The 510,384-nt window shown below is 39.2% G+C and overlaps 2 protein-coding genes and 1 pseudogene across 5 annotated transcripts; 1 reads left to right on the plus strand and 2 right to left on the minus strand.

Moving 5' to 3' along the window:
• Positions 1-16,847: 16,847 nt before the first annotated feature.
• On the plus strand, positions 16,848-165,565 carry RTKN2 (rhotekin 2). Of its 2 annotated transcripts, XM_073019113.1 has the most exons (13): positions 16,849-17,057; positions 22,845-23,041; positions 46,282-46,340; positions 50,878-50,931; positions 52,324-52,441; positions 55,763-55,960; positions 69,041-69,135; positions 74,578-74,684; positions 75,613-75,744; positions 87,639-87,804; positions 92,752-92,859; positions 94,161-94,321; positions 165,375-165,565. In XM_073019113.1, the coding sequence occupies exons 1-13, from the start codon at positions 16,998-17,000 to the stop codon at positions 165,477-165,479; spliced, it is 1,560 nt and encodes a 519-aa protein (XP_072875214.1). In that variant the 5' UTR covers positions 16,849-16,997; the 3' UTR covers positions 165,480-165,565. The 2 variants fall into 2 exon arrangements, with proteins under 2 accessions (XP_007961519.2, XP_072875214.1); XM_007963328.3 differs by lacking the exon at positions 165,375-165,565 and having other exon boundaries at positions 16,848-17,057; positions 94,161-96,403.
• A 181-nt stretch (positions 165,566-165,746) lies between these two features.
• LOC140712405 (ATP synthase subunit f, mitochondrial pseudogene) lies at positions 165,747-166,263 on the minus strand (annotated as a pseudogene).
• A 26,758-nt stretch (positions 166,264-193,021) lies between these two features.
• ARID5B (AT-rich interaction domain 5B) lies at positions 193,022-385,114 on the minus strand. Of its 3 annotated transcripts, XM_007963331.3 has the most exons (10): positions 384,993-385,114; positions 384,304-384,558; positions 346,416-346,641; positions 288,649-288,879; positions 239,218-239,330; positions 232,883-233,087; positions 230,903-230,955; positions 220,409-220,506; positions 204,024-204,222; positions 193,022-199,087 (listed from the first exon to the last, which is right to left on the minus strand). In XM_007963331.3, the coding sequence occupies exons 1-10, from the start codon at positions 385,011-385,013 to the stop codon at positions 196,925-196,927; spliced, it is 3,564 nt and encodes a 1,187-aa protein (XP_007961522.3). In that variant the 5' UTR covers positions 385,014-385,114; the 3' UTR covers positions 193,022-196,924. The 3 variants fall into 3 exon arrangements, with proteins under 3 accessions (XP_007961522.3, XP_007961525.3, XP_072875215.1); XM_073019114.1 differs by lacking the exons at positions 384,304-384,558; positions 384,993-385,114 and adding an exon at positions 383,255-383,502 and having other exon boundaries at positions 194,047-199,087; XM_007963334.3 differs by lacking the exons at positions 288,649-288,879; positions 346,416-346,641; positions 384,304-384,558; positions 384,993-385,114 and adding an exon at positions 240,737-240,957.
• Positions 385,115-510,384: the final 125,270 nt, after the last annotated feature.

Below are 510,384 nucleotides of genomic sequence, written 5' to 3' on the forward strand. Positions count from 1 at the left end.
TGATTCTGGTGAGAGCTCAGAAGAGGAGAGCTGTACAGAAAAGCCTTGATATTCGTAGAGATTACCTAAGTGCTGGTGAAATAAGAAACATGTTGCTGGAAACTGGAGGAAAGGCTATCCTTGTTGTAAAGGGGCAAACAACTTGGCTGAATTGTATTTGTGTCCGAGAGTTTTGTGGAAGGCAGAACTTGCTGCCAGTGATGAAATACAAAATCTGGTAGAAGCAATCCATTCTATTTTATTCTATTCTATTAATTAAAAAGGTAGTACAGTATGTTCTAGAATCAAACAGATCTGGTTTAAGTCCCAGCCAGGTTGGTCACTTACAGCTGTTTGAATTGAGCAAGTTTTTTTAAACTTTTGAGTCTTTGTGGCTTCCTTTTCTGTATTTACCCGCCTCAGGGTTGTAAGGATTAAACGAGATAAAACATATCTAACCACCATGACAGTAAAATTTTAAAAAAACTAAATATTAGCTGTTTCTGCTATCATTATTATATATAAAGTCTCTAACTCATACTTTATATCATAGGACTACTAAAAAGATTTAGTTTTCTAAGTGAATAGACTCCAATTCCATTTTCAAATGGGGAGAATATTTAAAAGGTGAAGAAAACACTTGGAAGGTGGGTATGCTTTTAGCTTATCTGTACTAAGGTCCATAGAAATAATTTAAGAGTGGTTGCATAAGCTGTTAAATCAAAACCATTAGGACAAAAATACTACTTTTTAGTAATGTAGGTAAAAAAGTAATTGAGTCCAATTGAGTTACATGATAAACATTAAAAAAATTTTTTTTGAATTTTATTTTAAGTTCCGGGGTACATGTGTAGGTTTGTTACATAGGTAAATGTGTGCCATGGTGGTTTGCTGCACAGATCAACCCATCACCTAGGTATTAAACTCAGCATCCATGAGCTATTCTTCCTGATGCACAATAAGAATTGATTGGCAGAATTTTTTTAAAAAGAATTGAATTTTCAGGACAATAACTTTGCTTTATCTTTGTTCTGTAGTTATTTTCACTTGTTTGCCATTTTACCATTCACCTGTGACTTAGCAATTGCAAAATGAAGTGTCAAATCCTACAAATGCACAAGGGAAATGACTTTTCTCAAATATAGTAACCACGGAAGACGCTTAACTCTTTATCAGAAACCTAGCATCTTTTCAATATGCCTAAGATTCAAAGGTTTAATTTATACTCAACATTGTTTTAATCATATTGCTTTTATTTATTTTATTTTACTTTATATTCATAGAGACAAGGTCTCCTTTTGTTGCCCAGGCTGGTTTTGAACCCCTGACTTGAAGCAATCCTCTGGCATTGGCCTCCCAAAGTTCTGGGATTACAGGCATAAGCCATTGCGCTTGGCCCATACTCAACATTTCAAATCTGTATTCTTTACTATAGCTTCGTAGATAATATGGACTCTTGCTCATATATCCTCTGCTAAAGAAAAATCAAGGCATTTCATTCTCAATCTCTTGGATTCTTGCTTAAATCAATGAGAGATTTGTGTACCTAACATTGAGTCACAAATATCCAACTCAGGAAACAAAATGATTACAAAGTTAAAGACATGAATGTTCCCTTTCTATACTTTTAGCTAAACATCTTGAAAAAGAGCTTCTCCTAACCAGTAGTGTAATAATGAGAGGGATGTTTGTACTATGTAGTCAAATATGATTAATTTGAGAATAAATCCGTTTTTACAAAATGTATTAGAAGTAGAACTAATAAAATTACTGAAGTACTATTATATTAGTATATGATAATTAAAAAGAAAATGAGCATATCAAATTTAAGGGATGGAAACATGATTTATAATATCTGTAAGGATTAATAACTTATAAGAGAATAACTAATTCTTTTAACCATTTTGATTTATTAAAAAATAGAAGTGTGAAATCATTAGGACTCATTTCATATTGACCTATTTTAGAAAAAAAGTAGGTTGATTATTAGGAAAGCAAATGAGAACCAAGAGAAATAATCTATAATAATTGATCATTAATTAATTTTGACTGGTTATTCTTGCTAGACATTTGTATGAAATTAATAATATTGAAAGTACGTCAATCAATTTAGCCAAGTATTTGACATAAGTTATTTTAATGACACATGAAAGATATCTTGTTAACATTCTGGATGAATAATTTTATTCAAACAAGCATAAATATGATGATCATAATAACAGAATCAGATTTGTAGTCTTATTTTTTAAATTGATGACTATGGTATCAAACACTTACTGTTGTGTCATCTTTTGTCATTACTCTTGTCAATTTGAAGTTTGCAAAGCAATGCAGCCACAGAAATAAATAATGGTGATCATGGAAATTATTTAATTCAACATATAGAACTTTACAAGGTATATGTAAGTATGAGGCTGAGAATGGAGGTGGTAGGACTTTTCATCGTACTTTCCATTTGAAAAATTAAAGACTCACAATTCAGCAGATAATATCCTATGTTTGGTTATACTACTAACAGTAACCTTCCTCTGAAGAAAGCTGAAAATGAACTTAGCAACGTTGAGACTGACTCTTGGCTTTAAAGAGATAGATGTGACTATTGTTCAAGAGCTGTATCTTAAAAGAGAGATTTTGCTTTATTTTTGAAGAGAAAAATTGCTGCTACTGCAAGGAAGAAACAAATGAGTTTGTCAGTGGATGAATGAATGTATTTGTTCTGCGGTGGGTGCAGCTGTACCATACTGCAGTCATGGCATTGTCAAGGAAGCATTTTATTTAAAAGACATTGCAGCTGTCATGACCACTGAGTTCCCAGTTGGTTAATGAATTTCATATAAATGGTGACAATTGGGTATGGGAGGCAGAAAAACAAGTAGCACACCAGGATCCTCAGCACTGAGCATCTCTCCTTTCTCCGTCCCTTTACTTCCCATTTAACTGTCTGTTCCTCCAATAGCATTTACAGCTTTTAAGCTCACAGCTGGAAAGACAAACTGCACCAAGAGTCTTTCAAATGTTGCTGCTGTTGAGAGAGGAACGTAAGGGGATGGGCCTTGAGGACATAATGTACCTGGGCGAAGTTTTTGCCAATACCGTGAGCAGTCATTTTTAAACAATGGAAAAATATAGTGGTCGGCAGCGATTAATAACCAATTCATGTCCTTTAGTAAATGCTGTCACGGAAAATGCCACATCAGAAAACCACTTTGTGAAACGTTCTTTTATCAGATACAGAAATTGTACCTGAAGATGCCATAGAGTATACATCAACTGTTACAGAAATACCATAGTAAGTGGAAGCTAACAATTTATCATATTACTAAAAATATTTTGTAAGAGATTGTCACCATGCCCCTGCAGTAGACTAAAGGAACTTAATAAATAGCAAATTATTTTGTTATTTTTATAACATTTTATAATGATTACATTATATCTACTCTCTTCTAGAAAAGTGTGATATAGAAGTAGGTAGATACTCTCCAAGGCTTGTTCTAATTTATAAATACTATGATTGAATCTTGTTTGCTTTGAAAGTCCTGTAATACATTTTCCCATGGGTCCTAAAATTCCGATCTAATTAAGTCATAAAGAAATGACATCAAACTAGATCTTTTATGCTAAAATTGTTGCACAGTAGGTTTTATTCTGTACCTTAGAAAAACAGCAAAACATCCACTTTGTACATGATAATAATTACTAAACCATTCTCGTATTCAAAATACATATGGCGGCCGGGCACGTGGCGCAAGCCTGTAATCCCAGCACTTTGGGAGGCCGAGACGGGCGGATCACGAGGTCAGGAGATCAAGACCATCCTGGCTAACACGGTGAAACCCCGTCTGTACTAAAAAATACAAAAAACTAGCCGGGCGAAGAGGCGGGCGACTGTAGTCCCAGCTACTCGGGAGGCTGAGGCAGGAGAATGGCGTAAACCCGGGAGGTAGAGCTTGCAGTGAGCTGAGATCCGGCCACTGCACTCCAGCCTGGGCAACAGAGCGAGACTCCGTCTCAAAAACAAACAAACAAACAAAAAAAACCAAAATATATACGGCAAAATCTTGTATTTATTTAACAATTCTAACCAGTCATTATATGAAAATGAATTTTCTAGTACAACCTAAATTTGCAATTTTCCCTAAAAGTTTTTAGAGGAAAATATTTTGTTTGACTAATGAAAGATGATAAACAAGATTAGTTTCTCGTTTTGTTTCCCATATTGACTTATTAAGAAATAGAAAAAAATCAGTAAAATATACTAAGGGATCTTAAGAATTGTTTTATTCCTTTCCACAGACAATTTCAATTTACAAACTCATTCTTATTAAAACTGCGTTATGTTAAAAAGTGACTTATGAATATCATGATTTCTTTAACCATCCTTTTTATTTTATTAATTTTATGAATTTAAAACACCAGTAATTAAAAAAAAATTAGTTTCAGTAAATAAGTAATATCCAAAAAGGGGAAACTAATTTTATTTTAGATAATAAAATATATATCATTTTGTATATAATTTCTATAATGAGCTTGAACATAAGAAACTATTAAGTAAAGAAGTTCCAAGTAGAATTCAGTTAAATAAAAACTACAGAGAAAAATGTAATATTGGACATTGAAGAGAAAATCTTTTAGAAGTGAGATGACCAGTTCTTTTCTAATAGGAAGAGATCGTCAATATGCCCAGTAGTGTGCTTTTACTACTTAATAAATAGTAAATTATTTTGTTACTTTTATAACATTTTATAATAATTACATTATATCTACCCTCTAATATTTATTAAATAGTATCTGTTTCTGGGCATAGCAACATTTTAAAAGCATGTTTTGGTTCAACACTTTTCACATATGAATCAAGTATTTGATTAATATACAAAAGTCTTCAAAATATTTAAAACTACACATTAAGCAACATACATTGAACCTGCAGATAAAATCTCACCTTTTACTTATATACTATGCTAGAAAGGAGTGATGTTGTTAAATACATTTCCACGAATTCATATAAATGAAACAAATTCATATAAATGAAAGCAAATAAATGAAACGCCAAAAGATGAACACATTGGTAGGACACAAAAAATAACGGCATATATGTGATGACATATTCCCTGGCATGCACAAATGTCCTTTTAAATAATCAGAGCCAGCCTGACACAGTGGCTCACACCTGTAATCCCAGCACTTTGGGAGGCTGAGGTGGGAGGATCCTTTGAAGCCAGGAGCTCTAGACCAGTCTAGAAAGCATGATACCCCCCTTATCTCTACAAAAAAGTTAAAAAATTATCTGGGTGTGCGTGGTGGCACACAATTGTAGTCCCAGCTCCTCAAGAGGTGAGTGTGAGGGATTGCTAGAGCCAAGAGTTCAAGGTTGCAGTGAGCCATGATCATGCCACTGCACTCCAACCTGGATGACAGGGTGAGACCCTGACTTAAAAAAAAAAGAAAAGAAAAAACTCAGAGCCACATTATTTGGGTAACGAGTGGCAAAAATTCTTTGTTGATAGTATATGCTATTTTACACTTTATTTACTTATTTCAACTAAATAATTTAGTAGGTATTTCAGAAATGAATGACTGCATTTTCCAAGTGACAGAAAAATGGTTTGAAGAAATGAAATTATATTCATGGCAGATTTCAGAGATGGAAAAAAATTAGAACAGTGACCAGCAGAAAGCAAGCTTTCATTTAGTATTAGAAATTATTTAACACGAGGTTGGTCGCAGTGGCTCATACCTGTAATCCCAGCACTTTGGGAGGCTGAGGCAGGTGGATTGCCTGAGGTCAGGAGTTCGCGACCAGCCTGGACAACGTGGTGAAACCCTGTCTCCACTAAAAATAAAAAAATTTAGCTGGGTGCAGTGGCAGGCACCTGTAATCCCAGCTACTCAGGATGATGAGGTAGGAGAATCACCTGAAACTGGGAGGTGGAGGTTGTAGTGAGCCGAGATTTCACCCCTGCACTCCAGCCTGGGCAAAAAAAAGTGAAACTCCATCTCAAAAAAATTTAAAAAAAAGAAAGAAAAAGAAATTATTTAACAGCTATAATCAGTAAAATCTGTACAGCTCAGAATGAAACCCAATTAGGTCTCCCAATGCAAAACTAGAAAGGACAGAGATAAGTAATTCATTCCACGTGTCTAATACGAGAAGGATCTCAGAGTTTCATGTATAATTATTCGTTACACATCATCATCATTACTGTGATAGCACCAGTAAATGTAGCACTTCATAGCATTACTGTGGGGGCCTGCCCTACCTACCTGGACATTCATAACAGAAAATGGCAAGCCAAAAACAGCATTCCGTAAGGCACAGAGTTCCTTCTTACTGACAGCTTAAGTGATCAGTGTATATTCTTCATCAACCGATGCAGAACTACTAACAGGCTCACACACTCTAGAAAGTCATCATAGAATGTTCTCCTGCCTTTAGTTTTTCAGAAAATAATAGGAATGGCATGCTACAAGAGTCTATGATTTGTTCTTTCTAATGTGGTGATTTCATTGGAAGGCGAGAATCAACCCATAGGTGCTCAGATTTTGGGGGTGAGAGAAAGACAGATGGAGTTTGAAAACATAGCAGTTTAGTAGCTTTGACTCCAGGATGTGTAAAAAGCAAGCCAACTCAATCAAGCTTCACTTTGCTATCACACAAAAGAAAAATACAGTATTTTCTAAGTCCAAAATAAACTTTTTTTTTCTTCTAAAAATACCTTTGGTTTTGGCTTTGTTAGTCATAACTTTTAACTTACCATAGAATTTTAAAAACATTAATGACTCTTTAAAGAACTTTATGATTATAAAATAGGGTGTGCATAGTCATTGAAATATTTTAGATGGAAATATCTCCACTTCATGCTGAACTTGTCAAGTCTTTCATTCCACCGTTATCTAATTTAAATCTTTAGTTTTCATAACTTCTCTAATGTTTTCTTTTTTGGGATTGGCATTACACAGATGGAATAAACCAATTCAATGTTAATGACACTGCTGGCAGGTATTTGTACATGCCCTACATTTTTCAAATACTTTCATATACACTGGATACTCAAGATAAGCCTATGAAGCAGACAGGGGAAGGATTATTAGTTGCGTATTGCAGATTAAGAAACTCAGCTTTACAGATGTCAAGTGACTTGCCAAATGGATATTAGATGGGAGGACTGAGACTACAATTTAAATCCTCTGTCTCCCAGTTTGGTGCTTGTATCAAACCAGAACAAGCTAAGTAACATTGTAGCATCAAACAATTCCCAGATTCAGAGGCTCAAAATAATGCTAAAAATAACAGATTATTGAACGCTCAAAATAACAAAGATATGTTTATTGCTTTTAATGTGTGTTCAGCACAAGACAGGTGGGTTCTGTCTTTAGTTATTTCACTCTGAACCATGCAATATTATGCCATCTACAATCTGGAAAGTCGCCTGTCACTGGGACGGGGGGTGGAAAATGACAGCAGGTCAAACACTTGCTCTCACAGCTGCTTCACAGACCCTTCTGCTCATGGTTCAGCAAAGAAAGCAAGTCTCATGGTCAAGGCTGACCTCAAACAGGCAAACCTATGAGAAAGTAAACCAAACTGGAACTATATTGGGTCACTGATTACAATAGTCTTCCTAGGCACTAAGTATTCAGTCCATTCTCTTTCCTGTTGGCAATATGCACTCCTGGAAGGAGAAAACCCAAAAGTCCCATGGGTGATGACATCAAGCTCAAAAAGGAGGATCTTTGGTAATACACTGTAGTCCTTACCTCAGGGAACAATGTGCCTCATGTGAGGGTGGAAGTCTTCTTGAACCAGAAACCTATGAACATAAAGGGCAAGTCATCTGCCCCACATATATCCAATATATACTGGGGATACATGTTCAGGATAACCTCCATGTAACTCTTCCCATTTAGAAAGGAGAAGGCGGCGAGACACAGCAGTGCTGGTCTGTAGTAGCTGTGAAATCTCAGCAAGTAGAAATTGTAACGATCCTCTATCCCAAAGGGAGAGAAAGGTCCCTTGATTAGACCTTGGAGAGGACTCCCCAGTCTTATTCCTCATAGCACTTCATTCTACCATTTGAAAAATTCTTCCTTTTCCATATTCCTCAAAATGGAATATATTCAAAGTGACCATTAAGGAATCTGACCCTGTTGGGACACTGATCAGCTTTTTCAGGCACCTATATCTGCAGGAGAAAAATATAACGTGGTGAGTTTCCCTTAAAACCAGATGAGTGCATTTTAAAGGACAGTTCTTTATTCTTACATTTTATGTATAATTATGTACTTACTATATTTTGGTATTAAACTATCCTTTCTTGTGAATTTCTATATTAGCAGTTTCTGTGGACTTCTTTTCTTTGTGGGGGTGGGGGTTGCACAAAGTCTCGCTCTGTCGCTTGGGCTGGAGTGCAATGGTGTGATCTTGGCTCACTTCAACTTCCGCCTCCCGGGTTCATGCTATTCTCCTGCCTCAGCCTCCTGAGTAGCTGGGATTATAGGTACACACCACCACACCTGGCTAATTTTTTGTATTTTTAGTGGAGACGGGGTTTCACTATGTTGGCCAGACTGGTCTTAAACTCCTGACCTCGTGATCCGCCTGCCTCGGCCTCCAAAGTGCTGGGATTACAAGCATGAGCCACCGCCCCTGGCCTGTGAACTTCTGTATTAGAGGTACAGTGGACTTCACAAATAATGGTTCCTCTCATTGATGAATAATTTTTTGTAAAATAGATATATTTTGCATAAATATAACTTTTATAGCATTGCTGGTATCTTAGGAAAAAATAAACACCTTTAAGGAACTAGAAATAGAGTAACAACAAAAACAATAAAAAAAACTTGAGTTAAAACCACAGTGTAAGTTATTAGCGCACAAATGCATGTGCACACACACAAATGGTTTTTGCTCTGCCAATGGTAAGTGGAAGGACATGCACCTGAGATTCTTATATTATGCTTAGAAACCTGAGTTATCTGGTCTCAGGCATCTAGAGCCTATGACTCCCAGTAAAAGCATATGTAAATCCCCTCTGTAAGAAAGCTTGGATTAGGTAAAAATGAACACCCAGTCAATGATTACAAATCTCAAGGAAATCAATCACCTTGAGTAAATGTCAGTGGAAATGATATCAAGTTAATATCCTTAAGCACTACAAATATTACAATGATTAGAAACAGAATGTAGAACAATTGTGAAAAAGATATAAAGAAATAGAAGAATCACAGAAATGAACAGGTAACAAAAGATTGTTCAAAATGACCAGCGAGATTTGTAAAAGTCATTACAACAGTGCTGTTATAAATGAAAAATTTAATGGTTGAAATAAAAAACTCAGTGGATGGATTTAAGAGAAAATCAGACACAGATAAAAGAAAAAAATGAGAATCTGGAAAAATACTCGGAATTCAGCACAAAGAGTCCAGAAAGTAGAGAATATAAAAGAAAAGTTAGGAGATAAAGAATAGATTAAGAAAGGTGCAAACCCAAAGCTGCAAGGTAAACGATGTGTACTTAGTAAGATAAAGATTAAAATCAGGAATGAAACAAGAATGCCACCTCCATGTAGTAAGTCAAGTAAGAAGAAATATGAGAATCAGAAAAGTGTTAGTATTCACACTTGATTTCATACAGAATATACCTAAAAACCTGTAGATGATTTATTAGAAATAATGAGCAAATTTAGCAAGGCACTTTGATATAAGACCAACAGATAAAAATCAGTTTTATTTCTATACACCAGCCACAAACAGAAGATATGTTTTTTAAGTATTATTTACAATAGCAAGAAGAGATATAAGGAACCCAAGAATACATGGAACTGAAAATATGCATAGGCCTATGTGGAAAAAACTGTAAAACTTCATCAAAAGACCTCAAAGGAAAATCTAAATTTGCAACATACATGATGTTCATGGATTGGAATACCCAATATCCTAAATATACAATTTCTCTCTAAATTCAATACAATTCAGAAAAAAACTCGAACACACTTCTTTTTTGTTCCTTCAAACTTGAGGAGCTGAATCAAAATTTCATGTAAAAGAGCAAAAGCACAAGAATAGCCAAGATACTCTTGAGGAGAAAAAGGTAGTAAATATCTACAAAAAGAACATTTCCAGAACCAAAGTAGGAAAAGAGGAATCTGTCCTTAGCCTAATTCATAGTATTAATCCATCTAAAGAAAAAAAATTAGCTAAGAAAGGAGCTGAGACTGGCCTGGAAATCAGAGGGGCATGTGAGAGAATATGAGGGATTGCAGACAGTGGCGGAAATGGTCAGAGGGGAATTTGAGGAAGTGGGTCTCGTTCCCTCTGCAAGGGGACCTTCTGCTCTTTATCAATGCATCTGGGTATTGTTGTGGGTGCCATCAGCTAATTAAATCAGCAGTTTTCAAACATTTTTATGCAAATATACCTAAAATATTTTTTCTTTTATTCATATGTAATATTTACATATATATGCAGTACATGTAAATATTTTCTGTATGCATAGAATTTTTAATAATCAAGTCAGGGTATTTGGGGTATCCATCACCTGAGCATTATCATTTCTATGTGTTGGCATCATGTCAAGTCCTGTTTTCCAGTTACTTTAAAATATACATAATATTATTATGTATATTATGATGACTATACAAAGTATAGTCAACCTAGTCTGCTATCAAACATTAGAACTTATTTCTTCTGTTTAACTGTATCTTTGTATCCAATCGCCAATCTCTTTTTATTCCCCCTTCCTACTGTCTTCCAACCTCACACCCTTCCCAGCCTCTGATAATCTCTCTCCCTCTCTCTCTCTCATATTTATATGTGTGTGTGTATATATATATGTGTGTGTGTATATATATGTGTGTGTGTATATATGTGTGTGTGTGTGTATATAGAGAGAGAGAGACAACATCTCACTCTGTGGCCCAGGCTGAAGTGCACTCATATGATCATGGCTCACTGCAGCCTCAACCTCCCAGGTTCAAGCAATCTTCCCACCTCAGCCTCCCGAGTAGCTGGGACCCCAAGTGTGTGCCATCACACCCCGCTAATTTCTTTTCTTTGTCTTATTTTATTTTATTTTATTTTATTTTTGTAGAGATGGAGTCTTGTTTTGTTGTCAGGACTGGTCTGGAACTCCTGGGCTCAAGTGATCCTCATCCTCCTGCCTCAACCTCCCAAAGCACTGGGATTACAAGCATGAGCCATCGCGCCTGGCTATCATTCTACTCTCTATATCTCCATGAGAGAGTTTCTTAGCTCCAACATATGAGAACACGCAGTATTTGTCTTTCTGTGACTGGCTTATTTCACTTAACAAAATGACTTCCAGTTCCATCCATGTTGATGCTACAAATGACATGATTTCATTATTTTAAAATAATTTTAAAAACCTTTTTACCCCTCACATATTTTTAAGGTGACATCTGTCATGTTTTACCATACATTTAAATAGTTACAAAGGATTAAATTGCTGGTATATTGAAAATAATTAAAATTTCAAATTTCAAAAATTCTATTTATTAAATGTATCCAGTGGAATCTAAAATGTTAACAGTTGATACCCATCCAGCATCATCCATGTAAAAAATATATAAACAATTTTATGCTGGAAATTGTACAATATTTCTTTTCCTACTTGAACTTGTATTTTTATTCCACTTCCCCTACAGAATTTTATGCTAAAATAAAATATTTTTATGCTGGAGAAGTCTTTACTGCTCACCTTATAATATTTCTCTGCAACAAACATATGTATATAAATTGAAATTTTATACATCACATATCATGTGGTGGATGAGCCCTTTTTCCTCCAATTAGTTATGTATTCATAGGTAACTATTACTTAATGTAGAATCAATACCAATAATTTGTTTTTCTTTTTTTGAGACAGGGTCTTACTCTGTCACCCAGGCTGGAGTGCAGTGGTGCGATCTTGGCTCACTGCAACCTCCATCTCCCTGGTTCAAGCGATTCTTCTGCCTCAGCCTCCCAAGTAGGTGGGATTATAGGCACCTGCCACTGCGCCCAGCTAATTTTTGTATTTTTAGTAGAGATGGGATTTCACTATGGTGGTCAGGCTGGTCTCAAACTCCTGACCTCAGGTGATCCACCCTCTCAGCCTCCCAAAATGCAGGATTACAGGCCTGAGCCACCGCTCCTGGCCCAATATCAATAATTTTAACTGTCTCTTTGACCTCTAGATGGTTTTTATACCCCAGGACAATGCAATGGGTGGAAGTGATGGCTTTCTTTTGTTAAATGGGAAAAGGTGATTGTGAAAGGGTGACCAAGGGGAGGCCTAGACAGCAGGTAAGTTGTTAGGCCCATCAATTTCAAACCTAAGTTGAAGATCTTAACCACAAGTTCCTTTAAACAGTCAGAACTTTACATATACCCAGGCCTTGCAAAGTCTTTGGGTGCCCCAATTTGAGAACCACCGATTCAAATTATACAACTAATTCTTGTGACTGATTTGCTTTGTGAGTAAAGAGCATTCTGATTATAATGTAACTTGAATTTCCTCAGGATTGTGTATAATATGTAGGTCACCCTGGCAGTAATAACTTAAATTGCACTTAATTTTGTCTCCATCTGCTGACAAGAGCTCTCATCCCTTGCAAATTCTGCCAGACTCCTACCCCTTACTACCAAGCAGTGATTCTTAAGTGTTCACAAATAAATCTACATAGCCAATTCTTCAGCATCTTTTTGTGGTTACAGGCACCAATGCTTTACAGTTGTGTTTTCCATGCTTTCACATAATAAAAATACCAAGGTAATGCGTCAAATTCTGTAAGCCAAAATATGTATTATTAGTTTTAAAATATGTATTATATTATAATATGTATTATTAGTTTTTTAAAAAACCACACATTATCACTATTGTTTAACATTTACAAGGACTTTTTTACATATTAAAAATTTCTTATTATGAAAGGTTTGATGGATACCAAATATATGTTATATATGTAAGTAACCGGGTAAACATTACAGTTAATATTGGTGAACCCATCACCCAACTTAAGAATTAAAACATGACCAGTAAGTAGCTCTGTATCTGCAGGCTCTGTGACTATCCTGTTCTCCTGCCTTCCTTCCAAAGCTGGGCATTAGCCTGAATTTTGTTTTTAGCATTCCTTTCCTGTTAAGCATAAACTTTTATCACACACTTGTTTCCTTAAACAATGTACTGTTTAAAGTCTCTTGGTATTTAAGTTTACAAAGATTATATATTCTGTGTACCCTTCTGCAACGAGTTTTCTTCAGTATTTCTAAGATTTAGTTATGTGTATGTTATTAAACATAATTATGGTTTTTTTTAAAGATATATGACATTCTACTGGGTAAATCACCACAATTTATTAATCTATGCTCCTGAAATGAGCATTTGGATTTTTAAAATCCTTTTGCTATGATAAGCAATGTTGCCTATATAAATTTGCAAGAATTTCCCAGAGGATACACACCAAGGAGCAGAACTGCTAGGTAAACACATTTTCAACTTTACAAGACAGTTCTAAATTTGTTTTTCCAAAGTGATTGGACATATTTCTATCTCCTCCACCAGTATATAATATCTCTTGGACTTGCATCTTTGCCAACCTCTAGTATTTTCAGATTTCTTAATATTTCTCAATCTAGTGACTGTAAAATATCTCCTTGGGACCTTAATCTTCAGTTTACAGACTAATAATAAGGTTGAGCAACCTTTCATATTTTATTTGTCATTTGGATTTACTCTCCTATAATATGCCTACCATAGCTTTTGATCATTTTCCAGTTGGATTTTTATTGATTTATAGGAGTTCTTTATATATAGCATAGTATTTAGCAGTAGTAGGTGATATATCTTGAATATATCCAATTCACATAATTTTTTCTCATTCAGTTCTCATAGTTCTATAGGTCCTTTACAGTTGCCTTTCGGTACTCATGTTTTCTTCCTACAGTAGTAACCGCTCCTGTTTTTGTGGGACAGTTTACAAAGCACTCCCACACATCTTATCTGAGTCTCCCAACAACTTTAAAACACAAGATGGGTATTATTATACTTGTTTTACAAATAAGAAAACCGAGTGGCTTGCCCAAGGTAATCAGGCTAATAAATCCTCAGACTCCACATTCCATAGCCTCCTTATGATTATGTGATGCTTCAGCTATTCGTAGACCATTCATTTAAGAAAATGCTGCACTTCTGCTTAGCACCTTGACCTCAGTTCCTTCTCTCTCTCTGTCTCTTCCATATATAATTCAAAATATAGCTTTAATTTATTCAGTTCAACCTTAACACATTATCTACAAGATGAACAGATGAGTAAAAGGAAGCACCAAGAGAATTTTTAATAGGACTTTTTTTATATATAAGAGAGGCTAGGAGGATATTCAAAATCACAAGTTACCTGTTCTGTGTCAAACCACATTTTTCAAAATAATGGATCTGTTATGTAACAGAGCTGATTTTAAGTTCAGTGTTTTCTTTGTCTTTAGCCTCTTAGTTTAAAACAAGAATATGGAGAATAAGAGAAGAAAAATGTACTTTGCATATATTAGTATTCTCTAGATTGGCTTCTGTAGTTTTTAATTTATTATAATACTATCTGTTATATAAGGAGTAACCAATATATGTATGTTTTTAATTGGCATTAAGTATTGACCTTATAGTGAGAAGTAATATTGGTAGGACAGTAATTCCGTCACTCATCCTCTAGCTGAAGCTACTACATCTGGGCAGTTGGGTGGATATCAACCTTCTGTAAGAGCCCAAGGATGATGGGTTAAGAGATGTCCAAATGTTCTCTCTCAAATATTTGAGATGGTAAAACGTAGTACTTCTCACTTTCTGGGAACTGTAAAATAAATAGATAGATTGAAAGATAAATCCTCAAGCTAATCAAACTACTGCATGTGAGCTCTTCAAACTTTTGTAGTTTCCATGAGTGATTATATTTTATGTGCATTACATACACCAGAGAAAACTGCGTCTGATCAAACTAGTAGTAACGAGAAAGGACTTTAGGATAAATAAGGAAACAGAAGTCCTACTCCAAGGTATTTTAATCATCATATAATAATAAAGTATTTAAGCACTTCCTGGGGACTCTCCCAGTGTATAATAAAAGCAGGACCACATCATAACTTCTTCTCCAAAGAGAAAGGTCTTTTGTAACAACTGTATTCTACAGATAATTACTAAATGTGGCCTTTCCTAACCTTTTCTTCTAGTATCATAAATAAATGTATCTCTAGTTAAATATCTGGTGTTAACTCATCAGATATTCCTATATCAGTGTCCAATTTTAAACTGGTTGACTCACCTCTGTTTTTATGAAGTGCTGGCTTCTACATGTATTTTGATCTGCAGCTGAGAGCTGTATGTGTTATAAGTACTACGTGTCTGATATGGGCTCTCGGTGTATTTTTCTTTTGAGTCAGGTGCTATAGCTAGGCTCATGCAGCCTCACATTGAGTAGGGGATAATTACACCACAAAGTGGTAGCATAAGAGAGAAATGTGCATTGGAGGAAGGGGCATTTAATGATTCTGAAATTCAGACCTGTGTTGTAGAAAATGAGGTGAGCTCCGTGTTGGTAATTTTGAACACATCTTTTATTGTTGTAAGGAAGTCATTCATAATGCAAGGGGACCATCATTCCCAACTGGGAAACTTCTAGTATCACCTAGTCCAAAGGTTCTTAAAGAGGCATTTTACCTATTTGAGGAAGGGTATCCATTATATTTTTAAAATACATTCTCAAACCAACTGCTTTTAAAAAGGTCTTGCAGTTAAAATGACCATATAATATCCACTTCGGGATAAGTGCAAGATTGGTGCAACACTGGGACAACCGACCCAGGCAGGGTCTGTCCCAGGCAAATAAAAAACATGGGCACCTATTTATGGAGGAAAAATGCCCAAGGGTTTCTAGGCGATGAGGGCTGGAGGGTTGATTTGGTAGACTCTTCAAGAAGAAAAAATGTCTGAGGCCCAAAGAGGCTTCCTGTTGTCTTTTCAAGGGGGAAATCAAGATAAACTAGGGACAATGAATTTTACGGACTTTTCAAGGGTGTGAAATCTTTGCTGCTTTCATTTTGATTTTTAAAAATTCCACGTTTCCCTTTATAATTAACAAAATCCATTAATTAAAATGGGTCTTTATGCTCATCTTTAGGGCAGCAAGAAATACGGCTCTTGAGAAATAGTATCCCATTTTGCTGTCACCTTGGATGTTGGTGGGGAAACAAGGGGAGAGGGAAAGAGAGAGTGAGAGAGCTGAAAGAAATCCTTCGCAAGAAAACAGAGTAAGTGGACAGAGTAGTGGGCGGGGAACATCTGGGATTATAAACACTGGGGGCAAAGACAAGACCTTGTGAAATGGCTGACATAGTATCTTACGAACCTGATGAATAAAGCCATTATCTCTGGGTGACCCTGGTGACAACGCTGGGCAAGGTGAGAGGAGACAGCGAGCGCTGTGTTTGAGAGCAATGTTACTGGTTCTCTGAGAGCGAGACCGTGGGCTCGTAGTGACACCGTGGGTTCCTGAGTTGTCTGGGAGTACAGGGACGGCAGCCTCGAGTCGGTCCAGCTACGATCACTTTGTAAGGCCTTCGGTGGGATGCGGTCAGAAGGCTCCCAGTGCAAAGGGCGTGCCACGAAAACCACCAGCCAGAAACCTGCGCTGCGACAGGTGCGCTCCGCCGCCAAATCTTTCCCTGCGGCCCTTCCCACTCCAGTTCCAGGCCCGCCCACATCCCTGTCCCGGCTTTAAGTCGGGTGCCGCCGCCCTCTCCCCCGCCCCGCCGCGCTGGAGCCTGGGGTCTCGGCAACTTCCGGCGGCGGGAGCGGCGGGGTGCGAGGCGTGCCCACTGCGCGTGCGCGTCGGCCGGGCTTCTCTTGCGCCCCCGGCCCCTGCGACTGGGACTTGGTACAGCCGGGCGGTTGGCGTCCTCCGCGGCTCCAGCCAGGGGCGGGCTTTTCAAATCTTCCTTTGAAAGAGTGGCGACGGCCCGGACAGTTCACGCTGGAGATGGAGGGGCCGAGTCTGAGGGGTCCTGCGCTCGGCCTGGCGGGGCTTCCCACCCAGCAGGTGAGTTGCGGGAGGGAACCTGCCGCGGAAGGAGAGGGAGCCGGGGTTCTGTTCCTCGCGCCTTCGCTTTGTGGAGTCGTCGGGAAAGCCTCTCCCCTGCTCCTCTGTTTCAGCGGTGGCCACAAAGAAAGGGAGGGACTAGGAGACTGCACTCTTGGGGCTCTAAAGGGCCTGGATATCGGCACCGCCGGATTTCTCAGAGAGGGAGCTGAGGTCCGGAATGGGAAGGCGGGGCCAGGGTCCCAGCGCGCGTTTGCGGGTGCGCTTGTCTGCTGCCCTCCCCAGGCTTTGGACGCCTGTCTTTTTGCAAGTGTAGGTGATGCCGGGGAAATGGGAGCCGCTTGATTCCCAAGAAACCCAGCGAGGCCAGTGGAAGACAGTTGGCTTATTACGGATTTAATGGGAAACACAGTAATGGAGCGATGTCTACACACAACACAGAACTGGTTGGGGTGGGGGGTGGGGTTCGGAGTGGAGTAGAGGCAAACTGCAACCTCTGCACTTTAGAGAAAGTTGAAGGTTTGATAGTGGGTTCTTTCTCAAATCATTGGAAAGGAAAAAGAGAGTACACGTTAAATTGGATAGAAGTTTGATGTTTGCTTTTGTGCTATGTAAATTGTGTTAGAAACCTTTTTATTTTGCTTTTTACTAGACCAACATTATTTCTTGGCAGCATCAGTTATTAAAATGTTACCACTTTTCACTCTTAACCATAACTTTAGGGTCTTAAAAGAAAACTCTGATGTCTTTAAGCTGGATCTTCACTTCTATTTTAATCTCTACCTTCTTTTGCCTACTTCAGAAGTAGGTTAAGCCATATGAAATTGCCAGTTTTGTAGGTCAAAATTGGTAAAATATTTGCAATTTCATTCATATGGAGGCACCTGATATCTTTGTTTAAAAATCTAGAATTTCCTTAGCAGACACAAAATTGTTAGGAAGTTTTCAATAATACTGTGAAAAATAAAGCAAGACATTAAGATTCATTATGCAAAAGAAGTCCAGTGTCTTTATCAGTAATTTTTATGCTGTTTTATGTCAGCATTTTCAAAAATTTCAAAGATTTTGATGTACTTTTTTTCGATCCTGTCCTGTTATATACTTTGGCTGTCCTGATTGCTAACAAAATCTTAATTTATAGTGAATTGGCATTCTATTGAGATTCTTGTATGTATCATACAGTGTAGGTGTAGGTGTAGCTGTCCAGGTGTATTTACTGAGCTTCAGGCTGCAGGAATAGGAATGGTACAGAAGCGACAAGAGGATAAAATCATGAAGGAAGTTTAGCTGCACGGAATGAAAATAATGTTTAAATATACGTAAAGGCTTGGTTATTTACATGTGGGAAGGTAAAATACTTAATTTTTTAGGCAGGACAAAATCGAAATGATTGAAATGCAGAATCTTCAGTTTAGATTTGGAGAAAAAACACAAAATAGTCGTAGGGTTCAACCTAACAGGAATATTGAGAGTCAGTCAGATAATTTTATACTTGACTAATACTGAATTTTTATTTGGCATTTCCTTTGATACATGAATGAAGCTGCCATGTTATCGAGGTAAGGCCAAAGATTTTAAGGTGGCCACACACTAGTCAAACACCTCTGCTGAAACCCTGGAGTCCTCTGCGACTCCTCACAGCATAGAGTATTGGCTGTGTAGTCAGATTCAGGTCAAACCAAACTCTTCTTGTTGTGCAACCTTAAATAAGTTATCTCTGTTTTCTAAGTTTCAGTTTCCACAGTTGTAGATTGGGTATTCTGCCTGTCCCAGACAGCTGTTGGAATTCAAGAACATCTCTAAAGTACTTATCACAGCACCTAGCCCTCAGGATGTGCTTGAGAGATGACTATTGTTGTTACTATCCTCTGTCCTATTCAGCTGAGTGGTTCGGGCAGTCCCCTACCTTTTCTTACAAATGTTTAAGCTTTTGGAATTTTAATAAAAATAAAATTAAAAAAGTAATACTGTCTTATTGCAGGAAAGTCAACATAGAAACATGAATTTACGAATTCTCTCTCTCGTTCCATTCCCCAGAATGGCCGCTGTTAACAATTTCCAGACTTTTTTCTGTACATAAACAATTCTTAAAATCCACACAATTTCTTTTAGCAAAATGAGAACGGACTGTATTTACTCTTTTCTTCTTCTTCACCTTGGTCTTTTGGTTAGCATGGCTTAACTATATCCATTAGGTGAATGGTAGTTTCTGTCTTGATTACTGCAGTTGTCTTTCCAGGAGTTCAACTTCAGGTTTTTTTAGTCAGTTTTTAATACTAACAATAAAGCCATTTTCTTTGCACTTCCTTCATACTAGGCTAGCTCTTAACACCTAGTAGGTTTCTGTTTCCTACTTAATCTACATTTCCGTTTTTAAGGTATCCTCCTATTTCATTCATAGCCTTGTCCGTATATTTTTATCAGCCTAACTTGTTAAAGTACTTACAGGGTCAGGACAGTGACACAGGCTTCTGTTTGACTTGATTGGAGGCAAGCCCTTATTCAGAAAATTGGAAAAGAAATAAGAGGATGATGGCCTTACCTCATTCTCTGCTCTTTCTGGAGACTGGCATTCAAACACTTCTAAAAGGAATGGTTACAGAGAGACTAGCTTTTGTCTTTGGTCCTAATCAGCCTTGACTCTACCTGGCCGAGCCATTATGGCTGAGGGAGCAACACTGATGATTTTCCACTCCGTACTCATCCTCTTTGAGGTCAATAAACGTCACTATTGAATGCCCAATCGGTGCCCTTATTACATGATCATTATTCTTATTGGGGATAGCACTAGACATCAACCCTTACCCCAGATGCACTGTGTACCCTTAGTAACTAAAGACAGCTCTAAAGGGTTTCAGTTCCATAAACCCTTCCTTGCTAGAGCTAGCATTGCTTAACCAGAGAGGCTTTTTCTGCATGTAAAGTATAGATGTGTACTAAAAGAAGTTGCATGGGAAATACAAAACTGGCTAAAACCAGTAGCCTTAAAAAAAAAAAAAAAAAAAAAAAAAAAACCTCAGAATACATTGAAAACCATATGTACACTTAACACTTCATCCTGCTTATGTTAGCCTTCTGGGATCCACTTAACTCACATTTGCCTGAGACCTGCCTCAGCAAGGGAGGTAAGATTATAGTTTACTATGTATGTTAATTTGGCTGGATTATGGGTCAGTAAACTATTTCTATAAAGGGCAAACAGTAAATATTTTCAGCTTCGCAGGCCACTCAGTCTCTGTTGAAGTCGCTCAACTCTGCCCTTGTAGCTTAAAGGAGCCATAGACAATATGAATGAATGTGTCTGTGCTCCAGTATAACTTTATTTACAAAATCAGGTCCCAGCCAGGCCATAGTTTTCTGACCCTTGCTCTAAAGAAAAAAAATCTTCATAGTAGTATCTGTTAGATACGCCTCATTTCCTTAATAAATAGTACTTTAATCTTACATCATCTTCAAACTTTTTAAATGTACTTTTTAAAAAAATCCTGGCTACATTTTCTTTCTCTACTATTTCCCAAGCTTCTGTAGTTTTATGGAGTCTTCATTGTAAGTGATGGTGAGAAGATACTCTTTATTTATGGGACAGAAACCCAAACTGATTCGTTAATGTGGCTGTAGCCACCTGCTGGTTCTTTAAGGTTGTTGCAACTTTCAAGATTGCTGTGGAATTTCAAATAGTCCAGCGGTGCTTCTCTACCCTGGCTGACCATTGAATCACCAGAAGAAATGTAAAAAAAAAAAAAAAAAAAAAAAAAAGGCTCAAGCCCCACCTCCAGAGATCCTGCTTGGTCTGGGGTAGGTCACAGGTTTAGGTACTTTTATAAGGCCCTTCCTCTCTGCCTCAGATGGTTTGAATATGCAGCCAGCTTTGAGAACCACTGTGCTAGTTCAACTGCCTGTTTCATTGCAGCATTTAAAACCAAAATAGAATTTAGTGGCACCAGATGGTATTTGTTTATATTTGAGTTGTGGGGTAAAACTATTCATCCCAGCTTTAGGTTGCTCCCTGTGTGCACTCCCCAATATAGTCAGTCTGCAAGAGTTTATTTCTATAGACATATGGGTCACATAGATAATTCTTATAATTAATTGCTAATTACATTAAAGAAGAATTTACTTTGGGGCTGGTTAACTCATAAAAAGATGAAATGGAGTTGTTGAAATTCAGTCATGTGCAGCGAAGGAAAACCAGCGAATGACTACATTTATATAGTACACCAGTTTTGAGTTACAACACTATATGAGAAGGTTTTTATGTGGTGATTACATGATGTAATTACAGGAGGTAATTAAATAGATCTGTTTTCTGTATGTAAATAGTACAGTTGATTGATTTGGATAGTCAAGTTAAATCATCTGCAGTTTGTCATTTGGGGTAGTCTTCAAAGACTGTTAGCTCTCCTAACTTTCATCTTTTCTTTTTGAAAAGGTTGTCCAGACCTTTTGTTACTAGATTTCATTTACATTTTTAAATTTACATTTTGATCCAATCAGAAGGTAAATTATAGTCTTTATTTTGTTTACCATAGAAACTAGGGTGATCACTTTATCTTTAAGAAATAGACATACTAGAAACATCATTACATGTTTGTGATACAATAAAGAGTACCTTTGATTTATAATTTTTATAAAGTCATTGTGAATTAAATCAGAACTGTACATTCAGTTTGTAGAATTTTAATGTTGCATGTGAAACTTGTATGTAGAATCAGGCCATTAAAAGATAATTATATGGAATAAAAGACTTTCAGAAATAAACTATTTAGTAGTTTCATGGTGAACCCTAAAACTAAAATAAATGGTATGTCCAGAATTATATTATAAAGCTCTGTTCCGGATAGCTAAGGCTTCTGACATTTTCTATGTACAATGCTTTCGCTCTCTTGCTTCTGAGATTGTGTTTACACTGCCTACTATTACAAATAGCCTGTTTCCTCCCTGCTACTAAATGTTGGCTCCTTTACTCAGTATCTGCTTTTTCAGAATGTTTGTCTTGGTTAATTCACTGTCATCAACCACATTGCCATCTCTTAATAAAATTTATATAATATATATGTGTGATATATTGTTCACGTTAGTTATTGTATGTTTTCTAAGGCTGCTATAACAAATGACCAAGACTAAGTGACTGAAAACAAGAAAAATTTATTCTCAAACTTATGGAGGCCAGATGTCTGAAATCAAGGAATTGGCAGGGTCACGCTCCTCTGAAGGCCGTAGGAAAGAATTCTCTTCTTGCCTTTTCCAGCTTCTGATTACTGCCATCAATCCTTGGTATTTTTTTGACTTATAGACGTATTAGTCTCTGTCTTCATATGTCATTCTCTCTGTATGTGACTGTGTCTTCATGCGACCTTTCTTTAAGGACACTAGTCATTAGATTTAGGACTTACTCTAATCCAGTATGTCCTCATCTTACCTAATTACATCTGCAAAACCCTCTATCCAAATAAGGCTACATTCTGAGGCACTGGGTGGACATAAAGTTTGGAGAGACACTATTAAACTTCATATAGTTATAGGAGCACATGTTTGTCACCTTTGTTTATGTTCTGTTTATTCAGTTTCTTTAGATTGTAAAGATTTCCTAATGAAGCAAGAAGTTAAGAATTGCAAAGAGCACTTTAAAATAGCTATTTTTACACTACATATATTTATATTAAAACTTTGTTGCTTTCTCAATATGGTATACAATTATGATATCTAGTACATTTTGCATCTATTATGGGTTAAAATGTAATTTTGGATTTTTGCTATATTTTAAAGATGCATTTTTTTTTTTTTTAGGACTGCAGCATTCAAGAAAAGATAGACTTAGAAATTCGAATGCGAGAAGGAATATGGAAACTCCTTTCTCTGAGCACTCAGAAGGATCAGGTTTTACATGCAGTTAAGAATCTCATGGTGTGCAATGCTCGAATAATGGCCTATACATCAGAGCTACAGAAATTGGAAGAACAGATTGCAAATCAGACTGGAAGATGGTTAGTAACATAGTTTACCTGTGACTTTTAATGTACTTAAATATGTAAATTTAAAACACAGTATAATTTAAGCTTAAGTACACATGTCAAATCACCAAACTGTTTAAAAAAGCAAATACACTGAAGTAGTAGCTAACATCATAAACAGTTTGCTGATAGAGCTCAGAGTGAACTTAGCTTTTATTGGGCTGTTGTGTTCAATATGTAGTTATAAAATGAAAATTATTCAGAAGCAATGACTGAGGGAGCATTTTAAGAAGAAAGGACCAATATTGATAGAAATGTAGAGTAAGAAAATTAATTTCTTAGAAATATGCTAATAAAAAGGTACTAGCTGTGAGACATGGAAACTCAAGTATAGAAACTGAGATGAGTGAGCAGCAAAATTATGAAGAGATAAAACCTTATAAATGGAAAGGAACTTCTTGATATGGTGAATGTAAGTCCCAGAGAGGCAAAAAACCTCAAGGACATTCATGCAACAAGTGATGAAAACTAATGAGAGTTAAGATTTGCTAAGTATTAATAACTTCTGGTCATGTGTTCTATCATCTCATGCTGCTCTTTTAGATAGATCGATGATTTGTATATGAAATTTATATCCTATCTTATTTACAATGCCAAATCTTACTTGAACCTAAAAATTGGTTCAGTTTAGTGGCTGGATATTGGTGTATTTTAAATAAAAACAGTCTTACATTCCCTTTTGTTGATTTACAGCTCTGACACAAGGGAAGAATTTCTTGTTAGACAATAGTGATTGTTGAGCTGAGCATAGCATCATTAAATTCTTGAAAAGTAAGTTAAAAACACCAGAGTCTTGAGATTTCTGTAAAAATAAAATTTTGATGAGGATGTGATGTAAAAGAGACCTGGATACAAAGTATCCAACCTTATTAGCTATATTGCCATGGGATAGCCTTTTTTTTTTTTTTTTTTTTTTTTTTTAAAAGATGGAGTCCCACTCTTGTTGCCCAGACTGGAGTGCAGTGGCGCGATCTCGGCTCACTACAACCTCCGCCTCCCGGGTTCAAGCGATTCTCCTGCCTCAGCCTCCCGAGTAGCAGGAACTAAAGGCGTGTGCCACTACACCTGGTTAATTTTTTTGTATTTTTAGTAGAGATGGGATTTCACCATGTTAGCCAGGATGGTCTCAATCTCCTGACCTCATGATTCGCCCGCCTCAGCCTCCCAAAGTGATGGGATTACAGGCATGAGCCACTGCGCCCTGCTGGGATAGCTATTTTAATCTCCTTGTGCCTCTCAGTTCCTTCCTTACAGTGGGCATGATAATATTTACATTTTGAAAATTGAGATTTTATATATTCCAAAACCTAATGTAATGCCTTTTACATACTTAGTACTCAACAAATGTCAGTTTTCATTGTTGTGTGCCCCCAGCATTATACAGTGAAATTGTTCCATTATCATAATGTAGGAAAATATTTTTCAGATAGACATACATTGATTTAAGTCAGCGCTTCTCAAAGTTGGTAACATTTAGCACTGAGAGTACATGATGCAAAGTCATAGAATAAATATAGCATGTCTTCTTAGAGCATGAATTTTTAAGATTAAGCATGAGAAGTTTAGAATAGTGGAGTATTTTGAGGTTCTGCTTTCTTATACCTGGGGATATATGTTCCCTCTCAGCCTTTTTATTAGGATATTTTGTCGAGAAGGGAAATTTCAGTGGAAAAGTTTGAGAAGCCCTGATTTTAGAAAGTATGGGACTAAACATTATATTATGTCATCTATCACAATATCTGGAATATTATTTTTGGGACCATATCTGCCTCCATATTTAATGCTCTTTAAGTATTAATGAGTTATAAATTGACCATTTCTTAAATTTGGCAGTGTGGCTTTTCTGAAGTTGCTGATTTATAAAAAAATATTAAATAAGCCTAATGCCTGTTCAATCTATATAGCAGTGATGGGGAAAAATTAGGACCCCCTAACTGGAAATGTGTTTGATTTTCAGTTTCTTTACTAATTATCTGTGATCGATGAAAATATCTTTGTCACTGTACACACACATATATATTTGTTCATCATTCATGTATAAACAGTGTTTCTCTTAACTATTATTGCTGGAGTTTTTAAAAAATCTTGTATATTCTATATGTATTCTTTGTTTATTGCTTCATTTTGTATATGAAGATATAACCTGAGGTCACTGATCAGATGTAACTAGAAATTATACTTGCTTTGTTATCACAAAAATGACTTGAAGATTAATGATTTAGTTCTTTGAAGAAAGTTATGTAAATTATGCAGATATTTACTGAATATCTACTACTTGCAGAACACTTATTAAGCACTGTGCTAGGGTATCTATATTTAAAAAAACAGTTTGTCAAAATATGACAATATTGTATATTCAGCAAATATTTTGCCTTTACAGACTCAGCAGTCTGTTCCTTAGTTTGGTTAGTCCTTAAGGTGGAAAAATGCTCAGTTTTATATTGCTGCCAGAGTTAAAATTAATAGCATTGTAATGAGAACACTAGTCTACCTTCTCTAAATTTTATGATAAACTGTCAAAAAATAAGTATAGATACTAAATCTAGACTTTTTCAAAGAAGAATCAAGTAATTGTGAAGTGGTGGAATTGAGGAATATCTAATAGAACAATTGGGTTTGGATCTTCTGGATTGTGAAGGATAGATAGAATCCAGGTAGGTGAGCAGGAGGAAGGCAGCATTCCAAGAAAAATAGCAAAATAGGCCAGTCGAAGTGGCTCACGCCTGTAATCCCAACACTTTGGGAGGCCAAGGTGATCAGATTGCTTGAGCTCAGGAGTTTGAGATCAGCTTGGGTAACGTGGCAAAAACCTGTCTCTACAAAAAATACAAAAATTAGCCAGGCATGGTGGCGTGTGCCTGTACTCCCAGCTACCCGAGAGGCTGAGGCAGGAGGATTGCTCAAGTGTGGGATATCAAGGCTAGAGTGAGCAGTAAGTGTACCACAGCACTCCAGCCAGCTCAAAAGAGTGAGATTCTGTCTCAAAAAGAAATAGCAAAATAAAAATTTACATTGAAAAATCAGTATGAATTATTCAAGAGCAGTGAAAAGATCTGTTGTGTTGAGTCTGAAGATCAAGGCAAAGATGAAAAGGAAGATCCAAGAAAGATCCAAGAAAGCCCGGAATGCTAGGAAGTTCTTTGGTATTAATTAACAGCCTTTCCAGGTGCCAGGCATTGTGTAAGATGTTCACAAATATCACATTAAAAATGGAGAAAGATAGTGTATTAGTTCATTTTCACATTGTTAATGCAGACATACCCGAGACTGGGTAATTTATAAAGAAAAAGAGGTTTAATGCACTCATGGTTCCACATGGCTGGGGAGGCCTCACAGTCATGGCAGAAGGCGAAGGAGGAGCAAAGTCGTGTCTTACATGGCAACAGGCAAGAGAGCGTGTGCAGGGCTATTGGGCCTTTATAAAACCATCAGATCTTGTGAGACTTACTATCATGAGAACAGCACAGGAAAAACCTGTCCCCCGGTGATTCAGTTACCTCCTAATGGTCCCTCCCATGACGCATGGGGATTATGGGACCTGCAATTCAAGATGAGATTTGGGTGGGGAGACAGCCAAACCGTATCAGATATAAACCTCTTTTAAAGGCTGTAACTCTTTAAGGATACACAGGGCTTTTGTGGCTAGGTCATGAATCCAGGTGACTTAAAATCCCATGTACCTCCGTCTCCCACTCCTTCCGAAAAAGAACCTGTACTTTTTTTTTTTTAACTATTGCTCCAAGCTGCCATGGTGAGCTATTACAGGGCTTTATATATATTTGCTTACCCATGAAAATATCTTTTATGTTATATATACACATGTATATTTCTTCATCATGTAAAAACATTGTTTTTCTTAATTATTGAATTCTGGAATTTAAAAAAATCTTGAATATTCTATATCTTGTTATCCTTTATCTTTTTTTTTTTTTGAGATGGAGTCTCGCTCTGTTGCCCAGGCTGGAGCGCAGTGGCGAGATCTTGGCTTGCTACAAGCTCCGCCTCCCGGGTTCACGCCATTCTCCTGCCTCAGCCTCCCCAGTAGCTGGGACTACAGGCGCCCGCCACCGCGCCCAGCTAATTTTTTTTTTATTTTTAGTAGAGACGGGGTTTCACCGTAGTCTGGATCTCCTGACCTCATGATCCGCCTACCTTGGCCTCCCAAAGTGTTGGGATTACAGGCGTGAGCCACCATGCCCGGTTTATCCCTTATCTTTTTTTTTTTTTTTTTTTTTGAGACGGAGTCTCGCTCTGTCGCCCAGGCTGGAGTGCAGTGGCCGGATCTCGGCTCACTGCAAGCTCTGCCTCCCGGGTTTACGCCATTCTCCTGCCTCAGCCTCGCGAGTACCTGGGATTACAGGCGCCCACCACCTCCCCTGGCTAGTTTTTTTGTATTTTTTAGTAGAGACGGGATTTTACCGTGTTAGCCAGGATGGTCTCGATCTCCTGACCTCGTGATCCGCCCGTCTCGGCTTCCCAAAGTGCTGGGATTACAGGCTTGAGCCAGGGCGCCCGGCCTTTATCATCTTAAGCAAGGAAGGGGTATGATAAAAACGGGTATTTGGGGAAGGTTATTTGGCAGCAGGGTGTTAAAAAAGGTGGTGAGAGTAAATAATTGAAATAACCAGTTTTTAGGGAAAATATTTAAGAATAGGCAGACATAGAAATGATCTTATAAAGAAGTAACCTTTTGTTAGAGAAATGAGGAAATCAAAACTGTGTGTGGGTTTCTTTAGGGCTTTTCTAATAGATCTTCACTCAAGGTGCTCTCTGTACATAATCATTCTGGAAGAACTTTTCAGTTACTCTCAATCCAATGAAATTATTTAAAAAGTCAAATAATCTTACCTCATTCTAGAGGCTTTTAAAACTGGGGTTCCAGGAAAGAATTAAGTCCTCATGTCCCAAGAACTCCATTGTATACATTGACTTAACTTCTGCATATAGAATAGTGCTACTTTTGTACCACCCTTGGAAAAATTCAATAAATGGTTACTCTGTGCTTTAGATGAGGAATCACAGTTGAGAAATCAGTAACATCATTTGTTGTTTTTTTAAAACCACACAATCCTGAGAATATTGGCAACTGGTGAAATGTTCTATTACCATACTGTTCTAATAATATAACAAAAACTTTGTTCTAAATTGTGTTTGGGTATGAAACACCTAGTACACTGCCTGTTCTTTATGCTTGAATAAGCCAAAATACCCAGGCTTCTGTATAGTTGCCAGTGGAGTCAGGATGTAAAAACCTTTCTGGATTGGGTAGGCAGTAGGTTGTTAGGATGAGGTGCATAGGTTGCTTACTGCCTCAATTTAGAGAGTATCATGGCTTGGTTACAGCAGTCTGTTAATTTGCTGGACTTTTGACTAGTAAGCTATCATTGTACCTTTTTTTCTGCATGCTGTGGCTGGATATGGCTACTTAAAAGACGATTTATTTCAGTCGACTTCTCAAAAAATAGCTATTACTTTCCGTTTACTGAAATAGGCATTCCAGAATCTTTGGGGTCTGATCCCAAACTACTTGCACTCTTATCTTTCAATTTCTGCTTTACAAATGTATTGCAGTCAAATGCTTGATCGTATCCCAAAAACAGTTCTTGGATTTTCTTATCTCCAGTGCATTTGCTTACCCTGAAGTACCATATCTTCCATTCCCACTTGATGAAACCCATTTGTTCTGGGACACCATACCTGCCTCAAAATTTCCTTGATAATACTATTTGGAAAGTAATTATTCCTTTATGTCCATGGTAAGGACCCAAACAATGACTATTTACCTTCTTTTACTTTTAGTACCATCCAAATCATGAATACCTCACTAGAACATACTACATTCTAATAGAGCTATTTATAATCAACATATCTTTTCATAAATTATAAGCTTTTGGAAACAGGGACAATAATTCTTCTTGTCAGTGAAATAGAGAGGATATCACCACTAATTTCACAGGATTATTGTGAGGATTTGGTGCCTGGAGCTTAGAGGGAACTCATAGCTGAGGCAACTCTTGGTTCTCTCCTTCTTTCTACCTTATATCCCCCAGAACACAACAGCATTGTGTACTTACTTAAGAACAATTTAATGTATGCTTCATAAATAAAGTTTTGCCCTGTATCCCCTTAATGTGTATGATGAGCAAATAGGGCTTAGAATTTAATAGGAGTTAATTATATACCAGTTACTCTTTTTTTGTCACCTTCTTTTATGTTCTTAGGTTCTTACTGTCATTTGTTGGTCCAAGTGTCTGCTTATCATGTGCCAGATTATCATTTATTCCCAACTATGTTTGCTTTTTAATCAACTTTTTAGATGAAATTTGCATACATAAAAATTATAAGAATAGTACAATCAACATCATGTGTATTCTCCTCCTAGGTTGTCCAGTTAATAGTTTGCTATATATATTCACCTTCATCTCCTCTACCATTTTTTCTACACACACACACACACACACACACACACAGAAATACACATACAAGCATGTGTATACATGCACACATTTTTCTTTTTTGTTGTTGAACCATTTAAAAATAAGTTGCAGACAACATGGCACACACACCACAATAATTTGGCATGGATCTTTTAAAAATAACATTCTTCTACATAATCAAAATATTATATATAAAATATTAGTAATTCCATAATAATAATCTAATATCTAGTCCATATTCAATTTTACCAAGTTGTCTGAAGAAAACTTTATCTTTTTTTTCCCCAAACCAGAATTCAGTCAAGATCTGTGCAGTACACTTGGTTATATCTTTTCAGTTTCTTTTAATTACTCTGCGTATTTCTGAAAACCTCTTGTCATTTATACTTTGAAGAGTCTTGGCCAGGAATGGTGGCTCACGCCTGTAATCCCAACACTTTGGGAGGCTGAGGTGGGAGGATGGCTGTAGCCCAGGAGTTCAAGACCAGCCTGGGCAACATAAGACCTTGTTTCTGCAAAAAAATAACAGAAAAGTTAGCCAGGAGTGGTGATGTGTGCCTGTGATCTCAGCTACTCAAGAGGCTGAGGCAGGAGGATCACTTGCATCCAGAAGCTTGAGATTGCAGTGAGCGACAATCATGCCACTGCACTCCAGCCTGGGCATCAGAGCAAGACCCTGTCTCAAAGAAAAAAAAAAAAAAACCTAGTTTTTTTTAGCCTTTAAAATATCCTGCATTCTGCATTTGCCTGGTTGTTTCCTTGTGGTATCGTTAAACCTTTTCTTATATTCTCTGTTTTTGCCATAGATGGACATTGAGTCTAAAGGCTTTATCAGACTCAAGTTAAACATTTTTTTCTAGGTGAGGCTGGAGACCATTATATGCTCCCAATTGATGCAATAGGATATCTGGTCTTACCACCAGCTAATGCTGAGTTTGAACCCTTGCTTTAGATGGCAGTTGCCAGCTTTCTTCTTCATGATAAAATGGTTTTCCCTTTGCAGTTTGTAAGTAATCTGTGGGGTGTTGGAACTGGGTGACTATTCTGTTATCCAGTGAGCTTTAACTTAATGGCTTTATCCTCCATTTATGATTCTTGCCTAAATCAATTATATTTATAATAGGGTTTGTGAAACAGTGATTATCTAATTCTAGTATTCCTTCTACATTTATTGGCTGATATTCTTTTTTTAAAATTATTATTATACTTGAATTCAAGGGTACATGTGAACAACGTGCAGGTTTGTTACATATGTATACATGTGCCATGTTGGTGTGCTGCACCCATTAACTCATCATTTACATTAGGTATATCTCCTAATGCTTTCCCTCCCCCCTCCCCCCACCCAACAACAGGCCCTGGTGTGTGATGTTCCCCTTCCTGTGTCCAAGTGTTCTCATTGTTCAATTCCCACCTGAGTGAGAACATGTGGTGTTTGGTTTTCTGTTCTTGCAATAGTTTTCTGAGAATGATGGTTTCCAGCTACATCCATGTCCCTACTAAGGACAGGAACTAAGGTGTATATGTGCCACATTTTCTTAATCCAGTCTGTCATTGATGGACATTTGGGTTGGTTGCAAGTCTTTGCTGTTGTGAATAGTGCTGCAATAAACATATGTGTGCATGTGTCTTTAGAGCAGCATTATTTATAATCCTTTGGGTATATACCCAGTAATTGGATGACTGGGTCAAATGGTATTTCTAGTTCTAGATCCTTGAGGAATCGCCACACTGTTTTCCACAATGGTTCAACTAGTTTACAGTCCCACCAACAGTGTGAAAGTGTTCCTATTTCTCCACATCCTCTCCAGCACCTGTTGTTTCCTGACTTTTTAATGATCGCCATTCTAACTGGTGTGAGATGGTATCTTGTTGTGGTTTTGATTTGCGTTTCTCTTATGGCTAGTGATGATGAGCATTTTTTCATGTGTCGGCTGCATAAATGTCTTCTTTTTTTTTTTTTTTTTTGAGATGGAGTCTCGCTTTGTCGCCCAGGCTGGAGTGCAGTGGCCGGATCTCAGCTCACTGCAAGCTCCGCCTCCCGGGTTCATGCCATTCTCCTGCCTCAGCCTCCCGAGTAGCTGGGACTACAGGCGCCCGCCACCACGCCCGGCTAGTTTTTTGTATTTTTTAGTAGAGACGGGGTTTCACCTTGTTAGCCAGGATGGTCTCGATCTCCTGACCTCGTGATCCGCCCGTCTCGGCCTCCCAAAGTGCTGGGATTACAGGCTTGAGCCACCGCGCCCGGCCTAAATGTCTTCTTTTGAGAAGTGTCTGTTCATATCCTTTGCCCACTTTTTGATGGGGTTGTTTTTTTCTTGTAAATTTGTTTGAGCTCTTTGTATGTTCTGGATATTAGCCCTTTGTCAGATGAGTAGATTGCAAAAATGTTCTCCCATTTTGTAGGTTGCCTGTTCACTCTGATGGTAGTTTCTTTTGCTGTGCAGAAACTCTTTAGTTTAATTAGATCCCATTTGTCAATTTTGCCTTTTGTTGCCATTGCTTTTGGTGTTTTAGATATGAAGTCCTTGCCCATGCCTATGTCCTGAATGGTGTTGCTTAGGTTTTCTTCTAGGATTTTTATGGTTTTAGGTCTAACGTTTAAGTCTCTAATCCATCTTGAATTAATTTGTGTATAAGGTGTAAGGAAGGGATCCAGTTTCAAGTTTCTACATATGGCTAGCCAGTTTTCCCAGCACCATTTATTAAATAGGGAATCCTTTCCACCTTTCCTTGTTTTTGTCAGGTTTGTCAAAGATCAGATGGTTGTAGATGTGTGGTATTATTTCTGAGGGCTCTGTTCTGTTCTATTGGTGTATATCTCTGTTTTGGTACTAGTACCATGCTGTTTTGGTTACTGTAGCCTTGTAGTATAGTTTGAAGTCAGGTAGCGTGATGCCTCCAGCTTTGTTCTTTTGACTTAGGACTGTCTTGGCAATGTGGACTCTTTTTTGGTTCCATATGAAGTTTAAAGTAGTTTTTTCCAATTCTGTGAAGAAAGTCATTGATAGCTTAATGGGGATGGCATTAAATCTATAAATTACCTTGTGCAGTATGGCCATTTTCACGATATTGATTCTTCTTATCCATGAGCTTGGAATGTTCTTCCATTTGTTTGTGTCCTCTTTTATTTCATTGAGCAGTGAGTGGTTTGTAGTTCTCCTTGAAGAGGTCCTTCACATCCCTTGTAAGTTGAATTCCTAGGTATTTTATTCTCTTTGAAGCAATTGTGAATGGGAGTTCACTCATGATTTGGCTCTCTGTCTGTTTTTGGTGTGTAAGAATGCTAGTGACTTTCGCACATTGATTTTGTATCCTGAGACTTTGCTGAAGTTGCTTATCAGCTTAAGGAGATTTTGGGCTGAGACAATGGGGTTTTCTAAATATACAATCATGTTATCTGCAAACAGGGACAATTTGACTTCCTCTTTTCCTAATTGAATACCCTTTATTTCTTTCTCCTGCTTGATGGCCCTGGCCAGAACTTCCAACACTATGTTGAATAGGAGTGGTGAGAGGGGGCATCCCTGTCTTGTGCCAGTTGTCAAGGGGAATGCTTCCAGTTTTTGCCCATTCGGTATGATATTGGCTGTGGGTTTGTCATAAATAGCTCTTATTATTTTGAGATATGTTCCATCAATACCGAATTTATTGAGAGCTTTTATCATGAAGGACTGTTGAACTTTGTCAAAGGCCTTTTCTGCATCTATTGAGATAATCATGTGATTTTTGTCTTTGGTTCTGTTTATATGCTGGATTACGTTTATTGATTTGCGTATGTTGAAACAGCCTTGCATCCCAGGGGTGAGACCCACTTGATCATGGTGCATAAACTTTTTGATGTGCTGTTGGATTCGGTTTGCCAGTATTTTACTGAGGATTTTTGCATTGATGTTCATCAGGGATATTGGTCTAAAATTCTTTCTTTGTTGTGTCTCTGCCAGGCTTTGGTATCAGAATGATGTTGGTCTCATAAAATGAGTTAGGGAGGATTCCCTCTTTTTCTATTGCTTGGAATAGTTTCAGAAGGAATGGTACCAGCTGCTCCTTGTACCTCTGGTAGAATTTGGCTGTGAATGCCTCTGGTCCTGGACTTTTTTTGGTTGGTAGGATATTAATTATTGCCTCAATTTCAGAGTCTGTTATAGTCTGTTATTGGTCTGTTCAGGGATTCAACTTCTTCGTGGTTTAGTCTTGGGAGGGTGTATGTGTCCAGGAATTTATCCATTTCTTCTAGGTTTTCTAGTTTATTTGCATAGAGGTGTGTATAGTATTCTCTGATGGTAGTTTGTATTTTTGTGGGGTCAGTGGTGATATCCCCTTTATCATTTTTTATTGCATCTGTTTGATTCTTCTCTCTTTTCTTCTTTATTAGTCTTGCTAGCAGTCTATCCATTTTGTTGATCTTTTAAAAAAAAACCAGCTCCTGGATTCATTGATTTTTTTGAAGGGTTTTTTGTGTCTCTATCTCCTTCAGTTCTGCTCTGATCTTAGTTATTTCTTGCCTTCTGCTAGTTTTTGAATGTGTTTGCTCTTGCTTCTCTAGTTTTTTTAATTGTGATGTTAGGGTGTCAATTTTAGATGTTTCCTGCTTTCTCTTGTGGGCATTCAGTGCTATAAATTTCCCTCTACATACTGCTTTAAATGTGTCCCAGAGATTCTGATATGTTGTATCTTTGTTCTCATTGGTTTCAAAGAACATCTTTATTTCTGCCTTCATTTCGTTATAAACCCAGTAGTCATTCAGGAACAGGTTGTTCAGTTTCCACGTAGTTGAGCGGTTTTGAGTGAGTTTCTTAATCCTGAGTTCTGGTTTGATTGCACTGTGGTCTGAGAGACAGTTGTTATAATTTCTGTTCTTTTACATTTGCTGAGGAGTTCTTTACTTCCAACTATGTGGTCAATTTTGGAATAAGGGCGATGTGGTGCTGAGAAGAATGTATATTCTGTTGATTTGGGGTGGAGAGTCCTGTAGATGTCTATTAGGTCTGCTTGGTGCAGAGTTGAGTTAAATTCCTGGATATTCTTGTTAACTTTCTGTCTCGTTGATCTGTCTAATGTTGACAGTGGGGTGTTAAAGTCTCCCATTATTATTGTGTGGGAGTCTAAGTCTCTTTGTAGTCTCTAAGGACTTCCTTTATGAATCTAGGTGCTCCTGTATTGAATGCATATATATTTAGGATAGTTAGCTCTTCTCATTGAATTGATTCCTTTACCATTATGTAATGGCCTTCTTTGTCTCTTTTGATCTTTGTTGGTTTAAAGTCTGTTTTATCAGAGACTAGGATTGCAACCCCTGCCTTTTTTTGTTTTCCATTTGCTTGGTAGATCTTCCTCCATCCCTATATTTTGAGCCTATGTGTGTCTCTGCACATGAGATGGGTCTCCTGAATACAGCACACTGATGGGTCTTGACTCTTTGTCCAATTTGCCAGCCTGTGTCTTTTAATTGGAGCATTTAGCCCATTTACATTTAAGGTTAATAATGTTATGTGTGAACTTGATCCTGTCATTGTGATGTTATTTTGCTCACTAGTTGATGCAGTTTCTTCCTAGCATTGATAGTCTTTACATTTTGGCATGTTTTTGCAGTGGCTGGAACCAGTTGTTCCTTTCCATGTTTAGTGCTTCCTTCAGGATCTCTTGTAGGGCAGGCCTGGTGGTGACAAAATCTCTCAGCATTTGCTTGTCTGTAAAGGATTTTATTTCTCTTTCACTTATGAAACTTAGTTTGGCTGGATATGAAATTCTGGGTTGAAAATTCTTTAAGAATGTTGAATATTGGCCCCCACTCTCTTCTGGCTTGTAGAGTTTCTGCCGAGAGATCTGCTATTAGTCTGATGGGCTTCCCTTTGTGGGTAACCTGACCTTTCTCTCTGGCTGCCCTTAACATTTTTTCCTTCAGTTCACCTTTGGTGAATCTGACAATTATGTGTCTTGGAGTTGCTCTTCTCAAGAAATATCTTTGTGGCGTTCTCTGTATTTCCTGAATTTGAATGTTGGCCTGCCTTGCTAGGTTGGGAAAGTTCTCCCGGATAATATCCTGCAGAGTGTTTTCCAACTTGGTTCCATTCTCCCTGTCACTTTCAGACGTCACCAGTCAGACGTAGATTTGGTCTTTTCACATAGTCTCATATTTCTTGGAGACTTTGTTCATTTCTTTTCACTCTTTTTTCTCTAAACTTCTCTTCTCGCTTCATTTCATTCGTTTGATCTTCAATCACTGATACCCTTTCTTCCAGTTGGTTGAGTCGGTTACTGAAGCTTGTGCATTTGTCACGTAGTTCTTGTGTCATGGTTTTCATCTTTATCAGTTCGTTTATGGACTTCTCTGCATTGATTATTCTAGTTAGCCATTCGTCAAATCTTTTTTCAAGGTTTTTAGTTTCTTTGTGCTGGGTTCGTAATTCCTCCTTTAGCTCAGAGAAGTTTGATTGTCTGAAGTCTTCTCTCAACTCGTCGAAGTCATTCTCCGTCCAGCTTTGTTCTGTTGCTGGCATGGAGCTGCATTCCTTTGGAGGGGGAGAGGCACTCTGATTTTTAGAATTTCCAGCTTTTCTGTACTGCTTTTTCCCCATCTTTGTGGTTTTATCTACCTTTGGTCTTTGATGATGGTGATGTACAGATGGGGTTTTGGTGTGAATGTCCTTTCTGTTTGTTATTTTTCCTTCTAACAGTCAGGACCCTCAGCTGCGGGTCTGCTGGAGTTTGCTCGACCCTATTTGCCTAGGTAGCAGCAGCGGAGGCTGCAGAAGAGTGAATATTGCTGAACAGCAAATGTTGCTGTCTGATCATTCCTCTGGAAGCTTCCTCTCAGAGGTGTACCTGGCCGTGTGAGGTGTGAGGTGTCAGTCTGCCCCTAGTGGGGAATGTCTCCCAGTTAAGCTACTCGGGAGTCAGGGACCCAATTGAGCAGACAATCTGTCCGTTCTCAGATCTCAAACTCCGTGCTGGGAAAACCACTACTGTCTTCAAAGCTGTCAGACAGTGACATTTAAATCTGCAGAGGTTTCTGCTGTCTTTTGTTTGGCTATGCCCTGTCCCCAGAGGTGGAGTCTATAGAGGCAGGCAGGCCTCCTTGAGCTTCGGTGGGCTCTACCCAGTTAGAGCTTCCTGGCCAATTTGTTTATGTACTTAAGCCTCAGCAATGGCGGGCGCCCCTCCCTCAGCCTCACTGCCACCTTGCAGTTAGATCTCAGACTGCTGTGCTAGCAATGAGGGAGGCTCCGTGGGTGTGGGACTTTCCAAGCCAGGCACGGGATATAATCTCCTGGTGTGCCATTTGCTAAGACCTTTGGAAAAGTGCAGTATTAGGGTGGGAGTGACACGATTTTCCTGGTGTTGTGTGTCACGGTTTCCCTTGGCTAGGATAGGGAATTCCCTTCCCAGGTGAGGTGACGCCTCGCCTTGCTTCGGCTCTTGCTTGTTGGGCTGCACCCACTGTCCAACACACCCCAGTGAGATGAGCCCAGTACCTCAGTTGGAAATGCAGAAATCACCCGTCTTCTTTGTCGCTCACGCTGGGAGCTGGAGGCTGGAGCTGTTCCTATTCGGCCATCTTGGCACGGATCCTGGCTGATATTCTTCTATAAAGGACATTCCTCTCTTTAGTCTCTCCATTCCTGGATTTTTATTCAATGTTTTATTATCGTTTATAGTCACTAAGAATCTCTTGCTTCCTGACACTAAAAGACGATCCATTCTTGCTTTATATTTTCCCTGTCCCATGCCTAGAGTCAGCCATTTTTCTGACACCTGGCTCCCTTTAATGGTGAATCGTATTTTGAATGCAAACCCTGGGTACTGGGTATGCTCATGCTTACTGGGGTATCACTGCCTCTTCAGTGGACCTAGTGATGAAAGAGATGAAAAAATCATGAGTTTATATCAATGTTTATAGGTTTGTGATTACAGTACCAATATTATTACTGACCGTAAACCTACCTAGGCAAGTTCAAGATTTCCTTACAATTCTTTTTTTAACATATAGAAATTATGAAAATTTTCCAACATACAGAAAAGATGAAAGAATTATACAGTGAATACCCATATACCTACCACTAAGGTTCTACAATTAATATTTGTTTTATCCCTCTGTCCAATCCATTTTATTTTATTTTATTTTATTTTATTTTTTAATTTTTTTAGAGATAGGGTCTCACCGTGTCTCCCAGGGCAGAGTGCAGTGACACAATGATAGCTTGCTCTAGCCTGAAACTTCTGGGTTCAAGTGATCTTCCTGCCTCAGTCTCCCAAGTACCTAGAACTAGAGGTTCATGCCACCCTACCCAGCTAATTTATTTTTTGTCTCTCAGCTTGCTTATTTATTTATTTTGTAGAGACAGGGTCTTGCTGTGTTGCCCAGGCTTATCTTGAACTGCTGGCCTCAAGCAGTCCTCCCACCTCAACCTCCCAAAACACTGGGATTACAGGCATGAGCCACCATGTTCAGCCTAATCTATTTTATTTCTTTATGACACAGTTTAAAATAAGTTCTTTGCAGTTCTTTGTGTGTGTATATGTATATGTATACATATATGTACATCCCTGTAGATATAGGGTAGAGAGTATTCAAAAATTACTTGATTATATTACTTTGTTCTCACAATGCTATAAAGGACTACCTGAGATTGGGTAATTTAAGAAGAAAAGAGGTTTAATTGACTCACAGTTCTGCAGGCTATGCAGGAAGCATGGCTTGGAGGCCTCGGGAAACTTACAATCATGGCAAAAGGTTGAAGGGGAAGCAAGCATTTCCTTCACATGGCGACAGGAGAGCGAGTGAACTAATGGGGAAATGCTACACACTTTTAAACAACCAGCTCTCATGAGAACCTCACTATCACGAGAATAGCAAGGGGGAAATCCGCCCCCATGATCCAATCACCTCCCACCAGGTCTCTTCCCCAACACTGGGGATTACAGTTCAACATGAGATTAGGGTGGGACACAGAGCCAAACCGTATCAATGAACTTTTTCTTATGGTCTTCTTATTAAATCGTAAACGGACTTACTTGTTTCTGTTTGCTTTTTTTCTCTTTGAATTAATTACATTTTTTGGATAGGTAGTGTTTCTGTGTGCTCCTTCCCAGTTTCTAATTAGTAGCTCTTGCCACAGTTCCCACCCCAAGAACCAGCCACTATTCTGACTTTTTTTTCCACTGTAGGTTAATTTTGCCTGTTCTGGAACTTAGTATAAATAGAACTGTACAGTGGAGGTTTCTTTCTTTCAACATAATGTTTTTGAGATTCATCATGTGTCAATTATTTTTTTTTCCACTGTATCACTTTTTCCAGTGTTGACTCTTTTCAAATTTCTGTATAGTTTTGGTTGCTTGCCAGTCACTTCAGGTAGATGTTTTTTAAATTTTTTATTGTTTTCTGTGGGAAGATTTCTCCAGCATGAGCTACTCTGCCATTACCAAAAGAGGAATTTTAATTGATTAAAATTGCTTTTTAATCAAATAAATTTTTATTTTTTCTACTTTATGGAACATCTTGAGGTTTTCTTTATGACTTAATATGGTCTATTTTCATGAGTGTTGCATTGGCTTTTGAAGTTACATTTCTTTTTATAAGAGTGTAACGTTAGTCAAAGGTGTTTGAAAGATCTGTGTTAATGACTACGTTTGCTTTTCTGTAACCTTCCTTATTTTTTTGACCAGTTGAACCGTCTTATACTGAAACAGATAGGTTAAGATTTTTTATTGTTAAGGCTTAATTGTCTTCATCCTTGTATCTTCTGTACATTGTGCTTTAGGAAGATGCTTTGTAACATTTGGTACATTCGGTACTTGTGATATATTCATTGTTAGTTGCAGCCTTTTGCATGATAAAGTGTCCTTCTGTTGTTGTCTCAGGTAATGTTTTTGAACCTGAATTTTACATTGCCTGGTAACAAAATCACATCATCTATTTTCTTATTTGTATTTGTTTCATATATCTTTGTCCATCTCTTTATTTTTAGCCTTTCTGACTCACCTTTGAAGACTTGTTTCTTGTATTCATCCTAGAGTTGGGTTTTATAATATGAGCCAATCTGGAAATCCTTTTAATGGGAAAATTAAGACATTTTATATTTGCTGATATAACTGATATATCTGATTTCAGCTACTATAGTATTCTTTTATATTATGTTAACTGTGTATATTATAATTACAGTCTTTTACTATGTGGTCTGTTTCCTTTGTTTTTCTTAAATTTTGGAAGCATTTTATAAGTCATAGTAGTTACTATAGTTTTATATAAAAAACTTTACATACTGATAACTATATAATGCCCTTAGTTCTTGTAAATTTTTTATATATATTGCCCTTAGTTCCATGAGCCAACTAAACCTCTTCTTAAGTTACCCAGCCTTAGGTATTTCTTTGTAGCAATGCAAGAATGGCCTAACACAGGCTTTTGCTATTTTGATTTTTTGTTTTAAGTAATATCTTTTTTTTTCCAGTTACTATCTGTGTCAAGATCAATGAGCTTATTGTATTTCCCCCTACTCCACTTTTTTTCAAGTTGTGTTTTTTCTACTTTGGTGGAATGGATAATATTTACATAGTAATCTTATAGTCGTATCTTCACCTTTGTTTTAGTCTTTGATATGCACTTAAGTAGGTATAATTTTCACTTCTTGTTCTTCCGTTGTACTTTCCAAAATCATCTCTTTTGGAAGAAGCTCATCAGCTAGAAGATTCTTCCACATGAGTACAGTTTTCTTCACTTTCTTGTATGTTTAAAGTGGTTTTTTTTTAGTGTTTCTACTTTTAGGGTCAGTTTGCCAGTTATAAATTCCTTAGCCAACACATTCTTTCCTTGAGTTTTGTGAAGACTTTGCTCCATTGTTGTCTTGTTATTGAGAAATCTAATCTTTCATTTTCTTTCCTTTGTAAATGAGTTTGACTTTTTGCCTGGAGACTGAAAGTACTTTTCTTTATCTTAAAGTCTGATTATTTTACTGGAATGTGTGTAAGGCTGACCATTTGGCACATTTTGGGACTCTTGATATGTGGATTGTTCTTTTTTGTTTTCAGAACGTCTTTCTGAATTACACAGAAATATTCTTTCTATCTCATTATTTTGTTTTTCCTATTTAAGAATTCTGATTACATATAAGTTGGATCTTCTTTGCCTGTCCTCTATGTCTATCACTTTCTGATCTTTTTTAATACCGTATTTCATTTTTGTTCTTTTGGTTCTTTTCATTCCTATTTACTATGTCCCTTTGTGTACTTTTGCTTCTATATATTTATCCTTGGACACCTTACATTTTAATGTTCATTTCAAAAATGATTTTATTTTTCCGGTTTCTCTGCTTGTTCTTTCCTCTCATTCTCTCCTCTCTTTGCATATCTGCCTGTTGTTTTTTCTTTCCTAGTCTCAAATTTTGGATTTTAGGTTCCTGGTTTCTTTCATATTTGCAATAATTTGTATAAATGCACTTAATTCATTTTGGAGTATTGTGTTAACGGTTTTTGTTACTTTTTATATTTGTTGGAGGTGGAGTTGGTAGAGTATTTTAATCAAATGAAGAGTTTTGATTATCTACTTTTATTTATAGTAACTTTATGGGTAATTGGAGTCCATTTTTGTCCCTAAGGAAATATGTAGGATTTTTCTGAGCCAAGTGATTAGGAGTCAGGAGTCAGGACCCCTTATCCTTAAGGGATATGTTCCATCATCCTTCCTGGATTCCTGAAACCACAGATAATACTAAGCCCTATGTACATTATGTTTTTTTCCTACACATACATACCTATGATAGTTTAATTTGTAGATTAGGCACAGTACGAGATGAACAACAATAACTAATAATAAAATAGAACAATTATAACAATATACTATAATAAAAGCTATGCAAATGTGTTCTCTCAGAATATCTCATTTACCCTTTTTGTGATGATGTAAGATGATAAATTGCTTTTGTGATGAGTTTAAATGAGATGAATGTCATAGACATTGTGGTATAGCATTAGGCTACTATGGACCTTGAGCACAAGCACTGTGATACCTTGAGAGTTAGTCTGATAATCTAGACGGCAGCTAAGTGACTAATGAGCAGGTGATGTATACAACATGGATACACTGGACAAAGGCATGATTTACATCCCATAGGGCAGTGTGAGATTTCATTACAGTACTCAGAATGGTATGCAATTTAAAATTTATGAATTGTTAGGCCAGGCACAGTGGCTCATGACTGTAATCTCATCCCTTTGGGAGGCTGAGGTTGGTGGATCACTTGAGCCCAGGCGTTCGAGACCAACTTGGGCAACATCGTAAAACCCTGTCTCTACCAAGTAACATTAACATTAACTGGGCATGGTGGCGTGTGCCTGTAGTCCCAGCTACTCAGGAGGCTGAGGTGGCAGGATTGCTTGAATCCGGGAGGTGGAGGTTGCAGTGAGCTGAGATTACGCCACTGCACTCCAACCTGGGCAACAGAGTGAGACCCTGTCTCAAAAATAAATAAATAAAAATAATAAAACTTATGAATTATTTATCTCTGGAATTTTTCATTTAGTATTTTCAGACTGCAGTTTACTCTGGATAACTGAAACCATGTAAAGCAAAACCATGGCTAAGGGGAGAATACTGTATTTGGTTTCTTAGTTCAAGAATGTTTTTTATTATTGGAACTGTGAAGAGTAGTTTCCTTAATAAATGATGTCTTTTGGGATGCTGGTTGGTTAATTTTCTGTTCTTTGATACTAATGTATTTCTTGGGATTTTAAACTTCATCTACTTTCTTCCTTTTTCTTCGTAGCCAAGGCTCCAAAGGACACGTCTCTCATTCTTGTGTTGTTCACAAGACTTAACTTTTGAACTAAAGTACTTTTGGAGCCCTTTCTTTCACCTCTCCAGGAACCAGTACTGTGGTATCCACTAGGTCTTAGACCCATTCACTCTTCTAGGGGAAATCCTAAGTTGATATTGCTTGTGGTTTGCAATGCCCACCTCACTCTTATATGCAAGGCCTCTACAAGCTGGTTTTGACGGTTTCAGATGTTAGTTTCCCCATTTACTGTAAATTAAAATTTGTAGAAGTCTCTGTTTTTTAGTTATGCTGTTGTTGTTGACTGTAGGTCATTTTATTTGCTTTCCTTGTTGATCTGAAGGCTTTTGTAGAATGTGTGAAATAAATCTGATTTAGATGGTTACTCCTGTTTTACAGGAACTGGTAAGTCATTCTCTGATCACTTTAACTAATGGCTTACTGCCTCTTCTATGTGAGCCCCAACCTAAATACTGAGGCCAAAAATACAAATACTCAGAAAGTAATCCTTGTATGTGTGTAACATTTTGAAGAATGCCATAGGATACATTTAAAATATTAATTCATTTAGTAGCTCTGTGAGATAGTGAATCTTTTCCCCATTTTACAAATAAAGATGCTGAGGCTAAAAGGTTAATAGCAACCCACTTATATAATTAGTTAATAATGAGTAAAATCCAATGCTAAGTATCCATGTCTACTGCCTGCTCCATCAAAATGACCATATCCTTATTTCATTTAACAGTCCCTAAACATTCACTGAGTTCTTTAGAATGTACTGAGCTGAATACCAGGCACTGGTGATAGAGCACTGAACAAAATAGATGCCCCAACCCCCCCCCCCCGACACAAAAAAGTACACACAGAGCTTATATTTCAGCAACATCTTCCAGTCTGTGCCCTTCCTACCACCCGCACCGCCCCACACCCCACAACCCCTTCTCAACCCAGTTCATCTCTTGACTTACTTCTGAAATGCTTTATTTGGCTTTGTAAAAACAATACTAATCAGTGTCATTTATAGCACTTAATTATGTGTGTCATTCAACATAATTGTGATTTTTAATCGTGCCAAAATAATTTTGTGAGTTTTGTATGATTGTCATACTACTCTCTCATCCTCCAGTTTTTTTGTTCATTGCTCAGGTACTATAACTCAAAAAAGAAAAGTATAGATTGGAAGTGAAAATTGTGTACTCTTAGTTCTATAATAAAACTTGTATTTAAAGACATTACTGATTTTATTTTTAAGATATTTATGAAGCTATAAATTTTATACCATAGTTTTAGGATGCGTTAAAATGTCATGCTAAATGTTTCTGAGTATCTTAATCTTTACTTATTTGCATCAGAGGTAAAGGATTTTAGAACCTGCTTTCAAATAATAGACTCCCATTTAGAATTATTTTAGTGCTTCATTAAGAAAATGTAAAATGCTTTCATCATTGGGCTATTTCTCATTATAACTTGTTAATTTTGGCAAAGAAATGCTGTTTTAAATTCCCACTTGGAACAGTATAAGATAGGATAATCTGTATTTACTCAGTCAGTTTTAATACAGATTTTTGAGCAACAATGTGGCAGATTGGCACCCTCTTTTGGTCATTTTATTTACCTACAGGCAGGAATATAAGTAATACAAATTAAGTTTGTCTTTTATATGTTTATCTCTGTCTTTTAAGTTAGCATTTACAAATCTCAACCAAAATAATGCTCTAGACTGGGTTTGTATGAATAAGGTACACTATTATCTAGCTGTGCTTTGTTTTGGTAATTTTGTGCTTATTTTCTGTTTCCTCAGGCTGGCTCTCTAATTCTAGCATTCAGAATTAGCATTAATATTGCAGATTTTTGAACAAGTATTTATATTAAACTATTAACTACAGTAGCACATTATTAGACAGATAGTGTTTAGCAATTTCATTGTCAATTTGGATTAATTAGAAAAACATCACATTTTAGTACCCTAAATAGCAGTTTTGTTATTTGAATTGAAAGTAATTCAAGCTTCAGAAAATTAAGGCTGAATTACTTCAGTTTTTCTCCTCTCATTTTTTAAAAGACAGACTTAATTCTCTAAGATTATATGGTTAATTGAATTTATATTATAGTTTGACAATATTTGTGTATAATAAGTTTGCTCACCAGTCCTGGAAATGCCTATGCAAATAATTTATAATTTCAGGGGAGAAAGCTATACTCTGCCAGGTAGTTGAATAGTTTGGAAGGGGGAAATTTTTCTTGGTAAATATTCAGCAAGTTTGCTTTTGGTAGTTCTAGTATTTCAGAATTTCGTTTGCCTGCCAAAGCCTCAAATTTAATCCAATTTAATAATACCTACTGGATCTCAACTTTAGCATAATCTATGACCTATTCCATAATACTTGTTACTCACTATATTTGAGCTTCCTTGTGCTTTTTCACTAAAATAAGTATTTTAAGAATTTATATTATGCGTTGCTCATATAGGCATTTTTAGAAATATTACTTTCAAATGCCAACCAATTATGTTTGTATTGTATTTCTTGTACAAGTTCGAAGAAATTGAGATTTGTGTTTGATTTCTAGTGGGCCTTTCAGTATATTATTTCACGAAAATAGATAATAAACTGTTCGATTGAACTGTTGAATTGAACTTAAGTAATAAGCAAGATAATCTTCTCTGACATGACAAACTAATATAAAATGTTGAACTTCACTCTTTAAAATTTATGATTCAATGAAACTTTATTTTTCACTGAGTGAATTCCCTAGTTTTAATACCAGATATGGCCATAAAGTAATTAGATAGAATTCTGAGAATATATGGCTTTAAATATACTGCATTATTTTAGTCATACCTAATGTATAATTCTATAAATACTATGTAAATATCTCATAAATTTATGAACTTTACATCAGTAAATTATTTTAGCCCATTTGAAATATACCACCTATATACTTACGAGTTTAATCCAGTAAAGGGGCAAAAAAGTGGGATGATATATTTGTTTTCATATTTGGATGCATTATAATGAATATATTGGCAGTTTTTAACAGACCTACTGAAAGCAGTGTGTTGCTGTCATCTCCTTCTGATAACGTCCCATATCAAATTTCCATCCAGTCTTTCTCCAGAAGCCTTCTTAGAATCCAACAGTATCCAAATGGCAAATTTCTGACTAAATTAAATAGGAATGAAAAATACAAAGAATAGTCTTGGAATTATTGCCCTGTAAATGGAATGCTAATCTCTAAATGCAGTTTATTAGGAAAATAGGATATTGGAGAAATAGTCAAAGATTGGATTGTTTCTATCTATTTTTAAAGTTTTCATGGTAATAAAATATTCTAACTTCAGATTTGGAAGTGTCTTATATCCCCATAATTTCCTTTGAATCATAATATTTTTCTCTCTAAATTTTATTCTGTCTACAGAGCTACTCTGTTTCTCATCTTAGTTTGTTACTTTATTGTTTTAGCATACACTTAGTTCTTTGGAATCTTGAAGAAATTAAATATGATATTAACTGTAGATATTTATACAGCAGAGGGTACTTTTTTGGATATTTATCAGATTCTATATGGATTAGATACTCCTGGACAGCAAATTACATGATTGGGAAGTTTGTTAACTGTTTCAGGCCACTGTATTTAGTAAATTAGAAATGTAATTTATGAAATTGTGAGCTAAGGTATTATACTTCTGGGGACATGGACAAATATTGTACATCTTGTTTACAGATACAAGTGATCACAAAAGTCATCGTAAAGTAACCAGTATACAGTCATCAAGGAATATAAAGTTTATATGAAAAATCAGGGAGTGGCTCCAAATATTTCTTTTAACTTGCTAACTGTTGACTAAACATCTTAAAGTTTGAGTCAAATAGTTTACATTAACTGGAAGTCATTATTATTCATGGATACACATTTGCTTTTAATATTTCGACATTTGTGAAACACTGTTAAAACAATTGCTTATTAGAAAAGATCTTTTTTTCCATAAGGTTTTTTGTTTTGACAGTGATGTGAAATTTGAAAGTAAAGAACGAACAGCGTGTAAAGGAAAGATTGCCATATCAGGTATGCTATAAATGAATCTTTTATATTGCTGAATAAATTCTCCATTCTCCATTCTCTGTCTCCATTCTCTTCATTTTGTTTTTCATGCCTCTATCAGAATATTTGTTCTAAAACACTATTTTCAGCATTATGTGCTACATTTATATAGAACTTTAGAGTTTAAGAAAACTGTTTTATACATTGCATACTCTACAGTTTTCTCCTTAGTGCACCCTTGTAAAATAGAGTAATTGTTATTTTCTGCAGATTCAGAGGGTAAGTGACTGAGCTGGGCCAAACCCAAGTCTTTTGACTCTGTTCCTTTCCTGCTCAGAAGCTATAATAATGTTTTTAATGTTTTGTCTAGGTCAGAAGTTCCATAAGGTTTTGGTACCATGTTTATTTTGGTCATCACTTTATACCTAGAAGCTAGCACAGTGCTTGGCTCATAGTAATTGCTCAGTGACTCTTGGATGAATGGCTGCTCTTCATTGCCTGTAGTGTAAAGACCACACATTTTTCTTCAGTCTTCCAGTTTGACCCAATTTTTTTTTCTAGTCATATCTTCTGTTACTCCTAAACATAAGCTGTCTGCTTTAGCAGACATTTCTCTCCTTGTCCTGGCAACATAACCCATGCTTCTGACACCCAATTAGCTTGTGAAATAACTACATTCTCTTGAAGATCTGTTTGTTCATCTATATATAATATAATCTCTGTTGCCATTCCAGCTAGAAATGATGTTTCCTTTCTCTGAATTCCTCATGCAGTTAGGAGACCTTTCACCACTAGATGGCACTTATGCTGTGCAGTCTCAGTTTCTCCAAAGGGTTCAGGAAGCTAAAGACAATGGCTTGTAGATGCCACAGACTGAAATGAATACATGGCTGACTCGTGTGTACAGTAGTCAGATAATGCACTTTTGCAACTATTTTCTTGTCAATACATTTTCGAAACAACAGTATATACCTCCGTGGGTCCTTAAGTAATCACTAGATTATTGGCCAAAAGTCTTGTACTAGAGAGCCTGCTACATTTGAGGCACCGTCACCTAAGGGACTGTTTCTAGTAATATTTTTCTGGATAAACAAAATTATCACACAGGATGGTAGACCTACATTTTACAAAGTACATAAATGGCCAAAATCTGAAGAATTGCATTCAGCTAAGCACAATATTCTTCAGAAAATAACTGGAATATGTAAAAATTTGTTGCTTGTTTTATAGTTATTTATAGTTGTTTTTATCTTTATAATACAAAACAAAACATGTTTTATCTTTGTATCCTTTTGCTGTCAAACATGTACTTTTATGTAGTATTGTTTATTATGTGTAATAAATTTTTTGTGAATAAATTACTGTACATCTTTGAGATTTTATAAAAACTAAACATATCCTTCGTTTCTTGCTTCTAATATAGTGCCACTCAGTATATAAATGAGATATGTTAAGTTGCTGTTAAACATTCAAATGCCATGATAGTCAACATCTGTTGTCATTTCATAAGTTTATTGATTGTACCAATTCATAATAGAAATAACTGTACATTTAGAAGGAGTCTATTAAGTAAAAGTATTTAAAATAAAATAAAAAACTATTTCCTGCCCACAATTACTCAAATGTAAAAATTGAACATATTTCTGCATGTGTTTCTTCTTTCCAAAAGATAATTTTAAATTAAATTAAGGAACGGAAACTCTGAGAAAATCAGATACTTACGTAATGTCTTTTCATCTTTGCCTAGACTTAATTATATCTTGTATGTGTTTGTAAAAACAAAATAAAAAATGAATTCACCTTTATAAATCCATTTTCTTTTGCTACTGGGATGAAAATGTGACCTTTGCTTCGGTAAAGATGAATATTTGCAACGAAGTTTCATAATGTTTTGATACATTGATAGCCAGAAAATACCTGAGTTTTTTGTTTCCAGCTACACCACTCCCTGGCCAGGTCTTTATGAAACTAAATCACTAATTTACTCTTATTATTTCTGCTGAACACCAAATATTTACCATATGTAAATGTAGTACTTACCGTAATTATATTGTGGTAATTAGCTTAGTGACCGACTAATTTAATGAATAAACCAAATCAGTTCACCAAGTACCTTAGTTTTCACTTTTGAAAATGATAGACAGATTTCTGGGACTTGATAGCATCAAGTCAGCTGTCTTATTATGACTCTCTTAGTTTACCATTAAAATATCAATGAAGACATAAAACAAGACAAAGGTTAGAGTACTGTAAACTGAAACTGAGCCATTTGCAAGAACCTGAAGGAAGTTCTATTATTGGAAGCTGAATTCAGAAATAGAATTGATGGGTTACAAATCCATTGCTGTCTGAAGAGCGCAAGACTACCTGGGAAATCGGTATCCAACTTCTCTTGTGGAGCTGATATCTACCCTCCTCTCTTAGGCATGGGATAGAAGGAGACTGACCCACAGGTTGTGAGTGTACAGCAAAGGAAGTCAGGATCCGTGTCCCTCCCATGATAGTGTAAATAGTTAATGCTCTGTTAATCCTAACAGAGCAAGAACAGCTGTGAATAAGTACAGTTGTGAAATGAAATGAGTCAGCAGCTGTGGTCAAGCAAGAAGAAGTGGACTTTTTGGCAGGATATCAGCCAAGTCATAATTACAAAACAATAAAGCATTCTCATAAAAATCAAAAACAAAATTACAGTGTCTGTTATATCAATATAATTTAACAATTTTAGAAATGCTAGCTAAAATAATAAGGATAAAAGATGAAACTATTGAAAATAAATAGATAAATTGAATACTGTTTTAAGATAATAGATTGTAGGCCCAGCACGGTGGTTCACGCCTGTAATCCCAGTACTTTGGGAGGCCAAGGCAGGCAGATCACTTGAGGTCAGGAGTTTGAGACCAACCTGGCCTACACGGTGAACCCCTTGTCTCTACTGGAAATCCAAAAATTAGCCGAGTGTGGTGGTGCATGCCTGTAATCCCAGCTACTCCAGAGGCTGAGGCAGGAGAATCACTTGAACCCGGGGACAGGGGTTAGGGGGAGGGTGGAGGTTGCAGGGAGTAGAGACCACACCATTGCACTCGAGCCCGGGTGATACAACAAGACTCTGTCTCAAAAAAAAAAAAAAAAAAGATAATAGATTGTAAACTTACAAAACTTAAGAGAATTTACTTCAACTCTATTTGAATGAATAAAGATTCAGTAAAAGTGGCTGGATTCAAGATAAATATACAAAAAGTGGTACTTTATCTTAAAATCAATAACAACTAATTAGAAAATATAATACCAAAAAAGATATCCTTTACAATAAAACTTCCAAAAAACAAAAATATTAATTATTCAAGAATAACCTTAATAAAATGTAAAGGCAAATTGTTATGCTATTCTATATAAAGACAGAATATTATAAAGTTATCAGTTCCTAAATTAATTTAGATAATGGAATCCTAATAAAACACTTGGGGAAGGGGGATTTTGACAAGATTTGTTCTAAAATTTATATGAAGAAATTAGCAAGTAAGAATAAGGTGTTTTCAGAAAAGAAATATATCTAACAGATTAGTAAGTATATTATAAAGGTACAATAGTTACAATAGTATAATGTTGCCAGGCATGGTGGCTCATGCCTGTAATCCCAGCACTTGGGGAGGCCAAGGAGGGCAGATTGCTTGAGCCCAGAAGTTGAAGAACAGCCTGGCAAACATGGTGAAACTCTGTCTCAACAAAAAAAAAAAAAAAAAAAAAAGGTGTAAAAAGTAGGCAGCTGGGCGCAGTGGCCCACGCCTGTAATCCCAGCACTTCAGAAGGCCTAGGCGGGCTGATCACAAGGTCAGGAGATCAAGACCATCCTGGCTGACATGGTAAAACCCCATCTCTAGTAAAAATAGAAAAAAATTAGCCAGGGGTGGTGGCACATGCCTGTAGTCCCAGCTATTTGGGAGGCTGAGACTGGAGAATCGCCTGAACCTGGGAGGCAGAGGTTGCAGCGAGCTGAGATCGCGCCACTGCACTCCAGCCTGGGCAACAGATGGCACACACCTGTAGTCTCAGCTACATGGGAGGCTTAGGTGGGAGATTTGCTTGAGCCCTAGAGTTCAAGGCTGCAGTGAGCCATGGTGGCACCACTGCACTCCAGCCTGAGCAACAGAGCAAGACACTGTCAAAAAAAAAAAAAAAAGGAAAAATAATATGGTGTTAGTATTTAGCTAGACAGTAATTAATAAATGATTCAGATTCATAAAAGTATAGTCAAGGAACAGGTATTTACTCAGAATGGCATATATGATAAAGATGTCATCATTAATCAGTAAGGAAGAAACATATATATGGAGTTAGAACAGTTATTTTTATAAGAATATATTTTTACATCACACAGTAATTTCACAGATTAAATAACTTTTAAAAGTACAAACTATAAACAACATCTAGAAAATGGGCTGTAAAACATAACACTTTATGCTAGCTTTAATAGTCAGAATTATTATGGAATGCAGAGGTTCAGGTCACTGTAAAGAATAAAACCAAAATTATTACTTGTCATTTCTTTTTCCCTTCTTTGTAGATATTCGAATACCACTAATGTGGAAAGACACTGATCACTTCAGCAATAAAGAACGTATGTATGATTTTAATTTGTAATTGAAATGTTTTCTTTAGTATGTAGTATATCTGATTATTGAGAAAAAAGACTGCTTCCTTGCTGAAATAAATTGATGTCATTTGAAAGAATAAGCAGCATCTTGAACCGTTTTCTGATTTTTAATATAAATATGTTGCAGTTACTTGATACTAATTAATATAGTGCATATGTAGTGTACTTTTAGTTGTTGATGGGAACCAGTGCAAGGACAGTGAGTACTGGGTTCAGAGTGGGAACGGGGGAAGGGAAATGTTTAGCGAATAAAGGTAAAGCAGAAAATGTTTAGTGAATAAAGGTAAAGCCAACATTTCTTGTATTTGACCAGAGTCTGGAAGATTTTTCTGCCTTATTTCATTACTTCAGGTTATTTAACAGGATGAAATAAGGAAAAATTTTTAGCTTGATCTGATTTTTTTTTCCTTCAGTATTTTATGGTTTTATATAGTCTTTACAAATCCATGTATTGCTTAGGTCATGGAAATTAACCTCAAATGATTTCTAGCTGTTAGAGGCAAAGCAGGAAAGATATGATAATACTTTATCTTCGTTGTCTATTGTGATAGCTTTGTTCCTTGTACTTTAAAAACTGAATCATATTAAGCATAATTAGTTTTATATGAAGAATTTAAAATCAGGTTAGTGTTTGTTATTCAATTAGGAAATATAATTTACTTTACAAAGGAATACATGTGGGAATTAAGTAAAGCTTTCTGATTACTAAAGAGAATAAGTTTTTCTGAAGAGCAACATTTTCTCAAAATGAGGATTTAGCCCTTTAATCACCTAATACTTTTTAAAACACCACCAAATTAAAAGGCCCAGCAGCTATGTTTTTTGTGTTCTCATGTCTATTTTATTGTTTTTTTTTTTTTTTTTTCTTGTGGTTTCCTCCCTTGCTGTTAGTTTGGTGGAAAATATTTTGCTGTCGTTAATGTGCCTACTCTTAACCTCTTCTAATAAAAAACATCTTTTTCTTAAATAGACTTGGAAACCAAAATGACAGAGGTAGTAGTGTGTGTGTGAGTGTGTGCGCGTGCGTGTGCGTGTATATAAAGTTTACTATTAATTAAAGCTTAAGGAGTTTAATAGGAATAAAATTTATGAGTTTGGTGGTTTCTTTAGGCTGCTGAGAGGCCTATATATTTAACTTTATTTTTGCTTCCGTGTTTAATTGTTGTGTTCTAGTTGAGTAAGGTATTCCTATATACTGGCAGAACAGTCACTGTAAGACTTAAGAGTTACAATATACAATGTATGAAAAGAGTCTATTAATCATCTTTAAGCTAGTATTTTTCATTTTCAAGTAGATTTTAACATAATGATTTATTACATGGATTGTTGCTTAATATGTTGTTATTTTTCCTCCAGGATCGCAATGCTATGCCATTTTTTGTTTATTCAAAATGGGAGCTAATGTGTTTGATACTGATGTGGTGAATGTAGATAAAACAATCACAGATATATGTTTTGAAAATGTAACCATATTGTAAGTATTTTTTAATCTTCAGAGAAAAATCTAAAATTCTTTTTTAAAAGGAAGTTCTTATTGGGTTTTTGGATTCTTTTTATGTTTAAATGTTTAAGTGATCTTTAAATGTTTAATATGATTTAAAAAATTACTTTGTTCAGAAGAAGTCCTTTTCTCTATCTGCAATTTTCTGATGTAAAATAAAAATGGAAATATTGTAATTACTGTTAGCAATAAATATTTGACTTATAGTTCAGTTATTAACTAAGCTTTGCATACAAAAGAATATCCTGTAATGTTATTTGATATAGAGATAATTTAAGCATAAAACAGGATTTTTATCTCATGTAGGATATTTGGTTGCAGAAATACTACAATAGTATGACAACTTTATTTACAAGATAGTCCTGAAGTACATGCTATAGGAAGAGCACTTTGAAATTTTGGGGTGTTCTTTTTCTTATGGTGCACTCCTTTCATGTACTTCAAAACAATAAAAAAAATGGGTGATCCTCAGGGCTGTTTTTATGGTCCCTGCTCTTTTACAGGCTCATTTTATTGTGGTCATAATACAGAACAAGAAAGAACTCCTTGGGTAGCCATAGAAATCATTTTTAACTAACGTAGTTTTTCCTGCCCTCCTTCAAAGGTTCTGTGTGCCTAAATCAATGTGGGATTTGTATTTTAGACTTTTGAAGACATGATCTTTAGATCTAAATGTTAATAGCTACTAACTATTAATATAAAAACTCATATGCATGGTTTTTGCCATTTTCAGCTATGGAGCTAGACAGGTGAGATTTCAGAGGCCTAGTTTTGCCACTCACATAACATTAAAAAAACCTGTAGCAAACCATATTTTGTGGCTTCTGGTCCAGTGTCTCATAGTAATAGTATAGCCTGGAAAAATAAAATGCATTGTTCTGAGTTATAAGTAGTAATGCAGGCCTTCTTATAAGCTGTATTGAACCAAATGAATTTATTTAGGGTCCAAAACATATCCCCAAATGCTTACATAATTGAGGCTAAAAAAAATTACTTTTTTCTTGGTTATCTGGATACATTTATTTCCATTATCAGCTATTGCTAGTGAATTTTTTTTTCCTGCCAAAATCACCTGTTAATGGGCCCTTTTCTTCACATCACTGTGCTATTGTTTGTTTTTATCATGGAGACAAAAATCAGACTTTTTTTTTTTCCAGGGAAAGAACAATAGAAGTTAGGAAGACAACACATGATTTATAATTTTTTGAGAATTCTGTAAATATTTTAAATTGTTCTAAAAATAACTGCTGGCAAATGTTATAAATGTTGAAAAATGTGCTTTTTGTTATGATGATTGTTTTTAATAAGTATTCAATATTTATGATCTCTGGTTTTTCTCTAAGTATTGACTTTTTTAGTCATTACCAGGAATACTGTATGTTTAAAAGTTGCCAAATAATAAACTATAAAAATAGCTGGAAGTTATTCCTGGGATTTATTCAAACTATAGATTGGCCATTTATATCTTTAAAAGTCTGTGCTCCATTTTTTAAATCTCTGAAACTGATGGATCTTCCATCTGCAAGTAACATCTGCTGCTGATGGACCTCTTTTGCAGTCTTAAGTATATTTTATTGTTAGTAACACCACCACAGTCTTTAATGCTAAAGGTAGTTCATTGTGTCTGAAAAAGGGCAAAGCCAATCTTAACTTTTGCTAAAATTGCAGAATTTTGTATATTGATTTAATAAATATATATGTAGTACCTTCTACATTCCAGGCACAATACTAGATTAAGAACACAAAGATCACCCAGACAGCAGCCATTCTCAAGGAGTTCATGCTTTGAAGTATATTTTTTCCCCTATATAACCAGATAGTAAAATGTTATTTATAGTTATTAGGTGCAAAAGTCGGGGCGGGTCAGGGGAAACAGTGAAGAGTGCACTATAAGTGACTCTTTATAAAGAAGAAATGAAAACTAAAGGTTTAGCAGATTTTTTTTGGAAGAACAGTCATTTCAAAAAATTACACTTATAGATACCTTAAAAATGTATTAAAGGAATGACAAGGAGAAATAGTATTGGCAACAAAATAACCAGGGTATTTTATTCTTTCTTTAACATCCCTATGTATATATTGGTTAAACTGAATTAAGATTGCCATAGTTTTGAAGCTGATATCTCTGAAAGTTGCAGTAAGTCTCTCAGGCCATTTAGATGCCAAGTAAACACTGAGAGATTCTGTCTCATTAACGTATTTTAACATAAACTTATTCCAAATTCTTACTTTTCCCCCATAAACCTTGCACTTATTGAGGACATTCTGCAATCTTCTCTTGGCTCCCCTGCAGTCTTCTTTATTTTAAAAAGAAAGTTTATTGTGTATATTTGAGGTTTATAACACGATGTTACAGGATACATATACATAGTAAAATGTTACTATAATCAAACAGATTAACATCTGTCATCTCACATAGTTACTTTTTTGTGACAAGAGCAGCTAAAATCTATATAACAAAAATCTCTAACACAATTTTATTAACATTCGTCCTCATGTTGTTACAGTACATTGTATCTCTAAACTTGTTCATCCTCCATATCTGCTATTTTGTGTCCTTTGACCTACATCTCCCCATTTACTCTCCCCCAATCCTTGCCCATGGTAACCACTGTTTTATTCTCTATTTCTATGGTTTTGAGCTCTTTTAACAAAATATTCCACATATAATTGAGATCATACAATATTTTTATTTCTATGCTTGGTTTATTTGACTTAATATCCTCCAAGTTCATCCATGTTGTAGCAAATGGCAAGATCTCCTTTTTTAAGGCAGAATGGTTGTCTGTTGTGTGTGTATACACACATACTTTATTTTCTTTATCTGTTTTACCGTTGGTGGACATATCTTGGCGATTGTGAATAATGCTGCATTCTTATAGTTTCTTCAGTATCTTGGCTATTGTGAATAATGCTGCAATGAACAGGTGAGTGCAGATAATTTCACAAGGTAATGATTTTATCTCCTTTGAGTATAAACCCAGAAGAAGGACTGCTGGATCATGTAGTAGTTCCATTTTTAATTTCTTTAGGAACCTCTATACTGCTTTCCATAATGACTCCACCAGCAGTGTACTAGGGTTCCCTTTTCTCCATACCCTCGTCAACATTTATCTCATGCCTTTTTGATAATAGCCATCCTTATGGGTGTGAAGTAGTATCTCATAGTGGTTTTAATTTGCATTTTCCTGATGTCAAATGCTGATTTTAAATGTTACATAAACATAAAAGAATGTTGTAATTTTATTTTCTACTGAGTTAAATTTCTAACATTATGAATGCCCTTGTTTTTAGTAATGAAGCAGGGCCAGACTTTCAGATAAAGGTGGAAGTATATAGTTGCTGTACAGAAGAATCTTCTATAACCAACACACCAAGAAAGCTAGCTAAGAAACTCAAGACATCTATAAGTAAAGCTACAGGAAAGAAAATAAGTTCAGTGCTTCAAGAAGAGGATCATGAAACGTGCTTGCTCCTCAGCCCTGCTGTTTTGTAAGTTTTTAATACTGTATTTATGGTGACATAATTACACATTTGTGATATTTTAAAGTATTACATGTGAAGTGTATGTTTACTTTATAAATGGAAAAACATCATGAAACAAAAACAAAACTTAGTTATTTGACATTTACTCAACTGAGGTATCCTTAATACCCTCCTTAAAAGGTAGGACGTTGGTTGAGAGTGTTTTTAGTGATTTAGAATTCTAATGCAAGTTGAATATCCCTTATCTGAAAGCCTTCATACCAGAAGTGTTTTAGATTTGGACTTTTTCAGATTTTGGAATATTTGCATATACATAATTAGATAACTTGGGGATGGCACCCAGGACTAAACGTTATATATATACACACATATATATACATACATACACATACACATACCTTATAGCCTAAAGGTAGTTTTCCATGATATTTTTAATAATTTTATGCATAAAACAAAGTTTTGACTTCAAACATCACATGAAGTCAGGTGTAGAATTTTCCACTTGTGTCATATAGGCATTCAAAAAGTTTCAGATTTTGGAGCATTTCAGATTTTCAGAGTAGAGATGTTTAGCTTGTATCTACCAAAAAAATGAAATGTTGTTGGAAAGGAACTACATGCATGTCAAGGTATTTCTTTACCTATTAATCTACTAATTAAATTGCTCTATGTATATCATGCTTTATTCTTATGGAAAATATTTTATCTCTTTTTAACAAAACCACATGATTATTATCATACTTAACTAAAAAAAAAATAAGTCCTTTATATCCAGTCTATATTCATATTGCCCAATATTGGAAAAAAATCCTGTTTTGATTTGTTCAAATCGGAATCCAAACAAGGTCTACAATATTACATTAAAGTGAATCTTTTAAGTTTCTTTTAACCTACTACAATTTCCTGTCCTATTTTTTTCTTGTCATTATTTATTGAAGAGACTAGGTCTTGTAGAATTTTCCATATTTTGAATTTAGTTGATTGCATCTTTGTGGTCTTTTTTTACATTTTTTTCTGGCCCTTGTATTTCCTATAACCTTGCAGTTAGATCTAGAGGACTGATTAGGTTCAGTTCTCTTTTAGGGGAATACTATTCATATTATTAGATGTACCTCCTACTAGCTTCTAGTAGGAGGCTTTGTCCCACTTTCAGTAATGTTAAAATTGATCAGTGGGTTTAGGTGTTGCCAGCCTAACCTATCAGGTATAAAGTTCTCTATCAGTCTTTTATCTAATGGTTTTTAACAGTCAAGGCTCATCATTTATTATTAGGGATTATAATTTGGTGACTTTATATATCTGCCCTGCATTTTTCTTCCAAACTGGAATTCTTGCAAAGAACGTGTCCTTGTAAACTCTCTGGATACAACTACAATAACATTGGTGGAGGAAAGGGAAGAAAAAAATGCCTGACTCTTCTGTTTACTAGATTTTAGAATATTAAGTTGAAACCGTAGCAATCATGGAGGTGATCAGTGTTGTTTTATTTGAACTCTTGCATTTTCTTTTCTTTTCTTTTTTTTTTTTTTAAAGACAAGTCTGGATCTGTTGCCCAGTCTGGAGCGCAGTGGAGCTCTCAGCTCACTGCAGCCTCAGCCTCCTGGGTAGCTAGGACTACCGGCACATGCTGCTGCGCCTGGTGGCTAATTTTTGTATTTTTCTTGTAGAGATAGTGTTTCACCACATTGCTCAGGCTGATCTCAGCCTCCTGGGCTCAAGCAATCATTCGCTTGCCTCAGCTTCCCAAAGTGCTGGGATTATAGGTGTGAGGCCAACACACCCAGCCTTGAATTTTTATGATGTTTGTGTTTCAATCTGCTATTCTCTTTGATGCCCAAGTTGTTCATCTTTGATCAGTGGGAAACCGTTAAACTGACTTCTACATCCTTTGAGACAACCTAATCTTTGATAGCTTTTTTGCTTTCTGACACAGTAAGATGTTCCCCTTTCACCTTGTATTTTTCTGCCAAGACTTGGAATCACCATTTCTCCAAGGAGCGTGGTTTCCTTCAGATACCTTCTTTAAACATTGTATTTGTTTCTTCACAAATAGTTTTCTGTTGATGTTTCTTTGGAACACTGTTGATCAAGCTGCATTCCTAGAATTTCTTTGCATGTTTCGTAGAGTTGGCTCTTCAGCATGTCAGTAATTTTACTGTATTGTAAAAAGCAAAATGTTTGAGGTATAGATCCTGGAAACGCCAGTCATCAAAATTTAATTAAATTACTCTTTTCATGTGAGATGTATTACATGCAAAATATACTTTGACACTCTAGCATAGTGTCTTTCAATCTCTTTGGATTGATGCTTATGCTAAAAAAATACATTTTACATCATGACTGAGTGCACAGTTATGTAAGCAGATAGATTTTATGAAGTAATTCTTAACCCTTACTATTTACAATGTAATTATCAGGCATTTTCTTATTCTGTTGCTTTCAGTTTTTTTAATGCTGTTTGTAAATCATTAAATTGATTTCATGACCCATGAATCAGTCCCAGTCCACATTCTGAAAAACAGTCATAGAAGATGTCTTTCCAATATAAATGTCATTTAAAAGGAGGCAAGAGACCTTTCATTTTCTTCTCTTAGATCTTAGACCATCTTTAAAACTTTTCTGCATTAATATTATATCAAGGATTTGCTGGAAGGTACTTTAATTCAGTCTAAGGTGGTGGGATTAATTCTTTTTGATGATTAGATAAACAATTCTATTTCCAGGTTTAAACAGGTTTTAGTGCAGAAAGAGACCTTAGAGATAATTACCCAGTTCAGTAATTTTTACATTTTTGAAGTAGCAAAACTCCTATTTTAAAAATGATAGGACCAGTAGTGTCTCTTAGCCAACTGCACTATATGATAGAAAAGTTACATTTTTTCCCTCACTTTCTCATATGAAAGGCAAAGATGTTCATACATAATCATTTCTTTTTAGAAAGCTTTTCAGAAACATTTCTGGAGTTTCATGCACCTTTACAGCATGTAAAAACAGTGAATGTACTTCCTAAATAGTTTAAAACTTCATTGAATGGCCACGAATACTCAATTTTTAATTTCTGTAATTTATTACTTCTGTCACCCAAGAGAGATTAATTTACTCTCTGAGTTTTTGTTTTTCCTTCTGCAATAATAATAAATAATAATATCTCAACTCCATAGGATAATTATGAGATTTAATAAGATAATTCATGGATTTGGTTTATAAAGGAAGCATTTTGTAGTAAGCTCTGTTACCATTATGGTTACTATTTTTACTGTCCCCAGACTAGTGCTTTTTCTAGGCCTTTTTTTTTTTAAACTCATGGTAAAACTTCACGGTTTAGAAACTTGATATAGGATTATAAAATGTAGCCACATGTTTTCATTTAAACTATGTTTATAATTTTATAGGAGATCATTTAAATGATGTTAGAAACTATATTTAAGGCCGGGGGCGGTGGCTCATACCTGTAATCCCAACACTTTGGGAGGCTGAGGCAGGCAGATTGCCCCGGAGTTCGTGACCAGTCTGGGCACCAGGGTGAAACCCTTCTCTAGTAAAAATACAAAAAACCAGCCCAGGTCTAGTCCCAACTACCCAGGAGGCTGAAGCAGGAGGATCACCCAAGCCTGGGAGGTTGAGGCTACAGTGAGCTGTGTGATCATGCCATGAGAGAGAGAGAGAGAGAGAGAGATAGAAAGAGAGAGAGAGAGAAAAGAAAACCATATTTAATCTATATTTCTTTTTGAAGCCTAGAGGAATTTTTGAGAATAAATTTTTTGTGCATTAAGTTCTTTTTACTAGACAGACATATTTATCTTGGAGTATCTATTTTCCTGTTCAGAATTTTTCATTCTATTTGGTTTATTTTTGAATCCAAACACTGATTTTCTTTATGAACATTTCCCCCTTGAAACTTGCATGACATTTGTTTATTTGATACCATTAAAGTTGGTTAAAAGATAAAATAAAACCTTTTACAGCATTTCACAAATCATGTCCTTCTAATACCAGCATTCTGTTGATACTGTAGTATGACCCTAGAGTCTGCTAGGTTAACTCATAGCCCAGGACTACTCTTACCTGATGCTTCCTTAACTGGACCACTTCAGCACCGTGGTAGGAGTTTAAAATTCAGAATGCGTAAGGAGATCATTTTGTGTAGTTAAGTGATCTAGGTCAATGCGAAGATTTCTAATACAGATTTTAGTCTTTAACCAAAATGGACACATATAAAATAATAAAATTTTCCCTAGTAATATGACATGTGACCAAATATAGCCGTTCTTCCTGACAAGAGTGCATTTTTTAGACTACCATTTAAAGCAGCCATTTTTTTTTCATAACATTCCCCTTCCTCCAAAAAAATGTAACAATTGGCCTATTTGATAGAAAAAAAATGTAGCTGATTAAACTTTTGGGAACTCAATATTAGGGTTGGCTAAAAGGAATGAGTGTAATGTTTTAGAAAGAAAATGTTATCCTGACAAGAATGTTTTAAAAGTGAGGTCACTGTTGGTTTTGGAAGCACTGGCATTGTAGTTAGTCATGTTTTAAAAATGAAGCAACTTGGAATACCATAAAGTATTGTTTGATCTGAAAGAAGACAGTGAACATTTTTGGTAATTTTTAGTATGCTCCCTGATAAGATTCATTTATTCATTTTATTGTGGACTTTAGCTTACTAAAATTCCTTTAGCCAGACTTTCCCAGTGCATCTAATAGCTGAATTAACTATTTTATGCTCCTTGATAACTATTTAGTACATTATTCTTTAACTATACATCATTCTAAACAATCATCTTGTGAAAACTGGTAAACTTCAGAGTGATTATTTACTTGACAAAAGATGTATTGTTTCTAAAAAATAAGCCACTAATACTACATTTTAAATATGATTAAACTTATGAAACATGTATCCTAACACTTGTTCAGAATACATGGATTATTTATGTTTTGAGGAACAAGACTTAAAGATTTGGTGATGTGACAGATAATACAGTTTGTAAACGTAACTAAGGAGTTACTCAACTATTGTACATAATTAATTAAATCATTGTAGAAATGATTATCCAGCAGTTATGTCATTTGGTAAATTCAAAGGTTAATAGATCCCTGCACTCAAAATTCTTCCAGTTTAGTAAAATGTGGTCACTATTTGTTTTAAAAGAAAAAGTATCTTAAACTATTTCTTAATGAGTTATAAAGCCAATATGATACACTGGGGCTCTCTTTCCAGTATACCTCTTGCTAGCTACAGGCAAGTCAGTTACCTTCTCTGAACATCAGTTTCTTCATCTGAAAATGTGGAACAAAATATCTGCCCTGCCTATCTCTAGTAGTTTTTTTGAACCTTAAAAAAGATGTTGCTTGTCAAAGTGCCTTAAACTGCACATAGAGATGAAGTATGACAATGCTTTGCATGCAGTTGATTCCTAGGGGTGGTTTTCATCCTGTTACCACTTAACCACATTAATCATTTTGTTAGAAAAATAATAGGCCCAGTGCAGTCACTCATGCCTGTAATCTCAGCAATTTGGGAGGCTGAGGTGAGTGGATCACCTGAGGTCAGGAGTTCGAGACCAGCCTGGCCAACGTGGTGAAACTCTGTCTCTACTAAAAAAAAATACAAAAAATTAACCAGGCATGGTGGCGAGCACCTGTAATCCCAGCTACTTGGGAGGCTGATGCAGGAGAATCACTTGAACCCAGGAGGTGGAGGTTGCAGTGAGCCGAGATCGTGCCATTGCACTGCAGCCTGGGCAACAAGAGCGAGACTCCGTCTCAAAATACAAAAAGAAAAAGAAAAAAAGAATAATAGAAACTTGGAAATAGAACCTAGAAGGAAAAAAAGTTAGTCATAGTTTACTCTAAACCAAATACTTCTTATCAGTTTGAGCTGATATTTTACTTTCAGGTTTTTAAATGTCTAGCTATACTGCACATTCAACTTTCTTCAGAATTTATTCCAGTCTTTACATAATTATTTTGATGGCCACATTATCTGTTATTTGGCTATATCATAGTTTAACTGTTTTTAGAGGAGGCTATCAATAATTTTTTTCATGTTGTTATGTGTCACTCATTGGAAATAGAGGTAAATGTCTTACATATTAACCTTAAAGTAGTTAAAAGATGTCTCAGTCACAATCATTTCTTAAGGCCCAAGAAAAAAATTTAAACATATAGTTTGGTTATCACATAATTTTAGTCAATTCTGCCACACAAATTGCCTTCTAAACATGCCATCTCTTCAGTGCACCCAGTACAGATGCAGTGAATAACATAGTTCCTTCCTATGCACACTAGTAGCAGTGTTTAACATTCTACATTATATTGAAATGACTCTTCCTAAAGTGAAGACTACTCCAATTTTTTTAGTGGTCAATGAGAATAAATTACAGTGTTGGTCCTCAAAATAAAACCCAAAAGTGTCTTCATTCTCTTTCTTTCTGTATCCTACCATTTCAGATATTTTTCTTGATAGATTTAACATACATGTGTTAAGAATAATACAAGTATTAGCCCATGTAATACCTTGACCTCTGGGTTTCATGACCTTGCCCCAGTAATTTTGTCCTCTTTCAATTTCAGCCATCTACCCTCGTGATTGCATTCTAGATCTTGTCATTACTAGTAATTGCATGTCCTCTGTAATCTTTGTAGTAGGTATCCCACTCTCTCCACCATCTCCCACATTTCCAGGTTCTTCCCTTCAGTACTCTGACTCCAGCTTAGAATACATAATTTACTGTTTTATCCTTTCCTAGCATCTCTCTTGTCATACTTTCCTTGGAAAAACTCCAACCTTGGTTAACTCCTACTTTGAGCTCCTTTGCACTCGTACTCATGAGGAATAGATGAAGAAGCAAGAGAAAAACACAGTTATACTTCCTGGTCTTACTTGAGATACATAATCCCTAACCTTAAGTGGGTTCTCAGTATGACTGAGCAATTCTTTTTCTACAGTCTTCTGTTTACCTCTCTTCAAGGTAAGTATTTCACATGTCTTCTCTCTAACCGCCAATATCTTCTCTCTGCCCCTCATTCATAGCTGATGACTTTGTTTCATATGTCATTGATACTACTGAAGTAATTGGGAGAGAACTTAAATATGCTCCATCCTCCAAATCTGCCAGCCTACCCACATCTGCCTCAGCGTTTGCTGTTTCCTTTCTTGTGACCTGCCTTCACTTCATCTAAGGCCTGTCTACTCGTGCACTAGATCCCATCTTCTCACTCACAGTAGGCTCCTGTATGTTTCCTCCCCTCCTATCCTACATCACCAACTTTTGTACAGCATCATTTCTGTATACTTATAAACATGCTGAAATACTTTCAATTTCTTAACTATCCTTCTTGGAAAATAATTTTTTATATTCCTATCTCCACTTCCTCTTCTGCCATTCTCTATTGAACCATTTCATTTGGCTTACCTCATGTTACCTCCATCCCGTCCTACAGAAACTACTCTTGTCAAGGTCAACAGTGATCTAATGTTGCAACATTTGATTGTCAGTTTACTGGACCTTTTGGTATTAACACAATTGATCACTCTCCTTGAAATACTATTTTTATATGCCGTCTAGAATGACACTTTCTTGATTTTTCTTCGACCTCAGTAACCATTTATTCATTGCCTGTCTCCTTTGTTCATTGCTCTTCATTTAATGGAGTGCTCGTGTCCCAGTATTTGGTCCTTGGATTTCACCTAACTAACTATCATTAAATTTCATGTATATACTGATAACTCCCAAATTTATATCTCCAATACCTATTCCTCTTCTAACTCCAGACTCATATATCCAGTTGCCTGGCTGCATCTAGATACTGAAAACAATCTCAAATAATGATCTAGATATCAAAAACAATCTCAAATGTACTTGCTCCAAACTGAATTCTTACCTCCTGTATCTGTTTCTCTCTCAGTCAGCCTCATTTCAGTTAATAACAATTCCATTTTTCTGGTTGCTTGGACCAGAAGCCTTGGAGATGTCTTTAATTCTTTCCTTGCTTTCACATCCTGTCTTTGCACTGAAACTTAGAGAATGTATCAGGAATCTGAACCACTTCTCACCACCCCACCACCACCATTCTATTCCAGGCCTGCAACAGCTCTTGCCTGGTCAGTTTCAGTAGCCTTTTAGTCGATGTCTCCATTTTTCACTCCTGGCCTCTGTAGTCTGTTCTCCACACAGCAGCCAGAGGGATCATTTAATTTTGATACAAGTCAGATCATAGTACATGATTTTTATATGCCGTCTAGAATGACACTTTCTTGATTTTTCTTCGACCTCAGTAACCATTTATTCATTGCCTGTCTCCTTTGTTCATTGCTCTTCATTTAATGGAGTGCTCGTGTCTTTGTTCATTGCTCTTCATTTAATGGAGGGCTCGGAACCTACCATTTGCTGCACATTTCACTCCAAATCCACTGTTCCTTGCCATGCCCCACCAGGACTGTGGTATTGACTGTCTGTCTGCCCCCTACTTACCTTTTGGACATCTCAAATCGCTCTGCCTCCTTCACTACTCCAGTCACACTGTCCTCCTTGTTTGTCAAACACACCTAGCATGTACTCACCTTAGCCTTTATATGTATTGTCCTCTACCTGAAATACTCTTCCTTCTGTTCTTCTTGTAGCTCCTTTCTTCCTTACAGATTTTCACTCAAGTGTTACTTTTGCAGATAGGCCTTCTTCTCCTTGGGCCATCTGAAATAGCAGTCTCCCCTCACCTTAATCCCTTCACCATGCTTTACTTAGCTTCATGGGCCTGATATATATTTTTCTATCTATTTTTCTTCCTGTATAAGACAGGAAAAGTAGATAAATATATAAATGTATGTTTACATATTTATACATTCTCCTCCCCCATTTCGTTGATTATTGTAGTTTTAACACCTGGAACAGTGCCCGGCAAATGCAGGCAACCCCACTTATTGTCAATAATCTTTTCTTGAAAATAACATATTCTGCCCTAAAGTGCTCACAGTGAGTCTACTTCCCATTACTTTAAGTGGGAAACATTATAATGTGTTATCAATTTAAAACTCCTGTTTAGTTTTCTATATAGTTCCATAAAACTCATTTTTCAGGGACAAATTATTATGTTGGGATAATGCTTAACATATTGAACCCTGATAACCAAACAACTAATATGAACGTTAGTGGGCAGTTCGTGTGTAATCACATTTGCTCTTTCATTGTAGTTGCTGTTCTCAATTACTTAGATTGCTTTTTATTTATTTATTTTTGAGACAGGATCTCTTTCTGTCACTCAGGCTGTGGTGCAGTGGCACGATCTTGGCTCACTGCAGACTCCACCTCCCGGGTTCAAGCGATTCTCCTGCCTCAACCTCCCAAAGTTCTGGGATTATAGGCGTGAGCCACCACGCCCAGCCTACTTTGGTTCTTTCTCCACAGTTTTAATACTTCAACTTTTTTGGGATTCATTTTGTGAACAATAGGGGAAAATAAGAGCTTACTGTGAAAGACACTGTAGAAACTTGTTCAGAATAAGTGAATAATAGCAGAGAATGGCCACTTGTCCCTCTCTTAGTTCTAGCAGCAGTAAAGATTTGTTGATACATAGTGAACTTTTGAAAAGCCTAAGTGTGAGTCTGACATTATACCAGTTCAGAACTGTAACTCAAAAATATACTCATGCATTGTTTTGTTTAAAATGTTATGTTGAAATATGGAGACAGAAACATAAATTTTCTTATATAAACATTGACCGAAAACATTGGGTATAGAGAGTTATCTTTGGTCTGTAATGACTGTATAGTAAAAGCCAAGAGGCATTCTCCCAGGGAGTAGTATTCTATGGAGTATGCTGTTATTTATTGAAGTGCATGCATACATTGCATACTTACTAAGTGTATGCATATTTTTTCTTTGTAATACAGAGATCTTATTAAAGATTTAGTAAGAAACAAAGGAGGTTTATGAAACATAACACCTAGCACAATTAATATAAATTCTCATCAGACATCACTGTCTTCTATATCTCTCTTTGTCTCTCTCTCTCTTTTAATATACTCATTGATGTTTTGAGATTTTACGGATTTGAAAAATAAAATAAAATCAAGAAAATCATGAAAAAAATTAGGATTACTAGCATACAAAATACAGTTGTTGCTGGGCGCAGTGGCTCACTCCTGTAATCCCAGCACTTTGGGAGGCCAAGGCGGGCGGATCACGAGGTCAGGAGATCGAGACCATTCTGGCTAACATGGTGAAACCCCATCTCTACTAAAAATATGAAAAATTAGGCAGGTGTGGTGGCAGGTGCCTGTAGTCCCAGCTACTCAGGAAGCTGAGGCAGAAGAATGGCATGAACCTGGGAGGCGGAGCTTGCCGTGAGCCAAGATTGCGCCACTACACTCCAGCCTGGGTGACAGAGAAAAAAGAAAAGAAAATACAGTTGTTACTGAACATAAATTCACTTTTTATCACCACGAAGTGCCAGAGTATGAAATTCATCATGAGAAATTCTAGGTGTTTTGGTAAGAGTGCTATTTTAACATAAGTACCACAAAGGGAACTATAGTGGAAAAAAATGGAATGAGTGTAATGAAGTCCTCCATGTCCTCACACTATAGAAAAAACCCTCAAATCTCTGATGTAGATAACCAGAAGAAGGAGATTCATTCTGTGAAAAATAAACAAAGCTGGATGCTAATTAAAGTGGTAAGGATAGATTTGAATCAGTAATATGCTATTACAGTAAGAAGAGTCACACATGAACTGCACTCAACTTTGATTTGTGTAGAGGCGACTGGGCATTTTAAAGGGAGAATGAGGAAATTGGGAGAGGTTGAGTCAGGCTCAGAGTTAGCTAAGTGAAAAGTTCCAGATAGTGGGAAGGGGGGATTGGTCCATGTGGAACCCACCTGGGTGTTCTAGCTGGTATTTATCAAAATTAGTCTCCTACCCTCCCACAGAGACTGAAAGACAAAGGCACTGTTTTCAGCTCTTGGCTGGAACAAACAGTAAGTTCTTTTGTCAGCCTTGAGTTTTCACAGGCAGGCACTTTAAGAAGACATCTTAGGGATGCAACTTTGAGCTGCAAAAAACAATGCTAGTGTTTGTTCAGGTCCTTAGAGGGCCAGGTTGAGGCCTAGTTGAGAAAAGGACTCAGAGGAGTGTGGCTGGAGTTTGGTCAAGAAGACAGCCTTTGTCCCTGGGAAATTAATGTAAATCAGACCCTGTCATTCCACTTTTTATCAACTTTCCTGCTAAGAATTAAATCCACCCCTCTTCCAAGGGCTCACAGAGCCTCCAGGTGAGCTCATCACTCCCTGTATTTCCAGCCTTGCATTGCACCATGCTTGCTGCTTGCCTGTTGTGCACCAGCCACACTGGTTTTCCTTCAGCCCTCCCTTTGCACATACTCACTCTGCTTGGAATATTTTCCTGCATTCTTTGCTTGGCTAGATTCTTTTATGACTGGATAACTGTTACCTCCTCAGAAAATCCTTCCCCAGTTCACCTACCTACCACAGGTCCTCAGTTTTCTCATCTCCTTTGTTTCTTTCATAGAAAAAGTTGCATTCCAACTTGCAAATGCTGGTATTTGGTTTATTCCTATGCCTACTCTTTTTTTCATTCTGCCTGCATCAGAATGTAATGCTGGATCTTGTTTACCATTGAATGCCCATCACCTAGCATTGGACTTGGCACATTTTAAGTGTTCAGTAAATATTTATTAAATGAATGGGGACCCCGATGGCTCACGCCTGTAATCCCAGCACTTGGGAGGCCGAGGCGGGCAGATCACGAGGTCAGGAGATCAAGACCATCCTGGCTAACAGGGTGAAACCCAGTCTCTACTAAAAATACAAAAAATTAGCCGGGCGTGGTGGTGGGCGCCTGTAGTCCCAGCTACTTGGGAGGCTGAGGCAGGAGAATGGCGTGAACCCAGGAGGTGGAGTTTGCAGTGAGTCAAAAAAAAAAAAAAAAAAATGAACGGGGACCCTTCAGAGAAACATTTGTGTGAATTAAAACAAATAATTTGCAGGTTTTTATTGACAAAATATAGAGATAAACTTGCTAAATCAATAACTTGTATCATCAAAAAATATCATTACTATCTAAATTTTTTTTTGTGGTAAAGCATTCTTGAGTATACATTCAGAGGCATTAAGTATATTCACATTGTACAACCATCACCGCCCTCCATCTCCAGAAGTTTTTCATCTGCTCATGCTGAAATTCTGCACCTACCCTACACTAATTTCCTTATTCTTTCCTCCTGGCAGCCACCATTCTAGATTCCATCTCTATGAATTTCACTACTCTAGGTACCTCTTATAAGTGAAATCATATAGTGTTTGTCCTTTTGTGACTGGCTTATTTTCACTTAGCGTAATGTCTTCAAGATTCATCCATGTTGTAGTATGTCAGAATTTTCTTCTTTTTTAAGGCTGAATAATATTCCATTATGTATATGTATGTGAATATACACACACACAAACACACACCCCACATTTTGCTGATTCCTTCATCCCTGGATAGACACTTGGATTTCTTCTACTTAGGCTATTGTGAATAATGTTGCTGTGAACATGGGTGTATAAATATCTGAGTCTCTGCTCTCAGTTCTTTTGGGTGTATATCAGAGTAGAATTGCTGGATCAGTAATTTTATATCTTATTTTTTGAGGAGCCACCAAAATGTTTTCCATGGAGGTTGTATCATTTTACATTCCCACCAACAATGTACAAAGGTTCTAGTTTATCCACATACCAGCTAACATGTGTTGCTGGGTTTTTTTGTTTGTTTTACTAATCTTAATGAATATGAAGTGATATCTCATTGTGGTTTTGATTTCCATTTCCCCAGTGACTAATGATACTGAGCATCTTTTTATGTTTTGTTGATCATTTGTCAACAAAAGAGAAATAGACATTTCTGTCTTTAGAGAAATGTAGTGCATCAGAATGTAATGCTGGATCTTGTTCTCTCTTTGAGGAAAAGTCTATTCAAGTCCTTTGCTTATCTTTAAATCAGGTTATTATTTGTTGTTGAACATACAAATATTTTGTGTAGTAGTAGAAATACAAAAATACTTAAAACATGTCTTCTTTCTTACTATTAGTGGTGTAAAGTATAATTTGCTAGCTCACACTACCCTAACCTTGGAAAGTGCTGAGGATAGTTTCAAGACCCATAATCTGTCTATTAATGGAAATGGTAAGTATAGTATATATTTTACTTATTATATATATTCTGCCTATATTTCTAATTATAGTATGTTCCCCTCAAGTGGATATCGGCTTAAATAATGGAGACATGAGTGATTCTGTTGGTTCTTTCAAATATATATGCCCCTCTTCCCCAAAGGAGAAAAGTTTCTTTTCCTTTCTCTACGCTGAGATTTGTTTGCAAGGCTTAGTGGGAAAAGAAGGGTCTCGGGTACGCTCAATCCTTGTTTTTGACTTGGAATTTATGACTTTACCACTTTCTAGCTGGAAATTAAATACCTGACTTATTTTGAAATTTGAAATCAAGGAAGCCAGCCTTTCTGTTAGTAGGAAGCAGAGAATGTAAGAAAGAGAAAGTAGGGTTCCTTAACCTTTTTCTCTTTGGATGGTAGTGGTAGTTATAGTTTAAATAAATAAAGATATAGGAAACTGAAGAAGGGGGTTAGGTCATTAAGAAGATTGGTAAAACTTAGCATGAGCACTTGCCACTCTCCCAGGTTATTTTACTCGTGATGAAAAATATGGAGCAGTACTGGTAAGGCAGTTTGGAAATATGATTTGGGTTATTTACTTTTGTTCATTTTCTCCAAGCAAATAAATAAAAATACGTGGTAAATGTCCTAATTATACTTACTGTTGTAAGGATTATGGCTTTGTACTGATAAGGTTGATAATGTTATACCAATATTTTTATATTTTTTTGTTTCACAATGAGAAATTATGTTAAAAATATGGAAAAGTTCATGAAATGTAAATATATAGTTTAAAAAATAATTAGGAAGCTAGGTGTGGTGGCTCTTGCCTGTAATCCCAGTTCTTTGGAAGGATGAGATGGGAGGATCACTTGAGCCAAGGAGTTTGAGACCTGCCTGGGTAACATAGTGAGACCCTATCTCTACAAAAATTTTAAAAAAATTAGCTGGCCATGGTCATGCGTGCATGTAATCCCAGCTACTCAGGATACTGAGGTAGGAGGATTGCCTGACCCCTGAGGTTCAAGGCTGCAGCAAGGTATGATTGTGCCACTGTTCTCCAGCCTGGGCTACAGAGCAAGACCCTGTCTCAAGAAATAGAACATATCAAGAAACAGAACATTACTACCACTCCTTTCCCTCAGTTACCCTAGGTGTACATATGTCTCCATTTTTATGGTATATACTTCCTTGTTTTTCTTTATGGTTTTATTAATACCATCTTTGTGTGCTTCCCTAAATAATATAATTTTGCCTAATTTGAACTTTGGTATGGAATCATGTTGTCTTGGTAATTTGCTTTTTGTTCATCATTCAGTATGTATGCTTTTCATTACTTATAGTATCTCATTGTATGATAATATGTATTTATCTCTTAGACTGATTTAATTATTTTTAATAGTTACAGGGTTCTTCACTTTTCTATTTCTTGGGTCAGTTTCAATAAGTTATGTTTTTATAGATACCTACACATTTGATCTAAACTTTGAGATTTATAGGCATTAAATTTTCTATAATGTCCTTATATCTATTAATTTTCTGCAGCCTCTGTAACGTTGTTCCCTCTTTTCTATTCCTGATACTTGCTTTCTGTACCATCTCTGTTTTTTAATTCTCATTCTTGTAACAGATTAATCAGTTTTATTCAGCAATGTGTTCCATATTTGTTAACTATTTGTTAGGAGTAATGATTGTAGTCTATATACTCTATATTACTACAAGAGGTGTGATAAAATCTCATTCTGTGATTGTGGACTTTTTGACCCATAGTTATATCTATTTTTGCTGTATATAATTTGAACCTTTGTTATTTGATTCATGTAACTGTTTAATTGTATTTTCTTCTTTTACCTCAAACTGTACTTATTTTTATGTTACAAACATGCCTCTTCACACAGCATTATATTGGATTTTAATTTTTCTCTAATTTGACAATCTTTTTTTTTTACTGAAGCTTTTAGTCCTTTTGTATTTAATATCAAATAGCTGTATATTTGGGTTTAAGTCTATGATAACCTATGTTTTCTATTTGTCTCACCTATTCCATGGTTATTTTTTTCTTGCCTTTTAAGGCAATTTTTCCTTGTTTGAATTAAAGTTATACATCCTTTTTCTGATTTTTTAGAATTTACCCCTAAAAATTTTATTAATCGTACTTATTAAAAACTAAATAGATAGTTTTGTGCTTTTCTCAGACAATACAAGGACTTTAGAACAGTTAAACTCTTTTTTCCCTAACCTATGTGCTATTGTTATATATTGTAATTCTTTTTTTTTTTAAGCAAGATATTTTATAGATTTAATACTTACTTAGATTTACCTACATGTTTCTATGACTACTTGTATCTTATGCCTTGTATCCGGGATACTTTTCCTTCTGCTTGAAGTATAAGCCCTAGAATTTCTTTTAGTGTGTTACGCTGATATCAAACTTTTTGCTCTTTTTGTTTATCTGAAAGTGGCTTTATTTTGCCTCATTATTGAAGATGTTTCTTAATTCTGCAGTTTTAATTTTGTCTTGTTGAATATCGAAGATATAATTCCAATATTTTTGGCTTCTATTATTTTATTACAAATATTGTAAATAATTTGCCAGTGTGTCACCACTATGAGTGTAGTCTTTTTATTCCTTTTTGCCTTTGGTTTTCTAAAATTTTACCATGGTGTAATTAGGTGTAGAGTTTATTTATGCTGCTTGGAGTTTGTTGAGCTTCTTTACGTTGTTGGTATGTTTCATCAGTTTGGACAACATCTCACTTATCTATTTGAAACTGCCTCTGCTGTTGTGTAGCTTTAGTCCTTTTTGCATGCCTGTTAAACCTATGTTAGTCTTTTTCATTATATCCTTCATGTTTTTTACTCTTTATGATATACTTTTCAACTAACTTACAGATATTTAGGACATAAGCTATTCATAAATCTGAGATTGCCTATATAAACAAGTTTGCTTTCAAACTTTTAAATTTATAAATCACAAAGTTAATTTCAGATGTATTACTGAAATACATGCTTTTACAGAATTTTTATTTCATTTGCTGCCTGTTTTAGGAAAGATAACTTTTGTTTATTTGTGTTTGCATTTTGGAATAGTATGTATTATGCTTGTGCATTCATTTTTCCCAGATTAAGCCCCTTATTTCTAAAATATAGCAGCTTTAAAAATGTATTAATGAAAATGATTTGAATAGTCTCAGAACATTGTCGTGTGCTATTCTATAGTAGAATCTTGGGCAGGTAAGTTTAAAACTTTTTGGTTTTACTACAAACCTTTGCTGCCTTGCATGTATATATTAACTATTTTTACAAAAAAAAAAATTCTGGGGTAATTAAAACTTTTGGGTAAATAGTAGTTATGGCCAGTAACTAGCCATTTTGTGGGCACTACCAACAGGGCACAGCGAAAACTTTAAAAACCTTTTTTTATGTGGTCCAGTGTGAACTAAGGGCCATATGTTGGGTTTTTATTTATACTCTGATGCCTAGAATCATTTAATGCTTTCCTCCATACAGATAGGTAGTACACAGGTAGGTATCTTCATTAAAGGAGTATCTTAATGTTTTTTTGAAATAAGTTTTTTAAACAATGTCAAAGTTACAGAAAAGTTGCAAGTTGAATGTCAAGATTTTTTTTTTTTTTTAAATTAGAGATGGGTATCGGTATATTACCCAGTCTGGCCTCAAACGCCTGGGTGCAAGCACTCCTCCCACCTTGGCCTCCTGAGTAGCTGGGACTACAGGCACACATTACCATACTCAGCTTGAATGTCAAGATCTTTTTTTTTTCTCAAAAAAATATGAGAGCAAGTTGCTTACATGATAGTCTGTATCCCAAAATGCATTAATACGTATTTGCTACTATCAGGACGTTCAGCTACATCACCATCACTCTCAAAGTCAAGAAATGAATACTAATACATTACCACCATATAATCCTCGGAGTCCATTCAAGATGTTGCCCATCGTCCCAATAATGTTCTTTATGGCAGAGGGATACAGTGCAGAATCATATATTTCATTTAATTATCATGCTTTTTAATTTTCCTTCAATCTGGACTAGTTCTTCATTCATTGGGCTCTAATGATCGATGTCAGGCTCCTCTTCCCAGGCATACCTCTTCTATTCTGCTTGCTCAAGACAGAGTCCCAAATCTAGGCTGCACCCCAGTGTTATCACCCTCTCAGCCCCTTCAGCTGCTGATACCTCCTGCAGGCAGCCCCTGCTACTTACCATTCTCACTCTGCCTGTCTCCATCATCCCTTTCTTTTCTTTTCTTTTTTTTTCTTTTTCTTTTTTTTTTTTTTTGAGACGGAGTCTTGCTCTGTCGCCCAGGCTGGAGTGCAGTGGCGGGATCTCAGCTCACTGCAAACTCCGCCTCCCGGGTTTACACCATTCTCCTGCCTCAGCCTCCCGAGTAGCTGGGACTATAGGCGCCCGCTACCTCGCCCGGCTAGTTTTTTGTATTTTTTAGTAGAGACGGGGTTTCACCGTGTTAGCCAGGATGGTGTCGATCTTCTGACCTCGTGATCTGCCCGTCTCGGCCTCCCAAAGTGCTGGGATGACAGACTTGAGCCACCGCACCCAGACTCCATCATCCCTTTCTAGCACACCACAGCTCCTTCTCCAGTCTTGGCACAGATGTTTATGTTGGGGTCTCTACCTAATGGCTTATGACTGAATTGTTCAGCAAGAGAAGGGGAGGAGGAGGGGTCAAAAATGTTGATTAAGTTATCTTAAGTTCTCTAAAATAATGTTTTTTGTTTTTGTTTTGCTTTGTTTTTGAGATGGAGTCTTGCTGTGTTCCCCAGGCTGGAGTGCAGTGGCCAGTCTGAGCTTACTGCAACCTCTGCCTCCCGGGCTCAAGCCATTCTTCTGCCTCAGCCTCCCAAGCAGCTGGGACTACAAGCATGCACCACCATGCCCAGCTAATTTTTGTATTTTTAGTAGAGATGGGGTTTCACCATATTGGCCAGGCTGATCTCACTCCTGACCTCAAGTGATCCGCCTGCCTTGGCCTCGCAAAGTGAAATAATGTTTCATTTGGAGGATCACCTTTCTAATTATTATAATGAAAATTAGAGCAAAAATTAGAATTTGACAAACATAAATTACTTTATCAGAATGTTTTTATATTAAATGAGATCACATTCTCTGAACAACTTTCGTTGAATAATTAAAACCAAACAAGAGACTAAAGAGTTCATACTTATTCAGATGGTAGCATGCTGTAAACTATCAGTTATAATATTATCCTGTCCTTTCTATTCTCGTATTTGATTTTCTCACTAAATATGGCACTGGTATTTGGGTAGGATAGGATGAATCTTTACATAAAAGTAATTATAAAATATGTTCTGTACAAAGCAAAACAAAATTGTAAAAAGAGAAAAATCAAAATGTATGATGACCTTAAATAAACTTATATTTATAACTTGATTGTTTTTCTTTCTCCTTTAAATAGAGGAGTCTTCATTTTGGCTTCCCCTATATGGCAACATGTGCTGCCGACTAGTTGCCCAGCCAGCTTGTATGGCTGAGGATGCATTTGCAGGATTTCTTAATCAGCAGGTTAGAGGACTTTAAATATCCTACAACAATTGTAGCTCTACTTTAAATCTTAATATACTGGCAGTTGTTTCACCTTCTGATACTGAGAAATATTTTTTAAGTCTTTTTTTAAATGTCAATTTTCTAAATGTTATCAGATATAAACGGTAGGGGATGTGGGGTGAAAAGAATGACAAGGCAGGGAGGCATCTACTGCAGTGTTGATGTCTAAGGTGCTACCTCTCCATGCTCCTCTGCTTCATTAATAGCAGCAACAGGATAATCAGCAACAGAGGGCTCCTTGTGGAAACTGATGAGGTCTGCTCAACACCTTTCGCATAAAGGTCTTTCTGGCAGACAGCGTTTGGCACGGTTTAGGACTCTGAGCTTCCAGAGCTGCCTCTGTGCCACCTACTCCTGATTTATTTATAACATAGTTATTTATATTCAGTAAATAATTAATTGTGAACTTCAATGAATCAATAGCTTTTTCTAAAAGATTCCATTAGGAGGAAAGAAAATTTGCATTCTTACAGGGTAGTTGACATTTTCCGATGCTCTGAGAACAGTAAGGGAAAATAATATTTTGAATATATAGAATTGTTTTTATAATTTTCCTGAGTCATTTGATGAATTGCCATAGAATTCTAAGCACTAATTTTTAATCAACTAGCTTTTCTAAAACACCATTGATCTATGGTTTTATGTGTGTAAAAGTTAGGTGGTGATTGTTGCCTCCATTTCACTTAATGCCTTTAAGAATTCCAAACTTTTCTTCTCTGATATTAACATACTCTTGGATTTGGGGCAATTAACCTTTTGTATATCAAATTAATGGATAATTCTATCACATTTTAAAAATTCTAAATAATTTAACTTTGATAAGTATTTTGATGAATTTAAAGTGATAACTTAAAATTGATAGTCTCTTGATTTTTTTTTTTTCCAGCAAATGGTAAAAGGTCTGATTAGTTGGAGAAGGCTGTATTGTGTTTTGCGAGGAGGTAAACTCTATTGTTTTTACAGTCCAGAGGAAATTGAAGCTAAAGTGGAACCAGCTTTGGTAGTACCCATTAACAAGGTAAAGGAAATGCTATTTTTAGAAAAAAAGATACATCTTAGGAAGTTTGTTTTTGTATGTGCAGTTTACATTGTTGTTGTCTTATAAATAAAAGAGAAGCAGTGGTAAAAACAGATTACTTCATAAATGTGATTTAGTCTGTTTCTGTTTTTCTATTAGAGCTTATCTGTTATAAGAAAATGTATATTTCCTAAGAAAACATAGTAATGGACATTTATACCAGTAAATAGGTTTTAAAGCAGAGAATGTAACTTCGCATTAACGGTATATTTAAATTTTTTATGAATTTATTTAAGAGATTAAACATAAATTGTTTAATTGTTTAAGCTCATGTTATAGTGATGCTTTTTCTAGTTAGTATTCAAATGAAGCCATGAAAAGACATTCTTGACTATACTTCCTGATTTCTTATGGGATTGATGGGCATTTGTCCAATCTTCTGTCAGAATAGAAAAGCCTGCCAGTCCATTTAGAATAGTTGAGTGCTTATACTGCATTTAAAAAGTAGTACCACACCACCTAATTTGTCAAATATATATATAGTGGTTTGATACAAAGGAGACTATTGAAATCTAGCTACAGTTTTTTCATCTAGAATCCTATAGGACAACTTTCCAGTATAACGCAGACTTAGTTTCTTCTACTTCACGGTCTTAAATTTAGCTTTGTCTATTATTTAAGTCTAGCGTTGATTAGAGGATTTTTCTTTCCTCATTTTTTAGAGCATTCCTACTCTAGAATAATTGCATTTCTAGACTGAAATATCATGGTTTTTGCCTGTAGGCTGCCCCTAATTGTTTCTAGTTGTTCTATTTTGCTTGTCTTTGGCATGAAGTGTGTGATAAAACATGAGGCATCACATTTGTTCTCCTTATCTTTGAAATTATCCTTTAAAGAAGAATGTAAAGTTGTATGTCCTTTTATATAATACCTGTATTCCTGAACAGCCGTGGGTACCAGTCTACTAATCTATAAAGACTTGAGTTTAGTTTCATGATCTTTTCCAATAATAACATTTTTGTCTATTTCTATTCTGCTTTTAGAAATTACATTGCTTTTTACCTACAGGAAGTCTTTTAGTGAGACCTTTTATTATATAAATTCACCTAATTTAACTGTTTTGTTTAAACTGTTTTGTTTTGACAAAATAAGGACATAATACCTCAGTATTATAATGAATCTATTTTGGCTTAGAAAATTAGGTTTTTGAAATATATAATTTTATTAATGAAAAATTGACCTGCTTTTTTCATTACTTGCCAACTTTTTATTTTGTTTGGTTTGTGCAGAGTTGTCTTTCCTGCCAGTTTTTCACACTTTAGTCTTTTGAAAATTTCATATGGAAAAACTGAAACAGAATAATGAACACCTGTATACCATTCATCTAGACTCTTCAGCTGTTGTTAACATTTTGCCACATTTGTTTTCTCTCTAGTTAAAATTTTTTTCGGAACCATTTTAAAATCAGTTGCAAATAACAACATTTCTTCTCTGAATATGTTAGCATATTTCTCCTAAAACCGAGGACACTTTTTCGTCGCCATAATAGTATTGTGATGCTCAAAAAGTTTATTGTTGATACTTATTAACTAATATACAAAAGAAATTGCTCTAATTGTCCCCACAATATCCTTTCTAATTTTTCTTTATTGTTTGATCCAGGACCTCATCAAGGATCATGTACTGCATCTGGTCAGCATTTCCTTGGATTCCTTTCATCTAAATTGTGCCCTTCACCTTCTGCCTTTATTTATTTATGCCTTTCATTACACTGACTTTTTTTAAAAGTCCAGGCCAGTTTTCTTCTTAGAATTTCTCCAAATCTATATGTAACTAATTATTTCACTAGATTCGGCTTAAATAATTTTGGTAAAAGTTCTATGTATATGATTATGTCTGATTTGGCTTTTACTAAATAGCTGAGGAGTAAAAATGAAATCCTAGTTTTTTTCTTATATTTTATACCATATAATATTCAGTCATAAAATAAATTAAAATGTAATCTAAACAAATGATATTTTTAAAGTCATTTGTTTTATTTGAAGACAGTCTGGAAGGAATTCAACTCGCCTTATCTCAGCCCTTTAAGATAGGCAAAGCAGGTATGGCAACCCTGTTTTATAGGTACAGTATTTGTTTTACAAGTGAAGAAATAGACTTAGAGATCAGATAGGACTTTCCAACTAGTGAGGAAAATTATATGGCTCACCCTTTTCCTAATGAGTAGGAAAAAATAGATAAAAATTCATGGACTGTTTTTGCTATTTCCTCATAGGCATACTGCTAGACTAGATTAGGAAGGCAGAATTAGACTTTTTCCTCTCTTCATATCACTGTAAATCAATTTTGAAAGTTAAAAAGTAGTTGTAAAATGAGGTTCTGAGCATGAAGCCACAGTAGACTTATAGGCGATTGCTTAGACATGTGTGGAAACTTTATGATTTAAATTTAAGAGAACATTTATAATAAAACTGTGTTATTGTAATCAGTGTGTCTGTATTTTCAGTCTGATGACAAGGATCTAATTCCAGAAAAGTGGTGACAATGTTTATATGGCCTGACTGAATTGACCTTTTTTAATTGATTTACTTTTCCTTGTGGTAATAAAGGCTGATGGCCAGGTGACTAATGAGATTTTGTAGTCAATCAGTGCCATTGTTAAGATGACTGAAATCAGCAGACTTACAAATTCCAGTGTTTCTTCCACAATTGGCCATTACATATCACAGAAAAATTATTAATTTAGTAATTTGTATAGATTTAGCCTTGTACTTAAAGACAATGTGAGCTACATTTGACCTTGAGGACTGGTGACTCAATTATCTCTTCCATTGTATATAACTTCTATCTAAAGTACAAAAGAGCATTTTATAATTAGAACTTGAAATAAGAGTTAGTGTTGGAAAGATATATTTTTTATTATTATAGATTATAAATAAATATAATTTAGTTGTTAATCTCAAAGATAAAACTGATGACAAAGTATTCTGTTTTCCTTTTTTGCAATATTGCCATCTTAATTTTCTCCAGTGTTGGTTTCCTGTGTTTTTCTCTTTAGAAGCTTTTTTCTCTTTGTAGTTCTTACTTCCACCTCAGGCTTCCTTTGAATTTTTCCATTCACCTGAAAACTTCCCATTTAATAGTGAATTCACTGATATTCTTATTCAAAAAATCAAGCAGTATTCCAGTCAAGAAATATGTTTGTTACTTCCTAAAACATGACTGTTACGTAATTATTTTTCCTTTTAAAGTAATTTTTGTTTTTGCTCAACTTACAAAATGATTCAAATGTACAGAAAAGTTGAAGAAAAAAAAAACTATACTGATGGCCCATATACATACCACCTAGACTCAGCAGTTAACATTGTGTCATATTTACATTATCTCTTTGATTAAATCTATATTTTTTGATGACCCATTTGAACTTAAGACTTTGATATCATGATACTTCATTCCTGAATACTTCAACATGTAACTCCTATTAATAAAAATAGGGGCCATTCATATATATACATAATCGTAATACCATTATCACGGTTAAGAAAATTAAAAATAATTTTCTTATGTCACCTAATATTCAGTCCATATTCAGATTTCCCCGTTTTCCCAAAATGGCCTTTTAGCTCAGGTCTTCAGTCCAGGATTATTCAGGGATTATGCATCCTCTGCAGTTCTTCTGATTTGTAAATGAGGTCTGGAGGCTTGATTGTATTTATGTAGAGCATTTTTATTAGAAGATTTTATGGTTGATGACAGACAAGTACTTTATAGAGCCTCCCGTTAGGAGGCTCATGATGTCAGGTTGTCGCCACTGCTGGTGATGCCCTCTCTCCAACATAAAGTAATCTTCCCTCTTTACAACTAGCAAGTAGTCAGTGAGGAGACACTTTAGCACTGTGTGACTGTCTTGGTTTCCTAACAGTCTTTCACATAATGGTTTTAGCCACCTGTGATTGTCTTTGCCTAAATCAGTTATTACACAGGAGATTCTGGGTGATTTTCTCATACTACTTTCCTTCTACATATGTCCTTCCTTTTGGCATTCTTTTCGTGAAGAAGTTTTTCTTATAAACCGGGGGTGAATTACAGTCTTTTGTGAAAAGGCAGGATAAATACTTGATATATTAATTGCCAATTTTCAGGGTAAGAAGTTGGTCTCATGTATTGGTGTTGCACTGGTATTGGTAATACATATTGGAGCTGATATTATCTCTCCAGGGGTAGCGGATGAGTGTTATCTTCCTCCTTGCCCTACCTTCACTGTCTCATATAGTGATAAATTCGTAGGTGTTTAATCTATTCAATGTTTTAAATTACTTGGTTTTTAATTTCTAAGGTAGATGTTTTGATTGTTTTTCTTACCTTGCAGATTTGTAAGGGAGACATGCTATTAGCATTTTCTTTTTGGTTTTTTGTTTGTTTGTTTGTTTGTTTGTTTGAGACAGGGTCTGGCCCTGTCACTCAGGCTGGAGTGCAATGGTGCCATCACAGCTCACTGCAGCCTGTACCTCCCAGACACAAGGGATCCTCCCTCCTTAACCTCCCTAGTAGCTGGGACTACAGGTACATGCCACCACACCTAGCTAATTTTTATATTTTTTGTAAAGACAGGGTTTCACCATGTTACCCAGGCTGGTCTCAAACTCCTGGGCTCAAGCAATCTGCCTGCCTCAGCCTCCCAAAGTGCTGGGATTACAAGTATGAGCCACCATACCCAGCTTTTTAGTATATTCTTTTTTTTTTTTTAACTATTTATTTATTTATTTATTTATTTTTGAGATGGAGTCTTCCTCTGTTGCCCAGGCTGGATTGCAGTGGCACGATCTTGGCTCACTGCAACCTCCGTCTCCTGGGTTCAAGCTATTGTCCTGCCTCAGCCTCCCGAGTAGCTAGGATTATAGGCACCCACCAACATGCTCGGCTAATTTTTGAAGTTTTCTGTGTACCCTGTTGGTAGTGCCCACAAAATGGATAGCTACTGACCTGTAACTATTATTTACCTAAAAGTTTTAATTACCCCAGAATTTTTTATTTTTTTTTTTAAAGTAGAGATGGAGTTTCACCATGTTGCCCAGGGTGGTCTTGAACAATGTATTCTAAAATAAACAAAGGATAAAAACCAGTTTGGTATTTTCTGATACAGCAGGTAAGGATCAAATAAAACTTTTAAGAATAGTGTTTCTCAGCTGGGCGTGGTAGCTCACGCCTGTAATCCCAGCACTTTAGGAGGCCAACATGGGCGGATCACGAGATCAGGAGATCGAGACCATCGTGGCTAACAGGATGAAACCCCATCTCTACTAAAAATACAAAAAATTAGGCATGTTGGTACACACCTGTAGTCCCAGTTACTTGGGAGGCTGAGGCAGGAGAATCTCTTGAACTTGGGAGGCAGAGGTTGCAGTGAACTGAAATCATACCACTGCACTCCAGCCTGGGCGACAGAGTAAGACTCCGTCTCAAGAAAAAAGAATAGGGTTTCTCTTTTAGTTTTTAGTATATTTCTAATGGTTGGTCTCTAAGATCTTTAAGCTTAATAATGTTAAACATTAAATACAAATCAGAGTTTTTTTGTCCTTTGGTTGTCTTCTTTTCTCATGAAAATAATTTTCCTTAATGCTACTTTAAAAATTGTTTGAAAACATAAATTTCACAGTTGCTAAGGTAAATAATAGTTCTGTTATTTAGATCACAGGATCTGTTCTCAAGCTATAATTCTTGTCCTTCTAAATGGCATTTCCTGTAAGGCTAAGTTAGTTCATTAATTTTCATAGGGAGCCGTCTGTGGAAATAGTCACATTAAGGGAAGAAAAGCCTAAAAGCTTTTCCCCTCCTATTTTCAATCCAAATTTGAAAGGGTGATTTACTTCAAAGCGATTGCTTCAAATTCAGAAAACTTCACAAGAATGTTCTTGAGCAAGACATTCTCAATAACAGGTACTTAACTGAATTTCCTACACGTTATAGAAAGCATTCTGTTAACCAAAGCTTTATCTATTGTCAATAGGGTGAGGAGTGTGATGGTTAAAAAAAAAAGTGTGAGTCTTTGAGATCAAGCCTTTTCTTGTTTTAAATATTATATACATCATTCATTTTAATAAAATCTGTACTAAACAAGTCAATAACACTACTTACTGTAGTAGACCTTGGTTAAATTGTTTTGAAAATACTTTTTAACTATTATATTTATCATAGACCCTAGAAAGCAAAATTATTATGAAGCACATGGGATTTTAATCTAATTATGTTAGTTTCCTTAATATCTAATCATATCAACTATTCAGATTTTTAAAAGTAAATATAACAAAATTAATTTTTCAAACATTTTCCTGTTGGAGTTTACATCTGATTTAATTAATATAAATTTAAAATAATTATATTAAACTGATACTAATCATACTTCATGGCTGGTTTAACTTATAGCTATGGATTATATATTTCAAACATTCCTTGTCATATATGTGAAGGTATCCTTTTTTGTCAGTAGAGTGTATATAGAGTCTAAAACTTGTTCTTAGCACCAACATTTTGTCTTCATTCCTGATTAACAGGACTTCAGATGAAGCACTTTTCAAATAACTCATTTGTCTTTACAGCATGTTTGTAAGGAAGATGTGAAATATTATCTGCATTACAGACAAGAAAGAGGCATTAATAATAGACTGACTTTGGTTTTTGTGTTTGTATTTTATTTTTTGATTGTTTGCTTTGGAAAAAAATTCAAGGTAATTTATACACAGAATAGTATAGATGAACCCATTTGTACTCTCACACATTGCCCCCACATTACATATATTTTGAAGCAAATCCTAGAGACCATATCATTTTGCTTGTAAATATTCCAGTTGTCACCCTTAAGAAAATTTATGCTTTTATATATAAGTCGTCATATGTAGATATAATTATGTGTAGTTAATATATCGTCAAAAATCCAGGCAGTCTTTAAAATCCCCAGTCTCAATTTTTTTAAGTTTTTTGAGTTAGGATCCAAATAAGGGCCACATATTATGGTTGATTGATTAGGTCTTTTAAGTCTCTTTAGAAAAAGGAATGCTTATACATTGTTGGTGGGGGTGTAAATTAGTTCAGCCATTGTGAAAGACAGTGTGTTGATTCCTCAAAGACCTAAAGACAAATACCATTCGACCCAGCAATCCCATTACTGGGTATATACCCAAAGGAATATAAATCATTCTGGAGATCATTATCCTTAGCAAACTAACACAGCAACAGAAAACCAAATACCACATGTTCTCACTTACAAGTGAGAGCTAAATGATGAGAACACATGCACACATAGAGGGGAACAACACACTCTGAGGCCTGTCGGAGAGTATGGAGGGTGGGAAGAGGGAGAGGATCAGGAAGAATAACTAATGGTTACTAGGCTTAATACCTGGGTGATTAAATAATCTTTACAACAGACCCCCGTGAGACAAGTTTACCTATGTAACAAACCTGCACTTGTACCCCTGAACTTAAAAGTTTACTACTACTACTACTACTAATAATGAATATGTTGGCTTATGTTTACTCACACCTCAAACTCCCCCATTCACACACGCACACACACCATGCACAATGTATTTGCTGAAGAAATTGATACTTTATCCTACAGGGTTTTTCCATAGTCTGGATTTTTCTACTTGCATCCCTGGGTTGCCATTTTTCTTTTCTTTTTTTTTTGAGATGGAGTTTCGCTCGTGTTGCCCAGGCTGGAGAGTAATGATGCGATCTCAGCTCGTTGCAACCTCTGCCTCCCAGGTTCAAGCGATTCTCCTACCTCAGCCTCCCTCGAGTAGCTGGGATGACAGGCATGCGCCACCATGCCCAGCTAATTTTGTATTTTTAGTAGAGATGGGGTTTCTCCACATTGATCAGACTGGTCTCGAACTCCTAACCTCAGGTGATCCACCTGCCTCTGCCTCCAAAAGTGCTGGGATTACTGGCATGAGCCACCGCACCCAGCCTGCCTTTTTTCTTACATTTTTGGATCATATTCAGATTTGTTCATTGATTAGTAAGAATACATTTTAGGAAGGGTCATATACTTTCATCGAGAAGCATATCATATATCTAGGTCTTCCACTCATTTTAACAACCACTGATGAGCATCGTTTAGATCCTTTATTTCATTAAGGATTGCAAACCGGTAGCATTTTTGCATTGCTTATAGCTGGAATGTCTCTACTTCATCAGCTCTTTGGTTACCCTGAAGTACAATTCTTACAGGGAAGACAGGATACGTGCTTGGGTTTTTTTTGTTTGTTTGTTTGCTTGTTTGTTTTTTCCCATTTATATGTCAGTTACCAAAATAATGAGATAGTTTCCTACCGTCTGTCACAGGTGACCAATGAGTTAGTGTTTAAATATCATTATGAATTTTTGGATTTAAAAGATATGTCATGTGTCTGTCCATTGCCATTGCTATTCTAATCGATGTTCTAATTGTCCAGTGTTTGACTGGTAGAAGCCCCTTAGAGTTGACTCTTGAATCCTTTTGACGTAACCCTAGGAATCTTAGATTTCTGATAGGACAAGATGTTCCAGAATCATCTTATACATTTCCTGGCCCAGGCTGAGGGTCAGTCATTTCTTCAAAAAGCTCTGTTTCCTTTTTGTAGTAAAGAGTATTTAGAGACCATAATCTGGGTGCATTTTTTAGGGTTGTATCATCAAAAGGAACATAAATAATTTATAAATCTAGTCCTGTTCTAGTAATTTTCCATGTACATGGAAATGAAGAGGTGAAAGGAAGTACAGTTTTAATTCAAAATAATAATTTTTAAAACCTAAATGAAACTTCCTTGTGACTTTAGAGTTTTTGTTTTATTACAAAATTGACTTCCCAGATTGTGTTTTTATTGATTTCACTTGGCATTCTCTAGGTAACACCACCATCTCATGGAGTGAAAAATTGCAGACTGACAAAAAGCAAACCCAGCTACAGATTAAAATTTCACAGTGAATAATCTCAAATCTATTTACAAATCAAGGAAAGTTGAATATAAAACCTCCTAGATAATTAAAGTTTTGAGATTAGCAAAAACAATACAGGAAAACGCTGGGCTTAATAGAATACTTCTCACAGAACATGCTTCCTCATAAAGAATTGGATTGGAGATTATTTCCAGGATCTGGGCCTTTCGGTACAAAATTTTTAAATCATTATTTGAGTTGTTCTTTTCCTATTTCATTTGTTTATTCTTTAAATATTTTTTAGCCATTTACTGAGTACTAGGCAATATTTTAGGTGGCAGAAATATGAGGGGAGGCAGGGAATTACCAAGTTCCTTGTTTTCATACCCTAAGAGGAGATACTTCCCTTATGTAGACACGTAAACCCATAAATAACAGTCCTAAAATTCACCTTAGTGTTTTCTAATCGCTCCCTTTTTTGAGAATTGAAGACCTGAACACTATTGTAGATATTTTCCCACACTGAAAAAACAACTTGCATGAACTGTCTGACACGCTGAGAAACTTTACTTGTATTAATCACGTTTTCTTCGACACGCAATTTTTTAGTTAAAAGTTTTCCATTAAATTATTTTGGATAATAACATATAGAAGTTAATTCAAATTCTGCATTTCATTTGCACCTTTTAAAAACCTCTCATGTTTTAAAAATATAGCGATATTTATGGCTACCAGAATTAATGGAGTATATACAGTAGTATTTATGTATTTTTGCATTATATTCTCTTAGAAGGATATAAATGATTGAGTTCATCAGATTTTCTATGTAGTGGTTTCATTTGAAATGAAACCTTGGTAAAAATATCCAAATTCATTGATAAAAATCAAATTTCCCTTATTTAAAAATTGAATCCACTTTAATCCTTTATACAAAAAGTAGTCAGAAATGTTTATTAAAATGGAATTGGTGGAGGGAAGCACGATTTCAGTAACAAGAATACTTTTTATTTTGTAATACAACAATAGAGGGTTTTCCCCCACTATAATTTAACTTTCGATTAGTCTGATAAGAGTAGCATATCAAAGATTCTTCCTAGAGCTTAAGTCATTCTCTGCTAGCTATAAGCTAAAACAAAGCTTATAAATAAGCTTTATATTTACAGTGGATGATTAGGTGCATCTTTGAGCTCCAAGGATACCATTTAGGGCAAAATCTGTTACGTAATAAAAATAATTACTTAAAGGAATTAATTCACGAAGTTTATTACCAAGCTATAGAAGTGTAAAAAGACTCTATTATGATAAAATCAAGATACTGGGCATAAGTCCCATTACAGCCCTCTAAAGACACTCACATTCCTAGATTTCTACAGTGACAGGATAGACTGTCTCTAACATGGTTAACTATCGTTATATTTTGTGATACTCTAAAGGTTCAAAGTTATGTTGCTCTTTATACAACATACATTTTTCCCCTGTGGTTTTTAAATAAGAATTTATTCTTTCAGAAAGGAATTCCTTGCGTAGTATATATGGTGTTCACCTGCCTGTATTTATCCATTTTTCAGGGAATGGATAGCTTTTCTTCCTAACCCTGCTACTTCTGTAATGACCACATAATATCCACATTCTATGTATATGTAGGTTTTGGTGTGTGACTGTATAGCCTCTCTTCACACTTTACTCAGTGAAGAATTTCTGTTCTTAATCAGCTTTTATTACTACCAGCCAAAATATTCTTGTCACACATTACAGTAGGCTTAACCATGATTCTCTTGAACCACTATGTACAGTGCAGTAACCACTATCCCGTAGTGACTGTTAGACACTTACAATGTGGCTGATCCAGATCGAGATGTGCTGTAAGTGTAAAATACAAACTGGATTTTGAAGGCTTAGTATGAAAGCCTTCAACATATTTCAGATATGCTGAGTTACGTGAAATACATCATTAAATTAATTTCAGCAGTTTCTTTTTACTTATCATGGTTTTTAGAAAATTTTCAATTACATACGTGGCTCACATTGTATTTATACCAGACAGCATTGCCCTAGAATAGTGTAAATGAATCATTATCTAGGCATCAAATCTCTATCTTTGTGCAATAGATAGTTCTAGTACAGACTTTATCCCCCAATATTCCTTGGTCAAAACCACATGTAGTTGCTAGCTTACCATGTGGCATGGCTGTGCCTGTGTGTGACTTGGGAATAGACTTCTCAGAATCTTCTAAGTATAGAATCAATAAGTGTCATCATAATAGCATATCTAGTATCACTCAGAAAAAAAGGTTTAGACTGTCAGCGTGAATGAAACCATTGCGTTTGTGGTAGTCTTGTACTTAGCACTTTAAAACTAATTTTAACTATAAGATTATATTACTTTATGGATCTTTAGCTATGAACTTTGTAAATGAATGTTACATACAAAATAAATGTTAATGAGGAAAACCTAACTTTTGCTACAGTAAACACTAAGTTATGGTTTTACTGCTTTAACTAATAGCACTAGATATTATGCATGAAGATTAGAATAGGAAACATACTTTACTGATTATTTTATTAATTTGAAATATAGTTAATGTATAATCCACATTACAGTTATGACATGCTGTACTTGTTTTATTGGAAATTTTAAGATGTATATAAAAGACAGCAAAGTTCCACTTAAACTGAGATAGATCAAAACAGGGGTTATGTTTTAATCTCATGTAATTTAGCATAAGTGCTATATATAGCATACTTTAAGACATTATTCAGTTTTTTTTATATAAGGCATTCTTTTTTAAAAACCTTCTAGATTGGAGTTTGAATATAAAAAATTCTCAAAATTACATGTTTTAAATTTCAAATGATGAGCAATAAGATCATGGTTACATCAGGTGTAAATATGGTCGCTAAGCAATAAAACATTTGTTTGATCATTACAGAAATTTTCTCATGCAAAACCCCACTTTTTTTTTTTTTAATTTTAGGAAACCAGAATCCGGGCAATGGATAAGGATGCCAAGAAAAGAATCCATAATTTCTCTGTCATCAATCCTGTTCCTGGACAAGCTATAACTCATATTTTTGCAGTTGACAATAGAGAAGATCTTCAGCAGTGGATGGAAGCCTTCTGGCAGCATTTCTTTGATCTTAGTAAATAGATATTTGGATTTTTTAGTTGTGTATTTATGTAGCCTAAAAGGATGTGCACAGCAATCTTACGATTATAATCTTATAGCTTATAGCAAAACTTTTTTATGTTCTTGAAAAAATGGTAGTATATCATCAATGCAGTGATGCTTTTTGCTCTCAGTCTCTTTCCAGTGCCTGACTGACTATTGTGTGGTATATGTTTGGATTCTAGCATCTCTACCTCCTACTTTTTGAAGCTCCTTTGGTCAGTAAAACAGTCAGATCATATTGTCTCAAAATGTTAGGATTTAACTGTTGAAGGCAATGTGTTTGATCAAAGGGATAAGAAGCCATTTGAGGAACAAAAAACTTTTCCGGGATAATGATGATCCTAAAATATTGAAACATTCAAGAGTCTCACTTTTGTAGCCTTCCCTTAACTCCAGATTCGTTACCATCTTCTTGGACATCATCCAGACAGGTTTTTTTAAAAACCACACACACATGATTTTCTCATCTCAATAATACATTCCAATGACATGGACATAAAAACAATGGGATGGTAATGTAATAGGACTCTAGTGTGTAAAATATATGAGGTTCTAATATTTCTCAAGGAGGAATTTTATCAACAGGAAAATATTGAATTCGAAACAGTTCTTTGTGTTTACTGACAATAAGTCTAACAGCATATTATCACTATATTGAAAACGTAGAATGTTGATAATATCTGTTTCTGATCAAACAAAGCCTACTGATGGATACTACCAGTATTTTGTCTATTGAATGCTATTCCATAGAAAGTTGAGACATTTCCAAAAAGGAAATTATTTCTGAAACTCATAGAAATAATCCTAGGGACGGACATTTTAGGAATTCTGTTTTCTGGAACACTAGGAAGAAGAGGTAATACCTGCAAGCCCTCAAGTTAGAAGTTGGGGAAGAGGCAAGAAAGGGATCTAAATTTATGGATTATTTCCCATATAACAGATTATTTCGTTTATTTCTCTTAACACTCTTGTGGGGTATAAATTATTTCCCTTTGCTCTGAAGATGAGAAAACTTAGGCCTGAAGAGGTTTCTGGTTCACAGCATTGAACTAAAGGATTCCCTCCATGGCTTTCTTGGATTTTGGACTTGTTTAGGACTTGTTTTCCTTAAGTATCATCCCTAGAAACTCAACAAATGTTCAAATATTCATTTCATGCTTATCAGCGTGTACCACATTTATTTAGTTAAAATTTTCAGGCCAGGCACGGTGGCTCATGCCTGTAATCCCAGCACTCTGGGAGGCCGAGGCAGGTGCACCACCTGAGGTCAGGAGTTCGAGACTAGCCTGATGAACATGGTGAAACCCCATATCTACTAAAAATATAAAAATTAGCCAGGCGTGGTGGCACATGCCGGTAGTCCCAGCTACTTGTCGCTTGAAGCTGGGAGGTGGAGGTTGCAGTGAGTCAAGATCTCACCTGTACACTCCAACCTGGGCGACAGAGCAAGACTTGTTTTTTAAAAAAAAAAAAAAAAAAAAATCAGCAAATCTCAGGTGTGTAACTTAGAAGACAAGAACTTCCTTGCTTTTGCTAATCATAGCTAAAACTTTAACCATTTTCCTAAATGCTCTGTCTTAGAGAATCCATGTTATAATTGTCTTATGTTTAGAAATGATTCTGGTATTTTTATTTTATTTATTTTATTTTTATTTTTTTGAGATGGAGTTTCGCTCTTGTTGCCCAGGCTGGAGTGCAATGCCACGATCTTGGCTCACTGCAACCTCCGCCTCCTGGGTTCATGCGAATCTTCTGCCTCAGTCTCCTGAGTAGCTGGGATTACAGGCATGTGCCACCACACCCGACTAATTTCGTATTTTTAGTAGAGACGGGATTTCTCCATGTTGGTCAGGCTGGTCTCAAACTCCAGACCTCAGGTGATCCGCCAACCTCGACCCCCCAAAGTGCTGGGATTACAGGCGTGAGCCACCGGGCCCAGCTATTTTATAATTGTTATGTGCATAAAAACAGGGGGAGAGGTAAATGAAGGTGATAATACCAAAATCTTGTAGTCTAGATACCAATTACTATTAGATGATCATCTCATGCTTTCATTCTCTAGATTATGTGAAATAATTTATCATGCTAAAATGGGGATTTGAAGGAATAAGAATCTCATGACATTTTTGTACTGTCAACATAATAAGTGATGACAACTTGGTCTTGGGTCTGGTTGCTTTTTTGGTATTTAATGCTTTTTTGCATAAAAACTGCCAACCTATGTAATTTTTAAAGTACAAATTCCATTTATACTTCAAAATTCAGAATTCATTTTGTATGGATATATGAAGCAAAGATGGAGGTATTTATACCATACTAAAAAATTGACTTGTACTTTAAAATTTTAACTTTCCTAGTGACAGGTGCAACCTCTTGTGATTCTGGTTGAAGTATGGTACATAGAACAAAGTACAGGATAGATATTCAGGGCAGAGTAAAGTAAGAGAAATTTAATATTGAGAGCAAATCTCAATTATTTGGCGCTATTTAAGAATAGAAAACCAGGAGGGTGTGATAATTAGAACTCAGGAGGAAACACTTATGGAAATGTATCTGTTTAGCCTGGAGAAGAATAGCCTCGGGTGGATGTTGGTGGGCAAGTGGGATGTAATAGCTATTTTTAATATTTGTGGGTTAACAAACATGTAAAAGAGGAGTGACGTGTTCTGGATGGTCAATAGGAGTGGAGCAAAGAATGAATCGAAGGTCAAAGATATCAAAAATTAAGATAGATTTGGAACATTAAAACTTTTAAAATATTTAACAGTATAAATATTGAGTTACATTAAGAGCATAGCATAAAAAATTATTTTGACTGGGAATACTATAACAGTAAATGATACTTTAGGAAATATCTTCATTATATAAATTGTTATGTGAACAAAACATACCCATTTAATATTTCATATTGCGCCCTTGTTTTCATGTTAGCATATTGGCTAGCATGTATAGCTATGCATAGAGATTTATTTGCTGGCAAAATCAATGGTTCAATCGTGAAGTCTTGACCCATGAACACATTTGTACCTCTGACTTTAGTAACACGTGGAATAATGTGGCATTCTATTCCAGTTTTCATTGTAACTCGTATTCTGATACTAGTTTAACAATGAAATGCTTTCATTTATCAATACAGAGAAGATACTGTACTTTATAATAATTTTTTAAGAATGTGACAGAAATGTGTGCCAGTTTAAAGTGTTTCATTATTTTTCCATTAGATATGGGGTTTTTTCCCTGCCCCCAAGAAGAAAAAAACTGACTTTTATATATTTATCTATAAAAGGAAGTGTGGGGAGGAATAAGTTATCAGATCTCAGATCCTAACATTCTAGAGATCAACCTTTGAAGCCTTGTACTTAAGAATTTATTCCCTTCATCAGTTGCTATGTTGCTTATTTTGAAATTTTTACCATATTCTGTGCTTAGCATCATAATAAAACATACTGAAAGGCTTTTTTATGTTTCTTAACTAATGGTGATGGATTTTAAGTTTATGCATGTATTATCATATTACTCTGATAGTATAGTCAACTACAAACAACAAAAATGAGTAATGTTATTAAACATGAAGTATCCTTAGTTTTTAAGTCATAGAAAAAAACCAAGTTGGATATTAAATATGGATATACAACATAGGTGTATTACATTTACTTTTCTACTGGTATAAGATAGGCTATAAGAAGGTGAACCCCAGTAACTTACTCTTATAAAATTAATATATAGATATGTAGGAACTAGCATAGTTGCTTTCCAGCATGCAGGTGCACAATAAGTAAGAAAAGATTAAATTTTTAGACATCACTCAGGAGAAATCTAAAAAATTTAATACTAAAATAGTGTGAATTAAAATAAAAATTAATGTCCACACTTAAATTTTAACTTAATAGTTGAAAGATTTTAGTCAAGAGTATTTTTTCTTATTTCAAATGCCTTTATTTAATGTGTCCTTCCTAAAACAAATTAGACTCAGAATTTTATTGAGTGATATGACTTTATAGTAATAGGTTTTTTATATACCTTTTAAAACCTAAATGAAAATACAGTGATTTTCTAAAGTTAAATGATTTTGAAAAGCATGATAATCATCTTAAAGGAACAGTTATTAAATAAATAATTTTTCTTTCTTAATCAAAATTTTCATAGTTAAAACCATTTTTGAGAACCTCACTCCTTTATGTTTTTTTCTATTTCCTTCCAGGTAGCTATATTTCAGTTGATTGTTTAATCTTTCAACGTCTTGAATACTTAATGTTTAATATTTAAAAAAGAGAACTTGCACAAACTTTTGCAATAAATAGAAATTTTAAAGTAGTTATTAACCATTTAGCAAAATAGAGTAGTATTTTAGCCTAATGTTTGCATAGAAGTATTTTTTTTCTTTTTCTTTTCTTTTTTTTTTTTTTTTTTTTTTTTTGAGACAGAGTCTCCCTCTGTCGCCCAGTCTGGAGTACAATGGTGCAATCTCAGCTCATTGTAACCTCCACCTCCAAGTGATCCTCCTACCTCAGCCTACTGAGTACCTGGGACTACAGGCACCTCCACCACCACACCCAGCTAATTTTTGTATTTTTAGTAGAGAAGGGGTTTCCCCATTTTGCCCAGGCTGGTCTTGAACTCCTGACCTCAGATGTTACCAGTCAGAAGAAACCTAGGCCTTCCAACTTGCTGGGATTACAGGCGTGAGCCACCGCACCTGGCCGAACTTTATTTTTTAAATAGATTACTTTTATGTTCAGAACTGGACTTTGAAATTATGGATGGTACTAGGTTTTTCTGCAAGCCTCCCTTAAGGAAGTGCTTTATTTATAAATTCACTGATTTTTATTCAAAGCAAAAATGTATTGCTATCAAAAATGAAATACATATCTTCACATTTATGTTTTAAACTGGTCTGCCTTTTTTCTGTCTGTCTTAGGCCAATGGAAGCATTGTTGTGAAGAACTTATGAAAATTGAGATTATGTCACCACGGAAACCACCTTTGTTCTTGACAAAAGAGGCAACCTCAGTCTACCATGATATGAGTAAGTGGTGTTTGTCTTTTCTGTGCTACAGGATAACAAAAACAACATTGTCCATACACACGCAGCTTATTCTATTGACATTAAAATGCTAAAATTTTCAGGGCACAATCAAAATGAATGAAAAAAGACTATGATTATAGACTAAGGAACTCATGTTTAATAGATGAATTAATACAGAATAATGAATACACATATTTTTCATAGTCTGAATGCTCAAGATCAGACAAAAAATTTAAGGCTTAAAATGAGTAAAGGCGCTCTGAAAATAAACATTAGCTGAGTAGCTGATGAAAATTCTGAAAATAAACACTTGCAGATTCTAAAATGTCATCATGTTCAGTAATTTTTTTCTGTATTTTATTAAATCTGTTGTAAAGTAGTGTTGATAGATGCATATTAATGAATGGAAGCTTTCATCTCTAGCCAGAAAAAAAAATTGGTTAAGTTTAATACTTTGGAAAATTTTAAATTTCTAGACTCACTTTTATTCAATTTTCCACACCTGGAAGGGTGTTTATTTTTTGCCGTTGCCTCAGTAAATAATGTTGTGAACAAGAGCAAGTCAGTCTAAATTCTGTTTAATTTGCCACTGATGTACCTGTACTTACATTCACTTTAAAATGTTAGGTTAAAAATGGTGCATTTGGGTTCACACATTTCAAAATACCAGTAATTCATTTAATAGACATTTATCTCTGTTATTTTATTTTTCCCAAGGAAAATTTCACCTACCACTCTTATTGCCAAAGTGGTATGAGGGCATTACTCTGTTCTCCTGGGTTTTTGGTTTTAAGCATTTTCCCTTTTAACAGAGACTTTGCTGGTCTACAGGAAAGAATACTCATCCAAATACAGTCATCCCAATATATATCTAGCTTTTGTAAAAAGGAAATCTCTTACCTAGCAGTTAGAATAAGGTTTTAAATCCAAGAAATGTTATCCCATATATACTTAATGTATAGGATTTTTTAGAAAACTCATATAACTCCCCTTTGAAAGCTGGATTTTGCTGATTTATATAGGAATATATTTATACATGTGTATGTATTATGTACATTATATGTATATGTTTTTTATATATACTATGTATTATGTGTGTTTACATATATAATGTATGATTAGTGCAGTGCTTGATCTTTTTAGTTCTGGTGGTGTGGTTATTTTTACAAGTGAATGTTTTCCTTATCATAGTCTTTGATGACCATGATATATAGCATACTAGTTTGGAAAAGAACTTATTCAGATAAAGTGCATACTGGTTTTGAACTTTTTGATGTTTTTTTTCCTAAAAATTATTATAGGCATTGATTCACCTATGAAACTTGAAAGTTTAACGGATATAATACAAAAAAAAATTGAAGAGACAAATGGGCAGTTCCTTATTGGTCAGCGTGAAGAATCCTTACCACCTCCTTGGGCCACACTCTTTGATGGTAACCATCAAATGGTCATCCAGAAAAAGGTACTGTCTCCTGCAAGTGAGCCATTACATGATGAAAAAGGGAAAAAGAGACGAGCTCCGCTTCCTCCTCCTGATAAACTTCCATTCAGCTTAAAATCACAGAGTAACACAGATCAATTGGTTAAGGACAACTGGGGAAAAACAAGTGTATCTCAGACATCGTCTTTGGATACCAAACTATCAACCCTAATGCATCACTTACAGAAACCAATGGCTGCTCCTCGAAAACTTCTCCCTGCCAGGAAAAATAGATTAAGTGATGGTGAGCACACAGACACTAAAACCAATTTTGAAGCCAAGCCAGTGCCAGCTCCAAGGCAGAAATCCATCAAAGACATTCTGGACCCTAGATCATGGCTGCAGGCACAAGTTTAGAAAACTCTCAATGATAAAACATTTAACAAAATCTATAACTGTGAAGCTTAATTCAGAGGCATTATAGAGTAATGTGTAATTATATAGGTAAATATGATAGTGATTTATACCAATAATAAGCTATTAGGTATAGAAAAACATTTTATAATGAAGAAATGGATTTCTCTTTTACTCCTGGTTTTCAGAATGTGAGTGATTTTTCCAGCAGTGTGCAAGAGGCAGTTTCTAGACAATATCCTAATTGTTGGAAGGGTTAATTTATTCCTAAATTAGCACCAGGCAGTGAATAAGCCCTAGGCGGAATAAAGCATTAAAATTTCTTTTGGGGAGAGACTGTCTAGTAATTTAAAATGTGTTAAATATGAGCCATATTCTCATTGTGAGAATTTTAATACTAATGGAATGTTTCAAAGGTTTTATTCAAACCACAAATTATAGAATCCACCCAAGAAAATTTTCTTCTTAGCATTCTGGAATTCTCATCTAATGGTTCACTGGCTCTCATCTATTGTTTAACTCACTAGTTTATAGGCCTGACCTTTTAAATTCCTGGGATAAATTTTGGAATATTAAATTCTTCATCTTTAAAGGGAATTTGTAATGTGCTATTCAAACTTGTTTCCTTGATGAGCCCTGAAATACTGTTGACATTAACTTTCATAAATGAAGCATAACACTTATTAGAGAAATGGTAGATGAAATACTCTTTACATTCAATTTTCTGTGTGTGGTGCTGATTTCCATTGTGACTTTGGAATTTAGGGAAGTGAGTAGCTGATCAACACCTTAAAATTCATTTAATACGTATTTAAAAAGAAGATTGGAGGTTCAAAAATATCAGAAAAGTTGGCCATGGTAAATAATTTTCAGAATTCTTTTTTAAAATTTTAATTAGATTTCCTTTTCCTAGTAAGAGTTGATGTCTGCTAGCGGTATTTTTCATTAAAAGTCATATTCTTACAACAATGACGTTGGAATCATTTCCATAGGAGGTAATTTCCATAGCAACTAATCATAGTGACCCAAACAGGATTATAAAGTCAAGTGAGGAATAAATAGCAGAAAAATACCTTAAAGGAACAAAAAAATCCATTTTTTATAATAATGCTTTTTGTAAACAAGAGCAGAACAGTTTTAAAAATCTAATCAGAATTTCCAAATAAAACAGTTTCCATCAGGTGTCAGCAACAGCACTAAAAATCTCAAATCACACTGAACCCTAAATGTCATTGCAAGAAATAAAAAATTAAGAATTAAATTGCTGCCCCATGTATAATCTTGAGATCTTTTTAAAGCTAGGAAGAACTCTATTTGGATCAGAACTACATGATTACAAAGTAAAATGAACACTTGACCAAAAACCACATTAATTTAAACGGAGCCTTTCATTATTTTCAGATAGCAGGGTCTTTTTCATTTATAGAGAATGATGTAACTGCCAGGACACTTTTGTGTTTGCCCAGGACTCCTAGTAAGTATTGAATCGTGAGGGGAGTGATGATAACAAAAGGTTTCTTGTGACTGGTAACACCAGGACAGACACAGGTTTGGGTGAAAAGAAAATACTATATGCCTGCTTGATGGCATATAGAGATCATCACATGTGTGGAAACCTTAAAAAGTGGATATATTTTTCTAACTAGAAGGCTCTCGTAAGTTTCTGTTATGATTGCCATTTCAATAAATGACATTAAAAATCTAAAGGATAATGTTTGAATTTTTTGGTTATTTTTTAAAACCTCATTGCTGTTTTTGACAGCATTTGTGATTGTCATTGCTACTAAATTATTGAGCTAGAAGATGCTGCAGGCAAAATTGTTTCTGAAGCTGGCATCTAAGCATTCTTTTTTTTTTTCCTAGTTGATGCCTGCCTTTATTACAAATCAGTATTAAAACTTCCAGATTATATTCTTGTCATTGTTCCTCATGCAAATAATAGCAGGAAGGATTTAAGTTGTATAAGAAAAAGAAAATATTCATATAGAAATTACCTGGCAGTTACGCCCTCAGAGCAGAACTTTCAAACAGGTCTGAAGCCCTTTTTACCTAGAACCATTTAAAAGCCTGAGCAAGGACCACCACCTCCTCCCCACCAAATTACTCAGTCTCTTTCTGGGGAGGCCTAGCTTACTATATGTTACAAGTCTGAAATGGGCCTGGTGTCCTCAGCTCCTGAAATGCTAATTTACCTCTTCCCAAAAGAGTGTAGTTATAATACAAAGTTGGTTATTTTCTTTCTTTCCTTTCTTTTTGTCTTTGTTTCTTTCTCTGGCACCCTCTCCTCTCTCTCTGTCTCATCCCCCACTCCCACTTTCCCTCTGTCTCTCCTCCTTCCCTTCCTTTACAGTTTAAAAAAAAAAAATCTAAAAATAGTAAAGCACTGGGTTAAAGAGTGTTTCAAAAGAAGTGTTTGTTTTCTCATTTCTTAAACCAGAAGTTTATGACAAAGAAATATGCCATGTAATATGAAAGCTGCTTCAGCTTTTTATGAGCTTTCACATTCCTTGTTTGTCCTTTTAATTTGTTTCTTGATATATGAAGACTATAAACTTGAAGCAAAGAGTTAGCTGTCAGCTCTTGATAATATAATTGGGGAAATAGAATAGATATTTTATGATATGATAATTCTGATGATCTAAAGATAATGTCTTAGACAATTACATTTACATTTCAAGCTCTGGGATATAAATTACGTATTCAGCATTAAGATAGTATTATTTTTAATTGCTACTAAGTGGTAACTTTTGTATTTTAATATCTTGCAAGGGCAAAAAAGACATTTTTAAAATTCTAAATGCACACCTCCTAAGGTAAATAGTCTTTCAAAAATATCAGGCATGCCAACTCTTGCTGAGTTTTGTTAAATCCTCCTTAGCTGTCTGCAGTGCCCCCTGACTTCTTTTAAATGGTTGTGAATATATGTGGAAAACTAAATCCATTTATTATAAATGCCTTATCTTTACCCTTTGGGATCCTACTAAATGCATTTTACCTGGTACTATTTATTAAAAATGGAAGCTGTCTTGAATTAGAGACACCTCACGTAAGGTAGGTTAAGCAGTCAAGTATTTCTTTAGGCTTATGTTGTTCAGCACCTCAGCCACCTACTGAGAAGTTAATTAATTCAGTCCAAAATGAAATTATAGGGCAGTTTGGTGCAATTTATGTTAAATGCCATTTGAATGTAATCACCTGTGTTACCACGGCTGAGGTACAACTGTACTACATGGACAGAATGCTGCATTGCACCATGAGCAAGAACTGCTCTGCAAGAATATTTGTCCCTGTGGTCTGAATTTATCAAAACTCATTTTCTTGTTAAAGAGTGAATTATCAAATAGTAATTAAACTTTAACTGATGACCATTTATATTCTAGTAGCTATCTTCACTGTTAGTCTTAAATTATAATGTAGACAAAGTTGACATTTTCCCCTTACATTTCAAAGGCATTACTATTTTTAAATGTTTACATATGTTTACATGTTTGTGTGTAACTGCTTCATTGCTATTAATAGTTAAATGAAATCTGCTGGCCGGGCCGGTGGCTCAAGCCTGTAATCCCAGCACTTTGGGAGGCCGAGACGGGCGGATCACGAGGTCAGGAGATCGACACCATCCTGGCTAACACGGCGAAACCCCGTCTCTACTTAAAAAAAAACAAAAAACAAAAAAAACAAAAAAACTAGCCAGGCGAGGTGGTGGGCGCCTGTAGTCCCAGCTACTCGGGAGGCTGAGGCAGGAGAATGGCGTGAACCTGGGAGGCGGAGCTTGCAGTGAGCCGAGATCCGGCCACTGCCCTCCAGCCTGGGCGACAGAGCCAGACTCCGTCTCAAAAAAAAAAAAAAAAAGAAATCTGCTTATTCTGGATCATAGATGTTCTTAGTTAACTCTGGGAAAGATGTTACCTTTGGGTTTTTAAAAGACAAGTCTTCGTTCGAAAATATATTACGGTGTGTTATTTTCCGACGTGCTTGTGTAATTGGCTTTGTTTATAATTTTTATTTTTTAATTAAATATGGTTCCAACTTCTAGATTAAAAAGTATTATATCATGAACATACATTTTTTAAAGTACCAAAGGCATTTGGTAAGCAAGCCCAAGTCATGTAATTGAAACTTCTATACATTAAAAGAACTGATTTCCGAAAACATTTTCTAACTTTTTATCTTTAAGTGCTCCTCTAGACTAGACTGATGTAAGTAGACAGTGTGGTGGAATCAGTTTAATCAGAAAAAGACATACCAAGTAGCTGATGCTAATTATTATAAGACTAACATTTCTATAGCCATGTTGTATAATTAACATTATTAAAATGTTTACATATAATCCTTCTTAAAGTATACTCTTTAAAAAATCCATTGACATAACCTTACTTTTAGTTTAGTGATGCATAACTTCCCCAGAGCTTAAGCCACTACAATAAATTAGGTACCTAGGATATTCAGTCGCTGCTAGCCACAAGGAGTCTCCTTATTTTAAGGTACCTCCCTCAGTACTTTATTCCCACAGAGCACCTCAGAGACGGGGGAGAGAAATGAGCAATCCTGGCTCAGTTGTATTATTTCAGCATTTTATGTCTAAATCTGTAGTGTGGTCGGAAATATTGAACATTAAAAAAAAAAAAAAAACTTTAGGGAGAGAGGCCTACTAATCAATGTGCTTAGAGAAACACTACATTCAATTAACAACAAAAAAAAGTTACAGAAATTTTAACAAACATTTTTCTTTATCTGAGTATAGGAGAAAATACTAATCCTGACACATTTGAAAATTAGGAAAGATCATTCCAGATCTTATGGAAAAGTGTGTTTTAAATTGCAGCAGTTTGCTTTTGAGACATGGTAATCTCGTAACTACTAAAGAAGAGGTAGATTGAAAAGATCTTGTATATACATAATTATGTCAGATGTTTCAAGATATCAAAATAGTTTTGTTGAAAATGAATACTTTTTGGTGTCTTGTTTAAAATATTTTTATATTTTGTTTATCTACTCAAAATTATTTTTATGAATGGATGAATTTTTGTTGAACTTAGCCCTCTTAATAAATATCTTTAACTGAATTAGTTGTAACAATTTTATAATTTTATATTAATAGGGAGAAGAGTAGTAAGAGGAATTATTCACTTATCTCAAATATTAAAATGTGTGTTTTATGTATACAAAATATAAAAGTATAGATATGAGATACATACATACATACATACATACTCATACACATACTGTGTTAGATTCTTCAGGTATTTTCAGTTAGTTTTTAAAAATTCTTTTAAAATGTGCTTCCAATGAAGCAGAATAAAAAGTTCAAATCACCTTCCACAGTTTACAGAAACCATTACAACCCAGCTCCAACCTGCCATGCCCTACTGGGTACTTCATGCTCAGTTCCTGTGCTTGTAGGAGTAGCTGTTGGCTAGGGGTCACTCTTAGCTCCTAGAAACTGTGCTCTGGCCCTTGCAAGTAGCCCCTTCAGCCTTCAAAGTCAGCAACAGTGCATCAAGCCTCCCTCATGCTTCAAATCTCTGACTGTTTCAGCTGCTCCCAATTGAAAGTGCTTGCTTTTAAAGGGCTCATATGATTAGATGAGGAATGCCCACCATGATAATTTCCCTTTTGAGTAATTCCAACTCAACTGATTCGGAAATCCCTTTTGCATGCAATATAGTCATGGGTGTGATATCTCATCGTCTTCATGGGTAAAGAGCCATTGAATTAGAGCCACTGGAGTGCTATTTTAGAAGTCTACCCACCACACCCTATTAGATTTTTCAAGGGCAGGAAGCATGTTTTATTGACATTTTAACCCTGTCATAGTATTCTGTAATGAGAGTGAGTACAGATTATTGGGTAATACGTGTAAGATACTATGCTGTGTTAAATATTTTGTATAAGTTAATCATTACCATATTCTCTCAATAGCCCCACTTAACACACATATAAGAGTGGAAGACTTGCTCTGGGTCGTATACTGCATGGTAGTTGACTATGGACTCTGGAGTTAGACTTGGGTTGAATTCTAGCTCTGTCATGACTTAGCTATATGATTTGGGGCTTTTCTTAACCTCATTTGGGTTTTTTATTTTAATGTTTAAGATTTTTAAAAAACCTTATAAGATAGTTGTGTTTATTAAATAACATAACACATAGTCTAGGACCTAATACTTAAGTTCCTGCCTTGTTTCTACAGGTTGACATATAGTATGTAACACATGTATGAAGAGGGAAGAGGATACAGCTGATAGAAACCTAATACACACATAGTAACATAGTCATTCCTAACCCCTCTCCTATTTTCATTTCATGCTTGATGTGAACATGTTAGGCTCACAGTGCATAAAAATTTAGTAAATACCTAAAAGTGTGTCCAAATACTTATTGTTCATTGTCTCTTGAGCTCTATATTTGGCATTATTGGGGCTTATGAATTAAAAGACAGCCTATTCTTAAGCTCATGTGAATTCCAGTGAGTTGAACCAATCATTAGAGCTTATGGAGATGAAGCATGGTTTGACCTGCCTCCCATATAGCTAACATAAATCTATCTGGATATAAGCAATCTCTACCTACCACTGGGAAACTTAGGTTATAAAGATTAAAAAATACATAAAACACTATGGGCAGTATGAAAGAGTAATCAGTATTACACAATTTAGCATCTAATTTTAAGTGCTATGAAAGAGCTGTGAGGGATTGAGTTAAGGCTGGGCACGGTGGTTCATGCCTATAATCCCAGTATTTTGGGATGCCAAGGTAGGCAGGGAGTTCAAGAGCAGCTTGGCCAATATAGTGAAACCTTGGCTCTACAAAAAATTTTTAAAAAATAGCCACGTGTGGTGGCACATGCCTGCAATCCTAGCTACTTGGGAAGCTGAGGTGGGAGGATAACTTGTAACTTGAGCCTGAGAGTTCCAGCTGCCATGAACTCTGATCAAGTCACTGTACTCCAGCCTGGGCAACAGAGTGAGACCCTGCCTCAAAAAAATAGCGAGTTAAGAAGTGCAAACGTATATACTATGAATATCTTGCAAAGATGTAAGGATTAATAATAATAGGGTTTTCAAATCTAGAAGGAATAAGTAAAATAGAAGATAATTCATCTAATGGGTTCCTGGAGGAGTTTCAATTTTGCAGCTTTCAAAGGGAGGTTAGTAGTCATAGAAGTGGAAAGGAATGAGTGGATAGGGCAGTTGGCTGGGCAGAAATGGAATGAGCATACTGTAAAGTAAATTGTAGGTAAAACAAGTAGGCATGATTGAAGCAAATGTGGCAGTAGGGGAGAGTTGGGATATGTTGTACCACACAAAGGACCTTGAATGGCAGTTCAGGAAAATAAGACGGGTTAAGCTAGAATAGTTGGCATCAGAACTAGAGCTGACAGAGTTAGAATGAGCACCCAGCTCCTGGCTACCATTAACTAGCCACGTTGTCTTCCATAATGTATTTACTCACCTGTTCAACTTCCTTATTAACATTAAACAGGTGAGTAAATACTGTGTTCAATACAACATGGCTAGTTAACAACTGGGATGGCTGCTGGTGTTTGTCTCAAACTGATTTAGACAGCCCTAGGTCCCTGAGTTGATGCTGTTGGAGGTGGCAACCAGTAGGGTGATGCCAAGTGAGGGAGTCTCTGGGTCTCTCCTAATTTGGCCAAAGCAGCTCTCAGTTTGTCTATTTTATGTTTTAACCCCATGAAGTGGTATTTGAACAGTCCCCAATTACTCCAGATTAGTAATTGGAGGCACAAAACAATTAAGTAACTTGCTCACAGTCTCCCAGTAAGTAGAGAAGACAGGATTTGAACCTAATCGATTATTCAAGACAGTGCTCTCATCCTCCTCAGTATACCAACAGCCTCTAATAAACGTGAAATAGCAAAAAAGCATTGAGACCAAGGTTTGCCAGACTAGCCTCCAAACTCTTTTTTTCCCCAGTAATGTGGTCACTTGATGTATTCCTTTGCATTAAAGCCCCAGATGAAAATCCATTTCCTTTACAATTAGATCCAGCCTATATTATTCTGTGCATAATGCTTGGCCCTGGGTTAAGGGAACATTTGGGTATGTGTAAACCTAGATAGACTCCACTATCAGGCTGCAGAAAGCACTAAAAGAAATATGAAGGAGAAGAAAAGATAAATTCTATCTAGAGACATCTGGGACTACTAGAAGAAGTGGTATATGAGCCAGACCTTTAAGTATGAGTTGGTTTTCATTAATTACATTTCTTTAGGTAGCAGGCAACAGAAACTCACTTAAACTGAAAATGAAGAAAAAAAAAAAGGTGGGTGAATTTATTTATTTATTTATTTATTTATTTATTTATTTATTTATTTTAAGGGGGGAAAAAAAAATCTCTGTTGCCCAGGCTGGAGTACAGTGGCATGATCTTGGCTCACTGCAACCTTCCCCTCCCAGGTTCAAACCATTCTCCTCCCTCAGCCTCCCGAGTAGCTGGGACTACAGGTGTGTGCCTCCACACCCAGCTAATTTTTGTATTTTTAGTAGAGATGGGGTTTCACCATGTTGGCCAGGCTGGTCTTGAACTCCTGACCTCAGGTGATCTGCCTGCCTCAGTCTTCCAAAGTGCTGGGATTACAGATGTTAGCCACTGCACCTGGTGGGCAAATTTATTGATAGGCTATTGGAATCACTCAGAGGACTGAAGAATGCCTAGGAAAGGTTGGACAGGAAAACTCAGGGGTTCTCAGCAACATCAAGATTGAAATAAAGTGCATTCCTCTCCTCGCTTGTTAGAATGGCCTTTTGGAGCCATGAGTTGGAAATTCAAAATGAATCACACAACATAATTGCCTAGAACTATGATTTCAACCAGGGGTGATTTTTTTATTTTTTTTTTTATTTTTTGCCCACCACAAAACATTTGACTATGTCTGAAGACATTTTTTATTGTCGCAACTAGGGTCAGAAGGTGCTGCTTGTATTTGGTGGGAAGAGACCAGGGATGCTGCTAAACATCCTGTAATACACAGGACAAGATTCCCACAACAAATAATTATCCAGCCCAAAGCATTGGTAATGCCAACGTTGATAAACCCTGGGTTGGAATACCAAATAATTACCATCTAAAATAAGAACAAGTGTAGTTTAAAAAAAAAAAAAAATGTAGGAAAAAAAACAGGAATGAAAAGAAAGGAAAGCTCTTAGGAGGCATTTGGGAAGGATTTTTGGAGGAAGTAACAGTTGAATTGGGTCTTGAAAGACGTAGGATTGATTGGGCTCCGCAGATACGGGGAAAAAGCATTGGGAGCAGCGGGAACAGAATGAGCAAAGGAGTAGGAGCATGATGGTAATTTAGAATACGTTCACGAACTCTCTGACACTCTTCCCTTCAAAGGTGGAGCTTAGTTCCCCTCCTATTGATTGTGGGCTGGACTTAGTAGTTCATTTCTAACTCAGAGAATATAATGGAAGTGATACTGTGTGACGCATGAGGCTAGGTCATAAAAAGATAGCACACCCTTACTGTTCCCCTCTCTTGGGATCACTCACTTAGGGGGAAGCCAGTAGCTATATTCAGACAGTCCTGCAAGAGACCCATGTGGAAAGAAACTGAGGCCTGTCACCAATAACCAGCCCCAACTTGCTAGTGAGACACTTTGGCAGCAGATCCTCAAGTCTAGGCATGACTGCCACCTTCTGAGAAATTTCAAGCCAGAAATGCATGGCTAAGCCGCTCCTAAATTCTTGACCTATTGTAACTGACAATGGGATAATGAATGCATATTGTTTCAACCACTAAGTCTTGGGGTTTCCACTGTCATTGATAGCTAAAAAAGCATGAAAATGTAGCGTCTACCTAAAAACGCGAAACTGTTTCATTTGTATATGGTTAGGGATTACTGAGAAATAAGATTAATAAGGCAGATGTGGTCAGATCATGGATGGCCTTGAATGTCAATCTAAAGTTTGCTTGTTTTTCTGGTATACTGAAGAAATTTGCCATATGGGCTTTAGTGGATTCAGATCACATCTCTGAAAGATTCTCTCTGAGTAGTTCGGGCAGGAATAGCTACAGATAGTATTGGGGAGCATCCTCATAAATTGTCTCTAGAAGAAGAAAAGCAGCCTGTAAATGCCACCATTACACATTAAGTTCACTGAGGGCACAGGCCGCTTTTTTAAAAAGGCATGCTTTGTCAATATAAGTATGCTGAGAGAATCATGCCTCACCTGACTTGATTTAAAAATTTCTAAAAAAGAAAAAACAGTGGTTCACATATATCCAGGTCACTAATGTGACACTATTGACTTGATTTTTCTTGCCTGGCAGCTCTTTTGCAAGGAGAGGGTGATACATTAAATTGCATCAACCTGTGACATCTTAAGGTGACTGAATGTATAAAATTCTCTTTTCGGTATGCAAGAGGAAAGGAGAGGCCTGAGGGCTCTGAAGGGTAACACAGAGGGGTGAAGAGATTGAAGGGAGAAAACTTTAGGGACCTCAGGCAAACTTCACATGTGTCCAAGGACTTTGAATAGAGTTCCTGATTTCTGCTTCCCTCTGAGGACTATTCAACTGAACTTTTTCCCTATTTTTTTCTTTTTTTTTTGTAATTTGTGATGCCAGAAGTGTTCCTTAAATAGTCAGTTATGAGAACAAAGCTGCCGTCATCCCTGAATCAGTCACTCAAAGGTTATCTGGGAAATCAGAATAGTGTGTCTGGTATACTTCAATATCTTTGTTGTATTAGGCAGCAAAGCAGCCCAAGAAATTAAGTTTAGTAAAACTTTGAAATCATTTGGAGATAATAATTCCACTTTAGACCGATTTCAACCCAGATCAATTACTAAAATAAAATGCTTAGGGTGGAGAACCCAGAAAGCTTTGGACTAAATGTACCACAAGTCTTATCAACACCAGGTTAAATAGTCTGTTTAATGTTTTTGCCATGAACTTCCTGGGACGCAATCAATAACTTGTACTATTAATAAAATATTTTGGGAAAAAAGTACTCAGCCAACTTATTGCTAGTTCCCGTCATATACAGGACTCTGATAGCTGCCTGGGCATCTGAGGACGGAGGATGAAATTAGTTGGATTTATTCATAGGGTTTAGTTCCAGTGTCAGGGAAAAAAAAAAAAGTTTTTCTGACCAGTAACCAGTAGTAAAATAACCATTGTACAATGTCGTACTTTTGTTGTAGCAGCAGAACTGTATTTCCAAACAATACTTTATGTAGACTTTTAATACATAAGACAGAGCCAAGTGGAACTACTTGAAAGCGGGAAGGGGGTGAGGAGCACTTAACCTCCCACCATGCCTCTCCCCCACCCCCACCCCAGCACTCTAAGAAGCTTCTCTATAGGACACACATCTTCTGTCAAGGGGCAGAAAGCTACTTTCCCTATTGCTTTAATCTCCTTTTCAGCTACTGCGTTTTGTCTTCCTCCATGGTTGAAAAGTCTCCATATTTGTCATCTTCAAAACAAGATAAGGTTCCCTCATCAATCTTATTTTTAGTAAATCAGCAGTTGAACTCACCTTTCTTTAGCAAAACCTAACTACATATACAGAAAGGAAACTTTTGGAACTTCTCACTCTCTGAATGCATTAAGTAGAAACATTAGCTGAATTATAAAAAGTGCCCCTAATATAAAACAAAAAAAGATGAAATGAAAGCATATACTAAGAATATGCAAGACTGAGAGCTCCAGGGCAGAGGAGCCAGGCATGGAGCAAACAAAAGCAAAGGTATGATAGCCCAACTCCCTCCTGTGGCAGCCACACCTTACAGTCTCCAGCCATTGCAACACTGAAAGCACATTGTCCTGGGATCAAATCCTAGCCTTGCTACTTTCACCAACTGGCCTTTGGCAGTTCAACTTAACTCTTTTAAGGCCCAGACCCTGTAAAGTGGTAATCATAGGACCACTGCAAGAATTCAATAAGAGTTTATATATAAAGGCGTAAAATTCCAGGAAAACAGCAAATAATCAATACATGTTAGCTACTGTGGCTATTACTATTATTCCAACCCCAGAGGTTGTTCTAGGCACAAGAAGCACCTGATGTACTGTTTTGGAGACTCCCCACATTGGGGTGGCTGCAAGATGAGGAGTCAGCAGTCACATGTAACTGCCATGAATTCAGATGTTGGATTAACTGGGTCTCTTCCTAAAGGAACCAAACCAAGAACTTTTTCCTTTGATGTCTCACCACAATTTGAAACTGAGTCAATGTCTTTGCCAAAAGCAACCTTTTTTTTTTTTTTTTTTTTTGAGATGGAGTCTTGCTCTGTTGCCAGGCTGGAGTGCAGTGGCGTGATCTCGGCTCACTGCAACCTCTGACTCCCAGGTTCAAACAATTATCCTGCCTCAGCCTCTGGAGTAGCTGGGATTACAGGCACCCACCACCACACCCAGCTAATTTTTGTATTTTTAGTAGAGACGGGGTTTCACTGTCTTGGCCAGGCTGGTCTCGAACTCCTGACCTCATGATCTGCCCACCTCGGCCTCCGAAAGCGTGGGATTACAGGCGTGAGCCACCGTGCCTGGCCTGCCAAAAGCAATCTTTGAATCAAAGCTGGAAGAACTGATGCAATCAATATTCATTAGTTTGGGACTGACTTAGTGCCTGAGTACCAGTCAACTTGGAGGGTCTGCCATCAAAATTATGAGGTTTTTTCTTTCCTTTTTTAACTGTGGAGGTCCTATTTTTGATAGATTATAGAAATAAGGAGTGACAAGTCAAGCTGTCATGAGAGGAGAGTCATCTGAAGTTGGTACTGAAAACAAATTTGGCTGGCAAATTAGAAAAGGGAAGCAGAATAATGGGAAAAATGTTAGCAAGATTTCCTGGGAGTTGGGGATGGTGATGATGGCAGGGGCCCTGGAGTGACCACTTACCAGTTAGTGGTTTACCTGTTAACTTTGGCGGATGTTTTACTAGTGAATGGTAAGATTTCCAATTGAGCTTCAGGCAAGACTGTCTAGTGAAAACTATACTTCTCTTTACTCTTCAGTAACTAACAAGGCCTGTTCTTTACTCAGTTCTTATTTGAGATCTTTGTTAAGAAATTATAAAATATAAATAGAATATTAGCCTCTTGGGTTATTTGGTTGTTGAGAAATTGTTCTCTAGAGAAAATATAATTTCATAACTGCGGTACTTAGTTAGACTAGGAAGGCTCCTCAGAGATAACCTACTTCAACCTCCTTCTGTACGCAGAAGCCATGCTCCCAACCCATCATATTGATGAATATACAGCCTCTATTTGACATTATTCTTTAAGGTTGTTTGCTTTTAGAATTTTCAGCCCATTTCTTGTAAGTTCCAGTTCTAAGAAAGACTTTTTTACATATTAAGACAACTCATTTTTCCTGAAACTTGCAATCTTTTCCACTGACTGCCTTTTGTGATTCTGATTGGTGGTGACTTTCTGGTTTTCTCTTCACCTTTGTGGGGGACTAAAGGTGATTTTTTTTTTCGTAATAATAGTAATAAACTACATAATCTCCAGAAACTGGTAACTGCCAACAACTTCCAAATTCCTCTTCACATAGCTTCTCAAATACTTCATTAGAACCAGTGTGAAAAATTTAAAATACAATGTGACATTTCTCTAGTAGAATATAAGCTTCATGAGGGAAAAGACACTTGTCTTCTTCCTATATTCCTAGCACCCAGTACAGCACCTGACACATAATAATGACCTTGGAAGAATATTAAGAGTCACTGAGTAAACATTTTGTAGAGCTGTCCTTGTTTATTTTCCATTCAGTGTTTACCAGGTGTCTGCTATTTGGACAGTCACTTCCAATTGTTCATTAGTACGTGACTTTGGTAAATACATCCCCTGTGAAGAGAAATATAACTGCTATGGCATTCAACACTGGTATTTCAGTTACTTAAATAATCCACCCACTGATGGAGTGAACTTTGAATTAAATGCTTTGAAGAATAAAGTGAATCTTGATGAAAATCAAAGGCTGAAGAAATCTTGTTTGACAGAAGGCATGAACAAAAGTGCTAAAATTAATACTGTTTGTGGAGAAACACTCATTCCACCGCAGACTAAATGGAGTTCAAGAGTATCAAAATGCCTATGTGATCAAAAGGCAGAAACAGCTTCTTTTTACTAGGTCTGTTAATATTCCAGGACTCATAATATTCTGCCTACATGAGCACCTGTGTTTGTGGTAACTCAAAGTATTTGAACACCTTATCTCATCCAACCTCAAATTTCCTGTGAGGTAGTTAAGCACCGAGAGCTCTTGGTACTGTTTTCAAGATGAAGAAGCAGATGAATTAGAGAGGCCGTTCACATACCGAATTTCACAGAAGCCTATGGAGGAAATGACGGGGAGACTTACCAGTTAACGCCCAGTTGCAGAAATCAGTGTCAGAGCTTGAAAGGACCTTATAAACCCCTGATCCAATGTGGACTCTCCTAGTAAGACTTGTTTGCAGTGACTTGGTTCATTTTACCAACCACACAAATTTTAAGTAATTTTTAATCATAAAAGTAACAGAGAACATAGTAATACATATATACATACAAACATGATACAGAAAAGTATCAAAAAACAAAAACATATATTACTTCCTCCCCTAACATTCCAGAGCCGCTTTCCAAAGATTCCTGTTACCCAGAGGTAACCACTGTTAACAATTTTTAATGTATATTTCCAAACATTTTTTATGCATTTAAAAGTGTGTGCATGTGGGTGATGGGTGCACCAAAATCTCAGAAATCACCACTAAAGAACTTACTCATGTAACCAGATACCACCTGTTCCCCTAAAAACCTATTGAAATAAATAATAACATAATAAAAGACTTAATAAAAAAAAGTGTGCATGTATATATACACGAAATGACAGATGATCTTCAAATAACATCATTCCGTTCAATGTCATTTCATTATACTGTTGATTGGAAAAAAATTGATTTCTGCCTGGGGCCCCTGTTTGTGTGGAGTTCTCATGTTCTCCCCATGTCTGTGTGGGTTTTCTCTGGATACTCTGGTTTCCTCCCACATCCCAAAGATGTGCATGTTAGGTGAATTGGTGTATCTACATTGTCCCAGCCTGTGTGGGTGTGTGTGTGAGGTGCCCCCTGCTAGGGCATGGCGTCCTGGCCAGAGTGGCTTCTGCTTTACGCCCTGAGCTGCTGGGATGGACTCTGGCCACCCTCAACCCTCAACTGGAATAATTGGATAATTATCTTGTTTTTAATTAATCTTTCTTAAATGTATATATAGTTCACATTTATTTCAGTGTTTAATGTTAGAAGTGTTTTAGTCTTTAGAAGTCTGGTGATGTTTCTGTGACCAGAAATATGCCATAGGAACTTAACTCTTGTTTATATCAATTAGCCTGCAGTAAATTTGGTTCCTTTGTGTGTTTCCTTAAAGCTGAAGTTTCCAAGTACCTACTGATGACATCAAGTGAGGACTTAACTTGTGTGTTGCAGCTCCTATTAAATTGCTACACTTGGAAGCATAGTAGTCATTTCAAACTTTAACAAGATCTGCTATTCTGTTCCAATCCTGACCTTCTCACAGTTTTATTCATCTAGTAAACACCACCTTGATCCTTCTAGTTATTCAGGTCAAAACCTTTAAGTCATCTTTGGTTCCTCTCTATCCAGAACACCATATGTCCAATTCACCAGCAAATCTTATTGAGTGTATGTTCAAAATATCTCCAGAATCTAACCACTTATCACCATCTCCATTGCTTCCACCCTAACTCAAGCCACCAGCATCTGTTACCTGAATTATTACAATAGCCTTCTAACTGGTCTCCCTACTACTACATAGCTTTCTACTGTCTATACTCAGGATAGCAGACAGAGGGATCCTCTGAAAACACAAGTCAGATCATATAACTTCCATGCACAAAAAACATTCAGATGCTCCCCAGTTAATTCAGAGTAAAAGCTGAAGTAAAAGACTGCCCATAGTCTGCTGACCCCATTACCTACATGACTTAATCTCCTGCTACTCTAGAGAAACTTCGCTCTCTTTGTTCCACATATACGGGCTTTTGTGCTATCCTGAACATGCCTGGCATGCTCCTGCCTCAGGGCCTTGCACTTGCTGTTTTCTCTGCCTGGAATGGTCTTACACCAACTATCATCACTTCATTCGAGTCTTAATTTAAATGTAACTTTCTCAATCAATCCTTCTCTAGCCCCTCTTAAAATTGCAACTCCATCCCCAAACTCACACTCTGTATTCCCTTTCCTGCTTTTGTTTTCTCCTTAAAATTCATTTTTACTCATTTGTCTCTTTAGTTATCTGTCTCTCTAAGGTAGATTATGTTTCTAAAGATGACTACATTAACTTTCATCCCGCATGTTGTTTTCTAATGTGACATTGTCATTCTCCATCAAGAAATGGAGCCTATTTTACCCTCACTTGAATCTGAGTTTCTGCCTTCCATGCTTATGCCTCCTCTTGGAAGTTCACAGCCGTATTAGAAGAACAAATACCCTGAAACAACCATGCTGTAAGGGGGCCCAAACTAGCCAGGTGAAGAAGAGGCCATGTACCAAAGCTCTGGACATGTGAATAAAGCCTTCTGGAACTGTCTGTGCAACGTCACCAATCAGCTGAAGGGAGTCAAGGAAAAGATCCAGTCAATACTGGATGGAACAGAAGAACTGCCCAGCTGAGCTCTGAATTCCTGACTCAGAATTGTGATGAAATAAAGGTTGTTGTTTGAGGACACTATGTTTGGGAATAGTTCGTTAAGCAGCAATAGATTCTTGAAATATTCCCATACTATAATGCAAGCTCCACGAAGATAAAGATTTTTATCGTTTTTGTTTTATTTTTTTGCCTGCTACATCCCTGTTGCCTGCTGTAGTGCTCAGAACGAGGTAGGTTCTTGATAAATATCTGTTGAATGAATGAATATATGAATGAAAGAGAGAACATAATGAAGAGAACATTACTAGTGGATCCATGTTTATTTCCAGTGCCATGAAAAAATAGGATATGGAACCTAAATATGGCAGTAATAAGAGAAATTAGTGGCCATGGGCATGCTGCCTTGCAGGGCCAGCTTCCCAGGCTGGCCAGGATGCAGAGAACACTTGGCAATATATCTCGGGAAAACCAGTTTCACAGACATTGTCTTCAAACTTTTTTTTTTTTTGAGACATTAAATCAACCTTTTAATAAGCCAAATCGTCTTTTAAGATGAAGCTTGTCTTTTTAAATGTAAAGTAACACAGACACATGGTAAAATTTTATACAGCACAGAAAGTAGTAGAAGGAGAAGAGTTTCATTTTACCTTGTTTAACAGTTCCTTTGGTAGTAGTTAGAAAATGTCTAGGCATGAACGAGGCCTTAAGATTCATTCTATTTTGTTCCCTCTTTTTTCACTCTATGTAGTATCTTAAAGAGATTTTCCTAAAGGCATCTACAACAACAATTAGCTTTTACTTATTAAATGCTTACTATAGCTACTCTTGTTAGTCTGTGTAGTGTTGCTCTAAAGAATTACCTGAAGGCGGGCACGATGGCTCATGCCTGTAATCCCAGCACTTTGGGAGGCTGAGGCGGGTGGATCACCTGAGGTCACAGGTTCAAGACCAACCTGGCCAACATTGAAAACCCTGTCCTAGCCGGGCGCGGTGGCTCAAGCCTATAATCCCAGCACTTTGGGAGGCCAAGACGGGCGGATCACGAGGTCAGGAGATCGAGACCATCCTGGTTAACACGGTGAAACCCCGTCTCTACTAAAAAATACAAAAAAAAAAAAAAACTAGCCGGGCGAGGTAGCGGGCGCCTGTAGTCCCAGCTACTCGGGAGGCTGAGGCAGGAGAATGCTATAAACCCAGGAGGCGGAGCTTGCAGTGAGCTGAGATCCGGCCACTGCACTGCAGCCTGGGCGGCAGAGCAAGACTCCGTCTAAAAAGAAAAAAAAGAAAACCCTGTCTCTACTAAAAATACAAAAATTAGCCAGGTGTAGTGGCACATGCCTATAATCCTAGCTACTTGGGAGGCTGAGGCGAAAGAATCGCTTGAATCCAGGAGGGGGAGGTTGCCGTGAGCAGAGATGGCACCACTGTATTCCAGCTTGGGCGACAGAGTGAGACTCCGTCTCAAAAAAAAAAAAAAAAAAAAAAAAAAATACCTGAGACTGAGTAATTTCTAAAGAAAAGAGGTTTATTTGGTTTATAATTCTGCAGACTGTACAAAAAGCATGGTGCCAGCATCTGCATCTGGTGAGGGTCTCGGGCTGCTTCCACCCATGGCAGAAGTTGAAGGGGAGACAGTGTGAGCAGAGATCACATAGCAAGAGCAGAAGCAAGGGACTGGGGGAGGTGCAAGGTGGGAAGGGCCCGGCACAGTGGCTCAAGCCTGTAATCCCAGCACTTTGGGAGGCTGAGGCGGATGGATCATAACATCAGGAGATCAAGACCATCCTGGCCAACATGGTGAAACCCTGTCTCTACTAAAAATACAAAAATTAGCTGCGTGCGGTGGCATGCGCCTGTAAGCCTAGCTACTCAGGAGGCTGAGGCAGGAGAAACACTTGAACCCAGGAGGTGGAGGTTGCAGTGAGTGGAGATCCTGCCACTGCACTCTAGCCTGGGCAACAGAGCAAGACTCCATCTCAGAAAAAAAAAAAAAAAAATCTCTGGCAGGAACTAATAGAACCGGAACTCACTCACACACCCCTGGGGTGAAGGCATTAATCTATTCATGAGGGATGCACCCCCATGACCCAAACACCTCCCATTAAGCCCACCTCCAACATTGGGGATTAAATTTCAACATAAGATTTGGAGGAACAAATATCCAAAATATAGCAACCACCATACAATAGACGATTTCATCCTCACAACAACCCAGTGAAGTCGATGTCATCATTATTCCCATTTTATAGATGAGGAAACTGATACTTGAGGGGACAACGTAACTTGCCCAAAGTCAGACACTTTGAAAATGAGAGATTCAAATTCTGACTCCATGGCTATGCTTTTAACTTTCTTTCTCTACTGCCTCTGTCACAGAAAGTGAACTCCTTATCTCTAAGTGCTGCATTATTGTATTTCATAGCAATGACTGGACTAGCAACTCTGAAACAATCTTGTGCAATCTAGGCTTGATAAATAAGTATGTATATGTTAAGGATAGTGGAAACCAGGTTTCTTACTGTTGGTAATGGAACTTGCATGTATGGAAAGGGGAAGACTAGAACATACACTGTAGTGTTGGGTTTGAGTTGGAAGTATCACTGTGGGCTATTTTTTTTTTTTTTAACATATCTATCCTAGCTCTGTCCATTGAGAAGGCCTAGAAATAGTGACTTACCAGTAGCTGTAAACATACTGAGCCCCCAGATCTTGGTTCTAAATACTATTCTCCAGTAAAAGGAACCAGAGATCCTTGACTGATTCTGGTGCTGGGATAGGGACAGCACATGATGAGCCTGGAATATCTTGTTGCTCCAAAAAATACCCTCAAAAACCAAAGCTGGAAACATTTGAGCAACCAAATAAAGTATTATTGGATGATAACACAGAATGTAAAATAACTATTTTTTATCCATACTGATGTAAATTGTTGAATAGGTAAATAATAAGAAAGAAGAATTCAAAATAATTTATGCAGATTCTCTACGATCAAGGAGGTGAAGCATAATTTCACTTCTTAAGCCAGTGCTTCACTTGATGACTTCCTTTCAAAGAGTACAGTATGAAAAGGTAGGAAAAAAAAAAAAAAAACAGTAGCTTCAGAATAGAAGAAGCTGACAACACTACGTCAGGCTGATGGGAGCTTTCAGTTGGCTCCTCTGTTCCTTTGACATGCCTCCATCAATGTGTTTTTGTTTGAGCACTTCTTTTCTTTTTGGTAAAACAAAATACTCCAGGCTCTTCCTATATATTTCCTCCCCCAATCCCAGAACCAGCCATTTCTCCAAAGAGCCCTAGTTTATTTTATTTCGAGAATGGTATTAGAAACCAAGATCTGGTAGTTCAGTGTGCTCATTTTTACTGGGATTTCATTGCTTCTAGCCTCTGCAGACAGAAGAAAATATATGTGTATATATGAATGTACATATTCATATCTATAAATATTTCTATCTATATTAAGTTAAACATGAGTTTAAACTGATGTCTCCAACTCTAAACCATGACCACAAAGATCAGTGTAGCCCCCTCCCCTTGATCATCTGTAACCTCTCACTGGAACAGTGAAAAACCTGGCTCCTACTATCCATTATCCATTTATGTTCAATTTCAGTATATATGTATAGTGGTAGCTAGCTTTTTTATTTTAGCCATTCTAATTAGTAGATAGTAGTATCTTCTAAAGGTTTCAGTTTCCATTTTCCTTGTGATTAAAGATGTAGAAGATCTTTACATGTGCATTCTTCCCATCGGTATGTCTTCTTTGGTTACATATCTGTTCAAATCTTTTGCCCACTTAAAATTAGACTTTTTCTTCTCATTATGTTTCAGAAGTTATTTGTGTACTTTGGATTCATGTCCTTTATCACATATGTGGTTTGTATTTTCTCCCAGACTCTCACTTATTTGTTCATTCTCTGACCAGTGCTTTTAATTTTGATGAGATCAGATTTATCAGAATCTTGGTTTTTATTTTATTATTTTACAAACTACGTTTTTGTTGTCATGTCTAAGAAGTGTTTGTCTAACCCAATGTCACTGATATTACTTATTTGGTTTTTACTTCAAAAAATTGTACAGCTTTGATCTGTGATCTGTTTTATAGTTTATTTTGTATATGGTGTGATATATTGATTAATTTTTTTGCATATGAATATCCAATTACTCTAGCACCCTTTATTTAAAAGACTACTTTCTCTTCACTGAATTGCCTTTACAGTTGTAGAGTTTGTAGAGTTAATTGTTCATGTTGTTGTGAGCAATTTTTTAATGCAGCAACTCCCTATTTTGTTCCATTGATTTATTGTTCTATCTTTACACCAATACTACATTGTCTTAATTACTTCAGCTTTCTGATAAGTCTCAAAACCAGGTTATTATTTCTAAAACTTTATTGTTTTTCAAAATTGTTTTGGCTATTTGAGATTCTTTGCATTTCCATATGAATTTTAGAATTGGCTTGTTGATTTCTACTAAACTCCTGCTGTCATTTTGATTGGGATTATATTTAATCTATAGATTAATTTGGGAAGAGTTACATTTTTTTTTCTTTTTTGAGATAGGATCTTACTCTGTCACCCAGGCTGGGTTGCAATACACAATCACAGCTCACTGCAACCTTGACCTCCTGGTCTCAAGTTTTCCTCCCTCTTTAGCCTCCCAAGTCTCTGGGACTACAGGCATGCACCACCATGCCTAGCTAAGTTTTTGGTTTTTTGTAGGGATGGGGTCTCACTGTGTTGCCCAGGCTGGTCTCGAACTTCTGGGCTCAAGTGATCCTCCTGCCTCAGCCTCACAAGTTACCGGGATTACAGGCATGAGTCACCATTCCCAGCCAAAGGTAATATCTTAACTGTCATCTGGCCCAGGAACACAGGATATTTTTCCATTTGTTTAAGTCTTCCTTAATTTCTCTCAGAAATATTTTATAGTTATCAGGGTACAGATCTTGCACATCATTTGTCAAATTTATTCCTAACTAGTTCATTTTTGTGGTGCTATTATAAATCATATTTTTTAGTTCAATATCTTCTTTCATTGCCAGTATATAGAAATGCAGTAGATAATTGTATATTAATCTTGTATCATGCAACCTTGCTAAGCTCACTTATTAGTCCCAATAGTTTCTTTATAGAATCCATTGGATTTTAATATAGATGATTATGTCATCTCTAAATACAGTTTTACTTTTTTTCATTTCTATCTGAATTTATTTCTTTTTCTTGCCTTACTGCACTAATTAAAACTTCCACTATAATGTTGAATAGAAGTGGTAAGAGCAGAAATTCTTGTATTATTTCTGACCTTAGAAGGAACATCCGGTTCTTTATCACTAAGTGAGATGTTACCTATAGATCTTTCATAGATGCTCTTTATTAGGTTAAGGAATTCTCTTGCATTCCTAGATTGCTAAGAATGTTTATCAGGAATAGTGTTATATTTTGTCAATGGCTTTTTCTGCATCTATTGAGATAATCACATGGTTTTTCTTTTTTAGTATGCTAATGTAGTAAATTACATTTGTGACTTTTATATGGTCATTTTGAGAAGTTAAACTTATATTCATGGGATAAATGACCACTTTGTCATTATCCTTTCTATATATTGGTAGAATCAATTTGCTAAAATTTTATTCAGCGTTTTAGCATACATGTTCATGAGGGATTTGAGTTTGTAGTTTCTTTTCTTGTATGTTTTTGTCAGATTTTGGAATCAGGCTGATGCTGACCTCAAAGAATGAGTTGCAAAATATTTCATCCTCTTCAATTTCCTGGAAGAGCTTGTCTAAACTTGGTATTAGTTTTTCTTTAAATGCTTGATAGCATTCATCAGTAAAGCCATCTGGGTCTAAATTTTTCTTTTTTTGAAAGTTTAAACAAAAAATTTAATTCCTTTAATAGATTTAGAGCTATTTCGTTTATCTATTTATTCTTGAGGAACTTTTAGTAGTTCATATCTTCCAAGGAATTTATACATCTCTTCTGGGTTTTCAAATTTACTGGCATAACATTGTTTGTAATATTCCTTTATTACCTTTTTAATATCTGTAGACATTATTGTAGTGTCACTTCTCTATCTTTATATTGGTAATTTCTTCTTATTTTTTTTCCTGACTATTCTGACTAGAGGTTTATTAATTTTATTGATCTAAAATATCACTTTTTGTTTTATTGATTTTCTTTATTGTTTCTTTGTTTTCAAGTTCATGGATTTTTACTTGTTTTCTATGCTTTCTCTTCTGTATACATTGGATTTCATTTGTTTTCTATTTTCTAGTCTCTTAAGATGGAAGCTGATTTGAGACTGCTTTTCTTACCTACTACAGGCACTTAGTGCATCAATTCTCTCCTGTGTACAACTTTAGCATTATCCTACGAATTTTATTCCACAGTTTTCATTTTTATTCCCTTCAAAACACATTTTTGGGCTTTTTTGTTTGTTTTTTTGAGACAGAATCTCACTCTGTCGCCCAGGCTGGAGTGCAGTGGCACGATCTTGGCTCACTGCAACCTCTGCCTCCCCGGGGGTCAAGTGATTCTCCTGCCTCAGCCTCCTGAGTAGCTAGAATTACAGGCACATGCCACCACGCCTGGCTAATTTTTGTATTTTTAGTAGAGACGGAGTTTCACCATGTCTACCAGGCTGGCCTTGAATTCCTGACCTCAAGTGATCCGCTCGCCTCAACCTCCCAAAGTGCTGGGATTACAGGTGTGAGTAACCATGCCTAGCCTCAAAACACTTTTAAATTTTCCTTTTGGCTAGGTGTGGTGGCTGACACCTGTAATCCCAGCACTTTAGGAGGCCTAGGTGGGCAGATCCTGAGGTCAAGAACTTTTATGTCTAGCTAGAGGATTATAAATGCACCAATCAGCACTCTGTGTCTAGCTAAAGGTTTGTAAATGCACCAATCAGTGCTCTGTTTCTAGCTAATCTAGTGGGGACTTGGAGAACTTTTGTGTCTAGCTAAAGGATTGTAAATGCACCAATCAGCACACTGTGTCTAGCTCAAGGTTTGTAAACACACCAGTCAGCACTCTGTCAAAACGGACCAATCAACTCTGTGAAACAGACCAATCAGCAGGATGTGGGTGCAGTCAGATAAGGGAATAAAAGCAGGGTCCCGGCAACCCGCTGGGGTTTCCTTCCACACTATGGAAGCTTTGTTGTTTCACTCTTTATAATAAATCTTGCTGCTGCTCACTCTTTGGGTCCATGTCACTTTAATGAGCTGTAACACTCACCACGAAGGTCTGCAGCTTCACTCCTGAAGCCAGCAACACCACGAACCCACTGGGAGAAACGAACAACTCTGGCCAGGAGGAAGGAACAACTCCAGACGCACCCCCTTTAAGAGCTGTAACACTCACTGCGAAGGTCTGCAGCTTCACTCCTGAAGTGAGCGAGACCACGAACCCACCAGAAGGAAGAAACTCCGGAAACCTCTGAACATCAGAAGGAACAAACTCCTGATACACCATCTTTAAAAACTGTAACACTCACCGGGAGGGTTCGGTGGCTTCATTCTTGAAGTCAGCAAGACCAAGAACCCACCAATTCCAGATACAAAGAAACTGAGACCATCCTGGCGAACATGGTGAAACCCCATCTCTTCTAAAAATATAAAAATTAGCTTGGCATCGTGGAACATGCCTGTAATCCTAGCTACTTGGGAGGCTGAGGCAGAAGAATCACTTGAACCCGGGAGGCAGGGGTGGCAGTGAGCCGAGATTGCACCACTGCACTCCAGCCTGGCAACAGAGCAAGTCTCCATGGCGAAAAAAAAAAAAAAATTCTTTCATCTTTTATCATGAGTTATGAAGAGTGTTATTTAATTTCTAAACATTCGTAGATTTTCTAAAGATCTTTCCAGTATTGATTTCTAATTTAATACTATTGTGTTAGAAAACATACTATCTTATGGCTTGAATTCTTTTCAAAATATTCAGATTTGTTTTATGACCCGGAATGTGGCTGTCCTTGTAAATATTTCATGTGCAGTTGAAAAAAATGTCTAATCTGCTGTTATTAGGTGGAGTTTCCTTTAAGTATCAATTAAGTTCAGTTGACAGATTGTGGTGTTCAAGTCTTCTATATACTTACTGAATTTTATCTACCTGTTTATTATTGAGAGAGAGGCATTAAAATCACCTCGAATTATGGATTTATTTTTCTTTGCAGTTCTGTTTTTACTTAACGCCTTGTGAAAATCTGTTACTAGTTCATTAGTAATTAGGATTTTTATGTCCTCCTGATGAACCAATGTCTTCATCATCATGAAATGACCTTCTTTCTCCCTGGCACTATTCTTTGCTCTGAACTAGTTCTGCTGATATTAACATAGCCTCTACAGCTTTCTTTTTCTTTCTTTTCTGTGTAATACCATGGTTATCTTCTTCCATCCTTTTACATTTAAAGCCATTTGTTCTTTGTATGTAATGCAAGTTTTTTGTAGGCATTGTACAGTTAAGGTCTTATTTTTTAATATGACAGTCTCTGCTTTTTAATTGAGCTGTTTAGATCATTTATGTTTAATGTGATTATTGATGTGATTAGGTTTAAGTCTATCATCTTGCTGTTTTCTATTTGTGCCATCAGTTCATTGTTCTTCTTTTTCTGCCTTCTGGATTAACTGAGCTTTTAAAATTATTTCGTGTATCACCCTTCTTACCTTTTTAAGATACAACTCTGTTGTTTTAGTGGTTTCTTTAGGGTGTACAGTAAAGGCCATCTTGTTAGATAAGCTATGGGGTTTCTCTGTTGTATCACTACCTACCTCCTAAAACTTTCACAGGAACATTTTTACTGTCTAGTCTGTGCCATGTACTTTTCAACACTTTAAATACATCAGGTCATGTAATATAACAATACTAGGAGAGATGGACTGTTACTCCTATCTTAGACATTTGAAAACTGAGGCCGAACAGTTGTACTGACACTTGCTTATGGTTACATAGCTAGTAAATGGTTTGGAGTTTGGATTAAACTCCTCTTTCCTTAGCCCTGGGTCTCTGAGTTTTTGTAAGTTTATGTTGGTGACGTCAAATCAACACTATATGTGGTAACTGCCTCCTTTGAAAATTTAGTTTTGTGTTATTGCTTTTATTGTTATTGTTTTAATTCACAGACCTGTTTGTGGTAACTTAAGCATTGAGGATTTCCTTGCATTTTTAATTTTATGTGATTTGGAAAATTGCCATACCACATGTCTCATTGCATGGCCCTCAGTTCCTGCAAAGTAATCCATCAAACACAAACCACGGCATTTATTGTTCTAAATAGTCTTCCACTGGGTATTACATTGAACTCCACCAGCTCTGAGAGTGATTTTCATTTCTTTATTTGCTTTTTTTTTTTTAAACCAACTTTACCAGTCTGAGTTTTTAAATTCTCCCTTAGAACTGATTACTAAAAAGTTACAATTTATTGTTTTTAAAATGTGATCTTTTCCCATTTAATATGAATGTATATTTCCTTTTTTTTTTCAAGAAGATAATATACCAAAATAATAAATTGCTCTAAATTACTCAGTGATTTCAGTTAGTGTGAATCTATGTTTAGCAGGTTGGCATATAACAGTGGTTATCAAAGCGTGGTCCACAAATCTCTGGTGGTAGGGACAGGTAAAGGGTGTGTCTCTGACACCTTTTGGTGATCTGAGAGGGCAAAACTATTTTTATAAAAACACTAAAAAGATTGGGAGGCTGAGGCGGGTGGATCATGAGGTCAGGAGATCGAGACCATCCTGGCTAACACAGTGAAACCCCGTCTCTACAAAAAATACAAAAAATTAGCCCGGCGTTGTAGTGGGTGCCTGTAGTCCCAGCTAGTCGGGAGGCTGAGGCAGGAGAACAGCGTGAACCCAGCAGGCAGAGCTTGTGGTGAGCCGAGATCACGCCACTGCACTCCAACCTGGGCGACAGAGCAAGACTCAGTCTAAAAAAAAAGACACTTGCCTTCTTATGTTGACATTTGCACTAATGATAAAAAGGCTATATTGGATAAAACTGCTGGTACCTTAGCAGAAACGCCAAGGCTATATTAGTCTAAGTCATTATATTCTTTACTGCAGTGCATTCAAAGAGAAAGAAAAAGACAGTTTTATTTAATATCCTTGATGAAGCAGTTAAAAATCATTAATTTTATTAAACATTAACCCTTGATTACATATTTTTAATATTCTGTGTGACGAAAGAGAAAGTATGCGTAAGTATTTCTTCTGCATACCAAAGAACAATTGTTTCAAGGAGAAACACTTGTATGGTTGCCTGAGTTGTGAGTGCAACTAACCTCCTTTAAAAAAAAATAGAACCTTACTTTTACTTGAAGGTGCAACTGAGAGACAACTTATGGCTATTTATACTTGGCTATTTGGCAGACATTTTTAAAAAAATGAATGAAGTCAGCCTGTCATTATAAGACATACAATTGACAGTATTTGTTGCCAATGCTAAAATGTATACTTTCAAGTGAAAATTAGAACTTTAGAAAACTTGTATCTGTCACCTTGAATGTGACAGCTTCCTAATACTTAAAAACTCTTCTGATAAATTGATAGTGATATTAGAAAATATGATTTTTTATGTTGCATAATAAAATGTATCAACATTTGGAAAATCTCTGTAACTCAGCCAAAATTTTCCAAATGGCCAGTGCATGATCATGCCTGAATAAAAGTGCAAGATAAACCAATGGATACTACTGTAACAGAGTACAAAATGTTAGTTGATATGATCTCAGATTCTACATTACAACTATTATTTGTCAGACTTTGGTATAGTATCAGAAAAGAATATCTATGATTATATGAAAAGGCTGCTAAAATACTCCTCCCTTCCCCAAATACATATCTGTATAAAACCAGTTTTCTACATATATTCAGCCAAAATAACATATCACAACAGAGTAAATGCAAAAGCAGATATGAGAATACAGTTATTTCTTATCAAGCCACACATTAAAGAAACTTGCAAAAATGTAAAACAGTGCTACTTTTCTCACTAATTTATTTTCATTTTGGAAAATACGTTTATTTTATATATATATTATATATATATATATTTTTTTCTGAGATGGAGTTTCACTCTGTCACCCATTATAGAGTGCAATGGCAAGATCTAGGCTCACTGCAACCTCCACCTCCTGGGTTCAAGTGATTCTCTTGCCTCAGCCTCCCAAGTAGCTGAGATTACAGGCATGCACCACCACACCCAGCTAATTTTTGTATTTTTAGTAGAGACGGGGTTTCACCATGTTGGCCAGGCTGATCTTGAACTCCTAACCTTAGGTGATCTACCCACCTCGGCCTCCCAAAGTGCTGGGATTATAGGCATAAGCCGCCACACCCAGCCAAATATATTTATTTTTAATAAAAATTATATCAGGTCAGGCGCAGTGGCTCACGCCTGTAATCCCAGCATTTGGGAGGCCGAGGTGGGCAGATCACGAGGTCAGGAGATCAAGACCATCTTGGCTAACAGGGTGAAACTCCGTCTCTACTATAAATACAAAAAATTAGCTGGATATGCTGGCGCGTGCTTGTAGTCCCAGCTACTCAGGAGGCTGAGGCAGGAGAATCGCTTGAACCCTGGTGTTGCAGTGAGCTGAGATTGCGCCACTGCACTCCAGACTGGATGACAGAGTGAGACCCCATCTCAAAAAAGAAAAAAAAAATTATATCAGTATTAACATTATGGGTTTATTATTTTTAATGGATTAAAAATTAAATGGTTTTAAATTTCTCAATTTTAAATTCTAATACGGTAAATGTTGGTAACTATAACCCCACAAGCAAATGCTTTTCAGGGTCCTCAATAATTTTTAAGACTATAAAAGGATTCTGAGAAAAACAAGTGTGAGAACTGTTGGTAGATTCCCAGCTCACATTGATTCCTTTTCTCTGATAACTGCTCCTCCCTCTATCCGTGAAGGTTATTGTTTTACCTAGGCTATCATCCTTCCTCTCCTCCTTGGATCAGTGTATTGAGGGATAGAGGGGTTAATGGGTAGGGGCATGGGGTGTGGATTTTGACCCCAGCAGGGCCTATCTTACTCTCACCTTACAATTCAAGTAGGGTCAAAAGTGTGTTAGTGTGTATCTAAAGCCTGACCCCATAGTATATGATGTAAATTACCATAAAGGGTCCAACCTCCCACGTAGTGGAGAGAACAAGAGGGGAAGCTGGTTTGAAGACTGTAAAGAGAATAAAGCAGATACACAAAGAGGGGGAAAGAAGAGAGACAGATAGAAAAGAACAAATTTCTAGGGTTTCCCAGATCTCTATTCTTTGGTTCTAGTTTATGCCTGAAGATGGACTTGAGTTATATAAAAGAGCCCAGTATCATGTTACTAAATATTATCTTTTCCTTTAGCCAGTTTGAGTGGGTTTCTTTTACTTGCAACCACATTGAATCACTTATACTTAGGTACCACCTGCCTGCTTGCTGCTGTTACTCACACCCGTAATCGCAGACCTTTGGGAGACCATGCCAGGAGAATTGTTTAAGTCCAGAAGTTTAAGACCAGACTTGACCACATAGCAGAAAAAAAAAAAAATGACTTGGCTTGGTAGCACTCATCTCTAATCTCAGCTACTTGGGAAGCTGAAGTAGGAGGATCCTTTGATCCTGGGCAGTCGAGGCTGCAGTGAGCTATCATCATGCCACTGTGCTTCAGCCTGGGCAACAGAGTTTGACCCTGTCTCTAAAAAAAATAAAAATAAACTAAAATATGGTAAGGTAGGACATACGTGATCTGTTCTCAACCTTTGTAAGGTTTATAATGTGCCATACATTTTAGGGTCTTATCAGCTAGAAATACGAAACCAAGGTTTTCTGGAAATGCAAAGATACTATTTCTATATTGAAGTTAAAAAAGAATTACCATAGGCTACACATGGATTAATTACTATCTTCAAAGAATTAGAACTCTATCAAACATTCTTCCCAGAAAATTATGCTGAACAAAATTTAATCTTTCTGTGACTGTTCAAAGGATTTTAGAATCTTGTAATGCTCCAGGGACATTACCATTTTATAAATTGTACAGAAAATTCTCATTATTTCAGCTTTCTGGTAGTTTGGATTCAGAATAAGTGAGAATTTACCGTAATATTTTGAATTATTAAGTTCTGGGGAGCTCAAAGTACTACTTCAAATATACATGCATTATATCACATCTTTTTGAACAGAATAATGAAATTTACAAATGGAAACAGCTAGTAGTGGGTGGGTTCAGGATACAAAGTCATGTTACTCGATATTCTAATGAATAATTCCTACATTTGGCTATTTTGAACTGATCTCTCTTTTCCATTTCAAAATATAGTCTCTTTTAAGCTAAAGACCAAATAGGGCTAAGGCCAGCAACAAATATTTCAAGCTATAATTTTATTGTATTATGTAGTATGTATTGATTTTATTATAGGTTTCAGCTCATAAATTTTCAGGTGAACCTAGATCCTCAATTTTTTTTCACAAAAGAGAAAAACTCAAACATAATGGTAAAAGAAAATCAGATGCATTTACATATGCTTCTGGCTTTCATCAAGCAAAAAAAAAAATGGTTTAAAATGTATAGAAAAAAAAGAAACTTTTAAATTAAAACCGTTTTTGCTCTAGCAATCAGCCTTGACATCAGCATAGTATATTTTGACTTCCTAATTATGGATTATCCACGACCAAATATAATATGTTTAATGTATAAATGACACTCTTGCCACACAAACTTCCTTGTATCTCTCTCCCTTAAAATGTAATTAGTTTCTTTTTGCTACTAAAAAATTTAATGCTCTCAGAAGCCAAAGCTTATTTCTGTATCTCCTGCTGTTTTGGAGTGTCTGTACCTTTCCTCCTGCCAGTTAGCATGGATAATCAAAAGTGAACTGTAAGGAGAAATCTTCCATTTAGGAAACATCAATTTGTACTAAGACTAATCTAAAAGATTAATATGGAGCATGTGGTACATTCAATAGGAAAATGGCATTTAAATATTAATACTAGATAAATACACGCTTGCTGCTATCTTTGATAATTCATAAGTCATACTCTTCCAGAAGGAAGTAAATCAGTTTTTTTATTTTATGCTGCTGCTCAGTAACATTATAAGGCAACATGTAAATCAGGGAACCATTTTCCTAGTCAGAACTGACAAGGGGAAGTGAAAATGTTGGGTCCAATTTCAACCTCATTTCCTTACAGCCTAGATTTGTGTCACATGCTTGATCCTGACTGGTGCTTTCCAAATTAAATGTATATTTCTCAAACCAATATCTTAAGTGGTAATGTTCCAACAGTCCAAATGTCGATTACCAAAACAAACATTTGTTTCTCTAGCAAGTGTTTTCACACAAAAGCATTTGATTCTCGTACTGCAGCAAACAAACATTTGCTTTAGGCGGTTAAGGCAGCCAAAAGTTCTTGCAGAAACATTTCACAGGCTGGCTGGCATCCCTCTTTGGAGCAGGGCTTGCTGATGTCCGAGAATGCATGTGAAGCCAGCTGCTGACCAAGAGAATCCTTTGCAAGACATTGAGGCCATTAAAACGATGTAGCATTTTTCAAAACACATCTTTTGGGAAAATGTGCTTCTGGTTATGATGTTTCCATTAGAAAATGTCTTCATGTCTTCACAATGCCTCATTTGCTAATATAAATTCAACCTTTGATATAATCACATAACTGAAGTCTTATGAAAGTTCACAAAGGCACATAAAAACATTCACACAACCCAGGAATCATGATTTATGCAAGAGCCCATGAGAGTTCATTACATAAATAGTCCTATTACTACATTAAAGTCTATTTTCTCTCTTGAACAAGATGTAGATTATCTGTGTAAATATATTTTCTTAAGTGCACATCTACTTTACTGTCAAGATACAGCTTCCACATAAAAATCCTCTTGTTTTTCATATTATTTAAATGCTTTTGGAATGAATCAATATTTCTGAGGAAGTAATTTACTTAAATACATGTTCTTTAAAGCATGGGGAAATTGATTCTTAACTTCTGTTCCAAAGACACGGTTTCCTAGCAACTGGGTCAAGATTGATTCTTTGGCTAGTTCTAAACTGAGAATAGTCACTACCCCACTAAAGGCAAAAAAGAGTTCTTAGTTAAATGAATGAAAACACACACGCACACGTGCACCACACACACAAAATGCCATTTAAAGCATATTTGATAGAACGCATGGCAATTTGGACCTCTAGCTGATCAACTTCCAATAAGAGTTTGCTGAATACCTTCCATGAGTTTGATTCTATTTTGGCATTGATAGGACTGGGGAACCACGATACAGAGAGCGGGTAAACAGCTGTAATCATCCTAGTAACAATGCATTTAGCAGGTATTATGGGCTAGTGTCTACAGGTGAAATAACTTTAACCATCAGTAGAATAAGGCAGATCAGGCCTGGCATGGTGGCTCACGCCTGTAATCCCAGCATTTTCGGAGGCCATGGCGGGCAGATCACAAGGTCAGGAGATCGAGACCATCCTGGCTAACATGGTGAAACCCCGTCTCTACTAAAAATACAAAAAATTAGCCAGGCGTGGTGGCGGGTGCCTGTATTCCCAGCTACTCCAGAGGCTGAGGCTGAAGAATGGCATGAACCTGGGAAGTGGAGCTTGCAGTGAGCGGAGGTCACGCCACTGCACTCTGGCCTGGGCGACAGAGCGAGACTCCATCTCAAAAAAAAAAAAAAAAAAAAAAGAAAAGAAAAGAAAAAGGCAGATCAAGGGACAACCAAGGTCTGTCTGATGTTAAAACCCTGGAAACAATACTGTCTTTACTTGGAAAGCCTAAAGTATTTCTTGTCTTCAAGAAACTTTCAATCTAATTGTAAAGAAAACATACCCCAAAGAATTAGGGAACAACCTGAGAGAGTAGATGTGTAAGTGTTAATAATATTAAAGTAACAAAATATTGAGTTTATTGAGTCCTTACTTAATATCAGGGACTGTGCTAAGGACCTGGCATCCTGGTGGAGATGGAGTTTGGGCTGGGCCTTGAAGGAGGTAGGGAGAGGTGAAAAGCAAGGAGGGAGGGTCCTTCCAGAAGATGAAACAGCATGAGCAAAGGCCTGGGGGTGGGAGGTGTGCTGTTTGGGACCTGACAGGCTTGGGGTGATAGGTTGGTGTGGGGAAGTTGCACTGAACAGGTAGGTGGGCCTATATTATGGAGGACTCTGAATACCAGACTGACATGCAGAACTGACCCAGTGGGGAAATGTGTACTTGTTCTAGGTTCTTGAATATTGGGGACATGATAACTCCCCCTGTAATTTCTAGGACAAATGGAATATGCATTTTCTGTTAGAATAGCTACTGCCAGAGTTCTCTCTAAAAAGGTTTAAGGTTTATGCTACCATCCATATGCCAATAATATCTTAAGAGTTTTCTCACTTGACATTTTTTCAAACATTTTAATATTTGCTAATTTCTTCCTTAAATGTGATATTCCCTATTTTTTGAAGTGTTATGGATACATAGTTGTATATATTTGTGGGGTACATGTTATGTTTTGATATAGGCATACAGTGTGTAATGATGGAAAAGTCAGGGTAATTAGGATATCCATCACCTTAGTCATGTATCATTTCTTTGTGTTAGGAACCTTCCAGTTCCGCTGTTTTACTTATTTTAAAATATACAATAAATTATTCTTAACTATAGTCATCCTATTGTGCTATTGAATACTATATTTTATTCATTCTATCTAACTGTATTTTTTTTTTTTTTTTTTTGAGATGGAGTCTCACTCTGTCACCCAGGCTGGATTTCACCCATTAACCATCCCTTCTTTATCCCCACTGAGCCCCACCCTTCCTAGTCTCTAGCAACCATCTTTCTACTCTTATCTCCATGAGTTTAAATTTTTTAGCCGCTGTTTTTTAATTTGTACACCTTTGGCTTTGAGTGTGATTGTGCAGTGATTTATTTGTTCATTTCCATTTGCATTTATTTTTCTGTGAATTGCATATTTGTATCTCTTATTCTAATTGGTAGTTTGGCATTTTTGTTAATTTACAGAAATTTCAAAAATATATTATGACGGCTGGGCATGGTGGCTTACGCCTGTAATCCCAGCCCTTTGGGAGGCCAAGGTGGGTGGATCATTTGAGGTCAGGAGTTTGAGACTAGCCTGACCAACACGGTGAAACCCTGTCTCTATTAAAAATACAAAAATTGCTGGGTTTGGTAGTGCATGCCTGTAATCCCAGCTACTTGGGAGACTGCGGCAGGGGAATCACTTGAATCAGGGAGGTGGGGGTTGCAGTGAGCTGAGATCATGCCACTGCGCTCAAGCATGGGCGAAAGAGTGAGACCTTGTCTCAAAAGTAAAAAATATATATATTATATATACTTATATACATATATAATATGTACATATATAATATATACGTATATATTAGATATATATTAGGTTTGGTCTTTTTGTTTATCATATATTTGCAATATTTTTTCAGAGTATTGTTTGTCTTACAGCTTAGATTACAGTTTTTTCAATTTTTTATATTTATGTAGAAAAAGATACTAATCCTTTTTAAATAAAAATTCCAGGCATCATCTGCCTAGAAGGAATGCCAAAATTATAAAAATATTCCAATATTTTCTCCTAGTACTTAAGATTTTTGATACATTTACATTTATATACATTTGATCCATCTGGAATATAATTCAGTTTAGGTGTAAAGTAGAAATTTATTTTCATTTTTGCTACTGATTTGAAATGCCTAATTATCATATGCTAATTTTCTACATATGGGCCTACTTTTGGTCTCCTATTTCCTTACTGTATGATGAAAAGGCATAACACTGGTTTAATTACTATTGTTTTGTTTTTAAAAATCCTAGCATAGCACAGCACAGTTGTTATTAAGTCCTTAGATACTACATAGTAGATAAGAGCATTGGACTCTGGGGCCGAGGGACACTTTACCACTTACTTGAACTGAGACACTTTGCTTAGTCATTCTGTACCTCAGTTGTCCCATCTTTGAGATGGGGATAATAATAATGTGATTGTGAGGATTTAATGAATTTTTGTATGTAAAGTGCTTAAAACAGTGCCCACCACATAGCAAGCATTTATAAAGTTATTGGCTGTTATTTGTCATAATTTTTCCCCAGATTTTCTTGCTTTTCTAGCTCATCTTCTGAATAATTCTTAGAATCAGTCCCTACGAGGGCTTATTCAAGGGATTCCACAAACATAGTTCCCTTCCTATGAAGAATCCTGATGCCAGCTCTTAAGAGAATTCTTTCTTTTAACCTGGCACAAAGTAAGCATTCAATAAATGGCAGTCATTATTTTGGTTATAATTATTGTTTTGGAAGGCACGGCAATATGCAAAGTGAATACATTCTCCTCTGATGTCTCATTCTCCTCCACCCCTAATAGAGCCTACAGGAGAGGGGAAAGAGAGAAAGCTGGGGGCAGTGGCAGGAGGGCATGGGGGAGGGTGCAGAAGGAGCAGCTTCTCTTAAATTCTTTTGGGGAATTTGTGTCTTTCTCTTGACCCTCAGAGCATTCTCCTGTGGCCCTTGCCTTCAAATAACTTTGGTGAGAATTAGAAAAATCTTCCCCATTTCTGTATTTCAGCCATGATTCTTAGATGATTGAAATAATTAATGCTCCCAAGAGCTGCACTAAAGTGTTAACATGTGCTTTAGCACAGAGGTATTCAGTAGTTTAGCTAAAGCCCTCAGGGGCCAGCAGGCACCACAAATCAGTGGTCATGGAACTTTTTGTTCATGACCCTCCTAAAAATGTTTTGCACAACTATGTACCCCTTATCAGATTTTTAAGTTCACATCGAAATTTTTTGATAATAAGTTTAATAGTTATTTTTAAGATGGTAATCAGAGGTGTATGGTAAATGGCAACATTTTAAAATACAAGTTTAGACCAGGCACTGTGGCTCATGCCTGTAATCCCAGCACTTTGGGAGGCCGAGGCGCGCAAATCACCTGAGGTCAGGAGTTTGAAACCAGCCTGGCCAACGTGGTGAAACCCTGTCTCTACTAAAAATAGAAAAATTAGCCAGGCATAATGGCAGGGGCCTGTAATCCCAGCTACTCGGGAGTCTGAGGCAGAAGAATCACTTGAACTCAGGAGGCGGAGGTGAGATTGCAGTGAGCCGAGATCATGCCATTGCACTCCAGCCTGGGCGACAAGAGTGAAACTCTGTCTCAAAAAAATAAATACATAAATAAATAAAAACATAAAAGTTTACATCCCTCTAGTAAAATGTAAATGCCATAGCAATTTGATACCATCAACTGTAAATAAAAAATACAAGTTCTTTTTGACATAGAAATTTTACTTCTTTTTTCTCCTTGAACTTGTATTTTAATTTCTATTACCCCACAAAATTTCATTCTAATATAGTATGTTTGTTTTCAAGTGTTTTATGCATCACCCTATCAGGCTTCTTGATAATATAAATAAAAATACAAACTGAAATTTTATTTCTTGCTACCATAAGGCCATAGGTGTTCATGAAATTTATCTTCTGGAAAAAGTGATCAAAACAATATAAATATACTTTAAACATTTTTATGAATGATTATTAAACATGAAATTAAAAATTTATTATAAGTGCATAGCTATATAAGATGCATGGGGTTTTATTTGTTCCAATTAGTTCATGTATGCATGGATGGCTATTATTTAATGCTAGAATGAGATAGGGTTCAGCATCAACTCTGTTCCTATTTTTGGCATTTATAGCTATAAAGGCTGAGAAACCTGGTTTTTAAAAATAAGTAAATGTGAATAGGAATTGTTTTGTTACTTCCATATGAATATTTTGAATTACCTCATTGTCACGGAGAAAGTTCTAACACCCTGAGGCAATGCGCCACAGTCAGATTTGAGATGGGCAAAAGGTGTGCATTTCCTTTGCAGGGCAGGTTAGGATCTCAGAAAGCAGAACATGGGGCAGTATGTTTATTAGGGATCAGTACCTGTGAAAGGAAGTAGGCCTGGGCACAGATGAAATCTGTGAAGCCTTGGCCAACCTGACTAGGAGCTCTGCAGTGAGTGCCGCCCATTAAAGTAGTCTTGGAGACAGGTCTTTATACCCCTAGAGGCTTGGTCACCAGGTGTGGGACCATCCCAGGAAGGTGTGATCCCTGCAGCTGAGGCCAACCCTGAAAGAGCTGGGTCTGTCTGTTGGGGGGCTGTCTGCTGGCCTCACTCTCCACAGATGGACAGTGGATTGAATTCCTAGGGCCGCCGTAACCAATGACCACAAACTTGTAACTAAGAGTAACAGAAATTTATTCTCTCACAATTCTGGACACCGGAAGTCCAAAATCAAGGTGTGTCTAGGGCTGGTTCCTCCTGGAGGATCTGAGGGAGAAGTATCCCATGACTCTCGTGGCTTCTGCAGCCCCTGGAGGCTCTGAGGGAGAAGCATCCCATGCCTTTGTCAGCTTCTGTGGCCCCTGGCCATCCTTGGCTTTCCTTGGCATGCACAAGCGTTCCTCCAGTCTCTGCCTCTGTCTGTACATGACCTTCCCCTCTGTGTCTCCCTGTCTGCTTTCTCCTTTTCAGTCTTTTATAAGGATCCTTATCATTGGATTTAGGGCCCACCCTAATCTGGGACAATCTCATCTCAAGATCTTTACCTTAATTACATCTGCAAAGACCCTTACTCCATGTAAGGTAACATCCTGAGGTTTCAGGTAGACGTATCTTTTGGGGGGTCACCATTAGCCCCACTACAGGCAGCAAGTCCTTTGCTGAAGGCATAGCTGGGCAGCCTGTCTTCATATCTACATTTTATCAAGTAGGAAAAGAGTGATTGGAAAGGGGAGCTGAGAGAAAAACAGGACAAATATGAGGCTCAGAAGGCAAGCAGGTTGCCAAGCAGATCAGCTTTAGAAATGAGAACATATGGAAGACAAGCGTCTGGAAATTGATACTCCTTGGAAAGCCTTTTTGTACCCTAGGGTGACAAGTAACCCAGTTTGAGGATTTAGTTCAAGCTGATGATTTCCTTGCAGGAATACAGATCTTAGGTTGCTAGATCTCTCATTATTGAAGAGAATGAGAAATTCATACTTTAAGTAATATCTCCTTGTTTTCAAATATTAGCTAGTTCAAATCAAACAATGTAGGCACAAGGGGAAAAAAGTCTGTGGGCTGAATATGGCCTCTGAGGTAACCTGCACTTCACAATGTTTCTAAAACTATTCCTACCACAGCAAGTAGAAGAAAGGCATCTACCTTTGATGACCACAGATTTACCATCTCATTTAGAGGGCTGTATCAGTCAGGGTTCTCTAGAGAAACAGAACCAACAGGATATATATTTATATAAAGAGATTTATTTTAAGGAATTGGCTCACACAACTGTGGGGGCTGGCAGGTCCAAAATCCGTAGGGCAGGCTGGCAAGTCGGAAACTCTGGCAGGAGTTAATGCTGCAGTCTCAAGGCAGAATTTTTTCCTCTGCAAACCTCAGTTCGTGTTCTTAGGAACTTCCAACTGATTGGACGAGGCCTGGCCACATTTTTGAGGGTAATCTCCTTTACTTGAAGCCAACTGATGATAGACGTCAACCACATCTGTGAAATAGCCTTCCCGGCAACACTTAGATTAGTGTCTAATCACGTAACTGAGTACCACAGCATAGTCAGGTTGACACATAAAAGTGACCATCCCAAGAGCCATTACTCACCATGCTGACCTGTTAGCCGCCTCAATTGCACTCATTGGTGCAGAGGAGGAAAGTAAGGCCCAGGAAGGGGAAGTGACCTGTCCAAGGCCACATAGCTGGCCAGGAGAATGAAAAATGCAAAGCCATGCTCTGATCTCTCAGGCCAGTACCATTTCCACTATCCTACTCTCATGCAGCTCAATGTCTCAAGACCAAATCACAGCATTTTAGAGAACAAAAGCCCCTCAGAGGTCATATGGGCCAAACCCCGCATTTTATCATAAGGTTTAGAGACATTAAGCCGCAAGAATTTTGATTCCCAGGGAAGAGCGTTTTCCACCCACTGCATTGCCTTTCACAGAAGAGGGAGATGATTGCACTCAAAATCAACTAATCTTGGTTAATTTTTTTCTTTCAGAACATCTCTCTGAAGAAGATGTTCTGAAAACATCTCACTGATAAGAAACTTGCTACTTTCAGGTAGCATTCTGAGGTTTCTGGTGAATATATCTTTTTGGGGTCATCATTTACCCCACTACAGGCAGCAAGTACTTTGTTGAGGGATGGCTGGGCAGCCAATCTTCATATCTGCTGCATTTTATAAAGTGGGAAAAACAGTGATTGTAAAGGGGCGCTGAAAAACAAAAAAAGACAAATGCAAGGCTCAGAAGGCATGTGTGATGGTCAACAAAACAAAACAAAACAAAAAGGGCACTAGTCTTATTAATCGAAAGTTCAAATTGTTGGGTGCCAATCAATGTTTTTTTTGTAAAAATTTTGTGGCCATTCACTGATTATATTTCTAGAGCAGCAAAACTAAGAATTAAGCAGTTCCTTGATGGATTCGCTTTTGAACTCTCAGTTACACTTGTGGTAGGAGTGGCTCCATTTTAGTAGCTCACAACAAAGTGAACTCCAACTTTAATCAGTTATATATTACATTACATCCATTCCTCTGACTTATTCAATCATAAGTCACATTTCCAAATCACTTTCTCCCATCATATGCCCCAAACTCAGCTCATCTCAGTCATAGACCAGAAGGCATGAGCCTTATCGTTAGATTTTTCTGAGTGTGCCTGTAACTAAGCCTAACGTGCATGTTGACAATCCCAGCATGGTCAGAGACACTAAAGGGCAAATTAGGGTGATGAAGGGTGGTCAGCATGAAGCTGTCTAAGAGGTGAGGGCCAGAGATGTTTCTGTTTTCTAACGTCTAGATGTGAGAGGCCAGGGGTTTCTCAGTGTGTCTCTGGGAGCTGTACTGGTGAGCAAGTCCTTCCTCTTCCTAACTGCTCTTCTGTGACAAAGCTCTGACTTTTATTTCCAACAGGGTCTTGGTATTTCTCATACATTTTGTGTATTATTTGAGGGAAGTTTAAAAGCAGAGGAGTTTTTTTGTTTGTTGAAAAGAACGGGAAAAAAAATTGATTTATAGGGCTTAGCTGAAGGAAATGAAAATCCCTAAAACTACATAATCTCTTTTCTCTCTGTCCCTTCTCCATCTCTAATTATTTTTTAAAAAATTTAATGGAGGTAGAAGAATGAATAAAATTTAACAGTAGCATGGAGTTTACTGTTTGTCTAGGAGGGGAGGGGAGAATCAAGTCTCTGGATACCACATGTCCTCAAAAATAGCAGTGAAAAAAAATAATTAGCAAATTCTATTTATTTTCACAGTCAAAGTCACGATTCACTTCCCACAGAATCAAAACCTAGAATCCTGATATCAAATTTAATAATACGAAATTCTTTATTTTCCCAGATAAATAGGTTTGGGAAATGGCCAGTGGAATTTTCCACTTCAATTAGCCACAGTGGGAGTTTACATTATTACACAATTGCAAAGAAGTTTAGTAACGAGCATCACAATGGAAAATTAATAAAAGCTCAGTGTAGCCCGGCCCATTCAAGTAATTGTCAATTAAGGCTACAATCAATACCGAGCTAATAGCTCATGAACAAGGATAGTTGGTTACTTACTTCATTAACGTTGCAAATCGATGTCAACCATTTGGGAATAAGTGCAGAGAAATGAGCTCATATATTGGAGGTAATCATAGTTGGGGAACTTGCTGGATAAAAGGAGACTAAGGATTCAGTCTGCAAATAGACGAATGTCAGGGAGCAGCAGCCCGATCTGGTTAATTAGTGTTCTGGTTAGCAGAAGGCAAAACTTTTGTTTCAACCCTTGATGCTGAAATCCTTTGGAAATACCTTCGTTTCTTTTTCTATACTTGGGATACTGGCAATTTGCATTTATTTCCCCTTCCTGTTTGCCTTAAGCCACTTATAGTTCTTCCTCTAGCATTAAAAAAAAAAAAAAAAAGACTATTAATATTTCTTCCATAGTCCGTTGTAACACCAGGCAGCCCATCCTAAGGTGCATCTGTTCATTCAACCGGTAGGCCTTTAGAAGGCATTCACTTAGACAATAATCTCTTTAGGATCAGTATTGGTGGGCACTGGGCACCATTCTTCCTCCCCTGCTTCTCCTCCCCGACAGTAGCACTGAAACAAAGATGTACATAATACAAAGTCAGAATGTAATTTGGAAATAATTTTAAAATTTATATGCCTAATGGAAGGAAAATGATCATATAGAGAATACCCCAAGCACTGCATTGTTGCTGACTTTCCAGTCTGAACAGTACAAATCCAGCACTATGTAATCATACTCATACATTTCACCACCTCTCTATTGTCATTCAAAGAATTTATTTCCTAGACCTTATTGTCTGAGAATTTATGGACTTCTTTCTTGCCTCATCTCCTTCACCAGAATGTACAACCTGTGGTCTGCATGGATGCTCCCATCCTCTGTTTCTATTCTTCTTGTGGAAGCCCATGGCCCCATCCTGTTTGATATTTCTCCCTACCCCTCTGTTCAGATGTGAGCACTCCCAAAACGCGTGGTGTCTGTAAAGCTGTGTGAGAAAAGGAAGACATGGGGACAGGTCCTGGGTCAAGACTCAGTGACAAACCTGAGTTATAAGACTAAGAGGGGATTCTATTGCCAGCCTTATAGATCTGAGACTTGACAACCTTCTACATTTTAGTTGGTCTGTATTTTATTAAGAACACATGTTTAGAGCATGCCAGTTGGGACTCAAGGAAAAGCACGTATCTCCACAAAGTGGGCATAGCAGGTAGACCGATGGGGGGAGTTACGCCTTATCCTTCAATCTATGAGTATCTCTTTAGTAGAAAAGTAGAAAAGAGGAAGATTGGAAGCGGGGTAAATGAATAATCACTGGGCTCCTGCTGCTAGTGCCAGGCACTAGGCTGGATGCTTCATCAACATCATGTCATGTGAAGAACTATTGACTAGGAGTTAGGAAACTAGGATTTAGGAACAACTTTTTGTGACCTTGAAGAGACATCACTTAACCCTCACTGGGCCTCCATTTTCCCATCTATGAGAGATGTCAGGATCCAACAAGACAATGAACTTGGCAAGAGATAAATCTCTCTTGGCTGGGCGCAGTGGCTCATGTCTATAATCCCAGCACTTTAGGAGGCCGAGGTGGGTGGATCACCCAAGTTCAGGAGTTCGAGACCAGCCTGGCCAACATGGTGGAACCCCGTCTCTACTAAAAATACAAAAAAATTAGCCGGGTGTGGTGGTGGGTGCCTGTAATCCCAGCTACTTGGGAGGCTGAGGCAGGGAGAATTGCTGGAACCCCGGAAGCAGAGGTTGCAGTGAGCCGAGATCATGGTATTGCACTCCAGCCCTCCAGCCTGGGTGACAGAGCAAGACTTGGTCAGAAAAAAAGAAAAGAAAATCCAGTTAATTTAAAGAGTGCTTATGAATATTCAATAATAACAACAATGATAAAAAGATGTTACTTTTTTGTATTGAATTCACCATGATTTTCTTTTCCAAACCAACTATTCTCCTTTATGAAGAAGCCATTGGAAGTCCATAATTGTGCAATAGCAGTGAAGTCATCAGCCCTTGCTAATTCCAGAGGAGCTGTAAATTAGGATACACACATGTGGCCAAAGGAAACCATTTCCTTGCCTGTCACCTCGTATGTCAACGATCAGTCAGGAGCAGGCTTTTATGGCCCCCATAAGAACCAGGAAATGGGGCACCCTGATGGAGCCGCAGACAGGCTCTGGATGACCCCACCACTAACTGCACACATTTTGTAAGCTTGCCTGCCAGGAGATGCTTTCTTCACAGAGTTAATATATGAGGTGTTTACTATAGCACTTCATGAAGATTCCCTTCTCCACAAATCCCTCCTCTATGGAGGCCCCCTCCCCCTCATTTTAGGAAGAGGGCCTAAGAATGCTCCATGCAGGTTGTAAAAAGAAGGTACTTCCCACATCACAAGTTGCTCCCTGCCATGGGTGTGTAACAGGCACACATGCACCTGCCTCCAGCAAGTGCAATAACCACTGGATCAGTCAATTTAATCCTCCACTCTCTCCAGCATCCATCTCTGTTTCTCTACCATTCTACATTGCAGTCACCAGCAAGCTGTTGATCAGAATTGTGTGCTCTACCCTCTCCTTCCTGGCCAAGTCTCCTTGATGGAGTTATGCTCAGATGTGCCTGGGTAATGCTACCAGGGGGTGTTTCAAGAAACAGCCATTAGAAACCCACAACTGTATTTGTTCTAAGGATGTTGTTATTTACTGTCTCACAGAAAATCCCTTTATGAAGACCATAAAAAATGTCTTTGATTCAACATTAGAAAGAGCTGGGCTCTTCCTGAGGCTCTGGCTTCTTGTTATTGCTCCTAATTTTGTTTCTGTGAATATAGCAACTGGCCTTTGCTCTCTTTTCACTGGCTGCTAGAAGACTTTGTAGTTTGCCTCTACTCAAAAACTGCTCATTAAGGATTTTTAACCACTGACTTTGTCCCTGGTTTTATCTTATTTCCCTAACTTCCCATTCCCTTGATCCATTTCATCATTTATTATTGTGTTTTAATAATGTATGGAGCTCTGTACACAACTTTAAAACTTTCTGGAACTGGGTGTAGCATAAATACCTAAAAAGCAGACCATCCATTCCAACATGTATTGAGCACCTACTCTATGCCATCCTCTGTGCTTGGTGCTGAAGTCCTTAGATAAAAATAATATAGATCGCTGCTCCTGGGGAGTTTACAGCCTGGGTGTGTTGTAATGCCCTATGGACTTCAGTGACTTGGAATCACTACCAGGCATACTTTGCTTACATGGAACCCTGGATATGTGGGAGCTGAGCCATAACAAGGAAGGGCCAATTCTGACTGTGTAGCTTATGGGTCATTCTTTCTTCCCACACTTTCTGCAATGTACTGGGATTGGTCTTCTGCATGGGGCTATTTGTGTCTATATTTCCTCCAGAATGCTAAATCTGCAGTGCAGTTTATACCCATAAATTCCAGACAAGAGAAAGGTCTCAATTAGTATTCATCTCCTGGATGGACAGATGAAGGGATGTTACTTTCTTGCTTAAATACTCTAGTGTAAAAAAAAAAAATCATATTTAGCATAAAATTTAAATTCCTTACATTGGCCTGTAATGAACTACTCTATCTGTCATGCATCCCTACCTCTCTGACCTCCTTTGCTTTACTATCAATCTTCCTTCTTTTGTTACTTCCAGCACTTGGAAGTTTTTGTCCTCAGGATATGACCAGACTAGATCCTTTCTTCATTTAGGTCTCAGCTCAAATGTTAACCACTTTTAAGAGGTTTCATCCACATGAAAGTACTGTCACCACCAGTGCCACCTCCGTCACCGTGGATTGAATGTTTCAGGGTCTTTGACTTTAGACCACTCATGTTGACTGCTGAATCACACATAGACTACTGAAATAACCTGCTGATTTCACAAGGCCAAGTTTATTGCCCAGTGCAGTAAGAGATATGGCTCCTTTGATGGAATCCTAGAAGCATCTTAGAAGGGGGAGGTCAAGGATGGGATATTGATAAGATTTTGAGGAACTAGTTTAGGTGAGTCTTTTAATGTAGAGACTAATTAGAATTGTGCAAAGTTTGATATAATAGTTTGGGATTGATGACTATAGTAAAGTGAGGTTTTCACATAGCACTGTGACAGGTATGCAAACCCCTTGGTTTGTTCTGAGAAGGGGCCAGCTACTCTGATGAGGACTAGTGAAGAGTCTGTTGGTCAGACAAATGCATTTCCAGGAACTTACGGAAGCAAACAATAACATTATTTGCAGCTTCATCATTTTAGGACTAGCGTTTTATGGAGTAGGGCAATCATGTTAATGCTGAGTCAAATACTTGGACAATGTTAGGATGTACAGTAAGCTGTGTGCTTATAATGGTTTCAGTTCTCATTCATCACTATAAAATTATTATGTTTATTTAATTACTCTTTTATTATCTGTCTCTTCATTATCACCACATACAAATACAATTTCATGTGCATGCCATTCCTCCTGTTCATTTCTGTGTTGAGTACCTACAATAGGGCCTGACACCAAATGGATGCTAAGTATTTATGAAATTTAAAGTAAAATCACAACTTTGCCTGTGTTCAACGTCAAAGGCCAGAATGCTACATTATCAACTTCTTGCTGAAGTCTAAACAGCCCCTATTTCATTCATTGGGAACCTGTACAATGGAAATGTGGGTATTGTGTTTGGATTAGAATGCTCCCAGAGTCTGAAGGGATTTATCCTATCATTTATAATGAATACTTATTCTCTCATTATAATGAGAGAATATTTTATTCACTTAATCCACAAGTGTTTTATGAACCCCTCCTATGGGTCTAGCATGGTGCTGGATGCTTGCTACATCAAGCATCTGATTGCTAATTGCCATCTGCAAAAATTGAGGGGTCTGAGCAAATCTGTTCTTCTCATTCCCCTACATGCCTGAGTTGAAATAACATTGAACATTTTTAGCCATTAAAAAGACCTGCTCATAAAGAGATGACACATCTCTTTAAGGAAAATGGAAAAACATTCCTTGCTCATGAACAGGAAGAATCAATATTGTTAAAATTGATTGCTGAGAGAAATTTACACATTCAATGCTATTCCTATCAAACTACCAATGACATTCTTCAAAGAAGTAGAAAAAAACTATTTTACAATTCATATGAAACTAAAAAAGAGCCCAAATAGGCAAGGCAATCCTAAGCAAAAAGAACAAAGCTGGAGGCATCATGTTACCTGACTTCAAACGGTACTACAGGGCTATAGTAACCAAAACAGCATGGTACTGGTACGGAAACTGACACACAGACCAATGCAACAGAAAAGAGAGCCCAGAAATAAGGCCACACACCTGCAACCATCTGATCTTTGACAAAGCTGACAAAAACAAGCAATGGGGAAAGGACTCCCTTTTTAATAAATGGTGCTGGGATAACTGGTCAGCCATATGCAGAAGATTGAAACCGGACTCCTTCCTCACACCATATACAAAAATCAACTCAAGGTGGATTAAAGACTTAAATATAAACCCAAAACTATAAAAACTCTGGAATATGGCCTAGGAAATACCATGCTGGACATGGGAACTGGCAAAGATTTCATGATGAAGATGCCAAAAGCAATGGCAACAAAAGCAAAAATTGACAAATGAGATCTAAACAGAAGACCTCCTGCACAGCAAAAGAAACTATCAACACATACAACAAAATAAACAGAAAATCTACAGAAGGAAAGAATATATTTGCAAATTATGCATCTGACAAAGGTCTAACATCCAGCATCTATAAGGAACTTAAACAAATTTACAAGAAAAAAACAACCCCGTTAAAAAGTGGGCAAAGGACATGAACAGACACTTTTCAAAAGAAGACATACATGTAGACAACAACCATATGGAAAAAAAGTTCCATATCACTGATCATTAGAGAAATGCAATACAAAACCAAGATGAGATACCATCTCACACCAGTCAGAATGGTTATTATTAAAAAGTCAAAAAAATGACAGATGCTGACAAGGTTGCAGAAAACAGGGAATGATTACACAACTCTGGTGGGAATGTAAATTAGTTCAGCCATTGTGGAAAGCAGTTTGGTGATTTCTCAGAGAACCCAAAGCAGAGTTACCATGCGACCCAGCAATCTCATTAATTGTGTGTGTTAGTCAATTCTTGCCCTGCCATAAAGAGATACCTGAGAGTGAATAATTTACAAAGAAAAGGGGTTTAATTAGTTCATGGTTTCATAGGCTGTACAGGAAGCATGACACTGGGATCTGCTCAGCTTCTGAGACACCTCAGGAAACTTATAATCATGGTCGAAGGCAAAGGGGAGAACCCATACTTCACATTACCAGAGCAGGAGGAAGGGGATGGGAGAAGGTCATTTTTAAATGACCAGAACTCACTCTCTATCAGGAGAACAGCACTGAGGGGGAAATCCGCCCCCATGATGCAATCACCTCCCACCAGGCCCCACCTCCAACACTGGGGATTACAATTCAACATGAGATTTGTGTGGGGACACAGATCCAAACCATATCATTGGGTATATAACCAAAGGTATGTAAATTGTTTTATCCTAAAGACACATGCATGCATATGTTCATTGCAGCACTGTTCACAATAGCAAAGACATGGAATCAACCTAAATGTCCATCAGTGATAGATTGGATAAAGAAAATACCTATACACCATGAAATACTATGCAACAAAAAAAAAATAGAATGATATCACGTCCTTTGCAAGAACATGGATGGAGCTGGAGGCCATTATCCTTCACAAACTACGGAACAGAAAACCAAATACCACATGTTTTCACTTGTAGGTAGGAGCTAAATGATGAGAACACATGAACACAAAAAGGAGAACACACACTGGGTCTACTTGAAGGGAGAGTGTAGGAGGAGGGAGAGGATCAGAAAAAGTAACTATCAGGTAGTGTGCTTATTATCTATGTGATGAAATAATACGTACGCTAAACGCCCATGACATCAGTTTACCTAACAAACCTGCACAGGTGACCCTGAACTTAAAATAAGAGTTAAAAAAGACATGCTCATAAAGGATATTTAAAGACATAAGAAAATATATAACATTAAATATAATGTTATGTGAAATTAAGATAGATATAAAACATACATTATTAGGTTTAATGCTATATATTATATATAAGAAAATTTGTTATACATTATATGTAAGAAAATATGTATTTTCATATATAACTTATTCATTTATTTATTTATTTATTTTTGAGATGGAGTCCCGCTCTGTCGCCCAGGCTGGAGTGCAGTGGCGGGATCTTCGCTCACTGCAAGCTCCACCTCCTGGGTTCACGCCATTCTCCTGCCTCAACCTCATGAGTAGCTGGGACTACAGGTGCCCGCCCACCATGCCTAGCTAATTTTTTGTATTTTTAGTAGAGACGGGGTTTCACCGCGTTAGCCAGGATGGTCTCGATCTCCTGACCTCATGATCCGCCCGCCTCAGCCTCCCAAAGTGCTGGGATTACAGGCATGAGCCACTGTGCCTAGCCTTTATACATATAATTTTATAGAGGAAAAGGATAACATAAAACTATGTTTGGTGTAATCCAAATTTTATAAATAACTATATGGTTGACAATAAACTTCTAACGCACACACAGACTGACAAAGAATAGACCAAAATGTTAGCAGTGCTTAACAACTCTGGATGGTAAAATTATGCCTAGTTTTTATTTTTATTTTTTATACTGCTCTAGTTTTTGACAGTGAGTGTATTTTTTTTAGAATGGTATTTTAAAATGTCACTTTCCTGTTTGAGGGTGGGGAAGGTGGGAGAGTTGCCAGATAAAATACAATGATGCCCTGTTAAAATTGAGTTTCAGATAAACAGTTTTTTTAGTATAAGTGGTCTCCCAATATCACATAGGACATACTTAAATTAAAAACTATTCATTGTTTATCTAAATTCAGATTAACTAGGTGTCCTGTCTTTTTTTTTTTTTTTTTTTTTTTTTTGAGACAGTCTCGTTCTGTCAGCCAGGCTGGAGTGTAGTGGCACGATCTTGGCTCACTGCAACCTCTGCCTCCCAGGCTCAAGCAATTCTCCTGCCTCAGGAGTAGCTGGGATTACAGGCGTGTGCCGCTACGCCTGGCTAATTTTTGTATTTTTAGTAAAGATGGGGTTTCACCATGTTGGCCAGGCTGGTCTCGAACTCCTGACCTCAGGTAATCCACTCACCTTAGCCTCCCAAAGTGCTGGGATTACAAGTGTGAGCCACTGCACCTGGCTGGTGTCCTGTGTTTTTATTTGCTAAGTCTGGAAAACCTAGACAGAGGGAGAAGTTCATCAGAATAATCTGGGAAACTTTTCAAACATGTCCTGTGTTCCCCACAGTCAACCAGATTCTGATGTGTCTATCCACCTACCTGCCATCATTCAGACTTTGATATCTTCTCCCACGAGTATCCTAGAAGCTGGGGGCTGAGGGTGGCATTGAAGTGGGGGCTGTGCAGTGAAGCACTCTAGGGTTGAGGAAGCGCCAACAGTATTTCAGTCACGTCTCTCCTGTTCTCCCTGGTAGGACTTAATGCATTGACACTGTGAGAACAACTCTTTGGGAAGCTGCAGGACGCTCCTGATGATGTTCTGATTGGCCTGTTTTCATAATTTTTGTCCCCAAGGCCATTGGTGGCCTGTCCCACTCTGGAAAGGCTAATACTGAAATGGGCTAGCTGACTGGTGATGAAGCAGAGCTCTAGGCTGCTGGAGGCCTCTGGCCTTGAAGACCCAACTCTGGATCTCTAAATCTGCAACAGAGCCTGGGGTTAGACAGAGGGAGAGCTGTCTCCCCAGAGCACAGTGGTCTGGCAAAGTCAGCAGCCACTAAAGGCCAGGAAGCTGATTGGACTGTCTCAGCTTATGTAAAACTCTCTCCTCCAGCCTCACCACCTTGACCATGGCAGAATGCATTTAGGCCAGAGGACAAATGCGTCCAGAGAGAGCAATCTTCTCTCAGGAAGGAAGTATCTAGAACCAAGTACTGACTTGACACCCTTAGGAGGCTATGAAGAATAGACAGCATTTTCCTTTTGGGGGAAAGACCTGAAATAACCCCACATGGCCACACCTCACAAAATAATACTGCAAGTGCAAATAGCTAAACATTCACCAGGATTTGTAAACATAGACTTCAAAAAGGCGATAATTAACAAGGTGTAGGGCAAGGGATAATAGAGGAGAAGCAGCAGGCTTTGAACAAAGCCCTGAACCCTCTAGGCCTCAGTTTTTATCATCTGCAAAATGGGTGGGTTTGACAAGGTGACATGAAAACTGCCTTCTAATTTCAATGTTCCAGAATGTTAACTTGGGGAATTAATTGTCGGGCAAGGGAGGCATGTTCAGTCTTTATGAAGCTGAATGATGACTCAGATAAACGTAGTGTCATTTACTAAACCTTGCTGTATGGGAGGATAGGAAGGAATTGCTATTTCTCAGGTATTTACTTGGTGCCAACCATTGTACATGTTTGATCTCATTTCTATGCTTCAGAACAAGTCTTGGAGGTCACTATCATTATCTTCATGTTCTATCCAGGGAAATGGAGCCACAGAGAGGTTAAGTGATTTTCTTATAGCCACAGAGCTTGCAAGTGTAGAGCCAGGATTTGAATCAAGATTGTCTTCTGCTGAACTTGGTGCCTCGCCCACAACACCATGTAGACTTCCCGTGTCCACCTGTGTTGCTGACCTGAAACCCAAGAAACCTGTATTCTTGAGCCAGCACCAAGTGAGGTATTCTATACCAGCACCTGTATTCTATACCAGCACCAGGTGAGGTACAGAAATGGGGACAAGGGGCAGCACACCCCTCTCCCACGAGGATTAATCTACAAACTATGAATAAGGAGTAGCCTACAACCAGCAACTATGTATCGGGGACAAATGCCAGAGGGTATCTTCAAAGGCCACTGTGTTCCAGAATTCTCCTCATATTGTCTGATCTCTGAAATGCCTTGAGCACCATCCAGAGCTTTTCATTACTTATCCTGACCCTTCCCCACCATCTCTTACCAAGTGAAGAAAAGCAGAAACCATGCCTTTTCGCCACTAACTGGTTTAATCATTTCCATGCATAGGCCTTGACTGGGCAAGATGGGAGACATATGGGTGTTGGTTTTACCTGAATAAAGGCACTAGGAGAAAAAAAAAGGAGAGGTTGGGAAAGGAGGCGTCAGAAAGTCTTTGACCTCAGAGTACTTACAGAATACTCAAGCAAGTTTCCTGATTATGACGATCAGTCAAGTGAATTATTTGGTGACTGTGGACCCTGGCCATTTTCAAGCCTCTTACGGATAATTACAAGAAAAATAATAAGTAAAAATATTGGAGCAACCAATAGAAAAGAGTTTTCTTGGCAGAACTAGAGAATTTCATTTATTTGTATGAGTAGTTACCATTTCAATGGTGTTAGCCACTCCACTTGAAGGAAACGAATCCTTCTGGAGCACACTGAGGGACCCTCTTGGCTATGAAAATGTAAGTCTAGATGGCATTCACTGCCTGCCAGGCATGGTGGCTCATGCCTGTAATCCCAGCACTTTGGGAGGCTGAGGCAGGTGGATCACTTCAGGTTAGGAGTTCAAGACCAGCCTGGCCAACATGGTGAAACCCCATCTCTACTAAGAATACAAAAATTATCCGGGCATGGTGGCACATGCCTGTAATCCCCCCAACTCGGGAGGCTGAGGCAGGAGAATCACTTGAACCTGGGAGACGGAGGTTGCAGTGAGCCGAGATAGCGTCACTGCACTTTAGCCTGGATGACAGAGTGAGACTCCATCTCAAATACATGCATACATACATACATACATACAATAGAAGGCACTCACTGCCTTGACCTCATTAGATAGTTTCTTGAGTTGAGTTCCCCAAGAGCAGACCCCGAGATGAGGATCATGAGAAGTGATTGATTAGAGAAGTGCTTCTGGGGAGGTCAGTGAGCGGGTGAAGAAAGCGGAACAAGGGAAGGAAAGAAACTGAACAAGGAGATGAGGTTGCTTCACCACCATTCCCACAGAGAAACTTTGGAGCGCTAGTTACTTCACAGTTGTCCAACTGGAGGTAAGGGAGCTAGCTGGGTTTTCTACACTGGTGAAGGACCACATTCGGTGGGGGATGCTGGAGGTAAAGTCTCAGTCACTGACATATCCGAGCTTGAATATATGACAATAGAAACCCCTATACAAATGCAAGCAAAGTGGCTCCAGCTTCGGGACACCTCTGTAGACCCACAGGTGCCTTAACAATGTTACCTCTCTCTATACCCCTGGGCATACAGGACTAGTTTCTGAACAACCAGTGGGTAAATCAAATAGATCTAGCATTGGAACCCTCCCATTTTTGAAGGCCTGATGAACTGAGGTGGTCCTGAGTGAGGCCTACTTACAAGAAAGGAAGGTCGAGTGAGCAGGAATTCACCATTAAGTTAGGAGAATTGGAGTTTGAAGATGCACCTATTAATTCATCTACCTAGTATGGTGGGTTCACTTTGGGACACTGGCTAAATGTATGAGGGTGGATTATAACCTCAGGAGCCAAAGGGTGGAGCATGCATCGACAAGCATGACACTGAGCTAACAAGGGCATCCTTCCTCAAAAATCTACTGCAGTCTGAACTGTGTGTGGCAGTATGGCAGTAGTGGGCAAGGATGCATTTGGCTGGGAGGGCCACGTCTTTTCCATGGTGACATAGTCTAATGTAGTCATTGCAATAACAGAAACAACTAGAGATAAAAAGGGAAATCTGTTAGTGGACTGGTCAGATTTTGCAATTCCTCCCAGAGGGATGTCTGAGAGCTCCACTGACTAGACTAAGTGCTCTGGTTCTAGGACCGTATAGCCAGGGGGCTCCAAGATAAAGACACTACTTCTTGCTCATATAGGCATATGGTGACTCTATATTAATTTAAGTATCAGAAACAGACCTGGTGAACTGCTGATGTTTGTCAACATGTAAAGAGCTTGGAAGTCATCACTCCTATCCTTATGACAAGAAAAAAGCCGACTTAACTGAAAATCAATAATTCTTCCTAGATCCATCAGAGAATTGAGGTTACAGGGCAACTGCTGCCCTGAAAACTACAAAGACAAACAGGTGGATTCAGAAAACCACAGCTTACATGGAGCAGAAGCCCTTGGCCACAGCTAATATTCATAGGAATGTTTTAAGCTAATATGGATGAATTGCTGAAGACTCTGTGTGGACACACATGAGAATTTTAAAACTCTGAGGGAACCCCATCTTATGGAGGCTCTCACACATTGAAGAGTTTTATCTCCAGTACTCTCTTCAGGTTCTTATTGTGAGGACTGGAGAAAAATCCCCCTACGCAGAGGGAGGGGAAAAGTAACCTTTTGAACAACACCGAGAACTCTCTCTTCTCCTTAACAAGGCCCAACTTCAAGGGAAACTAGTTTCCAAGTTCCTGACATACTGCAGTTTTACCAGAGCCTAACCAACCTGAAAGAATTGAGGAATCCCCAATTCAAGATTACTAAAACACTGAGATCTCACTGTAGGATTATAGAAAATGTCTCCTCTGTCCACACCTCACCACTGTATCAGTCCAGCTCCTGAATCATAGTAGGATTACAGCTAACAGAACTGCAAGTCTCAGTCCCTATTTCATAGGTCTCTAAGAAAATTCAAAACAACAGGGGAGAGACAAAAGAATACTAGAGGCAGTTTTTGCCCCTGATATCTGCAGCAAGAAGTAAACACAATCTAAGTAGCCAAACATGAAACTTCATGCTAAAATCCTATTTATCTTAGTTCCTTTGACCTCATCATTTCCGGCTTTCAACTAAAAATTACAAGGCATGCACAAAGGCAAAATGAACAACGTCAACAAAAAAAACACAATCCAATGAGACAAACCAAGCCTCAGAACCAGACTTAGATATAGCAGAGATTTTGAAATTAAAATAACTCTTAATTAATATACTAAGAGCTCTAATGGAAAAAAATGGACAACCTACAAGAACAGTTGGCAATGTAAGCAAAATGATTTTTCTTTTTTGGTAAGAACTAAAATTGGGTGTGTTTCTTTCTTTTTTAAAAAACTTTTTAGGTGGAGGGGTACATGTGCAGGTTTGTTATATGGGTAAACTTATGTCACAGGAGTTTGGTGTACAGATTATTTTGTCAGCCAGCTACTAAGCGTAGTGCCCAATAGTTATTTTTTCTGATCCTCTCCTTCCTCCCACCCTCCACCTTCTGATGGGCCCAGTGTTTGTTCTTTCCCTCTTTGTGTTCATATGTTCTCATCATTTAGCTCCCACTTATAACTGAGAACATGCTTTATTTGGTTTTCTGTTCCTGCATTAGTTTGCTAAGGATAATAGACTCCAGCTCCATCCAATTCTTGCAAAGGACATGATCTTGTTCTATTTCTTTTTGTCACTGCATATTATTCCATAGTGTTTGTGTACCACATTTTCTTTACCCAGTCTACCATTGATGGGCATTTAGGTTGATTCATGTCTTTATTATTGTGAATAGTGCTATGATGAACATACACATGTGTCTTTATGGTAGAACAATTTATATTCCTTTGGATATACACCCAGTAATGGAATTGCTGGGTCAAATGGTAGTTCTGTATTTAGTTCTTTGATAAATCACCATACTGTTTTCCACAATGGTTGAACTAATGTGTGTCAGTTTCTGTACCAGTACCACACGTTTTAGTTACCGTAGCCTTGTTGTATATTTTTTAAGTAGGGTAATGTGATGCTTTCAGCTTTGTTCTATTTGCTTAGGATGGCCTTGGCTATTTGGGCTCTTTTTTGGTTCCATATGAATTTTAAAATAATTTTTTCTAGTTCTGTGAAGAATATCATTGATAGTTTGATAGGAATAGTATTGAATCTTTAAATTGCTTTGGGCAGTATGGCCATTTTAATGATATTGAATTTTCCTATCCATGAGTAAGGAATATTTTCCCATTTGTGTCATCTCTGATTTCTTTGAGCAGTGTTTTGTGATTCTCATTGTAGAGGTCTTTCACCTCTGGTTAGCATATTTTTAGATATTTTATTCTTTTTATGGCAATTGTGAATGGGATTGTGTTCCTGATTTGGCTCTTGGTTTGGTGGTTTTTGGTTTATAGGAATGCTACTGATTTTTGTACATTAGTTTTGTATCCTGAAACTTTGCTGAAGTTGCTTATCAGCTCAAGGAGCTTTTGGGCAGAAACTATGGGGTTTTCTAGATGTAAAATCATATGGCTGGGCGCGGTGGCTCACGACTGTAATCCCAGCACTTTGGGAGGCCAAAGCAGGTGGATCACAAGGTCAGGAGATTGAGACTATCCTGGCTAACACAGTGAAACCCCGTCTCTACTAAAAATACAAAAAAAATTAGCTGGGCGTGGTGGCAGGCACCTGTAGTCCCAGCTACTTGGGAGGCTGAGGGAGGAGAATGGCGTGAATTTGGGAGGCGGAGCTTGCAGTGAGCCAAAATTGCGCCACACTGCACTCCAGCCTGGGTGACAGAGCGAGACTCCATCTTTAAAAAAAAAAAAAAAAAAAAAATCACGTTATCAAGCAGAAGGACTAGAGCTCTAATAATCTAACAATCTACAGTAAATGCTAGAAATAAAAATTCTGTAACAGAAATGAAGAAGGCCTTTGACAGGCACATCAATAAGGCCAAGGAGAGAATCAGTGAGCTTGAAGATAAGTCAATATCCTCAAAAACTAGGCCAGGCACGGTGGCTCACGCCTATAATCCCAGCACTTTGGGAGGCCAAGGCGAGTGGATCACTTGAGGCCAGAGTCTGAGACCAGCCTGGCCAACATGGTGAAACCCTGCCTCAACTAAAAATACAAAAATTAGCCGGATGTGGTGGCGTATGCCTGTAATCCCAGCTACTCAGGAGGCTGAGGCACAGGAATCACTTGAACCCAGAAGGCAGAGTTTGCAGTGAGCAGAGATCATGCCACTGCACTCCAGCCTGGGCGACAGAGCAAGACTCCATCTCAAAAAATAAAAGTAAAATAAAAATAAAAAAAGAAATCATGCAAGCAAGAAAAGAGTGTGCTAAAGAAAATTAATGTGTTGAAATAGAACCAAAAACCTAGAATTTCATATCCCAATAAAATTATCTGGTTGGGTCTGGTGTCTCATGCCTGTAATCCCAATGCTTTGGGAGGCTTGAGGCAGGAGAATCACTTAGGCCAAGAGCTCAAGACCAGCCTGGGCAACATAGGGAGACCTTGTCTCTACTAAAAATAAAAATAAAATAGCTGGGTGTAGTGGCACATGCCTGTAGTCCCAGCTACTCAGGAGCCTGAGGTGGAAGGATTGTTTGAGCCCAGAAATTTGAGAGTGCAGTGAGCTGTGATACCACCACTGCACTCCAAGCTGGAGCAACAGAGCAAGATTCTGTCTCTTTAAAAAAAAAAAAAAAAAAAAAATCCTTAAAAAGTGAAGGAGTAATAAAGCCTTCCTCTCATAAATAAAAATTGAGAGAATTTGTCAGCGGTAGGCTTGACTTGTAAGAAGTGTTAAAAGAAGTTCTTCAGAGAGAAGAAAAATGATACAGGTAAAAAACTCAGATCTGCATGAAGAAAGGAAGAGCTTTAGGGAGGGAATAAATGAAGATGATATATTTTCTTTTTCTTGATCTTAATTTATCCAATGAATAACAGTATGTTCAAAATAATAAAGGCAACAGCATAGTGGGTGATTATCCCTTATGGATAAGTGAAATGAACAACAGTGAAACTAAAAAGAACAAGAGGGCCAGGCGCGGTGGCTCATGCCTGTAATTCCAGCACTTTGGTAGGCCAAGGCGGGCGGATCACAAGGTCAGGAGTTCGAGACCATCCTGGCCAAATAGTGAAACCCTGTCTGTACTAAAAATACAAAAATTAACCAGCTGTGGTTAAAATGGGAATATTCTGGTATAAGGTACTTGAACTGCCTCTGAAGTGATACTGTGTTATTTGAAAGTTGTCTGGCTTCAGTTGAAAATGTATATTGCAAACTCTAGGGCAATCGCTAACAATTTTTTTTTTTTTTTTTTTTTTTTTGAGACAGAGTCTCACTCTGTCACCCAAGCTGGAGTGCAGTGGTCTGCAACCTCCGCCTCCTGAGTTCAAGCGATTCTTCTGCCTCAGCCTCCCAAGTAGCTGGGATTACAGGTGCCTGCCACCATGCCCAGCTACTTTTTGCATTTTTAGTAGAGGCAGTGTTCACCATGTTGGCCAGGCTGGTCTTGAACTCCTAACCTCAAATGATCCGCCTACACCGACCTCCCAAAGTGCTGGGATTACAGGCATGAGCTACCATGCCCAACCTAAAAACATTTTTTGAAGAAATATAATTAATATGCTATGACTGGAGAGAAAATGGAATGATATAAAATGTGTAATTAAGGCCGGGCGCGGTGGCTCAAGCCTGTAATCCCAGCACTTTGGGAGGCCGAGACGGGCGGATCACGAGGTCAGGAGATCGAGACCATCCTGGCTAACACGGTGAAACCCCATCTCTACTAAAAAAATATAAAAAAAACTAGCCGGGCGAGGTGGTGGGCGCCTGTAGTCCCAGCTACTCGGGAGGCTGAGGCAGGAGAATGGCGTGAACCCGGGAGGCGGAGCTTGCAGTGAGCTGAGATCAGGCCACTGCACTCCAGCCTGGGCGACAGAGCGAGACTCCGTCTCAAAAAAAAAAAAAAAATGTGTAATTAAAACCAGAGAAGGCAGGACTGGATGGGGTAGTTATACCTGTAATCCCAGCACTTTTGGAGGCTGAGGTGGGAGAGTCACTTGAGCCCGGGAGTTCGAGATCAGCCTGGGCAACATAGAGAGACCTCATCTCTACAAAAAAAAAACAAACTTAGCCTGGCATGACTACGCATCTGTAGTCTCAGCTACTCAAGAGGTGGTGGGAGGATCACTTTAGCCCAGGAGGTAGAGGCTGTAGTGAGCCAAGAGCATACCATTCCACTGCAGCCTGGATGACAGAGCAAGACCCTGTCACAAGAAAACAAACAAACAAACAAAAAAGCAGAGAAGGCAGAAAAAGAATGGAAGATAAAAATCAATCAACTGATCAGTTAATCAAAGGCAAATATAGCATGTTTTAATCCAACTACATCAATAATCACTTTAAATATCATTGGTCCAAATACACAATTAAAAGACTGAGATTCTAAGTGGATAAGAAAACAAGAACCAACTATATGCTGGCAAAAACAATCCTATTTTCAATTTAAAAACACAGATAAATTAAAAATAAAGGAATGGAGAAAGAGCATGCTAACACTAATCAAAATAAATCTAGAATAGCTATTATTAATTTCAGAAAAAGTCATGCTTCAAAGCAAGAAATATTATTAGAGATAAAGAGGAACATGATGTAATGATAAAGGGGTAAGTTATTCAAGAGACATTACAATCCTTAATATGTCCACACCTGCAATGTATTTCTGATGCTGACTTAACACGTTAAGGGCTCAGTCCTCCCCAAATCTCCTGTCACTTCAGACACTAGCTGCAAGCTCCCAGTTTTCAGGCTACCCACACTTCTGATCAAATGGCTACAAATTTGGGGTTCCCACTATCCTCTTAGGCTTGATCATTCACTAGAATGACTTACAGAACTCAGCTGGGCATGGTGGTTTATAGCTATAATCCCAGCACTTTAGGAGGCCAAGGCAGGTGGATCATGAGGTCAGGAGACCAAGAACAGCCTGTCCAAGGTGTTGAAACCCCGTCTCTACTAAAAATACAAAACTCAGCCAGGCACAGTGGCAGGCGCCTGTAATCCCAGCTACTCAGGAGGCTGAGGCAGGAGACTCACTTGAACCCGGGGGGCGGAGGTTGCAGCGAGCCGAGTTTACACCACTGCACTCCAGCCTGGGTGAAAGATTGAGACTCTGTCTCAAAAACAAACAATCAGAAAGAATGACTTACAGAACTCATGAAAGTGTTTTACTTTTGATTGCAATTTTATTATAAAGGATACAAACCAAGACCAGCCGAATGAAGATGCACATGGGTGAGGTCAGGAAGAGTCCCACATATGAAGCTCATTATCCTCAGGACACATCACCCACCCAGCATATCAATGGGATGGAAAGTGCTAACTCAAGCTCCATGTCCAGAGTTTTTATTGGGTTTCACTACATGGGCATGGATGATTGAATCACTGGTCATGTGACTGAACTCAATCTCCAGTCCTCCCTCACTGCACAGAATATTACTATAAAGTTACAGTAATTATGGCAATGTGATTTGGCACAAGGCTAGAAGTGAAGTGATAGAACATAATAGAGAGGTCATAAATAGGCCCACTCATATATAGTCATTGGATTTATAGAAAAGGTACCCCTTTATTCAGTGGAGAACAGTTGGCCTTTTTAATAAATGGTGCTGGAAGACATGTTCATATATTTTTTAAAGTTTCTTAATCATTATTCATGCCATGTGCAAAAATTAATGCAAAATGGATATAGAGTTAAAGCTAAAATTTTCTAGAAGAAAAATATGTGAATTAATGTTAACAATCTAGGAGTAGGAAAAGAATTTTTAAATAGGACACAAAAAGTATTAATCATAAAATGTTAATAAATTGGAATTGATTAAAATTAAGAACTTATGTTTATCAAAAGACTTCATCAAGAAAGTAAATAAAGATTTGAATCCAGATTATATAAAGATTTCCTAAAAATATTAAGAAGACCCCCAAATTATATTGAAAAGCTAGCAAAATATTTGAACAGATAATTTACAAAAGAGGATATCCAAATGACTAATAAGCATATGGACAAGTACTCAACATTATTATTCTTCAAGAAAATGAAAACTAAAACCACAATAAAATACTTGTATATGTCCATTAGAATGACTAATATTATAAAAACTGGAAACACCATGTGTTGTTGAGGATGTGAAACATCTAGAACTTTTAAACATTGATGGGAATGGAGATTATTACTTAATAAAACTATTTGATAATAACCACTAAAGATAAATATACATCTACCCAATGAACTAGAAATTCTACTCCTAGACATATGCCTAAAAGAACTAAATAAATATGTCCACAAATAGTCATATAAAAGAATGTTTGGGCTGGGCACCATGACTCATGCCTGTAATCCCAGGAATTTGGGAGGCCAAGGCGGGCAGATCACGAGGTCAGGAAATCGAGACCATCCTGGCCAACATGGTGAAACCCCACCTCTACTAAAATACAAAAATTTGGCCCAGTGAGGTGGCTCACCCCTGTAATCCCGGGAATTTGGGAGGTCGAGGAGGGCAGATCACAAGGTCAGGAAATCGAGACTAACTGACAGACTAACATCCTGGCTAACACAGTGAAACCCCGTCTCTACTAAAAATACAATAAAAAAAAAAAATTAGCCAGGCATGGTGGTGGGTGCCTGTAATCCCAGCTATTCAGGAGGCTGCGGCAGGAGAATGGCGTGAACCCTGGAGGTGGAGCTTGCAGTAAGCCGAGATCGCGCCACTGCACTCCAGCCTGGGCCACAGAGTGAGACTCCGTTTCAAATAAATGAATAAATAAAAATACAAAACTTAGCCAGGCATGGTGGCACGCCTGTAGTCCCAGCTACTAGGGAGGCTGAGGCAGGGAAATCGCTTGAACCCGGGAGGCAGAGGTTGCAGTGAGCCGAGATTACGCCACTGCACTCCGACCTAGCCACAGAGCAAGACTCCTTCAAAAAAAAAAAAAAAAAAATTTAGGCGAGGTGTGGTAGCCCAGGCCTGTAATCCCACTGCTTTGAAATGCTGAGGCGGGAGAATCACATGAGGCTAGGAGTTTGCAACCAATGTGGGCAACAAAGAGAGAACCTCTCTTACAAAAAAGTAATTTACAAAATTGGCTGGCATGGTGGCTCACATCTGTAGCCCTAACTACTTGAGAGGCTAAGATAGAAGGATGGCTTGAGCCCAGGAGTCTGAGACTACAGAGCTATGATCATACCACTGCACTCCAGCCTGGGTGACAGACCAAGAACCTGTCTCTTAAAAAAAAAAAAATGTTCGTAGCACTTTATTCATATTCATCATGGCCTAAACCTAGAAATCACCTAATGTCCATCAAGAGGTGAATGGATAAATCTTGTGTGGTCAATTTCTATATTCTAGAATATTGTTCAGCAATAAAAAAGAACAAACTATGGGTAGATATAACACCACGGATAAATATCAAAGAAATATGTTGAATGAAAGAAATAGATATAAAATAGTACTACACTTTCATTTCATATTTGAAGTTCAAGAACAGGAAAAACTAATCAGTAACAGTAAGAGTCAGAAGAGTGACTAGCTCTGGGTCAGGGGAGATGACTAGGAAATGACTCTGAGGGAAATTTCTGGTGACGAAACATATATATTTTGATTGTGTTTCAAGTTTGTAGAAACATGTAAAAATTTGTCAGCCTTACACTTAAGATTTGTCTACTATATGATATGTAAGTTATACTTTTTTTTTTTTAGAGACAGGATGTCACTATGTTGCTGAGGCTGGAGTGCAGTGGTATGACCATAGCTTTCTGCAGCTTCAACACCCCTGGGCTCAAGCCATCCCCCCACCTCAGCCTCCTAAGTAGCTGGGACTATAGGCATGAGCCATCATGCCCAGCTAATTTAAAAAAATTTTTCGTGGAGACAGGGTCTTGCTAAGTTGCCCAGGCTGGTCTTGAACTCCTGGGCTGAAGCAACTCTCTCACAAAGAATTGCGTCTCAAAGTGCTGGGATTACAGGAGTGAGCCACTATGCCTTGTCAATACCTCAATTTTAACAGAGAAAACAATTAAACCTGAATGTACTTGTACCTCAAGCTAATAAAGCTTTTCATGCCAGTTATAAAGACAAATGTAACTATCATCAGAGTGAACAGGCAACCTACAGAATGGGGGAAATTTTTCTCAATCTGTCCATCTGACAAAGGGCTAATATCCAGAATCTACAAGGGACTTAAACAAATTTACAATAAAAAAAAGAAAACCATCAAAAAATGGGCAAAGGATATGAACAGACACTCTCAAAAGAAGACATTTATGCGGCCAACAAATATATGAAAAAAAGCTCATCGTCACTGGTCATTAGAGAAATGCAAATCAAAACCACAATGAGATAGCATCTCATGCCAGTTAGAATGGCGATCATTAAAAAGTCAGAAAACAACAGATGCTGGAAAGGATGTGGACAAATAGGAATGCTTTTACACTGTTGGTGGGAGTGTAAATTAGTTCAACCATTGTGAAAGACAGTGTGGTGATTCCTCAAGGATCTAGAACCAGAAATACCATTTGACCCAGCAATCCCATTACCGGGTATATATCCAAAGGATTATAAATCATTCAACTACAAAGACACATGCACACATATGTTTATTGCAGCACTGTTCACAATAGCAAAGACTTAGAACCAACCCAAATGCCCATCAATGATAGACTGGATAAAGAAAATGTGGCACATATACACCATGGAATACTATGCAGCCATAAAAAAGGATAAGTTCATGTCCTTTGCTGGGACATGGATGAAGCTGGAAAGCATCATTCTCAGCAAACTAACACAGGAACAGAAAACCAAACACCACATGTTTTCAGTCATAAGTGGGAGTTGAACAATGAGAACACATGGACACGGGGAGGGGAATATCACACACTGGGGCCTGTCGGGGAATGGGAGACTAAGGGAGGAATAGCATTAGGAGAAATACCTAGTATAGATGATGGGTTGAGGGGTGCAGCAAACCACCATGGCATGTGTATACCTATGTAACAAACCTGCACGTTCTTGGCCAGGCGTGGTGGCTCATGCCTGTAATCCCAGCACTTTGGGAGGCTGAGGCAGGCGGATCATGAGGTCAGGAGATAGAGACCATCCTGGCTGACATGGTGAAACTCTGTCTCTACTAAAAAAAAAAAAAAATTAGCGGGCATGGTGGTGGGCACCTGTAGTCCCAGCTACTCGGGAGGCTGAGGCAGGAGAATGGTGTCAACCTGGGAGGTGGAACTTGCAGTGAGCTGAGATTGTGCCACTGCACTCCAGCCTGGGTGACAGAGCGAGACTCCATCTCAAAAAAAAAAAAAAAAAAAAAAAAAAAAAAAACCTGCACAAACTTAAAATATAATAATAATAATATAATAATAAACTGATAAGAAAGAAACCACAATGTTAATGGCAGTTGTATTGGGTTGGTGGGATTAGAGATTATAGTAGTTTCAAAATGTAGTTGCAAATTCTGTGACACTCTTCACACTAGAGAAAGCATCTGTGCCTCTTCTTTTTGTATGTGGTTAGTCTTGAGACGGCTTTGACCAAAGAGTGTTGTGGAAATGACTCTATGTGAGCACTAATGCTGGTTAATAAAAGCACTTGCACCATCTGCCTTGGTCTCTGGAACCACTCACTCTTGGAGTCCTCAGCTGTAAGAAATTCAACTACCCTAACACTACCTACCATGCTGTGAGAAAGCCCAAACTACATTGACAGGGTCTCCAGTCAGCAGCCCCAAGACAACCCAGCCTTTCAGTCATCTGAGCCCAGGTGCCAATCATGTGAGCGAAGACGCTTCCACCTGAAGATGATTCCAACTCCCAAATGTTCAGTCTTTCTACCTGAAGTTCCAGATATCTTGGAGCAGAAATAAGACATTGCCATATCACCCTGCCTGAATTCCAAAGAATCTACGAGCATAACAAAATGGTTGTTTTATGCCACTAATTTTGGGGTGGTTTGTTATTCATCAGTGGATAACTGGAACAATTGTGATGTTTATTCTTTTTATAGTAATTAGTAAGGAAAAAGTAAACAAAATTTTTAAAAAACAGGACACACTTTCAGAGGCCGAGATGGGCCATCACAAAGTCAGGAGTTCAGGACCAGCCTGGCTAATATTGTGAAACCCCATCTCTACTAAAAATAAAAAAATTAGCTGGGCGTGGTGATGGGCACCTGTAGTCCCAGCTACTCGGGGGGCTGAGGCAGGAGGATCGCTTGAACCTGGAAGGAGGAGGTTGTAGTGAGCCGAGATCATACCACCGTACTCCAGCCTGGCCGACAGAGCAAGACTCCGTCTCAAAAAAAAAAAAAAAAAAAAAAGACACATGGTGTCAGCTGCTTCCCTCAGGAGAACTTTAGATGGGAAGAAAGAAGAAATAGATTGTCTCACCCCAAATGACCTTTCATATAAGATGTATCTAATACCTCCTACCTGCCATCATATAAGAGACACCTAAAGGTATAGGTTCTAAGGTAGAAAGTGCTTGAAGTAGTGGGGGCATGATTTCCTGCTCTCTCTTCATAGGGCTAGCCAAGGATATGATGCATTTTCTAGTTGGAGGGCTGCTTAAAAAAGCCTGGAGTTGACTTCACAATACACTGTATACATAGCACACTTCCCTAAAAAGTCATGGCTCCCTCCAAAACACAACCACAGTTAATCAGAATGTTTGAAAAAGTCAGTTCTACTTAATAAAAGCTTATTAATCCAGGGTTAAACAAAAACCCTCTTTGTGGAAATCTTTCTAATATATATGAGTTTAATTGTTAGGATAATGCTAGCTGCTATAACAAATAAACCCAACAACGTATAGTGACTTGAAACCAATAAAAGTGTCAAGCATTTTTACTCATGTAACAGTACTGGCAGGGTGACCAGGGTGGTGGGCCATCTTTCCTCCATTAAGTCATTTGAAGGCTGTATTACTCTGTTCTCACATTGCTATAAAGAACTACCTGAGACTGGGTAATTTATAAAGGAAACAGGTTTAATTGACTCACAGATAGACGGGCTGTACAGTAAGCATGGCTGAAGAGACTGTAGGAAACTTACAGTCATGACGGAAAATGAAGGGGAAGCAGGCACATCTTACATGGCCAGAGGAGGAAGGGAGAAAAAGCAGAGGTGCTACACACTTTCAAATAACTGGATCTCATGAGAACTCACTCACTATCACAAGAACAGCAAGGGGGAAATCTACCACCATGATCCAATCCCTCCCGCCAGGCTCCTCCTCCAACATTGGGATTACAATTCAACATGAGATTTGGGAGGTGATATAAATCCAAACCACATCAGAGGCCTATGCTGACAAAGGCTATGCCATCTTCAACATGTGGGGCTTCTAAAATCACTCTGGCAGTTTTCTCCATTTCTGCCAATAAGGGGAGGGAAGAGCACCTAAAAGGGCTTATGAGAGGTTTCATTGACCAAGGCATAGAACAGAACACATTTCCTTCTATTGGCTAGGACTTGGTCACATGGCTTTCCCTCATTATTAGTGAGGCTTGGAGAATTCATCTATTTGTGAGCCCAGGAAGAAGAGAAAACAAATTGTGGTAAACATTTAGCAGTCTCTGTGACAATGGATTGTATGTTGACTGCAAAAGTGGATGAACAAAACCGAGCCTCCTTTAAAGCAATATAATCTGGCAGAGTCCCTGGGTTATCATTCTGAACATAGATGCGTATTGTTCAAGAGTTAAGAAAATTAGCATGACTGCATTCCAGTTCTATAAATTTTATCTTTATTCAGCATATTATTGTCATCCACATCTTTTAAAAAATAAAATAAAAAACAAAAAAGCCGAATACGTTTTACACAGCAAGGAACACTCATATATATCATTTTATTGTATCCTTACAACAATCCTGTGCAGTATATGTTTTACTCCCTTTCTTCCATGTTTTGCATATAAAGAAATGAGTCCCAGGGAGTTGAATGACTTGCCCCAAGTAGTGAAGCTAAAACTCTAATCCAGGTCTTTTTATTTCCGAATCCATAATCTACAACCATCTGTAGAGAGTTCTAATTAAGAGATATGAATGGTCAGGGCTCTATCCATATCTCTTTGGGCCTTTCCATTTCAGTGCAAGTCTGCCCAGCTCCAACTACCAGCATCTGCCTCTCTTTGCTTGAGGACTTCCTCTTGCTGCTAGAGGAGCTAAGCCTCAACCAATAGGCATTGTAGTATAAATATCTCAATTTCTTGACCTAGGGGTGAGCATGACTCAAATACATTTTTACACTGACTCCCAGAGTTCCCCAAGAGTCTAGCTCCAGTTAACCTCAGTGATGACTTGCTGGATAATGCACATTTTATTGGCTGCCTTCCCTTCCCTGACTCACTTTCCTGCTCCCTTGTTGGTATTTCCTTCACCTCCCAAATAGACTTTATTTGCACTTAAATGCTTGTCTTAGGGTCTATTTCTGGGGGAACTCTAAGACAATTGAGTTCCTTGGAAACAATGTTTCTTTGCCCTTCCTAGCACTCATTACCATTGCTAGTTTAGTCATTGGGTGTGATCTTAACATTGGAAAACCTTTTTCCTTGTCCACGAAGACATAAATTTTAAAAGATATTAGACAAACCTTGGCCTTTTTGGTTTTCTTTGATATTGAATAGAGATTATTTTTACAATTGGTCTTTTAAAGTTCAAATATCATTCATATGCCACAAAACTTACCATTTTAAATTGTACAATTCAGTGGTCTTCAGTATGTTCACAGAGTTATACAACCATCATCATTGTCTTAGTCTGTTTTCTGCTGCTATAATGCATTACTACAGACTAAGTAATTTATAAAGAATAGAAGTTTATTTGCCTCACAGTTCTGGGACCTGGGAAGTTCAAAGGGCCATATCTGGAGAGAGCCTTCGTGCTGTATCATAACATGGCAGAAGGCATGACATGGTGAGAGAGGGTGAGACTGTGTAAGACAGGGTGGAAATCAGGCTGAACTCATCCTTTTTAGCAGGAACTCATTCTTGCAATAACTAGCCCAGTCTCACCATCTATTAGTGAGCCCAGAGCCTCATGATCTAATTACATTTTAAAGGTTCCACATCTAAATACTGTTACATTGGAGATTAAATTTCTAACAAATGAACTTTGGAGTGGCACATTCAAACCACAGCAACCACTACATAACTCCAGAATCTTTTCGTTACACCAAAAGAAAACCCACACCTACTACTAGTTACTTTCCATGTTCTCCTACCACTAGCCTCTGGCAATCATTTAACTAGTTTTTGTCTGTGTGGATTTGCCTATTCTGCACATTTCATTTAAATGAAATCATTTGACATATGGACTTTTGTGCCAGGTTTCTTTTAATTAGCATATTGTTTTCAAGGTTCTTAAATGTTGTAGCACGTACCCTCTTTATGGCTGAACAATATTCCATTGTATAGATATACATTATATTTATGTATCCATCAGTTAATGCAAATTTGAGCTATTTCCACTTTTGGTTATTATAAATAATGCTGCTATGAACATTTGTGTACAAGTTTTTGTTTGAACACCTGTTTTTAATTCTCTTGGATATATATCTAGGAGTGGAATTACTGGGTTATATGGTAACTCTATGATTAATCTTTAGAAGAATTGGCAGACTGTTTTCCAAAGTGGCTGAACCATTAGACATTTCCACCAGTAATATATGAGGATTCTAATTTTTCCACACCTCTGTCAACACTTGTTACTTTTTTTTTTTTTTTTTGGTTATAGTCATCCTGGGGAGGTTGAAGAGGTATCTCACTGTGGTTTTGATTTACATTTACTTAATGACTAATGGTGGTGAGCATTTTTCAAGTACTTATTATATATTTGTATATATTCTTTGAAGAAATGTTAAAGAATTCTTTGCCCTTTTAAAAATTGGGTTATTTTTCTGTTTTTGTTGAATTATCAGAGCTTTTTATATATTGTGGATATTAGACTTTTATCAAATATTTTGGTTTGCTAAAGTTTTTCCTCATTCTTGAAGTTGTCATTTTACTTTGTTGGTAGAATCTTATGTTTTCTTCCAAGAGTTTTATACTTTTAGCTCTACATTTAAGTCTTCGATCTATTTTGTGTTAATTTTTGTATATGGTGTGATGTAGGGCTTCAACTTTATTATTTTGCATGTGTATATTCAGTTGTCATAGCATCATCTGTTGAAAAGACTCTTGTTTTCCCCATTGAATAGTTTTGGTATCCTTGTCAAAAATCAGTTGGGCCTGGCGCGGTGGCTCACATCAGTAATCCAAGCACTTTGGGAGGCCGAGGTGGGTGGGTCACTTGAGGTCAGGAGTTCAAGACCAGACTGGTCAATATGGTGAAACTCCATCTCTACTAAAAATAAAAAAATTAGCCAGGCATGGTGGCAAACGCCTGTAATCCCAGCTACTTGGGAGGCTGAAGCAGAATTGCTTGAACTCGGCGGGCGGGGGTTGCAGTGAGCCAAGATCACGCCACTGCACTCCAGCGTGAGCAACAGAGTGAGACTCTGTCTCAAGAAAAAAATCAATTGACTGTAGATGTATGAATTTATTTCTGGACTCTCAACTCTATTTCATCAATCTATTTGTCTGTCCTTATGCCAGTACCATACTCTCTTGACACTGTAGCTTTGTAGTAAGTTTTGAAATCAGGAAGTGTGAGTCCTCCAACTTTGCTCTTTTTTTTTTTTAAGATTGTTTTAGCTATTCTGAGTCCCTTGTGTTTTCGTCACAGCTGGAGTTCCTTAATGTCTCCTGAAGAACTCTCTAGCATGTACTGTCCTAGCTGAGAAAACCTGAGTCCCTGTATTTTCTAAGAGTAGCTCTTATAATTAGGTAGGAATTATGTGGCCCCAAATATCTGCTTCACTGGCAGAAACTTAATTATTATACCTTTATTTCTTTAACTCAGAGACTTTTGAAGGACCACAGGAGCCAATCAGGCCAAGGCACAAAGGGAATTCAGGCAATAATCCTGCTGAAGGGTTCAGAGGCAGTCTTGTTAGCGTCACAGATTTCAGAGGCACCGATTTCAGAGCTCTACCACTGCTTTCTGTGTGCCTTTGGGTTATGTACTTATTTAAAGTTCAGTGTCTTCATTTTAAAAATAGAGATAATAATATCTACCTCTCAGAATTATTACGATGATAAATAGGATCATATATTTTAAGTGCGCGACAGAGTAGCAGAAGGAAGACCTTGAACTATCTTTTTAAAACTGACTGCCTTGTTCAAAGCCAGATAAGCTCAAGGGTCAGGAAGTGGGACCTATGTGTGTACCAGGAGCCCTCGCGGGCCAATGTCTAGACAGGCTTGTGTGCCCTGAGAGGCCCCTACTATAGGGACTAGAGCCAGGGAAACTGTGGGCAGAAACAGAGGCAGAGGTGAGCAAAGGAAAAGGAAGAGAGCTTCCTTCTAGAAGGTTCAGAGTTAGGAAAGATGCAGGGAGGGGGAAAGGTGATGTGCCCTTTGAAACCAGATTGGAAAAAAAAAAGAATTCAGGAGCACTGGAGAAGGAAGATCAATAAAGAGCCTTCTGCCTTCTGAGTTCTTCTTACCCAAGAAAAATGTTAGCAATGAAGGCTTACACCAACACATATCAGACGCTTTGGGGTTTTGCTTGTCTTCCTCAAGTACTATATTATATAATCTTATGTGAACTGTAGGAGGAAAATCAGGTTAATGTTGATTTTGGTTTACATCTTCATTTATTCACTGGAACTTGCCTGGGATCTGACACTTACTTAAAGGCCTGGCTCATGGCTAAGCCTAGCTTTGGATTCTTGTGAGACCACACATCACCATTTACTTACTGAACACAGCAGTGAGCACTCAGCTCTCCTTCTCCAGTAGGCCACATCTCCTGATACAAAAGCTAGATTTGGGTTTGAATGTGATGCAAGCTGCCTGAAAGCCTTGAGAGGTGTCCTAATGATAGAAAACTGCATTTCGGCTCATGCTAACACCCATTTACTTTTATTGCAGTTACAGAGATGTATCAAGGAGTCTGAATCTGCGTCTGGTCTCAATAGGAAGAATTAGTATTGATTAGCTTTGGGAATGGTGGCATAGAGTTATAAGTATAGGGCATGATTGGCCATTCTGGGACCATACAAGAAAATGCTTATTAAATTGATAATTAGGCTGGGTTCAGTAGCTTATGCCTCTAATCTCAGCACTTTGGGAGGCCAAGGTGGGTGGATCACTTGAGGCCAGGAGTTCAAGACCAGCCTGGGCAGCATGGCAAAATGCTGTCTCTACAGAAAATACAAAAATTAACCAGACATAGTGGTGTGCGCCTGTGGTCCCAGCTACTTGGGAGTTGCAGGGGGAGGAAGATCCCTTGAGCCCAGGAGGTCAAGGCTGCAGTGAGCCAAGATCGTGCCACTACTCTTTAACCTGGGTGACAAAGTGTGACCCTGTCTCAAAAAAAAAAAGATAATTAACATGCTGTTTATTCCATTAAAAATACGAAGAACACAAAGTTTAAAAGATGTATGTACCCTCAGGTTCCAAGGCAACAGCTGCTATGCCCACACTAGACCCAATGAATTCCTGGGGGAAAGAGGGTTTTGGAAAGAAGAGTTTCCCTCAGCAAGTAGAGAAGGTGCAGGTCTATGCTCTTTCACTTGAAAGCAAATTCCTCTCATCTTGTATTTCATTTCTGAAAAGATTCAGTGAAAAAAGAAGTTGTTTATATGCAATTAATTGAGTTTTTGAAAGTTTATCACCTGCTTTTTTTTTTTATTTTTGAGACGGAGTCTTGCTGTGTCACCCAGCCTGGAGTGCAGTGACGCCATCTCTGCTCACTGGAAACTCCACCTCCCGGGCTCAAATGATCCTCCTGCCTCAGACTCCCAAGTAGCTGGAATTACAGGTGCCCACCACCACGCCTGGCTAATTTTTGTATTTTTATATTTTACTTCTTTTTTTTTTTGTTTGTTTGTTTGTTTTTTAGGTGTTTCACAATGTTGGCCAGGCTTGTCTCAAATTCCTGACCTCTGGTGATCCATGCACCGCAGCCTCGCAAAGTGCTGGGATTACAGGTGTAAGCCAGCACGCCTGGCCTCATTTTGTTTGTTTTTTGTGGCAAAATATATATTTTTAAAAATTACCATTTTAATCATTTTTACATCTGCATTTCAGTGACATTAACTGAACCATCACCACTGTCCATCTCCAGTACTTTTTCATCTTCCATCACCAACATTCATCTCTAGAAAACTGTCAACTTCCCAAACTGAAACTCTGTAGCTACTAAACAATAACTCCCCATATCCTGCTTCTTCCATCTCCTGACAATCACCACTCTACTTCCTTTTGAATACCACACACACACACACAGATATGTGTATATATGAGGGTGTATATATACACATATATATATAATATATATATACCTTCATATAAGTGGAGTCATACAATATTTGTTATTTATGTTTAGCTTATTTCACTTAGCATAATGTCCTCAAAATTAATCCATGGTGTAACATGTGTCAGAATTTCCTAAAGTTTTTAAGGTTGTATAATATTCCATTGTGTATATATACAACATTTTGTTTATCCATTCATCCATTGATGGATACTTAAGTTTCTTCCACCTTTTGGTCATTGTGAATAATGCTATTATGAACAGCGATTCAAGTTCTTGCTTTTTTTCTTTTTTTCAGACGGAGTCTCTCTCTCTCGCCCAGGCTGAGTGCAGAGGCGCAATGTCAGCTCACTGCAACTTCCGCTTCCTGGGTTCACACCATTCTCCTGCCTCAGCCTCCTGAGTAGCTGGGACTACAGGCGCCCACCAGCACGCCCGGCTAATTTTTTGTATTTTCATTAGAGATGGGGTTTCACCATATTGGCCAGGATGGTCTCTATCTCCTGACCTCCTGATCTGCCCGTCTCGGCCTCCCAAAGTGCTGGGATTACAGGCGTGAGCCACCGCGCCCAGCCACTTTTACTTTTGTTTTTGGATTTATACCCAGAAATAAAATTACTGTATTATATGGTGATTCAGTGTTTAATTTTTTTGAGAAACCAATATCCTGTTTTCTTTTTTTTTTTTTTTTTTTTTTTTTTTTTACCAGTCATCTTTTATTTGGAGGTTAATTCCCATTAGGACATGAAAGGATTCAGCAACGATCGAGATTGTGTTCCTCACAGAGTGGCTCAGGCCAAGGTCATGGGGTCAGGGGGTGGTGCATAGCGTGTCCTCTTCAGTGGTATTTGCGGTGCCGCTCGTGCTTGAGATGCTTGTAGGAAATGCTGTAGTTGAAGAGCACGTAGCATGCCAGCACCATGGTAATCCCCGAGATGCTCCCCTTCTTCACGTTAATGTACTTGTTGTAGTACCGGTAGTAACCTCTTCGAAATGCTCCGAGAATGCCACTAGGGCTGAAGTCCCACGTCAAGATCCAGTTTGGCAGCTCCCCCAGTTTGACCTCCAGAAGTTTCTTGTCCTTCACTGGTACGACTGACGCCATCTTGGAGTCCTGGTGTCCCAATATCCTGTTTTCTATAGCAGCAACACCATTTCCCATTCCCACTAGCCATGCACAGGGTTCCAGTTTTTTACCAGCACTTATTTTCTGATGTTTTTGTTTTTAATAATGGCCATTCTAATGGGTTTGTGGGGGGATTAAATATCAGTGCACAAGGGTTCAATTTTTCAGCAACACTTGCTATTTTCGTGTATGTTATTATTGTTAATAACAGTCATTCTAATAAGTTTGCTTGTGGAGTGGTAAAGTTCATAGTTGTTTTAAAAATATTGTGGAAAATCCAATGCAATAAGATATTTTTGTATATAATTTTTCTTCTCCTTAATTTTTGAAATATCATGTTATCATTCTTTGGGTAAAATACTGGGTGGAGCATACTCTCTCTATATATATATACACACACACACACACACATATTTATATATATACACATATATATTTATATGTATATATATATTTATTTTTTAAATGCTTAAATTTTATTTCCACATAGTAGTATCTAAGCAGACAGTTCCAGCAGCTTTCAAGAACAGGCACAAAGAATGACCCTGAGATAATTCCATGTGTCTCCCAAGTTCCTCTGAAGGCCAGGAGAAAATGTATCCTTTCAGGAGGTTTTCTAAATGCAGAGCTCGGAGTGTTGGCTCAGAGGTAGGTAGGCATTAACCTCCCTGCCAGAACAGGGAGCCCTGGTTTGATGATGAAACTTGTGTTTACGGGGCAACTTGTCATCTGAATTACTGAGGAACTGGCATTTGGACAAAGATGCATAAGACATGGCCTCTGCCTTCTGGGAAAGCAGCCAGTTGGATTAGATTAAAAGAGGTAGGTTGAAAGAGTAGTCCAGGTTACTGGAGAGAAAGGAAATGCTGTGGAGCTTCTGAGGGCTCTCCTCAGGACTATGATCATCTGGGAAGGCTACCTGCAGGTAGTGGGACACATTTGGGACCTTGAGGACTGAGTAGGTCTGAGAGGAGTGTGGTATAATGAGGAGTGGGGAATATTTCTGGGAGGAAAAAGAGCCCAAGGAAAGGGAGGAGAAAATAAATCTGAGCTATTCACATGTGCTTAGGGGATTAAGGACTGACCTAACCAGTGTCCCAGACCCCAGCCAGGCTGCATCACAGCCTCCACAAACAAGTGAAGCCCAGGCCACTGAGGGATTTGCAGAACTGCCAATTTTGCTTATAGTTGAAGAAATCATACGGATACTACACTACTGTCCTCACCCAGAACCAAAGTCAAAGCACTCCACCCAATGGAAACTATAGGACATATCTACAGTAAAAGGTTTTCACCTATGAAACCTACTCCATAGGCCAGGTGTGATGGCTCATGCCTGTAATCCCAGCATTTTGGGAGGCCAAGGCAGGTGGAACACCTGAGGTCAAGAGTTAGAGGTCAATGTGAAAAAACCCTGTCTGTACTAAAAATTCAAATATTAGCCGGGCGTGGTGACACATGCCTGTAATCCCAGCTACTTGGGAGGCTGAGGCAAGAGGATCACTTGAACACAGGAGGCAGACGTTGCAGTGAACCGAGAGATTGCGCCACTGCACTCCAGCCTGGGTGGCAGAGCGAGACTCCATCTCAAAAAAAAAAAAAAAAAAAAGAGCTACTCCATAAAATTGGAAGAAGCAACTGTTCCACCAGATCTGCAATATAGACATAAGGACACAAGAAACATGAAAAAGCAAATAAATATTACCCTTCCAAAGAAACACAGTAATTTTCCAGTAACAACATCCCTGCAAAGGTAACCCATGAAATACGCAAAAAGAAATTCAAAACAATGGTCTTAAGCAAACTCTGCAAGATGAAAAAAAAAAAAAAAACAGATAAGCAATTCAAGAAATTAGGAAACAAATTTTAATCTGAATGAGAAACTGAACAAAGAGATAGATATAAAAAAAGAACCAAACAGAAATCCTGGAAATAAATAATTCAGTTACTAAAATAAAAGTACAATTGAGAACTTCAACAATAAATATCTATTATTTCTAATTTTAGAAATTAGAAATTAGAAAGATTTTCTAAACTTGAGGACAGGTCTTTTGAAATAAGCCAGTCAGACAAAAAAAAAAAAAAAGTTAAAGAATGCCAACACAATATGTGAGACACCATTAAGCAATCAAATATTCATATTTTGGGAGTTCCAGAAGGAAAAGAGATGAGATAAGGAATAGAAAACCTATTTAATAAAATAATAGCTGAAAACTTTTCAAGTCTTGAGAATGATATAAACATCCAGATACAGAAAGTTCAACAATCCTCAAATATGTTCAACCCAGAAAGTTTCTCTCTGAGGCACATTATGCTTAAACTGTCAAGAGTCAAAGAGATTTCTAAAAACAGCAAGAGAAAAGCATCAAGTCTCACATAAGAGAATACCTACTAGACAATCAGTAGGTATCCCAGCAGAAACTTTACAAGCCAAGAGATAATGGGATTATATATTCAAAGAGATGAGAGAGAGAGAGAGAGAAAAAAAAAAACAAAACACAGTGGCCAGGAACACTATATCCACCAAAGTTAGCCTTCAGAAATGAAGGAGAAATAAAGTTTCTCCACATACAAGCAAAAACTGAAAAAAATTGTCACCACTAGACCATATCTACAAGAAATGCTGAAGGGAGTCCTACATTTGGAAGTGAAACGAGGATGTCTACCATCATGTAAATCCATGAAAATAGAAAACTCACTGGTAGAACACACACACAAATCTGAAAGAGAAAGAACCAATATTACCACTACAAAAAAACCGCTAAACATCAAAGATAAACAGTGATGGAGAAAGAAAGGAACAAAAGATATGCAAAACAACCAGAAAGCAATCAACCAAATGACAGGAGTAAGTCCTCACCTGTCAGTAACAACTTTAAATGTAAACAGTTTAAATTTCCCAGTTTGAAAATATAAACTGGATGAATGGATTAAAAAAAAAAAAAAAAAAAAGACCCAACTATATGCTGCCTAGAAGGCACTCACTTCACTTGTAAAGACACAAATAGACTGAAAGTAAAAAGGGATTCCATGTGAAAGGGAACCAAAAGAGAGCAGGAGTAGCTATGTCTACATAAGACAAAAGAGACTTTAAGTCAAAAAAACATAAAGAAAGACAAAGATGGTCATTATATAATGATAAAAGGATCAATTCAGCAGGAAGATCTAACAATTGTAAATATATATGTATCCAACACTAAAGTACTCAGATATATAAAGCAAATATCATTTGAGCTAAAAGAAGAGATAGACCACAATACAATAATGACTGTGGACTTTAGCATCCCCCTCTTATCATTAAACAGATCGTCTTGACAGAAAATCAATGAAGAAACATTGGAATTAAACTACACTACAGACCAAATGAACCTAACAGATATTTGTAGAACATTTCATCCAATAGCTGCAGGTTACACATTCTTCTCATCAGTACATGGAACATTCTCCAGGATTGCCCATATATTAGGGCAAAAAAGAAGTCTCAACAAATATTTACAAATATAAACTATATCAAGTATTTTCTCAAACTACAATGGAATAAAACTAAAATAAATAACAAGTATAACCGAAAACTGTACAAATACTTGGAAATTAAACAAAATGTTCTTGAACAATGAGTGAATAAATTAAGAAATTAAGAGGGAAATAAAAAAATTATTGAAACAAATGAAAATAGAAACACAACATATCAAAATTGATGGGACCTAGCAAAAACAGCACTAAGAGGGAAATGTATAGCAATAAATGTCTACATCAAAAAAGTAGAAAGATTCTAAATAAGCAACCTAATGATACACCTAAAGGAACTAGAAAAGCAAGAACAAACCAAACTCAAAATTAATAGAAGGAAATAAATAAACATCAGAGCAGAATTAAATGAAGTAGAGAAAAAAAATTACAAAAGATCTAAGAAGTCAAAAATTGGTTTTTTGAAAAGATAATCAAAATTGGCAAATTATTAGTTAGACTAAAGAGAAAAGAGAGCTGATCCAAATAAATAAAATCAGAAATGAAAAAGCAGATATATCTGGCATTATCACAGAAATATAAAGGATCACCAGAGATTATTAAGAACAGCTATACACCAACAAACCAGAAACCTAGAAGAAATGAATAAGTTCCTGGACACATATAACCTACCAAGGTTGAACCAAGGAGAAATAGAAAATCTGAAGAGACTAAAAACAGGTAACAAGATTAAATTAGTAATAAAAAGTCTCACAACAAAGAAAAGCCCAGGATTGGATGGGCTTTTGTGCTGAATTCTATGAAACTTTCAAAAAAGAATTAACATCAATTCTTTTCAAACTACTCCAGAAATTTGAAGAGGAGAGAATTCTTCCTAACTCATTCTGCAAAGCCAGCATTACTATAATATCAAAACCAGAGAAGAAGATCTTGTACTTGATAGCACAACAGGGTGACCATGGTCAACAAAAATTTACTGTACATTTAAAAATTACTAAAAGAGTATAATTGGAATGTTTGTAATACAAAAAAATGATAAATGCTTGAGGTGATGGATATACCACATACCCTCATGTGATTATTATATATTGTATGCCTGTATCAAAATATCTCATGTACCTAATAAATATATATACCTACTATATACCCATAAAAATTACAAATTTAAAAATCATGCTGGGTATGATGGCTCATGCCTATAATCCCAGCACTTTGGAAAACTGAGGCAGGAGGACTGCTTGAGCCCAGGACTGTGAGACCAGTCTGGACAAGATGGTGAAATCCTATCTCTACAAAAAAATTTTAAAAATTGGTTGGGCGTGGTGGCTCATACCTGTAATCTCAGCACTTTGGGAGACCTAGGAGGGCGGATCACGAGGTCAGGATATCGAAACCATCCTGGCCAACATGGTGAAACCAATCTCTACTAAAAATACAAAAATTAGCTGGGCGTGGTGGCATGCACCTGTAATCCCAGCTACTCAGGAGGTCGAGGCAGGAGAATTGCTTGAACCCAGGAGGCAGAAGTTGCAGTGAGCTGAGATCATGCCACTGCACTCTAGCCTGGCAACAGAGTGAGACTGCATCTCAAAAAAAAAAAAAAAAAAAAAAAAAAAAAAAAAAAAAAATTAGTTGTGCATGGCACGGTGGTGCATGTTTGTAGTCCCAGCTACTAGAGAGGTGGAGGTGGGAAGATCTTCTGAGCCTAGGAGTTTGAGGATACAGTGAGCTGTGACTGCACCACTGCATTCCTGCCTGGAAGAGAAAGTAAGACCCCATCTCTAAAAACAAAACAAAACGAAAACAAACAAACCAGACAAGAACACAATAATAACAACAACAGCGATAGACCAGTACCCCTCAACAAAATACTAGCAAACCAAATCCAGCAGAATATAAAAAAGATCAAGGGGGATTTATTTCAGGAATGCAAAGATGGTTCAACATATACAAATCAGTACATGTGATACATCACATCAACAAAATGAAGAACAAAAACCATACAATCATCTCAATAGTCACAGCAAAAAAGCATTTGATAAAATTCAACATCCCTTCATGATAAGAACTCTCAGCAAATTAATTATAGAAGGAACATAATACAATAAAGGTCATGTATGACAAACCCACAGCTAACATCACACCAAATAGAGAAAAGCTGAAAGCTTTTCCTCTAAGAACTGGAACAAGACAAGGATGCCCACTTTCACCACTCTTATTACACACAGTGTTGGAAGTCTAGCTAGAGCAGTTAGGCAAGAGAAAGAAATACAGGGCATCTAAATTTGCAGACAACATAACCTTATATAGAGAAAATCTTAAAAACTCCACCCAAATATTTGACAATAGATAAGCAAATTCAGTAAAGTTACAGGATACAAAATCAACATAGAAAAATCAGTAGAATTGTTATATACCAATAATGAATTAGCTGAAAAAGAAATCAAGAAAGCAATCCCATTTACGATAGCTACAAAAACAAAATCAAATACCTAGGAATAAATTTAATGAAGAAGGTGAAGCATCTCTATAATGAAAACTGCAAAACACAATGAAAGAAACTAAAGAAAACAGAAAAAATGAAAAGACATCCCATGTTCATGAATTGAAAGAATTAATATTGCTATAATGGCCATCCTACTCAAAGCAATCTACACATTCAGTGCAATTTGTATCAAAATACCAATGACATTCTTCAAAATCCTAAAATTTATATGGAACCACCAAAGACCTTAAATAGCCAAAACAAAAAACAACAACAACAAAAAAAAAAAAAGAGAGAGAAGAAAAAAAGCTGTAGGCATCACACTACCTGACTTAAAAATATACTACAAGTTATAGTAACCCAAACAGCATGGTATTGTTATTAAAACAGACACAAAAACCAATGGGAGAATATAGGAACCCAGAAACAGATTCACATATTTATAGTCAGATGATTTTCACAAAAAGTACCAAAAACTTACATTAGGAAAGAACCACCTCATCAATAAATGGTATTGGGAAAACTGGATATCCACATGCAGAAGAATGAAACTAGACCTATATCTCTCACCATATGTATAAAAAGAACTACTAAGAATGGATTAAATACTAAATGTAGGACCTGAAACTATAAAACTACTTTAAGAAAACACTGGGAAAATGCTATAAAGCAGTAGTCTGGGCCATCATTTTATGGGTAAGACTTCAAGAGCACAGGCAATCAAAGCAAAAATAGACAAATTGTGTTATTTCAAACTACAATGTTTCTGCACAGAAAAAAAAAAAAACAACAGTCAACAGAGTGCAGCAAAAACCTGCAGAATTGGAGAAAATATTTGCAAACTGTTCATCTGACAATATCCTGAGTACATAAGAAATGCAACCAATAGCAAAGACAAGCAAAAAAACAAAAACAAAAGCCCTACAAATAATCAGATTGGCAAATGATCTGAATAGATTTTTCTCAATAGAAGACATACAAATGGCCAACATGTACATGAAAAAATGCTCAACATTACTAATTATCAGGGAAAAGCAAATCAAAACCACAATGAGATATCTTCTCACCCCAGTTAGAACAGCTATTATCAAAAGACAAAAAAAAAAAACAAAAACAAATGCTGGTGAGGATGCAGAGAAAAGGGAACTATTATACTTTGTTAGTGGGAATGTAAATTAGCACAGCCATTATGGAAAAGAGTATGGACAGTCCTCAAAAACCTAAAAATAGAACTACCATGTGATCCAACGATCCCACTGTTGGGTATTTATCCTAAGGAAGGGAAATCAGTATATTGAAGAGATATCTCTTCCCCTATTTTTATTGATTGATTGATTGATTGATTGATTGAGAGATGGAGTTTCCCTCTTGTTGCCCAAGCTGGAGTGCAATGGCGCAATCTCGGCTCACTGCAACCTCCGCCTCCCAGGTTCAAGTGATTCTCCTGCCTCAACCTCCTGAGTAGCTGGGATTACAGGCACGTGCCACCATGCCCAGCTAAATTTTTTTTTGGTATTTTTAGTAGAAATGGGGTTTCACCATGTTAGCCAGGCTGGTCTCGAACTCCTGACCTCAGGTGGTCCACCCGCCTCGACCTCCCAAAGTGCTGGGATTACAGGCGTGAGACACCGTGCCTGGCCATGCACCCCTATTTTTATTGCAGCACTATTCACAATAGCCAAGATATGGAATCTACTGAGTGTATGTCAATACTGGATATAGACATGGAATAGATAAAGAAATTTATACACACACACATACACAGACACACACACAGAGACACACACACAATGGATTATTCAGCCACTAAAAAGGATGAGATCCTGTCATATGCATCAAAGTCAGGTCCAAAGAAATAAATACCACATGTTCTCTCTCATATGTGGGAGTGAAAAAACTTGAGCACATTGAAGTAGAGAGCAGAATTGTGGTTAGAGGCTGGGAAAGATAGTGGGGAGGAGAGGATAGGGAGGCGTTTGTTAACAGATACAAAATTATAGCTAGATAGGAGGAATGAATTCTAGTATTATATTGCACTGTAGGGTGACTATAGATAAGAATAAGAATAATCTATTGTATATTTTCAAATAGCTAGAAGAGAGAATTTCTTTTTTTTTCTTTTTGAGACAGAGTCTCACTCACTCTGTCACCCAACTTGGAGTGCAGTGGCACAATCTTGCCTCATGGCAGCCTCTACCTCCCCGGTTCAACTGATTCTCCTGCCTCAGTCTCTCGAGTAGCCTGGGGTTACAGGCATGCACCACCACACCTGGCTAATTATTTGTGTGTGTTTTTTTGTTTGTATTTTTAGTAGAGACAGGGTTTCACCATGTTGGCCAGGCTGTCTCGAACTCTTGACCTCAAGTGATTCACCTGCCTCAGCCTCCCAAAGTGCTGGGATTAGAAGCGTGAGACACTGCGCCAAGACAGGTCTGAGACACCGCACCCACCTCTCGCCCAGCCTGGAAGAGAGAATTTTGAATGTTGCCAACACAAACGAATGATAAAAGGTGATACATATGCTAAGTACCCTGATTTAATCATTACACTTTGTATACATGTATTGAGATATCACTCTCTATCCCATAATGTCTACAATTATTACACACCAATTAAAAATAATTTTTTAAAAAATCTGAGCTATTTAGAGACTCTTTATAAGGTTGTTTAAAAATCAATCAATAAGAGGACCATTGACATTACCTTCTTTCAAGGGAGAGGTTTTTGAGCAGAGGCGTGATACCATCTATCTATTGTTTAAAAGGAATGTTCTAGTAGCAGGCTATGGATCTGACAGAAAGTAGAGAGAAGAAATAAGAGAGCATTGGTATTCTGAGGCGAGGCGCGGTGGCTCACACCTGTAATCCCAGCACTTTGGGAGGCCAAGGCAGGCAGATCACTTGAGGTCAGGAGATCGAGACCAGCCTGGCCAACAATGGTGAAACCCTGTCTCTACTAAAAATACAAAAATTAGCCAGGTGTGGTGGCAGGCGCCTGTAATCTCAGCTACTCGGGAGGCTGAGGCAGGAGATTCACTTGAACCCAGGAGGCAGAGGTTGCAGTGAGCTGAGATTGTGTAACTGCACTCCAGCCTGGGTGACAGAGTGAGCCTACTTCAAAAAAAAAAAAAAAAAAAAAGAGAGCGAGCGAGCGAGCCTTGGTATTCTGAGATGAGAGGCTCTAAACTTCAGACTAGGCTGTCAGTAACACTAAGCACTTCTGATAAACATGCCCCGACCCCAATTTTCATATATTTATTAGGTTGGTGCAAAAGTAATCACGGTTTTTCCATTGAAAGTAATGGAAAAAAACCACGATTACTTTTGCACTAACCTAACACTTCGCGTTCCTGATACCTGGCATTTAGGCCACTAGCCTCACAGCCCAGGCCTGGCCTCTGATGAGCCAGGGCTGCTGGGTGCAATTTGCTCTGTCTTCTGGCTCTTCACACTGCTTTTCTCCTCCTGTCTCCCCAACAAACCACCTGCTGTGTCAGGGGACAGACCCATGGCCAGTCTGGATGAGAAGTCAAACTAGTTCTTCTAGTCTAGACATCCCCCATAACAAGACTTTCAGAATGACCCATAAGTCCTGCCCTACTTTGGGCTTCGCCAGAGGGAAAAAATCAGAAATTACAATAACTAAAGTAAAAGAAGAAAATAAAAATCAGCCATAATTCCTATCATCAGAAGTATAGATTAGGTTTTGCTGAAATAACAGACAATTCCCAATATCAGTGGCTTAATCCCATTGATATTTTTTTCCTTAAGCTATGATAATCATGTCAGAAGGTTGGCTGGGACATCTGCTTCAATGTTATCATCTTTCCTACTCTAGGACTCAAGTAGTCAGAGCTACTACCTACCATTTGGAACACCACTGGTCGCTGTGGCAAAAGGAAAAGAAGAGAGCGATGAAAAGTCACACACCAACAATTAAATACTTGACGCAGAAATGACCTATGTTACCAGCACTGTCACATGGTCCAGCCCAACTACAAAGGGGCTAGGAAATGTAGCTTCTACTCTGTGCCTCAAAGGCATAGCCAGAAATATTTAGTCAGAAGCACAGATGCCTCTCATAACTGGGGCAGTTAGAGCTATCCAGATGCTTTTTGACTTACAATGGAGTTAAGTCCTGACAAACCCACCAAAAATTAGAAATATTGTAAGTAAATTCTGGGCAGGGTGGCTCACAGCTGTAATTCCAGCATTTTGGGAGGCTAAGATGGGTGGATCACTTGAGTCCAGGAGTTCAAGACCAGTCTGACCAACATGGTAAAACCCCGTCTCTACTAAAAATACAAAAATTAGCTGGGTGTGGTGGTACACGCCTGTAGTCCCAGGTGCTCGGGAGGCTGAGGCAGGAGAATCACTTGAACCAGGAGGCAGAGGTTGCAGTGAGCCAAGATCGCTTTTTGTTGTACTGACTTATCATTGAATATATTTTCTGAATTCCATCATGTATTTAACCAATCTCCTACTGCTGGACATTTAGGTTATCTTGCAAGTTTTTTATATTAAATAATGATGCTCTGGAAATCCTCAGACACATGTCTTTGTGCCCTTGTGCTATTATTTCCTCAGATACATTTCCGGAAAGAAATTGTTGAATCCAGAGACTCAATGTCGTCTTTTACATTTTGATAGATACCACAAAACTGCAAGGCAGTAATGCTGTGTCAAGTTGTACTCTTACCAGTGGCATTAAGAGTTTCAAGAGCTCGGTTTCGTCAGGAATGACTTGATTCCTTGGCAATAGCTTTCACATTAATAGTGATATTGACAACACTTACTACATCAGGCCATGTGCTAAGTACGGGTTGAGTATCCCATATCTGAAGTGCTTGGGACCAAAAATGTTTCAGATTTTGAAATATTTACATTACATATACTTTCTGATTCTGCATCCCAAATCCAAAAAATTTGAAAACTGAAATACTTCAATGAGCATTTCCTTTAAGTATCATGTCACTATTCAAAAGGTTTCGGAGTTAGGAGTATTTTGAATTTTAGATTATTTGATTAGGGACATTCAACCTGTTGTTATTGAGCATCATTTCATTTAATCCTTACAATGTGTAGGGGAGATAGTATAATATCTACTTTCAAGATGAGAAAGCTGAAGCTCAGAGAGTTTAGATAACCCACGCAAGTTTACACAGTTAGGAAGCAACAATGTTGGGGATAACAAAGATTCTCTCCTTAACCAAACTTTCATCAGGCTCCTCTGAGTCATCTTTTTGAGGCCTTGCCCTGAAGGCTTTGTCCTTGGCCCATTTAGTCCAGTTTTAGTAGGAATCCTGTTGGGTCAGTTTAGCAAATATCCCCCTCGCCCTTGATATCTGATGAAATTCCTCATCCCTACCTTTTGGTATTTTTTCACCCTGACCTTCCTTCAGCAAGAAGCTTGTCAAGTCGGTTTAGCCAGAATCTGCCTTACCCCTTGTTTACCCTTATAAAATGTTTACTGTTAGTAATTTTCCATCCACTCACCCTACCCTGTCCCTTGGCTATAAATCTCCGCTTTTCCTTGTTGTATTGAGAGTTGAACCCAATCTCTCTTCCCTGGCAAAACTCCATTGTAGTGGGTTTTCGAGACTTGAATAAAGTCTGCCTTACTGTCTTTAACAAATGTCATGAATAATTTTTTTTTTCTTTTTTTTTTTTTGAGACAGAGTCTCGTTCTGTCGCTCAGGCTGGAGTGCAGTGGCGTGATCTCGGCTCACTGCAACCTCCACCTCCCGGGTTCCTGCCATTCTCCTGCCTCAGCCTCCCAAGTAGCTGGGACTACAGGCAACCGCCACCACGCAGTTTTAGAAGAGATGGAGTTTCACCATGTTAGCCAGGATGGTCTTGATCTCCTGACCTCGTGAACCGCCCGCCTCAGCCTCCCAAAGTGCTAGGATTACAGGCGTGAGCCACCGCGCCTGGCCAATATTTTTTTTAATAGGGATTGAAACCTGGGTCTGTCTGACTTTGTAGACACTTTTACACTCACCAACGTTTTTGACAAAAGAGTTCTAAAAAATTTGAACTTGAATCTCCAATAAACCACAGATACGCTTTAAAACAAACACATTTCATACGTGAAAGATGCACAGCATAATTGGTTAAAAGAAGTTACTATGGTATCAGACTACCTAGCTCCAAGTCCCAGCTCTGCAACTCACAAGCTGGGCAAATCACTTACTTGGCTGTGCCTCTGTTCCCTCATCTGTAAAATGGGGAAAATATCAGTCTGTACCTCATAAAGTTGTCATGAAAATTAAATGAGTTCATATATGTGAGCACTTTGAACAATGTCTAAGTACCAGCAAGCACTGTTATGTATACACTATTAATGTTATGTGTGCAATATATCATATTCATTGTAAAGAAAACCCTGTCCCCACTTAAAAAACCCAAAAAGATGAGATAAAAAGTAGATTAAACAGAAATGCATTATTTTCTGCCTGTCTTCCTGCACTGACTTGCACAGCTCCTGGCTTCCTTATTCTCTCCTTTGGCCACTGTGGGGATTGAGTGTACCCACTTCGAATATTCCAATGGGCCATGGAGACTCGTAATGTGAGCCCATTAAGATCATAGACTTGGGATATTGTTCAGGAAGCAAGAGGCTCAAGGAAACAAGTTTGCACTGAGAATGAGTCTGAGTACCCAAAGATCAGGCCAGAGTCCTGCTGGGAAAGGGGCATGCCTGGCGCCTCATTTCAGCTAAGCACAAAGTTTACATCGCACTGGGGACTTTCCCTGACCCATCTCTTTTCAAGTAGCTCCCTCGTCCTGAGTCACTTTATTCCATCACTTAGTTGTATTTTCTTCTTCACTGCTTCTCCGAAATTGTCCAATTTCTTTGTTTGTGTGTTTATTAACTGTGTCCTTCATCAAGATATAGGATGCCATCTATTTCGTTCATATTAGTATCTCCAGTGGTTAAACCAGTTCTGGTACAGGGTTGATGCTCCATCGATATTTATAGGATGAATGAGAAATTGAACTTTCTCTTATCACCACAGGGACTGCAAGAAGCTAATAAATAGAAAAGAAGGAACTTGAGAGCTTACTTAGATAACTCCTCGCGCATTGCCCACCCCCTTCCACACACTCCCAATTTATAGATGAGAAAATTGAAATTCGGAGGTTAGGAGACCATCCAAGAACATACACAGAGCAGGACTGAGGGCTCCTGACTCTTTACTTGACATCCAGGGGCTACACCATGATGCCTTTTATTTGTGGGAGGGAATAGGAGAATGCAGAAATTTTCTTTGTGTCTGAAATAGATAAGAAGGTTTAAAATCCAGGCCCTATCATCTATCCAGTGTGAGTCAGAACAAACTGTGTCTGCCTTCCATGGTTTTGAAATAATTTTGATCTAGGAAAGAACGAAAAAGGAAAAAAGGAAGGGAGGGAGGAAAAGCAGAAAAAGGAACAAGGAAGAAGAGAAGGGAAATGTTAATGAGGATATTTCTTTCCTTTTTGGTGTTGGGAATTCTCTGGAGGGTTTGCAGCCCTGGGCTAAGGGATACCTTCTTCTCTGATTCTTCTGGGCCACAATTTCATTTGGCCTGAGCTTTCTGTGGGAGACTAGATTTCAGGTCTATTTCAAAAGACAAGATTATTTGCCTACTACACCTTTTTGTTGAAATTTCTGAATCTTTTCCTATACTCTACTTCTTCTGAATTACATTCTACCTCCTCTTGCTTTATTTGTATTCCAGCTAAGCCTCACTTCCTCAATGTCCTTCCACATTCTCAACAAAGATGTATCATATATTTATTGAGCTGGAACTTGTTATATACAGTTACTTTCACTTCCCCTTTCTATGGAGTCCTCAGACATCTGTTTGAGTAGCTTTATTAGGCCTACTTTTTTTAACTTACGGAGACAGGGACCCAGAAAAGTTGAGTAATAACTTACCCTGGTATATAAGTCACATTACTAGAATTTGAAGCCAAATCATTCAATTCCAAAGCCCATGCGCTTTCTGTTATATCAGAGCTACTTCCTCTTAACACCATGTTAATCAGTTAATAGCAGACTTGGCTGCAAATAACAGAACATCCCATTAATAGCACCTTAAGCAAATGGGAAGCTTATTTTTCTCACATAATAAAACATGTAGATGTGCATTATCAGGCCTAGTGTAGCGGCCCAGGGATGTCAGGGGAGACTCAGGTTTGCTCTGTTCCACTGTGCCCACCTTAGCGTGTTACTTTCACCCTCAGACATGTTGCCACTTGTTGTAAGATGGCAACTCCGCCTGCAGCCTCATGCCACATTCCCAAAAGAAGAAAAAGGGGGAAGGGGCAAAAGCCCAAACGAAATGCCAGTTGGATTTGTCTTTTTTAAAGATATTTTCTAGGAGCCTCACCAGAGACTTCTGCTTGTATTTCTTTGCCCAAATGGTGTAGTGGGGGAGCCCCTTGCTGTATGGATAAAGAAGAGATAAGTTGGAGATTGGATCAGTCAGCCAACAATACCTGCTTCATCTTACTTGGCTGAAATTCTTTACCTCTTTACTTTCACATGGCTGCCTAATTGTTTTGCGAGATTTTTCAGAAGCATCCAGTAGTTCTGTAAGCCTAGAAACTGGATTTTACCATCTCCTGCACCCTGCCTGAGGCTAAGCTGGCCTCAAGGAGTGACTAGTAAAGATTGACTGGAAAGAACTGCCTTCCCAAGAAGGCCATGGGAGAGGAAGAGCTTAGGAGACAGTGACAGAGGGGAGAAGACCCATCCAGGATCATAGGACACATTCCTAGGGTTCTGCAGGTCCTGGAGTCATGTAACTGAAGGCTGCTGCATGGTTAGGCCCCCGGGACATGCAGGATTCATAAGAAGGTAGGAGGGATATAAGCCATCTCAGTCCACCCAACTAAGCAGAGGGGAAGAAAAGCATGAGGTAAGCCTGTATCTGTTTTTGCCATCTCACTCCATTTTATCTATAGAGAGGAAATGCTTGCACACATCATAATGACATTCTTTTTAAAGCCTGATTTCCTTTCATTCATTTTAACTCTCTTGATGCTGAAGCCAAGCTCTCTGATGGCTGTGTATGGGAGAACCATTATTATGGGTGGCAAGCAGGGGAATCTGTGAGATGTTGGAAAGTCTCCTGCTCTAGAAATAGCTCTTCCTAGGACCCTAGCAATGTTGGACAGGCCACCATTTGAACTTAAATCTTTTTGGCCAAAACATTACCTGGTATCTTTTTCTTTATTGCTGCCTCTTCCACACTTTTTTTTTCTCTAGAGGCAGGATCTTGCTATGTTGCCCAGGCTGGAGTGCAGTGGCTATTCACAGGCATGTACTACGGTCTTAGACTCCTGGCCACAAGCCTTAGCCTCCTCTGTAGCTGGAACTACAGGTGTGTGCAACCATGCCTGGCTCTCCCACTTTTTATTTTATTTATTTATTTTAATAAACTATAGACATTTAAAGAGGAAAAAGCCTGGGTGCAGTGGCTCACGCCTGTAATCCCAACGCTTTGGGATGCTGAGGCAGGTGAATCACTTGAGCTCAGAAGTTTGAGACCAGGCTGGGAAACATGGTGAAACCCCCGCTCTAAAAAAAAAAAAATACAAAAAATTAACCAGGCGTGGTGGTATGCACCTGTAGTTCTCAGCTGGAGGCTCAGGTGGGAGGATCCCTTGAGCCTGGGAAGTGAGCCATGATCATGCTCCTGCACTCCAGCCTGGGTGACAGAGTGAGACCCTGTCTCAAAATAAATTAAATAAAAATAAAAAATAATGGCCGGGTGTGGTGGCTCACGCCTGTAATCCCAACACTTTGGGAGGCCAAGGTGGGTGGATCACTCGAGGTCAGGAGTTCGAGACCAGCCTGGTCAATATGGTGAAACCCTGTCTCTACTAAAAATACAAAAATTAGCTGGGTGTGGTGGCTCACATCTGTAATCCCAGCTACTTGGGAGGCTGAGGCAGGACAATCTCTTGAACCCAGGAGGTGGAGGTTGCAGTGAGCTGAGATTGTGCCACTGCACTCCAGTGGGACTCTGTCTCAAAAGAAGAAGGAGAAGGAGAAGGAGAAGGAGAAGGAGAAATTCATCATCTCACTACCCAGGTAATCCATGTCCACATTTTAATGAATGAAAGTAATTCACCTATGTATTTTTAAAACTTCCAATAGTAAAGTATAAAATGAAACATAAAAGTCTTCATGCCTCAGCTCTTTGTCTCTGCCCAAAAGTAGCCACTTGTAAAATATTTTTTATTGCTTTTAGAAAGTGTGTTTATTTCTGGACCAGTGTGCGTGTCTGTCTGTCCATTTATTCCTATAAAATTGACATAAAAGGAATGATTCAGTATACACAGTCCTTTACCTCTTTTTTCCCTGTCTCTGATACACTCAAAGCTACTTCATTCTTTTTCACAACTGATAATAATCTATCAGACAGGAGGAGCCCCATAGGCTATGTAACTATCCTTTACTGATGGGTTACTTTTCCTTGTTTGCTGTTACAAACAATACTACAGGGAACACACCTGTACGTATCTCTTGACCAACATGTGCAGGGATAATCATATAGGTAAATTCTTAGCAAGCAAATATTACTGAGTAAAATAATATGTACCTTTAAAAGTAGATGGACTTTGTCAAGCTTCCTTCCAGAAATGAACCTGTCCACCACCCCTGCCCCATATCAGTGTCTGACAGTGCTTGCCTGTCAATAGCCTTCTCAGAACAGGCCTCATCACTGTTCTCATAACAGGAGTTAAGAAACAGCCTGTTGCTGCGTTTAATTTTCAGTATTTTACTTACAAATAATATCGAGCATATTTTCATACTTACTTTGTCTTATTTTCACTTTTTGGTGATTAACTACTGATAAGCCTTGTCAATTTTTTTTTTCCTATTGGATTGTTTGTTTTTATTTTATTTACAAAAGCTTTTTGAAAATGAAAGCAATTAACTCTTTTCCTGTCACATCCATTATAAATATTTTCCCAACTTGTCACTCATTTCTTCTCTTAGTTGAGGGTATGTTTTTACCCACCCCTCTAGAAAAAAAATCACAATTTTTATATAGTCAAATGTAACTTTATGGTCTCTGGGTTTTGAATCCTTCCTAGAAAGGCCTTTCCTATTCCAGGAGCTTAAACATAGCCATGTATTTTCCTAGAACCATTATAGCTCATTTTCTACATTTAATTTTTTTTTTTTTTAGACGTTGTCTCGCTCTGTCACCCAGGCTGGAGTGCAGTGGCCTGATATCGGCTCACTGCAACCTCTGCCTCCCAAGTTCAAGCAATTCTCCTGCCTCAGCCTCCTGAGTAACTGGGACTTCAGGCGCCTGCCACCACGCCCAGCTAATTTTTTGTATTTTTGGTAGAGACGGGGTTTCACCATATTTGCCAGGATGATCTCTATCTCCTGACCTTGTGATCCGCCCACCTCAGCCTCCCAAAGTGTTGGGATTACAGGCATGAGCCACTGTGCCCAGGCCTACATTTAACTTTTTGATCCATCTGGAACTGATGTTACTATAATAACTGAAGTAAGGATCCAGCTTTATTTTTTTTCTCCAGTCAATTGATCCAGCACTGTTTACTGATTAATTGCCTTTTCCGCACTGTTTTAAAGTGTTACCATTTCATATCTTAGTTCCCATATGATTTTGGTTTCATTTATGAACTCTTCATTCTTATTCATTGATCTATTTTTCCCTAATGCCAAACCATTTTAATTTTTATAGCTTTAAAATAGTTTTAGTATCAATCAGCTAGTTCTTATTGTTTTTCATTTTCAACACTTTTTCTGACTAATCTTCATAATTAGTTTTAAAAACAAACATTAATATTATTTTGTTAAGTTAAAAATTGCTATTTCAGTTGGGATTTCATTAAATGTATAAATTAACTTAGGAGGAAATGATATTTTTCTATCAAAGACCATAGTGTGTCTTTCCGTTTGTTAAGTCGTTTTTAGGTCTGCCAATAGGTTATTAAAGACTTAATAACCTAGAACACTTATTAAAGACTTAAGCACCTAGAACACCTGGTGCTCCCTCTTGTTTGTGAGATTTCATGTATCTTATTTCTCTATTCATCCCTTCTCAGATCTTCACTTAAAAGTTACTTCCTTCGGCCAACTGCGGTGGCTCACGCCTGTAATCCCAGCACTTTGGGAGGCCTAGGCGTGTAGATCATGAGGTCAGGAGTTCGAGACCAGCCTGGCCAAGATGGTGGAAACCCTCTCTTCTAAAAATACAAAAATTAGCCTGACGTGGTGGAGGATGCCTGTAATCCCAGCTACTCAGGAGACTGAGGCAGGGAATTGCTTGAACCTGGGAGGCAGAGGTTGCAGTGAGGCGAGATGGCACCACTGCACTCCAGCCTGGGTGACAGAGCGAGACTCTGTCTCAAAAAAAATAGTCACTTCCTTCAAGAGACCTTCCCTGAACCTTGGTTGACAGTACCATTTCCTTTGCTCTACTCCCTAAAGGTCTTTGACTGTTGTCTTTTGTAACATCCAAAATACTTAGAAGTGCTGCTGTCATACCTGCCTTCCTTGCTAGACTTCCAGCTCCAGGAGAAAGAGAGGCACGGCCTTCCTTGGTGCTGTAACTGGAGCTCCCAGACCGCCTGGCACATATAGATAACCAAGGGGTATTTGTTGGATTGTAGCCTAAAACAGCCTGCTGCAAATCTGACATTTTTTGATGTCTTTGGTTTTACCTTAAAACTCAGAAGAATTTTGCCTTCTATTACATACTATGTTTGTACTATTTTAAATGTAAAATGAATGTGGTTTTTTTTTAGTGGTGGAGTAGATTAACAAACATAACAGGTGGTGACCATGGGTTTCCATGCCTTTGTGAACGGCTAGAGATTTAAACTCTCCATCTTTAACTTAAAAGATGAATTAGCTTCTTAATGAACTTATATTATTATTACGGGTTGAATGTCTGTGTTCCCCCAAAATTCCTATGTTGAAATCTAATTCCCAATATAATGGTGTTTGGAAGAGGAGCCTTTGGGAGGTGATGAGGTCAGGGGTAGAGCCCTCATGAGTGGGATGAGTGCCTTACAAGGAGAGACTAAAGAGATGAGCTGTCTTATTTGTCATGTGAGGATACAAGGAAAAGATGGCCATCTGCAAACCAGTAAGCAGACATTCACCAAACCGAATCTGCTGGTACCTGCATCTTGAGTTTTCCAACAAACTGACAAAGGCAATTATGAACGAGGTTTTACTTTTCCCCCAAATATTTGTTGTGGGAATTAGCAGACCCTAGTTTGCAATAGGTGAAAGAATCTCATCATTCACACTTTTCTGTGGGCTCCTCCATGCCACTTATGTGAGCCAAAGTCTTGATGAACAGTGGGGAATAGCTGGGTGAGCTACAGGCCGGCAGAAGGAACAGCCCAGCACAAACAGGCCGTAGACTCTGTGTGGCAATATGACAAGAATGTTTGATGAATAAAAACTGAACTTCATAAAGATGAACTTCCCAAGATTGGATGATAGACCCAGGGACACTGAAAAAGCAGTCACCAAGAGGGATAGAGAGAGCCCAAGGGGACTGTGTGCAGACTTCCCCCCAGCTCACACCAGGAGCCTGGTGGGAAAGGTGGAATTCCAAGGAGGGAATTCTGTCTGCTTCAGTTCAGGGTAGAGGCTGGGCACCTGGACGCCAGAGCCAGATGCCCCGTGTTCATAATCAAAGCACAGACACTTGCTAATGGGGTAATTATAGGCAAGTTAATGGGGTAAAATTAGGCAATTGCCTAAGCCCCAATTTCCTCTTCTATGAAGGGTTTTAATAGAAGCATGAAATAATATGTATGAACTCAGTGCCTTGCCTGTATTGCAATAAAAGATGAACAGATATTACTATTACAGATCACTAAACCAGAGCATTCAAAAAAGCCCATTTTTCAATCTCAGATATTGATTCTCCAGATCTGAGCTGGTTACTGATTTAAGAAGATGCCCAGCTGGGCGCGGTGGCTCACGCCTGTAATCCCAGCACTTTGGGAGGCCGAGGCGGGCGGATCACAAGGTCAGGAGATCGAGACCATGGTGAAATCCCGTCTCTACTAAAAATACAAAAAATTAGCCGGGCGCGGTGGCGGGCGCCTGTAGTCCCAGCTACTCAGGAGGCTGAGGCGGGAGAATGGCGTGATCCGGGGAGGCAGAGCTTGCAGTGAGCCGAGATGGCGCCATTGCACTCCAGCCTGGGCAACAGAGCGAGACTCTGCCTCAAAAAAAAAAAAAAAAAAAAAGAAGATGCCCAATCTAGTGAAGACAATTGCCCACAAACATAATTTGCCCTTTGGTTTCCTTGCAGAATTTTCCAAATTAAAGCGAGCTTGACTTTGTGCATATGACTTAGTTTACACACATGGGTAGAGCACTTTCCTGGAATTTGACATGATGGTAAAGTAGGAGAGCAGCAGAAGGATTCCAGTGCTCAAGGATCAAGGAGTCAATAGGACATTTTTCTTCTACACAGCAAATCATCCTCCCTATTTGGGGCCTCTATGAAATAGACGAGATGATATATTAAAACCTGTTCTTAGAGTCTGGCTTGAATTCTTGCTTTGCCATAAATGTTGTAGGTGATGTTTGGTGGGTTATCTAACCTCTCTAAGCTTCAGTTTCTATATTTGTAAGGAAGGTATAATAACATAACCCCAGAGAGTTATTATAAAGAGAAACGCTTAGCACAGAACCTGTGTGTGTGTGTGTGTGTGTGTGTGTGTGTGTGTGTATGTGTGCCACACCTATATACAATGCAACAGGGAATATACCTGTACATATATATGTGTATACACACACACACACACACATATATGTATACACACACACACACACACACACACACACACATGCTTGCATAAATATCTGGGAAAGGAAATATTTCGGGCCTAAGCAAACCAGTTCTATTACTATGCAGCCTGTTTCTCAGGAGAAATGTTGCAGACTCCCACCTCCCCTGTCCTGAGCCTCCACTCTGGGCAGGCCTATTTGCTCCTCCAAGCACAGTAGCATCCTGCCCACACATGGATTATAAGCCCTGCTTGGAAATCATTACCATGATGTTCTTGAAATTGGCACAATTTTGCCATAAAAAATGCAGAAAGGTACTCACCTTCAATCCATGGGCACAGCTGTAAGAACTGCTTCTAGCCTCATGTCCTCTGAAGCAAGGGGTCATATATTTTTCATTTATTTACATATCTATTCTTCACTGGCCAACTTTTATGTTGTTTTTTGTCTGTGTATTTCCCTGGGTTTGATGAGAATCAACGTCGCAATGAACATCCCCATACTTTGGCCTTCTAACACAAGTGTGAGTGTTCTAAGTAAATATCTAAACGTGTTCTTGCTAAGTTTATAGTACACAGTAAGTGCATTTGCCACTACACTGGATTTTGCCAAGTTGCTTTCCAAATATTTTGCTAGATTTCTTCCTAGGTACCTTTTCTTTTGATTGGTATGGAAATTTTAAAAATTGTCATTTCAATTGTCACTGGTAGATAAAAATGTTATGGACTTTGATTTTTTAGAACTTTTATATATAACAAATTTGCTGAGCTCTTTCACTTATTGTAATAATTTACCTATAAATTCTGGGATTTTCCAGATGAACAGTCTTATTGTTTACGAAAAATATCATTTGTGTTTCTTCCATTCCAAACCTTATGCATTTCATTTCCTATTATGGTCATATAATACGGCAAAAAAATCTACAGCACTATGTTAAATAAAAGCAAAACTGTGATAGTAAATGCCTTTGTGTTTTAAAAGCATGCTAAATGCTTTTAAATTTTTTGAATGTTTTAAAAGCATGCTTAAAAAAAAAAAAAGCCAAACAAATCTTTGCTGATAGAAATCAGAATAGTGATTGCCATCTGGATTAGAGTGGGCCAACTGACCAGAAAGTGTCATGCGAAAATGTTCTGCCAAAATGGAATTGTACGATGGTTTCTTCTTGGTCATGGTTACATTTGTCAAAATTCACTGAACTGTACACTGAAGAGCTGTACATTTTACTGCCCATTTTCTTCTTGATTTCTAAGGGCTATTTATATATTAGAGATACGAGCTTTTTGGGATATAAGTTGCAGAAGTTTATTCCCAAAGTAAAATTTGTATTTTAAATTTGCTTATTTTTTGCATATAGAAATTTTATTTTTATGCCGATAAATTTTCAATCTTTTATAGTTATAGTTCAGTCTTTTATAGTTATAGTTCAATCTTTTAGAGTTTTATAGTTTCTGAATTTTGAATCATAGGATGGCTTTTGCCATGCCAAGGTTATAAAACAATTATCCCGTGTTCTCCTCAAGTCTTTCATTATAATTTTATTTTGTACATTTAAATCTTTAATTCATTTGTAATTCATCTGTGTATTGTTTGAGGTTTAGATCCAAATTTTTTTTCCTACATGACTTCACATATTATTTCACGAATAAAATTTCTAATATTTCACCATCTTTATATTTTCAGAATAAACTTCTTTGTTATGTAATATTTCAATAACTTTCAAATTTTATTTTTATATTTTTGTACATGTATGTGCACACACACACACATACGCTGTATGTGTGCAAATAGATGTAAATAGGTATAGGCATAAACTTTTATAATTTGCTGAACTTTTTCTTAGGATTTCTGCATCTGGTTTATAAGTGCAATGGGTCTGTATTTTCTCTTTCTTTCACTATCCTTTTTGAATTTTGGTAATAAGGTCAAAATAAACCCATAAAAAGAATTGTGTAGATTTTCCTCTTTTTCAATTCTCTGAAACAGTTCTTAAAGCCATCTGGGATTGGTGTTTTTTGTGGGGACATATTTGACTACTGACAAAGCTCTTAGTTATAACTTTTATGTTCCTTCTTGAGAAAATATTGCTAATTTCTATTTTTTTTATGAAACAGTTTTTCATCTAACTTTTCCAATTTTTAAACTTAACATCATCCTCTAATAATTTTAAAAGTCTCTATTATATTCATTTTACTTTCCTAGTACTGTTTATTGATGTCTTCTCTATTTTGCCCTCATTGATTTATTTAAAAACCTTAGGGTGCTCTGACTCAGTGTTTGTGCTGATTTCTTGAATTTCAGGGTTGGAGTAGGGTATAAAGAAGAGAGAAATTGCACAGTAAGAACAAACTTCAGGAAAGAGTCTTCTAATGCCATGGGCAGGTACTGCCTATTTTGATTGGTCATCAAAAGCTCAGTTATTCCTTATTTTCCTCAACTGTAAAGTAGGAATATATTATAGTATCTGCATGATGGAATGTTATAAGGATCAAATAAATTAATACCAAACAAACATTTAAAATATTGTCACATATAGAGCTGTCATTGATATCATTAGTTGTTGTTATCATTATGTGTAAAGGAGAAATAAAGTAACAAACCCAGGTTTGAGGAATTAGGACCAAGACACTAAAAATATGTTGGTTGCGTTTTTTCGCACTTGGTCCCTAGGTCCCCCTCTACCACCTATCTGGCCATGATGTTCCTCACACTGAATGCCCTCCCAGTCTCCGTGGATAAATGTTGAATTACCATGGAGTGAAGAAGGATGGCTTGAACATGGCCACATCTAATATTTCACAGACTTTCTGGAAGTTGCATTCAAGCCTCACACAATCGGATTTAACACAAACGGCAGGGCTGTGTTAAAAGATACCATAAGTGTAGCCTTATCTTAATGCTTTCTAAATCATTAGTTTATTGAGCATTTAACTGGCTAAATATTTTTATAAGATGTATAAATTTATATGATGTATAAATCTTGAATTGAAAAATATTAAAGCCATTGTCACCCCAATAGATAAAGTTTTGCTAAAAAGAGGAACAATGTCGTTTGCTTTAGTGTTTAGGTTAAAGTTTATGTGCAGATACTGGTTTATCCGTCATTGGGTCTATCCATATATGCATATTGACCAATTGGCCTTTCTAGAGCTGTGCTGTCCAATAGAGTAACCGGTAACCACATGTGGCTATTGAAATTTAAATGAATAAAAATTAAGTAGAATTAAAGAGTCAGTTGTTTCATCACACCAGGCACATTGCAAGGGTTCAGTCACCACATTGGCTATTAGCTACTATATTGGAAAACTCTAAATTATAGAACAGTTCCACCACCCCAGGAAATTCTAATGAACACCTCTGTTCTAGAGGGAGTTTCACCAATAATTAAAGTAGCAGTAGTTCCACCGCAAAAGTACTAGTAGTTCTTGTACAGGTGCCTCGGGGAACAGATCACCTACTTGTTACTAAAGCAGGCTGAATGCCTGTGGCTATGGCTAGCATGATTAAAAATAATTTATTCTTCTGAGCAGGTTAAACAAGTGCTTTGGAATGTTATTTATCCTGAGAATTACCATGGAGATTCCAAAATTCAGGAATTCTGAATCAGTGAAGCCCAAATTAATGTGATTTATTATATTCCCTAGGTCAATCTTGAAGGCTGCACTTACTTTTTTTTTTTTTTTTTTGAGATGAAGTTTTGCTCATAGCCCAGGCTGGAGTGCAATGGTGCGATCTTGGCTCACTGCAACCTCCACCTCCCTGGTTCAAGTGATTCTCCTGCCTCAGCCTCCTGAGTAGCTGGGATTACATTGTTCCTGGCCAGAGGTCACCTCTGACCCCACTCCCACCTTCTTCCACTTACATACTTGTTGTTATAAATGTCACCTATTTTCTGGTCACTATCAGCCCTAAAACATTTGTCAACTTTGGCCAGTTTCCTAGAATAGACATTGGACTTGTCATTGCTTTTGTTCTATGAGTGACATCTTTAGCAAAAGCACCTCTTCTCCAACAGTATCTGCCAACCAGCGCCTGGCAAGAATGGATAACTTGCAATGTTTCCTGTTGCATAGGAATCGAGTATCAGATCTGCAAATGCTGAATGTGTCACAGGTGGAGGAACATTCTTCTGATGTACTCACAGCAAGTCACATGATACGGTGAAATACACATGACTCAGAATGAGGGCCAGGGGACCATGCAGCTGGGGTTTCCTCTCGTGTTTGTCGGGTGCAGGATTAGCTAAGGAATGACAGCCAGCAAGAAGAGGGTGAGGCTCCTAACATGTTGTGGCAACTCCTGCTGACCCTGATGTGCACGGGAAGGGTCCTTTGGAGAGTCAATAATGATGAGGAAAAGGATCCCGTGGCTTTTACCAAAATATATGTTTCTTTTCTCCTCTGAGTTGTGGTGACATGCTTGCTAGCATCTTACTCTTTCCTGTCTATCAAAGCCGCCCTGACCATAAGCCAAGGCACTCACCAAATCCTGTTCCCCATACCTCTCCTTCCTCTCTAGGACTCATTAAGAAGGGAGCACATAGGGTGTTGCTTTGTAAATACCTCATTTCAACTCACGATAAGCGGAGCAAAGCCAAGGGAAGCTGGAGGTAGAGGTCAAGGGAACAAAAGATCAAAAATCTTTGCCCATCACCACCAGGTCTATGATTAAAAGATGCAGACCTCAGAATATGCAGTGCTTTCCCAGATATTCCTCTTCCTGAATATCTTTCCATCAATCATCCTATTTAATTCATCACCATGTTTGCTCATTCCTCCTTCTAAGTACCTCTGAAATGTGTCCACCCTCACCTTCCATCACCCCACTGAAATGACCACCACCTCATTGACGTTAGATTGCTCTTAAGCTCCCCTCACACAACAGCCAGAGGGTGATATTGAAAAAGACAAATCTTTCTTGCTTAGGATAAAGACAAAATTGATCACATCAATCTGTTCTATTGGGACCTACCCGCCTGCCCCTGCTATGCGCTCTAACCTCACTCCTTCAACAAGGCCATCAAGCCCCACAGGCATTTCTCAATTCCTCTAATAAGCCAAACTCGTTCCTGCTTCAGGGCCTTTGCACATGTGGTACCCTGTGCTTGACCTACCCTCCTCCCAATGCCCTCCCTCCCATACTCAGCCAGTCACTTTAGTCACCACCTCCTCTTTGTGTGTCATTTTACTCCTCAAACTCCTCTCTCCTGGAACTCAATCACACTGAAGTTTTGAATTTATAGGAATGACTATTTGATGAACTCTCTTTCCCACAAGATTTATAAGCTCCCAGAGACAATATTTTATCTTTTATTTACCATTGTATTCCCAGCTCCTAATACTACACCTGGCAATTGGGGCATGAGTACATCTTTGTTGACTGAATAAAAAACAATTAACTCGGCTGGGTGAGGTGGCTCACACCTGTAATCTCAGCACTTTGGGAGGCTGAGGCAGGCAGATCATGAGGTCAGGAGTTCGAGACTAGCCTGACCAACATGGTGAAACCCCATCTCTACTAAAAATTAAAAAATTAGCTGGGTGTGGTGGCATGCACCTGTAGTCCCAGCTACTCAGGAGGCTGAGGCAGGAGAATCGCTTGAACCTGGGAGGCAGACGTTGCAGTGAGCTGAGATCAAGCCACTGTACTCAGCCTGGGTGACAGAGCGAGACTCTGTCTCAAAATAAATAAATAAATAAATAAATAAATAAGTAAAATAACTTTTGTGATTATCCTACCAGCAAAGGAGGATGGTATACAAAGGAAGTACACAGATGAGAGCCCTGGCTTCAAATCCTGACTCTGCCATCTGTTGGGTGATCTTGGACCAGTTGATTTACCTCTCTAAGCTTTAGTTTTCTCCTAAGTAAAATGGGTATAATCATATTTACATGAGGTTGTGAAGCTAAGAGATACTTGCCAACTGGGCACCCACTAGGTCCTTAGTGAACGACAGACATTGCCATCATTATTGTTACCATCCAATTTAGACAGATGGGGTGGAAAGTCTTCTGGGGAGGCCACAGGCTCCTCAGGAAGAGTGACAGATTACTCACACCCAAAAGGAAACAGATAGTAACATTTTTTATTAAATATTACAGTGGATCAAAAAGTACAAAATATCTCTTGCCTGCTATGTGATTGGGAAACTATTGGCACGTAATACAGTATCAAAAGCAGTAATAAGTACAATTTGGAAAACATACAAAATTGAGTGTTTATAGTTGGCTCAGCATTCTTCTGGTAGTGTTTAAACTAATGCAAAGGTTACTCAATAACCTCTCCATTGGGAAACTATATATCATCACTGGGCCATGTTGCTATATACAAATAATCACCTTACAGAGCATAGAGGTTACATAGCTGGAATCACCAAAAGTATACAATATTTACAACACAGGAAAGTTTAAAAAAGTATTAACAGCCAAGAGATTATGCTGCTATTCTTCAGACATATTTCAACCATGAGGAGACAGGCAGAATATCAAATACACTAACAGCCAACACTGGACTTTAAGTGCTCAAGATAATCATTGCAATGGTGTGGGTCTCACCAGGGCAAACTCATTCCCATTTCTCTTTAAAATTGGGACAAGAGTAAAACTAGACCAGATGGGACTTGGCTGACCACCACCAAATGTGACTTTGTGGGACGGTAAGTGAAGAGAAATAAATGGTTCTCTTTGAAGGCACACTACATAAAATATTTTTTGTGGGACCACCTCGAAATTTCCATCAGACACACCAACACAGTGAAATACAGTACTTGAGAATTCATGCACCAGGTCAGAAAGTTGTAAAGTTAACATCGAGTTTTAACAAACCCTTTTGTATATGCCCTGATAAACAAGTGAACTTAAGAGCTTCTAGCTAGTAAATAAATAAGTCAGTCCTGTGGCAAATATTACAAGTTTGAATCACTTACTAGAAGAATACTTAATTCTGAAACTCGGTTGGGCCGTTTTTATTTTTTTTATCATGTGGAGTTGCCAAACATTAAACCAGAAGTTGCATGGAAAAGTTTTTTAAAAATATTATTTAGAATCTCCAAATCTCCAGTAAATCACAGACTTAGTACATTTTGAATTGCAACATTTCTTGGAAGCCACACTCAGTAAATAGATTTATGACTCCACTGCCAATTCGATTCCACAGTTTCCTTTACAGAACTACCAATAACAAAGGTTTGATTGCACAAAGAAAGGCTTGTGCAATTCCATTCAATAATAAGGCCCCTTGAACTCAAACAATGCAAACAAAGCCTTATTTAAGACATTTTAAAACGTCGTTCTCAGCCAATGAAGAATTCAATGGTCTTTTTGAAAGATTTCCAAGATCTCTGTTCAGAGTTTTAAAACAAATAACACACTGCTTCTGTTGGGAATGCATACCCCCATTTCTCTTTATTTGTACTGATGTTTTGCCGAGGGTATGAGCTTCCTCAGACAGAAACAGTGAGTCTCCTCTCGGAAGAGATGAGAAAAACAAAAGCTGGACTATGTTAACATTGTTTGAAATGGTGTGATCGAATTCCAACATGATGAAACCAGACTGAAATCATTGCAGTGGAAAAAACAAATGCCCCATATTCCAAATAGGTGAGCTCCACTGGGGACAGATGCCCCCCCCCTTTTATTTTTTTGAGACGCGAACTCATAGAAACCACATATGATCTAGCCCATGTCTGCTGCAGAACCACCGAAGTTTCCTTTTTCTTCCATGTCCTCCAATTCTGTGACCATTCAATCTAGTGCAACTTTCTTATATGTGTCATGGCTAGCATCTTGCCAGCTGGAATTGAGATTTTTTCCCCCCTCTAGCTTGTGCAATAGCAGGATAATCTGCACTCACACATTTATAATCTAAATTCTACTAGTCTATCTATGGTTCTATTAAATATATATATATATATATATTATTCCACAGGAAGGTAAATAATTAATTGAAGCAAATGGAACTCTTAACACTGGATCTCTACATTCTTTTGTTTCCACCTTTGGATATTAAGTATGTTACATTGAATATTTGGCTTCATATCATGGAGACATTTCAATACAAATGCACGGCATGCATGGCTTTGTTTAAGAGCCGCAGTTTCATTGTTATCAGTTTTGATTATTTTGCAGTCAAGTTACCTATTTAGAAGTTGAAAATTGTCATCAATTTTCCCAGAATTAAGTATCTCAGAGGTAAAAGACTTAGTTAGCTATGGTTCTAAAGTCTACTGGTAGTGTTGCGGGAGGGGCAGTGGGCTGGGGACTTCATCCAAGCGGTCTTCAGCAGGGATGGGACTTGGGGAGAAAATCCACTCTCTGTATCCATTGACTTTTAATTAATACAGTTAGAAAATGTGTCCACCTTAATGTTACATCTCGGTAGCAAATGGAATACAGTGGCAAGAATGACAACGGACATTCTCCACATCTTTTCACTGCCTGAGCAGCTTGACCATTTACTTCCAACACTAAAAGAAACCAGAAAGTGGACTGTGTTGCCAGGTGGTTAAAAACATGACCCCAACCACCTTACAAGTTTGTGTGTGTGCACACACAAAACTCACGCCCCATAAACCCAAAGAGGATGACTTTTCTTTCGAAAAGGCCAATCCAGTATGTCAGTTATCCTCAAAGATGTGGCCTGGGAGATTCTTCTTGGGAATGACAGGAAACCAACTGGATGAAAACAACGTGACTACTTATTACTCAAAAGACCGAGGCTAGAGAAGCTATCAGGACTGCAGCTGCTCCTCTTCTGGCCAGTTGAGCTCCATCCTCTTCCCAACCCCCTCTCCCAGATCATTTAAAGGAATCAGTGCCAACACCAATGTAAATCATTTTGGCTCCTGTTCTAATTTTTGAAATTCCTAAAATATCTGTGCAGCCCACAAATATGTCCTCTAGACTCTGTTGTTATTCGGCAGCTTGCTGCCAGTGAGGTTTTTGTTTTTATGATTCCTCTGGTATGTAGGACAGTTTCACAGCCTAGATAAGGTAAGTACAACGCTCAATATTTTCACAGAACCCAATACTTCAAAGCAAAGCATTTGGCTGGGTAAGCAGTGTATAAGCTCTTTCAACTATGCCATTTATGAGGAACAAAATCCTTAAGTTGCGGATCTACAAAGGAACGTTCTTTGCACTATTGTGTGCTTGACTGTTTCTTTTTCATTTGTTCCACTAGAATCAGTTGCTTCAATTTGTAAACAATAACTTTACCACCCAAAGCTGCTCAAAATAAGATGTGGAAAAATTACAAACACACATCAACAACTAGGACAGTCAGCCTCGAAAACAAAACAAAAACAAAAAGACCTGCAAACAAAAGCAATACCATTTAATAATAATAATAAAAAAAAAAGAGACGAGAAGGAACTGGGAGAAAATGGAACTACCTGTATATAAATTAAGTGAGCAAACAGTGATACGGGTAGTTTTAAGAAGCAAATATATACAGTCAATTTAACAGTGTTTACTTCTCTGGATTGTTTAATAGTGTCAAAATGAAAGATCTATTGAAGTTTCACTATACATTGCATTGATTGAACCTTGGAGAGTTTTATGAAAAAGAGGGGCATCCCTTGGCATCTATTTGCCAGTCTTCCTTGCCCGTTCCTTTGAAATGCCTGCCTCTTATTTGCCCAGATTGTTTCCTGACCATCCGAACTCAGATGGGGTCCTCTAAGTTCTTCCTGGATATTCACAAATCCCTTCACAAGGCCCACGTGCTAAGTGAATGATCTGGAGGTGCCTGGGCATCTGTGTTGGAAGGGAGTCAAGACTGACCAGCCAAGGCTAGAGCTGTCCCACAAAAATCAGGCATGTTCACCTCCCCTTTGGGCCCCGAAAGCTGGGACTGATCGTAGCCTCAGATTAGAAGAAATACTGCCTTCTAACTCTATAAGCCAGCACTCCTGGGTAAGGAGTGAAGCTCTGTTGGCCATGCCGCTTTGGACTGCTGGGCAGAGCTGAGCCTACAGTTTTGTACTGGGGTGCACGGATGACAGCTGGGAAGATGGAAAGGCAGCTTGAGGATTTATAGCAGCTAAAGGGTAAATGCTGTTATGCAAAAGGTCCCCATATGAACTTCCTACAGGTGTAGCCGCAGCCAAGTGTCTGTACAGCTGCTGAGAATTTGTCGGTGATGTAAAAATTCCTCTTTGCATCACAAGCGAGTGGAAAGCCAGGGGCTGCATGAGCGGAGAAAGCACAGTCTGGTTTTTCAAGTACTGCAGAGAATGAGAATACCCAGTGGGGAGCCTGGAGTTGAGGCCCGAGTTACACAGGCTCCCGGAATACAGACCTGGGAAGATAGGGGAGGAGAGGGGAAGCTTGTGGCCTTCTGATGCGCCCCCGGAATGCCCACCGTGCGCTGCCTTGCTGCCTTCACTCTCCTGCTCAGAGGCCTTCTCCTTCCCAGAGACCTCCTTGGATGGGTCTAATGGGGACACTGCCCGGGCCTTTTTCCCTGCAATCACAAGGTCCAAATCCTCCAGGCTGCGCTTGATTGGCCGCGCCGCCCCAATGTTCTGCGGGCTCATTTTCCGGTGCAGGATTGGGTGGACCATGCCTTCCATCTTCCTGAAATTCTCTAGTCTCACATGGTGAGGTTTTCCTGATCTTGAAAGTGACTCAGGGTATTTTTTAGGGCCTGACATGGTCATAGGTGATACCCGACAGGCTTTGGGGTGACAGTCTCGACTCTGGCTGCCTAAGACCTGGAACTGAGAGACGCCTTTGCTCTCCTGGGGCCCTGTGGTGGAGTGAGCCAGGCCCAGGACCTTGCCGGTAGGTTTGTGCGGGTTCTTGGGAAGGCTCAGATCTGTAGGCTGATCATCCGTAGGGGCTTCTGCTGCCGCCGACTTTTTGTCTTGCAGGTGCAGGGACGTGAGATAATTTACATGGAGCTTTTCTTGGTGTCTGTGGGAAGGAAAAGAACTGTTTTCCGATTCCCTGTACATGTCCCTGGAAGGGTATTTGGATGTCTGTTCATTATGAAGATGGTGCTCGGTGTGTCTGTAGAGGCTATGGAGATGAGGGGACGAGTAGAAGTCGGCCAGGAAGCTAGGCATGTGGGAATGGGGAAGGGCCCTTTTCTCTAAGAGTTTATCCTTGCCCTCGTGAATTTCTTGCTTCAGGACGTAGGAGTCAGCAAGGGGGTTAAGGTGATGCTTGGAGAAGTTGCAGCGGTGGGGATCTGATCGACTCAGTTTCTCATGCTTAAAGATGTCATTGATGGTCTTTCTCTCTTCCGAGGGCTTGCTTCTGAAACTCTGGACGTGCTGAATCACCGATGGCCGGCTGACCGCCATATGGTCAGTGCTTTGGCCATGGTGGGCTTGGGACAAACTGGAACACAAGTCATCCCTAGCAATCAGTTTCTTTTTGCTGATCAAAGGGGGTGGGGAGCCATAAGGGTAGCTACTGGAGAGGCTGGCCCCACTCACTTGGGACAAAAGCTTTTTCTTGGCCAGCGGGGACATGATGCCTGGGTTGCCCCTAGAGTACAGCAGGGGTGTGTAATTAAGTCCATGGTTCTCATTCATGGGCCCAGTCAGCTCTTTGTCTTTGAACATGTCAAACGACTGGACCACAAGGACCTTTGGGGTCTGCTTGAGCGCATTATGGATGTCGTCACTGCCCAGCTGGTCCACCTTCACGGTGCAGTTGGCGATGTAATCCGCCATGGCGGGCAGTTTGTCATCCTCCGTCTCATTCTGGTTTGCCAGCGGTGGCTGTGTGGTGGGGAAGCTGGGGAAGGATGCTTCTTGCGGTTCATTTTCAGGGTTCTCTGTAAAACAACACAGTTTGGATTCTTGTTTTGAGTCCACCAGGGCACTAGGAGAGGTGAGTGGCTGTTTGTTGGCCCCAGGGACCAAGGCTGAATCTTTTTCCGGGGCCAGAGGAGCACTTGGGAGTGGAGGTGTGGGCCCCTTCTCTCCCGCCTCCTCTGCCACCTTCTCACTGTTGGAACCTTGGTCTGTTTCGTTGTCCTCTGGGTCTACTCTGGATGCCAGGGGCCTCGCTGAAAATTCCTGATACCCTTCTATTTTTTTCTTCATGTCTGCCGCTGGGAGAGGCTCAGGGATGCTTTTCTGGCTTAAAGTCTCTTGTTCTTTTTCTTGCTCTGATGAAACCTGGTAACATATTTCAAAAGACAGTCAGAAGAAAACCAAACACACTGACACGTTTTGCTATGAAATGAAATATTCCACACAGCAGTTTTACTTGAAAACAGGCTTGTCAATCAGTTCATGAAGTTTCTGTAAAGCTTTATTACTCCCCAATCTTGGCTCTAAACAAAGAAATCTAAATTACAGAAACATTAGGGGAAATATGCATATTCGCTTCAGTCCCTTATGAGACACCTATCAAAATAGCAGTGTTTTGTACTGATGGTATACAATCATGTCACTCCTTGATTCTAATATATAGTTTAATTCTAAGGTTGTCTTCTTGTCAAATCAGTCAATTATCCAAATGGGTTTTAAATTACATGTTGTGTTTTATGATACTCCTGAGAAAGATTTTTTTAAAGCATTTCTCTTTCGAAAATTCAACCAACCCCATGTTAACAACAAACAATGAACCTATTGCAACTCCTTGCTTTTCTTTAAGAGGGCAAACCCCTTTCCAATGTATTCAATATGACGTACTGAAGATTAGCAATGCGTAAGTGTTAATAATTTCTACTCAGGCCAGATGACATGCAGATAATGCTAAAATATTGACAAAGTATGAAGATTTCTTGGCAGCCTGTCTACCTGAGGGACAGAAGAGACTAAGTCCTTCTAGGTTGAAGCAAACTACATTTCTATTAAAGCCCAAAATGAAGTTGTCAAAATTCAGACAGTCTGTGCCACCACAAATATAGCTTTGCTGTTCAATGAAATAAATTATAGTCAATGAGACAGACACTCCTTATGTGACCCTACTGACAGAAGCTGTGGGTACCAATTTGATCCATCTGCATTATGTAGCCATGTAAACTTTGACCTTAAGAGGTCATTTTAACTTTCTGTCTGTGACCCAGCTGACTGACAAGCCCTTTCAAAACTGCTGTCATTCTGCCCTGACCTGTCTTAGCAGTCACAAAACAGTTGTACTGAGCTGGTCTTTTTCCCCTCCTTTTTCCATCTCATCCCTTGAACTTTGTTCTTCTCTGTTAAGAAAAGAGGTGCCTGTAATCTCAGCACTTAGGGAGGCTGAGGTGGGCAGATCACCTGAGGTCAGGAGTTCAAGACCAGCCTGGTCCACATAGTGAAACCTCATCTCTAGTAAAAAACCAAAAATTAGCTGGGCGTGGTGGTGGGCGCCTGTAATCTCAACTACTCAGGAGGCTGAGGCAGGAGAATCGCTTGAACTCCAGAGGTGGAGGATGCAGTGAGCTGAGATCATGCCATTGCACTCCAGCTTGGGCAACAAGAGTGAAACTCTCTCAAAAAAAAGAAAGAAAGAAAGAAAAAGAAAGAAAGAAAGAGAGAAAGAGAGAGAGAGAGAAGTGCCTGCTACATTAACATCTTTGGGTAAGATTGAGGATGCTGGTTTAGGAATACGTGGTAACAAAAGTTTTAAGAAATCACACCTATTTCATAGGTGTGTTTCCTCAAATCCTTTAAAAAAAACCCCTGAATTTTAGGGATGGGTTATACCTAAGAGTCTTTGCTTATCATAACTATTTTTCTTTATTTTTGTACTAGTAGTTGCCTTTTCCAGTACAAATATCATTCCTTGTTCTACATTAATAATCGTCATTGGTCTCTTGAGCTTATACATGACATAAAAATACAGAAAAATGAGTATGGCAAGGGAAAAAGGCAAATTGCTTCTAATTGTTAGTTTCTTATGGGACTATAGTTTGAGGCAGGGCAATGGGGGATACTCAGTCCCACTGAAGTTTCTATGATGTAGACCTGCAGTTATATTGCAGTCCCATGCTTCGGGCTGTAAAACAGGTTTAGGAAGTCTTTGAAAGCTAGGCAGAAAAAAGTAAAGGACTTTTTTTCTAGGAAGACATTTTATGATCTGCTTAGTATGTTAAATGTTAGCTTCCCACCATGCAACTTGCAATCCCATTATCTGAATATAGTGGATTCAACTAGAGGGAATTTATCACCCTTTCTATCTCCACTGTGTTCACTGCTTCATATTGAAAACACCAAAAAGTAAAAGCAATGAAAACAATAAAATCCAAACCAAAAACCCCAAATAGCGTTAATGAGAAGAAATACACCTGGCTAATCACATGGTTCTATGTTGGAGGTGGGAAGTGATTCGTATTACAAGGTCAGCCTTGGAGAGAGTGGAAGATTCCATGAGGTTTAGATAACCTTGTCATGACAACCTTTGAAACTTACAGCTCCCTGAAGGGAATAGTTGTGGCCTACAGGAAATAGAAAGCCTAACAGTTTTAAGGGTTTCTGTGGACTCTAGGGAGTAAGGCTCCACTCTTGGGAATGGTCATCTCCCAAGCTGACAGGCTCAGTGCATAGGCTAAGGATTCCTCCTACCATTCACAAACCAACCATTTCAAACTGAATCCCCAAAGTGGAGACATTCAAGGGTCAGCTGTCCCCTTGGTCCTCAGTCTGTCCCCTAGTGCTTTGTGTACATATGGCAGCTAATAGAACACACTCATCTGAAACCCTATAATAAATCACCAGGCCAAAAGTATCAAGGAAAAATGGAATGTAAGCATGCACTTGAAATTTCCTTGTTTTTGGCCATTTATGTTGCAGGTTTGCAGATGTTGAGAAATCTGCATCATCTGGCCAGGGACAGTGGCTCACACCTGTAATCCCAGCACGTTGGGAGGCCAAGGAAGGTGGATCATTTGAGGTCAGGAGTTCGAGACCAGCCTGCCCAACATAGTGAAACCCAGTTTCTACTAAAGATACAACAATATTAGCAGGGCGTGGTGGCGTATGCCTGTAGTCCTAGCTACTCGGGAGGCTGAGGCAGGAGAATCGCTTGAACTTGGGAGGCGGAGGTTGCAGTGAACCGAGATTGCACCACTGCACTCCAGCCTGGGCAACAGAGAGAGACTCTGTCTCAAAAAAAAAAAAAAAAAAAAATCTGCATCATCTTCCTCCTCCCCCTTTTTAGTTACTAGAGCTTAAAATAATTATGAAACTTAATAAAAACAAAAAACATAAATTTCTCCTCTTGGTATCAATACTATTTTCTTATGTAAGAGTCAGTTGGGTAAGTTGATGTCTAGATGGGAGGTTGGTGCATGTTGAGCATGTGTGATTTAAACCAGTGTTTAATTATGAAGCCTTTTATGTGTTCATTATAAACCTGATTTTTTAGGGGGTATTTAATATCAGCACCAAAACTCCCTCTGGGGTTGAATCCTAGAACATGCTGTCTCCAAATGCGGCTAAGTTTTTTTTTTTATTTTTTTTTAATGGGCAGCAACGTGTTTTATTATTCATGTTGAAACAGAGCCCAGATCAGCCTACAAGACTGGCTGTATGCTGGTGGTAATGGCTTCTACCAAAAGGCTGTTGGGGGCTGTGGGTGGCTGGGGCTTGTTTTAAAAAGTTCAGAAACTACCTGTTAATATGAAAAATAATAGTGGTTTCAGAGGAACCATTTCAAAATTCCCCTATAAATAATACGCACTTAAGATTTTTCTTTTTTCTTTTCTTTTTTATTTTTTTGAGATGCAATCTCGCACTGTCACCCAGGCTGGAGTACAGTGGCAAGATCTTGGTTCACTGCAACCTCCGCCTCCCAGGTTCACGCCATTCCGCTGTCTCAGTCTCCCAAGTAGCTGGGACTACCGGTGCCCGCCATCATGCCCAGCTAATTTTTTGTATTTTTAGTAAAGACGGGGTTTCACTGTATTAGCCAGGATGCTCTTGATCTCCTGACCTCATGATCTGCCTGCCTTGGCCTTCCAAAGTGCTGGGATTACAAGCGTGAGCCACCACGCCCCGGCCACGCTTAAGATTTTCCTAAATTGGTCTCAACCCAAGGCTGTTGCATAGAAATCAATTATGGGAGACAAACACATCTCTAAAGTTTTCAGGAGAGTCTTGCAGAGCTACAGCACCACGGTTCCAACGTCCCTCTTTCCTAGATCCCCAAACCATTTTTTTTGAGACATGGTCTTACTCTTGTCTCCTAGGCAAGAGTGCAGTGGTATAATCACGGCTCACTGCAGCCTTTACCTCCCAGGGCTCAGGTTATCCTCCCACCTCAGCCTCTCGAGTAACTGGGACCACAGCGGGTCACCACCATGCCTAATATTTGTTTGTTTGTTTGTTTGTTTTTTGAGATGGGGTCTCGCTCTGTCGCCCAGGCTGGAGTGCAGTGGTGCAACCTCTGCTCACTGCAAGCTCTGCCTCCCAGCTTCACGCCATTCTCCTGCCTCAGCCTCCTGAGTAGCTGGGACTACAGGCGCCCGCCACCATGCCCGGCTAATTTTTTGTATTTTTAGTAGAGACGAGGTTTCACTGTGTTAGCCAGGATGGTCTCCATCTCCTGACCTTGTGATCCGCCCACCTTGGCCTCCCAAAATGCTGGGATTACAGGCCTGAGCTTTGTTTGTAGAGATTGGGTTTCACCATGTTGCCCAGGCTCTTCTCGAATTCCTGGGCTCAAGCAATCCACCTGCCTTGGCCTCCCAGAGTGCTAGGATTACAGGTGTGAGCTACCATGTCCAGCCCCAAAATATGTTTTAAAGTCACACCAGCACCTCAGATAGACTGTGGAACGGCCAAGAAGCCATGTTTTCACAGTAAAATTCTTTGATGTTAGTATAGCTCTGGCTCCTTCTCTCTCAAAGCCTGAGCATTTGCTATCAGTTTTCTACAGGATGTTTGCATCTTTCTAGAATCTATTCCTGGGCTATCCCACTCAATACTAGGCACTGCATTTCAACTCAGCAAGCTGAAAGGTTTTCAGGAATTGGGGAACTATGAGGCGAACTGTGAAGCTCAGATTTCTTGGCTTCTTCATCAAGCCGTCCAACTGTGCAGGGACACAGCTGTGTACTCAGGGCTCCAGAAGGACCTCGAGGCAGCACATGTCTTCCAGAGGTACTTCTGGAGCAAAGCAACTCACCTCTGCGGCATCCTGGGGCTTTGGGGCATTTTCTTTTTCTTTCTTGCTTTTAGGTATTTCATGTTTGATGCGTTTGGTTCCAGATACTTTTGCTTTATTCTCATTTTCCTGTGAACTGTTCTCCTGTTTCCGAGGTTTGATTGGAGGCAGGGGCTTATCTTCTTCTCCTTTAATAAACCTTTCATATGGTAGGATTAATCTAAAAGGTTAACAGAAGAGATGATGGGTCAGTTGAGTAATTCCAGTAGCATCAATGCTATGGGGGTTTACTTTATTTTCTCAATATAAACAAATTATTAAATGACTTCATCTCCAATGACACTGCTATACTTCTATAAACTTACTCCACACTTTAGTGTTCTGCTTCCTTGGTCAAAATCAGTACCTGATAACTTTTTTTTTTTTTTTTTGAGTCAGAGTCTCGCTCAGTCGCCCAGGCTGGAGTGCGGTGGCACAATCTCGGCTCACTGCAAGCTCCGCTTCCCGGGTTCACGCCATTCTCCTGCCTCAGCCTCCCGAGTAACTGGGACTACAGGCGCCCGGCACCACGCCCGGCTAATTTTTTTGTATTTTTAGGGGAGACGGGGTTTCACCGTGTTAGCCAGGATGGTCTCCATCTTCTGACCTCGTGATCCGCCCGCCTCGGCTGCCCAAAGTGCTGGGATTACAGGTGTGAGCCACCTTGCATGGCCTGTACCTGGTAACTTAATACTTCTCAGTAAGACCTCTTTTTGGTTTTGTGGGTCTATAGACCAAGATACCAATGGAAGCATCTAACATTAACAATATCATCATCACTCCCCATGGCACCTGGCTAAGTGCTAACAAAACTGCAACAATAATGCTAGCTGCTTTACCAGTCCATCAACAACTATTTATTGAGCACATACTATCGGCAGTGTTCTAGACACTGAGACACAGCTGTGAACCAAACATTCAAAGCTTCTGAGCTCATGAAGCTTATATTCTCATAGGTACTACCATGTGCCAGGTACATTTAAAGATTATTTTATGTAAACTCCACAATATCCCTATGGCATATTATTATTATTCTCTTTTTAACATATGAGGCAACTGAGACCTAAAAAAGGTTAAACAGTTTGCCTGAGAGTCATACCATTTGTTAGAGGTGAGATTTGAACCTAGTACTGCCCATCTGAAAAGATTTTATTTTCATTCATGTCAAGACAGAGATGAAACATCTAAGATAAAAAGGTCAATGACAGGCAAGCACAGCATGACCAAGAGACAGTTTAGTCTTATCCCACAGCTCTGAGTGGGGTAGCAGACTCCACTAGGAGTTCTGTTTTAGGGTGCTAAGTAAAAAACAGCCCCAGCGAGAAGGAAGGCAGACAGACTATGCAAGCCACAAAAACCAGAGGGTTGAAAATTTCAAGCGTTTTAATTATATAACTTTTTAAACAAACTGCATAAAATTGCTCTAAAAAGAGAAACATCAAACAGCTCTAGTTTTAATCTGTTTTCCCTTTGCGATGCAGCTCTTTATCTGAAAGGGAAAAATAGCTGATGTAATTAAAAGGGATGGATTGCATTACAATCTCAGTTTCAACTTCAGTGATTAAAGTTTTTATAATGCATTTGGTATGATTAATGACTCACTGTGGGATTAATATAAGACTCAGCCTTAAAAATATGAACTTTAATACAGCAAACATAATTTGTTTTAAATAAGACAAGTTGACTCAATGAAGAAAATGTACTTGGCTTATAAACATAGTAAGTCTGTTGAAATATTGGAGATCCTCATTATTTTTAAACTAAGATTCCCAGGCAAAAACTTCCTTGGTCTGGATATTGGTGTGCTATCCTAAAATTGGTTTCTATCTATGTTATTTGGATCTCAACTTCTTAACCATACGTGATTGTTCAGGTTTGACAATACAGATGTGGGGACATTTGTGATCCTCATATTTTACTCTTTAATAAAATACCGATAAAATTATGGGAAAATCAGATCCCAATTTAGAGCATATTAGAAACAAAATTCATTTACTAAGCATGCTTGGACAAGGTATGAGCAAGGAGGCGTGAATACTACTTTGGAGCCCTACATCTGGCAGTTGGCCAGCCATGAAGATCAACAGAGCCCATGGGGAATGGCGATCTTCAGATCCCATTACAAACTGAGTTTAAACATGTTACAGCTGCTAAAACTGGAAACTGCCCTCCCTGTGCAGACTTACTAAAATAATATATGGCTGCCAAATACCTGCTTCCCACTGTAATATTACAGTTAATGTTTATATAATAAAAAGCATAACTAAGCAGAAAAAGAGAGAAAAAAGCAATCCTGTTCATACTTGAATTTATTCTATCTCATCTGTGAAGTCCCCAACATTCCCCCCAATTCCCTTTTTCTGCCTGGTTCTGCCAGGGACTTTATCCTCTTCAATATTGGCAGGTTGGGGATTTTTGTCCGGGAGCAAAATGCATTGAATATTTTAAACTGAAAAGATATTTTAAATTGATTTTAATGAAAACATATTTTATTGTTGGGACAGATAGGTTTGTTTTACTTTTGTTTTGTTGCCATGGGAACTCAAAGAGCACTGAAGTCTGGGTATTCCAATGATTGCAATTTGCTAGTACCGCCCTTCCCCCAACTTCATTTTCTGATGGAGATGGTGACACCACGAGGGACCTTCTTTACTGAGAAGAATGACAGTATTACCTCTGAGTGTGGGGAGGGGGAGGAGGGAAAGCAGAGAACTGGCTAGGAGAGACACCCCATGGACCCTGCAAGGACCCCTCACTCTGGGTTCTGAGAGCTTTGGGCCAGCCTGGCTCTCTAGATGGGTGCTAAGGAGACTTTAATTTCCTTTTCTAATTTTGCAAGTTCACAAAGCAGGGCACCATTTTCATTTCAGTTCCTTTTTTTTTTTTCACGTTTTCTTTCCTTTTTTTTCTTTTCTCCCCTTCACTCAACTCAGCAGCTGGCTGGCTGACAGCAGTAAAAAATACATTTCACTTTGCTGGTCAAAGGCCTAAAGCCAGAAGCAGGAAATCTGGAATTAAATGTTTCTTGTATCTGGAAAGAGGCATGACTAAGGTAAAACTGAATCCAAACACAAGTCCTGCTTGTTCAAGGCTTCCAGAGAGAGTATATGAGAGTGTGTGTGTGTGTGTGTGTGAGAGAGTGTATGTGTGTGTAAAGGTCAGTTGAATGTTTTTCCCCCCCCTTCTAAATCATTGAAAGATAATTATAGTGGCTTGGGGGAAAAAAAGGCTCCTAAAATAAAACAAGCAAGGCAGAAGCTAAAAGGAAGCAAGTAGAAATATGACCAGCTAAGCTTTGAAGAACAGGGCACGGTCTCGCACGGCACACAATCGCTGCTTCATATAGCGATTTCCGTTTGGTGCAATTTTCACTGAATGTTTTTTCAGTTATCCTGTCATGGTACAACACAATTACCCCACAGGATATGATCTTATCATATGATTATTAGAAGTTTTTACAGTACAAGAGGACAAAAGCTATTATAGCTTTCTGAACATTTAAACGTTCAATGTACATGTGGTACCATTAAAAACAGGTTAGCCTTAGATTAGGTCAACATTGCCTTATGTAGAAAGCTGAGTAGGTTTGTATTATATAAAGAATTTAGTAAAATGCACCATGCCTGTGCCTTGAGGATGATTATTTCTCAAATATTTGTAGCACAGCAAAGATTTTATCAGTTTTTAAACTGTAGAGATAAAAGCAAACATGCACTCCAGCCCCCAAGAATTCATTACACAGGAGAAATAGTTTCAATGGACTGCAACTCTAAAAATGGGGGTTGGCTTTTAGGTGGGTGGAAGTAATGGGGAAGAGAAGCAATATATTCATTAGAAAATCCAGAGAGATTTTCCCCTTCCTGATCTACATCTAGTCTGGGGATTGAAAGCTGGACAGATAAATGGGCCTTTATTATTATCCAGATTTCACATTTCAGATTAGCAAAATGCTTATTTATGATGCCCTTAATGGATCTGAAATAGGTAAGCCATTATGTATTAAAAAATAACATCTTTCCATAGGCATAAGATTTGTAGCAGCATGGGATTTTATTTTTCCCTAGGAATAATACAAGAATAACATTTTCCACCCCAAAGCAGAAACAGTAGGGGGGCCTTTTGCTATCACGGAGATTCTTATTAAATTCAGTCACTGTGAAAAGCAAGATTTTTTTCCCCCTCCTCATTCTTCTTTCTTAAAAAAAAAAAAAAGACTTAAAAATCAACCCAAGTTAAAATTAACAAATCAATAGCATTATAACCTTGATTTATTAGCATCTGAGCCACTAAATTATCATCATACATAAAATTGCTGGTTTGAAAAGATTTCGGCTTTGCTAAATCTCAAGTTAAATAATGGTGCTCAGTATACTAGGTTTTTAGATCTGCCTCATCTGATATTATGAAAAATTCAATACATTTCTCTACAGCAGAAGTCAGGGGTCAGCAAATCTATTACTGTAATGTAAGTAATCTGGCAACCTGCCAACTCTCCCTTTTATTATTATTTTTTTTAAACACTAAGGCAGATAATTTTATATTTACAAAGTCTAAAATCCTCCAGGGCCTTGCCTCTCTTTCTCAACAAAAAGCAGTAGCCTTGCATTAGAGAAGTGTATATCACACATGTCCTCATCATTTGCATTTTGTACAAAAGAAGAAAAGACCCTTCATCTTTATTACACAACATTCCCTTCCCTCCCCTCAGAAGCAGAGGAAAAATAATGTCAAACCTCATCTGAACAAGTAACCACTAATGTCTCCTGTGCTGATTAATGCTTGCATGGAATGACCGAACTTTTGGGTCAAAATATTTAGCAAACAGTACTTAATAGGAAAAATGAGAATCCATCTATTTACAGAGCTTGAAAAATGGTATTACAATAATGTCTGGAACTGATTGAATCCAGAGAGTGGGGGCAAGAAGTGGTGAACCTTCAGGGTTGTATTTGAATCACAAAGTCACCCCAGTTACTATGTAGGCACTTTCATGGTATCAAATCAGTGAGAAATTCCAGACCTAAAGGTTTGCTGGTGTCCTTGGAGCAGAATATTTTCTAGGGGCAGAGGGAAATAACACTGGCGCATGTCAGGTCAAAGATGCCACTACTGGCCAGGTGTGGTGGCTCATGCCTGTAATCCCAGCACTTTGGGCAGGCCGAGGCAGGTGGATCACTTGGGGTCAGGAGTTCGAGACCAGCCCATCTCTACTAAAAATACAATAATTAGCCAGGCACGGTGGTGCGTGCCTGTAATCCCAGCCACTCGGGAGGCTGAGGAAGGAGAATCGCTTGAACCCTAGTGGCAGAGGTAAAAGTGAGGCGAGATCGTGCCACTGCACTCCAGCCTGGGTGACAGAGTAAGACTCTGTCTCAAAAAAAAAAAAAAAAAAAAAAAAAAAAAGGGTACTACTCCTCTAATAATATTAGGCTTTTTTTGTAGTAACAACGAAATGACATATTGGTTCAACTGGGACTTCAGACCTGATCTCACCCCAAATGGAGTCATTACACCTCTGAGTTGATTCCAGGCTTGATAAATTTCTATGACTTGGCCAGACATTTCCCTTTGCAGCCAGAAATTGGAAATACAACTTCACTGTGAAGTATGGGAAGGAATCTTTCACCAAATATGGAGCCAATAGAAGGTGTGTTTTTCCTTTCGGAAGATGAGGTACACATGCTTGTTACAGTTCCAATAAGCATAGAGAGTTTTTCTAATCTCACATAGTGTTCACCTCTCAGGTGCTAGACCATGATAATAAAAGTGGAAGAAGAGCTTTTGGGGGTAGGGAACCAAACCAACAGCCAAAGACACAAATGTGCTATGTAAATGAGCAGAGAAATGAGAATGTTTCCTTGGTGGGCATAACCCTGGTTGAGCACACTAGCTACAGCGATGCTTTGTTCCTGTTCTTTTAACAGCTAAGCTCCATCTGAGAGAGACGTGAGCCACAGATGAAGATCTCCATTTTATAGTGCGAACTTCAGTGGAGCAGAAAAAATAGCGTGCCGAGTGTGACAAGCTCTCCCCATAACCAAGAGAGCTGAGAAATAGGCCTCCAGTGTCACCTCCCAACAGGCAAGCATGTGAACTCAAAGTCTGGGGCACCAAACCACGGACTAAGAAGCCACCCTGACATGAAGAACGAACCTATAGCGGGGCCCATCTGAGCCAACAAAATGGCAGCAGAGTGCAACAGAGTCTGTGTGAAAGGTTCACCCTGCCCAAGAGCTACCAAAGCCAAACTGCCCTTCATACTTTAAAAATGAAGTAGGTCTAACTAGCATCACCTGTATTCTATGCTAAGACACCTAAAATCTATGGAGTCCACTATTAACAACGATGAAATATATCCATGTGTCACCACAAAAGGTCTCTTTTCTGGGAAAATGATCTGCTCACAGGGGCTTCATTACCTACTCAACAGGCAGCAGATGGACAAGAAAACTTTTTGAAGGCTTTAATGCTCTCTCCATTGGCCCCTGGAAGTGGTGGGAGAGTTGTTTCTTAGGCCCACTGATAGGATTCTGATACCTCCCTCTGTGGTCCCAGAGTGTGTATGACCCTAAATGAAAAGTAGAAAGAAAGGTACGTGGTACCGAACACAGCAAGGTGATGGCTCGGCTCCCATAAAGGTGTGTCAGTGTGAGAGAGTCAGCTCAAAGATGACAGCTTTCCTGAACTGGAGTTACATGGATTTCAGGGGACTGTGTTAGAAGCAAGGTGGGAAGGTAGAGAAACCTTTCAGGTCATTCATATATATTGATTAGGCATTACAATATTAACAGCCACCACCATGCAATACATTCTTATTAACACCAGGCCCTCTGAATGCTTTAATTTCAACCATTACAATAAAAGAAATATCCTACAGATATATTATTTTATCTCATTTTATGGATGACAAAACTGATGTTCAGAGCTAAATGATTAAGTGACTCGTCAATGGCACACAGCTGTTTAGTGTCACAATTTGAGTTCAGCCACCAAACTGCCTGCCTCTGCTAGTCCAGCTGTCTTCATCTCAACAAGCTGGCTGTGCACCTTCATACACAGATGTATCAACACGGAGACGTACCAACACGGAGGAGATACTGAAAGATCACTCCTGCGTGGGTTAAGTGAATTCCTAGCTCCTAAGGAGTCACCTGAGAAACTGGAGTGAGCATTCTCCTTTTCTCAGAGGCAACAGGCCTATAAAATACATATGTGGCCATTCCACAAAGGGTCAACCTCCTACATCAGAAGAAGCCCTATGGCTTGGGCACTGGGCAACTACTCTTACAATATGCTACAATAACCATGCCATAGCTCTTCAGAAGGTAGTGATACTAGTTGGATCATGCCCAACTTAATATTGGATGGTAAAAGAAATTCGAGAATCATATCCTCCATGAATTCCACCCTCTAGGACTTAGTCCTACCAAGCCCAAGCTTCCCATGGTCTCCCTAATAAAGCTCCTTTGGGGCTTTCTATAATATCTGCATGCCACATGTAAGAGTGTCTAGACTGGTATTATTCCTATGCCTTTCAAATGACAACCACATTGAAGAAAGTTGGAATGGACTTAAGGAAGGCTGATGTTATGTTCCCAGTGATTAAAATGCATGCTTGTAACAGTGAACACAGACCATTCATGGTGCCTCACCCACTACAATGCCAGCCAGCAACAATTGCAGCAATTACTCTTCTCAATGAAAAAAACCCAGTGACTTCAGAATTGAGTTGTATGGTTCCATTTCAAGGGCAGATGAACATTATTTCAAGAATAATAAACCCAATACTGTTTTGTTTTGAGACAGAGTCTCACGCAATCATGGCTTACTGCAGCCTTGACTTCCAGGACTCAGATGATCTTCCCACCTCAACCTCCTGTATAGATGGGACTACAGGTGTGCGTCACCATACCTGGCTATTTTTTTCTATTTTTAGTGGAGATAGGGTACCACCATGTTGCCCAGGCTGGTCTCAAACTCCTAGGTACAAGCAATCTGCCCACCTCGGCCTCCCAAAGTGCTGGGATTACAGGGTAAGCCACTATGCCCAGCCAACATGGCAGTGTTTTCAATGTGATGTGCACCCCACAAATGATGGAAGGCAGTGTCAAAATGTAAAAACAGGCAAACAACTATTGCATTTAAGCCCCATGCATGTTAGATCCTACTGGTTCCAGAACTTCTGAAATGTTCAACAATTCTCCCACAACGTTTATTATTTTGGTGAAACTTTGTAGTAACTTACACAAAGACAAAATGTTCCAAGAGGGTTTCAGTGCAAGAGTTAAGAATATACTTTAATGGTAAACAATTACATTCTTCCGTCATATGATACTTTTTTTCCCTTTTCTTTTTTGGAAACATGCTTTCTGAATTTTCAATAGTTTCTTTGTGAAGGCATCTGTTACTCACATAATTGAAATGATGTTTGTGCAGTGGCATGCTTGAGAGTACAGTTATTTAATCTTAATGATAAAACCCTGAGGACAGAAAATCCTAAGTAGAAACCTTTTGCTATTTATCAAAAAGAAAAGGGCTAAGACACCTAATCTATTCTCAAATTTAAATTCACGCTTGATGAAAACTATCAATAAAACATGGAACTTGCAAGGTTTCTTAAATACTATAGTTAGGTTCAAAGGGTGGGATGGAGGAAGTAGGATAAAAACAAAAATGAGACAATAAAGGAGCTCAACAAAGAAAAACTGCTGTTTGGCAAGCTTTTTTTGGGGGGGGGCGGGGTCAAACAAAGAACTCGCTGTAGTTTACAGCATGACATACACACTTGATTAGTTTGTGCCTGCGGGTGTTTTTACACTCAACAGTGTAAACTCTAACTTCTATTAATTACAACTTGCATTTAGAGGCAAATTTAAGAATTTTTAAGTAGAGATTTTTTTCAAAGGCTGTTGTTTATTGTTTTTAAAATAGAAACCAGTTTTTCTACTCCAGGGTCTGGCTAGAGTTTTGTTTTCCTTTTTAAAAGTTTCTTGAAATATCCAGGCATTGGAAAGTTATCAGAGCATTTTAGGCATGCTGAGTGATACAGAGTATGAGGCCCTTGTGTATGAAATTACCTGACTGTCCTTGGGAGAGAAATTCTTTACAGATGACAAGAAGCAGCTACTCTGGGTGTAGGGTGTTTGCACTGACCTGATTCAGAGCCCTGTGGGAACAAGCTTGGTGGGGTGTAGATGGAAGAGAAGCTGTACAACTTCAGTCAACCTAACTCTGGGCAACTTGTGTTCAGTTTCCTGGGCTTCTGGTTGTTGATAAGGGTTAGGATGCCTTCTGTGGGTTTAGGGAGATGAGAGTGGCAGGGTGGCCGTGTTGCAGAGGTAAGCCCAATAGGGGCCACAGGTCAGGACTGCCATGAGAAAGACCGTGTTGGGAAAGGAAATGCAAGTCCCTTGACTGGGTAACCTTACCACGGATGAGGATGGGCAGAGTCTACCCACTGCACCTTAGGATAATAGTTCATAGACACTAAGAGGATAAACTGCACTACCTGCCTTTGGGGTATGTGACTTGGAAATTCAGCCTTAGGACTTTCCTGACAGCCCCTTTTACCATCTCATTCCCTATCTTTTTATACACATTTTCCAGGGGGGGACTTTGCTCATTTCAGTTGAAAATTCTCTCTTCCTTCTTTGATCCCTGTTGAACTTATTTTTTGAAATTACATAACTAGTTTTTATAGGTGTAGTTTTTTTATTTTTTTGAGACAGAGTCTCGCTCTGTAGCCCAGACTGGAGTGCAGTGGCGTGATCTCGGCTCACTGCCACCTCCGCATCCCATGTTCAGCCATCTCGTGATTCTCGTGCCTCAGATGTCTGAGTAGCCAGGATTTACAGGCATGCGCCACCAGCCCCAGCTAATTGTTGTATTTTTTAGTAGAGACAGGATTTTACCATGTTGGCCAGACTGGTCTCAAACTCCTGGGTCTCAAGTCATCTGCCCGCCTCGGCCTCCCAAAGTGCGGGGATTATAGGCATGAGCCACCATGCCCAGTCTACAGACATAGTTATAACTCTCTTCCATGTGTGTACAGCCTTTGAGTCAGATCTTGTGATAGGCTGGATAAACCAAGGATCACGGCATCTTCCAGTTCTAATGAGTCGTGGTGGCTCCCTGGGGATGCCATACTAAGAAGAATTCTGAGGCTGAACCTGGGCTCACGGGAAGCAGCATCCTGTTCCTTCAGCAATCTCCGCTGTGAATATGTGACAAGGGTACCTCCTCACTGTTTGCCAGCCAATTCTCCACTCTTTGCTTTACATGTTCTCATTACCTCTGAGAATGCTCTGCACATAGCAGATGTCCAAAGAACACCGATTGGGTTTTGAGGGCGGCAGTAAATGAAAAAGTAGTAAATCAAATGGCAAATCTATCCTATCCAAGAAAAAGCAACAGGCCAATAGGAGAGGGCTTCTTGTCCATTTCAAATGTAATCTGAGGCTGTGTTGATAGACTGACACTGCCCACATCCTGAGAAGTACTACATGCCACATCTGGAGTAGCTTTGGGTATTCTGAGTGACGCAAACTGGAGGTGCCTGCATGAGAGCAAGCCGAGCTGGTGAAGGTCCATTACTGGCACTCTGAGGCTTGGTTGAATGGAACAGGAAGACCTGAAGTGAAAGAGGAGCTTTGACAAGCTGCTGGAAGCTGATCAGAGCAAAGGGAGAAGACACGAGGGAGCCTCTGAAGGCAAGGCAGGGTCAATGGGAAGCCACAGAGGGCGTTTTGCTTAGCACACGGAAGAGTGTGTAGAGCAGAGTAAGAGCGCCTGAACCCTGATGCTTCCTCCAGGCCCTCCCACTGCAGGGCACTGAATCCGAGACTGGATAGCCTAGTGTCAAGCACAGTTCAGTCTTCGTGGAACTTGGCATCCATATTTTGCCCCTGGGCATGTTTGATTTAGCTTATATAAAATATTTTTTAAAATATAGGAGCCAATGCTTATAAGCTAGGTTATTTCACATTTAAAAACATCTTGAAAACATAGAAGGTCAGAAAGCACACAGATGGCATCTACCTACAGCAACAGTGTGGGCTGGCCCCTTTGGGCTCTCTGGCCTGGGCTGTGCATGCCAGTTTCACACTTTCCAGCCATGGCCCCTACACTCATCTATGCTACCTGCCTCCATAAGCATCTGAGTTTGTGGCCAAGATGTAGGAGCAGAGCTTCTCCACTGACCTGGATGAAGGACTAGTTTTCTGAATTTCCCATCTGATGCTGACTGATGCTTTTGTAAACAACCCATAAAAATGAATCACTAGAAAATGAAATTCAAAAGGAGGCATACAAAACACAAGCCTCAATTTTTTATTAGCTTCAACGGACATAATGTTATTCTGGCATATTTCAGTGTAAGTCTATCAATGCTTATTTGCAATTGCTGTGCTTAGCTTGTTATGGACTAGTAGCAAACAGTTCATGGACAAGTTAGAAAATCTCATTTGAGTTGCACTGGTCTAGGGAGTTGCTAGGGGTCCTCTTAAATATACAATTCTGAGATGTTGCCTGTGACTTTCTGAATTGTGTATTTATTAACTCCAAGGGTGTCCAAATGAGCAAGAATACATGGAATCATGTCCTTGACGTGCATAGAACTATAACTCACCTTTCCTTCCCCAACTTTTAGCCATGGTATGATTAGGTGGGTTCCTTAGAACCTGATATATTTTTGGTCCTTAGCTTAAAGCACATGCTTTTCTTATTCAAAACATGAAGCCTCCCACACTCTGCCGTATACCTTCAGAGAAAAAAGGCAGAAGCTCCAGCTGTCACTCAATATCTGCCCAGGTACATCTGGCTTGGGTACAGCTCACCTTAAGTCCCTGCAAAGAAAGCTGCCTCAGCCATGCAGGGTGACAATCTTGTCCAAGGAATGCTTATGGCAAAAGCAAAAGGTTGGATTTGACATTAGGTATTACGTATGCAAGGAGATGAAGAGTAATTGCTAATTTCCCTCACAAACAAATACATTTGTTTATGATTTTGATTTTCTAAATACTCAAAAATGCACATCACAAAGTACTTTTGCTTTAATGCTCCTTTTAAAATCCCTAATAACAACTTCATGTGCGCCACAGAAACAGACCACGTAATTTATTCAGGAAAATTAAAACCAGTAATCTAGCATTCTGAGTAAAAATTTTGTTCCCCCTGCATGTACTTTAAAAACATTTTTTAAAAAGGGAAATCTGCATGTGAAAACAAAGCCTTTAAAGTGACTTACTATTCCAGAAAATCAAGCTAAGAAAATTCCATAAAAGTAGCCATTTTCCTTTTTGTTCCTTTACTGATAAAAATAAAGTGAACTGGTTACTTTTAGTTAGACAAGAAAGAAAATGTTCCACTTAGAATGAAGTGGGTATTTTTCTTTGCATCAAAAGCTACAGTAACTTTATCTATAAATCCTGAGCAAGAAATGTCCAGAATAACCATATTTCATAAGCTTTGCTTAGTTGGAGACATCTACATAGCAACAGCCTTGCGATGGGAAAACATTAATGCTTTTTATATTGGTAATCATCTATAACACGAGCAATTAAGTACAGTACTAATGGACTATGGCCAGGAGCCTGGTACTAATATTAAAAACTGACAGAGATGAATAGGTTTGGAAGCAAAACCAGGCTGACAAAGACATTTTTATGAAGTGCTTGGACCTATTTGATTTAAACCAATCAGAGGCAAGTTTGTACGAGTCAGGCCTTCAGCGACAATGATGTATTCACGAGCATTGTACCATTTCTGCTTTGCCTTAAATAAAAACACCCATTGATTCTTTTCAACAACCCACACTTTCATTATTGCACTCATTAATAAACCAAAAGTGCTCAACTAATATACAAGTAACATTTTACTGAGGAACTGGCTACATTTTTCTTGTTGTAAAATGAAAACGTTTACTGGAAACATGAACCACAGTGCATGAAAAATAAATCAGTGGATAATGCATAGTAAATCACTCCTTCATCTTCTAGGAAAGCAAAGCTGGTGGCAGGGAAATAGGAAAAGGAGCAGTTCTCTTTATCAGAGTGAAAGGAATGAGAGAACAGAAGAACCCACAGCCTAGTAGGAAGAGCTCTCATCATCCTGATCTGGTTTGGAAGGCTTTACAAAATTCCAAGGGCATTTCCAGACTAGATATTTGCCCACAAAGTCCTGACCACTCTCAACTCATTGGCCCTTCTTGAAAACAGTGTTCCTTCACCAATCCAGTCATCTCTGTTTTATCTGTTCATGCAACCTGTGACTAGCAAGAATGAATGAAATCCACCATAATCATAAAGTTTTAGCCCAGAGCTTCAGTCTCTTCTTGGACATATGTGCATGTCCTCTGCCCTTCTTTGATAGAACCAATTAAAAAGAAGACATCTAGAATGGTAATCCTAGCCTTTTCTCCCTATCACAACACATAGGATTATGGGTGATTCCTTTTGGAGAATGATTGATTCAAGAGTGAGAGAGGCACTATTGTAAATAAAATCAATGATCTTCAAATTTTGGTAGTTAGTGATTGCATCTGATCACAAGGACGTGAGAGGAGTCTAGACGGCAAAAAGGAAATACCAAGGAAAGGTAAAGGACCTTGCTAATCACCCTGGGACAGCTATGCTCCAACAACGTGGTTGGAGGCTCCACACTGCCATTTTTGGTGTCTCCACATATAAAACGGGCTCTGCTTATGGGGTTCCCACTTGGCGGATGGCCTATTGTCTCTCAATTCCAAATTCACCCTTCTGTACTCTGCTTGCTGATGCTAGGAATGGAATTCTGTAAATTATACATCCCTTTTGTCATCTATCTTCCTGTTACTGTTCTGCAAACAGCGGGTCCTGGGAGGCAGGGAGAGAAAAGAAATCTCCTTTCTATTTCACTTGTTCATATCAGTGTCAACTCAACAATGCCTTAACAGCAGCAGTGGGTTGTAGCCTCTAGTTTCAACAGTCCCCCAACAGTTTCAGCGCGTGTCCTCTGAGGTCTGGCAGCAGCCAGGGAGCACCACCTCCTCAGGTTTCAGCCCAGCTCTGCAGTGCTCCTCCTCTGAGCTCCTGAAGCACCAGTGCTGGCTGGGTGACTCCTTCTTACCAGGGACCCGAACCCCAGCTCTGAGGCACATTCTCCAAACTTCTGGGTGGTGACAACCAACCTCTCCTCTCTATTCTCTCACCCTAGAGAACCTACAGTCATTGCCCCTGTGTTAACTCAGTGCCTCACACCAACCCCTGTTTAAGCAACTGCCTATGGTGAAGTCTCTTTGTTGAATATCCAGTGTGGTTTCCATTTTCCTTACTGCACCCTGACTGATACACTGACCAAACAAATTCTGGATTTGGAAAAGTGACAGCACTCTTCAAAAAGTTTAAGACATCTTTAGTCATGTTTCTTAATTGCTAAAGTTTGTGGTATCTCTACTAAAATTTTCTAATGTGATTGAAAGCATTCAGGAATCTCCTACTCCAGCAAGAAGTAAATAATCAAAAGTACACAATCTTCCAAAGAATCCTACTTTTATTCACATAACTGCTCAACCACACACACACACACACACACACACAACTATGGGTTCAATCCTCTCCACGCCAAACCTTATCTTTTTTTTTTTTCATGCGATACTTTGTAATTAATTTGATTGATGTTTTCATTCTTTAGATGAGCTAACAGCTGAGATACAATCCTTTTTCAAGCTTTAATTGCTATCTGCCCCTTTAAGTTTGATGGTTCAGGTGTTGAGGGCATTTGCATATAAAGGAAAGGGATGTCCACTCTCAGAACAGAATCTATTTGAAGACAGGGACAGAGTTTCTAATAAAAACGTTCTGGCCAGGGCGAGGTGGCTCATGCCTGTAATCCCAGCACTTTGGGAGGCTGAAGTGGGCGGATCATGAGGTCAATAGATTGAGACCATCCTCACCAACATGGTGAAACCCCATCTCTACTAAAAATACAAAAATTAGCTGGGCGTGGTAGCACGTGCCTATAGTCCCAGTTACTCCGGAGGCTGAGGCAGAAGAATCGCTTGAACCCGGGAGGCAGAGGTTGCAGTGAGCCGAGATCATGCCACTGTACTGCAGCCTGGCGGCAGAGTAAGACCGCGTCTCAAAATAAAAAAGTTCTGAATGAAGCCTTGACTCCTTGACTCATAAGTCAAAAACAAGTAGCCTGTGGTTCCTCAGATATCTTTGGAACACTCACCTGAGATATCAGTGCTACTTTGTATTAGGACATCAGTGGTGTACCTTTTACATACAGTGGGAATGGGTGAGTTTTTGTATTAAACACTGACAGAAATAACATATTTTAAAAATTGATGTGTTGTATTGAAAAACAATGCTATAAAGAGTAATAATTTCAACATCTATTATCAATTTTTTAAAATCCTTCTGCATTACAACCCTGCCAAGTAAGGCAATCCTTTGGGAATACTTTGTGGCAATTTTTCATGGTGTACTAAACCCAATTCAATTTATTATTACAAAAACATTCTTGTTGAACGGCCATACTAAAGCTGAGTTAAATGCAATACAGATAAAAGTACAATTGAATTTGAAAAAAAAAAAAAGACTAAGAATTGATGAGTTAAATGGTACTGCCTGAGGATGTATGTATAAGACCCAAAGGGAAGTGCCAGTTATAAAGAAGTTGGTAATGACCTAAACAAATTAAGTATGGGCTTGAAGCATAGAGGGATAATGCATTAATCTGCTAACTGGTCTTTAACGGTGTGAATAACGGAGTCCCAATGCAAAGCGGAAATGTACTTCTGTGGATGCAACATAGTAGGCTAATTGTGCATTACTTCTTGTTTGCATCATCATCATCTTTCTGAAATAGGCTGAAATTATTAGAAAACCAAGCCACACAGAGCTTGGTAAGAAGATTCCGGAGAAGAAAAACACCAGGATGAAATAAAACAACAGATTTGATCTGGGGCCATTTCTCTTACTATAAGAAATCCTTACTTTTCAATGCTAATATTAGGAGAAGTGCTTACTTTTCAATGTCAACCTCAGAGTAGCATTGCAGATTTTTCAGAAGCTAAAGGTTCTCATGTTAAGTGAGCCTAAAGAGAACATACTGAGTAATCTATGCTTGTGGGGGGAAAAAAAAGGCATTGTCAGGCAGGTGGTCACATGATAGAACCAAACTAAAAGAACATCTAATTTTAGCCCCTGTAACCAGAGAAAGCCATGTTCCCTAAAAATCACAAGGCGGTATGCAAAGTAAAATGCCAGAGGGAAATTTTCAGTTTCCCAAAAGGTCTTTTAGACTTCCTCGGTCTTATCCTTGACCAGAAGCTCCTTTCAATTAACACACTTTTAACTAAGCAATTCCATGAAATGATTTCTTACCTTTCATAATGTCTGCGGGTACAAGTGGCAGCACTGGTGCTCCCAGGATTACCGCCTAATTCATCATAAATATGTTTCCATTGACGGCGGGCTGTTATCTGAAAAAATGGCAATGGGAAATTCAATCTTACATCGTAAGAGATTCACAGTGCCAGGCTTCAATACATATGCAACAGTCAGAAGAGAACAGTCTGTTCTGGAAACCCAGAAACAGAGAAGTCCAAAAGAGTATATGGGGTGATTTATGGTTTCATAGTGAGATCTCGGTTTCAGCACTTTTCTTTACAATAAAAATGGAATTCTACTTTTGGATGTGTGTTTTGTCATCCTAAGTGCATTTCATTTAAGATACCTCCCTGGATATCCGTGTGGATTTGTCAGGGTCTCATACTCATACCCTGTTCCTTTATGTCATTTGATAGAGCATCAAAATAAAATCAGGTTTTAGCTTAACTACATCTTAGTTTAACAGTTTAGATGAATCAACATTCACATTGATTGCCTGAGGCACGTGGAAATGGGGAACCGGGTATAGAGGTAAAAAGAGTCTTTTCACCAAACATGCTTTTGTGTCTTCTGATTTTTGATCCATGTGATGTGTTGCCAATTTAAAAAATAAATAAAATTACTACACAGATTAAATTAAATGATCAAATTGGTTGTGGAATTTATAGTCATCTCAGGCTACAGTTTCATGCCAGCTTCTCTAACCACCAAAACAAAACCAAAATCTGAAACTGTATATGTTGCAAGCTGTTTATTTTTATTCACTTAGGTCAAGAAAATGGGATATTGATCAAATCATATGAAAACTAACATAGTCCACAGTTAAAATGCTAGCTATGTACATTATTGACTTGAGTGAATAAAAACAAACAGCTTGTAATATCCTGAGCTGTACACTATGGTCTTGTTTTATTTTTTCCTTTAATTTTATTTTTGTACATAAATTAAGATTTTACAAAATAACAGATGCAAGAACTGGCAAATGATTAATTTGGGGAAACCATGTCATTAACTACATCCAAGTAAGTCTAGTATTTCCTTGAAATTTGGAAGACAGAACAAGTTCTGAGGTCCTCATGAACATTTCTCAACAGGGTTATGGGAAAACTCTGTTGTTTGAATGTGTAGGGGACAGGGTGTGGCAAAGGTGCCAGTGGAATTTAATACAATCAAGCAGGAGGCTTCTTTTGAAAAATACCCACGAGGCTGCCAGCAGAGTTCACCAAGGGGCTAAAGGCAGCAATCAAAGAAAAAAAAAAATTAAGAAACCTCAACTTGCAACTGGGGCTCTGTAATTGTAAATGTGAGGAGGAGGACATGGGTGGTTAAATATTATGGGGTAAATGGTACCTTTTCTATTTCAAATAAAAAGAACCCCTTCATTTCCATAGACCCTTCTCAACAGGCCCAAGTAGGACCTCGAGACAATGTTAGGTGTGCATTATTCAATTTCCCATGAAGCATTCTTGAACCAATCAGTTTCAACAGTTCTCACTAGACAGAACCACCTACCAGCAGGTGCAACTGAAAATAAAATCTTCCTTATTTACAGTTTGTTTTAGATTATAAGAAATGGTTTCAACCCCTTTCAAAACACTCAAAATATGTATTTTGGTAATTATTTTATACGTAGTTACAATCTGCCTCCAACCTTTAAATGATACAATCTTAGGCTAACCTATTTGAGGCCCACATATCAAGGGAGAAGAAACAGGACACCTCCAAGTGCCTGCACGATTCCTCAAAGACCCTAGAATACTGAGGCCCTTTGAAACACACCGCCAGATTCCCCTCACTCAGATGAGACCTATGGGCCCTGGGGGACACAACAGAGTTAGAAAACAGCCTGTGTGTGTCCCTGCAATCACTTAAGAAACCATCACTCTGATCATCCTTTTGTCTCTTGTGTACACTGTCTATTTTATAAAGGATTTTCATATCCACGACATCATATAATCCTCCCATAGCCTATGAGGCAGGTTATAGGAATCTCATTCACAGAAGAAGGGAGATTCAGAGAGGCTGCCTACTTGCCCAATGACACACAGCAGCAGAGTGCCAAAACTAGGACCCACATGGTTGTCTTCTGGTCTCAACAGTGGACTTCTTTTCACTGCATAAAGCAGCTTCCACATCAGAATGACCTGAGAATAGCCCATGCTTGTAGCAAGTTGGTAACACAGAACACTGGGAGCCTTTTCCTTCAAATGAGGCAGGTAACTATGGGAATCACAGTTACTGCTATGAGTTCTCAACCTTTAGCTTTCAGTCTTTCCCAATGAGGAAATCTAGCTAAGAGGACAGCATCAATCTAAGGTGGTGGGTTGAATTAAGTGTTCTGTGGTTTTATTCTCAAAGCATAAAGTTCACCCTGACCACTTGTATCTCTAGTTAGAACAGAAGTTCTGGCCGGGTGCGGTGGCTCATGCCTGTAATCCCAGCACTTTGGGAGGCCGAGGCAGGTGGATCACCTGAGGTTGGGAGTTCAAGACCAGCCTGACCAACATGGAGAAACCCCATCTCTACTAAAAATACAAAATTAGCCGGGCGTGGTGGTGCATGCCTGTAATCCCAGCTACTCGGGAGGCTGAGGCAGGAGAATCGCTTGAACCTGGGAGGTGGAGGTTGCCGTGAGCCAAGATCGTGCCATTGCACTCCAGTCTGGGCGACAAGAACAAAACTCTATCTCAAAAAAAAAAAAAAAAAAAGGAAGTTCTATATGAAGTTCACCACTGAGTCACAAATCAGTCTCAATTATATCAGAATCCAACCACTCACTCATCCGTTAATTCACCAAAAATTTATTGGACATCGCCCATTTATTAGGCATTGTGCTAACAAATGTTACAGCTGGGAGGCAGCAATGAAAAGCAGAGCCAGCATGCAACACCACTGTATTCTAGTAGGGGATACCCACAATCGAGTGAACACATATATCAATAAAATAATACAAATTGTGAAAACTGATGAGCAAGAGAGCCGGGGATATTTTAGGGTGTGAAACTGACCGTGCCTCCCTCCCCTTCCTACCATCTAAACAAGGGAATGCCCTGTGACACACTTGTCTATCAGAGAAAAGAAAAGGCCCTTTAGGAATAAATAATGCATTATCACAGGAGGGAAAAATAATCTGTCTCATACTAGGTTTGAAACTGTAGCTACAGGAAGCCAACATCAAGCACCGCTGGGCATTAATAAGCTGTCTGCAGTAGGCCAGGGGTCTGTGTCAGCCCCTAGCACTTAGTAAGTTCTGGTGTTTAAATACAGTTTATATCAGGGAGGGTCATCTGGAGTGAAGACAAGTCTGGGCCTTCAAGGAAGTGGTTCCTCTGTTTACTGAGCTTCCACTGAATGGCCTGGATGAATTGGGCCATTTTGAGATATTTTCTTTCCACGGGAAAGTCATAAAATGTGCTCTTCGCAACTGTTAAATGCTGTTAAGTACACAGGTCTCCTGGGCACACATCTCTGTTTTGTTGGTCTCTAGATGTAAATCAAACACTAGCCATGGACTCTACAGGAAGAAATGTCTAAACTCCGCCATTGTCCAAACCCATGATGGGTCTCAGAGCCCAATAAGGAGAGAGAACAGGGCATGGTAACATCTCCCAGCTTCATGTAAATCTGCCTTCTGTAGAAACATGCTTCAATGGTGCCTAATTATTATGCATTTGCTTAAAGTTTTTATTCTGTTGTCCAATGTCCTGTCTGGATGTGGGTAAGCTTTAAAATTCCATCTGGAATAAAACCAACATCTGCCTCCTAGTGTCTAGTACCAAACCCCATTCAGCTGGAAAATTTGACCTAATCAAGGGGCTAGTTTGATCAACTCTCTCACTAAGCCTCAGGCCTCCTGGTTATAATTCGTGTTTCAACCTGACCTTCTATTATATTTGGTTTTTAGGGGAACAGAGAACTTCTGGCTCTTTAGTTTTGTTTTTTTTTTTAAATTTTTTTTGGCTTGTTTTGTTTTTTTGAGACAGAGTCCCACTCTGTCACCCAGGCTGCAGTGCAGTGGTGCGATCTTGGCTCACTACAAGCTCCGCCTCCCAGGTTCACACCATTCTCCTGCCTCAGCCTCCAGAGTAGCTGGGACTACAGGCGCCTGCCACCATGCCCAGCTAATTTTTTTGTATTTTTAGTAGAGATGGGGCTTCACCATGTTAGCCAGGATGGGCTCGATCTCCTGATCTCATGATATGCCCATCTCGGCCTCCCAAAGTGCTGGGATTACAGGTGTGAGCCACCCCACCCACCCTGACTCTTTGTTTTCTAAAGAAAATAGCCAAATTCATCCACACAGTTATTTCTTTTGGACCGTGCCTCCTCTTCAAGGTCCTCAATTAGATGACAGATTCATAATATCACCATCCACCACTGCTTACCATTTTCAGGCACTACGCCTGTACAGAGGTATGAAGGTGAAAGGAAGGGATGGAGGGTAGAGTGTGAGATGGTGTCACGAAAAGAAAGAGATGTCACTACTTTCAAGGGTCCATAGCTTGGTGGGAAGCATAACTTCATACAATTAACCATAACACAAGATGAAAAACTGAGCAGACTACATCCCAGTAAAACAAACTAATCTAGGTACATGTGAGATTTAATCTCACTTCGAAGACATTTGAAAGTTATTTCTCCCCAGTGTAGGTAAGACCTAAGAGAATCTGTGAAAAGCACTGCACACCTACTATGTTCATAACATTTTCATTGCTTATAAAAATAAAGGTTTTCAAACTCTCTTTAGAGGCGGGGCGTGGTGACTCATGCCTGTAATTCCAGCACTTTGGGAGGCTGAGATGGGTGGATAATCTGAGGTCAGGAGTTCGAGATCAGCCTGGCCAACATGGTGAAACTTTGTCTCTACTAAAACACCAAAATTAGCTGGGCATGGTTGTGGGTGCCTGTAAGCCCAGCTACTCAGGAGGCTAAGGCAGGAGAATTCACTGGAACACGGGAGGCAGAGGTTGTAGTGAGCCAAGATCATGCCATTGAACTCCAGCCTGGGCAACACAGAGAAGGACTCTGCCTCAAACAAAACAAAACAAAAACAAACAAAAAACCTGTCTTTAGAACCCAGGTAGCATTTTAAAGGTAGCCTGAAAGTAACTCTCCACACTGCCCACCTGGCCAAGAAGACTGATCTGGTGAGTGGAAAAAGAATCTGTCCCTTCCACAGTTTTATTGGATGAAAATATCCTGTCACTTAAAAAAAGTAGAAAATCACTATTTTAACTCAAGACATGCAAGTCTTGGAGCCTGATTTCTCTATCTTTGAGGCTGCAGGAATGCAATAATGCTGGTATTTTTGCAGTCTGGTGAGGAAATAGGTATCAGAAATCTTTTCAGACTTAACTCTTGCAATGGCTTAAGAATGTGTAGGAAATACTAGGTCGAGAAGAGTTTGCCTGAAAGCAATGTTGCCCGGGCTGTTCTGAGAAACAGCTTCTTTCTCAGGACACCTTGAGGGTGGACTGAATTCAAGGAAGATGACTTTCTTTTCCTGGTAGTACTCCAGGAACTGGAGTCTTTCAAAAGTACATGACATCATCTTTGGCCTGGAGAATTTTGAATTTAAGCAAGAGGCTATGCCTGTCCAGAAAACTAGGGTTAGATTCAGAGGATGTCTTAAAAATGATGTCAAAGCCAGAATTTGATGTCAAAGCCTAATCCTTTCAGCAAGGAAAGAGGCTTCTTCTTCCAGATGAAAAATAATGGCCCTGTCCCACTGGTGGGAAGAGAAAGGGTGGCTAACTGACATTCTTAGAAGGCACCACTGTGTATCACTGTGCCTCCAGGGTAAGATATACTCAAGACCCATTTCTCAACTCTACCTTCTCTCCAGATATTGCCTCTGGCTTGCCATCAAGTGGTTAGCCAAATGGAAATCACTTTAGCAAACCACCGCCATATGCTGCATCCTGGTAATACCCCAAGCTACTCTTCCAGCATTAATTGCTTCACCAGACACTGAAGTGAAGGCCTCTTTAGTTCATCAGCAAAGATTTATCCAGCTCTGCCTCTTCAATTGTAGGTGATCCATATTCTAACGTTTGGAAGGAAAAGCTGGATACATTGCAAAGGAAGGGTCCTTGTTGTCAATTAATCAAAATGCCAGAATATTGTTTTGTAGGAAATCAAATCCATTCAATATATTTATGTTCTCTCAACCAAAGGATGAAGAGACACTCTATACATTTCCAGCAAAGGCAGAAGAGATGGAGAGAATTGCATATAGCCATTAGTCAGATGCTATAAAGGCTTACAATGAAACTTCTGCTCCTCTTTTTTTTTTTTAAGAAAAATTCAATTTGATGGTTGTAGAGGACTGAAATGAAATAATCCATAATCCGCAATTCAAACCAGAAGGTTTGGAATAGTTTATAACCACAAACAAAAACAAGCCAATTAAGATGACCTCTTTTCATAGCCAGAAGGGATTCCAGAGAGATGTCTTTATCCAATCACAAGTTAACTGCAGAAGCAATACATCTACAGCTTTTATACTTGCAGCTTTTTACTATTATTGAATATTTACATTATCCATACTTCTTGACTCATCTCCTGAATTCACACATTTTGTTCTCCAGAATCAGATAAAAATCTCAGCTAGTAATTAGTACATCTGGTAAAGCTCATTTTAGATACAAAGAACAGACTAAAAGATGCTACAAATGTTAGACAAAAAACAGACTAAAAGATGCTACAAAACAGACTAAAAGATGCTACAAAAGGCAGGTTATCGGATTCTTTCCCCAAAACATTGCCCCAAATATGTAGGAAGCATTTTAGATTAGAGATTGCTAGGAATGGAAAGCACAAAGAACAATCATTTAAAAATCTCTTTCAGTAACGCTACAGAGTCGTGAGACAACTGTGTACCAAATCCTCAGCAAGTCAGAATTTGAAGAAAGCCATGATGAACCCATGCAACTCATTTCATCTCCCAGTGCCTCAGTTTTCTCACTTGTAAAATGAGGCTATGAACTGGGGCACAGCAGGCATTTTTTTTTTTTTTTGGTACAAAGGCCAATTTGAGAAAAATTAATTTGAGAGTACTATAGTTCTACACTTCCCCTCAATAAAAATAAAAATAGTTTACTGAGTTCCAACTTAGACTACCATTTTACCAAATGCCAAAATACTTGTCAGGAACTCTTTGCTGCTCTTGAGCCGAGGAAATATGAGTATTCTAGCCTGCTTCTGTAGTAACGGCATGAAGAAAAGTCTTTGATACTTGACTTAGATAGGGGTCACATGCTGAAGCTAAGAGCCATGGGAAATACTCGGCTAAGTGTTACGAATCACTGTTATCACTGGATTTGAATTAACATCACCTGGGCAGCTTAAAAGAAAAGGATTCTCTATGTCTTGGGCCCATGCCCCAACTCAGAGTTTATATCTTGGGGTGGGGGTCTAAACAACCACTTAAAGTTCCCCATTAAAAACATGAGCCCTATTCTTGAGTAGCTTTTAGGAGCCACTGAGCTAGAAGACTCTAAGATCTCTTTTGAGTTCTCAATGACTACAGGTCTACACTCATTTCTGATACCAGATCATGTCAAAGATAAGTGTCCTCTAGTAACTCTGTGATGACAACTTAAGCCTTCAGACTTTGGATATTATTTGTACATCTCCTGGACTGACTTCAAAATTCAATGCCCATTGAACATCTCACAGTTTTATTAGTCAAAATATGCCAAGAGAAAAATGTATTCTGTACTTATAGGAGGTTCCGAAGCTTAAATGTAGAACGGTGGTGGCAAACTTAAGTATCTGCGGGGCCAATCTACAGCATGAAACATTTAAAAAGAAAGAAAGAAAAAGGAAGAAGGAAGGAAGGAAAGAAGGAAGGGATGAAGCAGAAATGTCTTTTAAAATTCTGTTCATGACCAGATAGAGAGCAGATGCCAATTTGATCTTTCATATTCCCCAGCTCCAGTGAAGGGGATCAGAATATGTCACCCCTAAATTATGCCACGTTGGCATAAAGATTATTTTGAGATGAGGGCAACAGAGAACAACAGATTCAGGAAGAGTTCTCTGCCTTCCCTTTATCTGCCTATCTGCCTAAAAGGAGGGCATAAATTTCCCACTGAGAAGGCACCCACACAGTACCAGAAAGAGGAGTGACTCTTATCACCAGAGATGGGCAGCTGGCAACTTTCTGTAGTTTCTGCAGCCTAACGAATAACTTTGGGGCATGGCATGGAAGGGCATAGCATCCGGGGCCCAGCATGAAAGGGCCTAGCATCTGAAGGCCTAACATCAGGGACCTAGCATCAGAGGACTTTCCTTACTTGGTTCCATCTTCTCTCCATCCTTCTCTCTAGAAACTTCCCTTCAGGGCCACTTGTCCCAGCCACCTCATCACTCTAGTTTATGTTTTTCAAACTCTCCACCATGCCCAACTTTATTCTGCCTCCACATATTTTCCCTTATTTGATTCATTCTCTCTTTCTGGAAGGCATAATCCATCATTCATGTCTCAATTCTATCCATTCCCCAGAATTCTTCCCAAATGGCCTCAGAGCCATCAAGCCTTCCTTCTCTCATCTCTACATGAGTAAGTACTTTACCTGTGTCGGGCACTGACCTTTTCCCACCTTGTTTGATCATTATTGCCTCTCTTGGATGGTAAGCAACTTAAGGACTGAAATTACTGGCCTGACTGAAACCTTGCATCTAACAGAGTCTAAAACAATGCCTTGTACACATAAGGTACTCAGTAAATACATGGTCAGGTGTGTTGCTGATTGTGTGGTCATTCATTCATCCAACAAAAGGATAAATACTATTTGTTCAAAGAACAATGAAATTTATCAGAAGTTTCTTCTGTACATTCTACATCAATTTGCTGTTGCATGGAAAAAAAATATTTGTGAAGATACAGAAGACACAAAAGCAGGAAAAACTGATTCTGTGAAATTGTTGGCACTCTCCCTATCAGTGAATAACAAAAAGTTCCTGAGTGTGAAAAGACATTTCATAATATTGTTCAATATCATATAACTATCTGTAGTCATAGTTCATATAAAAATGTGTATTCCTATTCTAAACATTAAAAGCTAGACTTAAAAGTCTAGCCTGTGGGGTTGACTTCTACATTTATGAGACTAACCCTGAATAAGTTACCATTTTTTTTTACATGAATGAGGGCTATAATTAGCTCAAGATTTTGCCAAAAACTATGAGCTACGGTGGCAAGGAGTTCATATCATGATCCTATCAACAGACTCAACTAAGTGAAAAATTATAATTTTTACATAGGGCACTTGATAAATATTTCAAGTAAATTTATGTATATGAAATGCACATTTTATATGTAGTCCATGTGTATTTCTTTATAAACGTGTACATACCCCATATATGAAACATATTACAAGCACATATTACTCATATCAAAGAATTTTTAGTCAGAATTCATAGCAGATAGCTCAACAAGTAAATACCAGATTATCAGAACCACATAATGCTTGTCTCCTCTTTCGCCATTCCAAGACCCACACATCAAACCATTATATCAGTCTGTGGAACAATGTGCTTTATCTGGCAAGAAACATGGTTATTGCGTTTGGGCTAAAATGAATTTCATTTTCTTGACTTTGTGTGTCTTACTGTCATTTTACTATGGTACAGAGATATCCCAGATTACTTCTTAGGCAATGAAAAAATAATTTCTTATTCAATTGCAAGAAGAAACTACACAACTTAATCTGATCATTGTGTGGAGGAGAAAATATTCCCAATGACGACATCTTCCTATGTCAATTGATTTTATTACAGATGTCATCTCTGTGGGCTATATTTATGCAGCTCTTTCTTATTTAAAGATTTTAATCTCAGTTTGTTGCTCTAACGTTTCATTGGTTCAAAATACATGCTGTAAAAATCCTCGGCCATCAAATTTTCCTGTAGGCTAAAAATAACCCATTGCTGTCAGTTAGAATTAGCTGATAAAGAGTGTCAGAGCCTGTTCTGAATAAGTTTGATAACTTCCTGTTTATGCAGCACTGACCCTTGTCTAATAAAGCTTCTTTGCCCTAGAATGAGAGGAGATCCTGCTGCATTCTATTCCTTAATGGCCAATACTGATTACTTTTGAAAGCCTTTAATACATTTCCCATATTAGACATGAACAGATGTCAGGTATGTTGCCAAGGGAAATTTCTTTTATGCAATCTTGGCTTGTTGTACAATAATAGCCCTTTCTCAACATGGGAAAAAATTACAGACCCAACTAATTTCCCTGACAGGGGAGAGTTACATATGTTTTCCACTTGTAGTTTTTACGACAAGTTTACAATTTTGCCAAACCTGGAACTAATTGGGACTGTTTCCAAAGTGGCCCGATAAACCCCCAGAAGTGTAGAGCCATTTGAAAAGGCAGTCAGTGATGGTTTGCCCTTGTATGTTCTCCATTTTGGTCAAAGAGAGCGGAAAAGTTAGATTGCAAAATTATTTCATTTAAGTTGCTTAAACACTTACTGTTTCATATCCTCCCAGTTTTTGAGCAGCTTGAAACATAGTCCAAAGGTTAACTGTTAGAGGGACAATAAGTATTTAGATAAGCATTGCATTAACATATTTCCAAGAAATGTCAATTAAAACATTTTTTTTTCAATGAGAAAGAGAAAAAAAAAGAAATACTAATGTACCCCAGAGAGCTAAGTTCTTAGGAAACAATTTGCCCAAAGGGCATTCAACACCAGAATCTATTATTACCACTTAAAACATTTCTTAAGAAACAGTTATAAAGCTACAAAAATGGTTCTACTTTTAGGATAAAGGCAAGAGTTTTAGTCCTACTGTCATCAGCAGAGCAAGAGAAGCTAAATTAGGTGTCTTTGGGAAAAAGTGTGGGCTTTCAAAACTGGGGTTGGTCTTGCTCAACCCTTAGAAAGAAGTCATTGATTAAACAGTAATATATAGAGCTTCTCTCAGATAAGAACTCTCCATAATCAATAAATAACAGCCACTTGAATATATGATTACCTTCTTAATAGAATGTCTGATGGCAGCACTGTATTAAAGGATCATACAGTATTTCACCAACATGTGGTGGCTGGCAGTGAGTAGCAAAACAAGTATTTCACATGGAGGCCACAGTGATATAACAGACAAAAGGGAAGGAAGACATTCATTCAGAGAGGAATTGAGTCATGAACCCACTTAGTCCCCTAACTGGCCTGTGTGATGTTGCAAATATATTTTTTTCAAACAGATTTCTCTTTGCAGAGTTTGTATATGTTTATGCTCTTAAACAACTATACCAAATCGCCAGCAACCCTGTTCATTTATACCAAATACCATAGAATGGGACTGCTATGGATTTGATTCTTTTACATGAGGGGAAAATTGAACTTCAAGTGATTCCTTGGTAAGAGAAATGAAGAATAAAATGATTTTTTTTTTAAAAGGCTCTTTGACACAACATGTTCGCAAAGCCTCATTGAACCTTACACTACTTCAGAGCTATCAAGAGCCCTGCCTCGGCCTTGATTTAATCTGAACCAATGCATAATGCAACAAAGCTGTTCATAGTACATTAATTTTACTTCTATTTCAAGCAACCAGTTTTCAGACAAACATTGTAATCATTCGTAGTTATATAAGTTTATAATGGCTGTGAGTGTTCTCTTGCAATCAGTGCCAATTGCTATTAGGTATGTAAATTGTTATGTAAAACACACAGGTTTGACATTCTTCATCAAAATGACACGTTTTTAATCTAGGAAGATACGTTTGGAGAAAATACTATTTCAAGCCAGAGGCTCATCGCTTTGTGCACCACTAAATCCAGACAGAGGCAAAATATATATTCAGTTGCAAAATCAAGGCAGGATCTGAATTTCTTCTCCTTTGATTTGGAATTCTGTTTGGCTATGAGTTTCCCATTCTCCTTACAAATACACTATGACATTTACATTTAAATGTACATGTCAAGGTAATCCAAAATTAGGCCCCCTGTTCCAATCTGTCTATTTATTGTTTTCTCTGAAGTTGGATTTTTTTACCTTTTAACACATTTGGGGCTTAGGAAATGTGTTTTCTCTTCGTGGTTCTTTTGTCCATCTTTAAATGTCCTCCTTTTAAAAGCTGTTTTTTTTCACAGGCAACATCTGTGCCTGATAAAGCTACGTCATATTATTATCTCACAAGAAAGGCGTCACAGACACTCAAGATTGACAAAACAGAAAATGAGAAACTTTCAACATGTCTATTTCCAGTCATAATCAGTGGATTCAAGCCTATAAATATCTCACTGCAACTGTCCCAGAAGGGAACAATGTAGCGGAAAAAGGCAGGGAAAAAATTCTTGGCTTGGAACATTTATGGATTTAGTATAAACAGAGAGCACTATCCCCAGATTAGGATTTCAACATAATCCTGAGTCAAAATTATTTTTTCCAATTCAAAGAATCTGAGCAGCTCTGATAATTCAGAAACGAAAACAAGTATACTCACTCTGTTTAAAACCTAAATAGGGTATTCGTTCTATCGGCGTTTTCCTTTCTTTCATGTATTTATAAAGTGCCACCAAGAAGGCTTGTTCATCTGCCCTGCACTCTTCGCCAATGGCAACCTTTGGTTTTTCTTCATTGGAGACTTTTTTACAGTTATTATGGTTATTCTTCGGCTTGGTCAAGGCTGACCTGGCCTCACATTTCACCTGGAAAAGGGAAAATATGCCACATCAGACGAGGCACAGCCCTGGGATGCTTACCAAGACAGAGCTAGTGACAGAGCCAGCAACACTTTTCAGTGAGTGCTAACGGTGAACCAGTAAATTATCCCTGCTTTTAATAGCTTTTCAGAGGCATCACTGAAGATGAATTGTCTGAGGCCAGGGGATGTCAAATTTCTGTAAAGGGTCACATCATTAATATTGTAGGCTTCTGGGTCACACAGTCTCTGTTGCAACTATTCAACTCTAGTAGGACAGCAGGCATCAGCAATATGTTAACAAATGGGTGTGGTTGTGTTCCAATAAAACTTTATTGACAGAAATTGCCAGCAAGTGGGTCATAGTTTGCCAAACTATGCCAGCTTCTTTTAGACTCCTGACAAGTATGTTGATGTGAAATGAGAGATAAGGCTTTGTATCTGGTAGAAACATTCTTTTGTCTCTCTATATTAATACATTTTATTTTCTTAAGGAGAAGCATCAGTTAATGTCCTTGAACAAACCCTGCCTCCTTAACAGAGTACCATATTTCATACTTTGTATCAAAATGAAAGGCAAGTCTATTTCTTTGTAGTAAACCATTCTTGTTGCTATTCTCTCCAGCAACCTTGAAAAACAAGTCAATACCAGCAGATGCTGGCATCAGCAATACCAGCAAGGCCTCTGCTGTTTGCCACCCAAGGGTGATGCGGGGGTACACCCTCAGTAGGAAACAAAGATCTCACTGTTTAATGAGGGCTTCTTGCTTTATCAGTCAGCTCTAAGAATAAGATGTTAACTTGCCACAGAAGAAAGAGTAGAGGTCAGCTAAAAACCCAAGAAGAGTGAGTATAAAGCTCCATAATTAAAAAATAAAGGGCGGTAAAGGCTCCAGATGTTCTTCCTTCCACACTGTAGGCAGATAGGGAACTTGGCATATCGAGCGGCTAACCTAACGTTCCCTCCTCACTGCCATGTTCTACAAGAGGCCTTTGATGGTCGTTAAATATAACGCTAAGTTGCTGAGCTATTTTAATTGTAAAAGGGGGAAGTACAAAGGGTCAGACTCTGAGTTCAAGTGCACCCATGGGGAATGTGTACATTCCAATATTCTTTACATCTCTGTAACTGACATCGGGAGAGAAGAGGGCAAGTGCTGGGGAAATGTTATGAATAAAAATGTCCCACATATTCTACAACGCTGTCTATTTCAGGATTTCGAACCCTTTTTCTTTCCCTGCAGCTCCTTCTTCCTAAGCATTTAGAACATAAAAGACTATGCTTATTTAGTAAAGGAAAGTGCATTCCCTGCAAGAGCTCCTCATTGCCTATTCTCTCAAGTGAACATACAAAGTTTAATCTCCTTCCACTGGTCCTGCAAAGGTAAAACTTCCTATGAAACTGATTCAATGGGGCTTCTAGGTAAGATTTTAACTTTTAAGGGGCTGTGGAAAGGGGACTAAAACAATTTTTCCATGTAGATTTTGTACTCTGTAACATTATATTAAGGCGAACATCCTGTGATACTTTATGTTGTCATCATTTTTCACTGCCAAATTTTAGGCTGTTGGATCTAAAGTTCTGATGAAATCTATAATTTAATGGCTTCTTGAAATCATAACATCACTCCAGTTTTAATTTGTATTGCCTCCCACCCCTTCCTGAGTGTTTCCTGGGCAGCCAGGCTCTACTCTCAACGCTGTTTATGTGTTATTTCATACTCACAACCCGAATGAGGTAGTTATTATTTTCGTATTAGAAATGAGGAAACGGAGGGAGACAGGATGAGCAGCATGTACAACATCACAAGATCATGCCCTAGTTAGTAAGTGGGGAGCCTGGAATTTAAGCCCAGGCAGCCTTGTGGTTTTAAATGTTATACTCTTCTGACACTCTTAATACAAATATTAAATTGGTAATCAAAACAAACTTCCAATTAAAAAGCCTGTCTTATTACCAGGCATTATGAAGCCTACCACTTAGAAATGTGACTTATCAAATGAAAAGTAAAAGACAAATCTAGGGGGTTTCCAATGTGTCAAGGAGTTCCATTCCTTCTATTGTATATTGAGCAAAAGGGAAGGAAATCAGTTTTCAATTGAGCACCTACAATGAGTTAGATACAGTGCTGTGGGTTTCACACACTCTACCCTTAATGTTCTTAAGAATTGTAAAAGGGAGATATTTAGCCACATTTTACAGTTGAGGAAACTAGAACTCAGTGAGGTCATGTATGGCTTGGAAGGGGCAGACCCTCTGGGTTTAGAACTCAGGTCTGCCCTGCTCCAAACCCCAATTTTATAACATAAAGGAGTAGATCTCTCAGGTTTGTGTATAAAACGAACAGAGGCTTACATGTGCAGTGATCATGGGCCAACTACCTATATTATTAGCTCAGAAGAACCACTGTTAAAAGGAGAATGAGGTTTGAGCTCCTTGGTGTGTAGAGAGCTGCTTAACCCTCTTCCTCATCTGTGCAGAAACACTCAGAAACAGAAGGAAGACACAGAGGGGTGCACGAACCAGGTCCAAAGTAACCCAGACTCCCTGCTACATAGCAAAGGCTCCAAGTGAAGCCAGGCTGCTGCCTACTGAACTCCGTCCTGAATCTCAGTGGGCATGCGGCTCCTGGGGAGGCCAGGTACTTAGAACTGAACGAGCGGACAGAGGCTTCTTTTCTTGTTCTAGCTTGATACATTTTTTTTTTTTTTTTCCAGTTAACATAAATGAGCTCTTTAGGGTATGATTCTGATTCTGGGTAGGACTAAATCAAGTTCCTTTCTATCTGTTTTTCCATTTACCCAAAGCATTCTCAGCATTGCTATCTATGAAATTATTACAGTGCAGGTGGTAGTAGAAATGGGAGCCAGTCTTCACGTTGACCTAAGAAAGCCCAGTGTTTTGATGGTGACAATTAATTACTAGATCTTTTTTTCCTGACCTGAGCACCATATACCTGTTGAGCTCACTAAGTGCTTTGGGGTTTCCAAAATGATTGAGGAGTTGCTAATGAAAGAATCAACATTTAACGTTTTCAATGATCCACCACCTATTTGATATTAACCATGTCCTTCCACGGGATTGAGTTATAACTAATCCAGCCTTCAACTGGGGCAGTGAGATGTGCTGAACCAGCAATACAAAAAGCTAGAGTTCTAATCTTGGTTTGGCTGCTAACTTGCTAGGTGACCCTCAGTTTCTTCCTTAGTGAAGCAAGTAAAGCAAAAATGAGCATCCCTGGGAATAGTTCTGAGGACTAAATGAGTGGAAAAATATTGAAAATGATGAAAGTATCACATTTGTGAAATATAGAAAGTATGTTTATGATTTAAATGAACACACTTCCCACCAGAGTTTCCCTTTTTGTGTTCCCTTTAGAATATAAACCACCTGTAATATACTTCTGCCCTTCAGAAAATGCATATGGGATATTAAAAATAATTTGCCTTCTATCAATGTAGGCCTTTTATTAGGGTCCTATGCCAAGATTTCTGTTACAGATCACTCTATGAAAGTCCTGGGCCTCAGGTTCACTGCTTTAAGATGATTCCAGAAAAAATGGCAGGATTTGGGCTGAACACAGTCATGATATCTTCAAAGAATTGGTAGTTTCCTCCCCACGTAACACTTGCTATCTTTGGGAAGCCATGTAATTTTCTCTACCTTGGAAAACATGGTCTTGCAAAGCTAGTTTTCATGTTGTCATTGAAGGGGTGCCACGTTTTGATGGCGAGCGGCAAATCACTTGACTTATTTTTCCAGTCATGAATACAATAAATCCAGTGGGTCCCACTGTAAGAGTTGTGCTGTGTGGAGCTGCATGAAGTTGGTGCTTAGTTAGAAATGATCTGTTTGAGGCACTTTTAAAAAGAAATAGTCACACGGGTCTCGGTCACAAAGTCAAAGAGCTCACTGTTCTCTAAGATGCTGCTTCCAATTCAAGAGATGATTAGGTGGTCACAGACTTATAATCTCTACTGTTGTGCTTCATGAGAAAAGACCACATGAAGGCACACATGCTTTTTAATGACTGTCCTTGTCCCAGATGTGGCTTGTTCATTCTGCAGGGATTTTACATCTGTCTGTTGGTGCCAACGGACAAGCTCGTCACACTTCATACCAACTGATCTTTTTGCTTAAGTGGTCTTGCCAGACCCACTGGAAGTGGCCAAGGCATGACTGTAATCCAAGACTCTGAAAAGAGCCAAGCCATTAGACCAGTCCCTAGGAGCTGACTGCAGCATGACATTTATCTGTTCTCCACTGAACACCAATGGTGGAAGAATGATCCATCTCTTTGTAAAGATGCTGATGGGCAGCACTGTTGCAGGGGTGGGGTAAAGGTGTCACTTAGAAAACCCAGGACTGACTTCTATCCTTCCTGTTAAGAAGTCAGTGAACATCAAATACAGCCCATCTCTACAGCAGGCTCTTGTTCTTCTCGGCTTTGTGAACCCAACAGTGAGTTCTGAGTTGCCTTCCATGGAGAGAAACATTGGAGATCTGTTCCTTCAGATCAAATGTACAAGTTCTGTAAAATTCCCAGAGGCATAAGGATGGTGGTGGTGATTCCACGTGGCATGGAAAGGAGCTTTATCCTGCTGGGCTCAGGTACAGAATATGCTGCAGTAAACACATGCTGTCAACCAAGAAGGATGGGCTGGGCACCAACAGAAGGCATGGGCAGTGCAAGCTCTGCTGAATGTTACGGTCTTAAAACCTTCTTGCTCCATTCTGCAGGTTCTTGCAAACTACATAGTACGGAATGAACTGTTCCTGCTGACATCCCTCAAGACGATGGAAACCAAAGTCCTAGGTAGACAGTTCTAGTCTGTTCTAGGTCTGAGGTGTCCAACTCACAAGAAAATGTCATTCATGGTATCCATGTGGAGTTAACTAGCAGAAAGTTGAATGTGCAGAACAAAAATAACTTTAGGGAAAGAGATTTGTTTTCAGCCAGAAAATGGAAAATACATATTGCTGCTAGTTGATCTCTTCTTAACCCTTTGGAATCTTAGAAGTATTTAGAAATTCTAAGCAAAAAGTTCTTAGAATTTCCTAATGAAACAATGATGCTTAAAGATAAAATTTTTTAGAATATGAAAGTCTAAGATTTACTTCATTACACTGGAAAGAAGGTAGAGTACATGGCAGAGGAACAGTAGATTGTCAACACAGAACTGAATTCATGTTTGTTTGTTTTTTTTTCTACATCAGACTCTTCCAAATTCACCACTAATCAAAATGGTCCCATTTTCAGAAGTTTAGTTCTTTGATTCTTTCATCTGGAAACTGGTGTCAGCTGAAATCTGTTCTTCAATTAAAATCCTAAAGGGACTATTGCTGTCTTTAGCACAAAAATAACACCTAAATGCAGTAAACAGAACCATGGAAATCTGACCCAAGCCCACAAAAGTCAGAAAGGTAAGTCTAAAAATATAAAGTGATACTTTACCCTTTGTTGTGCTAAATACTTTAGGCATGCACTTTCAAGATTCCAAAGAATGCTTAGGCAAAAAATGGACCTGGGTCCTGAACAACAGTGTAGAATTTACTTTCATTCAGGATTAACAGAGATCTTTAAAAGTATATAAATGCTTGTAGGCGTATGTATACATCTAAATATTTTGCTATGTATCTTTAATTTTAGTCTAATGTAAATTAGAAGTGACTTTGAAAAATACATAACTAAAATGATTAATTCTAGCTATTTCTAATTTCATCCTCTGTTAATCTCCAAAACACATTTAGATGAACACATTCAGAAAGAGGACGGTTCAGCTGGTCTATTTTTGACACAAGCAGAGTAAACTATGTCATTGTGTCACCCACTATGAAATCTCAGCCTCAATGACGTGGGTGCTTAATCATCTGTCCTTTACTCATAACAGGCCAAACTGGGAGGTAGGAAGTCTTTCTGTTGACTAATCAAAATGCCTACCTCCCCCACCCCACAGCAACCAGGGGGAAGGGAGGTGGCAGGAACAGGCACAGCATAGAGCTTCAAAAGCTCTGAATACCAAAGTCAGATGCTGAATTGAAAACTGCCTCCAAGACACAGGCACAGAGAGATAAAGAGAAAAAGCAAAAATAAAAAGATGCAACGAAATGAATACCGTGGAGTGAATGACCGTACCTTGGCAACGGCTTTGCCATCGGAATTATTGTTGGAATCCTTAACGCCACTGAATGAATCTCTTCTTTGTGGGCATGGTTTCTTTTTGCGTGGTCTGCCTTTAAGATTTGGCGCTGAAAACAAATGGAAAACAATTGATACACATTTTCATTTGCATGGGTTTCTTTATTAAAGACCCAGAATCTCACTACAGTGATCCCTTCTAATTGTTCAGAGAAATGTACATATATTGGCAGGCAGCCCTCATTATTACATGCTTCTCTCTCTGAATGCTTACATATTGGTAGAGTATACATTTCTGTACATATCTCCCAAAGCTAATCTATTTAGCTTTAACATGTCTAATTAATATAAGTTACACGAAGCTCTTAGCTCTAAAGGATCATGGTAAGAAAAATATCCTTCCACGTTGTTGGACAAGAAGCATTTGGGGCTGAAAAACTGAGCCAGGCTTTGAGCTCAATCTTTGGTTTTTGTTTTGTATCTTGCTTTCAGAAACCTAAGTGACATGCCTGCCCTTATGGTATCATAGTAATGAAATGTTGAAAACATCTCTTTTACAAAATATTCAGAGACAAGGGCATTCTCTCAAATTACCATACAGACAAGTAGAGAGATAGCTAAAGAGAGAGGCATTCACAACAGCAAGCTGGAAAATATTATTACATATATTTACTAATAATACCGCAACCAGCATGTTTCAAATCTCAACAAATCTGGCAGATACATTTAAATCAGCATGCTCTCTTTTCCTTTTCAATATATTTTTATGAAGATCTTAAGGCTTATTTAAAATAACATCCAAAGATTACACTGGGGTTAGCTTGATTCCATGGGGGTTACACTTTTGAAAAGACAAGACACAAATCAAAGTTCTATTTCATCCTTGATGCTGAGCAACTTGGTTCCTTTTAAGATCTATACAGAAAGTCGGAGGAAAGGCTGCTGTTTATTGAGAGCTATGACTATCCGGCATCAGCTTTCACATTTAACTTCATCAGTCACCCAAGTCAAGCAAAATTAAAAACAACCAACTAACCAACCAACCACTTCAGAACGACTCCAAGCTAATGAATTACACCGTAAACAATTTTGTTCAGATCTTTCAAAGTACCCACACTTTTTATTACTTAAGGAGTGATTATGACAATGTCACATCTAAACAACATGAACCTTCTTAACTGTTGTTAATCTTACTTAGGTAGTTAACCAGTGGTTTTAGGACATTTTTACATTGTACTCATTTTACAAACACAATTAATCCTACTAATTTGATTTTCTCCTCCGGATAACAGTTTTACTGTTGGTAAAAGCTCAGTAAAGCAGAGCTGCCTTCAGAATCAGAGAGGCAAAAGTTTAAAAAGAGGCTTTAGGGCTTAGGATCCCCTTCCCACACCCGCTCTCTCCTCTCATTCCCCTAAACGCTGCTCTGAAAGTCCATCCCAGAAAGCCAGCCTGGAATTACCAAAGGTAAACAAGCTCATCAACAAAAATCAAGCAAAGAGAAAGTAGCGATTACCCATTCCAGTCGACAAACATCTGCCTGACTGATGTCTGTGCTCATGAAAGCTACAGCATGTGACTGCTCCCCGGCCACATCCCTGGAAGTCTCGACTTGGTGTGGATGTCAGCTTCCCTCCGAATGCGAGCTGCGAGGCTCGGCGCTCTGCTTACAACTCCCCTCCCCCGGCAGCTCCATTACTCATGTAAACACACAGCAGTGACTAGCACGGAGTGTGTGGGATGAGCCTGAGGACTTTGCTGGAGTTGCCAGACTGGTAGGGAGGGCTCTGCTCTCTCCACCTCCCCGCACGGGGTTGGTGATTTCATCCGGCCTGTTTTGTGGATCCTGACCTCTTGCTCCCCTTGTCAGAGCACGATGCCACGTTCCATGAATTTGACACGGTCCGCAGCCTGGAGCCAGGGCATGGGCTGTTTGTTTTGTTTAGAAGACTTTGTGTAGCACAGAAGTGTTTCCACAACTGACCCAAGCGTTAAGACTTTAATGACCACGAGGGAAGGATGTACTTTCAAGTCCCTTATCAAAATAATAGCTGAGCAGAAAGCTGACAAACAGAACTTGGGGTAGCAGGTCTGAGGCATTTCATTAAAACAAACAAAACAGTATCCCCTCTGTTCTAAGACTTGTTACTATGATCTTCCCTTCCTAACATTTTGGCAAAAAGCACTTAAACCTAAAAGGCATTTATTTCTAGAAAAGCTTTCAAATCCCAAAGGTCTTTTCGATAGAACTTGCATCGAACATGCTGTGTTTAAAAAAAGGCAAAGGTTCCGGGAACTGACAAGAAGTCATCCCCAAACTGGGTTTATTTTCTCCATTCTTTGAGCTGTTTTCAGAACTCAGAGAAGCACATGTACTCCCCCAGCAGATTCTGAGAATTACAAATTTAGAACAGACTAGCACCTAATATTCTGGTCACACAAACGTAAACTCTAAATGGGATTTGATCAAGAGAAAAAGCCCTTTGTTCTTACTAAGGCAAGTACTTCAGTATTTCAGGTATGGTTAGGCAAATCTTACCACTCAGGGCTCAAAATCAAATTCCTCTCCTACTCTCCCCTCTGAACTTTTTTTCTCTCCTTCTCTTACGGAACATATCACTGTACTCCTTGTACTTTAGCTGTGGTTTCTGGCATGTTATTATACTAGACTGGAGAATCCTTAAGGGCAAGACCCTGTGGGATGTGTCTTTTATCTGCCCAGCACAATACCCAAAAGGCAGCATTGCATAACGTGTATTTGTTGAATGAAAAAGTGACTAATGGAAATAAATATGTCCACATAGTGTTCTTTCCTGTCCTCATAGACTGATCCCGCCAACCTCACACGTGGTATACTTGTCACACTGGGCACTTGGTAAAACTGCATTCACCTTTACTACTTATGCTTATGCTCTGGAAACATAAACCGGTGACTTGAGGTTGCACTGGGAATGGAGACAGGAAACGTAAGGCCTTTGGTATCTCAGTAAGGCTATAATCTAGTCCCCACATGCAATGCACAAACACCCTGATGAGCACAAATATTCAAAGTACAGGGGGGAATGGAGCACAAAGGACTGGGTGGGTGCCCCTGCAATCCAATCAGAGACCTTTTAGATTCAGAAGACTCCAGGTAAAGTTTTGGTATTGAAGGGCTGGCTTTGGGGACAGCAAAAACTCTGGTCCCCAGGCCACATCTTTTTCCCTCTAGAGTCATAATCTGTCATTTGCTAGGTCAGTGAGTGAAAACAGGTGCATTAGGTGTGCTGGTGGGCAGGAGTGGGGTGGGTCTGTGGACTTTAATTCACTTATGGAAGAGACAACCCCACCTCCTTCCAGCCACTCTTCGAGGACCTATGCCTGCCCTCTCCTTGAAAGCTCAGTGCTATGTACTTACTGACAGAACCTAAATCCTAAGACTCCAGAATTAGACCAGCTCTTGTTCTTTAGGTGAGACAGATCTCTACCAAGAAAAAGCTCTGCTAGGGAGAGAGCAGTACCCTTACTGATGGCATATCTGGCTCCAGTCAGTTTTAATAGAAAAAATAATAAGTGCAAAGCAATAGACGTACTGTTACTTTTACATGTGTATATAATTCACTGGCTTGGCTTATCACAGAGTTCAGTAAATGCTCTTTGAATGAATGTTTTCAGTATTATACATGAATAATAAGAGTAGCTAAGTGAATAATAATAGTAGCTAACAATTTCTGAGCACTTTCTCTGTACAAGTCACTCTTCTGAGTGCTTTGCATACAATAACTGCACTAAAACTCACAGCAAGCCAAAGAGGAAGGCATGATTCTTATCCCCATCTTACAGACCAGGAAACTGAGACAGAGATGAAATTACTTGTCTCCGACCATACAAATGGTTACTGGTAGCAGAAGGATTTCAACACAGGCAACTGGACTTTATCCAGAGCCCCTGCTTTAAGCAACTTATCTCTAATAGACACACACACAGACACACACACACTGCCTCATAATGAAGTATTCATACTAACTTGGGCTGGCAGTCACCAGGAAGCTCTCCCTAAATGAAAACACTCAAGTACTACATAGCATGAGGGTGCTGCAGCCCACCCCAGACAGGAAACACTGTCCCACAGACAGAGTTGACAGCAAGTGGGGTCCCCATTAGTCTTGACCCAGCAGTAGGTGGCAAGACTTCCACTAAGGCCAATAAAACTTAGTCGGAGAGCCCTACATATTACCCCCTTAACCAGTGGGCCACTGACTCTTCTGCCTAATCAGTGAAAGATCTCTGTGGTTTAAAAAAAAAATCTTTCCCCTCTGACTGCCCATCTGTTCCTCTTACTCAGTGCCAAGAAATTAACAACTATTCACCTTTGTGAAGTCACTGCTATTTCTATAGGTGTTAATCCTCAGAGAATCAAGCTACCTCCAGAGCTCCAGGCTACTCTGACAGCTAACCCATGTGTTTTTTTTTTCTTTTTAAACGCCTTCCAATATTAATGAATTACAATCTATTTTCTCAACAATATAGCAAAACAAGTTTGTTTTCCTTACAGGGTCTAGAAGCTCAGAGTTGCAGACAATTTGTTTATATATTTATTTCACTATGGGTTCACACAAGTTACATGGCAGGGCAGTGCAGGTGTGGGAAACTTTTATGTCAACCCCAACTCTTACAATAATAATAATAAAACAAAGGGAAATGTAACCAGTTACTGGCAAAGTAAATTGCTTTTGGCTTAAATGTTCCTGTTTTTTTCTACTGTGTTCTTCCTGTCATGACCGTCTCTTTTTTTTAATAGCATTTATGCTCTTGGAAATACCACGAAGATAGATAAACTGCTATAAAAGCTGGATTGACTCATCAGTTAACAACTCTTCCTTCCCATTTTGCAGAGAGAATTTTGTTGCCAACACAGCTACATATTCTCTCGAGAAATTCTTTGTGAGCTTCCACTGAAGAGATAGGACTGGCTTGTTGGTAGAGACTGGAATCAGGGGAATGGAAAACCAGCACAATTTTCCTAAGACTTTAACCCCCGAGGTCAATGTCTAGAGAAGTCGGCAGAGCGTTAACTCATTCGATTTGCAAGTTGTGTGTGTCTTTTAAACACGAGCCAGAAAACAAAACTCCACTGATCATAGTATTAGGGTAGACAAACATTGTTCTATGTATAGTATGCGTTACTGATAATACCCTGCATTTCTGTAATGCTTTTCCTATGAGGATATCAATTCTCTGGTACATTTTCTTTACAGACAATAATCTTAAAATACCAGCTGGGCGCGGTGGCTCATGCCTGTAATCCCAGCACTTTGGGAGACTGAGGCGGGTGGATCACGAGGTCAGGAGTTCGAGTCCAGCCTGGTTAACATAGTGAAACCCTGTCTCTACTAAAAATACAAAAATTAGCCAGGTATGGTGGCAAGCACCTGTAGTCCCAGCTACTCGGGAGGCTGAGGCAGAAGAATCACTTGAACCTGGGAGGCGGAGGTTGTGGTGAGTGGAGATCGCACCACTGCACTCCAGCCTGGGCAGGCAACAGAGCAAGACTTCATCTCAAAAAAAAAAAAAAAAAAAAAAAAAAAAAAAAAAAAAAAAATACCCTGGTAAGTTTCAGCATGGAGCATTGCTCTTTCGGGTGGGGAGTGGGGGAGGAGGAGTAACCTACCCTAATTTAGTTATTATCATTTACTGTGTTCTATTTTCAGTGTTTCCCTTTTAACTATTTAGAAACTTCCTCTTTCATTACAACAAAAATAGAAAGAATGTTTTTAAAGTTATTAACGTATGAGTAAAAGACTTAGAAACCAAGAATGGCAGAAGGCTTGATCAAAGCCATTCCCAAAATTTATGGGTGTAATAAAAGAAAGGCATTTCACAGATAATCTCTTACAGAATTTCAGTTTTCAAATATGTGGGGGGACAAAAGAAAACTAGAAGCTCTCAGACCTCATTTTGGCTTTAACTTAAAGCCAATATTTAAAAATTCATAAATAAATCCCTGAATTTTTTATTTCAAATCCACAGTTATATTTCATATAGTGACCATTGGTATTAAACTTCTATTCAATTGTTTGAACCTTTCTACAAATTCGCAAAACACTGATCACATATGAATTTAGGAAATATTCAAGTTTATTTTTATTCTGGTTTCCCAAAATCAGTCTTCCACACCCAACAGAAATGCTTGAGAAGCAATTGTATTGTTTGAGATATAAACACACTGGGCCATTGACAAGCACAACTTGATCCTGCAGGACATTCTAACTCTGATGATGAATTTTAAACAATAGACATGGTAACACAATACTGCAAAAGTTTTATTATTTGGTAATTGTTCTGACAGTTTCCTCTTAAGAGTAATTATTTTTTCTCAAATAAAGGCATTAAAAAGATGAAGCCCTGGTGGTGGCTCATGACTGTAATCCCAGCACTTTGGGAGGTGGGAATGTTGCTTTAGGCCAGGAATTTGAGACCAGCTAGGGTAATGTAATGAGACCCCTGTTTCGATGAAAATTAGCTGGGTGTGGTGGCATGTGCCTGTAGTCCTAGCTACTCCGAAGGCGAGATGAGGTGAGATGATCATTGGAGTTCAGGAGTTTGAGGCTCCAGTAAGTCCAGACTGTGCCAATGCTCTCCAACCTGGGTGACACAGTGAGACCCTATCTCTTAAAAACAAACAAACAAACAAACAAACAAAAAACGCAAATGAGCCCAGAGTCTGGAACCCGAACTCTAGGGCCAGCCAGATTTAAACACTTTCCACATTCAAATGTCATCAAGACCAGAAAACCCCAAACACTAATGGATGGATGTGCCCTAGAGAAATTTTACACTCATCACACTGGATATCATGCGATATGAAGACCTGGACTTTGAATTTTGAAGTGTGCTTTTGCCCAAGTCATACCCCTACACTGCTTGAACCACAAACTACAATTTAACATTTCCAATGAACTCTGCTCTCACAGAATCCGTCCCTGTTCTTTCTCCCAGAAGGGTGAGCAGTTGTAGTGTTAAAAGAACATTAAAAAAAAAAGAAGAAGAAGAAAAAAAAAGAAGCTGGCTTTATATGAGGTCGTCACTTTGCCTCTTTGTCAAAATCATTGAGAGCCCCAAGAGTCACTAATGAGAGTAATGTATTACTGCCTTTGTTATACCTGGATTGCTTGGGCAGTTTAAGTCCAAAACAGCCATGGACTTCATTGACTGCTCAACAAACCATGTAAGTAAACACTTTTGTAATCCATTCCAAAACATGCCCAGTCTTACTCACTCTGTTTCATACTTGTGAATGCTGGAGTAATTATTAATGCTCCTGATCAAGGTTTTAGTAATTTCTTAGGCATGTGATTTGCATAGCTATTTCCTGATCTGCCTTCTCTCTCTGCCCTGGAGGTCTTCATTTCTCAGAAACACTTAAAAACACAGATTATTTTACTTCTACCCTTCCCCCAACCCGTAAATGGAACAGGACTTCCTAGTTCATCTGTATTGCTAATTGGTTTGAAAGCATGTGACTCCGTGCATTCTTGCCATTAAAACACAAGCAAGCCTTTTTTGAAGTCAGCTTTACCAGCAGTGATAGGCAGATTTCTATCTTTGTTCCCCCACTGTGTCTTGAGGCAGGGGAGAAATGTAAATGATCACATGTTATTTAAATATTGTTCTGAAATCATGTAGCGAATTCCAAGGTAATATAAAAATGTTCTAGAAGTCTGTATAATAGGGTTGTCCACAAACACACTGGCAAAGAAGGGGATTATAGATGCTTTTCACTACTGCTTGAGAAACAAGGGGAAAATCTGGGAGCTGAATCTAGGAGTGAGGAGAGTGTCTGGTTTTTCAGAGGATTGATTCTCTAGGGGAAAATTCTGGAAATAGGAAAAGAGATTGAAATCTATGCCAGACCTTTCCACCTCTCACCTTCTCTCTGGTCTATTTGGCTATCTATTCTCGGTGGAGGGTCCCTTGTAAGAGGTGGAAGTGGTAGCTCATACCTGCTGTGCAAGAGCCTATGCATCTTTGGGATAATGGGGTCTATATACCACAGCATGGACAAGACCACAGCCTAGGTTTTCCTGAGGATCAGGAGCCTATGGAAAGACTCCTTTGTCTTGGAATTCCGCATATTCTTTTCTTTTTTTTTTTTGAAACAGTCTCGCTCTGTTGCTCAGGTTGGAGTCCAGGGGCACGATCTCGGCTCACTGCAAGTTCCACCTCCCAGGTTCACGCCATTCTCCTGCCTCAGCCTCCGGAGTAGCTGGTACTACAGGCGCCCGCCACCACGCCCGGCTAATTTTTTTTTTTGTATTTTTAGTGGAGACGGGGTTTCACCATGTTAGCCGGGATGGTTTCAATCTCCTGACCTCGTGATCCGCCCGCCTTGGCCTCCCAAAGTGCTGGGACCACTGGCGTGAGCCACCACACCTGGCCAGAATTCCACATATTCTATAAAGAGACATCAGGGCAGAGTGGACATCTTAGGACTTAGCTCGGTCCCTAAAGGTGTGCGGCAGTGCTATCTAGGAGCTGATACCGTACGCAAACGGTCTGATTTCTCTGCCCATGCCACCCACCAGGTAGCTGCAAGGTCCTGTCAAGTCACAAATTCAGCAAAACCAAAAGTGGATTCTCAAAATGCCATCAAGGCTCAAACTCCCACTTTCACCTTTACCTGGCAACTTCTTTCTCCTATTCATCTCTCCAGATGCCGGGTGTCCATGAGCCATTTCCAGGCCCCAGGTTCCTCTCTCAATGGAGATCAAGCACAGAAACTATTACAGTGAGAATAAGCATGTTGTTTCAATGCTATACTATGTATTTTTTTTCTTATGATTTTGAAATAGCTCCTGTCTTCATTTTTTGAAAACTCTGCTATAAATACAGATTTAGTCTTTCTTGGTATGGTTCTATATAGTAAAAATAGAATATTAACAAGATAATTGTCTTTTTCTCTTAAGGCTGTTTAAGGATGCGCTCTGGAAATGTGTTTTAAGGCATTTTGATTTCCACAATTTCTGAAGGTTATACAGATAGAACCTCTTAAACAAAGAGAGTTAATTTTTTGTCTCTCTCTTTTTTCTTTTTGTTAAAATCAATAAAGCTGCTCATTCCAGTCTATGATTGATATGTTCTGTGGTGTTACTATTGAACATGACAGCACAGAAGTGAAAGCAACATTTTTGTGTCAAATAGCCTTGTAAGAGCAGTAAATATCAGAACACTTTTTAAACTCATTTATAAACAGGACATTCTTGTTCAGCCATTTCTCCAGGTTTGGAAATGAGAGAGTCCATTTCATCATTGAGGAAAATTGATTTGCTATCCACTCTACAGAAAACATTCCTCACTTGGAAATAAGTAAAAGAGATGGGTTGTTTTTGTTTTTGTTTTTGTGTGTATGTGGATTAACATGGAGATATTTAACTTATTACATACTTGGATGAGTATGTCATGGGGATACATTTTAGTATTTAAAAGACATACACTTAAGAAACAGTCATCAAGTGATAGGCTCCCAATTTATTTTAAAAAGATCCAAAAAGGAATTTGTACAGAAAGGGGGCTTTTCACTTGCTTTGTGCTTTTATACCTTTCAGAAAGAATAATGTGAAGAGTAGGATAATCTCTTACTTAAAAGTAAAAAGATGACTATTTTTGGTTGTCTGAGATTCGGAGACATTTTTCTTTGTTCAGGCAAATCCCTCTCACCCTTCCTTCCTATGAGGGCATTAGTACCGTCCCCAGCTAAGTACCTCAGTGGTCTCTGAGCTTCATTTGTTTGTGCAGGTACAGGAGCCAAGATACTGGAAAATGACTAAAAACTCTTCTGTGGTATCAAGAAACTCATGCAAACTCACAGATTGTATAGAGGAGCGTGCGTCTTGGAGCAGGGTGGGGTGAGGGTACAGAATGAGAAGAGAAAGGGGCCTGGGGTGGGTATGGAGAGGCAGCAACAAGGTTCATCATACCTGGTGACATGTTGACTAAGTGCAGATTATAAGCCATGGGGCAAGCTAGAGTTATCAGTCAATTGGAGGGAGAGTTTGTCACACTATAGAGAAAGAGCACACAGATACCATCAGAAACCCTAACGTAAAGCTAACAGTGAACCCAGAAGAGGTTACAGCTTCTTCACATTTTTTCGGTGTAAGATAAAACATTTCTATGACTATTTAGAATTGCTGTGTCTGATACAGTCACCGCTAGCCACATGTGTCCCTTGAGTATCTGAAATACTATATGTCAAGTCCAAATTGAGATGTGCCACAGTGTAAAATACACACTGGATTTCCACGACTTCATACAACATAAAAGTAAAATATCTCATTAATAACATTTTATACTGATTGCATATTGAAATGATAATATTTTGAATATACTGGGTTAAATAAAATGTATTATTAAAATTAACTCCACATGTTTCTTTTTACCTTTTAAAATGTGGTTACTAGAATATTTTAAATTACATGTGGCTCACATTATCTTTCTCTTGGGCGATGCTGGTTTAGTCAATAATTCAATGTTATGATTATAGATATGTTCTTGGAAATATGTGTTAAGGAGCAGACAGAACAAGATTAACATCTGAAACTAGAATAATCAGCAAAAGTCATGATTCAATGTTTCAATACCTTTAAGATTTTATTCACTGTTATGGAGGGTAGTCATGTAAAAATGTTATATATAGTTATATACATATTACACACATATATAATGTTATAATGGTATCTAAAAATTTTGCTGAAGCTGAGGTCTCTCCTCTGTAAAATTTAAATTTGGTAATCATTGACTCAAGGCTACTAAATGGCCCTGCTGAAGATGTTATTTCATTAACTTCCTTAACTAAGATGTCAAAGTAAATGTTAAGCTTTGACAACAGACTGGAGAAGAGACAGAAGGAGACAGAGAGAAGGGAGAGAGAAAGGGGGGAAGGAACTAGCTAATTATTTATTTCACGACTTGTTCTCTCCTGCTGTCAATATGGGTCGGGTATAATGTAAGCCATTTTCATCATGCAATACAAACTGAATAGGAGAAAATGGAGCTGGAGTGATTTTAGTTGCTTGGAAGTAGACACTTCTTAATCTCCAACTACTGAGTAAGTTAATGGTCTGACTTTTTGGACATTTCATCTGAGAATAGATAGAGAGGTCAGTTATAGTCAGGCCTAAATACAGGGGCATAGCCTCATTGGCTTTGCCAACCTGCCTCAAGTGCCATTTATGACAAAATATGAGATTATTCATTGAAGACTGGCATTCCAATAAGCCCAGAAAAGTTGAACAGAACAAAAAGGTTTGAACTCTGGGGGCAGGGAGGAGATACATTTTTTCCACAATCATTCTTAGTGCCGAAAAACCAGCAGGCATCACTGAGAAGGCGGCTGCCCAGTGCTCAGCTGGCCCTATGTCCCATCCTCCCAAACAACTTGTTACAGTAGCCAAAATCAAAGCTGATTCCCTCCACCTCCTCACTCTTTGATTCCTGTGGCAGCAGCAACACAGAAACCTAACTAGACATTAACAGCCCTCCAAACACTACATGCCAATCAAAAGGCTGGTAAAATGGGTTCCTATTGTAAAAATAAAAGAGCAACAATGGTGGAAACAGAAATAAGCTTAGGAAATATTTTCTTTTCTTAGAAGGTGTGAGTTGCTAGAGCATTTAAGGCAGTAGCATGCAGAAAGGCTTAGACCAAAATTTCTGCAACATTGACAAAATGTGCAATAAATATCATACGTTCTACTTATGATTACTTATAATGTAGTAATTTTGATGAAATGATTTGGCGGGTTCAACCTACGTCCCGTGAAGCAATCTGCACACCTCTGGTATGTTTCTGATATCTAACTATCGAAGTATTTGTCTTTGTCCTCCAAACTCTTTTATAGCACATGGTATGCATATTTCAGCATCCAACATTATTAACTCATGAGCAACTGTCATGAGTTAAGTGTCAGTTGATGGTTATCTAACACATGGGGTCTGCACAAAAAGGGATCCTTATTTGGGCAAAAGCTCTTGTCTGCACCAGTCTGTCTATATTTTCCCTCAGAATAACTTTATTTGGATTATTATTCGCTGTTAGTGGAAACTCGGAGGTTGCATGTGTGGCAATCGGAAGGCGGAGAAATAAATCCTTAACAAGTTCAAACACTTAGCTGATATTAAAACCATTTCTAGCTTTGTTAGCTGAAAGCAAACGCTCCATTGCCCTCTCGTGGTGAGTCGATGGGATGCGGTGGGATGATCAAAAAACCCCGCAGAAACTAACAAGAGAGTTTACTCCAATACAGGTGACAACATTCATCTTGGATAGAAACAGCCACAAATGACAACCTTATGTTGTTTTATATGTTTTAGAATTTACATTTTTCAGCCCTCTTACATGGAGATTGGACAAGGTGGGGTGGGTGGGGCCTGTAATATGGAAATTAGAACTTTGTCTTTCTGCAATACAATGACTGCACTCTATTTACAACCATAGCTGCTATATATGTGGCAAATTGATTTTTATGAGATTTAGAAACTTTAAAAAATCATGCTTACATTTTAAAAGCTCCTTTAAACCAAAAATAGACTGATGTTCCAACTGGTTTGGAATTATAGGAACCAAGGAAAGAAGTCTGAATAATTCCCTAATATGGAAGAAAAACTGTTTGTTTTTTTTTTTAAAATAAGGAACAGTTTGTTTCTGACAATAGGCAACATATGGAAACATGGAATTTATCGAACCAAGTATAGGTACAGAATTTATCTTTCTATATTCTCTAAAAATCAAATTTTATAAAATTCTGAACTCCAAATTTAATAGTCAGTTACCCAATTGGGTATTTATCTTTTAAAAACACCATTTAAAATTTCTGCTGTATGCCTTTCAACAATTTCCTGCCTAACAGGCCCATCCCCAGAAAGCAAACAAACCTGGTATTAAAACAGACTGAAGAGCTTAAGAGAAAGCTGGGGGAGAAGTCGGGGCAAAGTACATGAGAACATAAACTACTTTTTAAATCTTATTACCAGTAAATGTACCATTTTTCTCTTTTATGTGTCTTCTCTTCAGATAAAAACCACTCCTCCAACCAGCATTACAAAAATGCTCTGTATTTTTATAATATGATTTTAGGGGCAGATTAATCTCAAATTGGCTTTCCCACTCACACGTGGAAGTTCAGTTTTGCAACAACAGTTGTTTGATTTTGTCTTTGAATTAGCAAAGTTCGTAAAGTAATTTTACTATAAAATTAAACAGCTGGGAGTTCTTTAGCAAAACATGACAACTCTTGTTCTTCTTTGTACTATTGTGCAAGCTGAAATACCCTTTCTTTCATGTCTTTTTATTCCAAAATGAATTCCCTAGTTAGCCTTGTTTAACTTTAAGAAAAATAATAAAGAAGGGGGGCGGTTTCTGCTGACCTCTGAAATTCACAGGCTTTTAAGCACAGGGCGTTTACACAAGGTGCGTTCTCAAAGGGCTTTTGTTTAATTCCTATTAGGGAATGAAAAATGATATTCTGCCCCCATATAATGCTGATCCTTGTGTACAGCAAAGCTGTTGACAAGTGTTTCTGTGGAGCGAGACGTCTTATGCCGATTTTGCAGATGGGAAAACTGAAACATCTCTAAATGCTGAGGAAATATGGAACTAAGATGTTCGTAGAGGCTGGAATTAAATTTAGAATTTGACTCTTAGCCCAGGACTCTAACCATGTGAGGGCCCTAACTCTCTGGAATCAACAGAAGGGCAATTTTAAAACATTCTTTTGACATTATTAACCACAGCCTGGGGGCTCAGGGAAGTGAGTGGGGGAGGGCCTGGAAACATAATACAGAGCTGCTAGGTGACAGCCTCTTGCAACACTGCTAATACTTTGGATTACTTGATCCATATTGCCATATACTCTAGGAATATTCCGAGGCTTAGTGATTTCCTTTGTATCTTAAAAAATTAGAGTCTAGATCCAAGGGCTAGTGTAGACTGCTTCTTAAAATATGGAGCCAGAGTCATGACAAGACAAATTGCGGAAAGTGGTTCTTGGCTTTTCACATGAATCTGGAACCAAAGATCACTGAAACCATAGATGTTATGCCAGTAGGATTCATCATTGGAGTCATTTATAAAATGATGGAATTCCATAGCTTTAGGAAAACCTTGGGCACCAGCTTGTCAGTCTCCACATCAGAAAAGGCAGGACCAGAGAGCCCGACACTCGCCCAGAGTCACCCAGTGAGTGGCAGAGCTGCGACAGACCCTGGGTTCTGTTGCATGAGATCAGCAGCAGAGCCTTGGCAGCAGATGGCTTTTCAATGGCCCTGAATACCTCCACTTGGGTCTCTGCAGGGCGAGCTCTGCCATCCCAAGACCACGTTACTGAAACACACTTTCCAAGGAACTGCAATTAATAAAGTCAAATGGGAGCTGACAAGGACATTCCCACTGTGTTCAAATGCCAAAACATACAACTGAGAAAGCTCACTTGGAGTGCATGAAGTGGGGGTCTTTCTGGCAGGACTTCTGTGCACCATACTCCCAGCTGTTTGCTCAGACCCAAATGTGAGGGACTAGCAGCAAAACACTTGCAAAGCCATCAGGAAAGTGCTCTGGCATTGGGCGTCAACAACTGCTTTTTTTTGTTAGGCTGGGCTAAAAAACCAAAGGAGCCCTCCTCAGGGTGAGGAAGGGCTTTGGGAACTCAGGATCTCTGGGATCAAGAAGAAATGGACCACAGGCCACCTTGCTAGGGAGAATTGTCCTCACCTTCTAGAAGTAACACGTGCCTCAGAGGTCCTAAGCACATTAAGAAGCTTAATACCTGTGTGCCTTTGTTCCTGGGCTTCCTCTGACAACAACATCTTTCCTTTTTTAGCTTTTCTCCCTCCTGCCCCAACTCCCCACTATCAAGCTTCCTTGGCCAGGTGCAGTGGCTCATGCCCATAATCCCAACACTTTGGGAGGCTGAGGTGGGTGGATCACCTCAGGTCAGGAGTTCAAGACCAGCCTGGCCAACATGGTGAAACCTCATCTCTACTAAAAACACAAAAATTACATGGACGTGGTGGTGGGCGCCTGTAATCCCAGCTACTTGGGAGGCTGAGGCAGGAGAATCGCTTGACCCTGGGAGGCGGAGCATGAAGTGAGCCGAGATCGCGCCACTGCACTCCAGCCTGGGTGACAAGATGGAGACTCTGTCTCCCCCAGCACAGCCAAAAAAAAAAAAAAAAAAAAAAAAAAAAAAAAAAAAAAAAAGCTTCCCTATTCTCCTTCATCTCCTGCTGGGTGAGAAAACCCTTGTCAGTACCTGTACAAAGTATGCTTTGGGTCAGCTGCGGTGGCTCACACTGAGACCAGCCTGGCCAACATGGTGAAACTCCGTCCCTACTAAAAAATACAAAAATTAGCTGGGCATGGTGGCAGACGCCTGTGATCGCAGCTACTTGGGAGGCTGAGATAGGAGAATCACTTAAACCCATGAGGTGGAGGTTGCAGTGAGCTAAAACTGTTCCACTGCACTCCAGCCTAGGCAATGAGTGAGACTCGGTCTTAAAATAAATAATAAAAAATTTGAAAAAACGCAAAAAACAAGCATGCTTTGATCCTGGCACCTGTCACCCTGTACTGAAATCATCTGGTTAGTATATCTCTCTCCCTTCCCGCAGTCTGAAGAGATTATGTTGGTCTTGATCTCACTGCAGCATCATTATAGTAGGTGTTCAATAAACGTTTACTAAACAAATGCCTCCCTCTGTGTCGTGTTTTGAAATCAGTGTCTGGTACTACTTACTAGAGTCTAGTAAATGTTTGTTAAACTGCACTAACTGCTCATCCCACTACAGAACATAAATGTCTCGTAAGAGGGCCAGGTGGCTAGGCTCTCCTTGATGGTTCACCTTCCTATCTCCAGCACTTTCCCTAGGTCACGATCACCATTAATATACACCGACATTGTAATGTCCACTATGTAACTCTGAGACCCAGCTATTGTCAAACACCTAAATACCTAACAGAAACCCGCCTTGTCTGTGGACACACAGATCTCACCTGTTTTGCCAAGACTCTCAAGCCCCCAGGGTCACTGGCTCTCCTGGAGAGCCCCTACAACAAGAAAAAGTCAGCAACACCTAAGAGAAAAAATTCTCCTGGGAAAGATGGCAGACTGCCTGGTGAGGATCCCTTTTTTAAGGAACCCTATCTCTGCAGAGCTGCCTAAAAAAATGTGCCTACCGATGAGAGTCTGGGCAAATCTGTAATGTAGAGATTACATTTAAATTCCAATAAAGATTTTTAACAAAAATCAATAAAATAGGAGATTGATCTGCAGTTAAAAGTTCCTAGTAATGGGATAGCCTAGCAATTTCATAAATAATGCTTTTATCTTGATTACAAAATAATCCCCTGCCACAAAAACAAGGCAAATCAAGGTACGAAATTGTTCAGCGGGAATTAAAATGTCACACTTTACACAGAATAAAGCATTGCAATCACCAGGGAAACACACATTGCAAATGTGTTAACACAAAATTACATATATCACTTAATTATATAAGCGCATAGCTCCTGAGTCACCCATTAGCTAAACATGTCAGCTGCGGTTAAATATATACATGCAATATTTTTAGCACAGAGGGGATGTAACTATGTCAGGCCTGGCACCATAAAGCCTGAGATGGCAAGTGCTATTAAACTGAGATGCAATCATGTTGAAAAGGAAACATTAACAAACAGCAGACAATTGAGAAGAAAATACAGTGAGCTTGTGTTCTACTACATGTGCTTCCAAAACCTTATATAACTATTCATTGTCTATTTCATCTGGCTTGCATCCCAGGTTTGTTCTATGCTATACTAATTTTATAATAATAAACTGTTATACCAGTTTTATGAAATCATGCACACAGAGAGGTTGCAGATGACATTATGTCTCATTATCTTCACCAGAAAAGGACATCATCCCGAAATTAAACATAGCCTCATGCAAAACCATCCGCTCCATTTAAAATGGCCCCTTGAGTTTGCTTCTGAAAAAAGATATGTCATCTTTCCTTCCATCATCACAGCACTGGTGAAGTTGGCAAAATTGCTGTTGGAGACCCAAGTTTCATAAGAAAGTAGAGAGGGCATGGGCTTTGAGAGCAGGCAACTCTGTATTCACTTTATACATAAGGCAACTATGTGACCTTGGGCAAGTCATCATCTCTCTCAGGGCTGAATTTAACCATTCATCAAGAGAATTATATACCCATCTTGAAACATTATGATGGGGAAGGAGTATGAATGAGGTAACATTAGACAACGTGGCTGGCACATTAGTTGGCACACTGAAGACACTAATAAATTATTATTATTATCACTATTATACGCACGGACACATGGAAGTAATATTAATACATCATTTCAAGCATTTCAAGAGACCAGCAGTTTGCTGGTGAGAGAGTTATTGACATTTTGGAAACACCTGAGCCCTCAGCACAGAGGTAAGCACCTTGTAGAGCCCCGGAAGAGAGATAAGTGCAGGAAAGCTCCTCATTTGACAAAAGGCATCTGGCATACCTCCTTGGAGCCTGAACTGTTGTCTATGGTGACAAGTCTTCCAATACAGAGGCAATAACTGGGTTGTCAAAAGGAAGAACTTATCTTGGTGATAATTGATTCTGTGTTTCAGGCAACTTTACATCTCAAGGCAAAAACTGAAGAAAGGAAATTACCACAAAGTAAAGTGTGCCTCAACAGGATGAGAGACAGTGCATGTGAAAGAGTGACAGACAGACAGAGACTATGCCAAGTGTCCTTATTCTCTAAATTAATCATTAAATGTTTCTGAAATGTGCTTGGAGAATCCCCATTCAATGCTTAAGTCCCGAGGCTCATTGGAAATCATTGGAATCCCCTGTATCTAGAAATCACCATACACAGGCCTCAGCACATTGTAGGAGCTCAATAAATAGAAAACAAATTGAACAGAATTTAATCTGGTAGGCCAAGAAGAATGGCAACCTGTTGGTTGTAGGGTTCCCAGTACAGACAAACTTATCTTTCAGGAAGGTTGGGCCTCATAGAGGGCTGAATGCTTTTGCTCTCACGCTTCCAGTAGAGCATTCTTTGAAATCAAATCTCACTTTAAGCAAGCCCTTAGGTAGCAAAATAGAAGAGCAAATTCTACCTACATAGAAATTAGGGTAGGTCACTTAGGAGAAAAGGAAAGAAAGGAGTCATTTAAGATGAAACGTTTAAGGTTCTGATCTGTCCTGGCCAAACCAAGTCCTGGTTCTGCTTCTAACATCCAATATTCACTGATCCAATACTTATTTATTTTCCAAGATGGAGTATTGCTCTGTCACCCAGGCTGGAGTGCAATGGCACGGTCTTGGCTCACTGCAACCTCCGCCTCTTGGGTTCAAGCGATTCTCCTGCCTCAGCCCCCCGAGTAGCTGGGATTACAGGTGTCCGCCACCATGTCAGGCTAATTTTTGTATTTTTAGTAGAGATGGGGTTTCACCATGTTGGCCAGGCTGGTCTCGATTTCCTGACCTCGTGATCCACCTGCCTCAGCCTCCTAAAGTGCTGGGATTACAAGTGTGAGCCACCGCGCCCAGCCCAGACCTCTTTACTCTTAGAGATGCATAGCCCTTGCCTGATTCCTGGGGGATGTACTTTGAAACTGATATCAGAAAATCGGTCATTTTCAGCAGCAAGTTATACTGTATTTGTTCTTCATTCATTTTTAGACCCTTTGCGCTCCAAAAACACTTCTTGATGGTTGCTAGGCAACTATTGTTGAATACATGCAAGAGGCATTAATTGTGTGATCATTTTCAAACATGGGGAAAATTTGTTTAAAACAGAGGACATTGCCACACCTAAAAGAAAACATTTCCCTCTTTAAACAGCTATCCAGAAGAAAGCCACTACAGGTTGCTGGCTTCTGTCAAGGAGTAAGATGATTCACCAAAACTTGTTTATTTACAGTTATTTGTCTTAGATCTTCCGTCTTCAGCCCCCCACTCATCCAAGTAAGCAGCCCTGTCTTATGACAAATCTTCACTCGTAGGCTAACTGGGACTTGTCTTATTAAATATTTCCCACTTTTCCTGTTGTGCGGTTCTTTACCTAAAATACCTGCATTGGTTGGGCGTGGTGGTCACGCTTGTAATCCCAGCACTTTGGGAGACCAAGGTGGGTGGATCACCTGAGGTCAGGAGTTCAAGACCAGCCTGGCCAACATGGTGAAACCCCGTCTCTACTAAAAATATAAAAATTAGCCAGGTGTGGTAGCGGGCGCCTGTAATCCCAGCTACTCGGGAGGCTGAGACAGGACAATCACTTGAACCCAGGAGGCGGAAGGTTGCAGTGAGCCGAGATCACGCCACTGTACTCCAGCCTGGGCAACAAAGAGTGAAACTCCATCTCAAAAAAAAAAAAAAAAAAGAAAAAGAAAAAGAAAAAAAAAAAACGCATTTTTCCTGACATGTGTATTTCACACTTGCATATCCTCAGGGCAGGACAGCTTGTGGCTCGTCAATTATTACATCTAGCTTTAGAACCCAATAAACTTATCATAGGGTGATCATCTCTTTCTCTGACCCAAATGGAAACAACAAGAACTTTTCTATTTTCCACATCAAAGACTAAGCTTTCCGCTGATGCCCAATGCTCTGTGTACGTCTTACACCCCCCATCATTAAAGGAAACATAGATTTCATTTTACAGTGTGTTTTCCTCACACTTTGTTTTTGATATCCCAGTGTCATGATTAAGCTACAAAGACTTCGATAAATTGAGTCAAAAATCTGAACTAATTAAGGGCAGAATTTGTCACAAGGTGATCTCCCTCTTTTACTGAATATTAAGTGAAGCAACACAAATGTCCATGAGGATGGAGTCCTACAGGCAAAACTAGGCTGATTATATACTCTTTCCACTCTATGGTTCCTACAGGCAACCAGTTTCCTCCTGTGTAAATTGGGGGAAAGGATTCAGAACTCAGATCAGGGCCTGGCACATAATAAATAGTATATAAGCACTAGTCACTACTATTATTAATTCTTGGCCTTAGATCCAACATTGTCTTCCTACTGTTTCTTAGCTATATATTCTCATTTTGGTTAATTCCAATCAAAGACAATGTCTTCTCTATGAAATTAACTTGGAAAAATACTGAGCATAATTGACCTGCCACAGGAAAAAAAATAAGCTGTTATCAGAGAACAAAATATACTACATAGATAGATATAATTCTCAACTTCCAAGCTGACTTTTGGAGAGTAGTAGAGATAAAGAGAGGGCATGGCATACCCGGAACTGGAGTAGTCTGTATGACGTGGACATGGGTAAGGGTTAGGGCTGCAGGAGAGGAGGCGGAACATAAAAAATGGAGCCGGGAATAGTGTGGCTCTGCAATATTCTGGATATTCTAAAGCCTAGGCCTCTCTGTGCACTGTCACCTCAAAGTGTCCCACAAACAGCTTTGGAGAGCAGATGGAGGCGATCAGATCTCCCTTGATTTAGGTTAGCTGTGGTGTGTATTGCAAATCTCCTGCAAATATTTTATGCCAGGTACTGTACTTCTAAGTGTGTGTGTTTTTTTTTTCCTTTCTTTTTGAGACAGAGTCTTGCTCTGTTGTCCAGGCTGAAGCACAATGGCATGATCTCAGCTTACTGCAAACTCCGTCTTCCGGGTTCAAGTGATTCTCCCACCTCAGCCTCCCAAGTAGCTGGGATTATAGGCATGCGCCACCATGCACGGCTAATTTTTGTATTTTTAGTAGAGACAGGATTTTGCCATGTTGGCCAGGCTGGTCTCAAACTCCTGACCTTAAGTGATCCACCCACCTCGGCCTCCCAAAGTGCTGGGATTACAGACATGAGTCACCATGCCCAGCCCCTTCTAAGAGCTTTATGTGTAGCACTTCATTTAATCCTCATATATATAATATATCCCCTTGAAGTGAGTAGTATCAAGATTTTCAATTTAGAAATGAGGAAACTGAGGCTGAGAGAGGGTGAGTCATTGCCCAGGAGCACACAGTTGGTGATTGACAATGAGCGCAGACTGAGATCCAGAGTTCATCTTCTGGTTGCTGCGCCCCTGCCTCTACAACGCAGTGGGCCTCAATACCCTACAGGGGAACAGACTTTGTTCCCTGTGACAAAGTGGCCTGGAAGGAGAGAGGCTGAAAAGCAGAATGCAGTGACAACAGGCCCACACTTAACACAGGATTGCTCACTCAATACTACAAACTAGTATTTTTGTACTTACGTAACTCCTTCAAACTAAGAAAGCAAACAAGTCCAAGCTGGTTCATTCTTCTCCCTATCCCCCACATCATTAAAGGAAACTCTTCTCATTCCCAGCTAAGGTAAATATTACAGCAGATCTAAGAATTATTTTCAATAAATATTTCTTGGGTACCAAATAGCATTGCGACCAAAACCAAAGAAATATGAGGTAGGATTCTTGTTTTCCAGGGACGTAGAATCAAGTGCGTTTTCTGTGACTTAGGGTTAACTCATCCATCCCTTCAACATTCACTGGCTACCTAGGATAAACAGCTGCACACCAGGGACAAGGCGTTTCCAGGATGCCCTTTCTCCTTCCTCCCATAAAGCTGAGGTTTTGGCATGGAAAAGAGCAAGGTGGGCTGGGTCGGTGTTATAAAAAGGTAAGAGTAAGAAACATCACAAGGGTGCTGAACTCATTGGAACATCAGGGAAGACCTTTTTGAGGAAGTGATGTTTAAGGTGAGATCTCCAAAATAGAAGGAGAAATTGGCCAGGCTGAGGGGTTTCTTTTCCAGGAAGGACATACACAGGGTTTCATATTCAAGGAAGAAGGAAATGAGTTCAAGAAGTTACAAAAAGGTGCACACTGCCCGGCTGTACAAAGCACAAGGGAAGGGCCATTTTCTTCTTAAGAGATACGTGAGGCAGCCAGGTGCGGTGGCTCATGCCTATAATCCCAGCACTTTGGGAGGCCGAGGTGGGCGGATCACGAGGTCAGGAGATGGAGACCATCCTGGTTAACACGGAGAAACCCCATCTCTACTAAAAAAAAAATACAAAAAAAATTTAGCAGGACGTGGTGGCGGGCACCCGTAGTCCTAGCTACTCGGGAGGCTGAGGCAGGAGAATCGCTTGAACCTGGGAGGCGGAGCTTGCGGTGAGCCGAGATCACGCCACCGCACTCCAGCCTGGGCGACAGAGCACTCCGTCTCAAAAAAAAAAAAAAAAAAAAAAAAAAAGGAGATACTGTGAGACTAATGCATCACTACAGTGAAGACTTTTTATGTTGCAGGCCTCCAGGAGGTGGACAGATTCAAGAAGGCTGGTGCAGAGCTGTGGCCAGATGAGGCTTGACAGATAGGAAGGACTAGAAGAGATGGAGGAAGAAAGAGAGGAAACAAGACTGTTTCCTTTTGGATCATGGAGGTGGTGGAAGTAACTGTGGCTGCCCGCCCTGTCAGGAGCCTTCTTACAGGACTTTATCACTGTGATACAACTTGCCATGTGTATGTTTCATCCTTGGTGAAAAAGGCTCAAATTATTCCTTTCATTCCCCAATAGCCTTTGTTTGGCTCCTTCTGCAGGCTGAAGTTACCTATTTTAATATATGACTCTTCATTTATTCATTTTCAGCCCGCAAACAATTTTTAATTAGCCTGCTCTTTATTAAGTACATGGAGCAAGTTATTAACTAGGTGCATCTTCGGGTCTTTAAAAGGAGTGAAAGAGACATAATCAATTTGCATGTGATGTTTAGGGGTTTAAGTGGTATTAGTCAACATATTTAGAGCAAATCTCATCAAGCTCCATTTTTAAGCCCTGACTCAACTTGACGATCCCAGAAGGCAGAAGGGAAGAGTGGGATTAATATATTAGTCACTTGTACAACTTGCCAGTCCATCAGTTACATTAGTTCCAGTAAAATATTCAAGGGAATAATAAAAAGTTTTTAAAAAAGTATTCCTTTATCTACAGAATCTGACAAGAAGGATTCACATAGCTCTATCAGAGTACTTAAATACTGCTATAATTGCTTAATTCAAGGGTCCTCCACCACTAGAATGTGAGTGCCTCAAAGGTTAGCACTGGATTGTGTTCTTTATTGTACTAGTCCTATATCCTCACATGGGGCTACACACAATTACCTAGTTGGTAATCAATAAATGTCAGTTGGACACATAAATAAATGAGCACACTCACTGCCTAATAGGTAATACAGGAAACTGGGGGATCAAAATAACCACATGAGCTCTCAGGGAGATGGAAAAGAAGGTTTTTAGCTCACTCCATTTGGCAGTTCTGCCCTGGTCCGTTGTTCTATATGGTTCTGTTTCTCGCAACAAGGCTTGGGTATAAGTACTCAGCATGCATCTAACTCCACTCATGGAAAAGGCACTTGGAATCTGAACCCGACTGAAAGAGTGAAAGAGGGCGGTAAATGAGTGGTGTCACCACCTTATTAGAAAGCCAGCTAACAGCTGTAGCAGTTACTCAGCTATTTCTTTATTATCCATCCCAATGCATGTGCTAGAATTTGCAAGGTCTTCGGTGTGTATTCACCAGATACGAACACCTTTTGAGCTTCCACTCAGTGAAAGCCATTTTGGAACATATTTATCAAAATATTTTGGAAATCTTTCCAATTTCCCAGAGTTAAAAATGCAAATAAGCTTTTTTTTTTTTTTTTTGTTTCAACTCCACCTCTGGCCCTGGTTAGCAGGCATGTTTGATTATACTCATAAAATGTGAATAACCTACATAAATAAAGGAGCTATGATATGGTCACAAGTTATACCTATACTTCTCAACATGCAGTGACTTGATCAAGAGCGATTTGTATTTAGCATGTTTTTCTAATTACACCTCTTTTGTAACACCTCGCAGCTATTGCAGGAAGCACACAACATAGGTCATCTAGCTAATTTCCAGGCAACAGATGCCAACTGTGGATATAGTAGCATGACCACAAGTTAAGTACAAATGCCCAAGCTTGTGATAGGGAAATTTATAATAAGTAAAGGCAGACAGACACATCCAGATCACCTTTCCAAAAAGCCAATTAGAAATGATCCCACATCTCCCTGTCTCCAAACTCTCTTTAAAGATACCCATTATAAATCTGCCTAAAGTAATGTCACTGAATTCTATGGCCAAGATAAATAGGTTCCTTTACTGTGAGATTTGTTGCAATAAAAATAAAGCACGAATGAATCACAAAGATGTAAGATAAGAACTGTGTGGAAAACACTGTGATAGATGACACATCTCATTAAATATAATTTTATGTGATCAGTTACTGTATTGCCCTGTTTAGTTGATTTATATACATGTTAGGAAGCTTTTTACTGTTCAGAATGCAATTATATACTTTATAATTGAGTACATAGTTGATTAATTACAATGTTTATGGCCATTTCAATTAAAAGCTGGCTATCAGGTCCATGGTGAGAAACCTACCCTCCCCACCTTTTAAAACATTGCTTCTACAAATAATGTTCTATGAAAAAGAGTTATACTTAACCTACAAGACTTTTACTTACAGCACTGTTTCCAGTAGGGCACTTATACATAGTAATCAAGTAGCTATCTTTTCTTTAGATAATTGTCTATTCCTAAGTGTCTTTGGTACAGAGCCATTCTCGATATTTTAAAAGTTCTTTCCAAGCCATTTCAGAACCCGAAAAGAATAACAATACAGATGATCATTTGTCTCTAGTGGAAACTCAATCAATATCTACCCATGAAAACTTTTCTAGATTTTCTTCAGTTCAGTGGTTTCGTAGCTTTGTACTCCTTAGTAAGAACAATGGCAAGTTAATCTGCCTTCTGAAAGAAAAAAAATCAGAAAATATAATTTTGTCAAATCTCCTTCAAAGGAATTTCTTTCCTAGCTTCTTATCTGTTCAAAGTTGCTTAAGATATGGTAGTCAATATCAATCAGAAAACATTTGACCCAAAGAGATAAAGTCCCGAGGTATGATCCTTTGATGAATGGTTTGCCCTTATCAGCTTGTAATTGCTATTATAAACTCAACAGAAAGGTTCCCTTCCAGCCTCGTTTCTGAAATAAGCCTCAAAGAAAAAGGAGTGGTTGTGTTACCATGAAACTCAAGAATTGAGCGTGTGCAGTAGTCACTGGCTGCTACAAAGACAACAGGTGTTGTATTAGTCAAAATTAGGAGTCTCTTAAGTTCTACATTTCTCTTTGTATATATGTGTACAAATATAAATGTATATATTTACTTGCTTACTATTCATATACCCAGGCTCTAGAATTAGGGTAGCTGAGTTATGTCTGTTTAATTCCATAAGGTTTAATCAGGGCCTTAGGGAGTATCTGGTACATAATAAGTTATCTCTAAATATTTGTTGAATTGATGAATGATGACCTTGACAGAAAAAAGTACAGATGGATGGATGAATAAGGCACTCTGTGCTGAGGGGATTATCATCCCCATTTTAAAACTAGGGAAATCGAGGCTTGAAAGTGAAGCTGCAGAGGGGGCAGGCACTTAAATCACAGTCTTCCATATCTTTGTGTGGATACAGAAGGCTCTCTGTATCTAAGACTCAAAGGGAACACTGCTTTATATATATGTGTGTGACCCTGATCATAACGACTACTTTACCTAGTCTCCCAAACAGTCTGTGTCCTTCAATGTGCACAGTTCAGGGCAGAAGAGTCACTATTAAATAATGTGGCTTGATTTGGAGATCAGAAATAGCTCTCTTAAAAAGCGCCATTCTTACTCATTTTATAAGTAAGTCTTCCTTTCACTTGATTAATATCACATCGCTACTTGTTTTTTAAATCAAAGTTGCAGCTATGTATTCCCTCGCTTCCTTTTTTCTTTTCTAATCTGACCAAGAGTCTGTTGTTTCTGACTTGACAGTCTGTTTCAAAATCCTTATTCTCTTCCACTTTCCAAATCAACCTTATGCTGACCAAATCCTTTGGCTCTGCAGTCCTTTATTCTTCTGGTACAAGAATATGACTCAAAATGTGGCAGTGACCTGCTCACATGTGCGTAAATATGGGATTTGGTTCAGTTGGTGTGAGGAGACTCAAAAGGATTCTGTGTCATACATGCAAATACATGGAACTCTCAAGATAACAATACTTCTTTCAGGGCCGCTCATTCATACTATGAATGATGATGGCCAAAGGAGGCAATATAGGGAAGAGTTCCTTGCCCTAAATCTAAGGAGCAAATGCACAAAAAGTCTGAGTTGATGAATATTCTAGTAAGCATTTTGTTATTTTCAGACATTCAGCTATTTGCTAACCCAGCACGTTCACAGAAAGTGTTACTTTAATGAACAGATAAGAATTGTTCATAGTAAGGGGTGTGAAACAGTCTTCTCTGAATGACTGACCATCTGCCACATCCACCAGGTATTGGGAAAGGGGCTGGAGACTTGCCTCAGTGTGTGGAAAGTCCAAGCAGAGCAAAGAGACAAACACAGAGACATGTCTCTGACTTGTTTCCAGCACTGACTAAAGACCTTATCAATACTCGTAAGAAAACAGATATGAAGTTCGTAACACGGGCACCATGGGTTCTGCTGCCCTGATCAATGAGCAAATTTAACCTTGCACTCCAGTTAAAGGAGAGCTCTGTGAATCGTTCACAATGAAGAGATTTTTTTTGGTTTGTTTTCAATTTACACTTTGCTTCCAGTTCTTTTCTGTCATTTCAGTTTTTTACAAGACGAGACCCAGGGAATATCTCAAGGGAAGTACATTAATTTTAGTATTCCTTTGATGATGGCCCTCTAATAATAGGAAATCCCCAGCCAGTGTCACAGATGAGGGATTGTTGTAGAAAAAACTGGGTTCCTGTCACATAACCAGGAAAGACTAGGCTTGGGGACACATAGAAGGGTGAGTGGAATTTATTGGGCAAAAAGGAAAACGGAAAAGCAACTCCGCAAAGTTAGATGGAGTCTTGTTAACAGGCTGTCTACCTCACCGACTGAATCCCAGGTTACCACCCAGGAAAGGAGAGGGGCAGCTCCTCTTTCCTGCAAAAGGTGTGAAATTCCCAAGGCTCTACCCCATCCTCCCAGTGCACAGGTCAGTGGGAGATTCTCCAGGGACCTTCCCCTTATCTGCCTCCTGCTTCTATCAGGATCAAACAGGAGCGCAGCTGTGAGACATAAGTAAAAGGGTAAGGTTTTCCAAAGGACCCCATGGCCCCCGTGGTTGAAGTAAGAGTGCCCCTTATCTGGAAATCCATATACCATCTAGAGAACCTCATTTTCTCACGTGTGTTTTGGAATCTCCAGAAAGTGGTGTTAGAGTTTATCCAGTTCAGCCCACTGGACTATATGGGCAAACTTCATTGTATGAGCTCCACTTACATGAATTGTAGTTCAGAAAAGAAGAGGGTTAGAGAACATGGGACAGGGGGACAGTGCCAGGCCTTAAAGCTACTAAAATGGTTACAAAATGTGAAATTTAGAAGAAGTAAAAAGAGTTATGTGATATTTGATATTATATTTACTTTTCCCAAAAGGAGAAAATTTATAAATCATTAACAAATTCTCCCCTCTGACTCCTTTCCATATTGTGTCATCTCCCAGTTGCTATGATTGTGGTGATGGCGTTGGTTTCTTAAAGACCCGGCTATAAAGTATGTGGACTAACTGTTGAACCAAACCAGGGAGCTATTAGCACCACAGTGGTTGTACTCTAAGCAATTGGGTTTACACAGCTCCAACTCATGCCTTGAAATGCTGAAATAAATTAACTCCTTTATTTAGACATAAACATTGTTGTAGAAAAAACCAAGTTCTTGTCACACGACCACATTACACCCTAGAAAGGGCCAGAATGGATGTTTCTGGTTCACACATTCTGTCCAGGGCAAAAGGAGATACTTCTTGGTAAATATCACTGACCATAATCTGGATTCTCTAATTTCAGAAACCCATTCCTCTGACAGAGTAATATTTATAGAAGATGAATTTAGGTTTTCAATTATGCCAACTTCCTCTTTCATATTCAAATGCTACATATATTCCAGAACATGTTTACAGAATTTTCCTATATTTCTAAATAAATACTCCAAAGAAGTTCTGAAATATACACATTTTAAAGATGCCTTTGCACACACCAAGTTATTCCCAGATGTTTTACATTCCAAATTTCTCAATAAATGAATAACATGCTAGGAAAGCAAACAAGAGCTGACAGTATTTAGTCTAAGTTTTTTAAATGGGATAACATGTGCAGCTAAAAACAATTTTCAATAACTATATATCAGCAGTTATTAAAGAATCCAAAGTGAGTGTTTGTGGGACTTGGCACTGAGCTCTATGTAAATGCAGTCTTCAGGCTGATTGTTTTGTGTTTCTCACAACCACACTGCAGCAACAACTTTTGTCTTCTATCTTCTGAGTTTTTTATATATATATATTCATGTGACAAACCCATGATCCCAGTTCACTGCCACAAATGCTCATTAACAAGCATCACAGTCCCACAGTCAGTTCTGTGAGCTTTGAACCAGTTCCAGAACGAGGGCTACAGCAAATGGCAGCTTGGCCTTTTCGTTTTTTCCATTTTTTACACTTAACAAAATGCAGAAAACTCCCAATAACCGCTCATTTCACACCTTTTATCTCCTTTATAAGTTCGTAATATTCACCCATTAAATCTCAAACTTTGCTATGTTCTTATGTAATGCTTAATTCTCTTCTCTGGCGTTGGCTTGTGAAATGTCTTTAATTAAAAAAGCTAAAAGCACTCTAAATCTGGATGGCAGACTCATTTCCAGGGCATTCAGGCATGTTGTCTAATTTTAAAACTCTGACAGGATACATGTAAATTTATGCAAGTTTCATAAAAGTCACAATTTCCTCCTTGAATTCAAGCTAAAGAAAATGCCCCTGAGCTCTTTTCAAAGCTGTTTGTTTTACTGGAGAGCTCATTTTGCCTATTGTGTTGGAGGTGATTATTCTGAAGAATATCCGATGTCAAAGTCCCATCAATCCACTAAGAATTAAGGAGTTAAATTTCCCGACTATTGATCAAACAGACTCTTTGATCATTATTTTATGGCTTTTAAACACAGATGGGGGAGGGGAGGAAAAATATTATCATGCAAATTATTTTGGTTGACAGTAATTAAGAAATTATATGTTAAGAAAATCAGTAATTGTTCACATGAGTCATTAATGTGTTTTCATTCTTTGTAAAACTTTCTGGCACGCCCTTCCTTTCTTGCTTTAAATAAGCAAGAACTGGAAAATATGCATAGTATTTGGAACCCAGGGGAGTGACATATTAATTCAAAGTTTGCTTGGAAGTGTAGCTTTGTGGAAACTCAAACATGTTCCCATCCTCTTTTGTTTCTACCTCCCTTCTACTCAAGACTCCTCACCAGAAAGTTAGGGTGGCCTCTTTGAATGTAAGGCAGGGTCTTCTATGGGCTGAGACTCACTTCCCTTCAGAGGGTCACAGTTAGGAGGGTCACAGTTAGAAGACTCGCTGCCTAGGAAATCTGTAAGAAAACCCACAAAATGTGGGAATTAGAACCAGCTCAGCCCTGGGCGATTAACCAGTCCTTGCTAATTCTGTGGCTCCCTAGGAGCAAATCTTCACTCTGAATTAAACCTTTGCCAAAGTTTGTTTTGGAAAGGTCTTAAATCCACAGGAAAGAGACTAAAAGTGTATGATGGAAGGCTGAGACAAGCTCCTAAATGGTTGGGACACCTTCGAATGAACTCAGGTTGGCTTATAAATGGCCAATCCCTAAAAGAGCACAAACTAAAATTACATTTGTTTTTATTGAAAGACAGCCTCAAGTGCTGACATGTAGTGTATGACATGGGATACATAATAATACTCTTAAACCAGTTCTGACATAATATCTCCGGCGGCCTAATAACCACAAATGATTGCTTTAGTTAAGAACTAGCCAGAAGCAAAATAGGCCATGTAAAAGTAGCTTGAATCATAAATGCCTCAACAATATTTTATGTCACTTTGTAAAAGTTAAAGGAGTCCTATAATAATTAACAACAAAAACACCATGTTCTTTACTATTGTATGGTGGTTGTGAAAGGTTATTTCATAGTCCCGAGGCTGCCAGTGCCGTAAATTATGCAGGCACCAAGAAGCATTAAGGAGAAATAATAGCAATTTAAACGAAGGCTGACGTAATTCATGATAAACAGTCATTGGAAAATATTACAATGTTGTCTTTTTTGAGTGGGTTTAATCAGAAGAATGTGACCATATTCTAACATAAACCACTTCTCTTTTCCATTGTGCTAGCACTTGGAATGTTGGCACTCACCCTAGCTGCAAGGTTCTTATTCACAATAATTGCTGAATCCAGAGCTCCAACACCTCCAGGGAACCTAACAATGTAAATTTGGTATTCTGATTGATGGAAGGAGCTTCCAAGACAAAGCTCCAAACCTCTGGGCTGCATGGTGGTCTAAAAGAGGGACTGAAATGTGAGATTCCTATAGCCAGGATACTTTCAAGAATACACATTAGAAAGATGGCTCAAGTAAAGCAAGCAGTGAAGAATTACTTTATTGTCATGTCTAATAGAACCTGGAGATGTGGTATGAATCTGGCAGTTGTCCTGATAAAAGGAAATCTTTGTCACAGATTGTTCTGGGTGAACTGTAAATATAGCAACACATTAAGAAGCAAATATGATGGGGAAGACCAAAGCAGCCAACTTTCATTAATGCAAAATATCACCAGGTCAGGATCATAAGACACAATCACAAGACAGGGTGGTCAAGCAGATGTTTGTATCTGAACACCCACAAAAAATTACCTTCTGTTCATAAAAGCCGACGGTGGCAGGCGGGGGTGGGGGGACAGGTTAAAAAAAAAAAAAAAAAAGGTCAGGAGTGCATCTCATGCCAACATGAAGACCGGGCAATATTTACCTCTCTGGCATCCACCCAGTCTTTGGAAACATAAAGATAATAATGATATTGGTATTATAATTGCAAAGCCTTCTGATGTAGAGTTCATTTAAAAGTCTTTAAACCAACTATTGATTATCTGTGCCGACGAAGGAAGGCAAGGATAAAAGAAAACACAGAAAATCCAATAGCTTATTTTTCCCACTGGTTTCTATTTCATTCATGATCCATTCTTTCCAAGGGCCATTAAGAGCAGCAGAAGTGATTTCATTTTTTCTTCCTCTCCTTTTCTCTGCCAACCTTCGGGTGGAGGTGCTAATGAGCTGGAATAAACTCAAATGAAGGGAGAGGAGGTCTGCCCAGGAAGTCAGGGACTTAGATAATCTACATAGTGGGGCCTCTGTCCCTGATAATCAAAAATTAATTGCCACCTTCCAAAGATCATTTAAAATATCCATTATATAGAAAACCCGATTATTTTTGATACTGGATCTTTTCTTCCAACTGAATCTATTTAAATCATCTCAGAGGTCAAATATCTGGCCACTCCTTCAAAAATATTCTTTCAAAGTAAGATAAATGGCTTTCTCTGGCATTTATACTATTAAATAATAAAAATGTATTTTATCTCCTCTTACCACATAAACCTTACTTTCTCTAAATAGCCCACTGTGAACATTATCAGTGAATTTTGCTCAGTGTACAAATATTTTATGTATTACAATGAGTAGCAGAACACAAAACTTGCAAATATTTATTTTTAGACATATGGGAAAAAAAGCAATTAGAGCTAAAAATGTGAAGAATGAAGAGCTCACTTAGAAGCAATTACATTGGACATGCAAACTGTTCTGCCATCAAACTTTTATTCAGATGCTGTAGAGCATATTAAGAAATATCACTTGCACACACACAAAAAAATATTATTTCACAACCAAACATTTCCAATCACTATAAACAACATCTGGGGGTCATTAATAACTTACTCTGCAGCTGAATTAGCCAAATAATATGTGGCCTGACTCACAATTCCTAAATTTCTGTTTTTGAAGGAAAAAAAAAAAAACAGAACAAAACAAAATACCATGACTTTTTTTTTTTTTTTTTTTTTGAGACGGGGTCTCGATCTGTTGCCCAGGCTGGAGTGCAATGATGTAATCTTGGCTCACTGCAGCCTCCGCCTCCCAGGTTCCAGCAATTCTCCCACCTCAGACTCCTGAGTAGCTGGGGTTACAGGGGTGCATCACCACACCTGGCTAATTTTTGCATTTTTAGTAGAGACAGGGTTTCACCATGTTGGCCAGGCTGGTCTTGAACTCCTGACCTCAGGTGATCCCCCCACCTCGGCCTCCCAAAGTCATGGCTTACTTTTTTCAAATATGTTTGCTGTCTGGGCAGTTTATATGAATATACAAACGTAAGTAGACATAATGGACAATTTGTGTACACATACGAGGCACATACTGTTTATGCATTAATCACTACTTCCCCTTATGTGGTGTCCTGTTTTTGTTTTGAGGAAGTTTAAAATTGTAATATTGAGTTCACTCTCCTTTCTCAGAGGCTTGTATATAATTAGCATATTTTTCAGACTAGTAAGAATCTGACCATAAGCAACATCTGAGAAGCTTCCCATTCCAAACTACTACAAAGCCTTTTGTACACAGCCTCATAACACATTTTAAGAACAGGCATACTGTTCAAATATTCCAGTCCTAAGATAAAAGAACTAACAATTTTACTGCCACACAACCCACTGTACTGAAACACCCCAAATATTTATACTAACAGGAGTTGAAAATAGTATCAGAGGACAATGCCAAAATATTTCTTCCACTCATTATTAGCAACAATCTTTGGGAAGACAGATGCCAAGAAGCCAGTGCTTTTCTAATTCACTGGGTCCTATCACATGGTTTGTTATTATAGGTTTCATGGGGAGCAACAGACTGGTTGACTTACGGGCAGGGTAAAATTGTCTTTAAGACAATCCATATTTACAGGGTTTTATTTTAATGCCTCTCAAACATCACTTTGAAAAGTATTAAATTTCAATTGTGAGATGCACCCTTTGGTTCACATTGCAATATCTCCAGAATTGGTGGCATCTCAATTGATGGCATTTTACAGTTGTTAATTGGCAATGCTTTTTATCGTATATGCAATGTGGCACATATAAAAATGGTGTGTCTTAGAAATGATATCTTAAATTTGATGAACCTCATTGGTCTATATCAGAGGTCAATACATTTTTCTGTACAGGGTCAGAGTGTCGGTATTTTCAACTTTGTGAGCCATACACAAGTCGGCTGTCGTAGCACAAAAACAGCCATAGATAAGATGTAAGCGTATGAGTGTGGCAGTGTGCCAATAAAACTCTGTAACAGGCTGAGGGCTGGACATGGCCCGTGGGTTGTCGTTTGCCCTATAGGCAGTAGACTGCAAACAGCACACTCACCTATGAGAATAGAGCCAGCTATGCACAGTGATGGAACCTTAGCCCCACTGCTGAATCTCCTAAAGGCAGAAACTCTATCATCCTCTGAGTCTTCCCAGTCGAACAATTTACCTACAGCAAGGGGTTGTACATATGCCAGATAAGGCTAAGGTGAATAACGGTGTTTAAATTCACACTGTTAGGCCGGGTACGGTGGCTCATGTCTGTAATCCCAGCACTTTGGGAGGCCAAGGTGGGCAGATCACCTGAGGTCAGGAGTTCAAGACCAGCCTGGCCACCATAGCGAAACCCCGTCTCTATTGAGAATACAAAAATTAGCTAGGTGTGGTGGTGGGCACCTGTAGTCCCAGCTACTCAGGAGGCTGAGGTGGGAGAATCGCTTGAACCCGGGAGGCGGAGGTTGCAGTGAGCCGAGATCGCGCCACTGCACTCTAGTCTGGGTGATGGAGCAAGACTCTATCTCAAGAAAGAAAACAACAACAACAAAAAACCTCACACCATTCAGAGGTGGAAAAGCAAAGACTATGCAGGTGAATTTGAAGAGTGTACCTAGTTTCCCCCATAGGAGCATCGCTGTATGTATTTGACAGAAGTCCCAGTCAGCTCAAGTCAGATTCCCATAATCATTATTTAAATTAATTAGAACAGTCAATAGGCTACTAAAAAGAAGCACAACACAACCCATAAAAGCACTGCTTTGCAGCTCACAGAGCAGAGTTTGAATCCCAGCTCCACTTACGCAGCTGTGTTGAAACACTTCCTTAAACAAGTCTGAGCTTCAGTCTTCTCATCTGTAAAACCAGAGAAGTTTAACCATCCCTACCTCAAAGTATTATTGTGAAAATCAAGGAGATAATATACATAGTAGGTGCTCAATAAATCCTAGAAAAATTCGGCTTCAATAAGCCTTTCGCTGAAGTATTTATCCTACTAACACTTCATTAAGTGGTTATCTCTTAGGGACACAAATTATAGGCACATAGCAGTGCCTGATACACGGTATGCTCTCAATAAAGGGTATGATCTAATGTCATTATTTTCATATTTTCATTAACTAAAATTCTAAGGAGATGAGTTGTCCTAATTAATGAAGTATAAAGTTTACAGAGAGTCATTGGAAACACCTTTTCTGTTTCACTGATGGAATGCAAGTATGTGAGAACAGAAAAGGTTCTTAAAGATCACTCAGTCCAGGAGTTCTTAATCTGAGGTTTCATATACCCTACAAATCCTGGAAAATAGATGCAGAATGTTCTGTATTTGCCTGACATGTCAATTTTTGCTAATAACGTTGTTCAAAGCCATTATTATTTTTATTATGTTTGCATGCACGTTTTATGAGATGATTCATAGCTTTCATCAGATTCTTAAAGGGACCTGAGATCCAAAAAAGTGCAAAAACCGGTCCGACATTCCATTTCATATGTAAGACATGGAGTCCCAGAGAGGTTAACTGAGTCATGGAAGCTCCTTATTTGGTATAAGGGTCATAATTCAGAACACAGTTCTCCTCACTCCCAAATGCTCTTTCTAGTACACTGTGCTTTTTCTTAATTTCTTGGTAGTTAATAGCATACAGAGTATATACCTCCAAAATCAGGGCTTTGCACTTTTACCTAGCAAAGCCTTTTACCCATCTGTAAGTGCCCAAGGAACATACCCCCTACCTTCAGCCACTACTTCTTACCACACGCTGCCTCCTGTCAGCACCAGCTCAACAGTTCCTCTATCACACCCGAACAGAAGCAATTATGGAAGGAGGAGCTGGTGGTAACAATTACTTTGTCAACTCCCATTCTCCATTACCACTGCAACCAACTTTAACTTTAAGCATTCCTACAGTATTGAGTCTCAATCTTAAGTGTGCACAAAGTGTGATTAAAATATTGGTAACAAGGAAATGTAAATTAGTACAGCCATTATGGGAAACAGTATGGAGGTTCCTCAAAAAATTAAAAATAGAATTACCATATGATCTGGCAATCCCACTATTGGGTATATAGCCAAAGGAAAGGAAATCAATATGTCGAAGAGATATCTGCACTCCCATGTTCACTGCAGCACTATTCACAATAGCCAAGACTATGAGTCAACCTAAGTTTTCATCAAAGAATAAATAGAATTTTTTTTTTTTGAGATGGAGTCTGGCTCTGTCGCCCAGGCTGGAGTACAGTGGCGCGATCTCAGCTCACTGCAAGCTCCACCTCCCGGGTTCACGCCATTCTCCTGCCTCAGCCTCCCAAGTAGCTGGGACTACAGGCACCCGCCACTGCACCCAGCTAATATTTTGTAATTTTTTAGTAGAGACAGGGTTTCACCGTGGTCTCGATCTCCTGACCTCGTGATCCGCCCGCCTCGGCCTCCCAAAGTGCGGGGATTATAGGCGTGAGCCACCGCACCTGGCCGATGAATAGATTTTAAAATAAAGTTTATCAAGGAAATAAATGCTTGATGTAATAGATATCACAATTACCCTATTTCATAATTACATATTGTATGTTTGTATCAAAGTATCATATGAATCCCGTAAATATGTATTATATATATCCATAAAAATTAAAAAAGAAAATGTGGTATATATACCCAGTGGAACACTATTTAGTCTTAAAAAAGAAGCAAATTCTGCCACCATTTGCAGCGACACGAAAGAACCTGGATGGCATTATGTGGAGTGAAGTAAGCTAGTCACAGAAAGACAAATACCACAAGATCTCACTTACATGTAGCATCTAAAAATGTTGAATTCATAGGAGTAGAGAGTAGAATGGTGGTTACCAGGGGCTGGAGTTGGGGGAGTTGGGGAGATGTTGCTCAAGGGATACAGAATTTCAGTTATATAAGAGAAATAAGAGATTTCTTATACAACATGGTGACTATAGTTAATAATGTATTCTTAAAAATTGCTAAGAGAATACATTTTAAGTATTCTCATTACAAAAAAAAGCTAAGTATGTGAGGTAATGCATATACTAATTACGTCAATTTAGCCATTCCACAATGTATACATATTTCAAAACAACACATTGTACATGATAGACATGTACAATTTTTGTTGGTCTATTAAAAAAGCATGGGTTACAAGATATTACCCATTCCAATTCTGAAGGTCTGAGGCAGACCCCAAGAATCAAACTTTTAGTAAGTGCTTCAGGAAATTGATGCACATGTGAAAATCATAGCCTGAGCTCACTTTCTTGCTTGTGCCCAGTATTCACTGAAGAAAGCTTTTTCCTGTTGTGCTTTGGAGCCCAGGCAAAACTCTGGATCTTCATTCTGAGCACTGGGTCTCAGAAGATACCTAGGTTACAGTAGGCTCTGATTATCTGATTTCTGTGCTATTGCTTGGAAGGAAAATAATCTTGGCAATAAGAGATTCCTAGAATCCATCAAGTGCTGATGCTTTTATGTATAAAGATGTTTGTTATAGTATTAATTATATATTATACATAACAGCAACAAAACAAAAGTGGAGGAAACAATCTAAACTTCTAATAAAAAGGGATTATGTAAACTGTGATAAATTCATTTTATGTAATATTAGGCAATCATTAAAATGGAGTTCATAAAATGTTTATAAGAATATGGGGAAATGCTTTATAATGACTAGAAATGTAACATATAAAATTGCATAAATAAAATGTTCTCAAGTAAATGAAAGTGCTTTTGAAAAAGACTGGAGGGAAATCGATAACACTGATGAGATGGTGGATGATGTTTAGGGAAGCAACAGAGTAGATAAGCATACCAGCTTTGAAGCCAGACAGACCTGAACTGGAATCCAGCTTGACCACTCACTAGTTTTGTGACTTTGGCTTATTTAACTTTTCTTTGTTTTTTAATAGAGACAGGGTCTCACTCTGCCGCCCAGCTACTTGGGAGGCTGGAGTGCAGTGGTGTGATCTTGGCTCACTGCAACCTTGGCATACTGGGCTCAAGTGATCCTCCCACCTCAGCCTCCTGAGTAGCTGGGACTACAGGCACATGCCATCACTCTTGGCTAATTTTTGTTTTGTTTTAGAAGGGATGTTGCCCAGGCTGGTCTCAAATTCCTGGGATCAAGGGATCTGCCCACTTCGGCCTCTCAAAATGCTGAGATTATTTAACTTTTCTTAGCCACTCTTTCCTCCCCCGTGAAGTGACGGTTAACACAAGCTTCCTTATAGGGATGCTGTAAGGATTAAGCAAGATAATGTATGTAAAGGGCTTAACATAAGGCCTGACATATGGTACATGCTCACAGAAGAGTGGCAATTATTATTATTACTCTACTTGTACTTTTCATAATAGAAATAACTTCATAATGAGAAAAATATTTTGAAAAACACATAAGCTGCTTTTACTATTTACTTTTTTTTCCTCCTTGAAATATGGTACTATGGGGATGAAGGAGGGGGGGCATCTGGTTAACGGAAGATTCTGGTTAATTAGGGTGTGCTGTATATAACTGCAGCTGTGATGCCATGCCCTTCCGCACTGGGCCACATTTGGGGGAATGGCATTAAAAGCAAAGGCTGAGTAGCTGGTGCCCGAGTTTCACTGTGGTTTTCCCTTAGCTTCATTCACTACTGTGCTAACGTTTAGCCACTGACTCACCTGACCAGTTTCTTCAACTTCCCGGTGGGGTCAAGGACACTTGTTCTCCCAGTTCTACAGAGTGGTGCAGAGGCCAGAAGAGGTGGAGGTGCTCTGAAAAGTATGAGGCATCTTCTTGCATGTGCAAGACGTTCCTCTTATGGCAAGACTGAGGGTGGGATGAGGAGTTACCAGGGTTGGGAGTGGCAGGGTCAAACTCGCCATGTCTCTGAGGCCACCTCCTCAGCTCATGTAGGTAACACTGGCACCAAGGGTCTGCAAAGCAACTTCCTGGGGCCTCCATAACAGTCCCTGGGTTTGTTCTAGTCCTGACACATTTTGATTTCCTTTCTTTCAACAGCTACGGGATAAAATGCATTCTCTAGAGCACGGTACTTGCAACTGTGCTACAGTAAAGACAAACCTCAAAAGAACTAATTAGTACTGACATCCATTGTCTTTCTGAAGGGGTATGTCCTGGAAATGAAGCGGGACTCAGCCCCTTGATAAAGTAATGTTTCTGGTGCTGTGTGTGATACCCTTGTTAAAAGATTTGATCTCCTGCTTCAAAGATATAATATTCATGCCTGGGACGGGATGAGGAAAGTGTCCTGCTGAACCCTATGTGTTGTGAACTTGCCTTTCTAGGATCTTCCATGCAACTCTCCCAAGAGAAAGACTCTGACTATAAATCATATGCAGTAAGCCAGTGATCCATAAGGGATCCTTGGGTTGTCAGTACCGTCTACCAAGTAGCCTTCCATATGAGAACGTTATACTGGCTAAACCTTTTTTACTTAACAATTTCCAATATGATGCCAGCCTGAACTGTGATCTATATTATATTCCTGACCCATAGAGTTACATTTAATTAGAAACCTGACAACGCCCTGTATGCTATCAAGCAACCAGCCACTGTTTCTTGGTTGGCCACGGTGAATTCTGGTATCTGTGTTAGAAGTTGGAAAGGTTCTTAGTGACCTCTGGATACAGGCTACCATTTGTCCTGACTTAAGTATGCTCCCTGATTTTCTAAGGAAGAGCATCCTTCTAGGTTGTGCAGACTACAAAGGTCTTTTAAGCATCCTAACAAATGAGCAATCTTTAGCCAAAGACACTGACCAAATTACAAACAATGTCTCTTTGGTTTGAAAAGATAAATAAATATTGAGAAAAATCCAGTAGAGTCTGGCACTCTGCCTTGAGAATGAGATCAACTGGCAATGAGCTAAAGCTAAAAGACCGAGGTCATGAAATACTTACCTAGGAAGAGAGATAGATGATGCAGATTTGAAGCCCTCTGGGATCCTGTAGAGTTTTTATGTCATTTCAACAAACATGTTGATTCTTAACCCCTCAAGGAGCTTAGAGTCTAGTGAAGAGAAATGCAACTGAAGCCATTAACTTTAACAACAGGCAGAGAGGGAAAAACATCTTTGGGAAAGTACTGAAGAACACATAAAGGACAAGAAGCAAAATGTTAAAGATGATTATTCTGAAGCGACTCTTTTAGCCTAGAAGCAGCCCATTAAGCAGCCAGGAAAGCAGGCAGGCACCTCACTCCTTTACCTCTGCTGCAAAATTGGTGCCTCTCTCCTTTTCTTTCTCACAGGCCCAAGGGAAGGATCCAATTTAATAAGAAACAAGTTGATTTTTCTTCAAGAAACTTCCCCTGGGTTCCAACCACGATGGGGGTCTATGAGAGGACTCACAAGCACTCGCTCCCTCGGGGGAACGTAACATCTTCTAGGAAAAGAAAAAGTTTTCGCTTGTGGAGGCTGCTTTTTGTCTGTGCAGAAAGCTAAACACGGCAGAGGAAACAATCTCTTTCTTGAGCTTCAAAGTCCAGAGTATTTTCCACCTCCTCACCTGAAATAACTTCCTCCTTTTTGTGTCCTTCAAGGTCCAGTTGAAGATCCATTTCCTCTAAGAGACTTCCTCTGACATTAGGACCCTCTTTTAGGCATCTTTTAACTCCAGTGGCACCTACGGTTTGACCTCCTCACTTCGCCCTAAGCCAACTGCCTTGCAGTGTCTGTTATATGGCAAACTTTCCCATGGACAAAGCTTTGGCAGATATCCTCTCCTTTAATCTTCAAAATAACTCCTGACTCTTAGCTCCAGGCTTCTTGAATTTTTAGTAGAAAAGCATGCCCCTTGGGGTCAGTAGACCTGGGGGTGTGTGGGGGTTTGCTTTGCTAACCCCTACTTCAGCAACATGCCAGGTCTGTGACCCTTCAGAAGCTGTTTAACCTCACTGAGGTCGCTCATGGGTAAAATGCAAGATCGTTAAGAGGATTACAAAGAACATTTGTAATGGCCTCTTGCTCCATGTCCTGTCTCAGACAACTTGATTTTTCAGTTGTCTAGAGAGCAGACATTAGTCTCCTAACAATGCCTGGAGTTCTGCCTTAAACATAGTTGGTGCCGAAAGAATGAAAGTATAAGCACCCAAGGAGCATTAGAATGTACCAATCTTCTTCTGCCGAAACCCAGTGTGTTCCTTAGTCCTCCAAGATGGCACCTGGAGAGCCCAAACAGCCGCTCTAAGAAGAGCTTCTTAGCGAGAGAATTTCTAGGCAACTTCCTAAGGGAACATAAAGCCCAGATGATGGAATCAAGGCCCACGCCAGCCAGCAATGAGAAGATTTCCTGAGGAGGCAGTACAGCTGGCTCTTGTGCCAAGAGCTTGGCTACTCTGCCTCCTTTGAAAACCCATTACCAAATCATGGCAAGCAAAATTTAATTTTAAAAAGGGAAATGATTTATGTGCTACAGAAATAAAAAAGTGACAGAAGCAGGAAAGCTTGCATATATTTCATTTTTTGAAATTAGACCTATAATTTTTTCATTAAAGAAGAATGCCAAGTTGGGAAAGCCAATGCATTCTAAGCAGAAAATTACGGAGAGGTGTATAATGAAAGTCCTGTCAGCATGGAAACCCCGTGTCTCACAGAGTCCATGAGGACACAGCAGTTCACTATCTGCCCCCTTCAACTTCTAAACAGTTTGAGCTCTTAAAGAGCCCTATCCTCATTTCTGTTTGTCGGATGAGATGGGAAGCCACTAGAAGTCTGAGTAGAGAAATGGCCGCTCTGGCTGGGGTGTTAAAAACAGACCAAAGGACAGCAAGGGCTGAGGCAAGAAGGCTGGCATAACAGAGATGAAGGGTACTGGCGGCCGGCACCAGGGTTTCTTGATTCCAGTCCAGTAGGTTTCAGATTTTGAATCCTTGTGATTATTCCTTTCCTAACCACTTCCCAACATGCCAATTTCTCTATTTAAATCCTACAAAATCTACTGTACATTTACATTCATCATCTAGAAATCTAGAGATCGGTTATCTGTTTTCCATCAGTCTGATCTCAGGAAGCCTGATCTCTTTCTGAGCAGGGTCTGGGCTGAGAGGCAGCTTAGTGTAAAGGTGCAAAGAGCATGGACACTGAGCACGGATGCTGATTTTGCCAGTTGCTAGCCATGAAATGTTGCTGTGCTTCAGTGTCCTTATCTGTGAAATGGGATAGCAATGATACTGACACACAGTATAAACGTATCCATCCGTTCATGTGACCGATATTTACTACACATCTACTATGTGCTGGGTACTGCTCTGTTCCCTGCACACATGGCTGTGAACAAGACAGAAAATCCCTATATACATTTACAAAGAGCTTATATGGCAGTGTGTGTGTGTGTGTGTGTTGCGGGGCTGGGGTGGGGTGGGTGGAGGGGTGGGGCAGACTGTAAACATGTAAAGAAACAAATACAGGAGTTAATTTCAGATAATGATGAGTTACAGAAATATAATGACACGCTGGATGATGGGATAGAGCTGGGCTTGTGGAAGAAGGATGGTCAGAGAAGACTTCTCTCGGGAGGAGACATTTGAGCCAAGGCCCAAATGATCTGGGAAGAAGCCAGATCTGTGATATCTGGGGATATACATTCCATGCAGAAGGACAAACAAGTATTTCTGGAATAAGTGATGTGGAATGATTTTTAATAGCAAATGATATACTTCATTTTCCTCAGCAGTCTGTATCAATACGAAATAATTTTGTGGGCATTTTCTGAGGAACCACTACAGACCCAATATGTGGTTGAGGTTGTATTGGGTGCTGTAAGAGGCACAAGAAGAATAAGTGAACAATGAGTACTTAAACAGCACTTACATGGACCATCTAAGTGCTTTTACTCCTTAGCTCATTTAATCTTCACAACAGCCCTGTGAGGTCAATACCTGTGAGGTCAGGTCCACAGTTATCTCACATTTTGTTACTCCCTTTTCCATATACTATAAAAGTGGGAAATTTTCTGTCTTGTTCACAACTGTTGTCCTCATAGACCAGAAGAGCACCGCACACATAATAGTTGTGGAATAAACACTGGTTAAATGAACAAATGAATGAATGAGGGCCTATCATGTGTCAGGCACTGTAATAGGCTCTAAGCATCTCCAGACAGCCTCACCTACAGTCCAAGGAACTTACATCAATCTAGTTCCCTGTCAGGAAATAATAAAGGGGAATACAGAGAATCTTCATTGATCAAGGAGGTTGCTTAAGTCGAGCAAACATAGACTTATTCTGAATCTCCACCACCGCTACCCCAGACCAGAACTTTTGCTTGTGATTTTTCAATGACCCGGTCTTTCCTGCAGCATGTATGTGTGTTTTTTAATTGATAAAAATGTCTACTTCAGCCGAGAGAGAAACATGTTGATGTTGCTAATGTAATGGAATATAACCTTCTTGCTTTTCTAGATGAAATGCTAGGTGAAATATTAGTCAATATAGACACAAATCGTTTCTTATGGGGTGAACAAAAGTTTATTGTACCCATGAGCCCAAATATTTTTAATAACCCATTGAGCCCACTCAGCTACAAAAGGTGTACAGAGTTATTTTTAAATCTCCTTTCAAGTTCCAAAAATAGAAGAGAAATCCACTAATCTTAGCCATTCCATATATTATGACTCTGTAAATTAATTTACAGTAGCAAAACACAAAATTCTTTTCCCAAGAGAAATGGTATTCTAGTTTCTGAGGCCTCTGCCCAAGGAGGTCTTCTCTCTCGCTCTACTTTTGTCTTACTCTCTTAGAAGCTGAGTCCATCTGTTAATCATTACATGTATCACGGAGCACATCCATTACGCCTCTACCAGCACTGAGTTGGATTTGGTTTACTATGTTGTATGATGCCTTAATGTTCTCCTTGTTTTCACTTTGGTAGCACATGCAACAAGGAGAAAGTGCCAAGAGTGACTTGGTTAGACCACTATTTTGTTGTTGTTGTTTCTTTGTTTGTTTGAAATGGAGTTTTTGCTCTGTTTCCCAGGCTGGACTACAATGGCACGATCTTGGCTCATTGCAACCTCCGCCTCATGGGTTCAAGAGATTCTCCTGCCTCAGCCTCCTGAGTAGATGGGATTACAGGTGCTTGCCACCATGCCTGGCTAATTTTTGTATTTTCAGTAAAGAAGTTTCACCACGTTGGCCAGGCCGGTCTCGAACTCTTGAACTCAGGTGATCCACTTGCCTTGGCCTCCCAAAGTGCTAGGATTACAGGCATGAGTCACCATGCCCAGTCTGGTTAGACCATTCTTTAACAATAAACAAAACCTCTAGAAAATTTACAAAGCAAAACAGTCCTCTGAGTAAGATCTCTGAAGATTAAGGTCTTCTGCATAAATAGCAATATACGAGAAGCACAACTCCTTTTCCACTTAGCTTCAATGAAAGACAAATGTCTGCCTTCTTATCATTTGGGAGATCGGTGGGTACTGCAGGCAGGCAGAGAAAGTATGAATGTGGACAGGGGCCAGGAACAAAGCCATTTGATCATCGAAATCCATTGTGACCATGAAACCTACTTTGGCAAGGAAAAAAATGTTTACTCACTTGCAAATTCCCATGATCCTTAACAAAACAACTGCCTTTCCTTTCATTTCCAGCAAAACATGTGATGTTCAGAAAGGAAGAGGCAGAGCCCAGCTCATCCTTTATGTTTCAAATTAATTTTATACATCCTGAATTTCCTTTCATAAAAATTCAAGGTTTTGTCCCTTCATCTCTTCTGTTCTCTCCCTTTTCTTTTTCTTCTTTTGTCCATAATGTCATTATTTCACTCCACAGGAAAAACAGGACTGGGAAGTTCAGTACAGAGATAGAAAAGCCTCTTTAAAAACATACCATAAAAAGTAGAAAACTCTTCTTTTCCATTAACATTCTATTATAGTAAGACCCCAGGAGCCTTAGGGAATTGGGTTCCTTCATGATTGAAAAACAAGATCATTTTGGACGAATATGAGTTGTGCAAGACCTAAGACTGATAGAAACAGTAGAGAATCTTCATTTATTAAGAGGATTCTCTAAAAATCAACTGAATACAGTCTTATTTGGTGTCCGGCAAGTTGGCTGTTATTACCTGATTTTACAGATGGGGCAAGTGAGGGACCTTATGTCACTTGCCCAGAGGCACAGAGAATCAGATGGTTGAGCCCTGATTTAAACCTGGGCTATCTGCCTCTAAGCTTAGCACTCTTTCACTATCCCCTGCTGTCCCTCCTTTCTGGTCCCCAGCAGAATGTGTATTTTCATATTGACACAGCCAACCCCTTCTCCCTGAAGATCAGAGCTCATGGTGTCTGCACATGAACAAAACACCTGATGACAGGCCAACTCATCTCTTTTCTTTCCTGGTGAATTACCACAACTTTCCTTTAACCCCATCCCATCACACACACACACACACACACACACACACACACACACACACCCCAACTGCCAAAAGACTTAGAAGCACAACTTCAACTTCCTATGCTTCTTCGCAAATCAAACCTCAGACCAAAATAAACTGTTATCTCTTTTTTAAGTCAACCATTTCTTAATCCATTTAGTCCCACACACCTTGAATAACTGATTTCATCTCATTTATGTATATTGAGCTGCCTTACATATCTTTGATGGAAGCCAGTACCTTAAAGTTATCCATTTATCTACTGTACTGAGTGTGCCTCTGTTTGGATTTAGCTGTCAACACTTCACACATGTGAAATCATTCTGTGTGATATTAATGTAAACACTGTGCATTACAAAGTGGTGGACAGTTTATTGTTCTAACAACAAAAATAGACAAAAATGTTTGTATGTGTTTGTTTTTTCTATGGCATAGAAAATAACACAATATAAATGACAGTATGCATTTTACAAAAGAGGAATCATTAAAAAAGGTAAAAGCAAGGTAGGGATTGTTGGAGAACGCTTGATGTTAAGCTATTCTAACAGGACGGTGGAGGCAGGAATTATGCACAGAATAAAGATTCTTATGAAGAAAAAATTGCCATTCACATCACTTTCCCCTCATTGGTATTACAAGCTCATTTCCTAATTGCATGCGCAATACAATGAGTTTTCATAATGCTTTAATGGGGAGTCTGTTGCTTTCGTTTTAAAAATAGTCAATTCTCTTGTGCTAAGAAAAGAGCATATTGCCTTTAAGAGCAGTGTAACTGACAAGATGGAAGAATGCAAGCAGGATGTCGAGACTGAAGCTTTTCAATCACCTACCATTAATACGATTCAATTTATGCTTATGTCATAGGTTTAGACATTGCACAGCTCTGTAAGCAAGGAAGGGACCTGAATAAAATACAGTGAAGAAAGCAGATGGTATGCTATCAAAACCCTTCAAGCCTAAAATAACCTTTTCCAAGTAAGGAGGATAGTTAATTAAAACCAGGATATATTTACTCAATTCTGAATATCTCAATGTAAATAAAAATCAAAATGACGCTACTGTAATGTTGGATTAAATGATGAAATTTCATCTATTCTATTTTTCTTTAATAGTTTCTAATCAAACTTTTCATTAAATAGCTTCATAAAATGCCACAGAGAATTTATTTACAGGGACTCATTACAGATTTAAAAGCCTTACTTTTATTGTTCAATTAAACTTGTTATTCAGTGGACAACATTAAAACAGCAGCAGAGATTGGTGGGGGGGGGGGCAGGGGTGTATGGGCAGTTGGGCAAGGTCATCCTACAATGCAGTCTATTTTCAGAAATGAATCCAGGGAATGCAGGTAAGCTCTAAGGCACACAGAGAAAACTCAGACTCATTCCTATCCAAGATGAAAAGCCAGCCCAGCTCCAAAGTCACAGCCTGGGTTCTTGCCAGGCTTGGTCATTGAGTCACATGTGTGTCCCACAGGTAGAGAGGACATCAGGCCATTTATGAAACGCACCCAAAGGATAGTGACTAGAGGCAGAACAAACCTAAGACAGACCAACAGTTGATTCAGGGTGAAGGCAGCCATTACCCAAAATTGAAGGTCAGAACATGAGTTTTAAACAATCTATACATTTCCAATAGTTTTTTAAATTAGAAATGAGTAGTTATTAACCTGCTCCCTATCTTTTAAGACCAGATCAAACCCTGCCTTTTTCACGAGGCTTTCCCTGACCCCTCACCAAGATTGCCATCTTTATCCACCTCCCAGCCCACTGCTAAATTCCTACCACACTTGCTTTCTGCAACACTCATCAAGTACTTAATCATTGACTTTCTTGTAACATTAGTTAACCTTTCAGGTGTGTTAATCCTGTCTTCCCCAATTAGATTTTAAATTCTCAAAACTAGCAAGAACCAAGTTTTATTTATCTTTTGAACACCTCCTCCCATCCCCCACTCCATAATCGCATTTAATAAAAGAAAGCAAAAAGTATATTAGTTAATAAAATAAACATTATTCAATCAAGGAAAGCAAACAGTGTCCTTTTGAGAAGGACCTTGGAGGTATTTTATGGCAATTTATGAATTTCATGTGTCAAAGGTGTAGCTGCTAAATGCTATAAACTCTTTGCCATCAGCTCTACCATTCATCCACCTGGTGATATGGCCAATAAAATTTGATTTTTACAGCCTAGGCATACTGTTACCTAAATTACATTTGACCAATTACTGAAGTCACCAAACGTGTGGTACAGAATATATACTGTGTAGAAAATTCATCTGTGGGCCCCCTGGCACTCTCGGTAATCTGACAGAAGTGTTTCAGTCATCTGGCAGTGTTTAATATTAGGAACATTTGTTTAATGCTAGTCACTAATTAAATTTATGTTCTTCCACCAACTGTTAGTTGGTTGGAGAAACTCAATGCCACATTTTAACAAACACTTTAACCCATGTCAATTTCAAATGCAACCAGTTGGAGATTTAAAAGGGTACTCTTTGGAAATTTAAGTTGTGACTGAAAGTGGGATGGTGGGGAGGGATGTTAGTGAAGCTGCTCAAATCTGCTCAAAATAAGCTTGTTGGTCCACTTACTAACATGAAAGACTTTAAGAAGTACAAACTATTTGAAGTACAAACAACTAAAAAAGGTCTAATACTCTAATTATTAAACTAGCCATCTAGAAGGTCTCTAAAGGTACCTTTATTCCAAAAGAAAGCTTCCACTTTAAGAGGCTGGAGAAGAAAAACAGCATTAAAATTAGCTATACCAGAAGAAAGTTCAGGAAAACATTCAAAAGTCAGACGCTTGTGTTTGTGAGAACATTTAAAACTAATTTAGTAACTCTCAACCATTGTGATCACTGTTAAATTGGAACTTCTTTCTATTACCAATTCTAGATGCAACAGCTTTGAAACTCAATGACTAATAATTCTTAAATTAGCCAAAAAGGTTAAAACATTTTTTTCCTCATATTACATTGTGAAACTCTAATTTTGAACACTCTTAAATGAGGGAACACATGCTTTCGGTTTTATTCTCAGGAATTTAGAGACCTCTTGAGCGGCAAGTAGGAAGCAACATTTGGGAGCCGGGCACGTGGAAGAAAAACTCAAACACAGGTATTGAACAGGGAAGATATGTAAATGCTGATCTGAAAAGAGAGGGCATTGTAAAAAATGTATTGCCTACATATATCTACTTGAAGTCAAAGGATATTTGAATACTAAAAATATAACAATAAATCAATTTCTTTGAAGACGAAAAAAATAAATACTAATAGTTTTGCCCTCTTACAGAATGACAGTCATTTGATAAGCCAGAGTTGTGAAAGATACCCAAAAAAACAATTTAGAGGGAAAAAAATGTCATGGCTCTTAAAATCTAATGGACTTAGATCATTTGGTTCCCCTTCCTCTCTCTCTTCCTTTCCTTCTTATCATCCTATGCCATCTCCTCATCCTCGCCTCGACTTTGTTCACATATCTACTTGCAAAATTTCTCCAGCAGCAGCACCAGGGCTGTTGGAATCATGAAGAATCAAATTTAAGAGGCCACAGTGGACTCCTGAAACCATACCAAGATCTGCAAAAGATAAGCAGAGTAACCTGAATCTGGATAATCTGCCAACTGGGGATTCTCGGAAAAACGTCAGCCGACAAAATCAAGGAATGTTTCAGTTCAGAGGGACCCTATGCTCTCTCCAGGCTAAGGGTCTCAACCTCTTCTTCACCCAGGTAGCCATGAGGGATTCAGCAGGGCTCAGCCAACCCAGCAGTCACTCTGTGGTAGTGATTCCAGAGAAGGGGTAGGGTGAGAGCTGTAGTGTTCACGCCTCTAAGTATAGAAATTCCCAGGAACACAAGCAGTTTGATAAGGCTACCCCAGGGTATTCTGACATCCCTGCCCAGCCCGCTGAAAACCACTGATATGATCCAATCTTTTCAACAAACAGATAAGAAAGTGATAATGTAAGAGAACGACTATCTTGGCTTGCATCTCGCCATCTACTGCATCACATAAGGCTTCCCCAACTGGTGATGTGATATCTTCTTCTCCCGCTCTGTCTACATGTAGAGACATGTGACCGGTTAGCTAGGCAGAGATGTGGATTAAGATATGTGTGCATGTATCCATCTTTGGTGGGCACAATGTGCATGCATGCACGCGTGTGTGTGTGTGTGTGTGTGTGTGTATGTATGAGTATATGAAAATATTCAGGACATGGAGATCTATTACCAACCATCTATCTATCTATCTATCTATCTATCTATCTATCTATCTATCTACCATCTCTCTATGTGTCTATCTACTGTACAGGACTGAAGTGGTTATCTATTTATCCACCATACAGTACTGAAGTTGTTTTCTTTGTATCTATTTATCTATCCACTGTTTACCATTGGTGCATTTTATAATACCTTATAACAATGAAAAGAGAGTGACTGGTTAAATAAAAAAGCACATGAATAGACAAAGCCTTTTGAGAAAGGACTAACATGAAAGCTTCCTGTCCTAAAGTCCAATTTCAAGGTCGACCAAGGAACTTCAGACTACACTGAACAACAAATTCTAAATAATCATCTCTTACTCATGGTAAACAGAGGCTGTGAAGGAGGCAATGACACCTTATGCTGCAATAATGTGGGGGATGGGAGGGATGGGGCAGCACATGGGGCTTGTGAAAGTGAGCCCCGTTCCCCATCACCGCTCTTCAGAAGAACTGAAAACAACTAGGCACACACGCACAAGTATCAGGTAGGAAAAAAAAAGACTCACCAAACTCATCGCATATACTCTCGTTTTCTATGAGAGTCGGGTGGTCAAAGGTGTCCCGACAGTACAGGATCTGAGGGTTCCTGCTGACCACTGCAATGCCCCCCAGGGCCAATGCAAACTGGTCCGTTAGAATGGAAGATGGCTTATCCTGGATGCGTTTCAGCATCGAGCGGTACCGGCAGTACTGGGGGTAGCTGAGAACTATCACGTTCGTTTCTTCCTCGTCCTCCCCTAGACAAACGAGAAAACACTTCCATTACCCTCTTCCCTCTGACAAAGAACTTTCATGGCCATGGTATAATTTCAATAATCACTTCTGGTTTCGGACTAAAAAGACTCTCATCCTTGTTACAGTCTGGGGGATGCCAGCATCCTCCCGGCCCCACCTCACCCATCCAGCCCCACAGAATATGCTTCAGGCTACCTGCACAGTGGACCTTCTTATAGAGAAAAGAAAAGAGTAGGCTGGCCCTCTAGACACAGTAAGCAATATCTGTGTCATCAGCAAGCAGCAGGACCCAAAAACTGTTTTGAAAGAATCTTCATGTTTTGAAACATTAAAGTCGTCATCATCATAGGGAAAGGCAGAACTTTGCTGGGCTTCTTTATATTTATTTCTAGTTTGGAATTGCTCTTATATTGGATTATACAGATGATCCTCAACTGAATGATGGTTCCACGTAAGATTCCATGACTTTATTATCATACAAAAGCAACATGCATTCAGTAGAAAGCATACTTTGTATTTTGAATTTTCATCTTTTCCTGGGCTGTGGATATGCAGTAGGATACTCTCCTGTAAGGCTCGACAGGGGCAGTGGGCAGCAGCTCCCAGTCAGCCATGAGATCAAGAGGGTGAACACTGGTACTCTACAGTATACTGTGTTGCCAGATGATTTTGCCCAGCTGTAGGCTACAGTAAATGTTCCAAGCACGTTTAAGGGAGGCTAAGAAAGCTATGTGTTCAGTAGGTTGGGTGTATTCAATGCCTTTTCGACTTGATATTTTCAGCTTACAATTGGTTTGTTGGGATGTAACCCCACAGAAAGTCAACAAGCATCTGTATCATCTTTTCAATGCTTGAAGCCTCTCAATAGGTCATCTGGCCCCAAAGATGTCCATGGGTCTAAAAGGCATCACCATCTGCTCTGGGGTCATGAGTGCTGTTTAGCAGCTATTTCCTGTTCTCCTTTTGGGCCTGTGGAAAGCCTGTGTGCCTCACTCTCTTGGAGGTCAATGGCCTTCTGACTTTCCTTGGCCAATGAGATATGACAGAAGTGGGTGGTTGCTTTAAGACCCAGTGAGCCACTGACCACAATCTTCCTTCGTCTTTGATGTGACCATCTATGATGTTCCAGATAGTGGCAACTCTACCAGTCTGGGTCTTGGAGTAAAATTAACATGAAGCAGAACCCCTGGTTCATCCAGAAGAGACATATAACATAAGCAGAAAATAAACCTTTGTTGTTCTAAAGCAATGGTGATTTGGGGGTCATTTGTTATTGCAGCATGATCTAGCCCAACTTGATTGATACACCCACCTTCTCTATCCTCCCCACACCCATACCCCCTCTCTTTTAATGTTCCTCAAATCCATCTGGTAACTTGGCACACCTCAGAGAACCATGCTGGGAGGACTCCCTAAGCATCCTTGTGAGAGAGTTCTATCAAAACCACCTTAACTCAGGGGAACATTTCAGCAAATTTAGTGAAGCTTCCTCTTACAATGATCTTAATGCTTATTTATACCTCACTTTATTTTGTGCTAATTTGTAAACACCAGATTCTGCATGGATGAAGCCTTCCTTCATCTTAAGCTTGAGAAATGGCAAACACCATGTTTTGGTGGCCTCCACCTGTACAACATCAAGCTGAATTTAGGCTCCCTGACCCAGTTTGCCATCACTCTGCATCAGAGTGGTTGTAAGCAATTCCCAGATATGTCACTTGCTTCTCCAAAGGGAAAACACTCAATATTTCAAGCCCTTACCATGCTGCAGGGAATTGCACTAGACAGTTGTTAAGGATACCGACGTTATCATGGCCATCTGGTAACCAGTGGGAGATGAATGAGCAAGGACGAAACCTAATGATGGAACATAACCAGTACCCATAGAAGGTGTGCATGTGACCTTTTCAGATAGGAGGCCAATACCCAGATGTATTTCTAATTATGCTCACTTAGTTCCTCAGGCTGGCGGCTTTTCCACGGATGGAGATGTTTAGCTGCTTACAAGATGACATCTTTTAACAGTGTACACGTCTTCAACTCCTGCCTGGTCTGTGGATAGCTGCTTTGTCAGCTGGCACACTTAATTAGAAGGAAATATGTTTACCTTGAAGGCAAGTCCCCAAATGCAAACTAGTTTTGAGATGCTGATATATGTCCCAAGACATGCCCATCTGAGATTTTTACAGCAGACCAAGACGCTAAGTTCAAACTTTGGGTTCAAAACTGTGCTTTTTATATAGCTAAAGCACAAAAAGTTTTAGCAAAAATATTCAAATGCTGTCAGTTCTCCAGAGTTTTTAAGCGCTATTTCAAGAAGCAGCCCCCAACGTGTCAATTGTATTATTACACTCGATTTGTATTCTACTCGATTTGTCTAAGACATTGTTAATGAGAGAGAGGCCTATAGCCATGAACTGGCAGGGCTACCCCTCATAGCAAGCTCATAGCACTTAATACCCTCTCCTATATAGAGTAAATACTGAGCCTGAAAATACCTGTTGATTCCAAAATTCTATCTTGGTTGTGCAACTAGCTTTCTACGATGGGGGTAAAGGTGCATCAATTTCTCCAAGTGTTCTTGAAATAAAATGGAGAAAAATGTGTGTGCTCTCAGGTTGAAGGAATATAAATGAACAGTTTCGGAGTAAGTTTCACGGAAGATGCCACCTGGACTCTTGGGACCACTTTACTTCCTTCATATCCTTTCATTCTCATTTTGCTTTTTTCTCTAACCATTCTTCATGATGATGCCATCTCTAACTGCTTCCCAATTCTCTGTTCTGGATGGAGTCGGCTCCCTGGCAATCTTCTGTGCCTAGAAATGACCTCTTTTTTTTTTTCTCTCCACCTCATCCTAGCTCAAAACATTTAGGTCACACAGTACCCAAAACACTAGCCAAGTCATGAATCCTTCTCTTTCTGCTGGAAGAAAAGCAGCAAGTTCCCCCTACTCTCAACTCCTACAACTGTCTCTGCGTTCTGGAGACAGTGTTGCTAATAGCGGTCCTGGGACTGTCTGCATCAGAAACAGATACCGTGCCATCGAGAACCAGTGGTTCGGCATCTCCAAGGTTGGGGTCTAGGAATTTACCTTTTCAACAAGCATCCCAAGTAGCTCGTGCACACTAAACTTGGAAACCAGTAACTCTGAGTTTACTTTTTTGCAAAGGCTTAAAGTAAGGTAGTTAGTTTGGGTTTTGTGAGATATATATACATATATCTCACAAAGATATATATATATTTAAATAATATATATTTGTATATATTAAATATATCTATTTATATATACTAAATATATATATATTTAAAGTTGTCAGAGTTTTAAAAAATTCTTATTTCTCTCCTAACCCCCCAGTACATAGAACAAAGAACCAAATTCTCTTCCCTCTGCCACTTTTTCAGGATTGTTACAGATATCACAGAAGACAGCAAATTTTAAAATCCCTCTTAACTAAAAATATGAGAAACGGAGAGACTGTTTTCTCGTTTAGAAAGCAAGTATTAATGCTATCTCCAGTGCTGATAATAAAACACTAAAATTTACAAAGGTTTTTTATACAGCGTTTTCACATCTCTTTTGTTCCTCACAACAACCCTATTAGTGGCATTACTACTTGTTAATATTCCCCAATTTGAGACTATAAGCACCCAATCCTTTTTTTTTCTTTCTTTTCCTTTCTTTTCTCTTCTCTTTCTCTCTCTCTTTTTTTTTTTCTTTTTTCTTTTTTTTTTTTTTTTTGAGATGGGCCTCTCTCTGTTCCTCAGGCTGGACTCAAATTCCTGGGCCCAAGCAATCCTCCTACCTCTGCCTCCCGAGTAGCTGGGATTTATAACCCAATCTTTGAACTCCAAGTTTGATAGACTTTTCATTAGGATAAAATGTCTCAAATAATAATAGTAATAATAATAACAGAGATTTAACTGGTTTACACTATTAGGGATGAGGATGGTGGCCTCTGATCAAGTCAAATGTAAGAATTCTGTTTGGTGGAAGACTCTAGAATTCAGCCAGTTGGAAGCCAGAATTCTGTTAGCTTGTTATTTATTATTTTGGAACACTGCAATTCCCACTGTAATGATTTAACATTATTGATATATCATTCATATACCTTAACTTTCTACTTTCTATGCCTATGACAGGAAATAGTCCCAACTCTATGTGTTGCCAGCCTAGAACCCCTACCTTTCATCAACCTCCTTCCACACACTAAGAGGCTACAGGCACAGCTGGGGCTTGGTCTAATGTGGCAATGCTTGGTGGGGCCAAAACAAAAATGATAACTTTGTTGCTTACGAACAGAACCGCCCATTTGGATCAGAATTTTGGCATTGTTTGGACAAAGGCAGATTTCCAACCTTGCACTTAGACGTCCCCAGAGGAGTTGCCTTTAATATTTACCAAACTGGAGAAAGCACACGAGACCTTGAGGACTCCTAGGAAAGTTTACAAAGCATTCTAAGTGAAAAGTAAAAGGGAAAAATACAGGGTCAAAGTGGGATCCAGAAAAGCCAAGGTTGAAGCTAGGTTGAAGTTTCACTGAGTAAAAACATCCCACATCCAGGTCTCTTCTTTGTAGTTTATTTTATTGGAGAAAACATTTTTTTTCCCCTCAAGACAAAATATGTTCAACATTATATGAAAGGTGTGTATAACAGGGTATAAAATTTTGAGTTTGGGGAGAGCTTTCCAGATCTAAAATTCTAGGATCCTAAAACTGCCTCCTAAGCCTTTGCATTAAATTAACTTCCTTCTGATACAGCTATAAAAATATTAAAGTGTTCAATGGCTGGCATATTTTATTTTGCCCTAGTACACCAGGAAACAAATAAAGCCAAGCAGTCCTTTCAAGAATTATTTAAATTCCTCAGCTACTTTTTTCTTGCTCACGCAGTTCATATACACATAAGTAAACACTCCTGTGCAAAGTTACCCACGAAACAAGGGCTGCCAATAAATGCTGTGTAAGATATTTTCCCCCTTCCAATTCATAATAGGGAAAGCAGATAAATCTAAGAATGAATAAATTGCACATTTGTTTTGTAAAAGACAAACAAAGTGTTCCTGGAACAAAGATTTTCTTTCAACCACACCCACAGAGAAAAAGAAATCAAAGTACTACCCTAGGAGTATTCTTCTAACACACTCTAGTTGGATGTAGCTGGTTGGGTTATATATACATTACTTGATTTCAGTCAACAGAAAATGATCTGTAATAAATTGCTAGTACCCAAGACTGAAATTTTAAACCATAATTATGATATTCTATTAAAATGTCATCCCATTCCTCAGTTTCTCCCATACCAAAAAAAAAAAAAAAAAAAAAGTGAGTGCCTATTTTAAAATGAAACATTCACAGGGAATAAGAGACCCAACATTACTAAACCTCATTTCAACTTCAATAAAAAGAACTTTGCCTATTAAAAGTTAATACCTAAAGTACACTGCTTGTAATGCTCAACCAAAATGACTCTAATCCTGTGCTTATATCATAATTACACGTTTTGTTAACCTCTCTCAATGTCAATTTTTTACTTATTTATATATTTCAAAGTCCGAAACAGAATTCCACAGAGAAACTGTAATTATAACTTGAGACTCCACCCAAGCTTTTCAAACAGTAACTGTATACCATTGCTTTAATCCTCAGAGTTGGGCTGGGGGTGGGGAAGGGGTCGGGGAGAAAGGGTAAGAGCAGGCCTTCATTCTGAATAGCACGTTGCTCAAGTTGTCTTTGTACAAAGAGAGATGCATGAAATAGCAAACACAATGAATTAATGGAGCATTGACTTTCAAATATCCATAATGCTATTTTTTGAAAATAGATAATGGCGGCCAAATGCACAGAGTCTGAAAACATAAATTCCAGAGGAGAAATTTGCTTTTATCTCTTACACAACAATTTAGAAATGTAACTTTCTTTTTCATTCTTGGGGTGAAGGGAGGCTTGTTTCGGAAACATCACACTAATATGCTTACTGAAAACCACTATAATCTACTTCTAACATCAGTAAGTTTTCTTAAAAAAAAAAAATCTTTAAAAAAAACCTTCGCCCCAGGATTTTATAGAGCCTAGTGGAAAAAATATGCATGTTCCTTCCTGCACCTAATTACCTCAACTGAAAAATCTGCCAAGTATTTTGCCCTTTAGTTCTCTTAATCGTATTAGGGCAAATGCATTTGGATGCCAATAGAAACAAACATTTAAAGATTTTCACTTAAAAGATTCCAAATATGTATGAAGGCTAAGTTTGAGACACAATGTCCCTTGTGCTTCAAAGACAGCATACAATTTTCTTTCTCCTTTTTTTTTTTAAAGCAAATATGAATGTGCTCATGTTATAAAACTTGATGTCTAGTTTTGAAACAATTTAAGCAAAATAATGTCAATATGTGAGGTTCTCACAATGATTTATGCTTCCTCCTGTTACTTTATTACATTAGACATTCTTTTCTCAAAGCTTTACACTTTTCACTGTGCTCCTAGCAACCAACCAACGGCGAAGCATCAACTTTATATACCTGGCCCTATTCCAATTCTTACTGCTATTGACAATTACATTGAAGTTTCCATTTAATTGCTGCTCTGTTGTGACACTGAATATTTGTCATAATTAGGCATTTCCTATTTTCTGTCCATGCATTTTTGATTATTACTGAAAATGAAATTTTTATTCCAGAAAACCTAAGCATGAAAATTCTACAGATAAGAGTAGCTACAGCTGTTACTATCATTACCAACATTGTAACATGAAGAAAAAAAAAAAAAAAGAATATAATTTCTCGGAAGGTAATTTTCCTTTCAGTCTAAGTGCTCTTATTCATCTTGCAGTTACTCAATGATTTCCTGTTCTAATTACAGGACATTATACAGAAAGACATTTGTAAAAGGAAAACGCAGCAGAGCATATGACTAAATAGCTTGAATTGGTTGAAAGTGTTTAAAATTCTAAAGTTGTACATCAACTTTATCAATTCGTGGTTACAGCTCTATGTAAATGTGTACTGTGTCCTGCCGTATTTTTCAATCTCTCTTAAGGCAGTAAACTTAGTACGCAAAGTTAGTACACATCAAAGGGGAAAACACATTTGCAGTTAAACTGATGTTGAAGAGATGGAGTCAGGGAAGATCAGTTTTGTGTGTGTGTGTGTGTCTGTGTCTCCCCTCCTCATCAAAGCTGTTAAATTGGAGACATGCCAAAACAAGGAGTGGAAAATATTAATAATAAAAATAAATTAAATGCCTGATTAAAAGGGAAAGAGAACAAGATTCCATCCGGAATAGAAATGAAAATGCCACAAACTATTTCATAAAAACAAACTGTGACGTAAATTGCACATCAGTATTGCACTGTTGTGGTTATTTTGAGAAATGGTTTGTACTGTAAGTCAGCTGGTACTGCCCCACCCTTAATGATTTTGTAATTCTCTACACAGTAAGCAAGTGGGGCAGCCCTGAGATTGCTGAGACAGAAAACAGACCTAGCCATACAGAACTGGCAATAAAAAGATAATGTACTTTTAACATAACAGAACAAGGAGATTGGCTTGACTTTATTAACTAAAAAAAAACTACTTTAAATGGTCCCCAGCTTGCCATTTGTTTTGATAAATGGAAGCACAGATCTTCCCAGGATAGGCAACAAAAACATCACTGGAGAACTTAAAAAAAAAGTAAATGTGGGAAAAATATATCAGTGCATGGATGCAAACAAAGAATATTTCAAACGCAAAACCAAGGGTTTGAACCAGCTGTTTCCAAAAGCAAACCACTTAAAATAGAGGCATACACAAATATAAAAATATGTATCAAAATGTTACTATCAGCTTTTGCCCTTACTATTGCTTCATCACTCAGGAAAAAAACATCACAAAGCTAAACTATAACCAAACACTGCTATCACTCTGAGTAACAAATGAACTCAGTGGGAAGAAAGCCAGCTCCACCTCCAAGGTTGTCCCAAACGGTCACTGAATTCTTAAGCCACCACCAGGAGCCACTTTTTATCTTGAGAATTTTGCAGCTTATTGCCATAGAGTTCATCTCAGCCAAATTTAAATGTCACACTAGACAGGGATTATGCAACAGGTGAGACTTCATGGCCAGACTGACATGTAGGTAAAGTTGTTAGCACATATGAGGTGTTATTCTATGGGACCTGAACTACCTTAACTTCCTTCCCCATCACATGGGTTAACCCTTTATGCTATAGTCAGCCATTCACGTTTCTTTTTTTTTTTTTTTTTTTTTTGAGACAGAGTTTCGTTCTTGTTGCCCAGGCTGGAGTGCCAAGCATGATCTCAGCTCACCGCAACCTCCACCTCCTGGGTTCAGGCAATTCTCCTACCTCAGCCTCCCTAGTAGCTGGGATTACAGATACGTGCCACCACGCCCGGCTAATTTTTTTGTATTTTTAGTAGAGACGGGGTTTCTCCATGGTGTTCAAGCTGGTCTTGAACTCCCGACCTCAGGTGATCCGCCCACCTCAGCCTCCCAAAATGCTGGGATTACAGGCGTGAGCCACCATGCCTGGCCTCTACAATGGTTTTTTAACCATGATACCAAAAGCACATATGAAAACAACAAAAAATAGATAATTGGACTTCATCAAAATTAAAAGCTTTTGTGCATTAAAGGACACTATCAATAAAGTGAAAAGATAGTCTCGGAGAGTAGAAAAATATTTGCAAAGCATATACCTGATAAGGGATTAATAACTTGAATACATAAAGAACTCCTGCAACTCAGTAACAAAAAGACAAACCCACTTAAAAATGGCAAAGGACGTTGATGATTCTCCAAGGAATATATATAAATGGCATCTTAAAAAATGCTCTCATTAGGGAAATGAGAAGCAAAACCACAGTGAGACACTACTTCACACCCACTAGGATGACTATTATAAAAATGAAAACAAAAAAATCCCAAGTGTCGGCAAGGATGTGGAGAAATAGGAACCCCTGTGCATTGTTGGTGGGAACGTAAAATGGTGCAGCCATATGAAAGACTTTCTTAAAAAGTTATATACAGAATTGCCATGTGATAATTCCACTCCTAGGTATATACTCCAAAGAATTAAAAACAAGGACTCAAAAACAGATATTTACATACCAATGTTGATTGTAGAATTATCACAAAATAGACAAAAGGTAGAAACAACCCACCAGTTCCTCAATAGATGAACATATAAAATTTGGGGTGTGTGTGTGTGCGTGTATGATAAATATTGTGATTCCACTTATATGAGGCATTTAAAAGTGGACTCACAAAACAGGGTGATTCATAGAGACAGAAAATAGAATAGAGGTTGCTAGGTGCAGGGGGTTTAGGAGGGTTGGAAGGAATGAAGAGCTATTGCTTAATGCATACAAAGTTTCTGTTTGGAATGATGAAAAAGTTCTAGAAATAGATAGTGATGACAGTTACACAATATTGTGAATGTACTTAATGCCACTGAATTGTGCACTTAAAAATGGTTAAAACAATAAATTTTATGTTATGTCTATTTTACACAACAAGGAGAAAGAAGGCAACAGCTGGGAAGGGTTGTATTTTCTGTGGAGATGCATGCTTGGTTGCTCTGGGGAGGAAAAGTGGTGTCTCTCCAATCCACAACTAGAATATATCCTGTAGGGCACAGAATCAGTGTCCTAATTCCTTGGTATCCCTCCTAGACCTTTGAGAGTGCTGACAAATGTAACTGCCTACAGATGGTGCTGCAATAAACATCTGAGCCTTCTTTCAAAGAATAAGAACAGTCATGTCATTAGTTCACCGTAGACTCTGACCCAAAGGCACTTTCTAAAAGTCTGAAGGAATCTGGAGAAGGTTTTCTGCCCAACATCACTGTAGCCACTGCCTGGCAGGCCTTTTGTAGACAAAGGGTCATGTGGTTAGGCCGTCATCTCATTTTAGTGACTTTAAAAAGCAAAATAATCTCGCCACTTGAGGAGTTTGTCCACCATGCTCTAAGTGCTGAGCCACCTCTGCAACTGCACTGACTTCTGAGAGCTAACATCTGTGTCAAGAGCATTTTTATAGGTTGCACTGTTTTCCTTCATCTTACCGCAGGGCTTCTGGGGCAGCTCAACAAGGAAAGAAGGGAAAAGGCCTCTTGCCTCTGTCAGTGACTCATCTTAAATCAGTGGTCTTCAAAATGGTGAATCTCTCCTTTGAGGGTACGAGAAGACTTTTTAAAGGGAACCTACATAGGAATGGGACTGATCTTCAACTTAGTTATTACTCCACTCCGTAATGCATCTGCCCAAGAATGAGCCAGCAATCAGAACAGCCCATCTCCTTCTTCACCCATCCTCCATCCCTACTCCTATTATGAGCACTAAAGAGTCAAATCAAAATATTGGTTTTGGAGACGCTTCCTTTATTGATCTATCAAGGAACCTCAAGCCATAGGCTTCTGATCTTTCCCTTCTTGCACATAGTTCTGTTCAAGAGGAAGCTCAGCATTAGAAATAGAGTACTTTGGCCTGTGTTAGGATGCTGTAAATTCAGAAAAGCCAAACCAATAAAGGTTAATGATGCTGGTCCATGAAAGTGTAGCTGGAATGCGCTGCAAGGCTACCAGATTTTTTGACATAAATTGCATAAACCTATGGATAAAAATTTTAGATAATTTATTTTAGAACTGTTATGCTTTATTAAACACAGATTTTAAACTTCAGATTTTTCTCAAATCATATGTAATGTTTCTTCCAGTTATAATCACCATCTTATTTCATTCCCTATCATGTTTTAACATTTTTTACTTATTAACACAAAATTTATTCAAACATGATTAAAAATGTAGATGTCTACTCAAAACTGGGCAAAGGAAATACATCATGGATTCTTTTTTACAAAAATCTTTTAGAGTAGCATTATTCAATAGAAACATAATGTGAGCCAACTTATAATTAACACATTAAAAATGTAAACAGAAAACAGGTGAAATTAACTTTAGTAAGCTATTTTGTGTAACCAGTATATCCAAAATATTATTTTAACATATGATCAATACAAATGATTACTGGTAGGGCATGGTGGCTTACGCCTGTAATCCCAGCACTTTGGGAGGCGGAAGCAGGCGGATCATGAGGTCAGGTGATCAAGACCATCCTGGCTAACGTGGCGAAACCCTGTCTCTAATAAAAATACAAAAAATTAGCCAGGCATTGTGGCATATGCCTGTAGTCCCAGCTACTCGGGAGGCTGAGGCAGGAGAATCACTTAAACCCAGGAGGCAGAGGTTGCTGTGAGCTGAGATTGCACCATCGTACTCCAGCCTGGGTGACAGTGCGAGACTCAAAAAAAAAAAAAAAAAAAAAAGAAAAAGAGGAGATCACTAGTGACATATTTACATTATTTTTTTACAGTAAGCTTTCAAAATATAGTGTGTATTTTACATTTATAGCATCTCTTGAAGTGGACAAGCCACATTGCAAGGGCTTAGTCACCACAGGTGGCTAGTGGCTACCATATTGAACAGCATAGCTCTCTTTAGAGCGTCTGCCTGAAAAGAAATTTGAAAATCATCATGTCCTGGGTATAAAGAGGCACCTCAGAAAAATGAGGTTCTTCTGGGCACAGGTTCCTTTTGGCCAACTATCTTGAGATAAGATGTTCTGAAATACAGCTAGGAGAGGAGAATAGAACAGGAGGAAAAGCCTCACAGTGCCTGTTATTTCATTGTTCTGATACCCCAAACCCCAACAAAGGCCCAAAGTTAGCAAGTATAGTTATTTTAGTAGAGATTCTCGCTTGCCACCTTTGGTTTCTGGTGAATAATAAAATCAATTCAAAGTAAAATAATAATCTTTTAAAACCTTCAACTATAAGACCTGGTGAGAGCCCTCTCCTCTGCGTTAAACATATCCTCCTACTGTAACCAGCTTCAAGTTCACTTGGTGCCATGTCCACAAAACCATCTGCTCTGTTTTCTGTCATGACACCCAGTTGTTCAGAATGGGTATTTCTTTCTTTCTTTTTCTAGTGTGCACATTACTAAAAGTAGTTTAACAGCTGAAAGAAATACTTATGAAACCTACTGGAAACTGAAACCACTATTTAATCTCATGGCAAAGCAGTCATATAAAAACTCCAGCACCTTCTAATGTGCTGTCACAGCGCACCATGGAAGAACATCATTGAAAGCTGATGATACGGATATGCTCTGTTTTACTTCCTTTTTGTACAGGGTTAGACTGAGTAAGCTGATGTAAGACAGGAGGAGGATGGCTCTAGTTTAGTCACCTTTCCCAAAGTACCTACCATCTGCTGAAAATCATTTCCATGGCAAATATCCTCCTTTCCCCAATCTCTAACATCCAAACCTACTTCTCTTTCCTCATAAAAGACAATAAACAAATTGCTCGTGACTAATATATTAATTCCAGTGAGAGTTCTGGGGTTTCATACCATGAGTTACCAGTGCTACAGATCCCTGTTCTGGGTATGTCTTAGGTATTTCTTCAAGATGATTTCTGTTTGCAAGGGTTGGCAAACTATGGGCCAAATTCAGCCCAACACCTGCTTTTGTAAATAAAGTTTTATGACAACATAGTCATGCCCATTCATTTACATATTGTCTTTGGCTGCTTTTACACTACAACAGCACAGTTGTGTGATTATAGAGTGGTGCATTTACCACAGAGACCTTACGGTGCACAAATCTAAAATATTTACTATCTGGCTCTGCTGACCCTTGATCTAGAGAATATAGTCTTGCTGCCAGAAATCTGCTATTTTGGATCAGCTTAATTTCTAAGATACAGTTACTCTGTAACACTTGGCTGCATTTACTTGTTCAAGCTGGACTCTCCTTTCCAGAATATGGGTTCTTTGAAGGGCAGGAGCTAGGTCTGTAGCATGTCTGAATTCCTAACACCCGGGAAACAAGCGAAGCACATGATAGACTTTTAATTAATGTTGATTCTTTTTCTGATTATTCACTGTCCCTCTGTTCTTCTCCTACTCCCGGATCATTACCCATTCTTTCTTCCTTGCCCTGTGACCCCTAAATGTTGTATCATTGGGCTCCCTCATGGGCTGGGCGGTTTCTGCTTGTTCAGCCAATGGGAGACACCTAACAGATCGCATGTGGGAGAGAGAGAGAAGCTGTCATATTTCTTCTCTACCCATCTCTGCTTCAGCCTGGCAGCTCTGGCCAAGGCCACAGCTCCTCCTTGACGGCAGCTTTCACCAGGTAGGACAATTTCTTCCTCTTGCTTCTTCCTAGTGCCCAGATGTCTTCATGGTTCTTTTCACCCTAACCCCATCTCTATAGTCTTCTTTGGGTTCTTAATCTGTAAACTGGACTGAAGAACGGTGACTCCTGGGAGGTCTTTAAACAGTAGTTAAAAGACGCAAAGCAGTCAGGCTAACGTAGCGCACGGTAAACGCCCCGTAGGTACTTGTCTGATTATTGCTTTGCAAGTTGTTTTCCAGGAGGTCAAGGAACACTAGTTCCTTGAGAAAGAAGGGAGTATGTTACCAAGTGTTATGTGGCAAAGGGGCACCATAGCACGGGAAACACTGAGTTTAACAAAAAGCTACACAAACAGCTTGGAGCCTTTAAATGCTAATGGACATTTTAATGCATAGGAGGGAAGATGCTGCTTTTCCTGAATTTATTTTACCATGAAATCCTCTCCCATCCACTTCCTCACCCTCCCCCACTTTTTTGTCATTCATGGCTCACCTCAACAAGTTCATGTTTCCCTGATCACATTTTGGGGACATAACATACCCAAATGTTGATTACGGCGATCGCCCTGCTCCCATCAGCTCCCATTCTCAGCACACAGCCTGCTTTACACTCTATAATTACAAATAGTTTACCATGCATAGTATAACCACTCATCTGTGTAACACTTCCACATTCATAAAGCCCTTTCATGTGCTTAGACTCATTTAATCCTCCTAGAATCTCTCTTAGGACCTGTCAAGAATAGTCCCATTTTATACATAAGGACACCTCAATGAGGTGAATGACTTGCCCAAGGTCATTCAGCTAATGGCAGGGGCAAGTTGCCTGGCACTATTTTAAATCCCACACTGTTCTTAACACACCCCAGCTGCCTTCTGCTTGACTCCGAACCTCTGAGAAGAGCCCTGTCAGATTCATGGTATTCCCAGGCACCTCTCAGAGACCCTCCCGTGAGCTGGTGGCTTTGAGAATTCTCGTGATTTTATGAGATGCAAATTTCTGGTTTCAGATTATAGTAGTAAAGAATCTCTTCCAGTCTTGTGTTCCAAACAATCCCTAAGTGAAGCTTGGTTTTGCCTTATTTGGAAGATAATCTCAAAAACAGATGACCATTGCACAGAACACGCTTCACCAGCACAATTCTTTACTTTTAACCCCTTAGAAAGCACATTTCAGCCTAAGTGAAGTCAATGGTATTATTATTTCTCTCTATTACTTCTCCTCTTTGGATCCCAGGACAAAGGTCCACAACCACCTGATTCTCATCATGCACACGTAGCTCACACGATTGCACCCACTGTATCATCAAAAAGATAAGATTAAAAATTACAGGATTACATATACGTAATTTAATGTTTTCTAGGACATTCACAATGCAACCATGACTCCAATCAATTTAGAACATTTTCATCACCCCAAAAGGAAACCTCATACCCATTAACACCCTGGCAACTACTAATCTACTTTCTGTCTGTATAGAGTTGCCTATTCTGGACATTTCATATAAATGGAATAATATAATATGTGGTTTAAAAAAAAAGGATTTAACATCAAAATGGTCTTGCATCTATTGACTGGTCAGACACCAGGGGAATACCTTCTGTGGATTAGGAGGTAGCAGGTGGCAAGAGGATAAAGACCAAAAGCCACCAACCCTCTTCAAAGGGGGGTGTACAGCCTAGAAAAGGTGGTGGGCATGTGAACAGCTGTATTAGGTTGGTGCAAAAAGTAATTGTGGTTTTTGCCATTAAACATTACTGCAAAAACCGCAATTACTTTTGCACCAACCTAATACAAACAAGCCTTCTGACAAGAGTCACAGCAGAGACAGAATCTTGATAGCAAAGAGAGTGAAGAAAGTCTTCACAGGGAAGAGAAACCCCCTAAGCTAAGTTTTGAAGGATAGATAGAAACTCTCCAGGCAGGTTAAAATACCATGACTCATTTCATCTTTCCAGTGTGTCAGTCATGAACATTCTCCTCCTTTGGGCAGCCCTAAGGAAGTTATTATGAGCCCCATTTTTCAGATGGGGAAACTGATGCCAAAAAGAGATTAAGTAATTTAACAACAGTCACACAGCTAAAGAGGCCTGGAGAATAGATCTGGGCCCGATGTGTGGGTCTGCCTGCCCCTGATGCCTCAAAAGGTCGAAGGAGAGAGGAGAATCTCCTGTCCCCAGGGCTGTAACTGGTATGAACCAGTGAGGACTCTGGAGTTGAGGTGCTGTGTCTGGAATATAGGTTTGGAACTCTGAGAGAACCTTGGTGGTTATGCTATGGGTTTTCGAGTAAATCCTGAAGGCAGCGAGGCTGCCATTCATGCATGGTAGTGATGGGCCTAATCTCCTTTCCCGCAAGAGTGGAGGATATATTGGAGGATTGCTGTACTTAAACCTTAGCCTTCATCTTCCTCCTTTCACTCAGCTGACTGAGGCCCTTCCACCTGCTGCCCCGACATGAGCAAGCTCCACTGACCCCGGTTCAAGGAAGACCACGTTCAATGTCCAGATGAAGTCTCTTCAAGAGAGAAAGAGACTATGCAAGCAGCATTTGAGGGCAAGATCCCAGGAAGGGGAACCTAAGTGTAATTAACTAGATATTCAAGGATAATGTCTATGCTTTCATCATGCAGTCAGCGAACCTTTATTTCATTTCTACTCAGTGCCAAACGCTGTGTTCAGCAGTGGGTTTACATGGGTGAACATGACAGCACCCGTTCTCAGGGAGCTCCCAGTCCTATCCTCCAACGATGGAGAAAACAGAGGAGACTCCAGACAAAGGAGGAGTTGGTGGCTCCCAAAGAAACAGTGGAGCCCAGGGGATGAATAATTAAAACGTAAAGCACATCCCAGAGCTCAGCACTTTGAAGGTGTTTATGTCCCAGCTCTGAAAAAGATGTTCTGTATTTCATCTCTGAGTCTAAGATTTCAAAAGCTACGGCTGGTGCAACAGTAAGTACAAAAGGGGGTTTAAAAAATATAATTTGGATTATGACTGGGTTCATGCAGAAGAAAATGGATACATCAAGTACATAGTCTACCATTCAAATATTTCCTTTTTCTTTTTTTTTTTTCTGGCACTTGGCTTGCCACACCTTCCACGGGGCAAGTGCTTCATACGCAGGTCAGCAGCTGAGATCTCTCTCAATAATGAAAGATATTACTAATATAAAATTTGCCTCAACTGTAATTCAAACCTGATGTGATTTTTTTCTCCTCAGGTGGGATGTGGACAGAGAACATCTATATAATAGGTGTTATCATTCAGGAGGCCTAGACTGAACCAATACTTTGTAGCTAAATGTAATTTGCAAAGCACAATTTAACAGCTCCATTTAGCGACTTTTCACAATCAAGATGATTTCAACAGTTTCTGAACGCCAGCCAAGATACCACCAAAGTATACTTAAATACCAGCAAATATTACATGTTATAAAAATTCCATGTTTGTCTCCTCCGATTTAAGAAGATCACTACTCTTTCTCATCCTTTTAAGTCAAAGCCATTGCAATTCTTCAATTCTAAATGGGAGGAGGAGGAAAGGAAGGACTTGGATGAGAAAATTGAGCTTTGCTATTTCCTAAAATTAATATTCATCTTCCCCTAATTCTCTTTTTATTGGCTGTTAAGCTTTCAGGTCCTTACTTCAAGCCGAGTGAGACACCCAACACACCCTTTCCTTGCTCCAGCAACAAACTTTGAAACTTACAGGACTTCCAACAGCAGTTATTTTAAGGATTTAGTCAGAGGCACACACGAGCGAGCAGCCTCCGAAGGCGCCTCAATACGAGGTTCTAGGCAGCCAAGAAAGAGTCTCTGAGATCCACCAGATCCCTCTACTTTGCCCCATCCTGCAAATCAGTCTGGTTATTGAAAGTCACCCTTACTCTTTCTGATTGGAGGGCCAGTTTCTAAATTAAAAGGCAACATAATTCATCATCTTGGCGGGGGGTTATTTGTTATCGCAAGTTGGTCCATGTTTTGAAATCTGGAAATAAAATCTCATCTTCTCAAGTACAATAAGGAGAACAAAAGCAAGGGGCTTCCAGTGTTAGGTTACCATTTCCCAAGGCCAGCCAAATACCCTCCCACCTTTCTCTAACAGAGCTGAGCTTCGGAGCTGGAACAAATATTCTCATGCACAAGTTAGTGGAAGAGATTCTTCCAATCAAATTTCCCACCACATGATATCTTGGGTTAGGATGCTCTTTTATAAATGTCAATGAGTTATTCCCTCATGCATAACGATGAAGAGACTACTTCTCTTTAGCTGTAAGAAATAATTTTTATCTTTGCCCACACCTTCTTTAAAAGCATTTTTTAAACTCAGAATATATAAATACATCCTTGTTGTAAAAGATAAAGTAATGACTCCCTTGACCTCACAAACCCTTATACTTTAGTGGAGACTTATGTTTCCACTTCAACAGAGCCTTCTTGAAAACTGGAGAACAGTTGTTCTTGACATGAAGGAGGCCAAGAAGAAAAGGGAAGAAAACTGGTCCAACAATTCTAGCTCAGTTCTGGGGTGTCTGACTTTTAAAAAAAAAAATCACCATGAAATAACAGCCCTCTTAATTCTTCTAGAGTGTAATTTACTTAGCACAGAGGCAAGAACATCCCACCTATCCAATACACTGTGGCAACTCCGAGCACACAGCAAGGATGCAAATCTGTGAAGACAGTCAGCTCTAATCTAACCCCAAGTCTCCAACTCTATACTGCTTCTTCCAACACGCAGAGAAGTGAGAATGATTACATTTTGTTCAAAGTGTCTCATTACGTTGATTTAAATAAGATTTCCAAACCTGCAAAAAGAAAAACAGCTTAAAATGCCATTTGTCTTATACAAGACTCCATAAAAAGGCAGGTAGTGAAACCCTGCAGAAACCCAGGTTGGTGGGGACCAAAGTCTCCCACCATGGACGTCTGACAGGAGGATAATGGAGTTTAGTAACACCCAGGTGAGGTGTTTCTTTTCTGCTTAATGCATCCTCGGATGACCAACATAATGTAACAGACAGGTGTTAAGAGACCTGCATTGAGGAACAGTCATTGTGGGTTTTGAGATCTCAAACTTGAGGAACTTGCTCCATCTCTGAGAAGATTTCACACACCTGACCAGGTAAGATAAGGTTCAGTGTGCAAACTGCCATGCACATTTCCTGATGTTTATTAACACCACAGTCATTATGACACTTAATGACAAACTACAGGAAAAAAAAAAGACAAAAACCTCAGGCCGGGCACGGTGACTCACGCCTATAATCCCAGCATTTTGGGAGGCTGAGGGAGGTGGATCACCTAAGGTCAGGAGTTTGAGACCAGCCTGACCAACATGGCAAAATCCCGTCTCTACTAAAAATATAAAAATTAGTCGGGTGTGGTGGCGCGCACCTGTAATCCCAGCTACTCGGGAGGGTGAGGCAGGAGAATTGCTTGAACCTGGGAGGCTGAGATTGCAGTGCGTCGAAATTGAGCCACTGCACCCCAGCCTGGGTGACAGAGCAAGACTCTGTCTCCAAACAAACAAACAAACAAAACAAAACTCAGCCTACCCACCAAGAGTGTTTACTTATTGCACTGTCCTGCTAGAATACAGCTGCCTTTGATTGAACATGCTCTATAGACAGGCAAGCGCTAAGCCCTTAATGTGTATTTAATCACTGTAGCAACCCTATGAGGGTTAAGTTTACTGCTTCCATGTTATAGATGAGGAAATTGAGGCTTAGAGAGATTAAGCAACCTGTTCAAGGTGACTCTGGAACCCAGGCCTGTCTGATTCCACAGCCCACAGTCATAACCACTGCTTGTAAGTTCCGAGAGAGGCCTGTGCCCAGATGAACCGATGACACAAAGGCAAATGCCACAGAAGCAGCACTGAGAACAGAGCTGCATGCAAGGCAGTGGAGGTGCCCAGAGGAGCAACCTACTGGGTGAGTGATGGTATTTTGGATACTGGCATCCTAGGAGACAGGACAGTAGTCACTGTCCTGGGAAGCCATGATCCTCTCCATTCCTGTTCAGGGTCAGCACAAAACCTATGATTTTGGAGGAGGCAGAAGGGGGCCCATTCTGGGTTTGCCATTCTAGTTCCTTCACTATTGGCTGAGTGGAGGCAGGTATTTACTGAGCACAGCAACACTTATTATTATTGTAAGAGAGGTCTTTGGAACCAGGAAGCTCGATGAATTTATGAGATCGGCAGCTATTTTTCCAAGATGGTTATAATACAATTCATTTCATTTGCAGCTGGTTTAACGTGAAACATTGTTTAAGAGAGACAAATAAACAACAATTCACATTTGCTGGGCTTCTCTCCTCCCCACCCCTCCCAGTTGTTCCACAGGAAATTTTTTATTGATTAAAGTACAATTATATTACGGTTGGGAAAAATCAGCCCCGGAATAAATCGTTTTAAGAAGAAATCGAGGCAATGCCTTATGAAGAGGCAGCATAAGGAGGAGAAATATGAAGTAGGCACTGGGTTTGGGCAAAGAAGGGCTTCATCCTCTGGCTCTGTAAAACGATGGGGTCACTGTCTTCTAGGAAGGGTGTGACCAGGTAAAGGCAGTAGTGCCTTCTGGCTTCCATTAGCCTCTAGGCACTTTGCCCTCCTGAGCCCCTTCCTCCATAGAAAAAGATTAAAAGTCACATTTTAGGACTACATTGGTATATAGATAAATATATAAATATAATATATTAAAATATATTTTTCTTTTTTTTTTTTTGAGATGGAATTTTGCTCTTGTTGCCCAAGCTCGAGTTCAATGGCATGATCTCGGCTCACTGCAACCTCCACCTCCCAGGTTCAAGTGATTCTCCTGCCTCAGCCTCCTGAGTAGCTGGGATTGCAGGTGCCCGCCACCACACCCAGCTAATTTTTTGTATTTTTAGTAGAGATGGGGTTTCACCATGTTAGCCAGGCTGGTCTCGAACTCCTGACCTCAGTGATCCGCCTGCCTTGGCCTCCAAAGTGCTGGGATTACAGGCGTGAGCCACCACGCTCAGCCTAAAACATATTTTTCAACTGAAAAGGTCATCGTGTTTTCTTCTCATTTTAAAAGAGCTAAAGGCATTTTTGTGGGTCCTTAAAAGTATTGTGGGCCCTAATCACTGTGGTTGCTGCGGCTACTGTTTGTGCCAGACCTGGATAGAGGGTAGACCCCTTGTTTGCTGAGGACTTGGAGCTGGGGAAGGACATTTGGAAGGGGTGGGCCCTGGCAGTGTTCTGCAAAAGGGGCCTCCATGTGGGAGAAGCCTGGAGAAGAGATCTCCAATTGGGAACCAGCTGAAGAGTCAGGGGGAGAAGTGTTGGCTGGGAGTGATGACGTTAGTGTTTGCATGGAGAGTGGATGTAAACCAAGACCTCCTCCAGTTCTGCCATCAACTCTGTGAAATCCTTCCTACGATCTACATGCCTCACCAGGAACAAGGAATTTTAAAAATAAAAACAAGATTGGATTCCATGATGTCTAAAGTCTCCGTTCCTGCTCTAATATTAGACTTTTCTTCTTTGCCACAAGTATTTAAATAACTGTTCCACAATGCCAAAAGTTGTGTCTTCTCCCAGAGGAAACTCACTAATGTAGGACCTACGAAAGGACTTTGAGGAACTCGGATGGCTTGCAAAAATGCATCACTGTCCAGTGCTGCAGAGGTTTGGCTGCAGCACTTCCCATCGGTGGGCGACGTGTACTCGGGTCTCCCGTGGAATTCTCCTGATGAGCTCTGTGTCGTGGCTGGCTGCATTTCACACTCAGTACCTTTGAAAGCTTCTGTCCCACAGACAGGAATGAATTTGGATAACTCAAAATGGAACTGTGAAGTGCTACATAATTTAAGATCCTGTGAGGCAGAGAGTTACTTATTCTGTAGTTCAACATTTGTAAATCTTGTAAACATGTCTATTGGGTGTTGATGCTCCAAACCACCTTCCACTGACTCAATGAACATTCTCCCCCTGGCAGAATTTCAGCGGCACCACCATCTTTGCCCGCTCACCAGGGTTAGGCACTGCTTGAGAATTTTATTCATTTTCCCCATCGATATGTACCAATTCTATGTTTCAACAGCATACACTCTAAACAGCAATCCATCTGCTTTTTTTTTCCGTTGGTACTATCCAAACACCAACTTCCTGAACCTTGGCATTGTGCCTCATTAGGGAGCAAATATACATGGTCATTTGGGCTTCCACGTGTCTATGAAATACTCCTCTTTACCTTCCAAACTGGCAATTAAAGCCACAAATCTTTACTCTGGAGCTGGATTATCCAATAGAATAGCTTCCATTATGTTGTTGCAAAAGTAACTGCAGTTTTTGCCATTATAGCTGCATGCGGCGATATAAAGTTAAATTAATTAAAACAAAATAAATTTTATATATTAAAAATTCAATTAAAGCCACAAATCTTTACTCTGGAGCTGGATTATCCAATAGAATAGCTTCCATTATGTTGTTGCAAAAGTAACTGCAGTTTTTGCCATTATAGCTGCATGCGGCGATATAAATTAATTAAAACAAAATAAAAATAAATTTTATACGTTAACAATTCAGTTTCTCAGTCACATTAGCCACATTTCAAGTGGTCAACAGCCACGTGTAGCCAGTGGTACCTTACTGGACACAGAACAGACATATAGAACATTTCCATCATTGAAGAGCGTTCTATTGGCAAAGTGTGCCTGAAGGCATGGACATTTATAAAGGCAAAGACTACCTTCCTTTCACCACTGTATTCCTAGTGCTTAACACAGGCCCTGTCTGACATGTATTAAAAGCTCTAATAAATGCTTAAGGAACTGAGATTTTTCCTCTCTAAACATGGAAACAAAATGTGATCCCAAAAAAATGCTGAGTTAGACAAGGAAGAAGTAATAAATACAAAGAAACAGCTATATTGGGAAAACTGTTTCCATACTCAAAAACTAGAATTCTATTATTAATATAAAAATTATTTCTAGATCGCTCCCTATGAAAGCAAAGAGTGAATAAGACTAATGCTCAGAATTTACATCCATCAGCTATTCTCAATATTAATAAACAGGCAAAGTCACGAAAGACAGTGTAAGAGTAATGCAGTGGCAATAGTCGTAATAATAATGATGGTACTCTGCAATATAGACCATTTAATACTTATAAAACCCTTTTCAAATCTTTTAAATCATTTCAATCTCACAACAATTTTGCGAGGTTGGAATTCTTATACCCACTTTACTGGTGGCACACAAAAAAAAGAGGATCGGAGACTCAGTGACTTGCTTAGGATGACTCAGCTGGTAAATGAGGGAAAAAGACATCTGTCCTTGGGCTTTCTAACTCCAAGTCTTTCTCCTCTGTCACAACTGCCACACTTTGTCCAGACATTACCCACTGAGCTACTCCCACTTTCTATTTATGCTGTTAAGTGAACTGGGATCCTTTTAACAAAAGCAGACCTCTATTTCCAGTGTGTTGGAAGGCCAACTAATCGATTGTCCTCCTTAATAACTTTTGGCTTCTGCAATATTGAGGGGCTAATCTTTGGTAACCAGAGGCTCCAGAAACATTATTAATGTATCACCCAAGAAACCATTTGTTCTGTAGATTATCCATCTCAAACAGTGGTTCTGAAGCATGATATACTATGTTCTGGGTTACACAGCTGCTTTGCATTTTGAATTCTTTATTTATAGAACAAGTCAAATTAATAACTCAAAAATGTTGTTTCAGGCAAAGTAATGGACACACAATAAAACTATTCATTTCCTAAAAGGTCACTCCAGGAGATGCATACATTGTTTAAAAGCCTACCAACAATGCTATTATTCCTTCGAAAACTGAAAATGTATAATAAGCAGTTAGAGCACATATCTGCCCCTGAGACCCCAGGCTAATTTAAAGTACAATCACAAGGCAATCAATCATACTCCAAAATTACTTCATTTTCCAAACTGTTTACACTTTTTAAGTTACAAATCCACTTTCTGCTATTTCAACTCACGATTTACAACTACAGATTTAGACCGCTTGGCAAGCAGCCAAGCACTAGTCATGAGGGAACTAATGATATGAACAGATCAGTGTTTTATAAAGGAGAAAAGCGCATGTAAATTTCCAGTGTGTCTGCAAGTAATCAAGGCACTGCTGACTATAAATGAGACCGTCTCAAATTTATTTTAGGAGAAATATCTTAAAGCTGTACTTTTTATCCAGGCCAAAAAAAGCCTTTAGGAGGAACTCTGAGATTACTCAAATTATTATAAATAAACGGTTATGTGAACAATATGGAAAAATAGTGAAATAAGTGACTTATTTCAACATTCCTGTCACACATACCCTTATCATGATTTCTGGAATGCTAGAGTTAATGGGAAGAGAGGGAAAGATTTGTTCTCCTCTCTCTCTTTCTCTCTGTCCCCTCCTTCAAATGTGATTGTTAACCATAGCATCTAATCAAGTTTGTTTTAGTAGTCCACAACACTCAGAATAAAAACGACCCTAGAAGCTATTGTTTTAAATTAAATATGATCTTTATTGTCTCATTACAATGGCATAGCCAAATAATCACTTTGTGTTATTTGTACAAATAATGTAGAACGCTCATTTTCTTGCGGAAATAATTACTCTGGTGTATCATATCCTGCTTGTTGTCAAAACCTCTCCCTTTGCTGTCACCAAGCATGTGCATTGGACTCCAGAGGCTAAATTTAGCCAAAGTTTCACGTGTTCTTATATGTTAAAGAGTAAAGCCAAGTAAGCATATTCAGATGTGCGGGTGCCTTAAAGAGAGAAGCTCAAAATAGCCTCACAGTGTATACATCGCAAAAGTCCATTCACTGTGATTGATATTTTAGTTAGAGAATCATTACATGGCTAAACTCGATTTTATAATTGGATAAGGCCAGATACAATAAACCCGCACTGCACTATAAAAGCATCTTACATCTTAAAACTATTTGTAATCATAAATCAACCTAATTATTTGAAATACTGTCATGATGTGGAAAAGAAAAGAAATTAAAATAAACTAGCTGCCTGAATATCTCATTTTATTTTCTAAGGATCAAGCAAAGCTTTTTATTGGCATTAAAGCCTAGCCCCACAATGGCTGGTAAACCATACTCTTTAGATAAAATTGTACACACAGAAAATCAGAAAATCAATAACAAAGATTAAAAGCTTCCCCCCTCCCATTTTTTACACAGGAATCTGGTGTGTGTGTGTGCGTGTGAATTTAAGTATGACTAAAAATAATGACCTTCAGGAACCTGGAGCAACAAATGTAGCCCCAGTCTATTAAAACTTCAATTTATCCTTGTTTATCAAAAAAGCCACAAATAGTGGAGTGAATGTTTCCAGTTCTGAGTGATTTCATAATGAACTCCCCAGAGTCCTGGAGCCTCTGATATCAGCATTGTGACATCATCAGGATAAATGCTCATTGGCTACAAGAACCTTTCAGGTTAACCCTTTCACAGAAGGTCTCAGCCTATCACTTTGCTAGTTTTCTAATGAGGTTCCTCTATATTCCCCTGTGAGAGCAGAGACTGGAGAAGAACGTCACCATCCTTTCCCCTCAGTCCCCCACACACAAACAGCACAGACCGAGAACATTCTAAAGGGCACTGGGTGTGTCTCTTCCACTGGAAGCCTTGGTACAAATATAGGCCTTCAGAGGGTCATTGTGGAAGGTTCTCACAGGTGGAGGAGGGAATGATCAGGCGCTCTCTTGGTGTTGAGTTGTCTTTCCTCATCATAGTCTGAGAGCTGGAGATAGGATTCTGGATATAGAAACATGTTCTGCACAGAAAGTACAAGTCTGTCCAAGATTGGCTATATCTAAGTTTGCCCAACTTCTCATGAGACTTGATAATAAATTTGTTCATTTCACACGGGCTGTAGCAAATGCAGTCATTGAGGGATTTTCAATATACACAAGATCCTAATTCTACTGAAAATGTTATTTACAGTTTGATCAGCACCTAGGAAAAGTCTCAGAATTCTGCTTTGAACTTTGATCTGACAAGCTCCACTTCTAGGAGTTTATCCTAAAGAAATAATAATATGGCTTCAGGGATGTCTCTGAGAGCACTGTTTATAATATCCAAAAGCTGGAGGAAAAAACTCAAAGTCCAGCAACAGGGGAATAGTCAGATAAGCTATGGCACTTCCATAATAGAATACAGTGGAGTCCATCACTAACAGGGATACTACACATGAATATTTATTGTGTGAAAGAGCATATTAAGTTTTTTTTAAAGTATGATACAGGCCGGGCTTGGTGGCTCACGCCTGTAATCCCAACACTTTGGGAGGCCAAGGCGGGTGGATTACCTGCAGTCAGGAGTTCCAGACCAGCCTGGTCAACATGGTGAAACCCCATCTCTACTAAAAATACAAAAAATTAGCCGGGTATGGTGGCAGGCACCTGCAACCCCAGCTACTCAGGAGGCTGAGGCAGGAGAATCGCTTGAACCTTGCAGGCGGAGGTTGCAGTGAGCTGAGATGGCGCCACTGCACTCCAGCCTGGGCTGCAAGAGCGAAACTCTGTCTCAAAAAAAAAAAAAAAACTATGAAATAAGACTAGAGATACAGTATAATGTTAAAAATTAATATCCAACATATAAGCAGATAAAAAATATAGAGTAATAGGCAAATATCAACACTAGTTATCTTAGTATGGTGGTATTCTGTATTTTTTTTTCTTTCTGTTTCTTTGTATTGTCTTATGATAAACATGGATTATTTTTATTATAATAAAATAAGCACACTTAAAAGAGATTATGAAAAACGTGGACATAGAGAAAAAAAGTAACCCCATATAAGTTCTTCAGTGTTGGGTGGCTCAAATATTTGCTCATGCCTTTTTGAAATAAATATACCAAACTTTCATGTTTTTGTAACTCTGATAAATTCCCCTCAATACAACTAGCAAGAAGATGACAATCCAATATATATCCAATTAAAAATCATAAAATAGCTGCATCAAGTTAGGAAAAAATTAAATTTAGGTTTACATGCCACTGACATCTTTTTTTCCTGCTAGTGTCTTCATGCAAAACATGCAAAAAATTAATATATTAGTGTGGTACCTTTGTTAAAACTGGTGGAACAATATTGATGCATTATTATAATAATGACTACAGTTTACATGAAGTTTCATTTTCTGTGTTGTACAGTTCTAGAGGGTTTGCCATATGCCAAATGCATAATGTCATGTATCCACCATAACAATGTCTAATAGAATACTTTCACTGCCAATCTGTTTCCTTAACTGAGACTGAAAATTTCCATCGGATAACACATACTGACTTTGCATTATTAGAACAGACACAAACATATCAACAACCCTCAGCACAGTTAAGGAACAAAGACAGCTACAGAGTTTCAGCAAAATTAAACAATCATTTTTTTGGTGCCAGTTCAAAGGGTGGCTGTGAAAAGAGATAAAACTTTGGGATCAGCTAGTCCTTTTCTCTGAAACATAAGGAGGGGAGGAGGAGTGACTGAAATTTCTTTCTTCTCCACTCTAAATCCAGAATTACTATTCAATTACAAGACAGAATGTCAAGATATAATAAACTGAACTGAAAAAGGGAAAAGAAAACATGCACTTTTTTTTTTCTACAAATGAGGTTCAGAGCTTTTGCCCATTAAAGTAAACCAAATATGTTTCTCTCAAAAATTCCAGCCAAAAGGCAGGATGCCAAATATACTTAACAGATAAATCACTGTTTCAGGGTCTCTATTTTACTTTTTCCCTTTTCTTTCTTTTTTATTCTCTTTCTTTTGTTTTACACACACACACACACACACACACACACACACACACTTTGAAAGCAAACTAATACCCCTCCTACTTTTCTCAGTCTATTTACAGAAAAATAAACCAAAGGAAACAATTACTTTTGTTGAGGAATCCATTGTTTAGGGGGAAAGTCACATAAAAATATGTTCTACCTTCTTCATCAGAGATTAGTATTTCATATCTTGGGATCAAGCTATTGTCCTGCTCACTATGTATAACTTATTTTAGTTAATTTATCACTAAGGTCATTGTAAACTAGGAAGGAGTTTGTAAACAAAAATGAATCACAGGTTTCATTTTTGTATCCTTTTCAAACTGGAAGACCTAACAGTTTCCTGTTCCAACATACAAAATAGCATTGCTTCTATCAACCTCCTCAGCGCTCTTGCCAGCAGTTTCCATTTAATTAAACTGACAGCAAAACAGGGCCTTCGCTAATGGGATCCAGACCATTTTTCCTTCAATGTAAATTCTCAGGCATGAAATTACATCTGAAACAGACACAATAATCCTTCTATATCTTCTACATACATTTAATCTACAATACCAATTCTTTTGTCTATGTTACAGTGTATTTGAGATTTCAGTCAACCTTGTTTTTAACTGGAATTCTCCAGTGTTACCCAACTGGAATTACCTTCGTGTTCTTCCAGTGCCCTGGCTATATCTAGCCATAGATTATAGTCAAAGACCATATGCCAAAGGCTAATGTCCACAGCAGGGAAAAACAATTATAAAATGAATGAATTATGTTTCTGTTTGCATTCTTGTTCTCAAAGTCAATTTATTTAAGTAAGAGCTTTTTCATCAGTTGTTGACTCTAAATAAAAGCTATTGGCATTTATAAGTATCTCTGATTTTCATATTGTAGGTTATGTTTTCAAGTATTTCAATATGGCTAATCAAGGCAGAATATATTGATTATATGCAGTTTGGAGACCTGATCATATCAACATAATGAATGGACTGGCTAACTATTTTTCTCTATTTGGATGTTAAGTCACTTTTCTGGTAATGGCAAGCCATCATATATGCTAAAAACTTGACTCTTTCTAGTGTTTTAAGTGTAATTATATTTTTTAAATCCCCTTAATGGATGTTGGAGAGAGTGAGTTTTGTCAGGTAATTTAGCATGGAAATCAAGACTCTTAGGGCAAAAAACAAATCCAAAAGAATCAAAAGGCTATTTCTAAACACAATTAAGACTAAACTGAGTGAGGAAAACGCCAATTTATTCTGATTGTGAGACAATAGAATGTGAAGATTCTTGAGTGAAAATTGGTTGGCTGAAGTGTCATTAAAAAACTAAGCCTCTTTCACACTCATGGCAGGTGTAGAGATCAGCAACACAGGTATGAGAATATCAATGACTTGAAAATGCTAAGCCGAAGGGTCAAGAAGCCTGATTTGGTAAACTCAACTCAGTCCTCCTCAACACCTCCACAAAATGCCAGGTCCCTTGGTATGGCTGGTAGGGTCTGTCCAGCTGTCAAGCAAAGACCTGTCTATTTCAACAAAGGAAGGGGATTTTGTTGTAGACACTTATTATCATGGCCCTGAAAAAAAAAGGATAACAGTGTGCATATTGCATATTATAGGTTCAATTCCTTTTCCAATGCAGAAGGCTACTATCCTGTTTGACCACCTCACAAAACTGGGAATTCTTGATTGTAAGTGAATTAAAGAAGATATTCCTATGAGAAACTTGATAAAACAAACTGCTAGCAAATAAGCATTTTAGGACTTGCTGAAAATCGTGTCTTCCAATATGAGAAGTAATGCCATTGTTCTCTTGGAAAATATAAAACAAAGCACTTTATTTGCCGGGTGGGGGGGGGGAAGGGTATTGCAGAGCAGCTAAGGAACTCTCTTCAGAATATCCTGACAGTCTCTTTGAAAATGAAACATTTCATTTATACAGCAGAAGACAGTTGTGGCAAGATTAGAAATCATTTTGAATCTCCCAGGCAATCAAAATACAGTCTTTTCATGCGGATGGAAGGCCTCTTGTTTTACAGAAAATGCTAAATAAACAATTCTATGGGCAGAAATGTGAAAGCAATTTATTATTGTTCTATTCACTTTGGTTAAAACTTTAGAAACCACATGAAACCTATAAATAGAAGCTTTTCTTTGTCTTTGGGATTGTTGAAAGCAGTTTCTCTTAGGTCCTGGGCAAAAAGCAGGAATTATCACTCTTTCTCTACCGAGGAGTAATACACTGATTCAGATAATGCCTAAAAGATGGATTCCTAAAACACACTGTATATGAGAAGAACAGCAAACCTATCCACATATTTTGAAAAATCAAGGGCACTGTATCATAAATGGACTTGTGCTATGGGGTTCTTCTGTTTTAGACATGGGTAGCTTAGTAACATACGACAATATATTAGATTACCAAAAAGAGCATGGAACTGTACCAGTAATGGTGCCTTAGAAATAGGATACCTTGAAAGGGTGCATTTTTAGACTTTGGAAAAGAAATGCAAATTCTGCAGGGATTGTTATAGGGTTGGAAGAACCTAAGTATCAATTAGCCGAATTTGGATCCATACACACTTAGAACTGTTTGGAAATAGTGTGCTTAACCAGAAAGAGACATCAGGCAAAACGATGACGTGTACGTTAGTATTTTCTAAACTTAGATTTGTAGCGCATTAATAGGATTATAAAACCAACCAGGTGGGTTGCAACTAGCATTTAAAAAAATGTAATAGGATATAATAGAAAAGAAAATGTCAGAGGGCATTGTTGGTAGGGGGTAAGTACTGTCTGGTGAAACTGTGTGTGTGTGTGCGCGCGCGTGTGCTGGCTTGCCATGTTAAATTTATTATTGTGGCACACTAGATTAGGTGTGTTTATAGACCTATAAATTCTTACTTAGGTAATTTTCATGAAATGAGCCATCCCCACCCACTTGCCATACAATAAGAAAATGTGCATTTTCAGTAATTTTTCTAAAAATCCAACGCCTAATGGAGCCTGGGCCTAATAGGCCTGTAAGTGTTTACTGAATAAACCAATGAATGAATAAATAAAAATAAGAATGTACAAATAGATGGTTATCTACGTGAATGCAACAAGCATTTCCAAACCAAAAGGTTGTATGAACTATTCCATGGGCCTGGACAACTTACCTTTACAACATCAATCTGTACTTCCAACATTCTGTTGAAATAAAATGCCAGCATTATTTTTTTCTGTTGCAAATGGCACATACATAAGACAGACATTAACATTCACAGGACAGAAAGGTATTTTTGGAGGTTGTGTCTACATTCTAGCAAAACATCTGCTTGGAAAGGGAAAAACTGCATGTTTGGGCAGTTTGTCTACACAGTACAAATCATCTAGTTGAAAGATGCACATTTATCCATCAGCCAACTCCACTTGTCATTCTACAACTAAGCATATGGATGCAAGAAAAGAACTTTTTTGCTGTAGGGTGCATGACACCGTGTACGAACCATCGCCAGGTAGGTTCAATGTGGTGTCTCATACCACATATTTCCCCTATGTTCACACACAAAGGAATTGTGGTGGTGGCTGAAGATAAGCAAGGTAGACACATGATTCACTAATGGCCAATGGATCAATTAAAAATTTACTTTGAACTAAGAGCTCTGGATAATACAAATATTGACTGTTAAGATAAGCTTCTTCCTGTAAGACACTAGGTTGGAGTCAAGTTAGGAAGATATATCTTAAAGTAGAAATACGGTAACATCCAAGTAAAAATGGTTTACATTTTGTTTGGTGTTTGCTCGTTTTAATCAGCTGCTTGAGTAAGTTATAGAAAGCTTCTCAAACTTGCAGATGACACCATTGGAAGATATAATCCAAATGTATGTGAGTCAAGAGCAAAATGCTCTTAAAGGGCTGAAAAATGGCCTAAAGATAGTATTAATGCTAACTCTAGTAAGGGAAAATACAATCTTACATAAGTTTTGGGGGAAAAAAAGGTCTGGTTTTCTGAGCTAACCATAATTTCTATATGAGCCAATATATAGAGTACTACTAGTGAGAAATAATAAAATGTGGGCAGAATTCATGGAAATATAGGTCCAGGATAAGGAATGTTATAGATCTTATAATATGCCACATTGGTTACACAACACATATGGTCTGCAGACAGTATTTTTAAATGGGCATTGATTAACTGAACCACATGACGGAGGGGCACTTCAAGGAATACTCCAGGTTGAAAGCACCAGGGATGTTTCACCTAGAAATTAGGAGACGTTAGAAGAACCTGGAAGATTTCAGGTTCTTGAAATCTTGAAAGCAACAAATTACTGCTTTTAAAGTATCTGAAAGACTTTCATGTGGGATAAGAGTTTATACCCTTATCTTATGGGGTGCCTTAAGGGAACCAGTCTCAATGGGAAAATGTGGCAAAGCCAGGGTATTTGGTCCATGTAAAAACAAAGAACTTTCTAAAATTCAGAGCATATGAAAAAAAACTACAGTTGTATACGGTAACCTCAATATCACTGAAAGAACAATGGGAAAATTACTGTGATTGAATTTTTGTGGTTTCTTACAATTCTAGGACTCTTAGACTAGGGAGAGCATTCTCTGTGAGCTGGAAACACAGGGAGAAAGATGACTTCTTGAGGAAGGAGGGCCAGAGCTGGCTTTTAAAAACCATTCAAAACGTGCTCCCTGCCTCTCCTCACCAGTTTTTAACTTTCTGAAATCAGTATATATCTTAAAATCATGTATATATTTAGAATGAAATGGTTTCCTGTTCCCCAAAAGCTGCTGTGAAATCGATGATGCATTGTATACAACAAGTGACATCTTAGTAAAAAGAAAATATAGTACATTGGAATTAAACCATTAAGAGTGGTAAGCCTCTGGGTAGTGGGACTATGGCTGATTTTTATTTCTTCTTTTTGCATATCTTTACTTTCTGCAATACAAACATATTACATTTGTAAGGGAAAAACATTTTAAAAGGATGATTTAGAATGAGATTAGATTTTCATCTAGAAAAGTCCCACTGGTGAAAAATGAAAGTGATGTCTAAATTAAGACATTTCAATGTTTCCCAGATAATGCACATAACTTTAGTTCAACCAAAACATTTATTTTCATAGACCATGAAAAACAACCCCTGGCCTACTTGAGATTATGGCCTCAAATCTAATTTTAACATCAATGACTGAAAAGTTGCCTTTATGTTACTACTCCTCAAATATACCCATATGTTAACATTTTAGTGGCCAGTGTTCTACTGACATTCTTTTATTTACTAAAGTAGTTCTTGTGAGTTGTAAAAATAGAACCCTGGGGACTCAAAAACGCCATTTTTATTTTAAATAGAAAAAAATATTTTTTTTCTGAATTGACCTATATGCACAAAAACCATTCACTTCAGAGAGGGACATATCATAACTATAGTAATGTACCGAATACTAACTCCTGTACCTGACAGAGGAATCATACTGCCCTAACAGTCACTCATTTTCAGGATGGCTGGGGTGGGTGGAGGGTAAAGGTATATTACTATCTCTTACTCTGTGGGTTCATGAATAGGATTTAAAAAAATAATTGCTCCTCCTCTTTAACACAGAGTTAAAACTAGTATACATTTAAAATCCCCCTCTCTCTACAAATAAAAATGAACGTGGAAAAAATTTCCTATTATCTTTAAAGAGGGATATTCAAAGGAAATGTACGTTTGAAATATATAACTCTGAACATACAATGTTCTTTCAATAAAGGCTGGGCAAGGGTCATAAAACTATAAAAAAAATACCCTGTCCCTTTGGACTGTAACAGCTAATCATTAGCCATCCATTCGTAATGTTTACCTTTTCGTGTGTTATTTTCACATTTTTCTTCATGGGGACTAACCATTAGTATCCCCCTAAGACTAACAAAAGTACATTCATTGCCTGCTGGCAAATGATTTCCGGCCCCAAAGCATTTGCTGGTAGAAAAAGTTAAAGTATATCTAGGCTTATATTTCTATTATTGTTAGGCATTAGCGGCAGCATAAATTTTTCTTCCCAAGAACCTCATTCTAACTGGCTTCACATGTAAAGGTAAAGAAGGCATTCCAAATTCACACGTACAATTAATGTGTTCGTGAATCAAATGTAGGAAAATGAAAAATTTTAAACATAATAGGCATCTCAGAAATCGTTTACTAGGTAGACATTTAAAAAATTCATTCTCTACTTAACCCCCTTACTTTCACTCACCAAAAAACTACCCCAAAGCACCATTGCCTCACAAATTAATATTCTTCTGCATTTTAAAAAGGGAGCTTGTTTTCATTTAAGCATGCCTATGTAAACAAGGTGTTTGGGGGAGATTTTCTTCTCAGAGTATTCCAGAGCTGGAGTGAAGCTATTTAAAGAATGGAGTATTCAATTCCTTAGGCCAGATGCTAGTATAAATATGAAACTATGTTCACACTGCAGATGAAACTATTTTTAGTTGGTGCATTTTGAAGAGCACTATTCAGTTAAGCATTATAGGGTAGGATTTCAGTAAGCTACAACAGAACCTAGACAGATTCCTGCCCCTGTGTTAACGCGCTGACACCAGGACTGCAGCAAGGGCTAGAACGTGCTAGAATGGCCTCATCAGTTTAAAATACTGAGAGACGTCCCTGCAGGTTAATAAATAGCCCTTGCCCCATCTCCTCTCCCTAGTGCTCCCTGACTCTTCCTCCCCATCCCTGGTCTTCCCTTGGGAGCTCCTGGACACCATATAGTCCAGACACTGAAGGGTTAACTCCTGACACACACAGGGGTCCCTGGCTGCTATTGTGGCCCTAAGGTTTGTGTCCATTCAGGCTGGTGCCTGCCTATTCCCTACAGTTGCTAATGTGTTGATTCTCTCCCCCCTACATCTGATTATCCAGTAAGTTGGTCTCCATATTTGACCCCAGACTTCAAAATCAAGAAAGGTGCAAATCTAAAAGGGATTTGAGGACCACAGAAACCTGCAAAAATAAAATTACTCTGGGGCAGATCCTGGCAAGGTTTTTCACACCAGGCACATCTGTCTCTGTGTGTAAGCTCCTTTAACTGAGTGTTGCTAATGACGCCAAGGCTGTAGGTACACTGGGGTCCCAGGTCATTTCTTCCCCGGTGCCTTGAACACACTAGATACAATTATAGTAACTGCACACAGAAGGGGCTAGAGTAGTCAAAGATGACTGAAGTTTCCTGAAATCAGGACACAGGCACAGAAATCAAGAATGCACCAAGCAGTTCTCAACCTCCCACTAACACCTGCATATATCATTTTCCATGGAGCTTTCTGTGGGGCCAACGGCTTTACAAAGAATTGTCTTGCTCTTTACTCGAATCTACGATGCTCTGCCAAGCTAGTCCAGTGGCGGAGTGACACTGACCTTATAGGTCAACTGCCCATCTGGATCTTCAACTAAGATGTGGGGTGGTGTCATGAGACAGTGGCTCTGGGTGCAGTCTTGCTCTCACTGCCCCAGGGACACGCTGCTCTTTCTGTGGCTATGAGCTAGGTCAGTTGGCTGGTGTGGGTCGGTGGCCCTTTCAGTATTTCTGCCATTAGACCAGGAGGTAACAGGTAGGGAAACAAAGTCCAGGACTAAGCATGATTAATGTTCTCCTTTGTAGAATCTAAAACAGGAGATAAACCAGCCAATCTGGGGTCAGGAAGCTGAGAGGAACAGGGCCTTTCATTGTTGTTTTTTTAACTTATAGAAAATTCATTCGAAAGAAAGCAATCAGAAATTAGGGAACTAAAAAAGACAGACATGAGGGAATATCTTATTTTTCTGTAAGTATATTTCCTATTTGTTGAAGCACATGTCATACAAATTGAGGACCAAATCTCAGTTGGGACACTCTCACTGGCCCCAATTTCCATTAGTTGAGTTGAGTCCATTAGTGGAGTTGCACATTTTGACAAAACACCAATCACACACCACCAGAAAAAAGAAAAAAGCCAACTGCAGTGCTGTGAATATGGCTCTAAATATTTCTTAAGGTTCTACTAACATTAGAAACCACTGCAGTTTCTTTCGTGGTTTATTATGATATCACCAAATCCACTCCATGTATTTATAGCCTTGTAAGTCATAATTACCAATCATTTACTCTAAGACCATAAATGCTTTTTGGCGACTTAACGGATAACTAATGCTGTTAGCCAATGGATGAAGGTACTGCTCATATATGGGAAAATTTATTCTAGTCCAAACTTCAGGAGTTCATCTGTCAGATATTTTATGCCACTATTCTTTTAATGATTCATTTACCTGCATAATATTTGTATTCAGAACTGCGGTGTTTCTAGCCAACGGCAGAATGCTCAGCTGAATTATCTTTTTCTTTCACAGCATAAGAGTGAAGCACAATCAAATTGAAGATGGCCTTCACTACTACACTGTCAGAATTAGATTGTCTGGCAAATGATCCAGGCCTATTTCTCAAACCCACATGTAATGTTCTGACTACCAACGTGCCCGTAGAGTCATTAACAAGCGTCCTAAAACATGCTGTACATATTTAAATGATTAGGAGAGGAGTATGGATGATGAGGCTGGTTCTAATGGTGCTTCAGCTTTTATCAATTATGCAACACAACACAGATGTGAGCCTTCACCTTTGTTTTTTGTGTGCCGCTAAAGTGCACTCCCTTTTAAAGCAGTGTTTATTCCTTTTATCTAGCTTAAGCTCGGTGCTTGGGCAAGAAGGTTGTTCCAATCCAGACAATCTGAAAGATTCAACCTCGGCAAATCACCTTTGGCGAGGCAATTTCTAAAGAAGCTCATTTTACCCAGTTGTGCAATGTTATACAATAGCTGTTTAGGGTTAGTTGGTAGTAATAACAATTACCTTTTCCCTCACCCTACTAAGATCTGTATTCAGAAATTGCCCAGAAGGTTGGTTGTGGTGGCTCACGCCTGTAATCCCAGTACTTTGGGAGGCCTAGGCTGGGCAGATCATCTGAGGTCAGGAGTTCGACACCAGCCTGGCTAACATGGTGAAAACCTGTTTCTACTAAAAATACAAAAATTATTTGGGTGTGGTGGCGGGCGCCTGTAATCTCAGCTACTCGGGAGGCTGAGGCAGGAGAATCACTTGAACCCGGGAGGCGGAGGTTGCAGTGAGCTGGGATTGCACCATTGCACTCCAGCTTGGGCAACAAGAGCGAAACTCCGTCTCAAAAAAAAAAAAAAAAAAAAAAAAAAGAAATTGCCCAGAATTGAGATGCTTAGGTCCCCAAGCCCAATCAACGGGCTAGATATCAAACTATTGATAAAAGTCTGAGCATTTGGAAGGTAAGATTTATGCCTTTACTGTTCCTACAGCATTTCATCCTCTGGTGCTTGGTTCACACTGTAACTGACACATGAAAAGGGCAGGTGCACGGTGGGTTATTTTCAGACTTCACATCTGTGTGGCAGTTATACTCCTGAGCCTATAGATTAATTCAGTGCCACCGGTTCCAACCCTTCCTAGCTTGTTGTTGACATGAGGCTTGCATGGTCTGAGAAGGTCTCAAAGCTATCAATAACCTAGAACCTAGGTTAGGCTGTTGCCCAAGAGAAAAGCCTCAAAGGAAATGACTTAACTGTGGTATACACTAGTGGTACCCAAGTCAATGTTAGGTGGTGCATGGATAAACATATTTTTTATTTTAAGGATTACATATTTACCTTCACCATTAATTATAGCAAGTGACACACGTTTTCCATTTACGGTGATGATATAAAATTTCCTACTTAAAGTTATTTAAGTTAAAAAGCAATTAATTTAAAGAAAAATTAAATAAATAATAAAACAGAGTGTTATCGGTATGGCAAGAACTATAAAGTTGCTTTATAAATGACTAAAGTCTAGGATATCCTGATTTAAGGCTTAAGAGTTTAACAGTGCTACAATGTATCAAGTGCTTTATGGCACCAGAAAATGTCCTTAAGCACCTGGGATTCTATATGTTATTAAATCCTACAATATCCCTATGAGATAAAATTTATTATACTCATTTTACAGATGAGAAAACTGATACTCTACAACTTGCCGAAGGGCATAAAGCTAGAGATTGGGGATCCAGCGTGCTAGTCTATGTCTGCCAGACTTTTAGTCCCTTACCACTACGTTATGTTGCCGCCAAGTACAAGATTTAAGGTCTAGTCATCCATCCATTCATCCAACTTACATACGGAGCACCTATGATATATCTGACAATGTCCTGGATTAAAAGAAGGGGGCCCTCATTCCCTTCCCTTCAAGTAGCCTAATCTAGTAAACAGCAGATGAGATCTTGGTTACAATGGAAAAAAAAAGGTGGTTCTCATCTAGGGCTTCAACTCATGCTCAAGGAGGCAGGCTACATTTTGACCAAAAACAATATGCAGAACTCCCTACTTAAAAGACAAAACTCGTAATCTTATAAATATTTAGAATAGTGAGCAGGAGACTGATTCCTATAATAAACATATTGCTGTTAAAAGAGGCAAAAAGCTTCCAAAAGAATTCTTAGGCAGGTCTCATTTTATGCAAACCCTATATATAAAAATTAAGCCATAGAAAATGTGTTTCCATTACAAAACGTTCTCCACTTTACCAAAAGGAGTCTCAGTAGGGCTTCCTACTGTTGCGAGCTTCCTTGGAGCTTTCTAAAGAGAAAGTAACTAATGAAGACATTACTGTACATGGTATTTCCAGACTGTCCAGACAGTAGAGAATGAATATTACCTATTGTCTCCTGCCGTCAAAATGTATAATTTGAAAATATAAAAGAAAAATATATGAAATAAGACAGGCATGCCCTTCCTTCCTACACGTGCATGAAAACCAGAAACTCTCCAATCTGAAAGAGGAAACCCATCAACCAGGCAGGTAGACACACATCATCCTTGTTTTCCTTCTTCATAGCATAATGGTTCTGTATTCTTAAAGGAAATTATCCAGCAGTCCTTAACCAAGAGAGCATGGACCAACTTCAGGAGGGGGCTGTTCACGAGTGTCCTCAAATGTCATTCAAATTTTGTGGATGTAAACGTTTTCTGGGTGGACAGTCCATAGGGTTCTTTAGATTCTCAAAGTCATCCATGCTGCCCTCCCAAGTTATAGCCCCACTAGACTAGGTGACCAACTACCTGTCTTCCCTATCACATGTGTGAACTATTAGGAAAATACAGTAAATAAAACTTAGCTGAGATGCCTGAGTGGCTTCTTGGGGAGAACAGTATCTGATAACTGGGCATTTAAAAGGGTGTATCATAAACTTGAAAATCATCATCGATACCTTTCAGAATCAGACGAATGCTATGAATGGTCGCCCAAGAAAATGTGTGTTGAAATATAAAATTCTGCATGCAGATTTTGGCAGGGGGTGGCATCGCCACAAAAATTATCCATCAGTTCTTAATTAAGATCCTATTACTCAGGTTATTTCCCAGCACAACATTTAGGCACTTGACATGTAGCCCAAGTTACAGGGTTTTTGAAGGTGGGGTGGGGGAATAATTACTGTCAGTATATCTCCTGCCAAACACTGAACCTACGCTGTACAGTACAGATTCTAGACCAAATAGCCCTACTTCGCTCCCAGAACAGAGATGTAAGAGAAGTTTTATTCAGCCAGAAAGTTCTGCCCAAGGTGAATTCTGTGATTTTGTGAAATCCACCACTAACATTGCCTTCAAGACAAATTGTTTTATATGAAACAATTTGATTAACTACACTAGCCCTATTTGCAACCACAAATATAGGCAAAAAGTTGACATTTTCATGGAAAAGTTCTATCATTTGCAATCTAAAATTGCTAACTTTTTTTCCTAGCTTGTAGGTTGTACCCTAAGAATATGAAAATATTGCAGTGATGAATCAAGGATAGTGAATGAGAGGATAGATTATTAACATTCTGAACTTCAACTGACAGCCTTTCATTGCCAAAGCAGACACTGTAGGCCTGGACAGTCTTCATAGTTACGAAGCAAATGAAACTGAATAAATCCAAATAAGAAAGAGCCTTCAACTCCTCAGAACACTTTCTGGATGGAAGTGCTAGAGCTTTGGTGGAATATTAGGAATTTTGACAAGGAATATACAATATACATATTTCTTCTATTAACCAGACAACCTCAAAATGAACCACTACGCACTTATCAGAGACAACAAAAGGTCAGTATTTAACATCAAGCACAAGGTTTCTATTTAGAAAGCTGGGTTTGAACTAAGTATAAGTTCCTAGTGGGATGAATAGGCCTTTCAAAAAGAAGATCTAAGTCAGAGCTGACCACAAGATTCTTTATTTCTAGTAATACCCTGGTAGAATAGGAAGAGTAAACGGGATGGGAGTCTCCTCATTCATTCAACAATCATGTGTATGAGACTACTACCAATGAAAAAGAGGTCATGGCCAGGTGTGGTGGCTCACACCTAGAATCCCAGCACTTTGGGAGGCCTAAGCAGGTGGATCACGAGGTCAGGAGATCTAGACCAGCCTGGCCAACATGGTGAAACCCAATCTCAACTAAAAATACAAAAATTAGCCAGGCATAGTGGCGGGCACCTGTAATCCCAGCTACTTGCAAGGCTGAGGATAAAAATTGCTTGAACCTGGGAGGCAGAGGTTGCAGTGAGCCAAGATCACACCAATCCATGAGAATCCATCTCAAAAAGAAAGAAAGAAAGAAAAAGAGGTCACAATGCCTACTCTTTAAGTTTTTACAATGTTGTTCACCGGCAAGACGTACTTATGCAACCTTCGTCTAAGCTCCTGGAACACTGCTTACACCTTCATCCATGCACTGACTAGACTCTACCTTATAACACAGTTGTAGCTGTTTGCCCTGCTACCTGTGAGTTCCTTCCTTCCTACACATGCATGAAAACCAGAAACCTTCCAATCTAAAAGAGGAAACCCACCAACCAACCGGGTAGACAACCTCAGAATGAAGGCCGTGGTTGAGGGCAGTGACTGGATCCCTTTTGTCTTCATATTCTTTCTACAGCAAGTATAGTGCCCTGGCCTTATGAAGCACTCAGTGCATGAAACGGTGATTCTACTTCAAAATAATAGATTGGGCTAAACATTGCATTTGTCCAAATCTCTCTAGATCAGCACTGTCCAATATAAATATAAAGTGAGACACATACATGATTTTAAATTTTCATTAAAATTTCTTAAAAGGTCAAATTAATTACAATAATATATTTTATTTAATCCAACATATCAAAAATATTATTTCAACATGCCATCTATATGAAAATTATTAGAGAGATATACATTCTTTTTCATACTAAGTTTTAAAAATCCAGTTTATTTTGCACTTACAGTACATCCATTTTGCATGCTAAATATATAACAGTTACAATGCCAAGACAGGCCGGGAGCAGTGGCTTGCGCCTGTAATCCCAGCAATTTGGGAGGCTGAGGCAGGTGGATCACCTGAGGTCAGGAGTTTGAGGCCAGGAGTTTGAGACCAGGGTGGTCAACGTGGTGAACTCTGTCTTTACTAAAAATACAAAAATTAGCCAGGCATGGTGGTGTGCACCTGTAGTCCCAGCTACTCAGTAGGCTGAGGCAAAATAATTGCTTAAACCTGGGAGGTGGAAGTTGCAGTGAGCCGAGATCGCACTCTTGCACTCCAGCCTGGGCAACAGAGTGAGACTCCGTCTCAACAACAACAACAACAACAAAACCAAGACAATAAAGTTATGTTTAACCAAAAAAAAAAAAAAAATTACATTGCTTCAGTTTTTTATTTTAAACTGAAATTAGTTAAAATTAAATAAAATGTAAAACCCAAATTGTCAACTGTAGTAGCCACATTTCAGATGCTCAGTAGCTACTTGTGGCTAGTAGCTACCATACTGGACAGCAGAGCTCTGCACTACTGTTAAATACTAAAAAGCACATAGTAAGTTCCTGTCTTTTCAGAAAAACAATTTAGGAGGCTGAGATGGGAGGATCACTTGAGCCTGGAAGCAGTTAAGGCTGCAGTGAGCCATGATCCCAACAGAGTGAGATCCTATTTCAAAAAAACAAAAACCAATTTACACACAAACACACACAGATAACTTGAGAAATACCCACAAATTGTTAGCAATTTGTTATTTCTGGAAGGAAGAGTTGGACTGGAAAGGAGGTGAAGAAGGATTTTTTACTTACATTTTCATGTGTATTATATAAAAAGTAAAATTAAGGAGAGAAACAGATTGAAATGTCACCTTTTCTTTAAATATGGACAAATGTAGTTACAGTTTGAGAGTGACAGGGACAACTTAGATTTCCTTAGATAAGGGCCACCAGACAGGTGAAGGAACTAGAAATCACACTATATAAGGAATGTGAGATTGAGGTTTTTAGTGTTTGACCTGGAGAAGGGAAAATTGGGAGTGGGGACAGAGAATGGTGAGGAGGCCTGGAAACTGAAATGAAAATATTTGAAGTGCTATCAAGAACAAGAAAAATGTGATTTGTGCCATGTTGTTACAAGAATAGAACTGGAAACAACAGTATACAGTTAATTCAATTGTTTATACTATAAACCAGTGGTCCCCAAACTTTTTGGTACCAGGGACCGGTTTTGGAGAAGACAGTTTTTCCAAGGACTATGTGGGATGGTTTCAGGATGAAACTGTTCCACTTCAGATCATCAGGCATTAGTTACATTCTCTTAAGGAGTACACAACCTAGATCCCGTGCACGCACAGTTCGCAATAGGGTTTGTACTCCTGTGATAATCTAATGCCACCACTGATTCGACAGGAGGTGGAGCTCAGGCAGTAATGTTCAGCCAGGCTGCTCACTTTCTGCTGTGTGGCCAAGTTCCTAACAGGCCAGGGGCTAGTACCAGTCCACAGCCTGGGTGTTGGGGACCCCTGTTATAAACCATACAGTCAAATTTATTTGTCAAAAGGAAGAATGTCTAACAAAGAGATGGATAAAAGATATAATGGGACTATCTCATAAAGTAATAAAAATTCCCAGTCATTGAAAATATTAAAAAGTCAACTAATCAAGATTTCTGGGTCTGGTGCAGTGGCTCACGCCTATAATCCCAGCACTTTGGTAGGCTGAGGCGGGTGGGTCACTTGAGCTCAGGAGTTCGAGACCAGCCTGGCCAGTATGATGAAACCCCATCTCTACTAAAAATACAAAAATTAGCTGGGCATGGTGGCAGGTGCTTGTAATCCCAGCTACTCAAGAGGCTGAGGCAGGAGAATCACTTGAACCCGGGAGCCGGGGGTTGCAGTGAGTTGAGACTGCGCCACTGCACTCCAGCCTGGGTGACAGAGGGAGAGCTTGTCCCAAAAAACAAAAACAAACAAAAAAAGATTTCTGCAAAGGGCATTGAAGAGGTAGTAAGTGTAGTAAATTATTAGTAAAATCTTGCAATTAGATTATCTGTAGTTCCTTTCATCCCTGAGATTTTATTATCCTATGATATACACCATTATCCTAAATGCATGTGTGAAATATTACTAATGTTCACATTCAATTCCCCTCTCCTTCTAAGAATGCTATAAGATCGTATGCCCACCCCCACCCCCCTCCTTTAAGTCAAGACATGGGCATGAAGTTAATCACTTCACTGATCAATGAAATGTGAGAAGTGATGCATGCTACTGCATGTTAATGTATGTATTAATAAACATGTAGTTGCTAGTACTCCACTTCTGCCTGCTTTTTCCCTTTCTGTGTGAGCACAGAAGCATGTGTTGGTATATGGAGGTCCAAAGCAGGGCCACCATAGAGGGGAAAACTGCTCTTACAGTCCTATGTACCCCACATTGAACGGTACATAAGCAAGAAGTTAGTCTTGTGTTCAGCTATTGAGGTTTTAGAAATTTTGCTACTACAGCATATTTTAGGCTATTCTAAAATTTAAAATTCTTACTCACAACCTCTAAGAGAAAACAACACACAAAACCATGGCACATCATAGTTTGCTTTCTTGTTTTTTTTTTTTTTTTTGGAGATGGAGTTTCGCCCTTGTTGCCCAGGCTGGAGTGCAATGGAGCGATCTCGTCTCACCACGACCTCCGCCTCCACAGTTCAAGCAGTTCTCCTGCCTCAGCCTCCCAAGCAGCTAAGATTACAGGCATGTGCCACCACACCCGGCTAATTTTGTATATTTAGTAGAGATGGGGTTTCTCCATGTTGGTCAGGCTGGTCTTGAACTCCTGACCCCAGGTGATCCACCTACCTCGAAGTGCTGGGATCACAGGCCACTGCTCACGCCCATAATTTGCTTTCTTATGGAATAAATAGATACCACAAGGACAAAAGAGATTTCAATTTTGGACGATTTCACAAACACACAAGCGTATTCACACACCTACTCATGCACACCCAATAAACCACAAGAACACCAGTTCACAGCCAGAGAAGCATCAGAGGAGCTAGCAATACACATGTTTTACATGTGATCCTCCAAAGCACATTCTGAATTCCTGGCACCAAATCTAACCAACTAGCATCAGCTGTTAATCATGATCTAAGAGTGATCAGAGGAATAAAAAGCAGAAGGTCTACAGGACAATACACACGAGTAAATTTTAGCAGCAAAATATCTATCTATCTATCTATCTATATATATTTTTTAATTTTATTTTTATTTATTTATTTTTTTGAGATGGCGTTTCACTCTTGCTGCCCAGGTTGGAGTGCAATGGCACAATCTTGGCTCACTGCAACTCCCACCTCCCAGGTTCAAGTGATTCTCCTGCCTCAGCCTCCCAAGTAGCTGGGATTACATGCACGCACCACCATGCCCAGTTAATTTTGTATTTTTAGTGGAGACGGGGTTTCTCCATGTTGGTCAGGCTGGTCTCGAACTCCCAACCTCAGGTGATCCGCCCACCTCAGCCTCCCAAAGAGCTGGGATTACAGGCGTGAGTCACCGCGCCCTGCTGAAAATTATATTTTTAAAAAATCACGTTAAAAACTTCAAAACAACCCCTAGAGAACTGGGATCATGGCTCACTTAACCCTCAATCAATTTCAGTGTCTTAGATTAACTCTAGTGTTTGCGAATTAAATAAAATAAAATAACATACTACTGTAATCTCTATCTTGGTATTCTTTTTATGTTGCATCTACTCACTTTGCTTTCTTGAATAAGGGTTTACCTTTCTAATGGAAAGGGGAAAGGAAACTAATATTGTTGACCAAGTGCTCCCACTGTGTGTTGGGTACCCTTATACAGGATCTAATCTAATCTTCCCAAGTCCTGTGAGACAAAACTGTGAGATGGGTATTGTTAACCCTGATTTACAGATAAGCAATCAAAGCAGAGTGAAAGCTTTTAAGGTCATACAGTTTATGGAGCAGGGACTTGAATCCAGGTCCATCTTACTTTGTAAATTTCATGCTGTTTCCGCTACAACATAACTGACTACCGAGGTTTAGTACAGTGGTTAAAAAGAAACTACCCTAAAATGGCAGCTTCTGTGTTTGCTCATTCTTCCAAATCTTTGATGGGAAACATTAATACAAATCAATGGGAACTAAATGAGCATTCTCAATTAAAAAAAAAAAAAAAAAGAAAAGAAACCCACACACAGGCTGCACATGTGAAAAGCCTGTAACTTTAGACACACAGCCATCACGTGATGGTTAATTAGCCAGGTAACTATAGGTTTTTCCTCTGCTAGAAAAGTATATGTTTCATCATGCTTTGAACTCTGCCTTATTATCAGCTCTGCTATGAAAACAATGTTTTATTTCTTATTGAGAGAATAGGCCAGGCATGAAGCATTGTTTTTGTAAGGCCTAAGAGAAGACTTTCTGTGTGAACCACAGTTGCAGAATGAGTAGTTGGAAGATGGAGAATATCCTCCGCCATGATTAGCAAGCAACCATTTTAAGGGAGGTGAAGATTAAAACGGTGTAATTGCCTAGAATCAAGCAACACTGGATGTCGTACTACAACCACCTTCTTAATAACCTGTCACCTTAGAAAAAGATTACAAACAAGCTGCTAATAAAAAAAAGGTAAGGTGGAACAAGTCCAGTCTGGATTTATTTCCCTGCCTACTTTTGTCACTGCTATGATCCTGAAACATGAAGATTCCCTTGAGAAAGGCATTAATATGTCCCACTATTAAGATGTAAAATGTCCACACACACACACACACACACATACACACACCTATAATACCATCTACAATCCTCAGGCTAGCAGGCTAGCTTCAAGCATGTTCACACGATCTCTCAATGTGTTTTTCTAGAATGAATGATGAATAGATGACTAATAATTAGACCAAGAATAGTTAGCAACCTAATATCCCAAGTAGCTGCTGCTTCTACAGGGTACCAATGAAATAGCCCCTCCACTAGAGTGTCTTAGGAAATGTTCTAAAAGAAATCAAATCAACCTTCAAATGCGCATAGGTGTCTCCAGTAGACTAAGAACAGAGAACTCCAGAGATTTCAGGAAAGTCTGATCGTAAAAGCTGCATGTTTACTTAACCTACCAGGTATAGCTTTGATGTCTGAGTGCTAACACTATAGAGTTAAGACTGTTATTGGGAAGATAAGATAAACACATGAAAAAAAGATACTACATTATATTGGTAGGTATAGAGTAAGGTGATCAATAAGGTGGTAGAGACACTAAATGTGATAAGATAAGAGCTCAATAAAGCAGGGCAATTCCTCTGAGCTGGATGGCTGAGAAGGATTTCAGAGGCTTAAACAAGTCTTAAACGAAAGGCAGAATTCCCACAGGTAAGAGTCCTAGAAAGGCCATTCCAAGAGTAGAAAGGCATGAGCCACTTAAAACACACTGGAGAGTCTGGAAGGCAGGGGACTGAGTATATGTGGTTAAAGAGAAAGAAGATGGGGCAGTTAGACTAGTTAGGCTAGGGTAGAAGGTTTATGAGAGGAGATAAGGTAGGGGATAGGTATCTTAACCTTCTGTGTGCACTTTGAACCAGTGATCCCCCGCTACAAATGTATAAAGAAATAGTCATGGCTATGTGCATAGCTACAAGAGTTTCAAAGGAATCAGAAGGAGCTGAAATGCCTAACAATAATTAAAGTATGAAACACCTCTGTAATGAAATATTCAGCAGTCAAAAAAAAAAAAAAAAACCCCACAAAAAACCAGTATAGGATATTTTGCAACATAGGGGCATATTTATAATACCTCTGTACAAAGTTAAGTGGGGGAAGGTAGATTCCCAAACAGTAGATTTTATTTTTAGGAGGAAAAATAATATCTATATAAATTCTCACTGATACATGCATTCATATACATTGGTACATATACGAATACTAACAGCACTTCTGAGTGGGAGGAAAATAGGTAACTTTAATTTTTCTGCGTTTTGCTTGTCAGTAGTGCCTATATTTTCTAAAACAAACAAGGATAACATTGGTAGTAACAAAAAATAACAATAATGAAAGCTACTTAATGAAAAAGAAGAAAATGGAGGCTGGAAGTTCACTGGATACTCCTGTAACATTTGTATTTTATCCAGTAGGCATGAAGTTTGCAAAGAAACAGGGATCCTAAGTGGAATGCCAATATTTAAAGGTCACAAGTAAAAGATAATAGACATAGTTAAGAATTCAAAAAGCAAGTGGGGCTGTCCAACGAAAGAGAGTTCTAGGCAAGGCACAGGCTCAGGGTTTTAAGGAAGAAAGAAGCAATACCAGTTCATCTAAGCACACCAAATGAAAACACACAGTGAGGCAACTAGGAAAAGCCTGAAATCATCAGCACTATTTGCTCAGCCCCTACTGTGCATGAAGCACTTCACGAAGGCTTTGAAAACCCACTATTATTCCAGTCTGTCCTAAATAAATACATTTATTAAAATAAGCCAGAAGTCCAAACCTCAGCTTTCCTCTGCAGTGACCTGCATAAACTACAGACTTAAACACATAATGTTACAGGAGAAGAGTGAATCTGACATTTAGGAAAGTTAATGTGCTGCAACAGAACTTCAGACTTAAAAGTACTTCAACAGATTAAACAAACTGTTCAAAAGAATCAGTGTCAATACCACCGAGTATTAAGAGTAAATGCCCAAATCAGATACCTGCTCACAGAACGCACGGGCAAAACCACATCAATTTACATGTAGGATATATCTGCTTTGTGTTCCAAGGTGATGCTATCATGCTATCATGACAGCTGTAATAATGGCTCACTGTCAGTAATCATACAGTGGGTAATGAGGTGAGAGGTAGAAGGTAAATAAAAACATTTTAGAGTCATGATAAAATAAAAGCATCATGCACCTCCAACTGAAAGGGGAACTGCTGAATCAAGCCTCATTTTTACTTTATTTTTATTTATTTATTTATTTATTTATTTTTGGAGACAGGGTCTCACTGTGTTGCCCAGACTGGAGTGTAGTGGTATCATCTTAGCTCACCACAACCTTGTTCTACAAACTTCTTTTCAGTTGATGGTCCATTTGGGCATCAGTGACTGTCCTGCCTCAGTCTCCTGAGTAGCTGGGGCTACAGTTGGGCATCACCAAACTCAGCTAATTTTTAAAAATGTTTTGCAGAGACAGGTCTTGCTATGTTGCCCAGGTTCCTCTTGAACTCCTGGCCTCAAGCAATCCTCCCACCTCGGCCTTCCAGAATGTTGGGGTTATAGGTGTGAGCCACTGTCCCCAGCCAGACCTCATTTTAAAAGCACATCTAAGGTACAGAGTCAATGTTGCATTCTCAAAAGATATTTAAAAGACTGTGGTGGTCGGAGCCAGGCGTGGTGGCTCACACCTATAATCCCAGCACTTTGGGAAGCCAAGGCGGGCAGATCACGAGGTCAGGAGTTCAAGATCAGCCTGGCCAACATGGTGAAACCCTGTCTCTACTAAAAATACAAAAATTAGCTGGGCGTGGTGGCACATGTCTATAATCCTAGCTACTTGGGAGGCTGAGGCAGGAGAATCACTTCAACCCGGGAGGTGGAGGTTGCAGTCAGCCGAGATCACACCACTGAACTCCTACCTGGGCAACAGAGTGAACTTCTGTCTCAAAAAAGAAAAACAAAAAAACAACATGGTGGATCAGTTGGGTTTGTCCTTCACAATAGACCCACTTATATCACCAAATGCAAACAGAATTACTGGTCCAAGTTTGGCAATCTGTCAGTGATAATGAAAATTCATGACCTTATATAAAGCCAAGGCTGCATAAGACTTGCTTCCAGCCAATCCAAGGTACACAGCAAGAAACTAAAGGCATAGCAAGGAATAGGACCACAACAGAATTTATTCTTTCATCTTTTGATCATCTTCTCATCAGATGGCGATCTCCACAGACAGTTCTTTGGGAAATTAACATTTCAAATTAATGAAGCTAAAACAAAATTATGAATTGGCTGTCTTATCCATCACAGTCTTTTTTGTGGGGGCATGGGGGGGTGGCGGACAAAGTTTCACTCTTGTTGCCCAGGCTGGAGTGCAATGGCACAATCTCGACTCACTGAAACCTCCGCCTCCCCGGTTCAAGTGATTCTCCTGCCTCGGCCTCCCAAGTAGCTGGGATTATGGATGTGTGCTACCATGTCCGTCTAATTTTGTATTTTTAGTAGGAATGGGGATTTACTATATTGGTCAGGCTGAACTCAAACTCCTGACCTTAAGTGGTCCACCTGTCTTGGCCTCCCAAAGTGCTGGGATTATAGGCATGAGGCATCGTGCCCAGCCTCTATCACAGTCTTTTATCATAGATATGGCTGTAAAAAAGCAAAATGCCAGAAAATAAAAGACAAAACAAAACAAAACAAAACAAGAACAGCTTAAGTCCAGGAGAACAACATGATTAAACTATCACATACGATAATTTAGGGAAGACTTGTCAGTTTCTTTATTATTTGGTTGGAATAGCTTAAACAAACTCTCAGACACCAAGCTGGTCTTCAACTGTAGACCGTTATTGAGGCAAAAAATCAATTTGGGCAAGTCCTATCCTAAATGCTAGAGTAAACAACTACAGGAACTACAGAAGCTCAGAAGGCACAACATTGATCTTGAGCCACAGTAGCTGCCATATTAACAATGATGTTCATTAGATACTAGTCTACACTTAATATTACTGTGTATAAAAACAAAAAAACAGGTACCTAAACTTCAGGGAGTGTCGTGGCAGAATATTTTCCCCTTTTTGCTCTTACGTATAGAATGGTCAAGGCCATACAGCTATAGAGAAGAGTCCAGTAGTTTTGCTAATGTCATGTTGTATCTGGAGGACGCCAAGCCAGCTCCCTAGAGTTCTGGCCACGCATAATGGATCACTGGGGCCTTTCTCTAGAATCTACTCTTATTCTGGCTCTAGGATTCTTAGTAAAATTGAGCTCCTGCAATATAAATGAGTTAAATGGTATTAAAAAATCACCTCAGCCGGGCATGGTGGCTCACACCTGTAATCCCAGCACTTTGGGAGGCCAAGGCGGGCAGATCACGAGGTTAGGAGATCAAGGCCATCCTGGCCAACACGGTGAAGCCCCGTCTCTACTAAAATACAAAAAAATTAGCCAGACATGGTGGTGCGTGCCTGTAGTCCTAGCTACTTGGGAGGCTGAGGCAGGGAAATAGCTTGAACCCAGGAGGCGGAGGTTGCAGTGAGCCAACTCCAACCTGGTGACAGAGCAAAACTCCATCTCAAAAAAACCAAAAACAAACAAACAAACAAAATCACCTAAAGTGTATCCTAAGATGAGTAACTGTGATGGTGAGGGATTCTGAAAGCACATCTTAGGGAAGAACTGAAAAGAGAGGACTGAAGACTGTTAGAAGGAAAAAGAGGAGAAAACAAGGTTCATGAAGGCCCCTTCGAGCCTGACAATTCTATAGAGTTTCAGAAAAGTGTGAGTTTACCTTTTTCATACATTGTATCCTAGAGGTAAATACTGGTAGCCTGGATACTAAAAATAGCACAGAAAGTTCCAATTTCACTTTTTTTCTACTTCTGCCCTGACATCTCCAAATGGAAACGTAAGAATAAATTCCAAAATTCTACAAACTTCTTTTCAGTTGATGGTCCATCTTCAGTCTGTCATCAAAAGAAGAAATGAACCTGGAATTCTAAGAATGTTTCGTGGCTGCAGGAAACACTAGAAAATTCTCAGGTCAACAGAAATTCCAAATGAAAGGGTTTTAACTTGGATTGTGCCTTCATGAGTGATGGCAGTATAAGTACCTGGGCAGCAGTATCAATGACCAGCTGTTGATTGGCTCAGACTTGGTTAGATTTCACAAAGACCACTTTTCTAGCAGGAAAAGCTAGGTTGAGTGTAGACAGCATAAATGAATGTTACTTATTTGAGTCACTTTTACTCACTCATTCTTCCACTATTGCGGAGCAATATTCAACTATATGATTAGATGGTCAAGCCAAAATTTAAATTTCAAATGAAATGAATAATGTTATTCCTTATGTGTTACAACTATATGTATTCCTAGTTTCTTAGAAAACATACTGGATTGGACACAGTGGCTCATGCCTGTCATCCCAGCACTTTGGGAGGCCAAGGCGGATGATCACTTGAGTTTACGAGTTTGTGACCAGCCTGGCCAACATCATGAAACCCCATATCTACTGAAAAAATACAAAAATTAGCTGGGCACGGTGGCGGGCACCTGTAATCCCAGCTACTTGCGAGGCTGAGGCAGGAGAATTGCTTGAACCCAGGAAGTGAATGTTGCAGTGAGCCAAGATCGCACCACTGCACTCCAGCCTGGGCATGAGAGAGAGACCCTGCTGTCTCAAAAAAAAAAAAAAAGGAAAGAAGGAAGGAAGGAAGAAAAGAAAGAAGATATACTGGTAATAAGCTGTTTGAAAACTCTGAATGTCTTGGATGCAGATTCTTGTACCCCATTTAAAGGTCCTTTGGTTTGTCATGAGAGGCATGTGGGCACTTGGAGAGTATCTCCTCCAATGTTAATTGTGCTATGATGAAGTTCTTTACAGAATGCATGGTTAACACAACAATATTGTCAGAGAGAAAATCCTTTGGAAAGTATCTTTACAAATCTTTGAAAAGTCTTGTATGTAATCAGTTTCTATGTTGAACTTAAGGATACTATAAAGGCCAATTTTTTTTTTTTGAGACAGAGTCTCACTCTGTTGCCCAAGCTGGAATGCAGTGGTGTGATCTCTGCTCACCACAACCTCCGCCTCCTGGGTTCAAGTGGTTCTCCTGCCTCAGCCTCCCGAGTAGCTGGGACTACAGGCGCATGCCACCATGCCTAGCTAATTTTTATATTTTTAGTAGAGATGGGGTTTCAGTACGTTGTCCAGGCTAGTCTTGAACTCCTGACCTTGTGATCCACCCACCTTGGCCTCCCAAAGTGTTGGGATTACAGACGTGAGCCACTGCGCCTGGCCCAAATTCGTTTTAGTTAGGAGGTTGTTCTGTAAGGGTTCTTGATGATATTCATGAATAGCATAGTGCAACAATATATTATTTAAGAAACTTCTCAAGTTGCAGTGTTAAGAAAAATACTAGAGTTAGGCCAGCAATGCAAGCAACAAATACCTTCAAAAGACTCTTTAATATACATACAAAATTTAAATCTAGAAAGGAAGGAAGGATTGTCCCAGTAAGAAGGATGTCTTCCAATCCTAATAAACTCATTAGCAGTGAAAAGTCTCCATGACAAAATGTCAGCATTTAGCATGCTTTTTACAGACATCTATACTGTTTTCTTCCACAAAAAGTGAGAATCCTTCCCATGCCCACATCTCAGGAAGCTGCCTGACATATCAAACTCAAAAGTGATCTGAAACAACCATTTGCAGTACAAGGCCTCCAGAAGCTCCAAGCAAAAACTACAGCTAATTTTTAACTAAGAGTATTTGAGAGGTCCCATGCAACTGGCCACTTATGGCTCAGCTTATTTTGACAGAATTTTCAAGAGATAAAAGTTTGTAAAATACAAATATATATTAATATATAAATAAATATATAAAATGTTTATGTTATATAATAGATATTACATACATTTATTATTTGAAATAAATATATATTAAAATAATAGTCATATATAATATGTATTTATATGTATACATATAAACAAGCAAAAACCTGAAGGACTTTTACAATAGTTTTCTATTGAGGGGGACAATCATGAGAGTAAGCCCTATTCGAAATCACTAGAATGTGTGTGTGATTAGGGAAATTCAAAATGGACAAATAAGCCAACCTTGTCCCACACGGCTCCCTATCATACAGAACCTGCTTCTGATAATAACTATGTAGTAATAATACCACTTTAGACTTCAATATCACAAATGTTTCCACAGATATTAACTAATTTGTTCTCAGTTGGTCTTCTCAAAAATCCAACGAGAAACAGCCAGGTACACATTATTGCCCATTTTAGACAAAAGAAAGCTGAATGTATAAACAATATATCATTTAAGAAACTTCTCAAGTTGCAGTGTTATGGAAAATGGCAGAGTGAAACCAGCAATCCAAGGTAAAATATAAACGACAAATACCTTCCAAAGACTCTTTAATATACACATAAAATTTAAATCTACTTTGAGCCATTTGGTTGAACAGTTGCATTCTTTTCAAGTTACTTTAGAGTTGTATAATAATATTTTACTTTATCTCTGCAGCAATGATCTGAGTACAGATATTTTATTTTTTACCTTTGAAAATCTCATTGTATTTTATCATTTTTTGTGGTTGAGAATTAAGAATTCATTGCTCTCATTAATATAATAAAAGTCATTTTTCTTCACTGAAAAAACAAACAAAAATATACACATAAAATGTAAATCTAGAAAGGAAGGAAGGATTGTTCCAGTAAGAAGCATGTCTTCAAATCCTAATAAATTCATGAGAGCACTCAGGTGAAAAATCATACAGTGACTCTTCCAGTGGTGACAGATCTACAGGTAGAGCCAAGATTCTCCTGACAGCCCACCCTCTGCTCTTTTAACCCCACCATGCTGTTGATTCCCAAAAAGTACAGTGAAAGTCCCAGCAACAGAAGAAAGGGGGAAGCTACTCTTTCTCAATTTGAAGGGACAGATTTAGAAACAGAAATTGAACTGAGGGAACCCCCATCATTAAATTCAGCCAGACCCCCACACATAATCTTTGGGTCTTTTTTCTCAATTTCAGATCAGACTCCTCTATCTTTTCTTTCTTTTTCTAAAGACACATTTGGAGATGAAACCATTCATAACTGCCCATCCACAGACAGTTTGTGGCAGCATAATTGACAATGAGTCTGCTGCAAAAAAATGAAAATGCTGTTTTAATAACCTTGGCCTAAAATACATTCTGTTGTATGCCTCAAAGGGCTTCAATAAAAAGTCAACCTGTAGAGACATATTTTCTTGGCTTAAACAACAATCCAAAGCATATAAATGTAGTCCAACTATAATGACATATTTATAGGCCAATAAAGCTTACACTGCAGCTTTCATACTTCACTTAAAGGAACTCTGTAAGAATCAGTGTTACATAAAATAATTTGATTTTTTTTCAAACTATAGCCCAAGGAATAAAAAATGCAAGTTTGCTATGTTTAACTGATAGTGTTTATATTCTTTACTTGCTAAAAATTTTGTAAAACGAAATAATTCTTCATTTGACTACTTTCAACTGCCATACCAAATATGGGTATCAAGTCCACTTTATTATAAAAGCTAAGTACTGTAATTCTAAAGACAAAAATAAATAACTAGAGGCTTGTGTGGTGAATGATTTAATCAACCCAATTCTTCTGGAAAAACAGGTTCTTGTGTTCATTATGCTTATGAATAATACATTCCTTAACCCTCCTATTTTAACATAGTTATTTTTCTTTTTTTTTTTAATAAACTTCAGTATGAAACAGTCTGAAAGAAGGTAAAATATCTCACTGAGTAAAGTCATAATTTGCATTGGTTTCATATTGAACTTTCTTTCTTTGAAAAGGACAAAGAGGAGGGAAGAGAATGAATGCACTTTACCACATCTCAGAAGTGTTTTTTAAGATTATTAGTTTTTCCACTATCCAGATCTGTAGTTTTAGTCATCAACCATTAAGAGTCTTAAAACGAAAACTCTAGAGAGTTTTAAAAAGCAGAAAGATGACATCCTCAAATATTGTCTAAATGTGCTCCCTCAAGGGGGAAGGGGATAAAAAAAATGAAAGAGTTGTGATTTGAATCAGAGCATTTATTGGAAGCTGCCATGTGGGGCAGAGTTTCTCTTTGTGGAGTATTAATTTGTTGGCAGACACACATTTGTGAGAACATTCTTGTTTTTTTTTTACTATTCAGAGAGAGACAGGAAGTGACACAAACTGGGATTAAAGGGAACTTATTCTACCTAAACACTGAGCAAGAAAAGTTCTTTAATGAGCTTTTATATTTTAAAATCCCTTCTCTAAGAACCAATCTAATTATTTTGTTATTATTGATGTTTTAACACTATGAAGTAACTCCGTTAAAAAACAATAACATGTTGGAGTTTTACTTTATCCATAGAAAGGTGAGATCTTTCCGTTCTTTGCTTACTTCCACCAGAAAAAAGGGGGGGGTCTCAAATAATCTCACAGTTCATCTTCTTTCTTTGGTAAGAACAATGAGGAGTTGGAAGGGTTCTACAGAAGGAAAAACCTAATAAGTGTGTGAATTTCCATTAACAATGTGGTATTGGAGGTGGTTTCAGTGTGACCAACAGAAAAGGAGATAAGAAAACCACTGTGGAGAAAGAAAAGTACAGACAACAAATATTTTGATGTTATAGACAGAGAAAGGAAGAGGCTGAAGAGAAAGTTGTGGGGAAAGGAATGTGTAAAGAAAATGACACCCCCTATCTCTTCAATATAAATCCTGACAATGTAGACTTACCAACCTTAGATCAGGCAGATAATGGAAACTCATTACATTAAGGAAAGTTTTTGTTTCTCTTTCCACATTATTACAACACAGTGTGCATTCCAATTACAAAAGCTATTTGTCTCAAATTCCTCACAGTTCATAGCAACTGAGTAGAATTTCAAGGCCCTAAATTCTATCCTTAAAGGGGTATTTTACATTAAACATTTTTTAAGTACATGGTGTTTCTTGTTCCCCAGGGGAGAGCCTCCCCATCAACTCTCCTGTTGATTATTTTCCCTTCCTCAGCACTGATCATAAAGCTGTCTCCAAAATGAGACCAAAACAAACAAACAAACAAAATCAGAGTCAATTTAAGAACCCCGCTTTTTTAGATAGAGTCTCGCTGTTGTCGCCTGGACTGCAGTGCAATGGTGCGATGATTTCGTCTCAATGCAACCTCTGCCTCCCAGGTTCTAGCAATTCTCCTGCCTCAGCCTCCCAGGTAGCTGAGATTACAGGCCCCTGCCACCATGCGCGACCAATTTTTGTATTTTTAGTAGAGAAGGGGTTTCACCACGTTGGCCAGGCTGGTCTCGAACTCCTGACCTCAGATGATCCACCCGCCTCAGCCTCCCAAAGTGCTGGGATTACAGGCGTGAGCCACCGCACCAGTCTTGGAACCTTTTTATCAACACACATTCCTTGGCCTTTCCTTAGTCCTACTGAATGAAGAATCTAGAGAAGCTGGACTCAGTAATCAGTACTGGTTTTTAAATTTCTTTCATGAGTCTAATGAGCAACTAGATTTAAAAACCACTCATCTAGATTTTCCAGGTCAAACCACCTGCAAGTACTGTGAATATTCACTATAAACCAATTTCTTCTGGAATCAATTGCAAAAAGGTAGAATATGGACCTTCTTTTTTTTAGAATCCAGGAGGATCAACCTCTTAATTCTTCGGGTAGAATTAAGAAGTTAGACTTATTTTCCTGTTCATTAAGAAATTATCCATTTTAAACACAATTTTAAACATAAACCTTGCTATAAATACTCTTGTTTATATGTGTGACATCAAGCTTAACCATCTACACATCCTTTTGTCCCCTGTGGGTTTCCTGTTTAATTTTTTATTAGTAACAGTATATTCCATAACACACACAAAAAATTAAACAAACAAAAGAAAGGTTTTAATGTTAAGGAAAACATAAGACAATGGCAATACAACTTGGATCATACATTAGGAAAGTAACACAACAGATGTATTATTCAGCATTATCGCAAGTCATAAGACTAGTCATTGTGTGTTCACAAAACTGGGGGGGTGTAACAGTATATATAGGAAGACTATTAAAAAACTCTTTGGCTTTAGAAGGAAAACCACTAGCTTAATAATTTTCTCTAAATGTGCACGTGACAATCAGGCTGCCATATCCAAAATGTTCCCGTCTGACATCAACCAAAAGATGCCAGGAAACTGTTGATAGTTAAACTCAAACTGCAAGAAAATATTAATGCTATTCCCAAAACACAGCACAGCTCATCACAAACCAGAGTCACATGAAAGCCACAGTCAGTTACTGGTGCTATTCAGTCTCTTTATGCCAATTAAAATAAATTGCCTAGGTTTGTTGTAATAGTTAACTTCTGGGTTTAAAAAAAAAAAAAACAGGAAGCTGTCACATTAAGGCATAAAATAGGACTGCAAAAATCAGCATTGTGCGCAAATGAAAGAAAAAGATGCCTTAATATGTTAAAGCGCAGTTCCTCTTTGCCTAAAGAGGAAATAACTAGTCTAAATCAGAGGTCAACAATTTTCGTCTTGAGCAATGCTAGGAGAGTAAATCAGTGAATGACATGGGAATACAAACAGAAGGGAAAAAAAGCAACGAAAGGACACAAAATGTCACTGGAGAAGAAAGTGTTAAGAAAAAGCAATATAATTAATTATGAAGCCCCTCGTTTATGCCAGTCAATGTGCTCTACCCTTTCTATCTCACATCTCACAATAACCCTGCAAAGTTCCCCTATTTTTTAGATGGGGAAACTGAGGCTTATAAGTTAAATTATTTGCCTTAGGCCACACAGCTAAGTAAGCAGCAGAGTTAGTATGCAAACACCAACCAGCGTAACTACTCCACAGTCCAAGTTCTCCTTTAAACTTACAGTGGAAGAGGGAAGGAAGCAAAAAAAAAAAAAAAAACCAAAAACAAAAAACCATATATATATATATAAAAGCAAAAAAATATATATATATATATTGATGGTACCACTGAACGCTAAAGGATCAAGCAAACCTATGCCATTGGTTGCCAACCAGTGGATCCCCTGGCTTGACATTGTTTTCTTGCTCCACATTGAGGAAGTCATCTCTTTTCCTCAGTTTGTTTTCCACTCAATGTAAAACATGAAATTGGGACATGGTGTTAATAGATGTCATACTACATACTTATAGCAAGTATATAAACTCTCTATTAATTAAATTTCAGGTGCTATAATCAAATCGTCTTCCTTGACATCACACTGAAAGTTGTTCAGAACCACTGTATCACCCCAGAGCAAGGATCCACACATAAATGGTCCTGTGATCCAACAGGTAACACTCATTCCTTACCCATCCAGTCATTTCTCCATCCATATTCTTAGGCCCCTTTGAGGTTAAAGAAATTTTAAATATATTTATATATAAATGATAGTGTTTCCAGAAAAATCTACAACCGAAAAGTTACTATATACGCCCACACATTAGATTTAAAAGTACGAGTCATATTTACCCAGGTCTGCCTTCTCCTTGAGAACATCTTTGAAGTTGAGTCCACTGTTTAGGGTTGACTGCCTGTACTTCAGCAGAGCTTCCTTCTGTCCATTCCTTCCCAAGGCCTCAGTTTTCACGGGTCCAGCGTGGAGGCCACATCTCCACTTGGAGAAATCAGAATGTACCCACTTGACCAGGTCTTCAAGCTTCACAATCACCTTTTCGGAAACAGCAATGACTTCATCCTACAAGAGGTGGTTGGGGAAGAACAAAAAACGGTTATTTATAGGTTTAAGGGAAGTGATCCACTCTCCACAAGGCCCACCTGAAATGCCATATGAGTGGTTTACCCTAATGCAAGGAGACTGTGTGCAGTTTGGTGACACAGAATCTTTAGTAACTCACTTCATTTCAATGGTTTTTCACTGCTAGTTGTTTAGTTAAGGAATAAGTTTTGTATTTGTTACACAATTAGAAAGTATCCCAAAATAGGACAGTAATTCTAATAGCCATTTTTAATGTTGGTTGCCCAAGCTCACACTCTATCTAGCTGACCACTTGGGTGAAAGCTAGTTTTTAAGTGTAATTAATTGCAAATGTAAAAAGTGAAAGCTAGATGACTAATGGTGAGCCTGTCTCTACATAAATGGTCTAAGTAAATCTAGGATTCTTGGAACTCTGACTCACCCCCGAATTCCTATGTTTATGGTACATTTTCCCTTGGCTTATACACAAATATTGAATTTAACTTTTGTCCTAAAAATTAAAGAAAACTGTGATGTAATCCCAAAAGAAATACTTCATAAATGTTATGTGCTTCCCACTGAAAGAAACTTACACATTCTCATGTTTCTGAAAAACTTTGTAAGCTGAGAAATGAACCGATTTTTTCTTTTAATACATATGGGGTAGAGGGTGAGAGGGTGAGTGAGGAAAAAGTCTTTGAATCTAAGAAAAGTAGTTGAAATGTAAGTTTCTCCTCTGGATCATAAATTTGAATGTTAAGTATCTTTAATTGCTTCTAGGAAACAACCAACTTTTCTGACTCAGAATTAATCCAGCCAGATATTTAATAGACATCCACACATGGAACAAAGGGAGGCCCCTTCACCCGAAGATTCTTTGGAAAAGGCTCAAGAAGATCATCTCACTGGGTTTTAAGTTATTTAAGCATTGACATTTCAACTTGAACTGACTTCTTTCATTTTTTTTAGTTCACATTTCTGAAGAAAGCTTAGTTGTGAAAACCCCTAAGCTTACAAAATCTTAGAAATATTTTTGACAAACAACAACAGGAAGATGTTTCAAAGCTATTAAACAAAAGGAATTCACAACTGATTTTGGTTAATTTTGCTGTTAAACAGGACTTTTTCCTCCTCCCCAAACATGACTTTTTCTTCCTCCTCTTGCCCCACCGACACACACACACACACACACATACACACACACTTCTCTAATTCGAACAAAAAAAGGTTATTAGGATAAGCTTCACATAATAAGAAGCCCTGGGTTGAGGGTTTTTTTTTTTTTTTTTTTTTTTTTTATGTTTTAAGGTAGAATCTAAAATTTCAATTTTCCTCCCTGAGTTCCAAGCTGCTTCTGAGAAGCAAGTCTGTTAGGCAGCAGCAGAGTAACAAATACTCTATCAAAAATGAAAAGTAAAACTTCAGTAATGGAATCTTTTCCCTTATCATGATTAAACATGAACTACCACTAAACGGGAGACAAAGTGGGAAACTGTGTTTTTATCCTCTGTTCAAGAAAAAATTTGAGTACTTTATAAACAATGGGGCCCATTACAAAGTACCATTTCAATGGATGATTTCCCTCAGATTCACCACACCATCCCCTTGAAATAAAAGATCTGTAGTTGTCATGCATTTTATAGCTATTTTCATGGTGATTATTAAATGTCAGAATAAAGTCAGGCTAGATATTGTTTCAAAGCATATGGGAACAGCTTCTGGACAGGGCACACCAGAAATCAAGTTTAGAATGTACTGGAAAATAATTAGGTGTATCAGTCTCAACATTAGTAAAGAGAGAATTTGGCAACATTTTGACTACATACGGTTTCCCAGAAGAGACAAGTTTGTAGATGAGTGTTATTTTCAAATAGCTCTCTGATCAAATGATTATCATTTCAATTACTAGTTGCTTCAGATCTTTTCCAAGAAATGGCATGACTATCTTTGGATGGCTTACAACACCCTCCAAAGAAATAATTTATTAACCAAGAGAAAATACTATCCTTATGATGTCATTAATGAATAAACCCATCTTTTATGATTCAGTCTATAGGTTTTATCCTCCCTTTTTCTTCCTCTCTCAAACAGATCTTTCATGAATATACACACACACACATAAAAACAAATGCAGGAATTCACATAAACATGTATAAGCCATAAACCCAAGTTTGGCTTAATTGTGAAACCACCAGTATGTTTTACTGTGGATTCACAGAGAAACTGGCCCTGCAACATTGTCGAACGCCATGGAAGGAAATCTGATAAGGAGAGGAGGGGGGAGCAACAAGCCAACACCCCCCTCCCACCACAAGAAAACAAAAACTAGCCAACATATATATAGAAAATGTCTCAGGAAACATTACTTTGCGCACACAATGGCATAAATCACATGTTCGCATTTACTATTCTGAGCAAGTGCTGACTAAAGTTCCTAATACTCACCATTCTTGGGCAAGTCTCTATGTCTAAGAAAAGAATTTCAATAAGCTCATCTCATGATTACATTAGCTCTCTGCAAACTGAGAATTAGCACTGGATAAATATTGCTGATTTACTCTAATACAACACAAAAGGAACACAAAGAAATACACTTTGTTATTCTATGAATGTACCTTGGCTTTTCAATTAACCCAGCTCTTAATCAATATTTATGTAGGCTGTGTTGAGCCACGTTCTAAGTCCTTATCCCCTTTCGTCACTGTTTTAAACTGCCTATTTCTGTAATTTGGATTTAGTTTCTACCGTTGTACAAAAACAGCTCATTTAATCACAAATCCTCTAAGTCAAGAGGAGCTCATCCAGTCAAGAAGTCACAAAGCAGTCAGCCCATGTGCATGGCGGGCCCTTCCAAGTGTTCTAAAACTTGGGAAACTTTACACAAAAATACCCAGACCTCAATCTTCTCTCATCAAATAAAATAAAGGCCAAAAAAATAAAAATAAAAAACAGTTGAAACTGATAGAAGCTGCCTTCTTCAGATAAGATGTAAAATCCCCACCACTCCCTATTGCATTGCATTCAGTCTAGTTTCCCCTTAACTATCTGGCCCCCGTGGGCACCAGACATTTAATCTTGTAACATTGATTTAGTTCACCTTTCTCATTTTACTGATGGGGACAGTGAGGTTCAGTGACATGTCTAAGAACCAACTGATGGCAGGACTTCAACAAAGATCTAGGTTTCCCATGTGCCAAGACAGCATCTTGGACTCTGCAGCCAGATTGCTTGGATTCAAATTCCAGCTCCGGAATTTACTTGTTGTGGAACACTGAGCAACTTCTTCAACCTCCTTGTTCTTCAAAGTTTTTTTTTTTTTCTTTTTTCTTTTTTGTAGAAAGACAGTATAATAATTCTGTTTGCCTTGTACAGCGGTAATTGCCAGGACTCAATGGGTTGATACAAATGAAGTAGCATGTTAGAATTAGCTATCATGATCATTGTTGTTTCTTCTCTACATTAGTGTTTTCCAAACCGTGGCATGCAGAGACGATTTTAGATGGTTCAGAGGTAAACTTTCAATTTAATTTAATTTAATTTAATTTAATTAATTAATTTATTTATTTGAGACGGAGTCTCACTCTGTCGCCCAGGCTAGAGTGTAGTGGTGCAATCTTGCCTCACTGCAACCTCTGCCTCTCGGGTTCAAGCGATTCTCCTGTCTCAGCCTCCTGAGTAGCTGGGATTACAGGTGCCCGCCATCACACCTGGCTAATTTTTGTACTTTTAGTAGAGATGGGGTTTCACCATGTTGGCCAGGTTGGTCTCGAACTCCTGACCTCTGGTGATCCACCCGCCTCAGCCTCCCAAGGCGCTGGGATTACAGGCGTGAGCCACCGCACCTGGCCCAGAAATAAACTTTTAAAATGTATATTAAGTTTCTCATTGCTTATTTGTTTTGTATTTACTAATTATGGGAAGGTGGTACTGGTTTTCTATTTATAGGAGATATAGCAAGTTTCCTCTTTAAATAAATTTAAGTTTTAAAAAAGGGCCAATTTGAACATAGGCATTAAGTAAACACAGGGAACATGTGGATATAGCTAGGAAAATAAAAGTCAAGATGCTATGAAAATAAAATTTGGAACAATGTGTTATATCATTGGTTTTCAAAGTGGGTTCAGAAACCCTTGGGAATCCCTGAGACCATTTCAGATGCTCCACAGGGTCAAAACAATGATCCTAAAACTACTAAGACATTACTGGCTTTTTTCACTCTCAGCCTCTTTCAAGTGTATATATAGTAGGGTTTTCCAGAAATGATGTGACATGTGATATCACAACAGAGTGAATGCAGAAGGAGATATGAGAACTCAGCTCTCTATATAAAGCTAGACAGTAAAGAGATTTACAAAAAATGTAAAACAATGCCACTGTTCTAATTTTTTGTTGTTTTTGAAAATATGGTTAACTTTCATAAAAAGTGTGCTACATTTACATAATGAGTTTATATTGCTATTTAATTTTATTTTTAAATTAACTTACAGTAAAATTTCCTTTTTTGCTGTACAGTTCTGCAAATTTTAACACATGGATAGACTCATATAACTACCATGACTCTATTGTCAGGATACAGACTAGTCCATCACCCTCAAAAATCCCTCATATTAAGTATTAGTAGTCACCCTCTCCCTCCACTCCCCACCAGCTCCCGGCAACTACTGATTTGTTCTTGCTAAAGGTTTTTCTTTCCTAAAATGTCATATAAATTGAATCATACAGTACAATCAGGCTGCTTTAAGAAGCAGCCTCAAAGAATAATGCCTTTGAGATCCATCCATCCATGTGGCTGCATGTATCAATAGCTTATTCCTTTCTGCAGAGTTCTTATGTATCCATGGTATGGTTGTGTCCCAAAGTTTGTTTATCCACGCACTGACTGAGGGACATCTGGGTTGTTTCAGTTTTGGTGATTACAAACAGAGCTGCTATAAATTTCCATGTACGGGCATACCTCTTTTTATTGTGCTTCACTTTACTGCACTTCACAGATACTGCATTTTTTACAAATTGAAGGTTTGTGGGAAGCAAGTTTTGCCAAGCAAGCCTATCGGTCCCATTTTTCCAACAGGAGGTGCTCTCGGTCCCATTTTTCCAACAGGAGGTGCTCACTTTGTGTCTCCAGGTCACATTTTGGTAATTCTTGTGATACTTCAACACTTGTCATTACTGTTTTATCTAGTATGGTGATCTGTAATCTTTTTTTTTTTTTTTTTTTGAATTGAAGTCTCTCTCTGTTTCCCAGGCTGGAGTGCAATGACACGATCTTGGCTCACTGCAAGCTCCGCCTCCCAGATTCAAGCTATTCTCCTGCCTCAGCCTCCTGAGTAGCTGGGATTACCGGCATGTGCCACCACGCCCAGCTAATTTTTGTATTTTTCGTAGAGACGGGGTTTCACCATGTTGGTCAGGCTGGTCTCGGACTCCTGACCTCGTGATCCGCCCGCCTCAGCCTCCCAAAGTGCTGGGATTACAGGCATGAGCCACCGCACCCGGCCGATCATTGTTCTTTAATGTTACTATTGTAATCGTTTGGAGATGCCACAAACCATGCTGATATAAGGTGGCAAACTTCATTGACAACTCTTTTGTGTTCCGACTGCTCCACTGACCTGCCTTTTCCCCAGTCTATCTCCCTCTCCCCGGGCCTACCTATTCCATAAGACTCAACAATAATGGGCTAATTAATAACTCAACAATGGCCTCTAAGTGTTCAAGTGAAAGTAGGAGTCCCATGCCTCTTCCTTTAAATCAAAAGCTAGAAATAATTAAGCTTAGTGAGAAAGGCATGTCAAATGCCGAGAGAGGCTGAAAGCTAGGCCTCTTGCACCAGTTAACCATGTTGTGAATGTAAAGGAAAAGCTCTTAAAGCAAATTCAAAGCACTACTCCAATGAACACACAAATGATAAGAAGGCAAAACAGACTTACTGCTGATATGGAGAAAGTTTTAGTGGTCTGGGTAGAAAGATCAAACAAGCCACAATATTCCCTTAAACCAAAGCCTAATCCAGAGTAGGGTCCTAACTCTCTTCAATTCTATAAAAGCTAAAAGAGGTGAGGAAGCTGCAAAAGAAAAGTTGGAAGCTAACAGAGGTTGATTCATGAGGTTTAAGGAAAGAAGCTGCCTCTGTAACTTTCAAGTATAAGGTAAAGTAGGAAATGCTGATGTAGAAATTGCAGCAAGTTTTCCAGAAGATCTAGCTAAGATAATTGAAGGTAGCTACATTAAAACAATAGATTTTCAGTAGAAGATGAAGCAGCCTTATATTGGGGAAAAAAATACCATCTAGGACTTTCATAGATAGTGACATGTCAATGCCCAGCCTCAAAGCTTCAGAGGACAGGCTGATTCTTCTGTTAGGGGCTAATGCAGCTGGTGATTTTAAGTTGAAGCCAATGCTCATTTACCATTCTGAAAATCCTAGGGCCTTTCAGAATTATGCTAAATCTATGCTGCCTGTGCTCTATAAATGAAAAAACAAAGTTGGGTTGAGAGCACATCTGTTTACAGCAGGGTTTACTGAATATTTTAAGCCCACTGTTGAGACCTATTGCTCAGAATAAGAGATTTCTTTAAAAATATGACTGCTTATTGACAATGCACCTGGTCATCCAAGGCTCTGATGGAGATGTACAAAGAGATGAATGTTGTTTTTATGCCTGCTAACACAACATCTACTCTGCAGTCCATGGATCAAGGAGTAATTTTGACTTTCAAGTCTCATTATATAAGAAATAAACGTTATGAAGCTATAGCTGCCATAGTGATTCCTCCGATAGATCTAGGCAAAGTAAACTGAAAACCTTCTAGAAAGGATTCACTATTTTAGATGTCATTAAGTACATTCAGATTCATGAAAGTGGGTCAAAACATCAATATTAACAGAAGTTTGGAAGAAATTGATTCTAACCCTCATAGGTGACGACTTTCAGGAATTCAAGATTTCAGTGGAAGAAGTAACTGCAGATGTGGTGGAAACAGCAAGATAACTAGAATTAGAAGGGGAGCCCAAAGATGTGAATGAATTGCTGCAGTCTCATGACAAAACTTGAACAGATGAAGAGGAGTTACTGCTTATGAACGAGTAAAGAAAGGAGTTTCTAGAGATGAAATCTACTCTGGGTGAAGACGCTGTCAACATTGCTTTTTGTTTTGTTTTGATTTTGTTCTTTTGAGTTGCGGTCTGGCTCTGTTGGCCAGGTTGGAGTGCATTGGCACCATACGGCACTTCAGCCTCCCGAATAGCTGGGACTACAGGTCTGGCTAAATTTTAAAATATTTTTTTAGAGAGGAGTTTCACTATGTTGCTTAGGTTGCTCTCAAACTCCTGGCCTCAAGCAATCCTCTTTCCTTATCCTTCCGAAGTGCTGGGATTTGCGAACATTGCTGAAATGATCACAAAACATTCAGAATATTACATCAAGTTAGTTGATAAAGCAGTGGCAGGGCTTGAGAGGGCTGACTCCAATTTTGAAAGAAATTCTACCTGTGGGTAAAATGCAACCAAGCAGCACTGCATACTACAGCGTAATCTTTCGTGAAAGGAAGTGTCAACCAATGCATGGCATTTTAAGAAATTGTGAGTTTGAGACCAGCCTGGGCAACATGGCGAAACCGTGTCTCAACAACAACAAAAATCAGCCAGGTGTGGTGGCACACGCCCATGGTTCCAGCTACTCAGGGGCTGAGGGGGAAGGATCACTTGAGCCTGGGAGGTCGAGGTCGCAGTGAACCATTATTGCACCAGCAGCCACCACCCTGATCAGTCAGCTGTCATCAACATTAAGCCCAGATCTTCCACAAGCAAAAAAAAATTACAACTTGCTGAAGACTCAGACTTTAGCATTTATTGGCAATAAGGTATTTTTAAATTATGGTATGTACTTTGTTTTTTTAGACATATTGCTAACGCACACTTAACAGACTACAGTATGGTATAAATGATAAACGTAACTTTTATATGCACTAGGAAACCAAAAATGTCATGTGACTAGCTTTATTGCGATATTTGTTTTCTTGCAGTGGTCTGAAACCAAACCTGCATTATCTCCAAGGTATGCCCGCACAGGTTTTTGTGTGAACCCATATTTTCAATTCTCTAGAGTAAACACCTAGGAGATGGATTGCTGAGTCATAGGGTAAGTATATATGTAATTTCTCTACCGACTTCCCAATTGCTTTCCAGAGTGGTTGTACCATTTTACATTCCCAACAGCAATGTATGAGAGTTCCAGTTGCCCTCCATCCTTGCCAGGACTTGACACTATCGCTGTTGATTATTAATAATTATTATCCTAATATGTATGTGGTAGTTTCTCATCATGTTTTAAATGGTCATCTCTCTAATGACTGACGATGTCAAACATCTTCTTCAGGTGCTAATTTGCCAACTGCATGTTCCTTTTGGTGAAATGTGTGTTTAAGTCTTTTGCCCATTTTAAAAATTGGGTTGTTTTCTTGCTCTTGAGTTTTGAGAGTTCTTTTAACTTTTTGTCAAATATATAGTTTGAAACCCCTTTCTCCTACTTTGTAGCTTGTTTTAAAATTCTTGTAACAGTGTCTTTCACAACGCAAAGGTTTTATATTTTGATTAAGTCCAGTTAGTTTTTTTTCTTTTATGGATTGCGGCTTGCCATTATATTATGAACTTTTTGCCTATTCCAGGTATAATGAATTTCTCCTATGTTCTCTTCTAAAAGTTTTATAGGTTTACATTTTACTTTTAGAAGTATGATCCATTTTCACTTAATTGTGTATAAGTTATGAGGTTCAGCTTGATGTATTTTTGTGCATGTATATGTCATAATTTTTAAATGAATTAATAGATGTTTTAAAATTATTTCTCAGTTGTAATTCCTACTGTAGCAAATATCAATAGGTATAACCCACATAAACAAAAGCTCTTTGTGGCCCTCAATAAGTTGAGTGTTAAGGGTCCTGAGTCCAAAACTTTGAGAGCCATGGTATTGTGTCACTAACCCAAGGCCTTTTCTTATTCTTCAATTTCTTTAACTTCTTTGTAGCATTTGGTAATGAACAACCCTAATTTTGACTTGAAACTCTCCTTCCTATTAAGAACTGTGAAGGGTCTGAGATTTTTACCCTATTTGCAGACTTCCAAGTTCACCTGCCAGTTTCATGGATGCTAGCAGATGCCATAAGACTCCTGGCCAGAGACAAAAAAATGGTTAATTGCTCACAGTAATAGCAATAGTCAATGTACCAACATTTGTGGTGGTTCTTTAGTACTCACTTCCCAAAAGGAGATGCGAAGAGAGATGATGCCTTTTCACACACTGGGGTGCACTACAGGAGAAGAGTTCTGAGTGTAGAGAACCTATACGTTTAATACTGGACAGTAAGCATGCCTGCTCTTGTTCTGAAGAAAAACACTATCTTTGGCTTCCAGTGCTGTTCATTCACTATACAAAGATCTTTGAAAAGACAGTCCGGAACACAGAGAGTCAGTGGCTTTGCTCACAAGATGTGTATATATGCAAGAGACCCTTGGAGAACACCTACCCAACATCTACCACCTCTACATTTCTTTGCTTTATTCAATTTCTCTTCTTCCTCGTTCAGTCTCCCAACTGGGAAAATGTATGAAACATATACTTAGATGCAATCTGGGATGTGGTCTTCTTTCTCTGCATATCATGCCTTAAAGAAATCATTCTCTATGGGGATTCCAATGCTCACCTTTAAAGCCCGTGACTACATTGTACTGTTTGGTTTCAAAAATTCATCCGCAGTCTAGTCCCTTGTTATCAGTTTAGATGCCTCAGAGTCAACTAAAGCTCAGTGGAACTGCACAGCCTTCCCTTTGACTTACTTGTAAGAAAATATCTTGTCTGGCACAAGAAGACCTTAACACTTCCCAACTGTGGCTAACCTCTCCATAATATCTATTCTCCCTTTCTAATAATAAACTGCTAAATTGTTGGGTGGAGAAAAAAGGCATCATTTCTCTGCTTCCTTTTACAGCCAGGTGCAGTCATGTGACCAAATTATGACCACAGGATGTGAGTATTAGTGATGTCCTTCCCGTATGTAGTTCCCTCAAAGGGAATAAGTGTAGTTTTGGACCATACGAATGAGGGCAAATTGCTCAGGAGAAAAAGAAGGAGCCTAGTCCCTAGACAACTTCACAGAGCAAAGCCACCACACTAGCCCTGAGCCATCTACATCTCTACCATGATAAGAGATTTTGAACTCCCAATGTATGTAAGCAACTATAATATATGAGTCTCTGTTACACATAGCTGAACCTATATCCTTACTAATATACCATCCCTCGAGAGAAAGAACATGAACTTTTCTTATCATACCATGTTGTACCCAGTAACAGATCATTGCTAAAGAGAGTTATAATCACTTAGCGTCCCAAGGACAATAAATGCGCAAGTGTAATGTCAGAGGGGTTGGCAGGGAGGGGACAGAACGAGAAAAGGAAAGTGTGGCATACTCACCTTAATCTTCCCTGAACATTCCAGACTTTAAAAATGTACTTTGTAGCATTTGAAATATGATAAATGTTGGGAACACAAAAACAACAATATGAGGTATTAGCTAAATAAACTGTGAAACCAATATACTAGTCCAACTAGTTGAATGAGGGTGGCAAACTTTCATCAAGGCAGAAATTAAAAATGAAAATCTTTTAAGAGTCAACTGTTAGAAAGACTAACTACAACCACTTCAACTTGTGAACTGATGGAACCATTCCTGGCAGGTTCATGAGCCTCTGGTGTGCACAAATGGAGACGGATAAGGGGAAGAATGTGCCACCTCGAAGCCTGGGTGATCTGGCCACTCCCTTGCTTTCAAGCCTCCCTCAGACACACTGCAATTTGAGGTACCTACCAGTTTGCCCAACTGTTCTCCCCATTACACATTAGTATATTCTACTAATGGGATATCTACAGAGGGAGTAAAAAGGTTTCACGCTACGGATAAGCAGTCGCCACTTGGAATCCAAGAAAGTCAGAAAAGACAGGATGGTAATATGGATCAAACAAGATGAAGCTTTGACTGGTCAGCGGTGAAATGAGAAAAATAGGGACAATGCAGTCAAACTTCATGAAGCTAAATTTGCTAGATTTCAAGGACTCTCCTTGTAGCAGTCTGAATCCCAACAGGAAACCAATGGAATACTTGAGTAATAATAATTCAAGTTGGGGGGCGGGCATGGTGGCTCATGCTTGTAATCCCAGCACTTTGGGAGGCCAAGGTGGGTGGACTGCTTGAGCCCAGGAGTTCAAGACCAGCCTGTACAACATGGAAAAACCCAGTCTCTACAAAAAATACAAAAATTAGCCAGGCATGGTGGCAGGCGCCTATAGTCTCAGCTACTCAGGAGGCTGAGATGGGAGGATCACCTGAGCCTAGAAGGTTGAGGCTGCGGTGAGCCATGATTGTGCTACTGCACTCCAGCATAGGTGACAGAGTTGAGACCCCGTCTCAATAATAATAATGATAGTAATAATAATTCAAGGGGAGGTTTTACACTGGAACAAGTGACAAAGGTGTTGGTGGGATGTAAAGGAAGCATAAGAGATACACAGTACAGTAACCTGGGCTACAGCAGCTCAGCTATGACTACTCCTGGGCTAAAGGACAGCAGAGGGGTGGGAGTGACTACCAGGATAGAGAAGACCCTTTTACCAAACACAGTGACTGTTCCTTAAAGGGAAGCCACCAGCCTGAAGGGACCAGCCTGGCGGGAAGCAACAGGGAATAAATATCTGCCTCCACACTTCTCCCTTCCTCCTGCCCCCGGCACCTCTATGAGTAAACCCCACTGGAAACCATAGCGCCCAGGGCCTCTGTTAATGGAGCCCACATAGGTCAGCCTTCCAGAGCAGAGAGCAGAGAAAAGAAAGCAGTGGCCCTGATATGGGGGGACTCTACACACCCTCCGCTGGAGACTTTTATCCTTCCTCGTTTCTTTCATGTGGTATTATAATATCCTTTATTTTCTCTGAAATGATGATATCAAAAGATGCTGGTAGTTATTTTTGAATGTCCTTATTAGGCAAAATAAAAAGCTACCTCATCTAAGTTGGTCCCTGAACTGGGACTTACTGTTCTTATTACCTGTGACATAATGTGAAATCTTTATTAGGCACTAGTATTTGATGCTGAATTGCATAATTCTGTCTTCTAAAGTAAACACCTCAATTGCAAATATTTTTTAGAGGCAGGTTCCCTTGCCTAATTTCCACTTCTCTTACACTTCCCAAAGAGCTAAGGCCTGTGTTGGGCCCAAAGCACCAACCGCTTATTTTAATGGTACATCATCTCTGAATGTTCCATGTTGGAAGAAACCAAGGGAGAGCTGAGAAAGTCCTGGCTTTTGAGCCTGATGGACCGAGATTCAAGTGCAGCTCTACTGTGTTATTTTAGCCTATTTTCCTCATTTTTCAGATGAGACCCTGGCAAGTCTATGTTATTCTTGGACTTGCCAAGTCTCATATGAAAAAATGGGGAAAATAGGCTAAAATAACCAACCACGGAGAGTAGTTAGGATGCTGCAGTTGTTGCCGGGCGCGGTGGCTCAAGCCTGTAACCCCAGTACTTTGGGAGGCCGAGACGGGCGGATCACGAGGTCAGGAGATCGAGACCATCCTGGCTAACACGGTGAAACCCTGTCTCTACTAAAAAATACAAAAAACTAGCTGGGCGTGGTGGCGGGTGCCTGTAGTCCCAGCTACTCGGGAGGCTGAGGCAGGAGAATGGTGTAAACCCGGGAGACAGAGCTTCCTGTGAGCTGAGATCTGGCCACTGCACTCCAGCCCAGGCGACAGAGCGAGACTCCGTCTCAAAAAAAAAAAAAAAAAAAAAAAAAAAAAAATATTGCTGCAGTTGTTACAGTACCATGGTCAACACAGAGTAGGCATCCATGAAATAATGGCTATTACGATTATATATTATCTCTTGAGCAGAAAATGAAGGGAGGGCAAGTGGGATTCAAATGTCCCTTGTGGGTAACTGTGCATGTTTCTAACTATTCTTAATTCTTTGTCTAGGAACAATAATGGTCCTGTAACTCTTGCTGGGTGTCTCCAAGGGAAGTTTGGGCCAGAAGACAATTATTAGGTTAGTGTAAAAGTAATTGTGGTTTTGCCATTACTTTCAATGGCAAAAACTGCAATTACTTTTGTACCAACCTAATAATAAGATTAAGGACAGGTGTGGTGGCTCATACCTGTAATCCCAGAACTTTGGGAGGCTGAGACGGGCAGATCACGAGCTCAGGATATCAAGACCATCCTGGCCAACATGGTGAAACCCCATCTCTGTTAAAAATACGAAATAAAAAAACCCGAAAAACTAGCTGGGTGTGGTGGTGCACGCCTGTAGTCCCAGCTACTTGGGAGGCTGAGGCAGGAGAATCACTCGAACCAGGGAGGAGAAGGTTGCAGTGAGCTGAGATTGCACCACTGCACTCCAGCCTGATGACAGAGACTCTGTCTCAAAAATAAAAATAAAAATAAAATATAACAATAATAATAATAAGATTAAATACCTGGGTTTCTCATCCTCCCCAACTCTCAAGGACACAGCTGCAGAAAACTCAGAGATGCTTTACTTGATGCAGACACTAGTCTACGAATTTAATAGACATTATCCTATCTAATCCCTATAAGGACTTTCTGAGGTAGGTGGTCTTAAGCCATTTTAGAGATGAAAAAACTGAAGTGGAACCAGAAACCAGCATGGTAGCATCATCTTCTTTCTGGAAAATTGATCATTTAAACCTTGACAGTAGTCACATCCCACCCTACTCCCTCCCTGGGACAAATGCATCCTTCCCCACCTCCTGCCAGTTCCCTGGGGTGAATGGGATTTCAAGTCACTTCACAAAAAGGATTTTAATTTTTATCGTGTTTTTGTTCCCAAAGAAAGACGGCAGAAATCACCACTCATGTGCTACTTAAAAAATGTAAAAAATTTTCTGTTGTCAGAGCGATGAAGATAGACTCTGAAGTATGTGCTAAGATTTAATTTGACTCCGTTAACATGATGAGATGATTGGCCATGGAGGCTCTTTAGTGTATGGGGTTCTAATTTCCCAAGCTAGCCCCTCCTCTTCCAACCTTTTCCATCCTGCTCACCAGATCTTTGAAGTCTGTGGCTCAATGAATTTTGGAAATCCATCCTGGCAAAAGAGGAGGGAGTAAACGAACAGAAGATTGCTCTGAGGCACGCTTTGTCAAACGTAACGCAACCATGCTTCATGGTTATAGCCAACGGCATTTGCGTATCAAACAAGTAATTCAAAAATCCTAAATATTTTATGTTCCTAAATACATTTTTAATACACACTAATCTAAAACCTGGTCGGCTGCAGCCTGCTCCCCTGACCATCTCCAAAGAAAGCCCTAGAAACAACCTCTCATAATTCCCTGTTCCATTTCTTTCCTCTTGGGCTTACCATGCATGTACCTTTTTCCTCCCTAAAATTAAAGACAACTTACACAGAGAGCAGAAAATTGCATCCCAGTGTCCTACATACTCCCTCTCTAAAGAGGCAAGCATTTGATATGCAAAGAAGAGGCCCTACTTATATCAGTGGTTAAGCCTGCCTACTTTTTCTCTGGCCAAATTAATAGGGTGTAAACTCCATAGTCTATTTTTTTTTTTTTTTTAACTCCTTTTAGGTTGCCATAATAAAAGCTAGCCTTGGCACCCAAATAGTTAGCTCTGGCCATTAAAACATTAACAAAGAAGATAAATGAGCCTAATTCCAGTGTTATGCTCAGGTAAGCCACATGTAAGAACACTCAATAAAAGCAAACACAGTAACAATAAAGACCAATCCCAACCACCACCCAATCCGGAATGAGTCCACGATTACTTTAACATCTCCTGATTTTTTTGACCCTTCTTTTCTTTTTTTTTTTTTTTGGAGACAGAGTCTCACTCTGTCGCCCAAGCTAGAGTGCAGTAGTGCGATCTCTGCTCTCTACAACCTCTGCCTCCCGGGTTCAAGCGATTCTCCTGCCTCAGCCTCCTGAGTAGCTGGGACTACAAGTATGTGCCACCATGCCCAGCTCTTTTTTGTATTTTCAGTAGAAACAGGGTTTCGCGATATTGGCCAGGCTGGTCTCAAACTCCTCACCTTAAGTGATCTACCCGCCTCAGCTTCCTATAGTGCTGGGATACAGGAATGAGCTACCATGCCCAGCCTTTTTCACCCACTTTTACAGGCACATGACCTTCTGCCCAGGTACATCGTCCAGCAGAGTCTATCCCACAAAGACCCTCAAAGGAAGAAGAAAACGCTTGGCCCCTGTTGGTGTATGAAAATCTGAATGATTAAAGCTTACTGGTCATCTGGCACAGAGTCTTGATATACCGTTGCCATTAATTAGAAGAGCAGTCTTTCGAGAATCACTGACAGCCTTATGCCTATTTAGGACACTTTAACGTACAAACCGAGTAAATCTTCCTGTTTTCTGTAGCCTCTGTTTAAACATAAACATATGATTTAGACACACTCCCTTCTCATTAAATTTTTTTTGCTCTGTTCACTTAGCACAGTTCACATTATTATCCTCACATGTACAATGGCAGTGGGATCATTTGAGACCCACAGCTTTATTTAATAATGTAATTATCCTATATTGGATTACTTAAAGGGACTTTGTATTTTTAAGTTCTAGTTTTTCCTAGACTAGTGATATGCTCTGCTGCGGTAAATGATTCAGGCTTCAATCAAAAGCCCTAAATTCAGTTTGGAAAAATATCGAGTGTTTTTGAATAAGCCAGGATTAATGCAAAAGCCAATTTGCAGCCACAGTTGGTACCTTTTTACTCCTGTTCAATGACTGTGGTGTGGAGGCCAACACAGAGGACAGACTCAAGCGACTACAACCGCCTGAGCCCAACTCTTTTACCTCCTCGGGGAGGTTGTATAAGCCAGAGAACACAGCCTAACTTTTCCTCAAGACACGCTTTCTAAAGGTGGGGCTGAAAACTTATGTAGCTTTCCATGCCCTGTGCTCTGCATCCTTGCAGGTGGAGCTTTAAGAAACAATGAATACATGAATGAATAGATGCATACTACTAGGCATTCTGACAAAACAAGCACAGGAGGGAATCCAGGAGGAGCCATCTCTGCCACCTTTAAGAGGACATTCACGAGCTGAGCTTCATCCAGCGTTGTTGTCAGGAGAGATTTTGTTCTAGCTTTCCCCAAACTCAATTTAATCTGATCCAATTACCTTGTATTGACTGTCTGCTCTGTGCCAAGCACAGGGCTGAGTATCAGCTACAGAGATAAGGATGGAGAAGACCTGGTGCTGCCCTTCAGAAACACACAGTGCCCAGGGAGAGTCTCCTGCCCCTTGCCTGGGAAGTGCAGCTCACACTCCTTCTAGTCCTTTATCAGAGAGTTCACTCACTCTTTCATCCTCAGTGTTGCAAGCATCTATTCTGAGCTGTGCTAGGCACTAGGAACAGCTGGGGAACAAGCCTCTCTGAGTCATACACCAGCCAAGGTGGGGAAGATGGACAGTAAACGTAAGCCCTTAGCTAAATGTGGTTTATATAATGAAAAATGGTCATAAGTGATTTTATCGGTTCAACAAATATTTATTGAACACCAACTCTATGCCAGTCACTGGGGTTATAGCCAGGAATAAAACAGACAAAACCCCTACCCTTCTAGAGCGGACAGTCATGTATGTGTTGACTGGGCAGAAGAGCCAGATAATAAACAAAATCTGATGCAAAAGGATGAGAAGAGGCCTTGATCCTTTTGCATCAGATTTTCCAAGGGGTGGAACCAGGGATGACTGAAATCGAGTGGTCAGGAAAGCTCTCTCTGCTCAGACCCTGAGAAAGAAAAGGAAGCAGCCAAGTTAAGAGGTGAGGGAAGATGGGGAAGAACACAGGACATTGTGGGAAGAGGGAACAGCATGCATGAAGCCACTGGGAGAAACATGGTACATGGTACATTTGAGGCTAAAAAACGAAAAACACACAACATGCCCCATGTGTATGTCTTACTGCTGATGTATGCTCCTCAATTTGAATCCAGACCGCTTTTCTTTAAGTTCCCACTAGGTTTAACATGGAAGCCACCCCATAAATCAATTTCCATTATTAAAAATTAACCAGTATCACTGAACATCATTATGCATTTAAAAAAGCATTAGCCAGAATCTGTTTAATACTATCTTTTTCTCAAACCTCTAATGCCTACATACGTATGTTGTGAGCACTTTGCTGAAGACCAAAGTGCACCCTTCCAGAAAGAAAAATCATTGAGTCTTCCCACAAAACAGTTAACTTGCACAAAATTTAAAAGATGGTGGACCAGCCTCTCTCCTGACATATACACAAGGTGGAAGGAGGGCCAGGAGATGCTCACCTCTTATAGATACACTCATGAGAAACACACCTGGGACAAGAATCCCTCTCATGTGGATTTTTAGGTCTTCTTTCCATGGGTGTTATGCCAACGTGATTTAAAGCCCCTCCTGAACCACTGTGCATGAAACATGCCTATTTTCTCTTTTCTTTTTATTGAGACAGAGACTCACTTTGTCAGCCAGGCTGGAGTGCAGTGGCGTGATCTCGGCTTACTGCAAACTCCGCCTCCCGGGTTCAAGCGATTCTCCTGTCTCAGCCTCCTGAGTAGCTGGGACTATAAGCATGTGCCATCACGCCCAGCTAATTTTTGTATTTTTAGTAGAGACGGGGTTTCATTGTGTTGGCCATGCTGGTCTTGAACTCCTGACCTCAGGTGATCCACCACCTTGGCCTCCCAAAGTGCTGGGATTACAGGTGTGAGCCACCACACCCAGCCCAAACATACCTATTTTCTTATGCATTAAGGAGCCTGTTTATATTAGCTACAGGATCCTCCTTCCTCATTTCTCTCTGCCGATTTCTCATCTAACCAGATACAATGCCCTTTCCAGCAAAACTCTCCAAATGCAATGATCAAGACATTAGATGTAAAAAAGACCCAATACGCCTTGTTGACATGCTGTAGGACTAACAAATCTTCAAAAGATTATGGCAATCTGCAGTCTACTTTGTATGTCATCTATAGTTATATGCCCTGAAGAGTGGGGAGATGTTTGGGAGGAACCACCCAACGAGACTGTATCAAAAAATTAGCTGGGCACAGTGGTGCACGCCTGTAGTCCCAGCTATTCGGGAGGCTGAGGTGGAAGGATCACTTGAACCAGGGAGGCCGAGGCTGCAGTGAGCTGTGATCATACTACTGCACTCCGGCCTAGGTGACAGAGTAAGACTCTGTCTCAAAAATAAATAAATAGATAAACAAATAATAAAAGGGAAAAAAGGAAAAAAGCAAAACAGAGTAAGAAGAATACCTTTCAACCCTCATCAGATGAGCTGTACACTAAAGTGACTGGCTCTGTTGCCAGCTGTAATAGGTGGCCTTGAAGATGGTCCCCTGAGATTATACGCAACCTTGTAATAATCTCCTGCTCTTGAGTGTGGGCTAGGTAATAATGCCTCACTTCTAACAAACAGAATTAGACAAAAGTGACGGGATGTCACTTTCAGCATCAGGTTATAGAAAGACTATGGCTTGTGTCTCATTCCTACACCTTACAGTCTGAGGGGAGTCTGTTGCCATGTTTGAGTTGCCCTATGGAGAGGCCCATGTGGCCCAGCAAGGAAGCCAGGAAGACCCAGGCCCACTGCCAGAGAGGAACTGAGGGCCTTAGTCCAACAGCCTGAGAGATCTGAGAGCTGTCAATAGGCAAGTGAGTGGGCCTGAAGTATCAATAGATCCTCGCTCTACAGAGCTTTCAGATGGCCACAGCTGGGGAGGACATCTTGCCTGCAGCTTTGACAGTCCCTTAGCAAGAGGCACCCAGATAAGCCTTATACAGACTTGCCACCCACAGAAACTGTGGATAGTAAGTGTTGTTTTAACAAGACACCAAATCTGGGGTAATCTGTTACACAACAATAGATAACCGATACAACCATCTTTAACACAGGACACATTTACACGCCATTGTGTGACAATAAAATAAAGTTTGTAAAATGAGGTGCTAAATATGTTTCAAGTATGCCTAGAAATTAGATAATTTTCTGCAGAGATGACGACAAACCAATAGTAAAATACTTCGTGCAACTGCCTAAATCCTAAATAAACTGCCTGTACGAGAGGTCTTTAATTTTGGGGGGTTATCCATAGAAATTTCTAAGAATACTATTTAACAATGTGAGTGTATTTTTCAGTATGAAAGAGGCAGTAAAAACTTGCCAAGTATGGCTAACTTGAACATGTTTTATCTCCTCTAACTAGAGAGAAAGAAGCTGATTTTATTCATCCCTTTATCACCCTGGTACATCCTAATAAATATTGATTGAATTTAATTGAATAAAGGTTATAGTCAAAGGCCTATATTTAAAAATAGAAATGTTATATTTTTTCAATAGCAATATTATGTTATGCCCTTAACTACCATATGAGAATTCCAAGCCCCATCTTCCTTTTTTTTCCTTCTACTCATTTAAAAGTCATCTTTTATTCGGGAGGCCAAGGCAGGCAGATCACCTGAGGTCAGGAGTTCGAGAACAGCCTGGCCAACATGGTAAAACTCATCTCTACTAAAAATACAAAAAAAAAAAAAAAAACAGGCGTTGTGGCAGGCGCCTGTAATCCCAGCTATTCGGGAGGCTGAGGCAGGAGCATTGCTTGAACCCAGGAGGCAGAGGTTGTAGTGAGCCGAGATTGCGCCATTGCACTCCTGCCTGGGCAACAAAAGTGAAACTCCATCTCAGGAAGAAAAAAAAAAAAAAGATTCATCTTTTAAAGACCAATTAGAAAAGTTAGCTGGCACAGCTGAGCAGTTAGAACTGTATTAACTGTAAGTACAATCTGCAGACCCTGTCCTCCAGTCCCCCAATCCTCATGGCCAAGATTGAAGCAAGGTTCCTCTTGGCTTAAGCAGAGAAAAAAAAGGACACACAAAAAAGCCTGTAAAGATTAAGGAAAAAAAAAAAAAAAATTTAAGGCAACCGAGATATCTTAATATTCTGACATGCTGAGAATGTTTTCACTCCACTGCCTCAAGGGGTCATTTAAGGAATTCTGGGGGTCAGGAGTGATTTGAACACCTGCTTGGCTGTCTATTGAATTACTGATCTAGGACTACCAAAAATGTGGAGTGAGAAACAGGGCCTATAATATAAAGAAATAAAAACGCACCCAGAGCTTGTTGATAATTTTTAAAGACAACACCATTTATGTGATTCATACGATCTGCATTTAAAAAAAAAAAAAAAAAAAAAAAAAAACCTTCAGCCTTTTCACTAGAGCCCTCTTTCTTGCCTGTCCAGATAGTTGGGGATGCATATTTTACAACCAATGCATTGAGGCTAAAAACACACTCAGGCCCCAGGAGCACAAAACACAATTAGACTATTACAGAGAATATTCACAAGGAACAGAATGGAACAGATTACTTTACTTAAGAAACACCGAATTCAGTTATTTTTTCTGTATTTGTAACCCATATATTTTGGAACCATTTGGCGAGAAGACTGAGTACTATAGCAGTGTTTTCATCTGAATTCTAGTCATCTGATATACACTGTGGGATTAACCCAAAGCAAAAGGATTTAATGGCCCAGCAGGCTCTCTCTATTTGGAGGATCTTTCTGAGATTCCCCCAGCCATTTTGGCTGGGACCTTTCCCTTTACATGGTCTGGCTGATGCTTTTTGCATCTTTCAAAGAGTTGGATTGGAATACACCCCCTACCATGACCACCCCCAAATGAGGAAGATGGTGGTGAGGAAGGGGACAAGGGGATGCAGCAAATTTTCAAGTTAGGGGTGTTTTTAAGAAAAGAAAATACAGGAAACTTTTCTAAAATGGAGGAATAGTGGGTTTATTTGAAATGAATTCAATGTTTTGCACGTTTCGCAGCTCAAACCAGGTTTCCTGATGGTTGCATCATGAAAGGGCAGGGTGGAGAGTGGGACACTTAGAACAAACATCTGGAAAGCCAGTTTCGTCTCTTGACTCCATCATCCTCCTATCTCAGTTAATTTTGTCGTGGCCAATGGAAGAGATGTCCCCTAATGTACCTTTATTTTTCTTTTTTTTTGAGATGGAGTCAGGCTCTGTCACCCAGGCTGGAGTTGCAGTGCAGTGGCACGATCTTGACTCACTGCAACCTCTGCCTCCCAGGTTCAAGAGATTCTCCTGCCTCAGCCTCCTGAGTAGCTGGGATTACAGGTGCATGCCACCACGTCCAGCTAATTTTTGTGTTTTTGGTAGAGACAGGGTTTCACCATGTTGGCCAGGCTGGTCACAAACTCCTGACCTCAAGTGATCTGCCCACCTCAGCCTCCCAAAAGTGCTGGGATTACAGGCATGAGTTACCGTGCCTGGCCCCTAATGTACCTTTGACATCTACATGGAACAGAATAGAGTGGATTCCAACATGTCTCCTTCAACGTGACTGGAAATCACCGATATAGATCAAAAATGTTGAACCTAAACACAGGAGAAGTTTTTTGGGGTAAATGCAAAACCAGGAAGTTTAACTCTATTTAACATGATGGTTTCCTTAGTTCCTGTTTTTCAAATAATAGTCCAATACCTCAACCCATAAATTAGTTATTAAGGAGTTATTAACAGTCTAGCACTAAGACTTCAAAAGTTATGATGTGGTCCCTGACCAGGGAGGGCAGGGTCAATAACCAACATCTGCTGCAGACCTAGGATAAGCCAGGTCATAGTTTTGTGCTCTTTGCCCATAAGCATCTCACTTGACATTCTTAGCGCAGCAAGATCAAGTCATTTCACAGGTAAGAAACTGAGATGCCAGAGAGATTAAGCAAGTTGGCCAAGACGACACATAGCTACTAACTGGCAGAGTAAATATTCACGCTCCATTCTACCATTCTACCAGTTTTCAAGGCTAAGCGTTTATAGTCTAACTAGAAAGAGAAAACAGATGTGTGAATTTATTCGGCAGCACTGCCTTCAGATTCCAATCCACATGACATGCTAGACTCCCTGAGGTCTGGCCTCAATCTACCTCATTTCCCACTAGACCTGTGCTTTCTTACCAAATCCAGACCATATCCGGTATTGGTATGTCCTTCCTTCCTACTTACCTATGGCTTTGCTTCTGCCTAGGATTTTCTCATCTCTCACCCTCATCCATCCTTAGGTGTTTTCAAGGGCCCCTTCTCCAGGACACCTTCCAGGATGGCTATAGGTCACCTTCACACTCATGTGCTGCTTTCCACAGCTTGTCCCTGCCTCCCTCCTCAAGCCTAAATGTAGGCTCCAGGGCAGAGCCAAGCTCTTCTTCTTGCACATCTCTTCCTGCCATCCCTCCAGACTCCAGAGCCCTGGCTTTATCCACCTGGTTGTCTCCATCCCATTTTTAACAGCCCCTTTGGGACCAACGGTTCTTTTTGCTTTAGTTACAGAAAATGGGCCAACTACGAGAAAGTTTTAAAAACTGTAAGAGTCCAAAGCTTTGCTCTAGAGATGGCAAGGTGGCAGCCTGTGGGCCACATCTGGACAGAAGACACATTTTGTTTGGCCCACAGAGAGTGTTTTAAAAATTGGATTGGGCCAGGCACAGTGAGACCAGCCTAACAAACATGGCGAAACCTCGTCTCTACGAACAATACAAAAATTAGCCGGGCATGGTGGCGCATGCCTGTAATCCCAGCTACTCAGGGGGCTGGGGCAGGGAGAATCACTTGAACCCAGGAGGTAGAGGTTGCAGTGAGCCGAAATGGTGTCACTGCACTCCAGCCTGGGTGATAGAGCAAGACTCTGTCCCAAATAAATAAATAAATAGTCAACTAAAATCACAAGAAAATCTAGGTTTCTGGTTTCTCTTGAAAAATGGAAACATTTGGCAATATCTCAGAATGACATTCCTGCCCAGCAATGCTAGGTTGAAACTGAAGGGCATTTTATTTTTTTAATTAATTTTTTTTTTTTTTTAAACTAGAAACAGGGTCTTACTCTGCTGCCCATGCTGGAGTGCAGTGGTGCAATCATGGTTCACCTTGAACTCCTGGGCTCAAGTGATCCTTCCCACTTAGCCTCCCAAGTAGCTGGGATTACACGCACGTGCCATGGCACCTGGCTCAAGAGGAACATTTTAGAGGCATGCCTCAAACCAGTCATGCACTCATTCCCCAGTTCCCCTGAATATCATATTGTCTCCAAGACCTGGCGCAGTCACTCATAGATCTTATCTGCCTGACCCAGAGGGCACTTACACCTGTGCCTCTGTGGCTTCTTTGTTCCTAGACAGTCAATGGAAGACCTCAAGGAGGAGGTGGGTTTTGAATGGGACCTTGAAAGATGGATACAGTTGCTGTGCAGTTTTATTTCACAGAGTAAAACCTCAGCTAACTTTACTACCCTTTTCTGATACTTCCCGTCTCCTCTACTTGTAAATAGGACAGCACAACGTTTCTGCCACCTGCATTTTGGAATCAAGACAGCTTGAGTTCCCATTCAGTCTCTGTCATTTACCAGATGAGTGAATTTGGAAACCCAGACAAGTTACCTAACCTTTCAGATTACCCTCCCACAAAATGGAGATGACACTAGAATCTACCTCACAGTATTACTGTTATGAAGAGTAAATAAAACGTCACATATTAATCTGTCAGGACCTAGTTTTACTATTACTTTTATTAATATTATTTTAAATGAGGGGTTGGCATTTTTTATAAGGGCCAGATAGTAAATTTTTTTTTTTTTTTTTTTTTCCTGAGACGGAGTGTTGCTCTGTCTCCCAGGCTGGAGTGCGGGGGCCAGATCTCAGCTCACTGCAAGCTCCGCCTCCTGGGTTTACGCCATTCTCCTGCCTCAGCCTCCCAAGTAGCTGGGACTACAGGTGCCCGCCACCTCGCCCGGCTAGTTTTTTGTATTTTTTAGTAGAGACGGGGTTTCACCATGTTAGCCAGGATGGTGTCGATCTCCTGACCTCGTGATCTGCCCGCCTCGGCCTCCCAAAGTGCTGCGATTACAGGCTTGAGCCACCGCGTCCGGCCTTAGTAAATGTTTTAAGCTCTGTGTGGTATATAGTCTCTGCTGCAACTGCCCAACTCTGCCACTATAGTGCGAAAGCTACTGGAGACCATTTGTAAACAAGTGGGCATGGCTCTGTGCTAATAAAACTTTATTTACAAAAACAGGTAGTCCAGCCTGGCCAACATGGCAAAACCCCATCTCTACTAAAAAAATACAAAAATTAGTTTGGTGGGGTGGCACCTGCCTGCAATCCCAGCTACTTAGGAGGCTGAGGCACAAGAATCACTTGAACCTGTGCAACAGAGGTTGCAGTGAGGCAAGATCATGCCATTGCACTCCAGCTTGGGTGACAGAGCAAGACCCTATCTCAAAAACAAACAAACAAGGCTGGGCACAGTGGCTCACACCTGTAATCCCAGCACCTTGGGACGCCAAGGCGGGTGGATTGCTTGAGGTCAGGAGTTCAAGACCAGCCTGACCAACATAGTGAAACCCCATCTCTACTAAAAAAATACAAAAATTAGCCAGGTGTGGTGGCGGGCACCTGTAATCCCAGCTACTCCAGAGGCTGAGGCAGGATAATCACTTGAACCTGGGAGGCGGAGGTTGCAGTGAGCCGAGATCGTGCCATTGCACTCCAGCCTTGGCGACAGAGCGAGACTCTGTCTCAAACAAACAAACAAACAAGACAGGTAGTAGATCAGAGTTGGCCTATGGGCCTTAGTTTGCCTTAGCTTGCCCTGTTTTCAACCATCTCCACAGCCAAATGATGTACATTAGCTCTAAATATGCACCCCAGGTGTCTAGATGATACCTAGACCAATAGGTGTCTCCAGTGGGCATCAGTGGGTATCTCTAACCTGGCTATTGAATTCACCAAGGCCAAGCCCAGCCCAGAAACCATTCTGCAGGGAGGTTTCGCTCACCCTACACCTTGCCTAGAAACTTCCCAATCTTCACCCCCAGATCCCTTTAGACTTCCCCTCAAATGTTATTTCTTCTACAATGCCTCCCAAGACCTTTCTGACAAAACCATCTACCCCTGACAGAGGTACTTATATTTTCCCTTCATCCCCCTTGACCACATCACAAAATCACCCCTTTGTTTGTGATAAGTTTATATACTATGCGTGTGGTCCCCACCTGATGGTAAGCTCCGTGGGGGCAGGATTTGCCTGGTTTTCCACCTCTCTCTCTCCAGTGCCCAGTGCTGGGCTGCACACAAAGGCACGCTGGAGGTACTGAGCCTGAGACTTGTCTCTCGTGAAATGTGAGAAAGGCGCTATGTGGAGTCTAAAGCGCCCTTTGAAAGTGTATTACCCGTGTGTAGGGTATTACTGTTATCTGGGTATCAGTCAACTGTGCAGGTCCCTAAAGAGCAGGAAAGAAGCTTTCACGAAGACTCAATTAAAGAATACATCAGTATATAGTGAAAGTCCCAATGCTAATGTTGAGAGTTCTCAATATGTCCTAAAGTTATAACGAGAAACAAAGCTCGCCCACTGGTCTTGGCAGCATCGGGAGAATATGGGTTTCAATCCTGACTCTTGAGTCTCACCTATGTGTGACCTTGGGCAAGTTCCTTTAACACCTCTGTGGCCTCAGCTGCATCATCTACAAAGTATGGAAATGTCTAAATACTACTGACATTATAGACTAGCCATGAGAATTAAATGAGATATTTTATTTATATTTAATTTATATGTTAACTTTTTTGCAATGCCTGACACATAAGTGGTCACTGAATTAATGGAAAATATCGTGACTTTGACTTCATTGAAAACACTGTGGGTGAATATTTTGCAGGTGGTTTCAGGAAAGGGAAATGTGGGGCATTTTCTCTAGGCTGTGAATACACAGAGAAGTAGAAAGCACTCTAAAGGAAGCGTGAATTCAGTTTTAAGACGACAATATATGGAGATGGTTTTCCCTCCATTTGGGACAAATTAATCAAATTGCTTCTTCCTTCTTACTATAGGAGAGAAAATATGCTCTCTGAGAACAGAAATCTTTGTGTACTAGTCACTCACTGCTCACTATTATATCCCCAGAACCGAGAACTGATACATAGTAGGCACATAGTAGATACACACTTCTAAATGATGAAACCATCCATGAGTATCAGATGTTGGCAGAAGTACCAGTTCCATTTATTACCAACATTGCCACCTTTTGACGAAGCTTTTCTTCAGCCAATATAAATAGCATCCCATTAGAGGGCCCTCCTGGCTTCAGGAAAAATTATGGAAATGAAGGCGATGTCCAGTCTGGGATCCTGAGTATCAATCCTGGCTTCTGTGTAATCACTAAATCTCTGTTAAGTATCCTGCCATTCCAGGACCAGGCGCAGTGGCTCACACCTGTAATCTCAGCACTTTGGGAGGCTGAGGCTGACAGATCACCTGAGGTCGGGAGTTCAATACCAGCCTCACCAACATGGAGAAACCCCGTCTCTATTAGAAGTACAAAATTAGCTAGGCATGGGTGGCGCATGCCTGTAATCCCAGCTACTCTGGAGGCTGAGGCAGGAGAATCCCCTGAACCCGGGAGGCAGAGGTTGTGGTGAGCCGAGATTGCACCAATGCACTCCAGCCTGGGTGAAAAGAGTGAAACTCCATCCAAAAACAAACAAACAAACAAACAAAACAAAGTATCCTGCCATTCCAGTAAAGTGCATACTCTCCATGAGTTGTTTTATAAAAGTGATATCCCCCATGGCACCATGCACTGGCATAAGACAGGGCACTGGAATGGCCTACCAAGAACACAGCCATGGGAAGCACTTGCCTACTTTTCCTCAGGGCATGACCTCAAGAGAGCAGCCCCTTCCCCAAAACAGCAGACCAGACTGTGGTGCCTGAGAACACTGAATCCTAGTTCCACTTCTGTCACTCGCTACCTCTGAGGACATGTCCAAGATTTTTCTGGGCCTCAGGTTCTGCATCTATTAAATAAAGAGGGCTGGATTTGTTCTCCTCACCTCTTTTAACTTGTTATCCTGTGAGTCTACCAAAATGTCCATGGCAAATTTGACATGAGCCTTTCTCCTAAATAACCATGGCGAATCTTCTTGACCATCGTTATCAACAATACCAAGGGACTTTAAGCGAGCCATGCCTAAAACCAAACATGTCGGCAGATAGCAGAGCCAGAGGGACCAGTTTTACCAATGGATACACCAAAGTTGCAGCCAGGAAACGGTCTCTGAGAACATTATCAATGACCTTTCCTGTATCTGACCTTCACTGGTCTGCCCTTTGCCTTGTATCACCAGTGTCTTTTCCACAGTGCAAATTTCCAACCAGAACACTGCCAAAATTGGGTAGTCACAGAATAAAAACAACTAAACCTAAGCCTATCACATTCAGGAAAGTCTGAGGACAAGGGAATGGGTGAATACATTTTTATTCTCTGATACTGTGTCTGGCTAATTTGCCTTCTTTCTGGTGATACTCTGAGCTGAGCTCAAACTAGATAATGGCAAGCAAAAATTGAACCAAAGGGAAAACAGTATTCTGTCAAAACGTTTCCATCTCATCTTCCGTTAGAGAGCTTAGGGCAAGCCTAGTGACCAGCAACTTGAGGGTAACTTGACTTGTTATCTCTGTAGCATGTGAGCCTTCCCTTGGAAGGCTTAAAAAAACCATATGTATATATATGTGTAATGTATACAGAGATAACAGGACAAGTTATCTGTGTGTGTGTGTATATATAAACATGCATATATATACATACATAATTATATATATGCATATATACATATTTTTTCTCCAGCTTTATTGAAGTATAATTGACTAACAAAAATAGTATACATTAAAGTATACAATATGATGGTTGTATATATTTAAGGCATACAATGTGATGATTTGATGTACATATATATCATGAGGATGACCACAGTCAAGTTGTTAACATTCATCACCTCATATAGTTATCCTTTTTTGATGTGGTAACAACACTTAAGATCTACTCTGTTACCAATTTTCAAGTACACAATACAGTATTATTAACTATAGTCAATATACTATACATTAGATCTCTAGATACAAGATGAACACATACATATATGATATCTCATAACTAAAAGTTTGTACCTTTTGACCAACACCCTATATATACACATTAATATTCCTGCCTTAAGAAGAATACACAGTATTAGTGAGTTTAAATTATTTGCACTTAGTTCTTTGTCTCCAGTTATACTGTGTTCCTTTGTGCTTGTGAAACAACATATGCTTTAATTAGCAAATATCTGTAAATAATTTACTTGCTTTTCAAATACAATAGAACAATGGAGTCAATTTTCACATACATTTACCAAGCAAGTATCCTGGGTCATAATCCAGACTCTCTCATTTTTCAGTAACTCTATCAAGCTGTCGAACTCCAGCTGCCCTCCTTGGTGGAGGGTTGGGGTAGGGGGTTAGAAGCCCAAGCTTCAGTAGCAACATCACATTTTGCAAGACCCCAGAAGGCAAGCACAGATAGTCGTCCAGCTCATGCTAAAACAAACTCTTACACTCTCTAACCCTAGAACCTTCCTTAAGGAGCATGGAAGTGAGCCAAGGGCAAAGGGCATTGGAATAATGACGGCAAGACAAAGGCACCCTTCTGCCCCCTGCCCCCCAAGCCCTGAGAGCATGAGCCAAAAAACGTAAGGCACAATGTATAGCCTATGAATCACAGAACTTCATCTAGGCTCTGCAGGGTTAAAACTGGGTGCCGCGCATGCAGTGCAGAGAAAGATGTTAAATCAAATGAGAATGACTGCTCCAGGACTGGAGGCACTATTATTTTGAATAAGATTGAAAAGGCCAGAAAAAGCAATTCAAAAACATTTCAATTATGTATTTCCCAGAACTACATCTTTGAGCAACTAATGCAAATGTTACCACCACAATAAAACTTCTTCCCACATATAAAACAGGTTGAACAGCATATACTTTATATATCATATGCATATTTTTGACTATTAATAAAAAATTCAAAATCTATGTAAGCTTTACTCTCCTAAGCAATACAGTAATTATGATTAAGGGACAAGCAGCACAAAAAGAGCCAATTTATCTTACTCGTGCTCAGGAATACTATTGTGTAACTAAGCAACTAAAGACAAAATATGGTCTAATTAATTCACTCCTATGCTTATTTAAAAGACACAATTAGAACATTTTTATTTTCCAGCTTGCACAGTAGCTCAACATGCTTGAGGGTATAGAAAGCAAAGCCCATTATTCTCAAAGACAAGAGTTTAATGTTTAGTGCCACTGATCAGGCTTGGAACTCAACTATGGGGTGGAAGGGGTGTTTCATAGGCCAGGTGTGCTTGGAGTCATGAGAAAAGAAAGGTGGGGGAAAAGATGTTTATGGGGTCTCTAGACTGACTAGCAACATTTGGCCTCTGCCGCCTGGGGTTCTTACTGGGGCACAGGAATGGAGATGTGACTGTGAACTTGATGGTCATATGCCAAGGACACACGCCACTGTGCGTCTATTTATACAGCCACAGAGATCCTACAGAAAATTCGCGTAATTAAACCACCCATCCTAGTCTGGGTGATAAATGTCAAATATCCATCTTTAACGCTGCTAACAGTGCATCTGATTTTAAAAGCAGAATTAATTTACCCAAGTGTGTGCGAGAGATTGATGCCATTAGCATGATTCTAAAGCACCCTTTCAATAATCATTATCATCTGCGTGTTTGAAATGTGTTGTCGATACTGATGCTCACAGTCCAGGGCACGAGGGATGTATGCTGGAGGGCTAAGGCCAAGGTTCTCATCTCCAGCAAGTCAGTGAGGAACACAGTGTGGCCAGAAAAATCCATTCTTGGATTTGTGCGAGTGTAGATTCTTCAAGAAATAAGGGAATCCATGACCACATCTCTGAGAGGCAAATGAATCCTTAAGCCAACAATCGATAAATTTGTTTTAAATTTCCTTAAAAGCCAAGGCAACGGGTAGTCACTCGCTACAATATTATTCTGAGTAGAAGATGGCAAATATCCAACTACACTGGCTATAAAAAATGACAAGTGAATGCATTTGATTCAAGCAATTATATTCTGGATATTGGTTAAAACTAGACTTTGATAAATGAGCTTGAGTCATATATCACTAGATGCCACTATGAACAATGGCATGCTTTATTAATAATTAATAATGAAGTATTTACATGTATGGACTCCTGTATTTCATAAAAATAACACTTCCTTAGTATGTGCCTGACAGTTTAATTGTCAAGAGAGGTTTTAATTGCTTACAATTTTGAGGCGCTATCAAACACGTGGCCTAGTTAAGACCATCAGCCTGCAGAACGTGCTGGCTCATATGAACTGCCACCCAACACCAGGCGAGGAGTGAATCTTCTTCCCTGAAGTCTAGTCTTTTCATAAGTTGCCACCACAAAGCCCTGACTTTTTATGGGCTGACTGCTGAGACTGGAAAATTACCCAATGAAACAGAGATGCTGCCTCCAGCCTAATCATTCAAATATTTGCTTATTTCTTTGGTGCGTGCCCCTATGAAAAAACCACTTCCCATGGTTTCACATTCTACAGTGCAAAATGCTACAGACTTTGGAAGAGAAAGAAGAAGTGTGAGATGGGGTCCTGGATCTGGCCCACATGTGGATGACTGGTCACTGGTCATCTGCCAGAAAGAAACTGGGTAAAGCTTTAAAAAGGTAGACTGTGTGCAAGAAGGCATTTTAATTATGTGGTTCAGTCACTCAAAAAATACTCACTGAATAGCACTAAATATTGCGGAGGACCCATAGGTGAATAAGGCACAACTGCCTGCTCCTGAGAACAGCACTATGGTGGGGGAAGCATAGGGTCAGGCGACAAAGTAAAGGAAAAGAACACAGATAACTATAAAGTGCACAGAGGTTACAACCAACCGCTGGACTATACGCTCCCTGGGAGCAGTGATTTTTGTCTGTCTTGTTCATGCTGTATCCCCAGGGCCTAGAATAGGATCTGGCACATAATAGGTGCTCTACAAACATGTGTCCAGGGAGTGATAATTCATAGATGAAGACAGTATTTTCTAATTTCCAGAAAGATTAAGAAATGCTACAAACAAATAATGATCTCAGTTCTTCGCAACTCAAACTAAGGAACCCAGATGGAAAGAGTCTGATGGCTTTTCTGTGATTACTGTCTGTCTACAAAGGCAGTCTGGGAACTCCTTGAGAGCAGAGGCCCCTTGTATTTTTTTTTTTTTTTTTTTTTTTTTTTTTTGAGACGGAGTCTTGCTCTGTCACCCAGGCTGGAGTGCAGTGGCCTGATCTCAGCTCACTGCAAGCTCCGCCTCCCTGGTTCACTCCATTCTCCTGCCTCAGTCTCCCGAGTAGCTGGGACTACAGGTGCCCGCCACCTCGCCCGGCTAGTTTTTTGTATTTTTAGTAGAGATGGGGTTTCATCGTGTTAGCCAGGATGGTCTCCATCTCCTGACCTCGTGATCCGCCCGCCTCGGCCTCCCAAAGTGCTGGGATTACAGGCCTGAGCCACCGCACCCTGCCGAAACCATTCTTCTTAATCTCTTGTATCCAAGTGCCAGCACACAGTAGGTCTTCAGTCAACACCTGAGAAATTTAATGAATTCTTTTTCCAAAAAACATGATGGCTGGGAGCCTTCCTTTGGACGCCTATTACATGTATTATCAGCACAATTTACTGACGTGTTGTGTGTCATACTGCTTTTACATTTTTAGACATGTTGATCTCATCTCCTTATCAAGATTGATAAATTTGTTCAGAAAACGGGTCACATCACAAACCATTTTGCATCCATCTCTTCACCTACCAGAGTACTGAGCACATAGAACTTCAGGAGCAGTTTTTGATTAACTCAAGATAGACAATACTAATATTGGCTAAAGTTTCGATCTTAACCATACAAAATATAACTTAATATTATTTCACTCATTCTCAAATTTTAATGTCCTAGAATCAATGGTGAAATTGGATTGGGTATGTAAACGTTAATGATATAATATTAATGTACAATTTCTTATAGTACTTAAATTTCTTATATTTCTGATATTACTGGTTCCTGGCCAAAACTCAAGTAAGAAAGAAAAACAGGTACACATCATCTACCTTCTGGCAGATCAACTGCATAGGCCAGGGGTCAGCAAAGTTTTTCTGTAGAAACCCAGATAGCAAATATTCCCACTTTGCCAGCGATCTGGTAACTGTCAAAAGAACTCAACTCTGCTGTTGGAGCCTGAGAGCAGCCTTAAACAAATTAGCATGGCCACATTCCAATAAAACTTTATTCACAAAAACAGACAGTGGGCCAGATTTGGCCTTCAGGCCTTATTTGGGTGACCCTTGTCACAGTCCAGTAATTTCTCTCCATGCAATTCTTTACATCTTATCTTTGTTCTAAAAGACTTGCTTGGTAGAAAGTAAAGATAATTCCTTTTCTTAGCTTAAGAGGATTACTAAAAATAAATAGTAACTGTTATAAGTGCAACCATTATTCATTGAACTCTCATGTATAGGTACTATGCTAGATTCCAGACCCTTTTCATTATTATCTCTGATTCCCAGCACAGTTGAGATCATTAAATCTATTTTACAGAGGAAGAAACTGAGGCTTTAAAAAGTTAAAGCAATTGTCAAAGGCCAGTGTGGTTATTTAAGAGGTCTCAGAAATCTCTAAAAAATTACCTTATGGTTATAGAACAAGACTGAGGAGCTATCCAAAAAGAAGAGCACGACCAATCCAGCACCTTCTAGATTCCAGAAGGTGTCTGCCCAACTCCAGATATGATCAAATCAGGTAATCTTTTGAAAAAAAAAATATCCTGCTGTTCCACTTGACAGCTTACTTCTGTAGTAAAATGTAAATCCTTAAGACAGTTTTTATTTTGGCGACACAGCTAAAGCCAACATAGAGATGAAAGATAGCCTGGTTTGGTAGGACTTGGAAGCCCACGTGTCCTAGCAAACTAACCTAGGTGCCATTCCCTCACACAGAAAAACTTTCTTCAGTAAGCTCCATGGTAGTGGTTTCAAACCTCAGTGAGAATAACGCTAATATTAATGATAATAACAACAGTCAACCATTACTGAAATATCTACTATGTGTCAACTTTGTGTATATGCATTTTACATATATTAACTTATTTAATCCTTAAAATAATCCTAGGAAATAAGGACTGTATTTCCACTCTACAGATGAGAAGACGGAGGCACAGAGAGTTTAGAACTTGCCCGAGATCACACAGCTAGACTGAGACTGTTTAAATATTTAAAATTCAGACTCCTGGACCCAACTCTAGATATTCTATTTAAGTAGATTTCAATAGGGGCCCCAGAACATGGATTGTTAGCATTTTTTAATTCCGCAGTGAGGCTGGTGATAACCTAATCACTTTTAGAAATCCTGAATGCATGCTAGAATCTGTAACATCCAGGTATGCCTGATCTTGACTCCTGGACATCATTAGCTTAGCCATCCACATGCACAGTTGAGGTGACCAGCAAACCTTCTCGTAAAATCCCAGCGATGGCTGGTCAGGCTGAAATCCAAGCTTGCATATCCACCCATTTTAAGAGGGTATACTGCCAGTAGATTAAGCACTTGGCAATTGGAAAATGAATGTAATCAGAAGTTATCCAGTAACAGAACCAATTACCCGCCTACTTTGCCATTTTCCTCCTCTGAAGAGCTACTGGCTGAATGTGGCAATTGTAAGTAATTACTAAAGACACTTAACTCCTTGCACATGGCCCTGCTATTCATTTTCATGGTAATTTAAGATAGTATCATTTTTAGGTCCAAGAACCTCCACATAGACACAAAAGTTATTTTTTTATTGTTTATAAAGTTAAGAATATCTAGAACAAAGGTCACTATAATCATAATTCTTTTCTATTTATTTAAGCACTTTACAGTATATAAAGCTCTTTTGCCTATAAATCCTCTTGATCTTCACCAACAATCTATAGTCATCCCTACTTTGTTCCCATTTTGCAGCTGAAGAAACTGAGGCTCCAAGTACTTAACGGTTGTTCAAAATTAAGCAAATAGCAAGCTGCAGAATCAAAATGTGACTTTCTTGAATGCTTTTCCTCAACACCAGTTGCCAACACTGGAAATATTATATATGAAGGCATTGGTATATATAAGCATATAAATCATCACCATTATCATTAAAATGAATAGTAAATTGTTAATGATCATTAATAACTATTAAAATATAACTGCTATCATTATATACCACTGATTAGAATTAGCCTAACTTTATAGGATAAGGATAGTTTTGCTACCTAGACATCTGGTGACCTTTGGCAAACCTGATTAACTAGTTACAATTCTAAAATGTCTGAGGGACTGTCCACATTAGTACACACTTCTAGAATATAATATGATGCGTTCAAGCCCTGCTTTCAAGGGTAGGTTTCACTGGGGAGAAAAGATAACCCTGAATTTCAAGAAAGCCTGGGTTCTAGCCTGGTGACCTTTGACGAACCACATAACCTTTCCAAGTCTATGTCCTCATCTGTAAAATGGGTGTACAAAGTCCTGCCTTATCAAGCCTCCCACAATTATTACAAAAATCATGAGAAAATATTCAAAAAAAAAAAAAAAACCCTCTGCAAATCACAGCAAACCACACAGGGACGCTATTTCTAATCTTGCACAATGATCATTTTTCTGCTTTTAGAACTGACGTCTTTACATTTCAAGAAATCATAAAAAGGCAGAATGATTCTCTTAAACCAAAAAAAGCATACTGAGTCCTGGCTGTCCTTTCGAAATGGATGCTGATGTCAGCTCAATCAAGAAATTATTAACCTCCATTTGGTTACTTAAAATAAACTGTACTGGCTGATTAAATGTGCTGAACATTTTCTCCAAGTAACAGTGCATATCACCAAGAAACCTTTCTCTTTCAGTTACATATTGCAAATGGCAAATGCATCATTCAAAACTATTTAAAATCAATAATAAAAATCATTTAAATGTATATAAACAAGTTAATGGAGTAAGTGAAAACAAAGCAAATTTCTTAATGAGAGGGCCCTGTTGCCCCCTCTAGGTGCCAGCAGTAAATGCTGGTTTCTGTAAGGCTCTCCTCCAGAGGAGACCGCTGCTGCTAGTCTGCTAATGAATGACTAACTCAGGCCAGGGGGGAAATGACATCACCAGGGTGGAAAACCGATCTGCATTGGGAAACTTTCTACCTGCTTTACATTTGTCATAATTATTTTGCACAATGCAGCCTGCATTTGCATAATTTTGAGGCGTGTCATTATCTCAATTGAAAATTGTTTTAATATGGCTGAATAATTCACAATGACATCAGCCAAAGTCCTAATGAAATATACAAGTATAATCATACAGCTAATTACCAGCCGTGTTAGCATTAAAAAACAAATCATGCATAATATTAGACGATGTATATGCAGCTGAGGATTATAAATAGAGCCATCTCCCTCTGCAAACCCCCAGAGTTTACTTTTAAATGGCAAGATTAATTTTCTCAGGTATGGCTCATATAGCAGTGACGAAATGCAGAGATCATTACAATGGTTCCCTTTCAATTCCCCATAATGAACAATTAAAAAGAAATCGTGTATTTAAAAATATATCTATTCACTGTCAACACTTCCAGCAGATGCAACGTTTGGCAAACATAGCCTTTATTCTTAAATCAGAATTCACCATTTAATTACACCAACAAAAATTAAAACTGGACCAAGTGGGGTCAACTCAGGGTCTTTAAAAAATATCCCAATTTCAATCCCTCCCCCCCAAAAAAGAGTGACCACAAAATATCCCATAAAACACTGAATAATTTCCTCCTGGACTTAGTCAGAAGTCTATTAGGCACAAGTTCTTTTCTGGATATTTAATCCTTCCCTTTTCCAGATCACAGGCCATGTTGAAGTAATAAATTTGAAAAGCAAATAATAAGAAATCAGGAGGGGGAGGGGGAGGAAGACAGCTGCGCAGGAAAGTTGGGTCGGGGGAGGGGGCCGACCCAGACCTTGGGAGGGGTAAAGAGCTCAACCTGTTGGTAGGTTGCAGGATTTTTCACAGTATTTCCAAACAACACCTTTTTAAAATTGCAGGCGGACGTCGGGAAATATGAACATTTAAAAACCAAAGCTGGCCAGGGAGGGTGGAGGGGGGAGGTGAGCGGGGAGGTGGGAGGGGCTTATTTCCGAAAAGGCAGATTCGAGGGCGAACGTTTTGACGAACTCCAGTAATTAACCGGCATAGACCACTGACGAGTAATTCGATCCTGGGGAGAGGGAGTGAACTGGCAATGCCAAAAGTACTATCAACTCCACCAGACCAAGGAATTCTGGAAGGACTGGCAGCTCCGAGCCCCGGGATGAGTTAAACGGGAAACCATTCATTTAACAAAAAGATCCTTAGATCCTTACACCTACCTCGAAAGCTCGAGAGCCTGGCACAGCACTAGCTGCTCTCAAAAGTCTGTTTGATTACCCTGCTCTCGCTCTGGCAACACAAAGCCTCGCCAGGCGGCCGTGCGCCCTCCCTCCCCGCTGCGCCGTGGGCACAGACTCCCCAAAATAGTTCCCCCCGGTAGGTACCACGGCGCTGAGGTCGGTCAGCTGACGAGGGGAGCCCGCAGAACTGCGGTCACACATGAAATGACAGAGCCGAAGGGAGGCGGCCGCCCCGGCGCCCAGTGACAGCGGGCTCACCTCCGGCGTCCTCCCGGGAGCGCGGCGAGCGCCCCCGCGGCCGCCCAGAAACGTGCCGGGGAGGCTCTGTCCCTCCCCGCCCTCCCCGGGAGCGCCGTCTGGGCACGGAGAACGCTGGACCCGCAGGGCCAGTGGGCGAGCACACACCCCTCTGCCCTCCCCTCCCCCGCCCCCGTCCCACACACCCCCAAAGATCGCGCAGGAAGACGTCCACTTTGCGTGGAGTAATTGCAAACTAGAACATCAAATGGCTTGTCCGGGGGGAGGGGGAGTGGGCGAGAGATAGTTGTTAATGCTTAACGTGTTTGTGCCTGTTACACCACCGCTTTGAAATCCGCCCGGGCAGATCTGCAAGTTATTTGAATGTATTATTCCAGTACCTGTCATTTATCACTTTATTCAACACGTCTTTGCCAACTCAATAGCTTTTGATCTCATTCTGCCTCCATTTCGTAATTTCCGCCCTCTTAAACATATCAAATACTTACTTAAAAAAAAGAGAGAGAACAATATCGAAACCCACCGAAAGAAATCCACCCAGACACGACGAAGCCAGACACGAAGGTAAATTTTCAAAAGGCAAAAAATATAAAAAGGATGTGATGTTGAAGAGGCAATAGCAGGAGAGCAAATGAACACACGCACACACACACACGCGCACACACACACACACATCCTTGAACAAAACCCTTCTCGAACAAGTTATTTGATCTTGACTAAAATCAGCAGTTGGATCCTCTTTGTAAAGCTGACAGCCAAACTCTGACAATGGCAAAATACTCGAGCCCCAGCTAGTGGCGCTACCCCTTTAAAAAAAGGAGTCGATCCTGCTCGCCTGCAGAAGTGAATACAGTATTTTCAAGCTTGCCCTGTAATAAGCATTACTAGGGGGAAAAATAATAAAGAAAGAAGAGAGGGACAGACAGGTTTACCACCTCGCCATGGTCGCTATTTCTGCCCTGGGGAGTGTCTTCTGGGAGGAAATAAAGTTTAGAGCTGGATAAAAGTTGCCGGCTGGTCCTCTCTTCCCACAACAGCTGGAGCTCCGCTATGCAAATCGGATCCTTTGGCGTACATCTTACAAAGAAAAAGTCGCCAAGGGACAAAATTCTTGGTTTGCCTTCAAGGTGGAATTGAAAAGCCTTGTAGAAAATGTAAGGTCCGTGCAAGCCACACGGTGAGCCGACCCACTGCAGGGGGGGAAAAAAACACCAAATAAATAATGTAGCCATCAGAGCACAAACATCTATTCCCAGACACATTTACACACACATCCACTCTCTTAATACAGACGACCCAACAGATAAAACGCTGGGTGGAAAAATAATAGCGCCCACAAATTTTTTGCCTCCCTAAAAAAAAAAAAAAAAAAAAAAAAAAAACTCAGGGCCCCCCACCGCCACTTCTCCCACCTCCCCATCTGAGGCGGTAAAATTACATTATGTATGTATGATCAGTGCAGGGATTTTTTTAAACAATAAAAATGATTTTGGGGGATGCAGAGGATAAAAGTTTGGTGAAAAGTTTGTGGGGGGTGTGGGTGGGTGCAGAGGTGTGGGTGAGCTAGGGGGTTGGGGGGTGCCGGGGGGTGCCGGGATCGGAGGAGCGGAGGAGAGCGAAATACCTGGAGTGAGTTGGGCTCCATCTCGACGTTCTGAATTGATTGAACTCAACATTCTCTCCAAACTTGTTGGCTTGAATGGATTGCATCAGGTCCTGGCAGGGAAACACATTCTCTGCCTTCAGCCGGCGTAATGTCTCAATATAAAACTGAGCTCTTGCCTCCCTTTGGGCACCGAAATGATTGAAAATATGTCCTAATATTTCTATAACGACTCAATTTTCAGCTCCTGAAAAAACTGTATGGGTTTTCTTCCAAATATGGATTGATCAAATTCATAATCGAGAGAAAGGCGCCGTACGATCTCGGCGGGAAGAGGATGGATCAAGGCAAAAAACACATAGAAAGATTTGTAAAAATAAAAAGCACCCTAAAACTGTGTGGAGATGTGATTCCTCTCTCTCTCTAACCGCCCCTGTCTAGGGATATTGTCTGATGAGATTTTTGGAGGAGAGGAGGGCTAGCGAGCTCCGCTGTGCATCTGACAGGACCTGCTTGTATATGTCTAATATAAAGAACATTTCCTGCAGAGATTCCGGGGCGCTGCTCCTCTTTCTAATGCTCCTTAGCAGATTTGCTGTTATTAGACATGTAGATTTGTTTGATAGTTAAATTACGCTTCCTCACTGCCATGTTTTCGAGAACTAATCTGTTAAATTATCTTTTGATGCCTATTTACATGGAAGGGAAAAGTGGGTTATCGATTATATAAACATATAAATATTAATGCATTTGTTCGCTTCGCAAAAAAATACTCAGCAAAAAAAAAAAAAAAAGACAAGTGAGCAGTGCACACACATCTTAGGATTTTGCAAACAATATTGAACGGACAGCGACTGCATTTAGGGACTGGAACAATAAACGATGCATGATAAATCAATAAATGCGAGCAGCGAGTCTGCTCAGAATATGAATTCAGGCTCCCGGTTCTGCGTGTGCATTCTTTAATTTTGAAGTATATACACTAGTACGTGTTTACAATGCTGATGGACGCCAAGGGCGCTCTCAAATGATAATGTGTTTATATAACCCAGCGCTACAGGAATAATATACCGACTCCTACCCCACCCCCATCCCCTCCCCCGCCAAAAAAGGGAGGGGAGCTTCCTCAATAATAGTTTGAAACTGAAAAAATCCATTTGCAAACTAGTTAAATACAACCAGAAATTAAGCTGTTGAAAACCGGGGGCATGAACCGTAAGACAATAAAGGCTTTAAATGTGTATATTTATTGTTCTGGAGCCCTGGAGCATTGCGAGGTTTGCATGCACGGCTATTATGCAAACACAGAGAAACTTAAGAGCGACAGAACAAGGAACAGGCAGAGACTGCAAAGCCCTCGCTCGCTCCGACCCAGCTGCCGGTCCTCCGCCAGGCTAGATTGCATTTTCGCAGTGTTGATTTAAAATGGTGTACTCGCTTCCCCCACGTTCCCCCACCCCCTTCCCCGCTCTCCTCCCACTCCTTCCAGCACACCCCCCCTCCAGCTTTTATTATATTGGCACCAATCTTTCCAAAGTGGGTCTGGCATGCTAAAAAAGTAAACATGTACTATATGGGGAATAAGGTCTGTATAGTATGACAGTTGAAACTTGATCTGTGATAAAATTACAGGATGTTGAAATTACTAGTAAGCTATTTTTAACGCTTTCGCAACGTTTCACCTCAAGTCACAGCATCTAGTTGAAACAGGATTACTTTAATGAAAATTATATTCACATGGCTGAAGTTAATACACCCGGCAGAGCACAAATGCCTCATATTCAGTGACTTGAGGTGGAAAGACCCTCTGTGTGTATTTTTATGCCTTTTCATAACGTCTGCGTCCGCTGCAGTAAGAATTAGGGCACTTAACATTATCTAAACCACATTTTTGATTCAGAACATGGGGAAGTAATAAAAGGCAAAATCTATCTCCTTTCTATACACACAGAGATAAACGAGAGAAAATGGCAGATCCTCCAATTACAATAAATAATAAAAGCCCATGCCAAAGAACCAGTATTCTGAAAGCTGTCGAAAACTATTTTAATAATTTAAAGTAATATCACAACTCTGCACGATGGAGGACTACAATTCAGTCTCCAATCTTTTACATTAGCCAAATTATGACTTGCACATCACTCTTTAATTATCTCTTGAAATTTCATCTGATCTTTCTATTTTATAAACATGGGTTACAAAGAGAAATTACAGCTCTCTTGCGCTTTCTCTCTCTCTTTTTAACTTTATAATGCATACTGCAGACGTTTGATTAGAATCGCCCATTTTGTTCATTTTTAACATATGAGAATGGACTTGACTGAGGGGGATTTTACATGTCTTTTTTAAAAAGACATGCCTAAGGCTTCTGTTAGTCTCTGTCCTGTTAGCGTAAATATATACATCCAGTTCAAGAAATCCTATATTAAAAAACTTGAGTTGCAGTATTTTGACAAGATCGTATTTGAGATCGACTCTGAGTCAGTTTCCTGTATGACCAATGCAGCAGCATTTATGCAGGAAACCTCAACAGAATGCCTGAGGGTATCCCTCAATTGTATATTAAATCTCTTTCTTAAAAAATTATACAGCTCTTTACAGCACCTAAGCAACTTCTACATCTTTGGTGCTGTAAGTCTTTAAGTGTGTAACGAACTTCATCTAATTAGAAACCCTGTTTCTTCAGCTCTTCAAGGTAGGCACTGAACTAGGATGCACGGTGCCTTATCTCTCTGATAAGGTTTCTGAGATGTTAACAATTGCAGGGATCTAGGTCTGAATATTTTTGAGCATCCGCAGCCTTGTAATCAGATGAATGCTAAATTTCAAAATAGAATTACAGGGATATCTTTCCCCCTCTTTTTACAGCACTGCCCCCACCCCCATGAACATAATAAATCTAATAAATCGAACGAATACTGTGAATGCCTCTTAAAATTACAGATCACAATAGTGTTTACCCCTCCCCCCCAAAATCCCTCAATTTTACCTCTTCCTTAATGTGATGTTTGATAGGCACCTGTAAATTATCTGTGTAGCAAATATCCACACAAAGAAAGTTTCAATTAAGATAAGGAGATTGTATTGAAACAGTTCTTTGAAGTAATGTAGTTAATAGCCTGTTTGATTTCTGCTTGTGAGAGAGTAATAACGTGGATTCAAGGCTCCATCAATCACAGAGCAGATGTAAGACTTGAGACACCGACACCCAGGGGAATAGAGGCAAACTCCTGCAGTGCAGGGTCCCTGGGCTAATGTAAAGTAAATACTCATAAACAGATTGAATGTTGTAAGAAGACAATCCATTCAGGACAGTTATAATCATGAAAGCAACTGCTTTATTTATCTATAAAAAAGCTTGTAGCTGGAACTTGCTGTGTATAAAAGGTGGGAGGGAGAGTAGTATATGTTTATATGACCCACTATTTCTGGGCTCTTTCTTGTACTGAAACACAGAATCCTGTACCCACACACCTATATTCCTGCTGCTTTACTAGCCAAAAATCCTACTTTCTAAATTAATCTGGTATATTTACAAGGTAAAAAATTAAAAATCATTCTTGCCCCTCAAGGGGATGGGAGAGCAGTAGACATTATTCAGTGTCTGCGAATCGCTTCATAAAGGATCAGGAGGATTAAGTTAGTTGCAAAAACCAGCAGTGACATAATTAGGCAGCTTGGACTATAATAAACAGGATCATAAAAAAAAGAAAAGAATAAAGGAAAAGTACAGTTTGAAGAAAGAAGGCGACCATTTCGAAAATGCAAACCTCTCTGCGTACCTCTGGGCCTCCCCTCCCCCAAATTGAAAAGACAACTGAAGCATTTTTGACCTTGGCTACAATAATACTTCATGTTTTAGCACTTTAGTCAGCATTTTATCTACTAATTGCTACACACTACCGCATGTGGCTCGAATCTGCCACTGCAGCTTTCTCTCATTGGTGAGCGAATTGCTTGATAAAGACTGGGAATTCAACCTGGCTGTTTCCTTCCTCGCTCCCCCTCAGCCACCCGCCCCCACCCCCCCCACCCCTTTTCTTTCCTCTTCCAGCTAGAAGCCACTAATTTCTCCAGAAAATACCACATGGATGAGAATAGGGACAGTGAATGGTTCCCTGATCTCCTTCCACTGGTTAAAGCTCGGGTCACTTTTGCGATCCGGAGGCAAAACGGAGGCGGTGAAGGAGGGTAATGGGGGCGGGGAATTAGGGGCACGAAGCGAGGAGCGAGTGGATCTTGGCCTGTTGGCGGACCTGATGCTAGGTGATTCCGAACGTGGGTCCCTTGCCCAGTCCATTGCTGGCTGGGAGTCCGTGGGGCTCCACGCTGCCCACCTGGGGACCTCGAGTTAGGAACGCTCTCGTGCTCTTGCTTGGTCAAGAAGTGGGGTTCGAAGGGGTAGCCCTGGAGTCTGCAGAATGATTCGTAAAGAACCAGCACTGTCTGAGGGTCAGCCACCGCCTGGTCCCATCCCCCTCTATGCCTGGCGCCATCGTGAACGGCGGGGGCGGGCGGCGTTATTAGTAAGGAGGCCTTGAGCAGAGTAGGCTCGCCAAGTCTTAGTGCAACAAGTCTATTGGTTTGAAGGAGGATAAACCGGGTTTACGGGTCATTGCTTTCCAGGAGACCTCTAGTGGTCAAAGGTTGAGCTACAGCTCAAATTTGGGTCTCCTATTCGTCCCCTGTCTCAAGAGCTGTGGTGGGGGTGGGACTCCAGCCCAGGTCCGGTGGTAAAGGTTGGAAGCTTCAGAAGGATGGGTATGGGGACAGATTTCTCATGAACTTGGAGCCGGAGCCAAGAGAGACACAGGAACTCGGAGCAAGTGATCCCCCTGGGAAGGGTCATGTGATGCCCTTTGTGAGCACTGGAAGCCCCAAGTTCTCCTGCCCTCGGTACAGATGGAGACCTCCTATCTTATCTTGATTTTCCTCCCGAGTCTGAGATTAATCAAGTATTATCCGGGAAGTTGGATTAAATTTGCTCAAGCCTTTCCAGTTACAATAGCAATGCTGAGTCTGTTTATTTTTTCTAATTTGTTTGTAAATTAAAGACAAGTCCCACTCCCTCACCCCAATCACAAATACACCCTAACACCCCTTAATTTTAACAATTTCATTGCCTTCAAATGCCCTTCACATTTATGGGTTACTTAGTATAGAAATAACTAAGCTTTTATTTTTTTAATTGCCTGCACTGCAGGGTACATATATGACGTTTGACTAAATTGTAATCTTGCCCCTCTATTCGGAATGCCATGCCATTCCATCCCAAATGGCAGGGTGCTGGGGGAAAGGGTAGTGGTGACTCAGGCTTTCAGACTCATTTGTGATCCACATATTAATAAATAATTTGATCAAACTGCCCCCCAGCATGGTATTAAAGAAATTGCTGGGAACACCTACCATAGGTCATACTCAAAACAGAGGTCCCAACCATCTGAGGTTATTAAAACATCTTGCCATACCTGATTTTTTTTTTAAAGGAGACAAGAAAATGTACAGACATGGAGTCTTGGCTCCACTGGGGGACTCATATATTGCCTACTAAAATTTCTCTGTGCAGTTTCAAACGGACATTAATGATGCCTTGTATTTGGTGATTTACAACTTATAATTACTTGACAAGCATTAAGTAACTCATTACTTAGAGGCAGAGTGGGTATGGTAGGTAAATCACTAGACTGAAAGTCAAGGGGATCATTCTTCTCTGATTTGCTGTGTATCCATGTCCATGACTATAATTATCTGCCAGGCTCAAACCCTAATTCCGGCTTTGTCAGAATTTCTCACATACTGGGGCAGAATTATCCAGACTGGTCATCTGTATAGAGGCAGCTGCCCTTGCTGGGGAGTCATTCAGACCCATGGAAGTGCCGGCAAGTCCCTTGACTGCCTCCACCTACATTTTGCCGTGTCACAGACTGATAATTTTATGACTTGTTATTGCAGGTTGAAATATGTAAATGTGGTAATTCACTAAGGGTATAAGGAGATCTGAGTACTTCAGAAGAAAAATAATACCAAGAAGAACAGTGAGGTTGGTTCTGTTTTCATTTTCAATAAGCTTTGGCCAAAATAAAATTGGGTGGGCTTTACACAAAGACAGTAGGGGACCAGATGAATTTCCCTCAGGGCTTAAAAAATGCCCTTCTAGGGGTATGCTGGCACTAGTTGCCACCGACTCCCCAGAGCTGATGATTACATTTTCAGAAATTTTGCAAGTCAGATGTCAAACACATCCACTATTGAACGTTAAATTATATAAGCTCTCAAATAAATTATATTAGAAAACAATGGTAATATACCCTCAACACTCTAATTGTTTTACTACATTTTACTGTTATCTATACTCTGGAGGTTATTTATGTCTTTTGCATTTTTGTGGCTGCGATACAGTATCCTCAGAGGACTGGTTCCAGGTCTCCTGGCAGATACCAAAAGCTATGAATGCTCAAGTCCCTTATATAAGATGGCGTAGTATTTGAATATCACCTACTCATATCCCCCTTATACTTTAAATCATCATATTGTAATAACTAATATGATGTAAGTGCTATGTAAACAGTTGCTATATTGTTGTATTTTCCACTTATTTTTATTTTTCACTTATTTCACCATTCACTTATTTTTATTTTTCACTTATTTTTATATTTATTTATTTATTTGTATTTTTTTTTTTGAGACGGTCTCATTCTGTTGCTCAGGCTGGAGGGTAGTGGTTAAATCTCTGGTCACTGCAACCTCCGCCTCCTGGGTTCCAGCAATTCTCCCACCTCAGCCTCCTGAGTAGCTGGGACTACAGTCGTGTGCCACCACACCTGGCTAATTTTTGTATTTTTTGGTAGAGACAGGGTTTCAGCATGTTGCCCAGGCTGGTCTCAAACTCTTGACCTCAAGTGATCTGCCTGCCTCGGCCTCCCGAACTGCCGGGGTTACAGGCATGAGGCACCATGCCTGGCCTTTCTGAATATTTTAAATCTGCAGTTGGTTGAATCCTCAGATGCAGAACTTGTGGATATGGAGGACCAACTCTACTATATAAGGGTGTGCTACTCCCCATCTCTTCCCAATTCACATCCACTGACATCCTATTGGCAGCTTGAAATTGGCCATGGTGGGGTATTTATACCATGGAATTCAGCAAACATTACAAATCAGAGCTTGATTCACTGTTTTGTTGATTGGACTTGAGAAAGTGATGAAGACAATGTTAATACTGCAGATTGTGATGATTAATCTTACGTGTGAACTTGAGTGAGCCATGGGGTGCCCACATATTTGGTCAAACATTTTTCTAGGTATATCTGGGGGAGTGTTTTTGATGAGATTAACATTTGAATCACTAGACTGAGTAAAGCAGAAAAATGATATGCAAAGTAAACCCCCACATGGGTGGGCATCATCTAATCAGTTGAAGGCCTGACTAGAACAAAAAAGCTGAGTAAGAGGGAACTTCTCTAAACTGTCTGCTTGACCTGGGATATGGGTCTTTTCCGGCCTTCAGATTTGAACTGAAACATCAATTTTCCTGGTTTTCAGACCTTTGGACTCAGCTTGGAAGTACACATTAGCTCTCCTGGGTCTCCCGCTTGGGGACTACAGATCTTGGGACTTCTTAGCCTCCATAATCAATCATGTGAGCCAATTCTTCATAATAAATTAATCTGTCCCTGTCTTTCTCTCCCTCTCTACACATACTCAACACACACACACACACACACACACCCCTACCTTATTCTGTTTTTCTGGAGAACTTTGACTTCGGTTTCACTTAAAAGTGTGTCAAGCCTGTAGCCAATCATACTGTGAATAGCACAATTGACGAAATAGTTTGAAAACTATTATTTGACACCAGCAAAGAAGGTGTTCATGTCATTATGAAAGAGCGAAGTTCTAGGATACATCTTTGTTTTTTTCTCTTTTGTTGTATTCCTTAATATAAGTGAAAATATCCATCAACATTAAAGTTAGAGCTACACTTATTTGTTAATTGCAACCGTAGGTTAGGTATGGATAGCAGAGTTCAGCAAACAGGAACAGAAGCATTCTATGAGAATAAGTGAACCAGCTGGAATTCACAATGAAGAGTGTTGTATAATTATTATTTGCACATTTCTGCTATACTTCCTGTATATCTGCAAAATGTATAATAAACTTTCACACATATATATGCATAACTTGATCTAAATATATACATATGTAGAGCTATATATCTAGATCTAGATCTTTGTATATATTTAAATAAAACATACATACCTTTTTGGGGGTGAGGAACTAATTGTTAAAGATTTGAAAGCGCACCACGTTGTATGGGTATCTTTGAACGTGATATGCAGTTCAGACTTCTAGAGCAGGGACCAGCAAACTACAGCCTACCACCTGCTTTTCTATAGCTCCCAGGCCAAGAACATGTTTCACATTTTTAAATGGCTAAGAAAAATCAGAAGAATAATATTTTGTGACATATAAAAATTATATGCAATTCAAATTTCAGTGTCCATAAATAAATGTTATTGGAACACAGCCATGCTTTTTTCATTTATGTATTGTCTACAGCTGCTTTCGCGCTAAAACAGCAGAATTGAGTAGTTGTGACAGAGACCGTATGGCCCTCAAAGCCTAAAATATTTACTGTCTTGCCCTTTGTAGTAGAAATTTGCTGACTTCTGCTCTAGAATATGGAGGTACGTCCCTTGGTTGGGAGTGGTCAACTCAACCAAATGACCTTTTGAAGTCTTTTCTTGCCTTTGGTCCTAGAAATACTTCCTCAGCAAACAGAGAGAGAGAAAAAAAAGGAATACCTGGAGTTTTTGTGAGGCAGTCAAATCATTGACTCAAGGTCACGGGGAAGAGCCCATGCCATCATAAAAGTAAGAGCGGAGCATGAGATTTCTCACTCATTGGTTTGTATTCTGACCACTGCATGACAGTGCCTTTCTTCCTTACTGCTTGTCCTAAAGCACTGTATAATTTTGTTGGGCGCTGTTAAATATTTATTGAGTTTTCTTGTCCAATGTGGTTCGGTTACTGTGTGTCTGTGTGTGCGATGGGACCCTTCAGGATTAAAGGTGCTATATAAATAGAGGATTATTTTATGACTTGTTATTGCAGGTTGAAATATGTAAATGTGGTAATTCACTAATGCTATATCAGTGCATATATCTGGGAAGCTAGAATGCCTTATCCTGCTATTTGAATCTAACATCATTTACATCCTTTTTTAAAAAAAGATGCCCAATCAATTTTTTTTTTTTAAATGAGGAAACGCAGTAGAGGAAAAAAAAACCTCCTTTAATGCAATACTTCAGCTGAAAGTTTAATGACACAAAAGGCAGGCAATTCAAAGTTACAGTTCCCACAGCAACTGTAACTCTGCTATATAGCACATTTAGGCATAGATTTCACAGCATGTACTGCAATACAAAATACTCCACACTGGGCATGCAAGGGGGCAGAGTTATGGTTGCTATGGGTACCATGACTTTGAATTTCCAGATTTTTTGAGAGTTTAAATTTTCAACCAGAACATCACATTAATAGTTCATTTTTTTGCATTGAAAATAATAAAGGTTGTATCACTATTTCCACTGTCAAACCCATCTCCAGCTCAGTCCACTGCTTAGTATAAATACCTACCCAAACATATTCACCCTACTTGCTAAAATTAAACATATGACCTCAGCCCAGGGAGTATTTTAGTTTGCAAATTTATATGCAATGACTTTCACTGGATTAACTAAATCTGCTCCCTCGTCCTTTCTCGAAATCACCTATACATTCAGATTAAACCTCTCAGCATTCTGGTATATTTTATCTGTTATTCATAGGCTGAGAAGATATGATAATCATATTCATTGTGCATGAACGTGTGATGTATATATTTATAATTTATACTCTGTCTACTTCCAAAAAGAACTGGAGGTAGCTAACTACACTTATTCATTTATTCCTTGAACATGTCATGCAATTTTATGTCTTTATGCCAGTGGTCACAGGACCCCTTTTCACTTAAAAATTATTGAGGACTGCAAAGAGCTTTTGTTTACGGTGGATATATATACATATAATATTAGCAGGTCGGATTTTGTATATGTAAAATATTATACATTATAATGGAAATATTTTAAAATATTTATAACTGATTTTAAAATAATAAATCCATTCTGATGAAATGCTTTTTAATAAAAAATAACTATATTTTCCAAAACAATGAAACATAGTGAGAAGAGAGGCATTGTTTTACATTTTTAAAAGTCTCTTTAATGGAAGATAGCTAGATTCTCATAGCTGCTTCTGCATTCAGTGTGTTTCATATTGCAAGTCGTATAGTTTCTGGAAAACTCCACTCCACTGTATTTTTCTCAAAAAATGAAAGTGAGAAAAGCAAATAATGTCTTAATATTATTATAATCATTGTTTTGACCCTGTGAGCCACCTGAAATTGTTTCAGACATTCCCACGGATCCCTAGACCATACTTTGAGAGCTAGTTCTCCATGCATTTGTTTATGCTGTTCTCCCAAGTATATGTCTCTTCCTTATCTACAGGAAAACTCTTATTCATGCTTCAAGGCACTAGGAAGAATTAATTGCTCCATTAGCTGTATTCTCATAGCATATTACATATAGGCCAATCAGACCATTTATAATATTATGTGGTATTATGACTATATGTTCAAGTATCTGTTTGCTGTTGTTAGACTGAATTCCTTACAGGGGAGTCATGTCTTATACATGTTTTCCTCATTTCTTAGGATCATACCTGACATTCTGTATGTATGAAATGTAAGAATTCAATTCAACCAGTGATAAAATGGCTCCCATTCTTAGAGTCCATAATATATTTTAGGAACTGTGTTTAAACTGTCTCAAATTTAATCTTCATAGTAATGTTATGAAGTTGGTACTATTATTATTAATATTTTTTGATTGAGGAATTAAGGCTTGCCCATAGTTCAACAGCTAGAAAGTGGGCAGACCCTGATGGGTTTAACATATTGCCAAGAAATATGAGAGAAAATATAAAGTAGGAAACAGGGTCTTTGCCTTAAAGGCATTTACAATCTACTTTGGGAGACAAGATGTATTGCACAAATGAAAGGCAAATATCCATACAGAAGTTAGCTAACAGCAAACCACAAATGCCATAATTAAAGCAATACCTATTTAGTAGAAATGGCTACTTACCCAATGAATCATTCAGATTCAAACTTTTGGAGAATATACTTCTATCAGAAAACCTTTGTTTTAGAATGCACACCAGATAAACAGGTATTTATTTATAAATTATATATTTACTCTTGCACCAATCTGTTACAAATGTATCAATATATATTAATATGCTCAAAGATATAAATCACTAAATATTTAAAAGAATAAGATAAAATATATAAAGACATTCTACAATATTTTTTAGCATGCTGATGAATTATGCACTCCACTTTGGAGACAATTTATTTGGACTAGTGGTGCTCAACTTTGGCTGAAAATTAGCTTCTCTGGAGAGTTTAAAAATGGACACTGGGGTCCCAACCCCAGGTCAATTCAATCAAGATCTCTGGGGGGTGGTACACAGATCTTGGGAATATTTTACCTTCCCCCTCCACCCCACCCACCAGGGAATTCTGTGCAACCAAGGGTGAGAATCACTGGTCTAGCCACTAAGGACAATGGCACCCTGTAGAGAGATCAGTGGACTGCAGACAGAGAAGGGAGATACTACAGGTCACTTTAATATTTTTACATGGAAGTATTGAAAATTTGTGTTTGTAAAGTTAGTCAAGCTGAGTTTTAAAATCTCCCCTTGCCTAAGTTAGTGTTCATGTTTTGGTTTTTTAAAACAGTACCCCTTTTGGGTGTGCCTGGCTTGTCAAAGTCTGGGAATGAGGAGATCTGAGTTGTATCCTGCCTCAGAAGTTGCGCTGAGACCTTGGGCTAGTTTTCAACAATGGTAATTATGGGGGTGGTGATTTTCTGTAGTCATAAAGTACTTTGTCTCAGAAAAGTATATTCTTGGCGTCAGTATATAAGCCTGCAAATGGAACCCTGAAATATTTGTTCTGGAAGGCATCTTTTAGAACAGCACCCTCGACCGGGCGCGGTGGCTCACGCCTGTAATCCCAGCACTTTGGGAGGCCGAGGAGGGCGGATCACGAGATCAGGAGATCAAGACCATCCTGGCTAACACGGTGAAACTCTGTCTCTACTAAAAATACAAAAAAATTAGCCAAGCATGGTTGCAGGGGCCTGTAGCCCCAGCTACTAGGGAGGCTGAGGCAGGAGAATGGCGGGGGACCCGGGAGGCGGAGCTTGCAGTGAGCCGAGATCCGGCCACTGCACTCCAGCCTGGGCCACAGAGTGAGACTGTCTCAAAAAAAAAAAAAAAAAAAAAAAGAAAGAAAGAAAAGAAAAGAAAAGGATAGCACCCTGATTACAAGTGAGGAAACTGAGACCCAGAGATGCTAAGTGGAGGTAGTTGGCTTACCTAAGACAAAGCTGCAAGAAGAAAGGGTTAGGACACTGGTTGGGGGTGGAGGAGGAGGCTGCTTCTCATCAGCCAAATGGTTCTCAAATGCGGAATTCCACTTTCATAAAGGACTCAGGATATATGGACAGAATAGAGTACAGTAATTGTGGCTCCTCCATCTTTAACTGATCCCATCAACACAAGGGTTAGGTTTAAAAATTCTACAATAAGTTGTATAGAAGGCTCCCATGCTCCCAAAGTTAGAAAGCCCCTATGGTCAAGGTTTCCTCATTCTTGGATCTGTTTTGAATACAGTCATCCAGAACTTTCTCTATGAATGAGGAGGTTAAACTAGATGAGCTCTGAGGTTCCTTCTGACTCACCATGAAACTTCTAGCGCTGTGTGCATTGCTAGTATCATGCAAACACAAGGACACGATTAGAGCACAAAGTTGGGTTAGAATAATTCCCTGTTGTACTGCATAGCAGGGAGGAGAGGTATTCTTGCATAATTTGCATTTGAAAATACAGAAGCTTGGGCTCATATAATTCTGAGGGCAAATAGAATTACGCTTTCCCTTGCCTGCTTAACATGGGTCATTATAGGTGAAAGACAGCACAACTGAGAACTGCTGGACCCGGAGGGCCAGTGTCATGCATACACCAAGACAAGTTCATGTTGACAACTTGTCAAGGCTTGTTTCATATGGTTTACATTGGCTTTCATGAAGTGGAAAACAATACATGAAACCATTCTTGTTCTTTGTTCTTCAAAACACATGAAAATATTGGGAAGATTTAAATGTAGGAGTTAACGTGACACTTAATGTCTCTTTGTGCCTTTGTTTATGTCATTACTTCTTCTGGATGTCCCTCAATTTGCCTTCCTCACCATATCCACCCAGAGAAGTCTAACACGTCAACTGAAAAATGGACAAACAATAGGAGTAGTCCATTGCCTTAAGTGCTTACATGCATGCATCTAACTCTATATGGCAAGCACTAATATTGTTCTCATTCTAGATGAAGACACTGAGGCACAGAGAGGATATGTAACTGACCTGAAATCATTAAATTCAGAGGCAGAGACTGAATTCAGACTCAAGTAGTCAGTTTCCAGTGTGCTCTCAAAAACACACTTTACCAAGTTTTTGATGGCATTGTAAAGGATATCAGAGAAGAAAAAATTCAAATGTCTGATGAATGCATTAAAATTAAAAAATAAAATTATGTTTATGACCCATCAACTTGGCAAATATTTTAAATAGTAGCTGGTGGTGGGGAGGATGTGAAAACATGGAATTTGCCCTGCTGGTGGGTGTGCCAGTTTGTACAGTCCTTCTGAAAGACAAATTGGCAGTACAGTAAGTCCCTTAGAACACACTGCCAGACCCAGAAATTTTACTCCCATGAATTTATTCTAAGGATAATTTTGGAGAAGTTCACAAAAAATGAATGTATAAAATTTATACAAGAACGTTGTTTAAAATAGCAAAAAGTTGGAAACAACATAAATAATTTACAATGGGGGATTGGATAAATAAATCATGGTACAACTCTAATAAAAAATATGCAGATATTAAGAATGTAATAGAACCATGTTTACTGACATGGAAAGATGTTCAAAATATTGTTAAGTTTAAAACAAAAATAGTTTTAAACTTAAAACATAAGTTTATGTCAATAGTAGAATTAAGACAGTTGCAGATTTCTTTGTAGTGTTTGGTAATTTCCAATGTATTACTTACATAAAAAATAAAAATAGACCAGGTGAGGTGGCTCACACCTGTAATCCCAACATTTTGGATTACAGGCAGGTGGATCGCTTGAGCCCAGGAGTTCAAGACAAGCCTAGGCAACATGGTGAAAGTCCCTCTCCACAAAAAATGAAAAAATTAGCCGGGAAGGGTGATGTGTGCCTGTAGTCCCAGCTATTCAGGAGGCAGAGGTGGGAGAATCACCTGAATCTGGAAGGTCAAGGTTGCAGTGAACTGGGATTGCACCACTGTACTCCAGCCTGGGTGATGGAAAGAGACTCTGTTACAAAAACAAACAGACAAACAAAACCACACAAACAAAAACCCCTAGATTTTCCTTGCCTTAGCCATTGGAAAACTTTTTGCATATGTGCAAAACAGACAGTGACTGTAACCAGAGTGAGTTTAAAGTAAAATTAATTGTTAACATTCATTGAGCACTGAGCACTTATTATGGGCTAGGAGCTCTGTCAAATACTTTAAATGATTTCTTTTCATCCTTACAATTCTTATGATGTGAGCACTCTGTCTTTTTCAGTTCAGAAAACTGAAGCATAAAAAGATTTAAATAACTTGCTCCAAGTTCACTGAGAAGGCAGCTTCTAAGGGGATGTAAATAATTTGTGGGATTCAGAAATAAAAGAATGAAGTTGGCCTTTGGACATTAAGGCAGCATCTCTTATGGATAGGAACATTAGCTAGTTAGCCCAACGCAGAAGATCAGTTTAGATCTTCTGGTTAAAAAATAAAACCATTCATTGAGATTGAGCCCTGAAGGAACTCAGGATGGGTAAATAGCTACGTTGTGTGACTTTTTACCTTGCAGTTACCTTCTCTGCCAGATAGAAAGTGCTTTACTAGTGATTGTTTTTTCCTTTGTATCTCACACAAAGTCTATCCCATCTGAGGAGGAGCCTGAGAGAAAGTCACTTCAATTCAATTTTGGTAATTTAGAGATTTTGCTTGGCACCCGATCTCCTTCCAATACTTGTCTCCATAAACACTGACCTTCTCTACCTCTCTGAGGGGCTCTACCCTTGGTATGTCGCTGTTCCTCATCATTTAGTGACTGGGAAATAGAAAGGCAGAAGTCCTAAATCTGTGGCAACTTCAGAACTTCTAAATAGTAGAGCCGTGGAGGTAGTAGCACAGTTGGAGGGAGGTGGCTGGACATTCTAAGTTGTGTCTACATAGTACTTAACACAAGAGTGAGAAGGCATCAGGTGTGTGAATCAAAGAATGGGCCACTGATAAGTGACTTAGCCCTGAGGAAGGGTAATGAATAGTGACCAGGCTACAAAGAAAATGTGCCCAGTGCCCTAATCCTTGGGTCTCTGCTTAACCTCAGCATGCCTTCAGACATAGAGGAATTGCTTTCAGTGACTGAGTTATCATCAATATTCTATCTTAGATGGAGGAAACCAGGATCTTGAAAGGACAGAAAACTTTTATGATTATTATTCTTTTGTTTATGACATTTATGTTTCTGAAACACCTCTACTTATTCTCTTTCTCATCATCCATTGCAACCCAACTCAAGTGCCCCCACCTCCTTCTATAAATAATTATCTCTTGCTACCAGACATATTGAGAATGATCTCAATATACCTGGAACTGCATAGAAAGCTTGGACTGCTTTCCTTGGCTGTGTCTTTTTAAATAAGTTGTATAGCTATATTCCTCTGGCCTTGAGGGACAGGAACTCTATTACATAACAACAATGACAAAACAATGCCAACAACTAGCATGGCACAAGCCTATTTATTTCAATAGAGAGAAGCCTAGTGGTTTAAGGTAGACATCAACTATCAAACTAAGCTTTCAGTACTTGAAGCTTTGAGGCTTCAAGTGGTTTGAAAAGTCCGGTGTATCTAGAACCTATTCTGTGCTTGGGGTTAATTGGCTTCTAGTTCAAGACCAAAAGGTAGGAGATACTGGTTGTAGGATTGGTTCGCTCATCACTAAGACATATTCTCAGTCACTTCTTGCAGTCTTGGTTCTCTCATCTGTCAGTTGACACAGAGCCAATCATACCTAAAAGAATTATTGTGAAAACAAAATAAAATAATGGATGTGAAAAGCCTTTAAAAGTTGAAAGCACTAGGCAAACCCAAGGCATTATTTGGCATTATTGTAAATGACAAACCAAATCTTATGTGGCAGAGGAGATTGCAATTATAAGGATGGGTGGTCAATACTTAAGATTCATGTATGATCAATGAAACCAACTATCTGTGGAAATGACATCCACCAAGGAAAAGCCTGAGTGGTTGAGGAGGTCACAGGGAGATGAGGACAGCTCATATTCAATCAAGGGAGAATATTCATATTGCTGAAATATAGAACTCTGGGAGTTTTTTCCATAAAGTGTTGCCTAAAGTTTGATCTGTGAAACAGGTTTTCAGGGACAAAAATGGGTCAAATAGATTTGAGTTAGACAAAGTCAAATAGAATTTTCACTCAACGTCTTTAGAATGCCAACTTGACTCTTCAAAAGGGAGAGAGGCAGGAAGCTTTAATCTTTTCAAGGGCAGTCACCTGGCAAAAGCTGAAGCTCAACCCATTGTATTAGATCTGACTGCAGGGAGTATGTGTTTATGATCTGCTTGGAGTTTCTGAGATAAGAACCAAAAGACGAAGACTTGAATGATGTTTCTCGAGCACTATGAAAGTGAAAGAGTCAGGTACAGTGGCGTGCACCTGCATTCCCTACTACTTGAGAGGCTGAGGCGGGAGGATTTTGAGCCCAGGAGTTTGACACCAGCATGGGCAATATAGTGAGATGCAGTCTCAAAAGAATAAGAAAATAAAATAAAAGAAACTTGGGTTTTGGCAGTCATGGGAATTTTGGTCCTAGGAAAGCTGGAGAAAGCTGGACTCTATTATGACAGAGGGGATTGATTAGGCACATTTTGGTATGTGAGAATTCTCCTTCCAGACAACTGTTGCCCTTGTCCCAATCCTTGGCTCTCCCACCAACCTTCTGTTACCTGCTCAGCTTCCAGGCACTGTTATCATGGAGAGCAGTGTAAATGATAGGCAGCACCATTTGAGAAAAAAAAAAAAACCAACATTAAAAATTATTAAATTCATGTTCATTTTTCTTAATTACTAATCACAAAATTAGCACATTTACTCAAAATTTCAAATGGAAGAAATATAGAGTAAGAAGTGGATACTCTTTCTCCATCTATCACCATGCTATGACACATAGTATAAAATTGCTACATTAAAAAACAAAATGGGCCAGGCATGGTGGCTCACACCTACAATCCCAGTCAGTGCTCAGGAAGACCGAGGAGGCAGGATCACTTGAATGCAGGAGTTGGAACCCAGATAGAGAGATTCTGTCTCTACAAAAAATTAAACAATAGCCAGGCATGGTGGTGTGCACCTGTAGTCCCAGCTACTTGGGAGGCTGGGGTGGGAGAATCACTTTAGCCCAGGGAGGATACAGTGAGCTATGATCACCACTGCACTCCCAGCCTGGACAACAGAGCAGGATCCCGTTTCTAAAACACCAACCAAGTAACCAAACAAACAAAAAAACCTGTGAAATGACTAGAAGCCAGTTCACAATATTTCATAACTATTTATTTAACCAGTTCTCTATGGCTGGGCATTTAGGTAGTTTCCAAATTATCATCATTACAATAGGTGTTGCAATAAACTTGGACACTTATTTTTGTGAATGCATTTTCTATGAGATAGATACACAGAAGTGAAACTGCCATCACAACTCATAACTAAATTGAAAATTTGGCTATGTACTGCTAAATTGGCCCCCTCAAAATGGCACCAATTTCCACTTCCACCAGGAGTATATGAGGGTTGCTCATGAATTTGATCAGTTGGGTGAGTTGCTTGGGACAGACTATGTCTGAAGCAATGACAAAAGTGATGATCTGGACTGCAAAGTCTCAGGAACTTGATGACACAAGAGATACTCCTATGTCAGGCCTTGTATAGGTGGTCAGCATGCCACGCCTAACAATGTTGACCTCACACATCTCTCGTTAACTGTAAATCAGACCACATTATGGCTCCTGAAGTGCACTAGACTGTACATTAATTTCCTATGAGAGCCCTAATCAATTGTTTCTGTGAGGGGTTTTAAAGGACCCTGAAACATCATGCTTCTTTTTGGCCCAAGGCTTGAATCAATTAGAGCTAGGCAAAAGAGTAAGACAAAAAGAATCAAAACATCACCTTTGTCATTGTTAAAGTTGCTACTGAGGAATGTGGTTATATCTGCTGTGTCAGTGGGCGTCCCCATTCTTAACTGTGATATTACAGGGACCACAACCAGCCTCCAGCAGCATTGGACCACTACTGATCTTCCTACAGGCCTAGGAGTAAGTTCACTGATAAATTCATTAGCTGGTAGAGAATTATCAGGAGTACATGCTCTGTGTGAGTGTGCATACTGCCAGAGGAAGGGGCTTGGCAACCCATGGCTAGTGTTGCTTTTAAAGCTTACCAATCAGATTATGTCTTTTTTTCTTCTCTGGAGGAAAGTAGGAGTGTTACATTAGTGGTGCTCTTTTTACAAGAAAGAAATGTCAGGAATAGGGGAGATTCTTGCTCTTTCTGCCTCAACCTTCCCCCTGCCATGCCATCCCAACAGCAGTGTCCACCTAAAATGTTTAGTGGGAAAGAGTTTCATAATTGATTAGTAATGTCTGCCATGAGAGTGGGCAGGAGGAGTTATGGCACATGTGTCATACATTTTCAATCCTGCAATAATTATGCAATGAGTAATATGTGGTTAGTATAAAGGTTCAGTACAGTTGTGTCTTCTAAATTATAAAAGAGTTTCACTACAGATCAGCCACCCCCACAGACTTTCTGTCTCTATTTTTCTCAGTGTTCTGAGTCTCTCTCCTATAGTAGGGTGGAGAGATACTCTCGTCCCAAATAATTCATAACAGTCTAGGTCTTTATACCACTTGGTGCTATTCCCAGTACAGAGCTGATATTTTCATTGTAATGGTTTATAATTAAGAACTCACATATCCAAATCTCCAGCTTTTACTACTGGGGTAACAGAGGCAGAAAAGAAAAAAATAGTCAGTACCAGTATTTGCCAAGTGGCCAAGGATAAAATTAGTAGTGAAACCATTAGATTTTCAAGCTATTAAAAATGTATTACAAACAATGGAACATTTAAATAAAATGCAGCTGATGTTGTCTTTCTGAACACTTGGCATGTTCTACTTTGTGCTCCTGTTGATGTTCTTTCTTACAGAAGGAATTTTTATTTATTTTTAATTTTTTTTTGCATGCAGATACTTTCCATTTGCAGTACTGAAGAGAAAATAATTTTTTTACTTGATTGGGTGGCTTTGATGCTAAAGAGAGGAGCCAAATATGTCAATGTTCAATTAAGCTGGATTTAAAAATGCATGAGCAGCCTAATAGGAGAGTAATAGATGCTGGGCGGGATCGAGTTAGGAGACAGGGTGTATTGAAGAGGAAACCACTGGGAAGACAAAGAGAAAAGATCTGTTCTTCTATTAACATCTTTCCTGGTAGATACTTTATTATTTCTGGCCCTTTCCCATATTCAGCCAATAAGATGGCTGTTCCCTGGGATGGGACTTTAATTAACCCCAGATGAAATAAGCCCCTCCCAAGATCCCTGACCAAATACCTTCCCCTTCAAACTAATTTTTCCTGAACTTTAAACATTGGTGTATTTTCTTTCTGATTTTTTACTTATCAATTTGCCACTTGTGCTGTTTCCTCTCCTAATTTTATATAAATAAATATATATATTTAGAGACAGGGTCTCACCCTACCACCCATGTTGGAGTGTAGTTAGGCGATCATAACTCACTGCAGCCTTAAACTCCAGAGCTCACGGGATCCTCCTGCCTCAGCCTCTGAGTAGCTGGCATTACAGGGATGAGCCACCATGCCTGGCTATTTAATTAATTAACTTACGTATTCATTTTTTTGAGACAGAGTCTCGCTCTGTCGCCCAGGCTGCAGTGCAAAGACATGATCTCGGCTCACTGCAACCTCTGCCTCCCGGGTTCAAGCAATCCTCCCACCTCAGCCTCCCGAGTAGCTGGGATTACAGGCACACCCCACCACGTCTGGCTAATTTTTGTATTTTTAGTAGAGACAGGATTTCATTATGCTGGCCAGGCTGGTCTTGAACTTCTGACTTTAGGTGATCTGCCCACCTTGCCCTCCTGAAGTGCTGGGATTACAGGTAGGAGCCACTGCATCCGGCCTGGCTATTTATTTTATTGACTCACTTTTAAAACTGTTTATAACTGAAAGAAAAGTCAGTATCCACCTGCAGTAAACACAAGGAAATCATAAAAGTAAGTACAATGGAAACAAAAATGCTACTTAAAAGTTTTTTTAAAAATAAAATTCACCAATGAAAAACAATTAATGATAAATCCAATAAATTAAAAAATTTCCACACTTAAATTTCTCAATGACAAAAATAGATCTATTTATTTGTAGTCACTAATGGAGGGATAGTTAACTCATCAGTGCTTAGATCCACCTAAAATCATGTCATTGTCTGCAGTTTGGGAAACAGACTTTTCAAGGGGGCAGTGAAGTAAAGTAGGAAAACTTGAGATTTTAAATCAGACCACACTGAGTTTGACTTCTAGTTCCAGCTGTTACTGGCCCCTCACAGTAAAAGTAGGATGATAGCATCTACTTCACAGGACTGCTGTAAGGCTAAAATGTAATTGTATTGAAAAGCATTTAGGACATATTTAGGCAATTTCAGTTTTATTCTTTTCTACCAATATAATATTAGTAGAATATCCCCAGTTTTGGAGTATTTTTATCTTGGTGGAGAAAGGCATTAACAAAACATGGAATCATAGAATTTGAGAAATAGAAGGCATTTCTCAGAAAAAATAAATAACGTTTATAGGCTGTATTTATTTTCCATTCAAAATAAAAATAGTTTTATTGAGTCCCATGGGAAAAATGTACCGTCTTACCACTTGTATGATCTACTTCATTGACTAGAAGAATGTCAATGAAAAAATTCTCACAGTTTGTCTTTATTTAGTGTAAATATCTCGGTTATTTGAGAAGCAGCAACAGAGGTAGCATCCTAATCATTTAGCCTTATATTCAAAGTGAGGCCAGTGGGCTGCATGGCATCCGTGGGCCTCAGTAGCTCCTCATTGAGTAGCCATTTTTTTCAGTACTGATGAACAAATGGAGATGCAGAGCATTGAGTCCCTGTGATATTAACAAATAAATAAATCACATTGAGTGGCAACACAGAGATTTACCCAATATATACCCACATCAAATGCTTACTAGTGTCCCAATGCCAACTGACAGTATTTCATACAGTTTTGGAATAACAGAATGCTCAATATAGAAGGAAATTCAGGGCTTGCTTAGTTCAGGGGGTCAGGTAGCTAACATTAAGGAGTGACATGGGGCTGAAGGCACTGGGGAACCAGAAAGATCAAGCTATCCTAAAAGGCGCCACCTTCTAAACTGTTCCCCTGCAAGACTTTGAACCCAGTATTGCCAGATATGACTTCTAAAGACAAGCTGGGGGCCGAGCGCAGTAGCTCACTCCTGTAATCCCAGCGCTTTGGGAGGCGGAGGCAAGCGGATCACCTGAGGTTAGGAGTTCAAGACCAGCCTGGCCAACATGGTGAAATACCACCTCTACTAAAAATACAAAAAATTAGCCGGGCATGGTGGTGCATGCCTATAGTCCCAGCTACTTGGGAGGGTGAGGCAGGAGAATTGCTTGAACTTCGGAGGCAGAGGTTGCCGTGAGCCGAGATCGTGCCATTGCATTCCAGCCTGGGCAACATAGTGAGACTCCATCTCAAAAGAAAGAGAGGGGGAGGCGGGGAGAGAGAGAGACAGAGAGAGAGAGAGAGAGAGAAAGAAAAGAAGAAGGAAAGAAGGAAGGAAGGAAGGAAGGAAAGAAAGAAAGAAAGAAAAAGAAAGAAGAAAGAAAGAAAGAAAGAAAGAAAGAAAGAAAGAAAGAAAGAAAGAAAATAAAGAAAATGAAGAAAAGATAGGAATTTGGATATTGCCATTTTTATGTGAAAATTTCTTTATATATCGGCAACTAAACACCTCCCACCTCCCCCATCCCACACTTAGTGCTCCCCACCCCACTCAAAAATCTCCATGTGAGTCAAATAAGACGTGTCTGTGGTTTCCATCTACTCCAAGTGTTGCCATATTGGTGCCTCTGATCTGGTCCAACTGCCTTCTGTGTCGGATGGGAAATGGAAGTCCAGAAAGGAGAAATGACTTAATTACGGTCATATCAGAAGCCTGTCTTCTAAAACCTTCTATGAAAAGCTGACTGTTCGTTCATTTAAGAAAAAGTATGATGGAATAAAACTGGAATCTGATAATCTAGACAGCAATAATTCTAAGCACTGCTCTTTGTTTAATTGTCTATAACTTATATTATCCAAGCTGGTGAACATAAGAAGTTAAGATAGTAGATCACTGCAATAATAAGTTGGTAAGGGAGGGTTTGAAAATTAAGCAGAAGTATTCGTTGGTGCAAGATTTTTCCACAGATTAACTCTTGTCCCAAAATCATGCACCTGCACTTAAATATGGAAGTATATCAGTGATTTACTCATGGCCCCAGAGATAAAATTGAATGAGATAATGAGTATAATTTGCAATTCTGTGGGAGGAAAACCTATGAATATTTGGCAGTGATCTTTGAGGATGAATAAATGGATGGATGGTTCATTCATTCATGAGTTCCGCAAATAATGATTGACTTCTTACTACAAGTGAGTCACAGTTCAGACACTGGGGATAGAGTATGAGCAAGAAACAAAAAAAATCCCTGCCCTAATGTGACTTATATCTCAGTGCAGACACTGGGGATAGAGCATGAGCAAGAAAAAAAAAAAAATTCCCTGCCCTAATGTGACTTATATCTCAGTGGCTTAGGCAACTCTCAGTTGGCTAAATAATGGATCAGCTCCTCCATCTCTTTTAGTCATGCCAACACGAAGAAGAAAGTTGATGGTGGCATTGGGAAGAGAAAGTTGGCTCTTTTGCTCCTAGGCCAATATTCTATTGCCATGGCAATGATGTGCTCACTGGTCTGGATCATGACATAGACCTTTCTATTTTGAATCAAAGCTCTAAAAATACCAGAAGGCAAAAGATGCTATTAACAGGACAAGGTAGGGGGACTGATATCAATTTACTTCTTTGTTGCCCTTACCTCTCTTAAAACAATATCTGAAATGCAGCACAAACAGGGCATGCACCTAAATTAAGCCCGTGGTCAGCTTTGCTGGGGAGAGATGCATTTCTGTGAGTGATTTGTCTTCAGCCCTGTTGGCTCTGGCAGATTTATAGGGTTTATATTTCCACACACAAATTGTCCTTGAACAATTTCTTCAATACCTGAAACACTGCTGCCTCCTCCCAGCCCCTTGTCAGATGTACCCATCTGCTGTCTCCCAGCCAGATTTTTTCTTTAATAACAAAGTGATTGTTGATGTTGTAAGAAAAATCCAATTCTTGGTTGAAGTTTATGTTCCAAAGGGTCTCTCTCTTTGGGAAGAAAATCAGCAGTGGATAGAGTTGCACATTCCTGACACTGGGGCCAGCTCCCTCGAAAGCCTGCATTACCATGAAACAACTGCACTGCCCTTCCCAGCTGGTCCTCTTTTCTTTCTTGGGAGGGATCAAGAAAGACTAATGCTTTTTGTCCTTTCCCCTCCCTGTAAAAACCAGGGCTAGTGCCTGGAGCAGTGTCAGTAGAGGGTCAAAGGGAAGATGGCATATGAGCCTAATAGCCCCCTGAGTTAACCTTCCCGTGACCACTTCTACTTGCTGGTGATTTTGTTACCTCAACACAGGTTGTTTCTCAAGCTTATCAGTTGTCTGACAATGAGGGGAGCTTGGAAGTCATTGTGAGTATCAAACTTCCCTGTGGCATCCACAGATGATGACAACTAGTCGGGCTGAATGGACTTAATAAAGATTTGGTCAGAGGTGGCTGTTGCTTTCTAGGAGCATGCCAGCTGGTGGTGTGGAGACTAACCTTTTTGTTATATTTCATTGTACCAAAGTTCCTACTAAGTTGGGCTAACTAGATAAAAGGTAAATCTTAAGAGGCAAAGTAGAAAAATGGCAGGAGAAAGGGCTTTGGAATCAGATAATTCTTGGTTTGTATAATGTCTCTGCTTTATCACTTTCTAGTTTCAGGGCACTGGACACGTTACTTAAAATCTCTGAGCCTGGCTTTCCTAGGGGTAAAAAGGAAATAATCATGTCCACAGTACATCACAAGGTCGTCATAGGGTTAAGTGAGATGATGTGTGTGAACATGCTTATAACAGTAGCCTGACATCAGTGAGCACTCAATGAAAGGTGATTTTTATTCATAGCACAAAGTTAAATTATAGAGTATCTTAGGCAAATGCATTTTTAATTAAGAAAACTCAGTTAACAAAATCTTCATGAATAGGCCCTTATGGGACTTGCCATAACAAAGAGGTAAGAACATTTCAGAATAGCTTTATCACTTATTTATAGGAAGAGGTTGCTTTGAAAATATTTTTGAAAGCTCTGAGCAAAAGGCTTTGAAGACTTACTCGCAAGTAGGGCCAATACTCTGCTCGAAACTTTGTTTATACATTAAGTTCTTATTTTATAATTGGTGCAAAGGTTCATTTCAGTTTAGCTCTCTCTATGGAGTGATAAATTTTGAATCTGCAGTGTCTGGATTCCTGAGGCTTTATTATTATTCAAAGCTTTAATTTTGAAGAGATCCTGCATATTTAAAATCTAAAAGAAAGTAGTCTTATATTCAGTATGATTGACCTAGAATATGCCCTGTCAATGACATGATTTTGAGCTCTAGGGCTTGGTGCTGGCCTTCAGTAAGATAGCAATTAAAATATAATGATAAAACCTCCTAGATTTGTCCATGGTTGAAACGATTTCATTTGTGCTTCAAACAATCCTCATGTGGCAGAAAAAAACAACATATTATTACTCACCTTTTACAGTTGAGAAAATTGAAGTTTGAAGTAAGTCACTTGCCTCATGGCACTTGTTTCAGAGGTTTACAAACCTTTATGTAAGTGTTTAGTTGCAGAGCTTTTTCTGAAACTGAAATGTACTCTGGAAGAGAAAAAAAAATGAACCAGTTAACAGCCTGACAGCTTGCCTTCCTGTACTATCCTGTCCTGTCCTGATAGCCACTGATCCCAGGTCTGAGGTAAGATGGCAGCCTTCTTGGACAATGACCATGGTAGAACTGATGGGTGATCATGAGAGAATGGGGCTCTTTGGCTTCTGGATTTTATATGGCCTCCAAATCTAGCGAGAGATGGAGGGTTTAGATCTCCCCACTGAATGCCGGTGGAGCTTCCTTGGTGAGTGACATGCTGACTTTGAAGGCAATTCTGTGCAGCAATGCAGAATGACGTCCTCTGCTCTCTGCCCACCGTTAGCTGGCATTCTGAGTTTTGCCTATTTGGCACGCCTGGGGAGTGGTAGACTTTGTAAAAGAGGAAGGTATCTAGTGTTGGTGATGCTGGTGCACATGGTTGGGGTGGGGAATCAAACCTAGAGTTTCTCAACTGGGGAAAAGGCAAAGTGGCCAATGGGATATACAGCCAGTTTTATAAAACCCCTTTTTGCCGTCTCCAAGATAGAAAATTGGAATCCTTTGGATAAAATAGTATTGCATATTTATACCTCTTTTACTAGTTTCCAGCACTGGCCCACATTATCAGGAACCTAGCTAGCTAAAGAGAGATGTAAACGTAATCATCAACCACTGTTGGTTTATAAAGGACCTCCAGATAAACATTCTTTGGCAATAGACCCTAATTGGTACCTCATTAATGGCCGTTGAGTGAATAACCAACACCTTCTGCAAAGTTGGTATTTTTGTCCTTATTTTACAGTGAGGAAACTGGAAGATTAGGTGATGTACCTGAGGTTATTTGACTCTGAATCTGGTAACTTTTCCATTATACCAATGCATGCTGTCATTGACAACTTTGTCACTGCATCACAGAAGCAGACTTTTCGTGATAGGAAGAGGCTTTGCCCATGTCTATTCCATGCTCTTCTTTATCTATAAAAAAAATGGCACCCAGAGGAGTTTCAAACACCTATGTGGAAACATTTCTTCCTTTGAAGAGACTTGCGTTAGTAGCTGTTCTCCTGAGATTCCATAATTAATGATGTACAAAAGCTTAGCGATGTACAAAAATGCACCTGGGAAAAATACAAATATATGCAAGAAAGGGAAAGATGAGATGGCTCTAATAGAGAAAGATATCTGTATTAGGGTGGTAACAGCTGCTATAACAAATCCTAAAATATCAGGAGGTTTAATGTCATGAAATTTTATTTCTCTGTCATGTAACATCCAGTGCGGATATTGCTGACTAGTAATGGTGATGGCGGGGGCATTGCTCCATGCAGTCTTTCAGGGATCCAGGTTAATGGACGCTTTGCCGTCCTTCGTGTGTCACTTCTCAGCTCATGCCATGCTAGGCATCATCAATATATAGTAAGAAAAAGAGAGGAGAATGAGGGATTGCATGGAGGAATTTGTTTTATGGGCTAGGCCTGGAACACATCATTTCTTTCCATATATCATTTTAGAATTCAGTCACATGGCCACATCTGATATTGAGAAGCTGGGAAGTGTAGTTGTGTTCACAAGACAAGGAAAGACTTTTGGTGACCGGTCAGCAATCTCTGCCACAGGATCCAAAGGATGGACAATTATGGGAAAGTGACAACCTCCTCAGGTTGATAAAATTCCCATGTACATGTCCATTACATGACTTTGTAGAAGACCACGATTCTAACCTATATCTTTCATAAGGAAGGGCAAGTGAGTGGAGGAAAGAATGTCCAAATTCTGTTGATCTTTTAGTACCAACATCATGAAGTTTTTCCTGGTCAGCTTAGACAGAAGCAATCATTTTCTCCTTTGGATTTCCACGTTACTCCACTTTCTCATCTCTCATGGACTCTTTGGATTTGGACAATCACGTCCCTACCTTTTTTTCTTCCCTCTATAATCTTTGACCAAGTTATACTAGTGAAATACTTGTAAAACCTAATTTATATGTTGGAGTTCTACATATGATTTCATTAACAAAATATTTAGTGTTTGAAAGCTGTTGGATAGGATAATCTCTAAAATTCCTTTAAGCTCCATCAAATCTACAATTCTGTTGACCTAACAACATAACCCGGATTTATAGGATAATTGCCAGCTTCCCACTTCACTTTGTACTGGGACCAAGCTTTTAAGCAGGAAGAAGATGAAAAAATGGTTGAGTGTGGAGGAGGGAAAATTCAACTGAACTTACTGAAACGGATACAGCCCTTCCAGAAAATACTCTAAAGAACCAAGTGGCTAGCTTTAAATTACTGTTTCCCATAGTGAATTAGGAAATGGATTCCCCTTAGCGGGCCGTGTCTGTCGCTTGTCTATGAGTCTAATTCAGTTGGTCACATGAGTATAAAACGGCACCCAGGGGCTGTTTTGAGCTGTGTATCAAACTGAATTCTGCAGTTGTCTAACCCAACCTCTAATTTTCAATCTATCAGTGTGTAAGTATATGCTTTTTGCTTTCTCAGAATTTGCATAAACTCCAGCAATCTTTGTTTTTCCTTCTTCTTTATTTTTGGTTGATAATAGTGTTTGTGTTAAAAATCACACCTTCTTTTGATTTCTTGCATGCATATAGACTTTTCTCGTGTTTGTGTATGTAAGTGCTTTTATCTCACTCTGCAATCAGTCACAACCCAGGGTGGAGGCAGGGAATGTTTGGTACAATATTTCCTATATAAACAGTTTCACTGTAAAAGAAACAATATGGCTCTAATTTTGATGTATGATCAGTTTAGAAATATGCAAACACATTTGAATATACATCCTGTACATGACAACAGCAATATGAAATTGGATACACAAAAGGGTTTTCTTTTCCTCTAGTGATTTCCCCAGCCCTCCCCCAACCAGATAATATCAACTTTATTTCCAAGCTTTTAAGTGAAAATGCCTGCTTTGATAGCTTTCCCAAATTGATAAAAATATATGTAGTCAAATAGAATTTTTTTAATGGTCAAGTTGTTCCCTGATGCACACTCTGTCTTCGTCTGAATACAGATAAAAGCTGCCTAAATTGAAGAGAGTTTAACATTTTCCAATGCAGCTGTGAAGTAAAATTGGAAGTGGCAGTAGTAGACACACAGTCCAGGGATATTGAAGATATATTTGTTCTGTGTGAGAAAAAAGCACTTGGATCATTAGGTCTGATTTGTCTGTGCTAGGTGGGAGGTCTTTGTCACTCTGGTTTGGTCACAAACTGCCCAGGTGTGGCTGAGCATTGACAGGGCAGTCTAGTGGTGGAGGTAGTTTTGTTTTTCTAACTCTTTCTCACAACACAACTTTGTGGTTGAGCAGTAGATAGTCAGTAACATGTAGTTGTAATTTGGCTACTTGCAGTTTTTAAAGAACAAAAAGAGATCACTTCTTAAAGTTAAAAGTATCATCCATAATCCTACCACCATAATTCCTGTACTATGTATTGGGAATTTACTAAATACCAGAGACAGCTAAGCCAACCTATGAGGCTGATACTATTATTAATATTCCCATTTTTCTGGAAAGGAATTGAGGCTTAGAGAGAGATAATGTAATGAGCTAAGATAATACAATTAGGAAGTGGCGCAGCTTGCGTTAAATCCTGGCCCAGTGGGCTTCAGAGATAATGCTCCTAATTTCTACTCCAAACTGCCTCTTAACCCTAACTCACTAAATTTTATTTTCCCATGTTTTTAACCTGCTTACTATAAACATGAGTAACTTTTCTTACTTGAAATCAGAGTGAATACACATACACAGAAGAACGTATTAAAATTGAAATATTGGATATTTACAATATTTTAAAATTATTTTAAGGATTTTTGATATTACTTTTATAGTATTCATTACTGTAATTTTGTCATTTCTAATGCTGCGTAGCTCATATTAAAAATATACTTACCGTGTGATTTCAAATTATGTGCTAAACATTATACTTTTACATACACTAAGCATTTTGTCCTCTCTTCCAAAAGAAAATTGCTAGAAGCATGCATCTTCATTTTATCTCCATTATCTCCATTTTATAAATGTGGAAGTTGAGAGTTACAGGACTTAAGTAACTTACCCAAAATCTAACATCTGGCCTGTGGCTGGGCAGAAATTCCAAGAAAGACTTTTTGACTCTACAGCCTGGGCTCTTTCCACTAACAGCTGCCTTTTGGAAAATTAGCGAACAAAAATGTCCAGTGCTTGGGACATGAGTAGGTACTGCACCCTTCCTGGGAGCCATGATCTCAATGTTTGTATCCCCTCAAAATTCATGAGTTGAAATCCTAATCCCAAAAGCGATGGTATTAGGAGGCGGGGGCTTTTGGGAGGCGATTAGATCATGGGATTAGCGCTTATATAAAATAGGCCTGAGGGAGCTTCTTGTCCCTTTTCCCATGTGAGGATGCAGTGAGAGGGCATTATCTATGAACCAGAACATGGGCCTTTACTGATGCCTTGATCTTGGACTTCCCAGCCTCCAGAACTGTGAGAAATAAATCTCTGCTATTTATAAGCTACCCATTCTATGGCGTTTCGTTACAGCAGCCTGAACAGCCTGAAGGAGTGGGTAATAAATTTACTATGTGGATGGCAGCTGAAGGTAACAATAAGCACTGATTTTCTTTCTGCTGAAAGCGTATGATGTGGCTCCAGTGATAAGATGTGTGCTTAGATGGGTGTTCTCGTGAGAATGATGGATCTGGGCAGATCTATCCAGACCAGCAACCTGTTGACAAACAGTGCATGCTGCTGAGTCTGGACCTTAGGTCTTCTGGGGATCTGCTCTGGGGACAGAAAGACATTAAATGAGAATCAAGGCATCTTCAGCATCCGACTTCAGTGCTTCATTTGGTGTGTGTGTGTATAGAGACCCTTTTTCCACAAATGCTAAATCCTAGCTGTCTCTTCTTCCTCCCTTCTTCTTTTTGGCTTCTTCTACTTTATCTTAAGGTGGGTTTTCCCTATGTGTTGTGGGGTGACTGGGGGTGTACCTGAGATAACTTTTAGCAGTACCTACATGAACATTTCTTTATTTTCATTGTTGTGTACTTATTTTAATATGTATTAGAGAAAATATGTATTAATATATATTTTTAATATATATTAAAGGAAAAATACAAACTAAAATAAGTACACAACAATTAAAATCAAGAAACAGTGACTTTCACCCATATTATTGCTTAAAATGAAGCAAAAGCAAAATTAAAGTTAAAAAAAGTAAGTCATTTGAAGAAAAATATTAAATAAATACAATTATGGGTGGTTTTAGGATGTGTAAAAGTCCTGAAGGCAGCTTGTGAGTGAGGGAAATTTGGGCAATGTTGCTTAAAAGATGTATTGTGTCTGGGTGTGGTGGCTCAAGCCTGTAATCCCAGCACTTTAGGAGGCTGAGGCAGATGGATCACCTGAGGTCAGGAGTTCAAGACCAGCCTGGCCAACATGGTGAAATTCCGTCTCTACAAAAATTACAGAAATTAGCTGGGTGTGGTGGCACATGACTGTAATCTCAGCTACTTGGGAGGCTGAGGCAGGAGAATCTCTTGAACCTGGGAGATGGAGGTCATAGTGAGCTGAGATCACTCCACTGCATTTCAGCCTGGACCCTGATTAAGACCCTGTCTTAAAAAAAAAAAAAAAAAAAAAAAAAGTATTGCTTTGCCTTTCCTCTCATTCTGCACCAACAGTCCGATCTCTTACTGCAGCTCGATGCCAGGATCTTTCTGGCAGGAACCCTGCCTTGCTTGTCCTTTTAATTCACTGCTTCTTTGCCTTAGCACTTGACACAGTGCCCAGCACATAGTAGGAAGTTAATCTGGGCTCTTCAGTTTCTCTGCTTTTAAAGTAGCCAAGCAAGTCAACCTGCGCCTGCCTCTGGGCCCTGCCTCTCAGCGGCATGCCTAGAGATCCAGGGCTCCCAAAGTCTGATCCTCAGCTAAGAGAAGGAAACAAGGGACAGAAATAGAACAAAAAATCTTGAACACAGATAAAAGGCTTTTTGATATTTGCATGAAATATGCTTCTTAAAGAGGAACTATTTTTATAGTATTATCTATAAGAGATTATAGGCAAAAATTAATTTTCTAAGTCTTTATAGTTAAAACAGTCTGCGCACAGAAGGAATTTAAATTCCTCTTTTAATAAAAAACCATGCATTGTCCTGCAGGCAAAGGGTTAGGTTTCTTTGTGTGATTATTTTGCGATTTCTGAGGCCAAGAGAAATTTGTAAAATGCTGTAAAGACTGCTATGCTTACTTCACTGCATTCCAAACTTCGTCTATGCTTCCTCATAAAGGATTATTTGGGGGTAGGGGAAGGGCAGAAATATTATAATATAGCAATGCAATAAAGTATTGTAAAACCGTAAAATACAGAAAGGATAGGAACTAAAGCTTTCTAGGTGAAGAGAGACGAGGCAGGACTAGCTGTCTAAAGTTAATGAATAGGAAGCCAAGAATTGAACTTAGAACAAACTGAGAGTTGAACCAAAGGCATTTGAAGTGTTAATTTATTAAATAACCCTTCACTTTCAAGGCTTACAATAAAAAATATTTGTGGTCAGGAAAGTTAGGAGACAGGAAACTGAAGTCTTCTAAAGCCATTTTTATGCTTGGAATGAAACCAAACCTTTATCCAATCATAAACCTCGTGTGTTTATCTGTAAGGCAGTGGGGAGGGAGAAAGAAAGGGTAGCAGTATTTGATTTCTATTTAAAGTTCCTCTCTTGGCCCTGGATTTCGATACTAACGGGGTGTCTCCATGTGGCGTAGAGGAGACTGCTGTCTCCCCTGCCTCTCCCTGCCTTGATCCACAGCACCCACCCTCTGAGTTGGTGTGCATGCATTGGCTCAGTTTCCCCGCTTTAGTAAAAATTCACAGGGAAGTGCGAAACGGTTTAATGATTAAAGCTGAACTTGATCTGTATCAAAGAGATCCTTTCCATCCTGGAAATCTGAGCCTCTTGAAAATTGTTTAGATCCAAGAGAGAGACTACCCAAGTGTCCACACAGGCCAGCTTGAAAGGAGAGTGGGGCAGATCACCAAACATGACCTATCTTTAATGTGATAGCCCGGAACAGTGCGTCTGAGAGCAAGCCGCTGTCTTTATGCTCCTTTCCAATGGTGCTGCATCCTGGTCTAGTGAAATTCTTCTCAGTGAAGAATTTAATGGGGAAGACCCCCAAGGACCAGGAGAAAAATATGAATGTCTTAAATGGCTGAATATTTCAGATATCTCTCTCTGATGGATGAAGAAACTAAGACCACAGAACGTAAAGTGACTTGTAGTGACGTGTATTCACTGAGGAATGAGACTATTGAGTTCTGGATGAGAGTAATTTTGAATAAGTGACTTAACATTTCTAAACCTCGGTTGCCCCAACATCCATGGGTTGTTTGGAAATGTCTACACTCTTGATTCCAGGTCAAGGGTGTTTTCTGTTAAGCTACATCCAGTAGTATAATTTTGCCTTTTTTAAAGCTTGGAGAAGGAATGTTCGTAGATTTGGTATAATCTGTTTACTTTTACCCAGTAGCATTCTGGGACAAAGTTGGCAGAGCTGTTATAAGAATAAAAATGGGGCTTAAGGAACTTGAATTTGTAAAGTGCCTGCTATGTATCAGGCACTTTACATACATCTCACTTAATTCCTACAAAACCCAAAAGAAAATGTAGGAGATAGGGGTTATTATCCTCATTCTTAATTGGAGAAATTGAACTTCTGATAGGTTAAGCAATATAACTGAGATGGCTCAGCCAGACGCCAACCAAGTCCCAAACCAGGTGGTTCTTGTCTCCAAAGCCTAGGTGTTTATGAGACTGGAAATGGTTATTTTGTGACCTTTGGTATTGCCCAAGTCCCATTAGATTTCTCCTTGATTAGCTACCAAGAAGGATATGTTGTGGATCGGATCTCCTTTGGTTTTCAGAGCCAAGGTTCAAACTGGGCTGACTTGAGCCCAAAGCAGGTGCTTTCAGTCATCTCATTTCGTTACCCTCAAACAGTATCAGGACTGAACCGGTTTCGGGAACGAGACAGCACAGCGCTTAGGAGGTGCCTGTCATAAGTTTGAGCTTCTGGACCAGTTGGATTTGCCTAGAGGGAAACTTCTTTCAGTGGCTATTAGCACTTCCTCCCTTTTGCTGGATGTAGGGTAGCCATGGACAGGGGACATTGGAAAGACTGGGGAGATCTGGGCTAGACTTAGTGATAGTCACCACTGCTGTGTAGTGGGTGGGCTTTGGAATCAGTCATTCCTGGCTTAAGTTCTAGTTCCATCTCTACCTAGCTGTATATACAGAGAGTGATTTATGAGATGGTTCGAAGCCAGTTTCCTTTATGGTAAAAAGATAATCACAATAACTCTTACCTGACTCACAGGGTTGTTTTGAAGATTAAATGAAAACATTTGTAAAGAAGAAGCAAACTGGAGGCATAACCCAGTCCACAGGTTGCCTACAAGGTGTTTTTTTTTTTTTTTTTTTTTTTTTCTTTTTTGAGACAGAGTCTTGCACTCTCGCCCAAGCTGGAGTGCAACGCTGTAATCTCGGCTCACTGCAACCTCTGCCTCTCGGGTTCAAGTGATTATCATGCCTCAGTCTTCTGAGTAGCTGGAACTACAGGTATGCACCACCACACCTGGCTAATTTTTGTATTTTTAGTAGAGACGGGTTTCGCCATGTTGACCAGGCTAGTCTCAAATTCCTGGCCTCAAATGATTCGTCCACCTTGGCCTCCCAAACTACTGGGAATACAGGCTTGAGGCACTGCGCCTGGCCCACCTACAAGTTGTTTTAAAATATTTTCAGTAGTTTCCAACTTTTAAGAATTATGAGATAACAGGCCGGGCATAGTGGCTTATGCCTGTAATCCCAGCACTTTGGGAGGCCGAGGTACGTGGATCACCTGAGGTCAGGAGTTCGAGACCAGCCTGGCCAACATGGCGAAACCCCATCTCTACAAATACAAAATTAGCTGGGCGTGTTGGTGGATGCCTGTAATCCCAGCTACTCTGGAGGCTGAGGGAGGAGAATCGCTTGAACCAGGGAGGTGGCAGTTGCAGTGAGCCAAGATCACGCCACAGAGTGAGACTCTATCTCAAAAAAAAAAAAAAAAAAAAAAAACCCACAAAAAAACCCTCAAAATTGTCTGTTTATCTGCCTATCTTTATCTCTTCCTTTCCCAAATATAAAATCCATGATGTAAAGATTTTCTTTTGAATATTCAGAAAATCTGGTGGGATCCTCATGGGATCTTCTCATGAGATAATAATCAAATAAAAATAAACAGCAGCTACTGCCTTAGATAGGGCCTGTATGCTCCTGTCTGCCCCAGCACCCTGCACACCTTACTGCCTGCTTTCTTTCTCTGGTCCCTGTAGACTCCGTAGTGTTGTGCTTGGCATATGGTAATATGCAGAAAGTAGCTGAGTCAGGATTTGAATGCTATCATTCTGACTCCAGAGCCAGAGGGATCAATCACTCTGTTATCTGGCCTGGCTACTCAAAGTGTGGTCCATGGACCAGCATCCCTGGCATTCCCTCAAGTTCGTTAGACAAGCAGATTCCCAGACCCCAACCCAGACCTACTAAATCACAATCTGCATTTTAACAAGCCCCATAGGAGATTCATGTGCATATTAGAATTTGAGAAGCACTTCTTTACAGTTCTTATTATTAACAAATGTTTGGACCCTGAGCTTACAGATAAGGCCAGTGTGGTGGATGGAAGACTAGCCTGGGAATTGAGAACAGAATTCAAGTATATTTGCTTTGAGGTCAAGTCTACTCTGGGCCTCATCATTTTTCTCTGCAAAAGGAGAGGACTGAGCAGTATTTATACCTAGTATTCCACAAAAGTACTTAACAGTAGTGAGAATTCTAGGTAAGAACTTCTAATACTAACTCTATGCTTGGTGCTGGGGCTACACAGTCTGAGCATAGGCAATCCATGCCAGTCCTCTGGGACCTCTCAGGTTAGTATGCCAGAGTCAAGCAAAGGAACCACTACAGCATATAACAAACATGTGCCCAGATTACACCCGATGCCAATACTCTGATCTCCAAATCACACCTAAGATGTACCAAATCATCTGCAGCATCCTGATCCAGGTAAGAGCCTTGACATGTGCCTGAGCCACTCCCCAGTACAAAACCCACCCCAGTGAAGAAATGGATATGCCTTGTATACAGTCTGGCAGCCCCAGGGGAAACCATATGTTGGACTGAGATGCGGTAAAGAATGTAGATCTCACAGACCTTTATTTATTCACATTTATCCTAGGGGAGAATATCTTTTCATTTCACTAAAAAAAAAAATAATATAATGCCTTTAAGCTAGCACTGAATTATAGATAGTGCTAATTTGGTTCAATTATTTTGCTCATTATGGGCAGAAACACGAGTGACATAACAGACCCAGGACTGAGAAATCAAGTCCCAGATTACTTGTGTGAAAACACAAGTGGGATTTAAAAATGTATCAAATAACTGGCTGTCACACCTGATTAATACCACCTCATCTAAGAGAAGCGGCTATTCTGTCTTCTAAAATGTCATTAAAATATCAAAAATAAAGAGTTCACGTAATTAAAGAAACATTATTTTGTTCACACAGCCTGAAAAAATGTGATTAGGCAGCAGTTCTGACCTGGTGATAGTCAATCGGGTAGGCGTTTGTATACCAGCGTGGAGCAGATACTGTAGGTTATGTAAAATGTTGCCTCATTACTGTACCGTGTTAGGACAGATGCCAAGGAAAGAGAGAGATGGAGGTGAGGGCACATGGTTCATTCGCTCCGAAGTCACAAGAGTGGAGTTTTTTGTTTGTTTGTTTCAAAGCCAAAATAGCCATTTTAGCAAATAAGCTATCTGGGTTGCATTTCCTGTCAGCAAAGCAACAGGACCCACGCTGATGCTTGGATTCCACATAAGACTGATTTAGTTATTCTGTCACTAAACACAACCTAAATTTCCATTCAACACAAACAAGAATAATTGGTTTCGTTTTAGAAAGACAAGCAATCATTTTTCATTAGCGCATGCGGGAATGAAGCATGCTGTTGGATGCTAATGTATGCTCACAATGATGCCTGGGGATGCGGCAAGTAAACGCCGCTTAGCAATCATTTTCTGTGAAATAATTTTCTCAAAGTAGGAGATCTGTATATAACTGAGTCTCTTAACCCATATGTTTGTGTATGTATCTATATAAATATATATGTTAGTTCAGGTCATCGGGCAAAAATAAATTCCTATTGGTTGTGCCTCGTTCATAGAAGGCACTGATAAATGTTGGTTGGGTTAATTTGCAGGACGATGAGTGGAAATTTGGTTTAAGGAAACACCATTTTTTTTTTTATTGTAGTTCGTGGGCTGCACAAATAGAGGATGGCAAGAATACTGATGCTTCGTAATTGAAGGCCTGGTTGGAGTGTGCAGCCAGCCTTATCCAGGTAATGTGTTTCTGAGTAGAATTCACAGGAGATTTTTCTTCACCCCTAGGTTTTCCAGCATTGGTCATTGAACCAGCCATTCTTGGTGCATAAGTAAGATATTTTGTGACAAATATTCACTCAGGCAGTGTGTCTACCCAATGCCAAAGCAAATTTGCCAAAGCAAAGCTTGAAAAGTGAAAACTTAATCAGTCAAACAGCTGGTTTGATTGTGGTTGCCCTGAATTCAAGAATGGTTTAGTGATGGCAGCCAGGCGTTGATAGGTGGCTCCCTGGACAGGAATTCTCAGGCCCTTGCCCTAGTGTGTAGATTAATCCTTGACTTTGTCTGAAAGGATTAATTTAGGCCAATGCTTGGATTTTGGAAACTTAGATTAGTAGACCAGTGGTCTTTAAAGAGGGGTGTGGAGGAAAATATTTGAAATCTTTTTGTTAAATTTTGGTTTCTTTTTACTGTCTAGTTGTGTGTGTGTGTTTGTGTGTTGTGTATACTTTATACTATACATGTCTGAAAGTAGCACAAGTATAACATTTATGAACAAGAAAATATACATTTATTAGGGATTGTGCTCAAAAGTTTCTCAAATAGTGGAGTGCAGCAATACAAAATATAGAGATATTGTACTTGGTCATGCTCTGTGAGGGCGGGGATGACATCAGCTTTATTTACCTCTGTCTACCCAGTTTTTCGCATAGTACACAGAAGTCATTTTTTGATACTATAAACTCCAAGACAGCAGGCTTTCTTGTTTTTGCTTAATATCATATCTCAACTCCCTAGCACCGTCCCCAAAATTTAGTAGGTGCCACACATACATTTTTTCAAATGAATGCCTTCTAGACAAGTCAATTGTTCTAACAGAAGGTTTTACCAAGTTTTCTGGACACAGCTGAGGATCTCTACCTCATGAAATCTTTGGAAGCATTTTGGACATTTTGGATAACCTATTCATCTAAACATTTGAAACAAAGGGTAGGATGTGCACTGCCTTTTACACATGACCTGCACCATGCTAGGATTCCCTCTCCTTTAGATTGTAAGCCAGACTTATTTTGAGACAATCCTGAGCAACAAATGTCCAGATTTAAATGAGGGCACTATGTTGCTTTTCAAATTTAAGATTCTTCACTTTGCCAAAGGATCACCATAGAATCTTTTTAAAGAAAAAATGACCTTATGCAATAACATTTGACTAATAAAAAGTTATGTGTACTCACATTTTTAGGGATACTTTTCTGTGTTGTGTGAGGCAGACTTTCAATATTGTCTAGTGTAATAGTATGTCTTGACTGAAGAGAGTAGCAGATCGACCCACAGAGGTCATTTAAAATCGCATAGTAATTTATGGTGTGTGTGTGTGCGTGCACACGTGCATGCATATGTGTGTGTTTTCCCTTATCCACATTTTGCAAGGTTTTCAATCTCATGATGGAAAACAGCAAAGTATAAAGTTAGGAAATCTCAAAACCAAATATTAGCTGTGCTGTTTATTAGCTATAATTTGCTTAAAGTGATGTTTTGAAGCTTTAATTTACAATAATTATTTCCAATAATACCTCATTTATAGGCAGATGGATAGAACTCTTTTGGTTTCCAATTTCCAGAAAACCTAATTCCAACTGACTTCAGCTAAAGAAAAAAAAGAAAGAAAGTTGATTTGCTCATGTAAATGACAAGTCCAGGTTATAGAAGTGGCTTTAAGCCCAGTTTCTTATCCAACATCATCACGACTTGCTGTCTCTTCCCCTCTTAACCCTACCTACTTCTCTGCTGGCCTTAATCTGAGGCTCAGGTGAGGTAAGATGGCTGTAGCAGTTCCAGCAGTACTTTTTCTTTGGGAAGAGGATGTACACCTGTCTTAGCAGCCCAAGCACAAGTCTCTTTGCTTCTCATTGGCTCATTTGGTCATGTGCCCGTCTTGAAGCAATTATTGTCGCCAGGGGAATATGATGCGCTCTTTGGCTTTAGTTTTGGTCGTATGTCCAGCCCCCTGCTAGGTGTGTCAGCATCTTTTCCCCAATCAAAATCACTTGGTCCTAGAGTAGGGGGTAGATGATTCTGCAGAGAAAAATTGGAGCAAAGTTATGACACAAGGAGGAGTGACTGCTAGAAGGAAGCAAAAATATCAGCAGTCTTCTGCAGCCAGTTTGTGGGAACATTAAATGAGTTCATATATATAAAAAAAGCACAGCACATCAACAATCAGTAAATGATTGAAAGTAGGTGATCAGGTTAGGTGAATCTCAAGAAATGAAACTCAGAAGCAATTAAGGGCAAGTTTGAGATTACACATACGAGGAACCTTATCTACTTGGAATAAATTAGTTGAGTTCACTAAACAATTTCTTCAGCATCTGTGATGTGCCAAGTGTTATATAAAGGGCTGAGGGTATTGAGATTAAAAAAGGAGTTGATCTCAGCCGGGCATGGTGGCTCATGCCTGTAATCCCAACACTTTGGGAGGCCAAGACAGGTGGATCACAAGGTCAGGTGTTCGAGATCAGCCTGGGCAACATAGTGAAACCCCATCTCTACTAAAAATAGAAAAAATTAGCCAGGTGTGGTGGTGGGTGCATGTAATCCCAGCTACTCTGGAGGCTGAGGCAGGAGAATTGCTTGAATCTGGGAGGTGGAGGTTGCAGTGAGTCGAGATCGCACCACTGACCGCAGCCTACGCGACAATGCAAGACTCCGTATCAAAAGGAAAAAAAAAAAAAGAAAAGAGAAAAAAAAGGAGCTGGTCTCTGCCTTGGGCTTTCTTATAGTCCAGCACAGGACGCAGGTGTGTATGGCCTTTTAATACGATGTGAAAGGAGTTGATGGAGGTGTGCGCAGGGGCCTGTGGGAACACCAAAGATGAGCTTCGAATACAGCCTTGGGGGTAGGCAAAGATTTGAGGGGAGACGTCCTCCAAGGAGAAGCTCCTGATGAGTTTTGAACAATTAATGAGAGCTATTGTGATGAAGAAATGAGGTGGATGAAGGTCTTCTTCTGGGCAGCAGAACAGCATGGAAAGAGGCAGGAGAGCTAGTAAATGCACAGTGCTACTGGGGTGGGGCGGGGGGAGGCGGGGAAGGCCACCATTTACTACCCCAGAGGTGTAAAGTTGGAGGACAAGAATGGCAGGAGATGAGATTGAAAACATGTTCATGGGGCTCCAACATCAAGGGCCTCATATTCCATGTCATGAAGACTGGACATTATCCTTAGGTTATGGGAGGCCACTGAATGGCTTAAAGGCAGGGGAGTGACATGGTCCAGTTGAAGTTTTTGAAAGATGACTCTGGCTGATGTTGGCAAACGGATGGGGGTTGGCCCAGATAGACTTTAGTGAACTGGGGAAGATGCTGTTGCACTGGTCTGAGAGAGAGAGATGTGGGAGGTCGTGGACTTGGGCACTGATGGTAGGTGTGGGGAGTAAGAGATTGGTGCTGGAGGGGAATAGCTCAGGCAGCAGGACTCAGTGATCAGTCAGATGAATGAGTCAAGTCAGGCCCATGACACATAAGAGGCACTTAGACATCCATTCTTTTCTGATAAAAGGTAAAAAGAAAAGCAAACAACTGAAATTGGGCAGGATGAATAAGGAAATGGTTGAATATATGATGGTGCTTTCATATAGTAAAGAAAACTTACTCTGAAGAAGTAAAAAATATTTTAATCAGATGTTTATTGTTTTGAAATATGCTTATGAAATAAAAAGTAAAAAAGCAGGCTATAAAATGAAATAGCGGTATGATCCCAGTGTATGTAGTTAGTTGTAGAAACATCTGTACCATATAATTTGAGATGACTTATACCAATGTTAATGAATTTTACCGCTGAAATAAGGGAGCATTTTTATATTTGCCATTTTTAGAAACAATGACCTTATCATACTTCTAAAAATTGGAAGAAAACAAATAGTATATTTTATAAGAAAATTTAAAAGGCTATTTCTTTTTTAAAAATGTGAATAGTTTTTGGGGTACAGGTTGGTTTTATTTACATGGATAAATTCTTTAGTGGTGATTTCTGAGATTTTAGTGCACCTGTTATCTAAGCAGTGCACACTTTACCCAATATGGAGTCTTTTATCCCTCTCCCCTTTCTCAAGCTTCCCCCTGAGTCCCCAAACTCCTTTGTATCACTCTTATGCCTTTGCATTCTTATAACTCAGCACACACTTATAAGTGAGAACATATGATATTTGGTTTATTTGGTTTTCCATTACTGAGTTACTTCACTTAAAATAATGGTCTTCAGCTCCATCCAAGCTGCTGCAAAAGACATTATTTTGTTTCTTTCTATGGCTGAGTAGTGTTCCATGATGTATATTTACCACATTTTCAAAGGGCCATTTCTGACTGATGTCAGCCTTCCAGAAAAGATGGAACACAAGGGGAACACAAGGCAATAGCTTTGGGCTTACATTTGCCTATTTCACTGGTAGTAATAATGGTTGCTCACACCACCACTTTTGAAGAGGGATATTGAGAAAAACTAATGTCTGAAGTATCCATCCCACTGAAGCTGAAGCCCACCACTCACTGTTGGCTAAGTAAGAAGCTCACTCCCACCTATAGGCCCTGGGGTCAGAAGACACGGATATGCCTCTTCACTCTGTGACTTATACGCAGTGGGATTGTGAGGAAATCACTTTTGCTCTTCAAAATTTCTCATTTCTGAAATGAGGTTCACACTCCCTGCCCTGCCTAACTCATGAAGTAGCTGCAGGATTCAAGAGAGGAAGAGAAAAGGCTTCATTGACAGTAAAATGTCATCTGTCTCTGAACTGCTATTATCTTTCCTTTGTGATATGTTATAGCTCAGTACCACTTCTTCTCCCAAAGACTGCCTCTCATCCCATGGTGGGGCGCTTGCAGGCTCATCCCTATAAATCAGCTTACAAATAAATGTACGAATGCACTCACCCACATCACTCCTTCACTCGCCATACTAACAAACAGTGCATCATATTTTCTGGCTGAGAAGCATGGAGCAGTGTGTTTGCTTTTTTTCCTTTTCCCAGTGTTATCTGCTGGCCCACCCCTACCACAGATGGTAAAATTCAAAAAGTCACATGATATCAAACAAAAGTGGGAAGGGAAGATCACCTTTAGATGAGCTCTTGATGAAGACTTTTTTTAGTTTATGAATATAGGAGTAATGGCATTTTGTGTTTGAAAAGGTTGCCCACAACAGAATAATTAAAGCCAGGTGTTTCAGGAGAGTCATTTTCAGGAAAAGGAGTTGCTCAGGGCTTCTCTGGCTGTGTAGACAGCAGCCGCCACCTATACCTAGATGAGTTGCCTTTCACTTTCTCTGTCAGGATTTTCCTGGAGAGGTGAGACTTCAATGAGAAGGACTATCACAGACCACAATGGGAATGGTGTTTCTTAGAGTCATAACTGCACAACCTTCTAAGGTGGACCCGGAAAGGAAATCACATCAACAGGGAGAAGAGTGACTGCTCTTGGCTGTCATGAAATGTTAGTTTAGCCTCTAGATGAAATTGATTTGTGGTAACCAGCTTTGAGTGCTTTACACAGAGTGTGAATGTGGTGTTCGTAAAAATTTGGACTTGATGTCTCACCCTCATGGGTTCATATGTGCATTCATGAGTTCTGGAAGTCACAGCTCTGACAAATGGCCTTGGTGATAGGCTGGAAAAAAGAGTATCCTCCAAGTATTTAGAAGAGTTAACTTATTTGATACTGGGAACACAAATTTAAAAATAAAAAAAAAGAAGACTCGTATTTTCAGTGGCCTGGGCATCTCTTGAGTTTTAGATCAAGATCCTCTAGAATAGTTTTAAATATTTTCTTACAACTCAGAAAATTTTGTTTCACTTTATTATTTTCTATCTATTCTAAGCCCAAACCTGTTTCTTCTCACATTCTCCCCATCCCAGCAAATGTCACCCTCATCCACAAAGTTACAGAGAACCCTGGGGTCATCCTTATCTTTTCTCTTTCCTTAGCACCCCATACACAACCTATCAACATTGACTCTCCATCCCATATCTGACCATGTTTTCTGAACTCCACTGGTCCCACCCTAGTTCAAGACATTCTTGTCTCTCTTCTAGAATACAGCCTCTCTACTGTTCTCTTGATTCTATTTGTAACTCCTTAATAGCTGCTGTACTCACAAGAGTCAGAGTAATGTTTAGAAAAACATCTAGAGACATTGTTTGCCATTCACCTCTCAGAACCTTCTAAGGACTGTGTCTCAGGGTAACCAAGAGAGAAAAAATTTCTCTTTATAGAAGTATTTCTGTTAATAAAGAAAGAATCAGGTGTAGAATTAGAAAACTACAACTTAAACTCCAGTTAAAACATGTCTAGGTAACAATCCCAATGGCTGCCAAGATCACAAATGAAAAGAGACAACTTGAAATAATCTGTGGATGTACACATACTATGACCCAAGAAGGTTTCTTTTGTGTGTGAGAACATTAAACCTGAATTTAATCTAGCTTCTAGACCTAATAACCAATTTTGAGGAAATATAAGGGATAGAGGTACATAACAAATGACACAATGGGAATGTACTTAGCAAAATCCAGACTGTGGGAAGTGCTGCAGGAAAAATAATTTGGCAAAGGGTGGGGAAAAGAGTGGAGCCAGCTCGTACCTGTCTTTCCAAGACTTTCCTGGTTGTAGCACTGTAAGTGTGGAATCTTGAAACCCACACAGTCCCAGGCAAATTGAGATGGTTTGTCCCAGTCAGGTAGTTGGGAAGGAGAACTCTATAGATTAACGGAGACTTCAGAGATGCAGAGTTGGATCCTACTTAAATAAAAGTTGTGTGCATATAGGGGGCACTGACTAATGGTGATATTAAATAATTAGTTTTACTTATTTATTTTTAAGGTATGATTGTAGTATTATGGTCATACTTTCTAAAAAAAGCTTCTTACATTTTAGAGATATATGCTGAAGTATTTAAATACAAAACATGATGTCTAGAATTTGTTTCTAAATAACCCAAGGTTTGGGGACTTGGGTTCAGGTCATTTGAGTTGACAATTGTTGGATAATAAGAATATGGGGGTTTGTTTTACCAGTCTCTCTAGTTTTGTAAATGTTTACGTTTTTTTTTTTTTTTTAAGATGGAGTCTCGCTCTGTCGCCCAGGTTAGAGTGCAGTGGTGCAATCTCGGCTCACTGCAAGCTCCGCCTCCTGGGTTCATGCCATTCTCCTGCCTCAGTCTCCCGAGTAGCTGGGACTACAGGTGCCCACCACCATGCCCTGATTAATTTTTTGTGTTTTTAGTAGAGACGGGGTTTCACCATGTTAGCCAGGATGGTCTCGATCTCCTGACCTCATGATCTGTCTGCCTCAGCCTCCTGAAGTGCTGGGATTACAGGCGTTAAGCTTTTAAAATTAAGAAGTAAATGTGTAAACAAACTAAAATTTCCTTCAATGACTTCAGAATACAGCTCTAGCTCTCTAGCATGGCCTACAGAGCCCCGTGTAGCCTGGGTCCCAGCTACCTCTCTCCTGTTGTTTCTGGTCTTCCCACATTGGCCTTCTTGCTGCTCTTCAAGCAGCATGCTTGCTCCTGGGGGGTGCTGTGGTTTGCTATTCTCTTTGTCTCAGTCTCCTCCCCAGCCCTCACCTCTGCAGACCTTTGCCTAGTTTCCATTCCTTCCCTGAACAGTCTGCAGAGTCCTGTGCCTTCCTTAGTCTCCTACTGTATTCATTCTGCTTTTTATTTTCTATATTTTAAGATGCTTCACCATCTTGGGGCCTTGCAAACCCAGGGAGAGACTATCTTTCCCAAGATAGCAAAATAACTTGGCTTTAACTATGCCTTTGATATGGAAACCAGCCACTCTAGAGTCCATATCCCTACCCACCTCCTTTCCTCAGGCTCCAGCAGTCTGGGAGGACTATCCCCCATCCCTAAGTCACCCTGGAGCCAGGTATCAGACAGCTGGAGACCTCCACTATAGCCCAGAGCCTTCCAAAATTATTCAAACTGTCTGATCCTAAACCTGCTCAGCTACTGATCCTGTCTCACTTATTTCAAGTAAAAACCACACTAAAGGCCTTTGCCCTTGTTTTCCTCACTCCTTCACCTCCTGATCACCTGGTATTGCCCCATATGGCACTATGGTGTGATGTGCCCCTCCTCTAGGGAACTGTAAGCACTGAACTGTCTTTTCAATGGCAGTCTGCTCCTGGTCTGTTGGCTTCACCATACCTGAATAAAAAGGACATGTCCAGGTACATTCTAAAACATCAATTCTTATCCTCTCTCTCCTTACTCTGCTTTCTTTTTCTCTAGAGTAGTGGTCCCCACACTTTTTGGCACCAGGGACTGGTTTCATGGACTATAATTTTTCCACAGACAAAGGTGGGGAAGGGGAAGTTTTTGGGGTGAAACAGTTGCATCTCAGATCACTAGGCATTAGATTGGTATATGGAGTGCACAATCTAGATCCCCCACATGGGTACTTCACAATAGGGCTCACACTCCTGTGAAAATCTAATGCCAACGCTGAGCTGACAGGAGGCAGAGCTCAGGTGGTCGTGCTCACTCTCCTGCTGTTCACCTGCTGCTGCGTGACCCGGTTCCTAACAGGCCACAGACCAGTACTAGTGCACAGCCTGGGGTTTGGGCACCCCTGCTCTAGAGCACATATCACTACCCCAAAGCATCACTATACATGTATTTGTTTACTTGTTTATTATCTACCTTGTGTAGGTCCTTAGAACAGAAATCTAGGCTGTCCTGTTCATCACTAGACACCCCCTTCCATGCCTCAAATGATACCTGCTCCCTAATACCCACTCAGTATTTGTGAAACCAACAAGTGAGAGAATAGGCCCCATTTGTGCCTGAGTAAGTGGAGGTTTTGGAAGGGGAAGTGTGCATGGTACCAAGTCCAAGGCATTGCTCCCTTTAATGGTTATCATGGAAGTTTTCCTTTTTCCAAATGTTGGGACAAAGAACAGGTAGTCTGTGATTGATGGCATGTGTACAAGGATAAAGATCTTGACCTCGGAGATACCAGTTTAATTTTCTGAATCCCAGTTTCAGTGCTAACTAGCAATGTAACTTTGAGCGAGTAATGACCTCTCAGAACCTCAGAACCTCAGTTTCTTTATGTTTAGAGTGGCAAAAATAATTGAGAATAAGTGAGTTAACACAAGGAAAATTCTTAACAGTTCCTGGCAAATGGTACATACTCAATAGACAGTAGCTCTTATTATGAAGATAATGCCTGCTATCTTGCCTGTTCTTTTCCTGGGTCAATAAAAACCTAGGACATTGAGTGAGGGAGAGGCAGGAGTAGGGTGTGCTTTTTTGTTTAAAACACAATAGGGATACGGTGGTCCTAAATTCATTTGTTAACAAGAACCAGGAAGAGTGTCCAAGACAGGGCGTCCTGGATAGCAAGCCGTGCAGATCTTGCCACATGACAGATGATTGACACATTGGGGGTGCTTAGACGCCAAAACTAAGGCCTGAAGGAGATACGATAGATGACTTCAAGTAGATGACATGGTAGATATATTCTGGGGCTCTTCAAAGGGAAGGCTCATAACTTTCCTGGAAGAGAACTTCCCCATCCTTGGAGCTGTCCTGGTGTGGAATGAGCTGCTTCCAGAAAACTAAAGCTTTCTAGGGCCAGGTAAGGTCTTTCTGGACCTCCACTGTATCCTCAAGGCCCAGCATGAAACCTAGCCATAATAGCCCTTGAAGAGGGATTTGTCTCACGAAGGAGAGAAATAGAAGCTGGACAACCACTTAATAGCTCTAAGGTCCTTACCAACCCACCTGTAACTTTCTACCAGAACCCTGCCAACCCTGAGAGACTATTTGCTCTCATTTCATTACCTCTTTTAACTCAAATTTCTCTGGTAAAAGAATTCAGTAAATAATGGCTTCTATTAGATAAAAGTCTTTAATAATATCTTCCTGCATATTTTCCTAAAACACCCAGAAACCTCAGAAATGGTCGACTGACATTTGAGATTCATGAGACTTTGCATATAAGTAATAAGTAATTCTATTTTCAAGGAATGAATGGAAAGATAAGGCTGTCAGAATTGCAAAAGATTTAAATGGTCCTTGGTTTACCTTCATATAATAATTAAATCCTTCTACAATATCCCTGCCAAGAGGGTGTTCAGTCTGTTTGAGCTTCTTCAGGTGACTGGAGACTCACCTCCCTGGAAAACAGGTATAGCACAAGGTTTCAGACCATGGACTTTAAAGTAGGCCAAATCCAAGGTCTGAATCCGAGTGTCACTACTTCCTAGCTCAGTGCCTTTTGGAAGTCATGTGCCTTCTCTGCGTCTTAGTTTCTTCATCTGTAAACTGGGGGAAATAGTGTTGCTTATGTCATAGGATGATTATGAACTTAAATGGGATATAAAATGGTTGTGACATTGCATGGCACATGGCAAACATCTAATAAATGGTAGTTCTTTTGCTTTGAAGGCAGAACTACTTACTAGATTGGCTAGGAAACATTTTTCTATCCTATGTTGAAGATCATCTTCCTGAAGTGTAGTGCTTGTTCTGGAAGATCATATAGTTGACTCTTTAATGCCATTGTTAGCTGATTGACAGTGGTTTTCTGGAGACTGATATCTAACAGGATTGTAAGGAAACTGGGAAAGAAAGATAGTGATATGTGCCATGGTATGAGAAATGGGGAATGAAGAGGTAGGAATGTAGTAAGTGAAAACATTTGTGCATTTCATTTGCGAGTTCTGCCTGATTTTTCCCCTTGGAATCCTACAGAATGTGCTTGTTTTCTTACACTCCCCCCTAATTTTTTTTATCTTATGAGCCCTGCAGCCAATACTTATATGACATTTCCCCTGTTTTGTTGCCGACTGGCTGTTCTCACATCAATAATGTGCCTCTTACTTGGAGAGCAGGAACAGGCTCTGAGTAGCAGTCAAAAAGTCCCTGCTTTTTAACCAATTCATCAAATTCAACAATGACTTATTGAAAGCACAATATGAATAAGAAGAGGCAGGGCTCGCTTTATGATACTAACAGAGTGACAATTAAACTTTCAATGAGGAAGCGTAAAGCTCCAAAACAAGACCCAAGCATTAAAAACACACAAAAAATCTTAGAGTCTTTTGGTGTTGAGGCCAACAACTCTACTTGCCTTAATTGCCCCCATGGGCTTCATTATATGATATCAGAGTACAATAATTGGTGTGCATAAAACTGCCTAACTCATCAGGAAGACAATATGTTATAATGTTGTGCTCTGTTAAAGAAAGCAGGAAAGTCTGTAATGCTCTTTATAAAGATTATCAACAATTAATTACAATAAGGAAATATTGCTGAAAACTGAAAATTTCATTATGGAGAATAGCCCACTCTTTGATGATATTTAATAATTATACATGCTTTTAATTTTAATCAGATTTAGGTGGCATGTGAAATTTAAAGGCAGAAAATATTCAGTGCTTGGAGAAAAATATAAATAAAATAGATAAGAAAATAAATATACAGGGTGGGCGTGGTGGCTCACACCTGTAATCCCAGCACTTTGGGAGGCCAAGATGGGCAGATGGCTTGAGGTCAGGCATTTGAGACCAGCCTGGCCAACATGGTGAAACCTCATCTCTCCTAAAATTACAACAATTAGCCAGGTGTGGTGGTGGGCCCCTATAGTCCCAGCTACACGGGAGGTTGAGGCAGGAGAATCACTTGAGGTAAGGCAGAGGTTGCAGTGAGCCTAGATCATGGCAATACACTCTAGCATGAGTGACAGAGTGAGACGCTGTCTCAAAAAAAAAAAAAAAAAAAAAAAGAAAGAAAGAAGAAAATAAATAAATGTAGGGAACAATAAAGAATTTATTAGGAGAGATTGTTGATATTGATTTTATTTTATTTCTATAAGCATTTATCAGGCACTTATTCTATGCCGGACACCATACTGAGCTCCAGGGGTGCTAGAAAAGAGTGAGATGAGGTTTCTTGCTTGATGAGTTCATAGTCTAGCAGAAGAGGCCAACATGGTGAAAATATAGCACAAATGAAAGAAAAAGGTCTGAAGAGCAAAGGGCATGGCAGGGAAAACTAAGAGGAGATTAATAATTGAGTAGGGAATTGAAGCATATGTAGGAATTTGCTATTTTCCAGATATGCAAAAGGAAAAGCATTCCAAGAAGTCATAACTTTTTTCTGTTCTTTAGGTATCACCCTCAGCTATATCATCATAAAAGGAAGGGGGAGCTCACAAAGGATGCTGCCGGTAGGGAGGGGAATGAATTTTGACAATGCTTATTGGTAGAAAGGACATATTGAAAGTGAGCCAGGCCGGGTACTGTGGTTCACGCCTGTAATCCCAGCACTTTGAGGGGAGGAGTTCCCTTGAATCCCTTGAGGCCGGGAGTTCAAGACCAGCCTGGCCAACATGATGAAACCCTGTCTCTACTAAACATACAAACTTTAGCTGGGTGTGGTAGTGCATGCCTATAATCCCAGCTACTGGGGAGGCTGGGGATAAAAATTGCTTGAACCCTGGAGGCGGAGGTTTCAGTGAGCTGAGATTACACCAGTCCACTCCAGCCTGGGCAACACAGTGATACTCTGTCTCAAAAAAAAAAAAAAAAAAAAGGTGGGTCTGGAAATTTGCTTTAATTGTAAGAGGCAATGTGGAGGTGTACTGAGGGTCAAAAGAACTGAAAATGAACCAAATGGGTGAAAGAAATCTAAAAACATTTAAACAAAAGGAAAGACTAGAGATGGAGTTGAATTTACATGGTGGAGTGAAACATGTGCTTAGACCACATCTAGAAAACCACATTTTAGTGGGTTAATAACCCTTACTACAATATGATACTTTGCAAGTCATGGTCACCTAATTACTTCTTCAGGTGTTTAATAAGAAGTTGAACCAGCTTGTAATCTACAGTTTCCTTCTAGATCCGAAACACCCCAATGTTCTATGAGATGAAAAGTTAGGAGCTTGGACAGAGACAGCACCTGGAACTGTCTATAGCAGGTGCTCCATACATTCAAAGGAATGACTTCATCACCTCTTCTGCAACGGCTGGATGCAAGTTGAGAAAAAGGTGATGAAAAGGGCTGGGGTCTTGTGAAAAGAATTGGAACAGCAATGGGCAAGTGGCTGATCTTATCTGTCTTTTGTAAACAGATGGGGGATTGGGACTCAAAGAGAAGTGCCCGGCAAGGAGATAATGCTACTGATCTTTAGTCAAAAGGGAAATATCTGAGAAGTTATTGCCCTGGGAATGGGAAGAAGGAAGAGATTAACTATTGGTAGGAGGGTCAACATTCAGGAATGCTGCTGTGGCTTACCTTGCAGTATAGCATTTAGGTCCCTATCCTGAGGGTGAGACCCTGATCCCTGGTGTGTGGGACCAGGCTAAGCTCATGTGTGATAATCAAGGCTCTGTAAATGCTCAAGGAGAATGATAGGCCACACATGCACATTGTCCAGCAGGAAATGTATGGGACTTGGAGGGGAAGCCAGGACAGGCCATTATGTACCTAATGGAGAGCATTAAACTTAATACCAGTCACTAGCTTTTCTCGTGCTTCTGACTACATTTTATGTTCTTTTTAACAATTTCCTGAAAGCCTTGGTAAAGATCTCATTTGACTTGCCCGTGGAGATCAGTAACTGTGCCATGGGGAGAAGCCCGGGAAGCCAGGAATGGGGTACAGATTTACAGATTAGCAGCAGCATTCAGCATCCCATCCTCTGAAACTTCCTCAGTTGTCAAAGACAACATTTTTTGGGGAACAGTTTCCCAGAGACCTGAACAGAAAGGCACCTCAGCCCAAGCAAAAAGGGGGCTTCAGGAAAATCTTACTGTGATCATAGAGGCTTTGAGGGCCAAGAAGCTAAGAAATAATGGAGGAAATACCAAGGTGGAAGTGAGTAGCAATTACTCTTGAGCACAAATGCTCTCCCACAGGTACCCGTGATGGGTTTAGGAAGAAGGGATTTGATTGATCCATGTCAAGCTATTTGATAAATGATGTCTCAACCAGGGCTGACATTGTGGACTTTCTTTTTCTTCTGTTTTTGGGGGTAGGTATTACATTGAAAACAGAAAAAGAGTTAAGACTCCTCATATTGCCATCACTTTTTATTAATTATATGGAATTAAACATTGAATTTAAAAATGATGTTCCCATCTCAGCTACCAAAGCTACCCACTTTGAACATGTTGCCATGCATCTTTTCTGAGTTATCTTTAAGCCTGTTTGTTTGCCTTGCTGTCTGCCTATCATGTGTATACACGAATATATACATATAGATGCTATCTTTCTATATGTAATATTCTGAAGCTTTGGCTATATGGTGGGTATTTTTACATACTGATAGATATAAATTTGTAACATTAAAAAAATAGCTGCATAAAATTTTATAATGTGGGCTGGGTGCAGTGGCTCACGCCTGGAATCCCAGCACTTTGGGAGGCCAAGGCCGGCGGATCACCTGAGGTCGGGAGTTCAAGACCAGCCTGACCAACATGGAGAAACCCTGTGTATACTAAAAACACAAAATTAGCTAGGCACTGTGGCACATGCTTGTAATCCCAGCTACTTGGGAAGCTGAGACAGGAGAATTGCTTGAACCCAGGACGCAGAGGTTGCGGTGAGCCAAGATTGTACCATTGCACTCCAGCCTGGGCAACAAGAGCGAAACTCTGTCTCAAAAAAAAAAAAAAAAAAAAAAAAAAAAAAAAAAAATTTGTAATGTGTATTGTAATTTATTCAACCAGTGCCTTAATAATGGTTTTTAAAATTTTGTTGTAAACAATGCTGCAACAAAATCCATATATATGTGTGTGTGTATATATATATAATATTTTTGTTTTCATTTCTGTAAGCTGGATTCCTAGAAATGGGATTACAAGGTCAAAGGGTATATATTAAAAATTTTATTTTCCAAAAAGATGGGTTAATTAATGTTCTCAATATCAGTGTTTGATCCCTATTTTTGTTAGCTCTGGCACCCCTTAAAATGTAACTCTCAAATTTAAAATTTTGCCGGACTAAAGGCTGAAAATTCGTATCTCATTAGTGATTTAATTTGTAATTACATGACAGCTAGAAGATTGAACATTTTTCTGTGTTTATTGTACACTTGTATTTACTTTTCTCTCAATTGCCTATTCAAATATCTTGCCTATATTTGTATCATTATTTGTGTTTTTGAATTAATTTGTAAGAACTCCTAATGTATTCAAATTAACTCTTTATTAATTTTTTCTTCCAAAGACAAATGACTCTCAAAGAAATGTTTAAGTAGCAAAACCTTTTATTCAATGGGACTCTCATGTGAAACCTCAATAACTACAATAGATAAAAGTGGGACTGCAGAATGTGGTCTTTAAATACCATTGCTCACTAAAAATAAGCCAGGGCCCTTTGGAAAAATGGCTAATTCCAGATCTGGGGCAGGAAAGGTACAAGAAGCACCGAGAACATCTTGACATACTAGCAAGAAAGATATCAAAGACTACAAGGGTCATATTTCAAGGATCCAGGAGCCAGTCTGAGTTAGTTCCCACTGGACAAAGACAGGTTATATATGTAAGAGATTCAAAGAAGGATGTCAGTTGCGAGTTGCTTAAAAAGTTACGAGCTGCTTAAATTCATGGGTTCATAATGACACTTAACAAAAATCTTTGGATGATGCTAAGGAACCAACCTATTTTGAAAATTGACAAATAAAGAAATAAATCATTTGTTTTGCTTTTCCTATACCTCAGGGTAACCAGGGAGCTGATGAGAAGTTTTCATCATAGCAGTATTTTAGCTGTTACAGCTGTTAAAATTAGAATATCACCAACTGAAATAGGGATCTCACCTAATGATCCTAATGAATCTTCCTAGTGGTTTACAAATTGTTTCATGAACTCCTAATGAAGTAAAGGATCTAGATAATGATCATACATGGCTGCCAACATCACAAAGAGATCAACATCCAGTAGACATGAAAAGGCTGATAGACCTTTGAAATACTTTTGCCAAAAAAATCAAAACCAACTCTGAGCAAACCTCTGGCTATAACTACCATATGACAGGAAATACACTGAACAAAAGAGAAATATGTTAAGTGATACCACGGGGATGCAGTCAGCAAAATCCAGACTCTATGGAACAAAGGACATGATTGAAGCAGGGGTGGGGGCAGCTTTAGATTAAGAGAGACTTAAGAGATGTATCAACTAATTTCAATGTATGGACCTTATTTGATCCTGATTTGAAAATACACACTTTACACTGTGAGACAGTTGGGAAAATGTTAACACTGACTAAATTGAAGATTACAAAATTAGTGTTAACATTTTAAATGGGATAAGGGTATGTGGTGATTTTTTTTTTTTTTTAAAGATTATCTATGTCTTAGAGATACATGCTGACAGTATTTGCAGATAAAACAATGTGATGTCTGGGTTTTGCTTCAGAATAATCTGGGTAATGAGGGTGAAAATAGGTATGAAAGGAGATTGGCCATGAATTGGTAATTGTGGACACTGGGTGAGAGGTACATGGTGGGGATTCATTATACCACTCTCTACTTTCACATGCACTTAAAATTTCTATGACAAAAACATGCTGTCTTGTTGAAGTGCAGTTCGAGTGTGCAGACCTCTATTGGCTCAGTCCCCATCCTCTTGTGCCCTGAGACACCCAGAAAACTCTGGGGTCCCACTGGAATGAAGCTCCTTCTGAGGAGATAGTTTTGTTTTCATTCCTGATGAATCCCCAGTGTTTAAAAGAGTGCCTGGCACATAGTAGGCCCTCAGTATTTTGAGGATGGAAGGAATGCTTCTCAACATGACTGGTATTGGGCTAGTCTTCTCTGACTCACTTGGGGAACATGTTAGCCCACAGAAACCTGGGCACAAGCTTTGATTAGGTGCACCATGGGCGCCTCTTCTGACTTTAGTGACTACTGGTACTAACAAACTCATGGTGTATTTACAAATCTGGACTGCCCGAGATCTGTTTCCAGTGGCAAGCTGAGGACCTTGACAGCAGCCTTGTGGCCACACATGGTCAGGCTGGCCCAGCTGGCTAGGTCTATAGAGGTCCTCCATTATTGTCACCAAACCAGAGGTTCTCCACATTGTCTGTGCAGTGGAACCACCTGGGGAGCCCATTAGAAATACAGGTTCCTGGGCCCTGCCTCTGAAGATTTGGGTTTGTGAGATCCAGGCAAGCTATTGTTGAGAATAAAAAGCTCCACAGGTGATTCTGAGGGCTCTAAGCATAGTCACCCTGCCCTGTGCTGGTGTTGGCCTATGGAGCCGTGGTCTAATAGCATTCCTATATGATTCCCTTGTCGGCGGGAGGCTGAATAAGCACTCCTTCCAGACGGCATCTGCAGAAGTTTCCCTCAGACTCATGGATGGAGTTCCAGGTCCATCCTAATTCTCCTTTGCTCTTCAGCTCAGCTGCAAGTATTTGTTCTCTGAAGTTAGAACATTTTGCTTTTACAGGCCCTTTACTCCATGTTCTCAGTAGGCAGCCCTCCTACCTCAGCCAGATCATCCTGCTTCTTTGTTTTTAACTAGTTTCTGGAGGTGGGACTTCCTGCTGCTTCAGTTACTCTCCGGGTTAATGCTTCCAATTGATAGCCTCCCTGAAAGTTACCTTAGAGATAAGACTTCTTCACGGCTTGGAAGTCTGCTTGATTCTTGCCTGAGCCTTGAGTGACTTTTGCTTTGCTATTATAAAACCTTATTGATTAATCAAAAGTATTGCTCACAGCGCTGGTTAATGGATGATAGCTATGGAGTTTGCCTGAATACAATTATTTATTGCTTTATTGATGTGCTACTTATTACTCTGTTAAGTACCATAGGGTGTTTAATTATGTGAAAGGAAAGTGCAAAGGCAGCTGCTGAAAGCTGGAGTTAAAGAGGTCCAGTACCTGAGTTCCTGACAATGTGTCATAAAACAACTTTAAAACACATGCACACCCAAAGGACAAAACCCATTCCAAAGTTTAACAAGCTTGGAAGCAGAACGGGCTTGGGGAACTGCCCTGCCACTTTGTGACTTGACGTTAGCCACAGCACAAGCAGTGAAATCTGAATGTTTTAAATGAAAAGGGGACCTTTATTTGGGGGCTTTTGGGTATTTTCTATTTATTGCTAATGATTGAAGTGGAGCCCATGATAAAAGTCACAGCTAGAAGAGAAGGAGCTGATGGGACTGAAAGTGGCTCCTGTTGCAATGGATGTGGCCCGCAGACTTGGTGGAATCTGGGCTTCTTTCTGGTTGGTGGTCAACTCTTACCATTCTAAAAGGCAGCTGTACTGTGCCAGGAAAAGCTTCTAAACAAACCCCATCAGGTCACTGATAGAGTACTTGCTATATTTTCCATCCCATTCTGTCCCTGTCAATGGGGATCAATTCTCTAGCAGGGGACCAGAGTTCAATGCCCCACAGCAGAAGTTGTGCCTGTGTCTGAGCAAACTCCTTATTGCCAAGTCTGAGTCCTGACCTGACAAACGGTCATTATTTTAATTCTTTAGATTGGAGATTTTTCAAGTTATGCTCTGAATAATCTTAGGGTACCTAATTTCAGAGGTGGGCCACCTCACTCACCATGTGCTAAGCTGAGGCAGCAGGATCTTCGGGCTAAATGCCTGGAGTGGTGGCTTCCCTGGGAGCCCAGTATCCACACCCACTTCCTGCAAGCTCAGGTCTTCCCCACTTGTAAAGGATCACCTCTACCCTACGAATCTCTCCTGTCTCAGGCAGGTACCCCTCCACAGTTTTGATTTAGGGAGAGGAAAATACCTTCCTTCTAGTCTCATTTGAAATCAGGAAAAAATTATAAATCAACATCTCAGTAAATAATCTTGTCACAGAGGCATATATGGATGCTGACATAAATAATTTGTATGATAGATTGTGTTGTAGTGCAAAGACCTCTCAGCTGAGAGTAAAACAGAACTGAAATCCTACTTTCGCTGCGTTTAGTTGTATGACCCTGGGACAGTCCCTTAATTTCTCTAAAACTTACTTCCTTATTTATAAATAGGACAAAATAATAGCTACATCTAAAGCTTGTTGTGGGCATTAGTCAGGAAAATAGATGTAAAAAGCCAACTCTGTCTCTGACTCATGATGAATGGACAAATATTAATGTTCATTTTTTTCCCTGATAACCGTGTAACACTTGCACTTTTTAGATAAGAAAAGGTAGAGATCACATTTTGACTTTTAATGCATTCCTTTCTGGAATTTTCTTCATGCTGAATATTATAGAGATTGTATATTTGTAAAGTAATGGCAAGTTTTTAAAAAGCGTCAGGGTTGTAAACTTGCATATATAATATAATGTCTTTTGAAAATGTACTTTTACAAGCATAGATTTACTAAAAGTTTAAAAAGTATTTACAAAATTGGAATCAAATACTGTAGGCAATTACATAGCCTCCTTTTTAATTATTTGTATTAAACAGGCTTGTTCTGGGGAGATTTGTTTTGGAACTTCAACTCTGTTCTCAAGAATTCCGAGGAACTAAGTTTGCTTAAGTACATTTAAAAGAAAAAAGTTGTTTACAGTAGTTAAGAGCCCATATTTATCTCATCTAATAGGGAATGTCTAAATGAAAATAAAGACTTCTCCAACACTAGCATTCAAGACTTGGGCAGTGTAGAGCCGAGGATGAATGTATTGTTCCCGGAATCAGGCGGTCGAGATTTGAATTTCAGTTCTCCCACTTATTAGCTTTAACTTGACCTTGGAAAAGTTCTTCAGCCTCTCTGAACCTCAGTTTCATATCTATAAAAGAGGAAGCTAATAGCTTCTAACCTAGAAGGCTGTTGTGAGGAATAAATGCAGTAACTTGGGTAAGGCATTTAGCCCAGTGCCCAACACAGAGTAAGTGCACAGTAAGTGAATAGTAAGTTAGCAATTATTTTTTGATTCCTAGATTCCCCTAAATTAAAGTGAGTTCATTGAGATGCAATGAAAGGAAGCCATCACAAATCGGACTAATTACTTACATTTATTCTTGTTGACTTGGCTGAATTCTTGTGGAAGGCTTAGGAATACCTTAGGATGAGAGCATTTGGAAAGCAGTGACCACAACTTTGCATTGTCTTATAAAGTATATTCATGACTCACATGGTTAGTCTGGTGACTATCAACGCTTTGTTATAAAATATTTTTCCCTTGCAATGCTTAAAGTTAGAAAATTATCAAAAATATTTATTTTATTTTTATCTATTATAGTTATATTTTGATTGGCATCAAACGTTACGATATTGTAGAAAGTCAGTGTTACACAGTGGTTTAAAAGCTTCTCTTTGGCATCAAGCAGGCCTGGGCTTTGGTTTTGTGAAGTCTGGGCAAATGACACATCTTTTCTAAGCCTCAGCTTTATCAGCAGTGAAATAGAGATAATAAAAGGGCATTCACTTTGTATCCTCCACTCTTCCTGGCACATAATTAGTGCTCAGACATTCTGGCGGGATCACCTTCTGGCTGAGTTTTAGGCTTCTATCTCCCGGCTTGATGTGTAAGAGGCCCTGCTTGCCGGCCACTGCAGTCAGCTCCACTCAGATGACTTCATTGGTTCAAGGGCTCCTGCTATAAATTATACTGTTGGTTCATTCTGAATCTATAAACACTGTGTTCTGAACATGAGCCTACAGTGCCCACTTGGGCATGTCTCTGCCAGACCCTGACTCTCACACGCTCCCTCATTTCCTCACCAATCATCAGTGATTCGAACCCAATTCCCTTTGGGCACCTATGTGCTGCCCTTTTAGGTCATCTCACAGTCTATAACCTAATCCAAACACAAATCGGACTCGGGGGCATTTGGAGAACTGCAGAAATGCTTCCCTACATTGACAGAATGATTTGCAAGTTCACAACCCTGTCTTGCTCAGAAATGAGATGACATATATAAAAGGACTGTGTAAACTGTAAAGTGCTCCGTAAGTGTGACTTACCCTCTCATGATATCTGTTTAGGACTTCATTCTCAGGGGAAGGAGTAACAGGCAATTTTGTGTCCATTTTAGAGATGAGGAGACCTTGTACCACAGAGGCTAAATGACTTGTTCAAAGATATGTAGATAGTTGGTGACATGAGTGGGATTTCAAGTCAGGGAACTGATTCTTGAGCCATTTTGGTACCATTGAACACTTACCAAGCTCAGTTACTGTACCGAGCTCAATATCATTTATTTTCTCAGTCTTGTATTATTAAATACTATGGAATAGGCATTGTAATAGGTGATTGTACTGTGGAATAGGCATTGTAATATACTATGGAATAGGCATTGTCAAATAGGCATTTTCTGAGGCTCAGAGAAATAAAGTAACTTACTCAAGGTCTCACAACTAGAAGTGATAGAAATGAGGTTTAAACTTTGATCTGTCTGACCCCAAGCCTGAACTGATATTATATAGTTTACTGAGAAAAGTTGAACTGTTTCAACATTAAACAGAGAGTAAACCATATCTGTGAAGCATCAACAACATTTTATTAATTGATGTCTTATTCTGTCTTTCCTTCCTTCATTCAACAACTATTGAATAGGATCTGACAATATGTTAGCCACTATGCTAGACATAAAAAGAACTGCATTTAAACCTCCCTCCACCCAAGGCACCTGTCTGGGTCCTGCCCATAGCCCCTCACCCCTTTGGCTTCAGAGCTCGCATGTCAGGCTGCTTTTCCACTGTCAGCTCCTGCATTTGTCTGCTTGAGAGTTTCCTTAAACTTGAGAGTTTCCTTCGGCCACCAAAACCTGATTTTCCTGCCTATGTGGACAGCTGCTAGTACCAGGGAGCTAATGCCTCAAAGGAACAACCTCATCCAAAGGCTGATGGCAGCTGGTACATAAATATCCCAACTCCCACCCTTCTGGTGGGATAATTCTGAGGTGTTTGTTCTACATGGCCTCCCTGAGTTTCCTCATTAGGGTTAAACAGTTGCCCACAGTGGTAGCTAGCTAGACAACACACTTTGCATTGACTGGCTTCCCTATCCTGTCTCACTTTCCTGCTCCCTACCTGGGGTTTCCTTTGTTTCTCAGATCAACTTCTTGCACTCAAATCCTACTCAAGGGCTGGACATGGTGGCTTATATCTGTAATCCCAGCACTTTGGGAGGCTGAGGCAGGAGCGTCATTTCAGGCCAGGAGTTTGAGACCAGCCCAGGAAACATAGCGAGACCTGACCTCTATAAAAAAAAATGGGAAAAAATATCCAGGCATATGTCTGCAGTCCCAGCTACTTGGGAGACTGACATAGGAGTATTGGGTGAGCGCAGCAGGTTGAGGCCAAGATCTTACCACTGCATGCTAACCTGGGCAAAGAATAAAAAAGGAAAAAAAAATTCCTGTCTAAAGGTCTATTTCTGGGGGAACTCACCTTAAGTCAGGGCCCCTAGGGGTTCCTCTATTCTATCATTAGTGGATATTTTATATCTTAAGAAGACAAGTAGCTATACTTAAATTGTCTTAGGAGTTAACTCCTGGTCCAGTAGTGGTTTAACTTATGTTTAACTCCGCCTCTCCATGAGTTATGTAGAGTTGTTGAGTGATGTCACCTACTACATCGTGGAACGTTACTAGATATTAAAAAAATAGTGTACCAAACATTCTCCTGAGAGAAAACTGCTCTTACTTTCAAGAGATTTTCTTTGTGAGGCCTACTAGAGTGAAAGATAGTTATAGAATAAAGACTAGAATTTGATATTATTTTCTTTTTCCTGAATCTAACTATTTGGAAGGGAGTGCTGATTGCTGTTGCTGAGAAAGGAAGTACACACCAGTTTTTGTCAGGTAAAGAGGAAGTCTGAATGAGTGAGCCTGGGAGCCATCCTTATCTCCTTAGAGGACATTTTCATTCTACTGTTCAACAAAAGTTGATTGAACCTTAACAGGGTTTGAGCCCCAGGCTAAGCAGCATGGAACACACATAAACACGAAAAATGGAAAAAAGGCCCGACTCCATCTAAGCATTCGTGGATCTTGGAATGGCAACCGAAATCCCCCTTTTCAGGGTTCATTTGGGTGGTAATACATTTCATTCTGGAGAACAACAGAAAATCAAATCGACTTTCGTATGTTTGCTTGATTTTAAAAATATAATCCTAGGGGGAAAGTGGCCTGTCTGTGGAGACAAATGGTTACCAATCTCAAAATAGTTTTCACTTTATTTTTATTCAGCCAACAAACATTCTCTTTTGGAGTCTTAACCTAATTTCCCAGAGTTGCCTGGCCTATCTTTCTCCTCTAATTTTAATGTTCTGCCCAAGTCTTTAAGGTCTCAGTTGGTTAATGTTTAATGCTCTCCACAACCAGTGTTTGATGTTTACACTTTATTGGGCTAACCAAATTTGTAGAGCAAATTAAATGTGTGCGGGTCTCTGGCAAGCCACGTTTAGATATGTGTTGCTCAGAAACCATCTCCTTGTTCAATACTGCATGCCCCAAATAGTTTCAATTAACTGTTCTTCTTTTCTGGCAATATCTGCTGCTATCTACCTTGCTTTTGGGGAGCTATTACTTCCTAAATTTACAGATGTTACAGCCTCACACCCTCCTGTTTCCACAAAACATGTCACAGCAGAGAGCTCCACTTCTCTGTGAAATGAGAGCGTCAGCAACAGGTAACCTATTAAACCAGATTGACCAAAGACCAGAAAAATACACTAGGGTTGGAGCAGGGGAGGCTGGAGAAAGGAGGGAGTAATAATTTGAGTTGGCATTTTTGTTTAGAAAAATATACATACTCTAAGAAAACATACAGGTGGAATAACACACACAGTTTAGGTAAAGAGCCATTAATATAATTACCTGAAGACACATGTTGTTTTTCTTATACCCATGAATTTAATTTCAGTCTTCTTTTTGAACAAACTGAAAAGGCAGATGGTACCACACCATAGTCATGGCTGGGGAAACCAAGGCCTGAGTTCGATGTTCAGCTACGGGGGGCCTCCCCCTGGTGTGACCTTGGCCAAGCCCTCTCTTTAACCTCATGGAAAGTCATCCAGAAAAGAAGAGAGTTGGCTATGATCTTGAAGTGCCTTCCAGTTCGGGCATTTTTTTTTTTAAAGACAGAGTCTCACTTTGTCACCTAGCCTGGAGTGCAGTGGCCCAATCTCGGCTCACTGCAACCTCCTGGGTTCAAGTGATTCACCTGCCTCAGTCTCCCGAGTAGCTGGGATTACAGGCGGCCGCCACCACGCCTGGCTAATTTTTGTATTTTTAGTAGAGATGGGGTTTCACCATGTTGGCCAGGCTGGTCTTGAACTCCAGACCTCAAGTGATCTGCCCGCTTTGGCCTCCCAAAGTGTTGGAATTACAAGCGTGGGCCACCACGCCAGTTAGGGCATTTTGGAATTTAATTATGTCTTTAACTCCATTTATAACGTTTCTAGGGAGAGGGAGACATGGCTTACAATAATCTTCTTAAACGATACAGGTTTTACAAATAATTGCCCAATAAACTACAACTTAATTTCTTCAAAGAGTGCCTTGATTGTGGCTATCAGCAATTCTTCATTTTTTTCCTTTAAATTTTATTTTATTTTTTAAAATTTTTGAGACAGGGTCTCACTCTGTCATCCAGGTTGGAGTGCAGCGTCACAATAATGCCTCACTGCAGCCTCAAATTTCCTGAATCAAGTGGTCCTCCCACCTCAGCCTTTGGAGTAGCTGGGACTAGTAGTGCCAGCACATGCCACCAAGCCTGGCTGATTTTATTCTTTTAATTTTTTTTTTTTTTGTAGAGACAGGGTCTCCTTATGTTGCCCAGGCTGGTCTTGAATTCCTGGACTCAAATGATCCTATATCTCAGCCTTCCAAAGTGCTGGGATTACAGGTGTGAGCCACCACGCCCAGCCATAATTCTTTCTCCATCCTTCCAAACTGGTATTGTCTTTTAGCCTTGCTGAGACATACCCAGTTTTGACTGTGTATGAGAAAATATTAAGAAGGTTCTGGGATTTAATCAGTAGATGAAAATAAGGAATCCCCAAGTTTCAGGGTCACTGATGGACTTTGGGGTTCAGGTTTCTTGGGGGTCAGATTTCCTGTCTCAAGGCTACCAGAAAGAGTCAGGCCAGGTCTGGAGTGATAGCTGCTTTTCTGGCACATCAGCAGGAGCTGAACACTAATGTGTTTAACAGTTGGACTTATTTTTAATCTACTGTATTAGGAGCACAAATTTAATCAAGAACAAAATGTTACCAATGTTGTTTTTTGTTCCTGCATATGCATATATCCTTAACACTGTTCTGTATTCCCTTGTGCTAGAAAGCTCTCCATCTGACATCTGACTTATTTCATAACATTAGTTTTTTTTAAGTGCAAATATATGTGGAGAAAAAAAAGAAACGAGGAGCTGAATTTCCACTCAGTGCAGCCCCCTTACTTAAAGAACTAGCTGCAGTACAGATTTTAACAATTAACATTCCTGCCGTGAATGTCGTTATGGATGGAGCTAATAAATGTTTTCAAACACTCCTCGGCTCAAATACACGTTCAGCTTATTTTCTGTCATTTGATGGCATTGGTGGGTTGAGACATTCTTCCAAGCTTTTTTTTTTCTCCTTTCTAGTAAAAGAAAGAGATCTTATCTCCCTACCCACCCTAACCCACCCCTTTCTCTGCCCTGCCCGCTCTGTGCCTACTAAACCTTACTTGCAGGTCAGCAGGCTGGTAACAGATTAATTTTACTCTGTGAGGAACACGAAACATTTTGGCCAGGACACATGAGAATCCTGCTATAATATTACCGTTTTTCTAAATTAAATATTAGGAAAAATTAAACCAAATGGTGGCACATAGTGCAATGGAAAATATTTCTCTTCCAAACACTTCTCTGTGATAAATGCGTGTGTAGCTGAAAGCACAATAAATATGCACTACTTAAAAAACCCAGATTATTCAGGTTTTAAGACTTATAGCTAAAAGTGGTTTAATGTTTCATGCCTAATAATAGATTACTCCTATCACATTTCTAACCTTTATTTCTCCTCGCTTTGAAGTCCAGCCATATAAAGGTTGTTTGTAGAACCACACGAAAGTTAAAGCAAATATTACTTAGAGTGATTCATACCAGCAAGAATTTGCAATGAAGGCAGAGGCTTTTTTTTTTTTTTTTTTTTTTTTTTTTTTGGTGTGTATGTGTGTCTGAATCAAAGGAAATGAAATGTTTGTAATATTTTTTGGTTGATAAATTTATTAAAACATTTTAGAGGCTTGTAGTAGAAGCACAGCTGAAATAAACAGACTGACTGGAAACAGATTATATTCTGCTCTGTGGGGGAGGCAGAATTTAAAGGGGGAAAAAATTCCCTGGATTTCAAAAATTGCCACCAGGTCACAGCAATACTTAATTAACTGAATACATTAAGGGAGGGTTATAACATAGATGCTAAAAAAAGAGGGTGGGGGAAGTAGTCAAATTCATTTAATCCTGTGTTCTTTGCTTACAGATTAGCCTTTCAGAATGAGCAACCTGATTTTTTTTTTTTAAAGGATCAATTTACCTTCCAGAGCTTTTCATAGCAAAACATTTTGCATGGTTGCAAAAGAAATTAATTTGTTGCCAGTTGCTCCATACTGGCAGGAATTCTGAATAAAGAATGTAAGCAATCTATCTTTGTTTGCAAGATATAATTAATCTGGCAGTTAAAATTCTTTGGAAACATTCTGATGACTTATGTGGAAAAGTAGCGCAGCATTTTCAAAGAAAACTCAGAACTGTATGCAGGGGAAGATAAAAGATATATGAAGTGTTTGTTCTAAGCGATACTATTCATTTAAAGATCATAATGTAACCCCACCCTAGCAATTATTGTGAAAAACAAGACAAATCTCCATCTATAGCTTTCTGACACAGTCTTGATTTGAGAAACAAAATAAGCACATTACTGTTAGAGTCTAATAGACTGCAAGCTGTTTTATTAGAGTCAGCTGAATCCTGTTTTGCATAAAAAAGAACTCTGTTTGCTATCAAGAACACATTTACATTAATATGACTTTGACAAAGTAAAATAAAATCGCATTAAGATGATGTAAGTAGATAAGACAATGAAATCTCTGTGAGAGAGTTTTGGCACACACTAATTACAGTCAAGTCCCTGCAGAAAAAGAACATATTTTTACACCAACTATCCATGTGTTTGAAAATGTAGAGAGCCCAAAATGCAATCCTTGGTTTAGGTATTTCCTGAATACATTGTATTTCTGTGCTTCTGAGATAGGGGTTTTTATTTTTTTCTTTAAAGGAGGCTGCCCGATAAATAATACTTTCATTTACAATAATACAAGCAAGTTTCTTTCTGAATACTAGCCTGTAATCATCCTGATTATTTTAAGGGACTTTCCAATACAGGGCAGCTGAAAACAACGTTTTAGATTACATGGTAATTTAGGAATGCATGAAAAGCTAAGCAGTTACCATAATAGGGTTCTGGATAAACTTCATGCTTTTTAGAGCAAAACATAACAACATATGTTTTGTGATTTGTTTCAATGATTTTTCTATATTTTTTTTGTTCAGGTTCTATCAAAATATTTGGAGGCCTCATCTGCGTACAGCATTTTTATAACCTTATTTTGAAAACTTTGATGTCTCTCTTTTTAGTTCAGTCATTAAAAGAAAGGCAATGATGGATGATGATAATGCCTCGGATTTTATGACTAATCAGTTCTTGGCAGTGGCCATATTTCTTCCGTAGTGAAACTTTAATACTCCTTTGGCCTTGCATAGGCTTAACAACAAAAAAAAATTTTTTTGGAACTGTGTTACACAGGCTACTTGTTAAGTATTAGCAAACAGTTATTGTACAAAAGTTAGCACTCTGATTTAACACCTGACAAAATGGAGCAACCAGGAAAGATGATTTCTTCTCTTTTCTGGATTCTCACAAATTTTAGGTGCCTTGCTATTGGGTTTTTTTCCCCCCATGTTTTACAGACAGAAATACGGAGAAAAGCTATTCAGATGGCAGAAATATTGAGAGGGGAAAAAAGTCTTGTAGGGGTGAGTTGGGCTGCCATTTGCATTTTCTCTTCCTGAATTGTCTTTGTGATGACGCAATTTTTATGAGAAGCCTGATTTTCTGCCCTGAGTCTTGATGTATTGTTCTTGAAGTTGCAACAACAAACACCAGGTGTCTCCACTTAGCTGAGCTAAAGGTTCTGAAAAGGAAGGCCACTTTGCCAGGAAAAGTTGAAGCTACCTTCCTTTTTCCTCCCTAGTGCTCCCGGCCACGGCCTGGACAAGGCCAGAGGGTTGGCTGTGAGTAGGGGAGTGGAATTTATTCTTTAATGAGTGCTCAGTTTAAAGCCTATTGACTCATATTAGATCTGTAAGGGAACCTGATTTTTGTGTGGAAGTCATGAAGACTGGCACCCGTGGAAATATTGATAGCTGTGAATTAGGCAGCTGTGGCCTGTATTGCATGCCTGTTCTACTCTGGTGGGGACCTGCCATCTTGGTTGGTAAGATGCCTTTCCTGGGTGGATGGGGGCCTTCTTCTTTTGGGATAGCCAACTCCATGGGGACCTTCTGCCTGAGAACAACCAGACCAGAGACCCACAAGCTGATGTGCTGGCTTCTTCTCTACCAGTGGCTGATGTCCCAAATCCCAAGTTGCTGTTTCCATGAGCATATATTTATTTCTTCAACAAATATTCAGTTAATCTCTACTGCATGCCAGGTACTGCCCTAAGCAGTAAAAAACCTAGAAAAACCTGCTCTCATAGAGCTTGCGTTAACATATGCCCCTTCCATTTGATGCCAGGGGTAAAAATCACTTCCGGTGTTTCTCAAAATGTGTTTTGTGGCATTCCAAGGATCGTAGTAAGTATTGTTCTGAGAAATGTTTTCATATTTCATTATGCTGTGGAACTGCTGGGTTAAAAAGTGTCTAGACGCAAAACTCCTTAGTAACCTTTATATGCTAATTTGCACAGTCCCTTTCTAAGAGATGTCTTATTTCTCAAATATATTTGGCTAAGGAATAATTTTTTAAAAAATAAAAACATTCTTCAAGCCAATTTTTAAAAAACAAAATGTCATCATTACCCTAGAGAAATATTCCAAACATTTTATTCTGTTATTCAAACACTACCTTCATAATTCTTATCATGTCAGTTGGTCATCCTCCTTATTTTTAAACCTCGAAATTACCCTGGACGTAAGTGAATCCTCTGAGGAATATACTTTGGGAAAAATTGCTTTGAGTAGTAGACATTCAAAGATTGGAAGATTTGGAAGCTAGAAGGAGGTAAAGAGGCTGGGGCTTAGAGGCCACCTGTAAGGGGAAGGAGATGTTTGCCCCTAAAAACATGACTGTTGAAGTTGTGCTGGTATCCTTGCAGAAGAAAACTTTGTTCTCCATCAGTTTCGAGCAGCCATCAAACAACTATTTTGGAAGACGGGAAAGCTAAGAGATATGGGTTCCAGTTCCAGCTCTGTTTTTAACTAGCTGGGCAATCTTGGGGGTAATTTGCTTACCCCTTTGGTCTTAAATTTCATGCCTAATAAGTGTTGAATATACACTAAGCCACTTAATCATCAAAAAAACCATCTGAGGTAGGTCATGCTTCTACAAGATTCCTTACAGAGAAGGAATGAGAGTAACAGATTAAGGAACCTGCCCAAGTTACACAGCTGGGAAGTAATGGGCCTAAGAATATTGAATGATGATCTTGAATTGGATCCCTTCAAAATCTAACATCGTATGATTATCTAAGAGTGACTTTTGCTATGTTTCATATCTATTGTGATTGGCAGTCAATCTTCTAAGCAGAAATCATTCATCAGGCAACAGAAGTACTGAGCATGTATTCTGTGTCAGACACTAGCCAAGGCCCTGGGGAATTTACAAGGAAGAAGACAAAGTCGCTGCCCTCCGGACTTTACAGTCTAGTAGAGGGTGGAGCACAAGTAAACATGCATTCTACCTGTATATTTAAAGCATTATTATTACTAACATTTCTATAGTGAATCATTGAAATATTATGGTATATTATTCACAAAAGCCAAAATGCGGGAACAACCCAAATGCCCATCAACTGAGGAATGGACAAACAAAATGTGGTATAGCCGTATACAATGGAATATTACTCAGCCATAAAAAGTAATGAAGTACTGATGTACGGTACAACATGGATTAACCTCATAAATGTTATGCTGAGTGAAAGAAGCCAGATGCAAAGGGCCGCATATTGCATAATTCCATTTATATGAAATATTCAGAGTAGGCATATTTATAGAGGCAGAGGACAGATGAGTGGTAGCCAAGATCTGGGAGATGGGGACAATGGGGAGGGACAGCTTAATGGGTACAGGGTTTCTTTTTGGAATGATGAAATGTTCTGCAATGCTTGCACAACACTGTGAATGTTCTACATGTTACTAACAGCAACTGTTATATTATGTGTATTTTACCACAGTAAAAAATGCAAAAAATGAAAGCCACGATGGTAGATAAGGCCAGGCTTATTGTTGTCATTTCAAGTTAAGTCACTATTCAGCACCTGCATTATGAAAAAGTGGGCTCAGTAGTGTTTGCATATAAAAGTGAATAAGATGTAATCCCTGTCCTTACAGATCTTAAAATATACTTATAGGAGTCATAGAAGATCAGCAAAGAATTACAATAAAGCATGATTAAATTATCATTATAATGGAAGAATAGGCAAAATTCTGAGGGATATTTAGAAGAAAGAAACAATTCACTTCTAAGTGAAGTTATTGGAAAATCCTCATGGAGGAGGTGGTGGTTTGCCTGTTTCCACCTTTCTCTTGAAGGCTGAATAGAAATTCAGCAGACAAAGAAGGGAAAACCAACAGACAGGGAGGATAAACAACTTGCTAGATGTCACACAGCAGTGACAGAAATGGAATCGTAGGCTCCTCATCCTAGTTAAATAAATGTAGTACATAATATGTAGTATTTAATATACTTAATATAGTACTGGTTATATATTATATATACTATGTAATGTATATATAGTATATAATATAAATAATATATAGTATTAATTGTATACTATACATACAGTATATAATACTACAATACTAATATATATAGAATAATTATACACTATATTGTGACATATATAGAATATAATATAAATAATATATAGTAAATAATATAATATAAATATATATAAAATGATATAATATAAATATATATTATAGTATATAATATAATGCATATTATATATCATATATTTTATAAATAATATCTTTAAACATAAACACATATAAAAGAAGGTTGTGTGTTGATAGACTGATGAAATTGTTGTGACTAGAGGCTCAGAGGAACTGAGCCTTGTATTTCCTCTAGGAGCCATGGCTCAGTATTCCCTAACTCAGTGTGTGTGACAGCTTTGTAGAAGCTAAATACTGCAAGTAACAGGAGTCAGCTACTTCTCATATCCTCTACTCAGGTTTGAAATTGAGCTATTCCTTCTCAGCTCATCACTAATTTTCAAGCCACCCCCTGGATGAACACACACACACACACACACACACACACACACACACACCCCTACCTAGAGATGGTTACAAAGTTTTCAGGATTCAGAGCAAAATGAAAATTCAAGACCCCTTGTTCAACAGTTCATAAGAATTTCAGATGGCAGGAGCAGAGGATTAAACCAGGTGTTGGGCTCTGTGTTCAGGTCGCATGCCCCTGAAGCCAGCCCAGTTTTTCCCTCCACCTCATCAGTCATGTCTTCACTTCAGCACTTGTGCCTCTTTTTTCCCTGGGATCAAGAAATATGATCATTGTTTACCTTGCCTCATTTGAGATAAGGAGTTTACCAAACCACTCGTATCTCTGGGGAAAGGGGTAATGAGCTCACAGACGCACAGTCTGTGACCTGGTGGTGGAAGGGTTGGTTTGGCCTTTGGCCTCCTGGAATCCAGTGACCTGGAGGGGGTTCATTTTCTCACTGACAACCGGCCAGAGTCACATGGCTTGCATGTCAGAGCCAAACAGAGCTGCAGAGCTCTCCTCGGCCTCTCATGAGTCTCCTGGGCCACGTTCTCTGAAAGACATCTCCTGCTGATTTGGTAGGTCCCAATTGAGCCTCCTTGAAGTTCCTGGACAATGCACAGGTCTTGGCAGCCTCTTGCAGGCAGCCTTCGTTCAGGGACTGTGGACTCTCCAGCCGGAAGGCGAGACTTCCAGAACAGAAGCAGAGGGAGGGCATGACAACAGAGTCCTGAAGAGGATTCGCTTGGCTCATGCCTTTTACAAAAGTTGGGGCTTAAGTTTTCAGCAAGAAAAGGACAGGAAGGGAAGAGTAGACATCCAAAAGCAGCTCACTGAAGACAGATCCTGGAGTCAATTTTCTTATCTCAGCTTCCCTCACTCCTGCTCTCCCTCTGATCAACTAGGAGTGGTATGAAGTGGGGAAATGCCTTGCAGACTTTCGAGGAAGCAGGCTTGGCTTCCTTTTGGACAGGAGGATGCAGGCCAGTTTGCTGGGCTTATTAATTGTTCCCTTGCTGTTTGCAGCTGTCCTCATCTCTTTCTCTGCACAGGCGCATCTCACACAGCCTTCAGAGCCACCTTTCCTCTAGAAAGCCGCCTGAGCCTTGGTCAGGTTGGGGTCTGCATTTGTTTCCCAGGGCTGCTGTCATGAAGCCCCGAATACTGGGTGCCCTACGCAACAGGCATTTACTGTCTCACATTTCTGGAGGCCAGAAGTCTGAGATCAAGGTGTCAGTGGGGTTGATTCCTTTTGCAGGCTGTGAGGGAGGATCTGTTCCATGTCTCTGGTGATTTGCTGGCCATCTTTGGCCATCTTGAGTTTTCCTTGGCTTGTAGATGTATCACTTAGATGTTTGCTTTGAGAACTATGTGGTGTTCACCTTGTGTCTCTGGTTTCAACTTTCCCCTTTTTATGAGGATACTTGTAAGGCCCACCCTACTCCCAAATGACCTCATCTTAGCTTCACTAATAACATCTGCAATGAACCTATTTCCAAATAAGGTCATATTCCAAGGTATTGGGGGTTCAGACTTCAACATATGAATTTTGGGAAGGGGACACAGTTCAACCTGTAACAGAAGCCATGGTGGGAGTGAACAACACAGGTAAGATTTAGCAAGCTGGGTGCTAACGGAGATGGGCCAGACCAGAGTGCCCAGAGTAGATCTGGAAGGGGTGGGACCTGGAGTTTGACAGAAACTATGCAGACAGACTGTGATTACTTTTAAAGCCAAGCACAGCAAATTCAGACTTGGTGTGGAAGGCAAGTCAGAACCACCGTAGGTTTTTGAATTGCATTGTAATACTGTAAAAATGGCATTTTGGAACAATGACACAGACAGTGTCATAGAGGATGGATTGAAAGACGATGTCAGTAGAGTCAGGGAAAGTAATTGGAATCTGGGCTATAGTGAGAGGGGAATAGAAAGGCTGGGAGAGTTTCTAAAGGAAAAGAAGATGGTAGGATTTGATGACAAATGGATTCAGAAGATGACAGCATTAACTGCAGGGGCCTTGATTGACTGTAGAGTTCAGAAGGGAAAGGTGGGGATTGAGGGGTCTGTGTGTGCATGTGCATGTACACACATGAGCAGATGGAAGTCTTAGTTTGGGAAGTACTGAGTTTGAAATGATGTATATGGCATCTCAGAGGACATGTGCTCTATGGTCAGCAAATTTTTTCTATAAAGGACCAGTTGGTAAATATTTTAGGGTTTTCAGGCCATGTTAGCTCTGTTGTAACTATCCAACCTTGCTGTTAAATTAGGAACGCAGCCACAGACAACGTGTGAGTGAGTGAGCATGGTTGTACTCAATAAAACTTTATTTACAAAAACAGGCAGCACTTTGGATTTGGCTCAAGGGCTGTAGTTTGCTGATTCCTACACTACATAATGGGAAATGTGATACAATCATAGGTTATAAGGAGAGAGAACATAAGTCCTTTAACGGCTGGTTTTGTGAGGGTTTTTTTTTTTTTTTTTTGAGATGGAGTCTCATTCTGTCGCCCAGGCTGCAGCGCAGTGGCACGATCCCCGCTCACTGCAGCCCCGCCTCCTGGGTTCAAGCGATTCTTTCGCTTCAGCCTCTTGAGTAGCTGGGACTACAGGCACACACCACCACGCCCAGCTAATTTTTGTACTTTTAGTAGAGACGGAGTTTCACCATATTGGCCAGGCTGGCATTGAACTCCTGACCTCGTGATCCGCCCGCCTTGGCCTTCCAAAGTACTGGGATTACAGGCGTGAGCCACCGTGCCCGGTCTGTGAGGTTTTTAGAATGATGAATATTCAACATTCAGTGGGAATCTATAATACCAATGGGAACTTATTCACTTACTGACACATGTAACAAACATGTTATTGAGAATGAACGAGGGACCACGTGTGCTCATATGTTATCACAATCACTCTCCACTGACCACTTTGTGAGTGGGTAATTCTTATTCCCTTTTTGACAGATGAGATAATGGAGTAAACCCTCAGTAAGGTAACTTGAGGCTGTTAAACTTTGCTCCTGACTAGGAAGTTTAGCCGGTCTCTAAGTGGAGGCCTTCCACTCAGGCAGGAACGCTTTAATAGTTTGCATGAGGCAATGTCAAATTTAATATCTGCTTATATGTTGTCAAAGTTTTAACTCTGCACTCAACAGTTTTCAGGATAACTGCCCTCTGTGTTCTTGCTACAGTAAGGTCTTGAAACTGTGTAATAGCTACAACCTGTCAAGTACCTGGAAGAGAGAAAAATTGAGAGAAGGTAATTTAAGGCTCATGTAATCTCCTCATTTCTCTAGATTACCTATTTTTTAAAATTGATCAAGTTGATTGCTGGGTCTCCCACAGAATAATCTTCATGTAATTTAAGACAAAGCATTGATCTCTTTGTTATAATTGAAAATGCTTTATAGAGTTTGCTGTTTTAGCTGAGAATTATTATTGAAAATATTATTTATTACATCTCCCTATATATCGTTTCTTATGAGAAAATGATCTCAGAATTTGACATAAGAATAATTCTTTTCTCCTGAGAAGATATGATTCTGTTCTTCAGCTAGACAGAACTGTGCAACTAATTGTGTTTCCTTTTTTGATTGGATTTCCAGGAAGCTCAGAGCTAGCTTTAAGGTGCAAAGATAATAGCTATCGTCACTTACCATCAAAGTACTTTCTTATGTTTTCCAGGCTGCATCACCTTTTTAGTTCCAATTTTATTAATTTTTTTCTTTTCCTCCCATAATCTGCTTCAAATACTTCTTAGAGAGAGATGAGCATTTATTTATTTATTTATTTTCCTAAGATGGAGTCTCACTCTTGTAACCCAGGTTGGAGTGCAATGGCGCGATCTCGGCTCACTGCAACCTCCGCCTCCTGGGTTCAAGGGATTCTCCTGCCTCAGCCTCTTGAGTAGCTGGGATTACAGACACCCACCACCATGACTGGCTAATTTTTGTACTTTTCATAGTGACGGGGTTTCACCATGTTGGCCAGGCAGTTCTCAAACTCCTGACCTCAGATAATCCGCCCGTCTTGGCCCCACAAAGTGCTGGGAGTACAGGCGTGAGCTATTGCGCCTGGCCAGAGATGAGTATTTTTAAATATTAAATTTAATTGATTCAGAATCAAGATAGAGAGTCTTTCAGTCAATCAAGATTGTTAAGTTTCCTTAGACTTGGAGAAAAATGTTGAAAAAGAGTTTATGATTAAGAGTAGATATTTGCTTGGGTGACCCTTTGAGGACATTGACATTGCTCAATAATGACAAATTATTTCATATTTGTTGAGGAATCTTCCTAAATGGACTACTATATACATTTGCCTTACTATTAGGCAAGCATTGAGGGGCTGAGGGCATCAAGCAAGCATAAGGTTTGGAGTTAGGAGATGAGGACTTGTTTTGATTCTGCCACTAAGTACTCAGGTGTAGGACATACAACCTCTGCTGGATAATTTTGAATGTCCCTTCAAATGTAGCTTTCTATAGAAATCTGTTGTCTACCTTCCTGCTGCTGTCTGCCAATCACTCCCTCGCGTATTTCCTCAAGTAAGTCAGTCTTGTTTTTCCAGGAAGACTCTAAGCATCGGGGGGCAGGAGCTATATGAATATGAATATAAGGCATATGAATTTATTTTTATATTCATTGAATCGTAATACCACCTTATTCCAAATAGATTCAAGGTGGCTTACAAAGATAAATGCAATAAAATAAGATAAAAATTTAAACTAAAGAAACAGTGTTCATGTGGAAGGTAAACAGATTAAGACTAGAGAGATGAGCAGGTAGGTAGGTAGTAGGCAGGCACCTGTAGAATAAACCAGTCTCCATCTGTCTCCAGAGAGCACATTTGGTTTCTGCACAAACACAAATTGCCTTGGAAACTGAAGCAAAATGGAATGAGTGTGAAGAAATCTCTTTGTTTTAAATTAAATTTAACCATCACATGATGGAAACATAGCGTGTCTTGATTGAGTGTTAAAAGTCAGGTGCCGAGTCATTGATCACTAAAGGTATTTACTGGATGTGGTAAATGGAAATTCCTTCAGACAAAAAGGGCACTGCAGAAGGTGGGGAGAGATTTGCTACAGTGGGACAATGGAGAAGAAAGACTTTGCTTTAGAAGGCAAGTGTTTCATGAGGAAAAAGTCTTGGTTCATTGATGTCTTCCTGTGGTTCCCAAAGTATGAGGGGCTGCTTTGGGAGCAAAGCAGATAGCAGCGAAAGTGCAAAACAAGGCAAAAGCAGGGTGGAGGAATTTAGCAAACAGCACTTCTTATGAAATTAGTGAGTAGTAAGGTAATATAGGGGGCTGTTCCTTTTTATGGGAAATATTCTCTGGTGAGCTCTTCAAATGAAATATTCTCAAATACTGTAATGCACTGATATGAAAGATTTATGTAGCAAGAGGCCTTAACCAATAGCAGAAGACATTTGAGGCTATGAAAGTTGGCAGTACTGTCATTAATACTTCATTCATTTAACAAATATTTATAGAGCCCTTACCATGAACTGGATACTGTGCCAATCACTTAGGGAATGAGGGCAAAGGAGCAAATAATGAGTAATACACCGTATTTGTCTTACAGAAGCTCACATCCTAAGAGGGAGATGACATAAAATACATCCGATTAATTCATTAAAAGCACTTATTGAGCACCTTTGCTATACCAAAAGTAGTTCCAAGTGCTAGGTATGTAATGCAGAAGTAACATAAACAGGATCTGTTTTGAAGTATTATGTTAGAAATCAGCAGGGTTTTTTTTTTTCTTTTCCTGCTCAACAGAGAATTAACATGAAGATTTTGACTGTGGAGAACTGCAGAGATTAAAGAGAATTAGAGAAAGTGCAAATAGTATATAATAAAGCAATAGAAAGAGAAACAGGCCACAACTTACCAGTGAAAGGGAACCAGGAAAGGTTCCCTTTCACTCCTGAGCAATTTTTTGGTAGACTTATTACTAATACATATTTATCTACATTTAAATAAATAGTAAGATTTTCTTGCTTCTGAAGATTGAGGTCATTGGTTACCTAAAATAATGCTCTTGTACCTTATCTAGTGGCAGAGCCTGGAAAAATGATCTGAGTTCCAGAAGAGAATCCAGAGATAGCAGTTATATAGTAAATGTCACTAGACCCTGTGCCGCATGTCCTTGGCAGACATTACTAATAGATCACAGCACTTCTTCCTGCTACGCCTGGATGTAGCCTCAACATTCTCCCTATGAGAGAGTACCAGGTGGCCAGAACTTGTCTTGGAACGTAAGACGAAACCTCTCTGCCCTCCAAAGGCCCTTCACTCCTTTAAATATGTTCCAACTCTTTTTAATGTAAGAAACAACTGAATACTTTGGGTTTCTTTGGGGCTTCTTCCTTAACTCTCTGTTACATTCTTGTTTCAAAGTTTGGTTGATATTGCTGTCTGACAGTTGTTAAAGGTGATGACAATATATTATTACTTAGAACTTTCATAGCTTTAGGAAATAATAACAATTTTTATTTTTTATAATATGCAATAATTTAAATAATTTTATGTAATTTTAACATTTATTATTGTCATAATCAATCCCTAGCATGAATTAAACATATATAACCTCCCATGCACTATACTATGTGCTTTACCTGAATATTTTATTTAATCCTCACAGTAACCCTGTGAGGTAGGTGCTAGTAGTGTCTTCTGAAAAGGACTTGCCTGAGGTCCCACCAGTAGTAAGTAGTGGAACCTGAATTCCAATCCCCGCTATTTGACATCAGAACTGAAGCTTGTTCCTGCATGCAGTCAGGACTGTGAGGTTCTCTCTCCTAGGAAGTACGGCTGTTCTTCTCCATGAAAAAAATGACCCTCTTCTTTATAAAATTGAAGGCATCATCTGAATTTTCAGGAGAAAGAAGAGAACCAAGCATGCCCTTAAACTTACATTCCATCTTCTTGAAGGGAAGCAGGTGAAGTGTCTGTCCTCAAGAGTTAGTGGCTAGTCCAGGACTGTCATTGCACACCCCTGTCCCCATGGTCTCCACTGCCCATGGTCATGGCCGTTATGGGGAGTCAACAGCTGGCACAGAACAGCAGGTCTGGGGAAAGGGGAGTAATTGGTTGGACTGCTAACATATTTTTTTCATCCAGGGCTGTTGATGAACTGATTTGAATTTCATTTTTTTTTCCTGTCCTGTACTCATTCTGGGATAAAATGGACAAGAAGTCAAGGTAGGCATTAGAAAAGAGAAACAATAGACATGGACTCAAAGAATAATAATTCCCAGATAATCAAGGGTTGACCTTAAAGAGGAAACATCTTATTTTTTGAGCAAATATTCACAGGGTTAAGATGTGGATTGAATGAGATAGTGTAGGAAATTGCAAAAATAATACTATTTATTGAGCTCTTACCATATGCTGGGTACCTCTTAAAGTGCATTACATGGATTTTTAAGAAAATTGCATGACTAGGTATGGGAGATATTATTTTTTCTCTTTTATAGTTGGGGAAACTGAGGATCAGAGAGTTTACAACACTTGCCTAAGGTGATACAGCTATAAAGGGTCCACCCAGGTCAAACCAGGGTTCCACTATAACTTAGACTCTTCATTTATCTGTTAAATTTGACCTATGTGAAAATGGTCTATAAACTATCAAGCATCAAAGAGTGAATTAATCATGCAGTTATTAAGTTTAAACTTCAGGGACCCTGGCTGGGCATGGTGACTCACGCTTGTAATCCCAACACTTAGGGAGGCCAAGGTGGGTGGATCACCTGAGGTCAGGAGTTTGGGACCAGCCTGGCCAACATGGTGAAACCCTCTCTCTACTAAAAATACAAAAATTAGCCTGGCGTGGTGGCAGGCACCTGTAATCCCAGCTACTCGGGGGGCTGAGGCAGGAGAATTGCTTGAACCCAGGAGGTGGACATTGTGGAGAGCCGAGATTGCACCATTGCACTCCAGCCTAGGCAACAAGAGTGAAACCCTGTCTCAAAATAAATAAATAAATAAATAAATAAATAAATAAATAATTAATAAATAAAAAACCTTCAGGGATTCCTCACTTTCCAGGGCCTTTTCTAGGACCTCGGGAGGGGCTTCATTAATATTTATTTATAATTTTGCATTTTTTAACTTAAAGAGCCCCCAACCCCACCAATTATGTAAACTTTGGGCTCATCAAAACTTACATCTGGCCCTGAAAATACCATATTATTCTAGACTAGATGGTCACATGGTCCTTCCATTCTTATCACCTACCACCCCATGGAGAATGTGGTATAAGTAGAGCCTTCTCTTTTCTTTAGTATTATTCATCATTCAAATTCCTGATATTTCCCTTCTCTGGAACCTCATTTTATTTAGACAGCAAGCTGTGTTGGGGACTAACAGCTTCTAGCCACTCAGCAGAAAAGTATTAATCTTTTCTCCGGCATCTCACATGTGACATCGCCAATGGTGTGTTTGCAACCCCTTGTGAGAATGTCCAATCTTCTAATTATAGTAAATGCAGTCAAGGAAAAAGGGCCTTGATTTTAAACAAACAGCTGTGAATTCTGCATTTGCATGTCATGCTCTGAAGTAGTCTTTTTCTGAGTCATGGATTATAAATTATCAATTTAGATCAAGCCACAAAAAGTACTGTGTTTTGTTAATTTGGGGCCTTTGGAAAGGGCAAAAAAATTCTAGTCAAATATCCTAAGAGATTCTGCACTCTTCAAAGTCAAACATCTTGGTGAGTCACTAATAGTTCTTGAGTGACTACACATTTAGGATGAGAATATATTTATGCTAAGTGAACTATGTTTCTAGAGCTGTGACAAGGTTGGATATGTGATTACTAGAAGATTCAATAAACACTTGAAAATGTGGAATTAATGTAAAACTTAATTTAGAAACTAATTTGGACCATATGATTATTGGGACAAGACTTATTTTTTTGTTTTGTATTAAAATAAACCCAGATATGTGTAAGGGAGTATTTGTTTAAGCAAAAGTAATGTCACTAATAATCCATGTGACTTTAGACTGCAAGGATGATAATAATAATAATAATGATAAAAATTAGCCCTATTGGTTGTTTACTAGGTCAGGTACTGTGCTAAGCACCTTATATCCATTATCTCACTTATTCTTTACAAGTCTGTCATTGTCCCCATTCTTCGGATGAGGACCCCGAGGTAAAAAAATGTTGAGTGACTTGCCAAGATAGTTTGGTACATCGTGGACCTGAAATTTGAGCAAAGTCTGTCTGATAGCAGAACACAAGCTCTTAACCACTCTGCAAGCTATTTTGCCTCTTTGGGGTTCAGTTTTCCTATCTGCAAAATGAAGGGCTTGGCCTTCCTGATCTCTGCCATTTCTTTCAGCTCTAAAGCTCTAGAGTGCTATGATTTCAAGTTACAATCCTCTGGCAGCAAAAGAGCTCTTGGTAGTTTACTAATATGTTTGTTTTTCTAATTGATCTCTACCAGCTCAGGGTAATTAAAACCCCACAGCTCTTACATTCCCCAAACAAACAGAAGCGTGCATATTCACCACTCCTCACAGCAGTGCACATGGCATTGTTTACGCATGGCACCTAAGATAAAAACCAAATATATGGTGGAAAGTAGCAAGCTTTGTGAGAACAGAGGAGTAAGTGTGCGTACCTTCCAGTCTAAAGTTCTGTAAGTTTCTGCTTATTTACCAACAGTAGTAAGTGTTGACCTGATCCAAGGCTCCCATCAACAACCTCAGATGTTCTGTTGGTAAATCATACTTTATATTCCCGGTAAACGTATGATAGAATGATGGGTTTAGAAATTTAGAATAACGTTTAGCAGCTTCTGATCCAGGTAACCATTTATTATGGCCACAATAACAGAATTATCAATGTGAGAAAAAATACTCAGCCTTTCTGGATTAAGATACTCTCATGGCTGATTCCTTTGTGCACAGCCTTAGTTACCATGGGGATCATGATGAAGAGTGTTCTAAGTTCTTGTCTTTGCTGCCTGGTGAGTGTGTTCTTTCCTTTGGGGTAAAGCTATATACCTGAATGAAGACAAAAACAACAGGATTTCCTGCAAGGAGTGTGGATGATGCATCACCCTATGTAGCCAGAGCTCTTCAAGTGCAGTCTGTCAGGACAAGGAGGAGGATTCTTTGTTCATTTCATGAAGAGTTACTGATTACTTCCTTTCCTGGCTTTGTGTTAGGTGGCATTGTAACCATTATCATGCAGTATTTGAGGCCGTGCCCTCAGGAGCTTATAGCAAGGGTGAGAAGATGTATGTAAAACTCTATCTGTAGGCTTACCACTGCACACACTTCTTTCTCTAACTTATCTTAACTTCATGATAAGGTGATATTGGAAATAGACCTTATGGGATAAGAATCTGGACATACAGAAATTGGGGTAAGGATGTAGAGGATGAAAAGGCAGGAGGAGAGGTTAGGTGAGGCAAGACAAGAAACAATCTGGGCCCAGGACAACACTGTCTGTAGCATCCATTCCTTTGTAGCATCATTATAGTTGTCATTTTTTTGGTGTTATTATTTGTTTATTGACTGTCTCCTAGATTGGAAGGTAAGCCCTTTGAGATCAAGGACTAGTGACGAGGTCTCTCCTATTCATTGATGTATGCCAAGTGCCTGTGACCACATATAGGTAGATAAAGGGGCTCAGAAAATACATATCATGTAAAGGGAGGAAGGAAAGTTTGGAAAGGGACTCACCAATGGTGAAGACATAGCTAGAATCTCAAGATCAGAGGCATAATAGTAGTTTAATTGCCCAGAGTGTTAGACAAGTTTTTTTTTTGTTTTTTGTTTTTTGTTTTTTGTTTTTTTTTAAGTCAGAGTCTTATAGTGGTCATCATCCTATCTAGGCAGATAGCAAGAATTTAAAAAAGTAGAAGAGCAGGCATTAAGACTGAGCAACAGAGGAGAGAATGGGGGCAGTTTAATTTAGTTCAGCAAGCAGGTACCATCTATGAGCCAGGCATTATGAAGTGGCAAGGGTATGAGTGTGTACAAGAGAGGTCAAGATCAGCTTAAATAGAAGTTTGAAGGAGGGAAGATTGTATCTTTGGGATAAATAGTAGCTTCACAGAAGAGGCAGTGTTTCAAGGAAAATTTAAATAACCAGATATTATAATTTTTCCAAGAATGCAATCCAAAGTCCAATCTTAGATTTTTCTAGAATGGAAGTGGAGAGGCCATTCTAATAAAAAATAGAGATGGGAAGAGAAATAGCTCCAATGGAGCAAGATTATAGGTGAGCAAACTGACCTTCCTAATGGGTCTGTGAGTTGAATCCAGGTCTGTCTGACTCTAATCTGGCAAGAATGATTACAATAATAGTTAATCATTATTGAGCTACCTACTTTCTTATCTGCTTGGGAATCTCTTTTCTTCATGAATCAACTCAAGCATGACTACCCTGATACTTTCCCTGTAAACCTTTGCATGGGGTGCTTTGTATGTGCTCTAATTAGAGTATTTATCTCACCATATTGCAATTGTCTAAAAACACCCATTTGGAGCACACTGGATTGTGAACTTGATGATGAAATAGACTGAATATATCTACTGCCTTCTACTGATGAACTCCAGGTGGCTCTTCTTTTTGTAACCAACAATTGAATTCAAAATCTCAAGTGGGATCATCAGATGAACAGAATCTGGATTAAATGCTGTGCCCTAGCTGAAAGAGAGGCTGGAGAAATGAATTCCTGGTATCAGTTTTGTGACAAGGGACTAATAATGTGGGCAATCTCCTGTCAAAGTTGTGGCTGTTCAGATGAAGTAAACATCCAAAAAGTAAATACAAAGAAGGCAGAGTTGTTAAATTATTTCCTGAAGCAGCTCTGAGTAAAAATTAGACATTGGTTTGAGTATGGGTTACGGATAAAGGAAGAATGGGAGAAATGATAAAGGAATTAACATCCTTACAGTGACGCAGGTGAGCCACACTCTGTGGAGGCAGCAGGTGGCAGAATTTACCATCTTGAGCTCAATATGGGCATCAGTGGTGGGACATAAGTGATCTTAGGGGTATATGAACATATTTAAAAATATTTTAATAGTTATTTTAATGTGTTACAGGAAAATAATTAGCACATCAAACCTGTGAGTTCACAGCTGTTATTGCTTAGGAGAAGGTTAAGTTTAAGTTCAGTTTAAAAAGTTATTCAATATTAAAATGATTAAATAAATAATACAGCAGGTGGCACATAGCTATGGCATGATTTCTGAAGGTAGCATGGGAATGGCTGAAGTTTGGGGAAGGTCATATATGGAGACAGGAGGCCAGAGCTTCACTCATCACCTACGTGTGTTTTATCTCACTGGGCCTCGTTTTTTGGGGGTAATCTATCTATCCATCTATCTATCCATCCATCCATCCATCCATCCATCCATCCATCCATCCATCCATCTATCTATCTATCTATCTATCTATCTATCTATCTATCTATCTATCTACCTTGTTTATTTATTTTTAATTCAGCTTTGAAGTTCAGGGGTATATGTACAGGTTTGTTATACAGGGAAACTCATGTCATAGGGCTTTGTTGTACAGATTATTTCATCTCCTGGGTATTAAGCCTAGTACCCATTCATTATTTTTCCTGATCCTCTCCCTCCTCCCACCCTTCACCCTCTGATAGGCCCCTGTGTGTATTGTTCCCTTCTGTGTCCACGTGTTCTCACCATTTAGCTCCCACTTATCAGTGAGAATAGGCGGTATTTGGTTTTTCAGTTCCTGCATTAGTTTACTAAAGATAATGGCCTCCAGTTCCATTTGTTTTCCTGCAAATGACATGATCTTGTTCCTTTTTGTGGCTGCATAGCATTCCATGGTGTAAATGTACCAGATTTCTTTATCCAGTCTACCACTGTTGGTCATTTAGGTTGATTCCATGTCTTTGCTATTATGAGTAGTGCTGCAATGAACATATGCATGCATGTGGCTTTATGATAGAATGATTTATATTCCTTTGGGAATATACCCAGTAATGCAACTGCTGGGTGGAATGGTATTTCTGTGTTTAGGTCTTTGGAGAATTGCCATACTGTCTTTCACAGTGGTTGAACTAATTTACACTCCCACCAACAGTATACAATATACAAGTGTTCCTTTTTCTCTGCAACCTTGCCAGCATCTGCTATTTTTTGACTTTTTAGTAATGGCCACCCTGACTGCTGTGAGATGGTATCTGATTGTGGTTTTGATTTGTATTTCTCTAATGATCAGTGATGTTGAGCTTTTTTTTCATATGATTGTTAGCCACATATATGTCTTCTTCTGAAAAGTGTCTACTCACATCCTTTGACTGGTTCTCAGTTTATACTTTATGTTTTATCTAACTGGGTCTCAATTTTATACTTTATGTTTTATCTCACCAGGCCTCAATTTTATACTTTCAAGGGGGACAACACTATCTTGGCTTCCTGAAGTTAGGGTCAAGACTAGACTAGACTTGTAGTCTAGACTAGACTTAGAGTGTCCAAGTGACACTTACTTGGTTTGCCAAGACTGGTTGTGAATTCTTAGGAATTTGATCTGTTCATTCTCATTATTCAGCTAAACCTGCAAAATGTCAGAGCTCTGAGTTATCACTCTTTAAATGTGAGACTTCACCTGAGTGGCCTTTGGGGAAAGTGAGTCATCACGGGTGGGTGGGTTTCTCCATTTGATAAGGGGTTTAAGCTCAAGTTTTGATTTGCACTAGACATGGGTCCATTCCCTGGCTCAATGTGGCCTCTTACAGCTTTTCCATTCACACATCCTCCCACTTAGTTACTGGCCGCTGTCTTTCCCACTGTGAATGACTGAAAAATATGCATTCTCTTCTCAGTGTCTAGCTCCTAGTCTGCTTCATTGTAGGTCCCTGGTGAACGTAAAAATAAAGCCCTTGAGAGTGGACGTTATTCTACCATGTCAACTTAGCTTTCAGGAAATTGTATGGACTTTAAAAATGTCTCCCCCAAGAATCATTTAGTTACTTATTCCTTAGGAACCACTGTGGTTCAGCAAGACCTGGTGCTTCAGGAAGCAAGGTTAGAAAGGCGGCTGGGATGAGCAGTGTGGGATGGGTGCTGCGGAGCATGTTGTCTTTGTTAAGATGTTGGAGCAGCTTTGGCATGGGGAGACTGGCTGAAAATGAAGTCATAGCAATGAGGAAAACCTGGACTCACTGCTTTGAGCACTTGTGCAATGGTAGCTGGAGCTGTGTCTTACTGGGATTTGTATATAAGACAAACATGATCCTACATTCATATTTACCTTGAATGTAGGATCTACTTAGAGGTTATTCTTAAATATAGCTTAGATTGCATTGGCAGGGTTTTCTTGACTCTACTAGTTAAGCGAGGTCAGCCACTACACTAAATAAAATGGGGCTAAAGATTATACCTTCAGTCAGCAACCTCAAACATAAACCTTTCCATTCATGAATAAACCTAGGATGAACCATTTGATAAGTTACCTGCCTCATTTTATCTTCGAGTTAGTAATAGCAATGTTGATAGTATTACTGCTCACCAAATATTCAATTTTTCTTATGGTACCTTTGCCGCAGGACAGTTATATATTTCCACCTTGTTAAACTCACAAGCAGCGATATGATTTGCCTTAGTCAATGAAGAATGGGCCAAAGCAATGTATATCTCCCTGTGCTGAGAATTTTAGATGTTCTGTCTCATTTAATATGGTAGCAACCTTGTGAGATAGATACCTTTCTTTAATGTCTAGATGAGGATGCTGAAACTCAAAGAAGCTGAAAAGGTTTATGTAGTCACATCACCTGCACATGTGTTCAGGATTTGACCTGGCCCTTGCTCTTAACTGCTTCACTTTATTACATCCCTATCCCAACAACTTTTGTTAAGCTGTCATCTAACCCAAGTGCCAAAGATTCTGATTCTCAGATCCCTCAGGTACCAATCCCTGCAGGGAAAAAACCTAGAAAAGTAAAGTGTAGCCTTTCATAATCTGGGGAACAAAAGAAGAAAATGTAGCTGATGTATTGCTGACAACCTACTATTTATTTTATAAGAAAAGACTAGAGTCACATACACATAAAACAATGCCCTATACCTGTAAAAATAATCTAGTAATTTTATTACACTAGCTTGATAACATGTTGGAAATTATATAAAGCACACAAATTTATCACCAATAAAATGTCATTGTACAAACAAACTTGGGGGAATATAAATATATAGCATGTATGTTTACACAATAGGTTTATATTATAAATGTATACAAAATTTGCTTTGGAATAATGGTCTGGATGATGCATATTTAAACCTCAATATATACATGTCTTAAAGTTTAGTTTAAAATACTGTTGGTGCCAGTATGCACCATTCACACAGCAGGGTTCCCCAAACAATGACAACAAACTAAATTAATAATGATGTAACTAAACCACAGTAATGTGTAATTGAAAAACAAGGACAGCGGCAATTTAAAAACCACAACCAACGAACCCAAGATAACACTGATAATATGCTGACAGCAAAGGATTCATCCTGTGACTTGGACATTTCAGCTGTTTGTTTGTGAGCTTGTGTTGGAACTGGCAATGTTGCCAAGCATTGTGTAGGAATCAGAATTGTTAGCAGAAGCAATGAATTTGCATGCTCAATAAACTAGTAATGTGCTAACTTGAATTTATGAAGACTGAAATTTGGTGACCTAATTGCCCACTTGCTGCTAGTCCTCATGCCTATGAATTAAACCAGGATCAGTTTCCGTTAGGTCAAATGGCAGCCAATCAACGTGTCTCGCTGGTCACAGTTTGATAGTCATTCTTCTAGAAGTCAGCTTACCCAACTTTTCACACTTAGACCCTTATTTTGATAAATCTTCTGGCAAAATGCAAAAAGCTTCCCAACTGAGGCTCCAGGCATGGGGCATCCACTTCCCATACACTTTCAAAAAGTCACCGGGGATCTATTGCTCACCTTGTAGAATGCATTTGGTTTGCCAGGTGCTTCAGGTCTGAGAGAGAAGTGTCTTGTGTTGAAGGCTTGCATGGTTTGCCATGGTCCAGTGGTTACCATCATGTTTCCTAAAGCTGGGAGAATTCCAGTCCTATTGTTTCATGACCAACAGGACCATCCTATTGGTATTACCAGCTTCCTTCATAGACACAGTGCCAAGTATATGGTGTTTCAGGCCCTGGTGGAGAAGTTTTTTGGTTCCTGGCTGGGAGAGCCTGGCTAAAGGCCCTTAGGTGGCATTTCCCCAGGGCTCCTGTCTGGACCACTATGCAGGTAATTTTACTAGCTTCCTCTTACTTTTCAGTCTTGCACCCCTACCTACTAATTGCCCTCAAGTAGAGGTGAAGGGTAATGAATGACTTAGAGACTCTTCCAATGAACATCACCTTTCTCAACTGAAGGCATTTTTTTAAGTTCAAGTTTGGTCACTCTCAACTTAAGGCATCCTGCTAGCACAATTTTCCTGTGTGTTTTCTCAGCATTTATAACTCATGATACTCTGTGTTATGGGTTGAACTGTGTGCCTCAAAATAGACATGTTGAAGAGCTAAGCTCCCAACACCTCAGAATGTGATCTTATTTGGATATAGAGCCTTCACAGAGTTAACCAAGTTAAAATGAAGTTATTAGGGTGGGCCCTAACATGTCATGACTGCTGTCCTTATAAAAAGGAGAAATTTGGACACAGAGACAAACACGCATAGAGGGAAGACTGTGAAGACATGGGGAGCATGGCATCCACAAGTCAAGGATGTCCGAGGCTACCAGAAGCTAAGAGGGAGACCTGGAACAGATTCTCTCTTAAAATGGTCAGAAGGAATCAACCCTGTCAACATTTTCATTCCAGACTTTTAGCCTCCAGAACTCAAACAATAAATTTCTGTTGTGTAAGCCACCCAGCTATGGCAGTGCCAGGAAACTAGCATACAATGTCACTTTGTTGGCAATATTAATCCATTAAAATTGAATCCAGTTTTTGCATTGGCATGCATCTATAGTCCCAGCCACTTAGGAAGCTGAGGCAGGAGGTTCACTTGAGCTCAGGGGTTTGAGACCAGCCTGGAAAACATGATGAAAGCCTGTCTCTAAAAAAATATTTAATTCGGTATAACAAATGCCTGTAAACGAATTCAGGCAGAGGTGGTAATAGTTGATAATGGTGTAATGTGCACCTCCCTCCTCAAGCCCTCCATATCTCTTCCCCACTGAGACCCACACTTTCCTATCATCTTTCCACTGTCCCTCTTCTCAAGCAGGAGGAGGTTCTTGGTTTACTCTCTACCCAGTCTAGACTCCTTGGACCATCATTATCCTCACTTTATTGCATTCCATCAACTAGTTCACCCTCTCTCTTTTCATTATGTTCCTCTGGAAGACCCCAACCTGGATTAAATTCCACTCTCTGCTTGTTCCTGTGCAGTTCAATGTGGCGGGAGAAAACACACAGGCTGAACATCACACCTTAATTAATAACCACTAGGGCTGCCAGAACTGTCTGATCTAGTCTTTCCCTTCCTTTACTATGGACAATTTTACTTCCCTCTCCTCGAAATTCTAGTATCCCTTTCCCTCCTCTTCTGCTCTCCACTCTCAGCTAATGATTTTGCTTCCCGCTTCACACAGAAGTAATCAAAAGATGTCTACATGTTCCAATTTCCACACCTACCTGAATCTGTGCTGTTGGGCTCACTGGCCTCTTGTGACTATGACAGGCTTTCCACATGCCTGTCTAAGGCCAGCCCCTCCTACTGGCCACCAGACCTCAGCTCTTCTCCCTATTCAAGATTTGGTTCTTGGGCTGTTTCCTTCTTTCTGGCATCATTAATCTCCCTGTTTATTTGTTTCCTAGATATTTCCCATTAGCATACAAACATGCTGTGATTTTTCACATCTCAAAGAAAAAGAACCTCTCCTGACACACACCTCTTCCAGCTGCCACTCTATTTCTCAGATCTTCTTACAAGAAAACGAGTTGAACAAATTGTCTTTATGTTTTTCTCCAATCTCCTTTCATTCTCTCTTGAAGTCACTTGAATCAGTCTTCTGCTCCCAACACTCCACTAAAACTGATACTGTGAGGGTCACACAGGGATCTCCAAACTGCTGAGTCCATTGGATTATTCTCACTTCTCATCTCACTCGACTTATTAGAAGCACTTGACACAAATGATTCCTTCCTCATCATTGAAACATTTGTTTTTCCTTTGGTGCTAAGACTCTATACTTACCCATTTCCCTCCCATTTCAATAGCCACTCCACTTGCAACTCCTTTAATGGTTTCTCTTCATTTCCCAAACACCTAAATGTTACCATGTTCCAAGACTCAGTCCCTGGAATTCTTATCTTTTATGTCTATTCCCACTTGGTAGGTGAGTGTGGCACCTTTCTCAGGGTTCAAAGTACCTACATGCTGATCATACCTATATTTATCTTTCAGTTTTCATCTCTCCCTTGAATGCCAGATTGAGGTGCCCACTTGACCACTCCATTTAGATGGCGAATAGGGTCTTCAGTTTCACATAGCCAAAATGAAACTCCAGGTCTCCTGTCCCACCAGTAAATTTTTTCTTCCAGCAATGTCCTTTTTGTATTTTATATGTATTCTTTTAGAGACAGTATCTTGCTGTGTCACTCAGGCTGCGTGCAGTGGCTTGATTATAGCTCACTGCAACTTCAAACACCTGGGCTCAGTGATCTTCCCACCTTAGCCTCCTAAGTAGCTAGGACTACAGGCACATGCCACTATGCTTGGCTAATTTTTCTGTGTTTTGCAGAGGCTGGATCTCTCTATGTTGCCCAGGCTGGTCTTGCACTCCTAGGCTCAATCAGTCTTCCCACCTCAGCCTCCCAAGGTGCTGGGATTACAAGTGTGGGCCGCTGAATGCAGACAGCAGTGTCCTTTTCACAGTACATGGGAACTTTCCCTTTCAATTGCTCAGATCTCAAACCTGACATTTACCTCTAACTCATATTTTTATGTTCAATTTCTGAGAAAGGAAAGATGTTGACTCATCCTTCAAAAGGAACACAAAACTCAATGACTCTTTCCACCTTCACCACTCACTTTTTGGTCCAAGTCACCATCACCTCACACTTGTTTTTTGCAACAGCCTCCTAGTTGGTTTTCGTGCTTCTGCCCTTGACACTCTATAGTTTCACCAAAGCAGCCCAAATGACAGACTGATTTTTAAAAATAACACTTTATTGAGTTATCATTAACCTACCATATAATTCACCATGTAAAATGTTTAATTCTCTGACTTTTTTTTTTTTTTTTTTTTTTTGAGATGGAGTTTCACTCTTGGTGCCCAGGCTGGAATGCAATGGCGTGATCTCGGCTCACCACAACTTCTGCCTCCCAGGTTCAAGTGATTCTCCTACCTCAGCCTCCCAGGTAGCTGGGATTATAGGCGTATGCCACCATGCCCACCTGATTGTGTATTTTTAGTAGAGATGGGGTTTCTCCATGTTGGTCAGACTAGTCTCGAACTACTGACCTCAGGTGATCTGCCAGCCTCAGCCTCCCAAAGTGCTAGGATTACAGGCGTGAGCCACCATGCCCGGCCGGATTTTTAATCTATTTACAGATTTGTGCAACTGTCACCACAATAAATTTTAGAGCATTTTCATCACTTCTAAAAAGAAACTCCATTACCATTTTCAGTCGCGTCTTATTTCTTCCTAACCTTCCCTGCCCCCTTAGTCCTAGGCAACTGCTAATCTACTTTCTGTTTCTATCAATGTGCTTATTTTGGACATTTTATATGAATGAAATCTTATAATATTTATCCCTTGTGAGGCCAGGCCTGGTGGCTCATGCCTGTAATCCAAGCACTTTGGGAGGCTGAGGCAGGCAGATCACTTGAGGTCGGGAGTTTGAGACCAGCCTGGCCAACATGGTGAAACCTCATCTCTACCAAAAATATAAAAAATTAGCTGGGTGCGGTGATGCGCACCTATAATCCCAGCTACTGGGGAGGCTGAGGCAGGAGAATCACTTGAACTTGGGAGGCAGAGTGAGCCAAGATCGCACCACTGCACTCTAACCTAAGCCACAAGAGCAAGATCGCACCACTGCACTCTAACCTAAGCCACAAGAGCAAGACTCTGTCTCAAAAAAAAAAAAAAAAAAAAAAAAAATATATATATATATATATTATGCATTATGAATAATGCTGCTATGAACATTTGTGTACAAGTTTTTGCATGGGCATATGTCTTCATTTCTCTTGGGCATATACCTAGAAGTGAAATTGCTAAGTCATGTGGTAATGATTGTCTAACTTTTTGAGGAACTGTCTAACTTTTTGAGGAATTGTTTTCTAAAGTGACTGCATCATTTTACATTCTCACCAGCAATGCATGAGGGTTAAAATTTTTCCACATCCTTGCCGACATTTGCTATTATATGCCTGTTTTTGTTCTAACCATCCTAGTGGATGTGAAGTAATCTCTCATTGTGTGGGCTGATCCTTCAATATGTAAGTCAAATCCTGTCACCTGCCTCTTATGGGCCCTGGATGGTTCATAGCTCACAATGGTTTTTAAGGCCCTATATAATTGCTCTTCACACATCCGGATTCAACTTTCTCATCTCATTTCCTACCACTTCCTCTTTTGCTTACTCTGCTGTTTGGACTTGAAGTCTTTGCAGTTACTGTTCCTTCAGCCTAGAACATATTTACTCCATATGTCCACGTGGCCTGCTCTGTCACCTCCTCTGGGTCTGTGTTAAATTGTCATGTTGTCAGTGGGATCGTGATCACCCACTAACTCATAGCCCTTCCTAGCACATTCCCTGCTGGACTTTTCTCCATGGCTCTTGACCCCATCTGAGATGCAATAATAGATTTTACTTGCATGTTGTCAGGCTTTCCCCACAAAAGTTACATTCCATGATAAAAGGAATTGTGCCTTCTTTTTCTCTATGCCTGTTCCTTATGCTTATAACAGTGCCTAAAACATACTAGGAGCTTGAATGATATGGAATGAATAATCACCTAAAAGAATTCTGTGCAACTTTTCTTTAAGCCGAAAGAATTAAGTTTGCTGTGGAGTTTTAGATACCACAGCCAGCAAATGAAAGTATTTTGGGCTGGAAAAATCTTTCAATAGATAGGTATCCTGAGCTACATTAATTTACATTAAAGAGCTTATAGCTCTTTCTGATGAGGTCTATATTGCTATGTCCTTGACAAAAATTGATACTTAATAAAAAGAGGATTTTCTTTTTTTTCCTCTAAATTCTCTTAGTTCTTTTAGGGTAAGGGAAAATAAGGTGGAATTGGAATGGCTGTTGGGTAGGGCATTAACATATTTGCCAGATATTTACTGTATTAGTCTGTTTTCATACTACTCTAAAGAACTGCCAGAGTCTGGGTAATTTATAAAAGAAAGAGGTTTAATTGACTCACAGTTCAGCATGGCTGGGGAGACCTCAGGAAACTTCCAATCGTGGCAGAAGGGGAAGGGGAAGCAAGGCACCTTCTTCACGAGGCAGCAGGAAGGAGAAGCATCAAGCGAAGGGGGAAGAGCACCTTATCAAACTATCAGATCTCCTGAGATCACCATTATCATGAGAACAGCATGGGAGAACCTCCCCCATGATCCAGTCACCTCCACCTGGTTTCTTCCTTGACACATGGGGATTATAGGGGTTACAATTCAAGATGGGGACACAAAGCCTAACCATACCAGAGGAGAGGTAGCGTTAGAAATTTGGCTCCATTTGTCCCTTAGATACCCCAAAAGATGGTGCCTCAATACTATCTGGAATAACAAAAGATGATGGGCATGTGTGTATATGTGTAGGGGGGTGCCCATAAGGAAAGGGTTCTAATTTCTGCCATGTCACTAATTTTCTGTGTGACCCTGAGTAAGTAACTTAGCCTTCCTGAGCATAGTTTCCCTATTTGTAAAACAAGGAGGTTAGACTACATGATTTTTGAGCTCTCCCCATCCCTGAAAGTTCATATCCTGTCATACTTTTTACCTAATGAGATGTTAACTCTGGCTTCATTTTAGGACTTAGGGTCCTGGGAACTGGCAGCTATCAGCAAATAGTCTTCAAATGAAATTTGAACACAGTGGAGCTTAATGCATCTTTGTATTTGGGCTTTGGGAGATCAAACTTTGAATTGGCAATATAGGGAACTCAGTTACTATTTTTGACAAGCGGTTGGACTTACTGAATGATGGCAGCATTACTAATGAATCAAGGAAAAAGGACTGAGTTAACATTTTCCAAATAGTTGAAGGGCCTTAAAAGGTTGACCCTAATGAGGACACTAGATTCTTTTTAGGAACCATAGCGTTTGCCTTGCAAAAACCCTCATTATGCAGAATGAGTTACTTAAAGCCAGAGGAGAGAGGGGGTATGAGGGGAGGAGGGTTAGAAGGGGAAATAAAGCTTTGGGGATGATGGGAGCTCAAATGGTCTAAGCAAGAGGACTATTATTTTGCTCACAATAGATCAGTTAGATTCTTGTGTTTGTTTGTTGGTAGAGGAGGAAAGTGGCGCTCATGAAATTGTGAGGGTAGGAAGGTGGGGTTGGTAGGTCTTTGTGATGCTTGTGGAAATAAAAGATTTTCTTTCTGTACAGCAAATTTACTATTAATGACACAGAAAAATCAGAGCTAATTTGCACTAATGTGATGACACATCCTAAGATCAGCTTTTTGGGTGATAGTCTGACCCTGTGTGATTGTTTGACATGCCTTAGGGTTACCTCAATCTAGAGGTTCCCTAGTGGGTTGAGTTAGGGATGGATGGGGCTGGAACCTAAGCTATGGATGAACTCCCTGGCCATCGCCTACCAAGAGGCAGAGAGGATGAAGGGCATTGGAGAAAGTGGAAATATGGTCTAGAACTTATGCGTCAGCTGCTGAGTGTCTCCATGGTCTTTCTGCTGACATGGGATCCTAGGGTGTGTATACACAAGAGTTGCTGGAGCTACCCTGGCTTGTGAGTCTTTGTGCATGGCTCTGCTCATTGTAACCTGTGGATGCGAGAAGGGAACTTTCATTCCAGATCATGGTGATCTGTGGGTTTCATGGTGTTGTCAACATGAATTAGTCAGTAGTGATTTCCTGGAGCACTTTGTTGAGAGGATTCTAAGTTTCATATCTAGGTTCAGCATAAAAGAGTACCTAAGTTTCATATCTAGGTTCAGCATAAAAGAGTACCTTCATGCATTAGCAATGTCTGCCTTGAGTGAGAATGGTAAGAAGATGTGCTAGCCATGTATTTTCAATATCTGACCCAATCTTGGAGACAAATTGAGGTCAAAAGAGGGGAAGTGACCTATCTGAGGTTACACTGCTAGTTAGACAGCTGGGGAATAAACCCAGGTCTCCTTTCTCTGAAGCCAAGGATTTTTCATTTTGCCATGCTGGGATCTACTTTCATAAAGTCTTCTGTTCCATAAGGATAGTCACAAAGTATGTAGGAAAACATAAAGCCAGGAATGACTGGGCATGTGATAACATATAAACAACCCGCTTTGAGCCATATTGTGAACTCTGCTTTTGTTCTTGGTCCAACAGGGCCCAAAATAGCACATGTCTGTTTGCATTGTCTGTGAAAGCTGCAGTACTGTGGAAGCCACAGAAACACTGTTCTTTGAGCAATTAACCTTTTTAAAGGAAAGTACATTATTTTATAGAGACACATGAAGTATTTACATTTCTTTCCAATATTTTACCTCATAACTTATAATTTGGGGCCTTTGCCCTTTGGAATTCTTAGTATCTGCTTTTGTCTTAAAGGTGAAGTTGCTAACTTAGGCTTTGGAAGATTTTCATTTTATTACAAGCGTTTGTGTCTAATGGGCTCTCCAATGCTGATTCCCTCTTCATGCCTCCAGCGGCTGGGAGTGGAGGCTGTTCTTCAGCAATTGCCTTTGTGGAAGGAAATTGCCTTGTTCATGGTGTGCCCTTTGTCTAGGGGCAGTCTCCATTTAGGAACTGTCTGCAAAGGGGTTCGAAAGTGGCTCTGAAGAGCTATTCTGGCTCCAGTCCTCCCCATGGGGTCAGCTGAAGTTTCTGTTGCAAGCACATCAGTTAAACTTTTTCCTAGGCTCAATCCTACTTAACTTTACCTTCTTACAGGCATTGTTCCTGAGAGCACACACCAATAAACATTTTGTATGTATATCACCATCTCAGAGTCTATTTTATAGAATAGCTACCCAGGCTATTCTGGTTTCTGAAGGTGCTGGACCAAGGGACAGAATATAAAGTTGGATAATGGAGAATTTACCCAATGCGAGAGCGTTTTTCCCTGGACACACAATTTTAACACATTGGCAAAGACCCCGGGAGACAGTGCTAGAATGGCTCTTGGAAACTCGGAGAATGCAATGACCCACACCAAATGAAGTAGAACTGGCAGAACTGCCCAGGTAGATGGTGAAGCCATCAGAAGGCTCAGAGAAGAAGCCCTGCTAGAATATTTATACAAGATAAGGCCAGAAAAATGATTAATTGACCATTTTCCATATACGGGTCAGGAGAACATTCTTACCAAAGCAATAAGGAATGTGCTAGTGAAGTGAGCACTGATGTGACCTTGGATACATAGAAACCAGCCATTGATCTGGTGAGTGCATTCATTTCATCTCCAATTGTATTAGTCAGGGTGCACCAGAGAAACAGAACCAATGGAGCCAATGGTATCAGTCCCAGTCTGAGTCCACAGGCCTGGGTACTAGGAGCACTGATGTCTGAGAGCAGGAGAAGATGGATGTCTCGGCTTAAACAGAGAGCAAATTTGCTTTTCCTCTGCATTTTGTTCTGTCGAGGCCCTCAGTGTATTGGATGACGTCTACTCGAAGAAGGGGATCTTCTTTGCTCAGTCTGCCAATTCAAATACTAATCTCTTCCAGAAACACTCTCATAGACATACCCAGAAATAATATTTCACCATCTATCTGGGCATCTCTTAGCTCAGTCAAGTTGACACATAAAAATTAACCATCACAAATTCACCCTTTATCAACTTGGCACCCATATACATTGCCTTAAACAGTACTTCGTCTCTCCACAGAGACAATAACAAGGTCATAATTCTGTTTAATGTGATAAAACTAACTCTGTGTACAACTGAAAACCTACTTATCCTTTCCCTAGAAGAGGAGGTAAAGTCCTTGAATAGTGTTTACTGTTCTACTGATATTCCATAATCTAAATACTGTGATGTAAAATTAACAATACTTATATACTGACAAAAAGTCAATATAACTTATGTTACATGATAACATAATAAGAGGAAAGAAAGCAAGGATACTTGCTTAATATATGTATATATACACACAAATGTGTATGAATAAAAATAAATTCCTCATAATGAATAAAGAGGAAATCTTCATGACAATTACAGTCATTGCCTCTGTTACTGGTCCTGTATATGGTCATAGCTGCTATTTCTAACTGCCTTCTTCTACCATCCATTCTTTATTCTCCTTGCCTTCAGCAAGCATCTCTGCTGGTTGTGGTTCTTTACCTGGGATACTTAGGGAAGAGTTATGCAAACTTTCATTCCTGAAGGGTCTGAACCATTAGTAGTCCTGCCTGGATTGGGTTGCTGTAGTTTTCCATTGACCTTAATAAATCACAGGACATGATAATACTAAGAGATGCCCTAAGGGAAATCCTGCATTTCAGACAAACTCTTCCTCAACTGCATTGTGGAATAATATCCCAATTTACCCTTGGTAATCGAGATCAATCATCCCTGCCAACAGTATAACTCCCTTCTTTCCCTGTTGATTCAGAGGCACAGGGAACCCAAAGTGGCCAGGTGGCAATCTTAACTTCTAGTTTAATGGAATCATTATTGTGTCTCCTGGTAGAGGCATTCCTCTGACCTCTGGGCCAGTGAAGGTCAGCGACTAAGACCTCTGAACCAGCAGGGCATAAAGTTATGGGAATAGGAAGCAACAATTTTGTTAGTGGGTTCCTAGGGGTAGTGGTGAGTGGTGCCACCCCACCTTCATCATTTCATTCCTGGACCCATTAATACTGGATATGGGAGACACAGAACCATATAATGTGCATTTATTCAGAGAATCTATCAAGCCAACTGCTTCTGGATGGTGGAGAACATGATAAAAGCAGTGAATTCCATGAGCATAGGGCCATTGCCCCACTCCTTTTGCAGTGAAGTTAGTTCCTTGATCAGAAGCAATGTTGTGTGGAATATCATGATGGCGTATAAGGAATTCTGTAAGCCCATGGATAGTAGTTTTGGCAGAAGCGTTGCATTCAGGGAAGGCAAATCCATATTCAAAGTAAATATCTATTCTAATAAGAACAAAACATTGCCCCCTTCATAATGGAAGCAAGTCAGTGTAATCAACCTGCTACCAGGTAGCTGGCTGATCACCCTGCGGAATGGTGCCATATCAGGGACTCGCTGTTGGTCTTTGCTGTTGGCAGGTTAGGTACTCGGTGGTGGCCACAGGCAAGTTAGCTTTGCTGAGTGGAAGTTCCTGTTTCTGAGCCCAGGCATAAAGTGCATCCTTCCTACTGTGACCACCTTATTCATGAGCCTTTTGGGTGATGACAAGAGATGCTGACTGGTATTTTATCCACTTTTGTTGAACATTAACATGGAACACAAATACCTTCACTTTTCTGATCATTCAGAGTCATTTATCCACGTACCCTTTCTCCATATTTCTTTGTCACCAATTTTGCAGTCATGTTTCTTCCAGTTCCCTAACCATCCAGCCAAAACACTGGCTACAGCCCATGGATTGGCATAGAATCACATCTTTGGCCATTTCTCCTTCTAAGCAAAGTGCACAACTGGATGCACTGCCTACAGTTCTGTCTACGGAGAGCATTTCCTTTCACCACTGTGTTCAGGTATGTTCCAGAGAGGGACTGCAGTGGTACAGTTGTATACTTTTGAATGGTGCCTGCATTTCATGCAGAACCATCTGTAAGTCTGGCTTGAGTCTTCTCTTTCTCTGTCAGCTGACTATAGAAAACTCCTCATGTGACCATCTCAGTGCAGGCTAAGAGACAGAAGGCAGTGTAGCTGTAGCAACCTTGGTGACCATGGGCATTTGGGCCACTTCTTCACGTAACTCATTTGTGTGTTCAGGCCTGCTGGGGCCCTGATCACATAAGTACCACTGCCATTTGATGATAGAATGCTGCTGGGCACACTCATCTTTATGGCTAAGTGGATGTAGGTTTGATAATCTCCATCATAGCATTTTTAAATTCACCAGTCTGACTCTCACCAAAAAACTGATAGATTCTGGTAGTTGACAGTAGACCATTGTAGCTTCAGACAAGTAGTGATCCCAATTGTGGTTACTACGCTCGATGTTGTATCTTTGCTAGAGTAGGTTAACATAGTTTCAGATATGTAGACCAGTGTGTGACTATTGAACTGATGAGCACATTTTTCCCATCTCTATCATAAGAAAGATCAGAAGCATTCTCATTTATGTGGAATGGGCATTCTTTCCCTAGGGATTTGTTGTTTTTCCTTTTTATTGTCGTCATATAGTCTGAAGGGACCTAGATCATAGGAACATTGCACAGGGCATCACCCTGGTTCTTTACATTGATGACATCATATTCATTGGATCAGATAAGCAAGAGACAGCAATTAACTGGAGGTTTTGGTAAGATATATGTGCTCCAGAGGGTGGAAGTTAAACACTAGGAGTACATAGATGAAAGTTAGTGACACTGATGAAAGTTTTAGAGTTCATGTTGTCTAGGTTATGCTAAGACATCCCCTCCAAAGAAAAGGAAAAATGGTGTAACCACTTCCCTCTACCACTAAGAAATAAGGACAGATTTTAGTTAGGCTTTTTTTAGGGGGAGCTCTGGGGCAGAATATTTCACCTTTGGCAATACTGCCTCAATCCATTTATATATGACATGAAATACTGCCAGTTCTGAGTAGCATCAAGACCAGGAAAGAGCTCTATAGCAGATCCAGTCTGTAGTGCAACCAGCCCTGCCACTTGGACCATTAGACCTGGTAGGTCTTATGGTACTCTAAGTCTGTATGGTGGAAAGGACTCTGTGGAGTTTATGGCAAGCCCAACAGGAAGATGACAATGTAGACTTCTAGGATTCTAGGGTAAGGCCATACTATCTGCAGTAGAGAACTATATAGCTTTCAAAAAGTAGCTCTTGGCATGCTATTATTCCCTGGGTGGATAGGCTGTCTGACTTTGTACCATCAAACAGCTTTGTGGCCGGAGTTGCTTACTATGATCTAGATTCTCTCAGATCTACTAAGAATGGCTGGTCCCCTCATGGTCACCACCACCATCATCATTATCATCATCACCTGGCATTGGCCATGAACAGGGCCAGAAGGCACAAGTAAGCTGCACAAGGGGTGTCCAGATCCTTATGCCATCCTCCACTTTGGCTCTAAGCCCTCTTTCTCAGTACACACTTATAGCCACATGAAGGGTTCCTTATAAACAGCTGACAGAGGAGGAAACTGTGGAGGAGAAAAGACTAGATTGGTCGGCTTAGTATGTGAGTGGAAGCCTAGAATGGGCTGTTGAGCCTCTACAGTCCTACCCTGTGAAAGGGAACAGTGAGGTGAGATCATCTCAACGGGCAGAGCTTCACGGGTTACGCTTGCTCCTCCACTTTGTGTAAGAAAATAAGTGGCCCAAGGTAAGAATACATGCAGACATGGGCTGGGCATGGTGGCTCACGCCTGTAATCCCAGCACTTTGGGAGGCCAAGGTGGGCAGATCATGAGGTCAGTAGGTTGAGACCATCCTGGCTAACACGGTGAAACCCCGTCTCTACTAGAAATACAAAAAAAAAAAATTAGCCAAGCATGGTGGTGGGCACCTGTAGTCCCAGCTACTCGGGAGGCCGAGGCAGGGGAATGGCGTGAACCCAGGAGTTGGAGCTTGCAGTAAGCCGAGATCGCGCCACTGCACTCCAGCCTGGGCCACAGAGCAAGACTCCGTCTCAAAAAAAAAAAAAAAGAGAACACACACAGACACATTGTCAGGAGGAGATGCTTGGATTGGTCAGACAGGGGCCTGGGAGCAGGAAGATTAGAGGCTGGAGGACAAGATCTGGGGAAGAGGTATGTCAGCGGACTTGTGGAAAGGGACAGTAAGTCTGAAGACCTTTGCATCACTTATTAACCCTCACCTGCGAGCATTCTCCCTAAAAATGGCACTAGCAACCAAGCATCTTCTTATTGTAAAATCTTGGCCTTTGACCAGTAGGTTGGCTGGCTTATCATTTGATTTTCAGGTTATTTGCTATGACTCCAGAGAGAACTTTTTTGACCACCTTAACAAAGGGCTTTCCCTCACTGCTCTATCATTTCACCTTTATTTTTATTGTTCTTACATAAAATGATTTTGTTTGTAGTATGTTATCTGTGGCTTTGAATGGTCTCCAACCATGGAGAAGGGATATCTTTGTCCCATTTATCACTTTATCTCCTATGCTCAGAATGATTTCTAACCCAGAGTCTGCATTCATTATATATTTGTTGAATGGAGGCATAGAAGCAAGCAAGGTTAGTAAAGTCATACAACTAATAAATGTTAGAAATGAGGTTTGAACCCAGGTCCAGAGTGCTAGCTTTGTGACTTTGGACAAGAGACTAAACATCTGTCTTTGTGCCTTAGTGTCTTCATTCCTGTCTGCAGGAATGATAGTAGTATCTATCTCTAGGTTATTGTGAGGATTAAAGGAGTTAGTGTATAAAAGTATTTAGAGTAGTGTCTGGCACATATTTGGCATGGGAGAAGTGTTTGCTGTTATCAAGTAGTGGAAATGTGATTGAACTTGGCTCTGATTGGCTTGTCAGCTTTGGTAAACCCTGGAAGTGGCATTTTTGAGGGTACAGGGAACTTGTAGGAAAAGAAACAGTGACTGATAAAAGGAAAGGATAGGTAATTGTAAAGTGACCTTTATAATCCCACCACTCCTGTATTGAGTATGTAATGTACACAAAGCAAAGTGTTGGGCACCATGGGGAACTCAAAGACAGCTACAATATGATCTCTGTCTTCAAGCAGGTCTTTCCCTAGGTCACAATTCCTTACAGCCACATCAATGAATCTCAGGTCACCACGGCAGTGCTGAGGCAGGAAGTGTCCTTCTCCAGGGCTGAGGATAAATAGCTATTGACACCCACTGTCGTCTCAACCAGTTTATATACTTTCTCAGTCCAGGTGTATGAAAACATCTGTAGAAAACCTGGGAAGCCTTCCTCTGACATTGACTCCAACTTCATTTTGACTCATGCCACTGAATTTGTTCTCTAGTCCACCATAGGTCTTGTCTGAGAAAGAAGTAAGGGTAGCCTTCCTGAGAACCTTAACCTCACCACTTTGGGCTTGACTTCTGGACTTCTGAGCACAAAGGACCTTGAGTACTGGCTTAGGAAGAATTGATGGGCCAGGACTGCTTGGGTTTATATCACTGGCTGATGGAAGCCTGTGGCCACGTTTTCACTCTTAACACTGAAAACTTCACCCAAGTTACTCTCCGGTGAATTGTATTTAACTTTGCCTAGTAGTTTGTGCCAGCATTGTTTACTGCATACTGTAGTGAGTGCTGAGCTTATACGTATTGCATGATTTAACTGTTAAGTTTTATCATTTGGGTTGAACTTCATGCATCAAGGTAAATAACAAGGTCCATTATGTCTTAATTTTGTAGATTCGTTCATTGCTACAGGCACAGTGGATTCTGCATGTCTGACAGTGGGGGCTGATTTTTAACATAGGATGCCAGGAGAGTCCTTGCTTCGCTAATATTAGAAATAAGGTCTTTTCTAATGTGAATATGTGTGAAAAATTCTTATTCAGCAACTTATATTGCTCTTCATTTTGCTGCTGGCAATGTATTGTTGGTGTCTCCTTTGCTCTTGGTCTCAGGAAAGGTTATATGTTGTTTTAATAGCATGTGTATATAATGCCCATTAGTACTAATGGGATGTATTCTTTCATCAGGACATAATCGCCGACAGCATGCAAATCAGCACATTTGTTCTTCTTCAACGTTTGCTGAAGGCTCTGTTCTTGGGCAACATATGGTCTCCAGTCACCTCCTCACTTTGCTCTGAAAATTTTCCATTACACATCTTAATCACCAATTTTTCCCCTCTGTTTAAGAAATGAATTAAGGCAATACAAATTGGAATGATGACCACTTTTATATTGAAAAATACCTCTTCTTTTGGCTGCCAAAACCCAGTGTTACATTTTTATTTTTCATTTTTTTAAAATTTATTTTTTACGTCACTAATTAGCTCCTCAAAATGATTTTTGTGTCTGGCATGCATGGGGTGTGAACTATAAAAATTATAGTTTCTAAGCTTTTTTTTGCTGTGTTCTGTGGAAAAAATTTCCTTTATCAAGCAATTTCATAGGCACAGGGGATAGTCGTTTAAGATGCATCACGGACAGCATTTATTCAGACAGTCAAAGTAATTTTAGAAAATGTGTGGGTCTGATAACAGTGAATCTGACGAATACCCAGAAAGAAGAAATTATTGAAAGAGCACCTACTATGTGTCAGACACTATATATCATTTAATTTTCTTAATGGAGAAGGCATCTAAAATAACTGACCCAGATTTATTCATTCATTTGGACATGACTCTTTTACAAACACACACACACACACACACACTTACTGATTACTACTTTGTTCTAGGTGTTGTGCTAAGCACTGAGGATAGCATAATGAGCATGATAGGCTTGGTTCCTGCTCTTATGGGGTTTGCAATCTAATTGTGAGGACAGATAAAATATAGCAAAACAAAGAAATAAATCAATAAAAAACAAATGGTAAACACTCCAAAAGGCTATAAATAGGATGTTGAAATAGAGGATAATTGGGGTTCACTTTAGAAGGCCCTTCTTTGATCTTGAATGCCATACTGCAAGTAGGGACAAGAGGCTTGATCCAAATCCAAGTTTATCTGGCCCCAAAGCTGTTCTCTCTATTATACCTGTGCCTCCTGAGCAGCTCTCTTCTGAGTTTTGATCATCTCTATGATTGCTAAAAGTTCCTAAGTCCCTACTATGTCGCAGGCCTTATTCAATTTTGTGTGTTGCTTTAGCTACCTTATGAAGTGGGAATAATTTTTTTCCTTATTTTGCAGATGAGAAAACTGAGACTTAAGAAAAATCTGCAACTTGCTCAAAGTGACAGTGCCACTTTCTTGTCAGTTCCAATGCTCATGTTCTTAATAGAGAGATTTTGCAGCCACTCTTTTTCCCCAAGCCCAAGGGTTTTTATTGCGCTCCTTGGGAACAGAGACTTAGGCAATGCAGATTGGCTTATGCGACGTTCTCTCTCTCTCTCTCTTGCTCTAAAGTAAATTAAAATAAAATAAAATAAAACAAACCATCCTCATCCCCCAGCCAAAAAAAAAAAGAAAGGACACACAAGAAAACCCCCCAAAGCATTCATGCCTAGATGCTGAGAGTGAAGAATAAAATATATTTTGAATGGTGCTTTACTTCTTTAAAAGCATCATATATTTTTTAGATTAAAAAAGTGATATTTGCTTATTATAAGCAATTTGAAAAATGAGAAAGAATAGAAAAAAATGCAAAGGCAAGAATAAAAATCACTTAAAGTTTTGCCACCTGGAAAGTGCAGTATTTTGGTTCTTTGAGGCAGTGTTTGAATGTATAGTAACAAAGATGACTGGCCCGTGTACCGCACTTACTATTTGCCAGGTGTAATTCCGCACAGTGTACATATATTAACTCATATCCACGGTAGTCTTACATGGAGGGTATTATTATTATCCCAATTTAATTGATGAGAAACGTGAAGTAAAGAGTGATTAAAGTAACTTTCCCAAGACTACAGGGTCAACCTACTTAAACCATACAGCCTGGTTCTGGAGCCCATGCTTCCCTTCTCCTATCTCACTTTTCTCTGTAAAATGTATATTCACATTTATCTATCTATCTATCTATCTATCTATCTATCTATCTATCTATCTATCTTAAAAACCTGAAATCAAATTTTACTTACAATTTTATTATTTTTATTTTTATTTATATTTTTTTGAAACAAGGTCTTGCTCTGTCCCCCATGCTGGAGTGCAGTGGTGCAATCTCAGTTCACTGCAGTTTCAACCTCCCTGGGCTCAAGGGGTCCCCCCATCTCGGCCTCCTGAGTAGCTGGGATTACAGCTGTGGGCCACACCCAGCTAATTTTTGTATTTTTTGTAGAGATGGGATTTCACAGTGAGGTCCAGGCTGGTCTTGAACTGCAGGGGCTGAAGTGGTCCTCCCTCCTCAGCCTCCCAAAGTGCTGGGATCACTGGCATGAGACACTGTGCCTGGCCAGATGAATTTTAGATTCTGTTTTTTTTTTTGTTTTTTGTTTTTTGTTTTTTTTTTAACATAACATTATTCAATGGGCATTCTTTCAATATTCTTGAATTTTCTTTAAAATATTTCTAATGACCATATGGACATGTGTTATGTAGGAATCCCCACTGTTGCACAGTTAAGTTGTTTCTGATTTTGTTATTACAAAAAATGATGTGGCCAGGTGGCCATGCCTCTAATTCCAGTGTTTGGGAGGCCAAGACGGAAGGATTGCTTGAGGCCAGGAGTTTGAGACCAACCTAGGCAACATAGCTAGACCCCATCTCTGAAAAAATGAAAAATTAGCTGGGTGTGTTGGTGCACTCCTGTAGTCCTAGCTACTTGGCAGGCTGAGGACCTGTCTTTTAAAAAAATTCAATGAATGTCCATGTTTGTAAATCTTTGATCAGCTTTTTGATTATTTACTCAGGACGGAGTAATACATCTGGGAAGAGGATGACTTGCGCAGAATTTTGGCATTTGTTCAAATCTTTGGTGGAGTGGAAAAAGGAAGAAAAAGGAGTTCAGAAGTGTGGCACAGATTTACATGACAGAGAAACTCAGGAGAGTTAGAGATCTGTGTGAACAGAGGAAAACAAATCATGGAAGCCTTCTTTGAGGAGGTGGGACAGAGCATGAGCTGACCTTGGACGATGGGAGCCTGCTGGGGAAGGGCAATTCTCCGAGACTCTGGATGCCCTTTTTCTATAAGTCAGTTGACACAGGCACTGGGCTGGTAAGACAAGACTTCTTTGAGCAGAGTCTTAAAGGACAGAAAGGAATTTCCAAGACTGACAAGGATGTGAGGGGAAGAGGTAAGCGGGCCTGTTAGGTGGTGGGAACCATGTAGGCAGGCCCAGATGTAGAGATGTGAGAGAACCTGGAGGGCTTTGAGTTGAGGCAGGGAGGGTTTGAGAAATGCTTAGGAGAAGCAGGCAGGGGCTAGATGGAACCTCATAAGGTCCAGCACATCATGTTAAGGATGATGGATTTTTCAATGTAGGCAATGGAGAGCGCTGAAGGCTTTGAGCTCACAGAGAGACATGATGACATTTGCATTTCTGATAGACCACTGTGGGGCCAGGGAGTAGACAAAGACAGAGGAAGACCCTTGTAGGAGGATGTTTTGAGGACCTGGAGGAGAACACTGCCCGACACAGACCTGCTTCCAGTTGCTGTGCCCACAGCAGGGCCCGCAGCCATCTTCATCACTCCTCATGCCCTGAGGAGTACAGACCGAATATTTATAAAATACTGACATGGAAATGAAAGAGCTGCAGAAACAAAGAGCACAAACACTTCCTCTATTTTGTTGAGAGTTAACATCCATGAGGAATATGCGTGTATGTCAGAGCAGAAAATAATGAGGCAATATAATTCCTTAAACAGATTCAGTTCATCATCGCCGGGGCCTGTGCAGGGGAGGATGGTTGGGGGCACCTTCCATTGTCGGTGTGGCGGCTCCTTTCCGAGCAGACAGGTCACTCAGTGCTTTCTTTCAGGCAATTATTTTCGAGATGACTGGAGATTTCGATCAACCAATCAAGCTTTTATAGAAGCCACTTTCCTTGATTATGTTCCTGATCTTTAACTCAGGGAGAGATTTTCCTCAGTATGGCTTGACAGCCTCAAGTTTTCAATTAATTTCTCTCTCCTACATCTTGCTTTTGCTTTCAGTTGGGCAGCTGGAGTGTTCACAGGCTCACGTGAGCTCCTGACATGATGTGTGTGTGTATGTGTGTATGTGTGTGTGCACACAAGTGCATGTGCGTGCTTTGAAGGCATCAGAAATCTCTTTCTGGCCTTTCCTTGATGAGAAATGTCCTGTCAAAGAGCAGAGGGACTTGTGAGCAGGAAGCTGGATGAACAAGGGGAGTCGAGAAGAGGCACTGTGGATGTGGAGGATCCTGATGCCTAGGGTGGCTGCACTCAGGACCAGCCCAGAGTATGTAGAATAAGGCAGCACGGATCAGTGCTTTCAAATGCAGGAGCCATATCCCTGCTTCCAAATATACTGACAAATATTTTGAATCATAATGAATGCATATCTATTCTAGTGTGATTTATTCCACAGAAATGATTGCTTTCCTTTCAAAATAAAATTATTTGAATAATATATAAATGACTTAAAGGTATGTATAATTATACTTAAGGTATATATAATCTATAATAACTTGCATAATATTTAAATGACTTAAAGTTTTGGCAAATACAAGTTAAGATGTTATGTGAAAGTTGGTGAAACTCTTGAAGGTGGCACATGTATTTCTTAAGATGAGGAGACCCTGGTGTTATGGAAAGAATTTTGGAGTCAGAGAGACATGGATAAAATCCAAGATCTGCCTGTTATGTGTGCCTGTGGGAAAATAACTTAATTGCTAGACCTCAGTTTGTTAGTCTGTAGAATGGGCATTTAAACCCCACCTTTCAGCATTGCTGTGGGGTCTGGAGATTCATTCATTTATTCATGCAACCTTGAGATATTAATTGTCTGCTATGTGCCATTCACTGCTCTGGGCACAGGGAATACAGCAGTGAATCAAAGTCCCTGTCCTCATGGAGCTCTCATTCTAATGGGGGAGATGGACAATAAATATATAGATAGCTATGTAAGAAACTACCGGCTACTGTGAAAAATATATCAGAGTAAGGGAGACGTTATAGCAAAGCCTCTGAGACAGGAGTGTGGTAGAGATGTGTGAGGAAAAGCAAGGTGGTCACAGTGTGGTGAGAATGAACAGAGGGAAAGGGAGAAAGGGAGAAATGAGGTTAAACAGGTAGTCAGGTGCCAGGGCAGAGAGTGAGTGTCTGGTAGACTAAGGTAAACCTTGGGTTTTACTCTAACTGTTGATAGAAGATGATCAAAAGGTAGTATCTATTAAAAATTATATTCAATTAATATTAGAATAGTTTTATACCTTGTACCCAAGCTGTGCAGAGCACAACGTTAGGTTCCTAGGTTTTGGGTATACCAAGATAACCTGGACAGAGGAGCTCAAATTCTTGCTGGGGCAACAGTAGACTCTAATCAATTAGTATCTGACATTCATTAAGTACTTGCTACGTGCCAGGCCTAGTTCCAAGTGTTTTCCTTTAATGGAATAGCTTGTGTAGTCCTTATAAAACAAAAGTACAGTATATAGTCAGTTATTATCCCCATTTTACAGTTGAGGAAACTGAGGCACAGAGAGACTTACCATTATATATACTGCCTCTCAACTTCCAAAGAAAGCACAGTGGCCTAAAGGTGCTTCCCTGAGGTTGGAAGTGCAGTAGGAGCACAGAACAAACATTACCCCAAAGAGGGATGCCATAGCCACGGGACTGCAGATGCTCTGGAGGGAAACTGCCCCTGCTAACTGTGACAAACATGTTGCCTCTCCTCTCTGTGCTTCAGTTTCCTCATCCATAAAATGGGATCAGCAGAGGGTATCCATTTTATAGGCTAGGCATGATGATGAAAGGAGACAGTGGACAGGAAATGCTTTTGCACAGAGCCTGCCACATGGCAAGTGTCATTCAAGTCTTAGCAAGAGATTAAGGAGCACTTTATGAACTGGCTCTCCTGGGCCTGGCCTTGAGGCATGAGGAAGACTTTAACAGAAAGCAAAGGTAGAGAAGTTAATTTCAAGTTGATGGGGAATATTTCTGGAAATTAATAGAGTGTTGAAAGTGCATGGTGTGGCTGGAGCGCCAGACTTGTGGTGGGTGAGGGTGTAGCAGATAATTCTATCAGCCTGTGACATTGAGGAGACCTGAACTGCCATCCAAAGCTCAGTGGAGTAGTCTGCGAGAGGGGCCATAACAAGATACCACAGATTGGGTGCTTAAGCAACAGATATTTATTCTCACGGTTCTGGAGGATGGAAGTCCAAGACCAAGGTCTTAGCAGGGTTGGTTTTCTCCAAGGCCTCTCTCCTGGGCTTGCAAGTGGCCACCTTCTCACTGTGTCTTTCTGTGGTCATTCCCTGGACCAGCATGTTTTCTGTGTCTTAATCTTTTCTCCGTATGGAGACACCGGTCCTATTGGACTAGGGCCCATCTATATGACCTCATTTTACTTTGATGACCTCTTTGAAGGCCTTATCTCCAAGTCCAGTCATATTTTGAGGTATTGGGGGCTAGAACTTCAGCATATGGATTTGAGGGGGCACATAATTCAGCCCACAAGAGACAATTCAACATGGTGGGGGTGGGGGCTGTGATGTGCCCTGTGCTGTCATAGACATGTCCAGCAACAGCAGGAGGAGAAGAGAACACTTTCCCAGGTTGCAAATCCTCCAAGTCTGACTTGCACAGTGGAGAGAGGGTGGATAGGAAGGTGAGGGATGAGACATTTCAGGGGTGGAACCTACAGGGCTTGGATACTGATTTCTCTGACTCTTTGGAGCTATACAGAAATAAACACAAAAGCAAGAAAATCCAGATTTGCCTTACCCTGGCCTCTTTCTCTGTCCCCCAGGGATGCGTCTACTTATAGCTCCTTAGTTTTCCCATCTGTTAAGTGGGAAAAATACAACCAGGATCTCATGGCTCCCAATGGGATGTAGTCATATGTTACTGTAGCACTAAGACTTTGTGCAAATGCGGACTGATTTCGTTCTCCCTGCTAATAAACTGTCTTTCTACCAGAATACAGTACCAACAAACTTACATTTTCTGGATATCAGAAAGCAATGGTTTGGGTTTGAGCTATTCACTCACTTATGATCTGAGCTTATTCTAAAAAGACTTTGCAGTTTAGTCTAATTGGGTAATTGGGATGTTTCCAGATGAAATTCAACTTGTAGTTTTAAAAAACGCTTTGAAGAACTGGTTGCCATGGCACTTTTCTGCTGACAAGATCCTTCACTGGCTCCCACTAAGCAGCAATAATGGGCTTCTGTTTATTCTGTTTCAGGTTACCCCACCTGAACATCCTCCTGGGAGGAAGCAGGGCATGGATCCGAAGGAATTAGTGAAGTCCTTCCCTAGCCATCCTTGATGGCGGAGTAGGGGTATGTCTCAGCAAAAAGGTTTGTCATTGCCGGGGCTGGAGGGCTTAGACCTAGTAGCAGCCCAGCTGCCGTGCTGGGGCTTCCCAGACCACTTCACTCCTGGGCAGCTGGGAGTTGAGGAAGAAACCACTGTGCGTTTGTCACTGTATAAACCAGATGGCTGCTTCAGGATATGAACACTAATCCCCTCATATTTGTGGGCAAATGAGTGTCTGGCAGAGAGAATTGCCTTTATTTTAAGAAATAACATGGTCTTAAATATTAATATTCATGTTTTTATAGTATCACTGTTTTAAATTTGAGAAGATCTTTGTTCAAAGTCAATTTTTCAACCTATTGGACACCATTCTTACCCCTCATCTTTAGACTTTTTGTACCCGAGTGTTTATTGTTAGAATGTGAAACATCTGCCCCAGATGCAGTATTTTTGGCCTCATTAAGAGTTTTTCTAGTTCCTCTTCAGTTATGTCAATATTTACCTTGGACAATGCTTTGTATCCTTTTGTTTATAATTCCAGAATTCTCCAAGACAAACTGATTATTCATGACTCTCTGGCCTGGGTTACAATTTAAACATACCTTATGTTGATGTTTTAAGAGTATGAGTCCCCCAAACTATTTCTACTATTTCTCCTAGATTCATAATTCATAATCTTTCATTCCCACTTCATACCTTATATTTTTCCTCCTTCCAGGTATCTTCTAAACATATCCTTTTTGTGTGTGGATTATATTCTTAGAACATGAGATGCAAACTTTTTCTTCCTTTGCCTTTAAAATTCCATGATCCTAGCTGGGTGCAGTGGCTCACACCTGTAATCCCAGCACTTTGGGAGGCCATGGTGGGTGGATCACCTGAGGTCAGGAGTTCAAGACCAGCTTGGCCAACATAATGGAACCCTGTCTTTACTAAAAATACAAAAAGTTAGCTGGGTGTGGTGGCGGACACCTGTAATCCCAGCTACTTGGGAGGCTGAAGCAGGAAAGTCACTTGAACCCAAGGGGTGGAGGTTGCAGTGAGCTGAGATCACGCCATTGCACTCCAGCTTGGGCAGTAAGAGTGAAATTCCATCTCAAAAAAAAAAAAAAAAAAAAAAAAAAATTCCCAGGATCCCTCTCTCCTGCCAAAGATGTTTTTATAACAGTGCGTTGTACCCACATTCTTTGAACACTTCCTAGAACACTTTCCTTTTCCTAGAGAGCACACTCTTCCACACTGCCTGCTCCCTCTTACTAAATTTCTGATCACTGATACAAAAGACACAAGACTCTTGTCTCCCCTGTCTGAAGACTATAGTTTAACCTCACACAATGAGTATAAGGAGGCCTTAGTGGGTAAATAGACATCAGAAAACTCAAGCATGTTTTTCTCAAGTGACCCAATTATACAGAGTCAGTCATCTTTCCTTAATCACTCAGGATTTTATGAATCTACATAATAGTTTCAGTTCTCAACGTGTGCCTTGGAGTTGTAGATGACTTTAAGTTTACTATTTTACCTATATTATTACATTTGATCCTTATAAAAATATTATGAGAGAGACCCAGAGGGTTCAAGTAACCTGTTTAAGATTACATCGTAAGTGGAATAAGAATAGTTTTTGCCCTTAAGAGTGTTTATATTAATATACTATTTGAATTTATACAAGTCTTTCTGTTCCTCTAAAATAGTACACTGTTTCTTGATTTGGGAGACATTGCTTGTGCTGTTTCCTTTGCTTGAACTACCTAACTTCTCTCTTTGATTAGATAAACTCTCACCCATTTTTCAAACCTCAAATTCAAGCTCATTTCCTCTGGAAGTATTCCCTGATCTCCTGAGACTGGGCTAGAATTTCTTTCTCTGTGTTCTGTAACACCCTTAAAAATATGTAAATAAATTCATCCCATTGTCTGCCACCTAATGATAAATATTAGTTGTGATGTCATTCCCTATCCTATCTCTTATCATACTTTATATATCTTGCTTGCCATTGTATCCCCAGTTACTGGCTCTGGGGAGGTGCACAATAGTTGTTGAGTGAATGAGCAATGCACAGTGAGTCTTGTAATTGAGGTAGTCTTGGGTCCTTGAACTGAAGAGCAAATGCTGGAGAGGGCACTGAGATTGTCTAGAGAAGTTTAGGCATTTCCAAGTCTAATCCACAGACTACCATCTGAGTGTTGGTAGCTAAAATGGTTATCTGTTGTTTGTCTGCCCAACACCCTTTTCCCTTATTTTGCCATCACTCTCTCACTTTTCCTTTGGGGACTGTCCCCTCCCCCTCTTTTGATCAGTGTTGTTCAGGTGGGGATCCCAACACCTCTTGAACAGAAATAGGTCTAATAAGCATATTCCATCCCCTAAGTGCAGTGTAAAGCTTTTGGATGGCATTCAACCCAAACTGGGTTGATGCATGTAACCCTTGGATTTCTGCTGAAACTCTTAGAGCAGAGGGTCTGTTTTTTTTCTTTCTAAGATTGCAAGCAACAGAACAAGCCTGGAACTATAGGTTCTTTGGGAATTTGTGAAGACATCGGTGAATCCAACACAGAACATCCAGAGCCAGGAGATGGTGATAGAGTGAAGGCATAATGAAGACATCATTTGAGTACCTGGGGTTCAGTGGTACCTGAAGCAGGATAGAATTTTCAAGTTTATGAACTGATAGATTCCCTTTCTGTTTGCAACTAGTTTGAGGTGCATTGTTGTCAGTCACCAATAGCTGATAGTGTTCTGACTAACTCAGTTGGAAACAAAATATCATGGTATTTTTATTACTGACATTAGTGCTTTTTGTCCCTTTGTGGATTTGCCTCATGCTTTCACTTTTTCATATATGTTTTGCATCCATGCAACTTGTCTTAAATAGTTAATCATGAACTAAGTAAGCAAGCATATTTTTGACTGACTTTTCCCAAGTCCAATGTCACGTGACAGGCTCATTGGATGTCCCCCAGTTCATATCTGAGCTGAGTACATGCTTGGGATTCTTTTTCTGGGAATGGTGATGACTTTACACAGATTCATCTTTCACCCTCTCACACTCTGCCTGTTGGCCTCCTGGGGTAAACTGTGGGAGAGTGAATTCGTTGGGATCTGGGAGGGTGACCTGTGATCTCAGAGTGATGTAAGCAAACTCCTGAGCCTGTGGAGTCAGAGTCTCAGAGCTGAACCTAACTGAGTTTTGCATCCAGATCTGGGCAGACAAGGCCTTCAAACCCTCTTTGGAGAAACTTCATTCCTCCTTAGAGAGCTGAAGAACCACAAGGAATTGCAGGCTATTTGGTTTTCATGGTTGGTGGACACTGGTCTCTAAGTGCTATGGTGACTTCACGCATGGGCTTCTCTGTCCTATGAACTGAAGGATGGATGCATTCCTTTTTCCCAGAAGCCCTCTATGAATTGCCAATCAAGCTCCCTATGGTGCTTGTTTACCATAATCAATAGACGAATCAATTGCTCTCTATACCTGATTCAAGGAAGTAATTAAAGCATGGAGGCAGGAGTATCATTAATAGAAATTCAGTCCTCGCTATTTGCCAAAATCTATTTCTGGAAACTGGATCATTGAATGCATCAGTGTATAATGGATAATATATTCCCATTCAAACAGTGTTATATTTGGGAATTGTGTTCCCAAACAAGGCTACAGCTTTACATATCTCAGAGGTGACCTTTCATTGTCCTGAAATCCAAGATACGAACTGCAAAGTCTTAAGATAATGAGATTAGGATCTAATTACTATTAAATTGCAAAAATGTAAAATGACAAGTTTAAAATGGAATTATATGTTCCATACCTATTGTTTATATAAGGGCCTGCATTATCCATGAAGTGTTCATATATCATTAAAAAATGTATTTGACTATCACAAAAAAATGTATTTGACTATCCCTACTATCTCAGAGAGTAGTGTTACACTCTCTGAATCTGGTAAAGACATGTAGGAGTGACATGCAAATCATCACGTATATAATAGAGTAAAATTTCAATTAAAAAGGCATAAAATTATCCATGAGGTGAAACTCATTTTTGCCATGAACCACATTTATTATTAAGAGGTAAAATCAGCTTCTCTTCTTCAGGAGGCAGAAGTAGGCAAAGTTTAGCACTCACTTCCATGTGGTATATTCAGCAAGGATATTTTGTACTTCCTTCTCATTGTAAACATTCTTTATTTGCTCTTTTCCTGTGATGTCCTAATAATAAGATTTGGCTTTAGGCACATGGGCAGGGTGAGGACCTAAAAATCCTGAGCTAAGGCATGGGCTCCAGCTCACCGTATCAGAGGGCTCTACCTAAAGGCCTGGGACACAAGCACAGCTGACAATGAGGTATTATTTGCCTTCTTTTTGTCAGGATTTCTTTTGCATATGACTTCCCAAGAAATTTCCTAGGAACATAGGTCCCTGGGTCTTGAGGACACCATCATTTCCATTCCATCAGTACTTTATAGGATTCCTACTGGAACCAAAAAAAGAAAAAATGTTTTCTGCTTAGCCCCAGTTAACCTGAAAATTCAATTAAACAACATTCTCCAAACACTACAGTTCATTGATGATTAACTATGCACGTTCTTGGAAAGGCCAAACTGGATGAAACTGACATTTTGAGAACTATATTTTGCACTGGAATAGAAATTGAAATAGGAATATATTTTTCCTTGCTTGTTTTGATAGCATTTTACTGATAGGAAGTTTGGGGAAGCTTGAGGGGGCAAATATTGAGCTTTTGATTTATTATCAGTGAACATTTTCTCCAAGTTGTACCCCATTGCTTCATTGACAAGTGATGTTTCACAGAATTATCTTTTTGCTTTGGGATTTTATTACTGCTTTCTCTCTTGCTTCCCTAGAAGATTGTTGGATGTATAAGGGTTACAGTCACTGAGGTTAGTGTTGTCTTCTGCATTGGAGAAATTTTCTTGACTTTATCCCAGAATTAGTGAGTATAGCCTATGACTGTGCTGATAGATCCATTCTACTTGGTGACACACTCTTGCCAGAGCAACTGGCAGATGGTCCAGTGTGGAGGATTGCCCTGGAATGGGGAAGATGCTGTTAGGAGAGTGGGTCCTATTTATTTAAAGTCATAATCCTCCATTTTTCTCCTGATATTGAGCATTCCTGCTTCATAACTTTGTTCCACCACTCTAATTAGGCAGGCAGCCTTCCTCTGCCATTTTATTTTATTGTATTTTATTTTATTTTATTTTTGAGACAGGGTCTCACTCTGTCATCCAGGCTGGAGTGCAGTGGTGCAATCTGGGCTCACTGCAGCCTCAACCTCCTGTGATGGAGTGTTCCTCCTGCCTCAGCCCCTCAAGAAGCAAGGACTACAGGCATGTGCCACCATGCCCAGCTAACTTTTGTCTTTTTTGTAAAGATGAGGTTTTACTGTGTTGCCCAGGCTGGTCTTGAACTCCTGAGCTCAAGTGATTTGCCTGTCTCAGCCTCCCAAAGTGCTGGGATTACAGGTGCGAGCCATCGCATCTGGACCTCGTCTGCCATTTTATATTTCCACTTGGTTGTAATTCATTTTCAAATCCAACGTTTTTATTCCTGACACAGAAAACTTTGCCCAAACTACTCTTGGTTGAATGTCTGGGGACATTATTCCGTAAATCTACAGCTTGATTCAATCTCCTGCTGAAATTATAACCAGGAAACAGCAGAGTCAATGAAAGGAGACAAGAGGTGCTAACTGAGTGACAAAGGCAATCTCATTGCACTAGAGTTTTTCAGAACAATGATAGACTGGACACAGAACACATGCCCTGTAAGATGTGTGTGGTGTTGTTTTGTCTTTGGATTGTATTACTGTGCCTTGAATGACATTAGCTCTTGTGTATCTTAACGTTTCTCTCAGAACATTATTCTCAGAACATGCTACCTTATGTTCCAGGCCCAGGGTATAAGAAACCTATGAATAACACATTTGTGAGTGTCTAGAAATCCAGATATTGTTTTTTGTTTGTTTGTTTTAAAGTGTTCTTGATGGAAGGAAAAGGAAGCCTCCATTTGCTTCTAAGGAAAAAATAATTTCTTTCCCCCAATGTCCCTTGGATAGTTAATGGCTCTAGAGACAAACATGGACATGTCTATAGATATAGTCGTACAAGCTCAGAATTTTACCCTTGATTTGTTGGGAATCTTTTCCTTAGAGTCCTTTCATGGATATTAATTATCAATTTTTATTTTTAAGCTGTGGATAGTTTACTCACCCTTGAGAGAAACTTTCTTATGTAAAGGTTTTTTTCCATGGTCCCAAGATGGAAAACAACTCTTTAATCAAAAGACTCTGAGATACTGGCGCCACCTTTGTCTCTGGTTCCCAAAGAATGTTCTTGGAATCCTGACACCATAAGGAAAGTGTGGGGCAGCAAGCCTTAAGGGAGACTGTTAAAGCAAGACCCAAATCTTCTGTGCATAGCCAATACATACTTTTTCTCCACCATCTTCTTCCAAGTGGTTATCATTCCTCATCCATGGAGATCCTGCTTTTCCTGCCCTTTCTAGCCTTTAGCTGATACAGGGAGTATGGAAAACGTAGAGTGTTCCTTTAGTACTTTATAAAATCAGATCTTCTCGGGAGGTCACACCAAGGGGAATGTTGCTAAAATAAAAACAATTGGCTCTTTGGCAATGCTAATCTGCATTTTCCTAAAACACATACCCAAGAGGGAAAAAGTGTGTGTGTTAAGATGAAGATGGAGAATGAAGTTACTGATCTTCTTAAAGTTCGTACTGTTGGAACGGTCATGAGAGTAACACACTCTCAAACTGAGTAATAATCTACAAAGAGTTAAAACAAAAGTTCCTCCAGCCATAGCTGCACCCAGAGAAGTGGGACAGAAGTTCTGATTAAGAACTTTGATTTCCCACAGATTGTTTGAGTCTTACATGAAATTTGGAAAGTTTCCCTGACATCAAAGGCTGTGTCTTTTGGCTAATCTATTGAGTATGTTGTACCTGTCCTCCCATGAGCCCCCACGACCGGGAACATATGTCAGATTCTTCTTGTGCCAGTAATTTAGAGGCTCATGATAATAAAACATCCTTTTTCTAAGTAAAAAAGGAGAGGTCCTGGGGAAATTTAATGCAGCAGAAAATAGCAATGATTTACTCCTCCCTGAAAAAAATATACCAAGTCTGATAGACCCATATCAGAATATTATCTGCATAATTTGAAAATAACACATTGAAGGAAATAGGCCCAATCTCAGTATCCTGTTCACATTTACATCTGGAACAGCTGCCAGGGCCTCTCAGAGTAGATTTTGTTCAGTTCTGCAGGGCCGATCTGAAACCCAGGCAGAAAATGAAAGTGAGCAAATTTACCTCTGGCATTCAAAGAAATGCTTTTGGTCAAAGTGAGTATTTCTGACCATGACTCATTTTCAAAAGAAGCATTGAATTCGCTTTGTCATCTTTGCCTGGATCGGGCTCAATCAGCCCTTTTATGATTTTTAAAATATCCTATATAGCCGGGATGGCATTTATTAGGCTTCAGCTATTCAATATTGCATTTCAATGTATAAAAGTCACTGTTCAATTGAATATTGAGTTTTCTAAGGAAGTAAACCTACAGAAAAGAAATTTGCAAGAATCTAAAATAAATGAGTTTGAGAAAGATCAAACTGCCCTATAGCTGTTTCAAAGATCAAAAGATCTCTCTTTTATAGAAATCAGGAGCAGTTTGAATAGCCTCTTTCCTCTATCGCAAAGCCCCATTTTTTCACTATCATTGATAGCTTGGGACTGCACCATAATGGTATGAAAGGCCTTGGGGAGGAGGGAAGACGATTTCATTCCCAAAAAGGACGCAGGACTTTTTCATCTGAAATAGCTGGCTTTTAATTTAATTTGATCTGGAGTCCAGTAGAGTGAGCAAATGAAAAGCTGTCCTCAGCTCCTTCAGGAGGAGCGGTGGCCTTGAGGGGCATGAGAGGGTCTCCTGATAATTGTTTTTAAAGGCTGCCATGTATCTTTGTTTCTGCCTCTAGGAGAGGCTGGATTATATAGTAGGTCACTATCTTTGAGTTCATGTGTTGTGCATAACCTTAGGAAGTTACTTAATCTTTGTAGATCTCAGCTGCTTCATGTGTAAAATGGGGATAATCATATGTACCTTATTCTTGAAGTAAGCTCCTTCCAATTCAGGGCCTTTGCTAGTGCTGTTCCTTCCACTGGGCTAATTCATGCTTGGCCCCAGAACCCAGCTGGAATAGCTTTCTTCTGGGAAGGCTTCCATGGACCCTCAGACCAAGTCATGCTAACTCCTCCTCCTCCTCCTCCATTAGACCTTGTGCTATGATTTTCCTTGTAGTACTTGCCTCAGTTATAATTGAAAACATTTTGTGTCAGTACTAATGTCATGTTTGGCTCCTTCTATAAAGGATTAGGAAACCTAACTTATTCATCTGTCTCATAAACTAGAAGAAAAACAAAATATTTATTTAATGAATGAAATCAACAGAGACAAAGTCTACTAGCAAACGGTAGGTGATTGAGAAATGGCAATTTCCCTTGTTCCCCTACACTGTGAGATCCTGGAAGCCAGGACAAGCCTCACCTCTTTACCAGAAGCCCCTAGGATGGGGTCTTGACAAAGTAGCTGATTCAGGAACATCTGTGGATGTGCAGGTGGACAGTGTCAATCATCTCTCTCTACCTATTTGCCTTCTTCCTCAGCCTGTTCTCTGTCTTCTGTCTAAAAGTGCACTATCAATTTTCAGAGAGATGCTAGAACCCTTGTTCATTTTCTTATATGCCAAGTTTTCTCTGTATAGTTTCATGAAAGCTCCATAGATGAAGTTTGCAGTAAGAGGCAAGAAACTGGGTCGTGATCATGGTGTTTCTAGTCCCATTTAGAAGGTTAGGTGGAGAGGGTGAGTTAAAGTTGTCAGCCCAGGGAACTTTACATGTGAGGACAGCTTTTAAACATCACCGCCAACATTATCATCATCAGCAACAACTAATAACAGCTTCTTTAAATTTTAAAAAACCTTTGCCTTCTTGTGTAGGAAAAAAAAATCTCCATCAACATCATAGACCACTCATGGTTGTCTACCATTAAAATCTTTTGCTGTGATTAAGGCCATTATTCATAATAAGTTCCTATATTAGTTATTGACTATTGTGAATTAGTTTCTCAACCATTTCATCTGAGAAGATGAAGGGCCAAGTATTAAGTCACTTGGTTGCCTATGTGGGAAGGAAGCATTTCTGTCAGAATTTAGTTGTACATAACATAATTCAGTGTAGTCATTTTTAGCAGAAGTGAGTTTCATACAAGGAATAAGAGCTTACAAAGATCACTAGAAAGGCTGGAGTTCTTTAGGCAGAACTTCCAGGAATCACACCTCAGAACAACGCCTCAGGACTGGCCCACGGAGGCAGCTGCTGCCTCTGAGGTCGCCTCTACAACTGCTGGCTCTGCACCTCACCACATCTATCCAACCTACACTTGCCTCTCAATAGCCACAGTGATAGTGTCTGGATCCTGGGGGCTCTGTTATAGTTCCCATATGTCTCCACACTGTGCTGGTCAGCAGAAGTAGTGGGCTGCAGCCTCAGCCTTGATGTCTGCTTCTATCATCCAGCTCTCATGAGGGAGTCTGTTTGGCTCACGCTGGGTTTTGCATGGAACCTAAGCTGCAGGGGACTCTGGGAAATGAGGTCCTTAGCTTTTCTGACTCTTGAGGGCCATGCAGTAGCTATGAGGAGGGATCTTGCAATGGACCGGAGTGAATCAGTCTGCAGATTCTATTGCAGGGGTTACATAGTCGGGATGAGGCGGGACGGGGGGCCCAGAGGAACATTTTTGAGAGAGACATAAATGGAGAGGGGGCTGAAAAGAATCTTGACTGGCCTCACAGCTTTGCCTAGAGCTGGTCCTGATTATTAAAATGAGGCATTTTGGGAATGCCACGACAGGGAGACATTATTGTTTTCCTTGGGTAAGTGGTTTTGAGGTCTGTATGTAAAGTTTCTTGAGTAAATAGGCTCCTTCTTCTATGCTCCTGACATTTATGGTGGTGTGTTTTAGTTTCCTTCTGAGCAGAGACAGAAAAGTGTTCCTATACCCCGTTCAGACACATCTACTACTGGGTAATCTTTCTTCATGCTAGTGTCCATCTTTAGAAACATCCCCATGACATTGAGTGAAAAGAGAAGCTTTAGATGCTATCCAGGAATATCCAGTACTTTTATCTACTGGGTAAATTGCTATTTCCCTGATGAAGAGACCCAAATGAGGGCTGGAAGTCAGTTATTTTGGATGGATCATGGGATCCCCTCTGGGTTTTGGAAGCAGGCACTATCCTGCCATCTTCTTTTTAACATTCCATCTAGCAAACACCTTAAGCTTTAATAAACATCTTCTTTAATAGTGTTGACTCCAAGCTAATAAGGCAACTAGCAAATCCAGTGAAGGTAAATTTCTCATTAACAATTTATTTAACTTTGTTGAAGAGAGCAATTCCAACTTCTGCTAATTGAGTTTGTAATAAAAACATGGATCCATTTTACTGCCACCCTCAGGACCTTAATCAAACTCCAGGAAAGGTAAAGTCACTCTCATTAGCAGACTAAGAGGCAAAATCCAGGATGGAATGGAAGGTACCAGAACACTGTTAAATTCCAGAAACTTCAACAGGATTATAAAGCAGAGGCACAGACTGGCATTTCACAGTGTTTTGAATTTCATTTGCCAGAGGAAGAGCCCTTTTGACATGAAGCTAAAGCTGTGTGTAAGACTTTGAAGATACTGGCTTTAGTATGTGGGTGATGTGTTCAGTTTCTCCCCCTTTATTTAAGATCTCTCTGTGGAATATGGAAAAGTGTGCTGGCTAGACCTGTAAGAGGACTTGCCCTTTTTTCAGTCAATCCAAAGCCTTTTTCTCTGGCTCCAGGAGGTGGCTGTAATTTGGGAGTTTTATAAGGAAGCACTGAGGAAGACCGCCTAAAGTGACGGCCCCGTGGGCAGAGGGACATGTGGCGTCTGTGATCGGCCAGTGATTGAATTTGAAGGGATTTAATAATTCTTCATGAAATTCTCTGCTTTTTCTTCAGACTTTCCTCTGGAAGCCTGATTAAATGCGTATTATTTCTTCTTAAGTGATTTTACAGGTCGTTTATTTTGGATTTATGAGCATCAACATGTTTTAAAAGGTATTAGTGAGCTGTACTGCTGGATACTTGTTCTGTAAATCAGTAACTCTACTCTCTATCAGCATCAGATAATAAGAAATCCTTCAAATTATTACTTTTTTTCGTCTTATATATTCATTCAGGCAACAAATATTTTAAAACACCTACTGGGTGCCAGACATTGTGCTAGGTTCTAGAAATACTCCAGTGAAAAGATAGACATGGCCTTTGCTCTCAGTATATTGTAAACAAAATGTTTAAGTTTGGTGTCTATATTATTGTGAAATTGTGGAGAATGAATTTGAGTTAAAGTTCCATTCCCATTCAGCACTCTTCGTCTACTGGGTCAACATGTATATGGAGAGGCATGAGCAGAATATGGTTCCTCTGTGTTTTTGACATATGCTGGCATGTGGCTCCGTTTAAGATATGAAGAAAAGATGAGTGGGGGGAAAACTTCCCCTTCTCCCCTCATCACCTTCTCCCAAAGTACCTGTCCCATAGAATTTGAAATTGTTCAATTGGTCCAAGTTTTTGCCCCAAAAGAGAAAATGCCCCAAGTGCTGGCAGAAGTCCTGAAACAGCCTATTTTTGGGGGGAGACATCTCAGCTCCTACATCTGCATATACAACTTTCTCTTTGTCTGTGTCCCATTCACAGGGCTGAAGTACAAGGTGCTAGGACCAGTTGTCGGTAAAGGGAGTGTGATTCACTCAGTTAATTACATCAGGATGGAGAAGAGAAGCAAAAAGCCCAAGCCAGGTAACTGGAACTACCTATGACACTGGAGGGGTGTGGTGAACAAAAGCAAAAGATTTAGTCATAAGTCAGGAGCAAGGTGAATCAAGGGAAGTGGTTCAGAAAGTAGACTGTGAGGAACATCGGGAGGTGGGGAGTGGGGTGGCTGTGTTTTATCTCAAGCCCTGCTTCTCAGTGTAATGGGTAGGGAGGGGACTGTCAGCTGAACAGCTCTTATTAGGCCACATACATGGAGCCCACCGGAAGCGGTTGGCTGTGCAGCAGCTGGAAGTCTCCCCTAGGACAACTTGTTCACTTCACCCACAGCATTGGGAAACCCGGATGAAGAAGAAGGTGAGAGAAGACAAGGAGGCCACCATTTTCTCTGCAGGAAATGGTGGTTAACTCAAAGCAGAGGAGAATTCAGCAGTGTACATGAAGCTTGAGACTTTACAAAGTACTTTCCCATCCTTTGCTTTTGTCCTTTTCAGTGACCCCAGGATGAAGAAAGGTAGCTAGATGGAGGATGGTTCTCCCCATTCCACAGATGATGAACTTGAAACCAGCAAGAGTGAGTGAGTTTAAGGTCATATAACTATGTAGGGTCAGGGCTCGAGTGTAAATCTCCTCATTCTAGCTGTAACTCTTTCCATTACAATTTACTAGTATTCAAATGATATGTAAAAAATAAGCAAATAATGAAATACAGCATTTTGCAAGACATAAGGGTAAGATTGTAACCACATCTCTGTGATTCTCCTGGAGACTTTGGCATTTGCCCTTGGCCACCTCCTGTCTCACTCTTTTGGCCCTGATTGGGCACTGGTAAAAAGGTGTCTGTGAGTATCTACCACACCTGCCTCCCCCAATACACAGATTGGCATTCTTTCTATGGCCACAGTCCTAAGGGTAATTAGGATTGTGGAGTAACAGGAAATATTTTATTCAGTAAGATTATACTCATTTGCTTATTCAGTTGCTGAACTATCTTCCAGGAATACATCAGAAGGTTTTACCATTCTATTTGCCTGCCTTAGTTGGGAGATCTGAAGGAAATGAGTTTAATTCACCCTTCACATTTCTAATTAAAACTTTTTACATTTCAAGCTTTTTGACAGGAAAATAGAAAGAAAAATTGTGTGGAAGGCAGCTTCAAGAACACATAATCCATGTGTGATTGTTTGAGAGCAAGAAGGGTTAAAAAAGGCAACAACAAAAAACCTGCTCATTTTTGCTGCTTGCTTAAGAAAAAAACAACTCAAGCCATCTCCAAATGTAGTTTAATCCATTTTCAGACTCTATACATTATGCATCAAGATTTTGTACAAAAGGAATTTGAGAGGAGCGTTTGCATGAAACCACTTCAGTGGATTAAATTTGCAGTTCAGCACATTAGACTCAAAAAGTATACAAGACATTTTGAGAGTCCTGTCTCCTTCCTTTATATGCATAGTTCCTACTTCAGGTAAATAAGTTTTTAAGAATGAGTGGATTCCAGCAGTGTCTTTAAGGAAAAAATTAAGAAAGGATTTGGTCTACCTTCCACTTAGCTTCCCAATGACTGCAAATGTTTGAAGAACAGAAAGCCTAGTTGAGAAGGTGGATCTAAGCTGTTCTGTGGACCTCGAAATTCTTTTAGGCAAAGCCGCCCTATCCAAGGAGGAAAAGCTAATGTGAAAAGACATTCTCAATAGAAGGAGTTCACACAGCGACATCATAACTGCAAACCCCACACACCTTCAGTTCAGAGTTGAGATGCCACTTGGGTAGACCACCTGGTTGGGAAGCTCAGTCAGTCATCCAGATGTCTTCATCTAGTGGAGGCCAAACATCACTGAGACCACATCTGGATGTTTAGTGGGCCAATGACATTTTTATTTCCCGCTGTTTAAATAATGGATTTGGGGGATCTTGGGAACATAGTCTCTATTTCCTCTTACCCCAGAATTGCTCTGCTGCAGGAGCACACTTTATGGCAATCGGGTCAAATCAGGAGCAGCCAGAGAGCCACCGGTTTCTGGGCTGTTAATGATGGGAGGTCCTAAACTGACAGGCAGAGTCTGACGTCTAAACATCATGACTGTTATAAACCAGGAGGTGTCCAAACAGCCTATGGAGCACCTGAAAGTTTCTATAATAACTTGTATATTTTTTTTCAAGTGTTGAAAAGTTCCTAGCAGTGTGGCTGGTTGCCTGGGTTACAGTGTTGTGTTGACAGCTCTGGTCCTTTTCCTGGCAGCTGAGGATCTGCACAGTGACCAATGAGAGGGGAGCATTCTGCTCTGAACTTTCCATTAGGCTGATGATTCACTTTGAAATCCACACTTTATGAATGCTGTGAATTCAATGTAATGTAGCTGTTGAGGTGTCTACATTCGAATAGGATTCCATTAACTTTATGGTGTGATTAAGTGTCTGAATCATCAGGACTTGGGATTGAATTTATGTGCTTCTGAGAGCCCTTTTGTAGACTGGCAGTTTTGATGAGTGTAATTTGATGTGTGGGATTGGGAGAACAAACCTAGTTGATACCTAAAGAGATATCACCTCAAATATAACAAGGATCTGAGAAGCCAAATTTGAGCATTGAGGTGGGTGGTCACTCTCAGATGTGCATAGAGGAGCTACTCTTCAGCATGCATATTTTTTCTTTAAAGAACTTGATTTTTGGTGTTAGGAGGGACTTAAAGGTCTGCCGTTATATTGGCTTTCAAATTTTAAAGTACTTAACTATTAATTAGGGTGCTTCTTAAAAAAATGCCAGTTTCCAGATCCTGCCTTCTGATTCTGAGGGGCTGGAATGGGATGCAGGAATGGAATTATAGACCTCCCTGAGAGGAATGCTGATTTAGTTGTTTTGCATTTGGAGGAGTGACAGGCCTCATCCATGGCCTTCCTCACAGCTAGTGGTAAGAGAGTCAAGCCCAGAACTGGATCTCTACATGTTTCCTCAAGGGTCGTTTATCATGTACTTAGGTCGTGCTTATGCGAACTGACATTTACGACACGGAAATTATTAGTAGTATGAAAGTCATATGTGCCATGTTGGAAAGGAAAAGAACATGGAGTGGCAGAGAGAGTGGCATATTGCAGTTTAGCAAAAATCAGTTCTGAAATCTCATTTGAAAATTTAAAGTTCTCCTTAACACATAGGGGTTAAATGGGAGATGCACAATGCTTCACATATTTGAGTCAATTTTAGGCAGTTGCTAAGATAGCAGTGTACAAAATATTTTTACTTTTGCATTTCCCTTTATAGATTTCTTTGGACTTAAATACACTGAAATTTTAATTTAAATTCTCCTTGTATTTAAATTCCAGAATTGATGAAATTAAACACTTTTTCATTGTTGCTAACAATTTGTATTTATTCTTTAATTCTTTGTGAATCATTTTTCAGATCCTTTGTGAACTTCTCTACTGAGTTGCTGGCTTTTTTTGGTATTGTTTTTAAAGAGCTGTTTTTTATTAAAGTTATTAACTCCATATCTGTCATACAATTTCCTGAAAGTGTTTTTCTGTTTTTTGTTTATCTATGGTTAATTTTCTTTTATTTGGAGCAGTTTAAACTTTTTCTACAGAAACATTAAACTCATTGCTTTTTTTTTGTTCTTTGTGATGATGTTTCATCAGTTTTATTTGTTAAAGCTCTCCCTATCACAAGATCAGGAAAATCATTACTTATACTTTCTTATAGCTATTTTGTAGTTCTAATATTTGAATTTGCTGCTTTCACTTGTTGGTATGCTTTGTAAAATGTAACATACAAAATATAAATATATAACATATAAACATTATTCCTCAAATAGTTGTCCTAGCATCATTTCCTGTATATTACTTTCTAATTGGTTTGTAAAATACATGGTAACTACCATTTATTGTATACTTAGGTACAGTGCTAAATATATTTAATGAATTATTCATTTTAATGCATATATATTTTATTTGGTTCTTACAACAACATTCTAGGAGTTATTTTTAATTCCCTTTTACAGATGAGCAAACAGAGGCTTAGCTCAAGTTGCTTGTCTATTAAGAGGCAGAGCGGAGAGGCAACCTGAAGATAGAGTGACGCCAAAGTCCACAGACTCAGTCACCCAAATCAGTTTTACCACAAAACACATTCTTAGTATTAAGGTCATTTTAGGGTTTTGTATTCTGTTTCATTAACTAGGTTTCTATTTTTTTGCACTAATATCATACTTTTAAGTGTTTTAGCTTTATAATGGTTTTAAAACTGAAAGCTGTCACACTTTATTACTCTTCAGCTTTTCAAATATTGAACTCTCACTGGTTCAATATTCATGTTCACCTCAGACTAACATCAGCAAATACAAAAATGCTTCCTGAGATTTTCAGTGGAGTTACTTTTAAAACTTGACATCTTTCCTATATTTAAACTTTGCATCTAGCAAAATGTCCTTTAGAAGAGTTTTATAATTTTCTTCAAACAGGTCCTTTACATCTTACTGCCACGTTAAGTATTCTGTATGTTTGTCACTCTTGTAAGAGATTTTTTTCATTATATTTTCTAACCATTGTTAATTTATAATCTATTTTTTTTTTTTTTGAGATGGAGTCTCACTTTGTCACCCAGGCTGGAGTGCAGTGGCACGATCTCGGCTCACTACAACCTCCACCCACTGGGATCAAGCAATTCTCCTGCCTCAGCCTCCTGGGTAGCTGGAATTACAGGTGTGCACACCATGCCCGGTTAATTTTTGTATTTTGGGTAGAGACGGGGTTTTGCCACATTGGCCAGGCTGGTCGCGAACTCCTGACCTCAAGTGATCCTCCCATCTTGGCCTCCCAAAGTGTTGGGATTACAGGCATGAGCCACCAACCAAGCCCGGCCAGATAATCTATGTTTTAATATTTATTTTCTCATTTGGCTTCTTACTGAAATTTTTAGAATGATTTTCTCATGGTTTTTCATTGTAGATAGTCTTAAAGTCTACAAACAATAATGATTTTGGCTTTGTGTTAATTATACTTTTAAGTCCTACACGCTGTCTTATGGCAGTGGTAGAAAAATCAAAATACTATTGGTGAAAACAGCCAACCAACCAGCGTATCAGTCTGCCTTCTGCACTTTCTTTCACAAGAGATTTACAAAGTACCTATTCTGCACCAGACACCGTGCTGTGCTCGACCTTGGAGAGAGAGCACCAAACGAGATAGAAACAGTTTCTGTCCTTCCAGAGCTACAGCCTAAGCTGGAGACAGACATTAAACATGGAATGATACAATTACTTCAAATCACAACCCTTATCTCATTCCTGATTTTAATAGGAATGCATCTGGTGTTTCAATTTTTAGTCAATTTGATATATTCTTTAAGATGTGTTCTTCTAAGACTAGTTTTCTAGTTTTTTTTTTTTTTTTTTTTTTTTTTTTTTTTTTTTTTTTAATAAAGTCAGTATGTCTCTTGACTTTTAGGAAAAGATTTCTCAGTGTTGCCTCCTTTCACCTGTTTTCAACTTCGTGCATTTTATAAACAATAAACCTGAAGCTTAGTTGGGGTGATGTGACAGGCCCACCATTATGAAATTGATTTCAACTGAATCCTTGCTGGAATCCATCTTTAGAATTTATCTCAGTACTGCAAGGGCAATGTGTCTATTTACCAGATGTCGTGAGCCTGTCAATGTGTCTAACTTAGATTGGAAGCTTTTCCAGAACAAGAACTGTTTCTGGGATGCTCTTTGGGCTTCCCTGGGTCAAAACAGTGCCTGTTGCATTCTAATGATTGCTACTTTTAATCTCCAAGCTTCCAGTGGGTTGATCTGGAGGCTGGCAAATGACACTGAAGGCTGGGATGCAGCATACACCTGTCAGAAGCAGTGGTTAATTTTTCTTATTCATAAAAAGTCAATATAGAATGCATGAAAAACACAAAAAGATTTTTAAAAAATCACCTGTAGTTTCACCACTAACAGATAACCCTCCAATTTGTTTGAATTCTTTTTCTTTGTCTATCAATGTTCCCCCATAAACACAAGTCATACTAAATGATAGATTTCACCCTTTTATCATTTGATAGTATATTATAAACAATTTCCCAAATCTGTAATTGTCTTATTATTTTGTTTGTTTTATTTCCTCCATTTAGTGCTGTGCAGTGCCCTGGTGATTCATCTGTCTATTCATTTTGAAATAGTTCTAACAAATAAAGGAGCCTATGAGGACACCTTGAATAAAGACACTTAACTAAATCTGAAATAGCCACACTTGGTTGAATGAGTGATGACCATGTCATCAAAATTTCAGCAGAAAGGAAATGGCAATAATAATTCAATATGAGGCCAGCACCCTAAGAGCTGAATAGACTTGGTTTCAAAAATTTCTAGCTATTTTTCACAGACATGTTAGAATGCAGTAGCTTTTTCTATGACAATTATTTTTAAACCACACCCACACATAGAGATAATAATTAGCACCAGTAGCATAATCTTTGAAAAAGAAGAAGATTTCTATCTATTTGTTTATCTGTCTACCTATCTATTATCTATATCTAAATTTGGAAATGAAGAATGAAGAGAATGTTAGGTCATTTCAAGATATGAAATATTATAAAGGAAAGATCACTTTGTGGAGTAGAAATGGCAATTACCTGCCCAATAGCTGTTCTTTTTTTTCTCTCTCTCTAACAGAATCCCAGTTTTGTTCAAGTATTGGCTGACTCTGTTTTTCAGGGCCATCCTCTAGTCCTGGTTAGCAAATCTTAACCCACCTAAATCTATGATGAGAATTCTACTTATCAATATCTGGTTTAGGGTTCACCATGTGACACAATTCTGGCCAAAGGGACACAGAAAATTCTCTTGGCAGGCTTTGGGAAGTTTTTCTTGTTCTTAAGAAGAGATATAAAAGAAGAAAAAAAGTTTCTTAAAAAGATTTTTTTTTTTTGAGTATTTAGTCCTTTTGAGA

The sequence above is a fragment of the Chlorocebus sabaeus genome, chromosome 9 (genome assembly GCF_047675955.1).
Source record: "Chlorocebus sabaeus isolate Y175 chromosome 9, mChlSab1.0.hap1, whole genome shotgun sequence".
Lineage (NCBI taxonomy): Eukaryota > Metazoa > Chordata > Mammalia > Primates > Cercopithecidae > Chlorocebus > Chlorocebus sabaeus.

Coding starts and splice junctions, on each gene's coding strand:
- RTKN2 (XM_007963328.3), top strand. CDS start 16,998: ATGGAGGGGCCGAGTCTGAGGGGTCCTGCGCTCGGCCTGGCGGGGCTT. Junction 17,058..22,844: donor CGGGGCTTCCCACCCAGCAG/GTGAGTTGCGGG, acceptor TTTTTTTTTTAG/GACTGCAGCATTCAAGAAAA. Junction 55,961..69,040: donor CTCCTCAGCCCTGCTGTTTT/GTAAGTTTTTAA, acceptor TCTTACTATTAG/TGGTGTAAAGTATAATTTGC.
- ARID5B (XM_007963331.3), bottom strand. CDS start 385,013: ATGGAGCCCAACTCACTCCAG. Junction 384,559..384,992: donor TGGAGCCCAACTCACTCCAG/GTATTTCGCTCT, acceptor CCCCCCCTGCAG/TGGGTCGGCTCACCGTGTGG. Junction 204,223..220,408: donor ACCCGCAGACATTATGAAAG/GTAAGAAATCAT, acceptor TTAACCTTTTAG/ATTAATCCTACCATATGAAA.